This window comes from Molothrus ater, chromosome 25, assembly GCF_012460135.2.
Source record: "Molothrus ater isolate BHLD 08-10-18 breed brown headed cowbird chromosome 25, BPBGC_Mater_1.1, whole genome shotgun sequence".
In the NCBI taxonomy this organism is placed as follows: domain Eukaryota; kingdom Metazoa; phylum Chordata; class Aves; order Passeriformes; family Icteridae; genus Molothrus; species Molothrus ater.
This window is the reverse complement of record NC_050502.2, coordinates 4559020-5109775: the sequence shown is the minus strand read 5'-3', so window position 1 is coordinate 5109775 and position 550756 is coordinate 4559020. Positions and strand designations below refer to the sequence as shown.

The window sequence follows — 550756 nt, the reverse complement described above, 5'->3', positions numbered from 1 at the left end:
TGGCCCCAGAGTTCTCTGCACTGGAGAGGCCTTATTTAAAAACTTGGGCTCCAAGTCTGTACACAGAGCAGAAAATGGGCAATTTTAGGGATTGAAGTGCCAGGCTAAGCCCTCAAAGGCAGACTTACCTGGCGAGCTAAGTCTGAAAATTGTGCTTTGCCATTTGAGCACAGGGAACGTTTTCCTGTGTGGGCAGTGCAGGGAGCTTGGCCATGCTCTGCCAGCAAAAGGAGGGTGCAGGTCCCCCCAAACAGGGACAGATCCTCTGGGACAGACAGCAGGACCAACCAGGCTGGAATTTGGCCGAGGCACAGCTTAATGTGCAGCTCCTCCTGCACTTGTGATGCACCAGCACTTGGTAACAGGATTTAAACAGCAAAATGCCCAGTTCAAAGTGTGAAATATCAGCACATCCCTCAGCTGGCCAGCACCAGAACAGAGCTCTTTGCTTCAGGCACAGCTGGCTCCAAGTCCAGCAGGCTGGAGCAGGACCACAGCTCGTCCTCAGCTGTTGCTAGGGCAGGAGCTCTGCAGGCTCAGGCTGGAAGGGTCCATGTGCCACACAGTGGAGGATTAGAAGGTTCAGAAATTATTTTCTTTGCATCCCTGCTGCCAGGAGGTGCCTTTATCTGGATTTCTGAGCCAGCCCACGGGTTATGCAACAGCACTCTGAACAACTCAAGAGTGTGTTGCCTTCAAAATGTTGCTTTTCCCCATATGAGGCTCATCCTCTTCCCTCCAAGTCCTAAACCCTCCACTAACTCGATCCAAGTGGGGTCAAAGCACCCCAACCTCCCTCCCTCTGCTCCCCTCACCTTTTTGTTCTGACTTCTCTGGTTTCCTCCACAGCAAGCCCTTCCTGTCAGAGCTTGGCTCACCCCAAGGCAGCTGGAAAAATACCAACATGTCCTGGAGAAACTGCTGGCAGAGCTGTTACAGGACACCCCAGATGGTACTGTCAGAGGGTTGATTTCTGCCTTGGGAATTCTGCCTTTCCTTCTTCTCACCAGCTCATCAGCACAGAGATATTTATATTCCCCAGCAGGGTTTTTGTGTCGTGTTTGCTCACTTTGTGGAGTCCTCAGATCCCAACCACTCCTGTGTGCACCCTTCTGGAAAGGTTATTTCCTCCTAAGGTGCTGCCCAGAGCTGATATTGACTGGAAGCAGCAACACAACCCTTCCCAGCAGCTCTGTTTGCCACTTCCCTGCTCCTCCTCCTCCCAAAAAGTCCTCAGTCTCCAGGGAACAATTTCCAGCAGAGCTTATAACAGCAACTGTACCTGCGAGGGAGCTCAGCATGTGCAGCCAGCTTGGAACACCTCGCTGCCTGCACGGGGGCTTAACACTGACACTTAATTACCCTGCAATTTGCTGCAAATCCTCCTTTTCCTTTGGGAAATCGTGTGTGGGAATTGCAGCAGCAAATATCCAGGGGCAGGCTGTTGTGCTGCTCTTCCTGCCTGCAGCTTGAGGGATGGTGGATGGGGCTGTCCCTGAGCCTTTGCCTTTTCTGGGATGTTTAAGCCCAGGAAAGGGGGTCCAGCTCTCCCTGTGGGATTGCTCTGCTCTGCCTGTGCTCATCCCAGTTTGCCTCTGAGCTTTCAGCTGGGGAGCTGAAGGAGGAGGAAACAACACATAAATCTGGCGTTCATTCAGTCTTTCCAGAGCTTTAAGGACACTTGTGCTTTTCTCTCTTTTCTATTTAGCTGACTGATATCTGCAGGATCAGAAGAGAAAGTGATGGAGCTGCTCAAGCTGAAAGACTCCACTTATGTAAACGAAATTCGTGAGAGAGATTAACAAAATCTGAGGTGATTTAATAAATGTGCAGTGTAATTAAAAGGAGGATTTGTGTCTTCTGTCCTGCAAGCCTCTCAAACAGAGGGGGAGTGCCCAAGGTGGGAAAGAAGACATAGGAAAGGCTCCAGGTTCTGGGGAACATCTCTGTTTTCCTGAGCCCTGCTCTGAGAGTCCTGAGGGAGCTGGGCAGGGGCTCAGCCTGGAGCAAAGGAGGCTCAGGGGGAATTTCTGGCTCTGCACAACTCCCTGCCAGGAGGGGACAGCCGGGGGGATTTGGGATCTTCTCCCAGGGAACAGGGACAGGAGGAGAGGGAACGGCCTCAGGCTGGGCTGGGGAGGCTCAGGTTGGACATCAGCAGGAATTTCCTCATGGAAGGGGCTGCCCAGGGGGGTTTGGAGTGCCCATCCCTGGAGGTATCACTTGGAGGTGGCACTGAGTGCTCAGAGTAGGCACAGGTTGGACTCCATGATCCTGGAGGGATTTTCTGACCTCAAGGACTCTGGGATTCTGTGAAGGTGTGTGTCAGAGCCTGAGGAATCAATCTTTGAGGAGTTTAAGTCTTAGCCCTCCCTTTTAGCAATGAGGGAAACTGAGGCAAACCGTTACCAAGTCTCCTGGCCAAACTGGTGACACAAGGGGGGGACCTGTGTGTCCCTAACTCAGTTCCCTGCTCCAGGAGGGTGCTCTGGAACATTCCTACACTGCTGGAGAATGCAGGAGCCCTGCTGGGCAGCCCCTCCCTGTGCCCAAACCCCTCCTCTCAGCCTGGTGCTGTAAATCCACCAGCACAGTGAGGAGCAGCTGTGCCAGGCACAGTGTGAGGGAACTGCACTCTGCCCTTTCTCCTGCCTCTCAAACACACCCCAAGTTGAAATCCTAATTCCACTTGAACATCCTGCTCTCCATTTCCATACCTTTGGCTTATCTGAGAGCTACTCCTCTCTGCTGGCAGCAGGAAATCCAACATATGTAAAGTACGGATGGATGAGATCAATGGTATGTACGTGAATATATCCAATTCCAATCCAATTTTATCCTCCCAACCTACCAGGAGTTCTGTTCTCGCTGAGCTCATTCCAAGAGCTCTGTTTGTGCTGGAACAACACCCCTCGGAGCACTCTGCTGCAAGCAGCCCTGGGGAGAGGAGAAAGCTCCCAATGGGTAATGGAACAGGCAGCGTGCAGTGGATTACAGCTCTAATGTTTGATCCAAAGGCACGCTCCTTGTCCAGGGACTGATCAGCTCCAGGAAGCTCCCAGTAATGCTGAGGCAGTGTGAGCTGTGGAAGCTCTGTAATGACTCTGAGTGGGAGGGAGATGGGAAATAACACATTCCATTAGGCTGGGAGTGAGAGCAGTCTGGGCTGCAGGAGCTCCATCTGCAGAGGGGTGATATCCATGGAAGAGCTGGCATGGCAATCACAGGAGGAGCTGTGCCACGTTGACACCAATGTGCAGCAAGGTCAGAGTCGTGTTCGCTTCAGAGGGCACCTCTTGCCTTGTTAATTCAGAGACACCCAAACCTTTACTCCGGGTTTGATTCTGCCACGTGAAAACAAAGGAGAATTCCCCCTCAAAGGGAAAACTGCCCCCAAACCCCCTCCAGAAGCTCCACTGTGGGTCAGAGCTGTCCCTGCAGCGTGCTCTTTTCCCAGCCCTTTCACTCCCATCATTCTCTAGGCTAACACGTCCTCTGTGCCATGCAGGAAGGAAAGTGATGGAAAGAAAGAAGGTGAACATGAGCCTTGTGGATTTGCTCTCTGGACCATTTCCCACTGGGGTGATGGTGGGGCTGACGCTGTGGAAAATTCCAGAGGGAGATCCACCAGCAGGACTCTTACCCTTGGACCCAGACAAGCTGCATCAGCAAGGGCCAGCTTTGACCCCTGCCATGGATTTTCCAGTGGCTCGTCCCAGTTGTCCCAGTTATAAATGAGCTCAGGATGTAATGGCTGGTTGTGACAGAGACCACAGGAAGCCCTGTCCTGTCCTGCAGCACCAACTGTGGTGTCCAAGCAGGCGCCAAAGTACACCTTCAACTTTTGGGAGTAAATTCCTTCCACCCTTAGGGGCCTGAGCAGGAGAAGCAGAAACATTTCCACTGGAAATAGATGGAGGGACCTCAACCAGCCCCCTCCAGGCTGTCAGGGCTCTGCTTCTGAGTAAGAAGGAAGAGTTCTCCAGGTTTCAGGACAGATCTCCATTTCCCCTGCCCTGGAAGGTGCTTTGGCAGCCAGCAGCACCCAGGTCACACCTGCAGACAGGCAGGAGAATCTGCTCCACCAGAAACCAAACAAGAATTTCATGGTGGGACGAGCAGCCCAACAGTTGGGGGAAAGAGGAGGGAACGGAGTCACCTCTGACTTGCTAGGGAACTGAGCAGGCCCAGGGCAGGCAGAGGGCTCTTGGGTCACACCTGTGCTGTGGCTGTGAGTGACAGGGTGACAAACGGGCACAGTCAGCTCCCAAGAAAGCCCTGACACTTCCCGGGTGCCGTATGCAGGGCTGGCACCCAACAGCCACGGACGGGGATTTCAGCAGCCCATCAGTCAGTGGTGGAAGGTTCAGCTGTGGGGTTTGGGGTGCAGCCATGCCCTGCTCCAGCACGGATCCGTTCCCAAGGCTCTGCTCACACCAGCCCTGTCCCCAGGCTGCCAGAACCGGAGCAGCCGGCGCGGCGCGTCTGCTCCTCTGGCATGGGAGGCACTGCCAGCAGCTCTGAGGCAGCTTCTGGGCTCGCAGGGAAGGTGGAGGCTGTCCCTCCATGCTGTCCCAGCTTCCCACAGCCAGCTCCGGCTCTTTCCAGCCAAGAAACGCTTTTTGCAGAGCCCATCTGCAGCCTCGGCACTGCTCGGTGCTCCCAGAGCTACGAGGATGATGGAGGGGCTGCAAAAATAGAAAATCCACTGTCAAATTCAGCATTGGCACTGTGGGCAAGGGATGGGAACAAAGATTGCCCATGGGGATATAGGGTCTGACATGTCTGTTCCTGCTGCTTTCCCTGTGGGGGCCAAATGCCTTCCAGGGAAGGCAGGGATTCTCCCATGGGAAGAAGGGAAAGGGGTCATGGATTTCTCTCCACAAAGAATCGGCATCTGATCCTGCTGAGCTTTGGTGCTGCCAACCTCCTTCTAAGGAGGAATCACAGCTTTCCCCCCATCCTCCAGCTGTCCAACACCAACCCATGTCTTCCTCTCCAAAGATTGTGTAATGAGGCTGCTGGGCCTGGGGTAATTCCCATGGTGGGCAGAATCACAAATTGAAAGGATAGGTTTGGGCTTTTGTTGCTGTTTTCTCCAGAAAAAGGTGAGTTCATGTAATTCCCAGGTTTGCACCAGCTCAGCCAGCGCGCAGCTGCATGCCCAGGCAGAGCTTCTGCAAAGTGAGAGCTGTGAGCTCACAGGATCCGTGTGATAGGAGCAAATTGGAATTTTTTATTTACATTAGGCCCCTCTCCACATCATGAGCTGGCAGAGGAGCACTGAGGAAGCTCAGCTTAGCGCATTCACACTTCCCAGCACAGCTGAGTTTGCTCTTTTAATGGGCTCCCTGGCCTCTGCTGAGGATGTATTTGCTGTTGCCAACTTGACAAACAAATCTCAGCATCTTGTTGCTGCTTTCTTGGATAAATTGGGAAAAGTGAGGTGAGCTTTGGGGACGTGCTAAGGAAGAGGGTTCCTGAAAGAAGGATTAGTGACAGGACAAGAGGATATATCCTCATGCTGTGCCAGAGGAGGGTCAGGTTGGACATCAGGAGGAATTTCTCCATGGAAATGGTTGTTAGCATTGCAAGGGGCTGCTCAGGGAGGTTTGGAGTCCCCATCCTTGGGGTGTCCAAGGAAATCTGGATACAGCACTCAGGTAAGGATCGGTCGATGGTGTTGGAAGGATTTCCCAGCCTCACTGACTCTGGAATTCTGTGATTCATGTCGGGAAGGCACAGCTCAGCTCTTTCAGCTTCGTACTCCTCTAGAAACCTCCTTCTCCCCACAGGTGCCATTCCTGAGGGACCACAGCGTGTCCCACACCCCAGTGTCACACATCCATCACCTGCCATGGCACACAGCCAGCCCTCAGCACCTTCAGCACTGCTGCTCCATTACCTTTAATTAAATTCCAACATGACGCCACCGTATTTCAGCCGCTTTCATCACTTTCTTTAGCGGCGGCAGCAGGAAAAAGCAATTACTGTTCATCACAGCTGTGCCAAAATAAATTTACAAGTCAACGCTTGGGTTTGCTGTTTTAGGTGTGGGGCGTGGAGGGACCCCCCCTTCCCAGGAAATATTTAATGGATCTGGATCCTGGTCCTGCCTGAGGTTCTGGCAGAGCTCAGCAACTGGGCAGCGATGATGGAAACGCGTGTGGGGGTGGGAGGTGGTTGGGAGAGGGACATTTTTTGGGAGAATGGCCCTAAAAGAGTCAGAACATCAGTGTGAGTGAGGCAGGAGCTGCCCCACACAGTGATGGGGGACAACCCATCATCGACACCGGCTCATCACGCAGATGAGGCAGCTTTCGCCTTTTGCTTTCCCCATATCTCCCGCTTTTCCCCGGTCCTGAGGGAGCGGCGAGGAGCGGGAGCTGCTGCTCCCTCAAGACACGGAGTCCGCACCCCCTTGACCTTCCCAACATGGCGCCCGCCCCCGCGCCCTTTCCCCACACGCCCCGTGCCCTTCCCAACATGGCGGCGACAGGGGCCCCTCCCAAGATGGCGGCGTCGCTTCCCGCCCGCGGGGCGCTTCCGGCGGGGCCTAGCGCGGCCATGGCGGATCTGACGGACGCGGAGCTCCGCAAGGAGCTGCTGGCGCTCGGCTATCGCCCGGGGCCCATCACCGCCACCACCCGCAAGGTCTACATCAAGAAGCTGGGCTGCCTGCGGGCCGAAGTGGCGGCGGCCCGGCGCAGCGGCCGCACCGCTCCGCCCAGCCCGGGCCGCTCCTCCGCAGGGCCGCCGCAGGCCTCGCCCTCGCGGCAGCGCTCCGGCTTCACCGCCGCGGCCGCCCGTGAGAGTGAGGAGGAGGACGAGGAGGGGGAAGAGGAGGAGGAAGTGGGGCGGCCGCCCGCGTCCCGCTGGGGGACGTCCGGGGAGAGCGGCGGGCAATCCTGGGGGGACCCCCGGGGGTCCCCGCCGGGCCGGGCCGGAGGCATCAGGGTTGAGGGCGGCTCCTCCCGGGATAGCCTCGGGAGGCTGAGCCCTTCGGAGCAGTGGGGAACGACTGTGGAGAGAGGTGGCGGTGGGCTGGGGGCATCCCTGGCCGGGCACGGGGGGTTCAGCTCCTCCTCGCAGTGGGACACGTCCATAGAGAGGAGCGGGGGCCTGGGGGCGGACAGGGCCGGGGCGCTGAGCTCTGCGTCCCACTGGGAGACATCCAGAGATGTCACAGAGCACGGCCAGGGGGCTCAGCCAGGGGCTGGGGACCACCCTGGATGGGTTTCGGGGCTCCTCAGTGCAGTGGGGCGCCTCAGAGAGGAGTGGGGGGCTCAGCAGTGGCCTGAGACCCACCCTGGACAGGTTCCGGGGCTCGAACTCCACGTCCCAGTGGAGCCCCTCGGCAGAGAGGAGCGGGGGGCTCGGCAGCCGGGCGGGCTCGGGGTTGGATGGGCTTGGGGGGCTGAGCTCCACACCCTACTGGGGCTCCTCGGCGGGCTCCAAACCCCTTCCCAGCGAGGAGAAATCCAGGAGCCATTGGGGGACATCGGGAGGGGGAATTGGCTCCTCGGCAGGTTCCAAACCCCTTCCCAGCGAGGAGAAACCCAGGAGCCATTGGGGGACATCGGGAGGGGGAATTGGGGCGCAGAGCTCCCGCGCTGCCTGGGACACGGCGGGCGAGAGGAGGGGGCTCTCCTCCAACAGCTGGTGGAGACGGGAGAGGGAGGTGACCCCCAGCACCCAGTGGGGCTCCTCGGCGGCCCCAGGGAGGTTCAGCAGCCTGTTCAGGAGAGGGAAGGAGGACCTGGCTGCCAGCGTTGGCAAGGAGGCAGAGCGGGACGCGGGCAGCAGGGCTGGGGGGCTGATCCGGCGCTTCCCGTGGCGGGCAGCCAGCGATGGGGGGCACGGAGTGACCCCGCGGACAGCCCTGCTGCGCTCAGCGCCCCGGGCCCAGCCCGAGGGAAAGGGGAAAGGCCTGGAGTATTACCTGTCCCAGTTCCTCTGCTTCGCCAGCTTGGTGCTGCTGCTGATTTTTCTGGGCATCCTCGTGGTGAAGATGGCTGGGTCAGGCTGGCTGGATGGGAGAGAGGAGAGGTGTACGTGCACTGGTTTAATTCTCGTTTAAACTTTATGCCTCACCTGTCTTCCTGCTTTCCCTTTACTGCTTCCATCCCCATCACGTTTATCATTCTCATTGCCATAACCTGACATCTCTGTTTCTGTCCCTTTTCCTATCTTTCCTTTCCTATGGGGAACCTTGTTAGTCATGGGAAGCAAATCAAAACTTTGCTTTTTCCAAACGAGTTTGGCCTTCAGTCCCTCAGAACCATGGGGTTTATGTGGAGCGCCATTCCTGCTGGGCCAAGGATGGATTTTATGGTGTGACACGAGGTCTGGGTAGTACCTGGGGTGTGTTTTTGATGTTCCCTCTGCCAGCATGGCCCTTCCCAGCCTTTATTCTGTCCAAGGGAGAAGTGCAGCAGATCAATTCAGCACTTCAGGTGTGGCAGAGTTCTCTTCCATGAGAAATGAAAAGGGGTTTCCCCAGCAACGGGTTTTTAAGGCAGAGTTCCCCAGCTGGAACAGCTGGAAATGGGGATATTTCAGGCTTTGAGCTGAACAAAGAAGGGTTTGGGGGCTGATTTGGGAAGGTGCTGGTCCTGACCCTGGGCATTCTGTGCCCTTGGTGTGGGCTGGGAAAGCTGCTGCATCCCCAAAGCTGGGATAAAGCTGCCCATTGTCACTGGATTGTCCTGTCCCAGCTGTGACAGGGGCTCTGGAGGCAGGAATGGTGCCCAGGTTTGAGTTGTGCCACAGGTGCCAGGGCTGTTCAAGCCCTGCAGAGCCCAGAGCTGCAATCAGCCCTCCAGGGGGGTTCATTTCCCTCCATGGCTGTGCTGGGATATTTCAGGTGACCCTGGTGGGCAGCAAGAGGCAGCCCTGGAGTGTAAAGATCACCGTGAAGCTTCTCAAACAGGAGCTGTTAAAACATCCAGCCCCAGTTTTCGCTCCCCAGCTGAACACGTTCATCAGCTCCATCATTGGTGTGTTTTTCCTCAGAGCTGCTCCCAAAGCAGCTCCTGGGGGGGCTCTTTGCATCTCCAGGTGCTACCAGGGGGAGATGAACAATAGCAGAACCAGGTTTTAAGTTGAGCCTGCTTTTAAAAAGATAATTATTTTCTTGATCAAAGCTCTTGTTTGCAGCCAGCTAACTCACCCTCTTCTCTTTCCTAGTTAATCTCTTGCCTGTGGATTGTGACAAAAGAACGGATGATGTAAGCATTTATTTATTTATTCTCAATCTTGTGAGCTCTCACAGAACAGTGATTATTCCAGGTAGTCTATTCCACCCATAACAGTATCACTGTAAAATGATTCGTTCTGTCGTTTTACAGAAAAATTGGGACTTGATGAGTTGAAATTAATGGGCCAGATGAATTTAGGAGTGTGCTTGAGACTCCGAAAGATAAAAATTTAAATTCCCAATTACGTGAATCAATTTCTTTTTTAACAGTTGTACCAGCAGTGTTATTGGTTTGCAATAAAGCTGTTTTCAGCTTTAGCAGTGCAAGATTTAATCCAGCTAATTCCCTGAGCTCCACTGTGGAGTGCCTGCACAGCCCTGCTCCCTCTGTCAGGATGGAATTTTGGAAAAGCTGGGGCTGCCCAAGGCCAGGTTGGATAGTGGATAAAGTGGCAGGATCCCTTCCAACCCAAACCATTCCAGCATTCCCTGTGCTGGTTTGGATGGGATATTGGGAATAAATCCTTCCCTGGGAGGGTGGGGAAGGGCTGGGATGGAATTCCCAGAGAAGCTGTGGCTGCCCCATCCCTGGAAGTGTCCAAGGCCAGGTTGGACAGGGCTTGGAGCAACCTGGGATAGGGGAAGGTGTCAGGGGTGGAACTGGGTGAGCTTTAAAGGTCCCTTCCAACCCAAACATTAGGAGGGAGAAGGTTTTGTGTTGGATTCTGAGTTCTGTGTGCTGGGAAGTTCTGGAGGTGGTGGATCCATCTGTGGGGGTCCGAGGCTGGTGCTGCAGGCTGGGCTGTGGGTTGGTGGCACTTCACAGAATCCCACACTGGTTTGGGCTGGAAGGAACCTTAAAACTCACCCAGTTCCTCTGGGCAGGGACTTCCAGAAGGTGGAAGGTTGTGTCTGGAGCATTCCCCTGCTCAGGAGATGTGCCTGGAGCTGGTGGTGCAGGACTGAGCCAGACTCCAGTGCTGTAGTTGTGTCTGGTGTTGGAGCTGCACTCCCACTGTCCCCATGGCACTGCTGATGTGTGTCCCTGTCCCTGTCTGTGCCCTGCAGTTCTGCCAGGCCAAGCACAAGGACGTGATGATGGCCATGCTGCACGAGCTCTACAGTTACCTGTCCATGCAGGCAGGTGAGTGCCAGCACATCCCCACCCTGCTGAGCTGCAGGAGCTGCCTCTCCCAGCTCCTACTCGCTCCTGTCCCACCCTGGAGGGGTTTATGGAACAGGCAGTTCCCTTTGAGGACTTCTGAGGCAGAGAGGGAATAGGAAAGCAGGGGAAGGTGGGTTTATTTTTGTTCTGAGTGGTGCTTGGCTGATGCACGCCTGTCACCCTGCCTGGGTAAGAGGGCCTTGTTTGTACTTGAAGTGTTGGGAGTTTCAGGTAGGATTGGTTGGGTTTGTTATTCTTTTCTACCAACAGCTTGAAATTGTCTTCAGGATAGAGACAGGAGTGTAAACTGATGTGTTCTTCCACATGAAGTGTCCTAAGAAATTGTCATTTCTGCTGAAATGTGGCGGCAGACGTGCGAGTGCCTCTCCTGTTCCTCACCACAGAGGGACAGGCTCTCTGAGACAAGGAGCTGACCCAGCACAGTCCCTACTCCAGGAGTAAATCCAGCCCATCACTGGTATTTTGGGATGGAGTAGGCTGCTAGAAATCCACTGTATGAGCAGGGACTTGTTCAGCAAGATCCACAGCAGTGGTAATCAGTAAAAGGGATTCAGTTCCATTTTCTGCATTTCAGACCTCGAGGCTGAAACCTTTGGATACTGAAGCTGCACAGAATTCCTAAATCTTTTCAAATCTGACTTCGGATTTCCACCAGAGTTACTTAGCACATTTGTTTAGTCAACTTGGTGAGGCAAGATTTAGAGGATTTAGTGCCTTGCCAGCATTTCTGTGCCTGGGTTGGAGGCAGAGCTGTGATTTCAGCTCCTTGGAGGCATTTTGAACACTGATCATTAGCTCCACCACACCTGTTACCTGGTGGCAGCTGTGGTTCTGTGCTCTGCAAGGGGCAGGAGCAATACTTTCCCCCTCATTGTGTGTTCAGCAGCTCTGAAGTGTCAGCTTTGATTGCCCTTATCCAGCAGCAGCTCTGAAGTGAGAGGTTTGATTGCCCTTATCCAACCTCAGTGCAGTGGCTGAGCATTTTATTAATAGTCATCTGATCTGCCTGCAATATAAATCTCATCCTGGAATCATTTTGCTCAGGGCTGGGGCTGATAGCAAGGGAGAGCATTTCTTGGTGTACATTCAGAGCCTGGTTCTGAGCTGTTCAAAGGCTTTTTTTACAAACATGATTTTTTTTATTTGACTTTTCTTACCAGGTAATTTTGAATGTGGAAACCCTGAGAACCTAAAAAGCAAATGCATTTGGGTTAGTGAGGTGAAGGATCATGTGCTGGTGAGTGGGCTCTGAGCAGCTTTGTTACAACCCAGTGCTTAGTCTCTTATAAAGCAATAAATAATAGACACTAAAACAATTCACCATCCATTTTGCTTCCTCATCCTGCTTTGATTCTCTCCCATATCTCTCACTTCCCCTTTGGCCAGTCCTGTTCTCAGCAGTTCTTTTGAAATCATTTTCTCCTCCATCTCTGATTTCACCCCCTGTAAATCTTAATGGTTTGTTGTTTCACTGGAGCCATCAGTCTTGTGCAACCAGAAATTTCCCTGGATTGAGGGCTGGGCAGAAGAAGGATTTTTCTCTACTGCAGAGTGTCAGGAGACAGACTGCTCTGATCCAGCATTCCATTTCTTTCCTGGTAACCTGTCAGTAAGATTATGTTGTATTTAGTGGTTAGCCCTAACAGTCTGGGATGTTGTTATTTCACTGAGTGCTTCATGCATCATCTCCCCAGTCAGAAGACTTTAGGCCAGGCAGATCTTCAGGCTTAGTTCTCCTCCCTCCAGTTTGCAGAATCCTGATAAGAATTAACCTGGGTTCAGCCCCTATGGAATGAATTCTCCCACTGCTGTAATGAAATCACGTTGGTCAGTATTTTAAATGAATGGAAGGCTAATCTTCTTATGGCTTCCTTTGCACAGAATGTAACTGGCAGTTCCTCACAGAAGTTTGAAGCTGCCCTGCACTGGATCCTGAACAGCAACAAGGATTTGGGAATTTGGTGAGCAAAAACCCCCTGTGTCAAAGTTAGGGATCTGCTGATACTGAACAGCAGCAGGGATTTGGGAATTGGGTGGGCAGGAGCCCACTGTGTCAAAGTTGGGCATCTGGGTGTTGGCTGGGGTGGAATTTGACAGGGTCAGTGGTGCCCTTCAGCCCCCAGAGCTCGTTGGGCTGCAGCAGGTGGGCAGGGATTGGCTGTGGCTGAGCTTGCTGGGCAAACATCCAAAGGAAAAGTACAGCCCTGCAGCAGGGTGGGAGCTGGGCTTCCTCCAGGAGTCTCATTCCCAGCCCAGGCTGTGGGACACAGGTGAGAGGGAGGTGGGAGGTCAGGGCTGCTTCTGGCCATCCGTGGTTGTGTTGTGCCTCCTGTGGAGAGCTCCTGGTGTCCTGCCCATGGTCCTGTGCCTACAGCTCTTCCTTAACTTGCCCACGAGGTCACTTTTCCCAGAGTCAGCAGCCATCATCACCTTCCTCTGGGGAGCGTGGGCTGCCTCCAGTCTGCTCTAACTCTAAAGCCTTAACAGTTGTTTGCATTTGCACGTTGCTAAATGTGTCTGTGATTAAGTGAATTGCAGCAGTTGTGGTGCTGGGGTTGGTGGGCAAGCTTGTTGGAATTCCCACTGCTCCATTTGCTCTTAAATATTCCTGCAGCTGCTGCTGTGATCCAGGGATCAGACAGCATCTGCTGCTTTGATTCCTGGGCTCTGCAAATTCCCAGGACGGGGCTCAGCTTCCTTAGGGGCAGGGCTGGATTTGTAGGTGGGCTGGGATGCAGAGTTTTCAAATTTTATGTTTTTATACTCCAGCACATTTCCAGTCAGAGGCTGTGGGATACAATATCCTCCCACTTTTTATTTTGTTAATTAGCAGCTCTGCTGGCTGGTCCCCAAACAGCTCTGCTTCCCCAGAGCCAGCGTGGCAGCATCCCCAAAACCCTGCCCCTGGCATTTTTAACTACATGAGATTATTTTTTAGTTGCTAGTCTGAGATGCAGGACTGAAAATGAGCTTTGCACTGGGTGATTCTGCTGCATGTTTTAAATATTTCCGTGGAATTTGGGTTGTAAATAAGAGCAGGGGGTGGGACACGACCGTGTGTGTGCAGCTCCTGCAGAACCCAGAACCAGCCAAGCTCTCTGCAGTTCATGAGCTGAGCACCTGTAAATTAGCAAACCCCTTTGTCTAATGGGCTGTGCATAATTAGGAGCTTAAAAAATACAGTCCCCTTTGTTCCATTCCCCTGGATCTGCTGGCTGTCCCTTGGACCCCTCAGTGCCTGTGTGCTCTGGGAATGGCTCAGTGTGGAGTGAGCCTGGGTTTGGGAGCAGCAGCGCTGCAGGGAGGGGAGCTGAGGGCTCTGTGCTGGTGCTGGGTTTGGGAGCAGCAGCGCTGCAGGGAGGGGAGCTGAGGGCTCTGCAGGGCTCTGTGCTGCTGCTCTGCCACTCTTTGAGCTGCCCCTGCTCCCAGCCTGGGTCCCCCAGCTCCCACTGCTGGGGCTGAGCAGTGGCTCTGACTCAGGGAACGTTTCCATCTCCGTGCTGGGAGGTGGGAATCCAATTCTGAGTTCAATCTTGTGCACGCTGAGAGGGGCTGTCAGAGAGGCAGTGCAGGGATACTCAGCGTGCCAGTGGGAGCTGCAGCCCTGCTGCCTTCCTGGAGTCACATCCATCCCTGGCTAAGCAGCCAGTCCCCCAAATGTTCTGGCAGGAGGCTGTGCCTGGTGTGGGGGCATTTCCTGCGAGCAGCTGCATCCGCAGTCTGGTTGTTCTCCTTGATTAAAGACTGCAGTCGCAGCCTGCTCTCTTCAATGAGATTTTCTTCCTCTTCCCATCAGGTTGAAAGGCAGGGACCTGTCAGAGCCTGTTTCCAGCGTGGAGGAAGTGTTCTGCCTGGAATCTGCCCATCCCCAGATGGGGCTGGGCTGCCGCTTCCGCCGGGCCGTGGTCACGGCCATCATGAACCTGTTCCTCTTCTTCTGGAGTAAGTGGCTCTTGGGGCTCAGCTGCAGGGATGAAGCTCTGTGATCACACATTGCTCAGCCATAGGGAACACCTAACAGAGGTGAAATAAATCTGCTGATGAGTTAATGTCTAATTAACCTTTGTTCTGGCAGCACGGGAGACCCACAGCCCTCCTCTTGTGCTGTGAGTGCTTAAAAGTTGCTTTAAATCAGGCAGCTGATGAGCTCTCTGGGTATTCCTCAAGTGCCAATTATTATGGGCTGCAGAATAAGTGTGTTAACTTACCTTAAGGAGTCAGTTTTTCTTTTTTTCTTGCTCTAAGCTCCCAAGTCCTCCAGCCTCTTTAATAATGACTTGTAGCATTTCAGGGTTGGAGGTTTTATTGGAATAGTCTGTCACGCCTCAGCTGAGACAGGGGTTTTACCCAGCGAGGTGATAACGAGAGCTGTGTGACTGCAGGAGTTTCTAATCCAACCTGACAGGGAGGGGTGACAAGGGACAGTTCTGTTTATTGCAGACACTGAAGTCCTGCTGGGGGCATTGTAAGTGCTAAACCTTCCATACTCATCTCCTGCATTTTGGGCTGCCACTGGAGTCCCAGGCTTTATTTCCCTATCCAGCAGCTCTCCAAACCTGACAGTCTTCCAGAGTGATCCTTGTAGGGGAGGCCTCTGGCAAAGCCTCCTCTGGGATTTGCAGACCTGGGGCTCTGTGGTTTCTTTCCTGAGGGCAGCTCCGTGCTGAGGCTTTCCCAGCACCTCATCCCACACCCACAGGTGCTCCTGTGCCCCAGAGGGGGCAGCACCAAGGGGTTTTTGGGGTGCAGCTGCTCTGGGATCAAAAGTAATCACTGGGATTCAGTTCCAAGCAGGCCTGGGTCACAGTGTGAGAACTAAAACTGCATCTAGCAAGCACACAGCTGCCAGTTCCTGAATCCCCTTTGGTTTTATTCTCCTAGGTCTGATAACCCTTTGGGGCATCCTGCTCTACCTCCGGTATCGCTGGCGGAAGATGGAGGAGGAGGAACAAGCCATGTATGAGATGGTGAAGAAGATCATAGGTAGGAGTTGTGGGAGCACAGGGAGCCCTGCTGTGCTCCTGCAGGGTTGGGCTCTCACTGCTGTGTCCTCCTGTCCTCCAGCTGTTGTCCAGGACCACTACAAGGAATGGGAGCGGAATTTGGAGCGTTACCCCTACGTCGGCATCTTCCACGTGCGGGACAGCCTGATCCCTCCTCAGAGCAGGTGAGCTGCTCTGGGCACCCAGGAGGGCTGGAAGCAGCAGGATGGGACTCAGCACAGCTCCAAAATCAATCCCTGCAGCTGCTCTGCAGGACAAGGCTAGAGCCTTTGGGTTGGGAAGGGCTTGGGCACAGCTCAGGCTGTGCCTGCACCTGGTGCAGATCAGTGTGCCAGCCCCAGAGCTGCTGCTTGCTGCAGTGCCACAGGTGTGTTGTCACTTGTGCAGGGCCACAGGTGTGTTGTCACTTGTGCAGGGCCACAGGCGTGTTGTCCTTGCTCTGCCCAGCAGTACCTGGGTTTGGTTTGCTTGGACCTGGAGCTTCAGGTGTCCTCTGCTTCATCTGCTGGGTGTCTGGTGCTGTCTCCTTTCCCAGCCATCCTGCCTGGCTCTCCAGACTAGAACAATTCCCATGAGCTGAACAGGACATTGGGGCTCCTCTGCAGTGATTGTGTGCCTGGAAAGGGGCCAGTTTGAGTTACACAGCTGGGAAGGGAGCTGGAGTGAGATGATTGGGTTTGGGGCTTTCTCAGACAGGAATTGTGGTTGAGCTCATTGCTTTGTGGGTGGTGGGGCTGCAGGGCTGAATCCTCGTGCTTTCCTCAATTTCTGCAGGGTTATTTCTTGTGTTTTGGTTAAATGGAGCTGCTTTGTCCTCCTGTGAAGTGTTAAACATCCTCCCTCTATACCAGAAATGGTTCCTTTTCCTGCAAGGGATGACTGCAGCTATTTGAGCCATCCCTGGTGTGAGATGCTCAGGACAGCTGGATCCAAAGCTGGGGTGAACATCAGGGTGTCCCCCTGGCTGAGATCTCCGTGTGCAGGACAGGGGAGGGTGATTTGCTCATCGAGTCCCTTTGCAGCACAAATTGAGGCAGAAATTCAGGGCACTGACAGAGCCTCTCATCTTCCCCCCAGGCAGGATTTGTGTGGCCATGCCCTGGTCTGAAATCTCTAAACCAGAGTTTTGTTTGATGCCCTTTTCTGCCTGCACAGGGAACAGCAGGCAGCCAAATCCACAAGCCCAGTTGCTGCAGGCACGGAAGCACAACCAACTGGAGATTCTCATTTATTTTCTTGCTGTTCCTTGCAGAAAAAAGATGAAGCGGGTGTGGGAGAGAGCCGTGGATTTCCTGGCTTCCAACGAGTCCCGGATCCAGACAGAATCGCACAGGGTGGCAGGGGAGGACATGCTGGTGTGGAGATGGACTCAGCCCTCGTACCTGTCGGATTCTGAGCACTGAGGGCAGCAGGAGGAGCAGCAGGGTGGGACATGGACCCTGTGCAGGCCTCAGGGCCCTCGCTGGTGGTGGGAGGAGCAGGGCCTGGCCCAGGCTCTGTTTGCTCTCGCTGCTGAAACTCTCCAAACAAACACGATCAGGGCAATGCTGGCTTGGAAAGAAGATGGGCTTGAGCTGGTGGGAAGCTGGGATTGCACCAAAGTGAGCCTTCCACAGAGACCTGGCTCCCGTGGCAAACAACCTACAAAGAATAACTGCACACCCCTCTCGAGGGCTGGGGGGCTCTGCCAGAGCCTGGGGGTGCAAAATTTGACCTCAATTCTGCAAAGGCCAACTGGTGGCAGAGTCCATCAGGGAATGTGCTGAAAGAGAACATTTCCCATGGAAACATTAGGGTGGCAGTTGCAGGCGTGTCTTTGTTTGTTTTTATCAGTGCAAAGACAATGAGGAAGCACTTGCTGCTTCCCAGCAAGGAAAATGTTTTGTGTTGGCTTCATCCATCCAAAATTGGGAGAAGGGGAATTGGGTGAAGGTGGGCTTGGAGAGAGGGGGGAGCCTGACGTGCCTTGGTGGTTTGGGCTGGGCTGGGGGTGGTGGAGGAGAGTTTGTGACCCTGTTACACTTTTAAGTCTGCAGTCTGTGTGCTTTTTTATTTTTGGGGGGCGTGGGGGGGGGGGAATTTGGGTGGAAAATAAAGGATATAGGAAGCTTCTAAAGGTGCTTTCCTGTGGCTGCAGCCCAGGACTGCTCCGTGGCTGTTCCAGAGCAGCTTTGGGAGGGCTCTGAGGCCTCAGGGCTCATGTTTGAGCTGGGCAGCTGCAGTGTCTGTGTTTGTGTCGGAGCAGGGAGGTGCCAGCTCTGGGATTGTCGCTGCTCCTGCAGCCCCCTGTGGGTCCCAGGAGCAGCCTGGCTCAGTCCCAGTCCTGCTGTATCGTATCTCATGTCTGTAATCACTTGGTTACTTCAGCTTCTCTTTCTGTTCAGTGAAGGAATGTTTGTTTCCCAGGAAATGGCACCAGAGTGTGGCAGTTCAGGCTCAGCAGTGGAGCTGCTGCTCTGCTCCTCCCAGGGCTCTGCAGCAGCTCCTCAGGCTGCAGGACCCAAATCCTTTGCTGGCCTCGGGCAGGAGGAGTGCAGAGCGAAGGCAGCAGTGATTTGAGCCCTGTGGCCCCTGGATGTTGCTCTCCCTGAGGACATCCTGGGGCTGGATGCTCAGATTGCCCCTGTCCAGGTGATGCCACTCCAGGTGTGCTCCTTGTGCCTGCTCGCCTGGCAGAGTCTGCACCTCTCCCCACGTGGGTGGAGCTGAGCTCTCCAGGAGCAAAACCAGGAGATCTTTCCCATTAAATGGGGAATTTCCTGCATGGAGGGGGCTCTTACCCCAAAGTTTTGGGTGTGGGTGTTTGGGCTGGAGACTCAACAGCTCTCCTAGGCAAGGACCAGCCCCCTTGCACTGCAATAAGTTGGGAATGAAGGTAACCTTGATTCTTCCCACATGTATAAAGATCATCACTGCTGCCAGAGAAATGCTCTCAAACACCGGTGCCTCTGTTCTTAAACCTTTTTAAACTCTTGCTGGGGTTTGGGTGAGCTTTTATAACCGTCCAGAAGCGCAGAGTCAGGCATTGCTGTCATCCTTTTTGTATTAAACCTGGTTTTGTAGAACAAACTTCAATGGCTTGGTGCTGTTTCTATGTTCCATTTAGCTCTGTAAAAAAATCAATATCAAAAATAAATTTATTACCAATCATTTACTACTTTTATTCGTGCTGAGACATCACAGACTGTCCCAAGTGCTTTTGCTTGGATCAGGTCGAGCTGCAGCTTCTCCCAAGCTCTGGGGTGTGGCAGGAGTGGTTCCTCACTGCTGTGACTTCTGTGGGAAGGGGTGACTCAGTTTGGATGAATTCATCTCATCCTGCGGCTCTGGGTGACAAAGGGGATTTCCAGTGGCACAGGAAGGGGGTGGCTCCACGGCTCTGTGGCCAGCAGGAGCTGCCTCCTCTCTGCCTGCGGTTGTTGCTGAGATTTGGGAACAAAAGGGAGGGAATCAGTGCGAGGTTGGTTCTCCTCAGGCCCCACATTCCTGGTGGGATGCTTTCACCCAGGTGAGGTTGCTAAGTTACAGCTGGAATCGGTTCCAGGTTAGGAAATAGTGCTGTTGGAGCCATTCCATGAGCCAGGGGCTGTGACTGTCACCCCCACCGTGTCCCCTGCTCCTCTCTCCAGGCTGGAGCAGCCCTGTTCCATGCCAGACTGGACTGGCAATCCTGGCAGTTTTCCTGGGAAAAGCAGGTTCTGCCCTCCTGCCCCGCTCCCCTTGCAGCCCCCACTGCCAAGCAGAGCTGCTGAGGGCCCTTTCCCACTTTGCTGCAAAGTAAATTTCTATAATGAAGCACATTTCTATAAATAACTCATCCACTGGAGCTGCTGCACCCCCTCCCTGTCAGGGAGGCAAACGTGGCCCAACGAGGGCTCTGAAACGAACCCAGCTCTTCATCTTTTCCTTTCCTGCTTCCATTTAAAGCCCTTCCCACGGGATGTTTTTCCTGCTGCTGACAGGACAGCTGATGCTGCACCTTATTGATGGGCACGGAGTCAGGGCACGGGGCCAGTTCTCCTGGGGAGATCCAGGGGAGCTGGGAAGCCAGGCCTTGGGAATCTGGGTCTTTCTTTCATCCTTGTCTTTCATCTCAGCCTCTGCCCTCACCAGCAGTTTGATCCCTCTGCCCCTCCTGAGCCGCTTTCTCCCCTCCACTTAGTGGGAATTTCCACACCCACCAATCCTTATCCCAGCTGTGGGGTTTTCCTCCCCAGCATTTCCCCCATGGCATCCCTGGGGGCCCCAGGCCTGGCCATGGCTGTGCTGAAGTCCCCAGGTTCCTGCTGGGCCCTGGGGGTGAGAATGGGCACCGTCCCCTCCTTGTCCTGGGTGCTGCCCAGGCTGGCTGCTCCTTGTGATGCCCTAAAAACCACATGGATCCCATTTCTTTGGGGTGCAGGGCTGGCAGGAGCCCCTGGCACTCGCTGTCCAGGACAGGGGGGAGGACAGGCTGTCCTTGACGATGGCTGCAGGGGACAGTGTGGCCCTGGCAGGAAGCTCCCTGGGACTTTTCCATTCCCATCACGGCTCCCAGCTCTGACGTGGCCCTTTTCCCGTTGGCAGGACTGGAGCTCTGGATCCACTCACCTCCTACCCAACTTTGGGCAACTCCCGGCCTTCCCCTCCTTTTGCCCACACCCTTCCTTTGGCACAGAGGGGATTTGGTGGCCCCCAGCCCCTGTCACCCCCTGTGCCTCTCCTCCTGCATCTCCCTGGGTGGTTTGGGAGCTCTGGGAAGCTCCATCCCTCTCCCAGTGTCTGCTCACTCTGCAGGGAGGTGACAAACCCGAGCTGAGGGGGGAGTTCTGTGGAAAACAGATGGACAAAAACAACTCCCCAGTTGTTTTCCTGGAGAGCCGATTTCCCAAGGCAGCCGGGGCGTGCAGCCGGCTCCTCTCGTTCCGTTCCCTTTCCCTCACACGCGGCTGCTCCCTGTCCCGGCCAGGCTGTCCCTCCCTAGCACAGCCCCCTGGAATGTCAGCTGGACATTCCGGGCTCCTGCCAGCGCCGACGCACTCGGGCCATGCCCAAATGTTCCCTCATTGCTCCCTCTGGAGCTGCAGCGAGAAGCAGCGAGAAGCCCGGCCCAGGCAGCCCCCGGCGGGCACCTGCAGCACCAGGTGAGCTCCGGGCTGGATGCCAGGGCAGGAGGGATGGGGCGGGATGGGCACAGCTTTGGAGGTGCCTGGGAGGTTGGCAGGAAGGCTCTGGCAGGGGGGAAGGGACGGGAGCAGCGGGGACAGGCAGCACTTGGGGCTGGAGGGAATCTCTGCAGTGACCCTGGAGCTGGTGGCTCTCGGTTCTCCATGGTGGAATGGATGGAAAGTGTTGGGCTGGGAGGAGGGGACGGAGGTGCTGTGGGAGGCAGAGTGGGCAGGGGGGTGAGGGAGCCTGTGCCCTTTTCTGCAGAGTGTGGTGGCACCAGGTCCCGTGGTGGCACCGTGTCTGTGGTGTTACTGTGTCTGTGGTGGCACCAGATCCTGTGGTGGCACCGTGTCTGCGGTGTTACTGTGTCTGTGGTGGCACCAGATCCTGTGGTGGCACCGTGTCTGTGGTGTTACTGTGTCTGTGGTGGCACCAGGTCCTGTGGTGGCACCGTGTCTGTGGTGTTACTGTGTCTGTGGTGGCACCAGGTCCTGTGGTGACACCGTGTCTGTGGTGTTACTGTGTCTGTGGTAGCACCAGGTCCTGTGGTGGCACCGTGTCTGCGGTGTTACTGTGTCTGTGGTGGCACCAGGTCCCATGGTGGCACCGTGTCTGCGGTGTTACTGTGTCTGTGGTGGCACCAGGTCCCGTGGTGGCACCGTGTCTGTGGTGTTACTGTGTCTGTGGTGGCACCAGGTCCTGTGGTGGCACCGTGTCTGCGGTGTTACTGTGTCTGTGGTAGCACCAGGTCCTGTGGTGGCACTGTGTCCATGATGGCACTGGGTTCTCTGGTGTTACTGTGCCTGTGGTGGCACTGGGTCCCAGCTCTGGGGTTCCATGCAGGGCTGGTTGTGGCTCCAGGTGAGCTCCAGCACTGGCAGCTGTGCACACACAGATCTCAGCCACGTGCTTTTCTTACCTTTTAATGAAGCAAAGAATCTGCAGTGCAGTGCTTGGAACCCGACTCTGGAGCTCTGGGATGCTCCAGGAGCAGGGAGGTGGCCACGAGGGGTGACACTGAGAGCACAGGCCTGTGCACAGAGCTCTTGTTTTTAGAGGGATTTTGTATTTTAATATTCCTGGGTGTTTCTGGCCTGGCTGTGCATTCCCCTGGGGCCACATGAGTCCTGTTTGGGATGGGATGGGATGGGATGGGATGGGATGGGATGGGATGGGATGGGATGGGATGGGATGGGATGGGATGGGATGAATGGGGTAAGTGCCACTCAAAGATTAGAGAATTGAAGCTGCCCAGTTCCTTTTGGCTCGGTTTGGAGCTGGGATAAACAACCTGTTTCACTGAGACTCCTGTGACATTTGGCCCTGCCTGGGAGCAGGGTGGGAGGTGACAGTGCCAGGGGAGCAGCGCTGTCCCCAGCACTGGGGCAGAACTCATTCAGCTCCAGCTCTGCCAGGAGCAGGGACACCTTCCCTGGTTTCTCCACAGCCCCATCCCTTTGCTGGAGAATGGAATATTTCTCCTCTATGCAGAGGAATGTTCTCCATATCCTCCTTCCCTGATATTTCCAGGCTCACCTCCACCTGCAGCACCTGAACTGCTTTTGCTTTAGCTGGAGGAAAAACGCTGACAGATTCTGTTTTTTCTTGGAGGCTCTGGATTTATCTGTAATTCTGTGTATTTTTAGTGACGTAAATATCTCCTGGCATTTGCGATACCTTGAGCCAGTGGAAGTGATTTATTTCCAGTGTCTTGTTTCAGGGGAGCTCAGTGTTCACAGGAACATTTATCTGCTCCGAATGGATGAGCTGCTTCCCAGCAGAAACTCCCAGAAAAGAACCTCCTTCTCCTACTGCAAATCCTGCTCCGAGTTTTGCTTGGGAGGAAACATTCGGGAGCTTTATCAAATTGTGGATGGTTTTTCCCCAACTCCCTTCGCAATGCTAAAGTTGCCAGAGCTGTCAGGGGGTTGTGGCAGCTGAGTCTGAGCCTTGGACTGTCTCAGAAGCAAGAAAGGATTTAAGTCATGTTGTTTCCTGCTCCAAAGAGGTGTTATGACAAATCCGCTTGCTTTTGGCTTTTCTCCTTCTTTTTAAGGATGGGATGGAAAGGGAGGGAGGGGGGCAAAGCTACACAAAACAAACCACAACAAACCTGCGGCTCCCGAGGCGGAAAATCCTCTTTAAAAATTGCCACAACGTAACCAAATGCTTTTATTACCGCCCAGGAAAGCTGCGAGGAGCCGCTTTCTTCCCGGCTGGAAAGCGCTGGGCTCGGGGCCTGGCTTTGTTCTTTGGGGAAAGGTAATTGTAGAGCAGGAATTCCTCTCCAAGGAGGAATAATGGGAAAAACCCCACCCTGGGGGAGATAAAGGAGCCTTGGGAGGTGGGAGTGGCTCTTCCCTGCCTTTAGCCCACTCCATCCCCCTGCTCCAGGTGGGGAACAAAGCAGGAACCTGCACCAGGTGCTTTTCCCTTGGGGTTAATCCCAGCAGGGGAGATTCGAGCATCACAGAATATCCGAGTTGGAAAGGACCCAGAAAGATCCAACTGCTGAGCTCTGGATCCTTCCTGCAGCGTGGGGAATGGTGCAGCTCCAGGGAAAGCCCTTCCCACAGAGCTCTGCCCACCAGGGGCAGCTCCAGGTGCCTCCAGGAGGTGCCACCACCCCTCTGCTGTTCCCTGGCTGCTGCACAAGGAGGGGTGGCAGCGCTGCCCGGGTCACATCTGTCCCGTGGGGCTGGCAGGGGTGGAGCTGCTCAGCTGGCAGCACATCCTGGAGGCTTTCCTGGCACAACTGGATCTTGCAAAGGCATCCTTGTCCCCTGCACTGGGGTTCTGCTGGCAAAAATGGGCTGCAAAGCTCCCCAGGTTGTGCTGAAGGTGGAGCAATCAGGAGAAAGGGCCTGTGCTGCCATGGACCTCTCCTCAAATGATGATTTTAATGATTTCTTCCTATTCCTGTGAGTCTGGGATGTGGAGTGTCCATCTCTGGTGTGAAGCCAGCACCAACATCAGCTCCTTTTTGCCATCCTTGGTGCCTGTGAGATTCAATTCCTGATTTCCAGGACCTGTCCATGGGTTTCCTGTGAGGAATGGAGAAGGAGCAGGTGTTGGTGGTTGCTGCTGCTGGGGATGCACCACGGATGTGCTCTGTGGTTTTCCTACATTGCTGCTTTCGAGCTGAGACTTGTGGCTGTCAGAACCAAGGAGGAATTTCTGGAATCAGGGAGGGATCCATGGCTGGGGGCAGGGAGGAGAGCTGGGTGTGAGCCCTGTGGGTGCTGCTGTGACACATCCACATCCCCTGGTGGGTGTCAGCCTGGGAAGGAAACGCTGCTGCTGCTGCTGCTCAGGTGTTCAATGACAGCCAACGTCCCAAACTGAGCTTTCTCTGGAAGCTGCAGGAATTGCTGCTCACCCCTCCTGCGGTGCTGGAGAGCAAGGGAGTGCCTGGGGACTTGCAGGGGCTTTGCAGCAACTCTGCTGTGCAGGGAATGTCCAAGGGAAGGTCTGGCACCACTCTGGCATGGCCTGTGGGACAAACTGGGGGTGTTCCACAGCAGCAGTGCACTGTGTTAATCCCTGATCCCCCTGCCTTGATGAGATCATTGCTTTAATTCACAGCTCTTCTGATCTCTGTCTCTTGTCCCCAGCAGATCAAAACTGGGGCTTCCCTGGACTCTCTGTGCCAGCCCCCGGGCACTGATAGATCTCATCCCACCCAGCTGCTGCGTGGCCCTTCTCCTCTAATTCCTTCATTCCCTCTGCTTTGCAGATTCCATTGGTGAAAGGCCAGCGTGGAGGAAAACCCAGCGTGGGGGAAACACCAGAGTGGGTGAAAACTGGCCCAGCCCTGCCCGTGCCAGCCTTTGTTTCCCAGCTCCGTGTGCTGCTGCTGAGGGGTCTGCAGCCCCCTGGGCTGTGCCTGGCACCATGGTGGGTCAGAGCCCTGCCGAGCCCAGGGCTGCTGTGCTCCTGCAGCCCTTTGTGCACCAGGTGGGAGGCCACACCAGCATGCTGACCTACGATGAGCACACCATCTGCAAGCCCCTGGTGTCGCAGGAGCTGAGCTTCTACGAGTCCCTGCCCCTGGCCATGAGGCAGTTCACACCCCAGTACAAAGGTAAGGGGAGCACAGAGCTCTCACCCTCCTAAAAAGCATCCCCAGCTGCTGCAGGTGAGGCCTTTCCTCAAGTGAGGGTTTTCCTGCCTGTCCCTCATCTTGCTGCCCCCTCCCTGACCCCATTTCCCAGCTGAATCTCTCAGCCCCTGGAAAGCAGCACTGGGAGAGCAGCCCCAGCATTTTTTTAAGACATCCTCCCTCCCTTCTCTTTCTTATTCCTTCAGTATTTTCTGCTTTTACTGCCAGGCTTGTGCTGCTCATAAAGCTCCTGACCCTGGCTTTTGGGGGAGGCGAGAAGCTTGGTTGTCACGTAAAAACTTAAAATATCTCTTGGTCCTTCGGCGTTACAGCAAAGAGCTCAGTCAGCCACGGCTCCAATGTGCTTCCAGCCCAATCTCTCCCTTTCCCAGAAAGTCAGGGGCCTCTGCAGATTTATGGGACAATATTAAAAAGATGCTTAAGGGAGAAAAGTTTCCTCTGAGCGGTTTCCTGTGGCAGGAGCTGGGGTTTGGTGCTGCAGCACTGGGCCCTCGCTGATAAAGCTGTTAAACAATCCCAGTTTAACCAGTCCAGGGGCGCCCTGGTTATTCAAACCTTTGTGTCTTCTCCTATTTCAAATCCCACAGAATTTTATGATGAGGGGTAATTAAAAGGCAATTCTCCAATCTGGCATTGGGCTCAGAGGTTTATTCCTCTCCTGGCTGTCCCAGCCCTGCTGCCAGGCAATTAAAGAGGTGGAACTGTGAGGATGATGAGGGGATGATCCCGGTGGCTCCATCCCCCATCCACACGTATCCATGTACCTCATCTCTATTTCTGGGCTGTGGGAACGGCCCTGGGACCATTATGTAATGGTCACATTCTGTGCAATGGTGACATTCTGTGTAATGATGACATTCTCCACAATGGGGATCAAATATCATTCAAGCCTCACGCCGAGCCCGTGGCTTTTCCTGCTCATCTCACCCATATCAGGCACTTTGGTGACCTCAGGACCGACTTTTACCCCCTTTGAAGGCTCTGCCTTGTCCCACTTGAGCTCCCAGGGGGATGCTGGGCTTGTTTTCCAGCCCAGTTCTGCTCAGGTTCCCAGGCCCTTGGCCGTAGATGAATGCGCTCGTAAACACAAAAATAAACCCACGAGGGCAGAGTTACAGAGTGAAACCTCCTGAGCGCCTCTGGATGCCACCAGTGTGGTGACAGCACCCAGAAATACCCTCTGGCTCCTGGCTGGTGCCAGCAGGAGAGGCGCTGGGGTGTCAGTGACACCAAAGGCCAGCACAGACAGGCACCCAAAGGCTTTGCAGAGATGTTTGCCCACTGCAGCAAAGGAGGAGCTCTGGGGGTTGTCTGCCACACACAGGTCATGGCAGGACACCTGCAAACCCCCATGGAATCCCCCCAGGAGACAAAAAACACTTTCCAGGCTGAGCTGTAGGTTTTTTGAGGACTGAATTTCCAGCTGGGAGGAGGGAGAGGATCACATTCCCTTCCAATTTAACGCTCGGTTCTCGCCTTTGAAAATCTCCCCATTAATTTTCATATTAATGGCTGATAGTTAACAACTCTTATTTTCACGCTATATATAAGTTTTTTGGGGCCAGCCCGTCAGCACTATGCAAATGAGCACAGCCCTGCTGACTGCAGGCAGGAACTGGGACAGTTTTTAAGGTTATGGTGTTTGCAATTGAGGGCTCTGGTCGCCTCCCTGTGACTTTTTAAAATGAAAAAGGCTTTGATTTAGGGGAAGACATGTTGGCTTTTTTTTTTTTTTTCTATGCCTACATCCCCTGAAAATGTGAAGCAGTCATCCAGGCTGAGAGGAGATTTGTTTGCTCTCAGAAATATGGATTTTTTTAAGAAGAGGACTCAGGGAAAAGGTAATGCTGGAGTCTGAGCAAGATGGAACTCCCTGAGCTCACCACAGAGGCTTGGGAGGGCTAAAAATATTCCTTTTTCCCTGAATGAAGGTTTGCAGCCCCTCAGCTCCCTTGGCAGAGCAGCCTGGGTAGACTTCCCCCCCATTTCTGTGTAAAGTCAGCCCATTTAACCCAGCCTGTTCACAATAATGCTGATTGTACAGCAGAAAGGACCAGGAATGGCTGTGGTGAGGGAAAAGCATCCAAACCCAAGGTTTTGGGGTGCAGGACCCGGGGAGGGATGGGCACCCCAGTCCAGCGGGGGTGGCTGCAGGGACAGTTCAGGTGGGGAAAGCCCCGAGGCAGCAGAGCCCGGCAGGGACAGGAGGCAAAGCCTCTGCTCAGTGTTTGCTCCCTGGAATCGCTCCTGGAATGGAGAGAAGGGGCTTTGCACCTTTATTTGCTTTGGCACCTTTGCTGGGGAGAGCAGAACTGTTTGTTAAGCTGCTGAGATCATCTCCCCACATGCCCAGCAGGCCCGGTGAGGATGCCCTGGACACAGCTGGATCCAGCCCAGCTCTCCATGTCCCCAACTGGGCTCTTTCCAGTTCTGCTTTTGCTGGTCCCACTGCCCTGTCCCTGGTCCCTGTCCTCTCTGGGAGCTGGCAGCCCCCCAAGCCCCAAATCACAGAATGAACCAGGTTGGAAAAGACCTTTGAGATCACCAAGTCCAACCAGTGACCTAACCTAAACCACAGCACTGAGTGCCCCATCCACCCTTTTTTAAACACACCCAGGCACGGTGACTCCACCACCTCCCTGGGCAGACAATTGCAGTGCCCAATCACTCTTTCAGTGAAGAATTATTATTTTTTTAATGACATTTAACCTAAACTTCCCGTGGTGCAGCTGTGCTCTGAGGACGCCCCCGGAGCCGTGGCGGAGCTGCGGGAGCGGGGCTGGCGTTATCAGCCCTTCCCAGAAAGGTCAGAGCCGGCGGCAGCGCGATCCATGGCCATTCCTGCGCTGTCACTTGAGACGCGCAGACAGCCGGCCCCGTGCCAAGGATGGGCTCGTGTTGGGCTAAATCCGTGCTGGACTGGCTGGCATTTGAGCCCTGTGATTCCTGTCAGAGTCAGGGAAAATTGCAATGTTCAAATGCAGAATGGTGTTTTAAGCATTCAGGGTGGAAAAAAATAACCTCCGGGCACAGTCCTGGTCCCTGGAGGGCACAAAAACAGGAGGTGTGACACTCCAGCCCCCCGTGGGATATCTGGGTGCTGGTCTTGGTGCTAGGGGAAGGACATGGCCATGACAGTGTGTGGGCAGCACTGCCAGCCCATGGCCACATCCCTGCCCTGCTCTCGGGGCGCTCCAACTAAAAGAAGCAGTTGGCATGCTGGGTGTCCTTGGAAAATGCCTTGTCCCCAACCCTCCCTTTGCTTCCTGCCAATGAAAAGTGTTTCCAGCCTTGTGCTGTCTTTAAAAAGGACTTAAATCCCTTGTGATAAATAAGCTGGGAGCTCCTGATCTGGACTGGGGGGCTTTTCTGGGTCGCCTGGGGCACAGCAGAGCTCTGAGGGGTGGGGCACAAAGGAGTGTGGGGTTCAGAGGAGGCAGATTTCAAACTGAGCCTTGAGAGGGGGAACACTTGAAAATCCTGGAGTATTTTCCAGGGTCACGGCCTAATGATGCTTTATTGGGCTTGAAATCAGAGTGGGATCAGTGAAAGGCCACCAAAACACCGAGGTGGTGGCCAGGCCTCTGTGCTACCCCATGGGCTCATCTCTGTCTCCTTTGTTTTCCCCTCTGTCCAGGCATTGTGTCTGTGCACCTCAAGAAGGACAGCCTGGGCAACCTGACCCTGATTGCGAGCCCTGGCCTGGGCCAGCCCGACACCTGCGGCCGCCTGGACAGCGCCGGAGGGGACCCCGCTGTCACCTTGTGGCACAAATGCAAGTGGAGCCACACCCAGGTCACCAAGACCTTCAAAGAAAGGTGAAGGTCCCTGCAGTCCTCCTGGCTGGCATCTGCCACTTGGGTGGGGTGGTTTGGGATGGTTTGGGATGGGTTTGGTGGTCCAGCTGTGGGTTTAGGGCTAAAGGACCCAGCCAAGGTGAAGAACAGCAGGGCCAAGCCCTGTGTATGTGGTTCTGCTCCTCCCCTGGTGTGGGGACAGAGTGAGGTGGATCTGGGATGTTGTTGTTCAAATATCTGCCTCAAATTCTGCTCTAAACCCCATTCCTTGGGGCACAGCAGGCTCCAGGAGAGGAGAGGCCACGGGAGAACAGTCACTGAGCATGGAATGTCCCTTTGCTGGCAACAGAGGGGTTTCAGTGCCATCCCATCCCACTCCATCCCATCCCATCCCATCCCACCCCACCCCATCCCACCCCACCCCATCCCATCCCACCCCAGGGCAGAGCTCTTCCAGGAAGGCACCCAGTGCTCCCAGCTCCTCTGCCTCACAGAGGTTTTCTGCAGGATATCCTTCATCCCAAAGTGGTTCAGAGCAGCCCTGGGCCACCCAGGACTGGAGGTGGAATATCCCTGCTGCCTTTGGAGTGATGGGAGTGGTGGAGTTGGGATGAGCAAGACCAAGGAATGACCCCCCAAGGAGAACAGATCTCATCACTCTTTCCTCCCTCCCCTCCTTGGAGCCAGCCCTTCCAAATTGGGAATCATTCCCATTGTTGGACCATTTGCCTGAGCTGTGCCCATTAGGTGGATAAATAGAGATCCCTGGCAGCTGGAGCTGTGAATGGCTTTTCAAGGGAGCCAGCACTCTTTAAATTATAATGAAAGAAAAGTTATTGGCAGGCAGCAATAGCTGGCTTTCTGAAAATTACTGTTATGGAGTAACAAAGGATCTCTGCAGGTTGGGTATGATCAATATAGTTCCTTTGAGAGTCCCTGAAAATCCACCTTATCAAGTTTGAGGCTCTACAGGAAAAAAAAAAAATAAGGAAGAGAATATTCTCCTCTGGAGCTTATAAACCTGACGTGTCCCTTTGTGTGCTTTGTCTAGCTGCCCTGGGAAGATGCTTTTGAGGACAGACCTTCAGTACCACACAGATTCCCTTTTGGAGGATGCAAATGGGAAGCAAGCAGAAAGGAAGAGCTACAACCCCTGGGGACTGCACTGTCACCGGCAGCACCTGAACCGCATGTCCTCCAAGCACAACGAGAACAAACTTCATCGTATCCTTTCTCCTCCCTCCCCTCCAGCACAGCCCTGGCCACTGATAACAGCTGGGAATCAGTGTAGGGTTTATTGCAGGGGAATGCATTCCCTCCTCTGCACAGACTCTGGGAAAATAAGGAATATTCTCTGTTATCTTCTAAAAAAAAAAAAAGAGAAAGAAAAAAAACCCATTTCCCATAAAGAGTTCTCAGCAGAAGTCAAAGATCCCCTTGGCATACATTTAAAAACACAACTATACAGGAATTAGCAGCTGCCTCGCCTTTTATTTTCCTATTACACTTCATTACCCACCAGTCATGTGGGTAATAGAGTTTAACAACTTCCCCCACCCACCGGAGCGAGCTCAGCACCTAGGGAAGGTGTCAGAGTGACAGCCCAGGGCTACGGTGTCACTGGAGAATGGAGCTGTTGGGGCTTTAATTGGTAGGGCTGTAGTACAGTAAATTAACTGGAATTGGCAGCGAGAGGCCCATAGCAATGACACCTTGGAGAAATTGGCTGAGAAAGTCTCATTACAGTTGTGAGCTGTTCTGGAGAGTGTCAGCAGTTGCTTTGATTTAAGGCCTCTTTCAATTAGAATTTCAAAGCATTGGGTTTCCCTTAAGTCACGCTCAGAGTTTCTCCTGCTGGAAAACGTGGTGTCCAAGTACAGCTACCCCTGCATCCTGGACCTGAAGATGGGCACTCGGCAGCACGGGGATGACGCCTCAGAGGAGAAGAAAGCTCGGCACATCAAGAAATGCGAGCAGAGCACCTCGGCATCCCTGGGCGTGCGCATCTGTGGGATGCAGGTAAAGCCTCCATCCCCTCAGGGTGTTGGTTCCCCCCTTGGTTCCTCGCTTGGAACCAAGCTGGGATCTCCAGGGGTTCTTGGCTGGTGTGAATCGAAGCAGTTTTATTCTCTTTTTGCTCTCAAATACAGGCTGTAAAAAGTGGCCACTTGTGGGAATCCTTAAAAGCAGAGAGGTTTGGGAAAACTGCAAAAGGCAGGCCTCAGAAACAGCAGAACTGAGCAATAGCCTTAAGATTTGACAGCAGAAAAGTTATATAAGAAGTTGAAAGTAAGGACAATAGAACAATGCTCTGTGCATTACCCCTTGGATAGAATAACTCCCTAAGCTACAGAAAAATATATCTAGCAAGATATTAGGAAGAAACCCTCTGATTTTAAGGATTCCCATGGCCACTCAGCTCCATGTCCTCTCAAATATGGCACATGTAGGGTAACCTTTCCCCTGTGCCACTGCCACCAGTGTGAGCAGCTAGAACCCTTCACCCCATCTGAGAAGCTGCTTTTACACACGGATTCCTGCTCAGCTCTTGGCTGCTGCACAAAAAAACCCCAAAAGCACCACGTTGCCCCAGTTGTGTTTTCACTGAGCTGTGAGAGCCAGGGGTTCATTTTGAACTAAATTTCTCCTGCTGGAAATCCCCATCCTTCCTCCTGGAAACTCAAACCATGTGTTTCCCTCACTCACTATTCTCAAGCAGGTTTCAAAACCCTGCCTGAAGGATAATGAGAATAGAATATAAATCAAAATATATAAAGAAAAACCCATGTCCTTTTCTGATCTCTGGCATCTTCATAACTGCAGAGTTGAACTTCAGTGGTCATATTGATCCTTGGAGTGGCTACCTAGAACAGAGGCTAGACAGAGTTATGAGAATAAAGTAGGTATTTATTAAAATAATAGATACACCTTGGGCAGTCAGAAGCCTCCCAGAGGCTACACCCAAAATGGAAGAGGGTCACAAGATTTTCAGACAGATATAAGTTTGGTCTATTTTCATATCAGGGGTTAATTCTCCAATTAGAGCTTCAGGTAATGAAGTCATATACTCCCAGTTTGCTCCTCCCCAATTTACTTTTGTTTATACTTTTCAGGGCCTGAGGCTGTAGGGTGTCCTTGGGTTCCAGGCCTGGAGGAATTGTTTTGTCTGACCAAAGTGTGTCAGTGTAAATTGTTAACTACCATAGTGGTTATATGAAGTTTAGAGTTAGGCACTAATTTGGCAGCACAGGATTTGAAAAATATAAAGGCTAAAATCTTTATTCAGTGTCATTGGCAGCGGATCCCTATCTGGAAGCTTGGGCTAATTGGGGTGTTGTTGGTTATGGTCTTGGGATAGAGCTGGTTGTGGTGGTGGGGCTTGCTATAAGGGCGAGTGAGGCATCATTAGTGAATCCCTCACAACCCAGGACGATTTTATGGATTATTCCTCCGTTCCCTTGCAGGTTTACCAGGCAGACACTGGCCATTTCCTGTGCAAAGACAAATACTACGGCAGGAAGCTCTCCCCGGAGGGATTCCGGCAGACCCTGCGGCAGTTCCTGTGCAACGGGAACCAGCTGAGGACCGACCTGCTGGAGCCCATCATCCTGCGCCTCAAGGCCTTGCTGGCGGTGATCAGGAAGCAAAGCTCCTACAGGTTCTACTCCAGCTCCCTCCTCATCATTTACGACGGGCAGGAGCACAAGGAGAGTGCGGATCAACACCTCCCCTTCCCAAAAACTCACGGCACAAACCCCTCCAGGGTGGATGTGAGGATGATAGACTTTGCCCACACCACCTTCAAAGGCTCCAAGAGCAATCCCAACCCCACCCCCTACGATGGGCCGGACCACGGCTACATTTTTGGCTTGGAGAACCTCATCAAAATCCTTCAGAGCCTGTTGGAAGGGAAGTGAGAATTTCTGTGAAACGGCCTGGATTTCCTAATGACTGATAGCCCTGAAAATCCCTCCTGGGGTCGGCTGTATGGGACCCTCCGGCCGCTGGATGTGGCACGGAATGAGCACGGATCAGTCGGGAAGTGCTGAAAATTTTCCGTGTGCCATCACTGAACTGAAGCGTGGAAAGCAGAGAGCTGGAAGAATCTGCTCTCTCTGCCATCCATCAGAAGATTTATTTTCCTTTCTGGTTTTACTGCTGTCCTTGATTTATTTGTGAGCCAAAGAAAGCATTACTTGGGAAGAGTCTTAATGATAAACCAGGAGATGCTCGCCCCGCAGCCGAGCGGGAGGAGGGGGTTTGAGGCAGGAATGAACAGATGGAGCTTCCATTTGGAGCTTCCCTTCCTGCTCCTGCTCAGGTGGGAGGGAAAAACACCCTCCAACATTCCCAGTGCCCCTGGTCGGGATTCTCTGTGCACGTGTTCAGACCAAGAGCTGCACCTCACCAAGCTTTAACATCCCTGTGGGGTTATAACAGGGAATTTTCCACGGATTTTCTAGGAAAGAGGCTCCACTGGGGCTGGAGGTGTGGGAATGCAATGACTCTGTCAGGTATCAGCCACAAAAAACATTCACATCAAGGGATTTTTGCTTAAAAAAATAAACCAACAAGAAAAAAAGAAAAAAAACTGTGAGATTGAGTCAGGGACTGGACGTCAAAGGTCACCCAGAAATTCTTTGATACTAATACTGTGTGTGTGTGTGTGTGTGTGTGTGTGTGTGTGTGTGTGTGTGTGTTTGAAGGAGACAGTAACAAAAGACTCTAAAAATAATGTTTACAGCTTTTGTGGACAGATTTTATTATCATGATGGAACAAACACAATTCCTTCCTGCATGGTGTGGGAAATCTGAAGGAGAAGTCCTTGCACAAGGAATAGAGCTACAGAACTCTGCTACTGGGGAGAGGGGATATAAATAAAATTGTGGAAGTAACTCCCACCACTGTCCATCTCTTTTTCTCCTCCTGCAGCATCCTTGAGGTACATTTATCCTTTGTTTAAGCCCATCATTTTTTAAGAGAGCTGTTATTGCCATGGGTTTAAACACCAGATCCCAAGGGAGACGCTTCGCTTGGATTTACAGCACAAAGCTGGGGAGCTGCTGCAATTTATAGTTGGAAAATTTAAGACATCTGGCCCAGTTGTGTGTTTTGCTTGGCCCAGAGTCCACCTGGGAAGACTCTTGTTCAGTGTTGGGTTATTGCATGACCACAAGCTGTAAAAAAAAAAGCCACAGACACTCAATTTCAATAGGGGTCGAGCCACAGATTGTCCTGGCTCACAGCAGAAGTCTGTGATAAGACTTTGTGGCTTTGTGGATGAGTTTGTACGGAGCCACCTGAGCATTCTCAGGGCGCACAGCAGGACATGGGATGGATGAGAAGAGTCTGGGTGTGACACCACAGCCAGGACGGCTCATTGGGCAGCCCCTCACTCTTCATTGCTGCACAGAAAACAACTTGTTAGCTGAATAATTAGAAAAATCTCCATGTTTCCTCCTTTTTCACCTCTCATACACCTGCACAGTGTGGCTGCCCCATCCCTGCCAGTGTCCAAGGCCAGGTTGGACAGGGCTTGGAGCAACCTGGGATAGTGGAAGGTGTCCCTGCCATGGCAGGGGGTGGGATGAGATGGAATTTAGGGTTCCTTCAACTCAAACCATCGTAAATCCTGTGAGGAGTGTCTGAGGGAGCTGAGAAGGGTTTGGAGCCCCAGCAGAGGCTGAGGGAGCTGGGAAGGGTCTGGAGCCCCAGCGGAGGCTGAGGGAGCGGGGAAAGGGGCTCAGCCCGGAGAAAAGGGGGACCAAGGGGGAACCTTCCGTCTCTGCACAACTCCCTGACAGGAAGGGACAGCCGGAGGGGGTCGTGCTCTGCTCCCAAGGGACTTGACGAGGGAAAACGCCCTCAAGCTGAGCCAGGGGAAGCTCAGGTTGGAATTTCCTCACTGAAAGGGCAGTGAGGCTTTGGAAGGGGCTGCGCGGGGCGGTGTTGGAGCCCTCACGGCTGGAGGTGCGGCTCTCAGCGCTCTGGGCTGCCCCACAAGGCGGGCACCGGGCGCACTCTGGGACCCGACGCGCCCCTCACGATTCTCCCCCCTCAGGCGTTCCCGCCCAGCCGCGCCCGCACGTGACCCGGCGGCGGCGCCACGTGACCCCTTGGCGCACGTGACCCGGCGCCATGGCCGCCAGCCGGTACCGGCGCTTCCTGCGGCTGTGCGAGGAATGGCCGGTGGAGGAGACCAAGCAGCAGCGGGACCTGGGCTCCTTCCTGCGGCAGAAGGTGGCGCAGGCCTTCCGCGAGGGCGAGAACACGCCGGTGAGGGGCGGAGGGCGGCACCGCCGCGGCGCCGGCCTGGGAGGGCGCGGGGAGCGGCCCGGCGGGGGCTCTGAGGGGCCGGGGCAGAGCGCGGCGTTCGGGGCTCACACGCTGTTCTGCCCTGGGGCTCGCTGGGCTGTAGGAGGCTGTGCTCGGGGCTTCGTGGAATATTAGAGCTGGAAGGGAACGGGAACTCCAGGGGTGATGGAGTCCGGCTGCTCCCGGGCCGGGCTCGGCAGAATTTGGAACGCACATCCCGGGAAGGCTTTGGAATAGCGCCCACGGGCTTGTGCCTCCATGGGGCAAACTGCGCCCGGGACACCTGGGCTGTACCTGGGACAAATGATTGGTAGCCGGGACACCGGGTTTGTACCCGAGACACTGAGTTTTGTAACTAGGACACCTGGGTTTTGTGATTAGGACACCTGGTTAGTGCTCAGGATAAATGGTTTGTGCCCAGGACAATTTGTACCTAGAACGCTTAGTGTGTGCCCAGGACAATTTCTGACCGGGACAATTTGTACCCAGGACACCTAGTGCGTGCCCAGGACAATTTCTGGCTAGGGCAGTTTGGACCCAAGACACCTGGTTGGTGCCCTGGCTAAAGATTTATACCCAGCACACCTGGTTCATACCCAGGACAGTATATCCTCAGGATATACCAGGTTTATACCCAGTTCTTGCACCCTTTACACCATGTTCTTTGGAGAAGCCCATTCCTGTGGTTGTGGGAGTGGGGTACAGGGCTTTGGGAATTTGTCAGCCCTGCTGGAATCCAGTTAATTCCTGTGATGTCCTTACCTCGAGGCTGGGATGATGGGATGCTGCAGCACTGCCTGACACTGATGGAACGCAGCGGTTGTACAATTGAATTCCACCTCCAGCTGTAATTCTCTTGGAGTTTAGGCTTTGCTGCTGAAATAAATTAGGGAATCTGCTGCCTGACTTGGCTGCAGACCTTCCCAGGCGCGGAGGTGTTGCTGCAGAATGCAAATGTGCCCTTTCTTAGCATAAAAACATTGTTCCAGAGATGCACTTTAGACCACAAGGGGCCATTAGAGGCTCCTAATCCTGTACTGGTGACCAGAATAGTCTGCAGCAGGCATTTTGGGAAGGGTTTTATTGCTTTTCCATATGCTCAGGACAGCTTAATGTGTTGCACCAGTTGGCTCCAAGATCCCAAAGCTGCCACTGATCCTGGAAATCTGAATTGATGCCTGCAGCAGTGGTGGCAATTTGTGTGTGGAGAGGCTGAATGTGCTGGCGCAGGAGGAGCTTCTAAGAGGGGAACTAGAGCCACAGGGCTTCTTTAGCCATCTAATGAAATGAGATTTGCTGGATTTCCAGGAGAGAGATGCTGTTTGTGCCACCCTTTTAATGGCTGGATGTGCTGGAGCCTTGGGGATCACCTGCAGGGGGATGTGGCTGTCCCTGTGTCCTCTCTCCTGCAGAAACCTTTTCCTTACTCTTTGTACTTCATCCTGACACCTTTTGTGTTATTTTTACTCTTATTTTAACCATTCATGGACCAACACTGAGTTCTGGGGTGAGCTGGGCTCATTTTACCACCATAAAAAAACCAACAGGGAAAACATTGTAGACTGGAAAAGCAGCTGAGCAAGGGCTGTGCCAGGCAGAGACACCAGGGTGAGCCGGATCTTCCAGCTGAAACAGAAATCCAGTTACCCTTCAAGCTGTTCCCTGTCATTTGTGCTGATTTCCTTAATCAATTACAGGTTATTTATAGCCCCCTATAGGGAGTCCTGGCACCTTGTCCTGGGTGATTCCCTACAATGAGGCAGGTGACAGAAGTGGCCTCACAGCAGGAAGGGCCACAGATTTCACAGCACCAGCCAGTAACGTTCTCTGGAGCTGTGTATTCACTGTCAGATCTTGTTGGGGCAGAGTTTCAGATCCATTCTGGAAATCCCAGGTGTTGTTATTCCCGCAGGCTGAGCTGGTGGGAGATGGAGGGGAAAAGCCTGGAGCAGGACAGCAGATGGACAGTATCCAGCAGTGCACTGGGAATTCTGAGCTGCTCCCCCATGGCCATTGTCCCTTGGAACAAGGAGGGATTTTGCTGTGGAGGTGCAAAACCAGACTTGTGTGACACTTGTGTCCCCTGCAGATCCCTGACCCCGAGGCCTGTGACCAAATGTACGAGAGCTTGGTCAGGATCCACACCAACTTCTACAAAAACAAGGTGAGAGTTGGGGCACTGGCCTCTGCCCCTCTCTCTGGGGGGGAGCCCCCACCTGCTGCAGCATTGCTGGGAATGGCAGCATTGCTGGGAATGGCAGCATTGCTGGGAATGCCTCAGGGACAGCTGAGGGGTGCATGATGCAGCCGTGCCTGTGGTCGCCCAGGGCAGCTGCTGGGTGAGCAGGGCAGGCCTGGTTCTTGGTGTGGATGAATCCCAGCTGAAAGCACTCTCAGACTGAGCCAGCTGGTGACATTTGTGCCTTTTTCATGCACTGCAAGTGACTTCTTTGTCTCTCTCCCTCCTTTTGCTGCTCCCCTGGGAAGTACCCACGCCTGAAAGACACCACCTTCACCGGGGTGACAGTGGAGGATTGCAGGACAATCCTGGCTACAGGTACTGCTGCTGGGCTTGCTCTGAGAGGGCAGGGCAGGGGAAAGGGATGTTCTGGTTTTTGGGGTGCTCCCTTGCATCCCTCCTCAGCCCCTGGGACTGGAGGGTGCCAAGGAGCTGCCTGCAATTCTGTGGAGGTGTTGGATGAGGAGTAATTCAGGAATAGGAGTAACTCAATATTTTGGGGTGAGGAATCCATTGGATTTTGCACTGTCAGGAACCACAGAGGGTTTGCAAAGGCCCTGTGGGGTCAGACAGCAGGATCTGTGTGGAAGGAACACATTTGCTACATCAGCCCAACACTGAGCTCAGCTTCTCTTTCACCATCTTCCAATTCCCTTGGTATTCCTTGTGTGTCAGACCCTGGGAAGGAGCTGGTGCCCCATGCAGAAATGCTCTCACCACATCCCTTAGGAAGGGCAGAGCTGGGAGCCAGAGCAGCTTTGTTCTGCTCCAGTTCCTGACTTTGATTGCAGTGCGTGGAAACTGAGTATCAGTTGTTGGTGATAAGAGACTCCCTGCATTGATTGGAAGGGAAACCAACCTCGCCTCGGGCCTGGAATGAAAATTCATTAAGAAGAGAAGTCAGGAAAGGAAATCAGATGGAAGGCAGAGCTGTTTTAAGAGGGTTTCATTTCTCTGCTTGCCTGCTTATCTTGTTCTGGCCCCATCTCTGTCTCCCTTCTCCTTTTTGCAGACATTCTGAGACAGATGGAAGACAGGAAAAAAGGGACGTGGAAAAGACTGCGGGAAAAGTTCTCTGCCAAGAAACCCGAGGATGACTTGAAGTGAGGGCCCAGCTCTCAGCTTCTCCACTGTACATATCCCTGAAGCTCTGTGTGTTGCCATGATGAATAAAACCACTTATTCCTCTTAGCAACAGCATTTTTGTTCAGCCCTACCCTTTACATTCTTCATATTTAGTGCCTCCTTTTTTGCTGCTGAGAATCTGGGGCAGAGCTGAGCACATCCATCCCTGCTGGAGCAACGTAGGGAAGGGAACGTTGTGGTGTCAAACCTGGCCCTTTGCATCTCAAAAAATGGAACAAGCAGGAGCTGCCCAGAGGGAGGAGGTGCAGCTTTAAATGTTCTTGTGAAGAGAACAGAGAGGATATGAAAACCTCTCTGTGCTTGTGTTTGTGTGTTAGCTCAGGGACCAGGGCAGTGCAGGGAGGGAGAACTTTAATCACCACATTTATTTTCCTTCGGAGGAGACAGAGAGGACAGAGGGTGACTTTGCCATGGTGACAGTGGAGCACGAGTTTAATTGAGATTTTAATCAGCTGCTGCTGCAGGAGCCAGGCTCTGTGCAGATTCCCCCCAGCCTGAGGAGAGGGATGTGTGGGTTAGTGCAGAGCTGAGGGTGAAGGCAGGATTAAATGACATGCTGCTAGATGGAGCCATAAACACATTTCAAGTGTTCTGCAACTTCACTGTTATGGGCTTTTTTATTCTTTTTTAGAGCTTTACTGCTTTCATCAGTGTCTGTTCTTGGGCTTGGAGCTGGGGCTGGCTTGGGAAGGATGAGTGTCTGGAGCAGAGCTGTGCCAGGGCTCCACAGCACCAACAGCTGCTCCTTTTTATGGGTTTCAGCAGTGATTTCCTGGCAGGCAGTGAAAGAATTTGAAACTGCAGCAGGCTCTGGTCCAGAGCTCCAGGAACCAAGGCTGGTGCTGGTGGTGGCTCTTCACGCAGCGTTTGGCAGGGGATGTGCAACACCTGGAGCTGGGAGCAGCAGGCTGGGGAGCACCTTGGGTGCCAGCCCTGCTTTGGGTTCTGTTCCACAGCCCCATCACACAGAGGGCACAGGGAGGGGACTTTCTTTACCACGTTGAAGTTTTTATTATAACATGATTCTGTATTTAATTTAGTTAAGGCAATTTACACTTCAGTTCTTAAGTAACAATGATAACAACTAAAAAAAAAAACAAAACAAAAAACCAAACAAAACAACCAAAAAAAAAAAGGTAAAACATGACACCAGAGATGAAACTAAAACACAGGACACCCCTTCACAGTGAACTCCTGTAAACCTGCAGGCTCCTACTACTGCTGCCCAAAAATCCTTGGTCCACAGAAGGCAAAAGACTTTTAGTTCCCACTAGGACAAGCTCAGCTCCTCATCTGGCAAGTTAATTAAATTAAATCCACCTCCTTGAGTTCAGCTGCTCTTTACTGCACCACAGAACGGAGAGAATTCTGTAAATGGAGAGGGGTCAGCGTGGAGCAGGCAGAGCAGATAACGAGGGCTGCTTGGCAAATATCCACAGGGACAAGTGGCACTCGGAATAAGTTAAATAGTGCGGCCCTACAGCTACTTACCCCACAGCTGAGGGGGGCTGGAGCACATGGAGATAAAGATACAACCCTCCACAGTTGCAAAATAAAAGAGTTATTGCAATGAGGAATGAAAGTCCTGTATGGTTTATCTTCCTACGAGGGTGTTGGAAAAACACCTGGGCCCAGGTGTGGGGTGGGCTCGGGCCAGTCCCTGCTCCTGGGATTGCTTGCAAGCTCTAAGGGAGATGATGCCTGGGAACCCCTTTCCATGTGGTCCATTGTCCCCAGGCAGTGACAATCCATGCCTGGAGCCCAGGGAGGAGGAGCAGCCTCTTCAGCTGACACAGGTGCAGTCCCTCGGTGGCTGGAGCTGTGTCTCAGTGGTTCATGGTGTTCTGGACATCCACAAACCCCATCCTCTGCCTGCGCTTCCGCTGCTCCGTCATCTGCAATTCCAACAAGGACACGCTGAGGCAATTCCAGGCCCTCCTGCTCTTGGATGTTCTTCCCAAGTGTCTGACTGTGCTGCTTTGAGCCTCTGCCAGCAAGCTCTGAGCTGGTGAGGCGCTTCCCAAACCCACGTGTCCCAGGTGTCCCCAATTCCCCCAAAAAAGAGCTGCAGGAGCCCTGTGCTTGTCTTTGTGCTGCCTTGGGCAGGTCCTTTCTCCCATTCCCTGCCCTCGGTGGCTATTTTGGGAAGGACAGAGGGTTCCTCCAGGGGATTTCCCATTTCCATACCTGTTCCTTCAGCTCGTTCAGCTGGGAGGTGAGGTGGGACACGAGCTTCATGGTGGTGTTGAGTTTGTCCTGCAGATTGCGGATCTCGTTCTGCTCCCCTTCCCCTTCATTGCTGACCAGAGACATGGCTCGCATCCGGGGGAACCAGTCCAGGTTCTTGTTCTGGGAACGTGACCATGGACAAGGGGAGTTGGGGTGAGGGGTCAGAGAGGAGCAGGGAAGATAGCGTTTAACAGGCAGCCTCCCTGTGCTTAAGGATTAAAGAAAAATATTTGCAAAAATCTGCCTTTTTTTCATGCATGTTCCATTTCTAGGTTGATTCATGGGCTTAAGTGCAGAGGTTTTTCTTTCCTTGCTTTCCTTTCCCTCCCTTGCCTAGAAACCCCATTGAAGCCCCACTCCCTGCTTGGTTCAACCCTTCAACCCACAGGACAAACCTTCAAACAGACCACATGGAAAAAACCAGCAAAGAACAACCTCAGGCACTGCACCATTATCCAGTATTTTCCAAAAGGACTTCCCAGAGCTGTTTTTCCTTGGCCAGCCCCTTGTTCCCAATATCCCTAGGGCAGGCAGGTTGGGATGGCCAAGGAGCTGCCCTGAGGGCACCTGTACCTTGATCATCTGTGCCACGTAGCTCTCAGGGCCGGTGTAGTCAGTCTTGTTCTTCACCCGCACCAGCACGATGAAGTACAGGTAGTTCCACATGTTGTGCTCATATTTGATGTGCTCCTCAAAGGACACGGTCTTGTTGTCAAACTTGTCCCTTTCCAGCCCTGGGAAAAGCAAGGAAGGGAGGAGGAGGACAGGGAGGAGGTGAGTGAGCAGCAAACGTGGAAGGAGATTCAGCCCAGTGCATCCTCTCCTAAAGGTGACATTTAAGTGCTTTTAGTAATTAGTTGGCATTTAGCACATACACATCCAAACCAGGGGGCAACAACCCAGCTGGGGGTTCAGGAGACTTCTGTATAAAATCACAGAATCAGAGAATCATGGAATGGTTTGGGTTGGAAGGGATCTTTCACCCCCTTCCATGTCCTGCTGGCTCTGCCTCTGCCCAGTAAAATAAACCCAGAGGATCTTTAGAGGAAAAAAGCAGAGAGATTTACTGGGGTTTTCTTTTTTTTTATGCCTACTGCTGACTGAAAGGATTCCAGAGCATTTTCTCTATTATATTTCTCCAGTGATTTGCTGCTTTTTTCCCCCACTGGCCAAGGGAAGGTCTCAGCGCTGACATGCACAGCGACAAGAATCCCACAATGTGGTTTTAGTTTAACACCTCATTAGCAGGGTGAGGAACAGCTCTGAGAATTTCCCTCCAGCTGTGCCCTTGTTTAAACCCATCCCAGTGCAGTGACCCCTCAATGAACAGATTCAAGTTTTGCAGTGATAAATAAAAACCAGAATCCAGCCGAAATTCTTTTCCTTCCCCCAACCTGGGAGGGGAGGAAGAGCTTTGGGGCAATTCCTGTATTCCCAGTGCTCACCACAAATAAAACAGGTGGTCTTCAGGATCTCTTCCTTCTTCTGTTTCTCGCTCCTCAGATCAGCAAAGGTGTCAATAATGACTCCAAAGATGAGGTTGAGGACAATGATAATGACAATGAAGAAGAAGAGGAGGTCGTAGACAACTCGAGCAGGGAACAGGGACTCCTGCAATGGATGAGAGGGAGAATTGGGTGTCTTGCACAGCTCTGCTCCAGCCAGCCCTGTGACACAGCTGTGGCTGAGGCACCAGGGAGGAGGAGAACGTGAGAGATGGAGCTGGATGTGTTGCAGCTCCCAGGAAGAAGGGCCAGCCGTGATTGCAGCAGGGTTTGGCAGAGGAAAGAAGTCCCAGGTGCTGTCCCCACTCACATCCTTGGAGGGTTTCCTCAGGATGTCCCCCACGCCGCCGCCGTTGCGCAGGCCGTGGTTGAGGACGGTGACGATGCACATGAGCAGCGTGTCACAGGCGCGTTCCCACTGCTCTGGCTCTGCTTCTGGGGAGGAGAGCAGGGCAAGGACTCAGAGCACAGCAGAGCACAGAGCCTGGCAGTGGCATGGCTCCAGCTGCAGTGGCAGTGACACAGGAGCAGCTGCTGCTGCTGTGATGTCCCAGCCAGCAGCTCCTCCAGCAGCCAAACCCTCCTGCAGCTCCCACCTCCTTTCTGATTAAATCAATCCACCCCAACATTTTTTATGCCAGGGTCAGTGCAAAATTCACAGGCCTCTTGCCCAATACATCCCAGGAAGCAGATTGAGTTTCTGCCTTGGAAAAGCTGGGATTTTCCTCAGCTGGCTGGCAAATCCACACTGCCACACACAGCTGGCATTTCCACAGGGCTCTCTTACCTTCCAAGGCAGTGGGTGCAGCAGAGCAGCTGATTTTGTCACTGCTGCACGACTCCATGAAGCTCTCCACGTTCTTTTGCATCCCCAAGGGATCATCTGCAAGGAAGAGACCGCAGCCCTGTGAGAGCAGCACCTCTCCCCAGCAAACCACTGCCATGGGCTCCCAGGAAGATGCCAACCTTCCTGGGCAAAGCCTGCCTCATATTCTCCTACTTTTCCTGGGCCCTGAAGCTTTTTCTCAGAGTTTCAGACCCCACAGAGCTGACCCTTCATTGTGCCCCCTTCCCTGCCACCACCAACCCCAAACCCTGCTCTGTGCAGCACGAGCACAAAGCTGTCCTCTCTGTGAGCCCAGAACCAGTGCTCCCAGTGTTAAACCCCAGTCAGCACCCCCCGAGATGTGCTGTGGAGGGTCCCACAGTGTCCCACCACCCCCAGCACTGCCCAACCTTTGGCTTTCCTGTCCGGCAGCCGGTCCACCTCGAGGATGAAGTCGTCCTTCAGGAACAGGAAGCCCACGATGGAGAAGAGGTAGACGAGGATGAGGGCCAGCAGGGCAGTCAGCAGGATGGAGCGCCCGTTCCGTGTCACGCTTTTGATGACATTAAACAAGGTCTCCTCACGGTAGATCAAGTCAAACAGCTGAAAGGACCCAGGAGCAAAGAAATGCTGCTGAGTGCTTCTCTTGATAATGCCTGGCCTATCTATATCCCCTTTTATCCTGAGATCTTGGTTCGCTCAGCAGACCTTGACTAACTTTCCTCACAAAGCCTTTAAGTTTCCCAGCTTACTGAAGGGAAGCAGAGAAGAATGGAGTGACTTATACACAGCAGGAGAGCCAAGAATAGGCCACATGTACCCTGGCTCTGCCCTCGGCAGCTCACGTTGCCTCCCAGCTGACCCAGATAAAGCACACAGCAGATTAGAAGGAGAGATACAGGCCAGGACCAGGAGAGAGACAGCAATAGATGCTGTCAGGAGGCAGAAAGCTCAGCCCATGCAAAGATTAGAGCACAGGGAATTGTTCTCTCCGCTATCAATCAGCCCCTGGGAGGTGTCACAGGAACCTTCCAGCTCCTAAAGCAGCAGCCAGGCTGCCTGTGCTCCCCAGGCTCCTGAATTGATCATACCAGGATGCTGTAGAAGAGCTCGTGCACGAAGAGCCCCAGGACACTGGTCACGATGTAGCCCACGTGGTAGAGGAATTCCACATCCATGATCATGGCCTTGTAGCCACGGATGAAGGTGCCTCGGTTGCCCACGAAGCTCACCACGAACACGATCTTGTTGGTCAGCTGGGGACAGCCAGAAACAGGAGGGTGTTGAGAGTTTTTTGCAGGACAATGGACATGTGCAACATATGCACAAACCAGCCCTCATAGAGACTGAGTAAGTGTTGGAACTCAGTCACCCCTCCGGGTGTCCAGAGTTGCCGGGGGGCTCAGAGACCCTGGCACACAGCCCAGAGCACCTGGGGATTTGATTGTGACCCCTGGAGCAAGTTACCAGCTTTGTATGAGGACCTGAAAGTCACAGAAGTTTAAATAGCATAATAAGAAAATTATCACAGGGTGAAAAGGTCGATTTTAGGACTTTTGGTATGGGGGATTATGGGGACAAGATGGAGGGACTTGGGCATGTCCAGCCTTTCTTCTTCTTCTGTTCTCCATTTTCTGCAGTGATGTTGGCACTTTGGGATTGGTTTAGAGTAGAAGTGCACTGTCTAACATAGGTGATGGGTATTGGGAATTAAGTGTCAATATGTTATATGTAGTTTGTAGTATAAAAAGACAGCACCACCCTGAGGGTGGTCAGAGTGCCTGTGGCTGCCCTGCTGAGCAGATCTTGGCTGGGCAGAAAGAAAATTTTATAGCTAAGAATTAATAAACAACCTCAAGACCAAAAAGTGAAGAGCTCTGACTCATTTTTCGGACACACGGGCCGAAACAGAGACATCCTGCACATCTTGGGGCAGCAATTAACAACTAAACTCTGAGAAGTAAGGTCACCGTGTCCTTGAAGGACACAAAAGGAGAAGAACATGCTCAGAAGCAGACAGCTCAGGATGCAGAGGCAGACAAGAAAACCCCAGTGAGACACATGAAGAAGGAAGACTAACTAAAATTAACTGAAATATTAAAATGCGTGCATAAAAAGGATTTAACCAATCGTGTATTAGCTTGAGGCATGAACAATAGAGAATAGTATAAAAATGGCTTGATTTTGTAATAAATTGGCTTCACTTGATCATATTGATCACGGCGTGATGTCCCGTTACTGATCCTCTGCGCAGGAGGGAGTGGGGTTGGCTGTGCTCTGGGAATGTGGGACACTCCTGATCCCCCAGCAGGCGGAGAACTCACATTGAGAGCGCCCAGGATGTTGAGGGTGAGCCCGATGCCCAGGTAGTAGATGGAGCGCAGGATCAGGGCCACCAGCAGCGGCCTCACCCCGTAGCGCTTGGTGAACAGGGCCATGATGGAGAAGCAGATCAGGATCCAGAAGAGCAGGGAGATCAGCGGGGAATCCAGCACTCCTGGCAAGAGGAACACATGGATGCTAAAGGCAGGGGCACTGCTGCTGCCAGGCTGCCCAGCCACACCAATGAGCCCTTGTCGCAGACAGCTTTTATGAGAAACCCTTTCCTTAGGATTTTTTTCCTCCTGAGAAGCTGAGAGGCCTCAGGAACAAAATGTAAGCAATGGTTATCTGCTGCTGTGGAATGCAACAGGTGCATCTGTGATTGGGCTCATGTGGTTGTTTCTAATTAATGGCCAATCACAGCCCAGCTGGCTCGGACTCTCTGTCCAAGCCACAAACCTTTGTTATCATTCCTTCTTATTCTATTCTTAGCTAGCCTTGTGATGAAATCCTTTCTTCTATTCTTTTAGTATAGTTTTAATATAATATAAATAATAAAATAATAAATCAGCCTTCTGAAACATGGAGTCAGATCCTCATCTCTTCCCTCAACCTGAGACCGCTGTGAACACGGTCACAAGCTCTTTATCAGAAATGATGATGCTGCACTGCAGGCTTTGTGCTGGTTCAGGTGGTTTTTGCTGATGCATTTTCTAACATCTTTTATCCAAGAGCTCAGAACCACTGTAGGTGATGGAGGCTTTCCCCGACAGCAGGAACGTATCCCATCACTGCTCCCCACATTGTACAAACAGGGGAAGGGCAGCCCAGGAGAGAGAGGTTTCCTTGAGGAGGAAGGGGTGGGAGGGCTGGAAACTGAAATCCTGATTAATCCTTTATCCAGCAGAAAGGACCTGGGGTTGTAGCAGCTCAGGGATCTGCCTTTTTCCGGCCCAAGGACCTGCTCCTCCCACCCAGAGGAGCAGCAGATGCCTGGACACTTACCCATGGAAGTGGCTTCCACGTAGGGGTAGAAGAAAGCAATGATGATGTTGATGAAGACGGCCAGGTTGAAGGAAATGCTTCCCCAGAGCGTCATTCTGCGGGAGAACCAGTACATCAGCGGCATGCCTGGGGGGAGAGGAGGCAACACACAAACCTCAGCCAGCCTCGTGCCAACCGGGTCCTCCTGGAGCCCCTGTGCCCTCCTGGAGCCCCCCTGTGCCATCCCAGACCCTCTGTGCCACCCCAGACCCCTGTGGGCTCTGCAGCTGCTGCCCCCAGACCAACCCAGCCTCCCACCTTCTTCAAACCATTCATGAAGTGTTTTGAAAACATTCCTGTCCATCTGTTAGAAGAGGAGTGCACCTTCTAAGTGACTCTGCTCACATTCCTTGGTCTCCCAGCCCTCTGGAAACCTGCTCTGAGACCCTGGAATCAGGTTGGCTCTGTCCTCCCTCTCAGCTCCTACACTACTCCTCAGCTGCATCCCAGTATCCATAGTGCAACCCTCTACTCAGTTCCTGGGATTTACAGCCGGGATTTACAGCCAGGTTTTCCACCCTGGAAGCCCCTGAGCAGGTCTGCAGGGGGCAGAGAAACAGGTTTTATTTCCCACGTGCAGCTACAAGACCCTGGCTTAGGAGAAGGCAACTGAAAGGGCTCTCCAGGGAAAACACCTCAGCTGGAATCCCAGGGAACATGAGCAAGGTGCCCTGAGAGCACAGAGGAGCCCATGGCTGGGATTTCAACCCTCACTCCCTGCACTGTGCCAGGTGTGTGGTGCTCTGCAGAGCTCAGGCAGCTCAGCCATGCCATTCCCAGCCCTTTCCCTGCAGGAATGTCCCAGATTCCCAGCGGGGCAGCCCAGGGGAGGGAGGGAGGGAGGGAGGGAGGCTCTGCCTTGCTCTTACTGCGCAGCTTCTTCTGCCACTCCATCTCGTTGTGCAGGAAGGAGGATTGGTCAAAGAAGTCGCTGACTTTGCTGCCCTGCTCGTCCTGCTCCGTGGTGGTGAAGAGCCTGTACTTGGTCTCCTTGGTGAGGAACTCACAGATCCCAGGCACAGGGAAGATGATCTGCTCCATGCTCCGGTCCAGCCGCACGATCTGCAGGATGCACAGCCCTCAGATCCTGCCCTGCTGGGGATTTTTCCTCCTTCTCACATCCAGCTCTGCCTACCCCTCCTCCCTCCAGCTTCACAGGGTCTAAATATTGTCAGCCCCTTATTTAAAAGCTTCCAAAGTTCCCCCAGCAGAGGCAGCTCTGGCTGGGGTAAGCAGGAGTGTGGGAATGGGGGATCCATGCCAAGGATGAGGCTGCTGGATCAGCTGCATCCCACTGCTGCTGGGAGAGAAGGGCAGGGCCCAGGGGGCTGCTCATCCCTCAGTTCCTGGAGTTAATGCTCCTGCCAGCATGGCCGTGGGAAGAGGGGGCAGCTCTTGGTGCAAGATAATCAGACACGAGGCATCTGGAGCCAGGTGGGATTCATGGAAAGCCAACAGCCAGGAGGTCTTGCCTCGATCTGGGATGTGTGCTTCTCATAATAAGCCAGCGGATCCTCCTCTTCCTCCTGCACTGGGGCCGTGGACTTCAGCATCTGTGACAGCTGCTTGTTGTTAAGGCTGAGCTGGATGGGAAAGGGAAAGGGAGAGGATGAGGATCCAACATGCCTCAACATCTCCCACAGCTGATGAGGTTTCCAGGGAAAAGCAAATGAATTAAAGCTTCTGTGAGGGGTGCGAGTGCTCCCCGCCGTGACAGACAATCGATTCCCTGCAATAATTACATCCAAGTGCTGCTAATCCACAAATTACAAACCGGTGCTCACAAAACCCCCGGGGAAATCACATTCCTGCTGAATCTTGTCGGGATCTGAGGTACCTGGGCCAGGAACAGCAGCGAAGGACTCGGCCCTTCCTTTCTGAAGGAGGAAGGGAAGGGAGGGGGAAGTGTGTAAGGGCAGGACCCCCCCAGGGCCACCAGCCTGTGTCACCCCACAGCAGGGCACACACACCTCTGGGCTCCTACCTCTGGCTAAAAGGGCTTTCAGGTGTCTCTCCCTCTTTAATCCCACCAAAATCCATCAAATCCTGAACAACAAAGCCCAGGTGGGCTCTGCAAAGGCTTTTTACAGCCTCAGATCAGGGCGGATTGTGGGGGCTGTGCTTCTCCGTACCATGGATGAGATTCCCTCCTCCTCCTCCTCCTGGATTCGCTTCACTGGCTTCAGGAGCTGCTGCAGAGACTTGTTGTGTCGGGAGAGCTGGGAGGGGGACAGGGGTGGTGACAGTGAGCACAGCATGGCAGGCAGCCCCCAGCACACGCGGCAGGGGGACACGGGGCACAGGATGGCCAGCAAGCCACGGCTGCTCCCCACAGCCAAAGGCACATTTGGCTCTCCAGGGAGGCCAATCTGGCTGCAGGAAATGTGCAAAATTATGGAGGGAAATGTGCAGAATTATGGAGGGAAATGTGCATAATTACGGAGGGAAAAGTGCAACCTGTGAGCACAGCCTGGCAGGATGCTTTTACAGCTCCCTACCTGCAGCGCCAGGATATAAATGTTGTGTCCAACTTCCCGGGGGGAAACCTCAGCATTCTCACACTCCTCCTCCTGCAGATAGGCCTTCTTAATCACATCCACCTGCAAGGCAGCACAGGGGCACTGAGCTCCTCCCCACTCCCTGCTTCCTCCTCCAGCCAGGATTGGGGCAGGAGGAGAAGCAGTGGGGCAGGGGAGGCAGAAACTGCAGCCAGGACCCAGGGCAGAGGATGTGGGTCGTGGAGGAGGGAGGCAGAAACTGCAGCATGAGCCAGGACATGGGCTGGGGGCTCAGTGGGACGTTCCCAGTTCCCTCACCAGTTCCTGGGGACGGAGGCTGATGAGGATCCGCTCGGCGTTCTCGCTGTCGTGCCTGCTCTCCATGAGGGCCAGGAGGAGCTTGGAGGCATTGTCCTGGTGAGGAGAAGCCCTTGATGAGGGGAGCTGTGCCCTGCCACTGCCCAGGGATTTGGGGTGGGCAGAATTATCCAACTCCCTTGTGCCAGGGGCATCTGAGTGTGGTGGAGATGCCCCAGCTCTGCCCCACCGAGCCCATCTGCCCCCACACCCACACAGACAGAGCCCCCTCTACAATGACAACCTCACCCCACAGCACACCCTGTGACCCTGCCCGTGAGTCCTGGCAGTGGCACACGCAGTGGCACACGCAGTGACACACGCAGTGACACACGCAGTGACACACGCAGTGACACACATAGTGACACACATAGTGACACACATAGTGACACACAGACACATTCCTAGCAGCCCAGCCCAGGCCTCTGTGCACCTTCAGCTGCAGGACCAGGTCCATCCTGTACTTGCAGAGGGGGCTGATGTCGTTTAGGATCAGGGCTGTGATGATGTCGATCCCGTTGGACTCGTGGGTCACGATGCAGCTCTGGGGGAGTCGGGCAGTGTGTTATCCCACAGATCCTGCCAGTCCTCCCAGCTCCACCCTCCAGCACAGCCCTGGTCTGAAACACTGCCCTGCCTGCAGCCCTGGGCCCCCAAACCTCCCCTCTCCCTGCAAAGGACCCATTCACACCACTGAATTATTTACCCCCCTTTATTTACCCCCCATTTTGCAGCCAAGCAGCAGCTGGTGACCTGTGCAGGAACACTGTGACCTCTGCTGCCCACATTCTGCTCCACATTCTGAACCCAAAACCGGTCCCTGCTTCCCCCACATCCCCCCAGAAGCTCCCCTGGCCTGTGATGAGCTTTGGGGAAGGCCCCCAGACCTGGTTCTCGTGGCAGGGCCCCTGGCAGTACTCGGTCAGGGTCTCCAGGGTCTGGGTGATGAGAGCCACGTTGTACTCGTTGATGTAGAGGCCGAGCAGCCCCAGCCCGCCCGTGGTGCTGCCACACATGATGTCCAGGAACTGCAGCGTCTCACACACCAGGTTGTAGTTGGTTTTGTTGTTCTGGCACCGCAGGAAGTTCTGTGGAGCAGAGCCCAGCAATGGAGTCCCCATCCCTCTCTCCCCACACGCCTCCAGCTGCAGTTTGAGGGACATTTGGGCTGGGACTGCCCCTGTAACCTTCAGACCTCAGTCCCACAGCCACTCCTGCCATGAACTCCTCCCACAGCCCCAAGCTGGATGGTGCACTGCACATGGGGAAACTGAGGCACAGAGCTGCTGGGTGCCACGGAATTTTGGGGCCAAACTGGGGCAGATCCCAACTGTCGCCCTGATTTTTAAAGATTTTCTAAGCCTTCTGATATTTACATCCTTGTAACAAACTTTCTCAAGCACTTCCTGTAAATAACTGATTGTTTTGCATTCTGTTATAGAGGAGGAAAAAATTTGATGGACCATTGGTTTGCTCAGTGCCATTGGAGAGGTGGCACTGGGTCACCCTCCAGTCCACTGTCACTTTTAGAAACCTATAAATGTTAGAGTCAGAAAATAAACTTCCCTTTTACCTCGAGAACAGCAGCGTGTCTGCATCGTTTTGTCTCCAACCTTCCCCCAGCCCAAGCCCAGAGCTGACCCCCCAGAACCCCATGGCTCCAGCACCAACCTGCAGGTCCCGGTTGTGGTTCTCACAGAGCAGCTGCAGGAAGCGCAGGATGGGCTCCATGATCAGCACTGTCACCCCCATCTCGTTGTTCTGGCCCTGCTCCCCGGGCTCGTGGCCCTTGCGGAACCCCACGGCCATCGGGTACCTCGTGGGGGTGCCGGGCAGCAGGAAGGCGTCTCCTCGTCCTGGAGGGAATATGGCACAGACACGTGTTACGGAAAACCCTTTCCTTAGGATTTTTATTCCTGAGAAGCCTCAGGAACAAAATGCAAACAATGGTTATCTGCTGCTGTGCAATGCAACAGGTGCATCTGGGATTGGGCTCATGTGGTTGTTTCTAATTAATGGCCAATCACAGCCCAGCTGGCTCGGACTCTCTGTCTGAGCCACAAGCCTTTGTTATCATTCTTTCTTATTCTAATCTTAGCCAGCCTTCTGATGAAATCCTTTCTTCTATTCTTTTAGTATAGTTTTAATATAATATATATCATAAAATAATAAATCAAGCCTTCTGAAACATGGAGTCAACATTCTCGTCTCTTCCCCCTGTGAACACCACCATAGGAATTGTCCCCTCCTCAGCTCAGCCTGTGCTGGATGGACTTTCTTCTATTCTTTTAGTATAGTTTTAATATAATATATATCATAAAATAATAAATCAAACCTTCTAAAACTTAGAGTCAACATTCTCATCTCTTCCCTCATTCTGAGACCCCTGTGAACACCACCATAGGAATTGTCCCCTCCTCAGCTCAGCCTGTCACCAAGCCAGCGCTGGCCTTCCTGAGGGGACAAGGGGACAGTGCCCATACCTTTGGTGCCAGGCTCTGGCTCGTCCTTGTCCTCACGGGGTTTGTTCCCGATGTCACTCATGTTCACCGACACCGTGGACTTGGTCTCCTGCTGCGCCTTCTTCATCCGGTCGTGCAGAACCTTGAAGAACTTCTCGGACTTCTTGTCGCTCGTCATGAGGTTGTAAAAGGATTTCTGGTGAAAGGGCGCTCGCTTCAGTCCCCACCAGCGGGGTCCGAAGTGTCCCTGCCTGTCCCTCTGGGCAGCAGCCTCAGCACTGCAGGCATTGCCCAGGATAATCTGGTTTTTGCTGGAGCCCCACTGGGTTTTGCACACACCATTTTTCAGCTTCTCTGTGACAAAGGGCTTGGGAAAAACCTGGAGGTCCTCCACAAGTGCTGCAGCCCTGAGCCATTTTAGGAATTCCCGGCAGAGGGCATCAGCAGAACTCCAGAAACAACCTGGAGCCACCTGCTCTTCCCACAGCCTGCAGCCCTTCATCCAGCCATGGAGCTGGGAAACTCCAATCGTCAGATTTCAGCACAAACAAGAGGTTTGTTTGCTCTGCCCGGGGCTGAGCACTGGACCCTCACCCTGCCCACATCAACCCCTGGCTGCCCAACTCCCCTCAGCACCTGGATCTCGGTGTTGCCTCCATCCAGCAGGCGGATGGCCAGCAGGATGCTCTCCTGGAAGATCTTCTCGTTCTTGGTGTTCATGATGAGGTCAGCCACCAGCTTGGTGGCCCCTTCACGGTCCAGCCGGCACTGGACAGCAGCAATGGCTGACCAGTCCTGGTCCTGGCCTGTGTCAGAGGACAGCAGGGATGTAAGGCTGTGGCAGCACAGGGCCAGCACAGCTCCACCACTGCCAGGGGCATCTCAGTGCCATCCCTTCACCTCCCCAAACCCTCTGCTCCTCTGTGGAGCTGGCAACGAGCCACAGACCTGGTCCCATCGTCGCTGTTTGAGGGGAAGGGGCAGGAGAGGGGCACTCACCTCCCCCAGCAGCATCCCCCATCTCCCCCTTGGAGCTGGACCTCTTGTTCTGCAGATAATTGTTCATGAGCATTTTCCGCAGCAGGTTGCCCTGCCAAGGCAAACAAACATCACCAGTGTCCCCATGCCAAGGCTGGGGCCAGGGCAGAACCAGCTGAGCACCCCTGGGTGCCCAGGGTGGGCTCTGCCAGCCTGGGAGTGGGGCTGGATGGACACACATCATGCTGCTCACCCTCTCTCCATACTTGTTCCTCTTCACCAGCATCTGCTGCAGCGTCCTCAGCACCTTGATGCAGAGCTTCTCCTCCGTCTCCATGAGGTCCTTGGTGTGCTGCACCAGCCTGGCACAGCAAAGCCATTGTCACACAGCCGGGAGGGACCTGGGCATCCCAGGGGGAGCCAGCCCCATCGCCCCTCCAGCTGCAGGCACACAGGGATGCACAGCCTGCCCAGGATGAGGCTCCCAACCCCTTCCCAGCACCCATGGTGAGGGTCTCAAACCCTTCCCAGCACCCCCAGGACCCCCAGCCCAGGCTCACTTGGACAGGAACCCCCCGCTCTCGCAGCGCTGGAACGCCTCCGTGCCCTCCATGAAGAGCAGCTCTGGCCGGTGCAGGACATCCACCAGCACGGACAGCTCGGCCTCCACCAGCGGCTTCAGGCGATCCTCCAGGGCGTTGATGATGTCCTGCAGGCCACAGCAACCCCTTAGAGCCAGGGGACACACAGGAGAGGGACCCTGCGATGCCAGAGCCCTCCTGAGCCCCGCCACGCCCTGCCCCGTACCTGCAGCTTCTCGATGATGTTCTTGTAGTCCCACTGGTTGGGGGTGGTGGACACACGAGGGAAGGTGCGTGTGGCTGCCTTGTAGCTGGAGGTGTTCCTCTGCACCGTGCTGGTGGAGCTGCTGTTGAGCAGGGAGCTCACGTGGGCGTCCAGGTCCATGGGCAGAGCGATGGAGCGGCTCTTGGCTGAGGGACACAGGGGTGGGGTTGGCACAGCCATCACCCAGCTGGGTCCCACCACCCTGTCTGGGCATCCCTTCACCAGTGTTCACCTCGTTTGCAGCAGAGATTTGGAGTAAATACATCAGTAAACTCCTCCAGGGCAGTATGGGCTGGAGTGTTCACACATGTCCCCAAACCCACAGCACCTGACAGGGTGGAAACTGGCCCCAGCCCCAGTTTTTGGTTGGGAAAGCCCAGCGTGGGGAGGCTGCAAGCACCCTGCCTGGAATTCCAAAGGGAAATCCCCACCCAGAGCCCAGCCACCAGCAATCCTTTCCACGGTGACTCAGTGCTAACAGCCCTCAGCCTGAGTCAGGCAGCTGCACACTGAGGGCAAAGTCCTGGCCAGGGAAAACCACTGTCAATGTTGGCTTTGTGTCCAGGCAAGGACACACCAGGGAGCTCCCAGCCAAGCCCAGGCTCTGGTTATCCTCACATTATCCTGGGAATGCTGAGATGAAGCTCAAAAAAAGCCCATCCTGGAGCTGAAATGTCCCCATCCCCAGCTGGCAGCCCCTCACCACGGTGTCCTGCCACCCCCACAGGAGGGACAGAGTGTCCTGCTCGCTGCTGGCCCAGGGTGGCCCTGTCCTCTGTCCCCTGGGCACGGCAGTGGCTCCTTACCAACCATGGCCAGCGTGCGGATGCAGGACTCGACCGAGCTCTTGTGCTGCTGCTGCAGCCAGGGACACTCCAGGAGCCTCATGGTGGACTGGAGGAGCTGCACCACGATGGTCTGGTGGGTCTGGAGGAGACAGGACTGTCAGTACACGCATCCAAACTGTGTTTTGGGGGCCTGGCTGAGCTGCTGTCCCCCTCTGCCACCCTGCCCACCCTTGTCACCTGCAGTGAGGTGCTGTTCTCTGAGAAGGGCGAGCTGAAGAACGCGTTGATGGTGTCCAGCACCACCGTCAGCACGTACTTCTCCAGCGTGGCGTCCGGCAGGCGCTTCTCCCTCTTCTTGCACATCTGTGAGGACAGGGAGGGCACTGATGGCACCAGGGCCAGCTCCTGTCTGCCCAGAGGGACAGAGAGCCCTGACCACCCCCCAGCCCCAAGTGTGGCAGCTGAATGAGGTCCCACATGTGTATCCATGCCCTGCAGGAGGATTCAAAGGAGCCTTGGTGACACCACCCTGTCCCCATCCGAGCCACCACTGCTGTGTCCCTCCCACCCAACCCTCCCCAAGCACCTGGGCCATGTCCAGGGTGAAGTTCTCAAAGAGGGTCCAGATGTGGTTGCTGGTGTAGATCTCCTTCATCTCCACCTCCGTGTCCACATAGCAGTGGTTGACAAAGTTCACATAGGCCATCTTCACCTGTCAGGGATGGGGAAAGGGGCAGGGACACCGTCAGGGGACAACCAGTGCAGAGCCCAGTGTCCTCCTGGCTGCCACCCCGTACCTCTGTGATGCAGTCCTCGTGTGTCACCACCCGCACCACGTCCTCCAGGGGCAGCAGGGACGTGCACTTGATCTCGGTGTAGACGTTCTTGCCCTCGGCACAGGCAGCCAGCAGGTCCACCAGGGAGATGTGGTACATCAGGGGGCTGTTCTCCTCCACCCCATCCCTGGCTGCTGTCATCATCTCCAGCAGGGTGGCCAGTGAAGCTTTGTCATTGTAGAAAACTACCACGTCATCCCCGGCGTTGGTGAGCTGCAGGGAAGGGTCAGTGCTCAGTGCTCACCACTCTGAAAAAGGAAAGTCAGAAGCCTCCAAGGCCAATGGTGTCCCCTCTGCAGCGGGGGATGGCTGGGAAGGGGGACGGAGATTTGTGTTTACAGGGAAAACCAGGCATTCACAGTGCAATCAAAAATTGTGGAAGGTCAGAAGCCTCCAAGGCCAATGGTGTCCCCTGTGCAGTGGGGATGAGCAGCAGTGGCTGGGAAAGGGGACAGGGATTTGTGTTTACAGGGAAAACCAGGCATTCGCAGTGCAATCAAAAATTGTGGGACTCCCAAGCTGACTCTTGGACCTTGCATTGAGCCCCTGGAGATGGTTGATGGCCACTCAAGATGTCCACCAGCACTGGGGCTGGCTGGTTCCAGGGAGGATCCAGCACGGCTGGAAGGCTCTTCTCAAGGAAGAAGCCAACGGTGCAGGTTCCAAAAGCCTTGTCCTGCTTCCCCCCCCAACTCCTGCCCTGCAGGAGAGGTCCTCACCTCAGTCATGATCATGTCCTGGCACTTCTTGACGTACTTGCCCTCGGCCTTGATGATGGTGTGCAGGAAGTCGAGGTACTGGACGTGGCGGCCGTGGGTGGCCACGCAGTGGATGAAGTGCTGCGGCACCGTCTCGTTGATCTCCGAGCACAGCTGGTAGTTGTTGAGGAAGATGTGCTGCATCGTCTCTGCCTCCAGCAGCTGGGGACAAGGGGCAGAGTGAGGTCAGGGGGCTGCAGGAACTGCCCCCAACTCCTGCCCTGCTTGGTGTCTCCTCCTGGCTTTTCCATCCCGCGCTCTCAGCCCCAGGAGTGGTGCTGAATTCCCTCCCTGCGCTGCTGCCCCTCCATGTCCTCTCCTTACCCCTGGGGTCAGGAACAGGTTGAGATGTTTGTGCAGCAGGGCCTGGTTCTCCTGGTTGCCAGCACAAAACTTCTGCAGGAACTGGTGGGTGAACTTGAGGATCTCCATCATCTTGGCATCCCCCTGAGGAGGGGACAGAGGAGAAACACGTGGAGCTGAGAGGGATGGGAGTGGCAGGAGGCCACTCAGGGGGGTCCCTGTGTGCCCCCTTTGCCCTGGGCACTCAGGACCAGCTGGTTTCTGTCCACCCACCTTCTCATAGGGGATCTGCAGCAGGTCCAGCATCACCTTGTGGGCATCCATGTTCTTCAGCAGGCGCTGCTGCTTCTTGCGCACCTGCTCCCCCACCCCGCACATTTTGTTGAGCCGCTCCAGGATCTGGGGACAGAGAGACCACAGCAGGCAGGGGCTGAGCCTGGAGCCACTCAGGATGGCCACCAGCCCTGGGGCTGGTTTGCATTCCATGTGTTCCCTCCGTAATCCTGGGTGTTCCCTGCTTTACTCACAAATCTCAGCCGCCCTCAGGGATCCTCCGTGCACAGCCCTCATAGCTGTCACCCACCCAGTGCCCTCCAGTCCCCTCAAGTGCAATGATGTGACAGCTTTTCCCTGTGCTGAGCTGGCAGGACCAAGCCAGGCTTGCACTTGTTTCTACTGAAGCACAGCAGAACTTGGAAATCCCCCCCCAAGGATTTTGCCCCTTTCCTTCCTGCCAGTGCACCGGGGTTTGGTCTCACTCACCCCCTTCACTATCTGGTAGTTCTCACTGCTTTTCTCGCCTGGAGCAATGACCTCCTCGTCGGCACCGTGCTGCAGGGGACACGACAGCACTGGGGTCACACTGTGCCCCTCCAGCCACACCCCACAGGACCCTCTGGAGCCTCCCATCGAGCCCATCCAGAGGCATCAGGCGTTGGATTAAGGTGAGCTGCTCCCCTGCCTCCCACTCCTTCCCCACCCTGGATCCCAGGATCTTGCTCAGGGCTCTCACCTCCTTCTTCTCCTTCTTGTTCCCCTCCCCTGTGCTGTCCCCTTTGGTGCTGCCCTTCTTGTCCACCCAGAGCTCTGATTTCTCCACCATCATGCGGAGTTTGTCCAGCTCTGACTTGATCACCTTGTAGTTCTCCACGTCCTGGGCTGAGATCAGGAGCTGGACCTGCAGTGACATTCCCAGGGGTTTCCAGCTTGGGGCACGAATCCCCCTCCCAGATCTCCCTCCCAAGGAAAGGGCCAGGATCCACACCATGTCCCCCACCCACAGCCAGGCGTGGGATCTCCAGGTCCCCTCAGTGTCACCTGTTTGAAGGTGTGCAGGACCTCCTGCCTCTGGCTGAAGTGCTTGAAGAGGAGCTGCAGGGAGCCGGAGATGAGTGGGGGGTAGTCGTGCATGGTCAGGTGGATCAGCACCCTCAGGAACATCCTCCCTCCCTCGTCATCCACCTCCAACATGCTGCTGGACTTCCTGGAGCGGGATGGAAGCGTTGGGCATCAGCAGGGAGCTCAGGGGCTGATGGGGACAGCTTTGGAGCCTTTAGAGCCTCATCCTGCTCATCACCTGCAGCTCCCAGCCTGAGCAGGATGGACAGAAGGGGAAGGGCTCTGTGGCCAGGGGAGCTATGGGGGACAGGCACTCACCCCACACCAAACATGGCCTCGGCGTGCTCCCCAATCCGGTCCAGGTTCATGGCTGCAGCTGCAGGGAGAGGAAGGGAGTGACAAGGGTGGACAATGCCAGCCCTGTGTCTTGGCAGGAACCCACAGGAACCAACCCAGCTCCCTGATCCTGCTCCCACCAAAACGCTGACTCCATCCCTCCCTGCCCCCTGCCAGCAGCAGCTGCTGGAGATGTCACTTATGCTGGAGATGTCACTTATGCTGGAGGTGCCACCTCTGCCACCTGTGTCCTCCCAGCCCCTGGGGTCTGCTGAGCTGGGGGTGTACCAGGAGCAAAGTGGGAGAGTTACTTGTGGAGTCAAAGGCTGGAGCTGTGCCATCGGCTGCGCTGTCCTGCATGGGATAAACCTCCACAAACTCCTTCTTGAAGACAGAGAGCAGGTAGGAGATCCTGTAGTCCAGCCGCACATTCAGGATGAACTGGAAGCAGCAGGGAAAGAAAAACCAGAAGTGACTGAGTGCCCTCTTCACACCAACTGTGCCCCTGCTTGAGAAAATCACATTACACACCCTCATCCCACAGGTCCCACCACTCCTTTGGCTCCAACCTGCAAGATCTTCAGGATCTTCAGCTTGGTCTCCATCACCACAATGTTCTCGTTCTCAATGCTCCTTCCTCTGTCCACTTGCTCCGGGGCAGAGCCAGTGCTGAGGCTGGGGGAGCTGAAGATGGACTGTTTCCTGCTCAGCACCATGGTGGACATCATCTGCCCCACGCCCTGGATCGACCTCCGCACATTCTTCCCTGCAGAGGCAGCCACAGTTAGAGTGGGTGGAGAGGGAGGTGGCAGAGGACCAAGGAAGGACCCACTTGGACTGGAAAATGCTCTGGACTTAATCAGAGAACGAGCAGAAGGCACCAAATATTTCTTTTGGCATAGCCAAGGGCTCACCACCCCATGTCCTACAGCACAGCTAGCCACATCAGCAAGCAGTGCCTGGTTTTCTTGCCACCAAAACTGGAAAACACTGGGCAGATCATGGAAAACAGGGACTCACCTGTCACCTCATCATTGTAGACAGCCTGCATCATCAGCTGAGGGTTCTGGACGCAGTCGATGATGCCCAGCAGGGTCCGTGTCAGGCGCAGCAGCTCGCTGAAGCTGTAGAAGCCGAAGTAGATGAGGTTGTGGGCAAGGCTGACGACCTGGGGAAGGACAAGGCAGCTCCAGACCTCGCCCTGCTCGGGGCTGAGCAGGAGAATCCACGGTGGGGGACAGGGACATTGCAGGGGCAGCAGCAGCCAGACCGTGGCACACCCTGCAAGGGGCCGCACCTCGAAGGTGAGCTTGTTCTTCTCCTCGTTGGCGAAGGGCACGGCCTCGCTCACCACGTTGTTGAGATAGTCCTCCACGAACTCCATGGTGCTGGCAAACTTGTTCTTCTTGTCATCACGTGAGGTGTTGAGGTTGGAGTCGTAGCTGCAAGGGGACACATCGGGGTGAGCTGGGGACAGCGGGTGTCCTCACACCCAGCAGGCAGGAGCGCTGTGCAGAGCCACTGTGACCAGCAGTGATGCTGAGACAGATGGAGCCCACTTCCTTCTGAGGGCTCAAACCCACCCAGATCACTCCACAAACTCCCTGCCATGTCATCTGCCACCCCTGTCCTGCCCTGTCCCTCAGAGCCATCCCGAGCCCTGGTGTGTCTCACTCTTTGATGGTGATGGCTGTGGGGATCTCCGTCCAGAGCCGTGCAAACTTCACGGGCATCACCAGCTCCTGGGGGTCCCTGTCCACGTGCACGTGCAGCATGAGGTGGCAGAAGGAGGCGCGCAGGTCGAAGGGCAGCATCTCATCTGCCATGCACAGGAAGATCAGGTCCACCCCGAGCTGCTGGGAGATCTCCTTGATGGCCAGGTACTGGCGGTCCAGGCACATGCGGGCAAAGAGCTTCAGCTGGTACCTGCCCAGGGGTGAGGGGGAGAGGGAGTGAGGCCGTGCAACCCTCACAGCCTCACCTGGACAGGAGGTGCCACAGGAGCATCACCTGTAGTAGCTGAGCACGTTCTCGTCGTGGGCATTGCCAGCCCGGGCCTCCTGTGCCAGCTGCCGGATGCTTTTCTCGTGGTGGTCGTTGTTCTTGTCCGTCCAGGTGAGCCAGACCTCCTCCTCTGAGTACTCAATGCTCAGGTACTCGTGGGTCTGGGACATCTCCTTCACTGGCCTCAGCCTGGGACAGGAAAGGGGAAATCTGGAGATGCTCCCATGGATGGAGGGGCTGCACCTCAAGAGGTGATGGAGCTTCAGTGGGACCAGGCCCATCCTGCAGAGGGTTTCTTGTAGGATGGGGAGAAGGTGTAAGGGTTTTATTTACCTTCTCATTATCCTGCTCTGATTTAGTTAAGAATGAACTTAATTCACATCCCTGACTAGAGCCTGTTTTGCCTGTGATTGTATTTGATGAGCGATTTCTCCTGGTTCTTATCCCAACCAATGAACCCTTCGATATATTTTCTCTCCTTCCAGCTGCAGAGTGAGAGGCTTTGGTGGGCGCCTGACAACCATCCCACACCACCCTGATGTGGAAAACCCTCCCTCATCCACTCACTCAGTTTTGATGAGGATATCACTGTTCTTCGAGTCCAGCACGCACTTGCAGATCAGCTCCTGCGTGACGGGGATGGCGATGTGGTTGGACACGCAGAGATCCGAGAGATAATCCAAAAACCTGCCAGGGGAGAGGCAGCTCTGCCATGAGAGGGGGTTCCCCATTGTCAGAACTCAGTGCATCCCTCTGGGTGTCCAGAGTTGCCCAGGACCCCGGCACACAGCCCAGAACACCTGAGGATTTGATTATGACCCCTGGAGCAAGTTACCAGCTTTGTATGAGGACCTGAAAGTCACAGAAGTTTAAATAGCATAATAAGAAAATTATCACAGGGTGAAAAGGTCGATTTTAGGATTTTTGGTATGGGGGTTATGGGGACAAGATGGAGGGACTTGGGCATGTCCAGCCTTTCTTCTTCTTCTTCTGTTCTCCATTTTCTGCAGTGATGTTGGCACTTTGGGATTGATTTAGAGTAGAAGTTCACTGTCTAACATAGGTGATGGGTATTGGGAATTAAGTGTCAATATGTTATATGTAGTTTGTAGTATAAAAGGACAACACCACCTTGGAAGTGGTCACAGTGCCTGTGGCTGCCCTGCTGAGCAGATCTTGGCTGGGCAGAAAGAAAATTTTATAGCTAAGAATTAATAAACAACCGAAAAGTGAAGAGTCCATACTCATTCTTCAGCCACGTGGGCTGGAGCAGAGACATCCTGCACATCCCGGGGCAGCAATTAACAAACAGCAACCCGAGACCCCACGGCTCCCCTTCCCCTCTCCCTCCACAGAGCCCCCCACACACGCACCGTGGCTCGCGGTTCTTGCGCACCAGGCTGACGAAGGTCTCCACCTCCGTTTTGGTGATGTGCTTCTCCAGCAGCTTGCGGTTGTTGTGCAGCAGGGCCGTGATGGTGTCCTCGGCCAGGATGTCGTAGCCGATCTGCGACTGCATCATTCCGAACTGCTTGGCAATGTGCTCCTGCAGAGGGCACGGAGGCGCTGTGAGCGATGTCCCCCTGAGGCTCCACGGGGATGGGGAGTCCCCCCCCCGGCCCCCAGCACCTGGTTCTTGCGGTAATCCTCCTGGGAGTGCCGGAGCACGCGGTAGCACAGGCGGAACATGTATTGGTAGGGAGCGTTCTTCTGGTCCGACAGCTCTTCCAGCCTCACCAGGGGCCCTTCCCCGCCCTTGTCCTTGAATGGGGCCTTCAGTATCCCAAAGATCTGCCCAAAAGCAGAGATCAGGGCTGTGTCCTGCTCCACACCAGCCCCCTGTGCACGGCTGGACACCATGGCATGAGCTGGAGGCCAGACCCTTCCCCGTGGTGTTTTCCATCCCTCTGGCCCCCAGAGTGGCCCTGAGCGGGACAGGAGATGTCCACAGGACACATCCCAGCCTTGCTGGGATGCAGGGCCCCAGGGCCACCCACCTGCTTCAGGATGTTCTGCTCCCGCATCAGCTTCTGCCGCTCCCGGTTGGGCTTGGTCACCACGATGTCCAGCACGTTCTGGCCATTGTTGGGGACATCACTGACAAAAAACACCAGGTCCTCCAGCAGCTGGATCACAAACCTGTGAAGGGACATGGGGTGAGTGGGCTGGGGGCTGCTCACCTGCCCAGACTCAGGTCCCTGCAGTGATGCTGGTGGGTTTTGGGGACCAAAGAGCCTCAGAAACCTGCCAGGGGAGCTGCTGGCTGATCCTGCACTCCCTGATGGAGGTCAATGGCTGGATGTGCAGCCCCCATGGTTCCTATACATGCCAGGGTGAATGTCTGGGGAGCTTTGCTTGTGGCTTACACCAGGGATTCTGCATTTAACACCTCTTCCCCTGTGGTCACCCCCGTGGGCCAGGCTGGCAGGGCGGAAGCCGCTCGCTGTGTCCCACAGGGATCTGTGTTTGCTCAGGAAGCACCAAGAACCCACCCACCTAAAAATAATACAGTGACGAAGGCGGCTGCCCCTATCGTGGGGCCATCTCCCAGCCCCTCGGATATTTTTCTAGGATATTTTTCTAGGATATTTTTCTGGGATATTTTTCTAGGAGGGGCCAGAGCGGGGCTGTGCCGTTATCTGGTTTCCTCGCCAGGCTTCTGGGAGAAGCAGGCGTGGATTTGGGTTGTGGGCAGGGAAGCAAGGGCAGTGCTGGCACCAGCACCAGGCAGGGGCCCTATCCTGGGGGAGCCCTTGGAGGAGCCCAGCACAGCCCCATCTCCCTTTTACCTCCTGTCGTTCTGGCTGAGGAAACCCTCGTTCATCTTCTCCACCACGTTGGCCAGCATGGAGCTGGCATCGTTGGCAAAGTCCAGGTCCCTGATCTCAGACACGGGCACGGAGACGATGGCAAAAGCTTCTTTGTCCTCTTTGGTGGGGCACGTGCCCAGCTGGGAAGCAACAGAGCAGCAGCATCACACAGACAAGGCCACGCCAGGCATGTCCCCACCATCTGCCACCACCCCTGTTGACATCAGTGACCCAGTTTGTCCCCACCAGAGGGGCTGGAGTGGGCTCTGGCTGACTGGGGTGGGCTCCAGGCTGGTGTCCACCCACCCCTTTGGATCATCCAGGGTGTTTCAGTCCCTGGGCGCTGGGAGGGAAGGAGCAGCCTAAGAGCTCTTGGGGAACAGGGACCAAGCCCAGGGAGGGAGGAGGGAGCGGGGCTGTACCATGAGGCGGATGGGCCTCTCCTCATCGATGTCGATGGGCACGTTGGTGCTCTGGATCCAGGTGTTGGTGCACAGGTGGCGCAGCCTCACGTAGGAGTTCCTGCCAACAGCACAGCGTCCTGCTGAGTGACCCCCACAGAGTGTCCTGCCCAGTGACCCCCACGGGGACACACCAGCACTGCCCTTCCCCGGCACTCAGCCTCCTCCCTCACCCTGACCCCACTGCTGTACCGTGGGACGAAGGAATCCGTCTTCTGCAGCGTGGTGGGGTCCAGCTCAAAGAGGGAGGCGATGTCATTGCCGTGGGGCACGGCCACCAGCCTGTACTTGATCTTCTCCCCGGTGTTCCTGCGGCTGGCACGGCTGCTGCCCCCCTGCACGGTGGGGAGGGGGTCTCTGAGCCCGGCTCGGGGGTCCCCAGTGCCCAGGGCATCGGGGGGATGCAGCAGAAGCTTTGCTGGGGCTGAGCCTCTCATGAGTGGAGCACAAGCAGCATGGATGCACCTGAGCTACGAGGCCCCCCCCGATCCAAACCTCACCAACAGCACAGAAAAACCCCCTTGAACGTCCAGCTCTCTCATCCACCAAGCATTTCCCTGTGGCCTGGGGAGCCAACATGCAGTGGGACCCCTCTGAGAGGTTTTGGCAGGGCCCTCTCATTGTGGGACACTGCTCTAAGTGCAGGGCAGGGGTGCTGGGCTGGCACAGAGGGACAAACTCAGCTGTAGTCCCCTCAGAGGGCTCTGTTTTGGGGCATTTCCCTGCTTTCAGGCCCTGGCTGAGAGCTGGCGTGGTTGGGGCAGCGGCAGCAGCGGTTCTGCTCACCGTGGGCGCTGCTTTGGGCTCAGCCACGTCTCCTTTATAACTTGGGTTTTCCTGAAAAGTTAAAGAGGGAGATGAAAAGCAGCTGTCAGTCCTCCTGCTCGGTCCCTCCAAACCCCTGGGGATGGTGTGTGATCCCTGTTCCTGCCTTCCCTGAACACTGCACGGAGAGGAGACCTGCCCAGGTGGGGCTGGAGGATGTGACCTGTGCCCACTGCACAGTGTCCCAGCCCTGGGAGGAGGATGGGGAAGCCCAGGGGAGCAGACCTGGGCTCTGTGTGGCAGCAAGAACTCCCTGGAGGCTCCAGGCTGAGCTCCCAGTGAGCAGCACCAGCCCAGGATGGGCTCAGTCTTCAAGTTCTTTTGTCTTCAAGTGTTAACAGAGTGTCTTTGGGTTTAAAGCACCCATTTCAGAGTCCCACTGTTTGCTGGTTTCCATCCCACAGTGATGGAAGGGTCCTGGGGGCTGCCCTTGGGTGTCTTCTCCAGCTGGGGAACATCCCCAGGATGTCCCTGCTGCCCTGGCAGCAGAGCACAGCCCTCGGTGCTGGCAGTGCCAAACACACCCCAGTATCCAAGTGCAGCAATTCCCTGTGCCTCCATCAGGAGGCCTTGATCTGGCCTTAAAAGGCAGCAGAAAAACCTGGCAGATGGTGCTTCCAGACCCAGATTTTGCCCCCACCCTCTGCCAGGTGAGGACAGCAGGGTGAGTCATGTCCCACTTCCAAGCACTGGGCTGTGCCAGTCGGTCCCTTGGCATGGGGTGAGCGCAGAAACGCCCCAGCCACCCCCTCCTGTCCCCCTGGGCCAGAAAAGGAGCCAAACCCAGACAATCTGAGCAAGTGAGCCCCTTCACTGGGGGATTTCAGGGGGGAAATTTGGTCCCAAACCAGGTAAATGATGACGGTGGTCAGGTGTCAACATCTCCTGCCAGCAAGGAGGAGCCACAGGGGCTCCCAGAGCAAACTGGAGAGGACCAGGGGAAACAGTGGGCATCACTCCCTGCCCGAGGTGGGCACTGCCTTTGCAAGGGGTGCCACAGCCCCAGGGCACGTTCCTGCAGCCCTCTGCCACCCCCTTACCTCTGCTGCCAGGTAGTTGCCCGTGGCGAGGTGCTTGAAGCGGTACAAGCCATTCCAGTGCCCGGCTCCCCCTCGGCACGGGTCGTGGTGAACCACCTGAGAGAGGCAGGGGGAGCTCAGCCACAGCACGGCAGGGGCTGGGACAGCTCCAGACAACCCCTCCACACCCTGCCCCGCTCACCTCCACCTCCCACAGCGCGTTGGAGCTGGTGGCTGAGGTGGCTGACTGGCGCAGCGTGGTGCGGAGGAAGACGTGCAGCTTGCCCTTGTACTCGTCACAGGTGAGGAACTTCTCCTGCTCGGCGTGGAACAGCCTCACCACGTCCCCCTGCACCAGGACACAGGGCTCAGGGTCAAAGAATCCTGGAGTCTTTCAGGTTGGAAAAGGCCTCCAAGGTCATTAAATCCACTCTTTCACCACCATGCCCACCAAACTGTAACCTGAAGTGTTTGTCTACTCATTTTGGAATACTCCCAGGGATGGTGACTGTCCTGGGGAGCCTGTTCCCATGTTTAACCACTCAGTCAGTGGAGAAATTTCTCCATCACTGTCCTGCAATGCATCTCCTCTTGTGACCCCTCATGCTGCAAAGGGGACAGGATTCCTCCTGGACACAGCTCCCAGCTGCATGGCAGGACTGTGGGACCCTGGGGACCACAGGGCACTGTCACCTCTTCCCATCCAACCTCCTGGAGCTCTGCTAAAACCTGCCCCAGGCAGCTCGAATGCTCCTCTGAGCCCAGGCGACAGGGCACAGGCACCCTGCATTGCCATCACTCCCATTATCCATGCACTGACCCTCTGCTTCCACCCCCACAGGATAAATGGATGTGAATCCATCACTTTCCACTTTCCAGCCCTGGAGCAGGCAGAGGCTCCACTCCCAGACCTGTTTAAGGCATTAACACCCCGGGAAGGAGGATGTGGGAAGCTGGGATAAGCACAGTGCCTGGGGATGAAGGGCTGTTTGATCCCAACAATCCACATCCATCCAGCTGCTTCCTGGAGGACCTCAGCCCCGAACAATAGCTCAGCAGGGAAAGTTCCTTTCCCAGGCAACAGCCACCCTGCTGCACGGCTGAGCTGCTGGAATTGTCCCTGCACAAGAGGCCACTGCTGGCACTGCGTGGGGTTGTCCCCAAAAGTCAATTCAACACCCTGAGGTCGGTAATTTGTGCCCTTGGCTCCCTGCTGCCAGCAGATCCTAAAATATCCCACTCCTCCTCACTGTGCTGTTCTCCAGGTGATGAATTCAAGCAGGAATTACAGCCCTCAAGGCAGGAGCTCTTTTGTGCCCTTGTCACAGAGCCAGGACAAGGCTCACACGTCCTGTCCCCCACAGCCTGTCGGGTCCACGCAGCCAAACCTCCTTCCTTACCCCCTTCAGCACTTCCTCCATGTGGTCGCAGAACTGCATGAACAGGTTGATTTTCCAGCTGGTGTTACAATTGACCGAGTTCACCTGCAGAGCAAGAGAGCACGGTCACGACCCCAGGACAAAGGGAAAGAAGGAAAAAGAGAAGGAAAAAACCAGCCCCTCCTGTACCTCTTTGCAGCCAGCATTGTCAGCCAGCTCGTAGTTGCTGGCGTGCAGCGGCTGCCCGGCGTTCACGGGGTTCAGGATGACTTTGTCTCCCACGACTACCTGGGGAGCAAAATGGGAGAAGGGCACCGAGGGTGAGACCTGGGTGTGGAGCCGAGCCCAGGCACGGAGCTCCCCCTTCAGGGACTGCTGGGCCCCAGGCTCACGTTGTCCCCGTTGCTCCTGAGCTTCCAGAAGGGCTGGATGAAGAGCCAGGAGCCCTCATTGCCGGTGGCATCCAGGGTGACCCGCATGGCGTTCTTCTCCAGCAGCGCCGGCAGACGCTTGTTCACCGTCAGGTACTTGTTGCTCTTCATGTGCAGCAGCTGCAGGACAAAAGGGTGGGGGAGATGAGAAGTGCAGCAACACCAGCCCCTTCCCAGATGTGCTGGATCTGTGCTGGACCCATGCTGGATCCATGCTGGATCAATGCTGGATCTGTGTTGGATCTGTGTTGGACCAGCTGGATCGCTGCTGGACCTGTGATGGATCTGTGATGGATCCATGTTTGATCCATGTTTGATCCATGTTGGACCCATGCTTGATCCATGATGGACCCATGCTGGATCCATGTTTGATCCATGTTGGACCTGTGCTGGATCCATGTTTGATCCAAATTTGATCCCTGCTGGATCCATGTTTAATCCATGTTTGATCCCTGCTGGCCCTGTGTTGGATCCATGTTTGATCCCTGCTGGATCCATGTTTAATCCATGTTTGATCCCTGCTGGCCCCGTGTTGGATCCATGTTTAATCCGTGTTGGATCCATGTTTGATCCCTGCTGGATCCATGTTTAATCCATATTTAATCCATGTTTGATCCCTGCTGGCCCCGTACCTGGATGACGCTCCCGTACTTCACCACGTCCCCATGCACCTTCTTGTTCTCCGTCTCGTTCTGCTTCTGCTCCATCTGGGCCGCGTGCTGCTCCGAGAGGAGAAGAGCTGAGGGTGGGGCAGCTCCCTCCTCCCTCCCCAGGAGCAAATCCCAGCAGGGTCACTCCCAGCCCCGGCTTTGGGAAGGATGGGACGGGCTGGGATCGGGGTCAGCACCCTCTGTCCCCCAGGGATGAATTCAACCAGGAATTCCAGCCCAGAGCCACCCAGGAGCTCAGCCCAGGGCCAAGGTGTGGCCTTGACCAGCCCCAGGAAGGCCATGAGGCCTAACCCTAACCCTGGCACCAGAATTCCCCCAGGACAGCAGGCTGTGGCGTAACACTGAACAGGGGTGCTGGGCTCGGGCTGGGGATGGGGGTCAAACCCCCAAAATGGGGGATGTGGGCACTGGGGGCTCTTGGCAGCACCAAAGCCAAGCAGCCAAAGGCAGAGTGCCAGCTGAGTGCCAGCTGTGCCATGCCCAGAGATGGAGCAGGCCTGGACCTGCTGCTGCTGCTGCAGGAGGTGTCCCCAGGAGTGAAGAAGGCTCAGCAGCCCCTCTCCAAAACCACAGAGATTTTCCACTCTGGCTCTGGCAGTGGGAGCAGTGATGGGATGTTGACACATGAGGAGTGAGGCAGGAACTTGCTCCCACAGCAAATCTGGGAATGGTGAGGGAGTGCTGACAGCCCCAGTGCCAGGCTGGGCACGGCCCCGGCAGCTCCAGCCCAGGGATCCCCAAAATTGAGATGGGAAGATGGGAAACAGTGAGGGATGGAGCTGGGAGAGCTTCTGCCCTTTCCCATCTCTCACCCCTTTCACCTGAGGGCAGAGGAATTGGGAAACATCTGGAACCACGGCTTGGCACTGGGAGGGAGGATGGGGCTGCAGGGCCTGAGTGCCCAAGGAGGTGAGGGCTCTGAATGTGCCTGGTACCTGTCCCCACAGAGCTCTGGGTGCCACCTGGAGTCACCCTCCATGCCCTCAGAGCTCTGGGTGCCCCCTGGAGTCACCCTCCATGCCCTCAGAGCTCTGGGTGCCACCTGGAGTCACCCTCCATGCCCTCAGAGCTCTGGGTGCCACCTGGAGTCACCCTCACCTCCCTGCAGTGGTGGCTGCTGCCATCAGGACAAACCTGCTCCCAGAAATCCCACACTGATGTTGCTCTGGGAGTTTAACAACAACTCCAGGGAGCAGCAGGGCTCTGATGGGAGATCCAGCACCTCAGATATCCTAAATCTCCCTCCAGATCTGAGCCAGCAGCCAGGGGGGCTGGCAGTGGCAGCTCGAGTTCCCGGGACTGATGTTCCCACACTGTCCCTTGCATGGGCAAGGGTCTGTCCCCAAGCCCAGTCAGGGATGCCCACAAAGGACTGGGGGACATCAGCAGAGGGGCTGGAAAGCCCCCCCAGCCTGTCTGAGCTGCTTTGGGTGAGGAAAACAGAGTTTAAACCCACAGAAGCACAGCAGTGAGGGGCAGGAGCTCAGAAAGGCGAGCACAGGCATCACAGGCAGGGCTCCCCCACTCCAGACCTGGCTGCTCCTGCCTCAGGGGATCACCCCCGTGGGCTGGGGGATGTTCTCAGCCTGTTTCTCTCCTCCCTGATGAGGGCAGTGCCTGCAGAGCCCGGCAGGGCTGGGCTGAGCTCCGGCCGCGAAGGGAAACACCGGGAGCAGCAGAAAGGAGCCAGGAAATGGCAGAATCTCTTTAAGACAAGCCCTAAGCAAGGTGCAATCAATCAGGCTCAGAAATGAGCCCCTGGGACCACTCGTGGCCAGGACAGCTGGGACCTTACAAGCCTGGCTAAGGGGAGCAGGAAAATGGGAATTCTGCGTGCCAGGGATGGCTCAGGGCTGGGCACTGACCCTGCCCTGGCACCTCCAGGGCAGGACACCCTGTCCTGGCACTGCTCAGCCCCCCCTGGCCGAGGCAGAGCCGGGGCTGGCGGGGCTGGGGCTGGGCTGGAGGCCCGATGAGATGATTTAGTGAAATCTCTCCCCAGCCTCGCTTTTATGAATCATCGGCGGGGCCTCGCCAGCTGCCTGAGGCCGTTGTGCAATGTTTGATGTGGGCCCTGGCCAAAGCTGGGGGAAGCCAACGGGAGCCTTTCCCTTCCCCAGCCCTTTGGAACACGTCCTGGAAGCAGGGCTCCCTCCTGCACGGGTGTCCCGGGGTGCTGAGGGGTGCCCTGGGGTGCTGAAGTTTGCTCCGGGGTGCCCTGGGTGTCCTGAAATGCTGAAAAGTGCTCTGGGGTGTTGAGGATTGTTCTGGGGTCCTGAGGAATGTCCTGGGGTTCCCTGCGGCACTGAAGTGTTCCCTGGGGTGTCCTGGGGTACTGAAGGGTGCCTTGGGATGTTCTGGAGTGCCATGGGGTGTTCTGGGGTGCCCTGGGGTGCTGAAGGGCGTCCTGGAGTGCCCTGGGGTGCCCCAAGGTGCAGGGCTGTGCACACAGAGCTCCTCTGCCACAGCACCTCTGCACAAGAAGCATCAGGAGGGTGACACAGCCGTGGCTGGGCAGGGGACAAGGGGGAGAACCCAGCCTGGAAATCCCTCCTCATCCCAAACCAGCATGAGCAGAGGTATGGATGCCATCGCCCAGCCAGCTGGTGGGCACTGCCAGCTCTGGGCTCCTGGCTCCTGCTCACCTGGAGCTTCTGCAGCAGCACCACGTCGGCGATCTTGTCCTTGTCCTGCTTGGTTTGCTTGGCCTTCCAGTACTGCTTCTGGGCAGAGTAGCGGTTCATGGGACACACCTTGAAGAGGCAATCTGGGAACAGAGCACAGAGCAGAGCCTGGCGAGGCTGCACAGCCACCAGGGTGTCCCCAGCAGGGCCAATGTCCCCGAGGGGCAGGGACACTCCTGGGATGGTCCCCCCCATCAGCGAGGGAGAACTGCTGGAGGTCACGTCAGCGTGTGCTGGCTGCTGGGTCGGCTCTAAATCAGGATAAATAATGAGTCCAGGAATTACTGCACTGCTTGGACTCGTGATTAGGAGTGTTCCCATCGGAAATGGCTGTGCTGCTCGGGAAGGAAAGCTTCAGGGGGGAGAAGGAGCTCTGATGGAGCCCAGCTGCACCAAAGGAGGAGAGGATCCTGGTGGGAAGGATGCAGGAGGGAGGCTGGGACACCATCAGCCACCTCCAGCTCCCTTAATTCATTTCAAGAGCTTATCAACAGCCTTATCAACACCTATGCTACAGAACATGGCATTGAGTAGGGGCACCATGTCCCCTACCATGCACCAGCTGCAAACAAAGCAGAGAAGCACAGCAGACTGTGAAAAACCACATTGAAAGCATTAAATGAGAAATCTTTCAAAAACTGAGAGCAGCATCTGGCAAAAGCCACCTGATTAGTTAACACCCTAAAGCTCTACTAACCCAGTGGGCCCTGCCCAATCTAAACCTTTCACTAACCAAAACCAAAAGAAAGTTTTCCTAAGAATTCTCTGCTTTTAACCCCCTGTGTTCTCAGAAGCGCATCCACGTCCTCAATAGCCACACCAAGTGCCAATATTCAAATGTAAGCACCTATTAATTAAACCATAACATTCCAAAACACCTCACTTCCTCTCAAACCACGACCCTTGTCACCCAGGGGACGCCCTGAGCCTGCAGAAGCTGTGGAAGGAGCCTGTGGTGGCCGTGCCATCAGGACACACACACACACCCATCCCTCCGTGACCTGGATCACCAGCACTGGATGCTGCAGGCACCCACTCCCAAAACCTCAGTGTCAGCAGCTCTATTTCGAGCTCCTGAAGGATGCACAAAACGCATCCCAGCTCCTCCAAACCCTCCCTGCAGTGCAGATTGCCCCCATTCCCCCGTTTTCCCCCAGGATGGTGGGCGGGAAGTGCAGACATCCAGGGCCAGGAACTGGAGCAGGAGAGCAGATGTCTGCAGACAACCTCACATCTCCCAGCCCGCTTCCCGAGCTGGAAGGGCAGGAAGGGCTCTGCAGCCTGAATTGCCCTAATTATGCCTGAAAATAGCAGCCCAGAAAGTTCAGACACAAAAAAGAAAATTAAAAAACAAACAAACAAACATAAATTATAAATTTTTATATTATAAAAACCATATAAATTATATAAATTATATAAAACATATATTATAAAAAATATTAAAAAATTAAAAATTAAAAGAACTTTTTTCAGACACAAAAAAGAAAATTTAAAAAAATAAAAACCATATAAATTATAAATTTATATATTATAAAAACCACATAAATTATATAAATTATATAAATTACATAAATTATATAAAACATTATAAAAACATATAAATTATAAACTTATATATTATGAAAACATAAATTACATAAATTATATAAAACATATATTATAAAAACATATAAATGATTAAAAAAATAAAAAATTGTAAAAAATAAAAGAAAATTTTTCAGACACAAAAAAAGAAAATTTAAAAAATTAAAAAACATATAAATTATAAATTTATATATTATAAAAACATATAAATTATATAAATTATATAAAACATATAGTATAAAAAGCATATAAATTATACAAAATTTAAAAATTAAAAGAAATTTTTTTTTCAGGCACAAAAAAGAAGATTTAAAAAATAAAAATAAAAATAACAAAAACCAAAAAACCAAAAAACCAAAGTCCCTTCCCTGGCTGGCGGCGGGCCCGGGTGTGTGTTTATTTACCTGGGAGTGCCGCTCTCACCGGCTGGGGCAGGGCCAGGTTTCACATCTCCTTTGCCAGCCCCATTTGCCAAGCAGCCAGAGCAGCCCCCAGGGCCGGGGCAGCGGCCGTGAGCCCCCCCTGAGCACCTGCACGGGGCTCCGTTAATGGGTAATTAATGGGTCATTAATGGGTCATTAATGGGAGCTGCTGTGGAAGGCGCTGGTGGGAAGGAGAAGCCAAGGGGAGGTAAAAAAACCCCAGCACAGCGACTCTGAAATAGCTGCAAATCCAAGGCCTGGCTCTGAGCGTGGCTTTGTAAGGAGGGAAACTGAGGCACGGTGGGGACTGTGTGTGTAGAAAATCTCCAGCACAGCTCCTGTTGGGAGCAGCAGGTTTTGGTCCCTGGGCTAAAGCACTGCCAGATTTCTGAAAATGGATTGGGGTGGAAAAGAGGGGAGGTGAAGGAAGCTCCTGCAGCAGCAGCGCCCAGAGTGGGATGTGGGGCTGACCTGCCAGGAGCCAGAGTGGCTCTGGGGGCAAAACTTCTCATCCAGAGAGAACTGGGGGCAAAACTTCAACCCAGAGAGGGCTGGGGGGCAAAACTTCTCATCCAGAGAGAACTGGGGGCAAAACTTCTCATCCAGAGAGAACTGGGGGCAAAACTTCAACCCAGAGAGAACTGGGGGCAAAACTTCCACCCAGAGAGGGCTGGGGGGTAAAACGTCTCATCCAGAGAGGGCTGGGGGGTAAAACTTCTCATCCAGAGAGATCTGGGGGCAAAACTTCAACCCAGAGTGGCTTTGGGGGCAAAACTTCAACCCAGAGAGGGCTGGGGGGCAAAACTTCTCCTCCAGAGAGAACTGGGGGCAAAACTTCTCATCCAGAGAGATCTGGGGGCAAAACTTCTCATCCAGAGAGATCTGGGGGCAAAACCTTCTACCTATAGAGGTCTGGGCGTCAAAACCTCCTAATCAGAGAGGGCTTTGGGGACAAAACTTCCAGAGAGGGCTGGGGGGAAAAGCTTCCACCCAGAGAGATCTGGGGGGCAAAACCTCCTACCTAGAGTGGCTTTGGGGGCAAAATCTCTCACCCAGAGAGGCTCTGGGGGCAAAACTTCAACCCAGAGAGATCTGGGTGGGCAAAAGTTCCAGGTGGCTCCTTTGGGGAACCAGGGAGAGCAGTGGCACAGCCGAAGGTCCTGCTGTCCCCTTGCCTGCGAGGGTGGAAGCTTTTCCTGCCGTGCCTGAGCTGGGCTGGGAAGAACCTTGGCAGGGGGAGGGAGAAACCGCAAGGAATAAAAAAAGCAAATAACTGAGAGGTGTGGAGCCGGGCAGGAACAGCTCCCAGGTGGGTTCTGGCATTTCCAAAGGACCTTTTGGGAGCTGAGCTCGGCTGTTTTCCCAGCGGGAAGCCCCGGCACGACCCGTGTGAGCTGCAGGATAGGGCAGGGTCCGGCCACAGGATGTGGGGACGGCGACAGAGCACGAAAATCGCCCGCAGCCTCGGGGCCAGGAGCAGCCCCAGCCCTTGTTTCCACCTCGCTGCAGGCGATGGCTATCGAGCAGGGAGAGCTCTACCTTTCCGGCCATTAAAACAAACAGCTGGATATCCTGATAGGGAGCAGGGCTGAGCCCAAAAACCTGCGCCTGGAAAAGAGATTGGGAGCCACAGGCACGGCCAGGCTGCTGAGCATCCAGCCCTGGGTGGGATGTGGGGATGGAGGTGCTGGGGGGATGCTGGAGGTGCTGGATGGGTTGTTAATTAGATTAATGAATGAATTAATGGTAATGACTCCCGTGGAGAGGCAGGTCGCTGCTTGGTGGGATCCTGAGAGAGTGGAAGAATTGGTGTCTTGAGATTTTTTGGGGGAAAGGAGGGTGGTCAGGGGGATGGGTGCTGGTAAAGCCACTCTGAGAAAAAGGTGGAGGCACAAGGCAGAGTGGGGAACTGATATTTAAAAAGTCTGATTTAAAAGAAGACATAAAATGACAACAGGGGGGATGAAAGGAGCAGCTGCCCTAAACCAACACCTCAGTCACGGGTTTGGGGACATTTCCCATCTCTGCTCCCTGGCTGTGTGATCCAGGCACTCAAATCCTGCCGAGATAGGACCCTTCCCTGAGCGTGCAGCACCCTTGGGGCAGTCAGCACCACGCCAGCACATACCAGGTGGGCGCAGCACAGGGCAGAGCTGTGCCCCAAACCCATGGATCCCATCCCATCCCATGGATCCCATCAATCCCATGGATCCCATCCCATGCCATGGATGGTATCAGTTAACCTTCCTCTATATTTCCTAGTATTAAAACCAATACCCAACTGTCATCATCACTCCACGACCACCCCCAAACAAACATAGACTTGACCCCAGAACTAACGCCCCCCCAAAAAAAACAAACAAAATACAAACCATGATGATAAACCATCAACCAATCACCCACCAAATTTTACATTCTTGTCGCTTATAAAAAGCATGACACTGAAGATGTCAAGATCTTGGATCCCATCCCATGGATCCCATCCCATCCCAGGTGGATGCTCAGGGCCAGGACAGGCCCCAGGGCTGCTCACAGAGCTGGAGCTGCCCCAGCCTCACCTCTGAACTTCTTGGGGGGGTTGTCCAGGTCTCCAGCTGCCGGCTCCACCACGCACCGATCGTCCACCAGCCTGAGGGGGACAAAAAGCAGGAGCAGGGTCAGGAACAGCAGGGCTGAGGGAGCAGAGTGGTTCTCATGGCCCAGAGTGACAAATCCAAAGCTGCTGCACCTCCTGTTTCCCACCCATAAATATTCCTCAGGAGGCAAACTCCCCTTCCCTCAGTTCCCGCTGCTTCCCTGGGTGTTCTCCATGCCCTGCCTCGGGCACACAGGGCTGGCACAGCACTGAGGGACCAGGGAGGTTTGTGGCAGTCACTGCAGCTCCTTTGCAGGGTGATCAGTGCCAGAGGGGACCCTGCCCTGCCCAGCTCTCCCTGCTGCACACAGAGCTCTGTTATTGCACCCTTCATCCTGCAAAAACAGGAGGAGTTCAGCTCCATTCACCACCAGTTCTCCTTCCCTGGCTGGGAACTCTTCCCATGGGGACACAGAGGGTGCAGGTGCTGTGCATGGAGGTGGCAGGGCCCCCCCAAAACCAGTTATTAATTATTATCTTCCCATGGGGACACAGAGGGTGCAGGTGCTGTGCATGGAGGTGGCAGGGCCCCCCCAAAACCAGTTATTAATTATTATCTGATCAGAGCTGAAGGCTCTGCCCATCAGATCAAGGCTCTGTGTCTCCTCCCTGCCCACCTCCGTTTTCCCAGCGTTGAGCAAAATCCCTCAGGCTCAGCCTTGGGTGCTGGGGGCTGATTTTGGGGGGTTGGGACAGGCTTGGCCTTGGGGGCTGGGGGCTGATTTTGGGGGGTTGGGACAGGCTTGGCCTTGGGTGCTGGGGGCTGATTTTGGGGTGGAGAGGACAGGCTTGGCCTTGGGGGCTGGGGGCTGATTTTGGGGTGGAGAGGACAGGCTTGGCCTTGGGGGCTGGGGGCTGATTTTGGGGTGGGTGGGTAGGACAGGCTTGGCTTTGGGTGCTGGGGGCTGATTTTGGGGTGGGTGGGTAGGACAGGCTTGGCTTTGGGTGCTGGGGGCTGATTTTGGGGGGTTGGGACAGGCTTGGCCTTGGGGGCTGGGGCTGATTTTGGGGGGTTGGGACAGGCTTGGCTTTGGGTGCTGGGGGCTGATTTTGGGGTGGGTGGGACGTTGCTTTTCAGAGTTAGGGAGAAGAGCAAAGCAGAGCCCGGCAGGCAGGGGGATCAGAGGGGGGAGCATCCCCCGAGGGGCTCCCTGTGCTGGGAGGGAACTGGGAGCTCCAGCAGGACAGGCTGTACCCGCTCCGCCGCTTTCCCCAGCCCCGGGAAGCCACAGGAACAGGAGAAACTCTGCTCCTGCCCAGGGAAAGAGAGAGAGAGAGAGGGAAACCTGTCCCCATCCTCAGGAGGACGTGAGAATGGCCAGCACTGCTCCCCCGTGGTGGGACAGGAGGGCAGGGACAGCCTGGAGCAGCGAGGCAAAGGCAGAGCAGAGCCTGTGCTGTCCCTGCTGTCCCCAAGGGACTCTCGGTGTCCCCCAAACAACCCGAAAATGGCTGAAGATGGCTCTGCAAAGGGCTGGAACACGAGCAGACCCATCCCAGGCCGCAGCTCCAGCCTCCTTCCCTCAGCCCAGCCGCTCTCTGGAGGAGGGGAGAATTCCTTTGGCTCGGCACGGAGGAATTTGGCCTCGGTGCTGATGGATGGGGACCCCGGGGACCCCGGGGCTGCCGTGGCCTTGTGGGGAGGCGTGGGCTGGCACCGGGCTCTGACACCCCTGAGCTGCTTTCTGTGCCTCACATTTCACAGAAAGGGAGAAAAGCAATTTGCCTGGTGGCAGCGAGAAGCTTCAAAACCATTAGCAGAGACCTGGAAGGTTGGAAAAACCCCAAACCCACGAGCTGTGGGCAGACAGGGCTTTGCAAACCAGGGTGTTTGGGGCTGCCCAAACACCTTTTCCTTGGGTTGTGACAGCAGGGAAGTAGCCAGGGACATTCCCAGATTGTTGCAGAGCCTTGGGAGGGCAGGGAAAGAGGGAAAGAGGAAAAACCAGAGCAGCTGCAGCACCACAGGGGACATGCAAAGCTCCAGCCCAGCCCTGGTATCACTCAGGGGCAGTTTTGGTTTCAGTTCTGTTCTTTTGAGGGGATCCAGGGCAGAACAAACCCTTGGGATGTGCCTGGGAGCAAAACCCACCGGGGGCTGAGGACACCAACCCATGGGTGGGGCTCAGGGAGTGAAGCCCTGACCCTCAGCACATCCCCAGCTCCCATGGAGGCAGAAAGGCTCGATTGGAAAGATTCATCTGGGCACTTTAAACCCCCAAATCCTCCACTCTTACTGCCGGGGTCTCTGAGGAAGTGCCTGACCTGCCAGGTTTGTTTTCAGCACTGAAGAAAAGAGCACGGGAGCCTCTCCCTCCACTGGGCCCTGCTCCACCGGGCAGGATTACAGACAGTGACCTGCCAGCCTGGAAGTCTTAATTAGTTAACGATCTCAAGGCACTTTTCAGCATCTTTAATCCCAGGATTACATGCTCGGCAGGAACCCCAAGTGTTCTTTTTATTAAACTGATAACTCTGGGCGAGCATTCCTCAGCTAAAAATCTGCTGAAAATAATAAAAAAAATAAAAAAATAATAAAAAAAAGGGATTCTGACAGAGTGGACATGAGTCACCTGGGAGGCTGCTGGGGCCGGGACAACAACCGGCATTCCCGCGGTGGGATGGGCCAGGGAAGCTCCCCAGGGAGCAGCGGGGATGTGCGAGGGCACCTTTTAATGGGAAAACGATGCGAGGGCACCTTTTAATGGGAAAACCGTGGGGAGGAGGATCCTGAGCGAGGCGGGATGAGCCCGTGGAAGGTCATTTTGCCGTTCCAAATTCCCCTCCGGGAGCAGAAAGGGAGGGATCCAGCCCTGATGAGCCCCTCATCAAAGCACGGGCGAGCATCTGGCCCGGCTCTTCCTTAGCCCCGGGCTTCCAGCGGGGTTTCCTGGTGCTTCCAAACCCCCGAGCACAAAGTGATTCCCTGGCCCTGGGCCGGCGCGTTTGGCCCCGTGCGAGGCAGAGCCTTCCCCGAGGGCAGGGGAGAAGGAGCTCGCCCAAAATCCGGGGCAGTCCGACCCTGCCGAGCCCTCCTCGGGGTCAGCCCGCAGCTGGAGCCCGCTGGGCTGGGCAGAAACCATCCCCAGGTGTGGCACAGATGATGCCAAGGGGGCTCGGGCACGTCAAGGGTCCGGGGAATTCTTCTCTGGGAAACCCCAAGAGAGCCAGGAGAGCCCCAGCAGAAAGCCCAGCAAACCCTGAGGTGAGGAGAAGGAGAGGAGGAGGAGGAGGAAGAGGAGGGTGATGAGAGCTCGTTGTTGGCTACAGAGCCGGGTCAGCCCCTCTGGCACCACTGCCCCAGGGAGGAGAGAGTGAATTGAGCTGGGGCAGCCACAAAAATGCAGCTTTTTGGTGCTGTCCCGGTGCCAGGAGGGCTCGGGTTCCTCCTCCTCCTCCCTCCGGCAGGGACGGGATCATCCTGACCCGGCGGAGCTGGAGTTACCCTTTAACCAACTGCATGTCCCCGAGCTGCTCCACCCCGAAATCCACCTGCAACCACAGGTCCAGGTGTGATTTCACCTGAAACGGCCTCCCGGCACCCAGCTGGGTTTGTCACCGACCCTTCCCCTCTGCCAGCGCCCGTTCTGAGCCCCCTGAGGGGTTCCAGGAGCCTGGCAGGGATGGGGCAGCACAAAAGGAGCCCCTGGCAGGGATGGGGCAGCACAAAAGGAGCCCCTGGCAGGGATGGGGCAGCACAAAATCCTCCCGGGCAAATCCCACATCTCCAAAACCTCTTCTGGCCGCTCCAATCTGCCCATGCCGTGCCCCAGCCCCACAAGGGTCACTGTGAGCAGCCCTGAGCCCGGTTCTGCCTTCCCAGGGCTCTGCTTTGGGCTGACCCGAGTGTTTTTGGGCTGGTTTGGGTCGTTTGGCATTCCCCAAGCCCAGCCTGAGCTGGCCTGGGATGTTTTTCCTGCTCACAAGCAAAGAGGGGGTGAAAGGGAGGATTCGTGCCTGAACTGAGAGATTTGGGGAGCAGAGGAGCCTCAGGTGGGGCTGCAGGGCTCCCCACACCCCAGAGACCCCCGGAGGCTCCACGGGGATGTGGCAGCAGCCACGTTAATGTGACACTGGTGATCAACACCTGGGGACACCCCATAAAGAGAGGAGGATCCCGCTGCAGAGCCCAGGCGACCCCAGAGCCCAGAGGCGGCCCCTCCACAAGGAAGGATGTCAGGAAAGCTTCCGCAGGGCGGCCGCGTGGGCTGGCAGAGCTGTTTGCCTTGCAAATGAGCTCAGGAAGGTCCCGGTGGCAGGAGGAGCACGCTGGGTGAGTCACCTGGTCCCTTATCGCAGGAGTGATTTAAGGTGCGGTTGGGTCTCCCGTGTCGCAGGGCACCAGGGAAAACAATTTTAGGAAGGAGGAGGGAAAGAACCGAGCCTGGGAAAGTGGGGCTGCCCAGCAGAGGATGTGCTGGGCCACAGAGAAGAGGCTCCCCCAGCAAGCCCTGCCCTTCAGCTGCTTCTGAAGAGGTCTGGAAAAACACCTGGCAAAAAGGGGGATGCGAAGGCCAGAGCTGCAAAGGGATCAGAGCTCTGAAAAATGAGCCACTAATTCTAACTGAGCCACTGGGACGTGTCTGGGGACAGCAACCAGAGCCTCCTGCAGACCCCATTCCCAAGGGGCTGGAGGGGTGCTCAGCATGCCCCATCTGCCTGGGGACAGCTCCAAGGAGAGCTCTCCAAAAGCCCCCGTGGGGACGCAGGAAGGGCTGGCACGGACAGGCTGCACCTGCAGGACCTGCTGCCCGGCCCTGTGCCTGCACACACGGGGCTTCTGGGCACTTCTGCCCCCCATTTCTGGGCAGCCAGGTGCAGGGAGCCTCGGTGGGCAGCAGCCCAGTGCCACACGTGCCCAGTGGTGCTGAGGGAAGGCGTGTGGGCGCAGGTATGTGCAGCTCAGGCATGTGGGAGCAAGCGCTTTCAGCGCAGATTATAGAGCTGGGCAGCTCCTGCCCCAGGAATCCCATCCAAGTCAGCATTCCTGCCTGAGCTCAGCCTCTCCTACACGCAGCAGCGTGGGGCAGGAGCTGGCACGGCCCCACATCCCCCCTGCCCGGGGCTGTGGGCACCTCTGGGGTCCTGAATGAGGCTCAGGAAAAGCCCAGCCGTGCCCCAGGGTGGCCCTCCTGTCACCCACCGTGTCCCGGTGGCGCCGGGCAAACCTTCCCGGGGGGAGCAGGGGGGCATCGCTGGCCTGGCTGTGCCCAGGGGTGGCACGGGACAGGTCCCCAGGCTGGGCAGAGATCTCCCGGCCTGACCTGCCACGTCCAGGGAGCTGCCTCAGCCCGGAGCTGGCGCTGCCCTGTCCCCCAGCCCCGCCTGGTGTCCCCGCAGCGATCCCCCGCTGACCCCCGGCTGTGTGCGACGCTGAGGGGACAGCGGGAGCCGCCGCTGCCTGTGCAGGGCAGGGCTGGGAGCACACAATGACCCCGTGCCCAGGAGGGGCTGGCCCAGCTGTCACCCCCACATGTCCCCATCCTCACCGCACCGACCCCGCGCTGCTCAAACCCATCTGATCCCCCGGCCCTGAATGGGGGGAAGCAGCTTCTGGCCAGGGGAAAGGGGGCTGAGGGTCCTTCCAGGGTCACATCCTGCCCCTGCCAGCCCGGGGACAGCCTGTCCCCCTGCCCGGCTCCTGTCCCCGTCGCTCGGAGCTTCCCGGCTCCTTTTCCCACCGCTCCCGTGCCGTCCATCCCGGAATCCCCTCGGGGGCGGCCCTGGCTCACCCCAAGGTGCTGATGAATCCATTGACGGAGCCCTCGGCGTACAGGGAGACGATGTCCCCGATGTGCAGGAAACTCGACATCTCATTCATGGTTACCCTGACCCGGCGCGGCGCCGCTTCCTCCTGCAGTCACCGTCCGGGGCCGAAATCCAGCATGGGCCAGCGGAGCCGGGGAGGTCCCCGCTCCGAGGGTGAGGAGGGGTCTCTGCTCCGCCGGGGGGACGATCCCAGCCCGGCTCCTGACGCCAGCAGCACCGGGAGCGGGACGGGAGCGGAGCTCCACGCACAAGTTTTACATGTGCCGGGCAGGAAGGGAGCCGGGCAGGGAGGGAGGAGGAAGACGAGGAGGAGGAGCGGGGGGGGGGGAAGGCGGGGGATGAAGCTCAGCTAAGTGTCCGCATGGGCTCTGTCCGTCTGTCCGTGCCCCGTCCCGCACAGCTGCGCTACCTGCGGCCAATGCGGCGGGATCAGGAAGTCCCGACGGCAGCAGCGTGTGGGGAGGGGACCCGGGGCCGCCCGGGACCGGGGGGGGCACCGGAGGCCCCACCCCCGCACCCGCCTCCCGCCGTGGGGGGGGGGGCGGCGGCTGCGAGCCCCGGTGCCCGCGGGCAGCCCCAGTTCGGCTGCCCCGGTTCGGCTGCCCCGGTTCGGCTGCCCCGGTTCGGCTCCGCCACCCCCGAGCCCCGGCACGAACTCCCCCTCGGGCCGCTCAGAGCCAGCACGGAGCCCCCAGCCCAGCCCGGGGGTCTCTGCCCCGCTTGGAACGGCCCCGGGGCATCGGGGGTCGCGGGGAGCCCCCCCAGGCACCGTCGGCAGCCAGGGCGGTGACAGCGAGCAGGCACTGCCGCCGCCCCTTCCCTGCCCCCGACCCCTCCCGTGCCGCCCCCGGGGTGCAGCCCCTGCTCAGGTGGCACCGCGGGGACCACAGGTCCCTGTCCCTGTCCCATCCCTGTCCCGTCCCCATCCCTGTTCCTGTTCCTTCCCTGTCCCCGTCCCTCCTGTCCTGTCCTTTCCCTGTCCCCGTCCCCATCCCTGTTCCTTTCCCTGTCCCCTGTTCCTTTCCTTGTCCCTGTCCCTCTCCCTGTCCCCATCCCTGTCCCGGTCTCTGTTCCTTTCCCTGTCCCTGTCCCGGTCCCGCAGCAGGGAGAGCCCCAGGCGGCTCTCGCTGGATTTTTCTGCCATTTTTCTGCCACTCGCGGTTTTCCCGCAGCCCAGGTGGCTCCTGCCGCTCCCAGCAGGGCCAGCTCGCACCTGCTCTGCCTCCCACCAGCGCTGTCCCCTCCTGTCCCTGCCGCGGTGACATCCCGGCCCTGCCGCCGGTGGCACCCAAAAAGCCACATCCAACCCCTGCATCACTGCCAGGGGCTGTGGGCAGGGAGGAAAGACCCCCAGCCCTCCTCCAGAGCCCACCCTGCCCCTGCAGTCCTTCCCAACACCTCCAGGCTGGGCCAGCTGCTCTGGGCTCCCAAATTAACACAGGTGGGGAAGGAGCACGTCCTCAGAGCATCTTCTGGACAGCACAAGCGACCCAGTTCTTGACTTTAATTAAAATTTGCCTGCTGTAAAAACAATATCGGGAAGGAAAAAAGAAAAAAAAAAAGCAGCATGATGCTTTTCTCATTTATTTCCCTCCTGTCCTCTTTTCTCGCAAACAAACACAGGTTTCGGGAATATAAACCTTGCCCTAAATAGTGATTTTTTTTTTAATTCTTTCCACTAGGAAACGGACAGGTCCCCTGGCAGAACAAAGGGAAAAAAATTAGTGCAATTCCTCTGGGGGGGGAGATGCGAATTCAGGTCCATCAGGATTAGCTGCGTTTTCAGCACAGGACAAATTTAGAAGCCTTTATCTCAGGGCAACAGAGGGGGAAAAGAGAAGATCATGAGAAAAAAAACCACCCAACAAAAACTCCCTGCTTTTAGAAGCAAATGAAGGTTTCACAACAGGAGCTCAAGGGAAGCCCCAAGGAACCAAAGTCTCAAACTTCACACCTGGATCTGAGCACAAACATGACCAGTGCCTCAGCTGAGGGGCACTGTGGCTGTGCCACACCAGTGCCACCGGCCTCACCTGGCATGGCTGGGCAAGGAAAACCCTCTGGAAATGCAAAAAAACCCCTGTGGCATTACACAAACAGACACCTGGCCTGGTTTCTGCCACCCAGGAGGACTGGGAATAGCAGGACAGAGCCTCCATCCCAGCCATGGCACCACCGGGTGCTGCCGGCGCCCAGCCAGGCACTGAATGTCCCAGCTCAGCTGAGGAACCCAAAATATTCCAGGGGTGTCACCCTGCCCACTCTGAACCTTGGGAATGGTGACACAACACCCCCAAATCCTCCCTGGATGGAGCTGGGATGGATGAAACCCTCCCCATCCTCCAGCTCTGGGACAGCTCTGCCTTGTAGGGGGCACAAACAGGGACCCCCAGCACCCTGGGGTTGGTGACAGCTCTGTCCTTGTGGTGACATAAACAGGGACCCCCAGCACCCCAGATTGGCACAAACAGGGACCCCCAGCACCCTGGGATTGGTGACAGCTCTGTCCTTGTGGGGGCACAAACAGGGACCCCCAGCACCCCAGATTGGCACAAACAGGGACCCCCAGCACCCTGGGGTTGGTGACAGCTCTGTCCTTGTGGGGGCACAAACAGGGACCCCCAGCACCCTGGGGTTGGTGACAGCTCTGTCCTTGTGGGGGACACAAACAGGGACCCCCAGCACCCCAGATTGGTGACAGCTCTGTCCTTGTGGGGGGCACAAACAGGGACCCCCAGGAGGTGCCCAAGGTTTGTCCCCACACAAGCAGCAGCACGGGCAGGTGGCTCCAAGGAAAGAGAAATGAATTTTCTCAGGGGCTCTCAGTGGATCTCAGCTGCCCTGAGCGTGGCTGTGCCCACAATGAGCCATGCCCCTGCCCACCCTGGGTGTCCCCACTCTGTACAGGGTCCCTCGATGGTCCCAGCCTGCAGGGACACTCCGTGCATGGGCTCAGGTGAGGGGGAGCCCTGGCCATGGGGATGCTCCTGGTGGTCACCTCGCCATGCCAGCGCTGGCCCAGGCCCTGGGGAGACAGAGCAGTTAAAAATAAGAACATTTCCTTCCTTCACCCCTACTTTAGGCCGTGTGATAAATAAAAACTGGGAGTTTCTGCCTCCCAGAGAGGAAGCGGCTGTGAGGAGGCTGCCAGTGAGCCAAGCCAGCAGAAATCATCCCTGTTCCTGAGCACAGCCTCCATCCCATCCCATCCCTGGCAGGCCCGGGAGCCACATTCCTTTCTCATGCTGAAATTGCTCCTCTGAAGGAGCTGCAGGGTCCCCTCCCTGCCCCAGGCCCCCGCCCTGCCCGCAGGGTGCTCCCTTGGCAGAGCTCCCCTTACCTGCCCACCCTTCCCCTGCTGGCAGGGAGCATTCCCTGCCCTGGGATGGGCTTGGACTCCCAGAACAGATCGCCCAGGGTTGGATCCCCAGCCCCAAAGCTCCACAGGATCCCACCTGGAGCTCAGCTTCGTCCAGATGCCCTGGGAGGGGATGGGGCAGCTGGGGAGGGCAGATGGGTGCTGGTGCCCAAGCAGCTTCTCAGCACCCTGCCAGGGCCCCCTCTGCCTCCTGGTCCCCTCAGGAATCCCAAACCAAGGCCGGCAACTCAAGGGTGGAACCCCTTGGAAGAAGAAGAAGGAGGAGGAAAATAACTGTGGCTGCCTTTGTTTGAGGAGGAGGAGGAGGGAGGGAGACACTCGGTCCCTTGTGCCGGGCAGAGCAGGCAGTGAGAGGGCTCTGCTGAGGGTCAGGCAGAGGACGGGGGATTCTCGGGCCACGAGGGGAATTTTTCCCCTCGTCTGGTGGCTCTGGGGGCAGCAGCAGGGTCAGGGAACATCCAGAGGCAGCACAAAGCCTGTGTGGAGCCTTTCAGCTGCTGCCCCATCCTCCCACCCCAGAGAGAAGCAGCATCAGGGCTGGGATGGATGAAACCAGGACTGACCCCCAGGCCAGAAAAAAGGGTTGCTTCAATCCCGTTTGTCCTTCTGAGCGAGCATTTCAGAGCACGGAGCACTGAGCAAAATCACTCCTTTGGCACAGAACATCCTCAGCGACGAGAGTGACGCCCCAAATCTGCTCCGAGCTGCAAACCCCAAACCTCCCCCTGCAGCAGCCGCTTGAAAGGCGCCCCAAGGTCTGCGGGGGAAGGGCTGAGCCCCCTCGGGTGATTTCGTGAAGGGAGGAGGCGGGAGCGGCTCCCTCCTGCCCGTCCCAGCCGTGCCCGGCCGGCTCCGGCGGCGGCTGTGCCGGGGCTCCCGCGGGAGCAGCCGCTCGCTCTCCCCTGAAATAGCTCTCAGACTGCATGACTTTGGCCCACATCCTCAAAGGTGTGAGGCTCCGGGTTACCTCGGAGCACCCCAGCCCCAAAACACGCCCACAGCGGGGGCAGGAGGGGGCTGGGAAGGAGGAGATGCTCGGGGCTGCCTGGTGGGTCTGGGAGAGGGAAAAGCAGAGGAATTGCCAGAGGAAGATGGGGTAAACTCCTCAAACCCCACTCTTCTCCTTGCCCACCTTGCCAGAGGAATATGGGATAAATACCTCAAACCCCACTCTTCTCCTTGCCCACCTGGCTGTCCATGCATCCAAACCCATCCTGCTCCAATCGGGAGCTGAGAAAAACGGGAAGAATCCCCCACAAACTCCTTTCCTGCCACAAACTCCTTTCCTCCCACTCTCCCTCCTGGGAAGGGTTAAATGGCGAAGACACTTTGTACTTGGATTTAAAACTGCAGCCAAATTCCTCAATGCCAGGAATATGGGGTAAATTCCTCAAACCCCACTCTTCTCCTTGCTCTCCAGGCATCCAAACCCATCCTGCTCCAAGCAGGAGCTGAGAAAAAGGGAAGAACTCCCCCCACCAAGTCCTTTCCTCCCACTCTCCCTCCCGGGAAGGGTTAAATGGCGAAGACACTTTGTACTTGGATTTAAAAATACAGCCAAAGCCCCCGTGGCCCAGCGCCATGCAAGGCACAGGTATATTTCCACACTCGAGCCAATAACCTTCCCCGAGGGAAATTTAGGCTTTTTATGATTAAAAGGGGAAAAAATAATAGTGGGGAATTAAATATAGTACAGAGCTCGAGAACAATTAGCAGTTGCTGTTAGCGACACCGGGCCAAGTTTGGGACAAATGCCGTGGGAGCAGCGGGGTTGGGGACAGCCAGGGGGTGACACCTGGGCAGGGAGGGATGCTCCGGCCTTGCCAGGTGGCCCTCGGGAGCCCCGGACCCCTGGGAGGAGCCTGCAGGGTCCGGCCACACCTCACGGGCAGGGTTTTCTCCTCCCTTGGCTTTATCGAGAGCAAATGGAGTGTTTGCACAGGCTTGCAACTCCCCTAATGAGCAAACACGGGGTAATTGGGGGGTGGAGCAGGGGCTGGGGCTGCCAGCTGTACCCTCAGCCCGGGTCAGGATGGCAGAGGGAAGAGCCCTGTTCATCATTTCCCATCCCTTCCGTCAGCTGCCCAAGAGGTTTTGCACTGCCCGGCCCTCCTGTGTGCAGCCACCTTCAAAATCCTCCTCAGCTGTGCCCCAAATCCGCTGCTTTTTCACCCATTACAGCTGTGCCCGTGTGGGAGCAGCACTGCCAGCCTCACTGGCTCAACCCCACAGGATTTACATCCCAGGAAAATCCTCCTTTATTCACCCAAAGCCTTCTCCTGCACACCAGGGCAGCACCCAGACCAGACCTGGTCCCATCAGGGCTTGGAGCAGCCTGGAAGAGTGGAAGGTGCCAGTGGCAGGAGGTGGAATGGGGTGAGCTTTGAGCTCCTTCCCACCCCAAACCTGTCTGGGATTCTGTGACAAATGGGCAGATTTCCCAAGCAGCTCCAGCTCAGATCCCACAGCGTGCCCAGCCCCTGCAGAACCCCCAAAGGGCTCCAGCAGGGCCAGGCACGGCCTCTCCTCCCAGCAGCTCCTTGCAGAGGGGTTGCCAGGCCACGCTGTGCTTCCTCTGCTCCCAAGTGGGCCATGCTGAGCCTCTCATGTGGCCTGTGGTCAGCACACAGCCGTGAATGAAGGCACATCTTATCAGAGCCTGGCAGGAAATTGCTCTGGGCACGCAGCCCACGGTGCCCTGCCAGCCCCAGGGCACGCTCAGCTCCATCCCAGCCCCAGCTGGGCTTTGGGGATGCTGCGCCAGGCGGGTTTGAAGCAGGGGGTGCAGCAGTGAGGCTCATCTTGGGGGTGGTCTGCTCTGAAAGGGCTCACGGGAATGTCACAGCGAGAAGGGACAGAGCCAGCCCCGTGCTGGCTCCATTTCTCCCAGTAAAAACCCCACATAAAATGGCTGAGCTGTGGTTTCTCCCCTCCTCCCCGGAGTTTTGAGGCAAGTTAGTGCCAATCAGCCTAATTACAGCCCTGGCTGAGCAAACCACAGCCTTGCCTTGCTTCCTGCTGAGTGACGGGCTGGGAAGGCAGTGGCCCGTGGGCTGTGCCTCCCTGTCAGCCAGGCCACCACCCCTGTCACACTGGGAATGTCCCCAAGGGGTGGGGGGACAGGAGAGGCTGCTCCCCTTGGTGCACAGAGCCTGCCTGGGCCCCTCCAGGTGAAAGGGTGCCAGTTTGGAGCTGTTCCTGCTTGGATGGCACTGGAGATGCTCAGGGCAAAGCTGGAAGGGACCCTGTGCCCATCCCAGCATGGCAGGAGTGCCCTGGGCACCCTGCACACCCTGCTGGGACAGGATCATGGATGGGTTGGGTTGGGTTGGGAGGATCTTAAATCCCATCCCATCCCACCCCTGCCGTGGGCAGGGACACCTTCCACCATCCCAGACTGCTCCAGCCTGGCCTTGGGCACTGCCAGGGATCCAGGGGCAGCCCCAGCTGCTCTGGGCACCATGTGCCAGGGCCTGCCACCCTCACAGGCAGGAATTCCTCCCATATTATTCCTTCTGTGCACATATTCCATCACCTCAAACTGGGGACTGGGCGTGGGGGTAGCAAAGCCTCATCAGACACGGGTGGCTGTCCCTCCCTGGGGAGGGAAATCCTCACTCCCAAACTCAGGTGAAGGAAATTCTCATTCCCAAAGCCAGGGAATCCTGACTCCCAAACTCAGATGGGGGAAACCTTCATTCCCAAACCCAGGTGAGGGAAATCCTCACCCCCAAACCCAGATGAGGAAAATCCTGACTCCCAAGCCCACCCCATGGTGCTGGAGGGTGAGGACAGGCTGGGTGCAAACCCCAGCAGGGTGGATAAACCCTCCCACTGTCTAACATAAATTATAAGTATTAAAAAGTAACTGTAAATATTGTACACGTAGTTTTTAGTATAAAAAGACTATAAAAAGACTTGTGCATTCCTTTGAGTCTCTTGTCAGTAAAGGTGCACAGGAGATGTGTCTCTTCTTCCCAAGCCACTTGGACCTGTTGTGTTGAATATTCCTTAAAGGAAATCCTACTACCAGCAGCACCCAGCAGATGGATCATGTGGACTTCTTGGATAGATACCATCATTGTCCACTAAATCTTGACTTTGCTTCTGATTGCCAGTTAAAAGGCAGTCAGAGAGAAGAGGGATTTGTTGTTGAACATAAAACATCTTTAGTTGTTTTATGCTTTTTCTTGCTGAGGACATTATAAATTCTCTTTAAGCATCATCATCTCCCCTTCCCATTTGCCCCCCCGGGGGCAAGCAGAGTGCCTCTGACTGTCTCGCTGAGCAGACCACAGCAAGACAAGAAAAAAAATTTAACACACAATAAACAACCTTAAGACCGAGAAATGAAGAGCTCTAACTCCTTCTTTGAGCGCCGGGGTGAGAAAAGAGATTTTTTAACTTCTGTCAGGGTCACTACGAGCCGCTGGAAATCCCGGGGTCAGCCCCATTGCAGCCTCGCTGCAAGGGAAGCAGCGCTGGACATCGCCTCCATCAGCTCCTGAGGATGAGTCAGGCAGTGCCAGGGCGGCTCTCCGGAGCTGCGGGGCGCTGAACAAAGCCGTGATCCCGGTCTGGGGAACAGGGAAGGGTTTAGTCATTGTGGGGCTGAGTCACTGCAGCCGGGACAAGGGACCAGGGACAGCGCGGGGTGGGAGCGACTCTGCAGGGACTCGGCATGTAAATCAGTCTTGTGGCCGTGCCATAAACCGGGACAGGCACGGGTGGAGGGGGAAGAGCGGGAGCTGGGCAGGATTTACGGCCGGGAAAGACAAAAAGGGAGCCACGCAAGTGCTTTGTTTTGCGGGGCTTTAAGAATGATAGGTGATATTGCAGCGTATTTCACACCCCGCCAGCAGAGCCCAAAGCTGTTTGCTGTGCTGAGCAGGGCTGGGTGAGTGGATGAAGCGGCTGGGGATGGTCCATCCCTGGAAATATTCCAGGACAGGTTGGACAGACCTTAAAAATCCCCCAATTCCATCCTCTGCCATGGGCTGGGACACCTTCCACCAGTCCAGCTTGCTCCAAGCCCTGTCCAACACTTCCAGGGATGAAATGGGTGCACCTGGAGTCTGCAGAGGGGTTCAAGTCACTCCAAATGTAAAGCAGGAATGATTTCTGCCTGGAAAAGCAGCCCCAGCTCTCGCTGCAGCCACAGCAGAGCCCATGACAGGAGAATTTCCTACCCACGGCCGCCCGCGCCAGAGCTTGAATCATTTCTGTCTTCGAGGCAGAAAGTCTGAGGATTTCCTTGAAAATAGAGCCTTTGTTTGGCAAATATTTCTCCCATCTGCTCCGGGCCTGTGAGTGCCCTTTGTTGGTTTGATGCTGGTCCTTTCCTCAGCCAGGGCAGTGCCAGTGACACAGAGGGGACCCTGTGGCCCCAGGGCAGTGCCACCAGCACAGAGGGGACCCTGTGGCCCCAGGGCAGTGCCACCAGCACAGAGGGGACCCTGTGGCCTCAGGGCAGTGCCAGTGGCACAGAGGGGACCCTGTGGCCCCAGGGCAGTGCCACCAGCACAGAGGGGACCCTGTGGCCCCAGGGCAGTGCCACCAGCACAGAGGGGACCCTGTGGCCCCAGGGCAGTGCCACCAGCACAGAGGGGACCCTGTGGCCTCAGGGCAGTGCCAGCGGCACAGAGGGGACCCTGTGGCCTCAGGGCAGTGCCACCAGCACAGAGGGGACCTTGTGGCCTCAGGGCAGTGCCAGTGGCACAGAGGGGACCCTGTGGCCCCAGGGCGGTGACAGTGACACAGAGGGGACCCTGTGGCCCCAGGGCAGTGCCAGTGACACAGAGGGGACCCTGTGGCCCCAGGGCAGTGCCACCAGCACAGAGGGGACCCTGTGGCCTGTGTGAGCTGCCAGGGCAGGGAGGAGGAGCTACTGCCTGTGTCAGGGCCCAGGTTTGGTGTGTCAGAAATACCAGGCTACATCCTTAGCGGTTTGGAATTTGGGGCACAGATCGTGGAGCTGTTCTGTGCTTTTAGAGCACCTGAAAAAAGAAAAAATAAAAATTGGGATCTGAAGCTGGAGGCGACTGCCTGGAGCCTCCCGGCCCCATCATCCTACAAATGGGTCATAATAAAAAATAAATTAGTGTGAGTCCACAGAAGGCTGCAGAGCTCTATCACTTTCGCAGGCTGAGGATCCCCATGAATATTTCATTTAAAATATTCTCCTCTGCTGGCTCGGATCACTGGAATATCCGAGTGGCTCGCATTTGTAATGCAACTTTACAGCAGCTTCACCAGCCCCATGAATCTCAGCCTGGACATTATTCCAGGCCTTTCTTTCCCTCTGTGTTGGTGCAGCACCCTGCATGGAGGAGGCCTCTGTGGAGCTGCAGCAGGAGCAGGACAAGCCTGAGTGGCTCAGGGCAAGGCTGCAGCGAGGAGCAGGGTGATGGAAACAGGACGGAGCCATCCCACCAGCCGGGACAGCTCTCCAGCGCTGCATCCCGGTTTTCCATGGAGCAGGGGAAACCAGCGAGGCTGGCACAGAGGCTTTTAATCGCGGCCGGTCCGTGAGCAGCTCCCCCTGCCCTCGCAGCACGGCGCTGTTTGTAAACAACCGCCTGAAAAACTGAAAATACCTTAAAACACCGGCGGCAGGATGTGGCAGCGTCACTGCAGCTGCGCCGGGGGGACAAGTGACCTCAGAGAGCCAATACAGATATGTATGTACGGCACTCGGAGGGCCCCTCAGAGGGCCAAATGTATTCTTTCATAATATATTCACAGAATCACGGAATAATGAGGTTGGGAGAGACCTCTAAGTAGTTCATGGAGTCCAACCTGTGCCCTCACACCTCAACCAGACTCTAGCACCCAGTGCCATGTCCAGTCTTTATTTAAACACATCCAGACGTGGTGATTCTACCACCTCCCTGGGAAGGGCATTCCAGGGCTTTATTATTCTTTTGGTGAAAAATTTCTTCCTAATATCCAACCTGTACCTTCCCTGACGTAGCTTGAGGCTGTGTCCTCTGGTTCTGTCAGAGACCGACCCCACCTGTCTGCAAGTCCCTTCAGGAAGGTGTAGAGAGTAATAAGGTCACCTCTAATCCTCCTCCTCTCCAGGCTAAACAGCCCCAGCTCCTTCAAATGTTCCTCATAGGGCTTGTGTTCAGTCATATTATTCATATGGTTTTCTTCTAGAAATTATTTTATAACATAAAATAATATCTGAATTGTAATATCTGAATTACAATATCTGAATTATAATATCTGAATTGTAATACCTGAATGACAATATCCGAGCTCCCCAGCACAGCCTGGCCAAGGCGTCTCCACTTCCCACGGGGACAAGGAGCTCAGGGACTCTGTGGAAAGGCCTGGCTGTCCCTGCCAGGCTCCTCTCAGCTGCTTCCCTCAGAGGTGCCCAGAACTGTGGTGGTGCTCACAGGGGTCCCAGGATGAGGGAAGAGATGAGGATCTTGACTCCATGTTTCAGAAGGCTGATTTGTTATTTTATGATATATATTATATTAAAAGAAAATGATATATTAAAAGAAAATGATATATTAAAACTACACTAAAGAATAGAAGAAAGGATCTCATCAGAAGGCTTGCAAGGAAAGGAAAAGAATGGAATGATAATAAAATCTTGTGACTGACCAGAGTCCGAGACAGCCGGACTGTGATTGGCCATTAATTAAAAACAACCACATGGGACCAATCAAAGATGCACCTGTTGCACTCCACAGCAGCAGATAATTATTATTTTTCTTTTCCTCTGAGGCTTCTCAGCTTCTCAGGAGAAAAAAAAAGGGATTTTTCATGGGATATTTCAGGAAAATATCATGGTGACACAGAACCCCACCAGGAGCTGCCCTGCAGTGACTCAGCCGGGTCAAACCCTTCCTCCCAACACCTCCGTGGTGTTTGACACTTGCCCTGGCAGAGGCTGAGCTCTAATAATAACCCCCACATTTTCTGCAGCTTCGGGAAATCTCGGGCGGTTTTGCACAGCCTGGAGTCTATTTGGAGCTCAAGGCTTCTAAGGATGTGTCAAGGACGGAGAGTTTTGGTACCTGGGAAGGCATCATGGGAAGGGGCTGTTGCCAGGACAGCTCTGCAAAACAACACGGGCAGGAAAACAACGATGGCTGAGTGAATTTGCCACTGTCAGGGTCTGGATTAAACACCCTGGGGGTGAGCAGGGCGTGCATCTCTCTCACAGCCCTGATTTCAGGTGTGCATCTCTCTCACAGCCCTGATTTCATCCTGGCCAGGGTGTGCATCTCTCTCACAGCCCCGATTTCAGGGTGAGCATCTCTCTCACAGCCCCAATTTCAGCCTGACCGGGGTGTGCATCTCTTTCACAGCCCAAATTTCATCCTGGCCAGGGCGTGCATCTCTCTCACAGCCCCGATTTCAGGGCGTGCATCTCTCTCACAGCCCTGATTTCAGGTTGTGCATCTCTCTCACAGCCCTGATTTCAGGATGTGCATCTCTCTCCCAGCCCCGATTTCAGGATGTGCATCTCTCTCACAGCCCCAATTTCAGGGTGAGCATCTCTCTCACAGCCCCGATTTCAGGATGTGCATCTCTCCCAGCCCCAGTTTCAGCCTGGCCAGGGCAGTTTGGGTTCTACATCCCCATTCAGTGACGTTCCCCAGGGATGGGCAGGAACACGAGGCGGGGCTGGGAAAGCCTCCAGCAGCTCAGGGCGTCACCAAACTGTGTCCCCACACCTGGAGCAGGTGCCCAAGCCCCGGGCAGGTGCGGGGAGGGAGCAGCGAGGCCGGGCCGGCTCCAAAGGAGTCCCGAGGCGCTCGGGGGAAACCCGGGAGCGCTGGAGCGAGGAGGAGCAGAGCCTTTGTCCCGGCTGGGTGTGCCCTTCCTGGCATACAATTCCCAGATTAGCCTGAGCCGAGCTGCCAGCAGCTCCTGCGGCCCGTGACCGTGCTGGGAATGCTCTGAGGGCTGGGAATGTTCTGGGAGCTGGGAATGCTCTGAGGGCTGGGAATGCTGGCTGGGAATGCTCTCAGATCTGGGAATGCTGGCTGGGAATGTTCTGGGAGCTGGGAATGCTCTGAGGGCTGGGAATGCTGGCTGGGAATGCTCTCAGATCTGGGAATGCTGGCTGGGAATGTTCTGGGAGCTGGGAATGCTCTGAGGGCTGGGAATTTCTGAGGGCTGGGAATGTTCTGGGGGCTGGGAATGTTCCTACGAGGGGTTGCACAGCAGATCCTCCCCTCCAAAGCGCCTCATGGGTCACTGCCAGACTTGCAAACGCCTCTAGATTTCAGCCCGAGGGGGGCTTTGCGCAGGATCGGCCCTCTGGCCATGGAAAGCCGCCATTCCCGTGGGGAATTCCTGACCCTGGCTGCCCTCAGCCAGCAGCACGCTCCTCCCGCAGGCAGGGACAGCCCGGCAGAGAGGAAAAAGCGATTTCCTTCGTCCTGTGCTCCTGCGGAGCCCGGAGCCAGCACGGGGGGACACCCCGGCGTGGGGACACCGCGGGAAAGGTGCCCTGTCCCCCTCGGGGCCCCCTCTGGGACAAACCTGGCCAACAACACAGGGCTTTGCTGGCTGGCGTTTTCACCATTCTGGGATTTGCTGAGGGTGCAGGAGGTGAATCCGCCCACCCCCAAAAAAACCTGGAAAACCCCTTTGACCCGTCCCTCGCTGTCCCATCGTGCTGTCCCCGCTGTCCTCTGGCCCGGAGCTGGAGCCGGCGGTGTCTGCGCCTCCCGGCCGGGTTTGGCCCGGCTCAGCCCGGCTCGCCGGGAAGTCGGAGAGTGCCACCTGGTGCTCCGAGGACATTCACAACCACGGAATCCTGGAATGGCTTGGAATGGACCTTAAAGCCCATCCAGCGCCATGGCAGGTGTGAAAAATGCGTGTTTTATGATTGGCTTTCGGCAAATATTAAAATGAATCTTTTATGTGTTGTGTTAGAAAGTGATGCTGTGGTAATTCTCTTAAGCAGAGTGTTAAATATAGTTTTAGGTTATAACAAATGTTAAAATAGAAACTGTGCTATGTAAGATACTTTTTTTAAAGAAAGGACTCGCAGGAGATGGCAGCCACAGGACACCTGAATCTTTCAGAGAAAAATAATTTATTGCTCATTATCAGAAGAAATGAACTTCTTCCTGCCTCGAAGGTGTTGTTAGGATTCAGAGGAAGAAGCTGACACTGCCCAGACAGAATCCTGTGTTTGAATGGAATTTATGCATCATGTGTGAGGTGTATGAATATGCAACAGGCTGTTGGTTTTAAGGGTTAATCCTTTGTTAACGCGGGTCCTTTTTCGGGCTCGTGCTGCCCAGAAAAAGGTACCCGGACATTTGTAACTCTTTGTCTTTATTGTCTCATATTGTCCTAATTCAATTTGTCCAAATTATTATTACTCTAATTATATTACTATTTTATAACCATTTTATTACTATGAAACAACTTTTAAAATTTTAAAAACAAGTGATTGGCGTTTTTCACAGCAGGGACACCTTCCACTGTCCCGGGCTGCTCCAACCGGGCCTTGGACACTGCCAGGGGCAGCCCCAGCTGCTCTGGGCACCCTGTTCCAGGGCCTGCCCACCCTCACCGGGAGGAATTTCTGCTGCAATCCTGTCTAGCCCTGCCCCTGGCAGGTAATTTCTCTCCTGGCTCGCCTCCTGAGCAGCAGCACACCCCAGGGGTTTGCAGGGCCCTCTGCAGCCCCACTCAGGAGCGGCTCCTCCCTTCCCATCCCATTCCTCGGGGCAGGAGCCTGCAGTGGAAACAGAGCCGGGCAGGGATGATGTCAGTGCTGACAGTGTCCAGCAGCTCCCTTCTGATGGAACTGACACCAGCAGCTGAGCTGGGAAAAAACCTTTCCCTCTTCTCCCACCTTTCCCCCTCCTGGGGCCATTTCACCACCCAGAGCTCCTGGAATGCTCCGTGGCACGGGACAATGTGCCTGGCACCCATGGGCCAAGCACTCCCAAAAGCCAAGGGCTGCCCACACCTGACCAGCACATCCCAAGGTTATTCCCTCCTCAGCTGGGAGGGATGGAAGAACCTCCAGGACACCCCTGGGAAGCCACAGCCTCTGACAGGGCAGAGCTGGGATCAGTTTTGCTCCTGGTTCTCCATCCTTACACCTTTTCCAAGGCCTGGGACCCTCCTCAGAGCATCCCCCACTCTCCCCATCCTCTCACCCACCTCACCTGAAGCCCTTTGCTGTCTGCTCATGTTCCAGAGCCCCTTCTCTGGGGGCACCTCCGCTTCTGGGGGCCCTGCACCTTCACCTGACCAAAACAAGCCCAAAACAAAAGGACAGCGACTCCTCCGAGCTGTCACCTCCTCTCCCTCTGTGGGAATTCAACTTCTCTCAGGAATGGCTGAGAGAGGATCCTCATATTCCAGCTATTCCAAAGCCAAGGGACCCATTCCAGGCAAGAATCCCAAAAATCCCGGGGCAGAGCAGATCCTGCAGGGCGCTCAGAGCGCTCCTGCCGGACGGGAGATGAGATAATCGGCACTCGGGCTCTGCCCAGCCCCAGAGCTCCGCTGCTTATCTGGCATTCGCCAGCCCCGGCAGCCGCCCTGGCAGCGGCCCGAGGAGGGCAGGATACGCTCGGGCAGATTGTGAACCCTCCAGGGCCCAATCTCTCTCTCGAGCTGCTGCGATTTCCCCAAAATCTCCGCGGATTTCGAATTCCCTGAGGCGCTTGGTGGGAGCCACCTCTGCCACCGGGGATTTTGGGTTTTTTTTTTTCCCCTTTGGATCGACACAAGTTTCCCTCCCAGGAAAAATCAACTCTCAAATCGTTACTTTAACCGGGCCCTGGGTTGGGGAACCTGGTAGAGGAGGAATTTCAGGTGCAGCCTTAAGGAAAAGCTCCTGGAGGAGCCGGGGAGGAGCCGAGGATGTCCGGGAGGGAGAATCTCCGAGGGTGGCACGGAGTGTGCGGTACCAGCCCAGCACTCGGCACCCCCCAAGCCCCCCAAGGGACCGCGAGATGCTTCAGCTTCCCCCGAGGAAACCCCAGAACCCCCCAAAAAATCCCCCGGAGCTCGGGGGTTGGTGCCTCTAGAGGGAGCTGAATAAATCTGAATAAAGCGCGGCTCTATCTATGGTCATTGGGGTTGGGTTTCTACTTGATTTTTTTTTTCCTCTTCTTCTTTTCCCTCCTCCTCCTCGGCCCCGCGCGCTTCCTTTGCCCGGGCAGGAGGCAGGAAGGGAGGCGGCCAGAGGGATGGAGCGGATCCCGGCAGGGATGCGGTAGCTCCCGGGATATCCCGACCCGCGGTGAGTGGGGTTTTGCCCCCATTTCCCCCTCCCCAGACTCTCCTGGCATGGGTTATGGGTCCTCCCCGTTCTCCGGGCCCGGCCGGCATGGGCAGGGATGGAGCGGCAGTGCGGGCTGCGGGAGGGGGGACAGGGACAAAGTGAGAAACCCCCGGGCCAGGGCTGGAGGTCCCGCTCCGGGCGGGTCGCTGCCCCAAAAAGGGAAATTTCTGTTTAACCGAATTTTCTCCAGCCGGGGGGTGACGGTGCCCGCGGCATCAGTCTCACAGCGCCCACAGGGCTCAGGGCAGGGGACACCGGTGGGCAGGGGACACAGGTGGGCAGGGGACACAGGTGGGCAGAGCTGTCCCCGCTGGGGATCGGGTGACACCCGTCCCGCCACGCCCGGGCGGTGACCCGGACACGGACACGGCACCTGTGGCTGTGCTGGCCCCGCAGGGACCCCCGGGCACGGTTTGGGGGTGACCTTGGCTGGGTGGATGCTGGGGGTCCTGTGCCCACACTGGGTGCTGGGTGAGCAGACCCCGAACTGGGCAACTCCCAAACTGTGCGACCCCCAAACTGTTCAACCACTGAGCTGGGCAACCCTCAAACTGGGTAAACACCAAACTGGGTAAACACCAAACTGGGTAAACACCAAACTGGGCAACTCCCAAACTGGGTAAACACTGAACTGGGCAACTCCCAAACTGTGCGACCCCCAAACTGGGTAACCCTGAAACTGGGCAACCCCCAAACTGGGCAAACACCAAACTGGGCAACCCCCAAACTGGGCAACCCCCAAACTGGGCAAACACCAAACTGGGCAACCCTCAAACTGGGCAACCCCCAAACTGGGCAAACACCAAACTGGGCAAATGGCCCCAAATTGGGCAAACACCAAACTGGGCAAACACCAAACTGGGCAACCCCCAAACTGGGTAACCCTGAAACTGTGCGACCCCCAAACTGGGCAAACACCAAACTGGGCAACCCTCAAACTGGGTAAATACCAAACCGGGCAACCCTCAAACTGGGCAACCCCCAAACTGGGTAAACACCAAATGGGCAACCACCAAACTGGGCAAATGGCCCCAAACTGTTCAAACCCCGAATTAGGCAACCCCCAAACTGTTCAACCACCGAACTGGGCAATCTCCAAATGGCCCCAAACTTCCCAAATTTTGCTGCCCTGGGGCAGGGGCAGGAGCGGCCGGGCAGGGATGGGGTCAGGGATCCTGTGGGATCTCTGGCCTGCAGGGATCACTGCCAAGGCTCGTCCCAGGGGATTCTCCATCAATTTCATGGCATTCATAACACGTCAGGGGGTGATTCCAGAGCCCCGTGGCTGTGCTCGGATATAGGGATTGCAGCTGCTTTTAACCCCTTGCAGCCTCCTACAGGGCCCTTGTAGGGTAGATGAGACCCTGCAGGCTCCCCTGAGACCTTCCCTTGAGCTCTGACTCAGATCTTGGAGGGTTTTCATTTCCTGCAGCCCCAGGCTGTCTCTGGGTGTTTGGGTGTCACCTCCTGGTTCACACCCTTGTTCCAGTAACAAAGGGGGAATGGGGAAGCTGGGAAGCAGGAGGAGCACGGGCAGCAGCTCTGGAAGCTGGAGAGGATGGCCTGGGGCACTCTGAGCCCTGCAGAGATGGGCAGTGAACTCTTTTGGGAGTCCACATGGGCATTTTTGGCCGGCAGAGGGTGATGACAGCAGTGACAGGGCTGCAGTATCACGTGTGACAGAGAAAACGGCGCGGCCAGGGCCCAGAAGGAAACCAAAACCAAAAGACACTGCAGGGCTTCAGAAATAAAACTCAAGTTGAAAATCGTGAGTCATCTGCCTCTGGGTTGGTTCCAGTGCTGCACAGGCAGCTCCAGGAAGTCCTCGCTCCTCACTCACTCATCCCAGGCAGGAAAAGTCCCTGTCACCCCTGGGCAGCCCTGGGTCACTGTGGGCACAGCCCTCTGCCCCACAGGCTGAGCTGGAAAAGCTCCAGGGGCTCCTGAGCTCTTTGCTGTGTGCACCCACACCCTGCCCAGCATCTTGTGCCACCTGAGCAGGGGCACTGCCGGGTACAGAGGAGATTCCCACCATTCCCACAGCTCCAAGGAGCTGCTCCCAGCTTGGGAACAGTTCTGAGTCCTCCCAGTGCAGGTGGGCTCGGCCACGGGCTGGGATGGCAGAGGGAGAAGCACAGGAAGCTCCTGAGTGGAGGAGATGGAGACCTTCCAAGGGATCTGCACCACCCCAAAGCATGGACACCATCCAGGGGATCTGTACATCCCAGGGGATCTGCACCATCCCAAAGCATGGACACCATCCAGGGGATCTGCACCATCCCAAGGGATCTGCACCATCCCAAGGGATCTGCACTATCCCAAAGCATGGACACCATCCAGGGGATCTGTACATCCCAGGGGATCTGCACCATCCCAAGGGGATCTGCACCATCCAAGGGATCTGCACTATCCCAGGGGATCTGCACCATCCAAGGGATCTGCACCATCCCAAAGCATGGACACCATCCAGGGGATCTGCACCATCCCAAGGGATCTGCACCATCCCAAGGGATCTGCACCACCCCAAAGCATGGACACCATCCAGGGGATCTGCACCATCCCAAGGGGATCTGCACCATCCCAAGGGATCTGCACCACCCCAAAGCATGGACACCATCCAAGGGATCTGCACCATCCCAAGGGATCTGCACCATCCCAAGGGATCTGCACTATCCCAAAGCATGGACACCATCCAGGGGATCTGTACATCCCAGGGGATCTGCACCATCCCAAGGGGATCTGCACCATCCCAAGGGATCTGCACCATCCAAGGGATCTGCACCACCCCAAAGCATGGACACCATCCAGGGGATCTGCACCATCCCAAGGGGATCTGCACCATCCCAAGGGATCTGCACCACCCCAAAGCATGGACACCATCCAAGGGATCTGCACCATCCCAAGGGATCTGCACCACCCCAAAGCATGGACACCATCCAGGGGATCTGTACATCCCAGGGGATCTGCACCATCCCAAGGGGATCTGCACCATCCCAAGGGATCTGCACCATCCCAAGGGGATCTGCACCATCCCAGGGGATCTGCACATCCCAGGACAAGGAATTCTGTGATTCTGAGAGCCAGGAGAGGCAGCTCTGCAGCTGATCTGGGCCAGTGGCCGGCAGCTCTCGCCAGGGATTTACCCCTGGTCACAGCTGATGATCCTCATTGCATTCTCAGCTCTGCCTTGGATGGGGATGTTTGAATCTGGGGAGGAAGGGGGCAATCCTGTCCTCCCATTGTCAGAGTGTAGGAAAAATCAGCATTTCCATCCTGGCCACTAGGCTCAGGCCCCTATGCAGCTGTGCAGGACCTCGTGCTTCTCCCAGCTTTGCAGTTCCACAGAAATGAGCTGTACTTCCTGCCTCCCATTTCTTTTTCCTTCTGAACAATCTCCAGTGTGAAGCCCTGAGCTTGAACCACCTTGTGCACTTCTCCCATACCCATGGGTGGTTATTTATCCCTACCCAGCACTTCTTTATTTTTGACCAGGGTGCAATTTAAATTTTGGGGTGTCAGGAATTGTATTTCAGGCTTGGTGCAGATGAGGAAAATCCTCATCTGCACCAAGTCTGTACTTTCCATCCCACAGAAATGACCTGTACTTCCTGCCTCCCATTTCTTTTTCCTTCTGAACAATCTCCAGTGTGAAGCCCTGAGCTTGAACCACCTTGTGCACTTCTCCCATACCCATGGGTGGTTATTTATCCCTACCCAGCACTTCTTTATTTTTGACCAGGGTGCAATTTAAATTTTGGGGTGTCAGGAATTGTATTTCAGGCTTGGTGCAGATGAGGAAAATCCTTATCTGCACCAAGCCTGTACTTTCCATCCCACAGAAATGAGCTGTACTTCCTGCCTCCCATTTCTTTTTCATTCTGAACAATCTCCAGTGTGAAGCCCTGAGCTTGAACCACCTTGTGCACTTCTCCCATACCCATGGGTCGTTATTTATCCCTACCCAGCACTTCTTTATTTTTGACCAGGGTGCAATTTAAATTTTGGGGTGTCAGGAATTGTATTTCAGGCTTGGTGCAGATGAGGAAAATCCTGGGCTCAGCCCTGTGGAAGTGAGGGCTGGGAATGTGCTCTGGAATGTCAGACAGCAGCAAGGAGCTGCCCTGATCCCATTAATCCTGATAGGAACTTTGTGGCCTCAAGGAGCTCTGATGAGCCCTGAACTACAGGTTTAGGACACCTGTGAACTTCAGGGAAAAGATGAGCTTTGTGTTTAGTTCCCATTTATTTAATTTTCTTATTTTCTGAGAGGGGAAATGTAAAGAACAAAGGGAATTAGAGGAAATTGGAGTCCTGGAGGAAATCAGGGCTCATCTCCTGAAGATGTTATCAGGCAGCTCAGTGTGGTCACAAGCCAGGGAGCCTCAGAGCTGCTGGAATTTTTTTTTCTGGGCTTTTGGAAAGCTCTGTGGTCTGGGCTGTGGAGGAGCTGGTGCAGCCCACAGCTTTTGGAAGCAGTAGGGAAGTCCATTAGCGGTGTGAGGTCTCTTTTAGTAACATCAGCAATGATATTCCCTCATAGAAAGGGGAATCAGGGAAGTCAGAGGGGAGCCAGTGCACTCCAAGTCCTCGTCCTGTGGGTACAGAATGAGTGTGCTGCAAGGGCGGAGCCAGCCCTGGCAGAGATAAAATCAGAGCGCGCTGATCCAAAATCAGAGCGCGCTGATCCTCGGGCTGTGAGGGACCAGAGGGCTCCTCCAGGCACTCACCATCTCCATCACCCTTCCAGGTGAAGCTGCTATCCCCAGATCGCTCTGCAATGGCCTCAGGGAATGAGGGGAATGAGGGGAATGAGGGACGCCGGGGGAGCCACGGCCTCAGCTCAGGTAAAGGGTTCTGGGGGGCTCTGGGCGCTCCCCTCCTCTTCAAACCTTTGGTTTTTAATTCATTTCCCTGCTGTGTTCTTTTGGCAAGGTTGGGATTTCCTGTCTCCGGGGCTTTTTGCAAGGCTGGGGTAACAGATCAGCTCTGTAAGGAGCGGGACTGAACCCGGAGGTGCTCAGCGCTTTTGGGACATGCTGGGGGCTCGGAGCATCCTGGTCTAGAGGGAGGTGTCCCTGGGTGGAACAGGGCGAGGTTAGAGGTTATTTTGTTATTTTCCATCCAAAATAACCAAGGATTGTGTGCTTGGCATTGGATGGTCGCGGTGGCCAGCAAGGTGGGATCGGAGGCACGGAGAGAACAAAGTGCTGGGAGCTGTCTGGTGTTGTGCCTTTCCTTCCCCGAGCATGAGAGAGTGGGGGGTGTTTGGGCTTGAAATCACAGAGGAAAACACAGATCTCAGGCAGTCTGGGTGGCCTTGGGGTGACACCAGGTCCTGTGTGCCCTGGCAGGGCAGTGGTGACAGGCTGGGAGCAGGGCCACTGTCCCCATGTGAGCCCAGCCCAGCCCTGCCCTGGTTCATGGGTGAAACTGGGAATGGGCTGGCAGGAAATCCCTCAGCGGGTGAAGGGTGGGGCACGGGGACTCCTGGTGCTGCTGGGCATGTGAGGAGGGTAAATCACACACAGAGCAGACATGGAGCAGACATGGAGCAGTTCCTCCCTTCCAGAGATCCCTGAGCAGCTCCAAACCTCCCCGCGGCACTGCTGGCACTGGGAACCCACCAAGGAAACCCCGATCCAGATCCCTTGGGTGGGAGAGATCCCATGAAAATCCCAATGGGAATAGCAGCTGTGGGAAGGGGGAATGTGTCCTCCTGTCCTGTTCTGAAAAATAGCTCCATCGATTTTTTTTTTTTTTGTTTTGGCGCAGAGATTTCCTTTCCTCTTGTGTCTGGCTGAGTGTTTTGCCCTTCACTTCCTGCAGCTCTGACTCAAGTTGGTTTCATTTTCTTGCTCTCCCCTTGGAATGTCAGACACTACAGTTCTGAAAAAGTGAAAGAGAGGGGAAACCTGGAGGTTTGCCACCAAACAAACCCCTCTCTGGAAACAGAAAATAACCCATGGAAAAGTGACAGGAGCTGTCCTTTCCCTTCGGCTCTGCTGGTGTCACCTGGGCACAGCAGGTCCAGCCAGGACAGGGAGCAGCTGGCAAAGCCTGTGAGGAGGGTTTGGTGTGGTTTGAGGTTTGGGGATGGGGTTTGTGGGGCAGCACTGCCAGCACAGCTGTGCCCTCACTTCCCAGCCCTGGGCAGGAAGATCTCAGGATGGAAATGCAGATTCTGGAGAGCTGCGTGGCCAGTCTGGATTTCTGGGATTTCTGGGATGGTGGGACAGGGTTTGGTGCTCCTGGTCCCTGTGGGGTCACTCAGTGGGGCTGTGGGAGCCCCTGTCCCTCTCCAGGGGCTTCTGGAGCAGCTCAAACCGAGCTCTAATCCAGGACATCCCGTGGGGACTTTCCCTGGAGCTGTGGAATGTGTGTGATGAGGGATCTGTCACTGTGGGGCTGAAATGCTCCCTGGGGCAGGGACGCTGCTCCTGGCTGTGTCCCTGAGCAGTGTGGGGACAGGGACACCTGTGTGGGTCTGGAAAGGGTTGTGTGGGGACACCTGTGGGTCTGGAGAAGGTTCGTGGGTGTAGGGACACCTGTGTGGGTCTGGAGAGGGTTGTGTGGGGACAGGGATACACGTGTTGGTCTGGAGAAGGTTGTATGGAGACAAGGACAAATGTGCGGGTCTGGAGAAGGTTCTGTGGGTGTAGGGACATCTGTGTGGGTCTGGAGAAGGTTCTGTGGTGACATGTGTGGGTCTGGAGATAGTTCTGTGGGTGTAGGGACACCTGTGTGGGTCTGGAGATGGTTCTGTCATGACATGTGTGGGTCTGGAGGAGGTTCTGTGGAAATGGCCTCTTCCAAACCTGAGAATGGAGAGAGATGAGCATTGTGCCCTGAGCTTTGTCCCTGCTGGCCCTGCAGAAGGCCGCGTGGCGGAGGAGGCTGAGAAGGCGTTCTGGAGAGGGTTGTGAGGGTGCAGAGACGCGTGTGTGGGTCTGGAGAAGGTTCTGTGGTGGCATGTGTGGGGTCAGGAGAAGGTTCTGTGGGTGTAGGGACACCTGTGTGTGTGTCTGGAGGAGGTTCTGTGGGAATGTCTCTCTTCCAAACCTGAGAATGGAGAGAGATGGCCTGCTCTCTGTCCCTCTGGCCCCGCAGAAGGCCACGTGGCAAAGGAGGCTGAGGAGGTGTTCCGCAGCTACGCCTTCTACCGCTACCAGCAGGAGCGCCAGGAGCGCGGCGCGGAGCTGCCGCCCGACCCCGAGATCGAGCAGATCCAGCAGAACCTGGCGAGGTGAATCCCTGCTCCTACCCCTCCCCACGAGCCAGGCCGTGCTCCAGAGCCTGGCCTGACTCCCCCTGTCCCCCCAGCACGGGCAGCCAGGTGGGGCGGCGCCTGGCCATCATCGGGGACGACATCTACGAGCGCTACGACGCCGAGTTCCGCACCATGCTGGAGAGCCTGCAGCCCACCCGCGACAACGCCTACAAGCACTTCACCAAAATTGCCTCCAGGTAAAGCCTGGGAGCTCCTGGGGTGGGCTGGGGGTTCCCCCTGCAGGAGAAGGGGAGGGGAGGTCGGGTGTGGTCGGTGCTGTTGGTTAAACCCACGCTCTGTCTGAGGTTCACCCTCCAGCCCTGCGAGCTTCCCGGGGTTGTTCCTGTGTCTTCTGCCTGTCTGCTCCTCCTCCTGTGCAATGCTGCTGTCCTTGTGCCCTCCCAGGCCTTGCCCAGCACCTGGGGTCCCTCAGGGGATGTCCCTGGGACACCCAGCCCGTGCCTGTCCCAGCTGCCCCTTGGGGACACAACCAGCTCCTGCTGTCCCCTGCTCCAGGCTGGGACATCCCAGGGAACAACCCCAGCCACAGGCTCTGGAGGTGGGATGGTCACAGAAATCATGGACTCGTGGAATGGTTGGGTTGGAGGGACCTTGAAGACCATCTCTGTCCAACCCCTGCCATGGGCAGGATGCCACACACGAGATGAGGTGGCTCAGAGTCCCCACCCAAGCTGGTCCTCATGGACACCTCGGTATGGGGGCTGCTTCACGGGCTGCTAGAGCCTGCAGATGACACCCAGAGCCTGCAGGTGACACCCAGAGCTTGCAGGTGACACCCAGAGCCTGCAGGGGACACCCAGAGCTTGCAGGTGACACCCAGAGCCTGCAGGGGACACCCAGAGCCTGCAGGGGACACCCAGAGCCTGCAGATGACACCCAGAGCTTGCAGATGACACCCAGAGCCTGCAGAGGACACCCAGAGCTTGCAGATGACACCCAGAGCTTGCAGATGACACCCAGAGCCTGCAGGGGACACCCAGAGCCTGCAGGGGACACCCAGAGCCTGCAGATGACACCCAGAGCTTGCAGATGACACCCAGAGCTTGCAGATGACACCCAGAGCCTGCAGGGGACACCCAGAGCCTCCTGCAGGTGACACCCAGAGCCTGCAGGGGACACCCAGAGCCTGCAGGTGACACCCAGAGCCTGCAGGTGACACCCAGAGCCTGCAGGGGACACCCAGAGCCTGCAGGTGACACCCAGAGCCTGCAGGTGACACCCAGAGCCTGCAGGTGACACCCAGAGCCTCCTGCAGGTGACACCCAGAGCCTCCTGCAGGTGACAGCCACCCAAAGCACAGTGACAGATGAGGGCACAGACCTGGAAACCTTCCTGCCAGGACTTCCCAGGGAAGTTTGCATTGAGGAGGCACCAAGGGGTTCTGTCTGCAGGGAAATGCCCACCCCAGTCAGGCAGGACGGGTCTCTGGGCTCCTGTCACTGCTCCAAACCCCTCTGGCTGTGACAGCCCTGTCCCTGTGCCCTCTGCTCGGTGTTTGTGTCTAACTCCTTCTTTTCTCCAGTGTTTAACTCCTTCCTTTCTGTCCTTTTCCTGCTCCCCTGGCCTGGCAGCCACGCTGGCTGAGGCGGCAACACACACAGGTAAATTAACCCCTGTCCTTGTCCTTGTCACACTCAGGAAAATTAAATTAACCCCTGTCCCTGTCCTTGTCACACTCAGGTAAATTAACCCTTGTCACACTCAGGTAAATTTGCAAATTGCTGCAGAGCCACATTTTTCCCAGGAATGTTTGGATTCCCATGGAAAATTCTGAGTGCAGCTCCATTTCTGAGTCACCTCTCTCAACTCCCATGAAAAGATTTTCTATAATATCCAACCTAAGCTTTTCCTGGTACAATCTGGGGCTATTTCCTCAATGTTGACTGCACTGCTCAAGATTCCCCAGCTTGTTCCAAGGCTGGCCAACCCTTCCAGAGGGAAAAATTTCCAATAATATCCAACCTAAGCTTTTCCTGGTACAATCTGGGGCCATTTCCTCTTGTTTTGACCACACTGCTTGAGATCTCCTGGGATGGACAACTTTTGCAATGACTAGATTTTCCCAAATATCCAAACTAAATGTTTCCTGGTACTACTTGGGGCTATTTCCTCAATCCTGATCATTTTGCTCAAGATCCTCCAGCTTGGCCAACCCTTCCAGAGGAAAAAAATTTCCTAATATCCAGCCTAAGCTTTTCCTGGTACAATTTTGGGCCATTTCCTCAATCTTGACTGCACTGCTCAAGATTCCCCAGTGTAGGCAGCAGTTCCAAAGCTGGGCAACCCTTCCAGAGAAAAAAAATGCTGTAATATAAAACCTAAGCTTTTCCTGGTAAAATTTTGGGCCGTTTCCTCAATCCTGATCATTTTGCTCAAGATCCTTCAGCTTGGCCAACCCTTCCAGAGGGAAAAAATTCCAATAATATCCAACCTAAGCTTTTCCTGGTCCAATCTGGGGCCATTTCCTCAATGTTGACTGCACTGCTCAAGATTCCCCAGTGTAGGCTGGCCAACCCTGCCAGAGAAGAAAATTTCCAATAATATCCAACTTAAGCTTTTCCTGGTACAATCTGGGGCTGTTTCCTCAGTCTTGACTGCACTTCTCAAGATTCCCTGGTGTAGGCAGCTGTTCCAAGGCTGGCCAACCCTTCCAGTGAAAAGATTGTCCCAAATATCCAACCTAAGCTTTTCCTGGTACAATCAGGGGCCATTTCCTCAATGTTGACTGCACTGCTCAAGATTCCCCAGCTTGTTCCAAGGCTGACCAACTCTTCCAGAGGGAAAAAATTCCAATAATATCCAACCTAAGCTTTTCCTGGTGCAATCTGGGGCCATTTCCTCAATGCCGACCCCGCTGCTCGCGCTCCCCTGGCCTGGCCAGCTCCGAGCAGCGAGCTCAGGGCAGGAATTCAGGCATCACCTGGGGTTTTTTTTTTTTTTTGCAGCCTGTTTGAGAGTGGCATCAACTGGGGCCGCGTGATCGCCCTGATGGCCTTCGGGTACCGCCTGGCCATGCACGTGTGGCAGCGCGGGGTCAGCGGGTTCCTGTGCCGCATCGCGGGCTACGTGGGGGAGTTCATGCTGCAGCACCGCATCGCCCGCTGGATCGTGCAGCAGGGAGGATGGGTGAGAGGGGCAGCCCAGGGGGCAGCTCTGGGGCAGGTTTGGGGCAGCTCGGGGCAGGTTTGGGGGCAGCTCTGGGGCAGCTCTGGGCAGGTTTGGGGCAGCTCTGGGCAGCTCTGGGGGCAGGTTTGGGGCAGCTCTGGGCAGGTTTGGGGGCAGCTCTGGGGCAGCTCTGGGCAGGTTTGGGGCAGCTCTGGGCAGGTTTGGGGGCAGGTTTGGGGCAGCTCGGGGCAGGTTTGGGGCAGGTTTGGGGTAGCTCTGGGGGCAGGTTTGGGGCAGCTCTCTGGGCAGGTTTGGGCAGCTCTGGGCTGGTTTGGGGCAGCTCAGGGGGCAGATTTGGGGCAGGTTTGGGGACAGCTTTGAGACAGCTTTGGGGGCAGAGGATGTGTTTGGGGGCAGCTTTGGAGGCAGGGGTGGGTTTGGGGCAGTTTTGGGGGCAGGTAGCAGGGTTTGAGGGCAGCTTTGGGGGCAGGTTTGGGGCAGCTCTGAGGCAGGTTTGGGGCAGGTTTTGGAGCAGTTTTGGGGGCAGGGTTTTGGGTTACAGGGGCCAGGACAGCTGGGGTAGTCAGGGATTGGGGGTCGGGAGCTGAAGTTTGGGGTCCAGGACACTGCCAGGACTGACCCCGCCCGTGTCCCCTCCCTGGCAGGAGGCCGTGCAGAACCTGGACAATGTTTATGTGAAGTACCTGCTGGTGGCAGCCGTGGTGGTGGTGCTGGGGCACCTGGTGCTGCGGCGCTTCTTCACCCCCTGAGGGGGGCACCCAGCACCCCCTGCTCTGCCCCACACCCAGGAACCCCCAGGAGAGAGCATGGCTGGGGGCTGGGAGCCTCCTGCTGCAGGGCCTGGGGGCTCTGCACCCCCAGGAGAGGACTGGGGACAGGGGGGGCTCTGCTTTGTTGGGTTTGACGCCTCAAAAAGGTGCTGAGATGGGGCATCTCTGGGAAATGACATCTCTAGGAGGGGGTGTCTCTGGGACAGGACAGCTCTGGGATAGGTTGTCTCTGGGATGGTGACATCCTTGGGATAGGGCATCTTTGGAATGGGACATCTCTGGGACGAGGCATCTCTGGGAGGGGACATCTCTGGGATAGGGCATCTCTGGGATGGGACATCTTTGGGATAGGGTGTCTCTGGGATGGGACATTTCTGGGAAGGGGCATCTCTGGGATGGGACATCTCTGGGATAGGGTGTCTCTGGGATGGGACATCTCTGGGATGGGACATCTCTGGGATAGGGCATCTCTGGGATGGGACATCTCTGGGATAGGGCATCTTTGGGATAGGGTGTCTCTCGGAGGGGACATCCCTGGCTGTCCCCCTGGCTGCTCAGGAGGAGCAGAGGGGTGTGACAATGCCCCAGTGGCAGCGTGTGGCAGTGCCTGTGTGTGCCCCTGCTGGGTCCTGTGCCCCTGGGGCAGGAGCAGAGCCCCCTCCCCATCACTGACAGCTCCACCCTGGTGCCCAAGGGTGACCCCAGCCCTGGCTGCTCCAGCTGGAGGAAACCCCAGCAGGGACAAACCCAGAGGGGCTGCTCCACCTCCTGCTGCTCCTGAGCCCAGCACTTGAGCCTTTCCCAGCGCTTTGAGCCTTTCCCAGCACTTGAGCCTTTCCCAGCGCTTTGAGCCTTTCCCAGCACTTTGCGCCTTTCCCAGCACTTTGAGCCTTTCCCAGCACTTTGAGCCTTTCCCAGCACTTTGAGCCTTTCCCAGCCTTTCCATGGACAATCCCAACCCTTTTCCATGAACCCCCCCCTGGCTGGAGCCCTGCACTAAACCTGCAGGTACCAGGACAGGCAGTGGCTCTGCCCTCCTCCTGCCCCAGTTGGACTCCCGGGCTCTTACTGGGAGCCACTGGAGCTCAGCCCATCCCTGGAGCAGGGACCAGGCTCCTCTGGGCACGGATTTCTCCTGGTTCTGTTCCTGACCCATGCTTGAGTGGCTCTGGGGTGAGCCAGCTCCTCTCTCCCATCCCAAACCTTCCTGATTCCCGCAGAGCAGGGAATCCCAGCTGGGTGCTCCCTGTCCTGCCCAAGCTGCAGATGAAGGATCCCTCCCTCTGCTCCCCTTGCAGGCTGAGCACGACCAGCCTGGGTTTTTCAACTCTCCCGTTTCTCCTGTCCCTGCCTCTTTGTTTTTTAGCAGAATAACCAACTTTTCTTCAGCCTGCTTCCATATCTGAGCTTGGCATTTTGCTTCTGGCCGTTCCCTTTTCCCCGATAGGAATGCACTCAAGATAAAAGCATTAAAATATTTCCTGTATTATTCCCACTCCTGCTCGGTTGTGCAGGGCAGCACCACTTGGCTGTGCTCAGGTTTTGTGGCCACAATTCAGGTTTTGTGCCCCCCCCCCCCCGCCCCCGGCTGCTTTGTCCCCTTCCAGGGTCCATTTCTCCACACAAAATTCCCATTCCCATCGTGCCACCTCCTCTCCCAGCTTGGGAGAAGTTTAATCTCGAGTTTTACCTCGAGTTTAAAGCCTTTCCTCTGCTGTGAACCAGTTTAACCAGTACGATCCGTGCTCCCCCCTCTCCCCAGCTCCTTTTTGGGTGCAAACGCCACCAGGTGGAGCCTTTTGGCCACGATGGGTACGAGCCACCGGTCGTTATTTCCCTTTTTTTTTCTCCTTAATTGACAAATCATCGTCGGTTCTCTGCTTGGGTTGCGTCCAGCAGGACTTGGAAAAAATAAAAATCAGATTCAATTCGCTACTTCAGACACACTCCTGGAACTCCAGAGGATCAGGGAGAGCTTTTGGTGCTCATTTAATTCTCATTTCCCAGCTAAAGCTTCCCCTTGGAGCTGTGAGGCCATAAAGGAGATTTTTTCAGATTTATGGGAAAGGACTGAGCCTTAGTGAAGCCCAGGACAGAGGGGAGAGCTCTTCAATGGGTGCTATGCAAAGGAAAAATTCCATTTTATCCGTTTTTCTCAGGGGATTTGCAGAGGGAGGAGCCTCTCAGGATGTCAGTGCCTCTCCTCCCTCTGCTCTCAGCTCTCCCAACCTTCCTGGGGGGAAAAAAGCTTGAACTGGGACTGGGGGTGCTGAACTGGGGCTGGGGGTGCTGAACTGGGACTGGGGGTGCTGAACTGGGGCTGGGGGTGCTGAACTGGGGCTGGGAGGGCTGAACTGGGATGGAAAAGGGGAAATTGTGGGGATGGAAAAGGGGAAATTGTGGGGATGGAAGAGGGGAAATTGTGGGGATGGAAAAGGGGAAATTGTGGGGATGGAAAAGGGGAAATTGTGGGGATGGAAGAGGGGAGGATGTGGGGATGGAGAGGGGAAGTTTTGGGGATGAAGAGGGAGATATTTTTGGGGTGGAGAGGGGAAATTGTGGGGATGGAGAAGGAAAGATTTTTGGGGTGGAGAGGGGACTGGGAGTGCTGAACTGGGACTGTGGGAATGCTGAACTGGGACTGGGAGTGCTGAACTGGGACTGAACTGGGACTGTGCCCCAGCCCTGCCAGCCCAAATCAGGGAGGGAAAAGGGGCCTGGGGGGATTTCCTGGTGTTTCCTAAGAAGGGAATGCAGGGCACAGAGACAGGGAATTGCTGGGCTGGCAGGAGGAATTATCCAGGAGAATTTCTCCAGGAGGATCCATCCAGGAGGATTTCTCCAGGAGGATTTTTCCAGGAGGATCCATCCAGGAGAATTTCTCCAGGAGGATTCATCCAGGAGGATCCATCCAGGAGGATTTTTCCAGGAGGATCCATCCAGGAAGAATTCATCCAGGAGGATTTCTCCAGGAGGATCCATCCAGGAAGAATTCATCCAGGAGGATTTATTCAGGAGGATCCATCCAGGAGGAATTCACCCAGGAGGATTCATCCAGGAGGAATTCACCCAGGGGGAATTCACCCCAGAGTTTAGGCTGATGCATGGAAAAGGGCTGAGAACCCAAAGAACATTTATTTACTCCCTTTGAGCCTATTTTTTTTCTCCTCCTGAGCCTCATTTTACTCCAACTGAGCCGATCTGAGGGCGGGTTCTGATCCCAGCCTCTCCCTCCTGGATGAATCCTCCCGAGTGAATTTTCCCTGGATAAATCCCGGATGGAGCAGCCTGTCCCTGCTCCCTGTCCCAGAGCAGTGTCCCCTCCCCAGGCTCCAGCAGCACCCACTGTCCCCAGGGCAGTAAGGGACACTTTGTGGTGGCTCTGGAAGGGTGGGACAAGGACACCAACCTTGATTTTCCAGGGGGAGGAGAGGGGGAATGCACAGGTTGTTCCTTTGCACTGTGTGGGACACGCTGGGGTGGCTTTGACCTGCAAAAAACAAGCGGAAAAACCAAACCAAAAGTGTGTGTGTTTTTACAAAAAAAAAAAAAAAAATCTGTTTTTAAATGATGTAATATATTAAAAAAAAAAAAATCTATCTATGTCAAAATAAAAATGGTACCCTGAGTGCAAACTCACCTGGCTGTGTGCAGGGTTTGCTTCCAGAAGCTTCCAGGAGCTTTGCTCCTCACTCCATGAGCTCTGCAGCCTCAGCTGCCTCCTTCATTCCGTGATTCCAGGTCTCCTTCAGCTTTTTCTCCAGAGTGAGGAGCTAAGAGGGAGAGAAATCTGCTGCTGCCGCAGCTGCTTGTGCCATCCCTGAGCTGCAGAGCCTCCCTGGAGAGGATCTGGGGATGGAAAAGGGGAAATTGGGATGGAAATTGGTGGGAGACTTTGGGGATGGAAGAGGGGAGGATGTGGGGATGGAGAGGGGAAGTTTCGGGGATGAAGAGGGAAAGATTTTTGGGGTGGAGGGGAGAATTTGTGGGGATGGAAGATGGGAGATTTTGGGGATGGAGAGGGAAATATTTTTGGGTTGGAGAGAGGAAATTTTGGGGATGGATGATGGGAGATTTTGGGGATGGGGAGGGAAATATTTTTGAGGTGGAGAGGGGAAATTTTGGGGATGGATGATGGGAGATTTTGGGGATGGGGAGGGAAATATTTTTTGAGATGGAGAGGGGAAGTTTTGGGGATAAAAAGGGAAAGATTTTTGGGGTGGAGAGGAGAATTTGTGGGGATGAAGAAGGAGATATTTTTGGGGTGGAGAGGGGAAGTTTTGGGGATGGAAGATGGGAGATTTTGGGGATGTCCAAGCAGCTGCTCCACCTGCCCAGGGGTCCCTGGGCTGGGCTTTTGGGATGCCAGGAGGGTGGGCCAGGATTCCTGCCAGGATTAATCCCTGGGAATGTGCTGGGAGCAGAGCAGAGAGGGGAGCTTGGGATGAAAGCTGCTGCAGGAGGGGCTCAGGATTTCCACAGAAGCCGCCAGGAGCAGATTAAAGATTGGAATCCAAAGAAATATATCCCCCTTCACCCCTGGGGTTATAAATAACCAAAAACCTCCCCCAGCTCTGCCTCGTTGGGATCTCCAGAGGATCCCCAGAGCCTGGAGCTGCCTCTGGGAGAGCAAAGGGCGAAATGAAAGGGAGGAGAAATGGCCCCAATTAAAGAGGCAGCTGCTCCCCTAATCCACTTCGTGCCCTGCCCCAAACCCAGATCCTGCTCCTAATTAAATCACCAAAAAAAAATTAATAATTAAGGGCACATTGTCACTGCAGTGTTTGCCTTTGGCCATTCAGATTTGGGATTGACCCCAAACAGAAACCAGGATCTGGTGCCAAGGGAGATCTGGAGCTGGAATTTGAGTCAAGTGTCTCCAGAACTGGGTCACACCCCAAAAACCCCGAGTTTTGTGGGAATAAAAGTTTTTCAAACCCCAAAACCCCAAGTTTTGTGGGAATAAAGGTTTTTCAAACCCCAAACCCCCTCTGTTTTGTGGGAATAAAGCTCTTTCAAACCCTAAAACACCCAAGATTTGAGAATGAAGCTTTTTCAAAATACCTGAGTTTTGTGGCAATAAAACTCTTTCAAACCCCCAAATCCCCCAAGTTTTGTGGGAATAAAGATTCCCATATTCCAAAACCCCAAATTTTTATAGGAATAAAGGCTTTCTGAAGTCCAAATCCCCCAAAATACACAAGACACCAAAACAAACAGCCCTTCATATGATGCGGGATTTTTATGTCAGCATCACACACACACACAAAAAAAAATTATAAATAGAAAATAAATAAATAATATAATAGATATATATTATATGTAAAAATATAAATTAAAAAAATTTTAAAAAACTAAAAAAAAACCAAACCAAACAAAAAAAAAACAACAACAAAAACTAAAAATAAAATAAAATAAAATAAAAATCCCCTAAAAACAACAACAAAAAAAAAAAAAAACCCAAAACAACAAAAAAATTAAGAAAAAAAATTAAGAAAAAAAATTAAAAAAAAAAAAAAGAAAATTAAAAGTATGGTGGTGCTTTGGTTTGGTTTTTTCGGGTTTTTTTTCCGGTGCAGCACAAGGAAACGTTTCCTGCCGCAGTGTCGGGGCTGGCAGGTCACAGGGATGGCCACCAGGGTCCTGCCTGTCCCCTGCCACGTCCTTGGTGGCAGCCAGGAGTCCCCATGCCCATCCCGGTCCTTCATTGCCGCTGTAAATCAGGGAAGCTCCGCCGGCTTCCAGGAGCTCTGCGGATTTATGGCAGGAGCTGCCCCTGCATCTCTATTTCCAGCTCTAGGGCGGATTGAAATATGCAGCTTCTCAATAATATATTCAGGTGAACGGGGCCTTTCTATTGGAGCAATTAATCGTGCAGGGAGCGAGCCCCGGCGGGCAGGACGTGCGGGGGTTGCCAAGGAGAGCGAAACAAACAGCGCCGGGGAACTGAGCTCTGTGCCTGCGCCAGGGGCTGCGGGGATGCTGCACAGCCAGGATCCCAAATCCCTGCGGCCCCAGCCCGGCCGTGGACGCGGCGCCGCTGCAGAGCAGCCTCAGCTCAGCCTGGGCTGCTGGCAAATCAATCCAAAGCTGGAATGTCGGGGTGGAAATCCATGGGAAGGGGAGGAAACCATCCCCACATCACCAGATTCCCCTCTCCGTCCCCAGATTCCCCTCTCCATCCCCAAAATCTGCAGTCTTCCATCCCCACAAATTCCCCATCTCCATCTCCACAAATTCCCCATCTCCATCCTCACAAATTCCCCTCTCCATGCCCATAAATCCCCCTTTTCCAGAGCATTTCCAGGGCTGTTCCCTGTTCCAGCACCTGCCCAGGGCAGGAGAGGGACTGAGGGCACAAAACACATCCCTTGGGGTGGCTGGGCATGGATTTGTGCCACTCTGGCTCCAGCACTGATGGTGCCACCAAAGGCTCTTCCCAAACCTGATCCTGCTCTTTCCCAGCCCTGGGATGGACATGGGATGGGGATGGACACAGTTCCACTGCAGAGCAGCCTCAGCTCAGCCTGTGCTACTGAGAAATCATCCAAAGCTGGAATATCGAGGAGAAAATCCATGGGAAGAGGTGAAAAGCAGGGTTGTGCTGGAGGAAACCATCCCCACATCCCCAAATTCCCCTCTCCATCCTCAACATCTCCCATCTTCCATCCCCACAAATTCCCCATTTCCATCCCCATAAATTCCCATCTTCCATCCCCACAAATTCCCCATCTCCATCCCCACAAATTCCCCATCTCCATCCCCACAAATTCCCCTCTCCATCCCCATAAATCCCCTTCTCCATCCCCATAAATTCCCTTTTCCAGAGCATTCCCAGGGCTGTTTCCTGCTCCAGCACCTGCCCAGGACAGGAGGAACTTTTAGGCCTGGAGCTGCCCCTGTTGTTTTTTCCCTCCTCCCATTTTCTGTTCCCCCCATCCCCAGCAGCATTCCCAGCATCCCACATCCACAGATCCTTGGGATTTGACCCTCAGCTTCTCCACCTTCCAGCAAATTCCATTCCAAACCAGCCTGGGCTCACTCCTGCCAAACCTGTGGGATTGGGCTCGTGCCCAGGGGGACGAAAATCTGAAAATTGTCAAATTTTGTGCTTTTTGCCAAAGCTGCTGGGGGAAGCAGGAGCTGACTGGGATGGAAACCGTTTGGGCTCTTTTAGGAGCTGCATGGTTCCATGACACAAATTTGCAGTCACAAATAGCAACAGGCTCTGGGAGGAGATGCAGGAGGTTGGGGTGTGATTAATGAGCTCTGCATCTGTCCCTGGAACTGGGAATTCCACTGGACCAACCCACGGCAGGGCAGCGTTCAGGCTGGCTGAAAATCTGGCTTTTTACAGCAGTTTTTTCCCCTCTCTTTCTTTCTCCTCCCATGAAAAAAAAAATAAAAATCATTTCCTTGGGAGCTCAGTGAAAGAAGAGATTTTCCTGATTCCTGTTGCAGCAGCAAAATCCCAGCGTGTGAGGAGCCAGCCCTGCTCCTGCCTCCATGAAATCCAGGTAATGACCCAGAACTGCTGGGAATTAGTGTTTCATTTTGCCAGCCCTGCCAGACAGCTCCCTAATGGAAATTGATTTCTGGCTTCTCCCTCTGCCATTTTACACACCCATGGAGCAGCTTCGTTTCACCTGCCAGGGAAATTTCGGCCAAAGGGATGCACAGGTGGCCCTGGGAAACGCTTGGTTAATTATTGGGGTGTTAATGAGGGCCTGGGGGAGGGTGGGACAGGCCAGGAGGGTCAGAGGGACATCCCATGAGTGTGACAAGGGCACAGGGTGAATTTGATAGGGATACCCTCTGGATGTGACAGGGACACCCATGAGTGTGGCAGGGACATGCCCATGAGTGTGACAGGGACACCCATGAGTGTGACAGGGACATCCCATGAGCGTGACAAGGAAACAGGGTGAATTTGACAGGGACACCCCATGAGTGTGACAGGGACACAGGGTGAATTTGATAGGGACACCCTGTGGATGTGGCAGGGACACCCCAGGATGTGACAGTGATGTCTCATGACTATGGCAGGGACACCACTTACATGCAGAAGGGACACCCATGAGTGTGACAGGGACACCCCCTGAATGTGATGGTGACACCCCATGAGGTGACAGGGACACCCAGCGATTGCCCCTGGACCCACCCCAAACTCCTGGCAATTATCCCGGGGCTCCAGCACCCCAAATTCTGGGCTCCAATGTCCCAAATTCCCAGCAACTGTCCCTGGGCTCCACCATCCCAAATTCCTGGCAATTGTCCCCAGGCTCCACCATCCTGAATTCCCAGTGATTGTCCCCAGGCTCCAGCACCCCAAACTCCCAGAGATTTTCCTGGGGCCCCAAATTCCAGGCTCCACCATCCGGAATTCCCACTGATTGTCCCTGGGCTCCAGGATCCCGAATTCCCAGTGACTGCTCCCAGGCTCCACCATCCTGAATTCCCAGGGATTGTCCCCAGGTTTCAGCACCCCAGATTCCCACTGATTGTCCCTGGGCTCCAATATCCTGAATTCCCGCTGATTGTCCCCAGCCTCCACTACCCCAAATTCCCAGTGCCTGTCCCCAGGCTCCATTACCCCAAATTCCCAATGATTTTCCCCAGGCTCCAGCACCCCAAATTCCCACTGATTGTCCCCAGGCTCCATTATCCCAAATTCCCAATGATTTTCCCCAGGCTCCACTACCCCAAATTCCCAATGATTGTCCCCAGGCTCCATTACCCCAAATTCCCAATGATTGTCCCCAGGCTCCACCATCCTGCACTCCCAGCGATTGTCCCCAAGCTCCACCACCCCAAACTCCCAGTGCCTGTCCCCAGCAGCAGCTCCCAGTTTAATCAGCCCCAGCCCCAGCTCCCCGCCCAGTTTGGGGCCGTTTGGGGCCGTTTGGGTAAAACGCGGCTGCAGCTGCAGCACTCGGGGATCACCAGTGACAGGGACAGCCCTGGGTGTCCCAGCCCTTCCCTCGGCCAGGCACAGCGAGGCACTGACCCAGGTAAGGCTCAGGCAGCTGAGAAAAACCAAAAGAAAGTTTTCCAACCCTCCTTCCCCTCTGCAGCCCCAAAGGAACTGGGGGAAATTCGGTATTTTCCCATATTCCGTTCCTGTGGTGTGTGTGGGGAGCAGAACGTGGCAGGGCTGGGTGACTTTTAAAGCAGAACTGAATTTGGGTCCGTTTCCAGCTGCTCTCTGGCTCTGTGGGTACTTTGGGAGTGCCATGAATTGTCAGGTGAAGGAATTGAGGCGGTGTTCGGGGCGTTTGTTCCTCGGCGAGGTGGGAATTTGGCGTTCCCAAGCACGGTGTGGTGACAATAATAACAATTAGCTAATTAGCCGAGCGTGCAGCGGAGTGTTAATCGTGAGCTGAAACCCAAGCAGAGCGTGTGGAGGTCAGTCCCATCCCCTATTCCCCATCTCCCTGGGCAGCGCTCCGGGACATTCCCCTGGCTCAGGGGCTGCTCCTCCTGCATTCCTAAATCCCAAACCCTCCCAGGTGCATTTTGTGCTCGTGCTGACAGCTCAGAACTGCTCTGCTGGCAGCTCCTGCCTGGCATTCCCGGCGAATCTTAATGGGGGTTTTGGGCTTAATGAGGGAAGGATGGAGGAGTGGCAGGTTTGGAGCTCTGCAGGGGAAGATGCAGGACAGACACTGAATTCTGGATGTGTCCTGGTCTTACCCTGCATTGTGTGGGAACGTTTTTATTATTAAAGGAAAATTTCCCTTGGTTTTATACAAAAGGAACTCGGTGAACAAATTCAGAGCCTCCCACTGTGTGAAGGTGAGAGTTCTCTCTGCCGTGGGTTCCTGGAGCACTTCAAGCTGCTGGAAGGGTTTTTCTGTCACAGGCCTCTTTTAAAATAGAAATTAAAATAGAAACCCACGTTGAAAAATCATGGGGAAGTCTGGATGGAGTTTGGGTTTTCATCCTGGGGGCAGCAGAGAAGGGGCAGCAGCTCCAGGAGGCGCCTCAGAGCCTGCCAGCCCCAGGGGCAGGGATGGGGACAGCCCCCAGACCAGAATGTTACAGGGAGCTGTGAAAGAGTGGGAAAATCAGGGGGGAAAACATCCCAGACAGGAACAATCCCTATTTCAGAGAGGGCTGGACACATTGAATCATTTCCAGCTGCCTTAGGGGCTGAAATGGGACGTGGAATTAGAGGATGGAAGCAGGGAAGAAACCTCATCCTTTAAAAGTGATGCTGTGATTTTGCTTTTAACTTAGAGCAGGAAAAAAGCAATTCCAAGCCCCTGAGGGAGGATGTGGGCTTACACCGTGGGCTTCACCGTCCTGCCCCACGTTGGAGGATTCCTTGGCTGGTTCCTGAACAGGAAGGAGATCCCAGCGTGGTACGAGAAGCTGAAGAAACCTTCCTGGTGCCCGTCCCGCAGAGTGTTCCCTGTGGCCTGGACCATGCTGTACACGGGCATGGGGTGAGTGTCCTGTCCTGCTGTCCTGCTGTCCTGCTGTCCTGCTGTCCTGCTGTCCTGCCGGCCCTGGCACAGCCAGAGTGGCCCTGCCAGGCTCTGAGTGCTCCCTGTGCCCTGGACCATGCTGTACACGGGCATGGGGTGAATGTCCCATCCTGCTGGCCCTGGCACAGCCAGAGTGACCCTGCCAGATGTGATCCTGTCCTAGCCAGGTTTCACCCTGACAGGTGTGACCCTGCCAGATGTTATCCTGTCCCAGCCAGGTGTGACCCTGTCCCAGCCAGGTGTGACCCTGCCAGGTGTGACCCAGCCAGATGTGATCCTGTCCCAGCCAGGTGTGACCCTGCCAGATGTGATCCTGTCCCAGCCAGGTGTGATCCTGTCCCAGCCAGGTGTGACCCTGCCAGGTGTGACCCTGCCAGATGTGATCCTGGCAGTGACACAGCCTGGGGGATGCCACCACCAGCCATGGCACTGGGCAGGGGCCAGGAGCCACTCTGGGTGTGACAGGGGAGGTTTGGGAGGAGGGAGGGGACAGGGAATTGTGGAATGGAATCATGGAAGAGCCCCAGCTGCAAGGGGATCATCCAGTGCAGATGGATGATCCCAAAATCCCACCCTGGGCATCCCTGGAGCTCTGGCCAAACTCTCTGGAGCTCTGGCAGCCTCGGGGCTGTGCCCAGCACCCTCTGGGGCAAGAACTTCCCCTGATTTCCAACCTCACCCTGCCCAGAGCCGTCCCCTGGGCCCTGTCCCTGCTCCCAGTGCCTGGATCCTGCTGTGCTGCCAGTCCTGCTGGGGCAAAGTGCAGGGGGGCTCTGTCCCTGCCCAGGGTGGCACTCACAGCTGTCCCTCCTCACAGCTACGCCTCCTACCTGGTGTGGAACGACCTCGGGGGCTGCAGCAGCAAGGCCATCGTCCCCATGGGGCTCTACGGGGCTCAGCTGGTGCTCAACTGGGCATGGCCACCCTTGTTCTTCGGTGCCCACAACCTCAACATGGTAATGGGGCTTCCCTGCCGGCTTTGGGGCGCTTTGGGGCTGTGCTGAGGGGAACGATGAGGGAATCTGGGGCTGCAGCCACTCCTGCTCGCACACAAGGGTATCAGCCCCTCCAGGCTCACTGTGATAGCTGGGGTGGGGAACGGGGCTGGGCACTGCCAGGGCTGCACCCCCCAGTTAAGGGTCGGGGCTGGGAGATAAAGCCCTTTGTGGGGTCACACCCTGAGGGACAGCAGCACTGTCACATCCCTGTGGGGAGCGGCTCTGGGGGCTTATCGGGCACAGCCAGGGCGGGGCTGGGCAGTGCCACACCCGGGCTGGGCCACCAGGCACTGCCACACCTGGGCTGTGTCACCAGGCTCTGTCCCAGGCTGTGCCACCAGGCTGGGCCACTGGGCTGTGCCACCAGGCACTGCCACACCTGGGCTGTGTCACCAGGCTCTGTCCCAGGCTGTGCCACCAGGCACTGCCACACCTGGGCTGTGCCACCGGGCTGTGCCACCAGGCTCTGCCTCAGGTGCCAAGGCCCGAGGTGACAGGGGCAGAGTTGGGGATCGCTGTTTCCGCCTGGATTTTGTCACTCTGGGGGTGAAAGGTGCAGCTGGGGAGTTTGTTCAGTGGCCACTGTCAGGAGCAGGGTGTGTCAGCAGAGGGGACACTGGCCACGAGCAGGGTGGGATTCCATAACGAGCAGAGATGAGCACATTAATTATTCATGGTGTGACACACTCAGATGTGATCGGAGCCCAGGGACAAGGTCCTGGGGATTGGGGTCGCTCCAGTGCCAGCTCCCCCATCCCTGTCCCACTTCCCCAGCTGTACCTGGGTATTTTGGAAAGTTTATTCAGTGGCCATCATCATGAGCAGGCTGTGTCAGCAAAGGGGATGTGATAATGAGCAGAGATGAGCACATTAATTATTCACGATATGACACACTCAGATGTCACTGATCAGAGCCCAGGGACAATACTGGGGGTCAGGGTCTCTCCAGTGCCAGCTCCCCCATCCCTGCCCCACTTCCTCACCTCTACCTGGGTATTTTGGAGAGTTTGTTCAGTGGCCGTCATCATGAGCACGTTGTGTCAGCAAAGGGGATGTGATAATGAGCAGAGAAGAGCACATCATTAATTACTCGTGGTGTCACTCAGGTGTCGCTGATCAGAGCCCAGAGACAACATCGGGGGTTGGGGTCTCTCCAGTGCCAGCTCCCCCATCCCTGTCCCACTTCCCCAGCTGTACCTGGGTATTTTGGAGAGTTTGTTCAGTGGCCACCAGCACGAGCAGGGTGTGTGAGCAAAGGGGACACTGGCCACGAGCAGGGTGGGATTCCACCATGAGCAGAGACGAGCACATTCATTAATGACTCGTGGTGTGACGCACTCAGGTGTCACCGGTCGGAGCCCAGGGACAATATTTGGGTTGGGGTCTGTGCAGTGCCAGCCCCCCAGCCCTGTGCTCACCCCTCTCTCCCCCTGCAGGCTGTGATCGATGTGCTGTGCCTGGACGGGCTGGCCCTGGGCACCTTTTGCTCCTGGTACCGAATCAACCGGGTGGCAGCGCTGCTGCTGCTGCCCTACCTGGGCTGGCTGGCCATGGCCACCTGCCTCACCATCCGCATCTGGAAGGACAACCCCCAGCAGAAACCGGGCAAGAGCGACTGAAATCCCCTTTGGTGGTGTTAACTGGCCTGAGGGGTGTTGAGTTTTCAGGGGAAAAAAAAAAAAAAGTGTGTTCAGTTTGTTTTCCTCGATGAGGGGGAGAGAGAAAGAGAGAAGTGATGGTTTGACTTTATCTTATATATATATATATATATATATATATATATATATATATATATATAAAACTTGATTTTTAAAAAGAAATTACTCAATTTTTTTAAAGAAATTACTTGATTTTTATATATATATATTGCTTGATTTTTTAAAAAAAAAATTACTCAATTTTTTAAAGAAATGACTTGATTTTTAAAATATATATATTACTTGATTTTTTAAAAAAAATTACTCAATTTTTTAAAGAAATGACTTGATTTTTAAAATATATATATTACTTGATTTTTTAAAAAAAATTACTCAATTTTTTAAAGAAATGACTTGATTTTTTATATATATATATTGCTTGATTTTTTAAAAAAAATTACTCAATTTTTTAAAGAAATTACTTGATTTTTTAAATATATATATTACTTGATTTTTTAAAAAAATTACTCAATTTTTTATAGAAATTACTTGGTTTTTTAAAATTTTTTTAATTACTTGATTTTTTAAGAAAATACTTGATTATTAAAAAGAAGTTTCTCCTTTTTTGGTTTTTTTTTTTTTTTTTTTTTTTTTTTTTTTTTTTTTTTTTTTCTCTTTGTGCTATTGCTTCATGTTCCTGTCTGCCCTGGTTTGTGCTTCAATTCTTTATCTGCTGGCAGGGCTGGGTCTTGCCCTGCTGCTGGATGGAGATTGGGCTCTGCCTCCTGTTTGGGGAGCATCCCAGCCCTTTCCCCTCCCTGCTGAGGGGTAAAGCAGCAATGAGCAGCACCCAAATGCTTCTCCCAAGAGGAAATTCCTCTCTTCCACCTCCATGTGCCATTCCTGAGCAGAACTGAAAAGCTCACAGCAGTGTCTATGAAGAAAACTTCATTTTATTCTTTTTTTAAGTACAGAGACATGAGAGTATGTAAAATTTGTGAGCCTGCTCCCACTGCCTGGAAGGTCGTTATAATTAATGATATAATTAATTATATAATTGGCAAAAAGCAGAATCTGTCAGGTGCAGTGCAAGTGCCTCATCCTGGAGCATTTCTGTGCCGTTAGTAATTAGGAAAGGTTAAAATAACAAGAATTCCAAAGGAATGGGATGGGATCAGACACATGGGACTCATCCTTGTCTACCCCTTTCCCTAGAAAAGCTCTGGTGTCTCCAGACAGAATTTACATCATTTTTACCTGCTAAAAGCACTAAATGGAAAGAGAAGGGGCACATGGATCTTCTTCCTGGCACTGGCTGTAATCAGGGCTGTAATTAATTGGGGCTGTAATTGGGGCTGTAATTGGGGGTGGGAGGGCTCAGCTGGGGCTGTAAAATTGTAATAAATTGTATTTGCTTTGAATAAAAACAAGCTATTAGTTCTTTGGAGAATAAATAAATAAATAAATCTGAGTTCTTATTGCTGGGCTGGTTTGGGGTGAGGCTCCCAGGGATGGGATTTGGGAAGGCTCCAGAGGTGGATTCATTCCTGGGGCAGGTTTGGGACCCCAAAGGTGCCCAAGGTCCCTCCTTGGGGACATCCCTGTGTCCCCACAGGCTCCTCTGTGCCACCAGCCCAGCAAAAACTGTGGTGATTCTGTCACTTTGATCCATTATTTACCCCCCTGGCTCGGGATTTCTCTCCCCGGGGCTGTGTGTCCCAAGGAAAAGCTGCAGGGAAAGGCTGGAACTCTTTTTTGATGCATCACTGGTGACATAAAAAAAAAAAAAAGAAAATAGAAGAAGAAAATAAAAGAAAAAAAAAAAAAGAAAAAAAAAAGAAATAAAAGAAATTTTAAAAAAGAAGCAGAAAAAGAAATTTAAAAAAAAAAGAAATAAAAAAGAGAAATCCTCATGCCAAAGGACAAATGTAAATTATTTCTCCCTCAAATGAAGGAGGACTCTGGCTGCAGGTTGGATTTGAGGGGGTTCAGGCTGATTTTGGCTGTGCCCATCCTGGCCTCAGGGAACAGGGATGAGCAGGGCCATCCAGAGAAGGCAGGAGGGATTCAAGGAGCCTTTATCCCCTTTTGGAAAGGGGAGAGAATTATTTAAATCTCATTTAAATTGATGGCTCTAGATCTGGCTCATACCTGCAACTCTTTAATAACATTTCCAATTAAATAGATGAATGCATATTTGATCAGCTTTCATAAATTGGGTCGATTTCCTCTTCCCACTTTTTTTCTGCAGGCAAAGGAAAATCTGAAATGAAGATTAATAGGATTTTTTCCATGTGTGCCCTCCCCATTTTCCCAGCTGCTGGGACTGGCTGCCTTGTTCTTGTTTTCCTTCCAGTTTCTCCTCCTCCCAGCCCACCTGTAAATGCAGAAAGAGCTTTTCTTTGCCTCCTGCCTCTTCTCACAGGCAGCAAAAATAGCAAATATTCCTCCCTGTGCTGTCCAGAGCAACTTGAAATCAATTGGGAAAATTAAATTCAGTGAGACACCCTCCTGTATTAATATTTAAAGCATCGTTTGGTGCATTTGCTGTTTAAACAGATACACTGAACCCCCTTGCATAAAAATAACTTTAATGACATTTCAAAGTCATCTGGAGGGTTTCTTGCCCAGACTGTGCAGCACAGCCCCAAAGCAGCTTTGGTTTCACAGAATCCTGGAATATTTTGGGATGGAAGGGAACTAAAGGAACTTCCCATCTCAGCCCTGCCAGGGGCAGGGACCCCTCCCACTGTCCCAGGTCAGTCCAAGGCCTGGCCAAGCTCGTGTTTGTACAGCCCTGACCCCAGATTTGCCTTTGGAATGGGCAAATCCTTTCCTTTCCTTTCCCTTTCCTTTCCTTTTTCCTTTCCTTTTCCTTTCCTTTCCTTTCCTTTCCTTTCCTTTCCTTTCCTTTCCTTTCCTTTCCTTTCCTTTCCTTTCCTTTCCTTTCCTTTCCTTTCCTTTCCTTTCCTTTCCTTTCCTTTCCTTTCCTTTCTTTCCTTTTCCCCTCCTTTTCCCCTTTTTCCTTTCCCCCTTTCCTTCCCCCTCTCTTCCTTTTCCCTCTTTCCCTTCCCCCCATTTTCCTCTCCCCTTTTTCCTTCCCCCATTTTCTTCTCCCCTTTTCCCTTTTCCTTTCCCCTTTTTCCCTCCCCCTTTCCCCTTCCGCCCTTTTCCTTCCCCCATTTTCCTCTCCCCTTTCCCCTTTTCCCTTCCCCCTTTTCCTTCCCCCATTTTCTTCTCCCCTTTCCCCTTCCCTCTTTTCCTTCCCTTTTTTTCCTCTCCCCTTTCCCCTTCCCCCTTTTCCCTTCCCCTTTTCCCCTCTCCCTCCTCTCCCCCCACACTCTCCCATCACTGCTGCAGCTCTCCCTGATTTCCCTGCCTGGAGCTGCCCGAGCCCTCACCCAGGTGCCAGCCAGGGTTTGTCCCCTCCGTGCAGGTGACACAGCCCAGGTGCTGCAGGGCCCGGGTTCCTGTGCTCGGAGCTCTCCCCGCAGCAGCAGCAGCAGCGGGAGCTGCAGCCCTGCTGGGAGCTGTCATTAACTCCCACTTGGGCTGGGGATTAATTGGGGAGGCAGCAGCTCCTGCCAAGGCTCCTCCAGTGCCAGGCTGGGAATGGGAGCCAGGAGGGTGTGGAGGGAAGGGGTGAGGCAGGAGCCCAGGTGAGAGCATCCCTGGAGCAGCTTGCAGCAGGATTTGGGCGCTGCCCAGGTGGGACAGGAGCATTTCCAGCCCTCCCTGAAGCCCTTTTGGTGCTGAGGCAGCCTCAGAATCTCTGCTGGTCAGAGCCACCCCAGGATGTGTCAGAAAGTCTCTTTTCCCAGCCTGGCAGTCGAAGAAGGAGTCAGAACTCTTCAGTTCTTGTTCTCAAGCTTGTTTATTGTTTCTTATCTATAAAATTCTTTCTCCCACCCGCCAAGGTCTGTCTGGCAGGTCGGGTTGAGGCACACTGGTGTTATCTTTTATACTAAAAACTACATGTACACTATTTACAATAACTTCCCTATCACCTGTGTTAGACAGTGAGCTTCTACTCTAAACCAATCTGAAAGTGCCAACATCACCCAGAAGATGGAGGCCAAGAAGAAGAAGGAGAAAGGACAAGGCACACCCAAATTCCTCCATCTTGGGACCCCGAGCCCCCATTCTAAAAACCCCAACAATCTATTTTTCACCCTGTGATAAATTCACTATCATTCCACTTAAACTTTCTTGACTTTTAATTCTTCATATAAAGGTTGGTAATTGTTTTTTGCATGGGTCAAAATCAAAGGCACAGGGACCCCAAGCCCCCATTCTAAAAACCAAAAGAATCTATTTTTCACCCTGTGACAAACTAACTATAATTCCACTTAAACATTCTTGTAATTCTTCATAAAAGGTTGGTGATTGTTTTTTCCAAGGGCTAAATCAAAGGCACAGGGACCCATTCTAAAAAACCCAAAAATTTATTTTTCACCCCGTGACAAACTAACTATAATTCTACTTCAACTTTCTTGACTTCTAATCTTTCACATAAAGGTTGGTAATTGTTTTTTCCAAGGGCTAAATCAAAGGCACAGGGGTCCTGGGAGCTGTGCCAAGGTCTCTGAGCCCCCTGGGCAGGGGCTGGAGCCCTCCAGGGCATGCAGAGGAATTTCCTGGGTTCTGACAAGGCAGGAGGAGAGGGCCAAAGGACGGGAGGAAGGAAGGGAAGCTGTCAGTGTTTATTTATTTATTTGTCCCGTAGTTACAGCTGGAAAAAGCAGGAGGGGGCTGGCTGCCAGACAGTGTCTCCAGGGAGACATTTGTTAGTGCCACCAGCTGTCCCCTCGGCATGGAGAGCAGGGCTGAGCCATGACTCACCCAGCCAGGCTCTCCTTTCACTCTCCCATCGATCCCAAAATGTTCCTCTGGCCCCACAATGCCAGAAAAGCTCCCTGTTCCTGGCAGGGCCCGTGGCAGGCAGGTGTGGGTGATGGGAACAGCCAGGTTAACTCCAGGAATTGCTGCTGCAGGGACAGGGACAGCTGGCACTATGGGACACGAAACGACACGGACACACAGCTCTCTCAAGGGTAAAAAGAGAAGATTTCACTTCTGACTGCAACATTTCTGGATTTCCAACGTTTATAGATTTAGTTGATAGATTTAGATTTCATTTCTGACTCCAACATTTCTAGATTTCCAAGAGTGACCCTGGATTGGAGGGTGACGGTGCCACCTCTCCAATGACACTGCACAAACCAACAGTCCATCAAATTTCCCCTCCTCCATAAAAGAATGCAAAACAATCAGTTATTTACAGAAAGTGTGTGAGAAAGTTTGTTACAAGAATGTAAACATCACAAGGCTTAGAAAATCTTAAAAAATCAGGGTGACAGCCACGACCTGCAGGGGACACAGGGCTGCAGAGATCCCTGTTTGGGGACAAAAGCCATCAGAGGGCTCAGAGGTGCCTCTAAAACCACTGAAGAAGCTGCTCTGGACTTGAATGGATGCAGGATCCTCAAAATCCAAAGCTCCAGCAGCTGGAAATCCAAAATCCAAAACTCCAGCAGAGCCTGGAAGCTTCTCCCAGCGCAGGCTGTGCCTTAGGCCTGTCCTGGGTGTCCCCTGTGCCTGAACTGTGATCCCATGGCAGGGCTGAGGGAGCAGGGGAAGGGTTTGGAGAAACCTGGAAAGGGTTTGGAGAGTCCTGAGGGAGCTGGGAAGGGTTTGGAGAAACCTGGAAAGGGTTTGGAGAATCCTGAGGGAGCTGGGAAGGGTTTGTAGAGTCCTGAGGGAACAGGGAAGGGCCTGGAGAGTCCTGAGGGAGCTGGGAAGGGTTTGGAGAGTCCTGAGGGAGCTGGGAAGGGTTTGGAGAGTCCTGAGGAAGCTGGGAAGGGTTTGGAGAAACCTGGAAAGGGTTTGGAGAGTCCTGAGGGAGCTGGGAAGGGTCTGGGGAAACCTGAGGGAGCTGGGGAAGAGTTTGGAGAGTCCTGAGGGAGCTGGAGGGGCCTGGAGACCCCTGAGGGAGCTTGGAAGGGTTTGGAGAGTCCTGAGGGAGCTGGGAAGGGTTTGGAGAGTCCTGAAGGAGCTGGGAAGGGTTTGTAGAGTCCTGAGGGAGCTGGGCAGGGGCTCAGCCTGGAGCAAAGGAGGCTCAGGGGGAATTTCTGGCTCTGCACAACTCCCTGCCAGGAGGGGACAGCCGGGGGGATTTGGGATCTCATCCCAGGGAACAGGGACAGGAGGAGAGGGAACGGCCTCAGGCTGGGCTGGGGAGGCTCAGGTTGGACACCAGCAGGAATTTCCTCATGGAAAGGGCTGGAAGGGGCTGCCCAGGGGGGTTTGGAGCGCCCATCCCTGGAGGTGGCACCTGGAGGTGGCACTGAGTGCTCAGGGTGGGCACAGCTGGGACTCAGTGATCCCAGAGGGGTTATGAACAAATTCAGAGCCAAGTGGGTAAAATATGAAATCAGTGGGGACAGGGACAGGTGGAGAGGAACCTCAACACAAACTCTGCAATTTGGGGGTCCCCTGAGCCCCTGGGGACACATTTGGGGTCACAGGCAGCCCCCAGAGCCCTCACCCATCCCCAGCTCCAACGCAGCAGCTCCGTGGTGCCCTTTTATATTTTTGGCTGCAGTGGGGGTTGGATCATGGCTGTTCCAAGCACTGCCCTAGAAGGAGCTGGGGAGCAGCTGGGAAAGGCTGGAGAGAGGGGGAGCCTCGGTGCCACATTCCCCAGATTAGATTAGAGCTCAGCCCTCGCAGGGGCCAGGCTAAAGCTGCAGCAAAATTGGGACCCCAGCCATGAAGAGCTTCCAAAAATAAAGCAGAGTGGGTCAGAGGGACTGCAGAGGGGCTGAGATGCTGCTTGAAAATATCAGGATTAGGAGGAAATGAGCTGTCAGTCATTGGGAGAGGATTCCCACCCTAAAAGCAGCCCCTGAAATGTCAGAGGTGACAGCAATTGGACAGGGGAGGTGGAATCTGAGCGTTGTCACCACACAGGAGGCAAAACACCCCCCCTGCCCTGCAGGAAAGTATTCTAGGCTTAAAAATAAATAAAATCCTGCAGCGTGGAAGATATATGTTCCATGGATAGGATGTCTTGAAATTTGTCAAATCCTTGGTTGGGCTGTCATCGCTGCCAGCTCTGTCACCTAAACAACACCACCTAAACAACAACTCTTCAAAGGGGTGCTCTGTCCCCAAAAACTGCATCCATGGTGGCACTGGGAAAAAGCTCCAAAGGATATGCAGCCCAGCAAAGGCAGGGTGATGGCAAGGGGGCTGGGAAGAGCAGCCAGAATTAATTATCTGTGATAATTTGTTATTAATTTTCTGTGATAATAAATGACCTGCCTGGTGGTGTGGATTTATTTCACTTTGTGATGGTGCAGCCTCCTGCCAAGGCTCTAAAGAGCTGAATTTAACAGGATCACAAAGGCTGACTTGGCTCCAAAGCTGATATTCCAAGCGATTTGATTTTTATGGAATACCTCTTCTTCTCCTCAAACTAAGAGAAGGTTTTTGCACTAATGCTGACTGAATACTCCATCAAATACAGCTGAATATTCCACATTTACACAAAGTTTGCTGCTGGTGGGTTCTGAGCCGAGCCCACAGGTTTGATTTCCAGTGTGCTTTGATTCCAAAATCCTGCCCAGCCACACTTTTCCCACCTCCTTTGCCCCATGGCATGGCCAGGATTGGTCTCTGGGAAAACCTCACCCAGGTTTTTCATTAAACTCAGCTCAGGCAGGATTGGTACAAACTGTAAATGATTGAAATTGAGAGTGAGATGCTGGGAGAGTTTCATATAATCCTGAAGGGAACAAAAAAAGAGAGGGAAAAGCCCCTCCAGCCCAGTGCACTGGGAACTTCTGGAACACTCAGGAGGAAAAGGCAGAACAATGGGAGGAGCAGCACTGCTGCCCACTGGGAATTCCAGCTGGAATTCCAAATATTTGGGGGAAGGTTCTGGCTTGGATTTACAGCTCCAGCCAGGAGATTTCCAACTCAGAGCCCTGCATGAGCAGGGTGGGAGGAAGCACAGGATGCTCCAGGTGATCCAGGAAGCCAAACCCACCAAAGCCAGGGATTCTCCAGCAAAATGACCACGACCCTTTCCCCTCTTGCCTGAGCCAGGCCAGGCTGAGCTGGTCCTTCAAGGTCAGCCATGGAATCTATTGGCAGAGGAGGGAGAGGGCTGTGAGAGCAGGGAGTGCCCCATGCCAGCCACCCGTCACCCCTTGGGACCAAAGCACAACAGAGCTTCCAGGGTTTTCCATCAGGGAAATTTGGGCTCATCCCAGCCACTGAGAAGTTGTCACTTGGTTTGAAATGAAAAGGGGAGCAAAAGGGGCTGCTGAAAGGAGCTGGAGAGAGCAGGGGAAGGAGGTGACACCTGAGAGCCCTGGGTCACCCAACCCTGTCCAGCCCCTGCCGCCGCCGCCGCTTTGTTCCATATTTAGTTCCTGACAACTGTGCCTGGGGCAGGAACTCCCAGCTCTGTTTTCCCTCCTCCCTCGGCTCCCAGAGCCCTCAGAAATTGCTCTTTCTCTCTCCCAGTGGCCACAGCTCGGTCCCAGTGTCCTGGGGAAGATGGCAGAGAAGCAGGAGGAGCCCAGCAATGCCCAGAACGGGGAACCCGACAACGCCGAGGAGGGCGAGGGGAAGAAGAAGAAGGTGAAGAGGGAGGACCTGCCACCCTTTGAGATTGTCACAGGGTAAGAGATTGGGATTTAAACTGGAACTGGGGGAGTTCAGTGAGCTCTGTCTCAGCTTTTAGGTCCAGCAACACAAGCAGCATCTTCTGTAGCGTGTTTGGAAGAATCTGAAATGGTTTGGATTTATTGTGGGATTTTGTTCTAAGTTTTGCTGACTTTTAGAGCATGGACTCCCACCAGGCAGGCAGAAAAGTGCACTTGTTTTGTAGGAACAGCTCTGTTTCTGCAGTGCTGGTTCCCTCCCAGCCCCACTGACAGGATGGGGATGGAGGTGTTGCCTTTGATGAGAGCTCAGTATTGATTTCTTGCTGTGATCAATGGCTCTTGTCTGAGAGTTTCTCCACCTGTGGATCAGGAAAAACACCCCTGCTATGGTTGATTGGCTTGATGGGCCTGGGGGACAGATTTTTCAAGAGACCTAAAGGTTCACATTTTCAAGAGCTCCACAGCCACAGCTGGAACCTGACTTTCAAAAAGAAACCAAAAAGCCCGACTTGCAGAAAGGCTCCAAAACAAGAGGCAGTATTGAAGGCAGCAGGGCAGCAGGGAGCCTGGCCTTTGGAAAAGCAGGATATCACAGGGCTCTGGTGGAAGCTGAACTCAGCCATAATTGACAGCTGCAAGTAGGAAAAGCCCTGGGTGTCTGTCCCTGGAGGAGCAGCAGGATGAGTCCCTCTCCCCTCAAATTTCCCTTATCAGTCACCAAAGGAGTGTCAAGGCAAATAAACCAAACCCAGGATTTCTTCCAGCTCCTTAAAACTAAAACTTCAACTTAAAACTTAAAACTCAGGCCTTCAAAATATCCCCTGGAATCCTTCTGGCTGTGCCATGGGCCCTGCAGGTGAAATTTGGCTGCTTGTTGTGAGGCAGGACAGCAGCCCTGCCACAAAATTGGGTTCCATTCCTGCTCAGGGGAGGAAAAAATCTCCATTCTCTTCTCAAAATGTGAAAAAGAAATCCCTTCTTGGGGCAATCTCTGTCACAGATAATCACAGAAATAAATGATTAGCAGTGGCTTTTAAGGAAAGAACATCCCTCTGCTAGGAATGGAGCTAAGGCACCAAAAAATTGTGGATATAAACCTCTGGGCCAAATGTGGAACATTTAAGACATGTCCTAAAATGAATTTTAATGAGGAAATTGGGTTTTCTAGCCTTGGAGCACTCAGCCTGCAGGGACTGAGCAGGATGTCCAAACTTCCCTGCTAAACCCAAGGCTCTGGGCTAACCATGGCTGGAAAAGTTCCCTTAGCACCACCCTGCAAGGAAATTTTTTATTGGAATGCCATGGACGTTCCAGGATTTGACAGGATTTTCAACCCTGCAAAGGGGACAGTGAGGAAATGAAACAAAAGTCCTAAAGTAGCCCCAAAGAGGTAGAGAAACCCCAGGGATTTTTTTTTTTTTAGTTTCATTTTAAGGAGGACACCAGGAGCTCAGGCCAGGCTTTGACCTGGGATCACCACCAGGGTTTTTCCAGCGATTTACAAATTCCCAGCCAATCAAGGCAGTTGTGGGAGTGATGAGGAAACACAAGAGCAGCCAGGGAAAAAGCACTTAAAGCCAATTAAATTGCATTTCAGCTTTAGCCCTTGGATTAGGGGCATCTCAGGACTCCCAGCCAAGTTCTCTCTGCTGCTCACAGCTCCAGGAGGAGTCTGGCTTCCAGGAATCCCTGGGAAGCCAATTACTCTCTTTAAGAATATTATCCCTTTTTTTTTTGGCTGAACACAGCCTGTAATCCCAATCTGGAAGCATTTCCTGCCACATTTATTTCCACTTTCCCCAGGTGTAAATGAGGCTCCTTGTAGGAGTAATTCCTTGTTACTCTTTTAGATAGTGCAACATTCTTATTTTCCTCATTAGATGTTTTCCTTCTCTCCTTTGTGACAGTGCCAGGGTCACACTGGGTAGCTGCTCTTTCTTCCAGCCCATCTGATTGCAGCAACTTCAATCCCAGATTGAAGATTCTGCCTCAAAATTCAATTTTTTTTTTGTCTCCATATGATCTATCACTTTGCTACCCAGGGAAAACTGATAAATTAGGTTGGAGCATTTAGAAATCCCTAAAAAATGTCATTTAATGATGCTTTTCAGGGGAGGTTTCTATTTTGACCTTTCCTATCCTCAGGTGAGCTGTGCCACCCCAGCCTAGTGTCAGAGCAGGGATTTATATTGAGAATATTGGGGAATTCAGAGTCTGTGAACAGTTTTTAAATTATTTCCATGAACATTTTCACTCTCCAGGAGGCTGGAGCCAGGTGGGGATCAGCCTCTTCTCCCAGACAACAGCATGAGGGGAAATGGCCTCAGATTGTGCCAGGGGAGGACACCAGGGGGAATTTCTTCACAGTAAGGGTTGCCAGGCACTGGAATGGGCTCTGAGTGTTGTTTCTATTCCTTCTTGGAATGTTTTTAATTGAACTAACGCAGATTCCAAAGTGCTGGGAGCAGAATGGAGGTGAACATCCCAGCTAAGCCCAGGCACACGCCGAGATAAGCAAGAAAATCCATCAGGAAGGGCTGGCTAAATGCAGCTCCCAGTGAATCCAGCCTGAGCCAATCCATCCTGGAGCAGGCTGCTGCTGCTTCAGCTGTTCCATGAAAAGGCACAGCCAACCTCGTCACTGCTGTGACCCCTTTGCTGTCAGGGAGTTAAATCAGGGATGAAATTCCCTGTGCCTCTGATGTATTTAAAAACGTGATGTTATTGTGAAACCACTCGTTGCAGACATCGCTCTGGAATGGGTGTCTCATGTCCACCCTTCAAAAAATCATCAATCTAAGAATCCTCGGCCAAAGAAACACTCATTATCCAGGATACCAAGCAGGAAATGTGCTATTCTTGGAAGCACATGGATTTTTTCCCCACTTTTCCATCTCTTTCCCTTCCCATCTCCAGAGCCATCCCATGAGATGTTCCACCACGAGGTGATCTTGGAGTCACAGAAGGGAAGATGTGGACAATAAATTAAAAGAGTAGGTGAAGAAGTTTATCAGCAGGAACTCTGGCAAGAAATCCACATTTTCACAGCAAAGTTGGATTTGATCCTGGATATTTATAACCTAAACCTTGGAACACAGAGAAATCAGGGGCGATGCAGTGATTTGCTCATGGGATTTGGGTCATGGGTAGAAGTGACCCAAAAGTGTGACCCTCACCTAAATCTGCCTCTGAGCCTCCTCTCTGCTCTTTCCCCTCTCCCAGGGAGCACTTCCCAACCTAAACCTTGGGACACAGAGAAATTAGGGGCAATGCAGTGATTTGCTCATGGGTAGAGGTGACCCAAAAGTGTGACCCTCACCTAAATCTGCCTCTGAGCCTCCTCTCTCAGCCTAAACCTTGGAACACAGAAATCAGGGGTAGTGATTTGCCCACAGGATGTGGGTCATGGGTAGAAGTGACCCAAAAGTGTGACCCTCACCTAAATCTCCCTCTGAGCCTCCTCTCTGCTCTCTCCCAGGGAGCATTTCCCAACCTAAACCTTGGAACACAGAGAGAGAAATCAGGGGCGATGCAGTGATTTGCTCATGGGATTTGGGTCATGGGTAGAAGTGACCCAAAAGTGTGACCCTCACCTAAATCTGCCTCTGAGCCTCCTCTCTCAGCCTAAACCTTGGAACACAGAGAAATCAAGGGTGATGCAGTGATTTGCCCATGGGTAGAGGTGACCCAAAAGTGTGACCCTCACCTAAATCTGCCTCTGAGCCTCCTCTCTGCTCTCTCCCCTCTCCCAGGGAACGCCTCCCAGCCATCTTCTTCAAATTCCAGTTCAGGAACGTGGAGTACAGCTCGGGCAGGAACAAAACCTTCCTGTGCTACGTGGTGGAGACGCAGGGCAAGGAGCCGGTGACCAGCCGGGGGTACCTGGAGGACGAGCACGCGGCCGCGCACGCCGAGATGGCTTTCTTCAACACCATCCTGCCCGCGTGCCAGGCCGGTGCCCGCCACGATGTCACCTGGTACGTGTCCTCCAGCCCCTGCGTCACCTGCGCCCAGAGGATCTGCGAGGCCCTGCGCAAGAACAAGGGGCTGCGCCTCACCATCATGGTGGGCAGGCTCTTCATGTGGGAGGAGCCCGAGATGCAGGCGGCCCTCAGGAGCATGAAGGAGGCCGGCTGCAAGCTGAGGATTATGAAGCCTCAAGACTTTGAGTATGTCTGGAAGAACTTTGTGGAGCAGGAGGAAGGGGAGGAGGCCAAGTCCTTTGTGCCCTGGGAGGATATTCAGGAGAATTTTCAGTACTACGAGGAGAAGCTGGCGGAGATCTTGCACTGAGGCTCAGGTGAGTGAGGGGGTCACTCATTAATTCTCCTCTCTTTAATTTGGGTTCCAGTTTATCTTATTGTCAGCTGAATATTGCTAACAATGCCAGGCAGTGGCTTTGCCCTTCCAGGGGCTCCCCCACAGCACATTCCCAAGGGATTTAGTGCTTTTCTGTCTTCTCCTCCAGGAATAAAGAACAAAAAGGTTCCAGGGCCACCAGAACACCCCCCTGTCCCCCACAGGGATGATGTTCAGGACAACAGGGAGAGGATGGAGACTGAAACGGATTTTACCCACACCCCAAAGTCTAAAAAACACCAATAAAGGAAATCCCAGTGCTTCCAGAATTCCTTTTTCTATGGGGTACTGAAGAGTCACCTCTGAGTCTCTGGGACGTCTCTTTTTCCTCCCCAGGATCAGAAAGGATCCATGAAGAGATGTGACAGACCTGGACACCTGGGACAGTCCTGCTTCCCAAAGCTTTGATTCCAGCAGGATGGAGAACCAGCCTCTGGGAGTCCAGGCCCTGTGGGACTCCAAACACACACACACAACACAGACACAACACAGACCTCTGGTGTTTGGGATTTTTTGGGTGTTTTTTGTTCCTCCCCCTCCCTGCCCCAACCAAACCCATGCTGTGGTCAAAGGGATGGCAGTGATCTACAGGCAGGCTGTGGGATCACATTCTGGGAATATTTCATGGGAAGAGACCTTAGAACAAAGGTTAGATAAATGCATTAGAAAGAGGAAAAGAAAGGGATTTAAAGGTGAAAAAGCAGTTTTCTCCCTCTGTTCTCCTCAATAGTCAGAGCTGTGATTTAATTCAGGGCCAACAGCTCTCTTCCAAATCATGATGGAGCCCAAGAACTCGACATCAAACAATGTTGTTTGGGATATAAACCTGGGAAAAGCAGAGTGAAATAAAATGGGAAGCCACTGCAAAAGCCAAAACAGTTTATTCCTTCTTCTCTACTTGCAGGAAGTCCTAAATTGAACCTGACAAGTCTGAATTCAAGGACATCCCAGGACAGCCACACAGGGAATATTTTGTAGCTGGGAAGGGAGAACTAAGTGCCAAAAAAATTTCCAGAGTACACACAACTGCTGGAGAGCAGGATCATTTTCCATGTAAAACAAAGCTCATGAGGATGCCATGAGTAAGGAACCAGAACAAAAACCCAGACACAAATAAGGGGGAGGACTGAATCCATGAGCAGCCTCCATGCCTGTTCTGGATCAGCTCATTGCTCCAAATTCCTCTGTTGTTTTTCCCAGCTACAGCAATTCCCCACCCAACAGGTCTACAAAATATGGGCAAGGAACAAGGAGAGTAAGGATGAAGACAAGCAGAACTGAGTAACCCAGTCCCTTCCCAAGGGATCCAATCAGGAACCCTGTCATGTTACAAAATTCCCAACTCTTATGTCCCATTTTTATATTTCTTCAACACACCTGGCACTTTTCTGGGCATGCAGAATGACACATGTCCAGAAGATTTGTTATTGTGGGAGGGTTTAAAAACCAAACACAAAGGAAAAGTGTGTGGCAGTTGCTCAGTTCTAGAACAAACTCTGCCAAATCAGGAGTTTTCCATGGATCTCAGGAAGAAGGGGTGGTGCTGATTTGCTTTAGTTTTGGGTGACAGACACCAACCTTTGTGTAACACCTGGACTACAAATGCAACAAAGAAAGAAATGTGAAAACCCCACCTCAAACCCCATGCTGTGAGTTTTTAGAGCACATCAGCCTGTTTGGATCCTCACCAAACAGAGCTCTGCAGACCATAAATTATAGAGGTGCTGTATAAAACACACCCCCCTCCAGCATTCCCTGCAGTCCCAGCCTGTCCCCAGAAGAGCCACAGGTAGCAATCCAACAGCAGGGCAGTGTTTATTTCACATCACACCATGATCCTGAGTGAGCACGACCTCAGCAAACCCAACTTGTGGCAGGAAGGGAGAAATGAAACCGTTCCACGTGTGAGAAGAGGTGAGTGACCGCAGTGCCAGGCAGGGCATGGCAAACAGAACAAAGCAGAGGTGCCAGCGCTGCCTGGGGCAGCACCAACCCAACAGAAACCCCGAGTCCCCAGCGGCAGCGGCTCCGTTTCCCTGCGTGGAGCCCCAGTGACACCTGGTGGCTGCAGGGACACACTGGGAGCTCCCCCAGGGCTTGCACAGCGCCGCTGCCTCCCGCTAATTAACAGCCCAAATGAACTGCTCAGGAGCCTGCTGCTGCTGCTGGAAGCCCCTGTGACTGTCACACGAGTCAGTGACACCCGAATGCAGAACGTGCTCCACACACAGGCCCCCCCCTTGTCAGTTCAGAGGTTCTGCTCCCAAAACTGGGGGAAATGGGGATCCTGGACTGCTCTGCTCACAGGCTGTACACTGTGATCTTGATGTCAGTGTTCTCAAACACTTCCTCAAGGATGGCTGACACCTTTTCCCACTGCAGGCCATCGAGTCCACATCCAATCCTGGAAGATAAAGCACCAAAAGAGCTGTGGGGCCTTGTGCTGTGCCCAACCAGCCCCGGAGCAGCTGCAGTTTGAGGTGGCCCTGCCACAGCTCCTCATGAACCCACAGAACGTGGGGGGAACAAGGAAACAAATGCACAGGGAAATGCAAATTAGATTTGTCAGTTGAACAGAGGAGTTGGATTGAGGTGGATGCTTGAATTCTTATTTTACAGCAGGGGATCATCCCTCAGACATCCTTCTAGAAATTAAACACCCAACATTGGCATCCAGGCGCTGAGCCCCTCACCTGGGCATGGAGATGTCGGTGACTCCATTGTTCAGGCAGTGAGCTTTCATGGCTTCCAAACTCTTCTGCATGCTCTCATACGTGGGCTTGTGAGAAACCTTCTGCTTTGTAATCTGCAGAAAAACAGAAAAGCTCAGCTGTGCCTTGGGCATGACCCCTGCAAACTTCTGTCTGTTATAAATACAAAACACACATTCCCTGATATCCCAAAAGTCCACACCCAGACTTGCCTCTGTGGAAAGAACTGAGCAAAGAACATTTCACAGCTTAAAACACTCGAATGTAGCAGCCAGTTCTGTCCATGTAAAGGTGAAATGCAGATGCACACAACAGCTTGGCTGCTCCTCACAGGCAGTGTTTGAGGACACATCTCTTATTGAGAGGAACATTCCAGAAACTCCCTTCCAGTGCCCAAAGGGAGCCAACAAGACAGAGACTATTTATTTACGAGGGCCTGGAGTGACAGGACAACAGGGATGGCTTCATATTGCCAGAGGGCTGGGTTAGATGGGATATTGGGAAGGAATTGTTCCCTGTGAGGGTGATGAAGCCCTGGCACAGGCTGCCCAGAGCAGCTGTGGCTGTCTCATCCCTGGAGGTGTCCAAGGCCAGGCTGGATGGGATAGGGGAAGGTGGGATAGGGGAAGGTGTCCCTGCTCAGGATGAGATTTAAGGTCCCTTCCCACCCCACCATTCTGTGATTCCCCGATTCCATGAACACGACCAAAACCCCCCCCAGCTATAAATGTGACAGTTTAGCTCCAGGGAGGTGGCCCAGTGCCACCCCAGCCCTTACCAGGTAGTAAATGTAGCGGTCATCCCTCTGCAGAACCGCCACCTCCCCTGTCTTCTTCTCTAAAGCACAAAAACCAAGGTGTTTTCAGAACAGCCACACTCCATAACCCCAAACAGCTCCAACACCCTCCCTGCTGGAAATCAGGAGCTCCTTCAGGCACCACTCACTTTGATCCAGGAGCTCCTGGACGCCTCCAAACTTCTTCTTGAAGAGCACGGCGATGCCGGCGCCCATGCGGCAATCCTCGCTGATGCAGTGGGCCAGGGCGTCCGTGCCCGGGCACGAGAACAGGTCCCCCTTGACACACCTGATCTGCAGGGCAGGGCAACAACACCTCCTCAGAGAGCACACAGGGCCCTGGTGACCAGGGAATGGGCAGCAGGAGGGACAGGGTTTGAGTTTGCTGTGCAGGGCGTTAAGGGTTTGAGCTGGCACAGGCTACAAACCCAAGGGAGGGAATTAAAAACCCCACGTGTGGAATTACAAACTCCATAGACAGAACTACAAACCGAATTCACAGCACTACGACCTCAATTCAGAGAATAACAAACCCAATATAGAGAACTGCAAACCCACTACAGAGAATTACAAAGCCACTACAGAGAATTACAAAGCCACTACAGAGAATTGTACACCCTGTACACAGATTTACAAACCCACTACACCTCCTCAACAAGATCATTTATGAACATCATGTGCCAGCTCAGCAGGTAATCTTACAAAATCAAAGCTTAAAAGGGTAATTATGTGACAGGGAGCACAGCTGGATTAGTGAAACCCCTCCAGCAGCACCAGGCTAGAGGTGCTCAGGCAGGCAGGTGAGCTCTGTGCTGCTGCACAGCACCTGCCCCACTGATATTACACACAAAAAGCACAGGGATTTCAGCACTTTACTCTCAAAAGCTGCAGGATGCAGCCAGTGCCGCGCTGTCAGGGCTGTAATGAGAGGAAAGCCTCTTTGCACAGACAATAATATCCCATGTAACCCATTCCCTACGCACTCTCTCCTGATCCTTGGAGAAGTGGGTGGCCATGGTAACGTGGGGTATGGAGAAGGCTCCTGCGGCTGGAAAGATGAGAGAAAAACAATTATTAGGAACCTCAAGCTAGGCAGTAAGAGTGTGTTAGAGGGGGCGAGGCTGAACCTAATTATATCTGTGACAGCGGGACAACTATGACAGATGCCGGTGCCCCTGACCCGGTCCCGCTGCGCCTACAGCTCCGGCCCGGGAGGAGGCCCTAACCCTGGGTCACCGCACAAGGAGCACCCCCAGGCTGCCTCCCTCCTCCTCATCACCATCATCACCCTCCTCCTCCTCCTTCCCCTCCCACCCCTGAGCGCCACTCGGCCGCCGCACCCGCGGGGCGCACAGCGATCAACCGGGCCGGGCCCACGGCCTGCGCCACGCCGAGCCTGCCCAGCACCGCCCACATCGCTCCGGCCGAGCCGCAAGGGCGGCCCCGCCTCACGGCCACAGCGCACCGCCTCAGCCGGCACGGCGGCTCCGCCTCAGGGGGACATTGGCGGTACCGCCTCAGCCTCAGCGGCTCCGCCTCGCGGCGGAATGGCGGATCCGCCTCGCAGGGGAGTTGGCGGATCGTCCTCAGCCCACACGGCGGTACGGCCGCACACAACACGGCGATATCGCCTCACACAGCATGGGGTATTGCCGCACACAACACGGCGGTATTGCCGCACACAACACGGCGATATCGCCTCACACAGCATGGGGTATTGCCGCACACAACACGGCGGTATTGCCGCACACAACACGGCGGTATTGCCGCACACAGCATGGGGGTACTGCCGCACACAACATGGCGGCGGGGCGCGCGGGCGGACCCTCTCCACGGTCCCGGCCCAGAACATTCCGGACAGGGGGCGGAGCTTAGAGCCGGGCGGGGCCCGCCCCGCGCGCGCGCGCCGCGGCCCCCGCGCAGGCGCAGCTGCGCCGGGCAGGGCGAGGCGCGCGGTTGGGCGGCCGCGGCCGGGCGGGGCCCCGCCCCTCGCCCCCTTTGTCCGCGGTTGGGCGCCATTTTGCGCGGCGGGCGAGTGCGGGCGCTGATTGGGCTTCGGGGCCCCGCGGCGGAGCCAATCAGCGCGGGGCGCGGACCGGGCAGCGCGGCACGGTGAGCGCGAGCGGCCAATATGGAGCCCCCGCGCGCCGGGATTGGCGGGGCCGCGGCCACTCAGGGGCTGAGGGGGGAACCGGGGCCGGGCTCGGTTCGGCCGCGCCGGGGCCGCGGGGCGAGCGGGGCCGCGAGCAGCGGGGTCGGGTACACCGCGGCCGGGCGGGGGGCGCGGGGCCCAGCGAGGCAGCGGGGCCCGGCCTGTTCCCCCGGCGCGCTCCGCCCCGGGAGCCTCCCCCGTCCGGTGCCGGTGTGCGCGGTGCTGCTGCCCTGATGTGTCCGGCGGCTGGGCCGGTGTTTGGGGCAGCCGGGGGCTCGAGCCCACCGGGAGACCCCCGGGCCGGGGCTTCCCGCAGTGCCACAACAGCCCCGGCTCCGCATGTCGTGCTCGGTCCGCCCCCGTGTTAAATCCGAAATCCCGCTCCGGTGTGGGCGTGCGGTGTCCCGGGAGCGGTGGATCCCGCGGAACGGAGCTCGTGGACACGGTCCGAGCGATGCTCCGGAGCTCTCGGGCTGTTCGTGGCACTGGTTTGCTCTTGGTGTGGGTTGGTTGTTGAGGAAACTGCTCCTGGTGGAGCTGTACTTATATAAATATAAATTATGTGTGTTTTATATGTATATGTATAAATATTTGTACGTATTTTTGGAGCTATCCTGTGCAGGAGCAGGAGCTTAATGATCCTAATGAGTCCCATACAACTCAGTATATATATATATATACATACATATATATATACACTATAAAATATATACATATTTATATATTAGATATATAAAAATATATATTTATATATATTATGTACATAAATGTACATTTGTATATAATATATTTTATCTATTTTTAAATGTAATTATTTATATATATTTGTATATATATATATATGTGGTGTCTGTATAAATATCTGCTACTAGGACTGGAGCACTCCCTGGTTCCCAGAGCATTCCCGGTGAGGAGGAGCTGCCCATGAGCTCACTGGGGGAGGAGCTGCCATCCTCTGCCATTGATTGATCCCTGATCATTAATATTTAACTTGGCTACTCTGTGTTTAACCAAGGGGATGAGATAATCCCTTGAATGGTGAGGATCTAAAACCTCGTCCAGAACTTCAGGCAGCTGCTGCAGAGTGTTGGGATTACAGAGCTGTTAATGTTTTAATTAAAAAAATTAATTTAAGGCAGAAATGAAGTATCCAGTGTGAAATTGAAATGGGAACCTGACAGCAGCATTTTCAGAAAGAATATTTATCTTCTTTTATTCTGGCTGTGAAAAAGTCTCAGGAAATGGGCAAAGGATGGGACTCAAACAGCAGCAGTAACCACAGCAACGGGTACAGAGAGTCTGTGACTTAATCCTGTCAGCATTCCTTGAAAAATGGAGGGAGCCAGAGGTTTTGTTGCTTTAGACTTGGAAAATTAAAAGTTCCAGGCTGTGGTTTCGTTCAGCAGTGTAGCAGGAACTTGTTCAGTCGTGGCATAAATCAAACACCTCACTAAAGCAGGAATTCTGCTGCTGTTGGGCCAGTGAGGAGAGAAGCAGTGGCAGGGAAAAGATGTTTTTATTTCAGCACAGTGGTGGTGATGTGTGCAGGGAAAGGGCCAAGGAATGAAGGGCAGCGAGAGGATGGAGATGCTGGGAAATCTGCTTCCCAAAATCCACGAGGGCTGTATTTGAATATAGAAATACTTGTTTAGAGAAGAAATTGTTCCCTGTGAGGGTGAGGAGTTAGGAGCTGAGGCTGCCCCTGGATCCCTGGAAGTGTCCAAGGCCAGGTTGGGATGGTGGAAGGTGTCCCTGCCCGCATCAGGGGGTGGCACTGGATGGTCCTCAATGTCCCTTCTCAGCCAAACCATTGCATGAGAGTAGGAGGAGAGGGAAGAAAAACGAGGAGAGAAACCTTCACACCTTAAGGTTCAATTTCACACCTGAAGGTTTTGCATTTCCTGAGCTTTCCCAGCAGTGCCACTCCCTTGTGTGGGCACCAGGCTGTGCAGACTCACAGAACTGGCGAAATCCATGAAATCTGGGCCAGAATCAAGGTGGTTTTGCTGCTCACTCAGCTTGGATGGGCCTGAAGTGTTTCCTCTGTTTATTGCTGAGATGGAGCAGCAAAAAATCCCTGGGGCAGCTCCTGGTTTGCTTGGCTTGGCAGCTGCTGGGGGACAGTGGGGATTGGATTGCCAGGCCTGGGGACAGTGGGCATTGCCAGGCCTGGGGACAGTGGGGCTTGGATTGCCAGGCCTGGGGACAGTGGGGATGGCCAGGCCTGGGGACAGTGGGCATTGCCAGGCCTGGGGACAGTGGGCATTGCCAGGCCTGGGGACAGTGGGCATTGCCAGGCCTGAGGACAGTGGGGATGGCCAGGCCTGGGGACAGTGGGCATTGGATTGCCAGGCCTGGGGACAGTGGGCATTGCCAGGCCTGGGGACAGTGGGCATTGCCAGGCCTGGGGACAGTGGGCATTGGATTGCCAGGCCTGGGGACAGTGGGCATTGCCAGGCCTGGGGACAGTGGGCATTGCCAGGCCTGGGGACAGTGGGCATTGCCAGGCCTGGGGACAGTGAGCATTGCCAGGCCTGGGGACAGTGGGCATTGCCAGGCCTGGGGACAGTGGGCATTGCCAGGCCTGAGGACAGTGGGGATGGCCAGGCCTGGGGACAGTGGGCATTGGATTGCCAGGCCTGGGGACAGTGGGCATTGCCAGGCCTGGGGACAGTGGGCATTGCCAGGCCTGGGGACAGTGGGCATTGGATTGCCAGGCCTGGGGACAGTGGGCATTGCCAGGCCTGGGGACAGTGGGGATTGGATTGCCAGGCCTGGGGACAGTGAGCATTGCCAGGCCTGGGGACAGTGGGGATTGGATTGCCAGGCCTGGGGACAGTGGGGATTGGATTGCCAGGCCTGGGGACAGTGGGCATTGCCAGGCCTGGGGACAGTGGCCATGGCCAGGCCTGGGGACAGCAGATCACCTGATTTTTGTTGTTCTTGCAGGGCTGAGGCACCATGGAGCAGTACACAGCCAACAGCAGCAGCTCCACGGAGCAGATCGTGGTGCAGGCAGGGCAGATCCAGCAGCAGGTATGGAATGGGGAATGGGGGAGCCCTTTGCACCCCTCAGAGGGAACAATTGGGATAAACCCCAAAGATTTCCTGTAAATCCAAGGAAATGAGGGTTCTGAGCTCCTCCCTGAGGAGAGGTGGTGCCAGAGCCTGAGCTTGGACAGTGGAACCTTCTCAGCTGGGACTGAAAGGGCACCTGGGGACAACATTGGCCTCTGTGGCACTGAGAGATCCAATTTCTTATTTACCTGTGAACAGCACAGGAGCCACGTGGATCCAAACAGCAAACACATCCCAGTTTGGAAAGAGCTTGGTTTCAGTAGAACAATCCTGATTCTCCTGGGTTCCTGTTCACCTGACTTCTGTCACCTGGGCACTGATGGCACCTGCCTGGAAGTCAGAGTAAATGTGGTTTTTAGAATGCACTTACTATCTTTTAAATTAAATAAAATTTATAAATTTTTATATAACTACAAACCTTTCTATAAAATTAAAATGAAAATGCAGGTATACGTGTTACCAAATTTCAGTGTGGCAGGAAGTTTGCAAAATGGTAGTGACATGGGGAAAGTAAAATATTAAAATATAGTAAAACATCTCTGAACATGGAGGAAACAGAATATTAACAGAAACAATCAGTTGTCCACAAGAAAAATTCCCCCAAAGTTGAAATAGATTTTGTTCAAGCCCACAGAGGTTTCCTCCAGCTTTACCAAATGAACATTTGTAGAGATTCTTTGTTTCAGAATAACACATGGAGCAAAAAAAACAGACAGACCAGGAATTCAACCAACCAAGGAGCTTTGGATGAACTCATCCATCCCAGAACGAAATTCATGTTTCAGTGTGCAGAACACCAGGGCTGAGTTTAGAGGCCTTACTGATTTTGGCTGCTCAGCTTTCCATATCCAGATGTGGGGATGTGTTTCCAGCTGCTGCTGAATTTTTGCTGCATCTTCTGCTCCAGTTTGAGGAGGTTTGGTGCTTTGCCATGCAAAGGGCTGAGCCACTGGATGATGTTTTCAGGGAGAGCTGCTTTGCTTTGGCCTCAGGAGGGACCAAATCCTTCCACTGGGTTTAGCTGGAGTTGATTTTTTCCAGCCAGAACAAGAATTGCACTTGAGATGAAAACATTTTATATTAAGGATTATCTGAAATACCTGTTTGCAGCAGATAACCAAAGATGTAGTTGGTTTATTGACATTTTCCAGGTGAAAAGGAGATAAAATCAACTCTTGGCTTTCATTTTCAGTACAACTTCTTCAAGCCTGTGTCTGATGTGAAACATTTTGCTAAAATGAGTTGTTTTACCAGGCTGTTGCAGCACTTGGGAGGGCGCTGTCCTTCATCTCCCCATGCTTAACACAGTTACTGGGAGTATTTTGGGACTCTTAGCAAAGAGGCTAAAGATAGAAAAGGATTGAGCTCTGACTGCTCCTGCAGCCTCTCCAGACTGTCCCTCAGGGTCACTGGTGGGCACACACCAACACAGGGGTGGCAGAGATGAGCTCAGACTGCTGCAGGAAGGGTTTGGTTGGGACAAACCAGTGTGTCCAAAATCTGCAACCCTTCACTGTGCCAAAACCTGGGCGGTGAGCAGACTGAAACCCTGAAACTGAGCTTGAAATCCTGCCAAATGACCCATCCTGTTCCCTGTGAGTTGCAATATTGAAGCCTGAAAGTTCAAAACTAAAACCCTGAAACTGAGCTTGAAATCCTGCAAAATTACCTATTCCTGTGAGTTGGAATATTGAAGTCTGAAATTTTAAAACTAAAACTGAGCTTGAAATCCTGCAAAATCACCTGCCCAAAAATCACCTATTCCTGTGAGTTGGAATATTGAAGCCTGAAAGTTCAAAATTAAAACCCTGAAACTGAGCTTGAAATCCTGCAAAATCATCTGCCCAAAATTACCTATTCCTGTGAGTTGGAATACTGAAGCCTGAAAGTTCAAAACTAAAACCCTGAAACTGAGCTTGAAATCCTGCCAAATGACCCATCCTGTTCCCTGTGAGTTGGAATACTGAAGCCTGAAAGTTCAAAACTAAAACCCTGAAACTGAGCTTGAAATCCTGCAAAATCACCTGCCCAAAATTACCTATTCCTGTGAGTTGGAACACTGAAGCCTGAAACTTTAAAACTAAAACTGAAACTGAGCTTGAAATCCTGCAAAATCACCTGTCCTGTTCCCTGTGAGTGGGAATATTGAAGCCTGAAACTTTAAAACTAAAACTGAAACTGAGCTTGAAATCCTGCAAAATCACCTGTCCTGTTCCCTGTGAGTGGGAATATTGAACCCTGGCAGTGCAGTTCCAGGGAACTCCATCCTTAGTTTTGCTGAAATTCCCATTCCTCGTGTTCGTGGAGCAGAGTGTGTGATCCCCACCCCCTGTCCCAGCAGTGTGTTGTGCATTTCCATGTTTCAAGCTCTCCCTGTTCCTGTTCCCAGCAGCAGGGAGGTGTCACAGCTGTCCAGCTGCAGACTGAGGCCCAGGTGGCATCGGCCTCAGGCCAGCAAGTCCAGACCCTCCAGGTAGTGGTGACCTCTCTGATTGTGTTTCTGAGCACTGCATGACCCTCCCCAGCAGCACATATCTAATGCTGTGTTTTTCCCAGGGTGCCCAGGAGGAGCAGGGGGATGTGGAGCAGGAATTTCTGCTGGGTGCTGCCTCTGGGGTTTGCATTGGAGCTGTTCCCGTTGGTGCATGGCAGGGATTCTGGGAGGGAATAAAGTTCAGGGAGATTTTTCAAGTTATGAGCAGCAAAATGAGGAAGGAGCAGTTGGGATAAACCCCAAAGATTTCCTGTAATTTCAAGGGAATGAGGGTTCTGAGCTCTTCCCTGAGGAGGGCTCTGCCTTCACTGCATGAGGCACACACAGAGGTGGTGCCAGAGCCTGAGCTTGGACAGTGGAACCTTCTCAGCTGGGGCTGAAAGGGCACCTGGGGACAACATTGGCCTCTGTGGCACTGAGATCCAATTTCTTATTCACCTGTGAACAACACAGGGAAACCCAGGAGCCACCACGTGGATCCAAACAGCAAACACAGCCCAGTTTGGAAAGAGCTTGGTCTCAGGGTGAAGTGTTTCCTGTCTTGCAGCCTCCTTAACTCACCCAGCCTTTCCAGGAGCCCCTTGTAGAGCAGTTGACAGAGCCTGGGCAGCTGTGGCAGTTTTGCACTCAGGATTCTGCTTTTGTTTGGTTTGTAATTCTTCAGAGCAGGGTGGTTCCAAGGGGCTGGGATGGCCCTGCCAGCTGCAGAATTAACACAGCATTTTTTATGTTCGGAGTTCAACTCTCAGATGCTGCCTCACTTGGATTGCTGGGTTCACTGGGACCTCTGGTTGTTGTTATGTCCTTCCCACCTTTTATTTTCTCCTAGTTTGCCTTGCTGTGATTCATTAACAAAAAGCCTGGAATGTCTCTTGTTTTCCTTTCTGCTTCTTGGATATTGTGCTGCTGCCTGTGCTTCTCTGTGCTGACCTGAGCATGCTCCTCCCTGTGTGACCCAGCCCAGGGCCTGAGGGCTTTGGATGGGACATGGACAGGCTGAGGGACAGAGTGGGGACCTGCAAACTCCAATTCCCAGGGCAGGATTTGGCTCCTCACCCTCTGGGATGTGAAACCCAGGAACTCGGTGGCTTTACCACATTGTGATGTTCTTGTTCCTAAACAAATCAGATTTTGTGATCCCCTGAGTTCATCAGACTGATTTTGTATTTAGGCTGTGGAGGTAGAGTATTTTTCAAGATGTGTTTGGGCAATTTGGGGCCATGGCAGGGTGAGGGGGTTCAAACAGAGAGGTTTTCCCCTTGTTTTTGTTTTCTTGGGCCTTTTTCCCAGTGACCAGAGAGATACCAGGTCCAAGAGTCCAGAGATTCTCAGGCCAAAGTTACCTCAGCATCCCAGACTGGTCTGGGTGGGAAGGGACCTTAAAGCTCACCCAGATCCCACCCCAACACCTTCCCCTATCCCAGTGTGCTCCAAGCCCTGTCCAGCCTGTACTTGGACACCTCCAGGGATCCAGGGGCAGCCACAGCTGCTCCGAGCAGCCTGTGCCAGGGCCTGCCCACTCTCACACTTTATACTTATATTTATATTTTATATTTTATATTTATAATTTTATATTTATATTTATAATTTATATTGTCTATCCAATCTAAATCTTTTTTGGGCCCAGAAGTGGCTGCTGCTCATCCACTTTGACTTTTCCTCCCTGAACTCCATTTTGTGTTGCTCCAGTTACAATTTCCCTCCATAACCATGGAGAGTTTCTTCTCCAGCACATCCCATGCTCCATCCATGTCAGTTTGGAAATGGGAATGTTGTAGGCATAAAACTGAAGAGAGCTGAAGGCACCTCAGAACCTTCCTGTCAGAACAGAGTTCTCTCACTAGGAACCTCAACTGAAAAATCTCAATAGGAACCTCAACTAAAAATCAGTAATTGCAAGGTGAATAATGAAGTTTTTTATCCCACTTTGCTCTTGGGCTGTGCATGAAGGTAGTCCTTGTGGCTGAAAAAATGTGATTTTCATGCTTTATAACAACTAGACTGCAAGAGGAGCAGATAACTCACTAAATCCCTGGAAGGCAGAGCTGGTTTGAAGCAGCTCAGTGCCCGTTCCCCACACACAGGCTGGGCAGGGGTGGGCTCTGGGGCTGTTCTGGTGGGGTTTTCATTGTTATTTTGTTGTTGCAGGTGCAGGGGCAGCCTCTGATGGTGCAGGTGAGCGGGGGGCAGCTCATCACCTCCACGGGCCAGCCCATCATGGTGCAGGCCGTGCCCGGGGGCCAGGGCCAGACCATCATGCAGGTGCCCGTGTCTGGCACACAGGGGCTGCAGCAGGTGAGACACCCTGGGGGCACTGCACGGCTCTGGGGCGCTGCCACTGCCACACAGGGCTCTGCTCAGCACCCCAAAACCAGCCTGGGCTGCTGCTGGGGGGCTCTGGCACGCTGGCACTGAGTGGAAGTCCTTTATGAACTGGTTTTTGTATGGCCTGGTGCAAAGATTTTAGTGCTAAAACACAGCTGGCTTGGTTTGGGGTTTTTCATTGTGGAATGATTTGGGTTGGATGAGACCTTAAAGCTCATCCAGTTGCACCTTCCTGGCATAGGCAGGGCCACCTTCCTATCTGAAAAACTTCCTATGAAAAACTATCCTACCTGAAAAACTTCCTATGGGGTTTTTCATCATGGAATGATTTGGGTTGGATGAGACCTTAAAACTCATCCAGTTGCACCTTCCTGGCATAGGCAGGGACACCTTCCTATGGGAATAGGGGTACCTGTGATAGGGGTGCCTGTCCTGTGGGATACCTGTGATAGGGGTGCCTGTCCTGTGGGATACCTGTGATAGGGGTACCTGGCATGTGGGATACCTGTGATAGGGGTACCTGGCATGTGGGTACCTTCCCACAGAGCAGGATTTTTGTTTGTTGAGCAAAAGCAGGTTGAGGTGGTGCTTGGTAGCTCTGGCACAGTGGGAATGAGTGGAAGTCCTTTATGAACTGTTTTTTTTATGGCCTGGTGCAAAGATTTTAGTGCTAAAACACAGCTGGCTTGGTTTGGGGCTTTTTATTGAATGATTTGTGTTGGATGAGACTTTAAAGCTCATCCAGTTGCACCTTCTGTGGGAATAGGGGTACCTGGCATGTGGGATGCCTTCCCACAGAGCAGGATTTTTATCTCTTGGGATATTTTATCTGGCCCTTGCAATCTAGTTGGGGATCTGGTGCCTGTTCAATTTATGGCACAGAAAGAGGATTTAAAAAAAAAAAAAAATATTTAAGAAAGCTTCTTGTGAGTAATTTGTGCTTGAGCCCCTCTAATGTGTGATGGCTGAAGGGGGATTTAAACATCCCTGGTGCACAGGAGGCAGTAGTGAAGGAGGTACAGAAAATGGATTTTTTTGGAAGTAATTACTTGTTTAAAAGACAGTTGGTAAATTTAAGGAGGTGGCTGAAGTGTTGCTGAAAAGCAAAGGGAAGAACTGTAACCATGGCATAATGGAAGTGTCCTGATGATTTAGGATGGGATTTAGGAACCCAGCACAGTCCAGGAAGGCAAATGATGTCTTGGTGTTTTGAGAGGTTTATTTAACATTTCCTTTGTTGCAAACCACTGTAATTTGTATGAGGTTCTTCTCAGTCTGGTTGGTGGAGGAAAATCCATAACTATGTTTTTAAACAGAAACTTCAAACCATATTCCAGCTCTTCTTTTTTTTTAATCTGAGAATGTTCCACAGTGGTGGAAAGACTCTGCAAAGCTGAGGACAACTTTATAAATCCCAGAAACACTTCTGAGTGCTGGATAATTAACACCCCCCAGATGTCTTAAACCTCAGTCCTCCTCTTCCACCCGCCTGTTTGTTCCCAGTGGATGTGAATAATTGATTTCTCCTGAGTGATTTATTGTGCAAGCAGTGCAGAGCTGCTGGAGCACGGTGACCCAGCTCCCTCTGCCCTGTGTGGCTGTGTCACAGGGAGCAATCCATCCAAACTCCTCATTCTGGAAAAAGAGAAGACTCCCTTGCTTCCTTTTTCTGTGCAACACTAAATCACCCTCAGAGATGACTTGGTCATGCTGAGGCTGAGGAGGGAGAAATCAGAGGCATAGTTAATGTTCCTTTCTGACTCTTTCTTCCACAGATTCAGTTGGTCCAGCCAGGTCAGATTCAGATTCAAGGTGGGCAGGCTGTGCAGGTACAGGGGCAGCAGGGCCAGACCCAGCAGATCATTATACAGCAGCCCCAGACTGCAGTTACTGCTGGCCAGACACAGGTAACTGCACCAGCATGAAAGGCTTTTCTGCAGAGGAACAGGAAGAGAAACTTTTTAAGATGTGGTTAAGTAAAAAAAAAAAAAAAATTTAAAAAAGGAATTATTAATATTGAGGAGTACTTGAGAAATAAGTGTCATGTTTTTGTAGTGTTTCATACATGACTCTGGGGCAGAAAAATCAGATTGCATGTTTTTCTCCATCGTGTTTCTGTATTTTATTGGTTCGTGGTTGTTTTTGTCTCTTTGTTGAATTTTGAAAACATGAAGCATTGCTAATTCCATACTTGGGCCATTGTGTGCAGTAGTCCACAACACCTGGGGTTTCTGCTGATGCTTTTGGTTAGGGGCCAAAAATTAAATTTTGGAGCAGAACAGTTCTTCCTTTCACATCTTCATAGTGAGACAGGAAACTTAGAATTTGGGCTTTTTTCATTATTATTGAACTGTTGGAAAATGCATCCTACATGTGCTTCAGGTGTTTGATCTCCAGGTATTTGCTCTGTGCTCCAGCCTATTTCTTACTGCTGCTAATGAGGCAGCAGAAAGAGACACCTGGAACACCTCAAGCACCATGTGTTCATTCAGGTATTGTAAATACTGTGAGAAAAAAGGCAATTTGTGACGTTTTTGTGCTCTTTGTTTTGTTCAGACCCAGCAGCAGATTGCAGTGCAAGGCCAGCAGGTTGCCCAGGCTGCTGAGGGCCAGACCATCGTGTACCAGCCTGTGAATGCTGATGGGACCATCCTGCAGCAAGGTAGGAGGGCTGGGAGGAGCCAGGGCACCTCTTGGAGAGGCTTTTGATTTATTGAGGTGTTTGTGTGCTCTGCAGGAATCCACTCCAGGGTTCTTTCCCCAGAAACAGAAAATCTCCTTGTCTCTGGCAAGGCCTGGTGGAATAAAACCCCTGAATTTTGCTTTTCCACCTCAGGAGTACATGGTTACTCACAATGAGGTTACAAATGCAAAAACCAGGAATTCTGATGGAATTTAACCCCTCACTGTAGCACTTTCCTGACTCTCTGCATGTTTTGGAAGGATGAATGGGTAAAACACAGAAGTGGGACTAATGCTGTTCCCTTCTTTTTGTGTGCGTGTTTCTGTTTCTTTTTTCTTTCTCTCTCTCTCTCTCTCTCTCTCTTTTGGTTTTTATTTTTTTTTGTCTTGTTTTTTCCCTTTCCTTTTGTGTTCTACTTCCTTAAAGTTACAGTCCCTGTTACAGGCATGATCACCATTCCTGCAGCCAGCCTGGCTGGAGCCCAGATTGTCCAAACAGGAGCCAACACCAACACCACCAGCAGTGGCCAGGGGACGGTGACAGTGACACTGCCAGTGGCTGGGAACGTGGTCAATTCAGGGGGAATGGTCATGGTAGGTGTGAAATGCCCACTGCTGCCTCTGGAGGCTGAGCTTTGAGGTGTTTTGTACTCAAATCTAGCAGGATTTTCACAAGGGTAGGGATGGGATAGTGGGAATGGCTGGGTGGATATTGGGGAGGAATTTCTCCCTGGAGGCCCTGGCACAGGGAGCCCAGAGGAGCTGTGGCTGCTCCATCCCTGCCTGGAGCAGCCTGGGATGGTGGGAGGTGTCCCTGAAGGTTGGAATTGGGGCATCCTTAAGATCCCTTCCAGCCCAAACCATCCTGTGATTCCCTGCTTCTCTGATAACCTCTTGTCTGAGATTGAGATACCATGGTCACTCCTCTCTGTAAGTTCCATTAAACAAATCAAATTTTCAGCTTCAAAGGCCTGGATCCTGCTGTGATCTTATCTCTGGACTTTCTCCCACAGTAGAAACTGAAATCCAAACTGAGCTGTGAGCTGATGAGCAAAGGTTTATATTTATTCACTTCTGATTTTCTTGAGGATCCCCTAGGATTTGTTTCCATCATTTATAGAGGTTTTTCCTGGCAATTCCTGTTTCTTTGTAGTGTGAGCCTCTTGAATGTTGCTGGTCTCCACTAGATGTCAGCAGCTCTGCAGTGATGCTCTGAAATGAAATAATTGAAATAAAAAATAACCCAAAAGAAAGGGAAGCACCAACCATGTCCTATTTGTTTAATTGTCCAAGAAGCAGCAGCACAAGGAATTGTATTGAAATGTTACCTTTATTGTCACAGACACCTTTTATGAAAAATCCTTTTGCTAGGATTTTTTTCCTCCTGAGAAGCTGAGACGCCTCAGGAACAAAATGTAAGCAATGGTTATCTGCTGCTGTGGAATGCAACAGGTGCATCTGGGATTGGGCTCATGTGGTTGTTTCTAATTAATGGCCAATCACAGCCCAGCTGGCTCGGACTCTCTGGTCAGTCACAAGATTTTATTATCATTCATTCCTTTCAAGCCTTCTGATGAAATCCTTTCTTCTATTCTTTTAGTATAGCTTGAATACAATATATATCATAAAATAATAAATCAACCTTCTGAAACATGGAGTCAAGATCCTCATCTCTTCCCTCACCTGGGACCCCTGTGAACAGCACCACACTTTATCAGGAAAACCCAGCAGGACTGAGGAGGAATTGTTGGTTTAGATTGGTTTTGCAGAGGTTTAGATTGGTTTTGCAGAGGTTTTTAGATTGGTTTTAGACTGTTTTTGCAGTTTGAGAACAGCTTCGTTGCTCCTTTTCATTTAAGCAGCTGCATTACCCGAGCAACGCCCACTTTCTATTTCAATATTGGGCTTTTTAATGCCATTTTTGTGTTCAGTTTGTGCTGAGCTGCAAGCACTAAACCCCCCTGTGTGTACAGATGGTGCCTGGAGCTGGCTCAGTCCCAGCCATCCAGAGGATCCCCTTGCCTGGAGCAGAGATGCTGGAAGAGGAGCCCCTGTACGTCAATGCCAAGCAGTACCACCGCATCCTGAAGAGGAGGCAGGCACGGGCCAAGCTGGAAGCAGAGGGAAAAATCCCCAAAGAGAGAAGGGTGAGAATAAAACTCAGATTTAACACAAGGTTGCTCTGTGACAAAGGCACAGAATCCCACCTGGGCTGGAAAATGAGGGTTGGAATCTTGGTGTTCCTCAGTTTTGCAGTGGTTTTGATGTTGTCGATGAGCTGCATCAGAGTAAATTTTTGAAGTCCCTTGAGGATGAGTCTGCTTATTTTGGGTGGTTTTGAGAGTATTTGGAGCTGTGTGTGAGCATGTACTGACTGTCAGCAGAGTGTCTGCGGGGCAGGGGATGGATGGGGACTGGAATTTCCTCTGGAAAAGCAGGGACTGGGAATTTCCTCTGGAAAAGCAGTGACTGGGAGGGTTGTGGGGCAGGGGATGGATGGGGACTGGAATTTCCTCTGGAGAGGCAGGGACTGGGAATTTCAGCTAGGAAGGCAGTGACTGGGAGTCTGTGGGGCAGGGGATGGATGGGGACTGGAATTTCCTCTGGGAAGGCAGTGACTGGGAATATGTAAGGCAGAGGAACAGATGGGGAGGGGGAATCTTCCCCTGGGGAGGCAGTGACTGGGAATCTGTGGGGCAAAGGATGGATGGGGACTGGAATTTCCTCTGGAAAAGCAGTGACTGGGAATTTCCCCTGGCAAGGCAGGGGCTGTGGGAGGGTTGTGGGGCAGAGGATGGGTGGATGGGGACTGGGAATTTCCAGGAATGCTCCTGGATTTCTGCTCTCCTCCCTGCAGAAATACCTGCACGAGTCGCGGCACCGGCACGCCATGGCCAGGAAACGGGGAGAGGGGGGCCGCTTCTTCTCCCCCAAGGAAAAGGACAGCCCTCACATGCAGGTGAGTGGGCTCTGGGGCACATCCCCTCCCAGCCCTTCAGGACACACTCCAGAAGTGTCTCTGTGCTGCTTGGTTTGGGTTTTGGGGCTTGGCTGCTTGTCCCTCCCTGCCTCTGAATTGTTCGTCTGCTGCCCCTTGGCCCTGCCTGCCTTTAGATTTATTCCAAGCGTAAAATAAATAAAAGCTGGGAATAAAACCTCCTGTCACTGCTTGTGGAGAGCAAGGGGTGTTTGCCCTGAGGAATTAAATGACAATAATGTAGATGGAAGTGTGTTCACTTTGTAGTTCTTAGGATAAATGCACACAAACATTCTGTGTGTGTAAAACAGCCTTTCTGGTTGGGGACTGGGGTGGTCTTTCAGGACATCAATGAAAGGTAGAGACTCCTTATCTTTACATCTGATGGAAAATTAAAAAATGGGAATATCTGATTCTTGGCTGCAGCTTGATTTGCATAAAAGGTGCAAGGCATTTTTCAAAGGAAGGGACATAATGGAGTAGAATGAACAGGTTCTGTGGTTCCTCAGTGCTTTAGAGCAGTCCTATGCCTTTAGGCAGTGTTTCTTATTTTCAACTAAAATCATTCCTAAATACTGGTCCTAAATAGCAGAAACAACAAATTCCCTGGAGGTAGTCAGGATTTTTGTGGCCTGTAAAACTCAGGAAAAGCAGGACAGAAAAGTTTTGGGGATCAAGGGAAGTGCAGGATTGTCTCCTCCTGATGGTTGTGCGTGGTTCTCTCTGCCTCATGGAAAAATGTGGAATTTCCACCCTTTTGTGTCTGCAGGATCCAACTCAAAGCAACGAAGAAGCAATGACACAGATGATCAGGGTCTCCTAACCCCTGCTTCCAGGGAAAAACACCTGAAGGGAATTCCCACCCCTCCTGCCAGCCTGTCCTGCCTGCCCAGAGTGCCCAGTGAATCCTGGAGGGGGACAATCTCCATGTCACAGCCTGTCCTTTTCCACAGAGCAAGCACCGCGTGTTGAGGACGTGCTTGAGGTTTCAACTCTCCAAACAGAACCTTCCAGAACTCCTCGGTGCCCTCTCCTGATCCAGCACAGGGAATTCAGAGTCCGAGTGCTCATCTCTGCTTTTCCTTCATTCTCCCACCTCAGCCCCTGTGGCTGGTGCAGCTCAGCCCTGTCCAGGGGCAGATCCCAGCTCCTCCAGCCAGCACTGAGTGGCTGCACCACAGGGCTGGGGTTGAGATTTGTTATTCCATCCACTCCTCACCCCTCTGGACTTGGTTTTCCCTGAGCTGGGCATTGCTGTTGCACTTCTGACCCTGGCAGAAACTGAAGGGGATTCTTTTCAATTCCCCCTTGTAAATGTGTAAAGAAGCTCTTCTCTGGGAAAGGTTCAGCCATCCAATCAGTGCTAGAAATAGTCAAGATTACTGCAGGACTCGATGTGTTGTGTCTCTGTTGCGAGTGGGGTGGGAGAGGGAGATGTGGGGGGGATTATTGGGTCAGTAAATCAGTCTCTGCCTGGGTTTGGATGTTCATTGCCAGTACTTGTGGCTTTGGAAGAAAACTGGATGTGAGTACAGAAAGGATTGAAGCTTTTCAGTGACTCTCTTCCAAAGGATTTTTTTTTTTTTAAATCTTTTTTCCTCACCTGCCAGTGAAGTCCACGGTTCCTCCAAGAGATGTGGAGCCCCCAGTGTCACAGTGGTGCCACTTGGCCGTGCCTGGGATGGAGTTTCTGATGCCTGAATCATTTCTACAGTTCCAGAGTGAGGGATTGTTCAGGACAGCAGCAGCTGGGGCAGCTCAGCCTGAGCTGCCTGAAGGACTCAGCAGATACTGATGAACCTTTCATGCTTTTTATAAATTAAGCTCTTAAAAACAAAACAGAAGTGGCACTTAGCAAAGGAGCAATACTTACATTATTAAAAAATAGGATTTTCCCATGACCTACAGCTGGCTTTGTCTGAGCATCTCCACAGAACAGAGTTTTAATTTAGATTCTAAGCCTGCTCTATTATAATTTGAATTTTGGTGATGGGAGCAGTAGTTAAAAGCATTTAACAGGTGATTTCTCCCCATTGCACTGCTCACCTTGATGAGTTACACAGCTGCTCTGGGGATCATCTGCCTGCTGGAATCCCAGCATCTCCAGGTTTTTTTGTGTCCTGTAGCTCAAACTGGATCACAGCAGTGAAATTTGGGGTTGGGAATGTGCTGGGTGAATGTGAACCTGGCCAGGTGAAGCTGCAGAGTGAGGAAATGCTGCCAAGGATGGGTGAGACTGGGTTCAGTCCAGTGAATGCTGAATTCAAGTGACAAGGAAATGCAGCTTGGAAATGACATTTCCTCCCTCCCATCTTTTCCCATTTGCTGGAAGCTTATGGCTAAAGACAAAAGTGGAGGAGACAAACCAAGAGGATACAAAAGAACAGAGCCTGGAAAATTCTGTTTCCTTTGGATGAAATAAAAATACTAAACCTGAGAGGGAGGAGGAATGTTGGATCCTTGCTGTGAGCAGGCAGTCCTGGAGGAAGAGGGAGCCTGTTCAGGTGGAGGGACAAGGAGGAGCTGCAGAGGGGTTTGGGATTGGATCTCTGAGGGCAGCTGAGCTCCTTGCTGTGATCCTGGTGGGGTTGGATCTCTAAAAGAGGCTCAGCTCCTTGCTGTGATCCTGGTGGGGTTGGATCTCTAAAGGCAGCTCAGTTCCTTGCTGTGATCCTGCTGGGGCTGGATCTCTAAAAGAGGCTCAGCTCCTTGCTGTGATCCTGCTGGGGTTGGATCTCTCTAAAAGAGGCTCAGCTCCTTGCTGTGATCCTGCTGGGGTTGGATCTCTAAAGGCAGCTGAGCTCCTTGCTGTGATCCTGCTGGGATTGGATCTCTTTAGTCTAAAAGAGGCTCAGCTCCTTGCTGTGATCCCGGTGGGGTTGGATCTCTAAAAAAGGCTCAGTTCCTTGCTGTGATCCCGGTGGGGTTGGATCTCTCTAAAAAAGGCTCAGCTCCTTGCTGTGATCCTGGTGGGATTGGATGTATAAAAAAGGCTCAGCTCCTTGCTGTGATCCTGCTGGGGTTGGATCTCTGAGGGCAGCTCAGTTCCTTGCTGTGATCCCGGTGGGGTTGGATCTCTCTAAAAGAGGCTCAGCTCCTTGCTGTGATCCTGGTGGGATTGGATCTCTGAGGGCAGCTCAGTTCCTTGCTGTGATCCTGCTGGGGTTGGATCTCTAAAAGAGGCTCAGCTCCTTGCTGTGATCCCGGCTCCTGTCCCTCCCCACACACTCAGGGACACTCGGGGACACCTGCCCTGGCTCCTGCCAGGCCAATCCATCTCCTTCCTTTCAGTTTCTGTCCCAGGTTAGATGAGTCACCTGACACTCTGCTCACAGCTCTTAATTGGGATTTATTTCTAATAATTCCAAGGGCATTTTTAACATCGATGGCATCCTCAGGGCCTCTGGTTGCTTCTGCCTTAAATCCTTGTCCAGTTCCAGCGCTGGTTTTGCTCAGCTGGCACCTGAAACTCACCCAGCATTTCCTGGGCTCTCCCCCATGCCAGGAATGTGCAGCACTCCTTAAGGGATTTTAGTTGAATTTGCAGCATTACTGTAAATTTTTCTTTTTTTTTGGAGCATCTGTACATTTTGTTGGTGGAATATTTTCGTGCTGGAGTCAGACCCTCTCTGTGATGTTTTTTGCTCTTCAGTTGATGGTAAATCTCTGTCCTGAAACACCTTTTTGAGAGCTGGAAATTCAGGAAGCAAGATTATTGCTCTGACATAGATTTTGTTTCATTTTTTAAAAATAAATAATTTACTTTTTCTTAAAGAACTTGCGAACTTTTTCCCAATATCCCTTCATATCTAGGTTCTCTGATCTGCTGTTGTAGGTTGTGTGTGAAGAAATAAAGATTTGTGTTCTAGAAAGTCTTATTGTTAATATTTTAAATAGTGATGTGAAAGCCCAAGTGCTCCTATCATATTTTTTTCCTTTTTTTTTGTGTTCTGTGTATCACTGCTGAAAGTTGTGTTTATTTGGTGAGGTTGGAGCCAGCAGCCAACACCACGGTACCAAAAACTTCTGCTTTCTTTTGCAGGCAAATCTGTGAAAACTGGAGACGTGTCCAGTTCAAACCTCCCTAGTAATTAAATTATAATTCTTTGTAGATTGGCTACACTTGAGCAAAAACTTCACTTTAGGGGTGAGGATGAATGAAGAGGTTTGGGGAGAAATGTGTTTGATTGACCCGGAGCAGTGAAGCATCAAACCCATCAAAACCCAGATTTATAGGAGTGTAAAGATCAGGATTTGGAAGAAAATGGTCCTCAAGTGATGCTAAATGCATGTTAAAAAGAGGGGAAAAATCAACTTTTCTTTGTGAAGGGGCGTGGGAGGGTCCTGAGCTTAACGTAACGTCAGGCAAAGTTTGTACATAGTTCAAAGTTTTTAATTTTTTTTATATGATGCATTTTTTCAAGTGTATTTTGGTCTTTAATAGATGCAATTGTAAGTACTGTGTACACTCTCCAGCTAATAAAATTTGTAAACTGAGGAGTTTTTGCTGTGTGTTGGGAATTTCGTGATGGGCCGGGGGAGGGCAGCACAAACTTCCACATCAACATTTCACCATCTCAAAACCCCCAGAGCACAAAGCTGGCAGTCATGAACTCGAATTGGTCAATACAGTGATGATGACACACAAAAAATAACCCTAATGCAAACAAACAAACAAACAAAAAAAAAAAAAGAAGGAAATGACAGCATGTAAGAGATCAGAGAATGGGAAGCTGGGCAGGAAATGAGGAGAACAATCATGCAAAGCCTGTTTGGGAAGTTAGAATCAGTTTCTTTATTATGATGTAATTTTCTAGCTGCTTTTTTTTTTTTTTTTTTCAGACAATTTAGAATAATAAAATCATCTTGGATATAACGGTAAAAAAAGCTTGGTGTTGTGTAGTCACACCAAAGCAGTCAACAAGAATTTACTTTTCTCTCTCACCCTTCAGCACTGCAGAGTCACTCACAGAGCAGATTTTATCCAATCCAGGGTGCATTCCCTGCCTTTCCACCTTCTTCCCTCCCCTGCCACCCAGTACCTAGGCTGGAGGCTTCCTGCAACCTTGATATCCAAAAATTAAACCCAGTTTTGGGTCCTGTTCAGCATCCTCGGTCTGTAGCTCACGGAATTAGGAGGAAAATCTCAGCAAAATTTGGGGATTTATCCATAATCCCTGAGGGATGTTTGCTCATATCCCCACGATCACAGGATTCTGCAGTTGGATCCACAGGGGTGTAATTTGTAATAAAGTCAGGCTGGATTTGTCCTGGAGGACAGGTGTGTGTTAATAAACAACAAACAGGGAAATACAGAGTTATTTCTTTGTAAAACAAATCACTACATTGCAGTGTAAATTCCACCCCAGGAGCTCAAGCTGATGACAATTGATACTATAAAGCAGACAAATATTTTCCAAGAAGCCCCTTGTTTATTAGAACATGTCAAATGCATCGCTTGTCTCTCTGAAGCCCAGGAAAAATCTCATAGGTTTAAAATAAAGCAGATTTTTTACCACTTTGCTGGATCTCACCAGCATGGGCAGTAATTACTACTTTGATGGTGAATATTTAGGTCCAGAGGATGGAGCTCGCTTGGCCTGGCTGTGGTGCTGTATCAGCTGCTGCCAGACACGAGCAGTTTCCTGTATTTGGGTTTGTAGCTCCCTGCTATTTAAAAAACTGAGTCATTTTGAAAAGGAAATGCACCCCAGCTTTCCTCTGGGTTTGCCCACCAAGGTGCTGTGCTGTTAGAAAAGTGCAATTATTTTCCAGAATTCTGCATCCAGGTCTTTCTTTTCTCTCACCCCATCACCACCCTCAGCAGCTGGGTACAAACCGAGCCGAGCGGTTTTAACTGAAGTGGTTTTGGTTTCTGGACATCAGCCTCGGTTCATCTACAGCTGCAAATATTTCCTCCCTGCCCCATGAAATTGGGGAAGAGCAGAGGGGATGTGTGGTAAAAGGGAATGTGAGCTTTAACGGGGCTTTGATCAGAGTTACCTTGAATTTGGGACAGAATTTTGCACCCAACACAGAGCTGGAGTTTCCTGTTGGCTCTCACAGGATGGGAGCACTGAGGGACAGGGAGAGTTCCTTTTTCTTGGTTTTTTTTTTTTTTTTTTTTGCAAACAGCCCCAAAAGTTCTGATGAACCTCGAGTTGTGATTCATTGAGGGGGGAGAGAGGAAAAAACAACTCCCACAGAGTGTGCAGGTCACAGAGCCAACATCAGCACAGAGAGAACAGGGGAAGGGAAGGACAGAACCAGCCCCAGAAATGTTTCTGCCCCAAACCCATTTGGTTTTGATTAATACAATCCTACCAAATTACATCCATTGGTTTTGATGGTAATCAGTAAGTTATTGATTAATTTCTTTTTATTTCCTTGGAGATGTTTTTATTTCAGATGGCAAATTCCTCTCTGCGGATGCAGTCATACAGCAAGTCACCGTCCAGACCAGGAGAGAGCAACAAACACAGATTTTCTTCCCCAAAAGTTGCTGATTTAAGACTGAGAACCTCACAGTGTTGGGAGGGAAAGACCTTGGAAGGACAAAGGCTGCCAGACGTCCCACCATGAATTTCAATGGTGGGAACTGAAATTTGTCAATTTCTGGACAAAACACAGAACTACTCTAAAAACGAGAACCCAAAAGTGTAATTAAAATAAGCAAATTTCAGTCATTGCTTCTGCGGGCAATGAGAGGTCGGGCTCTGAGCTGCTGCTCCTGCACAGAGCTGGCTCTGGATGTTCCAGCCTGTCCTGCTGGCTCTGAGTGTTCCTGGACCTTCTGAACACTCCAGGGTGTCCCAAGCATCACCCCTGGCTCTGGGACACGACTGGCACCTGCTGTCCTGCAGGAACCCACGCCACGCCAGAGAAATCAGCTGGATTTTACTCAGTTTTGCAGGGAAAAAGAAACGTGAGTGCCCATGGGTTTGGAGCCTGGGAGAAAACACAGGGAGACCAACAGAGAGACAGCTCCTATGTTCACAAAGTCCCCTCAGAGAGGAGAAGCTGGCTCAGGGGTGCAAGGGGACCCCATCCCGGTCCTGGTGTGTCCTGCAGCTCCTCACATCTTTCCACAGGGGTTTTCTCCAAGCATCCCCACTGTCCCAAGCAGCTTTTGGGAGCTGCTCTTCCTCACCTTGGAAGGCCAGAATCTGTCACCTGAGGTGACAGGAAGTTGATGGGTGTCAGTTCAGCCCATGATGGAATGGTCCTGGGAATGAGGTCTGGAATAACTGCCTGGGGGTGAGACACCAAGGGGAAGGGGTGATGAAGAAGATGGGAACCTCTCCAGAGTGACAGGTTCTTCCAGACCTGTGTTTAGTAGTGATCCTTTTCTTATGGCAGGTGGCCTTTTCCATGGATTCCCTTTGGCTTGGCTCACGCAGAGCTCTCCCAGGAGAGGCCGATTCCATCATGTCCAAGGTCGGCAGGGACTGGGAGCACCTGCTGCTCACCTGCTGGAATCCATAAAGTTAGAGGGTTTTGAGAAAATGGTAAAAAAGCAGGCCCCAAAAAGCCAGCAAGGACAGAGAAATGCCAAGATAGCAGAAAGAGTTTTAGGCTGCAGCTTAGACATGAGAAATAGAACAATAAGCCTATGTGCTTTGTCCTTTTTGGTTGCAACAAATTGACTTAATGTATATTTTAGAAGGCTAACATGAACGAGCCATTGTGTTAGAAAATAGGCCGCTATTGTTTTAACCGAGGCTACGTGTGCTCCATGTAATTGGGTAGAAGTCATGTCAATATGCTTTTGCTCTAGGTGTGATTGGCTGAAACTTGGAAAGATTTTGCTTTATGCTGTGTTGTAACATTACGTTTCTTTGGCATTCTGCTTAAATCAGTGAGCTGTTCACATCGAGTGCCTCCATTGTTAAGTGTTGAGACTGATGTTGAAATAAAACGGCTCAAGGCACTGATTTTTGAGTGTCCCGCTCTGTTCGAGTCTGTAAATAGTTGCCAGTGGCACTCACCCAGTTCTGGGTTCTGCCCTCTCTCCCTGTTCTTCCTGCTGTGGGCAACAGCCCCAACCAGCACAGCCACCACGAACTTGGCCACCAGGAATCCAGCCAGGATGTAGAAAACGGTGAAATCCACGTCAGGAGGGGGCCTGTGGGGAACCAGAAGCACAACCATGAAGAGGAATGTCCAACCTTGAAAAAATCTCTTGTGATGCTGCCTTAGTCCTAGAAGACTGGAGATCTCAGCACGAGGAGGTTTGGGCTCACCTGGAGATGCTCTGCACAGCTCTGAGCTCCTCTGGCACGTGGGTCACCAGGTCGGCTGCTGATGGAAACACAACAGTTTAGTCTGCAGCTGTTTCTGGGTGATGTTCAGCTGGGCAGGTAACGCAGGGGCACTGGGAGCAATAAGGACCTGTCAGATACCCTCTAACAGTGAGGTCACACTGCTGGAAATCAGGAATAAAGAGAGGCAGTGAAACACAGAACCTCCTTAGAGCCAAACAAAAGTAGATGTTGACTCAAGTGGGCCCTTGGCAGCTGCAGACACCCACGAAATACCAACAGGAACCTGTGAAATTCCAGTAGGAACATGTGAAATTCCAATAGGAACCCATCAAATTCCAATAGGAACCTGTGAAATTCCAATAAGAACCCATAAAATTCCGATAGGAACCCAGGAAATTCCAGTAGGAACCTGTGAAATTCCAATAGGAACATGTGAAATTCCTTGAGGAACCAATTAAATTCCAATAGGAACCTGTGAAATTCCAATAGGAACATGTGAGATTCCAACAGGAACCTATTAAATTCCAATAGGAACCCATGAAATTTCAGTAGGAACATGTGAAATTCCAACAGGAACCCATGAAATTCCAATAGGAACCCGTGAAATTTCAGTAGGAACATGTGAAATTCCAACAGGAACCCATGAAATTCCAATAGGAACCCGTGAAATTTCAGTAGGAACCTGTGGAATTCAAGTAGGAACCTGTGAAATTCCAACAGGAACCCATGAAATTCCAGCAGGGACATGTAAAATTCCGATAAGAACCTGTGAAATTCCAGTAGGAACCCATAAAATCCCAACAGAAACCTGCGAAATTCCTCGGGGAACCCCTGAAATTCCTTGAGGAACCCCTGAAATTCCTTGAGGAACCCTCCGAACTCGGGGCCCCCCCCATCACGTACCTGCCAGCACTTCCACCTGCACCCTCCTCAGGCTCTGGGTGTGGCCCAGGAACTCCGTTTGGCACTGGTAGAGCCCCGCGTCCTCCCGGCGCAGGCCCCTGATGGTGACGGTGAGGAGCCCGGCGCGGGCGTTGTCCCTGATGGAGGTGCTGCCCCTGCTGGGCCTGGGCAGGGGCAGCCAGGCGGGCGGGGCGCTCACCACGGGCTGGCAGCGCCGCCGGCCCAGCTGCCGGCACCAGCTCTTCTCCCGCCACCACTGCCGCGCGTCGTACGAGCAGTTGACGGAAATGGTGTCGCCCTCCACGGCCACCACGGTGATGTTCTCGGCAGCGCAGGATGCTAGGAGGGACGGAGGGATGGAGGGATGGAGGGACAGAGGGACGGAGGGACAGAGGGATGGAGGGACGGAGGGATGGAGGGATGGAAGGAGGGAGGGATGGAGGGACGGAGGGACGGAGGGACAGAGGGACGGAGGGATGGAAGGACGGAGGGATGGAAGGACAGAGGGATGGAAGGAGGGAGGGATGGAAGGACGGAGGGAGAGATGGAGGGACAGAGGGATGGAGGGACAGAGGGACAGAGGGATGGAAGGATGGAGGGATGGAGGGACGGACGGAGGGAGGGATGGAGGGACAGAGGGATGGAAGGACGGAGGGATGGAGGAACGGAGGGACAGAGGGACAGCAGGACACAGGGAGGGGTGAGCCAAGGCTCTTCCACGTCTACCCCTCATTGTGGGGATGCTGAACGTCATTTTCATTGTCTTGTGATGTCACCTGTAGGGCTGTCACCTATGGGGCTGTCACCTGTGGAACTGTCACCCATAGGGATGTCACCTATAGAGTTGTCACTTGTGAACTGTCACACACAGGGTGTCACTTGCAGTGCTGTCACCCATAGGGATGTCACCTGTGGGGCTGTCACTTGTGGGGCTGTCACCAGTAGAGCTGTCACTTGTGGAACTGTCACACATAGGGCTGTCACCTGTGGAATGTCACTTGTAGGGCTGTCACCCATAGGCTGTCACCTGAAGGATATCTGTCACCCACAGGGCTATCACCTGTCGAGGGCTGTCACCCTCAGGGTTGTCACCTGTAGGATGTCACCTGTCCACTTTCCCCATGACCAACCCACTGTGCTCAGATCTTGGCTCAGATGTTCTGGAATTTGTCCCAGTGACACCTCCAAACCAGTGCCCTGCTCACTGGTTCCTTCTGAATCCCAGTTATCAAATCCAGTTTAACTTTTTTTTCCACCTCATCTTTTAATACCTTACTAATTTTAACCATGTTGACAACTGGTCTTTGTCTGCATGACTTTTTTTTTTTAATTGTCTTGGTTCCTTATTCGTAATTTCCATTCCTCTTTGTGACAGGCAGAGGGGACAGTCTGAGCTATTAATACTTCCAGAGAGACATGCAGTGTGGTATTTGTGGAAATCTCTATTTCTAGTGAAAAAAAGTCACAGGCAAATGCGTCTGTGGGATCATAAGTAATGATAAAACAGAAGTAAATTTAAAAATAGGCTCTTGTGAGGACTTTGTGCTGGCTGAGCCTTTTAATAACACTTCTTACAATCATTTCAACAATTGTAAGTGAATTGTAAACCTAAAGCTATGAAGTTCTTTCAGCTTGACTTGAAGAAGACCTAAAATGGATCTGTGCAATCCAACACCTACAGGGCTTTATCCTGATGTGTTGCTCCAGTCAGAGTTTACCTCATGGAATACCCAGTCCAGTCCTCTTCAATCCCTCCAAAACTCTTTAACTGCTTCTCCCATTTCCCCCTCCCTCCTCCAGCTCTGCCCCTCCAGCCCCAGAATTCCCACAGCACTGCAAAACATCTCTCCAACAGAATCACTGAAAGATTCCCTGATGTCCCTCTGGAAAATTTGTCATTCTCTTTTCAACCAACTCTGCTGACAGATCATAAACTGTTGGTGCTCCTTCTCTCTTCCTGGGTGCCAAAGCACAATGAGCTTTTCCCAAGCTCATCCCAGTTTTTGGGACAGGTTCCTGTGCTCCCACAGCCCGAGTCTGCTGCCTTTCCCTGCTGTGAGGATCTGGGATCCCCAAAGCCCTGCAGAGAGCCCCAGCTGGGCCCTGCACCTCATTTCATTCATTTCCAAGCTGGAAAACTCAGGTGTCTGGGATTTCAGAGCTGTGCCCTTCACTGGGTTTCATTTCCCTCGCCCTGAACCCCACCTGTGATCATTTGCATCTATGTAAATGCCATTTGCTAATGCAAACAACCCAAGATTTTGCAATTTCACGTTGCACACAGGACTTCTCTCATCAGTGGTTCCTGTTCTGACTCAGAAGGATCCCTGTGAGGAAACCTGGGAGCTCTGGGATCACCCTTTGATGGGCGACCCTTTGGTAAATAAAGGGAAAACTGAGGATGGAGCCTTCAGACTGAGACAAAGCTTTGCCCCAATCCTTTCCCCTTTACCTGACCCCAAAACCACGTGTGGATCTTACCTGACAGGAGGAGCAAGGTGAGGTTCAGGAGCTTCTCCATGGGGCTGAGCAGAGAAGGAGCAGGAGAGGAGCAGGAGAGGAGCAGGAGAGGAGCTGGCTCAGCCCAGGGGCAGCTCCTCTCCCCTGCTTGCTGGCCCGGAAGGAAGGAGCACAGGAACTTGGCATCTTCTTCATCCTGCACATTGAGCAATGCTCCAGGGACAGGCATTGCCCTCGTGGGCTGGAAATTCAGGCATCAGCACTGCCCAGCTCAGGCAGCCTGGGAGGGAGCAGCACGCGGTGGCCTGGAGCCACAGGCTGGGGGTCTGCTCCCAGCAGAGCTGGATCTCATGGAACCATGGAATCACAGGGTGGTTTGGGTTGGAGGGACCTTAAAGCTCATCCAGCTCCATCCCTGCCATGGCAGGGACACCTCCCACCATCCCAGGCTGCTCCCAGCCCTGTCCAGCCTGGCCTTGGGCACTTTCAGGGATCCAGGGGCAGCCACAGCTGCTCTGGGCACCCTGTGCCAGGGCCTGCCCGTCCTCACAGGGAAAAATTCCTTCCCAAAATCCCTGTGGTGGTGGGAATCCACCCCCTGGTGCTGGCACGATGGGGATCAATCACGATAAATTATTTACAGGAGCTGTGCATGGGGGGAATTTCTGGAAAGCTGAAAGGGAGGATCTCCTGGCAGCTCTGGCAGCATCCTAAGGGTGAAGGAGGACAAGGACATCACCCCCTGGGTTTTTAGGAGGAAGAGCCTGTGCAGGGAGGATCCTTGTGTGAAATCCAAGCACACGGAGCAGGGCAGGGGCACGGGAGCCACAGGAGGAGCTGTGGGTGCTTCAAACAAGCCCAGCAGCCACCTGTGTCACCCACCCACAGGATCTCTGCTGGGGATTCTGAGCCAGCCAATGCCACAGTGCTGGAGGGGCTCAGGAATATCAGCAGACTGATGGGGGTGGGCTGCTGGATTTGAATTTTTGAGGGTTTTCATTTTTGATTTATTTACTTGGAGATCTCCCACGGAAGTACAAACAGACCCTGGCTTTGAAACTGGTGTGGTGCAAAACCTGCAGGCCTGGCCATTCCTAAATGTGCCTTTCCTCGAGTTAGTGCTTAAGAAAATGGTCCCTCACAGCGACCAGAAATTCTCTGTCAGGTGACTGATTGCAGCTTTTGTTCCTTCTCATTCCAGCGAGCACAAATCTGGATTCTCCTCAAGAATCTTCCCAAAAAATGCCTCTCTTCCCCTCCACTGTTTTTTTTTGCTATTGCTCTTCCACAGCTTGACCCAGTGCAACTGCACAAAGAGCAAACTGTTTGGGGATTGTTGGCCTGAATGAACCATTTCCAGAACCATTTTCTTTCTTTTTTTTTTTTTTTTTTTTTTCTGTCAGGTCAACGCATCTGAAAAAATCTCAAAAAAATTTCCACCAGCCTCCCCCTGCTGCAGGCCTGGCAAGAGGAGCCTGTTGGATGTGAATGAGGGCTGGGTCAGGCCCCTTTGGGCTGTCACCTCCAGCAGGGCTTGGGGCAGGGAAATCAGGAGTGTTACTTGTGGAAATATTTCTAGTGAAAAAAAAAACTCACAAGCAAATGCTTCTGAGAGATCATAAGTAATGATAAAACAGAAGTAAATTTAAAAATAGGCTCTTGTGAGGACTTAGTGCTGGCTGAGCCTTTCAGTAACACTTCTTACAATCGTTTCAGCAATTGTAAGTGAATTGTAAACTAAAAACTATGAAGTTCTTTCAGCTTGACTAGAAGAAGACCTAAAATGGATCTGTGCAATGCAAAAACTGAGCCCCAAAACCTCATTTCACGTTGCTGCCCACATGACTGTTAAATAAAATGCGTCATTTGGGGCGTTTCCAGCAGAGACAGGGAAGTGCAGGAGCTGGTTCTGCTTTTTCTTGGAATGCAGCACTCACATCCCCAACCCCTTCCATGAAAATGAACCCAGCCACAGCAAGGTTTGATCCCTGCAGCACTGGAAATGAGTTTGCTCGGCCACAGGAGCTGAATTCTTGGGACTGGGGCAGGATTTGTACCAGGATATCCCACCCAGCCATGTCCACACTGCTCCTTTTCACACCTGCCTCTCCAAGCTTCTGCACTTTAATGGAATTGGAAAAGCAGATGTACAAGAGATCATCCTGGCAATTCCCCCACAGCTCTGCCTGACCTGAGGCAATCTGCCACAAGTGTGGCAAAACCTCTGCTTCCTAAAGCAGGAGGGAGGGCTGAAAATGCTCAGGAAACACCACACACACAGAGCAAAACTCAGCTTGTCCCTCCACACACCTCCTATCCTCATTCCCACTGCGTATTCCAGTTCCTTCCTCCCATTCCTGGCTTGTTGGGGATTCTGTGCTTCATTCCCTGCTGGTCCTTGGGGACTGGTTGAAGGCAATGATGGCGTATTCCACGTGCTGGGGGTTCCTGGGAGCCTGGCTTGGCTCCACGTTGCAGTAAAGAGGATCCTCAGGGCTGGCACGGGATTGCACATCCAGGTTGATGTATGCTGGCCCTTTGCTGCCATCCTGAGAACTCTCCCTCCTCCCAGTGCGGCCAGGCTGGGAAAAGAAAGGGAAAACTCTTGTTGGCATGAGTCAGTGCCAGGGCACAGCTGCTGCCAGGAGAAGGAGATTTTCCCACAAGGAAAGGGAGAAGCTGTGTCCAATTTTACCTCTGGTTTTCCTTCCCGAGGAAAGGAGAGGCTGTGCCAAATTTTACCTCTGATTTTCTCTGGTTTTCCTTCCCAAGTGAAGGAGAGGCTGTGCCAAATTTTACCTCTGGTTTTCTCTGATTTTCCTTCCCAAGTGAAGGAGAAGCTGTGTCCAATTTTACCTCTGATTTTTCCTTTCCAAGGAAAGGAAAAGCTGTGCCAAATTTTACCTCTGTTTTTCCTTCCCAAGGAAAGAAGCTGTGTCAAATTTTACCTCTGCTTGTGACAGAGGTGGAGGAACAGAGAACTCTTTTGTTCCCCACCTCTCCTGGATACAGGTGGAGCCTCGTGCTCTGATCCTGCTTGCTACTCCTCGAGTCTCTTCTCAGGGGTTACCAGAATTTGCTCCACTGGGTTTGCTCCTGCTGGAGTTTCCTTGCATTGATTTCTCTCCAGCTATGAATATTCCTCTCTCTGCTGCCATTAAATACCATTTCCCTCCTGTTTATAACCAAACTGAGCTCCAGGCTCCTCACCAGGTCTGACAGTTCCTCCCAGGTTGCTGGTCAGGGGTTTGGCACCACGGGGGAAATGTTTCATTTTCCTTACCTGTGCTGTGCCCTCTGCTCTGTCACTGGTGTCCTCTGCTTCTCTGATACCTTTAGAGAATGAGGCAAAATCAGAGGGTTTAGATGTGGAGAAATCCATGAAAAGCTCTGCCTGAGGAGGTTTGGGAGGGCTCAGTGATGGGATGTGCCTCTGCCCTGGGCCTGGGGAACACTTTTTGCTCTCTTTACTGCTCCTCTAAGGTGTTTGCACCTCTGGAGGAACCTGGGTTTGATTCATTCAGAGGGGAGGCAGGGAGGAGCCTGCCTTGAGACCTTCAACCTGACTGCTGAAGATTGCAATGCAAGATGTTTTCAGTTGCCATCTGTAGGGCAGATTACCTTTGTCAAGTGGGCAGTTTGCCTTATCTCTCTCTTTGAGTGACCACAATCACTCCTCCCTCGGGAGGGGACACTGCTGATAACAGCTATGGAATGTCCCTGCATGGCTGATAAGAGCTACAGCATCCCATTGGCAGATGTGAGCCCAGGGGGAGGAGCCAAGCATTCCTACCTGGATATAATCTGGAGATTCTGGAACACCAGCACAGCTTCTGCACTGGATTGCCCAGAGGAACAGCAGCTGCCTCTCCTTGCCCTGGATCTTCAGAGGCAGAATCCATCCTTCTCTACAGATCCCCCTTGCTCCAGCACTGTCACTGTCAGTGTCAGGATCCCTGACACTGCAGGAGGGCTGAGCCACAATTCCAATGGTTCTGCTGCCACCACCCTGACCCACAGGGTGTCAGGCCGGGTTCTGACTCTGTCAGTGTTGTTCCAGTTTACTGCATTGTTTATTTAATCCTGTTTTTTTTCCTTTCCCTATTAAAGAACTGTCATTTCCTGCTCCCATATTTCTGCCTGAGAGCCCCTTAATTTAAAATTTATAGCAACTGGGAGGGGTGGGGAGGGTTCACATCCTCCATTTCAGGGGAGGCTCCTGCCTGGCTTTCCAAACCCAGACACTGACCTTGCCAGGGCCCTGAGCTCACCTGGGGCACTCCCAGCCCCACGTACCTGTTCTCAGGAGCAGCCTGTAGTACCTGACAGCCAGGGCTGTGGAGGTGAGCAGGGCCAGGAGCAGCAGGAAGAGCAGCACCACGGACAGGATGAGGAAGGTGTTCCCACTGCAGCTGGAGGAGAGGAAGGCAGTCACCAGGGTGGGATGGTTTAACAGCCCATCACCAAACAGGGACCAAAAGAGGGACAGGGACAGGGACAGGTTTTATGTGCTCAGTTGGAAGGAGGGTCTGGTTCTCCTGCAAGAGAGATCCTGCAGGGTCCTCCCTCTGTGAGCCTGGGCAAGTCCCTGCTGATTCAGAAAAAAGAGGCACTGGGGACCTTCCCTGGTTCCTGATTCTTGATTTTTCTACTTGGCTGTACCTCCTGAGCTTTTCCTAAACCATTCTCCAGGCTTTAGAAACAAGCCCCTGTTCAGAGCTCCAAGCACAACTCCAGGCTCTCTGGAGCAGGGATGGTTCTGCTCTTAGGTGCTGCTGTAGCACTGATGACAGCAGATGTACAAAGGGAGAAAAATCCTTCACATTTAACTGGTGAATGGAATAAGAGCAGCCAGGGACTGAAATTGTTAAATCATTTAACAATCCCATTGCTAAGTACTCAGACAGGAGGGAGCAAAGTCGAGGCTGAGGGGCAGAATTTGGGGATTCTGTTCATGTGAAGTGCAGAAGAGAGAAGAGAAAGAAGCAGAGAGGCATCTGCAGAAGGCTCTGGCACGATTTTACCAATCTGCCTCTTTGGAATTAGGGTTAGGGCAGCTGGAGGAGGAGAGGCCACCTTTGGTGAGGATCCTGTCATATCCAATTCCTCTAAGGCAGGAGGCAGAGTGCCCAGGGCCTGCCTGCCCCAGGTGTACAACGTGAGTAACCTGTGAGTGGCTCAGGCTCAGAGATTCATTTAGGCCTTACCTGTCACCCAAAAGAGTTTCTTGGTTTTCAGAGTCTGGAAAACCTCCTCGACGCAACGCTGCAAGGACAGACATGAGGAGAGGAATGGTCACTGTGGGGCTGCTCTGCATTCAGCAGTGAAACCTCTGCCCCTGCATTCCCATGGCCCTGATCCCCTGAGCTTGTCCAGAGCATCCCAATGTCCCCTCTCATCATCTGCACTGCTTTGTTCTTGGTGCTGCAGGAGCCATGGTGCTGCCTGGTGCTGCCCTGCCATGACCAGGGCCCTCACTGCCTTCCCTTACCATTAAAACATTGTCTGAAAGAGAACCCACAAGTCACAGATCTGTAAAATCCCAGTCTAAAGTTGTTCCCTTGATAACCCAAGGGAAGGTCTTTGAAAGCCAAAGGATGAATCACTCTAAAGGGGCTATAAAGTCATTCTAAAGAACTGATCCAAACCCTCAATCAGAGCCGACTCCTTTCCTTCACCATGCCCTTAAAGCTTCTCCAGCAGAGGGAAACCCCAGGAGCAGCCCCTGTTATGGGGGGAAGCTCCATCCCAGCACCACCAGAGCTCCTGCAGGCCTGGACTTGTCCCCACGTGCCCAGCTGCAGCACCCAGGCAGCCAAAAGTGTCTGTGGGGTCAAACACCACACACCCAGGCAGGCAAAAGTGTCTGTGGGGTGAAACACCACACACCCAGCCAGCCAAAAGTGTCTGTGGGGTGAAACACCACACACCCAGGCAGCCAAAAGTGTCTGTGGGGTGAAACACCACAGTGGCCGCTGTTTGGTTCAGCAGCAAGGCCAGACAAACTCAGGCACGTCCTGTCCAGCTAGATTGGTAAAAATACCAATACTCACCCTTGGAAACGTTGAGTGTGATCTCCTCCATGCAGAGCAGCCCGGAGCCATCCTGGAGTGCACACCAGTACACACCCGAGTCCTGCACCTGCAGCTGCTCCATGGTGATGGTCACAATGCCCTGCTGGATGTCATCCTGGATCCTGACACCTTCCTGAGCTGTGCTGTTGGCTGCTGGGGACTCTGGCCTGGTGGTGACCAGCACGTTGCACGTTTTGCCCTCTTCCCTTTTGCACCAGGCTTTGGTGACAGTGCTGTAGTCTGCGATCTTGTAGTGACACTTGACAGTGATGTTGCCTGACTCCTTGGCTGTGAGCCTCTGGGTCCCTGCAAAACACCCAGGATGTCTGCTGAGCCCCCAAAGGGGGATCCCACAGCACTGCAATACCTCTGGGTCCCTGCAAAACAGAGAACATGGCAGGAACTCACAGGGACACAGAGAACATGGCAGGAACTCATAGGGACACAGAGAACATGGCAGGTACTCATAGAGACACAGAGAACATGGCAGGTACTCATAGAGAACATGGCAGGTACTCACAGGGACACAGAGAACATGGCAGGTACTCATAGAGAACATGGCAGGAACTCACAGGGACACAGAGAACATGGCAGGTACTCATAGAGACACAGAGAACATGGCAGGTACTCATAGAGAACATGGCAGGTACTCACAGGGACACAGAGAACATGGCAGGTACTCATAGAGACACAGAGAACATGGCAGGTACTCATAGAGAACATGGCAGGAACTCACAGGGACACAGAGAACATGGCAGGTACTCATAGAGAACATGGCAGGTACTCATAGGGACACAGAGAACATGGCAGGTACTCACTCTTGAACACAGAGAGCACGACCTCCATTTTCCGAGTGCGCCTGGAGTCCAGCGCACACCAGTACACACCAGAGTCCCGGATCTGCAGGTTCCTCATGGTGACAAGAGCCCCTTGAGCATTATGCTCCATGGATGCTCTGTCTTGCAGGGATTTCATTTTACTCTGTTTTGAAAATGTTTGTCTGCTCACCACGACTTTGCAGTCAGTCTGTCCTCGGCACCAGGCATCGCTGCCCTCCGGGCACTGCACTGTCAGGGTGTCCAGCTCCCACTGGAGCAGCTCTGTGAAACACCAAAATGGCACTGCCCAGTCAGTGCTGGGCACAGGGGCACCGGGGACACATCATGCCCTGGGGCAACTCCCTCAGGAGGTGGGGCAGGAGGTGGGAGCCAGCAGGACCAGGCAGGGCTGTGGGGCTCCTTCTCTCCCTGTGCGGGAGGGAAAGCAGGGAGCGAGGCTGGGGGGATCAGGGGAAGCTGCTCAGCTGTGGAGGAGAGGGGGGCAGAGCAGGGGAAGGAGTGATGTTGCTTCCTGACAAGGCTTGGCTTTGGGTGGGGTGCAGGTACTCACCCCTGAAAACCATCAGTGAGATTGTCTTTAGCTTTTCATAGCCGTAGCTGCAGCTGTAGTAAGCAGCACAGAAATATGTGCCTGAGTCCTCTGCCTTGAGGCCAGTCATGGTGACAGAAACAGTCTTATTAGCTTTGTTATCCTTTATTTTAATTCTCCCATCCTGGGATTGTTTGGTTTCTTCATATGAGCGTACATACAGGACTTCTTGATTTCCTCTGTTTCCCCGGGAGAGGCACCAGTATTTTATCTGCTGGCCAGTAGTCGATGCTGCATAAGGACACTGGATGTGCAGAGTGTCCCCTTCCCGTCGTCTCTGGGCTTCTGGGGCTTGGCCGTGGAGACCTGGAAGGATCAGATGTGGTGAGGGAGAGGGGAGCTGATCACAGAACCACAGAATTGCAGCACGACAGAATCGCAGAATCAACAGGGCTGGAAAAGACCTTTGAGATCACCGAGCCCAACCCATGTCCTAACACCACCCTGCCACCCAGACCATGGCACTCAGTGCCACATCCAGTCTGCTCTTGAACACCTGCAGGGGTGGTGACTCCAGCAGCTCCCTGGGCAGCCCTTTCCCTTCCCCATCACCCTTTCTGTGAAGGTGCAGAGCTGCCCACAACCCTCCGGGCACACAGGGAAACTCTGCCTCCAACCTTCCCCCATGGACCCTGGTGGCTGGAAGGACTCCAGAACCCCAGATCCCTTCCCCACGCTGAATTCACCTGCTTGGAAATGGGAAGGGCAGCGTTGAGATTTGAGCTGGGGATTAAATCTCACAGGGTGCTCGAGGTGCTGGCCACGTGTGGCACAGTGGCTGCAGCTGTCCCCTCGTCCCTGCAGGCCAATGGGGACCATGCCCTGCCCACAGCACCCCAGGGCCAGGGGCTCTGTGTGGGATGCTGGGGAGGAGCAGAGGGAAGCAGGCAGGGCAGGGAAGCAGCTCTCCCCTGCCACATGCCCAGCCTTGCCAGGGCTGTGAGGCTGTGCTGGCTCTGGGCACTCTCTGTGCCCTCTGCTGAGGGACTGGCACTGCCCTGGACACGGCCCTGTGTCACAGACATCTTTTATGAAAAATCCTTTCCTTAGGATTTTTCCTCCTGAGAAGCTGAGAGGCCTCAGGAACAAAGTGTAAACCATGGTTATCTGCTGCTGTGGAATGCAACAGGTGCATCTGGGATTGGGCTCATGTGGTTGTTTCTAATTAATGGCCAATCACAGCCCAGCTGGCTCGGACTCTGGTCAGTCACAAGATTTTATTATCATTCCATTTCTTTTCCTTTGCTTGCCAGCCTTCTGATGAAATCCTTTCTTCTATTCTTTTCGTATAGTTTTAATAGAATATATATCAAAAAATAATAAATCAGCCTCCTGAAACATGGAGTCAGATCCTCATCTCTTCCCTCATCCTCAGATCCCTGTGAGCACGGTCACTGCCCTGACCCAGGGCTGCCCTAGAGGAGCTGAGCAGGGACAGAGTGGTGGGAAAGGCTTGGCTGGGAGAGGCTCTGTGCTCCCAGCATGGACCATCCTGGAAACCTGGAGGAGCCAGGTGCTGGGGAAGATGAAACAGGAAAGCCTTATCAATATGATTGTCTGGCAAAAGATTTTAAGAATACAGAAACTATAAAGGAGATTGAAATGAAAGCAAGCTCTGAGATCCCTCAGTTACTGAACAACTGGAAAACAATGGTGTGGCCACTGATTGTGATCCCCTTTTGATGGAACAACACCCTCTGCTTGCAGACAGGCCCAAGGCTCAGAGCAGACCCTGCCAGCTTGGCAGAAGGGGCCCAAAGAGGAGTTTTTAGGGTTTAAAATGTAACACAGGATGGTAATGTAATGATTCTTATAGGCTGTATGGAAATGCTATAGGATTTGTATCTTGTACTAGATTGGTCAGTGAGAATTAGAATATTCAACACAGAAGAAGATTTATTGTATTGGAACAGGAACTTTGCCTTTTAGCTCTTGCCTCTCTTACTCTCTTACTTTTTTTACTCTCTTATGCTTTGGCTCTCTTGCCTTTTTACTCTCTCAGCCTCTCATCCTCTCTCCCCCTCTCTTCTCTCAGTCCTGCTCTGAGCTGTGCCTGGCAGCTCCCAGCAGGGCCCTGCACTTGGCCCTTTGCAATAAACCCCAAGCTCCAAAAGGCCCCTGCACTTGGCCCTTTGCAATAAACCCCAAGCTCCAAAAGGCCCCTGCACTTGGCCCTTTGCAATAAACCCCAAGCTCCAAAAGGCCCCTGCACTTGGCCCTTTGCAATAAACCCCAAGTTCCAAGCCCTGCCTTCAGAGATCTCTCATCTCCATCCATCCTGACCGTGCTACCCCCCTGATGCTCCTACAGCCAGGGAGCTGGGGCTGCCCTTCCCTGCCACCCGCAGCTCAGCTCAGAGCCTGGTGCTGACGTTGGAGGAGCTCCCAGGGCAGCAGGAAGGAGGTGGGGAAGGTTCTCCCTGTCCCCAGGGACGCCCCGAGCCCTTCTCCTACCTGGGAAGCAGAGTGGCAGCAGGAACAGGGCTCTCAGCTCCATGGCCACGCTCAGGCCCGGGGAAGGGGCATCACTGGGGGCTGCCCAGCGTGTGCTGTGCCAGCCTGGGTGCCCCTGGCCTCTCCTGCCTGGCAGTGACACAGCTGGGGGGGAAGTGCTGAGTTCTCGCTCTTGCCTCAAGCGGAAACACCTCCCCATGTTTTTGTTACAAAATTAATATGACAGCAATCTCGGGGTGCTTTTGGGGAAGTGCCTGAGCCCAGAGCACAACCTCTCCTCTGTGAAACACCAACATGGCACTGCCCAGTCAGTGCTGGGCACAGGGGCACCGGGGGGCACCACCTCTCCTGGTGCCAAAGGCTGTTGCTGCTCTCGCCTGGCCGGTGGCATTGGTTTTGTCACCCTCCTGTACCCCCAAGCCTGTGGTGAGGTCGACCCACCTGGCTCCTCTTCCTCCCTGGCTGGTGGGAGAGAAATGTCCCGGGGTTTGAAATTTGAAATTCCAAATGTGGAGTTTGAATGTCACATGAATTTCCTGCGGCTGATTCTGCACCCAGGTGCTTTGCAGTCAGCCAGGGCTAACGGGGGGAATGGGGAATGGCTTCTCTCCCTCCTTTCCCCCAGCCTCTCTGAGGAACTCTGCAAACCCACACAAAGCTCCTGTGCAATCCTGCAGGTGAGCCCTGGAGCCGCTGTGTGTGCACCCCACAACCACAGTCCCCTCTGGTGGCAGCTGCCCCAGCTCTGAGGGGCTCCCTCGTGATCTCCCACAGCTGCTTCTGTCCCAAACAGCTGTTTTGGGAAGCAGGAGCAGTGTCAGGGCTTATCTGCCTCGAGGCCACACTTCCCTGGATATAGGAGCGATGGGGGTGGGATGGTTGGGATGGATGGAGGTGAGAGATCTCCAAAGCCAGGGCTTAGGATTTGGGGTTGATTGCAAAGGGCCTGGGGCAGGGCCCTGCTGGGAGCTGCCAGGCACAGCTCAGAGCAGGCCTGAGAGAAGAGAGGGGCAGAGAGGATGAGAGAGTAAAAGGGGTAAGAGAGCGAGGTTCCTGTTCCAATACCATAAATCTTCTTCTGTGTTGAATATTCTAATTCTCACTGACCAATCTAGTACAAGATACAAATCCTATAGCATTTCCATACAGCCTATAAGAATCATTACATTACCACTGTGTTACATTATAAACCCTAAAAACTCCTCTTTGGGCCCCTTCTGCCAAGCTGGCAGGGTCTGCTCTGACCCTTGGGCCTGTCTGCAAGCAGAGGGTGTTGTTCCATCAAAAGGGGATCACAATCAGTGGCCACACCATTGTTTTCCAGTTGTTCAGTAACTGAGGGATCTCAAAGCTTGCTTTCACTTCAATCTCACTTAGAGTTTCTATATTCTCAAAATATTAGAATACAGCAACTATATTAGTTTCTATATTCTCAAACTCTTTGGCCAAACAATCATATTGATAAAGCTTTCCTGTTTCACCTTCCCCAACACCAGGCCCTTCTCTTTCTGGGTGCTGTAAGGATGCTGGAGAAGGATGCTAGACAAGGCCTGTGCTTTTCCCTGCTCCCAGACACCCTGTGCTCCCACACTGGGAATTGTGTCCCTCATCAGCAGGGCCTGGCTGAGCCTTTCTGCCTCCCCTTCACCTCCCTGTGTCCTTCCCTGCCCTTGAAGGAGGAGCAGGAGCTGCTGTGCCAGCACGGCGTCCCCTGGGCCGGTACCTGCCCCGCTCCAGCAGAGCAGCACACTCAGCCTCCACTGACACCCCAGCTGCAAAGAATTTCCAATTATATGAATAAGCAGCTTATTAACAATACATTCTGGCTAATCATTTTGTGCTAGATATCTCTGCATTGTCTTGTCCCCAAATCCCTCTCTCATCAGGCACTTGATGCTCGGTAACGAGAAGGGGGAACACGCTCGGGCTCTGCTGAACAAATCCCAGGAGGCTGCAATTAGTTCAGTTCCTGCAACTGGTTGCCTCCAAACTGAGCCAAGAGCTGCTCCTCAGCCCTTCCCACGGTGTTTGCAGCATCCATGGGAGGTCCTGCCCCATGGGAGAGGCTCTGTGGGGCAGGACAGGTCGTGAGGAGATGCCCATCCAGGGCCTGGCTTCTTGGAGCAGCAGGAATGTAATGAAGTTGGGCCTTTTGCTGCATCTCTGGCAGAGGATCAATGTGGTTTTAATTATAGACTCCCAGGGAAGAAGATGAATGTTGTCTCAGGAGGTCACTTCAGCCAGCCCAGTGACACAGCAGGATCAGGCCTGCCCATGGCATTTCTAAAGATCTTTTTAAGCAGCTGAGGTTGCAGCATTTTCCTGTTCCAGTGAGGCACCAGCCCCATCTGAACACTCCTCCCAGCTCTGTCTGTCCCTGCTCTCTGCTGCCTTGCTCCACTTCAATGCCTTTGTACCCACTGTGACCCCAGAGATCAGATCATCCCCATTCCCATTCTCCCCTCAGTCCTTCCACTCCAGACTGACTCCAGACAGTTGCATCCTAAACATTTTGATTTTCCCTCCTCAGCTGTGCTCCCGACAACTCAGATCATTTTCTCCCCCTTTCTCTGAACTCTGTTATCAATCCACCTCTTCCCTGTCTTCTTGGATTCCCCAAAGCTCCTTTGGAGCTTGAGGATGGAGCCATCCCCTCTCTGCTGCCTTCCAGCAAACCCCGGAACTGCAGCTGATTGACTCTGGCTGCTGTCACACCCACAGCAGCTTCTCTGGGTTAGACTTTTCTGAAAATATCGGGGATTTGGGGTTTTGGGGGGTTTTTTTGGGTTTTCGGAGCAGAGGGGGCTGCAGTGGCGGAGCGGGGCCGCCAGGGGGCGGGGGAGGCTCAGGAATGAGCCCCGGTGACACCCGCGAGTGCCCCGGGCCGGGGACAGCACCGAGACCCCGGGGCCACCCTGGGACCCCCCGACACAGCCCCCAGTGCCACCCTGGGACCGCACCGAGACCCCAGTGCCACCCTGGGACTGCACCGAGACCCCGGGGCCACCCTGGGACCGCACCGAGACCCCAGTGCCACCCTGGGGCTGCACCGAGACCCCGGGGCCACCCTGGGACCCCCCCGACACAGCTCCCACTGCCACCCTGGGACCGCACCGAGACCCCGGGGCCACCCTGGGACCCCCCGACACAGCCCCCAGTGCCACCCTGCCATGGCAGAGACACCTCCCAGAGCCCCCACTGCCACCCTGGGGCCGCACCGAGACCCCAGTGCCACCCTGGGACTGCACCGAGACCCCGGGGCCACCCTGGGACCCCCCCGACACAGCCCCCAGTGCCACCTGGGAGCCCTGAAATAGCCCCCAGTGCCACCCTGGGACCACACCAAACCACCAGTGCCACCTGAAACCCTCGTCACAGCCCCCAGTGCCATCCTGGGACTGCACAGAGCCCCCAGTGCCACCCCCAGTGCCACCTGGGACCCCTGACAGAGCCCCCTGGGACCGCACCAAGCCCCCGGTGCCACCCCCAGTGCCACCATAGAACCCCCAACAGCACCCAGTGCCACCTGGGACCACACCAAGCCTCCAGTGCCACCCCCAGTGCCACCCTGGGACCCCTGCCACAGCCCCCAGTGCCACCCTGCCATGGTAGAGACACCTCCCAGAGTCCCCAGTGCCACCCTGGGACCCCTTCCACAGCCCCCAGTCCCTGAGCCACTTGTCCCTGTCACCTGCTCGCTGCAGGCAGGTCCCCAAACACGGCAGTTTGTCCCCTCCTGAGCCCGTCCTATCCACGCTGCAAGGTTTGGAGAGGAGGTGGACAGAAATCCCTGTGGGACATCAGAGCAGCTGTGGCTGCCCCATCCCTGGCAGTGCCCAAGGCCGGGTTGGACGGGGCTTGGAGCAGCCTGGGATGGTGGAAGGTGCCCCTGCCATGGCAGAGGGGGCGTCTTTCATATCCCTTCCAACCCAAACCATTCCTCAATTCAAAGATATTCTCACCTCACCTGCAGTGGGCTTTAAAAACGCTTCTCCCCCAAACTCTGAGCCGATTGCAGACTCAAGACCGGAGTGCTGAGCTGGTGGAGCCCACCAGGCCCTCCCTGGGACATAACCACGAGCTGCAGCAACACAGAGCAGCCCCTCACCCTCGCCCAGCTCCGCAGGGGCCGGGGGGAATCGACCCCAAACAAGCCTGGGAAAGGGGGATCATGGGATGAGGGAGACTCTCAGAATAAAGTGCTGCAAGATGGCTCAGGAAGGAGCAGAGGCAGCGAGAGGGGGAAGCTGGGACCCCCAGGCTGGGTGTGGAGGGGCTGCTGGACCCTGCTCAGGAGCTGGACACTGCTCAGGGCTCCTGAGGAGGAGGAGAGGCCCCACAGCAGCAGCTTAGTGAGGGGCCTGGTGTTTGGTCTGTTCCACATCAATGGGGCGTCCAGCTGTGGCTGAGGATGAAAGAGAGAGAGAGAGAGAGAGAGAGAGAGGATTAAAGGCTCCCAGGGTCTCCTCTAACCCGCCTCAGACTCGCCAAGAGGGCACTGTGAGGCTTCAGGAAGGCTTCTTCATATGGAAAATATTATGGGAGGGAGAGAAAGAGGAGGGGGAAGGGAGCAGGGAGAGAGGGAGACTCTGTCCAGAGAGTGCTGGGGGAGGACTGACCACTGAAAGGCTTTTGGAGCCACAGGAGAAAGTGCTGAGCTCTGCTGATGGGGCACAGGTGAGATGAGTTTGGGAGGCCTGGAGACAAGAGAGACACGGCTAGGGGAGAAAAAAGGATGAAAGTGGAGAACGGGAGCAAAAGGGAGGAAGAGAGGGGAGAGGTGGCAGGGAGGTGGTGAAAGGTGGGCTGGGGGCTGCAGGGGATGGCAGGCAGCTGGGGGCACCAGGTGGGAGCTCCTGCCTCTGCTCTGCTCCCAGGAATGTTCCAGGGATGGAGAATGGATTTCTCTGCTCCCTGCTATGGGGGCCAGGTGGGACCCCCCCCCCCCCTGCTGCTCTGCTCCCAGGAATGTTGCAGGGACGGGGAAGGAATTTCTCCCTGCACCGAGACATTCTGCACCGAGTTTCCAGCTCGGGGTTTCCTGTCAGAGGTGTGGAACCCTCCTGCCTCCGGGGCAGGATAACCCCGGGATGTTCCAGGGATGGGGAATGAAATTCTTCCTGCACTGAGACATTCTGCACCGAGCACCAGTGAGTTTCCAGCTCGGGGTTTCCTGTCAGAGGTGTGGAGCTCTCCTGCCTCCGGGGCAGGATAATCCCGGGAGTTAACACCCAGCCCTGCTTATGGCCAGGATGAGGGACCTTTCCTGCCTCCTGTTCTGGCTGCCGCCGTTTCCCTGCTTCAATTCCTGGGATTTTCTGCTCCCCCACGTGTGGCATTCCCGGCCTCTCCTCCCTCACCACTCCCACTGCTGAGAGCTCCCTGGCATCCCCAGGCTCCCACTCCATTCCCTCCTTGGTTTATCCTGAATGACCTTCCTCACCCTCATCTCCAGCACACAGGGCACTGGGGGAGGGCAGTCTGTCCTCCCCTCGCTGTCCTGCTGGTGCTCACACCAGGGTGGGTGCCCAGCACCCAAATCTGCAGCACCCTGCACATCAGGGCCAGGGATATTGGAAGATTTGGGCTGAAAAACACAGCTTTTCCACTTCCACACCCTGCCATGGGACACTTCCACCATCCCAGGCTGCTCCAGCCTGGCCTTGGACACTTCCAGGGATAGGGCAGCCATGGCTGCTCTGGGCATCCTGTGCCTCACCACCCTCACAAAGGGAAATGTCCAACCTGGCCTGGGTTGCTGTGTTCTTGGCCATCCCTGCAGCAGCTGAAGGCATTCCAGATGGTCCAGAAATTCAAAATGCAGAGCTGGGAGATGTGCCCTGACCCCCCAGTATGGACACACCTGCCAGGTGAGGGGATTCCTATGACCACTCCTCACAAAATGAGTGGATTTTAGCAGGAGAGAGAGATCACTTCTCCCTCCTCCCTAGAAAACACTTGTCAGTCTCTGCTCCAGGGTCTGAGGAATTTCAGATTAAAATCTCAAGTCAAGATCACAAAACCTCAAGTTTCAGATGAAAACCTCAAGTCTGAAGTGTCAGAGGAGCAGCCACCCCAAAAGCTCAGCTCTGATCCCTTTGGGCACTCAGCTGGGCCCCACCTTGGCTCCCTCGACTGAGTCCTTTCCACACTTCTCCTGCAGAGTTGGCAAAGCTTTTTGCCCCCTTCCCTCGCCCAGCAGGGCCCAAATCCCTTTGCCCCCAGTGTGGAAATGTGCCTTCCTGTCCCTCCCTTCCCTGCCTTCCTGGGCAGCCAGCGTGGATGCCGTGCTGCCTGTCTGAGCTGCTTAGTTCAGAATAATAAACAAATTCCTAAATGGAAGGATATTCTTTAAACCTGCCTTGTGCTGCCTGCCAGGGAATGCAGAGCCCACCTCCTGTCCCCCTGCAGCCCCGGCTCCAGGCTCTCCTGAAACCTGAGCTGCTTCTCTGTGGAGCTGCTCCGTGGCCTCTGCGTGCACCTTCCCCCCTGACCCCGTCTGGATTCTCCTGTCCTTTTCCTGACACGCTCCTGGTGAGCTCTTGGCTCACTGTGCCTGCCCTACAGCCGGGCACGGCGTGGGTTTACACCATGGAATCATGGAATCGTGGAATGGTTTGGGTTGGGGGGACCTTAAAGATCACCCAGTGCCACCCCCCTGCCATGGCAGAGACGCTTCCACCATCCCAGGGTGCTCCAAACCCTGCCCAGCCTGGCCTTGGACATTGCCAGGGATGGGGCAGCTGCAGTTCTCTGGGAATTCTGTGCCAGGGCCTGCCCACCCTCACAGGGAGCAACCCCTTCCCATTGTCCCATTGTCCTTTTCCCCATCAGAAATCCCTCTGCAGCACAGCCCTTCCTGATCTCACCTTTTCTCCCTCCCCACTCCTCTGTCTGCAGCTCCTCTGACACAGGGATGCCTTTCCCTTCCTTTTCCCTTCCTCCCCACGTTGCTCCTGGCACGTTTTGCTGAAATCTTTTCCCACCTTGTCCTGCTGGTTCCCCCTCCCAGCTCTCCCAGTTTCCCCCCTTTCCTTCTTTCTGGCCCATTTTCCTCACCCAGCACTCCCAGCCCTCAGGAAGCCGATGTCAGTTGGAGGCTGAGCAGTCCCTGGGACCCTCTGGCCCTGCCACACTTTTCAACCCACTTCTCATTTTTCTTCTTCTCCTCCTGTCATTTATTGTTTTCGGCTCTCCTCCTCCTCCTCCTCCTCAGCTCCTGCTGAAGGGATCTCATCCCCTGCCTCTTCCCTGTGTTTTCATCTGGAGAAACAGGGAAAAACCCATTTTGCTCTTTCCCCAGCTCCAATTCCCCTTCCACCCCCACAGCCTCCCACCTCCCCTCCCAGCCCTGGAACCTTTCCCTGGTAGTGTTGCTGTAACTGTTCAATTAAAGGAGCAATTACAAAATCAATCAAACCAAACCAGGGCTGAGCACTGAGGGGGGCCCATCTGGGGACAGGGACGGTGCCAGAGCCCTGCCCAGCCTGGGGCAGCTCCACTCAGTGTTGGGGACACCCAGGACAGGGTGGCACTGGCACCACCAGCCTCACACCCCCTGCAGAAAACCCTGGAAAAGCTGCTCCCCATGGTTTGGATCAGCCATTCTGTGATTTTAACAGGATAAATCCACACGTGGAAGGGTTTATCTGAGATTTCTTGGGGTTTCTCAGCTGATTCCCTTTCCCCTTTGGATGGGTGTTCCTGGAATCCCTGTGTCCCCTTTGTCACATGCTGTCCTCTCACCAGGTGACACTCACACTGTCCCTGTCTCCTTGGAGCTACATCCATGATCTTCACTGCTGGAATTCCCTCCCAACACCGGCAGCCCTCTTGGTGCTGTCACAGCCAGCCTGTCCCTGGCAGAGAGAGACAAATCCTTCCAAACTCATCCCAAAAAAGGCAAGATGAGCTGGAAAATGGGTTGGCTTAAGAGGAAGTTGTACAAAGCAGATGAGTTTGGGTTCATCTGTGGGCAGAATCCTGGCAGCTTTCCACAAGGAATTCAGCTTTGGCACAAGGATTTTTCCAAGGTCCTGCTTCTGGTGGCACCAGGGAAAGCCCCATCACCACCTGGAAAGGCTGAGGCAAAGCAAGGAGAATTTGGGATGGAAAGGATGGGAAAGGCTTTGTTGTCTTCTTGGGAAGACATCCATGAAAGGAAGAGCTCCTGGAAGCCTTGGGATGACCCATCAGGAGCACACCTTGGTGTCACTGCTGGGTTCTGGGCCAGCTCCTCAGGGAACACCCCTCTGATGGAAGGGGGCAGCTTTCCACAAGGAATTCAGGAGCTTTCCACAAGGATTTTAGGAGCTTTCCACAAGGATTTTAGCTTTGGCACAAGGATTTTTCCAAGGAGATCCAGATCCTGCTCCTGGTGGCACCAGGGAAAGCCCCATCACCACCCCATCCTTTCCATCCCAAATTCTCCTCAGCTGAGGGCAGACTGAGGAGAATTTGGGATGGAAAGGATGGGAAAGGCTTTGTTGTTTTCTTGGGGAGACATCCATGAGAGGAAGAGCTCCTGGAAGCCTTGGGATGACCCATCAGGAGCACACCTTGGTCTCACTGCTGGGTTCTGGCAAGACCCCTCTGATGGAAGGGAATCAGGACTGGAGCCATTTAACGAGGAGCTGTGATCCCAGACTCGGCCCTGGTTGTGCACAGTCAGAGAAGCAGCATCCCAAAGGTTCATCATTCCCTTCAGAGCAGGAATCTGGCAGCATTCCTGGGGCAGGAGTCCAGTTTGGCTCTCATTCTCAATGAGCAATCCCAAAAGCCCTGTCACCCTGCAGGTCCCAGGCACTCAGAGCTGTGACACTTCCCAGTGTGGCACCAGGGACAAATCCATTTGCCAGGATGCTTTAAGGAGCTCCCCATCCCTGTTTTTTGGGTTTTTTTTTTTCAGTTTGGTCACCCCCAGCTCAGAGGTTGATATCTATTAAATATTGGAGATAAGCACACAACTTCCCCCCGTTCCCAAGCTCCCATATCTGACATTTTTGCTGCTGCAAAACTCCTTGATTTCCCCGCCCACCTGGAAACACAGGATGAGGAGGGCTGGAAAGGCAGGAATTTGGCACAGGGGTGGGTTGATTTTCCTGCCCCTTATCAGCCTGGTGCCAGGTTATCTTGGATTGTGCTGATACCATTCAGGGTGGATTTACTGGGTGTGCCCAAGGCCTTGGTGTTTGGATAAATCCAAGGAAATCAGGGGCTGTTTCCAAGCTCTTTAAAGCCTGAAACGTCAGCCCAGCTGTGCAGGTGATACAAGTCTGCAGGTGCTGCTGGATTGGGACTATTTGATCATCAATAATTTGGGAAATTCCCCAAGGTTTTGTCCTTTGGCTCTAAAAGTCCTAAATCAGTTTTAGTTTGTGACTTTCACACAGCCTTTGGTTGGAAGGATCAGCTGAGAGCCTGGAGGAGATTCCCAATTTTTCCTGGTGGGTTTGGGGGCCTGGGAGAGGAACCATGATGGGAATGACCTCCCAAGCCAGGTGGGACAGGGAGGGATGTTATTTCACCAGCCTTTTGTCCCAAAGCCACCAATCTGTCACCCATCCATCAAGGCATGGCTGGGAAGGAGCAGATCCCAGTTTAGGAGGGAGGAAAACCCACCTGGCTCCTTGGACAAGCAGCAGATGAAGACTCCAAAAACTCTGCTGGGCTGAGAGATCCCAGTTCCAATTCCCAGTTTGCTGGGGTGGGGTGGAGGTGAATAATGGACCTGGACCTGCTCCCACTTGGTTTCTGTCAGGTGGGAAATCACAGACCTGTGGGAATCCACGCCTGACCTGTGGGGGTCTCACTCCTGACCTGCAGCAGGATGAATAATGGGAATTTTTTTTACAGTGAGGCCGTGGCACAGGTTACCCATGGAAGCTGTGGCTGCCCCTGGATCCCTGGAAGTGCCCAAGGCCAGGTTGGAGCAGCCTGGAATGGTGGAAGTGTCCCTGCTCATGGCAGGGGCGGGGGGATAAAATGATTTTTAACCCAACCCAACCCAACCCAACCCATCTTGTGACTCCACAAACACCCAAATCCTGCACTCCCAGATGCCAGCCTGGCATTCCTGCAGCTCCCAGGCTCTGCTGCCAGCCCCTGTGTCCCTGTGGAGTGACAGGGGGTGTGTGGGGACACAGCCACGTGCCCGGGTGGTGGCACCATGGACAAGCCTCTGGCCATGTCCAGCTGCTCTTTGCCATCTATATTTGGTCAAAAAATGACTGGGAATTGTTTGTTTGTGGCTCCTTGGAAACACCCCCCCCGTGGAAATGGCTCCTTTTGTTTGGTTACTTGGGAAAAATATTTTCCTCTCCTTCTTTCCCTGTTTTGAACCACGAAAAAAAGCCAAGCTTTAAAAAGCCCAGGAATATCCTGGAGTGTCACCAGGCTCCAGCTCTGCCCATGGCTCCATCTCTCCCTGACACTCTGCTCCACCTTCCTGCACATCTTGACAATGGAAACACCATTTAAATGTCCTCCAAGTTTCTCTTCCCATTGAAAGAGGGGATTTATTCTCTTTTTTTTTTTCCTTTCTTTCTTTTTTTTTCTAAATCAGAATTAATGTGATTCTAATGTGTTCCTTTTGATCTTCAGGGGATTTTTTACACTGATGATCCCTAATTTCAAATTTTTTTTTCTCCCTCTCCTTTTTTTTTTTTTTTTTTTTTGGTTTTAATTGTTTTAAAAAGCTTCAGCGAAAAGGGGGAGAAGGAAAAAAAAAAATCCATCCTCCTTCTTTGGCACATCTTTAACCTTTAAGTACCTCTGGAAAAAAATGTTTAAAATATATTATACATTTTTAAAGAGGGTGCGTTTGACAGGTCAGTCTCAAACCTCTCTCTCTTTCCTTGCGCTGTGTTGGAATAAGACAATTTTGCAGCTTGGATTTTTTTGACAGTTAAATTGCAATGTAGGCAGAGGGTGGAATAGGGATCCTGTCTCTTTAACTCTCGAACTAGACAAAGACTTTTCCCCTCTGAGAGCTGAGCCCGGGATCAGAACTGTCAGATGATCTCGTAGCACTTGGGAGAGTTTGCAAAGTCATAATTATATCTTTTAACCTGTCTTGCTCTTTGCAAAAGAAAGGTCCTATTATATTGAAATGAGATTATTAGCCATCAAATACTTTCTTTCTTGGGATTCTTCTTTCCTTAAAAAAAAAAAAAATATATGTATATATATATATATATAAAATTCAAATACCTTAACTACTTTGCAATTGAATTTTTATAAAATTTACTTTTCGTTAAATAAATGTTCGGGAGCAGCTGGGTTTTTTTTTTTTGAAAGTGTTTTTAAAAGGGTGTTTTCAATATGCAGATGCAAAACAATAAAAAAATCAGACTAAATGTCTGAAATGTCACCTGGATAATTAAAGGAAGGTAAAGTTTCAGGGCTCAGTTCAGGTTTTTTCTCTAACCCTGGTGCTTTTGCTCATTTCAATGCCAAAAATATATTTTCCCCCGAAACCCAATCATTTTCAACCTTCCATTTTCTCTTTATTATTTTTTTTTCTGTCTTTTCTTCCTATGAAAATGAAAATGAAACCCCAAATAACTGAAAAGGTTTTTCTTTTTAACCCCCCCAATTAAAATCCCCACACTGCAGTGTCAGTGTGGGCTGGAACAAAAGGGGACAAGTGCTTTAAAGGAATTAAAGTGTCACCAAAATCACAGGAAAATCCCATCCCAAAGTCAAGGAAAAGCCTCTTCAAGGAGCTCATCCAGTACCCAGTTGGCACAACAGTTACACCCAGGCAAAATTTGGAATTTGGGATTAGGAAATGGCAGATATTTAGCATATTTTAAAATATCTGGCTGAGTAAGGATTGAAAGGATATAAAATAGTTGAAATCCATAGGAAATCTGGGCCTGATCCCAAAATCCCTGAAGCCAGTGAGGATCCTTCCACCTGCCCAGTGGCTCCAGCAGCCTTTGCTGGGAGGGACTGGTGGCTTTAATGGGGTGATTAAAGAGCTGCCATTCATGGCCTTATAATTCAGATTGTCCTTTAGAAACTCCCTTTTCAGGGCTGGCCATACAATTCCATCCTGAGATTAAGTTCAGATCTAACAAAGGGCTCGTTCCTGGTGCAAACCCCTGTCCCAGGGCGACAGGAGCTCCCCACTGGTTTATGGTGCTTTTAAAGACATTAAAAAATTAAATTTTTAAAAATAATTTTTAAAAGGCTCTGTAGGGTCCTGCAGGAGTCTCCATCACTTCACCAGTGTGAAGTTTAAGACATGGGGAATTGTTACCATAAGTAAAGTTACTCCCAGTTTAAATCTGGCATGTGTTTGGTGCACACCTCAGCTTGTATTTTCTTTTTCTGAGGACCAAATTCTGGGGTTTTTTTAATTCCAAAGTTCATTCTTTAACCCCTGATTAACCACAGAGATGCCTCCTCACGCACAACCCAGGTGAGTGACAGACCCACCCCACCCACCCCATGTCACACCAGCCCCTGATTCGGAACCAAACCACCCCAGGAAAGGTTGTTTTGATGGAAAGAACATTTTTCAGGACAGGAAAGTTCAGGATTCACTGAGCTGCACATCAGCACCTGCTGAATGTTCCAGAAACCCAGGCACCTGCTCAGGGGTTCTGTGTCTCCAGAGCTCCCTTGTGCTCCTTTGCTACTGAAACCTCTCCCTGCCTTACCTGCTTTTAATACCCACAAACTAAACCTACTTGAAGCTGTTTCAAACCAAAACCACATATTTCCCCCTGATTTATAGAACAAAACATTCAAGGAAATTACTGGACACTCTCAGCAGGTGTTCTGTGTCCCTCCAGCTTTTGCTTTTCCTGCTGAGGCTGCAGCTCCGAGTTCAAGGCAGGAGCAAATGTCTGCTTTCACTCCTGCATTTTTGCCCTTCTATTTTTTTTTTTCCAAGGGGATGACTTCAGAGCAGAGAGTGGCAGAGATTCATGGAGTGCCTGCCTGAGCTGCCTTTAATTGTCCCTGCGTGCTGGGGAGCCAGGAGATAAGAGCAGAGAGCCACTTCAACCTGTGTGAATTGGCAGTGGCCCCCTGACTCGCTGGAGCAGCCTCAGTTTACACCACCGAGGATCTGACTTGGAATTTCAAGGCTTTCCAGTTGCTATCATAAATATCTCTTCTTTTTCTTGGCAATGAAGTCATCTAGAGAGTGGTTCCAAAAAATTAAAAGAAGCTGTTGGCAGATGTGTCTATTAGTTTGAGCTGGAGGGGTTTGGCTTTTTTGGAGGCTTGAGCTCAGACGTGGTGTAGCCTGGAGGCTTCTGGACGTCCACAGTAGCTTTACCTTTGGCTGGGCTGTTGTTCCTAGAGGAATGTGCTTTGTTGAGGTATAGGAGAGGTTTAAATGAGAGATCAGGGAGAAATGGGGAACGGGAAGAATTCCAAGGCTGCCCCTTGGCTCACTGACGGCCCCAGTGAGTCCCTGAGTCCCGGGGATCAATGTCTGCTAGGCCACGTGAGGTGATATCCACCTTTGCACATTTAAAATACAAAACCAGCACCTTTCCCAAGGGCAGACTCCTTTTTTTGTCCTGTAGAAAACTCTCCCAGCCTCCTGGGAGCAGAATTCCTCAGCAGGGCTGTGCTGGGGAAGCCCGGCCCAGCCAGGCCTGCCATGGCCGGGGCGTGGGGCTGGCGCCGCTGTGGGTGTGGGTGTAAACACGAGCCAGGAATGCCAAAACCAGCCAGGTGTGCCAAGCCCAGCGTGCCCCAGGTGTGCCAAGCCCGGTGTGCCCCGGGTGTGCCAAGCCCAGCGTGCCCTGGCTGTGCAGGGCTGGCTTCTCTGCAGTCTCTCCGGAGCCATCCATGCCCCGCTCCCGGCTCCAGGGGATGTGGAAGTTGCCAAGTTTGCTCTCCTTTGGCAGCCCCTGGAGGCCCTGAGGGCTTCCTTGAAGTTGAGGGTGGCTTTGCAGAGTAGGGCTGGGGAAAAAATGAAGATGCGCTTTGGAAAAACGAGGGTTTGGTTGGTGGAGCTTACCCCAGAGGGACCCACACGTGTCCTGCTGGTCCTGTCTGTGGCCTGTGTTCACATCACCTACACAAATCAAGGTGAAACTCTCTACAAATTCCCAGCTGGAGCTGAAATTGCCTGGATTTTTTAATTCAGCCCTGGGACTCACTCAGAAAAAGCATCAGAGCCTTCTGCTCCATCATTGAGTTAAACTGGCTTTGGGGGCTCAGCTGCCCACACTCCCTGGGGAGCAGAGCAGTGCACAAATGGCCACATGCTGCTCTCCTGGGCTGTGCCAGGCAGGAACCAGAGCCACCAGGAGCTGAAATCCCATTTCTCTGTGTAGTGTCACCCTTCCTGATGGGAATCACTCATCAGGAAGGGTGATAATCAGCAGCAGCTCCCAGGAGGGGAGGAAGTTCTTGCTGTGGGCATCATTCACCTTGGCAGGTCTCTTGGGAGTTTGGTGTGAGCCCAGAGAGCAGCCTGGGCAGGATTTGTGTTGGTGTAGCCTTCTTGGGCAATACCTGCTCCCCAAACTTTGCTAAGTGGAGCATTTTTCCTAAAGCAGCTCTGCTTCTTGCTGCCAAGACAGTCCTCTCACCTCCAGATACTCAGCACTTTCCAGGCTGGATCAATGGGCAATTGTTCCAGAAACACATGGAACTCCCCAGCCTGCCTCTCTCCTTCTGTTGTCTTGTGTTTTCATTGGTTTTTTTGGGGGTTTTTTTGAAAATTTTATTTCAACCTTTAACAAAACCCCCAGAGATCTGAGCAAAAATAGCACGAATAAGAAAACAAATTCTATCATAATTTTTCTCCAGGCCAGGGAAATAATTGCCCGGCATGCTCTGCTCCTCCTTCCCCAGCCCCAGGAAGGTTTTACGAGCTGGAGCAGCCGCTCTCTCAGGAGGTGCTAGAGAGGAAAAGGAGCCCACAAAGCCAGGGCCGTGTTTTCCATCTGCTGTTTCCCCATGGAAGCCAGGCCCAGCAGTGACAAACCCCTCAGATCCTTGTCAGGGAGCTGAGCTGACACCTGGCCCCGGTGCAGTGACCATTCCAGGGCACTGGACTCAGCTCAATCCCACATTTTGGGTTTTCAGGCCCCTCACAATAATCACCTCTTAACTCCCCCTCCCTCCTCGGCTCTGGGCTCTGAGCAACAGCAGACGGGAGATTTCATGTGCCATAAATATTTAGATTGTGCCTGTGTGTTTATAACACTTGCTCGGGGTGGGACTGGAGCTGCTCACACTCACACCTGATGCTGGGGAAAGTTTTCCATCACCTCACGGGGACCATGGAGCAGTTTTGAGCCAGCCCTGCTGGGGATCAGGGTCTGGGTTGTCCTTCCCTGTCCTCCTGCTGGAAAACAGCCCCAGGAACAACGTGAGGGAGATTTCATGGAGCTGCTGCTCCAGAGGATCCAGGGGAAAAAAAGAGTTGTGGTTGGGATGGAATGGGAAATTTTTGCAGTGTTACCAGGGGAAACAGGTCCCCTGTGTGCCACAGAGGTTCCAACACGGAATCCCAGCCTAGTTTGTGTTGGAATGGACCTTAAATCCCATCTCATTGCAGCCCCTGCCATGGACAGGGACACCTTCCACCATCCCAGCCTGCTCCAAGCCCTATCCCACGGCATGGTTCCTCTGGAAAAGCTGGAATAACTAAAGCAGAGGATTTAAGAGCAGGTTAGACCACAGGAAGGGCATTAAAGGGGATTTTTGGAGTGCAGGATCAGCCCAGCTGAGGCTCTAGGCCCTCTTCCACAAGGATCAGGCCAAGCTGTGCTGTGCTGGTGGCCCTGGCTGGGTTGGACTGGGCAGACTGGGAGGCCCAGCAGGGCAGGCCCCGTGCTCAGCCCAGCACTCTCCAGAGCACCGGGGCTCTGATGTGTTATGGAATTTTTGGGGCTTTAATAAACGTGTTTTTACGAATGTTTCTTTAGGGGAAAATAATTTTCTTTTGTTTCTCTGCGTAGCCTCTTTAGGACTTGCTGTGGAAGTGCAGCCAATACTTTGAGCTCTGGCTCGTTTTTTCCCTGTCCTGGGCTTTTTTTTCCTCTCCTTTTGTTTTGTTTCTTTTTTGGAGAAGGAATAAATCTCAGGTTTTAGTCCCTTCCCTTGCTCCTATTCCATCTACCTGCTGGGTTCTGTTATGTGGATTTAGAAACAGGAAAAATGACTCCATGGCAAACTTGGGAAGGGTTTTCCTCCCTGGGCAGGAGGTTTGATATTTGTCTTCACTCCAACCTTTTTTCTGGAGTCTTTAATGCTCATCATGGTCAGAGATAAGGCATCACCAAAGATGGATAATAAAGGATGCCCAGTTTGGAGATTGTTGGTTCCTCTTTAAATTTTGAGTTTGGTGCAGTGAGGAGTGGAATGAAGAAGGAAAAAAAAAACAGAGAAAAAGAGTGAGAAAACCCTTCCTCATCTTGTTTTAGAATCAGCAGATGGAAAGGAAACATAAACTCAATTTTATGTGGATTATAAGGCATCTATAAAGAGTCATATGAACTGAGACACTTGGCTCTGGTACCCTAATGATACCTATGGAACAATATGTGAAACCTATTACACTCTCCTGGCTGTATGTGTGTGTATATATTTATATATATGGACAGAGAATGAGCAAGGGGGACGAAATATGGGGCCTTTATTTTTATTGGCTTCTGCGAAGAATAAATTACACAGCAAGGGCAAGGTTAAATTATTGTAAATGTCTGTATGAAAGGCATCACTTAATTATTAACAGTCTGCTACAAATAAAAGGTACAGATGCTAAAATGGCCTGACCTGCTGGATTGGAGGGTTGTTTAAAGTTGGTGCTGAGGCCCACAGCTGACTTGTTCTGTCAGACAGGCTGGAAAAAGAGGCAGGGTAAGGTTTCATTGCAGGGTGGCTTCGAGCCCTCTTTCCCAGATGGCAAGGGAAGGCTTGGAAAATGGGGCAGGGGAAGGTGGGAGCATTCTGAAATCAAGGGGATTTGATTTCCACTGCCAGGAGAGATGATGCATGGAACCACCTGGATGGGGAAAAGATGGAAACTCCAAGAGTTTAACTCCCTGTAAATTTTGTCTTGCAGTCGCTCTCCCTCATGCCTTGCCCACAAAGGGCAAATCCACAATGGATTTTTCTTAAAGTGGGAGTAGGAAACTCACCCCTGTCCCAGGTAGGAAAAGGTCAGAACCCCTTTAAAGAGGGGGCTGCACCTGGGCAGTCTGCAAAAGGTAACTCACAGACAAAAACCATCCCAGCATGGAATTTTCACAGGGAAACTTGGAGGCTGCACCAAGTTGGGAGAAAAAAAAAAAAATAAAAAATCTGAAACTCCACCAGTCTATAGGAATGAAAGAACTCTGTGGAAAGCTCTCCTTTGCACTCACTCACCAAATTAAAGCTGCTTTTGGCAGGGAAGGGGCCGTGTCTGTGATTCCACGCTCAGCCTCGGGGCCAGATGGAATCCCCTGGAGCAGCTGGGCTCACCCCCTGCCCACTCCCACCCTCTCCTGCACGCTCCAGGCACTCCCTGGTGGAGCCACAGCATTGTCCCTCGGGGAGAAACATCCAGCCTTGATTTAAGAGCCCAAAATCCCTGAGAATTTGCTGCCTCCCCCCTCCCTAAGCCCTTCCAAAGGTTCCATGTGCCAACACCACCGTTTGCTCACGTGGAAAAACAGGATGGTGAAGGAAACACTTGGTGTGAGCTTGGTCCTGGTGGATTTTAAAGCAGTCAGGCAGCTGAGGGGATAGGACAAAGAGGAGAAACCCAGATAATCACCCTCCAGTGCTCCCTACACCCATGTAGGTGCAGAGCATCCCCAGCCCTTTCTTCGACACAGAGTTGTGTAAAGCCACATCACGTTATTGCCCTGAGCTTTCACCTCCTGATTTCCGTAGCATAAACAAAAACAAAACATGCCAATTCCATCTCCCACGTTACTGAAATTCCCATCAGGGGTTGTGTCTCTGCTTCCTCTTCATCCCCTTGGCTCTGGCTGCTCCCTGCAGGAGCAGGGGGCTCCTCAGTGGGAGTGGGATGCTCTTGTTCCAAGGCTCAGGTTTTTGGAGAAGGTGTTGAAGAAATGAAGAAATTACCCCCCCAAAAAAAAAAAAAATTTTGGCGTGGTTTCTCACCCCCTCAGACGTCTGCATGAAGGTTTGGGAATATGAGCCTCGAGCTGGGGAAATTTGAAGTCCAGGTGGAGACTGGTTGGATGGGATTAGTGACAGGTAAATTCTCTGCTCCACAGGATTCTTCCCATCTCTGCGTTTTACCTTTGTGGGAGCCTGATGTTTTCCCACAAAGCCCTCGATGACAGCAGAGCAGGAAAACACTTAACCCACTGCTTCTTTGAGTTCTGGTGCTGCAGGGAAGAGGAGCAGAGGCTTTTCCCTGCTCCTGGCAGCCAGGGATGGAATCCCTGCCGGGGAAAAGCTGCCTCCACAGGAGGTACATCTCAGAACAAGGGGGAGCGTGTCATGACCAGGCTCCAACAGTAGCACAGCCTGCTCCAGACCCCATGGGCTGCTGAGAATCCTGATCCCTCACATCTCATGGACTGCCTTGGCCCCTCTCCAAAGGCCCTTGGCAGCCGTTCAAGGCCTCGCAAGGTGCTGAACACGCCGACGTTCCTTTTGTCTCCGGCGTGTGTGCGTGTGGGGATGGATTACCCCAGCTTCCCTCTGGAATGGGGCTGGGATTTGGCTGGAATAGTCAGGCAGAGCTGCAGGTGAAGGGTTTGTAAGGTGGCTTCACCTTGCATGGCAGCTCCAGCTGGTTCTCCAGAGGTTTCTGATGGGGGATCTCGGTTCCAGCTGTGGGTAAAGCTTTGGCAAAGCATCAGGAACATTGATGAGATCAATCCAGAGCAGGACAGGGATGGATCACCCCAGTTTCCATCTGGAATGGGGCTGGGATTTGGCTGGAATAGTCAGGCAGAGCTGCAGGTGAAGGTGGCTTCACCTTGCATGGCAGCTCCAGCTGGTTCTCCAGAGGTTTCTGATGGGGAATCTCGGTTCCACTTGTGGCTGTGGCCTTGGAGAGCTGTGGGTAAAGCCTTGGCAAAGCATCAGGAACGTTGATGAGATTGATCCAGAGCAGGACAGGGATGGAGATGGTGTTGGGAGCCCCTTTAGTGCAGCTGCTGAGTGGGAAGTGCTGGTGGTCACTGCTTGGGGCTCCTCTTTCCCTCTTGGGGCTGTTTGAGCAGGTTTTGGCTCTCCCTTTTGAGGCTTTTTGAGCCAGGTTCCTCTCTCCCTTTTGGGGCTGTTTGTAGCTGCAAAGGGCTCCATGGTGGTTGGTTGAATGGGGTGGGGGAATTTTGCTTGTTGGGATTCAGTGGGAAGGGTGAGGAAGAGCAGAACTGCCACCAGGAGCTGGGGCTGGGATGGAAAGGAAATTCAGAGCTTTCTGAAGGTGCAGGAGCAGGGCAGGGCCAGGGCCAGGTGTGTGGGGAAGGGGCTGCTCCACCAATGCCCTGTTCCCACACCCCCTTCTCCCACCCAGCCCTGAGGGGAGCTGTGGCTGGGGCTGAAACTCCAGAGACTGTGAAATCCACCCAGGATCTCCACGAAAGGGAAAAAGTGACAGGGGGAAAAACCGGGCTGGCCCCACCTCGCAGGGTCCGGCTGGAATGTGTTTGCTCTGGGGGGGGAGCGGTGCCGGTGTTGGGTTTGTAACGTGAACCCTCTGCAAATACCTCCGGGGCAGACAGGTCCCTTTCGGGCTGTGTTTATTTAATAAAGAGCCAGTGAAGTAACTGCAATTTCATTGTCAATTTACTAATGCGTTACAGTTATGTTTCTGAACCTCATTGTTTGGGCTCAGGAGCTCGCAGTGCCTGGCCAAAACTTTCCTTTTTTCTCCCCCTTATTCCTCCCCTCAAGTGTAAAACACGTTTTATTATGACTAGAATGTCTTCTATTTATCAAAAACTGGGATTAAAACCCTTGACTCCCCCCTTCCATGCACATATCCAACTTGGCAGCAGGTCAGTGATTAACCTCCTGAAAGCCTCACTTGCTCACTCTTTTTTTCTTTTTTAAAGTCTTTTTTTATTATTTTTAAGAGAGGTAAAACCACGCACGTTTGCGCACACACTGACACATAACACGCACACATTTTAAAAGTTCATCTGGGAAGAATACAATGGAAACTCTGGCTGGAAAAGCCACAGAGCTGTGCGTCTTTGTGGTCTGGGAAGTCTGACTACGGCCTCCTACTCTTTTGGATGGAAATCTGGGCTTTGAAACACGATTGCATGTTCTCAATAATAATAATAATAGTAATAATAATAATAATAATACCCCAAGAACCACCCAGCCCTCGTCAACAGAGAGTGAAAAAGAGAAATGAGGTTTTTGGATGAGGAAGGGGAGAAGAAGGTGGCAGAGCAGCTGCTGAGTTGTTTTGGGTTGGAGCCTCAGCAGGTCCTTCCTGCTGTGCAGAGGGGTGGAGAGCGGTGGTTTGGTGGATCCCCTGTCCCACGCTGGTTTATTTTCACCAAGAATCCATGTAGGAGAGGAGTTTCCTCCTCCCAAAGCTGTGGAAGAGCCTTGGCTGCAGCAAGTTTGATTTCAGGGCTGCTGTGGTGGGAGCAGGGTGGGACATTTGGCTCCAGACAGGACATGGGAACCTTTTTGGGTTCCACCCAGGTGATGTTTTTGCTGTGGAACACTGCAAACTTCCCTATCCCACATTCCCAGGCACTGGGAGGGTTTTGGGAGCAGCTCTGCCTGTGGGTACCTCTGTGTGTCCACATTCCCATCAGTAACAGGGCACACCCACAGGCAAAGCTTGGCCTGTTTGATTTTCTGTCAAGGGATTTAGGGTTTCATTCTGCCCAGGACACTCCAGGTGCTGCTCCCTGGGACAGAGCTGTGCCAAGGCTGTGCCACTCGATGATGGAGCTGCCCGTGGATGTCTCAGGGTTTGTCTCTCCCTTTTGGGGCAGTTTGAGCTGTTTAAACCTGGGTCTGTCTCTCCCTTATGGGGCTGTTTGACCTGGGTCTGTCTCTCCCTTTTGAGGCTGTTTGAGCAGGTTTTGTCTCTCCATTTTGGGGCTGTTTGACCTGGGTCTGTCTCTCCCTTTTGAGGCTGTTTTAGCAGGTTTTGTCTCTCCCTTTTGGGGCCGTTTGAGCCAGGTTCCTCTTTCCCTCTCAGGGCTGTTTGAGCAGGTTTTGTCTCTCCCTTTCGAGGCTTTTTGAGCCAAGTTCCTCTCTCCTTTTTGGGGCCGTTTGAGCGGGGTCTGTCTCTGCCTTTTGAGGCTGCTTGAGCAGGTTTTGTCTCTCCCTCTCGGGGCTGTTTGAGCAGGTTCCTCTCTCCCTTTTGGGGCTGTCTGTGCCCAGTTTCTCTCCCCCTTTTGGGTCTGTCTGTGCCAAGTTTCTCTGTCCCTTTTGGGGCTGTCTGACCCCAGTTTCTCTCCCCCTTTTGGGGCTGTCTGTGCCAAGTTTCTCTGTCCCTTTTGGGGCTGTCTGACCCCAGTTTCTCTCCCCCTTTTGGGGCTGTCTGTGCCCAGTTTCTCTCCCCCTTTTGTGTCTGTCTGTGCCAAGTTTCTCTGTCCCTTTTGGGGCTGTCTGAGCCCAGTTTCTCTGTCTCTTTTGGGGCTGTCTGAGCCCAGTTTCTCTCCCCCTTTTGTGTCTGTCTGAGCCCAGTTTCTCTCTCCCTTTTGGGGCTGTTTTACCAGGTTCCTCTCTCTCCCTTTTGGGGCTGTTTTACCAGGTTCCTCTCTCCCTTTTGGGTCTGTCTGAGCCCAGTTTCTCTGTCTCTTTTGGGTCTGTCTGAGCCCAGTTTCTCCCTCCCCGCTCTCACCCCCACGGGATCCCGGCTCTTTCCCCTCAGCCCCTCCGGGCCTGGCCTGGCCTGGCCTGCCCGGCTCCGGCAGCTGCGGCCCGGGCCTGCCCGAGGCCGTGACCCCGCAGCGGCTCGGGCTCTGCCCTCAGAGGCTCCCATCAGCTCCCGGGGCCCTCCACAACACAGTCGTGACAAATTACATGGGGTGGCTTCAGCGGGGACCCCTCGGCCTTTGAAGCCGCCCTTGAAGCCCAGCCCGGGCCGGGGCTCCGGGAGCGGCCCCGGCGCAGCGAGCGCGGCTCGCTCGGTAATGAGAGGGAAGATTTCTGCTAATCTCCTCCTAAATGAGGGGCTAATTCCTGCAGCAGAAACTTGTCAGCTGCTTGTTAACAGCCTCTCGGACCCGCGCTCACGTGGCCTTCATTATTTTTAGGAGCTTTTTTTTTTTTCTTCTTCTTCTTTTTTAATTTTGCCTCCTTTTTTTTTGCCCTTTTTCCCCTTTTTTTTCTTGCCTTTTTTTCCCTCCCCCCCCCCCTTTTTTTTTTTGCCTTTTTCCCCCCTTTTTTTCCCCCTATTTTTTTTCCTTTTTTTTTTTTGCTTCGGACCAGAAGCATAAACTTTGCTTAAACGGATCTCCTTTAACAACCCCGATGGTTTGGGAGAGAAATCCGGCAAGAAATCCAGCAGCACTTGTACTGGGGGACGTTTCGTATTGATTTTTCCCCCCTTTTTTCCTTTCTTTTTTTCTTTTTTTCATTTTTTAAATGTGGAAACTTTTAGGCACAATCTCGGCCCTGTGTTTAAGTCATTAAAACATCTTTAAGCATTTTCTGGTTTGAGTTTTCTTAGCAGCAGTCCTTTTCCTGGAATGTATTTTATTTTTCTTTTAAGTTGATGAAAAAAAAAAAGAAAAAATAATAAAAAATAATAAAAAAATAATAAAAACCCGCCCCTTGTATTTCCAGGAGATTTTTTTTTTTTTAAGGGGAGTGAGGAGGGGGGGTGGAGGAGGTTGTGAGATGAGGAAAGTGAGAGAACAGGGCCCTTTCTGTGCTTTATTTCTAATCCGCAGGAATCCATTTTAGCCTTTTACGGCTGTTGCACTTGCTGACAGGATTTACATTCTCCGTATGTTATCTGAAACATCACAATCTGCGGCTCTGGGATTGTTTCATGCCTGGGTTAAAAACACCACCGGTGCTTCTGGGAGGGAGCCGGGGAAAAGCAGGGAGGGAAAGCTTTTAAAAAAGGGGAAAAAAAGGGGAAAAGTGAGAGCAGAGCACTTCACTGGAGCTGCTGTCGGCAGAGTTCACGGCCCAGACAAACTGATGTTCAAGGCAAGCAGGGAGGGTTTTAGATCCCTTTGATTCCAGCCTTGCTGGAGCACAGATCTGGGAAAGCAGCGATGGAAAAATCCTGGAAAAATCCACCCTGTGCTGGCTCTGTCTGAAGCCCCTCCGTGTTGAGCTGGGATGGAATCACAGAAGGGTTTGGGTTTGAAGAGGCCTGAACGTTCTTCCAGTCCCACCCCCTAAAATATTCCACTGTCCCAGGTTGCTTCCAGCCTGGCCTTGGACACTTCCAGGGATGGGGCAGCCACAGGAAAACCTGTGCCAGGGCCTCCCCACCCTCACAGGGACATCCATATATTGAAATTTTCCCTTTTTCAATTTTTCAGTCATTCCCCTTGTGCTGTCACTACAGCACTCTGGGGGTGGTGGGTGGATGGATGGATGGATGGATGGGTGGATGGATGGATGGACGGACGGACGGATGGATGGATGGATGGATGGATGGATGGATGGACAGAAAACAGCATCCACAAACTTTCTTCTGGCCTGTGTATCGAGAGAATAAACTTGATTTGGGTAGAAACCAAACCAAATGCCGTTAAAATCCAACTTTGCCAAGCATTATGTTGAGCAAAGAGCAAACACTGAGGACGTGGTAACAATTTCCAGCAGCCCCAAACGTCGCTGTGCCTATCAATGATCCCAACACTCATCCCTCCCTCTGCCTCAGCCTGGATACCCCAAAAACCCCCAAAAACCCCCAAAACCCCCAGGCTGGGCTGTTCTCTGCATCCCCAGCTCTTCCCCACCAAGTCTGGGCCGTGTCTCTGGATGCACCAGGAGGTGCCACTCCACGTTGTTGGCTTTCTGCTCATGACCAAGCTCTAAGCTCTTAAGGTAGGGACTTCAGCTTTTTAATAACTCACAGGAGAATCCAGGGAAAATGTAAGTTTTATGGAGTCTAGAGAATATTTTTAAAGGATTTAGATGTCTGGAAAAAGTGTCTTAGGAGGTTTAACTGCTTTGCAGTGGAAAAAAAAAATTAACAAATATTCTTATTTCTTTGTTAGTCCCTTTTGGGGCAGAGCAGCCGCCACATGTTCCGGGCAGGGCTGTGATCCCAAGGCTCTGGGCCAAATCCCAAATCCGTGCAAGGCAGCACAGTCCAGGTAGGGTGGGCTGGAGCTTGGTCCTGTGTGTGTTTACAGGGTGAAAGCTCAGTAATCACTGGGGATCTGAGAGATGATTATTTTTGGGGTGGTGTAAAACTCTCTGGGCTGTGAAAAGCTCCGTGTTGGAGAATCAGCAACATTATCCGGGATCCTAATCCAAACAAAAGGGGATTTGGGCTCTTCTTGTACCCTCCTGTCTGTGCTCCATGCTGGTTTATCCTCTTAGTCAGCATGGAGCCACCTCTCCAGGAGCTGGATCATGGCTGGGCACCAGCTGGGGCTTTGTGCCAAAGCAGAAGGAGGTTTCAGGTTGGTCTGTGGCACCTGAGCTCAGGAACAGCTCAGAAATCACAGAATTTCCCAGTGTGGCACTGGCACAGCCCACTCCACATGTCCCTGATTGTGTCTGGGCTGGGCTCCACCTGGGAGAAGTTCACAATTTCCTGATGGAAGGGGTGGTCAGATAATGGAAGGGGCTGCCCAGGGAGGTTTGGACTCCCCACCCCTGGAGGTGCCCAAGGAAGGACTGAATGTCACACTCAGCGCTCTGGGCTGGTGACAAAGTAGGGATTGGGCACAGCTTGGCCTTGAGGAGCTTTTCCAGCCTCAGAAGTTCTGGGATTCAGTGGCACACATCATGAGCCTCATCCCACGTGTGTCCCTGCCTGGGTGTGTTGCCAGTGTCCCACACAGATCCCTTCCTGACCCCAAGTTTGCCCTGGAGCTCAGCTCCTCCCTCCCAGATAAGAAGGAGAGCAGGTTTGGATCAGATACAGGGAAGAAATTCCTCCTTGTGAGGGGGGTGAGGCCCTGGGGGTGCCCAGGGAAGCTGTGGCTGCCCCTGGATCCCTGGCAGTGCCCAAGGCCAGGCTGGGCCAGGCTTGGAGCCCCCTGGGACAGGGGAAGGTGGCAGGACATGGAATGGGATGATGCATCTCCCTTCCAACCCAGCCATCCCACAATTCTGCGAGCGCCCAGCACCCTGCCTGGCCATTCCTGTCCCCCCAACAACCACGGGGAGATTTTGGGGTCACTCCCACTCACCCCTCTGGCAGTGCCCACCCTGGGGCACCCCCACTGGAGCTGTGCCACTCCACCCATCCCTGTGAGTGAAAGAACCCACCTGTGTCTGTGGGGCCTGCTTGGGATTCCTTGGGAAACTTTAACCTCTATTAATACCTCTGAATTATTCCTTCATATGGCAAAGCACTTATGTAAACCGATCTCCTCCCTCCTTGGAGGAGGCAGGCGCTGCTCAGATGGATCTACCTGCTCTCAGGGGGCTCCCAAACCCTCCACATTCCTGCTTTTTTTTCCCCTTTTTTTCCCCCCCTTGCAGGAGCACTGTGCGTGTGCTGGGAGCAGGCACGTGATGGGAAAAGGGGGAGAGAGGAGAAGGAAGGGAGGGAGGAGTGAGATCACCGGGATAATTGGCTCCGAGGCCTCTGCAGCAGCAGCAGCAGCAGCAGGTTGGGGAGAACATTTGTCTGTCTCTCCGTCAAGTTTTGCCGAGCTGGTGTCTGAGTCAGACCTCCCCAGAGCTGGAGGAAATTAGGAGGAGGCTGGCTGGGGTCAAGTGAGCTTAGCTGTCATTTACACCAACACCTTTTTATGTCCTGGCTGTGGCCAGAGCAGGGAATCCATGGGAACCCGTGGGAATGAGAACCAGGCCCAGGAGGTTCCTCTCAGCACCAGGGGTTCCCAGCCAGTGACTCCCAGAAGCTGTGGAATCATGGGGCCGTCCTGAAATTCCTCAATTTTATTGTTTTGTTTCATTTCTTGAGGTTTATGGCTTCTGCCCTTGGCTGCAAAGGCTCAGAGGGGGCTTTGGAAATAGGAACAAGTGAGGGAAAGATCAAATGTGTCATGAAATCGTGGGACTCCAGCAGATGGGGCTCAAAGAAAAGAATGCCAAAACAGCTCTGGGCTGGCAGAGCTGCTGGGTGTCCCTGGGGCAGAATCACAGCTGGCCTGGGGGACAGGAGCTTCAGGGGAAAGGTTTCTGCCTTGCTGGATGCACTCAGAGAGTCACAGAATGCTTTGGCTTGGAAGAGACCCTAAAGTTCATCTCATTCCATGGCCCCATGCCATGGGGACACCTTCCACTATCCCAGGTTTTTCCAAACCTCATCCATCCTGGCCTTGGGCACTCCAGGGATCCAGGGGCTGCCACAGCTGCTTTGGGCACCTGTGCCAGGGCTTCTTCACCTTCCCAGGGAAGGATTTCTTCCCAATGTCCCATCTGTCCCTGCCCTCTGACAGTCTGAAGCCATTCCCTGTGTCCTGTCCTTCCTTCCATGTAAATATTCCCTTTCCATTTTTCCTCAGGCACTGGAAAGCCACAATCAGGTCACTCTGAAGCTTCTCTTCTCCACATTGAACAACCCCACTTGTCAAACTCCATTTGAACCTCTCAGGGCATTCCTAAAGCAAGGATTCCTGGATCCCAGCTCCAGCTGCCAGGATCCAAAGCTGGATTTTAGCCTGGTGGGAAGCCCAAGGTCACAAATGATCCCAAGCCCTTGGAGAGACTTTGGCTTTACAACAAGTTGGAAAAAGAGGAATGGGAAATTCTGCGGTGTTTCACCCCTCTGCTCCCCAACAGATGCTTTGTTTGAGGTTTTGGTGTTTTTGGGGTTTTTTTTTTTTACAAGCAGAGCTGAGGTTTGAAATTCCACCCACGTTGGGAAATTCAAAATCCATTTTCCATCTCTCCAGTCACCCTTTCTGCATGGCTGAGGAAAAGGGATTTTGGAATCCCTTTTTGCTTTGTTAGCAGCAGGTTAGAATTCAGCCTTTGGTCAGTTCCGAGAAGAGAGAAATGTCTGCACCCCCAAAATTCAGCTGTGTAGGATTTTCTGCCCATAATTGGATTAAATTAACCTCAGGTGAGGCAACAAACACAGCAGTGCTAAAGAAATGCTGGAAATTGAGGCTTCTCTTGGCCTCCGCAATTGGCTTTGTCCTTTTGTGCTGGTGACATTCCTGGCTGGCTCTGTCCTCTCTCCTCAGCCCCAAGCACAGCAGGGACCTGATTTCATCTGAAGCTCTGAGATGCCACCATCAAACCAGGCTGTCCCTGCTGTCCCTGCAGCCCAGGACTGTCCAGATTCCCCTGTGTGACTGCTCCAGGTGATGCTGCACTGCAAGATCTGCCCCAAGACCTGGAGATTCCTGAGATTCCATGGCTCCAGCAGCCCAGGACTGCCCAGATCTCCCTGTGTGACTGCTCCAGGTGATGCTGCACTGGAAGACCTGGAGATTCCTGTGATTCCATGGCTCCAGCCTTTCTGGAAGGGGTGTTCTGGTCACTGCAGGGGATTGGGTTAAGTCTGGACAAACGGCAGACAAAGGAATTACTGAGCAAAATGTCCTGGCCTGTCTTCTGCAGGAGGTCACCGAGATGATCTGTTTGTCCCTTCTGGCCTTTAAATCCACTAATCTATTTTCCCTTCCAGGAACTGGAACTGTATTCTGAGAACAGCCCCTTAGGAAAAGAGAAAAAAGCAGGCAAAGGAGGCCTTTGAAAAACAACAGCAAAGCAAAACCCCCTTCAACTACAAAATAAACTGAGGTACAAGGTGCAATTAACAATGCACCAACAGCAGAGCCTGGAATGTAAATTGTATTTAAATAGGCCTGTGAAGAATGTTTCAGTCCCCTAAATGGCTTCTCTCTCCTGCTGCCTTGAACCTCCAATCAAGCCCTGCCTGGGAGTAATTTGGGGCTGGAAATTGTTGCCACACGAACAGCTGAAGGCTGGCAGGGTCACCGGCCCCCCGTGTCACACCCTGTCATTTCAGATTAAGATATGCAAAGGCGACACGGCTGCGAACTTTCCCTGGGCCGTGTCCATCCCCCGGCTGCCAGGAGAGGAAGGCGTAATTGGAGTCAACTGCTTGATTATGATAATTGCTACTGTCTGGGGGAAGGAACAGCCCAGGCCTGGAGCCTGAGCAGTGCTGCACCTTTGGGGTCCTGCCTGGCCGCTTGCCACCAGATGGGCCTGGCAGAAAATGCCCTTTTTGGCCCCATTTCGGCCCCTTGACCTCTGCTTGACCACTTGTTGACTCCAGGCAGGGTCATGGGGTTTGCTGCTCCTTCTCTGCTTCCCACCAGAGGATTGGGGCTGAAGGATTTATCCCCTACGAGGGAAAAGGGCTTTTTGTAAGGTATCACAAGCAGGAGATGAGGTGCTGTGTGTTCCCTGCTGGGGTTTTTTTATCAGTTTCCATTGTGGGTCCAGCAGCAATCTGTGGGAAATCCATCCAGGAAGCTCTGCTGGTCAATCTGTCACATTTCCATTTGCTGAGAGAGCAGGGATGCTCCTGGAGGTCACTGGGAATGGGAATGAGGAGCAGGGATGGGAATGAGGAGCAGGGATGGGAATGAGGAGTGGGAATGGGAATGAGGAGCAGGGATGGGAATGAGGAGCAGGGATGGGAATGTGGATCAGGGATGGGAATGAGGAGCAGGGATAGGAATGAGGAGCAGGGATGGGAATGAGGAGCACGGATAGGAATGAGGAGCAGGGATGCTCCTGGAGGTCACTGGGATGGGAATGAGGAGCAGGGATGGGAATGAGGAGCAGGGATGGGAATGAGGAGCGGGAATGGGAATGAGGAGCAGGGATGGGAATGAGGGGCAGGAATGGGAATGAGGGGCAGGGATGGGAATGAGGAGCAGGGATGCTCCTGGAGGTCACTGGGATGGAATGAGGGGCAGGCACTGGGATTTCAGCACTTCCAGCAAAATTTAACGGGACTTTGTGGGTTTCCCCTCTTGTCCCTTTGCCTTGGAGCCCCTTTGAGAAGCAACAACAAGCCCTTCTCTGCATCAGTTTTATTTTCAAGGCTTTTAAATGGTTTTGAGGTGCTGGGGTAGAGGAGGAAGGATCTCAGGGTGAAATCCTGAGGAAATGCTGCTGAATTCCCAAATCCACCCCAGGTCTGGGCTCTGAGGGTGAAGCCTTGGAGCCATTGGCATTTCCAGGGGGACTCAAACACTTCCATACCCCTGGGAAGTTTGGCAGCAATTTCCTTCAGCACACTGGAGCTCCTCAGCCCAGGAGTGATCTCAGGCAGGGAAAGGCCCAGAATGGAGATCACATCCATAATTAAGGAATTGCTGTTAATTCCTGGCTATTCTTTATTAATATCAACCCTCACTGCAAAGCTGCTGCAGTACAGCAATAAGCACAGCCAGATAATAAATAACAAAATAATATATAACAACAAACCCATGGGATAATCGTTTCCTTGGTGTTGACTAAAATTGTGAGGTTTAACGTTAAAAAAGCAGATCTCTGAGGAAGGAGTACCTGTCAGGACACCTGGAATTCTGGGCCAGAACAATGGGATAACAGGATCCATCTGTCCCTGTGCAATCTCCAGGAGTGCCCAGCCCCAGCTGCTCCAGGACAGGGTGTTTGTGCCCTCCTAGCACTTAAAGCAATGACTCAGGACCCTGTGCCTGGGGGCTGTGACACCATTGATCCCATTAATTTATGGGATAACCAGTCCTGTGGGAGAGCTTCTTCCTAATCTCCATTAGTTCAAAATTGCTTTATCCCTCTGCAGCGAGGAATTTTGCATCGCTTTCCTCTGTGAGCTTTCTTAAAATTCCATCCCCCTGATTCTGGGGATCATTTATTTCAATTTCCGTGGTTTTGTTTTCTTTGTTTTTTTTCCAGCTCCTCGGGAATCGCTGGGGGAATGAGCAGAGTGAGGCCTGCAGGTGAACTCTGCTTCTCCATACAAGTTCAGATCTTTCTGACAGCTTTGTTTTACTTCACCAAAAAATTGCCAAAATACACTCAGGGCCTGTTCTCTCACTCCATTTTCAGTTTCAATAGGAAACTCCACCAGCAGCTGACAAAACCCCTTTCACACTCTCCTGATTTTCTCTTACCAAATCCTGAATCCAGCAATTCCTCCTCTCTTCCATCCATTCCAGGAGCTGCAGGTGTGGGGTCAGGAGCAGGATGGGGACGTGAGGGCTCTGTCCAGGTGTCCAGCCCCAGCTTGGGGCTGCAAAATTCCCAGAGGAGCTGCTGGAAGCGGCTCCCTGGAAGCTGATTTGTGCCAGGGAGAGCTCAACAGCCCCTGGCTGAGCTGCTGGGGAGGGTCAGACCCTGAGCTGGGTCTGACCTCTCTGACATCTCTTAAATAGAGCCACGAGCTCAGGGAGGGGCAGATCCAAGGGCTGGGCACTCGGGAATGTGGTGGGATGAGGGATGCAGGGATCAGTGGGATGGATGAGGGGTGCAGGGATCAGTGGGATGGATGCAGGGATCAGTGGGATGGATGCAGGATGCAGGGATCAGTGGGATGGATGCAGGGATCAGTGGGATGAGGGATGCAGGGATCAGTGGGATGGATGCAGGGATCAGTGGGATGAGGGATGCAGGGATCAGTGGGATGAGGGATGCAGGGATCAGTGGGATGCAGGGATGCAGGGATCAGTGGGATGGATGCAGGGATCAGTGGGGTGGATGCAGGATGCAGGGATCAGTGGGATGAGGGATGCAGGGATCAGTGGGATTGGTGAGGGATGCAGGGATCAGTGGGATGAGGGATGCAGGGATCACTGGGATGCACACAGGAACTGCTGGGATGCAGGAATCTCTCCTTTCTCATGGCCATCACAAGCAGCTGGAGTCCGGAAATGTTAACCAGGAGGTGATAAAACGCTGGCTTTTCTGGAACTTTCCTCACAAGTGTGAAAGCAAGCCCGGGAATGTGGCTGTTCTCCCTTCTTTGATCACAAGGCAAACATGAAGGAGAAGTTTCACAACCCTTCAGCGCTCAGATGGTGCCTGGTGTCTGTGGTGCTGGAGGCAGTGAAACAAACACCCCCCACTCCCCAGGCCAGCCCCGGGGCCTGGCAGCAGGAGGGGAGGAGCATCACAGAATCCTGGAATGCTCTGGTTTGGAATGGGACCTCAAAGCTCCCCTTGCCTGGGGATGATTTGGGAAACCTCACCTGCAGGAGGTGCCCTCACCTGAGGCAAAGGAGCTTTTCCCCTCCCTTTGGAGGTGGGGGTGAGGGAGGATGGCAGCCTCCGCTTGGGATCCTTGGAAGTTTGGGGATTCCGAATGCAGCCTGAGAGCCGCTCATTTCTGCTGCCCTGCAGCACAGGGGAGCTCAGCTCGTGTCCCCATCCCATTGTCCCCCTCCAGCTGGGCTGGGGTGATGTGCTGCTCTCCATCAATTAATGGCTCTCCATTAATTAAAACCCTGGCTCAGGAGGAGATTTGGGCTCTCTGTTACCCCAGGGTGGAGTGGTTGGTGCTGGAAGTGCCAGCAGCACTTTGGGGACGTGGTGGCGCCTTGGTGACACCCTGGGGTGATGTCCCATGTCTGGGGCCAGCTCAGCCTGCTTCAGAGTGCTGCTCATGCAGGGAGGAGCTAAACTGGGGTGATTTAAATCCTAAATCCCTGTCTGAGGTGGACACAGAGCCTCCCTGGGCGGAAGGGAAGGGAAGGGAAGGGAAGGGAAGGGAAGGGAAGGGAAGGGAAGGGAAGGGAAGGGAAGGGAAGGGAAGGGAAGGGAAGGGAAGGGAAGGGAAGGAAAGGAAAGGAAAGGAAAGGAAAGGAAAGGAAAGGAAAGGAAAGGAAAGGAAAGGAAAGGAAAGGAAAGGAAAGGAAAGGAAAGGAAAGGAAAGGAAAGGAAAGGAAAGGAAAGGAAAGGAAAGGAAAGGAAAGGAAAGGAAAGGAAAGGAAAGGAAAGGAAAGGAAAGGAAAGGAAAGGAAAGGAAAGGAAAGGCTGGGGAAGCATGGATGGAGCCCAGTTCTCCTGAGAGCCCAACCAGGCTTAATCCAGAGCCCACCACAGCATCCTGCAAATCTCAGCTCCCAAAGAGCAGCATTAGCTCCATCTCCCACCTCCTCCCATCACCTCCCTCCTTCCCTCCTGGCTGTGAGGGACAGCCACAGAGAGGGGGAAAAGCTCCAAAAAAAGTGGCAGGGTGGGGAGGAGGCATCTTTTCCAAAAAGAGCCATAAAAAAAAAAGAGAAAAAAACTCCAACAGTAAACGCATCAAATAATAATAAAAACCCACCCTTTTCTTTGAGCCTCAATGTATGCTGGTGCAGTGCTTAGGGGATTAATCTCTTAAAAAATAAGTGCCATGTGAGTAGACAGGCAGTGATTAAGGTTTTAACTGATCAGTCTGCGTCTGACAGTGAACCAGCTATTATCTTAACGGAATCAAACGAACATTCAGAGCCTCGCTCAGCCCCAAACATGAAAGGAGATGTCATCTGCTGGCAGTTGGCAAAGCCGCAGGGGAAGGGGGAGAGGGAGGAAGGAGGGAAGGCAGGGAAAGCAAAACAAGGGTGAGAAAAAGGAGGAAAGGGTTGAGGAAGGATGGAGGGGTAAATAAAAGGGAGCGAGGGAGGGCAGGAGACAAAAGGGAGGGCAGGGAAGGTTTGGGGAAGTGCTCAGCTCTGCTGTTCCTCTCCTTCCCGCTGTCCCAAGTGGTTTGGGAGCTGCTCCCTGAGCCTTTGGAGCCCTGTCCAAGCCTTGCCCTGCCTTTTCCCACAGCGGCCGCCCCTGAACCAGGGAGGTCTGGCACTCTTGAACCTGAGGTCAAAAACAAGAGGGAGGAGAAGAATGGCCCCCAGGCCAGAGGAGGAAACCAGGGCAACGGGGCTCTTATCGGGATGAAAGGGCTTTATCTCAGAGCACTTCAACAAAACACACAAGGCTGGGAGAAGAGGCTCTGTCAAGTGTCCGGAGGGGCCATGGGGGAGACGGAAATCCTGAGGGACAGGGGAGACCCCAAATCACTGAGGGATAGAGGAGTTTATTCCTTAGGGGAGACCCCAAATCCCTGAGGGATAGGGGAGACCCCAAATCCCTGGGGGATAGAGGGGTTCATTCCTTATGGGAGACCCCAAATCCCTGGGGGACAAGGGAGACCCCAGATCCTGAGGGAGAGGGGAGACCCCAAATCCTTGGGGTGAGAGGGGAGACCCCAAATCCCTGAGGGACAGAGGAAACCCCAAATCCTGAGGGACAGGGAGACCCCAAATCCCTGTGGGATAGAGGGGCTCATTCCTTAGGGGAGACCCCAAATCCCTGAGGGACAGGGGAGACCCCAAATCTCCTGCTCTCCCCCTGCCTGCCAGGCTCCCCTCCTCGTTCCTCAAGCTTTGGCTCCCTCAGTGGAGCTCAGACCCTGCTGAGGACCCTCAGGTGTCCTTGCCCACCCCACACCTGCACTGGAGCATCCCAGCCCGGGGAAAATCCTGGATTTCCCTGGGTGCAGCCCCCTCTGCCAGGCTGTTACTGCTCTGTGCTGTCCCTGCTGCCTCCATCCCTCTGCTGCTGCTGCTGCTCCGTGCCAGGAGGGCTCTGGGAGCTCCAGGGTCACGACTGCCCCATTACAGGGTGAGATTTATCCTTGGCAGGTGTGCTGCTGGATGCTATATTATCCAGGATTATGAACTGTAACAGGATAATCTCTCTAATGTAATTCAAGCTCTCGACATGGCTTATGGCTCCTTAATGTACCTCAGACTGAAGAATTACAAGAACATTTTCCCCCCTCCCTGCCTTGTCAGCTCCTAAATGATTTAGGCAATCGCCTGAAGCCAGATCTTGGCCTCCAGTCATAACTCAGAGCAGTTCAGTAAATATGATGGGGAAGGAGTTTTCTGAGCTTTGCTCTTTCTTCTTCCCACTCTGCTCAGCCCTTGGTGAGCTGGGGAGTGAGCAGGGAATGGGTTGGGAGTCACAGGGAATGGGTTGGGACTCCCAGGGAATGGGTTTGGATGCCCAGGGAATGGATTTGGACTCATAGGGAATGATCAGGGAGAGCTGGGATGCACAGGAATTGGGTTGGGATGCCCAGGGAATGGGTTGGGACTCATAGGGAATGAGCTGGGAATGTTGGGACTCATGGGGAATGAGCTGGGACTCACAAGGAATGAACAGGGAGAGCTGAGATGCCCAGGGAATGGGTTGGAATTCACAGGGAATGAGCAGGGACTCACAGGGAATTAATAGGGAGAGCTGGGATGTACAGGGAGTGAGAAAGGAGAGCTGAAACTCACAGGGAATGAGCTGGGACTCCCAGGGAATGGGTTGGGAATCACAGGGAATGAGCTAGGAATCACAGGGAATTAATAGGGAGAGCTGGGATGTACAGGGAGTGAGAAAGGAGAGCTGAAACTCACAGGGAATGAGCTGGGACTCCCAGGGAATGGGCTAGGAATCACAGGGAATTAATAGGGAGAGCTGGGATGCACAGGGAATGGGTTGGGACTCTCAGGGAATGAGTTGGAGCTCACAAGGAATGAGCTGGGAGAGCTGGGATGTACAGGGAGTGAGAAAGGAGAGCTAAGACTGACAGGGAATCAATGATTTTGGACCCCCAGGGAATGATTTTGGACTCCCAGGGAGTGAGCAGGGAGAGCCAGGACACCCCCCTGCCCTCACCTCCCGCCCATCCGTGGCCTTCCTCCCTCCCTTCCTCAGCTTCCAGGGTGGGTTGCTGCCCCAGCCCCTCGAGGGCAGGGCACAGGGCATCCAGCAGGTGCCCTCTCAGCAGGGCTGTGCCTGTGAGACCCCAGCACTGTCCCCCTTAGGACAGCAGCCAGAGCAGCCACAGCAGCAGTTCGGGCAGGAGAGGGAGAGATTTCCCCAGGAAAATCCTTTCTGTGTGCCTGGAAGTGGCACTGAGCCACCCTGAGCAGCACAAAGAGCCCCTTGCAAGGTCTGTGCACAGCCTGGCAGAGGAGAGTGCAGAGAGCAGGATCCCCTCTCTGCCCTCTGCAGCAAGACACATTTCCAGCCACCTGAAGGAGGAGTTTTTCCCCCTCTTTCCTTTTTTTCTTTTTTTTCCCCTTCCCTGGAAGCTGCTGCAAGACAGAGCCTCATAAATCTCACCTCCCAAACCCCTCCGGCGGCCGGGTGTCTGCGTCCTCTCCATCTTCATTGCTTTTCCCTGCTTTGATGCTCTGGGAGGTGGATGTGCCGTGCCAGGAGCCCCAGGTGGGAGGTGGGAGATTCCATCCTCTCTGTCCCTGCCCTGCCACGTCCCTGCTGCCACCTTGGTGCCACCTGGGGTGTCCTGGTGGAGGCCAAATGGCTTTGGAGGGGCTGGAAAAACAAAAAAATCCAGGGAATCCCTGGATTTTCCAGGTGCTGCTGTGACAGAGGTGGTTCAGAGCCCCTCTATCACTGGGAATTCTGCTGAGTTCCCTGTTGGGATTCTCTGCTGGATATCCCTGTGGGATATCAGCAGTAATCAATGGTTTGGTGTAAAATCACCCCATGCACATGGTTGGTTGTTCCTGGGGTGTCCACGCCTTTATCCTAAGCCAAGAGGGAAAATTCCCATCTTTCCCATAATTGTCCACCTCTGCTCCTTCCTTTGATTTCCAGGTGGGTTTTGTGGTGCTGATTTTAAGTGGAAAATACAATTGAGGCAACCTCTCCGTGCCAACAATCTCCTGGGCTGGGGGGCAGCTGGGACCTGCCAGGAATCCTCCCTGTCCTGGAGCCACTGTCCCTGCTCAGCTCTTCCCTCTCTCCCAGGCTCACTTTGTGACCAAGGGGGTTCAGAGCCCCTCAATCACTGGGAATTCTGCTGAGTTCCCTGTTGGGATTCTCTGCTGGGGTTCCCTGTGGGATATCTCAGCAATAATCACTGGTTTGGTGTTCCTGGGGTGTCCAGGCTCGCTCCATGCCCTCCTCCTAAGCCAAAAGGGAAGAATTCCCATCTTTTCCATAATTGTCCGACTCTGTTCATTGCTTTGCTTTCCAGGTGGGTTTTGTGGTGCTGATTTTAAGTGGAAAATACAATTGAGGCAACCTCTCCATGCCAACAATCTCCTGGGCTGGGGGGCAGCAGGGACCTGCCAGGAATCCTCCCTGCCCTGGAGCCACTGTCCCTGCTCAGCTCTTCCCTCTCTCCCAGGCTCACTTTGCTCCCAGTCCCACCTGATCCCTCCTGTGACCCCGAGGACAAAATCAACGCTGTAAACCGGGATGGGAGGGCAGGAAAGAAAGCAGAAGAGGTGAAAAAAAGCAGTGATTAAGGACAGGAACTGCGGGGATACAAATTCCACCCGGCCACAGACTTCAAATAAACACCAGCTCTGCAGATGATGTGGAAAAAAGAGATCCTGGAAAAAAAAAAAAAAAAAAAACAAAAAAAAAACTCCTTCAGCATTCCTGGTGTGAGGCCTCGGGACCTGCTGCTGGTGGGAGCCTGGCAGGTGTGTGAAGAGCTGGAGGAAGAGGAGGGAAAAGGAGGAAGAGGAAGGGGCAAGGAGGAGACGCAGCCTCAGGCTGGGGCGGGGGAATGGCCAAGTTTTTCCTGGGAGAAGAGGGGACAGAGATTCCCTGTGAGCACATCCCTGCCTGCCCACCAGGAGCCTCACCAAGGACCCACTTGGTGCCCTGGGCACTGCTCCGTGCCCATCCCAGGGGTGAAAATCCCTGAGGAGCTGCTGGGGGTGCCCGACTGATTCCCTGGGAGCTCCAGCTCTCCCTGATCATTCCCTGGGAGCTCCAAATCATTCCCTGGGAGTTCCAAATCATTCCCTGGGAGCTCCAAATCATTCCCTGGGAGTTCCAAATCATTCCCTGGCAGTTCCAGCTCTCCTTTCTCACTCCCTCGGCATCCCAGCTCTCCCTGATCATTCCTTGTGAGTCCCAACCCATTCCCTAACCCATTCCCAGGGATTCCCAACCCATTCCCTGGGCATCCCAACCCTCCCTGATCATTCCTTGTGAGTCCCAGCTCCTTCCCTGTGAGCCCCAACATTCCCAGCTCATTCCCTGTGAGTCTCAGCTCTCCTTCCTCACTCCCTGGGCATCCCAGCTCTTCCTGATCATTCCCTGGGAGTCCCAACCCATTCCCTGGGCATCCCAGCTCTCCCTAATAATTCCCTGGGAGTCCCAACCCATTCCCTGGGCATCCCAGCCCTCCCTGTTAATTCCCTGGGAGTCCCAACTCATTCCCTGGGAGTTCCAGCTCTCCCTTCTCACTCCCTGGGCATCCCAGCCCCCTGTTCATTCCTTGTGAGTCCCAGCTCATTCCCTGGGCATCCCAACCCATTCCCTGGGTGCCCCAGCTCTCCCTATTAATTCCCTGTGAGTCCCAACCCATTCCCTGGGTTGGAGTCCCAGCCCATTATTCCTTGTGCATCCCGGCCCTTCCTGATCATCCCTTTTGAGTGCCAAGTGCACAAGATCTGCCCAGGAGAGGAAATCAACCCTGGAGAGATAAACCCAGTGTGGTCAAAGAGAGGAGCAGGGGGTGAGGAGCCGCAAGAAGCAGCGAGCTGAGGGTGCCCGAGCAGGGTGGCAGGGGCAGGACAAGAAGGCAGAGTGGTCCCTGGAGGGTGACAGGGGCAGGACAAGGACGAGGAGTGTCCCCAGGGGCTGCAGTGGTGCTGGAGCGTGGGGTTCCGGGGCAGGGCAGCTCCCACAGCTGTGTTTGTATTTACTGTTGCTGTTTGTTGTCGCCCTGGCAGCCTCTGTAATGTGAATTTTCTGTGTCACTGGCTGAGAGGATTCCGGGCAGGTTTTTGATAATGTGGGGTTTTTGTAAACCAGGGGAGGGAGAAGGGGGGGAGAGAAGCCACAGGCTGGAAACTGCTGGGCCCAGAGCTTTTAACTCCTTCATCACCAAGGGAGCTTGGCTGGGGTTTGTGGTTCACAGAATTCAGGGATTTGGGGCGGGTTTGGACCCCTAAATGTGGTGTCTCCACCAACCTTCCCTCAGCCCATCCTCAATTCCCAGCACCAAGAACTGAACCCCTTGTCCAGCAGCTCCCCCCATCCCTGCATCCCCTCCTCTGTCCCTTCCCCATCCACTGCTGGGCATTTACGTGTCAAACCCCTCCGTGCCTCAGTTTCCCCTCCTGCAAAAGGGGGCAGAGAGAAAGCACTGGCAGAAAGCAGTGCCCAGCTCCTGCCATGGGCGCTGGGGCAGTGCCAGGTGCCCACCTGGCAGCGAGGGGCTGCATCCCCTCAGCCCGAGGCCTTTGCCACTTGAAAGGCAGAGAAGGAAATTGCAGCGGGTTTGATCTCTGTGTAAACAAACTGGGAATCCAAGTGGAATCTCCTGCTCCTTTGTTTTCGGGCAAACAGAGCAGCAGCATCTGTCCCCTCCCAGCTCAATGCCACAGCCCTCAGCCAGCTCCAGAATCCTTCTTTCTTCTTTTCTTTTCTTTTCTTTTTTCTTTTCTTTTCTTTTCTTTTCTTTTCTTTTCTTTTCTTTTCTTTTCTTTTCTTTTCTTTTCTTTTCTTTTCTTTTCTTTTCTTTTCTTTTCTTTTTTCTTTTCCTTCCTTCCTTCCTTCCTTCCTTCCTTCCTTCCTTCCTTCCTTCCTTCCTTCCTTCCTTCCTTCCTTCCTTCCTTCCTTCCTTCCTTCCTTCCTTCCTTCCTTCCTTCCTTCCTTCCTTCCTTCCTTCCTTCCTTCCTTCCTTCCGCCCCTTCCTTCCGCCCCTTCCTTCCGCCCCTTCCTTCCGCCCCTTCCTTCCGCCCCTTCCTTCCGCCCCTTCCTTCCTTCCGCCCCTTCCTTCCTTCCGCCACTTCCTTCCGCCACTTCCTTCTCCCTTTCCTTTCCTTTCCTTTCCTTTCCTTTCCTTTCCTTTCCTTTCCTTTCCTTTCCTTTCCTTTCCTTTCCTCTCTCTTTCTTTCTTTTTTCTTTTTTTCTCCCCTTTCTGTGCAGTTTTTCAGGGTTTTGGGTGCATCAGGAGAGGAGCTGGGCACAGGAAGGAGAAGCTCTTTACAGGGTGGAGGAGCTGGCAGAGCATCCTCAGACCTGGCTCTGCCTCCCAGGTGCCACCTCTGGCTTAACCTCTTCCCTCCTGGCACAAAAGGGACCCCCCCCAGCCTCTGCCACCTCCCCCCAAAAGGCTGCCTAGGGTTAACCCTTTGTTAAAAAGGAAAAACAAAAACCAAAGGACAAACAGGGACTTTCCTTCCTGTCCTGTCCCCAATTTCCAAGTGCCTGTTGCTGTGCCCCCCATGGGACACAAAGAACGAGCCTGGAATCCCTGTGGTTGGACAAACATGAGATTTCCAGGCCTGGATTTCTGTATTTTCCACCAGCTGTGCCCTCCTGGGGTCCCTCTGGTCACCTCAGTCCCTGGAGGGAAACTGAGGCACCAAATTCCCTGGGATGGAGCCAGTGATGGGGACAGCTCCAGCTCCACTTCCCACACACCTCGGGCGTCTCAGGGCTCCTCTCACCTCTCCTTTGCCAACCCTCAGCTCCCCTCAGCCGGGCAGGAGCCCTGAGTGACACTTGATTGACAGAGCCAATTAACCAAACGAAGCCAAACGAAGCCAAACGAGGCCAAACGAAGGCAGCTGCACTCAGCGGGCCGGGGGAGGAGGGGGAGCCAGAATCCAATTCCTCCCCCTTCAGCCGTGATTGCCGGTTTGTTTCATTCTCAGCCCGGTTTGTTTCATTCTCAGCCCGCTGGTTTTGGGGTTTTTTTGGAGCTCTGGGCGCCGTTCAGAGCCTCCCCTCGGGCTGCCAGGGAGCTCGGGGGTGTTGGCATCACCTGGGCACCTCCGGGAGTTGCCCGGGTGGAGCGGGTGGAACTCCTCGTGCCCTGACACACCCCGGATGGAAGAGCCGATCCAGCCCCTCCTGGCACGGGGCAGGGAGCAGGGGGTGCCCGGGGCGGGCAGGGCTCAGGTGGGCACAGAGGGCACTCCCAGGTGGGCACAGAGGAACTCGCAGGTGGGCACAGAGGGCACTCCCAGGTGGGCACAGAGGAACTCCCAGGTGGGCACAGAGGGAACTCCCAGGTGGGCACAGAGAGAGCTCCCAGGTGGGGATGCCCGGGGTGGGCAGGGCTCACTCAGGTGGGCACAGAGGGCACTTCCAGGTGGGCACAGAGAGAACTCCCAAGTGGGGATGCCCGGGGTGGGCAGGGCTCACTCAGGTGGGCACAGAGGGAGCTCTCAGGTGAGTACAGAGGAACTCCCAGGTGGGCACAGAGGGCACTCCCAGGTGGGGATGCCCGGGGTGGGCAGGGCTCAGGTGGGCACAGAGGAACTCCCAGGTGGGCACAGAGAGAACTCCCAGGTGGGCACAGAGGGAGCTCCCAGGTGGGCACAGAGGGAACTCCCAGGTGGGCACAGAGGAACTCCCAGGTGGGCACAGAGGGAGCTCCCAGGTGGAGATGCCCGGAGTGGGCAGGGCTCAGGTGGGCACAAAGGGCATTCCCAGGTGCAGATCCCTGGGATTTGTTCCCTCCTGCGTGTCCCAGGGAGGCGGGAGCACGCCCAGGACAGGCTGGGCTCAGGGTTTGTCTCTGTGCTCGGGGTTTGTCTCCGTGCTCGGGTTTGTCTCCGTGCTCAGGGTTTGTCTCTGTGCTCGGGTTTGTCTCCCAGGACAGGCCGTGCTCGGGGTTTGTCTCCGTGCTCGGGGTTTGTCTCCGTGCTCGGGTTTGTCTCCCAGGACAGGCTGGGCTCGGGTTTGTCTCTGTGCTCAGGGTTTGTCTCTCAGGACAGGCCGTGCTCGGGGTTTGTCTCCGTGCTCGGGGTTTGTCTCTGTGCTCGGGTTTGTCTCCGTGCTCGGGTTTGTCTCCGTGCTCGGGGTTTGTCTCTGGGAGATCTGCGTTTCTTCTCCCCCGATGTTTCTTGACTCATTTCCTCGGCTCGCAGGCAGATATTTAGCAGATATTTACTTAACCCCGCGCCGGGAATGCCGAGCCTGGGGGCCGTGGGGGCTCTCCCTGCTGCCCTGGTGACACTGGGGACTCACACGGGTGGCAGGGTGCCCGCAGGGGTGGCACCTCGCTGGGCCGGGGGCAGCAGGGTACAGGGACAGCCCTGTCACACCCAGTATGGACACATGTCCCCATGCCAAGCCCAGCTGATGCAGGTGACAAATCCCACCCCTCGCATGGCCAAAATCAAGATTGAAATGCATAAATCAAGATTGAAATGCATAAATCAAGATTTAAATGCTCCTGTCCACCAACACAGCTTTTGTCGCCTCCCTTGTGCTGGGGACACCCCAGCAAGGCTGGGGCACTGCAGAGGACAGAGCCCCCTCGCTTTTGGGGTGGCCAGGGCCTGTCTGTGACCTGTCCCAGCCTCGTCCCTTCCCAGCTGTTTGTCCCAGCCCTCAAAGCCTCCCTTGTGTTGCAGTTCTGGGAGCCAGAGCTCTCTGAAGGGTGGGGAGCTGGCCCTCGCTGACCACCACCAGGCTCTGGACACATCCCAAAGCTTTTGCAGCTTGTGACCACTGCTGAAAGGGTTCATTTCTTCCCCTAATGAGCTGCAGCCCTGGCTGGGGGCACCACAGCAGCTCGGAGCTCTCGGAAGGTTGCAGTTTATTGCACATGAGCAGTCTCTGTTTCGGCCCTCACGTTCGAAGAAGGAGCCAGAGCTCTTCATTTCTCGGTCTCAAGGTTGTTTATTGTTCCTTATCTATAAAAATTTTTCTCCTGCCCTGCCAAGGTTTGTCCAGCAGGACAGTTCCAGGCACTCTGCCTGCCCTGGGGCAGGGTTATGTCTTTATACTAAAAACTACCTGTACAATGTTTACAATAACTTTCCAATACCTATCACCTGTGTCAGACAGTGAGCTTCTACTCTAAACCAATCCCAAAGTGCCACCATCACAGCAGAAGATGGAGGTAGAGAAGAAGAAGAAAGGCTGCACACACCCAAGTCCCTCCATCTTGTCCCCAAAACCCCTATCCTAAAAACCCCAACATCTACTTTTTCACCCTGTGATAATTTGATTATTACACTATTTAAACTTCTGTGGCTTTCAGGTCCTCATACAAAGCTGGAAATTTGCTCCATGGGTCATAACCAAACCCACAGGTGCTCTGGGCTGTGTGCCAGGGTCTCTGAGACCCCTGGCAGGGGTCCCTGCAACTCTGGACACCCAAAGGGACGTCCTGGGTTCCGACACGGAGCAGCCAGGCTGAGCAATCCGGGTGAGGCACAGCAAGGAGCAGCTCCAGCCAGGCCAGGGGGATCACCCAGCCCCTCCTGGCACAGGGATCCCATCCAAGGAACCTCCAGGAATGGCCACACGCACATGGGGTGGGTGGGAGGAAGCTGCAGAGAGCTCAGGGCGAGCGTCCAGCTGTGCCACCAGAGCCACAGCCCTGAGCACGGGACAGAGGGGCACGTGCACAGCTGGCCTGGCCTGCAGAGAGCTTCCTCCTCATCCTCTTCCTCCTGCTGCGAGTGCAGGGAGCTGGCAGGGGCTGTGCGCGAGCCTCCAGCTGGGAGAGGCGCATGGAAAACGCACCGGGAGCTTCCCCGCAGCCAATTCGTGCCCCAGCTCAGTGCACATGAAAAACTCATTCAAGGAGCCACTTGAAAACAGCCTCGCTCTCCCCCGGGCACACTCGGGGTGTCAAATGATTCCCAATCATCCAAGAAAGTCTGATCAGCCTTGGATGGGTGGAAAGAATCCGGCTGACTGAGTGAGCTTTGGATGCAGCCCGCAGTTATTAGGAAGTAGCTCTCAAAGCCTGCAGCAGGCAGCTGAGAGAAGTGAAACTCTACCCAGGTGTTAGAGATCCTTAAACTGGGAAGGAATTTTTCTTCCCCTTGGCTCTGGAACAACAACAACAGCACTTTTTTCCTTTTTTTTCTTTTTCTTTTTCTTTTTCTTTTTCTTTTTCTTTTTCTTTTTCTTTTTCTTTTTCTTTTTCTTTTTCTTTTTCTTTTTCTTTTTCTTTTTCTTTTTCTTTTTCTTTTTCTTTTTCTTTTTCTTTTTCTTTTTCTTTTCTTTTTCTTTTTCTTTTTCTTTCCCTTCCAGCCTATTTCAGAGCAGAGCAGGCACTTCTCCTCCTCCTCCTCCTCCTCCTCATCCTCATCCTCATCCTCCTCCTCCTCCTCCTCCTCCTCGCTGGGGTTGTCTGGAGCTCTTTGAAGGCAGGACTGGAGGCTGTGCCAAGGCTCTGCCCCTCTGCCCCTCTGCCCTGGGGCAGTTCCACGGTGGAGCTGCAGGAAGCAGGAACGCTGAATTCACCCCACAGCCCTGCATCTGCCAAGGGGGCTCTGCAGAGAAGGAGGAAACTGGCAGCAGTCCTGGAAATTTAAAGCCCTTCCACCGCCTCGGTGCTTTAAAATAAAAACTATTTGTGATAAATTAATGAATTAACATCACTCTGCCTCCCTGAGTCATCCCAGTCGCTCTCCCTCTCCACAGATGGGATCGGCGGAAGAAACCCCATGGATCAACAGAGCTCTGGGCCCAGAGCTGGGGCTGTAATTCCCTGGTTCCCCTGGTTCCCCTGATTCCCCTGGTCCCAGGGACAGCCCCGTGGCTGCCAGGGAGGTTCCTGCTCCTCCCGGGCTCTGCTGGCCCGTGCGGGTCCTTCCCGGAACGCGCCTGCCCCGCTCGAGCCTTTCTGGGAATGAGCTCCCAGCTCTGTTGGTTTGGGGAGCCTGCCAGGGTTGGGGGGGATTGGGGGGAACAGCGAGGGGCCCCTGCTTCGCTTAACCCCTTCCCTGCCAGCGCCAGCTCCGGGCATTTGCACAGGGATGGGCCCACAGGAGGGGTGGGCTCTGTGGGACGCAGCGGCAGAACCTGGCGCATCCATCCCCATCCCCGTGTCCCAGGAGTGTCCAAGGGCAGCCTGGAGCACCCTGGGACAGGGCAAGGTGTCCCCTTGCCCTTTGCCCTATAAAAATCCCTTTTCCATGGGCTGAGCCTTCAGTCCCTGAGTTTGAGCTGCTGGAAACACAAAATTGGGTGAGCAGGGTGTCCATGAGGCCTTGATGGATTCAGGAGGATGGAGTGGGAGCTGACCCATCCATCCAAGGCTGCTCTGTGGCTCTTCCTGAGTGTTTCAGACCCAAACCAGCAGGAATTTCTCCTTGATCCCCACTCCTGGATTAACCCCCCCCCCCCCCCCCAACTCTCTGGATGAGATTAATTAATGAGATTTAATCCCTCCAACCCAACCCGTGTCCGGCCACACGCTACCGGAAAAATGGAAAAACGGAGGGAGAGGAGAAATTCCCAGCCTGAGGCTCACAAATCCCAGCCCATCCCTCACGGGTTAAGGCAGCCCAGGGCTGCTGTGCTAAGGTCAACACAGGCTGCACCTGCCCAGGGCTCCTGTGCAGGCACACAATTGATGGCTTGTTCCTTTCAGGGTTGCCCAGGCCCCGGGCCAGCCCGCTGATCACATAAAATATTATTTGTGTTTAAAAATTCCAGTAATTGACTATGCACCGGTTTTTTCCGAGCCTTCTGCCAAGGGCAGTAAAAAATCAAAATCCGTCCCAGGTTATTTTCATCATGCAAATTCTCATTTCTGTAAACAGGAGTGAGGAGCTGGGAGCCAGGAACGGCGGCTGGGCCAGGAGCCAGAGAGAGCTGGGGCTGGAGAGCTGGGGAGGGACAGGAGAGGGACAGGAATGGGACAGGAGAGGGATAGGAGGGGGACAGGAGAGGGATAGGAGAGGGATAGGAGGGACAGGAGAGGGATAGGAGGGGGACAGGAGGGACAGGAATGGGACAGGAATGGGACAGGAGAGGGACAGGAATGGGACAGGAGAGGGACAGGAGAGGGACAGAAATGGGACAGGAATGGGACAGGAGAGGGATAGGAGGGGGACAGGAGGGACAGGAGAGGGACAGGAGGGACAGAAGAGGGACAGAAGAGGGATAGGAGGGACAGAAGAGGGACAGGAGAGGGACAGGAATGGGACAGGAGGGACAGGAGAGGGACAGGAATGGGACAGGAGAGGGACAGGAATGGGACAGGAGGGACAGGAGAGGGACAGGAATGGGACAGGAGAGGGACAGGAATGGGACAGGAGGGACAGGAGAGGGACAGGAGGGACAGGAGAGGGACAGAAGAGGGACAGGAGAGGGACAGGAGAGGGACAGGAGAGGGATAGGAGGGACAGGAACGGGACAGGAGAGGGACGGGAATGGGACAGGAGAGGGACAGAAGAGGGACAGGAGGGACAGGAGAGGGATAGGAGGGACAGGAACGGGACAGGAGAGGGACAGGAATGGGACAGGAGAGGGACAGGACTGGGACAGGAGTGGTGACAGGATCAGGGACAGGAGCAGCCCAGCCATGCCAGGTGCAGCCTCTGAGAGCTGCCCCAGCCAAGCCCCTCCTGTCCCGCAGGGGTTTGGAGGTCCCCTGGTCCCTCCTGGCTGTTCCATTCCTGTATTTCCATCCTTGTTGTCCCAGCTCATCCCTCTGCAGGACGTTTCTCCATCTTGGGATGCCCCAGTCCCAGCCCTCTCCTGGATCAGCCAGCTGGGAGAAGGGAGTGTCCCTGAGAGGAGAACTCGGTGTTTCCTCCTGGAAACCCCTCTGGCTCTCTGGAGATGGTGTCAGGGAGGTTTTGGCTGCCCCACAGGGAGCACCTGGCACTCCCAGGATGGAGAGAAAGTGCTGGGCACTCCCAGCTGGATCCCCCCAGCTTCTGACCCGCCCAGTTCCAGCACCTTTGTGCGCAGAAACCCCTCAGGATGCTCCAGGGATGCTTTGCAGCCATCCCTGGGCACCACAGGAGATGTCCCAAAGCAGGATTCAGGCTCCACACCCTCCTGGGAGCCTCCTTAGCCAAACCCGAGTGTTCCAGGGCAGGATTGGTGCTCCCCAGGCTCTGGGAAGTGACAGGTAGAGCTGCAGGGAATCCCAGGTATTTGCAATTTCTAGAGACTCTGAGGTTTTGAGGTCAGGGTTAAGAGGTCTAGAAAGCATCACCAAAAACCCCAAAACTTCTGAAGTTACATTAGAGATAATGACAAGCTCTGAGTGTGCCTGGGGGCATGCACCAGCACCAGGCTGAGGCCAGGGCCATCAGCTGCATGAATTATCCCATTCTCCCTCCTTATGAGACCTCTTTGTACCCATTTTGGAAACTTGTGGGAACAGCTGGGGTTTGGGGCAGGACAAAGCCCCTGACCTACTTGGAAATGGCATTTTTGAGTTCCTCTGGGCCTTTTGGGTTTGCACACATCAGCAGAGATGACATTTTCTGCTCTTTAAGGAGAGGGGCGGGAGCCCTCGCGAAGAATTCACATCTGTTTTGAAAACAAGTCAGCGCAGGAAAAGTGCCCACATGGAGCAGAAATGTGGTTTTGATTGTGCTGCACTCTCCAGAAAGGAGGGCTCGCATTTTAAACTCTATTAGACAGAATAATAACAGCTCACAGCTCGTCTGCCTTTCATCTGGCCCCGCTTCCCCAGCAGCGCCGGGATCTGCAGCCTCTCGCTCCCACTGACGCCCAACCACCTCTGCTGCTCCTTGGGCGCTGGGATCAGCAGCTTCCACCCAAAAACCCCCTCCAGGATCCAGAGAAGATGGATTTTGGGATCCCAAAGGTTTTTTATTCCTCAAGTCTGGCGTGCAGGGAGCAGTAAAATGGACAAAGGGAGGAGATGAGAGAGATTTCCAAGAGATGGAGTGCCAGGAGAAAGGGGGATGGATTCCAAGTGCCGGAGGGCGGGGATTTGGGTGGGATTTTGGGAAGGAATTCCTCCCTGTGAGGATGAGGAGACCCTGGAACAGGGTGCCCAGAGAAGCTGTGGCTGCCCCTGGGAGTGTCCAAGGCCAGGTTGGAGCAGCCTGGGACAGTGGCAGGTCCAGGGTGGAACTGGATGAGCTTTAACGTCCCTCCAACCCAAACCACCCCAGGATTCTCTGATTCTCTCAAGGGCTACAGGAGGCCCTGTTTCATTCCTGGTGCAGGGATGGAGGAGCCCAAGCCCCAGGGAGGTGGAGGAGCTCAAGGAAAGACCCATCTGTTCCCCAGGTCTTCCTTGGAGTCCCAAACCCATCACCTCAGTTGGGATTTGGAGTTTCGGTGTTGGGATTTGGAGTTTGGGTGTTGGATCCAGCCTGGTCTGGATCCATGCTGGTTTTCCAGCAACTGTTGGCCCATGGGCTGTTTTTGCTTGAAAAAGAAGAATAAATCCATGCATTATTCTTTGTTTTAAGGTGATCCCTGCAGTCCAACTCGTGGCTAATTACTTTGGCTCCATCGAAAATGTGGCGTGATTAATAGCCAGGGATGTGTGTTTAACTGAAACCCCTCAAGTTTGGAGGGAATAATAACAATAATAACTTTTTCCATCCATGGAGATCTGGACCACTTATGATAATTAAAATTGCATGACACTGCCAGTGAGGGTCTCGAGCTACTTCCCAGTTACCCAGGTAATCCTTTTCTGCCTCCGTTATTGCTCCAGGGATCTCAAGTGGATACTGGAATTTTATGGCATTTTCCCCTTGTCCTCCTGGACCGCTGCATTGCTCTGTCATGGAGCTGTGGCACGGCCTGGAGAGGCATTTTTGGGTGCATTTTGGGTGCATTTGGTGCAGATAAACCACTGCCAGCAGCACAGGTCCTCCCAGAATCCCATTGGGATGGAGCGGGGTGGGTGCTCTCGGAATCTGCTGGGATTGGAGCAGCAGAGGGGCACAAAAGCTAATCCAGGAGTGGCTCCAGCTCTGCTCTGAGCATTTCCTGCCTGCCTGGGGTGTGACTGGCCCGGGGTGTGACTCAGGCCGTGGAGGGGCTCCGGGCTGAGCCGCTGTTTATCCGCTGGCAGGGATGAGCAGGCTCCGCTCGCGAATCGCGGGAGGCTTTGTACAAACAAGGAGAGGAGAGGCAGAGGGAGGGCTCAGGGCTGGAAATACCGGCTGTAAACACCACACGTTTCACGCCAGGACAGCTCGGAGCTGGGTGATCCAAAGTCACAGACGTGGAGCAACAGGGAGGGAGCGCCGCGCGCCCGCGTGGAGCGGAGCTTTCACAATAAATGATTAAAGCATGGTTCAGATCCCGTCAAATGGAACGGTGCTAATCTAATCACAATCCATCTGGCACTGCCACATCTGTCCCAACACCTCCACCTCTTCATTTTCAATCAGCCTTAAATAGTACATAATTATTAATGTCTCCCCGCCTGTCAGACGGCGCGGGGGATTCACTTATCTCTCACCATCGGCGAGACAGAGACGGATCCAACGCCAGGCTCAGGGGGCAAAGGAGCCTTTTGCCCTTGGGTTCATCCTCCCCTGGCCCTGTTGGTGCAGGGATGGGCTGCAGAGCCCCTGGGGTTGGCACCAGCCCTGGCAGCTGGCAGGGAGCAGTGCCCATCATTGCCCCTGGCAGGGGTCAGGGAGGGATGCTCAGGCTGGGAAAGGCCAGGAGATGCTCCCAGCTGCAGGAGAATTCCCCAGCTGCAGAGGAATATCCCACCCGAGCAGCCCAGACTGGGCAAGGCTGCCCTGACCTGCTGGGGACCTGCTCTCTGGGGTTTTGCTCAGCAAAACCTCGCAGACAATTCACCTGGATCTTCATGGACTGCTCTTCCCAAATCCAGAGCTTGCTGGCGTTCACAGGGGCTGCTGCAATGGCTTTTTTCAGCCCTTCCAAGACCTGAGCCAGCAGCAAAGGCCCAGCTGCAAGCAGGTCCTGTGTCTCAGATAAAACCTGGGCTCAGAGCTCTCCGTGTGGGCTCCTCACAGTTCTGGGCCACACTGAGTGGCCAAACTAAGCAGCCCAAGGTTTTACCAATCCTTAGGATTTTTCTGGTGAGCCTTCCTAAATCTGGAGATGTTTAAAGCCTCAGGAATCATGTGGTTATGTGAAAATCTCGTCTGTTTCCTCTTTTATAAAAAAAATATTTTCTTGTCCTTGTGGCTGAGATAAAGCTCAAAAATATGAACTGGAGCAATGTGAAACCCAGAAAGTAAACACTGGGTTTTCTTGAGAATTTTTAAGCTCATTCCCTCAGGTGGGGGGGGGAGGCAGGAGCTGCGATTTCCTGATGGTCAGGATTAAATCCTCCTCCACATCAGGCAGCCAGGCCCAAACCTCTGCTCCCCACCCAAAATAAAAAACCCTGCTTGGCTGAGCTCAGCTGAGCCTTGAGCAGAGCCGGACGGGCAGCGCTCAAAACCAGCCTGAAGGAAGCTGAGCCGTGTCGCAGGCATCTTTCATTAAAAACCCTTTCCTTAGGATTTTTCCTCCTGAGAAGCTGAGAGGCCTCAGGAACAAATGTAACCAATGGTTATCTGCTGCTGTGGAATGCAACAGGTGCATCTGGGATTGGGCTCATGTGGTTGTTTCTAATTAATGGCCAATCACAGGGAGCTGGCTCGGACAGAGTCTGAGCCACCAACCTTTGTTATCATTCCTTATTCTGTTCTTAGCCAGCCTTCTGATGAAATCCTTTCTTCTATTCTTTTAGTATAGTTTCAATATAATATATAATATATATATATTATATTAATATATATTATTTTATATATTATATTATTATTATATATTAATATATATTATATTATACATAAATAAATAGTATATTAGTATACTATAAACTATATACTATATACTACATATAGTATATATATATACTGTATACTATATTATACATAAATAAATAGTATATTAAAACTATACTAAGAATAGAAGAAAAGATTTCATCACAAGGCTAGCTAAGAATAGAATAGATATATATTATATATCTATATATTATTTAATATGCTATACTAAAACAATAGAAGAATTGCTGGTTTTCCAGCAAGTGTTGGCCCATGGGCTGTTTTTGCTGCCCCTGGGAGTGTCTTTTAGTATAGTTTTAATATAATATATTTTATATATATATTATTAATATATATATCATTATATGTATTATATTAATATATATATTATATTAAAACTATACTAAAAGAATAGAAGAAAGGATTTCATCAGAAGGCTAGCTAAGAATAAAATATATATATTATATATCTATATAGTATTTAATATAATATTTATATTATTATATAATATATATCATAAAATAATAAATAAATAAAATAATAAATCAAGCCTTCTGAAACATGGAGTCAGATCCTCGTCTCTCCCCTCATCCAAGAACCCCTGTGAGCACCGGCACAGAGCCGAGAGCAAACACCTCGTGCGAGCCGAGCGAGCCAGGCCTGGATGTTTACAGAATAAGTTACCAAATAACCAGTGTCTTGGGGACGGCTGGTGAGCCCTTGAAACAAACATTCCCTTTTTACGCCGGCCGCGATCGATGTGCAGCGGGCGCGCGGCGCTTTAGGTGGATTTGGAGGTTGAAAGCAAAACTCGGTCGCAGTTCACAGTTTGTTCACAGACAAATCCTGCTGCTCGGGGTTGTTTGCAGCTCTTTCTTCTCAGAAAGAGCCTGCTCAGCATGTCCAGGTGAGGCAGAGCTCTCGCATCGCCGTGGGCATCTAAAGCAGGGAGTTGAAGGCAGAGCTGTGACAGGGATGCTCCTCTCATCCCTCTTCCGCAGGGCTTCAAAGCCACTGGGTGCAAATTATTCCTGGTGCAGGGATGGAGGAGCCCGAGCCAAGCCCCAGGGAGGTGGAGGAGCTCAAGAAGACCCCATCTGTTCCCCAGGTGTTCCTTGGAGTCCCAAACCCATCACCTGAGTTGGGATTTGGAGTTTGGGTGTTTGGATCCAGCTTGGTCTGGATCCATGCTGGTTTTCCAGCAAGTGTTGGCCCATGGGCTGTTTTTGCTGCCCCTGGGAGTGTCCAAGGCCAGGTTGGAGCACCCTGGGACAGTGAGAGGTGTCCCTGCCCACGGAGGGGTGGAACTGGATGAGCTTTAATGTCCCTCCAACCCAAACCACTCCAGAACTCTCTGGAGTTCTGTTTTATTCCTGGTTCTGGAATGGAGGAGCCCGAGCCAAGCCCCAGGGAGGTGGAGGATCTCAAGGAAAGCCCCATCTGTTCCCCAGGTCTTCCTTGGAGTCCCAAACCCATCACCTGTGTTGGGGCTTTTGGATCTGGAGTTTGGGTGTTGGAAGTGGAGAGGGCAGCTTGGAAACCATCCTGGTTTTCCAGCAAGTTTTGCTTCAAAAATAGGAATAAATCCGTGGCCTCTCTTGGCTCGGATGCAGGAGCTAGGGAAATGTGATTTACAGGAGTTTCTGGCTTGTTGAAGTCTGGGGGAAAACGGGGAGGATGAAATGAAGGAAGGAAAAAACCAAATACCAGCTGGAACCAGTGGCTGTGAGTCAGGCATGGGCCAGGTGCTCTGTTGGGGGATCCTTCCAGTGTCCTTGAGCATCTGGGATGATTTCTGGGACGATTTTTGGGACAATTTTTGTCCCTACCCTAGGAAGGTGTCCATGAAGGGGGAAGGAGCTTTGCTGCCCTGGAAGCTTGGCTGGGTTTTGGGTACAAATGTGGCAGCAGCAAGTGGACAGGACAGGGAGAGAGGCTTCCCACTGCCAGAGGGCAGGTTTGGGATGGGATTTTGGGAAGGAATTCCTCTCTGTGAGGTTGGGATGGCCCTGGAAAGGCTTTCCCAGAGCAGCTGTGGCTGCCCAGTCCCAAGGAGTGCCCAAGGCCAGGCTGGATCCACCTGGGACAGTGCAAGGTGTCCCTGCCCATGGCCGGGGGTGGCACTGGCTGGGCTTTGAGGTCCCTTCTAACCCAAACCATCCCATGGTTCTGGAATCTCCAGTCTGCCATCCACCAGACCCTGGGGCTGCAGGTTTGGGTTCCTCTCCCGTTTCTGCTCCTCATCCCCAGGCTCAGCTGCACCGGGGGGCACGAGCAGGAGCCACAGCCCCTCGTTGTCACCTCCTGGGGTGGGGACAAGCAGGGAAACCCCTTGGACGGGGCGGGTCTGGCAGGGAATTCCCTGAGGATTGCGGGGCAATGGGATGGAGAGCGGGGTGCGAGTCTGCCCCGCTCCTCTCCCTCGGGTTCCCCTCGTTGTTGCCGATGCCCCCGATGCCCCCGATCCCCCAGCAGAGGGCACGGTCCGGCCTGCGGAGCCGCAGCTCCCGGGGCTTCCCGTCCGTTCCCTCCGCGGCTCTTCCTCCCCTTTCCTCACCCTTTCTTCCCTTTTATTGTCTCCATCATCTCTGGACGTCGCTTTCGCTTCTTTGATCTCCAGAAACTTTGGCATCGCTCCCAAAACAAATATGTGTATTTTAGAGGGGGAAAAAAAAATAAAAAAATAAAAGGGAAGAAGAGCAAAGCCGAGCCTTTGTTCCCGCAGCTGCTGCCGTGCTGCAGCAAAGCTCACACAGGTATTAAACGCTCCCATTGATCCAGCAGCCGGTGGTCCGGCGTTCCCTGCCCGGGCCAGGTTATTCACACCAGGAATAATTCGGTTCCTGAGGTCTTGCTTGAGTTCAAGAGGAATAAAATGAAAGCAGAGTGAAGAGCTGGGAGAGGGACACGGGGCGGGCGCTCTGCGGGACAGGAGCAGCGTGAGGAGCCAGGAATTCCCGGGATGGGGCTGCCCTGGTCCCTCCCCATGGATACCCTGGGAACAATCAGCCCTCGGAGCTTCCTCACCATCCCCAGCCTCGAAGCCACCGGCCTGGGACGGTGCCAGGGGACCTGGGGCATCCTGAGAGGGCACGGGGCGAGTCCTGGTGCTGCCCAAAGGGACGGGAGCATCCCTCACTCACCCAGGGCATCCCTCACCCCTCCAGGGTATCCCTCACTCACCCAGGGCATCCTTCACTCGCCTAGGGTATCTCTCACCCCTCCAGGGCATCCCTCACTCACCCAGGGCATCCCTCACCCCTCCAGGGCATCCCTCACTCACCCAGGGCATCCCTCACTCACCCAGGGTATCCCTCACTCACCCAGGGCATCCCTCACTCACCCAGGGCATCCCTCACTCATCCAGGGTATCCCTCACCCCTCCAGGGCATCCCTCACTCACCCAGGGTATCCCTCACCCCTCCAGGGCATCCCTCACTCACTCAGGGTATCCCTCACTTCTTTGGAGTATCCCTCACTCCTCCAGGGTACCCTTCAATTCTCCAGAGTATCTTTTGCTCCTCAGGGGTATCCCTCACTTCTTTGGAGTATCCCTCACTCCCCTGGGCTATCCCTCACTCCTCCAGGGTAATTTTTGCTCCTCAGGGGTATCCCTCATTCCCCCGGGGTATCCCTCACTCCTCCAGGGTACCCTTCACTCCTCTGGGGTATCTTTTGCTCCCCTGGGGCATCACTCACTTCTTTGGGGTATCCCTCACCCCCCCGGGGTATCCCTCACTTTTTTGGGGTATCTCTCACTCCTCTGGGCTATCCCTTCACTCCTCCAGGGTATTTTTTGCTCCTCTGGTGTATCCCTCACTCCCCTGAGGTATCCTTTCCTCCTCCAGAGCATCCCTCACTTCTTTGGGGTATCCTTCACTCCCCTGGGATATCCCTCATTCCTCTGGGGTGTCCCTCACTCCTCCAGGGTACCCTTCACTCCTCCAGGGTATCTTTTGCTCCTCAGGGGTATCCCTCACTTCTATGGGGTATCCCTCACTCCCCTGGAATATCCCTCACTCCCCCAGGGTATCCCTCACCCCTCCAGGTATCCCTCACTCCTCTGGTATCTCCCTCGTTCTTCTGGGGTATCCCTCACCCCTCCAGGTATCCCTCATTCCCCCGGAGTGATGCTGGAGAGCCAGGAACGGCTGGATGAGTTCTGGGGTGGCACAGAGCAGAGGCTGCTGGCCCCTGTGCCAGCAGGGCCATCCCTGCCCTGCCCACGGGCACCACCCAGGGCTCAGGGATGGAGCTCAGCCCTCGGGTACCGCAGAGAATTCGGGTGGCGCGGGCGAGGGAGAGAAGCCCCCGTCTGGCTCCCACATGTGCCGAGGTTGTTAGGAAGATTTATAGGGCCGAAAGCGGGGCTTTTTCTCTTTGCCTTTATAATAATACATTAGGCTTTTAACCTCTGACCGGCAGCTCTGGGAAGGGGATGATCCAGGCGGCTCCAGCCCCGCGGGGAAGGGGCCGGGGCCGCGGGCACGGAGGGGTTAACGCGGCGCGGAGGAATGTGAGAGTTTAGCGAGAGGCGTCGGCTGTCTTGGGGTCACCTGTGAGGGATTAGCCGGGCAGGCAGACAGTTGTTGTTTGAGCACTGTCTGAGGCCGGGCAAGGGGCGGCTCGGGGGCTGCGCGGCCCCCGCGGGTGGGATCGGCCCGTGCTGGGCATGGGGAGAGCGCGGCTGGAGCCGGGCTGTGCTCCCTGCCCGGGGGATAAACCCGGGGAATAAACCCGGGGAATAAACCCGGGGGATAAACCCGGCTGTGCTCCTTATCCGGGGGACAAACCCGGGGAATAAACCCGGGGGATAAACCCGGGGAATAAACCCGGGGAATAAACCCGGGGAACAAACCCGGCAGTGCTCCCTATCCGGGGGACAAACCCGGGGAATAAACCCGGGGGATAAACCCGGGGAACAAACCCGGGGGATAAACCCGGCTGTGCTCCCTGCCTGGGGGATAAACCTGGGGAATAAACCCGGGAAATAAACCCGGGGAATAAACCCGGCTGTGCTCCCTGTCCGGGGGACAAACCCGGGGAACAAACCCGGGGGATAAACCCGGCTGTGCTCCCTGCCCGGGGGATAAACCCGGGGAATAAACCCGGGGAATAAACCCGGCTGTGCTCCCTGCCCGGGGGATGAACCCCCTTCCTCTCTGCCCAGGGAATAAACCCGGCTGTCCTCTCTGCTCAGGGAGTAAACCCCATCCTCCATGCCCAGGGGATGAATCTCTGCCCAGGGAATGAATCCCATCCTCTCTGCCCAGGGAATCAACCTGGCTTTCCTCTCTGCCCAGGGAATGAATCCCCTTCCTCTCTGCCCAGGGAATAAACCCAGCCATCCTCTCTGCCCAGGGGATGAATCTCTGCCCAGGGAATGAATCCCCATCCTCTCTGCCCAGGGAATGAATCCCATCCCCTCTGCCCAGGGAATGAATCCCCATCCCCTCTGCCCAGAGAATGAATCCCCATTCTCCCTGCTCAGGGATAAATCCCTCAGCCCTGGCCAGGAGAAGCTGGGATATCCCCCCAGAGCCTGCCAGAGCCCAGGTGGGCGGCAGAGATGCCGAGGAGGAATTGAAATGTTCCAGGATCCATCAGGGCTGTCCACAACCCATCAGGGCTCTCCACATCTGGGCTCCTTTCCCCAGAGCTCTCCCTGCAGAGAGGAGCCTCAGCCCAACCTGGGAGTTTCCCAAAAGGAGCCTTGGCCCTGTGGAAGTGCCCTACAAAAATCCCTTTTCCCTGCATTGGGCTGAGCCTTCACTCCCTGAGTCTGAGCTGCTGCAAACAGAAAATTGGATGAGCAGGGTGTCCATGAGGCCTTGATGGATTCAGGAGGATGGAGTGGGAGCTGATCCATCCAATGCTGCTCTGTGGCTCTTCCTGAGCGTTTCAGACCCAAACCAGCAGGAATTTCTCCTTGATCCCCACTCCTGGATCAAAACCCTCCCTGATTCCTTGCTGGGCTCACAGGGTGGACAGGACACGAGCAGGAATCTCTGCCTGGAGCTCCCAGCAGAATCCAGCTGGGGCTTTTTACGCCTTCACATCATCAAAACAAATTCAAATTAACTCAGTTTTGATTGTGGGACCTCATCCCTGCCTCGATATCTGTCCCACCATGGAGTTCTCTGCCCTCTTTGGAAGCAAGATCAGGGAATCAAAGCAACAATTCCAATTCCTTGGGATTCAAACCAACACTCAACTTCCCCCTGCACCTCTGGCTCCGAGATCCTGCCGTGCCTCTGCAGATGAAAGGTATTATATGAGGATAAATTCCTAATCATCACAATAATCAATCATTCTTTACTTATAATTTAGTGGAAATTAATCCAGCAGATGAGCAGAGGGCCAAATGCTAATCTGTGTCCTGGGTGTCTTTATTGACTGGGAAAGGAGAGAATCTTCCACGGAAATAAAGAGGAGAGGAATGAAAAAGTGCACCCAGAAGTTTTGCATTTGGAAAAGGAGCAGCGACAAAAAAGAAAAACCTCACAGAAACTCTAAAAATTGCACTTTAAAAACTGTAAAAACTTTAAAAGCTGTACTTTAGAAACCTTAACATTTCAAAACTCATATACTTAAAAAAAAAACCCTTCCTCATTTTTTGAGTCAGCCCCTGGGTTGGGGCTGGCTGTGACTCAGGGTTTGAAATGCTGAAGGGAGGATTTGGGGCTGCCAGGAGCAGGGAACACCCAGCTCACCTGCAGGAGCTTTGTCCTTGGGGTTTACTGGAATAAAGGAGCCCAGGCTGCATTTCAGGGCTCAGGGATGGAGGGATGGAGGTTTGGGATGGAGAAGGTTTGGGATAGAGCAGGTTTGGGATGGAGGTTTAGGAATGAGCAGCTTTGGGATGGAGCAGCTTTGGGATAGAGCAGGTTTGGGATGGAGGTTTGGGAATGAGCAGCTTTGGGATGGAGCAGCTTTGGGATGGAGGTTTGGGATGGAGCAGCTTTGGGATAGAGCAGGTTTGGGATGGAGCAGGTTTGGGATGGAGCAGGTTTGGGATAGAGCAGGTTTGGGATGGAGAAGGTTTGGGATGGAGAAGGTTTGGGATGGAGGTTTGGGATGGAGAAGGTTTGGGATGGAGAAGGTTTGGGATGGAGCAGGTTTGGGATGGAGCAGGTTTGGGATGGAGCAGGTTTGGGATAGAGCAGGTTTGGGATGGAGAAGGTTTGGGATGGAGAAGGTTTGGGATGGAGGTTTGGGATGGAGAAGGTTTGGGATGGAGAAGGTTTGGGATGGAGGTTTGGGATGGAGCAGGTTTGGGATGGAGAAGGTTTGGGATGGAGGTTTGGGATGGACAAGGTTTGGGATGGAGAAGGTTTGGGATGGAGCAGGTTTGGGATGGAGCATGAAGTCACCTCCCACCCAATTCCAATCAGGAAACCTCCTGCAGGGAGAGGCTCCCTGGGGCTAAAGGAGGCTTTTATTGCCCCAGCACCACAATAAAACACAAAATAAAGCCATTTTATTGAAATTAAAATACAAATGGAAGATTTGTCTCACAGCCCATCCCCGCCTGCAGCTGGATCTGTGTCTGGGAGCAGGTGGGAACCCCAGCTCCGCCTGAGATTCCCTGGGCTCCAGGGCTGGGAACGGCCCTGATCCTGCCTTGTCCCTCCTGCAGGTCCCCAGCAGGTCCTGCAGGGCTGGCCAGGAGGGAGAGATCATTCCTGGGGAGCTGCTGAGCTGGGCCAGGACAGGAGCAGGGCAGGAGGAACCACACAGGGATGGCTGGGATGTTTGCAGCACTCATCTCCCGATGCTCCTCCTGTTGATGAACAGGAAGGATTCGATGAACAGGAAGAATTTTTTTCCCCAGGGGATGCAGAGCGCCCAAAGGAGCAGCAGGAGAGGGGTGGCAGGCTGGGTCTGGGGACAGCAGTCCCAGCTGGATGTGGGCACAGCCAGCTCCAGACTCCTCAGCTCTGCCCCGAGCCAGGGAGAGCAGCTGGCAGGACACACCCCCGGGCTGGGGACAGTCCCCTCAAAGTCCCTGTGGCTGGGGGTGACAGAGGGGACTCAGCAAGAAAAGCTCAGAGAGGCTTTGGGGCCATGCCATGGGACATCCCACCGCCTCTCGTGGCAGCAGGAGCCACCCCCTGGCAGTGGTGGCAGAGCTGCCCCTGCCCAAATGTGTCCCAGCTGTGGCCGGAGGAAAATAAGGAAACGCTCCCTGAACCAGCCCAGGGCTTCTGGTAGCAGCTGAGGGACGGGATAATAAAACAGGAAAAAATTAACATGTAAGAAAACAGAGCTGCACCTGAAGCAACAGAGGCAGGGAGAGCGCAGGCAGCTCCCCTCGATGCCAGAAAGGAACTGCGGGGAGGGGACCGGCCCCGTGGCCCCCTCCCCTCCCTTCCCTCCCTCCCTCCTTCCCTCACTCCGATTTCAAAGGCGCACAAACAACGCCCGGCACTGTGTGGCATCTCCACTCCTAAATCTTCCTGTCCTCGGGTTTGTGTAACGTGAGCCGAGGGCAGGATCTGACCCTCCCGGGGCACAGAAATCCCCCCCTGGATCCCCCCAAAGCCCCGGGACAGGCAGGAATGTGCCCTCCCCGGGATGCAGCTGCTCCGGGGGCACGGCTGCAGCTCCCAAAGGCTCTGCTGGGTTTGGGTTCAGCTCCTGGCACCTGCAGGGCACAGGGAACAGCCCCAAACTGCCCCATTTTCCAGCCTGGATGGGGCTTCTCCCAAATACTTCCAGATCCTCCCAGTGTGTGCTCACACACAGCCTGGAACTGCCTGGATTCCCAAATATTTGGGCTCTAATGTGGTTTTGGGGAAGAAATGGGCAAAGCTGGACCTGGGCATCCCCAAAGGCTCTGCTGGGTTTGGGTTCAGCTCTGGCACCTGCAGGGCACAAGAACAGCCCCAAACTGCCCCATTTTCCAGCCTGGATGGGGTTGATCCCTCACACTCTCAGATCCTCCCGGTGTGTGCTCACACACAGCCTGGAACTGCCTGGATTCCCAAATGTCTGAGCCCTAATGTGGATTTGGGGAAAAAATGGGCAAAGCTGGAGCTGGGTGTCCATGCTGGGGGATCCACAGGGGACCAGCCCAGCCCAGGGCTGGCAGGAGCAGTCCCAGCACATCTCAGTGTTGTTTCCTTGCTTCTGTCACCCCCAAAATGGGCTTGGGAAGGGGTCAATGGGCACCCGGCTGGGCAGACACCCCCAGACTCAGGGGCTGCCCCCAGGCTGGGGCCGTTCTCTGCATTGGGACAGCTGGGAAAGGGGCTGGGAGCTGGGCTGGGGTTGGCTCTGGATGGAGCAGGGCTGGGAATCAGCTCCTGCTGAGTGCTGAGCAAAGGGAGCGTCTGTGTGGGGTCTGTCCTGGTGACAACCTGGGGACAGGTCACGGGCTGGAATCACTGATCCTGGAGGCCTTTTCCTACCTAAATGATTCTGTGATTTTGTTGTTCTTTTCTTTTCTTTTCTTTTCTTTTCTTTTCTTTTCTTTTCTTTTCTTTTCTTTTCTTTTCTTTTCTTTTCTTTTCTTTTCTTTTCTTTTCTTTTCTTTTCTTTTCTTTTCTTTTCTTTTCTTTTCTTTTCTTTTCTTTTCTTCTTTCTTTTATCCTTCTCTCTCTCTTTCTCTTTCCACCTTTCTCTCTTTCCCCCTTTCTCACTTGTTTCCTTTCTCTCTCTTTCCCCCTCTCACCTGTTTCCTTTCTCTCTTTCCCCATTTCTCACTTTTTTTCCTTTCTCTCTTTCCCCATTTCTCACTTTTTTCCTTTCTCTCTTTCCCCATTTCTCACTTTTTTTCCTTTCTCTCTTTCCCCATTTCTCACTTTTTTTCCTTTCTCTCTTTCCCCATTTCTCACTTCTTTTCCTTTCTCTTTCCCCATTTCTCACTTCTTTTCCTTTCTCTTTCCCCATTTCTCACTTCTTTTCCTTTCTCTTTCCCCTTTCTCTCTTTTTTTCCTTTCTCTCTCTTTCCCCTTTCTCTCTTTTTTCCTTTCTCTCTCTTTCCCCTTTCTCTCTTTTTTCTTTTCTCTCTCTTTCCCCTTTCTCTCTTTTTTTCCTTTCTCTCTCTTTCCCCTTTCTCTCTTTTTTCTTTTCTCTCTCTTTCCCCTTTTTCTCTTTTTTCTTTTCTCTCTCTTTCCCCTTTTCCCATTTTCCTTTCTCTCTTTCCCCCTTTCTCTCTCTCTCTCTCTCTCTTTTCCAAAATCCACCACGTCTCCCCCCTTCCCTCTCTCTCAGTGAGAGCTGATGCAGTTAATTGGAGCTTCTTGTAAGTGAACATTAACACAGGCAGAGCCAAGACGACAACGTCTTGGCAGCAAAATATCATTATCAGTTCTTGAGCTCCAGCCAAAATCCCCTTGCGGTCAAAACACAATTCTTTAAACTAAACAATTAAAGATTTGTGCAAGTGTTGCTGCCATGAGTTATCAAGGACGGGGAGGGGCAGCACGGGGGGACAGCTCTGCTGCTGGCAGGGACGCAGGTGACAGCCCCAAACCTCTGTGAGGGGCCTCAGGAAAGGCTCACATCGCTCTGCTTTATCCCAGCCAGGTAAAAAATATCATTTTTCTGCTCTGGAGGCGCTCGGCGCTGCCCGGGGCCGCTCCCGTGCCACCTGTTCCTATGGAGAAGGGTTTTTATCACAAACACTTGGTAAACAGCTGCCTCTGAGCCCCTTTCCTGCCGGCCTGGCGTTTATTCCGAGAGAGTCAATAAGGAAAAACAAACATTCCTGTCCTTGTGCACACACGGCCCCGGCCGCCGGCGCTGCCCGGCTGTGCCTGCCAGACCCGAGGCTCCCAGATGGTGCCAGAGCCCCAGGCCTGGCTGTGGGGCAGCTGGGGAGCCAAGGAGGACACAAAAACTGCTGCAAAGGGATGTGCCCTTCCCCTTTTTCCTTTCCCCTTCTCCCTTTTTCCTTTTCCCTTTCCTCTTTGGCCTTTTTCCTTTCCCCTTTTCCCTTCTCCCTTTTCCCTTTCCCCTTCTCCCTTTCCTCTTTGGCCTTTTCCCTTTCCCCTTTTCCCTTCTCCCTTTTCCCTTTCCCCTTCTCCCTTTCCTCTTTGGCCTTTTCCCTTTCCCCCTTTCCCCTTCTCCCTTTTCCTTTCTCCCTTTTCCCTTTCCTCTTTGGCCTTTTCCCTTTCCCCCTTTTCCTTTTCCCTTTTCCGTTTCCACTTTTCTCTTTCCCCCTTCTCTCTGGAATTAAGGAGGAAGTTTTTCACAGAAAGAGTGGTCAAATACTGGAATCATCTACCCAGGGAGGTGGTGGAGTCACCATCCCTTGATGTGTTTAAAAAAAGACTGGATGTGGCACTTGGTGCCATGATCCAGCTGAGGTGTTGGAACATGGGTTGGACTCGATGATCTTGAAGGTCTCTTCCAACCTAGAAATTCTGTGATTCTGTGATTCTTCTCCCTTCTCCCTTTCCCCTTTTCCCTTTCCGCTTTTCCCTTTCTCCTTCTCCCCTTTCCATCTTCCCTTTCCCCTTCTCCTCTTTCCCCTTTTCCCCTTCCCCAGCACTGGGACATTTCCCCAGGAACAAATGCACCTGAAATTCCAACTTAGTGCTTCACCTCCCAACCCCGGCAAGCTCTGAGGGTTGCAGAGCTGAGCTCCAAATCCCCTCTTTGCTTCTCTCCTGCTCCTGCAGGAGGGGGAGAGGGCAGAGAGGATCCCCCATTCCGACAGGAGCTGGGAATTAACAATTAACGAGGTGCTCAGGCTGTAATTAGGGCTTCAGCACCCTGACACTTGCACAAGTGTCTTTATTTCAGAGCAGGTAAATTGGAGCCTTCCAGGTTGGGGAGGAGGTGATGCTGCTGGGGAAGGGATCAGGCAGGAGGGAATTATTTTTAGTGGGTTCTTTCTGTGACAGGGGCATCATGGCCTGGGTGAGGGGTTGGAGATGCAGGACTTGAAGGAAGTTTCTGCTCCAGTGGGAGGTGGCCTTGCCCATGGGATGGTTTGGAACTAGATGAGATTTGAGGTCCTTTCCAACCCAAACCATTCCATGTTTCCATGACTGGACTCAAGGGGGTGTCTGTGTAGGTCCTGCATTTGTCCCTGACTGAGGGGGAAAGGGGGTGAATCCCTGAGGGTCTGAACCCCACATTGTGCTCATCCCATCGCCTGCCCTGTCCCATCCTCCCTCTCCCAGTTTGGAGAGGATCCATCCTCCCTCTCCCAGTTTGGAGCTGGATCCATCCTCCTGCTCCCAGTTTGGAGCAGGATCCGTCCTCCCGCTCCCAGTTTGGAGCAGGATCCATCGTCCCGCTCCCAGTTTGGAGCAGGATCCATCCTCCCGCTCCCAGTTTGGAGCAGGATCCGTCCTCCCGCTCCCAGCAGCAGTTTGGCCTCTGCCTTCTTTACCAGGAGCCAGAGTGGGTGATCGGGCTGGGAAAGGACCCCCAGGCAGGGCTGGGGCAGCAATGGGGCAGAAACGGGATTTGGGGCAGGGATGGAGCAGGGCCTGGAGCAGAAATGGGGCAGGAATAGGGGCAGGAATGGGGCCTGGGACAGGGACAGGGCCTAGAGCAGCAATGGGACAGGGCCTGGAGTGGGAATGGGGCAGGAATGGGGCCTGGGACAGGGCCTGGAGCAGCAATGGGACAGGGACAGAGCCTGGGGCAGGAATGGGTTGGGAATAGGGGCAGGAATGGGGTCTGGAGCAGGAATGGGCGAGGAACAGGGGTTAGGGCAGAAATGGGGCAGGAATGGGGCCTGGGGCAGGGACAGGGCCTGGAGCAGCAATGGGACAGGGCCTGGAGCGGGAATGGGGCAGGAATGGGGTGGGAACAAGAATTAGAGCAGAAATGGGGCACGAACAGGGCCTGGAGCAGCAATGGGACAGGGACAGAGCCTCCTGCCCATCGCTGCCCTGAGCCAGGACATCCCTCCCTCTCTTCTCCTGCTCCAAACCTTCCAGCCCAGCTGCTGCCAGGGCATTTGTATCCAGCCGATAACAGCAGAAGCCTCAAAGTTCAGGATATTCAGATCTAGACCAATCTCGAGGCTTTTTTTTCTTTTTTTTTTCCTTTTTTTCTTTTTTTTTTTTTTTTTTTGACAGCTGCTGCCTCTACTTTAGGCAAGGACATTAGCGCCGGGAGGAAAAAAAAAAAAAAAATTTGATTTTAATGCAAGCCCCAGTAATCAGCTATTTGTGATGGAATTTTATCTGTCCTGGTCTCTAAGGGATGAGAAGCAAGCAGAGAGGAAAGAAGGGTCAGAAATTAGTATGCAGAAATATCTGATCAGCCAAAGTAATTTTCTTTAATAATCGTATTCATACTGGCTGCTCTCCGCTCACTAGAAGAATTAAGTATTTAATAGTAATATATTTCATCTGGCAGCAGTTCCGTTTCGTTAGGAGCTGTGATGCCTCAGCAGGGTGGGGGTGGGCAGGGGAGGGAGGCAGGGGGACACAAAGCTGCCACCAGCGTGTCCCCACAGCCCTCCCCCTGCCCACAGCTCATTAGGGAGCTCTAATTAACCAGGGATGGAGGAAGGACCCGTCCAGGGAATCCTGCACCCATCCAGGGAATCCTGCACCCATCCTGGGCTGCATCCCCGAGGTGGCATCGAGGGTTTCACCGGGGCTGGGTAATTGCAGGAGAATTGCTAATTGTGGTCATTGGCAGCCACTCGGGCAGGGGTTTCAGAGGTTGTTTAACTTGAGCATGTCCATAAGTGCCACTGACTCTGATGGGGCTGAAATGAGTTCCCAAAAGATGCCCGGAATATTGATGGTGTCCCAAAAAAATCCTTGATGTTTTAAAAAAAAAAAATTTTCCTGATGTCAAAAAAGAAAAAAAAAAGAATTCCTGATGTCTTCCAAAAAATGTTTCCCAAAAATCTCTGATGTTTTCCTAAAAAAACCTGATGTTTCCCCAAAAAACCCTGATGTCTTCCCAAAAAAATCCCTGATTTTTTCCCCAAAAAAATCCCTGATGTCTTCCCAAAAAAAATCCCTGATGTTTCCCAAAAATCCCTGATGTTTTCCAAAAAAATCCCTGATGTCTTCCCAAAAGACCCTGATGTTCCCCAAACAAACAGAGAAAGACAGAAATTCAAGGCTCCAGCCTCTCTGTTCTTTTCCAAGTTGGTGATCCCATGGTGGGAGGGCAGGTGCCTGGACAGTCTGGGATGGAACTCCTGGGTGTTAAATGGGTTATAAATTTCTGAGGGCAGGGGGAAGGAGACAGACAAGGATTTTGGGGGTGCTTTGGTGGAATTTAGGGATGAACTGCCTTGGGAAAATGAACTTTTCCTGCTCTGGAGAGGTGGGAAACGCATCCCTGTGGGCCAGACTCCTCCAGAAACACCAGCAGGGAACCAGAGCCACAAATCCTGGTGCTGTTATTCCCTTCTGGGCAAATTATCAATGGCAAGGAGCACCTGTACTCATTGATTCAAGCTGGTCACAGGGAGCACATCCACTCCTTCCTTCCTTCCTTCCTTCCTTCCTTCCTTCCTTCCTTCCTTCCTTCCTTCCTTCCTTCCTTCCTTCCTTCCTTCCTTCCTTCCTTCCTTCCTTCCTTCCTTCCTTCCTTCCTTCCTTCCTTCCTTCCTTCCTTCCTTCCTTCCTTCCTTCCTTCCTTCCTTCCTTCCTTCCTTCCTTCCTTCCTTCCTTCCTTCCTTCCTTCCTTCCTTCCTTCCTTCCTTCCTTCCTTCCTTCCTTCCTTCCTTCCTTCCTTCCTTCCTTCCTTCCTTCCTTCCTTCCTTCCTTCCTTCCTTCCTTCCTTCCTTCCTTCCTTCCTTCCTTCCTTCCTTCCTTCCTTCCTTCCTTCCTTCCTTCCTTCCTTCCTTCCTTCCTTCCTTCCTTCCTTCCTTCCTTCCTTCCTTCCTTCCTTCCTTCCTTCCTTCCTTCCTTCCTTCCTTCCTTCTCTTTCTTTCTTTCTCTCCTTTTTTCTTTTCTTTCTCTCTTTCTCTCTTTCTTTTCTTTCCCTCCAAAAGTTTTGAATTCCACCTCCCCAAGTTTCCTAAGCTGCAGAAAGCAGCACCCCTTCCCCTCTGCTCCTCACTCCATCCATCCCAGCCCTGCTGACGTGGGCTCTGCAGCATGACCAAGAGCTGAGGTGCACAAAAGGAACAGCTCAATCGAGCTTGCAAATGCCAGAAAATGCTGTTCTGGGGAGGATCTGGGAGCTGGGACTTGCTCCTGTGATGGATGGACTGTGGGGTGGGAATAGTGAGTAAATAAATAGCACAGCAGAGGCTGAGGTCCCTCTCACCGCCAAAATAGGGAATGTTCAGGGTGTGAGAGCCCAGAAATGATGGGAAACTGCTGGTGGGCTCTGGATAAAAGCAGGTTGAGACTGCAGAGCTCCTGTGATTGCGCACTTGGGGACAGGGGCTTGTCCAGGACACAAACTGGGGGACAGGGAACAACTGGGAAAGCTTTGGGGGGTTCAGGTGTTCCTCAGTGCTCACCTGGCCAAACCTTGGCCTCCTCTCCTCCCTGTTCAGACAGGTCCTGTGTGTGGGTGAGGGAGGAAGGGACATCTGGCTGCAGCCCTGTCTGTGCCTGTCCCCATGTCCCTGGTGATGGTGACATGGCCGGGGGAGCAGGAGCAGGTGGGTGCGGGACCAAGCCCTGCATTCCCTGATCCCCACAGCACCCTATGATGCCCCTCAGTGGGTGCAGGACCAAGCCCTGCATTCCCTGGTTCCCACAGCACCCAGGATGCCCCTCAGTGGGTGCAGGACCAAGCCCTGCATTCCCTGATCCTCACAGCACCCTATGATGCTCCTCAGTGGGTGCAGGACCAAACCCTGCATTCCCTGATTCCCACAGCACCCTATGATGCCCCTCAGTGGGTGCTGCTCCTCTCCCCTCTCCCCCAGCTCCTCCAGCAGCCCTGGAGCTCCCTGGTGATGCAGGAAGAGCCTTGTCCTGAATTGGTGACCCTGGCCACCCATCCCATGCAGGTCCCATTGCCTTCCTTCCTTCCTCCTCCTCCTCCTCCTCCCCAAAGCGCGCGTGTTTGTGAGCTCACAGGGAACGGCGGGACACGGGCCTTTCTCTCAGCTCTAATGAAACCCTTTAATCATATTCAAATAGGTTACTGTTCAGGGGGAAAATAGAAATATGGATTTGATAGCAATAAATTTCCCTGGCTGGCTAAGCCCAGTTCTTAATTGTCCTGTCCCAGGGCTCGCACATTTCATTGTTCGTTAGGTGCTTAAGTCCCTGCTCTCATTTTGTGGCGGTGACATTACCGCTGATGGCTCTAATACTCTCATAATTTGAAAGGGGATTTGCATGATAGAACGCAGAGTATTAAAAGAAAAAGAAAAAAGGAGAGTTAAAAAAAAAAAAAGGAAAAAAAAAAAGGAGGGAGGGGGTGAAGAAGGAGTGGGGGGGGGGGCAGGGGAGCGGATTCTGCTTTCACTTAAAAAAAAAAAAAGTCACTTTCTTCAAAGTCAAATCATTGTTTTCATTAAAGTGAGGGGGAGAAAAAAAAAAAAGTGTCTCTTCTGCACAGTCAGTCCGGCCTGGCGCTGGTATTATCCTTATTGTTGCTAATGGTTATTAATTATTATTATCCTGCTACACGGAGCACTGCGGACGTGATGTCCCCAATGTCCTTGGGACAAAGAGGAAAAAAAAAAAAAAAAAAAGCGGCGGTGTCCGAGCCGGGGCGGCTCCGGCGGCGGCGGGGGAAGCCAGAGGGGTTTGCCATTGTCTCGGTTCTCCGGGCTTTGGGCAGGAGCCCTGGCAGGGATCTGCTGCCAGCCGGGATGTGCTGGCTTCGATCCCGCGGTGCCGCCGCTGCCCACGCCTGGGCACGGCGTTATCTGGGCAGAAAAGTCGGATTTAAAGTTCAACTGGCCCTGCTGCCTTCCTCCCCAAACCTCTGGGGAGGTTTAGAGCCCAAACAGAGAATCGCAGGGTGATGGAATATCCCGAGTTGAAGAGCGCAGAAAGAATCATGGAAGGTGAAGCCAAATCGCTGTTCCTGGATGTCCAGGGAGAGCCAGACCCCAGCACAGCTCCCAGTGCTCCCAGTAGAGCCACATCCCAGACCCCAGTACAGCTCCCAGTAGAGCCACGTCCCAGACCCCAGCACAGCTCCCAGTGCTCCCAGCAGAGCCACATCCAAGACCTGAGTACAGCTCCCAGTATTCCCAGTATAGCCATGTCCCAGACCCCAGTACAGCTCCCAGTGCTCCCAGCAGAGCCACATCCCAGACCCCAGTACAGCTCCCAATGCTCCCAGTATTCCCAGTATAGCCACATCCCAGACCCCAGTACAGCTCCCAATGCTCCCAGTATTCCCAGTATAGCCATGTCCCAGACCCCAGTACAGCTCCCAATGCTCCCAGTGCTCCCAGTAGAGCCACATCCCAGACCCCAGTACAGCTCCCATTATTCCCAGTTCTCCCAGTAGAGCCGGGTCAGGTCCTCATTTCACCCCCTGAGGGGGAAAAGCTGCCCAGACTCCAGAGCTGAGCGTTCCAGTGGCTGCTTTCAGAGGTGGGAAAAGAACCACTGGGATCTGAGCTGAGGGCACCTGGGGCCTCAGCAATCCTGATGTGGATTTTGTCAACCTGTCTGTGCAGCAGCAGCAGGGCACGAGTCCCCCAGGCTGCCGTTTTGGGGGACATAAAGCTCGTGGGGAGCGCAAGAAATTCATCCCCAATCCCTTTTTCCCCCTCTTTATAGGAAATCCCAATTGCATTCTGTCCTAGGTCTGAAATTTCACGCTGCTGAGCAGTCACTCACTGCAGTGTTCCCGTGCTCCAGGGCACGGGAGTCTCTGGGAAGGCTTTATCCATCAGCTGTTTATTTTCCAGCAATAAAGTGGCAGTCAGGGATGTATTAATTAGGGTTGTAGTGTCTGAAGCTCGTGCAGGATTCATATTTTGGCTGCTCTTCTCTTATCAGGTGCTTTTAGCATCATCCAGGGAGTGAAATCAGCCCAGATCTGTTGATCCCAGCAGGTCTGGAGCCGTTTCCCCCAGCTCAGGGTGCTGCCCTCACACTTCCCCATCCCCTTTTTTCCTGTAATTCCATCCCAGAGACACCAGCAAAGCCCCAGGATGTGATTCCAGATGCTTCCCTGATTTCTTTCCATTTGCATTGGTTCTTTCCAGGCTTGTTTGGGTGGGAAGGATTCCCTGGCAGCTCCTGGAGCTGATTTTAGCCCCAGCACAAGGGAGGAACCGAGGTCACCCTGCTCAGTTTGGCCCAACTCACAGGGCAGAGCTCCCATCCCAGGCAGGAATATTGATGTGTCTGCCCATCCACCGCCCATTCCTGGGAATTTCACCCTTCCTGATGCCCGTGGGAAGAGTTCCTGAAGAGCTGAGGGGTTTTTGTGTGGCTTTCACTGCAGACACCTCACCCAGGCTCAGCTCGTGCTCAGTCCAGTTCCCAAATTCAGATGGGAATGGGGCAGGAACAGGGCCTGGGGCAGGAATGGGGCAGGAATGGGGAAGGAATTCCTGCCCTTGCTGCCAACAAATCCTTTGGCAAAAACACAGCCAGGATTCCTTGCCTGGCTCACCCCAGGATGAGCCACAGGAGCACGGAAAGAGCCCAAATCCTGCCCAGAGGGGCCAGGAGCTGCAGGGAGAGGGATGGGGATCCACACCCTCAGATATCTAAACCCAGGGAGATCCTTGAGGAGTCACTGGGAAAGATCCCAGCCAAAACAGGCTCATCCTGTCTCTCTCCTGCTCTCTTTTTGCACTTCCCACTCCTCATTTACCCGGCGAGGAGGTGACTGCCATCTGTCTCCTCTTTATTAAAACACTCCAGGATTTTCCTCCTCCCCCCCACAACCCCGTGAGCTGCTGCCCTTGGGAACGGCAAGAAAAGGATGTCAGCGAGCTGGAGGGAGGGCTGGGAAGTGGGTCATGCCCTTCAGGAGAGCTGGCAGCCCCTCAAAGTGGGGCACTCCGCGAGCCTGGGGACGCGGCACCGCCGGCCCCGATCCCGGCGAGGTTCTGGGCCTGGAGCTGCTGCTCCAAACGGTGCCACCAGCTCTGGCAGCCCCCAGCCAGCAGCAACTTGTTCCCTGATTACGTCACCTTGGATAAAAGGGAATTATTCAGGCCCTGGTTTCAGCTGAAACAATACAGCGAATTAGCTGAGGGCGGTGGGTGGGTGCGCTCTGAGCCCCCCCTGCCCTCCCGGCTCCCAAACCAGGGCAGGCTCCTGAGCTCAGGGGGTTAAGACACTCGGGGTTTCGTGGAGGTCAGAAAATGCCCATTTCATTCGGAAAACAGGAGGAAAAACCCCAAAAAGGGGCTTTGAAACAGATCCCCCAGCAGCGGAGGTTGCAGCCGCCGCCGGGCACGAGGAGGGTCTGGGCTCTGCTCCTGGGGCTGTGCCCACCCTGGCTGGGCATGGCCAGGCCCTCTGCACCCCTCCTGCTGGCCCAAGTCCCCATCTCCAGCCATCCCCTGCCTTTGGGTCCGTCCAGTTGTCCACACCAAAGCCTCAGCAACCTCCAGCACCCAGGAGGTGCCCTCAGGTCACCACCCCAGTGCCCTGCGCAGCTCTTAAAGGGTCCCATCTCCCCCAAATCACCCTCACCGCCCCCAAACCATCCTTATCATCCTCAAATCATCCTCACCACCCCCAAATCATCCCCACCATCCCCAAATCATCCCCACCACCCCCAAATCATCTCCACCACCAAGGAGGTGCCCTCATGTCATCACCCCAGTGCCCTGCGCAGCTTTCAAGGGGTCCCACCACCCCAAATCATCCTCACCACCCCCAAATCATCTCCACCACCTACAAATCATCCCCACTATCCCCAAATCTCCTGCTTTGGGTCCATCCAGTTGTCCCCACCAAAGCCTCAGCAGCCTCCACCACCAAGGAGGTGCCCTCAGGTCACCTCTCCAGTGCCCTGCGCAGCTCTTAGAGGGTCCCACCACCCCCAGATTATCCCTACCACCCCAAATCACCCTCACCACCCCCAAATCATCTCCACCACCAAGGAGGTGCCCTCATGTCATCACCCCAGTGCCCTGCGCAGCTTTCAGGGGGTGCCATCACCCCCAAATCACCCTCACCACCCCCAAACCATCCCTATCATCCCCAAATCACCCTCACCACCCCCAAACCATCCCCTGCGCTGCAGAACAGTGTCCCCACTGCTCTCAGGTGGACAATGGGACATTGGACACGTCCCAAGCTCATCCCGAGCCCCGAGAAGGCACCAGAGCCAAAGTGGAGCTCAAATATTTTTGTTCTCTCGTTCACTTGGGGGGTGGGGGGGAGAAAGGAAGGGGGGAGAAGGCAGAAGAAGGGGAGGGGGACAAAGGGGGTTTAATAGGCTCCAGTGACAGCACAATGTCCACATTGGGAAAAGATTAATGACGAAAATTAATCGCATGACCTTTCTTTCGAGGAGCTGGAGGTGAGGCGAGCCATTAAAGCCTCTTATGTTGTAATTAACGTTTGAGGGGAGAAAAGACTGGCTTTGGAATGGATGCGATCATTTAATTAGGGTTATGCGTCAGTGCCACAACAGGTTCAGAGAAGTCATAATTTAACTATAGCTTTAAATTACCCAGTCAGAGCCAGGCTGGCAGGGTTTAATGGCAGGGAAACGCCGCCACCAGGAGCGGGGAAAACAATTCAATAAACACCTCGGGCCGGCAGAGGGACAGGGACACAGCCCTGGGGGCAAGGAGGGTGTCCTGGGCACGGCACTCAGGGTTGGTGGGGTCAGAATGCTCTGAAATCAGAGCCTGAGCTGCCTCCAGACAGATTTGCACCTGAGTGAGGTTGCCCAGCTCAGAATTCACCCACCAGCCCTGATTTCCCCCTTTATCGCCCTGCTGGACGCTCAAATCATGGTGGGTGCAGTGACCCAAGAGGTTGGCTCAGCAGAAATTCATTTTTGGTGCTCCTGGGCAGGAAAGTCAGTATTGTTTGAGTAGAATGTTGTGAAATCAGAGCGGGACAGAGCCTGGGCTGCCTGCAGCCACATTTGCACCTTGTGTGTTCTCCCTGAGTGAGGTTGCCCAGCTCAGAATTCACCCACCAGCTCTGATTTCCCCTCTTTTCACCCCACTGGACACAGTTGTGACTCAAATCATGGTGGGTGCAGTGACCCAAGGGGTTGGCTCAGCAGAAATTCATTTTTGGTTCTTCTGGGCATTGGGGTTGGTGGGGTCAGAATGCTCTGAAATCAGAGCCTGAGCTGCCTGCAGCCACATTTGCACCTCGTGTGCTCTCCCTGAGTGAGGTTCCCCGACTCAGAATTCACCCACCATTCCCGATTTCCCCCTTTATCGCCCTGCTGGACACTCAGGTCATGTTGGCTGCAGTGACCCAAGGGGCTGGCTCAGCAGAAATTCAATTTTGGTGCTCCTGGGCAGGAAACTCGGGGTGGTTTGAGTGGGAATGTTGTGAAATCAGAGCAGGACAGAGCCTCTGAACCAGATTTGCACCACCCTGAATCCTCCCTGAACAAGATTCCCAGGCTGGAATTCACCCACCAGCCCTGATTTCCGATTTTTTCACCCCATTGGACACAGGTTGTGACCCTAACCGTGCCAGGCACAGCGAACCAAGGTGGTGCCTTCAGCTGAAACTCATTTTTGGTGCTTCTGACCATCACCTGCAACCAGACCAAGGAGCAAAACCAAGGTGTATTTACAGATAAGAGTTCAGAAAAGAAGCCAGGAATTCTTTTTCCCTTCCAGAGGAAGAATTCACCTAAAAAAATTCCAGCAAAACACCAAATTTTCCCTTCCTCTGAGTAGGAGCCTGCCCTTGCTGCGAGCAGGAAGCTTTGTCACTTTGCCTGGTGGCAAGGGACCCACCCTGGGAGGTTGATTCCAGAAGGAAAAGTTGGATTTTGTTTGACTTTGGCACAGGGAAGAGGTTTGGAAAGGGGTGAAGGAGGCTGTGTGGAGCCTGGCGGAAAAGCTACGTGAGAAATGAGTGTCACGATCGAGTGCTGCACGTTGGATGGATTATTAAGGTTCAAAATTAAAACATATACAATATTGCCAATGCCAAGAGCTCTCTAATCATAAATCAGCTCCCCTGACCCCTTCATAATCATGAGATTGCCCTAAAGAGCAGGAAATTTTTACATAATAATAAATGGGAAAGGGTTTTTTGCTTTTTTAATTGGCCTGCTGGTTTTCTGAGCCTGCAGTGGTTCCGTTTCCAAAGTTGTCTTGGCCAGTGAAAGGATTTTATTTGGTTTGGGTGGAATTGGTTTGGTTTTGCTTTGTGAAATTGTGTTTTAGGAAAAAAATAGACTGGGAAAAAAAAAGAAAGAAAAAGCAAAAATAGTCCCTTCTTTGGCAACTGAAAACTTGGGATTTGGGAAGAGCCAAGTGCCAGAAATCAGCATCAAATGATATTCTGTAAAATTATATTCTGTAAAATCAGTATCACATTATATTCTGTAAAATTATATTCTGTAAAATCAGCATCAAATTATATTCTGTAAAATCTGCATCAAATTATGTTCTATATCAAATTCTGCATCAAATGATATTCTGTAAAATTATATTCTGTAAAATCTGCATCAAATTCTATTCTGTAAAATTATATTCTGTAAAATCCACATCAAATTATATTCTATATAAAATTCTGCATCGAATTCTATTCTGTAAAATTATATTCTGTAAAAAACCAACTCCAAAAGATGATTTTATCGGAGGCCCCAGGACTGGGTCCTGGGCCCTGCCCTCCCAGTGGATGTGGTGGCCATGGGGCTCATCAATCCCAGTTCCTGAGTGCCCCATAAACCCCAGTGCCCTCAGAAGAGAGGGAAAATGGAAATGACTCCTCTCCTTCATGGAGGTCTCGTGGCCTTAAAACTTAATAGTCTCTCAAATGCCGTAATGCAAGAGGGGACTTTTATGGACTCGAGCAGGGATAATATTATTAAGGTGTGTTATTATATTAATTCCAATATTTCATGACATGGGGAGGGGGGGAGAGGGGGGGAAGGATAAAACCTTTCCCTGGGGAGCTCTGGGGTGGGTTATCCCTCCCCAGGGATGCTCGGAGTGGTCACAGAGGCCGATGGGGCAGCACAAGGCCTGGCCAGCCTCGGTGGTTCCCCATCACTCTCGTTGTGCTGTTTGATAATTGCTGCCCTGAGATGTGCAGGGTGTCTCTGCTTCTGTCTCTGCTTCAGCCCGCGCGGCTGAAAAACAAGTCTGGACTCTTCACTTTTCACTCTTGAGGTTGTTTATTAATTCTTAGCTATAAAATTTTCTTTCTGCCCAGCCGAGATCTGCTCAGCAGGGCAGCCACAGGCACTGTGACCGCCCCCAAGGTGGTGTTGTCCTTTTATACTACAAACTACATATAACATATTGACACTGAATTCCCAATACCCATCACCTGTGTTAGACAGTGCACTTCTACTCTAAATATAACATATTTACAATTAATTTCCAATACCTATCAGCTATGTTAGACAGTGAGCTTCTATTCGAAATATAACATATTTACACTTAATTCCCAATACCCATCACCTATGTAAGACAGTGCACTTCTGTTGTAAATATAACATATTTATAACTACTTTCCAATACCCATCACCTGTTTTAGACAGTGCACTTCTACTCTAAACCAATCCCAAAGTGCCAACATCACTGCAGAAAATGGAGACCAAGAAGAAGAAGAAGAAGAAAGGCTGGACATGCTCAAGTCCCTCCATATTGTCCCCATAACCCCCATACCAAAAATCTACATTTTCACTTTTTATACTACAAACTACATATAACATATTTACACTGAATTCCCAATACCCATCACCTATGTTAGACAGTGCACTTCTACTCTAAACCAATCCCAAAGTGCCAACATCACTGCAGAAAATGGAGAACAGAAGAAGAAGAAGAAAGGCTGGACATGCCCAAGTTCCTCCATCTTGTCCCCATAATCCCCATACCAAAAATCCCAAAATCTACATTTTCACCCTGTGATAATTTTATTATTATGCTATTTAAACTTCTGTGACTTTCAGGTCCTCATACAAAGCTGGTAACTCGCTCCAGGGGTCACAATCAAATCCCCAGGTGCTCTGGGCTGTGTGCCAGGGTCCTGGGTGACTCTGGACACCCGGAGGGGTGCACTGAGTTCCGACACCAGAGGGGACAGCAAACGTCCAGGGGTTTCCTTCCCAATCCCCCCAGAAATCTCCATCCCCTCAGCTCCTTCTCTTCCCAAACAAGTGCCACACCATTGTTCCCTTGCCTAACCCCTCCTCTTCCTCCTGCATTCCCCATTTCCATTTTCCATTTCCCATTTTCTTTTTCCCTCCTTCTGCTTCTCTTCCCTGGCCAAGCCCAAGCTCCTGCTGGGATTTTGGAGCCCGGCCACTGCCCAGCTTCTCGCCGTGTGTGGGCAACCCCAAACAAACAGAGTGTAAATAAAATCCCCCCTGTCTCACACACATTTTCCCCATTACCTCCCTTAATACTGTCTTGGGTTCAATGTTGCTTTTTGTCTCTCCCAAACCCCTCCTCCTCCTCCTCCTCCTCCTCCTCCCTGCAATTTATTCCAGCTGTGCAAACCTGGCTGCTGTGCCCGCTGCCCCACGGGCAGGGTGGGTGAGTGGCAGCAGGAGAAGCCCCTCAGAGCCCTGTGGATAATGGATCCCACATGTAAAGCTAAATATCAACTTTTTTTTTTCTTTTTTTAATCACAGAATTTTAATTTTTTAAATTTTTTTTTTGCAGGATCTGTGGTGTGCAGGGATTCGACTGCCCAGGGATTCAACTGTCCCATCCCCACACTCAAAGCCACCACCTCATTTTCCTCGTCAGGAAAACCTCCATGAGCTGGGAAAGGCACCCAGGAGCTGTCACATCCCAGCTGGATGCACTAGACAGCTCAGATCCAACATTTTTGGATCCCTGGGTGGCTGCTGGAGACAAACCCAGAGTAAACCCCGTGCATTATTCCCATCCCACAGCGCTGCATTATCCACAGCCCATCCTTGTGCTGAGCATAAAGAGCTCAGAGCACCAAATCCTCCCATCTCAATGTTGTTTTATTTCCTTTTTTTTTTTTAATTTAATAAATGCACTTTTTTATTATTATTATTTAATAAATACACATTCTGCCAGAGTGGAGCAGAGCTTGGGGCCAGCCCCGTGTGTCTGTCACCCAGAGTGACACCCAGGGGACAGGAGTGCCCCAGCCCTGGGGAAGGGGGGAAGAGCCTCACTAAACCCTTAAAGACCACTTGATTTAGCAGGCAGCTTTAGCTAAGCACTGGCTCCTGCTGGGCTATTTTCCCTGGTTTCCCTGTGGTCTCAAAGCGAGGAATTCCCATCAGGAATTCCTGTCAGAGCCTGGGCAAGTGGGGAGAGCGTTGGGCTGGTGGCTTTCGGGAGGGCTCATGGCACAAGTGGGACACTCTGGTTGTCCCTTTGTGCCCCTGCCATCCTCAGTGTGGCCTCCTCGGGTGTCCCTGGGGTCACATCTGTCTGACCACATGGCCTGGCCTGGTTTTATTATCATGGAGGGCTCGTTACCTACCTCTAGACACTAGATAGTGTAATGGTTGCCAGGCATATTAATTATTTTATCATTTACTAGGAGCTAGTATTTAAATTCCATTTTACGCATCCTTTTTTTTAAATCTTATTTTTTTTTTGTCAAATAATTAAACCATATATCTCTACATTATCCAAATCACTCGTCATCAATACACTTTCAATTAAGCTTCCTCTATATTTCCTACTATCAAAAACAACAATCAGCCATCATCATCACTCCACAACCACCCCCAAACAGACATAGAATTAACCCCAGAAACAACCTCCCAAAAAACCAAACAAAAATACAAACCATGATGATAAATCATCGACCAATCACCCACCAAGTTTTTTTTCTGATGAGGGTTTCCAGATGCAACCTTTCCCACTTTTCTCACTTTTTCCACCCCAGGCAGCTTCTCCTTGCCCAGCCCCTGCCACCACCCAGACCTGGCAGCAGAAAAAACCTGCTCCACGTCCTCCTGGTGACACCAGCCCAGCCTGGAGATCCAGAGAAATGAGCTCAGCTGAGGGTCCCCATCCAGAATTAATATCCACTGGCTCTTCCACCTCCTGGAAAATCCAAACCCACCAAGTGCAGGCTGCCTTTTGTGACATCCACACATCTTTGTCGCCCCCAGAACACAGCTTAGCTCTGCCCAAAAACCAAATCTGGCTCATCAGCCACCCCCCAGTCTTCTCCCCTGCCTCTCACCTTCTATCAGGGCTGCAAATAAAAAAATAAACAAACCAGAATTGGAGGAGCAGAGTATGGATGAGCTCCACCCCACCACGAGGAGCTGATGAGCCTCTGCTTTTAAATACTGATTTTAGAAGAGCAGGAGGTTGTAGAATGAATAAATGTGAGCTGCTGTCCTGTCCCTGAGGCAGAGCAGAGGCCTGGGACTGCTGCATTCCCTAAAAGAAAGATCCTGGCTCCTCCAGAGGGAACATCTGCTCCATAAATGTTGTCTCCCACTTGATGGAATCCGCTGGGAAAGGTGTGGATTTGTTCCAGATGGGCAGCCCTGCTCTGAATTGAACCCAAAACCTGAGCTCTGAGCCCTGCTGAGGGATTGTGTCCCTGCAGGAGGCAAAGCCAAAAATCAGAGTGCAAGGGGAAGGGGCAGGGGTGAAGCGCCAACTCCTGCTCCCTCCTGTGCCCCTTCCTGCCCTCCTCCCCCTGATCCCTCTCCCTGCTCAGGATGGGGGTGCTGAGATCCCCGTGTGGGACATTCCTGGTCCTTCCAAAGGGTGAAACTTTGGAGAGCAGGATGGGAATCCCCCTGCCCTGAGAGCAGCTGCTGCTGAACCCCCAGGGCTGCGAGATGGAGAACAAGGACAGGGATCTGGGGTGACAGCAGAGCTGCCTGGCAATTCCTGGGCTGTGTCCTTGTGGGACACAAAGGTGGGGAGAAGAAAGGGGAGGAAAGGGCCTGGATTTCCCCCAGATGTGTGGCGGGCCCAGATGATTGATGGCATCTGTCTCTCGCTTTATTAAACTTGTGCAGCCCCGTTCAGCCAGGGATTTGCAAGGGGCTTAATGAGCATTAGGGAGGAATCTCCTGGCAGGACAGGCAGATTTCAGGGGTTTGCTGAGCCACTGGCAGGAAATGTCCTGCAGGACAGGGCCAGGGACCCCCCGAGCTCAGGGCTGTGCCCACAGGGTGCGGCGCTGGCAGTGTCACCTCATGCTGGGGACACTGGGGGTGGCAGCAGGGGAGGGCTGGTGCTGGGGGAGCAGAACCCACCTTTGTGCACTGCCAGGCTGGGATTTTGGCAGGAGTGGGTGTCAGCATGTGCTGCCTGCAGCCTGTGCCAGGCTCAGAGCTGTGATGGGAACATCCTGAGTGACAGATCACCAGCATGCCCAGGGACAAGTGTAACAGTCCCTTTCTGGGGGGACCAAAGGCTTTTTGAGAGACAATCCAGAACCCTGGGTCTGTCCTGGCCTCCCCTGTGCAGCCTTTTCTTCTCCTTCTCCTCTTGGATCAGGAATTTCAGGATGCCAAGGCCCATGTCGGACACCTGCTATTCCTACAAAGTGTGACAAATATAATCCGAAATATTCAATATTTATAATAATATTTATATAAACATAAATATTTTTAATAAAAATAAACATTTATAATAATATAAAATTAATTTCAATAAAATAAAAATAATTTTAAATCTATCTGATATTTGTGCATGTCTCTGGACAGACTGGGGCAGGCTGACGCACAACTTTTCACCAAATATTTGCAAATTCTGATGAAACAGAAAAGTTTCCGAGCTACAGAAGAGCATGGTGCCTTCTCTCCCTGTGGGCCCTGGCCCAGGAAAACAGGATGTTCCCAAGTGGGTTGTGCTTGGGAGGGCCCAGGTGAAGGCAAAGGCAGGGAAAGGTTCCCTTTCCTCTGCCCCAAGCACTGGGAACACGCAGTGCCTCGCTCCTCCCAGCCCTGCAGGTCACATTCCCATCATCCAGAGCCTTCCCTGCATCACTTCAAAGCCTTTTTGCGATGGAAGACACCCCTGGATGAGCCACAGGAAACAGTCTGCCTTTCCCTCTGCCAATCTCTCCTCTAATCCCTCACCTACGTCACTCCCAGCTCCATCCACACCCTCCAGCCTGGGCACGTCACCATCACAAGTCCCTGCACAAACTCCAGCCTCTGACGCACACCAGCAGCACTTTCAGATGGGAGCACTTGGCTTTCTTTGCATTCAAATCCTGATTTTTCACTCTGTGGGGTTTGGGGTTGTTGTTTTTTTAAGCCCGAGGCCTTGGCCACGCCAGGCCGAGGCCTTGGTTTGTGTTTTAAAAGCGAGGCTGTTAAAGGTGCTGCTGCCACAGGGATCGGCCTAAAGGGTTCCCTGGCAGCTTTAAAATGATAAAGGAAGGGGATTTGGGGAGAAAGTGGATCCCTGGGCTGCCCAGGGAGGTGATTCCCTCCAAACCCTGCAGTTCAGCCCAGCCCCACTCGGGAACGTGCCCTCTGGCCTCCCATCCCTGCTTCCTCCTGCAGCCTCACTCTCCCTCCTTCCCCCTCCTCTCCTGCCTCCTCCGCTTGTTTTTCTTATTTTAATTTTTTTCCCTTTTTTTTTTTTTTTTTTGGCAGGGATTTTTTTTTTCTTTTTTTTTTTTCGGTGCCTCTCTTTGTCAGAATTAGTCAGGGCTGAACTGCCCGCGCTCCCCAAGGAGACCCCATTTCACCCTGCCTAAAGTTCACCGCCTTGTCAAACCGAGCTAATCTCCTGCCGGGGAAGGAAAAAGGCTCATTTCAAACTGCTGCACACTCGGGGAGAGCCTGGGGGGAGGGAGGAGGTCTTCCTGGCTCCAGCCTGAAAAGACCCCGGACAATAATACCCCTTTTGTTCTAGGACAGTGGGAGGGGGCTCGGCGGTAGGAATGAAAGATGGGGGATATTAAAGGAGCAGGTGAAAGACATGAGTCTTCAACAGGCCCAGATAAGAGCCGACCCCCTTCTAATCTGGCTGGGAGCTTATTATCTCCCTGCCACAGTCATTACCATTAATATTAAATATGAAAAAAAAAAAAAAAAAAAGAAGAAAACTGCACGCCAGACAACAACCCCAAAGAGGCGGCTTTGAGGCAGTGGTGGTGGAGGGACTGCCAGAGCTCGGGCCAGGCTCAGGAGGGGAGGCCTGGGATCCTCAGGGATGCTCCAGCCTGCTCTGCCTGTGAGTGTCCCTTTGGGCCACAGCGTTTGATGCCAAAAGTGGCTGAGCCAGAGGCTCTTTTGAGTAAAAAACAACGAAATTGGGGGTTCTGGGCGCAGAGCACAGAGACTGAACAGTCCAGCCCAGTGAGGGAAGGGGAAAAGCTGGCCCAGGGAAACACTCACTCCCTGTCCCCTGTCTGTCACCAAGGGCTGCCCATTCCCCGCTGTGTCACCACCTGTCCATGGCAAGGAGTCCCTGAGCCCACCGTGCATCACCTGGGCTCAGTCTCTGAGTGTCCCCCAGCTCTGTCCCTGCCACAGGTGGCCCTGGGGAGAGCACTTTGGTGGCTCTTTGTCCCCTGTGTGTGCCTGTGAAGGTTTCCTTTGTTCCAGGAGCTCTCGGGGCGGGGATGCTCGGAGCTGTTTGCTCAGCGCTCGCCCCAGCAGCCCCTCGGCCTCGGTAAATACCAGCAAGCCCCGCTGCCTGCAGCAGTCCTGGCTGAGCAGCAGAGGCACAAATTCCCTTCCCAGCACCGAGAGAGGAGCTTCCAGCTCAGCACAGCGCTTGCCTCTGCTGGACTTCCACAGACCCCGTTTCTGATGCTTTTTGTCCATGCAGGAAAAGGGGTGGATTGGGATTTGGGGATTCCCTGGCGCCCCAGCCCATGGAGTGACGCTCCCAAACTTCCTCAGGGACTGAGTGCTCTCAGGCAGTGCCAAATTCCCTCCCTAAAGCCCCCAAGGGCTCAGCCCCACTTCCAGAAGGGGCTCTTGGTGGCTGTGCTGGCAGGGCCGGGATGTTTGCTGTCCCTCTGACCTCTCTGGGCACCTCCCGCCCTCCCTGGCAGGGATGAGGATGGGGATGGGGATGGGGATGGGGATGGGGATGGGGATGGGGATGGGGATGGGATGGGATGGGAATGGGGATGGGGATGGGAATGGGAATGGGAATGGGGATGGGAATGGGAATGGGAATGGGGATGGGGATGGGGATGGGAATGGGATGGGAATGGGAATGGGAATGGGAATGGGAATGGGAATGGGAATGGGGATGGGGATGGGGATGGGGATGGGATGGGGATGGGATAGGAATGGGATGGGAATGGGATGGGATGGGAATGGGGATGGGGATGGGATGGGGATGAGGATGGGGATGGGGATGGGGATGGGGATGGGGATGGGGATGGGGATGGGGATGGGATGGGGATGGGGATGGGGATGGGAATGGGGATGGGGATGGGATGGGGATGGGAATGGGATGGGGATGGGGATGAGGATGGGGATGGGGATGGGGATGGGATGGGGATGGGGATGGGATGGGGATGGGGATGGGGATGGGGATGGGATGGGGATGGGGATGGGGATGGGAATGGGAACAGGGATTGGAATGGGAATGGGATAGGAATGGGGATGGGATAGGAATGGGATGGGAATGGGAATGGGATGGGAACAGGGATGGGGATGGGAATGGGAATGGGGACGGAAATGGGAATGGGAATGGGAACAGGGATGGGAATGGGAATGGGGACAGGAACAGGACCAGGACCAGGAACAGGACCAGGAACAGGAACAGGAACAGGAACAGGAACAGGAACAGGAACAGGAACAGGAACAGGAATGGAAATAGGGATGGGAACAGGAATGGGAATGGAGGAATCACCCATCCTTGCACCTTCCCCCTCCCATTTTTCCAAGCTCCATCCATTCTTTTTTCTGCTCAACCAGCCTGGATTAGATTAGATAAGATTAGATAAACAGCTCCTTATCTAATCTGGGATCCATGTGTGTGCCAGGCAAGGAATGTGTCATTCCAGGAGAAACCAGGAATCCTCTGGGCATCTCCCTCCTCAAAGGACTTTTTTTCTCTGCTGATCTCAATGCTCTCAGCTCATTATTTAATTAATTCTTTTTTAAAAACCAGCTTTAAGTCTTGAGACAAGCCTTTCACACACACACACACACACAAGAGAAACCACATCAAGTGCAGGGAACCAGACAGCCCCAAAAATAACCCCAATTCCCAGGGCTGCTTCCATGTCCAGGCAGTTCCGGAGATGTTGCTTATTCTGGTTTTAACAAATATTAATTAAACCTCCGAGGAGGGATGTTTGTTGTCTCTTTTGCTCTTGACACAACAAAAATAAGCTGAAGAAGCTCCAAGAGCTGCAGAGAATTGTCTTTGCTAAATATGGGCAAATTCCCTGCTCCAGATGGGTTTTCTGGGAGGTTTTCCCCTCCTCTCCCATCACAGCAGTGGAAATTTCAACAGAAAATGGGGGGTTGTACCTTCATTTTAAATAAAATCAGCTTGGGACAACCCAGCCTTCTCATGGGAGCCCCAAATTCCTCAATTTTTGGGGTGAAACAGCTCCAGAGGCCAAAATTTTCCAGTTTGGGCCGATGGATCCATGGGAATGCTCGGGATCCTGGAGCTCCTGGGGCATGGGATGAGCTGTGGTTGTGGCTGTGGTTGGGGTTATCATCACCAGCCCCCAAACAGGGCTGCTGGGAAGGAAGAGCCTCGCCCAAGGACAGGGAAATCTGCCGCTGGAATTCGCTGTGGGAATTCCAGGAGAACACACTTGCACCGCAATAGGGGAGGAAATGGGGGTTTCTCTGCTGGAAATGGGAGTTTTTCTCCAGGGAAAATGAGGGATTAAGCCCCAGGGATTCTCCAAAATGTGCAGATCACCCCTGGATTTCCCATTTTTTGGAAGTAAAGGGCATCCCCAGCCCTTGTGTAGTTTGGTTCTCCATTGAGAAAAATTGAGTTATTGCTGGAGAAAAAGGCACGGGAATGTGTGGGGAGGAAGGGAAGGGATGCAAATCCCACCAGCACTGGATCTTTCCTGGGATTTGGGACAGATTGGGTGAAAATTGGGAAAGAATTCAGGGGGTTCCCCGTATGGTTGTGGGCACCCAGGGGTGCTGGGCCTCCAGATTTTCCAAAAGAAAAAAGAAAAAAGAAAAATAAGGGGGGGGGGGGGGAAATCAGGAGGGGGAGGGAGAGTGAAATTAATAAAAGAACAGGATTAAAACAAAAAAAAAAAAAAAAAAGAAAGAAATAAAGAAAAGAAACTTTCCTAAAACAGAGCAAAAGGAGAAGGACTTGCACAAAGTGACATTTAATTCCAAGCTTTTCCTTTGCCTTTTCCACCTCGGAAGCATGAAAGCAGCTAAATTAGCAAAACAGAAGTAAACTGTTGACTGCTTCATTGCAGGATTAAGTGTGATAAATGGAGGTTTTGTTCAGCCTCTGTCCAGATGTTGTGTCTACGCTGGGTGTTTTTTCTTCCTTTTTTTTCCTTCTTCTCCTTTTTTTTTAATTTTTTTTTTTTTTTTACATTCTTGGCCCCAATCCCATATATATTTTGGATACTGCGGGGAGTATATAATATCATTGGAAAATGATGTGGTCTGGTAACCTTTTAAATAACATTTCCTCCCTCCTCTCTTTTCTAATAGTTTGTTTTTCTTTCCATGTTTGCCTTTTATTGGGGGGAAATTTTGCTTGGAAATTAATGAGGCCAAGGTTTGAAAACAAACCAAACAAACAACCCCCCCCCAAAAAGCAAGAAACACCCCAAACCTCACTATTTCCCCCCTCCATTTAGGGGGGGAAAAAGAGTTAAGGGACTTGTAAGGGCACAGGCCAAGGATGTGTTTGCGACTTTTTTTTTCCTCTGTCTAGAAAACCTTCCTGATTATTTTTTAACATTCCCAGCGCACTCAGCCCAGGAGCCAGGCTGGGCTTGGGGCAGCACTTTCAGTTCCTTGCTCTGTGTTGTTGGAGCCCCAGACCCTAAAAGCACAATTTTTTTGGCCTTGTTTTCTGTGGATCAGAAGTACCTGTCACTCCTGGAAGTGCTGGATTGGCCTTTCCTGAATTTTTCCAGCATCCAGACCCCTGATTTTGGGGGGTTTTAGGGGTGACAGTGGCGGGGGCAGATCCCAGGTGAGGTGCCCAACCCCTTCCCCACAGCCAGGCAGCATTCCCTGGGATTTTATGATTTTATGATTTTATTATTTTATCACCCCCTCCAAAAATAGAAAAACTTTTTTTTTTTTTTCTTTAGATCCCAAATGTTTTGGAAACGGCCAGGGGCTGCCAGCAGCGGGTTCAGTGCTCCAGCTCTGTGCTTCCATCATCCTTCCCCTGCTCCCTGTGGGGTTTTCTTTTTTTTTTCCAGAGTCTACCTTAAAATCCCATCCTGCTGCTAGCTGTGCCTCCCTTGGCTCGGGAGCCTCTGGGAGAGGAGCCCGGCCCAGGCTAAAATTGCTCTGTTGAGTCACCAAGAGCTGGCAGAGCCAGGGCAGGCACCCCTGGCAGGGCAGGGACTGCAGAATTTAGGGTCTCACCCCCCTGCAGGGTGAGGAGAGGAGAATTTGGGGTCTGACCCACCCGTAGGGTTTGGGGTCTGACCCACTGGTAGGGTGAGGAAAGGAGAATTTGGGGTCGCACCCCACAGTTGGGGGAGGAAAGGATGGGGAATATCCTTATGGAAATGCTGTGGGAATGGTCAGCATGGATGGAGAAATGGGGAATATCCCTGTGGAAATGCCAGGGGAATGGCCAGCATGGATGGGGGAATGTCCCTGTGGAAATGCCAGGGGAATGGCCAGCATGGATGGGGGAATGTCCCTGTGGAAATGCCAGGGAATGGCCAGCATGGATGGGGGAATGTCCCTGTGGAAATGCCAGGGAATGGCCAGCATGGATGGGGGAATGTCCCTGTGGAAATGCCAGGGGAGTTGCCAGCATGGAAACCCTCCATGGGCGCTGCCCCTGGTTGAGGAGAAGTGCCCCCAGTGCCACTGGACACTGCTCACCCCAGGCTGCAAACCCCCCACCCTGGCACACCCCTGTGTCCTGAGTTTTCTTTTTTCTCCGTGGGGACACAAAACAAACCCCCAGAGAAACCCAGAAGAAATCCAGGTGAGAATTCCAGCAGGTAAAGCCGCGGCCGCTCCCGGCCGTAAACACCTCGGAAAGCCGCTCGCAATTTTTCTCCCCACCATCACCTCCCTGCCTCCCCTCCTCTCCCTCTCCTTCCTCCCCCCCCTTCTCTCTCTCTTTCTTAAGGTAGCAGCATGGGAGCTCTGCCAAAACACTGCGGTCCCGTGGGGAAGCTTTGCTCTCACTGAAAGAGCCCCTGCGCCTGCCAGCCCAATTAAAACAACGTGCAAGGAAAGCAGCATCTGGAATTGCGCTGCTCTCACAGCCAAGTCACAATTGTTTAGTCTGAAAGTCGGTTCAGGGAGAGCGGGGCTGGCGGGAGAGCAGTGGCCCCCACATCTGGATTTGCGGCTAGACAGCCTCTTTGGCTGCAGGCCTGTGTGCATGTGCATTTTTAACTTTAGGATATGCTGACAAGTTAAGAAGTCAGAAAGTCAGTCACAGTAACAGCCTCCGCGGCCCCTTCCTCCCTCCGCCCCTTTCTAACACACACACGCAGTTGACTAAATACAATTTTCTGACATCCTTTCATCTGGAGAGAGTTTCTTCCCGTTCCAGCCTGCAGCCCGGGTCCCCGATGAGTTATTTGAGCTGAGCCAACACATGTGAACAAAAAGGCTTCTCTTCGCTCCGTGCTCGGGGGCCCGGCGGCGCTGCCCCTGTTCCACCACCCCTGGGGACAGGGGACAGGGACAGGCCGCCCCTCACGGCAGCCCTGGGGGTGTTGCACACCAAAGGAGAGGCTGGGGGCAGCCAAAAAAATGAGCTGCTGATCCCCCCGGTGCTGCGGGAGCTGCGCCCTGCTTGGGTCAAAGATTTTGCTTGGATTTCGCTTTTTCTTCCGAGCCGTGGCTTAGGCTGAGGTGTTGAGGTGTTGGTCATTCATTCAGGGGGTTGGTCATTCATTTCTTAGGCATTCTGGTCAAAGCACTAAAATGGGATAAAATCAGGGACAGTTTCAGGCTGGTGCCACCCAGACCCGCTCTGGGCTCGGCTCTCAGACCCAGACCTCAGACTCTCGGAGGTGTTGAGGTGTTGGTCATTAATTCAGGGGGTTGGTCATTCATTTTTTAGGCAAAATCTCCCCCCAAAATGACAGAGAAGGCTGGTCTGAGATTTTGTAGATGCAGCTCACGGTCACACTGCCATGCCCAGCTTGAGTTGGTACATTCAGTGTCCAAAAATCCCCCACTGTGGATTTTGCTGTCCCAGGGGAAAGAGCACCCAGGAGGATGCCCAGGTGCCACCAAGGCAGCCACATGCACCAGGTGAGCCCTGCTGACCAAAGCACTGCCAGGAGAGCATCGGGCTGGGTGCAAATCCCATCCTCCCGCAGGACCCAGCAGCAGAGAGAGCTTCAGAAAAAGCCCTTTTGTCAGGAACAGCTTCCCTCTGAGCTGCCAGGAACTTCTGAGAGCCCCAGGTGTGCCTGGCTCCTGCTTTGTCCCTCCTGCTGTGGTCACTGGTGCTCTGCTCAAAGCACTAAAATGGGATAAAATCAGGGACAATTTCAGGCTGGTGCCACCCAGACCCGCTCTGGGCTCTTCTCCCAGACCCAGGGGACCCTCACAGAGGCTGCTCCACACCACGGCCATGAGCTCTCAAAAGTGGCCACTGGTTTGGGGCAGGGTTTGGCACAGACACCCCCAGCGCCCCACACTCGTGGGGAAACACCAACCACCCCATTGAAACAAACACCATAAACCCAAGCTCTGAAAAGCCTGAGGGCAACACTTGGAGCTTTTCCCTCTGGGAAAGCAACATTTTGCCTTTTTCCCTTGGTTTACACCCGGAGCTGAGCTTACCCCGCCTCTCACCCCAGTGTCAGCCCCTTGCTCAGCCCAGATCCCAGAGTGGGAGTGCTCCCTGTGCTGGGGGGGTTCCTGGGGATGCCCTGGGATGCTGTGCCCCGGTGGGATGCGCTGCTCTGGTTCCAGCTGCCTCTCCCGGTGTCCCTGCTCCTGCCCCCTGTGTGCAGGGCTGTCGCCACCAAACTGGTTTAGCAGCTCTGAGCTCTGTTGTTTCGAAAGGCTCCCAAATACGTGTTGCTCGTGTTGCTCTCAGAGTTCTCCTGGATAAATAAATACCGGCATTTCTGCCCCGACCTTTGCTCCTCTCCGGCCGGGTTTCTCCTAAATGCAGAGCACACAAAACGCCAGGGAAGCCTGAACAGCCCCGTTTCCACGTGCTGACACATCTGGGAACTCTCCTCCCCATCCTCCTCCTCCTCCTCCTCCTCACAACCCCAGACCTTGGGCTCACCAGAGACCCAGAAGCTTCTGAGCTTCTCCCGCCCGGAGCGGAGGGGCCGGGGAGGGGATGGAAAAGCTGTGCCATCAATGCCAGCATTCACAAATCCCATGTGGGGCCTCCAGCTCCTTCCAAACCACTGGGAAGCCAGGCCACGATGCTGCAGTGGCTCTCCAGGATGAATCTGTTGGGGTTTTTCTTTATGGCCTCTCACTTTGCAGGGCAGCAAGGTCACATCTCCCAGGGTGGCAGGGTGGCTTTTGCAATTGTGTCACGAGTCTCGTGGTGGCTGCTGTTTACTCTGAAACCTGTCCCGTGGCTTTGTTCCTGCTAAAACCCTGGGAGATCAGGCAGCCAGGGAGCCCCAGAGGAGGAAAAATATTCACATGGCAGTAAAAGGAAACAAAACCTTCAGGAGCCCAGGCCTGATTGCAAACTCCTCCTGCAGAGCTTGATGCGGAGCTTGATGATTTTTGGTGATGCAAGAGCAGCCCCTCGTCCTCTGGCTGGGTGAGGGACACCGAGGGGATTGGATTTGGAAGTCAGAGCTCAAGGGGATTGGATTTGGAAGTCAGAGCTCAGCATCCTGAGGCTGTGGTGCTGTTGGGAGCAGGGCCCTGCCATCGACAGCTCCCTGATTGAGGGCTGGGTAAACTCGCCTTGTTTACCGACGTGGGTGTCACGGTGACAACAAACAGGTCCCTGCCTGAGTGTGTCATCAGCCAGGGAGGACAGTAAACAAGGAATGACACGTAATGCTGCAGAGCTGCTGGCAGCAGGGAGCAGATTCCTGCTTGGCACGGCACGGGAGCACCTCAAGGGCTCAGTCACTGCCTGGGAAAACACTGCACAAGTGGCATAAAGCGCTTGGAAAACGGGATATTTCACCCTGTCTCTAGATTCAGGGTGTTTGGGGCAGGGACTGTCTTCATTCCAAGTTTTCCTGGTAGTTGTGGCAGCGCTGCCAAGAGAGGTCTGTGTGGGCACAACCTGGGCAAAGAGCCCTGGGCAGAGCCAGGGGTGATTTCCAAGCACTGAGGGCAAATGTTCTCCCCACTGCATGGCTCAGCTCCTCCACAAGCTCTTTCAGTCTGTTTTCCCATTTTTCCAGCTGATATTGGAGTCAGAAACAGCTTCCTCAAAGTGGGATCATCTTGCACCTAAACTCTGGTCCAATTCCTCCCAAAATGTCCCTGAGCTCATCATTTTCCTCTGCCTCAGGCTCCCAACCTGTGAATGGGGCTGAAAATGCAACGAGACAGGAAAAAGAGCCTGGGATGTGTGTCCTCATCTTCATCCTCATCCTCATCCTCATCCTCATCTTCATCCTCATCCTCGTCCTCATCCTCGTTCTCGTTCTCATTCTCATCCTCATTTCATCCTCATCCTCATTTCATCCTCATCCTCATCTCATCCTCATCCTCATCTCATCCTCATCCTGAGCCTCATCTCATCCTCATCCTCATCCTCATCCTCATCCTCATCCTCATCCTCATCCTCATCCTCATCCTCATCCTCATCCTCATCCTGGCTGCTCTGGCAGCAGATCCAATGTGCCTCAGGTTTTTTTTTCCCAGTGTTTCGTGGCACCTGCTCAGTGACCCAGCTGGAGTGACAGTGACACGTCCATGGAATGCTGAGCTGGCTGTCAGGCAGGGCTGAGAAAAATACAGAATTTCAGATGGCCCCACAGCAGTCACTGGGATGAAAAATGTCACGGGAATAATGTCCATGGTGGGACAGCAACTCAGAATACTGGAGCCACAGACGTGCTGAGTGTGGAGTTTCAGGAAGGATTTCTCCATGGAAAGGGTGCTCAGGCTTTGGAAAAGGAAGGTTTGGAGTCACCATCATGGACGTGTCCAAGGAATGACTGGACGTGCTCTGGGGTGACAAGGTGGGGAGCTTTTCCCGGAGAGCTTTCCCAACCTCAGTGATCCCAGGATTCTGTGACCCTGCCAAGGACAAAACTTCTCCTCCTCCTCCTCCCCTCCTCCCTGCCTGCTCCCCTCCACCCGTGCCACACGCACACCCCGACTTTGGGGAGTTTATTTTATATTTTCCCTCGTAAAGATTTGTGTCCGTGCTGCTCTCCTATCAAAGCCAGCAGTGGCCCCTCGGATAAACATGCGGTCAGAAGACAGAAAACTCCAGGCTCAAACACCGTTCCTTTCACCCAGAGCAGCATAAACTGAGAGGCTTTTAAGAAGGGCGAATGGTTTTCAGTAAATCTCTCATATCAGCAGAAACCTTTGAAAGAGTTTGTTTAAAGGCTGTGGAGATAAACAGCCCGGCCAAGTGTTTGTTTAAGATGTATGTACTCTGTGTCGACTGGTAGGCTGGTATTTATATCCAGGGGGGGGAAAGGAGGGCTGGGAGCTTTTTGACCCTTTGCTGGCTCTGCCTGCCTGGGCTGGGGTGGCTTTGGAAGGGTTTGGGTGTCACAGGGTCCCTGGGTCACCGCTGGGGACAAAACCAGCGGGGCTGTGGGGTGGGTTGGGGGAGCAGCGGTGTTTCCCTGCAGGGGAGGTGGGATGGCCGTGCCAGGCACTAAACGGGGGATGAAAGGGAGATAAATGGGAGATAAATGGCTCTGAGGGATCCCCGCCTCGGGCAGGCTGTGCTGGGACCAGCCCTGCAGGGAATGGGATGGAGGAGGGAGGAACATCTGGGGAAGCTCAGCCCAGGGTGCCCTTGGCCGTGCAGCAGCCTGGGGTTACCTGGGCACCAAAGGCAGCCCCTGAGCCCCACAGCCCCGAGGCCCTGAGCCCTGAAATCCTGCGCCCCTGATCCCAATGTCCCTGATCCCAGTGTACCTGATCCCAGTGTCCCTGATCCCAGTGTAACTGATCCCAGTGTACCTGATCCCAATGTACCTGATCCCAGTGCCCCTGATCCCAATGTACCTGATCCCAGTGTACCTGATCCCAATGTACCTGATCCCAGTGCCCCTGATCCCAGTGTACCTGATTCCAATGTACCTGATCCCAGTGCCCCTGATCCCAGTGTACCTGATCCCAGTGTACCTGATCCCAGTGTACCTGATCCCAGTGTCCCTGATCCCAGTGCCCCTGATCCCAGTGCCCCTGATCCCAATGTACCTGATCCCAGTGCCCCTGATCCCAGTGCCCCTGAGCCCCACAGTTCTGAGCCCCTCATCCCTGAGCCCCAAAACCTTGTGTCCCTGATCCCAATGTCCCCAGGCTCCACATTCCTGAGCTCAGGAAGGAAGAAAGTGGCGGAAGGAAGTGGCAGAAGGAAGGAAGGAAATGGCGGAAGGAAATGGCGGAAGTGGCGGAAGTGGCGGAAGTGGCGGAAGTGGCGGAAGTGGCGGAAGTGGCGGAAGTGGCGGAAGTGGCGGAAGTGGCGGAAGTGGCGGAAGTGGCGGAAGGAAGGAAGGAAGGAAGGAAGGAAGGAAGGAAGGAAGGAAGGAAGGAAGGAAGGAAGGAAGGAAGGAAGGAAGGAAGGAAGGAAGGAAGGAAGGAAGGAAGGAAGGAAGGAAGGAAGGAAGGAAGGAAGGAAGGAAGGAAGGAAGGGAGGAGCAGGCCCTTTGCTGATCTGTAATCTCCCTGTCAGATCCAGCAGCAGGTCAGTGTTGTGACTGACTGCCTGAGGATCGCTCCCTCAAGGCTAATTACACTAAATTCCCCTTTGAAGGACAGCTTTCCCTGGATATGATACAAGGAACCCACTTTTTTTCCATTCACTTAAATTCATGAATTCAGCTGGGCTGTCACCGAGCGTGGAGCAGCCGGGGACTCGCAGCACTTCCAGCTCTGTGGTGAAACCCAGTGATGTGGGATGGGACAGAGCCCCCACCGTGGAGCAGTTGGGATCCACGGAGCTCCTGATGGATGAGGAGGATGGAAAAGCGCCACACATGGAGCTGGGATTTCTCCCTTCCCTTCTTTCCACCTGGGTGGCACCACCAGAGCTTCATCCCTTCCTTCCTGACATCCTGGCTGCTCCTGTAGGTTCACCCCCAGTGTCCAGGAGTCACCCATCAACAACAAACAGTTAAAAGGAAGAAAATAGGCTGGAAATATCAATGCACTTTGGTAACAATAAACCCTGCTTTTAATTTATGCTAATATGTAGGGTTGTGGTGACAGTAAGAACAAAATTACAGAGTGGCTTTCTAGCTGGTAATTATCCCTCCATTTTCGTTGCTCGGGAAGATGGACACACAATTATGCTCTCTTGCTGTATATTAATACGGATTCTTGACATCTTCAGCAGACCTGGAGCTGTCATCGGGCTTTTTGTCTACTTTAATTGAAAATTAATGGTTACTGTGTTACCACGGAAACCGTGGCAATGGACGCCAATAGCGCTCACATATCAAACAGGCACTGGTGGCATTGTCTGTCCGTGGTGACCTTGAAAGTTGAAAGAAAAACTTAAATATTAAAAAAAAAAAAAAAATGGTGACAGGGGTAGGGAGGAAGGAAAAAAAAAAAAAACCTCACATGGAAAAGAGAGGGTTGGATGAATTGAGGGGAGGGGAGAAGGGGAAAGAGGGATGGGGAGGAGAACTTGGTGCCTTTGCATCTCCACCAGGAAAAAGAGGGGAGCTTTGGGATGAGAGAGGTGGAATGGTGGGGAGGAGAAGGAGGTTGGAGTGTGGCATCCATCAAGATGTCTCCATCAGCCCCAGGGATTTATTTTGGGCTCACTCAAGAGGAAGGGATGCTTGGGATGAAACCAGGGAACAGAGAGAGCAGAGGAGCCCCGAGCAGGTTGGGCAGCACAGGGAGAAAGTTCATGGGCTCTGTGGAGATAAGAGAGGGGGAAAAAGGCCAGGAAGGCAGGGAGATGGGCTGGAGGGAACAGAGAGCAGCTTCGCTTTGGCTGGAAGCGTTGCCTGAAGGCTGCAGAGCCTGGGGATTGAAGCTGCCCCACTCTGGAGAGTGTTTGGGCCCAGGCACCGCCTCTGCCCCACAGAGAGACCCCAAACCCCTTCCCTCCCCAGAGATCTGAGTGTGAGGAGGGGGCTGGGGCACAGGGACCCCCTCCAGCTCCTGGTGTGGCTCAGCCCCGAGCCCAGCTGAGGACTCAGCCTGCTCTGAAGAGGGTGGGACATTTTCTCCCTGGAAAAGCAATTTTAGGTAGGTGTGGCTGTCCCCAGGATCCCTCTGGGGCTGCTCCTGTCTGCCCAGCTCTCCCAGGAGAAATGCAGCAGCGCCAACCCTTTGGGGGCTGCAGCTGAGGGGGGAACACCCCGAGCAGGGTTTGGGAAGGGGGACTGGGAATTGCTGGAGTGCAAACACAGCAGCCCCGCTCTGGGGACAGGGGGAGCAGGGGAAAGCTGTGTCAGGGTGACAAGTGGCCTTGGGGACACGCTGGAAGCAGCAGGGGACAGGCAGCAGCCACGGGGACTGAGGCGCTCCCTGCCTGCCACAGCTCCCAGTGTCCTGGCTTTTCCTGCTCCCTTCTCTCTCTCCTCAAGGTTCCCATGATCCTGGTTTTTTTCCAGGCTCTGGAGCTTGGCTGCTCTGCTTTTCCTTGGGCACTAAAACCACCCTGGAGCAAAGGGGTTTGCAGTCCCCACCTTGGAATCCCAGCCCAGGAGGGAGGCAGGGGTGTCCTGGCCCAAAAGTGGGAATAGCTTGGTCAGGAAGTGAAACGTTGAGACTTTTGGAAACTCCTGGGAAAAGGCAGAGAGATGCTCAGGGAGGAACCAGGGATGCTCCCATGAGGCAGGGCTGGGTCTGCCTGGGCTCCAGCTGCTCCAGGGACAGCAGGATCCCCACTGCCTCCTCCCTGGAAAAGCAGATTTAAAGGGGAAATGGGAAAGGGGAAAGGGGGAAAAGGGAAAAGGGAAAGGGAAAAAGGAAAGGGGAAAAGGGGAAAAGGGAAAAGGGAAAGGGAAAAGGAAAGGGGAAAAGGGGAAAAAGGAAAGGGGAAAAGGGGAAAGCGAAAGGGAAATGGGGAAGGGGAAAGGGAAATGGGGAAGGGGAAGAGGAAGGGAAAGGAGAAACAGGAAAGGGAGCTCCGAGGTGAACCCCAGCCTCTTTGGGACCCTTTGAAGGCCCTGAGCTCGTCCCTGCCCGGCAAACACGAGCACAAACACAGCGGAGACACGCCTGAAAGCCAGAGCCTTTTTTCATTTCCCCTGCATCCCTGATCCCAACCTTAATCCCCGCTCTGAATCCTGTCAGCCCGGCTGTTCTAGCACTGACATTGCTGCAGGCATCCTCCGCGCTGCCTTCCCTCAGATCTGCCTCCTCCTGGGACACCTAAAGAGGACTCGGAGATTTCTGCCCTGCTCGATGATTCAGCCCGTGCCCTCCAGCAATGCGAGGGGTCCCGGGGGGATTGGGCAGAGGGGATGGGGCTGTGGGGCCGGGGGTGCTCCGGGATGGGGTGTGGGAGGTGGGGGATGAGGGGTCCGGACATCCCAGGGGGAAGGGAAAGGGATGGGGTGGGCAGGGAGAGGGGAATGGGGAGCGGGAAGGGAAAGGGAAATGGGGAATGTGAGAAGGGAAAAGAGACAGGGGAAAGGGGAAAGGAGAAAGGGAAAGGGAAAGGGAAAGGGAAAGGGAAAGGGAAAGGGAAAGGGAAAGGGAAAGGGAAAGGGAAAGGGAAAGGGAAAGGGGAAAAGGGAAGGGGAATGGGAAAGGAGAAAGGGAAAGGGAAAGGGAAAGGGAAAGGGAAAGGGAAAGGGAAAGGGAAAGGGAAAGGGAAAGGGGAAAGGGGAAAGAGAAAAAAGGGGAAAAAGGGGGGAAAAGGGGGAAAAGGAAAAAGGAAAAAAGGGGGAAAGGGGAAATGCAAAAGGGGAAATGCAAAAGGGGAAAGGGAAGGGAAAATGGCAAAGAGGAAAGGGAAAGGGAAAGGGAAAGGGAAAGGGAAAGGAGAAAAGGCTCTTCTGTTTGTGCTGGTGGTGGTGCTCAGGGGCCAAACCCGTCCCCCCAGGGCTCTGTGCTGCCGAATTCGCTGTCAGGCCCGCATGGTAATGAGGCACCGCAGCCTTTTCCCAACCCAGCAGGGATCAATCGGAGGCTGGGAACGCTCCGTGACACACCCAGGGGCAGCTCCTGCCCTGCCCTTGCAGAGATCCTGGCTGAGCTCATCCTGCTCTGAGCCCCCGAGATGGGGAAGGAAAGGGGAGGAACCCCAAGGCTGAATTCTCCTCGCTCCCATCCCATCACAGGGCCGGGAATGCTGCGGGGTTTGGGCACCTCCAGAGCTGGGGTGGCCCCAAATCCCGGATCCAAACACCATTCCAGGCCCCCAGGCACCTGGAAAAGCGAGGCTGTTCCGAGTCACAGGCTCCCTGTTCAGGCAGGTTTTACCTCCACAAAACCCAGCCAAGCCCAGCTGCAGCTCTCCAGCAGCATTGCCTGGGCCCTGGGAGGGAGAGCAGCTCCCCACTCCCACCCTGGGCTCTGCAGCCCCTTCCCCACTCTGCCGGTGCAGAACTGACAGAGGGAGATCCCAGCTGGCAGCTCCTGGGGTTGTACCCACCCCAAACCACCCCCAACCCAACCCCTGAGATCCCACAGAATCATTGGGACCTTCAATGATTCTCCAATGACTTTTTCCACTTTTTTCCCTTTTTTTCCCCTTTTTTTCCCCTTTTTTTCCCCTTTTTCTCCCTGGGGAAAAGAGGTCCCAGGGAGGCTTTGTCCCCCTCCTTCCCCCAGTCAGGACACCCCAGCAGTGCCACCCCGGCTCCTTGCTGCAGTCACAGGTGGCAGAGTGGTGGCACAGACTTTGTCCCGTGCTTTATGTGGGCACTGAGTGGGGTTTTATTCCCTGTGCAGGGACTTTACTGGCAGATATTTGGATTTTACGAGCCTGAGTCCGTGGGTTTATGGCAGGAAAGGTGGGGATGTTAATGAACTGCTCCAGAAACAGGAACAAGAGTGGAAAGACATTTTCAATGGGCCTTTAACAAATAACAAAGGAGCCATCCATTAAAATGTTGCAAGCAATAAAACAATCTCTGTGTATATTATTGAAAATGCATAGAACCTGGGAAGCTTAAACCCATTATTATTTAAAAATCCAACTGTGCCCAGTGCCCAGACAAGAATATCCCTGGGGATTCTCTGTGACACCCAGGGGCATCCCCAGCCAAATTCCAGCACTGCTTTTTGGGTCAACTTTTTGGGGCATCCCCAGCCAAATTCCAGCTCTGCTTTTGGGTGAACTTCTGCTTTTTTTTTTTGAACACCCACAGGCAGAGGTAAAGTGGGCTCTGAATCCTGCAGTCCCCCAGCAGGAGGAGGGCTGGATTCCTGCGAGAGAGCCTGGAAATATCTTTCTTTTTTGAAATGTTTGTACAGCGTGACTTGGCCGATTTACCTCCCAATCTCTCACGCTGGCCTCAAGCCGAGGGCATTAGCGACACTGGGAGCCAGATAAATGAGCCCAACGCTTTTTCTTCTCCCTATCTCCTGCTACAACAACAAAAAATTGGGTTTTTTTTCCTAGCCAAGTGCCTCCTGTTAACCCAGGCACTGCCAGGAGGGGCTGAGGAGCAGCAGGGGCCAGGGGTTTGCACAGCCAGGAGTGGTGGAAAAAGCCATGGAAAACCTGGAAGGGTCCTGGCACAGCCGTGGCTGGAGGACTGGGGAAGGAGGAAGGAGAAAGGGAAAAAAGGGAAAAAGGGAAAAAAGGGAAAAAAAGGGGAAAAAGGGAAAGGGGAAAGGGGAAAGGGGAAAGGGGAAAGGGGAAAGGGGAAAAGGAAATGTGCAGGTAGAAGGGCTGCCAAGATGGAGCTGGTTTGATATTCCCCGCAGTTGTGTCAGATCCAGCTCCCAGCTGATCTGGGCTCAGCTAAAATTTGGGTTTTATGAGCCTGTGGGTTTATGGCAGGAAAGGTGGGCACCTTGATGAGCTGCTGCAGACACAGGAAGGAGCTGGGACCCCCTCCCAAAACATCCCAATCTCCACCCAGAGAATCACTGGGACCTTCAAGCTGGGGAAAAAAGGCCCCAGGGAGGGTTTGTCCCCCCTCCTTCCCCCAGCCAGGACACCCCAGCAGTGCCACCCTGGCATTTCCAGTGGGCTTTGGATCCAAACCAAAGGATCCATCCCCTCCAGAGGGTTTGGATGCCCTCAGTGCCATGGGGGCATCTGCGCCTGCACCGGGGCCCACCCCATGGCAGGAGGGTTTGGGGTTTGGGACCCACCTGTCCCACACCAGGACAGTGACCTGGGGGACATCCCCAGCTCCAAACCCCTCTGTGCAGGGAGAGGGACAGGGATGAGCTGAGCAGGTTTGGTTCCTGAGGAAAAGGGGCTTTAATATGAAACAACCCCAATTAACCTGTGAGGAATTCCCAGCCCTCGTTTGGTGGTGCTGGCAGGGAGAGAGGAGCAGGAGGAGAGGAGGGGAGAGGGTTTGGGCTGTGGAAGTGCCAGGAATGGGGTCAGGGAACCAGCAGGGTCCATCTCCCCCCAATCTGCAGCTCAAGCCCTGCAGTCAGAGCTGCTTGTGACCTGAAGCAAGAAGATCCTGATTTTCCTCAGTTAATTGCTTTTAAAAAGGACAAATCCATCAACATCGAAGTGCTCAGCACTCAGCACACGTCTCAGACTCCGAGCTGGGCTGGTTTTGCTGGGATGGGGTGGCTGCAGTGTGGAGAACAGCTGCTTCCCCAGCATTTGGGTGAATTTGGGCACATTTTGGACGACAGCCTCATTGGTGGGACCTCAATGAGACCTGGAGGGTGCAGAAAGGCTGTTCTGCCCCCAGAGCAGGGTATCACAGAGCAGATGTGGGCACCAGGGAGGTGTGGGAATGGCTCTGCCTGTGCAGGCTGTGATTGCTGCACACAAAACCTCCCAGAAATGGTTTCCCTACCTTTGGAAAAGGGACCAGCCCCAGGAGGAGGTGTGTTTGCTAAGTTTAATTGAGGTGATTCAAACACAGCCAAGGCTTTGGGATCAGACATTGCTGTGTGATGGGGCCTGGAGCCACCAAGCAGCCTCAGGTCACTGCAGGAGCTCCGTGAGAGGGACACTGGGTGCCCCTTCAGGACAAGGGTGACCAGGGACAGCACCCAGGGAATGGCTGGAGCTCTATCAGAGGGGTTCAGGATGGAGAACAGGGAAAGGTTCTTCCTGCAGAGGATGCTGGGCACTGCCCAGGCTCCCCAGGGAATGGCCCTGAGGCTTCCAGAGCTCCAGGAGAGTTTGGAAAACGCTCTCAAGGATGGGGTGGGATGGTTGGGAGCTGATTTCCAACGCTGTCAAGGATGGGATGGGATGGCTGGGAGCTCATTTCCAACGCTGTCAAGGGCAGGGTGGGATGGTTGGGAGCTGATTTCCAACGCTGTCAAGGATGGGATGGGATGGCTGGGAGCTCATTTCCAACGCTGTCAAGGACAGGGTGGGATGGTTGGGAGCTGATTCCCAACACTCTCAAAGACAGAGTGGGATGGTTGGGAGCTGATTTCCAACGCTCTCAAGGACAGGGTGGGATGGTTGGGAGCTGATTCCCAACGCTCTCAAGGACAGGGTGGGATGGTTGGGAGCTGATTCCCAACGCTCTCAAAGACAGGGTGGGATGGTTGGGAGCTGATTTCCAACGCTCTCAAGGATGGGATGGGATGGTTGGGAGCTGATTTCCAACGCGCTCAAGGACAGGGTGGGATGGTTGGGAGCTCATTTCCAACTCTCAAGGACAGGGTGGGATGGTTGGGAGCTGATTTCCACACTGGGGTGAACCCCACGGCTGAAACCCACAGCAGGGTCAGGATGCTGGGGCCTGGCGCCACCCTGGGCATTTTGCCACGATTAATTGCGAGTTTCCTGGGAGCTGGGCTGGGGCTCTGGAGGCGGCCCAGTGCCGGATGGGGATGAGCTGAGCTCGGGGCACACCCGAGCTCGGACGGACGGGGCTGGCGCGGCTCCTCGAGCGTTGGTGACCTCATGCCGCAGACACGGATGAGGTCACCGCGATAATTGCCCTCCCAGGAGGATGGATCTTGCGGGAAGAGGATGTTGTGAAGCCGGCGAACTTGCCGGGGCGAAAATAAAACCACCTGCGAGGGGAAACTCACGCCCGGAGCGTGCCAGGAGCGGCGGGGGCATGGCAGGAGAAGAGACGGCGGCAGCGGGGATGCCAAGCGGGGCATAATTGCTGCAGGAAGGTGTGCGGTACCTGGCGGGGAGGGAGAGGGGCCGTGCAGGGACCTGCCCTCCCCAGGGCACGGGCGGGATGCGCTCCCGGAGCTCTCCCGGCTCCATCCGGCGCTGGGCGCTGCCAGGGCCGCTGCTGGGGCGAGGAGCCACGCTCAGGTATCTCCTCTCAGCTGCTTCAAATCCTTCTCTCCCCGTTTAAAACCCCGCTCTGGGGTGGAGCACGCAGGTGCCTGGATGAGCCCTCTGGAGCGCGCCGTGCCTCAGTTTCCCCACCTGCAAACCTTCAGAAAACACTCAAAGATACAAAACCAACCCATCACCCCTCAGCCAACCCTCCCTTCCCGTGCCAGGGAGAGCTCCAGAGGGTTTTATCCTCCCCTAGGAATGCTCCAGCCAGGGGATGCTCGGCTCGCCACGCTGCTCTCAGCTGGTTCTTCTCCCCGCAGCCCCGTGACAGGTATTTGAAAAGGAGCTGAGCACAATCCTATCAAACCTCCGCAGTTCCTGGGACAAGCCAGACTTTAGGGAGTCGGAGTCCGAGCGAGTTTCACGAGAAAACAAACAGAAATGCTTCTGTCGCTGCAGAGAAAAGGGAAAAAAAATTTAAAAAAAGAAAAGAAAAAAGAGAAGTCGGGAGGGAAAAATCGCAGCACTGTGGAAAAAAATCAACTCTTTCCTGAATAAAGCAGGAAAAAAAACCAAACCAAAAAAAAAAAAAACAAACCCGCGGCCGTATTGAGCTGTGACATATGGTTACACAAATAGAAACCACAGAGGGGAAAATCATGTTTTCTCTTTCATTATTTATCACTCTCTAACTGTCTCCAGCTGGGTGAGTAAACAGCCTCATTGGGCTGTAATGAGAACAGCCTGCTGCCACTGTGCCGGGGCTGCCGGAGCGTGTGCGAGCCGGGCTGGGACCTGCCGGGCCCCCAGCCCCCTCGGGCAAAGCTGCGGGCCCGGGGGATGCGGAGGGATGGGAGGGATGCGGGAGGATGAGGAGGATGAGGAGGGATGCGGGAGGATGAGGAGGATGCAGGAGGATGAGGAGGATGAGGAGGGATGCAGGAGGATGAGGAGAGATGCGGGAGGATGAGGAGGATGAGGAGGATGAGGAGGGATGCGGGAGGATGTGGAGGATGCGGGAGGATGAGGAGGATGAGGAGGATGCGGGAGGATGAGGAGGATGAGGAGGGATGCAGGAGGATGAGGAGAGATGCGGGAGGATGAGGAGGATGAGGAGGGATGCGGAAGGATGTGGAGGATGAGGAGGGATGCAGGAGGATGAGGAGGGATGCGGGAGGATGAGGATGATGAGGATGATGAGGAGGATGAGGAGGATGAGGAGGGATGCGCGCACGTGGCCGCGGCGCCCGCAGCATCCTCCCCTCGGCACGCGTTAACGAGGTCCAGGCGCGGAGTTAAATTAAGCGGCCGCTCCGGTTATTGTTCAGGGGAATTATGTGCCCAATTTCCCCCCTGAGCCGCGTTGCAAATTGACTCCTAAGTGTCCCGTGAAATGGCTGCATAATTTGCACATTTGAGAAGCTCGGAGCGGCCCGAGCAGCGCCGCCGCTTCTTGGCTTCGCCTCCCTGCCCGCCTCGCCCGGCTCCCGCCCGTTTTGCCGCCGCTTTTCTCCCATCCCGCGGCTCTCAGGGGGTTCAATCACAGGGTCCGAGTGGATCCATCCTCCAAACAGGGGATTTCGGCAGCTCTCAGCACTGTGGGAGCAGAGCCGGGGCCACGATCCCGTCCCACTCTCTGCTCCATCCCCCATCCCTTCCCACTCCCTGCTCCATCCCCGATCCCTTCCCACTCCCTGCTCCATCCCCGATCACTTCCCACTCCCCGCTCCATCCCCGGGAGGCTCCGAGGCTGCCCCGGATCCCGGCCCATTTCCCGTCCCCTTCCCTGGGTTGGGGGGACCAGACTGGAAGGTTCAGGTTCCCCCTGATTAGGACAGGCTTTGGCTTAGGCTCTGAATTAGGTCAGGGCATGGCATCTCCCAGCCTCCTCATTGCTCTCATCTTTTCATCCTGCATCTCCCTCCTGGACGGAGTTGGGATTCCAGGGCAGGTGACACAGGTGACACAGGTGACACAGGTGACACAGGTGACACAGGTGACACGGGCACACCCAGCTGTGTGGCCCAGCTGCAATCAGCCCCATCCCAGCCGAATTCTCACCCCCAGCACCCAGCCAGGAGCCTCAGGAAACACCGCGTCCATCCCAACTTCTGGGAGGAGAAAGAGAGCCCAGGAGCCCTTGAGCAGTGATTTCCCAGGAAGATCAACCCGTTTCTCCAGTGAGGAAGGGCAGCCAGTGTTTGGAGCCCATCCCAGTCCTTCTGACACACGAGAAACTATCAGTAAACGGAAGCGTTTTTAATGAAAACTGACCCAATTTTGAATGCCACTTCTCCTCCCACCTCAGGAATAGGCTGTGCCAGAGTTGGAGTGAAATTAGGTCATTGTTGAACAAAGGTCATGAAAGAACTTGAAAAGCTTTTTGATGGGAAACCCCAGTTTTTATGGGGTTTTGTGGAAATCCCCTCCCAAATAAAGTTATAAATGGAGTGACAGAACAGCTCAGGGAGCCAACATCCCTGTGTAAAATATCCAAATTTCACCCTTCCTGAATCCCTGTGTTACCCATCCTGCTGAAAAAAATCCAAATTTCCCCCTTCCTGAATCCCTGTGTTACCCATCCTGGTGAAAAATCCAAATTTCACCTTTCCTGAATCCCTGTGTTACCCATGCTGCTACAAAATCCAAATTTCACCTTTCCTGAATCCCTGTGTTACCCATCCTGCTGAAAAATCCAAATTTCACCTTTCCTGAATCCCTGTGTTACCCATCCTGCTAAAAAATTCAAATTTCACCATTTCTGAATCCCTGTGTTACCCATCCTGGTTAAAAAAAAAAAAAAAAATCCAAATTTGACCCTTCCTGAACTCAGGGGAAGAAACAGAAAACCTGGTGAGAACCTGACCATTTTTTTCCCCCCTACTAAATCCAGGATGGGGATTTGGGGAAATGTCCCAGGAGCTTGGAGGGCTCTGCTGTGCCTCTGATTCAACACATTCCCCATCCCAGTGCCAGAATCAAAGGCCTCTTACAGTAAATGCTCCCTGGGCTTTCCCAATCGCCCTGGGGATGAGCGAATCCCTGCCCCATTCCAGGGGAAGGGATCAGAGGCAGCTCCTTCCCCTGCCAGACTGGGAACCACTGGGGACCTGGTGCAAATCCACCAATAAGAGTGGAAGTTTTGGGGTTGGGAACACTCCAGGAATTTTTATTTTTTCTCAAGGGGACAGGAGGGTTGAGGTGGCTGCTGTGGGAAGGAGAGTTTCTGTTTCTTGCCCCAAACCTGCTCAGGTGTGGGGATATCCAACCCCCAGGAGTGTGCAAGAGGAGCAGAAACCTGAGAAACTTCTGCCCTTTGATTTGGGGATGGATTCTTGCCTAGGGAGAGGCCTGATGCAGCAGCAGAGGCAGCTCTGATCCAGGGAATAATTTGATTTTTGGAGGCTCCCGTGCCTTGCACACACACACGTCTGTGTGCACACAAATATTCACACCCAGCACCAACTCCCCCTTCACTCCTCAGCAGAAATTTGGGCTGGCTGTGCCTGGTTTGGGTGGTCTGAGGTGCTGGTGGTCCCTTCCCTGGCTGGTTTTGTCGCTGCCCACCCCTGCTCCCTCTCACGCCACGTTCAGAGCTCTGCTGCCACCCTGTCCCCGGCTGGGAGCCCCCATTGAGGGGGCACAGCCAGCGCTGCCCACGTTGTCCCCACGCTGCCAGGAGTGGCTCAGGGGGACCCTGGCCTGGTGCTGGCCCCAGGGACTCTGCGGTGCCCTCCAACCCAGAGCCCCAGGCTGGGGGAAGCAGCACAAGGAGCAGAATTCCAGCCCCAGACAAAGCCCTTCTTGTGTTCCCGCAGAGAGGGGCGGGAGGGCTTCCTGCTGCCCTCCTTGCCTGGCCTGTCCTGACCCCCAGAGCTTCTCCAAGCCCCACATTCCTGCCCAAAGTGCAGCAGCACCTCCCCTCTCCTCTCCTCTCCTGGCCATTAGCATCCTCCCCATGTAAACGTTAATGAATTGTCATCGGACCAAAGTAATCACCAGTCAGCAAAACTTAATTTTACTAAAAGACAAAAAGAGGCTTCGCTCTAATTGATGGAAAATTGGTCGTTTCTTGTCAGGTTATTGTTCATTTCCCGCCTGTTAATGGCCAGATCCCTCCAGCCATGCCCAGCCCGGAGCAGGAGGAGCCTGCAGGAAACCTGGGACGAGCAGGGACATTTTCATTGAACTCCCAAAGGCAGAGTGAGCAGGACGAGCCCCTGTCCCGCCTGGCAGCTCTGGGGAAGCAGCAGCAGCAGCAGCAGTGATGGCTCCTTAGAGCACACCAGCAGCACCCAGGGTTGATAAGAGACAGTGATTACATTTTTTTGGGTGCTTTTCTGTTCTAATCACCCAAGGAGCTTGGAACTGGAGCAACTCTGAGGTCCCTTCCAAGCCAAACCATTCCCTGGTTTGTGATTCCAAGAGCCAGGCAGAGGAGGATGGAGCCCTGGTGCAATTCATGGCCTCAGGTGACAGAAACCCCTTTTATGTCCCTTTATCACAACGTTCTTGGCTTGGGAATAAAAAGGGATGGAGAATTCACTTTCCCTTCAAACCCTGACAGCCCAAAGGGAAGAAAACCTGCTTCCCACTGTCCCAAACACCGTTTTTAGGGACACCCTGGTCCCACCTCGCTTGGTGAGTCCCATTTGTGGTGGGAGCAGCCCTGGGCTCCCCTCACACTGCCCAGGCTGGCTCTACTCAGGCTATTACGGTAATTTGATAAGCCACTTCTTCGTGATATGAATCTTTGCCTTCGTTAAAGGCAGGGGAAAAAAAAAAAAAACACCCATTGCATTCTGATGGCTCACAGGGACAGTTCATTAAGCAATCAACTCTTTTAATGAAATATTTCTGTGTTAAAATATTCATTGATCTGCTGGGGTGTGCGTGGAGAAGGGGAAGGAGCGAGGGTCCCGAATGCTTTTCTGTTGAGTCTTCCCAAGGAACAGCATCAGGACAGGAATTCCCACAGCCCCCCGTCCCTCTGGAGTGAAGATTTGGGGTTTTCTGGGTGTGAAGATTTGGGGTTTTCTGGGTGTGAAGATTTGGGGTTTTCTGGGTGGTTTTTGCCCCTTCTCTAACCCACCTGAGGTGTCACACGCCAGGTCTGAGGGGGGATGAGGGGTGGGCTTGGTTGGTGACGTGTGGGGACATTGTGACAGAGATGGGGAAAAGCTGGGCCAAAAATGAGCAGAAATGGGCAAGGGTGGAAGTGGCAGAGTGGGAAGAGGGCGATGCCAAGGGGAGGGATGCCCAGCCAGGTGTGAGGGGACCACGGAACAGCACAGCAAAGAACATTTTACACCCCACAGAGCTGCAGATTCTCCAACCCCAAGTAAGAGAGAGCAGGAGGGAGCTCAGGGAGCCAGGACAGAGAACACTGGCAGGAGAAGAAAGAGAAGAGGGGGAAAAAAAATTCTATCAAAGGGTGAGAAATGAACAACTGCAGACAAAGCAGCGAATGTGGCCTCCCCCCCTCCTTCCTCCAACCTTACACCGTGAGTAATTCCCGGCCGGCACCGTGACAGCAGCCACCACGTGTGGGTGAGCATCTCCTGAAGGAGCAGGAGGGAAAAACACCGGGAAAACAGGGAGCTGAGTGCTGCTCCAGGAGGGTAAAACATGGGAAAATACAGGGAGCTGAGTGCTGCTCCAGGAGGGTAAAACATGGGAAAAAACAGGGAGCTGAGTGCTGCTCCAGGAGGGTAAAACATGGGAAAATACAGGAGCTGAGTGCTGCTCCATAAAGGAACAACACAGAAAAACCAGGGAGCTGAGTCCTGTTCAATGAGGGAACAACTCAGAAAAACCAGGGAGCTGAGTCCTGTTCCATGAGGGAACAACATGGGAAAATACAGGAGCTGAGTGCTGCTCCATGAGGGAACAACTCACCCAAACCAGGAGCTGAGTGCTGCTCCATAAAGGAACGACACATTAAAACCAGGGAGCTGAGTGCTGCTCCAGGAGGGAACAAGGCAGGAAAATACAGGAGCTGAGTGCTGCTCCATGAGGGAACAACTCACCCAAACCAGGAGCTGAGTGCTGCTCCATAAAGGAACGACACATTAAAACCAGGGAGCTGAGTCCTGTTCCATGAGGGAACAAGATGGGAAAATACAGGAGCTGAGTGCTGCTCCATGAGGGAACAACTCAGGCAAACCAGGGAGCTGAGTGCTGCTCCAGGAGGGAACAACTCACCCAAACCAGGGAGCTGAGTGCTGCTCCAGATGAGTAACATTCTTGGAAAAGCAGGGAAATGATGAGAAAAGGAGGAGAGGAGGGGAAATCCTGCAGGGAGAGCGCAGCACGTGCTGCTGGGCACCGGGAGCCTCCTGTCCCGCGTGCCCAGGTGCTGGTGGCACAGCTGGGCCTGGCAGGGTTTGGGGGATTCCGTCCAGGATGGGCGGTCGCTGCTGGCATCTCCTTCCTCTCCTGGAATGGGGCCCTGCAGGCACAGAGGGACGCTGGGGACTGTCTGGGGACCCCCAAACAGCCCAAACATCCTCGTGGCCCTGGGTGGGAGCAGCACTCCCAGGCACTGGGGGTTTCCCTCCCTCACCCATCACCTCCAGCTCCCTAAAACCCGGCCGAGGCCAACCCTCAGCGTGCAACGGGGGAAACTGAGGCACGGCACAGCCACCAGCCAGGGATGGGAGGTGGTGAAAGCTCCCCCAAAACTCACCCTGAGCTCTGAGCTGAGCCCAAGCTGCTGATGATTCCCTTGCTCTCCCCTCTCTGTGCAGCTCCGGGACTGCTGGGATCCCCCTCCCTGAGGGGTTTTTGTCCAAGGGTGCCAGGATCCCGCTGGCTGGAGCAGGGGAGCAGTGCCAGCCCTGGGACAGGCAGCAGCCTGTGGCTTTCCCGGGCAGCCAGGAGCCTCTCATCACTTACAGGAACTCGGTGCATCATCCCCTGCCCTTACGCAAGAGCCGAGCGGGGTCCAAGAGCTGCAGAGCCGCATTGCTCCGTGTGCTCGGCTCCTGGAGCCCGGCCCTGCCAGCACCGACCCTCGGGGGGGCTCTGTGGGACCCCCCCCCAGCCTCTCCAGCCCGGGGCTGGCTGGGGGTGCAGCCCCCACAACCGTGGGGTTCCCAGGACAGGGCTGATCCTGCTCCCTGCTCTGCTCGGTGCCCTGGAGAGGCTGGGATGAGCCCTGGGATGAGCCCTGGGATGAATCCCTGGGATGAGCCCCTGGGATGAGCCCTGGGATGAATCCCTGGGATGAGCCCTGGGATGAGCCCTGGGATGAGCCCTGGGATGAGCCCTGGGGATGAACCCCCAGGATGAGCCCTGGGATGAGCCCCTGGGATGAACCCTGGGATGAGCCCCTGGGATGAACCCTGGGGATGAACCCCTGGAATGAACCCCACAATGGGCCCCTGGAATGAACCCCTGGGACGAGCCCTGGGATGAGCCCTGGGATGAGCCCTGGGATGAACCCTGGGATGAACCCTGGGATGAACCCCTGGAATGAACCCCTGGGATGAGCCCTGGGATGAGCCCTGGGATGAGCCCTGGGATGAACCCCCAGGATGGGCCCTGGGATGAGCCCTGGGATGAGCCCTGGGATGAGCCCTGGGATGAACCCTGGGGATGAACCCTGGGATGAACCCTGGGATGAGCCCTGGGGATGAACCCTGGGATGAGCCCTGGGATGAGCCCTGGGATGCTCAGGAAGGAGGGGGAGCAGGCAGAGGGCTGGGCTGCTGGGCATCACGGGGTGCTGGGGTGAAAATTGATGGTGTAATTTGGGTGGAAAATCAGATTTGCTGCTTATCAATTGAAATTTCCTCCTTGGAAGGGATGGGGATTGGAGTTCAGCTGTTTCAATGCACAACACCATCCCCAAAACACTGCTCTGGAAGGGAAAAATGACTTTCTTCCCTCATTCTCTCCATTTTCCCATTTCCAATTCTCTTTTTTCTTCATATTTCCAGGTGCTTTTTTCTTTATTTTGCCTTGGAAGCAGGAGAGAGAGAGAGAGAATCCAGGATGAGGCGGGAAGCAGAGGAGTTCAGGGGGATTTGTTCCCATCACCAAACACTGATTTTTCAAGTGAGCACATTCAGAAAACTCAGGTTTTGTTTCTGAAGTTGCTTTTCCACAGAAGAAAAAAGGGAAACCAAAGGAGATGCTCTCCACCACCTGTGTGCCAGAAATGCCAGTTCAGAACCTGTGGCAAACAGGCTTTGGGTTTATCTTGGAGAGAACTTTCCTGGAGGGATGAGGATGCTTCAGGTGAGGTGATTCAGAGCTGCTTTTCCTTAGGTAGGATTCAGGACAAACCCAAATTCACCTTTTCCATGGAAGATTTCAGCTTGCTCTCAACCTCACAGCAAACTGGGGTTGTTCCCACTCCAGACAAACACCATCCTTTGGCCAAAAAAATTTTCAGGTTTTAAAGGTTTTCCAAAATCCTGGAGGAGAAAAAGCCCAACCTTTTTAGGAAAAACTTCCCCCAGCTGGGAGTCTGGGAGAGGATTGCAGATGCTGAGAGTGAGGATGAGCTGGGAAGAGGCGGAAGGTGGAGTTTTCCTGGAAGAGCAGAAGGACTCAGGGTTTGGGGCTGATCCCTGACCCTGCTCTGCCCACGTGGCTCAGGGCTTTGCATCCACACAAAATGTTTTATCCCAGAGCTCCAAATCCTCCTGCCTCTGCCGGGGGTGCTCCACGCCCGAGGCTTTACCTGCTGCAGAACAAAAGGAAGTTTCTTCCCTTCCCTTCTTCCCTGTGTTTTTGGGAGCTCAGCACTGCTCGTCTCCTTCCTGGGAATTTCCTCATCCCTGATGTCCCCACTGCTTTCCCAGGAGCGAGGTGATGCCTCAGAGACCCAACCCCAGCAGGGAAGGAGCTGTACCAGCCCTGCCTGACCCTGATCCAGCTGTGCCTCCTCATCCTGACCCCTCCTCCCTGCTCTGCCTCATTTCCAGGCTGAAACAAAGAGGGATCTGGGGGCCAGGCTGGATTCACAAGCTGCCCTCAGTGGAAGGCTGCCCACAAGCTGCAGCTCCTTCCCCCTCTGATGGTGTTTGATGTCTTCAAAGGGGCTCCTCTGATGCAGGGAAAAGAGGGCGAGCACAGGTTGGACCAGGCTCGTCACTCAGAGCTGGTTTTTCACTCAGAAAAGTGCCACTTTGGGGTGGAATAAAAGTGGGTGTTGTGTTTGTCATGCACTGATGGCTGGGGGAGAAATCACAAAGATCTTGGAGCTTCCAGCGCTCCCGGGGTTTGGAGTGTGTCAGGAGGGATCTGGGCTGGACTAGGGGGGTTGGAGATGCTGCACTTCCCATGGGGACCCCCTAAAATGGAGTGGGGTGTCCCAAAACTGTGAGTCCTGAGCACGGAGTGGATTGAACCATCAAGGGCTGGTGCAAGGGCTGCGTCTGCCCTGCCACGCTGGGAGAGCTGGGAATGCTCATCCTGGAGAAGTGAAGGTTCCTCAGGCCTGAAGGTGCTCCAGGAGAGCTGGAAAGGGATTTGGACAAGGGCCTGGAGTGAGAGGAAGTGGCTGCTCCATCCCTGGAACTGCTGAAGGCCAGGCTGGATGGAGCTGGAGCAGCCTGGGATGGGATGGGATCCATGGGATGGGATGGGATGGGATGGGATGGGGATGGGATGGGATGGGATGGGATGGGATGGGATGGGATGGGGATGGGGATGGGGATGGGATGGGAATGGGATAGGATGGGATGGGATGGGATGGGATGGGATGGGATGGGATGGGATGGGATCCATGGGATGGGGATGGGAGGCAGAGCCAGCCCTCCTGGGCCAGCCTGGATCCGAGGGGTCACCCAGAAGCCAGAGCTGGCTGCAGAGGCGCTCCTGGTGTTCCATGGCAGGGAGAGGGAACGCTGCCCTGCCCTGGAAGGAGGTGCTGGCAGGAAGTGGAGCCCTGGTGCTTCTGAGAAACGGGGCCTGGGGCGCCTCTTCCACGAACTCGGGCTCCTTCCACCAGGAGAGGCTTCTGCAGGAGGGGGAGCAGCAGAGGCAGCTCCAGAGGGCTCTGACACCAAGCCAAACCCTCTGGAAAACCCCAGGACTCCAACATGGGTGCGTTAAGACCTCAGTTTCAGCCTGGTGCTGGCCCTCATCCTGTTTGTCCCCTTGAATTGAAGATTTTTTGGGGACAAAAGCAATGGGATATTTCCTAGGGCCATCAGAATGTTGTTGTAGAAAACCAGCTTCCCCATCTCATGGAAATTCCCTAACTTTTCATTCAATAATAGATTATTTAGGAAAAAAAAACCCCAAAAAACAAACCAACCATAAACAATCTTCCTGTAAAAAAATTAAATTATAGGGGGAAGAAAAATCCAGGTGGGTTGAAATACTTTTCATTCCAATATCACACCTTAAAGCCACTTGAGCCGTCCTTAAAACGGAAATTTTAAAAGAGCTACTTTTGAATTCTTAAAAAAGGGAACAGAGTGGCCGTTCTTTGGTGCCATCAAGATGTAACTGGCTCTGGAAAACCTCTGCATGTGGGAGTGGGATCATCCATCCCCAGCCGTGCAGGTGCCCGAGGCAGGTGGGAGTTCAGCCCCAAACTCAGAGGCAGTGACAAGGCTGGAACGCTGCTCCCTCCCCTGCTCCAGCGGCGTCACCCTGACCCGGGTCCCCAGCGCTGGGAGGGGGTTTGGGAGCAGCACCCGGGTGCTGGATTGGGCCCAGCCCCCTCTCGGAGTTTTGGGGCCTCTCTGCAGATGTTTGGGTGCAGTATCTGGGTGCAGATGTTTGGGTGCAGCAGCCCGGTGCTGGTTTGGGTGCTGCACCCTGACACAGCTCTGCTCCCCCAGGGGCTCTGGGGACCCTGTCCCTGCTGTGGGATGGGATGTCGGGGTGTCACGGGGGTGTCACGGGGGTGTCACGGGGGTGTCACGGGGGTGTCACGGGGGTGTCACGGGGCGGATTTGGAGGTGTTGGGGTCACCAGTTCAGCCTCTCGCTGTTCCCATCTGTAAATGGGGCTCAGCGCGCCTGCCCTGCCTCTGCCCCGCGCGTTGAACTCCATGTTCCGAGCGCTCTTTCCCCACCCGGCCGCCCCTGTGCGTGTCCCCAATCCCGCCGTGCCTCAGTTTCCCCGCCGCTCCCCCCTTTCCCCAGCCCCGCAGCTTCGCTGCGCGCCGGGGACTGAACGCGGCAGAAACCAATTAGCGCAGGCATTAATGAGCAAAACGCGGGGAGGGGGGCCCAAAGAACCGCGGGGTACGGGGGAAGGGAGGAGGCTCCATCCAGCGGGGTGCTCCAACCAGCGAGGGGAGACCCCCCCCCCCCCAAAAAAAAAAAACCCCAAAACAACTCCGGCGATCGAGCGGGGGGCGCGGGGGGGGATGCTCGGGCGGGGAAAGCGGCTGCACCTGCTTTAGAGGAACTATGGTAGGGCGGCCGGCGCCCGCCCCGCGCCGCCGCCGCGCCCGCGCCGCCGCCGCGCCGAGCCGGACCTGAGAGCGCGGCCACGGCCCGGCCGGCCCCGGCTGCCCGCGCCCAGCCCCGCACGGAGCTCCGCGGCACGGAGCCCCCCGGCCCGGCCATGCCGCGCCGCCTCTGAGCTCCGGCCCCGCCGCGCCCGCCCCGTCCAAGTTTGGGGAAGGTGCCGGTGCGGGGAGGGCTGCGCTGGGCTGGCGGGGGAAGCAGCGGCGCGGCTCATGCCCGCCCCGGAGCCCGGCGAGCGGCGCGACCAGGTGGGTGCGAGCGGCGCGGGATCCCTTCCCACCCCATCCCATCCCATCCCGTCCGCGGGTGTCCCCCGGGCCGGGATCCCCCCGGCAGGTGCGGGGGGCTCGGGCTGTGGTGTCCCCCCCGCCCCCGGTGTCCCCTCGGTGCCCCCCGGGCGGGCCGTGCCCCGCGCTCGGCCGCGCCGCGCTCGGAAGTTTTGTTACGGCGCCCGGACAAAGGGAGCGGGGCCGGCGCTGGGGGAGCCGGGGCTCGGCGGGGCGCGGGGGGCACCGAGCGTTCCCCGGGGGGGGCGCGGGGGTCCCAGTGCGCTCCGAGCAGCGCGGGGGTCCCGGTGCGTGCGGGGCTGCCCCGCTCCGGGCGGGCGCGGGGGTCCCGGTTTGTGCGGGGCTGCCCCGCTCCGGGCGGGCGCGGGGGTCGCCGCCGCCCCCGAGGCGTTTTGGGCGGCCGGTAACCGGGAAGGGGGGGGGGGGGGGTCGCAGCCCCCTCGGCGAAGGAGGGGTCGGGCCCCGGGAAAGTTGCGCTGCCGCCGGCACAGCCGCGCTGCCGGTGCCGGATCCGGACCCGCCTCCGCTTCGGGGGTCCCGCACCCCCCGAGGGGGCAGCGCACCGGGGTAGGGGGGGGCCCGGCCGCCCCTGCCCTGCAGCCGCCCCAGCGCTCCCTTTGTTGGTGCTTCCCATTTCCTCCCCATCTTTTTCCTTTCTCTCCGGCAGTTTTGGTTTAATTCCGGCTGCTCGGGTGGGTTTCCCCCCCCCCCCTTTTTTTTTTTTTTTTCCCCCCTTCTCCATCACATTTTAACTCAGCCTCGACCCGCCGCCGCTTGGGCCCGGGGGGTGTGATTCCCTCCTTGGAGAGAAATCCGTAAGTCTGCCCCAAGTTTTGCAATTCCTGCGAGAAGCAGCAGCAGCAGCCGCCGCCGTCCCCGACAACCTGCAGCCTGCCCGGCCGTCGCTCCCGCAGCGCCCTGGGAAAATCCAGCGCCGCGTCCAAAACCCTAACCCAGACCGCAAGGTGAGGGAGAGGAGGACGAGGCACGGCTTCGGATGGAGCTGGAGAATATTCCCGAGAAACCCCCGCAGGTTTGGATTCCGGAGGGGCTGACGGCAGCCGGCTGCCCCGCGGCTCACCGCGCCTGGGTTTCACCCGCTTGTAAAGTTTGCGGGGGTTCCGTGCGCCTTTGTTTGGACGGGGAGAGAGGTTGGGGAGGCTTTTCCAAGCATTTTGGGGTGGGTCTCTCTAGCCAGGACACGATGCCCGGTGCCGCGGGGGCTCAGCGGGGACGCTGCCGGTGATACCGACAGTGATAACGTGTTCGGGAAGTTTTTATTACGGAGCATCGTCTTCTGGGAGTTCCGAAATTCCCGGGCAGACAGCGTGTGCTGGCTCACCAGGAACCCTGGATCAGCCTCCGGCAACATCCCCTTCCCACCGCGGTGTCCGCCGTCGTTGCGATGCTCTCCCGGCGCTGGCAAAGTTCAGGGATTTCTGTTCTTCCCCGCTCCTCCGTGGGATAAACAAACGCGCCTCTGTCTGCTCTGCCCTCTCCCCCTCTCCGGGAGGAAAGGGCACTTCGGGAAGTGCCGAGGATGGCTCTGGATGTTTCTTTGGGTGGAGGAAATCTGGTTTGAGTTGGCAGGCGCGTTCGGAGGTGTGGATGGGAGAGAACAAGTGGAGCGTAATTGGGTTTTCTTTTCTCCGTTTGGGAGCGATGCTGGTTTCTCTTTCCCCGTTTAAAACGCAACCAAGCCAAGGGCCGTGTGTTTCCCCCTCTCTCCCTCCTGTGCACTTTTTAATACAAATGAAAAATGTGCGGAGGAGAAAGCGGGAATAATTCACCAACCCCACTTTGCCCAGGAGTCGTGGTTGGGAAGTGCCCGCTTGGAAAACTTGCGCTGAGATTATTATTTTTTTCTTTTCTGCTGCTCTTAATGTAGTCCTGGAGGAATTCCTGTCCGAATTCCTGCCTGGGATCACTCCTCAGCTTCAGGCAGCTCTTCCCTCCCCATCACTTGATACCCCAAGATTTTCCTTTTCCCACCCTCCACCCCAACTTCCATCGGATTAAGACCTCACTTCTCCGCGGGCGTCGTAAAGCTGTGGGGCAGACAATAAAATTGTTATTAGTTTCTGTATTAAAAGGTTGGGTTGTTTTTAACCCAAACCAGAAGGAGGATTTACTTTTACAAATTTCTGCTGGTGTGTTAAAAATTTACACGGGGAATACGTTCCGTGGAGAGCAGGGATTTGATGTTAAATCAACCCAACATGTGTCTCAGGCAGGCGGCGTGACCCGGTCCCGGGTGTCGGCAGGGATGTGTTCCCTTTCATGCCTCCCCATATCCTCGATTAAAACACAGCAAAGTCTCAGGGTTTTCCAGAATCTTAACACTCTAAATTAAGGATTTTTAATTTTTTTTTTTTTTTTTTTTTTATTGCCGCCCCACCTTAAAGTCCGTCAAAAATAAATCTAACAAGCTCCAGGAGCGGGTGGGTGGAGGAAATAATCAGGTTTAGAAAAATTACTCTGCTCTCCCCCTTTTTTACTTAATTTTTTTTCTCCTTCAGGTCGCTTAAATCGAACTGGAAAAGGGGAAAATGTGGGGGAGAAGGGGCAGAATTCCCTGTGCCAAACCAGGGAGCTTTGTCAGGGCTGTGGAGCCCGGGGAGGCTCCGGCTTCTCCTGCCCTTTGTGGTGTGGGATTGGGGGCTGTGGAGAAGATCCCGGAGCCCTCTGCTCCCGGGATCTCCCAGAAATACCACTGGGAACTGCTGCTTTGAGCTGCTCCCTGTTTTATTCTCATGTGGAATTTTAATTTATTATTTGCTGGGGGTGTTTTGTTTTTTTTTTTTTTCTGTGGATCTCCCCCATCCCAAAGCCCCTTTTTAACGGGATTCTCAGTGTGGGGATGGGGTGCGTCCGTACCCGGCCGGATCGAGCATCGCTGGCAGGTAAAATACAAAATCCAAAGTGGCAGCACCGAGCAGCACAAAGTTGGATTTGATGGGGGGGAAAAGTGCAGGAGAACGGGATCAGTGTGGAAAATCCCCCTCCCCAGCCCCTGCACCCCGGGATGCGTCGCCCAGCAGGGTCAGGGAAGGAGGAGGCGAGGGGTGGGCAGGGGGGAAAGGCTGAGCAAACGGAGCGAGGTGGAATAAAACGGATTAAAGTTGCTGCTGGGGGAGGTGGGGAAGGGGCTGGAGAAGCAGATAAAATCCAAAATGTCTGTAAAATCCGTGTCCAGACCCGCTGTCCTGCCTGGAAACCAGGCAGCCGTAGGTTTTACATCCCCTTTGGAAAGGGAAGAGCAGGGAGCATTCAGAAAGAAATAAACCAACAACAACAACAACAACAAAAAAAATCAGTGCAATGTATAAAACCAAGTGACACTAAAATATCTCCTCGGGCCCTCGGCCTTTCTCTCCTAATAACCCGGCAGGAATGCGAGTGCACTCAGTTGTGAAGTTGCTGCCCGGAGAGCCCGGGAGCTTTTCTTTTCCGCCGCTGGCTCGGGGGATGCTTTGAGTCTGCTGATGTTTGTGTCTCGCTGTGGGGCTGGGGAGGGGCCGGGGGGCTCTGCCTTTCAGGGTTTTCTCTCCTTTGATATATTTTTTTTTTTTTCACCCCCCCCCCTTCTTCCATCCTTTTTTTCTCTTTTCTTGTCGGTCCGGCGGGGAGCGGGGCCGGAGGGGGAGAGTTGTGGGGTTGGGATTGCCTTTGTGGCAGCAAGGTGGGGGGCAACGGGAACAGGCTCATTCTTCCCACCGGGGAAAGGCGGGAGGAGAAGCCTGGAGGTCCCTGGGTTTATAACTCATACACATTTATGGCTCCTTGCCTTTCCCTTCACCTGTGGGGTTTGGGAGCCTGAAGGCTTTGGGGAAATTCTCTTATTTCGGGAACAGAGGGCTGTGATGGGGTTTTTTTCCCCCCTTCGTCCCCGTGGGCTTGAAGCCCAGCAGAGCGCTGGGATGGCACTGGCAAGGTGGGTTTGGGGTCTCCAGGGGTTGTTCCCCATTTTTGGGTGTAGGGGGGGATCCCACCTCCTCCTCCAGGGCCACCCTGGGTTTTTGCTCTGCTCCCAAAATGACCCCGCTGCCGCCTCAGCGTCACCTGCCACTTCTGGAAGTGGGAACTTGAAATTCCCTGTCCCTTCCCCTCTGCTTTGCAGCTCCTGCAGCACGGACAGGGGGATTCTGCAGGGTGGGGAGCTCACTCCTGCTCCGTGGGCATCTCCCCTGCAGAGGGATGAGCAATGGTAGCAGGAGAGGGAAGGAAAAAGAGAGAAAGTAAAACCACTCAGAGCTTGGAATTTCCGTGTGTTTGCCTCGGAAGGTGTAAAAATCCTCCGTGAGCCACTCCTGGATGCACCTGATTGAAACTCAGGGGGAGCAGCTGGCTCGGAAATAACCCCAGGGGCTGGGACGTGGCCCCTACACGGAGCTGGTGACACCTGGGGTGGCCCCAGAGCCCCCTGAGTGGCTCTGGGGCTGTGACCAGCAGCACTGGCTCCTGGGCCAGCTCAGGGCAAGGACTTGCACCCATTTTATCTCTTACAAAACCTCCTTGTGCTGCACCTTTTCAAGTCAAACAGAACTTGTAGATCAAGATGGGGCCGGGCACAGCTTGAAAAACTTCCTAATCTTTTTTTTTTTTTTTTCTTTTTTTTTCCTCCCCCCCCCCCCCCCCCCAAGTGTTTGGGAGATGAAATCCAGCCAAGACGCTGCTTGAGGGTTTGTTTTTGTTTTTTACAAACTTTTCCTAATTTAAACGGCTCTTGGCGTGGCTCAGCACGAAACGTGTTGCGGTGATCCGGCTGCCCGTGACAAAAACGTGCTTGGAAGTGGAATGGCATCAGGGAAAAGGGAGAAAGGAGAGGCAGGAGAAGCAGAGGAGGAGGCAAGGAGAGATCCAAAGCCACGATTTATTTCGTGGGGATCCTGCTGGAGCAGGGATGAGCTGCAGGGAAGTCATTAAGGGATTCCTGCGCCACAGGCACGGGGTTGGCACCGGGATGTGCAGGGGAAAGGAGCCTGGCACGAGTCTGGATCCTTTCTCCCGGGGTTTATTTGATTTTTAAGGAGCAGCCAGGCTGTGTTTGCAGCCTGTTGTGCCCAGGTCTCTCTGGGGTGGAGCACTGTGGCGTTGCCAGCCCCGGTGACACTTCCCGGCGCCTCCGTGCCCTGGCAAGTTGGCAGCAGCTGTTGGCAGCGTGTTCCTGTGGAAGCTGTCCCTCCTCCTGCACTGTGGAGCCAGGTTGGCAGCAAAACCAGGGGTTTTTCCCTGGGAGAATAAAGGAGCAGAGGGTGGATGTGGAGGAAATCTCACCTTGCTCTGCTCGGGGCTCCGCGCTGGGTATGTCGGAGGAAGAAGTCGGGGTAATAAAATGGTTTGATGGAAGATTCTTTTCAAAACTGTGGGAAAGTGCACAAAAAAATTGAAGGTGACAGAGGAGGAAAAAAATCCCATGAGGGGAGGTGATTTGGAGGTGATTTGGAAGTGGTTTTTTTCTGCCTCATTGGGAAAACTCCTCCGGAGCTGGAATGGGCAGATGGGGCTGGGGAGCACCGGGATGGCCCCGGCTGGAGCAGGAGGAGGAGGAGGAGGAAAAGGAAGAGGAGGAAGCCCCAGTGGGATGGGTTTGTGCTGGGGGTGCTGTCAGGCTGTGTTTGGCAGCTCGGGGAGGTGCTGCTCCTGTTCCCACAGCCATGGAGCCATGGCCGGGAGGAGCCGCTCGCCCGGAGCAGGGGCTCAGGAACGGCTCCTTGGAACAGCCCTTGGCCAGAGCTGGGCTTATCCACGGGGATTTCACTGCTCCAGGGCTGATAAAGGCACAAAATCAGTGCCATTCCAGGTTCCTGGCTGAGCATCCCACTGCCAGCTTCCCTCGGGATCTGTCAGCGCTGATCCCAAACCCTCCCCTTGCTTTCTCCGAGTTCTGCTTTATTCCACAACCTGTAGATTTTAGGTGAGTGATTTTCTTTCTGCTGTTTGTTGTGAGTCTGGGAGCTGCATGTGTGGATGGGACCACCTTGGAGGAGCTGTCGTGGATTGGGAAAAGATGCCTTGGAAAAGAGGGAACAGTGGAGGAGGGCTGGAGGTCGGAGGCTTAATGCAGAATACAAGGCCAGGATCGTGCAGTGGAGCCAGGGATGAGCTGGGATCCCGGATTCCCAGCAGTTCCTTCCATCTGGAGGCCCCTTGGGTTCACATTCCTGCCTCTCCTGGGTGTCTGCCATGCCTGGGAGTGGGGATGTGCCCCCCGTGCCCTTCTGCTGGTGCTCCTGGAGCTGGCACTGGGCTCACAGCTCCATCGCTGCCTCCCATGCCATGCCAGGATCACAGCACATCCCTTGGGATGGGGGTTCCAGCACAGGGCACCCCAGCTTGCCCACACCATCCTGGAGCTGCTGGGAGGGTGCTCCTGGAGCAGGGGTGACCCCACAACCTGCAGGGACCTGGGGCTTCCTCAGCTCCTGGGAGAAGGGAATGCCTGGCAGGGATCATCCCAGGATGGGGCAGCTGTGCCCCACTGCAGCCTCAGGAAAAGCTTTTGTGGCTCAGGGTGGGCACAGCGAGGTTGGAGGAGCCACCCAGGGTGAGGGGACAACTTGTGGCAGGAAATAACCTGGCCCAGCTGAAATTCCTCGCTGAGGATCCCGAGTTTTGGGCTGATCTGGGCAGGAATATTGGGCAGAGACCTTGTGCTGGGCAGGGGAGAAGAGCTCTCCTGTGTCCCCTCCTGGGTGCCACCTGCCAGGCTGTGTGTGCCTTGTCCCAGCAGGGAGGGAGGTGCTGGGGAGCTCTGTGTCCCCAGGAGGGTTCCTGGCACCCAGCAGGCTGCTCCTTCCTCCAGGATGCTGCCAGAGCTGGCAGTGGGAGGGAAATTCCCTGGAGCGTGGGGTAACTTGGACGGGGAGGAGAAACACGGCATCACCAGGCCTGTTAGAAACAGAGGAAGAGCAAATAAAGGCATGGGGAGAAGTGTCCTGCAAGTTTTGAGGCAGGAAATGTTAATTTTGGAAATGTGCTGGGCCCAGCAGAGCTGCAAACCCCTGGATTTTTACCGAGGTGGATTCAGGTGGGATTATAAAGCCTCCAGCTTTGCCTTTCTCTGGGATTATTTCCCGAAAATTTACATTTCTCCTTTACGCCCCCAACCTGCTTTCCCTGCAGCTTCCTGGATGGATTTTTATCGCAGGGTCCTGCTGGGATGGGGTTGGGTTTGTGGGCAGGGCAGGGTCTCCCATCCCCATCCCCTGCTGCCCTGCCCTGTGCTCAGCCCAAGCAGGGTTTGGGGAGCCAGGACGCCACAGATCTTCCCCATTTAATAAATCAAACCCTCAAAGTCAACAGGAATTCCTCGTTTGGAAAACAAAAGGGGCCCTTGTCACCTGCTGGGTGGGTAAAGCTGGGGCTGGGGGGTGAGGAGGAGGAGGAGGAGGAGGAGGAGGAGGGTGATGCTCCTGCTCATCCCATTGCTCTCAGCTTGTCTCAGCCTCTTGGAACTCGTGGTCTGGGGTTCTCATCCTCAATTCTGCCTCTCTGGCAGGACCCATTCCTGTCCCTCTGTCCCCAAGGCACCCGGGGTTCGTAGAGGGTCTGGGTTTGGCAGCAGAGCCCTTGTTCTGCCCCTGGAGGTGAAGGAGAGGAAGAATTGGGGCAGATCTCTGTAATTATGGCTTTTTGTGTATATTGGGGAAGGGAGATTCCCTCCCTGTGCTCTTGAGAGGAACAGGTGAAGGGAAATGTCCAAAAATCCATCCTGGGAAGGGAATTCTGGCTGAGCTCTGCTCCCGTGGCTCAGCACAACCTTCACTCCATCCCCTTTTTCCAAAGTGACAGGAGTGGGATTTGGCCTGGAGCTGGGATTTGACATTCCCAGAGTCAAACCCAGAGGTGCCAGGGGCTGCAGGGTCCAGCCCAGCCCTTTCCCATGGGATGGGTCTCAGGGCTGGGCTCTGCATCCTGAGGGATGCTCAGGACCCTCTGGATGCAGCCCACAGCCCTGTCTGGGTTATTCCCACTTCTCCTTTTAACCCAGGTTTTATTCATAAAAGGATACAGGGCAGGGCCGTTCCCAAATCCCTTGAAATCTCTCCCTTGATTCTGCTGGGCTCCCACTGAACAAATTCCATTTTCCCTGGGAAGTGGAGCCGTGGCTCCAAATCTGGGTCAGACTTTGGAGCTGTGGGAGCAGCCCATGGACCAAACCCCTCCTCATCCCTGCATCCACAGGTTTTCCAGTGGCTCTGACGCCGGCACTGCTTGGAATCAGGAATGCTGGAGAGATCCCCCTGCTCTGTGGGGCTGGGGGTTTAAAATCCTCCCTGAGGAAGGGTCTGCTCCCTTTGGGAATGCAGAGGGAGGGAGTTTGGCAGGTGAGGGGGTGGTTTGGGGGCTGCTGCTGGCTCTGGGAGGGTCGGTGCTGGCTGGTCCCTCGTGTCCCCACCGTGCCAGAGCAGGGGATGCGTCGGGAGCGCTGCTGCTGCTGCTGCTGCTGCTGCTGAAATTCCAGCTGTAAATTTGGGATGGAAACAGAGCTATGCTCATCCTTCTGGGGAAAGGATGGAGGGACAGACCCCTGTCCCCTCAGAGGGGACAAACAGCTCCTTCCACTGCAGCCTGGGGTCCTTCCCAAGTGCTCTGGGAATGAGCACAGATTGCTGGGTTTATCTGGAGGTTTAGAATAATAATAGAATAATAATAGAAAACTCCTGGCAGTGGGCAGGACTGTGCTGGGGCTGAGAGGACATGGGGGACACAGCGATGTGGCTCATGTCCCTGAGGGATTTGGTGTCCCCAGCTGTGTCCTCTTCACAGTTTGTCCGATTCTGTATCCTGGTGTTGTTGCCTTCCCTCACCACGGTGTGATGATTTTTGGCTTGGGGACAACAGGAGACATCCCCTGGCGTGGTACCCTGCCTGTGGCAGCCCCTGTGACCCCCTGTCCTGCAGTGGGTGACCTCAGTGCTCTCTGCCCACCCAGGGACAATTTGGGGACAGTTCTGTGTGCCCCTGTCTCAGGGGAGATGTGGGCAGAGGATGTGACTGGATTGTGGAGGAGCGGCGACTCCGGGGCTGTGCTGTGGCTGCTGTGACACCCAGAGGGGACAAAGGTGACACCCAGAGGGTGGGCACCCAGCCCGAGGTGGGCCCCCTCACCTGTGACCCCATGCCAGAGCCCTCAGCTGGGGATTTTTGGGATCTCCCCTAAAAAAGCAGCTTCCAGTTGTCTGGTGGTGAGTCCTGCTCAGGCAGGGGACGCGTTGGGAGCCAGGTGGGCACCAGGGACCTTGAACCCCTCCTTGCCCCAGCACCCCAAGGTGCTCACAGGACCCCAGGACTGCAGGAGGGTGACAGCAGTTGGTGAATCATTATTTAATATTTTTAAAGGATGAGGGTTATTTTTAGGAGGGGTGGAGGGAGCCCAATTCCTGGGAATAATCCCTGGGATTTGCACCGTGCTCTGTGTCCCACAGCGGTGGGAAGGTGCTGGGCTTTCCTTGGCCACTGAGCTGGAGCAGGAGCAGCCACCTGGGGACCAGGATACCCTAAAGTTGGGCTTCAGGACCTCACCATTCCCAGGAGGACAAGCAGGGATTCAGGACATGGATTCCCCCTTGCCCAGCTCTGTCCCAGTCCAGCAGGATGTGCTGGGCTTGGAAGACGCCGCTGTCGCCGAGCTGGGGATGCTCAGGAGCCTGGATGGATCAGCACGGCCTGGGAATGCTGGGTGTGACCCTGGAGCGATGCTGTGGGACCAGAGCCCTTCCCTGTGTGCCAGGCTGGCATCCAGAGGGACGCTGGAGCTGTGGCTGAGGTTTGCTGCCATCCCTGAGGGATCCATCCACGCTGGGCTGGGCGGCACCTCCCGGATTCCCCATGAAGAGCCACAGAGGGGGACATTCCTGGGAAGAGGACATTCCTGGGAAGAGGACATTCCTGGGAACAGGACGTGGTGGCTGGACATGGCTCATCCAGGTGACACCAAGAAGGGGACCCCAGTGACCTTCTGACTTCAGCACAGGTGGGAAGCGCTTCCCGCAGCCAAGGGATGCTCCTGCCTCTCCTGCTCCCTTCCCAACGCCTCAAATATGAAATGCAGCATCCACTCCCCTCCACGGGCACCCAGCAGCATTCCCAGATCCCAGCACAGCCCTGCTGAGCACGCTGCTTCCCAGATTTTAGTGGAGAAATCTCCGGGGTTATTCCCAGCCGAGCTGCCGGGAGCCGTGTTCGTCCGCGGGGCTGGGTTTGCTCCGTGGGGGTGGCAGGTGCCCAGAGAAAGCAGGAGATGCTGAGGCTGGCCGTGGAGAAGCCAGGCTGTGCAGGAATAAAATCAGGGAAGCTGCTTGGAAGTGTGGAACCAGGCTCTGGCAGGGCTGTGAGACAGAGCCGGCCTCGGGTCACGCTGCCTCCGATCGGGATGCGAAGAAAAATGGACTTCAGACCAGGAGTTTGAAAATGCCCAAGGACAGTTCTTGCCCCCACTGCTTTTCTTCTTCTCCCTCCTCATGAGCAGCATAATTTCTGGATGGAAACCAGGCCTCTTCCTGCATAGAAATGGGATTTGCCATGGAAAGCATCGGGGAGTGCATTAACCAGAGCTTTTTCCGGATGAATTTTTGCACAGACGCGACGGAGTCTGGGAAAACTTGTGGCATCCGAGTTCCTCCCTCCTGCTCCATAGGTACCATGCCTGTTTTTTCTTCCCCTCTGGATTATTTGAAGGCCAGGAGAGACTTGTAGTAACTTCCAGTCCGACTCCCCACGAACTCAGCTGGAAAATTGCGCTCGGGGTAGGACATGAGAGGCCGAGCCCGAGCCCTGGCATCCAGAGTGTCCCTCACCTGCTCCAGGGCATTTCTTCCTCCCTGGCTCCATCCTTGCCCTTTTCAGCCTCTCCTGAGGGGATGGGGCGTGGGGAGCTCCTGGAGTTTGGGGTTTATTTTGATTTAAGAGCTTCCCCCATCGCTCCCCTTTTCCGGGAGCTTTCGCCTTTGCAGGGATCGAGTCAGGACATTTTCCCGTGTCCCTGCTCTTCCTCCCCGCCACAGGGCAGTGTCCTTGAGCCTCCATCCAAGAGGAAGATGCCTCCTCTTCCTCAGGTGTCCCAGGCTCTGGGAGGCAGGTGTGGGACCATCCTGGTTGGGAGCAGAGGGGATTTTGGCCGGAGCATCCCGTGTGCTCCCGGTGGGATGAGGGCTCTGGTGTCTGCAGCAGGAATTCCGGGTGGGATTTGCACCAGGGGGATGTGTCCCCAGTGTGTGAGTGTCACAAAAAGTGTGAGCTGGGCACTGGGCATGAGGGAGAGGCTTGAACCGAGCTGGGATTTACAGGGAGATGCCTTGGAAAAACCTTTGGAAAACTGGTGTGGGTGATGCTGTGTTGGTTGCTGCTCTATCCCACACCAGCAATGGGAGCCGCTGGCAATTATTTTAATGGGATTTTGATGGGATTTTGGGGGAATTGTGCTGAAAACCTCATCCCAAATCCTAAAACCCTCATCCCGTGTGGAAGCACGGAGCGGTGGATGGGAGTTGTGCGTGATGGGAATCTCACTTTATCCGGTGGGTTTGGGATTTTTTTTTTTCCCTGGGAGTTTGGAGGGTTTTTTTTTAATTTTTTTTTTTTTTATTTTGTTGCCCTCAGAAATTTTTTCCCCACCGTCTTCATTATCATTTTTGTTAATTAGATTGTGCTGGGAAACAGTCTCTATTGAAAAGCAAAAAGCTCTGAGATGGGTTTTTCCAAGTGCGGCTGCGTTCCGGGGCTGGGAGAAGGACGGGGAGGGGGAGAGCTTGAAAGAAATATAATTTTTAAAAAAAAATAATAATTTCTTTATAAAAGCTCTTTAAAAAGAAAACCCCGGGCCCCCTTCCCCCACCACGGCCACCTCCCCTCTTCCCCCCCCCTCCCCAATTAAACGATTTGAATTTCCACGTTAACCGCTTGGTGCTTCCTCGGCGCCTCAGATGATTAGAAAGGGATATTCATTTATGCCTTTTAAACGCCGCCCCGATTAAAATCAGAGAGATTTTTTCCTTCATCAAAATCTAACATCCTTGAAAAATTAATTTGATGCCTCTTGTTATCAATTAATTGAATCTCGTTGGGAGAGAGGCTCGTGCGGCGGGTGGTTGGAGCCGGCCCTTCTGTTCTTAGTTGCTTTCCCCCCTCTCCGCTCCCTTCCGCTGCTTCCAAACACTGGGACATTATAAAACTCGGCCTTTTCTTTTTTTTTTTTTTATATTTTATTTTAAATATATTATTTTTACTCATCTCATAAAATAAAATAAATGAATCAAACTTGCTCTCGCTCTCTCTCTCTCTCTGTCTCCCCGCCCTCATCCTCCATTCCCCCTGAGTTCCTCTCCGATGAAAGACCCTTTTTTCCCTTCCTTTCTCTCATCCCTCTTTCCTATAACTTCTGAGAAAGGGGGAGAGAAAGAAAAGTTGGGGCTTTTAGCAATTTCTCGGCAGCCAAGGTCCATTTTTCTTCCTTTCTTTAACGGGGGATATTGGATATTTCATTTGAATCTCCTTTTTTTCAATTAAAAGTGCCCCGTTCCTTCTCTTCCAGCTGCTCCATTCTCCTGCCCTGGCTCGGCAGCCGGAGAAGCGATTTTCCTTTCTTTAATATTTCAGCTCTTCCCCTGAGACGGGCTGCCTGCCTTATTTTTTTTTTTTTAATAGACTTTTTCTCCCTCTATTAAACTTTTCCAATCTTCGTCCCTTTATTTTTTTTCCCTTCCCACCTCTTTAAACAAAAAAAAAAAAAAAGAAAAAAAAAAAAAAACACCAAAAAAAAATCCAGGAAAAGTTATAAAATGGGAAGAACTGGGTCATTCAGGAAGTTATTGAAATAACTTCAAAATTAGGCTTCACTTTCACTCTCCTTGGAGTGGTTCTGCCTTTGGATCCAGTCTCCTCCCTAGTGGCTCTGTTATTGATGTCCAGGTGGGAATTTGGGGTTGGAGGTGTTGGGGGATCACCCAGATGAGAGCAGAGAGGTGGTTTTGGGTTTCTTTGAGGGAGGGATCTGGCATGGCGATTTGGTGGGGGTGTCCCATCCAAGGGCTCCTCAGGGATGCTGAGGGGATGTGTCCCCCCAGCCCGGTGCCCCAAGGGGTGATTCGGTGTCAGGACCCCGGTGTCACCTCCCCCTGTGCCCTGCCCTGTCCCCTCACCTCTTGTGCCCAGCTGGGTTTGGGATCTGGCAGGTGAGAGGCTCTCCCAGCCCTTCCTGTCCTCACTGAGGGGCCTCTCCTGCTCCTCTGCGGGGTCACCAAGGATTTTGGGGCTGGGGAGAGGGTGACCCTGATCCATGTGCACAGAAGGGAGTTTTGGGATCTTTGAATTCCCATTTGGATTGTGTTGGGCTGAAGGAGAGCAAGTTTTTAGGGGCATGAGAAATGAGGGGATGCAGGGCTGGACGTGGCACTGTGGTGCCTGATGTGGCTCCATGGGGGCTTCCTGGATTTTGGGGAGTGCCCCTGGCCTTGCTCCCAGTGGGAATCCTACAGGATTTGGGCACTGGGCCTGCATCCCAGACTGATGGGGCAGAGGTGCCAGACCTGTATCCGAGCATGATGGGACACAGGTGCTGGTCCTGCATCCCACACTGATGGGACACAGGTGCCAAACCTTTATCCTGTCCCACTGGGACACAGGAGCTGCATCCCAACCTCATGGAACACAGGTATGGGACCTTCCACCACACCTAATGGGGCACAGGAGCTGGACCTGCATCCCAGCCTGATGGGACACAGGTGTTGGACCTTCAACCACACCTGATGGGGCACAGATACCAAACCTGACCCATTGGGACACAGGTTCTGGTTCTGCATCCCAACCCACCAGGACATGGGTACCAAACCTGCATCCCTACCTGATGGGGGAGCAGGTTCTGGATCTGCATCCTGACCTGGTGGGACACAGGCACTGGACCTACATCCCAGCCTAATGGGGCTTTGATACCAAACCTTCATCCTGACACATTGGGACGTGGATACCAGACCTGCATCCCCACCTGATGGGACACAGGTGCTGGATCTGCATCCCAACCTCATGGGACACAATTGTTGGACCTGCAGCCCCACCTGATGGGGCACTGGTACCAGACCTGCATCCTGACCCATTGGGACACAAGTTCTGGATCTGCATCCCAACCTGATGGGGCTTGAGTACCAAACCTTCATCCTGACCCACTGGGACATGGATACCAAACCTGCATCCCAGTCTAATGGGATATGGGTACCAAACCTTCATCCTGACCCACTGGGACATGGATACCAAACCTGCATCCCAGTCTAATGGGATATGGGTACCAAACCTTCATCCTGACCCACTGGGACATGGATACCAAACCTGCATCCCAGTCTAACGGGATATGGGTACCAAACCTTCATCCTGACCCACTGGGACATGGATACCAAACCTGCATCCCAATCTAATGGGATATGGGTACCAAACCTTCATCCTGGCTCAGTGGGACACGGGTACCAGACCTGCATCCCCACCTGATGGGACACAGGTGTTGGACCTGCATCCTGGCCCACAGGCTGCTCCATCACCCCAGCAGTGATCCAGAGACCACCAGCACCCACCGAGGGGCTGCCCCCGGGTCCCCACGTGTGGTGGCTCCGGAGCAGCGAGGTGGGAGCCCCGTGCTCCACGTCACTATTTAATTAGACGTCCCTGATTAACAAAACTTGGCGTTAGGCTTCCTCCTGCCCTCATCTTTCCTGGCTCCGAATCAATGGCTTTGATATGCTAATTAGGGAGTAATTTAATTTCAAAAGGCCGCAATTAACAAGGGTGTTGTGGACATGCTGTAGTTAAGCGGCGTAATCTAATTTGCATTAGTAACAAGCAGGGACTAATTAGAAGCTTAATTAGACACTTAGACGGCTCTTGTGTTTACTTTCTTAATGAGATGGAGTGGGGTTCCTTTTTTTTTTTAATCTTTTCAAGAGCACAGCGAGGGAAGCGGGGATGGAGCAGGATGGGGCAGCCGGGCACGTGCTCCAGGATGGAGCAGCAGCCCCGCGGTCCCAGCGCCGGCCTGGCCACCTCCAGCCAGTCCCACACCCACTCCGGAGGGGTTTTGTATTCCTCGAAGCTTGGAAGGGAATGGGAGAGGTGCCAGGCAGGTGTTGGTGTCTCTGGGAACGTGTGGGGTGGGTGTGGGATCTCCTGTGGGGTTGGGGCAGCTCTGGAGATCAAGGGATGCTTCGGGGGTGACAGTTTTGGAAATGCAGGTGGGGCTTGCCAGGAGCACAGGAAACGTCCCAGGGCTTCCCATGTTGGAGTCTTCACACTTCCAGGTGCTCTCCAGCTCTCTGAGTGAGCTGATCCAAGGATCCCCCATTTTTTGGGGGGCAGGAGAACCTCGCTGTGGTTCTCAGCAAAGGCTCCTCACTGCCTGCCAGTCCCTGGTGCCCACAAGTGTGGCTGGGCTGGGCTGGCACCGAGGCAGGTGAGGAGAGCCAGGGGGTGAAGGTGAAGCACCAGAGGTTGGCTCTTCCCAAAGAAGTTGCTGGGAGCGAGATGAAAGTGGGAGATGAAAGTGCCCAGAGGTGAGATCCCATTAAAGCAGTGCCTGGGCTTAGCCGGTCCCTGGTTCCTTAAATATCTTCTAATTTACAGTAATGCTCCGGATTCCTCTCAGCTCCCCCAGACTTTTATTTTAATCCCCTTTCCACATTTCCATGTGTTTATGTGTTAATTAAAGGGTAAAAAGCCACTCTTGGAGCAATCCTGGGCTGCTGCTTCTCTCCCAGCGAAGCCTTTTGGGATTAGCAGCCGCTTCCTGAAGCCTCGCGGTGCCGGAGCAGGATGGGCAGGTTGCTCAACTTTTTGTAGCTGGGAGCAGATCCAGTGCCTGGGATCCAGCTTTTCTGAGTCCTCTTCTCCTTCCAGCTGTGCAGAGGAGCATCCTGCAGATTTCTGAGGGCTCTGGGGGGGGTTTGCTGGGTCTGTGCTCCTTTGGGATCCGCTGGTACCCAGGGCCTGCTCCCCTCCGTGTCCTGGCCAAGCTGGAGCTGGGAGGAAGGCTCTGGAATAGTGCTTTGGGATTGGGATGACTCTGGAATATTGCTTTGGGACTGGGATGTGGTGGGAGGGCCGGAAACAGCCTCTGGAAGGTCTCAGTGTCAGTTTGTGTGTCACCTGTGCTGTCCCAGCTCGTGGAGAGTTTTCCCAGGGGTGTTTCCCAGTGTTATTCCTCATCCCTCCCTCTTGGCTGATGGTTTAGGAGCTCTTGGAGTTTGTGGCTGGGGACACTCAGGGCAGGGTACCCCACAGTGGTTGGGGATGGGGACTCAAGGACAGGGACAGCAGGGTGGATGGAGGTGACACTGGATCCGTGCGTGGCCCACGAAGGGCAGCCCAAAATTACGGAGCTGCCGAGGATAATGAAAAGTAGGGAAAGCTGCTGAAATTGGTGTTGGGGCAGTGGTTTCTGAGGAGCTCGTGGCGTGGCTGTGGCTGTTCCAGCAAGGTCCTGGGGGCTGGGAAATGCCATTGAATTTTCCTGTCCTTGGAATCAGGTGGAGCAGTGGCATCGCTTCGGACAGGTCTGGATGGCCCGAAATTCCTTGGGAGTTTTTTTTGGGGGGAAATCGCTGCTTCATCTGCTCTTGCTGCGCCTAAAATCCCACATCCATTGCTTTGAGCCCACGGTTTTGGCCACCTCCGTGTTCATCCTTCCCTTCTGGAAGGCTCGGTGGCAGTGCCAGGCTCCCTGGCACGGTGTCCCCACGGGAATCGTGGCACACGCGGTGGGAGCCGCGTCCCCAGCCCCTGCTCCAGCCCCTCCCTCCCAGGGAAGCTCCGGGCATCCATCAGCCTGTTAATTGCGCTAATTAGAGAGTGCGGAGGTGTTAATTGGAAAACCCTGGGATGGTGCCTGTTTGCGGGAGGGATGGATGTCAATAAAGCGGGATTGATGACTGGGATGGAGCGTGCTCCGCGCAGGTTAGCGGCGAGTCGGGGGATGTCAAGGAAATGTTACTGCTCAGATGAAGCAATTGTTAATTAAAAGCCGCGGTAATTAATACACCCTCGTTGCCATATGGTCCTGCCGAAGGCAGGGGGATTCGTTGCTCCGTTTGTAATTCTCCGTTTCCTTCCCTTTGTCCTGCGGAAGGTGCGTGGTTGGATAAAAGGGGGGAACAAAAAACGCAGAGCGGTGGTTCAGCGAGTCTGAAATGGTAATTAATGGTAATTAACGATCCATTTGTGCAGCTTCTGTTGCTGTTGCCGTTGGAGGGGGCTCCTCCCTCCCCTTTTAACCAAACCCACCCTTTCCCTCTGGATGTGGGTGTTGTTGGATCTTCCCGCTGACTGTCTGGGCTCCGTCCCTGCCTCTGTGCCTGGGGGAAGGTCTGATCCTGCCGAGCCCCTCTGGATGCCGTGGAGGAGAATCCCTGGAACCCTGCTCGTGTTTGAACTGCGAGGGATGAGCAGCAGGAGCTGGGATGCTGCGGATCCCTCCCGGCTCTGTGCAGGGCTGCACGTGTGCTCTGGCATCGTTCAGCCCAGCTCTGCTCTTCCCACTCATCCCAGATCCGTCCTGGCTGGAAAAGTGCTTGTTCCTAATTTAAATCCACTTTATAACCTCGCAGACACCGGTTTCGTTTTTATCCCCCCCCCCTTTTTTTTTTTTTTCTTTAAGGTTTTGAAAAACTTTTTATAGGAATGGAAATATTTCCATTATTATGATGATGACTTTCTTTTATGACTTCCCTCGCAGCGTTGTTGGGATCCCAGACACTCCAGCATCCCAGAGGGGTTTGGGAACGGGAAGTGGAGTTTTACAGGACTTGGAGAGGGAACTCAGCTGGCCCGGTGTCCCCAGCTCCGGGAATCACCCGGGCTGCAGGAATCTGCTCCAGCATCCCGCCTCTGGCAGGGGCTGGAACCACCAGAGCGAGCCCACGGCTCCTCCACCAGCAGAGATTTCCTCCTAATTCCCAACAGTTAAACTCCAGTTTATGCCCAAAGCCAGGAAAGTTTTATATCCTTTCCAAAACTGTCTTTTTTTCTTTTTTTTTTCTTTTTTTTGGCCTTTTTTAATACTTCCTGTTGTAAGTCTGGATATTCCTGTTCTCCATGTAAAAGTCAAAGCCCTGCTGGAATCCTGATGAGTTTCTGACCCTGGTGATGCCGTCGGAGTGTCGGACACGAAGCGTTCCCCGTGGGGCCTGGTGGATTTCAGAGGGAAAGCGGGAATAGGAACAGCAATAATTTCATATTTCTGAACTTGAAATCCTTGAGATTCCAAGTGGGGAAGGAAATAATGTAGTTTTAAGGAAAAAAGTGAGGGGTCTATTCCAGATTTTTGCTGCTAAGGCAGCATCCTGTAGGCATCCCATGGTTGGGAAGCTGCTCCAACCAAACCCAAATCCCAGCAATGCCCTTAACCTTGAGCTGTCCCACAGCCACCGGTGTGTCACCCCCAGAGCCCTGGGACAGTGGGAGGGAGCCAGGAGCTCCCCTTGGGAATGGATGTCACTCATATCCCCTGCGGAAATGACTTTTGAAATGCAGATAATCTCCAACATGCAAATGAGCAGCTCACTGCTCGCTGTTTAATATGAATGATCAGCCCCTGAATAGCGATTATTACACGCCACATTTCAGCAATTATGTTGTTCCTGGTTTGTCTCGCTGCCTTTTGGGGTGTGGAGGGGGGAAATAGGGAAGAAAAGAGGGTGGAAAGAGAAAGGGGGGTGGTGTTTTTTCATCCCATCCCTCTGGTTTTGTTCCCGTCTTGTTACGAACTCCGCGAGCGGTGGTGGGTGAGCGCCGAGCCCGTGCTGGTGGGATGGAGGGGTGTGGAAATAAAAACTGCTTTTCCATGGAGGAGAGAGACCCTCACTCCTGGGTGGATTCCGTGCTGCCCCTTTTCTGTCTCAGGGCTGGATGTGGCAGAGACCAGTGCTGGGGTGTGCTGGTCCCGTTTCCTCCAGTGCCAGCCCAAATCCAGGAGTTTCTCCCAGAAAAAGGCACCCTCATCTTCACAACCACCAACCTGCCACTCATCCAAGCCCACTGAGCAAAAACTGGGAGAAGGGAAAGATTTTCCCACCTCTGTTCCGCTGGGCTCTCATTCCCACATCCCAGCTCTGCCGTTCCTTTGGGTTTCCTTTGGGTTTCCTCAGCCTGGCACCTTCTGCCAGGTGGTTCTTCCAGCTGGGAAGTGGTGGTTTGCTGGGAGATGAAGCATTTGGAGGGAATGTTTCGATTTTGTTAGGATTTTTCAGGGTGGAATCCAAGGTGCAGGCTCTCTGCGTCCCGCTGGGGCTTCGGGTGTGCTCTCGCCATGAAATACTTTGGATTTGGGGAAAGCAAACGGATTCCTGGAGTTCTGTGTCTTGCTGGGGCTTCAGGTGTGCTCTCACCACGAAATACTTTGGATTTGGGGAAAGCAAACGGATTCCTGGAGTTCTGTGTCTTGCTGGGGCTTCAGGTGTGCTCTCACCACGAAATACTTTGGATTTGGGGAAAGCAAACGGATTCCTGGAGCTCTGTGTCTTGCTGGAGCTTTGGGTGTGCTCTCACCACGAAATACTTTGGGATTTGGGGAAAACAAACGGATTCCTGTATTCCTGTAGCTCTGTGTCTTGCACCAGGCTCAGGGAAAGCTGGAACTGTGGGTTTTCCTTAAGGACTGGGTTGCACTTGCTTTGCCTAGGGACGTGCACCCTGTTTGCAGAAGCTCCACATTTTATTTTTTGGGGGCGAACCGAACGCAACCGAAACCCAACGCGGTTTGACCCCCCATCCCACCGGGATCTCAGCCCCCATTCTCAGGCTCTTCTCTCCCCTCTCTAGGTCCTGCTAGCGAGTCATGATGGTTGAATCTGCCTCGGAGACGATCCGCTCCACGCCCTCGGCGCAGAACGGGGTGAGCAGCCTGAGCAATCAGCCCGATGGCGGCGGCGGCAGCGGCGGCGGCCCCGGGGGCGGCGGCGGCGGCCGCGACGGAGCCGCCGGAGCCGAGGCCAACGGAGAGATGAGCCCTGTGGAGCTCCTGCACTTCCAGCAGCAGCAGGTAATTCAGGGAACCCTGTTCCTTCAAGCCTAGCTTGCACAGGCAGCGGGTCCCGGGTGGGTGTTTGGGGCAACATTGGGTTTTGCCGTGATTTGTGCTTGGGGTTGGGTTGCACCAGGTTTGGCCATTCATGGTTGAGCTGCCCCAAAAACTGGGGGTTTGTCCTTGTCCTACATTCCTTGGGAAGCAGAGCCCATCCATCCAAACCTGTTCCTTCAAGCCTGGCTTGCACAGGCAGCGGGGTTCTGCAAGGATGCGGTTTGGGGACAACATTGGGTTTTGCCGTGATTTGTGCTTGGGGTTGGGTTGCACCAGGTTTGGCCATTTGTGGTTGAGCTGCCCCAAAAATCAGGGGTTTGTCCCTTGTCCTGCATTCCTTGGGAAGCAGAGCCCATCCATCCAAACCTGCTGGTTTTTTCCTGCCTGCTCTGCCCCCCATCAATCCGCAGGGCTGAGACACCAAAACCCTTGGCAGTAACACCAGGAGCAGGTCCTGCCTGAGAGGATTTTGGTTTTCCAGGAGCTGCTTTCCCATTCCCAGCACTCCTGGAGATTGAACCTCACCCACAGGACACGTGTGACAGTGACATTGTGTGCAGCAGCTCTGGATGTGCCCTTGGGGTAGCCCCTGCCACACGTGTCCCCTCTCAGCCCTGGGGACATGCCTGCAGCTCACCTTTCCAAACAAACTTTGGCAAAAAAACATCAATTTCCCTGCTCGGCTACTAAATAAGGCAATGATCCCTCTCCTCGTACGGAGATCGCCTCCCTGAGCCATAAATTCCAGCGTGAAAGCTGTAAAAAATTGCTGTGTCTGATACTTTAGTAGGGAGTGCTGTAAATCCATTACCTGGATAACAGGCGTTCCGCACGCCGCTAAGCCCCTGTTCCCCGCATCCAAAGGGTAATCATGCGTGTAATGCCGCTGCCAGTGCCCCTCTGAGGAGCTCCCTGCTCTCCCTCCTGGAATTCCAGCGGATAACAGGAGATCCGTGTCCCCCCCCCCCCCAGCCAAAAAGATGCAAATCGTGGCTGTGAAATGGGGGATCTCCTCCAGAAAATCGGGAGTTTCGTCCTTGTGGATGCTCCTGGTGGATGCTGCTGTTTCGTTTCACTCCCGTGGCGTTTCTCCTGGTGGGAAGCTGGCTGCCATGTGGGATTATTAAAGCAGAGGGTTTGGTGAACTTCCAAAAACACCAAGTGACACCTCCAGCGACAGCACCTGGGGAAGGGGGAGAACTTATCCCGAGGATTATCCATCCATCTTCCTGCTTCAGGGAGCAAGGCTGAGCACCAGCTGGGGTCAGGAATAAATGTCCCCACAGCGGGAGTTTTGGACAATTAGGTGCTTGATGGAGGCTTTGCTCCATCCCCGTGAGCACCCAGCGTTCTCCCCGGGTTTTTGGATGGCTGGGCCGTTCAGTGTGCTCACTCCTCGCCCTGGAATGGCAGCACTCCATCCTGATTCTCATTGAGCTTTATGAAATCTCCCCAAGAAACCTTGGGAGGCCTGCAGGGGTGGGAGCCCACGTTTCATCCTGGTGTGCCCAAAGCTCTGTGCCTGTGGGGATTTCTGTGCCCAGATTCCATTTGTGCCCAGATTTGACCTTTTCCAGTGCCTGTGACCTCCCTGTTTTTACAAGTGTGAGGCCAGACAGGTCTTGGCAGGGAATTTTTGGGTTAAAGCTGCTCTCCAAGGGTGCTGCCTCGAGGCGGGTGGGATGTTGAGGCCATGGGGGTGCTGTGGGGTGCTCAGGGACCTTTTTTTGGGGTGTCCCTCAACATTCCCTCATCCATCCCAATCCACACCACTTCCCGGAGAGCCTGGAAGGGGAGAGCAGGGTGGAAAGGGCATCCTCCTCCCCTTCCTCCCTCCTCCTCCTCCTCTCCCTCCCTCTCCCCAGCCCGGGGGCTGGCGCTGGGGTTAAATCCCTGCATTTCAATGCTCGGGATGGGGCTGAAAAGCCTCAATAGCTCACAGCAGCTTTGTGCAGGGGCTGGCAGAGGGGAGAGGTCGCCCGGGGGCAGCCCCTGGCCCGGGACCCCTCCCCTGTCCCCGCTGTTGCTGTGGGAACGTGGAGGGACCTCCGGCACTGCCGGGCTCCAAAGGGATCTGCCAGGCTGGATCCCCCCGGAATTCCTGGGGGAGGAAGGAAAGGGAAAAGGGAAAGGAAAGGAAAAAGGGGAAAGGAGGCATGGGGTGATGGGAATGGCACATCCCTGTGGTGGGGGATCCTCTGGATTTTTAGGAGTGGGAATGAAGCGCTGCTCAGCCACAATTTGGGGTCTTCCAGGGTGTTTTTTTTTGCCGAATTGCTGCAAAGGATTCCAACTTGTAGCCAGCAGCTGGTGTTTGAACACATGGGGTGCGGAGAGATGGAGTCACTGCAGGTTTGGGGTGCAGGGAATGGAGGGAAAGGATGGGGAAAAAATCCTTGCAGACACAGCAGGAGTTCCCCATGGAGAACCCAAACCCGTGCAAACCTCGTGGAGCAGGGGTGTCCTGGCAGAAGCAAGGGGACAATCCCTGAGTCTGGCACCCCACGGGAGCTCCCTCCAGCTCTAAATCCATGGAGAAGGAGCCAGCTGGAAAATCCAGCTGCTCTGGCGTTGTTTGGGGTTGTTTTATGGTGCAAAAAATACCCAAAAAATTGCGGCGTGCTGCAGACGGACGTCAAAGAAACAGGGAGGAATAAACAAAAATAAGACTTGTTTTGGAGAAGGAGCAAACGGGACTTTTTTGGGAGTTGGGGAAGGGTGTGGAGGGGGAGGAGAGGCACTTTGCTGCCCTGGGAGAGATACCATTCCATAAAACATGTGATCACATCTCAAATATATTGTGTAATCCTCTATTATTAGGGTATTTAAGATAAAAACGAGGCCGGAGCACTTAAGTGAAACTCATCTCTCTCTTCACTTCCCTGATTCATATTTAATATTTCACTGAGGACAAATGCAGGAGCAGTTTTTCCTTTTTTCCCCCCTTTTTTCCCTCCCTTTCCTCCCATTTTTTTCCTCCTTTTTTCCTAATATTGTCCTGTTTTTCCCCCTTTTTCTCCCCTTTTTTCTGCCTTTTTTTCCCTTTCCCCCTTCTCCCCCTTTTCCCTCATTTCCCCCCCTTTTTCCCCCTTTTTTCCCCCTTTTTTCCCATGGGATGGGATTGTCAGGAGGGTGTTCCTTGTCCTCTTAATTACTGGGGCTGGGTTTAACCCCTTCCCTGTGAGGATTGAGGAGTCAGGAGCAGAGGAATAAAATCCAGGAGCACTGGAGCAGGGTCAGAACAGCTGGGGCTGGGCCACAGACACAGAGCTGGGTGTAAAAAGGGATTTATTTTTTTTTTTTCATTTTCCTGTGAGGAATTGTGTCATTTTTTTTGCTCATTTGGATCTCTTGGAGCCATTTGGTTCTGGTTAAGCGAGGCCAGGGCTGGGCTGCTGGAAGTGCTCCTCAATATGGCATCATTTACTGTTAATATCCAGCTAAAAATATCCTTGTGTGTTGTTTTAATGGCTCTAATTCTGGAATGTGACGATGTCATTTTTATGAGGTTAGTGTAAAAAATCTTCCCTTTCTTTTTTACCATTTTTTTCAGCCCTTCCCAACCTCTCTCCACCCTCCAAATGGATCAGAGGGAAAAGGGAAGATAAAAATTCCCTTCCTCCCTTTTTCCATGCAGAAGTTCTTGCTTTAATGGAAATTTTCAGGTGTTTTTATTCTTTTTGGAAGGTAAAACACCATATAAAGCTGTGATCCAGGTGGAAAATCCCTCAGATGATTTTGGGCAGCTCTCCCCTGTTGGAATTAAAAACTCCATCCTCATAAAGTGAAATATCTGGTAAATGAGGCACTTTCAGATACCCCAAGCAAGATTTTCCTTTGTCCTGGGATTATTTTGTGTTGATTTTTTGTGGGGGGAGGCTGTGACTCCTCCTTTTCAGATGACCCATGGATGTCTCCATGCTCTCCAAACTTTTTTTAGGAGTTCTTGACCCATTTCTTCCCAATCAGGAGGCCTCAGAGAGGCTCTTCTGGGGCAGGTTTTGAGGAGGAAAAGGCAGGGATGAGGATTAATCCCACATTAATCCAAGGTGTGGTGTGAGGCAGCTCTCTCTGGGCTATTCCAGGGCTGGAGCCAGGTTTGGGTTTTTTGGGTTTTTTTGTTTTGTTTTGTTTTGGGTTTTTTTGGTTTTTTGTTTTTGGTGGGTTTTTTGGGGGGGTTGGGGTTTTTGTTTTTTTCTGTTTGTTTTTTTGTGGGGTTTTTTTGTTTTGTTTTTGTTTTTTGGTTTGGTTTTTTCCTGGTGTTTCCCCATGGCAGAAAGGGGAGTTTGTGGTGTTTACCATGGAAAAGGTAAAAATCAGCCAAAATCTGCCCTTGCTGGGGTCTGGAGAAACATCCAGCACATCCAGGGGTGGAGGGGGAAAATTCAGAATAATCCTCAGGTAGGCTGGGTGGGAATTGGAAAATGAGACTGCTCCCCTGCTGGAGGCTGTCTGGATTTGGGAATGGTTCAGAGAATTTGGGGATTTGGGGTCTGAGGGGAGGGATGAGCATCCCTGGGGGGATTCTGGGAGCAGGAAAACCTCCAGTGCTGTGGGAGCAGGTCCTGGCAGGGTGGGATTGGTCCCAGCATGGCTGGGCTGTTCATTGACCCCTTCCCCATCCCAGTGACACCTTCCAGCATCTCCCACCTCTCCCTGCAATCCCAGGTGTGTTCCACATCCCAAGGAAGTTCTGGGCCTCCCCCAGCAACGTCCAGGTCCCCATCCTCTTCCTCATCCTGGAATGTGCTGCTCTTGGGGAGGGCAGAGCCAAACCACAGCAGCCCTGGCTGTGTCTGAGACAAACTTTTTCTGGGATCTTTTGCAAACTTTTTTCTGGGATCATCTGCAAACTTTTTTCTGGGATCATTTGGTGATCAGAGGGAGTTTGACACAAGCAATTCATTCCCAATTCTGGCTGATGTGCTGATGACTCCTGGATAACACCAGGCATTGGGATATGTGTTGATTTTTATTTATAAATAATTTTCCCTCTGGTTCACAGAGGTAAAATCCCATCTAAAAATCCCATCTAAAATCCCATCTACTCTCACAGGAAAACTCTTCCTTCTGCTTCCCACCTCCTCAGCCCCAAGGAGAGGCTCTGACTGATGGAAATCTTCACCCCCCCACCACTGGGCTGCTCCTCCTGCCTTGTTGGGCAACAAATGCAGCTGACAGGTGGCTCTGCATCCTGAAATTCCATCCTGGGTGCTCCACATGCTCTGTCCAGGTTTTCATCCCTGTTTGAGGGATCCTGCAGCAGATTCCATCGCTGTCTGAGGGACCTGCAGCAGGTTCTATTCCTGTTTAGAGGACCTGCAGCAGTTTCTATTCCTGTTTAGAGGACCTGCAGCAGGTTCTATTCCTGTTTAAAGGACCTGCAGCAGGTTCTATTCCTGTTTAAAGGACCTGCAGCAGGTTCTATTCCTGTTTAGAGGACCTGCAGCAGGTTCTATTCCTGTTTAGAGGACCTGCAGCAGGTTCTATTCCTGTTTAAAGGACCTGCAGCAGGTTCTATTCCTGTTTAGAGGACCTGCAGCAGGTTCCATCCCTGTTTAAAGGACCTGCAGCAGGTTCTATTCCTGTTTAGAGGACCTGCAGCAGGTTCTATTCCTGTTTAGAGGACCTGCAGCAGGTTCTATTCCTGTTTAGAGGACCTGCAGCAGGTTCTATTCCTGTTTAGAGGACCTGCAGCAGTTTCTATTCCTGTTTAAAGGACCTGCAGCAGGTTCTATTCCTGTTTAGAGGACCTGCAGCAGGTTCTATTCCTGTTTAGAGGACCTGCAGCAGGTTCTATTCGTGTTTAGAGGACCTGCAGCAGGTTCTATTCCTGTTTAAAGGACCTGCAGCAGGTTCTATTCCTGTTTAGAGGACCTGCAGCAGGTTTCCATCCCTGTTTAAAGGACCTGCAGCAGGTTCTATTCCTGTTTAAAGGACCTGCAGCAGGTTTCCATCCCTGTCTGCAGCTGAGCCCAGCTCAGGATGGGGAGGGGACAGAGGCAAGGGAGGGAGGGGCAGCTCCAGGCGTTTGCCAGAGAGGCCCCTGTGTGCAATTGTGAGGCCATGTCGGGTTTTTTTCCCTGTAAATCTTTGTAATTTCGTGCTTCAGAGCACACCAAAGTGAGGGAGCCAGCAGGGAGTGAATTAAATTCCCCCCTGAGAGGCGGCGTGGTGGGGCCGAGCCGCCACCCCGGGCCAGCCAGGCCTTGGGAAGAGAAATTTGAACTTTGGGAAGACAAATTTCAGGAGAAATCCCGTGCAGCACTTTTTGTGTGCTGGAGAAGTTTTGTGCAGCACTTTTTGTGTGCTGGAATTCTGTTCCTGAGGGTTTTCCCCCTTGTGTTTTCCATCCCTTGCTGTGCCGATTTTTGCCAGGCCGGAGCAGGGCCCTGCCCTCGCTGGGTCTCCTCTGTGAGGTGGTGCTTGCAAAAATGGCAGGAATTGCATGTGGAGAAGCCAAATCCATGGAAAACTCTGCTAAAAGACACTTGGAAAAGCAGCTAAAGCTCAGGGATTTGCTGTGGGGATGTGGGATGCAGCTCCAGCACCCATCCTGGTGGGAGCCTCGGGCCTGAGCTGCCATCAAGTGGATTCCTCCACCTTGGCTTTTAACTGGAATTACTGTTTTCATTTCCAAAAGTAATTAAAATATCAGACCTTGAGCTGTCATAACTGTCACAGGGTTCTTGTGCTCGCATTACCGATGCACATCTATCCGTGGTAATAATAGGGAAAATAAAATGCCCTGAAGAAAAAAGAAAACATTGGGGCTGAGGCAGCTTCGGATCAGGACCATGGGATTTTTCCATCAGTGATTCCCAGCAGTGAATTGTGGTGTTTGTCCTCGAGGATCTGAGTTTTGAGTTGTTTGGATAAAGGAAGTTTGGGAGTTATTGGTTGGGGGTGCTCAGTGGCCATGGGGCAGCTCTGGGTGCACAATCCTGGGACACAACTCTGGTAATTCACCACAGCAATTGAAAATTAGGATCCATTTGCTTATAAAATTCCTCAGGTTTTGATTTTTTTGGGGCTCTTTGGTTCGTGGGATGGTGACAAACACAGCCAAGGGTGCTCAGTGCTGTGTCTGGGTTGTTTGGTTTGGGCCTCGTGCTATGAAATTATAATTTTTTTATAAAGTAAGGCTGGGTGTGTTAAACCCTTTGCTCTCAGCTTCCAACTGGAAATTCCCTCGTTTTCCACATGTCCTTGTAGTGCCTGTCCAGCTGTACAGAGTGGGTCAGGTGGATTTTCCACCCCAAAGATGTGGCACAGCTGGGGCATCCTGTGCTCTTCCCAAGAGTTCCCTTGTGCAGAGGGAAATGGGTCCCTGAAATGGGACCTAAAATGCTGGGAATGACTTTTCATGGGTGCTCCATTTGAGGAGAGGCTCTGGGTTAGGGTTCTGTAGGTGCTCCTTGGTTTGGATCAACAGGTGAGGCATGTGCTGAGCTGTGAGTGGATTTGGGGAGGGAAGGGGGGTGGAGATTTTTCAGAAATGTGCCCCAAAAACCCCAGAAGGAAGGAGAAGAATCCTTGTAAAGCAGAAATAAGGAGCAAACAGGTCTGGGAGCACTGGGTTGTTTTCCTCAGAGCTTTACTCCTTTTCCTGGCTCCCAAGCTCTTTTTTTCAGCTCACGCTTGCTCCTCTCTCCTCATCTCTTCACAGGTTTTTCCTTCATTTCCCTTTTTCTCCAGCTGCCCACAGTGCTGGGCATGGCTCTCTTATACCTGTGTTTTTCACAAGTGCATTTTATCCATTTCTGTTGTTTTTTTCCCTATTTTTGTGGGACTCCCAGTGGAATTTTTGTGGGATTCCCTGTAAAAAACCTGAAGAACTCATCACTTTTTCTAGGCAAACCCCCCTAAAAACAATCAGGTTTCATGTGTGGGTTGCTGAGCACCTCCTGGATCACCATCAAATCCACTCAGACATATTCCTGGATTGATTCAGGCTGGAATCCTGCACTTGGCTTCACCCAAACCTGGCTGGGGACTGGAACTTTCTGCCACAATCCAGTTAATAAAATTAAATACCCACAGTGGCTTTGGGAACAAGGGACAGCTGCAGGAAGGTGGTGGTGGTGGTGGTGGCTTTGAAATAAATCAACCAGGGGACAGATCTCTGAGTGGCTGTGCCAGGGCTGGGGTTTGGGAATGATCTTTGTGAGGTGGGAATGCTGGAGCTGGTGGGGATTTTTGGGAGAGGACAGGTTTGTCCCCATGGGGGCTGGCAGAGTGCTGGTCTCTAATGGGATGTACTGGTGGGGCAGGAGGGAGCATCGGGGAGCGCTGCCCTCTCTGTGCATCAAACCCATCCTGTGAGGGAAATCCATGGAGAAGGAGCCAGAGCTGGAGGAGGAGGAGGAGGAGGAGGAGGGAGCCTTGCTCATGCCCACCCCTGTGTCTCTCTTGCAGGCTCTGCAGGTGGCTCGGCAGTTCCTGCTGCAGCAGGCCACGGGGCTCAGCTCCCCCAGCAGCAACGAGGGCAAGCAGCCAGCGGTGCAGGTGAGCCCCGGGTGTCCCCTGTCACCCCCTCCTGGGAAGGGCTGGGGACAGCACAAACCCCTGTCACCTCCCTGGCTGGAGCACTCCAGGAGTTAAATCCTCTGGAAACCTCCAGAAGTTTCTCGGGAGGTTTTTTTTGGGTGTGGGAATGGTTGGGGAGGGGAGGTCGCTGTGTGTCACCACTTTTTGGGACAGTGTTTTGGAGACAGGGTTTCCCAGGGTTGGAGCATCCCAGGATTGATGGTGGGTGCTGTGAGGGTGGCACAGGGCTGGAAAAGGGAACAATCTTTTGGGCTGGAGCCAGGGCAGGTCCTCCAGGATGGGACAGAGGCCCAGCTGGGATAGGGATTTGTGACACTGGCAGGAAAATGGGTTTTGGGTTGGCACATCCTGCTCCTGTAGGGATGGGGCACCTCCCTTTGCTCCCCTTCTCTGCCAGAGGAAAAGGGCAGAAAATGGGCAGGAGAGGGGTGAAATCTGGAGAGAGGGAGAGGCAGGGAGAAGCAAAGCCCAAGCGATGGGAAGTGACAATTTAAATAGCTGTGCGGAGGGGCTCTCCCTTCAGGCTAATTAAATTTATCGGAGAACAGCAGGTTACCTTATTAGAGCCACGTGGGTTTAATTAACAAAGGAAAGTAATTAGCACAAGCGCTCTCGGAGCTGGAGGTCCTGCCTGTGCCAGGCTGAGCCAGGTGGCAGCAGGAGCCAGGCTGGGATGGGCAATCCTGGGATCCTCTCCTGGCTTGGAGTGCCAGGGCATGGCTGAGCCATCCAGCAGCAAATCCCAGCACTGCCAGGGGTCAGGAGAGCCCAGAACCCCCGGGCTGGGAAACAGCAGCTGGGTGGGAGCAGTGGGAATTAGTCAGGGCTCCTACGGCACAAACAGGCGGCTTTTTCCAGCGGTGCCGGCAGGAAGGAAATGCAGTCACTGCATGGAAAATGTCTGCAGAGGACAAAGGCGGCGAGGGTGAAGTCAGATTCCGGTAACCGGCGCCTTGCTCCCCTCCGTGGGTGTGTGTCCCTGCACTCCTCCTCCTCCTCCTGCTGCTGCTCCTTATCCCTCCTTGCTCTCCCTGGTATTCCCGGCTGGATGCAGCCGAACATCCCGTGCTGCTCCCCAGCCTCCCCTCCCTGCCTGCCCATCTGGCCAGCGGCTTTTGCCGGAGCGAACTGGATCTCCTTCCTCTCTCTCTCTCCCTCCCTCCCCTCCTCCCTTTTTTCTCTCTCTCCGTGTTGCAAAAAGGACTTGTGAAAGTTGTAGACGTGAGTCAGAAATAGCTCATAACTCAGCAGCGCCCGGCAGTGCCTCCCCCCGCGGCCCCGCCGGCAGCTGGAGCGGGATCTGACCGAGGGGAGATAGGGGATTAAGCAGACTCCTTTGAAAGGAAGTTTATCTAAGGCACCGTGGTGTGGATGAGACTGGCCAGGACGGCTGCAAGAGGAGGAGGAGGAGGAGGAGGAAGGCTGGCTCCCAGCACAGCTCTCCTCGGCTTGGAGGCAGCAGGAAGCGCAGCAGGGTGGGAATGTTTGGGAATTGGGTGTCCTTGGGGTGCAGCCCCCCCCAAGTTTGGGAATGGATCTCCACATCCATGGGGAATTTTGTGTACCCCCAGCTCTGTGCCAGATGGTTCCTGGGGGAATGAGCAGGAGGGTCCCAGTGCTGGCAGGGAGAGCAGGAGACCCCCCCTGCTTGCCCACACTATGCACTCTCCTTGTCACCCCGCTGATGGGGATGGGACATTTTTGGGGCACCAAGCCAGCAGGATTAATGACATTCCCAACAGCCTGAGCTTAAAAACAACCAGGGAGCTGCTGGACTCAGCAGCATCTTGGGTTGGGGTTGGTTTTGGAGTAGTGACCCTCTTCCCACAGATGCCTGGAGGTGTGTGTGGACAGTCTCATGTTGCCGCTCCAGTTACAGCTGCAGAAAAGGGAAAAAAAAAAACCCAAACCCCATCTTTGGGTGTTCTGAAACATTTAAAAATAAGTTTATTTCTTTACAACTTTAAAACTCTTGAAAACTTGGTGGGCACTGACAAAATGTTGCTTTTTTTGGGGGGGGGGCTTTTGGTGTTGCAGGGCGTTGTCATCCTGGGATGGTGGCAGCAGCAGATCCCCCTGGGATCCAGGAAATCCCAGGGGAGGAGGTGCTGGAAAAGCAGCACCCCGAGTTGTCAGTGCTGGCTTGGAGGCACCTGGGGATGACAGGGTGCCCTCTTTGGGGGCCCTCAGAGCTGCCTCTGCTGGCATCGAGTGGTGGGAAGGGAGAGGGGCTTGAGGGCACCCGGGGAAGGGAGGAGAGGAGTTTGGAGCAAACTGCGGGAAATTGCTTTTCTTTTGTCTGCTGCAGCGGGGAGGGCAGCAGAGCGGAAAAGTGTATTTTGTTGATTTGAAACTTGAGTGAAATGGGTAATGAAGACAGATCAATACCAGCCCTTCTGCGTTCCCTCTCCGGGAAAAAAAAAATCCAGCAACAGCAGCAGCCTGTCTGTCCATCTGGGCTCGCACTGAGGTTTTTCCATTTGAACTTGGGGCATCCCTGTCTGTCCCTGCTCCATCCCAAAGCCCCAGCTCTGCCAGCCCGGTGCCACTGCCACCATCCCACTCTGGGATTGGTGTTTTGGGTTCACAGAGGAGCAAAGTCACTGGAATCCCTGTGGAATCATTGGTGTGAGAGCTGTGCCAGCACCCTGTGCTCATGGAGGGGACGTAGGGACCCTGCCCTGGTGGTGCTGGGGGACAGGGGCTGGCTGAGGAGGGGGCTCAGTGCTGTCACCTCTGCTGCCACTGTCCCCAAGCAGCGACTGGAGCCCAGCCAGGTGTGACTGGGGCCTCCCCAGCAGGAAGGCTGCGCTAACGAGGGTGTGCTAATGAGGATGCTCTAACGAGGATACACATTGGGCTGAACATGCCCGGGGATTGATTCCTCCTTTTCTTCACAGGAAGCTGAACATTAGGGCCTGGTGTCCTCCACGCTGGTGTCCCCCCACCTGCTCACCCTGCTGCCACCCCACCCAGGGCACTCATTTGGTGCTGGGGCTGTTCAGAGTGTTCCTAAAATTGCTCCTAAAACCACCCACAGCCTCAAAACCCAGCCTGGCACATAGGCCTGAGCTTCATTTCTCTTCTGACCCTGGCCAGTGCATTGTCTCATCCCAGCCTGGTGAGGTCTAGAGGTCCACAGCAGCGTTTGGGGGGCCCTGTGCCACCCCTCAGGGTTTGTAAGCCATGGCTGGGGTCACCTCGGTGTCAGTGGCATCACTGCCTGGCACTGGGAGCACTCCCACACTGTCTGAGCCAGATGGATCTTGGAGCTCACCCAGGGATGCTGAGTGCAGGAAGGGAGGCCAGGATGTGCCAGGAAGGTTGGGGTTGCTCTGGTCCTGTGAGAATTGGATGCTCTGGGGTGGGATTTGCTCATCCTCTGCCCTTAAAACAGCACGACTTGAAGCTGCTTTTGGTGGTTGTTCCCTCCCTTCTGTTCCCAGTCTCTTCAATTTGTTTCTGTTTGGTTTGGATTTGAAAAGAGTGGATAAAATTAGAAAAAACAGCACAAAGATGTTTCCTGCTGTTTCTAACTGGGAGTTAAACCCCAAGACAGGATCAGAGCAGGGATGTGCATCCCTGAGCTCTGTGGAAAACCAGGAGCACCCTCTGGAGAGAGAGAGAGAGAGAGGGGTGCTCATCCCTGTGATCCCAGAGCAAGCAGGGATGGGGGGGACGAGCTCTGGGCTGTGTGGTTGGGATGTGGAGCAGGAGCTGCCCCTTCCCGTCGTGGCGGTGACGTGTGGCCCTTGGGGATGTGGTGGCTCCTGCAGTGACCTCCAGCCCGGGTGACAGCAGAGCAGGGATGTTTGGAGGCTGATGGAGGATGTCCCCAGGCTGTGCCAAGCCAGCTGTGCCCAGGGTCAGGAGGACAGTGTCCCTCTGATGACAACACCGTGGCACTGCAAGCCAAGGCTGCCGGGCTGCGGCTTCCCCCGCTCTGCCTTGTGCCTGGGAGTTCAACCCGCTTCCCGTAACAACAACCCAAAAAAATCCAGGAAAAATTTCTCAACAGCCTCGCTCCCCATCCTGCCTCGTTCCACACAGCCAAGTCCTGCTTCCCTCAGCTGGCTTTGGCTCAGGGAGGGAATATTCCCTGGAATACCTGCCTGCTTTTCCACCCACTGCCTCTGGCACGGGGATTCCAGCGGGGCCCGCCTGGAAAAGCAGCCCCTGGAGATGCTGCTGGCCGGCCCGAGCAGCGCCGGCTGTTTCTGGGAGCAGCCAGAGCTGTTAGTAAGCACTTTCTGCGGGGTGGCAGCCGGCCAAGGCGTGAGTCAAACCCTTCCTGACTCGGTGTCTGGCAGATGCCAGCTCGTGACGCGTCGGGCTGGTCCCCAGCCACTACTGCTGCTGCTCCGGGGCTGCTGCCGGGACCTGCTTCCCGAGGGATGTGCTGGCTGCAGGGACATTTCCTGGCTGCTCCTGTGCCTGGGGGTGGTGGCAGCTGGGTGACACTGAGCCCTCAGCTGAGTGACACTCACCCCTCACAGCCCCTGTGCTGCTCTGGTGTCCTGGGGTGGTGGCAGCTGGGTGACACTCAGCCCTCAGCTGGGTGACACTCAGCCCTCACAGCCCCTGTGCTGCTCTGCCTGGCACCCTTCAGCTCTCATGTATCCCAGATTTTGAGGCAGCTGCTGCCCAGATCCTGCTGTTATCCAGGGATGCCAGGCTGGCCTCATATCCTGCCACAGGGAATCTTGTCACTGAGGGCCATGGATGCAGGGTGTCCCAGGGCCATCCCTATGAGGCTTTTGGCCAGGTTGGGATGGACATTTCCACCCCCATTTCCATTCCGATCTCATTTTGCCAGAGCAGCAGCTTTCCCTGTCCCCAACAGAGGCAGCTAGCAGTGTCACCAGAGCTTGGGACAGAGAGCCCCCAGCACTGGGGTTTGCTGGCCCACACTGGGGTCAAGGCAGTGCTGGAACATTCCCAGCACCGGGGCGTGGGATGAATGGGAGCAAAACCGCCTGTAAGGGAATTTCCTCTCTTACTAAAAGTTGCTGCTTTCTCTGGAAACCTTAACTGGGAGAGGAACGTTTTCCACGCTGTGGGGAAATTCTTCACAGGAACCAAGGAAGCAGCAGAGCTCAGATGCCCCTCTCAAGTTCACCCCATCCCCACCTCACCCCCACACGGATCCGCCACCATTTCTCCGTGTCAGCTCCGCATCCGAGCGGGGGGGGGAAGAAAAAAAAAGCCATTTAATGCAGACAAAGGTTGTATGAAAATATAATTCTGCTTTTGTTAGCAGCCATCAAACTCTAAAAAGCGTCACTTTTGTTTTCTTGTAACATTGTGAAAACCTCGTGTCGGATCGAGAGCTGGGGCCCTCTCGACTAATCGCCTCTCCTTTGTGTTTTTAGATTATAGGGGCAATTAGTGTTGTCAAAACCTCTGGCAATTCTCTTTGCTCTTGACAGGGTGTCAGTCCGCTGGGCGAGAAATGGAAGGTGTTATAACTCTCCGGTAATTAGGATGCCTCCGATTTGAAAATGCCAGCAAACGTGTTCGAGGGGCCGCGGGAGGGGGCGGGGAGCCCGCCCAGGCTTGGGGGGGATGTGGAGGAGCAATTAATTAGGGGCTCTCATTCCGAGCACGTTGCTGGCTGATGAATTGGCAGAGGGAAATTAGCGGCGCTCCTGGGCGCGCACCTCGCTCTCCTCGCCAGCTTCCCCTCCTGCCCAGATGTTCACCCAAGGCTTGGCACAGCTGGCTGCGAGCACCTGGATGCCCAAACAGCAGCTCTGCACTGGGTGCTGGTGCTCGGTGCTCTCTGGTGGGTGCTGCAGCCTTGCAGGGTGTTGGGGCTCGTTCCTGATCTCCAGCCCTCGCTCTCCTCTCCAGCTTCCCTCCTGCCCAGATGTTCACCCAGGGCACAGCTGGCTGCGAGCACCTGGGTGCCCAAACAGCAGCTCTGCACTGGGTGCTGGTGCTTGGGGCTCTCTGGTGGGTGCTGGAGCTGATGAATTGGCAGAGGGAAATTAGCAGCATTCCTGGGCACCTCACTCTCCTCGCCAGCTTCCCAGATGTTCACCCAGGGCACAGCTGGCTGCGAGCACCTGGGTGCCCAAACAGCAGCTCTGCACTGGGTGCCGGTGCTCGGGGCTCTCTGGTGGGTGCTGCAGCCTTGCAGGGTGCTGGGGCTCGTTCCTGAGCTCCAGCCCTTGGGTGGGAAGTCAGAGGAGTTTAATCGATAGCTCAGCCACGGAGGTGGCTGGAGGGGGAAACGCTGGTGACAAACAGAGCTCGCCCCGTGCCCGACGCCTCCCTGCAGCAGAATGCCTGAGTAAATAGATAAGGCTTTGCAATCTCCCTTGAAGGTCAGCTGGACACCCATCACAGATGGGAGGGACTGCACGGGGCCAGCCTGTGGTGCCATCCCTGCTGGAGTGGCTGCGAGGGGTCCAGGCTGGGCAGTCTGGGCATCACTGGGAGGGCTGGCAGGAACCAGGCTCTCCATGGGACTTTGCTGGGTTTCTCTGCTCTTTTGAGTTCCTGAGATGCTGGGCTGAGGGGCTGAGGAGCTGTTTAGTTTGGATCAGGACCTGCTCCTTGGCGTGCAGCTGGGTCCTGGCTTGTGCTCTGCCCCATCCCACATGCCAAGGAGCTGCTGCCTCTTCCTGGGATCCCCTGGAAGAGCTCGTGGCTGCTGGTGGCTCCTGACCAGCAATTCTTATTTGCTTTCCCAAGGAATATGAGGCATCCAGGAGGGTCATTAAATTGCAATGAAGCCCTAACCCTGCCCAGAGCCTTGGGAAGGGCTTTGGGCTGGTGGGATTGGTGGGAGGCCAGGACAAGGCAGCTCCTGATGGCTCCATCCGGGCATTGCTCCACCTGGGCAGGACCCAGCAGGGCTGGGATCCATCACTGACACCTTCCCAGGAGCTTTGCCCGGGGTGTGGACCCGTGTTTTGATAACCAAAGGCAGGGGCTGGCAGGTTCCCTCGGCCCTCCCTCCTCTTGGCACAGTAATTTCAGGAGTTACTGGTGTCAGCTGGAGGTAAAGCTTTGATGTGTCTGGAGAACCCCGTAACCTCTTCCTCAGTGCTCTGCTCTGCAGAGTTATTTGGGTGATCAGTATCTTCCCACTTCCCTGGCGTTTCCCTCCACCCTTCCCATGCTCCCAGCAGGGGAGGGAGCTGTGGTTTGGTGCCCAGTTCCCCCAGCTAAATTGCATTTAAAGAGCTCTCAGCTTGTTCAGAGCTCTCATGGTTCAGGAACTTCATCCTGGTGCCAGCAGCACTATGGGACATCCAGAGGTGACAAGAGGTGTGGGGGACATGGAAGATGCTCTGGGAGAGGCCCTGTTGGTGTTTGGGGAGGTCGGGGTTGGGAGTGGTGACGTGTCCTTGCTGTCACAGGTCCCCGTGTCCGTGGCCATGATGTCCCCACAGATGATCACGCCGCAGCAGATGCAGCAGATCCTGTCCCCACCCCAGCTCCAGGCCCTCCTGCAGCAGCAGCAGGCAATAATGCTGCAACAGGTAACGCTGCACTGGGGCTGAATCCAGCCAGGCAATTCCCACCAGGCTCTGGGAATGCTGGGGTTTGTTGGAGGCACAGAAATGGGGGGTCCTTTCCTCCTTCTGCTTTCCACATATTTCCTTTGGGATTCCCAGCACATCCAGGGATGGAAAAGAGCTGCAGGTGCTGCCAGTGCTGCCACCCTGAGCCAGAGTCTCAAAACCTGCAAAATTCCCGCTTAAGGGCTGATTTGGGGCTGCCCAGCTCCTGGGAGAAGCCAGGGTCAGGGTGGATGCCCTTGGTTCAATGTGCCCCAAGCAGAGTCCCCGTGGCCACTGCTGGGCTTTGGGCAGGTGCCTGTGTCCAGCTCCAGAGCTGAGCTTTGTTTCTCATGGCCCTGCTCGACTTTTCCAGAGATTTCAGTCAGATGGGGAGGGAAGGAAAAAAAAAAAACACCAGATTTCCACTATGAAACAAAATATGTCTGCTTGGGTAAACAGCTCCCGGCAGCGGGAAGGAGGGAGAGGGGGAGAAACCCCACAAGCATCCTCCACACCCTTCCTCCTGCCTCCAGTACCTGTTTACTCCAAACAGCCTGATAAGGATTCAAGGTTGGCCCCAGGGAAAGAACAAAGGGTAAACACTACCCTGGGTGGGTCCTTCCACAAGCCTCTTTGGAGCCGGATAAAGAAACACGTTTGACTGCAAATTAAACAACCCAGGCCGGAATAGCTCACATTCTCCACCGGCAGCAAACCAAACATCACACCTCTCACCCCTGACCCAATGTTCCTGCTCCCAGCCCGGCCACTCTGCAGCTCCCTGGCTCGGGCTGGCTCGGGGGTAAACACCCAGCCCCTCCAAACCTGTTCTCAGACACAAACAGCCACTGGCTGCTGGCACCCCTGGGGCTGATAAAGGCTCCCCAGCATCCCCAGGGACATTCCTGAGCCCCTGTGAGGGGGCTGGGGGGGTCTCACTGACCTCCCCGTGCCTTTCTCCCCCTCCCTGCACGCAGCAAATCCATCACCCACAGTTTGTTTAGGGGCCAGGGTGGGAGCTGGTGGTGACGCTGGCAGGTCCCAGTGCTGCCTGTGGGCACTGGGACCCTCTCTGGAGGCTCCCTGTGGATCCAGGGGGTTTATCCCTCTTTTAAAAACCTCTGCTTTGATTTGAGGGGCTGTTTTGACTGCAGGGCTGAACCCCCAGCTCTCACAGGCCAGGGGTTGTGGCTGCTCCTGGTCCTCCCCAGGTGGGACCCCACTGGTTCTCACAGCACTTGTCAGGGGTGTTTTGGGGTCCCACCGTGCCAAAACTGGAGTTTCCCCACCCTGAAGTGCTCTGTGATGTACCAGAGCACCCCAGCCTGCTTTTCTGTCGAGGCTGGCATTAAAATAAACATCAGGGTGGGCATAGGGGGGTGTTTGGGGGGTCCAAGGGCCAGGTGCATCCAGAACCCTTGGCAATGCATGCCCCGGGTTCCTCTGGTTGGTGCTTTCTCTCCTGCCCTGCTCCAGGTGACACAGGGAGCCTGGCCTGGGGACAGTGCCAGGAGCTGGAGTGGCTGTGGCAGAGCCCTGGCACTGGGGTGGGTGAGGTGGGCACTGGGGTGGTTCCACTGCTGATCCCCTTGCTCTCTCCCCTTCCCAGCTGCAGGAATACTACAAGAAGCAGCAGGAGCAGCTTCACCTGCAGCTGTTGACCCAGCAGCAAGCCGGAAAGCAGCAACCCAAAGAGGTGAGCTCACCTGGAGGGCACCAGGGGGGGAACCAGCACAAAACAGGGTGTGGGACAACCCCCAGGGAGCCCACGGCAATGGGACATGGGACATCCTGCTCTGAGGGTGCCAGGGTGACCAGTCCTGTCACTGGGAGTTGTTGTTCTTCCTCATTTTCCTCCTCCTCTTCCTCCCTCTCTGTGATCTGGTGCGTCCACAAGATGTGGGGGGTGTGGGGCAGCCCTGGAGGGGCACTGGACCCTCCCTGGTGACAGGGATAGGTGCCATCCTTCCATCACAGAGCGAGGGCTCCCCACATCCCCCCGTGGTGGGATCAGAAGGCTCAGCCCAGCCCTGCCAGGCTCAGCTTGGGCAGCCCAGTCCTGGCTGAGCTGGCACAGCAGTGCCCTGGTGAGTGGCAACCAGAGCTGGGCTTTTCCTGCCAGGAAGGAAAAGGGTGGCTCTCCAAAGCCCAGGGAATGTGGCAAACAGCAGTGATCCTAGGAAAGGGCTCTTCCAACAGGAGACTCTGAGGTGGGCAGGGCTCTCAGCCCCAGGATCATGCTGGCAGTGCCTGCTGGAGACTCATTTTGTGCCCCTGCGGTTGCAGCAATCTTGCAGAACCCCTTTACACAGGAGTTTTTGCCCCCAAGGGCACAGTGATGCCCCCCAAGGGGCTGTGGCTGTGTTTTGGGGACGTGCTGGTCACGCAGAGGCTGGGGACAGAGCCCAGCCAGCAGACAGCACTGCTCCCTTCCTTTCCCTTGGGTATTTTTGCCCCTCTCCCTTGCCAAAAAATGCTTCACAGGGGTTTTTTTTGCTGTGCAGTTTTGCAGAATTCATGTCTGGCATTGCTGCCCCTCCCCTGAGTGTCCTTCCATGGGCTCCAAGTGACAAGGGACCTGTTCCTGAGCCACTCCCTCCACGTCCCTGCAATACTGGGGTACTGGGGCTGTTTGTGGCCATCACTCCTCCCAAAATCCAGCAGTTTTTTGGCAGGGAGGGAAGATTTTAAGCCCAGTCTGTGTGTTGGGGTGCCACAACTGGCAAAGCCACACTGGCATCAGGGGACCAGGGTGGCTGCAGGGGCTCAGGGTCACCTGCTGCAGCCTCAGGCAGGCTCTCACTGTGGGGTGTGGGTGAATTTACAGGGTCAGGGTTATCAGAACCATCTCCAGGAGCTGCTGGCGCTTGGGGAAATGGGGGAGGTGTAAATGTGAGCTTCCTCAAGGACTTTCCTGCTGGCCCTGGTGATGTTCTCTTGCAGTACTGAGCAGGGATATAATTAAGCTCTAACAAAGCGCTTGCTTAGCGGGCTCCGCTTTAAAAAGCTCGTGTTAACTTTTAATTAAATGCTACAGAGGAGATGGGAAATTTATCCAACAAGAAAGGGTGTAGCAAGGGGGGGGAAGGGGTGTTGGATGCTGCTGGAGGGGTGTGTGTCCAGCTTTCCTGCTGGGAAAAGCACTGAGAGGGTCTCAGCAAGGGGATGTCAGTGTTTCCCTTCTTCAAAATCCTTGGATAAGCTTTGGTTTCACCCCAAAAATTTGGGTGGGTGGTGTTCCTAAAGTCTGTGTTGATGTTTGCCTGCTGGGAATGGTGATGCTGTGGCTTCCCTGACACTCAGAGAAGAGCTGGAGTGTCTGGGATGCCTCCACAGAGCCGCCCTTGGATCTTTCCTGGAAACCCACGGCCAGATTTAATTCCGGTCCTGCTGCAGGGTTTGTAAACCCAGCACCTTCTGCTTCCCCTCTGCCTGATTCCAAGGGCTCCTCTCCATGAGTCAGCAGCTTGGAGTGGGATCTGCAGGTGGGAAGGACACCAGGAAGGAGCCAGGAGCAGGGCCAGCATCTCTGGGAGGAGCAGCTCTGATCTCCCTGGGATGGGGAATGCCTCAGAGAAGGGAAGGACAGACAAGAGGATGGAAATGTGTGTGAAGAGCCTGTCAGCAGCATCCTGTCCCTAAGGATGCTCTGTGTCCATGGGTGCTGTGCCACACTGGGGCCATGAGGAAGGGCCAGAGCAAGGCAGCTGATCCATGAATCCATGCATCCCACCGGGATGGGGCTGAGCTGTGGCACATCCCAGCCATTCCTGGAGCATTTTGCTGTGCTGGGGTGTGAGAGCCACCCCCCAGCCTCCAGCAGCATCCTGGGTGTGGGGGAAACAAGGAGCTGTGCTCATGTCTCCCATTCTGCTCCTCCCAGGATGCTTGGAGGAGCCACGGGGTGCAGAGCCCCCCACATCCCCTGGGAAGGTCCCAGTGTGTGCCCAGAGCTGCTGAGGGCAGGGGTTGTCCCTGTGCTGAGACAGGCAGGGTGGGGAGGGGGAGCTGCTGGCTCCTAACCCTGGTGTCAGCTTAATGAAGTGCTGCTGTCAGTCCCGCGTGTCACGGCGCAAACTCCTCCTGATGTGCTCATAAATCAAAGTGACGGCGCCTCCTGCCCCGGTGGCTGCACCCACTCAGCTGCATCTAATGCACGGGGATGCTGCAGACCCCCAGCCCCACGCTGGGAATGGGCTGGGAATGAGCTGGGAATGGGCTGGGAATGAGCTGGGGAACCAAACCTTGGTGATGCTGCAGACCCCCAGCCCCATGCTGGGAATGAGCTGGGAATGAGCTGGGAGAGCCAGGCCTCAGGGATGCTGCAATCCCCCAGTCCCAGGAATGGGCTGGGAATGAGATGGGGATGAGCTGGGGGAGCCAAGCCTCAGGGATGCTGCAAACCCCCAGCCCCAAGCCAGGAATGTGTTGGGAATGGGCTGGCAATGGGCTGGCAATGGGCTGGGAATGAGCTGGGGGAGCCAGGCCTCGGGGATGCTGCAGTCCCCCAGCCCCAAGCTGGAAATGTGCTGGCAATGGGCTGGGAATGGGCTGGGAATGAGCTGGGGGGGGCCAAGCCCAGGATTCGGCCCCAGCTCCTCTGGGAGTGGCTTTTCCAAGGGGAAATGGGAGTCACGAGGATCAGCGGGCTGTGAGGTTTTTGGGAAAGCTGGAGCTGTCATCCAGGCTCTCCCCAGCCTGGTTGCTTCAGGGAAAGCTTGGCTTGAAGCCTGTGGGCTGGTGGATGGCTCTGCATCCCTTCACCCACCACTCAGGGCTTTAGAGGTCTGTGGTGCCACAGGTGTTCCCTAGGGGTGGCAGATTGGCTTCCCCTTGGGTCAAGCCTTGGTTTGGTTTGGATTTGTGTTCCTGGGGCTGCTCCTCCTGTTCCTGGTCTGTGGAAGCTGGAGGGACATGGATTTGAGGCACGTGAAGGTTCAACCTTCACATCACCAGGTTCAACAGCGTCAGGGGGTCTGAATCCAGCCAGGCCAGGTCAGGAGAGCCTGGCTGGGCTGTGGGATGCAGGCAACGTGCCCAGGGATCCTCCTGACCTCACCCACTCCCAGCAGCTCAGCCTGGAAGTGACGTGGATGAGGCTGTGCTGGAGCAGAGCTTGGGCCTGCCCCAGGGCCCTGGGGGAGGGCAGTGGTGGAGCCGGGAAGGGGAGGAGAATCCCATCCCATCCCATCCCATCCCATCCCATCCCATCCCATCCCATCCCATCCCATCCCATCCCATCCCATCCCTTCCCATCCCATCCCAGCTGCTGTTTCTAAGCAAGGCAAGGACAGTGTGTCCATCCCACACAGTGGCAGAGCTTCCCCTCGCCAGGAGGGGACACCCTGGGGGACAGAGAAGCTGTTAAAGCTCTCAGGCTGCAGCCTGGTCCTGCCCTTTTCCCTCCATCCTGCTGATCCCATGGCCTGGAGCCCTTGTGGCTCAGGAGTCAGGGATTTCTCTTCACTGAGCAGGAATTGCTTTGATTTGTGCCTTGATCTTTAAGCCTCAGAGGTGCAGGGCTGAGACAGAGCCAGGGAGAATCCAGGTCTGACTCTGGGGAGGCAATTTCACTGTGGCCAAGAGGTGGAGAGGACAGGGAGAGCCCACACATCTCCCTGAGGCTGAGAAACTGGAATTAAACACAGTCTGCACCCTAGACAGGACTCGTGGTGGTGCCTGATGTTGCAGAGAGGGGTTTGGAGCCCATCCTCACCCTCTGATTCACAAAGCCAAGGCTGAGCATCAACAACATCCACAGGGATCCACCTGAATCCAGTGAGACCCTGGGTGTGACCCCAGACTCCGTCAGGGACGGGGATGGCCCCAGACTCAGTCAGGGACAGGGATGGCCCCAGACTCAGTCAGGGACAGGGATGGCCCCAAATTCACTCAGGGACTGGGATGGCCCCAGACTCAGTCAGGGACGGGGATGGCCCCAGACTCACTCAGGGACGGGGATGGCCCCAGACTCACTCAGGGACGGGGATGGCCCCAGACTCAGTCAGGGACTGGGATTGCCACAGAGAGTCTGGCTGCTGCTCCCTGTTGATGCAGCCTCAGGGATCACCAGTTCCCTGGAATTCCCAGTGCCTGAGGGGCCTGACTCCCCTGATGCTCACAAAACAAGGCCATCCTGCCTGCAGAGCTCTCGTGCTGCTCAGTCAGAGCACGAACATGGAAATTCCCCTTTGGGGGGCTGCAGAGTGCAGCGAGGGGGGGATGTGCCCAGCCTGGCTCCCTGCCGGCACCGTCTGCCCAAGCAGGGGGGTTTGGGGGGGTTCACGGGGTCACGGAGCCGCCTGCCCCACTAATGAGGCCGGGCAGCCCCGGGGCAGCTCCCCTCTCCCGGCCAGCTCGGATTAGCAGCTGCCTGTCCCCAGCCCTAATTGAATTCTCTCCCCTTCACTTAATTCTCATGGATTTCTCGGCGCCTCCCCAGGGCCCCATCCTGCCTAACTAGTTTAGGGCCAGCGATGCTGGTCAGAGCCTGGCCAGCTCCAGGGGGTGAGGGAGAGTCACTTTCTTGGGGGGTGGCTGTGGCTGGGGTGGGGACACCAGCAGTGGCACTGGGCACCCCCTTCCCTGCACCAGTTCCAGCCCCTCACCAAGAAAGGGCTCCTAACAGTCATTTTTGACAAACAGGGATAAATTTCTGCCTTACAGGAGGGTTCTGTGCCTGTTGCCTGCTGGGACCCCCCCTTTTTTTTACACCAACCCCACAGCTGAGCCTCCCCCGTGGGATCCCCCCCAAGCCGAGCTTTGCGTGTTCCTCCGAGCAAACCCCCAGCTCCTCTCTCTCCCTTTTCTTTCCAGCGCTTTATTTTTCCCTTCCCCTTTTCCCTTTCCTTCCCCTCCTCTTCCGATAGATCAAAGCCTCTGAGCCGAGCAGGCCCCGCAGCAGGATGGAGGCACCGCCGGGCGCGGCGTCCCCAGCGCCGCCACCCCTCGCTGCCAGCGCCCCTCGCCGCCACCTCCAACCCCCTCCTGCCCTGCCAGGCCGGGAATAAAGCTCGGATTTGTCCCTCCTTTTGTCTCAGCAGCCGTTGGGGAACAAGCAGCTGGCCTTCCAGCAGCAGCTCCTGCAGATGCAGCAGCTCCAGCAGCAGCACCTGTTAAACCTGCAGCGCCAGGGCCTGGTGAGCCTCCCGCCGGGGCAGGGCACGGTGCCCCTGCAGACCCTGCCCCAAGGTAAGCACCACGGCCTGGGGAGGGGGGGTCCTGGGCTGGAGCTTGCCCAGATCTGGGTGAGGGGGGCTGGGGAGGGGCTGTGGTGTTGGGTTTTGTGATGCCCCCAAAGTTTGGGGGGTGATGGTGTCAGCAGTTGGAGACGTGCAGGGTTGGGGTCTGGGTTCCAGAGGGGTGCAGGGTTGGGGCACTTCTTCCTCTAGCAGAGGAGTGCCAGGATTTGGGACAACTCTTCTGTAGCAGAGGAGTGTCAGCATTTGGGGTACCCTGGCAAGGGGGTGCCAGGATTTGGGACAACTCTTCTCTAGCAGAGGAGTGTCAGGATTTGGGGCACCTCTTCCTCTGGCAGGAGGGTGCCAGGATTTGGGAAATCAGGCTCTCCTCCCTTCTGGGAACAGCTCTGAGTGCTGCAGGTGCCTTGCTCTGTGTTTCTGCAGCCTCTCCTTGCTGTGCCCAGCTCCAGGTGATGCTCTCCCAGTGCTGGGTGAGATCTGGGGAGTCAGGGAGCAGGGAGGAAGCCCTGGCTGCTGCCTCGTGTCCCTGCTGACATTGCTCACTCTCTCCTGTGCCTCAGCTGTTTGCCCCTCAGACCTCCAGCAGCTCTGGAAGGAGGTCACGGCCACCCAGCCCGTGGATGACAGCATTAAGCAGGAAGGTCTTGACCTCACCACCAACACCTCCAACTCTACCTCGTTTTCGGCCGCCAAGGTCTCGCCTCCCATTTCCCACCACCCTCTGCCCAATGGACAGAGCACCATGCACACGCCCAGAAGGGACAGGTAGAGCCGGGTCGGGCCCTGGCACTTTGTGTTTTTCTTCCTGGAGAGGTGGAAGGGGCTGGGATCCATCACCCACAGGGCTGGGAGGGATGGGGGTTTCTGCCCACCCCATAAAAGAAGCCTGACACTGTTTTGCTGCACCCACAGAGGACAGGGGGCTGTCACTGTGGGGGTCCCGTGGGTGCCCCAGGGTTGTCCCCTTGCCTGGGAATGCTGGAGCATCCCAGCTGCCCCATCTGAAGGCCCCTTTCCCTCTTGTGCAGCTCTTCCCACGAAGAGACCCCCGGCTCCCACCCGCTCTACGGCCACGGAGAGTGCAAGTGGCCTGGCTGCGAAACCCTCTGTGAGGACTTGGGGCAGTTTGTCAAGTAAGTGCCACCTCTTTGGGGCAGGTTTTTCTGTCCCAGCTGGGACAGAATGCACCTGGTGGAGGGGAAGATCTTGGGAGTTGATCCAGGCATCCCAAAGTGTGTTCCCTGAGCTAGGTGACCTCATGGAGGAGAAAACAGGAGACCAGGCATCCTAAAATGTGTACCCTGAGCTAGGTGACCACATGGAGGAGAAAACAGGAGACCAGGCATCCTAAAATGTGTACCCTGAGCTAGGTGACCTCATGGAGGAGAAAACAGGAGACCAGGCATCCTAAAATGTGTACCCTGAGCTAGGTGACCTCATGGAGGAGACAAGAGGAGACCAGGCATCCTAAAATGTGTACCCTGAGCTAGGTGACCTCATGGAGGAGAAAACAGGACACCAGGCATCTCAAAGAGGATGATTCTGTCCCTGCATTCCATCAAGGACAGAATGCACCTGATGGAGGGGAAGATCTTGGAGTTGGAAGATCTTGGAGATGCCTGGAGTTGGTCCAGGCATCCCAAAGTGTGTACCTTCAGCTAGGTGACCACATGGAGAAGGAGAAAACAGGATCCATGCATCCCATAGTGTGTACCCTGAGCTAGGTGACCTCATGGAGGAGAAAACAGGAGACCAGGCATCCCATAGTGTGTACCCTGAGCTGGTGACCACATGGAGAAGGAGAAAACCCAGCAGGAGTTGCTGCTGGTGTTGTCCCATCCTCGGAAACGTCCAAGGCCGGGCTGGCTTGGAGTGGAAGGTGACCCTGCCCGTGGCAAAGGTGGAATGGGATGAGCTTTATGAGCACTTCCAAGCCAAGCCATGGGATGAGTGAATGATCTGGAGGAGGCCAGAGCCCGGGCAGCAGGCGAGGGGGGCTGGCAGCCCTGCTGGGGACACGGGGGGGGAGGCAGCAGATGGCAGATGGCACCGCTGACACCGCTTGTGGGCTCCGGCGCTGACTGATTAACTCTGCTGTCTGAGAGCCCTCTGCTAGCGTCAGGGTCAAACAAATTGTTTTCACGCATCGTCAGAGGTTTACTTAATTAGTTCATTTGCAATTAGATCTCTTTGTAGCCAGGATTTTTAGCAAAGACATCAGAAGGAGCTGACGGGGCTCCTTCCCCCGCCTCCCCGGCTGTCTGCTCGCCGAGCACCGCGCTCTGCAGCGGGCAGGTTTTGGTTTTGGGGTGTTCCAAACTCATCCTCTGTCCTCTGCCACCCTCTGAGGGTTGGCTCTGGGTGGGAACATCCCTTGGACTGTGCCAAACCACTAGAGGCCTTTCCCGGGAGGATGAGGAGGTGTGAAGGCAGCCCGGGGATGAGTGAAGGATGATTCAGCCTCCTGTGTCCTCCTTCCTCTGCCTCTGAGTCATGGGGTGAACCCAGATAAGGCATCTCCTCCTGCCTGGCAGGGCATGTCCGAGTGGCACGGGGCAGATGAGCAAGCTCCAGGTTGGGAACTGCAGCTGGAGCTGGCAGGGAATGCCCAGAGCTGGGTGATGGGGCTGGCAGAGCTGTGCTGTGCCAGGCAGGGTCCCCTCCTTGCCACCCTGGGCACGAGGGCAGCCCCTCAGCAGCACTGGGGAAGGGTTTCTGTCCCCTCCTTGCCACCCTGGGCACGAGGGCAGCCCCTCAGCAGCACTGGGGAAGGGTTTCTGTCCCCTCCTTGCCAACCTGGGTACATGTTGGGGTGTGGGACAGACAGACAGAAAATTTGCAGCTCCCAAAGGCCAAGCCCAGCTGGAGCTGGAGCCTGCCTTGAGTCTGGGCAGCAGCTTGGAGCCTCCCCTGGGCATCCCCTGGGCATCTCCTGGGCATCCCCTCTATGGGCAGCTGGGGTGGTCTGTGCTGGGCTGGGAGGGGCCGCGTGGCCTCAGAGCTGTGCTGGGTTGGGGTGGGGGTCAGTGGGAAATGGCTTCATTCCCACCTGGCTTTGTTCCCCTGGAGAAGCAGCCGTGCCCTGGCTGTGCCAGGCAGGGAGAGGAGCAGGGCTGGGGCTCTGGGGGCTTTGCTCACAGATGGGTTTGGCAGCAGGGCCTGGCTCCCTGACGTGTCTGTGCACGCTGGGGCTGGGAGGCTCTCACAGGCAGCAGGGTGAGACTCCTGCCCTGCTCCAGAGCCAGCCTGGGGAGGCTGAGGCGCCTTCTCTGGGGTGTCTCAGCCTTAGTCCTGGGGAGCACCTGGCACACGGCCCCTGGGACCCCCCAGCATCACCTTTTGGGCTGTTCCCAGGGTGGCATTTCCCCAGAATCCCTCTCCAAACCATGCTGCTCCTCCAGTGAGGCCGCCCCAGGTTCGTGCCCACCCCAGCAAGGACATGGCCTGGCCTTGTGACATCCTCAGGGCTGGCTGTGTCCCCAGGCTGGTGCTTTGCTGGATGTCCCTGGCTCTGTCACCAGGAGCCCTTCCCCTCCCTGAGGAGGAGGGAGGGCAGCGGGGACCAAAGGTCCTGGTGCTTCCTAAAGCAAGCACCTCATAAACACGAGGCAGGAAGGGGAACAGCCTGGAAATGGAGGGGAACAGCCTGGAAATGGCACCTTCTTCCCTCAGGGCTTTCCTCAGAGCGTGGAAGGTGCTGCCTTTGTCCTGGGAACCTGCTCCTCAGGTCCTGCTGGCACCTCCTGCCTGCTCCAGGAACCTCCACGGGGCTTTCCCTGTGCCAGAGGCTGCTCCTGAACGCCCTGGGGCTGCCTGGGGTAGGGCTGAATGTCCTCCAGCCCAGCTTTGGGGTGGTGCCACAGCCTGGTTTGCTCAGTCACCTCCGTGCCTCAGTTTCCCTCGTGCCCACCCCGCTTTGGGCAGCGGTGCTGGAGCATCCCTGAGCAATTTGCAGGTCAGGGCTGATCCCAGGTGTGGCCCCAGCAGAGGGGCTGAGTGTTGGGCATGCCCAGGCCTAACCAAACCTCCGTGTTCTCCTCACAGACACCTCAACACAGAACATGCACTTGATGACCGGAGCACGGCCCAGTGTCGAGTCCAGATGCAGGTGGTACAGCAGCTGGAGATACAGGTGGGTGTCCCACCCCAGCCCCGTGGAAACAGGGACAAAAAGCCACCTCTTTGTCACCCTGTGCTCCCCTCAGGAGAAGGTTACAGGATTAGGGACTGTAACCACCCAAGTGGGGGCTTGTTTTAAACATTATTTCCCAGATAGGAATCCTGCATCCAGGTGGAAATCAAGCCCTCAAACTCATTCCCCTCTCATCCCAAAATGTCCCTGTGGGTAAAAGGAGATGCCACAGATGTGGAAAATGGGAGGGTTTGTCCCCACATGGGCTGTGCCACCTCCCTGGGAGCCACGGGGCTGCTTGAAAACCAGGCCACTTATTTTGGTGGCTGAGCGTGGTCTTTGGAGCCCAACTTTGGGGTGCTATTTTTGGCCAGGCAGTTCTTTAAATAGTGCTTTTGCCAGCCTCTCTGAGCCCCCAGCGTGCTCTGCATAATTCTGTTAATGGAGAAAAGAGGGGGGGGAAAAAGGGGGGAGAAAATGGGGGGGGTTGGAAAATGAGATGGGGCAGGGGGTCACCCCCATGATGGGACAATGCTTGGGGTGGCAGGGGCTCAGCGTGGTGTGTGTGACACCACAGGGGACACGCTGGTGACACGACACAGCAGGACACGATCTGCAGCACCCTTGGGACCCCCCCACCCAGAATTAGGGTCCTGACAGGGTCTGTGGGACGGGGGGACACAGCCAGACCTGGGTGGCTGTGGAGGCTGCACCCTCTCAGGCCATCCCTGCCATCCATCCTGCTCCCCACACCTCACCAAAGCTTGAAAGCAATTACTGGGGCTTAAAGAGGGGAGGGAAAGGAAAAGGAGAGGAGGGAAAAAATAATAATAATAATAAAAAAAAAAAAAAAAAGAGCTGAAGGGTGAGAGCAGAGCTGTGTGTGCAGAGAGGAACCTGCCACGGAGCCACCAATTAGAAAGTTTGGAGCGCGGAGCTCCCGCTGTGCCGGCTGCATCACGAGGGGAGAGCTGTCAGCTCTAATGAGCACCGCGGCAGAGAAAGCACCGAGCTGCTCCAAACTTGCTGCAAACTCCTGCTTTTAACCCCTTCCTCGCCTAGCTCTGCCAGGGGGCTTGGCTGGAGCGTGGGGACTCCCCCGAGCTTGAGGGGTCCCGGTGGAAAGGGAAGGTGACGGGAGGGGAGTGGGGTGTCAGATCCCATCGGCTGCGCCGGGCTCAAAATCCTTCCTGGTGCCACAGTGAATATTTCAGCCTCTGCTCTGTGCAGGGAGTAAACAGGCAGGGAGCAATTACAGCGATGTGGGAGCGCTGGGGGATGGATGGACCGATGGACAGGGAGCTGCTGGGGAGGCAGAGGGGACAGGACAGTGACAGCGGGCACGGGGACAAGAGCACCCAGGGCTGTTGTGGGTGGCCCTGCTGGTGGGGGGCAGCCTGGGGGCTCTGGGAGTGGCTCTGTGGATCTTTCCCGATGCACACACGGAGCTGGAGTGGCCCCTGTGCCCTCCTCCATGGTGGGTGCAGCAGCCCCCACAGGCCACAGCCCCACTGGGGTTCTCAGGAACGAGGCAGGAGGTGGCACCTGGGGGGACACCCTGGGGGTTGCTGCCTGTCCAGACCGGGTTTGGGGGCTCGTGGCAGCTCCTCCAGGCCGTGGGCACCTCCATGGTGACTTTGGCACTGTGTGACCATCCCTGTCCTGCTTCCTGCCTCCCCCAGCTGGCCAAGGAGAGCGAGCGTCTCCAAGCAATGATGGCCCATCTCCACATGAGGCCTTCAGAGCCAAAGCCTTTCAGCCAGCCTGTAAGCGTGAGTCCCTTCCTGCCCTCTTTGTCCCCTCCCTGATGGCTGCTGTCCCCTCCCCGCCCTGTGCACGGTCACCTGGCTGGGCTCTGGGGGATGGATGTGCCCTGGCCACCGTCTGGCAAATGCAGCTGCTCCACCAGCTCTGACATGGAGTGGGTGCATCCCCATCCCACGGGTTTCTCCCATGGGTTCATCCCCATCCCATGGGTTAATTCCCATCCCAGGGAGTCATCCCCATTCCACAGGTTCATCCCATCCCACTCTTGCACCCCCATCCCACGAATTCATCTCCATCCCACAAATTCACCCACATCCCATGGGTTAATTACCATCCCATGGATTCACCCTCATCCCATGGATTCACCCCCATCCCATGGGTTAATTCCCATCCCATGGATTCACCCTCATCCCATGGGTTAATTCCCATCCCACAGGTTCATCACCACCCCATGGGTTAATTCCCATCCCACAGGTTCATCGCCATCCCATGGGTTAATTCCCATCCCACAGGTTCATCGCCATCCCATGGGTTAATTCCCATCCTCTGGGTCCATCCCCACCCCCTGACTCCATCCCACCCTTTCCAAGCCCACCAAGCCCCCTCCCCTGCCATCCCCTCCCCACCTCCTTTGGCACCACCACCGCCGTTCCCGATGCTCTCCCAGCCTTCCCAACCCCTTCCCTCCCTGCCTGTCCGTGCAGCTGAACCTGGTCTCCAGTGCCAGCCTCTCCAAGAGCACTTCTGACACGTTTCCTGACGGTTTACCTCATCCCCCCACCTCGGCCACGGCGCCCATCACCCCCCTGCGGCAGGGCCCCTCCGTCATCAGCTCTTCCACTTTACACAACGTGGGGCCCATCCGCAGGAGGAACTCGGACAAGTTCTGCACCCCAATCTCTTCAGGTGAGCTCTGGGCTGGGGCTCAGTGCCCTCCTGAGGGGCTCAGAGGGTCCCTGCACTCCAGCCCCTGTCCCCTCTGTTTGTTGTGTCCCTGCAGAGCTCGCGCAGAATCACGAGTTTTACAAAAACGCCGACGTCCGGCCGCCCTTCACGTACGCCTCGCTCATCCGGCAGGTGAGAGCCACAGGGACCAGCTCTGCACCCCAAAACCCTCCCTCAGCCCCCCTTCCCACCTGCTGAACCCCTTGGGATGGGTGTCAAACCTCACAAGTGACAGCCTTGTCCCCTGTCTGGCTGCCCAGGCCATCCTGGAGACCCCCGACAGGCAGCTAACGTTGAATGAAATCTATAACTGGTTCACGCGGATGTTCGCCTACTTCCGGAGGAACACGGCCACCTGGAAGGTGAGAGCAGCTCTGCCTGGCACCCTGGGCTCACCCCATTAACCCCAGGCTCACCCCATTAACCCCAGGCTCACCCCATTAACCCCAGGCTCACCCCATCCCTCTCTGGGCTCAGCCCATCTCAGCCCAGGCTCACTCCATCCTACTCTGGCTCACCCCATCCCACCTTGGGCTCACCCCAGCTCACCTAGATCTCACCTCAACCCACCCTGGGCTCACTTCAACCCACCCCAGGCTCTCCCCGGCCCAGCCTGGGCTCACCCCATTTCTCCCAGGCTCACCCCATTTCTCCCAGGCTCACTCCAACCCTCTCTGGGCTCATCCCATTTCCCTCAGGCTCACCCCATCCCATCTTGGGCTCACCTCAACCCACCCAGACTTCACCTCAACCCACCCTGGGCTCACCCCATTCCCCCCTTTCCTCACCCCATTCCCCCCATGCCTCACCCCATCCCACCCAGGCCTGGCTGCTGCAGGAGATGCTCCTGTGCTCAAGGACCAATTCATTGCCCAGCTCTAAAATGCTGTAAGAAATTATTTTAGGACCAAATCCCACTTTTTTTGCCCCCCCCCCCCCAAAACGCCTCACTGGGCTGTGGTGATGCATCATCCCTACAGTGGGATACAGCAAAGGGCTGTGTGGTAAAATCCAGGGATTTTCTGTGGAGAACAAGGGCAGAGGCAGGAGAGAGAGAGAGACTGGAAATAGCAAATGAGGTTAATGATAACCTGGGGGCAGGTGACACTGCTGGTGGCTGGGAATGCAGGGAGGGATGAGAGGGGGTGGCAGGGGGACCATCAGCAGGGAAACCCCTCTGCCACCCCCCAAACAGCTGCCTGTACCCATCAGCTCCCCCCCACCCCTCTCACAGACAAAAGTTTTTGTCACTGAGGAGGTTTTGTCGCCAGCCTGGCGAGAATGAATTTCGGGGGGGTGAATTCTCCCCAAAACTGGATTGAATTCTGGGGAGAATTCACTGCTGGAGTGAATTTTGGAGCAGCACATGAGTGCTGGGGCTGTTCCCTCTTGGTTTTTTTTAGAAATCAAAATGGGAAAAGCCATCTGAGAGGAGCAGGGGGGGTGTAGAAGGAGCAGTTCTGTGATTCTGTGATTCACTTCTTGCCTCGACCAGGAAAGATTTATTTATTTGTTGTTTCCTGCTGCCCATATTTACTGAGAGGCAGCTTCAGCTCTCCTCCTGCTCAGGGCAGCAAGGAGTGAAGAGGCAGAGGGAAACCTGCTAGTTCAAATAAAAATAATTAAAATCAGCAAGGTGCAAGTGAGATGGAGCTTTTGGAGAGGCTTGAGGAGGAGGAATCCATTCTCCAGGAGCTCAGGGCCCCCGTGTGTTGCTGCTGCAGATCCTGGCTTTGCTTCCCTGGGAAGCTTTTGGGTGGATATCAGGCATTTTGGCAAACCCCTGGAATGGGGACAGGGTGGCAGCAATGGGGCAGAGCCCTCTGTGGCATCACTGCCCCCAGAGCCTCAGTTTCCCCCTCTGCAATGAGGTGAAATTTCCTTTTTCCTGCCTTTTTGTTGCTGAAAGGAATAAATATTTTGGGGTTTTTTTGCAGTTTCCACATACCCCGTGTTAGCAAGGGCAGACTTGGAGAAGGGCATCCCTCAGTTTTCTGCTTCCCTTTTTTTTTATTCTTTTATTTTTTTCCTGTTCTGCCACCAAAAAGGGATTAAAAAGAGCTTGAGGGGGGGAAGGATAACAAGGATAACTCCCTTCACAACTTGCAGTGCCCAAGGCCAGGCTTCTTCTGGAGGGGGATACACAGTAAAAAATAACATATTTCCTCTCCTTGAAAACCACTTTTCTGGGGTTTTTCCCTCCTTTCCTGTAGCTCCCCCCTGGGATGGGACAGGAGTGCTGGGGACCAAGGTGGGGAAGCCACAGGGAGACCCCAGCAGGGCCCAGGGAGTGGGTGGAGGGTGCAGAGCAAACATCATTAGAGGAGAGAGATGAGAAGCAAACAGAGCAGCTGGGCCTGGCTCTGAGCAAACACTGCCTGGAAACACAAAACCACCTCAGGCTGAGGCAGGGGACATGTCCCCTCTGTCCCCAAACAGGGGCTGGCCTGGGACCTCCTCTGTGACCTGGCAGCAGCACAGGGATGGGGCATGCCAGGCTCCAGGGGTGCAGGATCACACCCTGCCCACTGCCAGGGTTTATTATTTTTTTTTATTTTTTTTTTATTTTATTTTATGTTATTTTTAAATTTTATTTTATTTATTTTACTTTATGTTATGTTATTTATTTTATTTTATTTTACTTGATCTTGTTATTTTATTTATTTTATTTATTTTATTTTATTTAATTTTATTTTATTTTATTTTATTTTATTTTATGTTTTTTATTTTGTTTTATTTTATTTTATATTTTATTTTATTTTATCCCCAGCTGAGCCTTCCCAAGCCCATCCTCACCATGACTCAGAGCAGGGGATGTCACCAGGGCAAAAAGGGGACACTGGGCAGGGGGAGTTCTGATTTTGCCACACTCCTGGCTGCAGCCAGGGCTTTGTTGGGGCAAAAGGAAGGAGGGAGTGTGGGCAGGACCCTGCCTGGCAGGGAGGGATATCCTGTGTGTGCTCTCAGGGACAGTGACAGGACAGTCCTGGGGTGAGGACAGAGTGGGGGACAAGGGCTTGTCCTGCTCCCTGGGGTCCCTCTTGGAACTCCAGGTCCCTGGGATGTCTCCCTGTCCCTGTCTGGGTGCTGCCAGAGCAGAGTGTGGGGCCAAGGGGTGCCACAGCCCAGTGCCAGGGCACGGCCCAAATGGAGCATGTCCCTCTGGGTGACAGTGACACGAGGCTGGGACACAGGGCCTGGCTTCAGCCACACCAGCTGTCCCCCGAGGAGCTGGGTCAGAGTCCTGCTGTGACCCAGGGGTGCCCCCAAAATCCCACCAGGCAGCCCTGGCTGGGCCTGGGGCTCCCTCCCCGGGACCCTGGGAGCTGCTCGCAGAGGGTCCCCAAGGGGTCACAGGAGCCTGTCCCTGCTGGGCGGGTGGATGGAGGGATCCATGGATGGATGGATCCATGGATGGATGGATGGAGGGATCCATGGATGGATGGATGGAGGGATCCATGGATGGATGGATCCATGGGTGGATGGATGGAGGGATCCATGGATGGATGGATCCATGGGTGGATGGATGGAGGGATCCATGGATGGATGGAGGGATGGATGGATTGAGGGATGGATGGATGGATCCATGGATGGATCCATGGATGGATCCATGGGTGGATGGAGGGATAGATGGATGGATCCATGGATGGATTGAGGGATGGATGGAGGGATCCATGGATGGATCCATGGATGGATGGAGGGATGGATGGATGGATCCATGGATGGATGGATGGAGGGATCCATGGATGGATGGATCCATGGATGGATGGAGGGATAGATGGATGGATTGAAGGATGGATGGATCCATGGATGGATGGATGGATCCATGGATGGATCCATAGATGGATGGACAAATGGATGACAAGGGGAGAGCCCAGCTTTGTTTTTCTCCTCAAATTCCAATCCAGATGCTGGTGCCATTTGCTGAGTTCTGGGCACTCTGGCACTCGAAGGCACGGGGGGGGCTCAGTCCTTGTGTCTCCTCTTGCCTTGTTGTGCTGGCCAGGCTCCTTTGTTTATACAGCCCCCGTTCGACCTTTTAAATTGCTGTTAATGTTTTAGCGTAACGAATTAGTCTCTCATCACGAATCAGGACTCGAAATAAAAAAAAAAAAGGAGAGAAAAAAAAACCCCTCCGAGGCCAACTTCCTGAAATTGGGGTCATTCTCATTTGCAAGGCAGAGAATCTGAGAACCTTAATGCAAGGAAATTTATTCAAAGGCAGAGCCCCGGCGTGATTAGGCCCTTTGTAATTATAGCTCGGAGAGATTCCACTCCAGCCTCCTGCCTCCCTCATGGATTAGCAAGTGAGTCGGAAAAATACACAGGATTTAATTAGAGGCAAATTAAAATTGGTAATGAAATAGGGGCAGTAGCAAATGGCAGGGAGTTGGAAGGGGAAAAGGGAGCTGGTATCTCTCGGGGCTGCGCTGTCTGCCTACGTGTGTGTCTCTTTATTTTACATTTAGAAATGTAAAGATGGTCGATGTAAAGAAGAAAGGGAGGGAAAGGACCAAAACGACAGGGGAGGGGTGGGTGGGGGGGGGAAAAAAGGAAGGGAAAGAGGAGCTGGCTTTGCTGAGCATCACCAGAGCTGCCGTGGAGCTGCCGTCCCTTGTCCCACCCTGTCCCCACCTTCCTCAGCATCCGGCTCCAAGTGAGGTCCTGACCACTCGGTGCCAATGGGGTCAGGGAGCACCCAGGGGGCTTTTTTGGGGGGCAGGACGCCCCCAGGAGGTGTGGGGCTGGGCAGGGGGGAGGATGGCAAGGCCGTGGCACTGAGGCCCGTGTGCCCGCAGAACGCCGTGCGCCACAACCTGAGCCTGCACAAGTGCTTCGTGCGCGTGGAGAACGTCAAGGGCGCCGTGTGGACCGTGGACGAGCACGAGTACCAAAAGAGAAGGCCACCAAAGATGACAGGGTGGGTGCTCCTTCCCCGTGGGACACAGCCCCAGAGCTGCCACCAACCCCGGTCCCCAGGCTGGGAATGCTCAGCCTTGCATCCCTCTGTTCTCTCTCTTCCTGCAGGAGTCCCACCTTAGTCAAAAATATGATTTCAGGACTCGGTTATGGAGCACTTAATGCAAGTTACCAGGTAAGGACCCAGCCCTGGCACTGACAGGGACATGGGGACACTGAACCCTCCACAGTCCTGTTCTCTACCAGGGTCTTGCATCTCGTCAGGAAATGAGGGGCAAGGGGGATGGGTTCAAGTTGAAAGAGGGGGAAATTTAGGTTTGATGTATGGAAGAGATCATTCCCTGTGAGGGTGGGGAAGCCCTGGCACAGACTCCATCCCTGGGAGTCTCCAAGGCCAGGCTGGACAGGGCTTGGAACAACCTGGGATAGTGAAAGGTGTCCCTGCCCACCACAGGGCAGGTGGGATGAGATGTGATTTAAGGCCCTTCCAACCTAAATTCCACATCCCTTCACGCTCCCTGTCACAGGCTGCACTGGCAGAGAGCAGCTTCCCCCTGCTCAACAGCCCCACCATGATCAACACCAGCTCGGCCAGTGCCATGCTGCACGTGGGCCACGACGACGTCAGCAGCACCGTGGAGCAGGTCAACAGCAACGGCAGCAACAGCCCCCGCCTGTCCCCACAGCAGTACAGGTCAGCCTGGCCCTGCCAGGGCACAGGGCTGCTCAGGGAGGCTGGCACGTGGGGCACTGGCAGCTCCCGTCACCAGGGCGAGGGGGTTTGGGGTCCCGTCACCAGGGCGAGGGGGTTTGGGCTCCTGTCCCCAAGGTAAGGAGGTTCTGGACCAAGAATTTCAGGGAGTTTTGGGTGGTGGGACCCACTCCCTGAGGCTGAAGGCTCTCCTTCCCCACAGCCACACACCACCCACAAGCAGCTCTCAGAGCAAGGGAGGTTTTGGCTCCTGCTCCCAGGGTGAGGCGGGTTCTGGACCAAGGATTTTGGGGAGTTTGGGGTGGTGGGACCCACTGCCCGAGGCTGAAGGCTCCCCACAGTCACCAGGAGCTGCTTGTAGGCTCTCATCCCCAGTGAGGGGGTTCTGGACGAAAAACCTCTGGGAGTCTTGGGTGATGGGATCAGCTCCCCGAGGCTGAAGGCTCCCTCTCTCCACAGCCACCAGGAGCTGCTTGTGGGCAGCTCTCAGAGCAAAGGGGGTTTGGGCTCCCATCCCCAGGGTGAGGGGGCTCTGGACCAAATAATTCAGGGAGTTTTGGGTGATGGGATCAGCTCCCTGAGGCTGAAGGTTCCCTCTCCCCACAGCCAGCAGGAGCTGCTTGTGGGCTCCTATTCCAGTGTGAGGGGGGTTTTGGCTCCTGTCCTCAGAGCTAGGAGGGTTTTGGCTCCTGCTCCCAGGGTGAGGGAGGTTCTGGACCAAGAATTTCAGGGAGTTTGGGTGGTGGGACCCATGCCCTGAGGCTGAAGGCTCTCCTTCCCCACAGCCACCAGGAGCTGCTTGAGGGCAGCTCTCAGAGCAAAGGGGGTTTTGGCTCCTGCTCCCAGGGTGAGGGAGGGTTCTGGACCAGAAAATTTGGGGAGTTTTGGGTGGTGGGAGCCACTCCCCGAGGCTGAAGGCTCTCCTTCCCCACAGCCACCCCGTGCACGTGAAGGAGGAGCCGGCTGAGGCAGAGGACGACAGCAGACCCGTGTCACTGATGGCCACCACCAACCAGAATGTGACGATCCCCGACGACAGGGACCTGGAGGAGGAGCTGCCGGTGGAGGACTTGTCCTAAGGACTCCTTCCTCCTCCCCCACCCAGGGGCAAACCCTTCCCACCCTCCTGGACGGAGACCAAGCCACGCTCCCACCTCCCCAAGGTGACCTTGGCGTTATCCTGGTTCTTTCAAGGCACTTCCACAAAGCAAAAGGGTTTTCCTTGGGACGATGACAATGACAATGACAATGACACCGACCTGTTGCTGCTGGCGTGTCCCTCACGCTGCCACTGCCTGGGGACGGACCGGCCCCACCAAGACATGGAAGCAAAGCCCCAAGAGCTGGACTTGTCCTGCCCTCCTCCCTTGGTTAGTGAGTGGTGGACAAGGATGGTAGGTTGGTTGTTCCTGTCCAAAATGGTCCCTCCTTCCTTCCTGCAGGGAAGGCACCTCTGTCCCCTGAGCCCTGGGGAGCCATGGCAGGGCCCTGCTGTCACCTCTGCGTCCCCCAGTGGGTTTTGCACTACGGAGGGATCGTGGACCCTGCCCATGTGCTGCCTCCACCCAGCTTTGGGGGAAGAAACAGCAGAAACGGGGCTGAATCCTGTGCAGGGTGTGGGGTTTGGCTCGGAGCTGGGATGGACACGAAGCAGCGCGGTGCTGGGACGGTGTCCCCTTGTCACCTCTGCCTGGCAAGCAGAGCAGCCTGCCAGCCTGGCCACCCTCCCTGAGCCCCAGCTGGTGGGGGGCTGCTGGCCCCAGCAGTGCTGACCATCCCCAGCAGTGCTGACCATCCCCAGCAGTGCTGACCATCCCCAGCAGTGCTGACCATCACTGACCATCCCCAGCAGTGCTGACCATCCCCAGCAGTGCTGACCATCACTGACCATCCCCAGCAGTGCTGACCACCCCAGCAGTGCTGGCAGCAAGGCCACAGCTCCCTCCTCCCTGCTGGACATCAGCCACAGGTGCCACCTCCCAGCCAGCAGGGATGGCCACTGCTCCCATGTCACTTCAGGGAAAGGCTCCCTGTGCCCCCCATTCCACCCCCAAAGCTGGGCCAGGGGCTTGGTGGAGCAAAGGGGCAACATCCCCACAAATGAGCACCTGCAGGGGGCCTGGGGGTCATCAAAGCTGGCCCTGGAGGATCCCTGTGGTGGCCAAATCCTGCTGCTGCTGGTGGTGGGGGGAGGAAATTCTGCTTTTCATCTTTTCTTTTCTTCATCCTTTTGTTTGCGTCCAGATGGGAAGATACCAAAAGATTTCTTAGAGACAGAAGGTCCGTAGTTCAGGTGAACAGATGGTATTCATGCCAAAAAAAAAAAAAAACACACACACACAAAAAAAAAATTAATAATAATGAGAACAACACAACCAAACACCCCTCTTCTCCCTGCTCTTTCTTTCTGGGGTGGTGACGTGGGTACCCAGTGCCAGGCTCCTCCTGGGAGGCAGCGTGGCATTCCCAGTGTCCTGTGGTGGCTTTGGGGAGCATCACCTTCCCTCAGGAGCATCCCCTTCCCTGGAATCCTCTCCTTCCCCTGGGAATCCTCCCTTCCCTGGAATCCTCCCCTTCCCTGGCACAGCCAGGCTGGCTCTGGCTGTCCTGGCACCCAGCGAGGTCGTGAGGGATCTGCTGTGGTGGACCTGGAGCTGCTCTGGGTTTCAAGGCCAGCTCTGGGCTCTCCAGAGTGAGACCCCGAGGTCTCCTCTGTCCCTGTCTGTCCCCGTTTTCCTGGGATGTGACATTCCCGGGGGGTTGCCGCGTTTGGGGCTGGAAATGCCACACCCAGAGCCGTGGGTCAGGGGAAGGTGTCACCTGTTCCCGTGTGCCACCTCTGTGACCTCCTGGCCTGCTCTGAAAGGCAAGTGAGGTGTTTTGGGATGCTGTGGTCAAACAGCACCCAAATGCTGTGCACAGCATCCCAAAAAAACTCACTTGGTTTTCAAACCAGGACCTCCCCCCCGAGGGGCTCCTGGTGCTGTGGGGTGAGCTTGGACTCCCCTCATCCTCTTCCTTTTTCCCCTTATTCTTTTCCCCTCATCCTTTTCCTTTTTTCCCTCATCCTTTTCCCCTCATCCTTTTCCGTTTCCCCTCATCCTCTTCCTTTCCCCCTCAGCCTTTTCCTTTCCCCCTCATCCCTTTCCTTTCCCTCTCATCCTTTTCCTTGCCCGGCGCATCCTCCATGCCCAGCTGGCTGCAGGGACTGGGGTGTCCCTGTGTGTCCCCCCGTGTCCCCCCGTGTCCCGGGGCTCACCCACTCCCTGGGGCGGTTCCCGGGGCTCTCGGGGCTGCCGCGGGGTCTCTCCCGTGCCCGGATCCCGGCGTTTCCCTGCTCCCCCCGCCGCCCCTCCAGCGCCCCTCTAGGTGTCACCCGTGCCCGCGGCTGCCGTGCGAGCGCCGGGACAGCGCCTCCTTCGTTCCTTCCCGGAGCCTTCCCGGAGCGTTCCCGGAGCATTCCCGGGACGCCGGGACTGCCCTTCCTTCCCGGAGCGTTCACGGCCCATTCCCGGCTCATTCCCGGAGCATTCCCGGCTCATTCCCGGAGCATTCACAGAGCATTCCCGGCTCATTCCCGGAGCATTCCCGGCTCATTCCCGGCCCATTCCCGGCCCATTCCCGGCTCATTCCCGGAGCATTCCCAGCTCATTCCCGGAGCATTCCTGGCCCATTCCCGGCCCATTCCCGGCTCATTCCTGGAGCATTCCTGGCTCATTCCCGGAGCATTCCCGGCCCATTCCCGGCTCATTCCGGAGCATTCCCGGAGCATTCCCGGCTCATTCCCGGAGCATTCCCGGCTCATTCCCGGAACGTTAGTGGCTCATTCCCGGCCCATTCCCGGCTCATTCCCGGCCCATTCCCGGCTCATTCCCGGAGCATTCCCGGCTCATTCCCGGAGCATTCCTGGCTCATTCCCGGCCCATTCCCGGCTCATTCCCGGAGCATTCCTGGCTCATTCCCGGCTCATTCCCGGAGCATTCCTGGCTCATTCCCGGGGCGCCGGGACAGCCCTTCCTTCCCGGCTCATTCCCGGCTCACTCCCGGTTTATTCCCGGAGCATCCCCGGGGCGCCGGGACAGCCCTTCCTGGAATATTCCCGGTTTATTCCCGGAGCATTCCCAGCCCATTCCCAGCCCGTTCCCCGTGCCCGGCCCCTTCCCGGGCTCTGCACCAAAGAGCCCCCCTTTTGCTGCCCGCGCCCCAATCCATCCCAGTCCATCCCAGTCCATCCCAGTCCATCCCAGTCCCCTCCCCTCCTGCCCAAGGAGCTGCGAGGCACCGTGGATTCTCCCCATCTCCTTTATTTTTTCCTCTTTTTCTCTTTTTTGTTTGTTCTTTTTTTTTTATTTTTTTCTCTCTTTTTCTCTCCCGTTCCCCCCTTTTCCTCTTCTCCTTTTTTCTTCCTTTTTCTTTATTCCCCTTATTCTCCCTTTGTCCTCTTCCTTTTCTATTTTTTCTTTATTCCCCTTATTTTCCTTTTTTATTTTTGCCTTCATTTTTCTTTATTCCCCTTTCCCCATCTTTCCTTTTTCCATTTCCTTTTCTCTTTTTTCTTTTTTTCTTCTTTATTTCTTCTTTTTTTCTTTCTCCCTATTTTTCCCCTTTCCCCCTCCATTTTTCTTCCTACCTTCCCCTCTTTCCTTTCCTTTTTTTTTTTTCTTTTTTTCAATTTTTTTCCCCATTTTTCTTCATTTTTTCCCCCTTTGTTCCCTCACTCTTTAATTTAAGTCATTGTTGGGACAAGTTTACAGCTGCCATGGGGGTTTTATCACCTTTTGCTGCTTTATTCCCGGGATGGAGCAGGAAGGGCCGGACCTTCCAGACTTTGGGATGCTGGGCCACCCCTCACCCTCCACAGGGAACCTCTGCCCCCATCCAGGCTTTTGGGATTTGGGGAATTATTGCCCCTCTTTGCCAGCTCTTCATCCCCCTCACTGATTTTTGGGGGGTTCGGTAGCTGCTCCCCTTTTTTCCCCTTCCTCACCCTTTTCCTTCACCTTCCTCCTCTCCCTTTTTTTTTTTTTTTTCCACCTCCTCGGGGTGTGATTATTTTTTTTTTTTTTTAATTTTTCCAGAGGTACAAACACCCCCCAAAAAGCATCCCAAGGCCTGCAGATCCCCATGGATTTTGCCAAAAATCCCCCCCGAACCCAGGGGCTCCTTCCCCTCCACTCCAAGAATCCCCGACGCTCCTTGGCCCCATCCAAGAGCACTCCCTATATATTATATATATAAAAATAAATATATCAATATAAAAGAGGATTTTTTTTTTTTCCTTGAAACACAATGCACAGGTTTGGAAAAGCCCAGTGGCTCCAGGTGATGCCTCTTTTCCCCCCTCTCTGGGAATTCCAGGATTCCAAAGGGAAACGTGCCTGGTTTGATACTCAGGGGTAAATTGAATTCCTTCTCTTACCCCCACCCAGCCTGGCCACCTCTGCAGGCTCCCACCTGAGCCCAGGTACTGAGTGTCCCCTCCTGCCTCGCTGCCTCCTCCCTTCCCACCCCTCTGCTTCATTCTTGGTTGGAATTTTCCGGAATTCTGCGAGTTTTACCTCAAACCGCGGGGAGGGGAGGATCAAGGACCAAACACGTGGCAGAATTGTGTGTCTGTATATATTGAGATAGAGATATTCTGGCTGTCAACCTACCAACACAAATTGTTCTTTTTTTTTATTGGGGGGGGGGGTTATTCTGTATTTTTGTGATTTATTTTCTGTTTCTCTCCACCCTTGGGGGCAGCTGAGGGCACCTCCCTGGACCTAAAGGCATTTTTCTGGTATCTCCCACTGAAGGAATCGCTCACTTTTCCATGGTTTTGTGTTTATTTTTTATTTTATTTTATTTTATTTTATTAATTCCTCAATGATTTCTTCTCCCCACACCTGGGGAAGGGGCGGGGGGGGGGGTCAGAACCCAGTGCTGGGAGGGAAGGAGGAGCTGCTGGAGAGGAGCAGCAGCTGAACCTGCACCAAAACCAAAGGGTTTCTTTGCTTTGTTTACACCCCTGGCCAACCTCACTGCCCCGCAGCATCTCCCTGCGTCTGGGGTTTTGTCCTGGGAGCGCTGGGGAAGGTCGGGACATTCCAGAGCCAGGGGCTGGGCTGGGAGGATGGAGCCGCGACAGATTGGGGACATCCCCCCTTGGGGACATCCCCCTCCGGGAAGCGCCAGCATTGCCACCACCTGTTTTTATTTTTATTTTTCCTTTTTTTTTTTTTTTTTTTTTTGTTTGTTTGGTTTGGTTTTTTTTTTTTTCCCCCGTTTTTTTCCCCGTTTTTGCCCCGTTTCATCCCCGTCCTGCGCGGCGCTGGGTGCGAAGGTGATGCTGGGGAGGTGGGGTGAGGTCCGAGGGGGCGGAGGGGAGGGCGGATGTGTAAAAAGCGACCCCGAGCCTCCCTCCCTGCCCGCCCCCGGCTGCCTCCCTCCCCTCCCCGTGCTGTATAAAGGAAAATCCTGGCTGTGTATTTGTACTCCCGAGCTCTCCGTGTGTCTGCGTGGGCAGACGGTAAACCCTTGTACAGTAGGTCTAGCTGCATGTAATCTGTATGGACAATGGCATTATAAAATGCAATAAAAGAAATTACCTATCGTGCTGCTGGCCTTGGTTTGCTTAAGGTTATTGTGGGGGGGGGAAAAAAAAAACACAACCACAAAAAACCCAAACAAACAAACAAAAAAAAAAACAAAAAAATGAACAAAAATTAAAACAAACAAACAAAAAAAAAAAGAACAAAAAAAAAAACCAAAAAAAAAAACCCACAATTTTTTTACAGAATTCACTATTTTATTGAGATCTGCCTGTGATTCCCCAACTTGAAAACCTCCAGGAATAGAGACAAAAGTTTTTACAGAATTCACTATTTTATTGAGATCTGCCTGTGATTCCCCAACTTGAAAACCTCCAGGGATGGAAACTCCACCATCTCTCGGGGCAGCTCCTTCCCAATTCCTGACTCCCTTTTCAGTGAGGAAATTCTCCCAGGAAATCCTTCCAGGAGCAATGGCCAGCCCTGGAAGGAAGGAGAGGGGTGAAAAGTGGCTTCATCTGCTTGGTGAGTATGGGGTGAGCTGGGATTTGGGTTCCCATCTCCCCTCACCCATTTCTGGGGGTTTGGGTTCCCATTTCCCCCTCCCCAGTTTGGTTTGGGTCCCCATCTCCCTCTCCCCAACCACCCTGGGATTATCCCTGGCTCTGATGGATTTAACACTTGGAGATTTTAACTTTTAAACTAGAAACTTTTTTATCCCTTTTTTTTTTTTTTTTGGTCGGTTTTTTGGTGTTGTTTTTTTTTTTTTTTTCCCTTTGGCACAGACATGAAAGCTCTCCCAGTCTGATTGCAAAACCAGTCCGTGGATGGGAGGGGACACTGGGACAGGTCACCCCTGCCGGGTGCACAACTTCCTGCACCCCAAAAAACGCTGGCAGGAGGCACCCACCCCCCTCCTGCTCCAGAGCTGTGTCCACATGGATCCCTCCCTTCTCTCCACTGGGCCCCAAACCCATGGGATTTTTGCCCACCCCGATGCTTTACCCCAAACCTTTGGGATTTTTGCCCGCCCACCCTGATGCTTTACCCCAAACCTTTGGGATTTTTGCCCACCCTGATGCTTTACCCCAAATCCATGGGATTTTTGCCCACCCTGATGCTTTGCCCCAAATCTTTTAGACTTTTGCTCACCCTGATGCTTTACCCCAAACCTTTGGGATTTTTGCCCACCCTGATGCTTTGCCCCAAATATTTTAGATTTTTGCACACCCTGATGCTTTACCCCAAACCTTTGGGATTTTTGCCCACCCTGATGCTTTACCCCAAATCTTTTAGATTTTTGCACACTCTGATGCTTTACCCCAAATCTTTGGGATTTTTGCCCACCCTGATGCTTTACCCCAAACCCATGGGATTTTTGCCCACCCCGATGCTTTACCCCAAATCCATGGGATTTTTGCCCACCCTGATGCTTTACCCCAAATCCATGGGATTTTTGTCCACCCTGATGCTTTACCCCAAACCTTTGGGATTTTTGCCCACCCTGATGCTTTACCCCAAATCTTTGAGCATTTTTGCCCACCCTGATGCTTTGCCCCAAATCTTTGAGCATTTTTTGCTCACCCCTGAAGCTCAACTGGGGGAAGTCACTGCCTTGGATAACCCAGGGCCAGCAAAGCTTCCAAAGAGCTCCAAAGAACAAAAAAAAAAGTGGAAGAACCTTGGGGGTTTTGGGTTTGTTTTTTACCTAAATGAGCATTAAGACATTGGAATATCAGGGTCAGGAAGGGAAATTTCCAAAGGGTTCCTGCTCCAAGATTTGGGCCTTCCCTGGGTGTCTTGGGGGTGTCTGTGGCTGCATCCCCTGGGATCAGGGCTGAAGGGACCCCAAAACACTGAGCCCACTCATCCCAGTGGGATTACTGTGAACCCCCCTGCTCTGGGGGCTCAAAGAATGGGGAGAAGAACAATTGTGGGAAGGAAAAGCCCAGGAGAGGTGGGAGCAGGTCCTGGATGGGTGTCAGCTCCCACTTCTGCCACCCCAACCTCTCCAAAAACCTCAGCCCGTCCCCATCTGTGCAGAAACCAGGGAAGGAGCACAGAGCGAAGTTTTGGGGAAGTTTTTCATTTTTCCATCTTCCAAAGATGAATATTCACAGGGCCCCCTTTTTTTTTTTAATATTGAATGTCCATTTCCTTTTTCTTTTTTTTTTCTTTTTTTTTTTTTTTTAATTATTCACAGAAATAGCTCGTGACTCATCAAAATCTTTTCAGCAGCCCGTGTAAAACAGTGGGGTCATTCACTGCAGACCCAGCCAGGCAGGCAGAGCCTCCTCCTTCCCCCAGCAGAAGGGCCTTGAGGAGGTTATTTTGTTTAGAGACTTTGTGTGTGCACAGGGACAGGGAAATTCTGCTCCACGGATCAGGGGGTGATGGCTCAGACCCCAAAAAAACACGGCTGGGGCTGCACAGCCCAGCTCTGTCCCAGGATCCAGCCCCATCCCACCACACTCTTTCATTCCTTGTTTTCCAGGATCACACGCGGGTTTTTTTTCCTTGTTTGTTTATTTTATTTTCCAAGCCTCTGCCCAGGGATGGATGCCGGGAATGTTGCAAAACCCTCTTTGAACTGAAGAGTCGAGGTTTTAGCGCTAAATCCTCGCCGGAGACGGGAAGGTCAGGGAGGTTTAAATCTCCCAACGCCTCCAGTCTGGGGCACGGGGAGCCACGGGGAACCCACAGGGTTTGGGGTGCAGGTCTGGGGTTTTGGGGGTGTAAATCAGGGGGATTTGGGGTGCAGATCTGCAGGGTTTGGGGTGCAGATCTTGGGGTTTTGGGGGTGCAGATCTTGGGGTTTTGGGAGTGTAGATGAGGGGGGTTTAGGGTGCAGATCTGGAGGGTTTGGGGTGCAGATCTTGGGGTTTTTGGGGTACAGATCTTGGGATTTTGGGGGTGAAGATCTTGGGGTTTTGGGAGTGTAAGTCAGGGGGGTTTAGGGTGTAGATCTGGAGGGTTTGGGGGTGTAGATCAGGGGACTGGGGTGCAGATCTGGAGGGTTTGGGGTGCACATCTTGGGCTTTTGGGGGTGCAGATTGGAGGGGTTTAGGGTGCAGATCTGGAGGGTTTGAGCCCTGGGCGTTTTGGGGTACAGATCCAGGAGTTATGGGGTGCAGATCTGGGGGTGATGTGATGCAGATCTGGGAGTTTTGGGGTGTAGATTTGGGGATTTGAGGGTGCAGATCCAGGGGTTTTGGGGTGCAGATCGGGGAGTTTTGGAGCACAGCTCTAGAGGGGTTTGGGGATGCAGATCCAGAGATTTTGGGATGTAGATCCAGGGGTTTTGAGGTGCAGATGTGGGGGGATCTGGGGTGAAAATCTGAGAGTTTTGGGGCACAGATCCAGAGGTTTTGGGGTGTAGATTCCGGCATTATGGAGTGCAGACCTGGGGGTTTTGGGGTGCAGACCTGGGGGTTTTGGGGTGCAGCTGCAGGGGAGGTGGAGCCCAGCCCCTGCTCCCCCCGAGGAGCAGCCGGGAGCTGTGAGAGCTGGGCTGGGTTTATTTTGGGTTTATTTTGGCGGCGGCGGAGCCGGGAGCAGTGCAGGGCGCCAGGGTTTGTGAATGTGGGTCAGTGCAGTCACACACCTACAGGAACGGCCTTGTTTGCCCAAACCCAGCCAGATCCCACAGCCAGAGCCTTCCTCGGAGCACAGCTGGCCCGGGGGGAGTGCAGGATGAGGCTGGGTGTGATCACTGAGGGATCCACTGGGACCCCAAGGATGAGGCTGGGTGTGATCACTGAGGGATCCACTGGGACCCCAAGGATGAGGCTGGGTGTGATCACTGAGGGATCCACTGGGAGTGCAGGATGAGGCTGGGTGTGATCACTGAGGGATCCACTGGGACCCCAGGATGAGGCTGGGTGTGATCACTGAGGGATCCACTGAGAGTGCAGGATGAGGCTGGGTGTGATCACTGAGGGATCCACTGGGAGCTCAGGAGTGCAGGATGAGGCTGGGTGTGATCACTGAGGGATCCACTGAGAGTGCAGGATGAGGCTGGGTGTGATCACTGAGGGATCCACTGGGACCCCAGGATGAGGCTGGGTGTGATCACTGAGGGATTCACTCGGACACTTTGGGTCCTTCCCCACCCCAAGCCCTGCTCAGTCTGCTCCTTTCTATCATCCTCTGTTATTTTGGGGGGAAAAAAATCTCTTTGTTTTTGTGGGCCACACTCCCTTGAGTGCGCTGAGTGTGACCCCCTGAACACAGCGAGTGTTTTTCTGCTCTCCTCCATCCCTGCAGCTTTCCAGGGCCAGGATGGGACCAGATTTCCCCCCAGACCACCCTGCCCAGGGCCCTGCAGCCCCCAGGGAGGGGGGCACTGGTGGCTGGTCCATCACTGCCCGTGCCAAGCAGCAGCACGGAGCTTTCCAGGCTGGCCCAGTGGCACCCCAGGCTGCTGTGGGTAAAGCCCTGCTGCTCTCCAGCCCCAAAATCCCTGTAAAACCTTTCCCTGCATGGCACAGCTGGAGCTGCCAGCCTGGGGAGCCCTGTTCCACCCAAAGCTGGGGCTGCACAGATCCTGGACCCCCAAAATCTTGATTAAGCTTCCTCACTACTCTTTAATTTTTTTATTTTTTTTTTTTTAGGTGATCAGGCCAAGCTGTTGGTTCAGGGTGTTAGGAAAATCAATCCACAGAGGTTTAGGTCCAAAAAGGAGACAGAGGAGTCCTTTCTGGCTTTATTCCAATAAAGGGAGAGGCCATTGCTGGCCCCATTTGGACAGCCCCTAGCAGACGGTGTAAAACCATTTATTAAAGAACCCATTTGACCATCAACACCTCCCCAGCCTGATTTACCACAGCTCTGATACCAGCTCTCCTGTTAGAATTTCAATCTGAACCCTGCTCCCCCTCCAGTGAGGAGCTCCCAGGGCTTTTCCCCCAGCTCCAGCTGGAACAGGAGCTGAAACTCCAGAGGGCAAAATCCAGCGGGGCCGGAGCCCAAGGGCAGGGAGTGAGAGTGTGACAAAGTGACAGAGTGACAGAGTGACAGAGTGACAGAGTGACACTGTGACAGGCCCTGCTGCTGCTGGGCTGTGGCCTCTCCCCGCGGTGCCTCACAGCCCCGTGCTCCAGGGAAACACAGGAAAAAGCAGCTGTGGGATTGAAAACAGCCCCACAAACATCCCACCGGCTCCTCGTGACGCTCGGCACGGGGACAAATCCTCGTGGGGCCCTGCGGGGACACGGCCCCGGGGCGAGAAGTGAATTCCAGGCTGGTTTGGGATCCGCTGCTGCCCCAGCCCGGGCTCCTCGGTGCTCCCAGTGACTCTGTGACACTGTGACACTGTCACCGCTGATCCCAGCATCGCCCCAGGGTGCCCAACCTCATTTTTCCAGCTGGGGAAACTGAGGCAGGGAGGGGTGGGGGAGGTAGAGGAGCTCACGGGACACGGCAAGGAGTGAGGGAATAAAGGTCCCGCTTGGGTTCCGTGCCTGGGGGAAAGTGGGGAGGATGGAGCACACACCTGACTGGGGGGCTCTAACGCTCATCTGGGGGCTCCAACACCCACCTGGGGGGCTCCAACACCCACCCAGGGCTCCAACACCCATCTGAGGGGTCCAAACACTCACCCAAGGGGCTCTAACACCAATCTGAGGGGTCCAAACACCCACTCAAGGGCTCCACCACCCATCTGAGGGGTCCAAACCTGCAGCCGGGGGGTTCTACACCCACCCAAAGGGGTCCAAACACCCACCCGGGGGGCTCCACCACCCACCTGAGGGGTCCAAACGCCCACCCGAGGGGGTCCAACACCAATCTGAGGGGTCCAAACACCCACTCAAGGGCTCCACCACCCACCCGAGGGGGTCCAAATCCCCACCCAAAGGGGTCCAAACACCCACCCGGGGGGCTCCACCACCCACCCGAGGGGTCCAAGCCCCGAGCCGGGGCCCCGGGCCCGGCTCAGCCCCGCTCTCCCCCCGCAGTTCCCCTCATGGGGACGCAGCCCCGCGCCGGGAGCTCGGCCCAGCCGCGCAATCCCAGCTCCGAGGCCGGCCCTGGAGCCACCTCCGCCTGCCCCGCGCCTCTCCCCTCTCCCGGCGCCGCTCCAGCCTCCAGCAGCAGCTCCGGGAGCGCGGCTTGGCCGCGGGTTCGCGCTCCCAACCTCTTTTTTTTTTTTTTTTCTTTTTTTTTTTAATTTAATTCGATTTTTTTTCCCCTCTCTTTTATTTTTTTTTTTTAATTTTATTTTTATTTTTGGAAGGGATTGGCGCAGACAAAGCCCCGGAGCGGAGCCCAGCCCAGCGGCGGGGCCGGGGGATGCGGGGCGGGCGCGGGGGCGGGCGCGGAGCCCCGCGGGGCCCCAGGTGAGCGGGACGGGACCGGGCCCCGCTCCGAGCCCCGGGAATCCTCCCGCACCCATGTCCCGGCCCGGCAGCCCCCGGCCGAACCGCCCGGAGCAGCCCCGAACCGAACCGGGGCCGCCGCCAGGTACGGAGGGATATGGGGGGGATATGGGGGGAATATGGGGGGGAGCGAGGCTGGAGGGGGTGAGTGCTGTGCGCTCACCGGGAAGGTTTTGGGATCACTGGAAAGGCTCTGGGACCCCGGGAAAGTTTTTGAGATCACAGGGAAGGTTTTGGGTTCGCATGCAAGGTTTTGAGATCGCATGCAATGTTTCGGGATCCTGTGCGAAGTTTTGGGATCCTGGGGAAGGCTGTGAGATCCCATGCAAACTTTTGGGATCCCAGGGAAAGTTTTGGGATCCCAGGGAAGGTTTTGGGATCCCAGGGAATGCTTTGGGATCGCACGCAATGTTTTGGGATCCTGTGCAAAGTTTTGGGATTCCAGGGAACGCTGTGGGATCCCGGGAAAGGTTTTGGGATCGTGGAGAAGGTTTTGGGATCCCATGAAAGGTTTTGAGATGCCGGGGAAGATTTCGGGATGGCACGCAAGGTTTTGGGATGCCAGGGTAGGTGTGTGCACAGTGGGGTGCGTGCGGGGCTCCCGGGGTGCATTTTTGGGGCACCGGCTGCAGTTTGGGGCCGCGGGGATGCATCGCTGGGCACGGGCAGGGCAGGAGGGGCGGGAGTGCGGGGCTGGGGCTGGGCTGGGCAGGGGGCAGCGTGGGGGGGGCGTCAGGAGGATTTTGGGGAGGGGGAGAACGGATGGCAGAGCGCTTGTGCGAGGGGTGTGAGCACTGAGCGTGTGTGCTCTGTCCCTGGCAGTGTTTGGGGCGATTGTGAGCATTTGAGAGTGTGTTTGTGCAGGGTTTGAACATCTGAGTGTGTGTTTGTGCAGGGTTTGAACATCTGAGTGTGTGTTTGTGCAGGGTTTCAATATCTGAGTGTGTGTTTGTGCAGGGTTTGAACATCTGAGTGTGTGTTTGTGCAGGGTTTCAATATCTGAGTGTGTGTGTGTGCCCCTGGCCATGTTTGGGTGTGAGTTTGGGTGTGTTTCTGCAGGATTGTGAACATCTGAGTCTGTATTTGTGCTGGGGGTGATTGTGAACATCTGAGTGTGTGTTCGTGCACGATTGTGAACGTTTGAGTGTGTGTTTGTGCCCCTGGCCGTGTTTGGGTATTACTGTGAGCATGTGAGGCTGTGCTGGTGCCCCTGGCTGAGTTTGGGTGTGAGTTTGGGTGTGTTTGTGTGTGATTGTGAACATTTGAGTGTGTGTTTGTGCCCCTGGCCATGTTTCCTGTGCTGTGTCTGTGTGTGATTGTGAACATTTGAGTGTGTATTTGTGCCCCTGGCTGTGTTTGGCTGTGTCTGTGTGTGATTGTGAGCATGTGAATGTGTGTTTGTGCCCCTGGCCGTGTCTGTGTGTGATTGTGAACATGTGAGTGTGTGTTTGTGCCCCTGGCCGTGTTTGTGTGTGATTGTGAACATGTGAGTGTGTGTTTGTGCCCCTGGCCGTGTTTCCCGTGCTGTGTTTGTGTGTGAGCTCAGCAGCTGCCGGGACCCGCCGGGATTTCGGTCCCAAACTCTGCCGCAGTTTCTGTCCCGGTGCCAAACGCAGGGAGCAGCCGGGGAGGGAGGTGGGAGTTAAACCCCCCCAGGCATGGGGGCTGCTCTGGGGGCGTTGCAGGGATCAGAAATGGGCGGAAATTTGGGGGAATCCTCACAGCTGAGCCCCCCAGAGCCCCTCTGGCCCTGCCAAGCTTCACGTGCATTGAAAACTGCATTAAAAACTGCATTAAAAACTGCATTAAAAACCCCAGGGAGAGACTAAAACCCACCCGAGCAGGAGGCTGCAGGAGCACACCGTGCTCTGTCAGGCCAGACACAAAAGGGGGTGAATCCAGGCCAGGAGCAGCTCCCAAAACCCCCGAATTCCCCAAAATTCGGGGGCCAGGCTGAGCAGAGCGGGATCGGCACAGCTGGACCGGCCCCTGCTGGCTCTGGAGAATTCATCCTCCTGTTCTCTTCCCCCTGCTCCTGCAGCTGGACGAGCTCTGCTCCAAACTCAGCCCCAAAGAGCCCCTGCAGCAGCTGCACTCCCTGGATGATCGGCCCCGGCGTTGATTCCCCTGCATTTCCTTCCTTTTCCAGGTGGGAAATGATGAGCTGGGAATGCAGAGAGATTTTTGCAAGGGGCTCGTCCCCAGCCCAGCTCTGCTGAGCTCCTGTACCAGCAGCTGCGGGGGAGGATTTCAAAAAGTGGCTCCAAAATCGGTTAAATGCTCTGGGGGAAATTATTTTGGAGCTTTTCTGCCTTTCCTGTGGCCACAGCAGAGCTGTGGGTGGGCAGAGCGTGGTTCAGCTCCCAGGTGAGCTGGTGGCCTGAGCAGGAGCGCTGGGACCTGACTGGGGACATCTGTGAGGGCCCAGTTTGGTCTTCCCAAGCTTAAGGGGCATCAGAGGGTGCCCAATTCGGTTTTCCCATCTTGGAGGGGCATCCATCAGTGCCCAGTTTGGTTTTCCCATCTTGGAGGGGCATCCATCAGTGCCCAGTTTGGTGTTCCCAAATTTAATGGACATCCATCAGTGCCCAATTCGGTTTTCCCATCTTAGAGGGGCATCCCTGAGTGCCCAATTTGATGTGTCTCTGTTGGGGACCTCTTGTCCCTGTTCCCTGTTGGAGGGGCAGCCACGAATGCCCAGTTTGGGCTTCCAAAATTTAAGAGGTATCTGTGAGTGCCCAGTTCGTTGTTCCCAAGTTTAAGGGGCATCCATCTGTGCCCAGTTTGGTTTTCCCATCTTGGAGGGGCATCCCTGAGTGCCCAGTTTGGTGTTCCCAAATTTAAGGGGCATCTGTGAGTGCCCAGGTCAGTGTTCCCTGTTGGAGGGACATCCATCTGTGCCCAATTTGTTGTTCCCAAGTTTAAGGGGCATCCATCTGTGCCCAATTCAGTTTTCCCATCTTGGAGGGGCATCCATGAGTGCCCAGTTTGGTGTTCCCAAATTTACTGGACATCCATCAGTGCCCAATTTGGTTTTCCCATCTTGGAGGGGCATCCGTGAGTGCCCAGTTTGATGTGTCCCTGTTGTCCCTGTCCCCTGTTGGAAGGGCAGCTATGAGTGCCCCGTTTGTTGTTCCCAAATTTCAGGGCCATCCATCAGTGCCCAATTCCATTTTCCCATGTTTCAGGGCCATCCCTGAGTGCCCAGTTTGGTGTTTCCATGTTAGAGGAGCGTCCATCAGGGGCCAGTTCAGTTTTCCCAGGCTGAAGTGGCCTCACCTCCACCCCAAACCATCCCAAAGCCCCCTCCTCTTCCTCACCTCCCCCAGAGCTGAGTGTGAGCTGAGCAGAGCTGGCCCAGGCTTCCCTCCCCCTTTACAGTGTGGGGAGGGTGAGGGGCTCTCCCAACTCCCCCTGCCCTGCTCCAGAGCCTTCATCCCCCCCTGCCTCCTCCTCCAGAGCCTTCATCCCACCCTGTCCTGCTCCAGAGCCTTCCTCCCCTTCTGCTCTGCTCCAGAGCCTTCCTCCCACCCCTGCCTCCTCCTCCAGAGCCTTCATCCCACCCCTGCCCTGCTCCAGAGCCTTCATCCCACCCCTGCTCCTCCTCAGGAGCAGCTCTGTGCTCCCCATCCCAAGCCCTGGCTCTCCCTCCTCCCTTCCCCGTGTGGTTTTGGGGACGAGTGTGTCACAGGGTGTCTGTCTGTCAGTCTGTCAGTCTGTCTGTCCGTCCCTGTGACACTCAGGAGCAGAGCCCTGGTGGCTTGGGCTGGAGCCAGCAGCTCTGTCACGCAGCTCGGAGCCTGGGAATTCTCTCTCCATTCCCTTTCCCAAGTTTTACAAACCAGCCTGGCTCATTTGGATCCTCCCCCCCCCACCCCAGGCTGGGGAATAAATGGGGAAACTGAGGCACGAGGTGGGGGGGGTGGCCCAGCTCAGGTCCCCAGGTGGACACGGAGCTTTTTTTTGCTTTTTTTGCTTTTTTTTGCTTTTTTTCCTCCCCAAAATTCCATTCCCTGGCATCTCCAGAGATGGGCTGGGTGCCACCACAGCCCCTCCCACCCAGCAGGGACGGGGACATGGCAAAGCAAGGCCTGAAATAGCCACAGGTAGTTTGGGAGAGGAGAGCCTGTCTGTCTGTCTGTCTGTCTGTCTGTCCTGGCGATTATTTTTTAGAGGAATTAGCAGAAAACAGGAGGAAAAAACAGGATTTTTTTTTTTTTTGGCTTGGTGAGATGATTCTTCCTTCAGAGAGGGGGAGCAGGGGAAGCAGGAGAGGCTCTTTCCTCTTCCTCCTCTTCCTCTTCTTCCTCTTCTTCTTCCTCCTCTTCCTCCTCTTCCTCCTTCTCTTCTTCTCCTCCTTCTCCTTCTCCTTCTCCTCCTCCTCCTCCTCCTCCTCCATGTGAAGATGGACACAAATCCATCTCCAGAAGCAAAACCTGTGTTTGAAATGAGCAAGAGCTGCTCATTCCCACCTCCCTTTTCCCTTCCCAGAGGGGACATTTGCCACCCTCGTGTCCCCATCCAGGTCCCCAATCCCTGCCTGTGTCCCAGCTGTCCCAGCTCAGGGCTTGGCACACACATTTCCTTTAATTCCCTTAATTTTTTCTGTCTGTTCCCAAGGATTTTGCCCTGAGGTGTAAGAGGAGGCATGCCAAGGCCCAAACACGAAACATTCAGCCCCAAACACGAAATATTCAGCCCCAAACATGAAACATTCAGCCCCAAACACGAAATATTCGGCCCCAAACATGAAATATTCAGCCCCAAACACGAAATACTCAGCCCCAAACATGAAATATTCAGCCCCAAGCATGAAATAATCAGCCCCAAACATGAAACATTTAACCCCAAACATGAAATATTCAGCCCCAAACATGAAATATTCGGCCCCAAACACGAAATATTCGGCCCCAAATACGAAACATTCGGCCCCAAACACGAAATATTCGGCCCCAAACATGAAACATTCAGCCCCAAACACGAAGTATTCAGCCCCGAGCATGAAATATTCAGCCCCAAACATGAAATATTCAGCCCCAAACACCAAACATTCAGCCCCAAACACAAAATATTCAGCTCCAAACATGAAATAATCAGCCCCAAACACAAAATATTCAGCCCCAAACACCAAACATTCAGCCCCAAACATGAAATATTCAGCCCCAAACATGAAATAATCAGCCCCAAACACCAAATATTCATCCCCAAAAGTAGCCCTGAGGTGCCCCAAACAGGGAATTCTCAGCAAAAATCGAGGCCACCTCACTCTGGAACCTTTTACTGAGGCTGTCCTGTTCTGGGAGAGGGGTAGGAACAAAGAAAAAACCCATCCAAAATCAAAATAAATGGGTTTTTTTCCTTGTCTCAGCCCTGATTTAAATGCAGGATTGCAGATCGCACGCAGCCATCCTCAAAGTGCAAAGAGCCCCTCCCGAAAAAAAGCCCTGAAAGAAACAAAAATGTATTTTTTTTACCCCACAGAAAGACCTTTTTTGCAACATTTCTGGTTTTTCTTTCCAAGGTTTTTTTTTCTTGTCAGCTCCCGAAAACGCTTGGCTGGTGTTTGTTCTTTGAGCAATGCAAAACTTACCAAGAAAAAGAAAAGAAACATGAGGAGAAAAAAAAAAAAGGCAAAAAAAAAATAAAAGCAGATTTCTGGCTTTTTTCAAAGTTTCTGGGTTTGAGCAAAACAAAGCTGGGCCTTGGGGCTGTGCTGCCCCTGCTCCTGCTCCAAATCCTGATTGAATTTCCTTGGAAAGCTCCTGCCTGGGAGCTGCAGAAACCCAAACCCTCCTCGGGGCATTTGCTGCAGTTCTGGTGATTTTGTCCCGGATTTTTCCATGCCTGGAGTTCCCCCCTCTGTGGGATGGGCACCAGGAGAGCCCCAAAATCCCTTCCCGTGCCCCAAAAAATGGGGAATTTTTGGGGTCTGTGCATGGGAGAAATCCCGGCCTACAGAGAATTCTGGGCTCCATCTCCATAGAATATTTTTTGAGGGGAAAATCCCATTTTCCTGCCTCAGTTTCCCCACTAATTGAGGCAGGAAAATCCCGTTTTCCTGCCTCAGTTTCCCCACTAACTGAGGCATTTTTTTAAGGAAACTCCATGGAGCTCAGGGAAGGTGTGACGGGCCCTGGTTTCAATCTGTGCTGGGATGAAAGGGGCTGGAAAAATGCAGATTTTTGAGCAGCTCCCCTTGATCCCCTCCTCAATTAACTTTTATTTTTAAGGACTTAGGTGGGGAAGACACAATTCTTTTTCCCCCTGGCAGGACCTGTGCTGGTTTAACCCCCAAGGTTTCCCAATTACCAGCCTGGCTTGGGCCTTAATTACTCCCTCCATCATTTCTCCCTGCTCTGTAATTCCCAGAATCTCCCTGGATCTGATAGGCCTCACCTCTGCTGCTTTCCAGGCTCCAGGGATAATTGCTTTTCCTTGAGGACACCTAGGATTTCCTCCTGTGCCCTTCCTCCCATGATTTCCCAGATTTTCCATTTTTTGGGGGAGTTCTCCTGCCCCAGCTGCTCCTCAAACTCGAATTCAATCCCAGTCTGGGTCTTTTTCCTGTTGTTTTCCCATTGTTTTCCCCCATTCTCTGTCCCCACAGCATGTTTGGGATGGCTTATGTTGGATTTGGGATGGTTTATGTTGGATTTGGGATGAGGATTGGTGCTGGGAGATGAGGATGAGGAAAGGAACCTGCTCCTTCCCAGCTTTGTGTCCTGGGAAGTTTCGTTGTCCCTTTTTTCCACTCCAGGCTTAAAAATTCCCCCTTCCCCTGCAGCTCCACACTGCAATGGTGCCTTAATACCTATAAAATGTAAATATATTTACATTAAATCAGGTTTTGCTGCAAAAGGAATAATTCCTCCCAGATTGCTGCAGGGGAGATGCCCAAGATCCAGCCCAGCTTCGCTTCCCACCTGGAAAACCTTTGGCCTCACCTGGGCAAAGCTTTGGATAAACAGGAACAGCGAGGAATGCAGTCAAAAAACAAAGTGGTTTCCATGAAAAGTGACTTCCTAAATGCACAAAAAGCAAAACAAAGCACAAAAAAAAAATACCCACAAAAACCCCAAACAGCTCAGCAGGCTGGGAGTTGTTGTTATTTGTTATTTATAGAGTTTGGGTGGGAAGGGAGGGAGGGATTTTGGGGCCAGACAGGCCAGGACCAGCCGGGTCCATCCAGTCCATCCCTGCTGGGAGTTGGACCTGGGTGACAAAACCCCAGTTCCAGGTGGGTGTCCCCACAAATCCCATCCCTGCAAGGTGCTCGTGGCTCCAACCAGCTCCTGCCAAACCAAATTAATGAGAGAATTGATCCTACAAGGGGCTTCAGGAAAGACAAAACAGGAATTCCCTGCAAGAAGCACCTCTGGCACTGCAGCAATTTGGGAGGAATTATTCCTTATGCAGCAAAAACTGATTTAATGTAAATATATTTACATTTTATAGGTATTAAGGCACCATTCCAGTGTGGAGCTGCAGGGGAAGGGGGAATTTTTAAGCCTGGAGTGGAAAAAAGGGACAACAAAACTTCCCAGGACACAAAGCTGGGAAGGAGCACGTTCCTTTCCTCATCCTCATCTCCCAGCACCAATCCTCATCCCAAAACCAACATAAACCATCCCAAACACAAAGGGAATGGGGGAAAACAATGGGAAAGCAACAGGAAAAAAAGCCCAGACCAGGATTGAATTCGAGTTTGGACCCCAAACCACAGCTCCAGCTTTGCCTCTGGGGTTCTGGGCAGCGCAGGAAGGGAGAAGGGAACCCCCAGATTTTGCTGTGCTGTGGCTCCTGTTTGTGCTCCCTCCAGGATGCTGCTCCTGCCTTTTGTTTGTCCAGCTCTTTGGGAATGCTGAGCTCAGGAATTCCCACTGGGAGCACAAAGATCTTTTCCACAGGAGCTCCTGCATCCCCCAGAGGGATGTAGAAACTTTGGAATTTGCAGGAATTCTGCAGTTCCAGCCATGAACTTCCAGTTTCTTTCCATCTCTCCTCTCTCCTGTCCTGTTCTCCCACCCCCCGATGGATTTTGGAGCTCCCTGGTGTCTCAGGACTTCCATGACTGATGGATTTCGACTCTGGGATTGGGGACAATAATCAGAAAATCGGCTCCATGTGCGTGTCCTGGGCTTGGCCAGAGAAAGCAGCCCCACATTTATCACTTTGCTGATCTCTGGTACCTTGGGGCAGTGCTGTGATTTATTGAGGTTATTGGTTTTGGAATGCCTCGTTACCTCTGTTCCCAAAATCCAGAGCTCTCAGCTGCTCTCCCACATCTCCCTTTTGCTCCTGCAGGACTCATCCCGGGCTCTGAGGAGGATTTGCCCTGGCCAGAAAGGGTCTGAAGTGCAGGAGTTTTGGGGAAAAGTGAGAGATGTCCCATCCCAAGGGCTGCCTGGCCTCAGGGTTCGGCCCAGGCTCCCAGTTGGTTTTAAACCTGATGGATTCAGGTCAAGCCTGGTCCTGTTCTGGGGGCAGCAGGGAGGAGGCGTCCAGGGGAGGCTCAGCTTGGCAGGGATTGGGGAATTTAAAGGAGAGGGAGCTGTGGGATGAGCCTGGTGATGGAAGGGTCTGTTCAGCTCCTCCTGTGCCAGCAGAGCTGCTGCCTCTGCCTGGGGGCGTTTGGGAGCTGCTGCTCCAGCATTTCCCAAAGCATTCCCACTGCCTTTCCCAAAGCATTGCCTGTGCCTTTCCCAAAGCATTGCCTGTGCCTTTCCCAAAGCATTCCCTGTGCCTTTCCCAAAGCATTGCCTGTGCCTTTCCCAAAGCATTGCCTGTGCCTTTCCCAAAGCATTCCCTGTGCCTGTCCCAAAGCATTGCCTGTGCATTTCCCAAAGCATTCCCTGTGCCTTTCCCAAAGCATTGCCTGTGCCTTTCCCAAAGCATTCCCTGTGCCTTTCCCAAAGCATTCCCTGTGCCTTTCCCAAAGCATTCCCTGTGCATTTCCCAAAGCATTGCCTGTGCCTTTCCCAGGGCATTCCCTGTGCCTTTCCCAGAGCATTCCCTGTGCATTTCCCAGGGCATTCCCTGTGCCTTTCCCAAAGCATTCCCTGTGCCTTTCCCAGAGCATTCCCTGTGCATTTCCCAGAGCATTCCCTGTGCCTTTCCCAGGGCATTCCCTGTGCATTTCCCAGAGCATTCCCTGTGCCTTTCCCAAAGCATTCCCTGTGCCTTTCCCAAAGCATTCCCTGTGCATTTCCCAAAGCATTGCCTGTGCCTTTCCCAGGGCATTCCCTGTGCATTTCCCAGAGCATTCCCTGTGCCTTTCCCAGAGCATTCCCTGTGCATTTCCCAGGGCATTCCCTGTGCCTTTCCCAAAGCATTCCCTGTGCCTTTCCCAGGGCATTCCCTCTGCATTTCCCTGGGTATTCCCTGTGCCCTTCCCAGAGCATTCCCTCCTCATTTTCCTGAATATTCCCCCTCCTTTTCCTTGTGCTCTTCCCAGTGCCCTTCCCTGGGCATTTCCTCTGCCTTTCCCTGGGCATTCTCTCTGCATTGCTCAGGGCATTCCCCCTGCATTTCCCATTCCCTGTGCCTTTCCCTGAACATTCCCTCTTCATTTCCCTGAACATTCCCCCTGCATTTCCCAGAGCATTCCCTCTTCATTTCCCTGATCATTCCCTCTTCATTTCCCTGAACATTCCCCCTGCATTTCCCCCTGGATCCCAATGGACAGGGAGCTGTGGGGTCTGTGCTGACCCCACACTTGCCCAGCTTCTCCCAGCCCCTCCCTGGGTCCTTCCCCACCCCATCCCCGCATTCAGCCCATGGGATGTGAGGCTGTGTGAGGCAGGGAAGGATCAGCTCACCCAAACTTCATTCCTGGCTATTTCTGTCCCTCTCCTGGCCAGCTTGTTCCCGGGGGAGTTAATTTAATTGCCACCTTCCTCCCTGCCTGCCTGTGGTTGTGTGTGAGCCCTTGTGCAGGGTAATTACAAGTGTGAAGTGGGCACAGCAGGGATGAGCCTGGGCTCCATCCCAGTTGGAGAACAGCCTGGGTATCCCTGTGGATCCACCCAGCCAGGGCTCCAGCCTGTCCCTGTCCCCAGGAATGGGCACAGAGGGGCAGGGACGTGTTGGGGTCTCTCGCTGCTCACAGTGACCCCAAGGAAAGTTCCTAAGTCTCTTTTCCCAGCCCAGTGCTTGAAGAAGGAGTCAGAGCTCTTCATTTCTCGGTCTCAAGGTTGTTTATTGTTCCTTATCTATAAAAATTTTTCTCCTGCCCTGCCAGGTCCATCCAGCAGGACAGTTCCAGGCACTCTGCCTGCCCCCAGGGCAGGGTTGTGTCTTTATACTAAAAACTACGTGTACAATGTTTACAATTCCTTCCCAATACCCATCACCTGTGTTAGACAGTGAGCTTCTACTCTAAACCAATCCAAAAGTGCCACCATCACAGCAGGAGATGGAGGCCAAGAAGAAGAAGGAGAAAGGCTGGACATGCCCAGTTCCCTCCATCTTGCCCCCTGAACCCCCATACCAAAACCCCAAAATCTACTTTTCCACCCCGTGATAACTTCACTAATATTCTACCTAAACTGTTGTGGCTTGCTGATCTTCATCTAAGGTTGGTAACTTGCTCCACGGGTCATAATCAAACCCACAGGGGCATTTTGGGCTCTGTGCCAGGGTCTCTGAGCCCCCTGGCAGGGGTCTGGGCTGCTCAGGACAGCCAGAGGGATGTCCTGGGTCCTGACACTGCACCTGATTTTCCAGCCCTTTTTCCCACAGGGAAGGAGATCTGGGGGTGATTTTCTGAGGGGTTTTAAGCCTTGAACACACTCAGGACATCTCACAGCAGAAACCAGAGCTCAGGGTTCACCTCTGCCTCCACTCAGAGCTCTTCATCTCTGGCATCCTTGGGATGAGAGATCTCTTGCTTTTCCCCAAAACTCCTGCACCCCCAGCCCCTTCCTGGCCAGGGCAATCATCCTCATGATCCATTTCCCACACTCATGATCCATTGATCCATTTCCTCATGATCCATTGATCCATTTCCTCATGATCCATTTCCCACACTCATGATCCATTGATCCATTTCCCTCATGATCCATTTCCCACACTCATGATCCATTGATCCATTTCCTCCTGATCCATTTCCCACACTCATGATCCATTGATCCATTTCCCTCATGATCCATTGATCCATTTCCTCATCATCCATTTCCCACACTCATGATCCATTGATCCACTTCCTCATGATCCATTGATCCATTTCCTCATGATCCCTTGATCCATTTCCCTCATCATCCATTTCCCTCATGATCCATTTCCTACACTCTGATCCATTGATCCATTTCCCTCATCATCCATTTCCTCATGATCCATTTCCCACGCTCATGATCCATTGATCCATTTCCCTCATGATCCATTTCCCACACTCATCCATCAGGATTTCACCTCTGCCTTTGGATCAGGGCTGGGCCATGCCGGAGGCTGTGGATTTAACTCACCCCCTGCTCTCCTCACCTCTCTATTTTGCTCTGGGCTTTCCAGAGCCATGGGAATGGCTTTTCTCCCATCTGGTGCTCACACTCCATTGGGATTTGGAGCCAATGCTGTTGTGCAGAATTCAGCAGGAGCTGCTGGGTTTCCCTTGGTTGAGCCCCAGAATCTCCTCAGCTGTGAGAGCTCTGTGTGAGCAGGGCTCTGTGCTGGGATGAGTTTTCCTTCCCAAAAAACCCCCCCCTGTCTCAGGAGCTCCAGCACCTCGGGCTGGATCTGCACCCTGGGGAGGGCAGAGAGGGGAAACTGAGGCACGTGGGTGACTTTGGAGGGTGTTGTGGAGCAGAGCAGCATCACCCCAGACTGGCTGCAGCATTTCCAGGCTCCTGCTGATCCTGGGGTGCAGCTGGAACCCCCCAGCTTCCCTCGTTTTCTCCTTTCAATAATATTGATATTTAATTATCCATAATTGCTCTCCTTACCTCCTCGGCTCTGCTGTGTGGGACCCTGGTTTTAGGGAGGATAATGAAGCATCCCAGGCCTTTTTCCCCCCCCTCCCCTGCCCTCCCTGGCTGCTTGCAGGGCTCCTGTTCCAGCCAGGGCAATTATGGCTCTGTGCTCTCCCTCCCTCTGCCCAGCCTATAATTTAGTTTTATATAAAGCGTGTTCCAGCCCCTGTTGTGCAAGACCTCGCTATTCTGGGGGATGGGCAGAGGGCTGGGGCAGCGTGGCACGGCCCTGAGCCCCCCCCGGGCACCCCTGGCACCCCAAATTCCCCATGGGAATTCAGCAGCTCTGAAGGTGATCCTGCCTCCTCCTGCCTTTCTGCAAGGGGGTGTTTGGCACCAGGATTTCTCCCATGGGGGATAACTCAGCTCCTTGCAGGATTTTCCTGCCCCACGGGGGGCTCCTGCAGGGGTTGGTGCTGCCCCAGAGTGCAGGAGGATGAGGGAGGTGGCAGCCAGCTCTGGCAGGGCACACAGTGGCCCTTTCATGGAAGGGGGATGAAAAATCCAGCTCTGGCCGCTGAGTGTAACCAGATCCCTTGGCTTTTTGGAGAAGGAATGTGAGAGCTCAGGGAGGCTGTTTGGGATGGTGCTGCAGCGGGGGGAGCAGCTGTGGGGTGGTGCAGCCCCAGTGCCCGTCCTGGGCTGCCCAAACGCCACGTGGTGCTTCCCTGGGGTGGCATCTCTTGGGTTCATCCCCTGGGTTCATCCCTTGGGTTCACCCCTTGGATTCATCCCTTGGGTTCATCCCTTGGATTCGTCCCTTGGATTCGTCCCTTGGATTCGTCCCTTGGATTTGTCCCTTGGGTTCATCCCTGGGTTCATCCCTGGGTTCATCCCTTGGATTCGTCCCTTGGATTCATCCCTTGGGTTCATCCCTGGGTTCATCCCTGGGTTCATCCCTTGGGTTCACCCCTTGGATTCACCCCTTGGATTCGTCCCTTGGGTTCATCCCTTGGGTTCATCCCTTGGGTTCACCCCTTGGATTCATCCCTTGGATTTGTCCCTTGGGTTCATCCCTTGGGTTCATCCCTGGGTTCATCCTTTGGGTTCATCCTTGGGTTCATCCCTTGTGTGGCATCCCTTGGGTTCATCCCTCAGGTTCATCCCTTGGCTGCATCCCTTGGGTTCATCCCTCAGGTTCATCCCTCAGGTTCATCCCTTGGTGGCATCCATTGGGTTCATCCCTTGTGTGCATCCCTTGGTGACATCTCTTGGGTGACATCCTTGTGTGCTGTGTGACGCAGGGGAGCCCAAACCTCCTGCCCCGAGCCATGGGCAGTGTCTGGGGCAGGGCTGGGAGCTTGGCTGACCCAGGGCTCAGCTCTAACCCCATTTTCAGCTCCAACCCCTTTTCTCTTGCAGAGGTGCCTGAGCCCTCCCTCCCTGCCCCGAGGGGTCCCTGGTCCCTCGCCCGCCCCATGGTGCCAAAGAAGGAGAAACCCCTGGAAGGTGACAAATCCCCAAAACGCCTGGAAGGTGACAAACCCTCGAAAGCCCTGGAAGGTGACAAATCCCCAAAAGCCCTGGAAGGTGACAAACCCTCGAAAGCCCTGGAAGGTGACAAACCCCCAAAGAAGGAGAAAGCTCTGGAAGGTGACAAACCCCCGGCAGTGCTGACAAAAAGCCCCCGGGCCGAGCTCTGCGGTGCTCCTGAAGCTGTGACATGTGAGTGTTGCCCTCGGGACTCATCACAAAGCAGGGCAGAGGTGGGAGCGGGGCTCCTCCTCGCTTTGTTCCTCCCCACATCAAAGCCTGAACCGAGCCTGAGTCACCTGGAGAGGTGAAAGGGAAGGGCGGCTCCCGGGGTGGCTCCCGGAGCAGCTGGAGCTGCTTGGGAAGGGTTGGGGTTCTCTGGGGGGGTGTGGTGGGAAGGGGGATGAGCCTGCCTGGGAAAGGAGCATCCCCCAAAACCCCAAATGGGTGGAAGCTCCCCAGTCCCTTTACAAGGGGTGTTAGGTGGATGGAAGCTCCCCAACCCCCTTCCAAGGGGTGTAAAGTGGATGGAAGGGGACTGGGGAGCTTCCGTCCAAGGGTTGCAAGGTGGATGGAAGCTCCCCAGTCCCCGTCCAAGGGGGGGAAAGTGGATGGAGGCTCCCCAGTGGGATGAGGGTGGCTGGGAACGGGGCTGCCCCTCCAGGGAGCAGGCAGGGAAGGGGAGAGTACGGGAAATGCAGGCGCTGCAGTGAGGAGAGCAGAGCACAGCGAGGAGAGCAGAGCTCAGTGAGGGGAGCAGAGCTCACAGGGAGAGCAGAGCTCAGTGAGGAGAGCAGAGCTCACAGGGAGAGCAGAGCTCAGTGAGGGGAGCAGAGCTCAGTGAGGGGAGAGCAGAGCTCAGTGAGGGGAGCAGAGCTCAGTGAGGGGAGAGCAGAGCTCATAGGGAGAGCAGAGCTCAGAGGGGAGCAGAGCTCATAGGGGAGAGCAGAGCTCAGTGAGGAGAGCAGAGCTCAGAGGGAGAGCAGAGCTCACAGGGGAGAGCAGAGCTCAGTGAGGAGAGCAGAGCTCATAGGGAGAGCAGAGCTCAGTGAGGAGAGCAGAGCTCAGAGGGGAGAGCAGAGCTCATAGGGAGAGCAGAGCTCAGTGAGGAGAGCAGAGCTCAGAGGGGAGAGCAGAGCTCATAGGGAGAGCAGAGCTCAGTGAGGGGAGCAGAGCTCAGAGGGGAGAGCAGAGCTCAGTGAGGAGAGCAGAGCTCAGAGGGGAGCAGAGCAGAGCTCAGAGGGGAGAGCAGAGCTCAGTGAGGGGAGCAGAGCTCAGTGAGGAGAGCAGAGCTCAGAGGGGAGAGCAGAGCTCAGAGGGGAGAGCAGAGCTCAGAGGGGAGAGCAGAGCTCAGAGGGGAGAGCAGAGCTCAGAGGGGAGAGCAGAGCTCACAGGGAGAGCAGAGCTCACAGGGAGAGCAGAGTTCAGTGAGGAGAGCAGAGCTCACAGGGAGAGCAGAGCTCACAGGGAGAGCAGAGTTCAGTGAGGAGAGCAGAGCTCACAGGGAGAGCAGAGCTCACAGGGAGAGCAGGGCTCAGCGAGGAGAGCAGAGCTCAGAGGGGAGAGCAGAGCTCCCGATTCCCGCGGCTGAGCCCTCGAGCAGCATCTGCGAGCTGGGCCGGCTGCCCACAGACATTCTGCACGCCTGAGTCACAGCACAGCCCTGCACGGCCCCCTCCCCAGCCCAGCCCAGCCCCTCACGGGCCCCGGGGCTGGGAGGGATTGGGGCACCCTCCTCCTGGTGAGCAGCCTCACCTCTGCTGTCCCCGCTCCTCACCGCGCTGCTCTTGGGGGGGGTCACCATTGGTTTTTGGGGGTTATTCCCATTTTGGCAAGCCCTGGGGAACACATTTAGGCTCTCCCATGGGATGGGGGCATTGCTGTGCCAGCCTGGCTCTGGAGGAACCGGGCAGAAAAGGCTGGAGGGTGCAGGGTGAGGTCTGTGCCCACCAATGCCAGGATTGGCCCCTCTGAGCTCAGCTCTGTGCTCAGATCCAGTTTTGCAGCATTTTGGAGCACTGGCGTTGCAGGTTTGGCATTCTGTGTGTTGAGCCTCAGGCAGGAGCAGCAGACCCAGGTGGCCACAACATTCCAAGCCCTGGCAGTGGCTCGGGGAGAGTCCGAGCAGGGGGACCCCGGTGATGCTGCCCTGGGACAGCCTGAGGGGATCCAGGAGCATCACCTCCATGGGAAACCCAAAGTTTTGGGTTTCAGGTTACAGGTTACAGACATCCAGGAGGTTTTTGGTTATTAAAGAGCTGTAGACAGGCAGTTTTCCCCAAAATCCTCCTTTCCAGGCCTGGTCCCCCCACTCCTGCATTACTGGGGAGCTGAAGGTGCCTCTTTTAGCAAAGCTTTGTCCTCGTGTCTTAAAGGCCGTCCTAAAAAAATTGGAAGCTATTTTCCCTAACTTTGAGGGGGGCATTCCTGGCTGCCTTTGGCTGCCCCTGGCCGGAGCCAGAGCATGATTTTGATTTACAAACAGTTTAATCTGAGGAATGCAGCGAAATGGGGAGCTCCAAGTGCATCCTGCTGCAGTCCCAGGCAATCCAGCTGCTGCCCCAGGCTGCTGCTGCTCTTGGCTCAGCCCCTGCCCAGCTCCCTGCAGGCTCAGCCCCTTCCTGGCACAGCTCTGGGCACCTCGGGGCGCACACAAGGCAGGAGAGGGCACTGCATGAGGGCACATAATGAACGAACACGCCGTGAGTGTCGCAGGCATCTTTTCGTGAAAAATCCTTTCCTTAGGATTTTTCCTCCTGAGAAGCTGAGAGGCTTCAAGAACAAAATGTAAACATTGATTTTCTGCTGCTGTGGAATGCAACAGGTGCATCTGGGATTGGGCTCATGTGGTTGTTTCTAATTAATGGCCAATCACAGCCCAGCTGGCTCGGACACAGAGCCTGAGCTACAAACCTTTGTGATCATTCTTTTCTATTCTTAGCCAGCCTTCTGATGAAACTTTTTCTTCTGTTCTTTTAGTGTAGTTTTAATATCATATATATCATAAAATAATAAATCAAACTGTCTGAAACATGGAGTCAGATCCTCGTCTCTTCCCTCAACATAAGACTCCTGTGAACACGGTCACACATGAGATTTTTAGAAAGGGGAGACAATCCCAGTTTTATCCAAGACCTGTTTTGTGTCTCCCCAGTCCCCCACTCTCCTGCTCCCAGCCCACTCTTCCCGCTCAGCTCTGGTTATTTTAAGTTCCCAGCGGGTGTCAAAGACCAAGCTCCCACTTTAACCTCCCTCTGCAGCCCAAGCCCAGCTCAGCCTGGTCAAACCAGCCACTGGCACCATCCACTTGTGTCTTTCACCTTCAATCTGCTTTATTTTCACCTTCCACCCTCTTTATTTTCACCTTCCGTCTGTTTTATTTTGGTGGATGCAGGACAGGGGCCGCCTGTGCCCTGCACAGAAAGCAGCTCCTGTTCCCTGGTGCCAAGAGGTGCCTTTGCCCTCGAGCCTCTGCCCTGAATCATCCCTTGTTTACTGCCATGGGAGAGGAAAAGCAAAGTTTGGCTGAAGCACCACCAGACAGGGTTTTATTTATTTTATTTTATTTTATTTTATTTTATTTTATTTTATTTTATTTTATTTTATTTATTTTTTTTTATTTTTATTTTATTATATTTTATTTTGTTTTATTTTATTTTATTTTTATTTTAATTTTTATTTATTTTATTTTATTTTATTTTTTTAATTTTATTTTTTATTTTTATTTTATTTTATTTTTATTTTTTACTTTATTTTATTATTTTATTTTATTATTTTCTTTTATTATTTTCTTTTATTTTTATTATTTTATTTTTTAATTTTTATTTTATTTTATTTTTATTATTTTATTATTTTTATTTTATTTTATATTTTATTTTATTTTATTTTATTTTATTTTATTTGTGGCCTTACTGAGGAGGATGATGGCTGCTGGAACCTTGTGCTGGTTCCCAGTGCTCTCCCAGGTGAGGATGAGGAGGCAGCGTGGGGACAGCAGGCAGGAGCGAGGGCTCTGGCAGGACACGGGGCTGCAGCAGGAGAGGCTGGAGGGAGGCACAGCCACAGAACTGAGTTATTTTCCTCCTCCTGCAGAGAAGTTCAGCCAGAGGTTGCAGAGACCTCAAGGAAGTGGCTGGTTCCTGCAGGCTGGGGAGAGGAGCGACTGCTCTGCAGCGATGCCTCATCTCCTGTGGCTCTGCAGAGGGCAGTGGGGACACTCAGGAGCCCTGTCCAGCTCTGTCCAGCAGCCTTGGTGGCTTCATCCCTCCTGGCCCTGCAGGAACATCTCCTCCTTCAGGTCTTCCGATGAGTTTCAGCCCATCCTTCCTGACAAATCTTCATTTTTTGGTGGTTTTCCATCCCTTTCTCTCTCTGCAGCCTTTGCCTCCTTCCCTCCAGCCGCCTTTTCCACATCTCCTGCTCCATCTCCCTCACAGAATTACAGAATCACAGAATCACAGAATGATGAGGTTGGGAGAGACCTCTCAGATCATGGAGTCCAACCTGTGCCCTCACGCCTCAACCAGACTCCAGCAATTGCCATGTCCAGTCTTTATTTAAACACATCCAGAGGTGGTGATTCTACCACCTCCCTGGGAAGGGCATTCCAGTACTTTATTATTCCTTTGGTGAAAAATTTCTTCCTAATATCCAACCTGTACCTTCCCTGACGTAGCTTGAGACCATCTGTGGTGGTGCTCACAGGGGTCCCAGGACGAGGGAAGAGATGAGACTCTTGACTCCATGTTTCAGAAGGCTGATTTATTATTTTATGATTTTATGATATATATTCTATCAAAAGAAAATGATATACTAAAACTATACTAAAAGAATAGAAGAGAGGATTTCATCAGAAGGCTAGCAAGGAATAGAAAGGAATGAATGATAATAACATCTTGTGACTGACCAGAGTCCAAGACAGCCGGATTGTGATTGGCCATTAATTAAAAACAACCACATGAGATTAATCCCAGATGCACCTGCTGCATTCCACAGCAGCAGATAATCATTGTTTACATCTCGTTTCTGAGGCCTCTCAGCTTCTCAGGAGAAAAAACCCTAGCAAAAGGATTTTTCATAAAATAGATCTGTGCCAACCATCCCCTTGGACCATCCATCCTCCAGCTCACCCCGTGTCCAGCTGGGGACTGGATTCCCATTTTCCCCCAGGATCTGGGCACACATTTCTCCCTGTGGAGAGGACAGGGGTGGTAACACTCTGCTTTTCCCTTCCAGGCCAGCCCCAGGTGGGGTCACCCCTGCAGTCCCCAGGTCCCTGCACGCAGCTGCTGCCCAACGGGGAGGCAGGGAACGGGATCTGCCGGGCTGTGCCAAAACCACCCCGCAAGCTGCAGCCACACCACTCCATCAACAGCCAGGGCAGCAAGAAGAGCAAGGGCAGCTCCAAGTCACCCTCTTCCCACATCCCCATTGAGGCGCAGGAAGGTACTGCTGAACCCTGGGGGTCTCTTTCCAGCTGTTCTCCTTGGGCCCCTCGTCCCTTGGGATCTCTTGGGTGGCATCCTCTGAGCCCTCCAAGCCTGTCATCCCTTGGGATCGCTTGGTGGCATTCTCCAAACCCTGTGCCCCTCATCCCTTGGGATCTCTTGGGTGGCATTCTCCAAACCCTGGGCTCATCATCCCTATGGATCTCTTGGGTGGCATCCTCCAAGCCCTGGGCCCCTCATCCCTTGGGATCTCTTGGGTGTCACCCTCCAAGCCCTGAGCTCATCATCCCTTGGGATCTCTTGGGTGACACCCTCCAGGCCCAGTGGGACCCCTGGACCCTCCTGGCAGCCTCTGCAGGGTGGATGCTGAGTGGGGCCATCTCCTGTCCTCCAATTTCGGTTTCTCTTGAGGGCTGGGTGTTGATGGGGACCCTCTCCTGACCCCTTTTCCCCTCCCTTCCATGAATTCCCGAGGGAGCATTTCCACCCTCGGATGCTCCCCTAGCCTGACCTCGCCTCACCCCGTGTCCCTCCCCAGATTGCTGTGTCCACTGCATCCTCTCCTGCCTCTTCTGCGAGTTCCTGACCCTGTGCAACATCGTGCTGGACTGTGCCACCTGCGGCTCCTGCACCTCGGAGGATTCCTGCATCTGCTGCTGCTGCTGCAACTCGGGCGAGTGCGCGGACTGCGACCTGCCCTGCGACATGGACTGCGGCATCATCGACGCCTGCTGCGAGTCTGCCGACTGCCTGGAGATCTGCATGGAGTGCTGCGGGCTCTGCTTCTCCTCCTGAGGGCCCCTCTGGGCAGGGGGAGCTGCACCAGGACCCCCCAGCTCTCCCACAGCGGGGAGGCTCTGGCTGATCCCCTGGGAGGCCTCGCGGAGGAAGAGGAGGAGGAGGAGGAGGAGGAGGAGGAGGAGAGTGAATCCCCCGCTGGAATCCTCATCCTTGGAGCGTGTCCTGCCCCAGGAAGGGTGACACGGGGCCACGGGGGCTCTGGTGGTGTCCTGGCCTGCTCTACCTCTGCCAGCACTGGGGGACAGTGGGAGCTTCCTGCCACCTGAGCCGAGAGCAGGAGTGCCCGTCACACAGAGCCACCCCAGCACTGGGGACAGCCACCCTGCAGAGCCACCCCAGCACTGGGGACAGCCTGTCACACAGAGCCATCCCAGCATTGGGGACAGCCTGTCCCACACAGCCATCCCAGGGCTTGGCCTTGGGGACATCCAGTCCCAGAGAGCCACCCTGGGGCCCAGCCTTGGGGACAGCCCATCCCGTAGAGCCACCCCTGGACTGGGGACACCCGTCCTGTAGAGCCACCCTGGGGCCTGGCCTTGGGGACAGCCTGGCACTGGGGACAGCCCATCCTGCTGCCACCAGGCCAGGACAGCATTCCAGGGGGGTTACAGGGGTTGGCACAGAGCAGGAACATCACCAAGGCTGGGTGCCCCCTGGGCACTGGGACCACTGTGGGGTCCCAAAGTGGGGGACACGTCCTGCCAGGGCCCTGCCCTCCGTGCCCAGCCTGGCTGCCAAGTGCAGTACCCACAGCCTGAGCCCCTTCTGGAGGGAGCTTTTCCTGCAGCTGTGTCCCCCTTGTGTCCCCCGTGTGTCCCCCGTGTGTCCCCAGGCATGTGGGGCACGGTGGCTGGGTTGGTGCCAAGTGACCCCAGCATTGCTGTCCCCATGCTACCACCCCAGGGACAGAGGTGGTGGCTGGGTGAGGGTGGCAGACACCCCCTGACGGGCTGGGCAGACGGGAAGGGAAGTGTCACGGTATTTTATAATTTTTTTTTTGTTCCTTTTTACTGTAAATAAAAGTCTTTCTTCATTTCTGACTGGCAGCTGGCCCAGCACGTGCTCTGCAGGGCACTCCCTGGGGACAGAGGCTCTGTGTCCCCAGTCCCTGCAGCCCATCCTGCTCCCAGCTGGCTTTGGGGACATGGGACAGGTCAATGAAAGCCCCAGGGTGCTCCTGTTTGCTCCTTGTGCTGGGAAGGAAAATGCAAGAGGCTCCAGGGAACAGGTTGAGGTCCTGGAGTGCCCCAGCTCTCAGGACAAACCCTGGGGTCCACTGGGACAAACCCTGAGCTGCCCTGGGACAAACCCTGGCTCCTTGTCCCACCGTCCCTGGGATGTCACCTGCTTCACCAGCCCCAGGGCACAAATTCCCCAAATTAAAAAATAAATTACGCAAATTCCCGTGGAAGGGCTGGGGCTGGTGAGTTTGCTGCCCTTGGAATTGGGCTGGTTTTGGCCACTCCTGCCCTGGTTGGGACCCCCACCCGTGCCACCACGACCCCACTCCAGGGTCTTGCTGCCCTTGGAAAGGCCCGGCTGGCCCAGCTCAGCTGCTGCCTGGGCTGAAGCTGAGCGAGGAGGGAAAAGCACTTAAAAAGTGAGGCCAAATGGGTCAGGTGGTCACAGTGACAAGGGCACAAACCCTGGCTCCTTGTCCCACCATCTTTGGGATGTCACCTGCTCCAGGCTGCTTCACCAGCCCCAGAGCACGAATTACCCAAAGGAGAAAATAAATTATGCAAATTCTATGGAAGGGCTGGGGTTGGTGGGTTTGCTGCCCTTGGAGTTGGGGTGGTTTTGGCCACTCCTGCCCTGGTTGGGACCCCCACCCGTGCCAGGCCGTGGCACCAGGGCCAGGCACCACGACCCCACTCCAGGGTCCCGCTGCCCTTGGAAAGGCCCGGCTGGCCCAGCTCAGCTGCTGCCTGGGCTGAAGCTGAGCGAGGAGGGAAAAGCACTTAAAAAGCGAGGCCAAATGGGTCAGTTGGTCACAGTGACAGGGGCTGCCTGGGGATCTGGGCTCGCTGCCCTCCGGCGCTGCCGCTCGGCCGGGAATCCTATTTTTAGTGGTGAGCAAGAGCCCAGCGTGGTGCAAGTGCACAGAGGAGCCACAGAGGATGGTGTGGGCAGCCTTCCTCCACCCCACGGCCCGCAGGGAGGGCTGGGGGTGCTGGGTTTGGGGTTGGCCCCTCGGGAAAGCAGTGAGGGAGGGGTGGGATGCACATCCCTGCCCACCCTGGCGCAAGCGGGCTCAGGGCCCCATGTGGCACTGGCAGGGTCGCTCAGAGCTGCTCCACAGGCTCTGCTCCAAACCCTTTGCATCCTTGGCACGGAGGTTCTGGCCTTCCCCGGCCTGGCCTCGTTTCTGCTGCTAATTAGGGAGCGTGGAGCTGCCAGGGCTGCTCCCACCAGCCGCAGCCGCTTAATGGGGAACAGATTCCCCCAGTGCAGGAGGGCCCTGAGGGCCGGCTGGGTGGGGTGGGGGTCACACACACACCCCCAGCCCCCTCCTGCTCCTCCCCAGCCCTTGAATGCTGCTCCCAAAGGAGCAGGTCCCCATCCAGAGCAGGGAGGGCATCCTGGTGTGTTTTCCTCCATGGGTGTGATGTCCACGCTGCTGTGACAGCTGCCTTTGAGAAAATGCAAATAAAAGAGCAATGATCGGCGCTGGGCTGCCCAGTTCTCTGCCCTCTGCAAACGCCCCCTCAGAGAGCTGTTCCCACCTTCCTCAGCAGCTCCTCAGGGCTGGATGTTGGAAGGGGCAAAGACAAATTTATTTCAGCCCCCACCCCAAATCTGAAGTGCACTCCCTGCCCTGGGCAGTGCTGGCTGCTCTGCTCACACCCCAGGAGCTCCTGGAAATCCCAGGGGTGGTTCTGGGATGTGGGAATGATGGATCAGGGCAGGGATTGGTGACCCAGAGCAGGGAATGACGAACCAGAGCAAACTCAAGTCCCTGAAAGGGCTTGAAAAGCTGATTTAAACCCTTCCCCTGGATACAAGTTGGCACTGGCTGTGCAGGTTGCAAAACACTGGGCAGGGCAAGAGTTAAACCCTCCTGCCTGGGAATTAATTAACAACAGATGTGCTTGGTTTTAACTAATTACTCTCCTGCCAGCACTTGGTTTTTATGGTTTTCTCAGAGTTGGAGCACCATGCCCACACTGATGTTGATCCTGCTGGGCTTTCCTGGGCACCCTGGGCTTCCCTGCCCGCCTTCCCCAGCCTGGCTGGCCCCGAGTTTGGTGTTTTAAGTGAAACAATTCAATTAAATTGGCTAAAATCCATTAAAATTCCTAATTTTTAAGTCACCTAAGCCAGTATTTTGGTGCAGGGAGCCCCCAGTGCTCCATGGGGTGGGCAGTGCCCGATGCCAGCTGGGCACAGGGGTTTCCTTTTCCTACAATCCCTGCTGGGGATTGATTATTCCTGGGACGTTGGAGGGAATGGGAATGGGAATATTAATGATGGGAGCTTGTTGTTTAATTGCTGATGGATTCCAGGGCCTGCTCAGCCTGTCCTGGGTGCAGCCAGGGCAGAGCAAGAGGGACAAGGGGAGGTTTGGAAATCCTGCAGGGATCCGGCCCTGCCTCACCCCCCTGCCCTGAGCTCCCCAGACCCCTCCTGGTTTTTCCATGGCTGGAGCAGCTCAGGATGAGCCCCACATTTGGCTGCTCCCTCGGTGGGGAGGGCTGTCAGCAGCCTGGGCTATTTCTGTCCTCAATCACGATCAATAAAGCAGGAGAGCATTTTTATTTTCCACTCCAAATACTTTCTCCATCCTGTTTCCTCCCCGTTCACACGGCGGGCTGGCGAGCGCTCCAGCAAGGAGGCCCAGGGAGCCTTTTCCTCCTCTTCCTCCTCCTCACCCTCCTCCTCCTCATTCCAACCCCCACTCCTGCACTGTGCCACCCCAAAATTCCCCAAAACCCCCGCAATCCAAGGGGCAGGTTCAGCTGCAAGACGGCGCACATGCGTGCGCTCACACTCACACAGAAAAGAAAACACTCCCAGAGCCAAAAAGGGAGGGGGGGGGGGAAGAAAAAATTAAAATAAAATAAAACAAAATAAAATAAACCTGGTTTTTTTGGAAGGCAGAGCAGCTCATGTAATCCCAGATTCTGGCAGGATGGGGGGACGGGGCCGAGGGGAGACGACTGCAGTCTATTAAACTTCCTTTGAGAACCTGCCAGCCTGACAGCAGCTGGAAGGAATTAACGTTTCGGGGCCACCGCTCCTCGGCTGCTCCCGGCCTCCCCAGCCCCAGCAGCGTCACTTTTCCCACTGCCCGAGTCCCACGGCCCCTCCCCAACCTGCCAGGAACGTGAGCGGCCTCTGCATGGAAAACCCTGGGCTTTTCCAGACGCATTCCCGCTCCTCCAGAGCCTTTTCCAGCTTTTCCAGACGCATTCCCGCTCCTCCAGAGCCTTTTCCCAGCTTTTCCAGACGCATTCCCGCTCCTCCAGAGCCTTTTCCCAGCTTTTCCAGACGCATTCCCGCTCCTCCAGAGCCTTTTCCAGCTTTTCCAGACACATTCCCGCTTCTCCAGAGCCTTTTCCAGCTTTTCCAGACGCATTCCCGCTCCTCCAGAGCCTTTTCCAGCTTTTCCAGACACATTCCCGCTTCTCCAGAGCCTTTTCCAGCTTTTCCAGACGCATTCCCGCTCCTCCAGAGCCTTTTCCAGCTTTTCCAGACGCATTCCCGCTTCTCCAGAGCCTTTTCCCAGCTTTTCCAGTCCTTCCTCAGCTTTTCCGCAGCTTTTTCCCAGCTTTTCCAGGTGTTTTCCCACCTTCTCCAGAGCTTTTCCAGCTTTTCCAGTCTTTTCCAGCTTTTCCAAACCCTTTCCCAGCTTTTCCACAGCCTTTTCTACCTTTTCCAGAACCTTTCCAGCTTTTCCAGAACCTTTCCAGCTTCTCCAAAGCCTTTCAATCTTTTCCAGAACCTCTCCAGCTTCTCCAGAGCTTTTCCATCTTTTCCAGAACCTTTCCAGGTTTTCCAGTCTTTCCTCAGCTTTTCCAGAGCATTTCCCCAGCTTTTCCAGGTGTTTTCCCACCTTCTCCAGAGCTTTTCCAGCTTTTCCAGTCTTTCTCCAGCTTTTCCAGAGGCTTTTCCACCTATTCCAGAGCCTTTTCCCAGCTCTTCCAAAGCCTTTTCTACCTTTTCCAGAGCCTTTCCCAGCTTCTCCAGAGCCTTTCCCAGCTTTTCCACTTTTTCCAGAGCTTTTTCCCAGCTTTTCCAGATGTTTTCCCAGTTTTTCCAGAGGTTTCCCACCTTTTCCAGAGGCTTTTAAACATTCTCCAGAGCCTTTTCCACCTTTTCCAAAACCTTTCCACATTTTCCAGAGGTTTCCCACCTTCTCCAAAGCCTTTCAACCTTTTCCAGAGCCTTGTCCATCTTTTCCAGAGGTTTTCCCACCTATTCCAGAGGATTTTCCACCTTTTCCACAGGCTTCCCACCTTTTCCAGCTTTTCCAAACCATTTTTCACCTTTTCCAGAGCCTTTCCACCTTTCCCAAAGCCTTTTCCACATTTTCCATCTTTTCCAGAGGCTTTTCCATCTTTTCCAGAGGTTTTTTCCAGGCAGCCCCTCAGGAAGAGGAGCCTCCCAAACCCAAATAATGATTTCCTGCCGGGTTGTTTTCTTTTGGAAACCGGAGAGGGGCTGGAATTCAGGAATATCTGAGAGCTGGAGGTGCCAATGTTTGAGAGGGATTCAGGGGAATTTTTTGGGGAGAGGAAAATTCGGTGCTGAATTTAGCCCTACATGGGTTAAACTGAGTTATGGGGTGAAAAATGATATGGTAAAAATATATATTCTATTTTTAAAAAATATAATATTTAAATATTATATTTAAATATCATAGTAAAACATTATACCAGAATATGATATTGAAATATCACCAATTTCAAAGCAAAATATATTTTAATGTATTTATATTTAATACTTTAATAATTTATATCTATATTATATTTTAATTAGAATAAAAATGGTAAGCTAAAGTAGATTCTATAAAACATTATCTTGAAATATATTCTCTAAAATATATGATATGAAAAGATATAAAAATAAATATATCAAAATATATTATAGAGTTATATTAAATATAATATGAAGATCTATAAATATATTATCATTATTAAATATTTACATATATAATATATTTAAAATTAAATATGTATTTACATTTATATATAGATAGGCTCATATATATATATTTTGCACAAACATAGATTTTTCTATGTTCACCCAGTGGTATTATATATACACACATTATACACATATATACATATTTTATATATCTTTTAAATATATTTTATATATACACATACCTGTATATACATATTTTATATATTTATATACATATATATTTATATATGTTATACATATTATATATATTATATGTATGATACATCTAATATATGTATATATTAGATGGATATTGTATATATTATATATAATATGGTTTATATTTATATTTATATTTATATTTATATTTATATTTATATTTATATTTATATTTATATTTATATTTATATTTATATTTATATTTATATTTATATTTATATTTAAGATACCACTAGGTGAGTATAGAAAATTCTATATTTGTACTTTTCCCAACCACTTTTATCCCTCTTAGAGCTTCCCAAACCTCCCTGGTGGTGCCCTGTGCCAGGTGGGAATAGGAGCTGCTCCCAAATCCCACCCAGATTTTGGGAACCCAAATTCCTGCAGGAACCCAAAATCCCCAAATCCCACCCAGATTTTGGGGACCCAAATTCCTGCAGGAACCCGAATTCCTGCAAGAACCCAAAATCCCCAAATCTCTCCCAAAACCCACCCAGAGTTTTGGAACCCAAATTCCTGCAGGAGCCCAAATTCCCCAAATCCCACCCAGATTTTGGGAACGAGTGATTCCTGCAGGAACCCAAAATCCCCAAATCTCTCCCCAGTCCCACACAGATTTTTGGGAACAAGTGATTCCTGCAGGAACCCAAATTCCTGCAAGAACCCAAAATCCCCAAATCTCTCCCAAAACCCACCCAGACTTTTGGAACCCAAATTCCTGCAGGAGCCCAAATTCCCCAAATCCCACCCAGATTTTGGGAACAAGCGGCTCCTGCAGGAACCCAAATCTCCCCAAATCTGCCCCAAATCCCAAACCCGATGCTCTCGGTGCATCCGCGGGTCTCAGCCCTGGGGGTGCGGAGTCCTGGGGATGCTCCCGGGGCCGAATTCCCGAATAATTCCCGAATTCCGGGTTTATTCCAGGTTCATTCCAGGCTGGATGCTGCCCTCTAGTGAAGGCGGGACCAGTCCCACCAGTGCCACCGGAGCGCGCGGACTGGGAGCAGGTGATGGAAGGGTCCTCGGGAAAATCAAGGGGAAAAGAAAAATCGAGGGAAAAATCAGGGGAAAATCAAGGGGGAAAAAAAAATCGAGGGAAAATGAAGAGAAAAATCAGGGGAAAATCAGGGGAAGATCAAAGGAAAAATCAAGGGGAATGTCGAGGGGAAATAGAGGAAAAATCGAGGGGAATGTCAAGGGAAAATAGAGGAAAATCGAGGGGAACGTCAAGGGGAAAATCAAGGGGAAATCAAGGAAAAATTGAGGAAAAGTCAAGGAAAAATCGAGGGGAACTCGAGGGAAAATCGAGGGAAAATCGAGGGAAAATTGAGGGAAAATCTAAGGGAATGTCAAGGGGAAAATCGAGGGGAAATCGGGGGGAAATTGAGGGAAAATTGAGGGAAATGGAGGGGAAAATCAAGGAAAAAAATCAGGGGAAAATCAAGGGAAGATCAAGGGGAAATAGAGGGGGAAATCGAGGGAAAATCGAGGAAAAATCAAGGGAAAATCATGGGGAACGTCAAGGCAAATCAAGGGAATATCAAGGGGAAATCGAGGGAAAATTGAGGGAAAATTGAGGGGAAACCCAAGGGGAAATCAAGGGGAAATTGAGGAAAAATCTGGGGGAAATTGAGGGAAAATTTGAGGGAAAATTCGAGGAAAATTCGAGGAAAATTCGAGGAAAATTGAGGGGAAAATTGAGGGGAAAATCAAGGGAAAATCAAGGGAAAATCGAGGGGAAATCAAGGGGGATCATCAAGGAAAATGAAGACACGAGGGTCACATTTTCATTCCAGAAGTGCCAAGTGGCTGCACCTCCTCTGGAGACACCCCTGGCATGAGCAAAGATTTCACCCAGCTTCATTTAAAGCAGATTTTAGTTTAAAAAAAAAAAAAAAGCCAAATAAATTATTTTAAGAGAGTTTAAAGAGGCTGAAATTGGGGCAGTGCGACCCCCAGAATGAGGTTCCCTGGGGTTTGAAGTGGGTTGAGCAGCCTTGCAGCTCTAAAACAATTTAAAAGTTATTTTGAAGTGCTTAATTTTTAATTAAATGAGTTAAATTTTAATTATCTGGACACTCTGTGCCAGCTGGGGAGGATGGAGGACATGAGGGGCTGAGTTTGTGGTGCCCACATTGTCCAGGTGGGCAGGGGGCAGGAAAACTCCTCAGAAGCCCCCAAAACCCCTCCAAAATTCCTAATCCACAGCAGGAAAATAATCCCTGCACTTGAATTTTGGCTGATTCCTTCTGCTTTTAGCCCAAACGAGGTGCTGGGGGTGGCAGGTTCACCAGAGCTGAGCTGGCACCTCAAATATTCCAGAAACCCTGAGGTTTTTAGGGGAAAGAATCAATAAAAGTTGGCTGTTAATTGGTACCAGCCTGGAGAACTCCCTGCAGTGGAATGTGGAGGAATGAATAAAAGTAGTGAGAAATGGGGGAAAGAAAAAGAAAATTTAAAAAAAAAAAAAATCAGGTTCTTCTTTTGCCATCATAAAAAGTATAAAAGAAAAAAAAAAATCCCTTGTCCTTTTGTCCCCTCCCTTGCCCTCTACAGATGCAAAAAAAAAAAAAAAAAATCTAATTAAAATTTAGCAGAAGAGAGGGGGAGAAAAATAAAAAAAGACACGGGGTTTTTAGCTTTAAAAAAAAGCAAGAAGATCCTTAACAAAGGCCATAATATTACCAGGGCTGATTCGTCAGCTGCTACCTGATAATCTCGACTTGAGCGAGCTTTATTAACGCTGGAAGCCTCGGCTCTTTGTTAATTACGGGCTTTGCTAATGATTTGGAATATTGGCCAGTTCTGGGGGATGTTGATGAATAGAGACCTCGCCAAGATTTATTCCTAATTATCTCATTTGTCTCCCTCCATTACTTTTTATGGCTGAAATTTATGGAGCTATTACTGGGGACCTCGCCGCGGCTCCGAGATGATTCGGGAGAAGAGAGATGTTTAATAATAATAACAATAATAATAATAATAAAAAAAAAAGCTGGATTAATAGGAAAGAGATTACAGAGAGGCAAGAGGTGGGGGCTGCTCCTGGGGCGACCCCAGGGATGGGCCCTGCGAGGGAGAAATGTCCTTGCCCAGCAGCCAAGGGGTGTCTGGGATGCTGGAAAAGTTGGGAAATTCCTCCTGGCACCTGTAAGAGTTGGGGAACTCCTTCAGAAGGAGAAATCCAGCAGGGTTTTCCCAGTGGTTTTCCCCGTCCTGGTCTCCTTCCTCCCCTCTAAACGATGCTCTTGAGCCTCTGGGATGCTCTGGCTCCTGCTCCACCCCAAATCTGGGATCTGTGACCCCAGAAGTGCCCCACAGTCACTTCTTTAACCCCGGTGCTGCCATTTCCAGGCTCATCCCAATGAAATAATCCAGTGGTTGAACATCTGACACCTCTGGGTCACGGAATTTCCTGTGTGGATGTGGCAGTGACCAACCCCATCCAGCCCCAAAAATCCAAGGGGTTTCCCAGCAGTTTTCCCCATCCAGATCTTCTCCCTCCCACCCAAGTGATGCTCTTGAGTCTCTGGGATGCTCTGGCTCCTGCTCCACCCCAAAGCTGGAATTTGTGACACACCAAGAGCTGAAATTTGTGACAAAAGCACCCCAGGGTCACTCCTTTAACCTCAATGCTGCCATTTCCACTCTCACCCAATAAAATAATCCAGTGGTTGAACATCTGACACATCTGGATCATGGAATCTCCCCAGGCGGGGTCCTGGCAGTCCCATCCAACCCCAAAAATCCAAGGGGTATCCCAGCAAACCAACCCTTTGCTCCCACCCCATCATGGGGCTGGGCCCCCACTCTTTAATCACCCCGCAAAAAGCAATTATTATTATTATTAACAATATTAAATAAAAATATTCATAATAAATATTATTTTAATAATAAATTTAAAATTATTCTTTTCCTCTCAGCTGCACTGGGGACTCCTTCTCTGCCAGGTTCTCCCAGTAAACATTTTGCCAGTCCAATCGAGTTTGGCACACAAAGGAGAGCTGGGGCTGCAGCTTATCTCCGTGGAGTATTATCCCTGTATCTTCCAGTGTAAACCCACTCTGGTCCTGATAAGAGGCCTCACACAAAAGATCAAAGGCAGCCAGACTCTCATGGAGAGAAGGGTTTTGCTCCTTTTTTTTTAATTTTTTTTAATTTTAATTCTTTTCCCCCCCTTTTTCTTTAATTCTGAATTTGCAGATCCAGAAGGAGAAGCTGCATTCCCGCCCAGGAATGCAGATTAAAATAATTACCCACAGCTGGTTTCATTAGCCAAGAGTGAAGGAATAAAAATAAAAATTCGCATTAGGGATTTGGGGAACCCCAAATTGTAGAGATGCTCATGGGGGGAACAGGGACAGGAGTGTCCCAACCCATCCCAGGGATGGGACAAGCACAGGTGACAAGGGAAACCTGAGGAGGATGAGGGAGCTTTTGTCTTTTATTATTTTTTTCTTCCTCCAGGTCCCTGATGGATATTCCAGGCAGGAAACACCACAGGGATTGGGATTGGAGTTGGGATTGATGGGGCGGGGATGGACCTGGGAGCGTCCAACCCTTCAGAATCCTGGGAATCTCCACCTGGATGCAGGGTCCCAGCACGCTGAGGACACAGCAGATCCAGGACCAGGCTCAGGTCCCACGTCCCCATTTTCCCCTCCTGCCCGTGGTGATGCCCCTCCTGTCCTGGCTGAGGACTGGGAGGAGGATCAGGATCAGGACTGGGATCAGGATCAGGATGGAAGGAGGATGAGGATCAGGATCAGGATTGGGATCAGGATCAGGATGAAATGAAGATGAGGCTTGGAAATGGAATGAGGATCAGGATGAAGATCAGGATCAGGATTGGGATGAGGATGAGGGTCAGGATGAGGACAAGGATCAGGATCAGGATTGGGATGAGGATGAGGACGAGGATAAGAATGAGGATCAAGACCAGGATGAGGATCTGGATGAGAATCAGGACCAGGATGAGGATTAGGATCAGGATGAAGATTGGGATGAGGACTGGGACCAGGATGAGGATCTGGACCAGGATAAGGATCAGAATGAAGATCATGATGAGCATCAGGACAAGAATCAGAATCAGGATCAGGATGAGGATCAGGACCAGGATCAGGACCAGGATCAGGATGAGGATCAAGATGAGGATCAAGACCAGGATGAGGATTGGGATAAGGATCAGAACAAGGATCAAGACGAGGATCTCGATGAGGATCAGGACCAGGACAAGGATCAGGATCAGGATGAAGATCACAATGAGGATCAGGACCAGGATCAGGATAAGGATCAGAACGAGGATCAAGACGAGGATCTCGACGAGGATCAGGACCAGGACAAGGATCAGGATCAGGATGAAGATCACAATGAGGATCAGGACCAGGATCAGGATAAGGATCAGAACGAGGATCAAGACGAGGATCAGGACCAGGACAAGGATCAGGACCAGGATGAAGATCACATTGAGGATCAGGACAAAGATCAGGATCAGGCTCACCCTGGGAGTGAAGCAGCCCCTTCCCACCCGAGCTGCAGCCCCATCAACACAGATGGCAAAATCTAAATGTTATGATAAGGTATTTCTCCCAAATTTCCATCTTAATAGAATTACGAGCCTGTAATTACCCTACAAGCCTGAAAACCTGCCGGAATCCCAATTAGGAATCTGAGGACATAATTGGCCCCTAATTAGAAAGATTTGTCAAATGAGCACAATTTTCTCACCTCTTCTTTTTTTTTTTTTCCCTCTCCCCTTTTCTTTTCCTCCTCTCTTCCCCCTGATGAAAATACAGATATTTTCTTTCCCCCTCCACCTCTTTCCCCATAAACACGGGGCTGCAATCCCAGCTGCACATCCCGTTCCTCCAGGCTCTTGGGAGAGTCAGGCTCTGCAGCAGGTGTTGGGCCACTTTTATTTTTTTGAATTCCCTGGAAAGCTGCACAAATTAAAAAATGATAAAAAAAATACATTAAAAAGAAACAGAGAGGGAGAGAGCTGGGAAAGTCCAGGCTTGTTCCCCTGTGAGGATGGGCCCTGTGGGCTGGCTAGGGTGGGGAGGGAGATGTGGAGCAGATTTTGGGATGGGGGACATGGATAAGGTGGACAAAGAGAGCATCACCCCACAGCTGCCATTCCCAGTGGGATTTTTGGGGAAGCAGGGACTGGGATGGAGCACCCCCAGTCCCTCATGGCAGTGGCGCAGCTGGAGCTGGGTAATTCCTGTTCCAAAATCCAGGTTTTGAGGTCAAACACGGGGCCAGCACAGAGCTGATCCACATGGAGGGGTGAAACCACCCCAGGAGCGAAGCCAGCGTGGCCAGGCAGGGGAGAGCACCCAGCCACCCCAGCGTGCCCGTTTTGGGGTGATGGGATCCACCCTCAGCCCTGCAGAGAAGCGGCCAAATGAAAGCCTGAGGGGGTTTGGGCTCATCCTGAAGGAGCTGGAACGGGGATGACTCCAGAGGAGGATTTGTCACCACCAAGGAGAGCTCCCGTCCCCATCACAGGTGTGCCTGCACCCCATCCCCATCCCAAACCCCACCTGGAGCCCAAAACCACCCCCGTGCCACGTGCTGGCAGCACAAACCCCCCTCATCTTCCTCCTCCTCCTCCCACCAGAGCCTCTTTAGTTAAAAACGACAACAGGAGGGGAGGGATGGGGGGGAAGCCTGGTTTTCCTAATTAACAATTAGCACAGAGGGTGCTGCTAATTATGTGGTTCCATGTAATTAAGAAGCTAATTAGTGCAGTGTCAATTAAGATTTAATTAGTACCCTTGTCAAAAATACTTGAAAGCGCCGTTTATGTGCGAGTACTTCAATATTTCAATGGTCACGATCCCGGCGGGCCTGGGAACAGAAATCCTGACTTTATTGATATTGTCCCTTCAAAGCTGCCACGTGTGTCCTGTCACACACCTGGGCAGGCACCTGGGGACGTGGCAGAGCTGGGATGGGGATCTCAGTGTCCCCAGGTGACGGAAGGGTCCTCGGGAAAATCGAGGGGAAAAAATCGAGGGGAAAACCGAGGGAAAATTGAGGGAAAATTGAAGGGATATCGAGGGGGAAATCAAAGAAAAAATCAAGGGAAAATCAAAGGAATATCAAGGGGAAATCGAGGAAGAATCGAGGGAAAATCAAGGAAAAATTGAGGGGAAATTCAAGGGAAAATCCGAGTGGGAAATCAAGGGGAACATCAAAGGCAAATCAAGGGGAAATCAAGGGATGTGCCAGGAGGGTGTGGAGCATCCTGTGGGAATGGGAGAGGCAGAAATCTTCACAGGCTTGAGAAGGTTTGACTTGCAGCTTTGGAAGAAGTTTAGATTGGTGTGAAAGCAAGGTGCACAGACATTGAAACCACACAGACATGACAGAGAAATCATAAACTTGTGTTTCTATAGTTGTGAGGATTGAAACCACACAGACATGACAGAGAAATCATTGAAATTATTTCATTGAAATCACACAGACGTGACAGAGAAATCATAAACTTGTGTTTCTATAGTTGTGAGGATTGAAACCACACAGACATGACAGAGAAATCATTGAAATTATTTCATTGAAAGCACACAGACGACAGAGAAATCATTGAAATTATTTCATTGAAATCACACAGACGACAGAGAAATCATTGAAATTATTTCATTGAAATCACACAGACATGACATAAGAAATCATAAACTTATCTTTCTATAGTTGAAAGTTTCTATCTTTCTATAGTTGAAAGTAAGAAGATGCCCGAAGTGAGTAAGAAACTGCATTAGTTAAGGTGCTAAAGGCATTTATAGTGCAGTAATGTGATTGTGAGGAATAAGCTGAGTTTAGATGTTATAATAGAGACAGATGTGTGTGCGTGTGACCAGACTTTATTGGACAAAAGGATCCATGTTGCAGTAGGAAGAAGTGAAGGTGAGAGGTAAGAAAAGCAAAATAAACTCTGTGGCATCAGCCTGTGGGGTTGGAAAGTTAATTTATACATTGCCTTGTAACGTAGGCAATACATCCAGCATCCTACTGGAGCAAACCTGGCCAAGCCACTGCTCCAAAGTCTCATGGGAGGGGATGAGGAGCCTGGGATGAGGAGCACAGAGGGTGCACAGGAGAGGCTGGGGTTTTTTGTTCCCATTTCCCTTTTTCCCCACTGCCCTGGGGAATGGAGCAGCTCAGCATCAAAGAGTCAGGGCCATCCCACCTGGAATCTGGCAGAGCCACTGCTCCAAAGTCTCACAGGAGGGGATGAGGAGTCAGAGGAGCACAGAGGACACCCAGGAGGGATTTTCTTCCCCTCATTTTCCTCATTTTCCCTTTTCCCTCCTACCCTGGATGTGGCAGCTCATCCTCAACCATCACCTGCCAAACCTGGCAGAGGCGCTGCTCCAAAGTCTCACAGGAGGGGATGAGGAGCCTGGGGAGCACAGAGGATGCCCAGGAGGAACCAGGATTTTTTTTCCCTCATTTTCCTCATTTTCCCTTTTTCCTCCTGCTCTGGATGGAGCAGCTCATCCTCAACCATCACCCATCCTACAGGAGCCAAGCAAAGCCACTGCTCCAAAGTCTCACAGGAGGGGATGAGGAGCCTGGGATGAGGAGCACAGAGGATGCCCAGGAGGAACCGGGATTTTTTTTATTCCCCGTTTTGCCTTTTTCCCTCCCCCCTGCCTTGGCCGCGGCTGAGGCGCTGCTCTCCCACCACGGCTGCCAAAATAGAGCGAGACAGGGTGTAATTACAGCCACTTACCGCGGCCATTACACCACCAGCACGAGTGACACACGACCCGTCAACTCCTTATTCACGCCATTAAGGGGACTCATTAGCATCTTCGCTCAGAAGCAAAATTACCCTCACTGCTCATTTCAAGATGTCATAAATTTTAATTTAGGACCCAAAGATAGCACAATGGGAGCGGGGCTGGCGCTCTGCCGGCAGTCTGAGGGAGGTGGAGGGGCTGGAGGGGGAGGGAAGGGGGATGAAAGGGTTGGTTTGGTGAAAAATGGGGGGGTTTGAGGAGAGATTCAGAGGGAAGTTCTCTAATCCTCCTGGAGGAGGAGGAGGGATGAAGGCCGAGGGATGAAGGCTCAGGGATGAAGGCTGAGGGTTGGAGGGGGAGAGAAAGGGGATGAAAGGGGTGGTTTGAGGAGAGATGGGGAAGGAGGGGAGAGGAGATGAGCCCAAAGGCCTGGTAAGTTCTCTGTCCTCTTGGAGGAGGAGGAGGGATGAAGAGTGAGGGATGAAGGCTGAGGGATGAAGAGTGAGGGAGGAAGACTGAGGGATGAAGAGTGAGGGATGAAGAGCAAGGGATGAAAGCTGAGGGATGAAGAGTGAGGGATGAAGAGTGAGGGAGGAAGAGTGAGGGATGAAGGATGAAGGTTCAGGGATGAAGGTTCAGGGATGAAGGCTCAGGGATGAAGAGTGAGGGAGGTGGAGGTGGTGGGAGGGAGGTGGAGGGGCTGGAGGGGGAGGGAAAGGGGATGAAAGGGTTGGTTTGGTGAAAAATGGAGGGGATTTGAGGAAATGGGGAAGGAGGGGAGAGGAGATGAGCCCAAAGGCCTGGGAAGTTCTCTAATCCTCTTGGAGGAGGAGGAGGGATGAAGAGTGAGGGATGAAGGCTGAAGGATGAGGGCTCAGGGATGAAGGCTGAGGGATGAAGAGTGAGGGATGAAGGCTGAGGGATGAAGGCTCAGGAATGAAGGCTCAGGGATGAGGGCTCAGGGATGAGGGCTCAGGGATGAAGGCTGAAGGATGAGGGCTCAGGGATGAAGAGTGAGGGATGAAGAGTGAGGGATGAGGGCTCAGGGATGAGGGCTCAGGGATGAGGGCTCAGGGATGAAGGCTCAGGGATGAAGGCTCAGGGATGAGGGCTCAGGGATGAAGGAACGTTCCCTGGAGGAGCAGAGCAGGGTTTTGAGCCACCAGCACAGCACCACAACCTGGCCCTTCTAAATCCCTTCCTGGAGGCTGCTCCGTCCCTGGGAGTGTCCAAACCCACCCTGGGGTTGTGGAAGGGGGGTGGGATCCCTTAAAATCCAAATAATCCAGTAATTCCACAACCCAGCAGCATCACCCAGGCTGGGCAGTAAAGTAAAATAAAGTAAAATAAAATAAAAATAAAATAAAATAAAATAAAATAAAATAAAATAAAATAAAATAAAGTAAAATAAAGTGAAATAAAATAAAATAAAATAAAATAAATTCTAAAATACAATAAAATACAATAAAATAATAAAATAAAGTAAAATAAAATTAAAAAAAATTAAAAATAAAATATAATAAAGTAAAGTAAAGTAAAATAAAATAAAGTAAAATAAAATAAAATAAAAGTCAAATAAAATAAATTTTAAAATACAATAAAAGACAATAAAATACAATAAAATAATAAAATAAAATAAAATAAAATAAAATAAAGTTGCTTTTATTTTTGTGTAAAAGTGGCTGCTGCAACCGCAGAACAGCTCCTGCAAGAGCTTTTTCCAGCCCCTCTCTCCTCCAGCCAAGCCCTGGTGATTTTTGGGGGGCCCAGCCCATCCCAGCCCTTGGGTGCTGCTGTAACCCCCCAAGGGAGGCGAGAGGAGACCCCCCCAATCTCCCCCTTCCCTGCAAACTCTGCCAGCAGCAGAGGCAACCACAAACCCCTTGAACTTTCCCAGCCACCGGGCTGGTGATAAATGAGTTCAAACATCCACATCCCAAAAAAACAGGGCAGGGAAAGCATGAGAAGCAAAGCAGCTCCAACTGCAGGCAGCCCAGGGACCCTGGCCCACTCCTGTGCCATAAGAACATATATCCAGAAAGGTTATGTTAATTTTTAATGTACAAGGCTGTAATTAATTTCTGAGGCTGGCTGGATTAGCAGGGAGTGTAAATTCCAGCTCCAGCTTGGGCTGCAGATAAACCAACACTGCTGAGGGCTGGGGCCTCAGGGCTCCCCGGGCTGGAGCAAAGCCAAGCCACGGATTCTGGTGGCTCCTGGGGACTCTGTGCCCTCCCAGCCAGCCACAACCCCCTCTGGGCATGGGGCTGGTGGCACCAGGGGTGGAATTGCTCTGGAGGTTGGCACCACGTCCAGCCTTGGAGGTGCTGAAGCACCCAGGGGAGCTTTGGGAAGGGGAAAACTCAGAATAATCTCTCCAGAAGGGAGAGGAAAACTCGGAATAATGCTCAGAATAATCCCTCCAGGAGGGAGAGGAAAACTCAGAATAATGCTCAGAATAATCCCTCCAGAAGGGAGAGGAAAACTCAGAATAATGCTCAGAATAATCCCTCCAGGAGGGAGAGGAAAACTCAGAATAATCCCTCCAGAAGGAAAACTCAGAATATTCCCTCCAGAAGGGAGATGAAAACTCAGAATAATCCCTCCAGAAGGGAGATGAAAACTCAGAATAATCCCTCCAGAAGGGAGAGGAAAACTCAGAATTATCCCTCCAGGAGGGAGAGGAAAACTCAGAATAATCCCTCCACAAGGGAGAGGAAAACTCAGAATAATCCCTCCACAAGGGAGAGAAAAATTCAGAATAATCCCTCCAGAAGGGAGAGGAAAACTCAGAATAATGCTCAGAATAATCCCTCCAGGAGGGAGAGGAAAACTCACAATAATCCCTCCAGAAGGGAGAGGAAAATTCAGAACAATCCCTCCAAAGCTCTGTGCCCTCCCAGCCGGCCACAACCCCCTCTGGGCATGGGGCTGGTGGCACCAGGGGTGGAATTGCTCTGGAGGTTGGCACCACGTCCAGCCTTGGAGGTGCTGAAGCATCCAGGGGAGCTTTGGGAAGGGGAAAACTCAGAACAATCCCTCCAGAAGGGAGAGGAAAACTCAGAACAATCCCTCCAGGAGCCTTTGGAGAGGCTGGAAAGGAGGGGTGTGCACCCAGCATGTGGGATCATGTGGCCTGGAAATCCAGGAAGTTTTGAAAGGGAAGAAAAGGCTCCATTATTCTCCCATTAAAGTCTGCCCCCCTTCTCCCCTTCCCTCTGTCAGTCTCTCCTTCTCTCTCTGACTTTCCCCCAGCCTCTCCTAAGACAGATCGTTCCCTTAATCATTCTGGAAAAGAACCCCAAGCTGATATAATATTATAATTAATTAATTCACTAAAAAGGTATTAAATTTCTTTTCCCCCCTGTGGATATTATCTGAATTCATTGACCTTTAGAAAAATCACCCTCTAATTGTAACCAGGTTCAAGTGCATTTCCAGCCTGTCCCTTTTACATTAATAATATCTTCCAGGACTCCACTATGCTGCTTAAATATTGTATAAATTTCACTGCCCCCTCAAAAAAAAAAAAAAAAAAAAAAAAAAAAAAGAGAGAGAGAGAAAGGCACGAAATGAAAACTGGGAGCTGATTAAAGCAGCTCCAGAGCGTTGGGGGGAAGAGGGGAAAAGAGCTCCAGGGTGGTGTGGGAGATGGACAAACACAGCAGGGCCCTGGAAGGGCTGGGGTGGGAATTCCACATTCCCAAATGGCAGGAAAATCCCAGGATGGGCGTTCAGACAGAGGGAGGAGATTGCCAGGATTTGGGGTGCAGCCTGAAGAGGTTTAGGGTGAGGAATCCCACATTTCCAGGGGGGAGGAATATCCCAGACCTGGAATTCAGGGTGGCTCCATGGCAGTGGGAGCTGATTGCCAGGCTTTGGGGTGCAGTGGGATGAGGAATCCCACATTCCCAAATGGCAGGAAAATCCTGGATTGGGATTCAAGCTGGCTCCAAGGCAGTGGGAGCAGATTTCCAGGCTTTGGGGTGCAGTGGGATGAGGAATCCCACATTCCCAAATAGCAGGAAAATCCCAGGATGGGGATGCAGGGCCATCAGGAGCAGGAGCAGATTGCCAGGATTTGGGGTGCAGCCTGAAGGGGTTTAGGGTGAGGAATTCCACATTCTGAACTGGGAGGAAAGTCCCAGGATTGGGATTCACACAGAGGGAGCTGATAGCCAGGATTTGGCGTGCAGCCTGAAGGGGTTTAGGGTGAGGAATTCCACATTTCCAGATGAGAGGAAAATCCTGGATTGGGATTCAGGCTGGCTCCAAGGCAGTGGGAGCTGATTACCGAGATTTGGGGTGCAGTGGGATGAGGAATTCCACATTTCCAGCGTCATCCAGCTGGGAGGAAAATCCCAGGATGGAGATTCAGGGTGGCCCCCAGTCAGCGGGAGCAGATTGCCAGGATTTGGGATGAGGAATCCCACATTCCCAGGTGGGAGGAAAATCCCAGGACTGGGATTCAGACAGAGGAAGCTGATAGCCAGGATTTGGGGCGCAGCCTAAAGGGGTTTAGGGTGAGGAATTCCACGTTTCTCACTGGGAGGAAAATCCCACCTTCTGAACTGGGAGGAAAATCCCAGAACTGGGATTCAGGGCTGCCCAAAATATCCCAAGGGCTCCCCAGTCCCTCAAAAGCTGCTGATGGAAAAGCAGCAGGGCCAAACAGGCCCTCCCCAGCCAGAGGCTCACCCACGGAGCCCCTTCTCTTTGGAATCAGTTTCTGGACAGGCATCAGAGGTTTTGCAGCCTCTCCCTCTTTATTGCAAAGATTTCCTTGCTCTGGTTTCCGGGAGCCAAGGCAGCTGTGGGGCTGCTCCCCACCTGAAAAAGCCATCCCCTCTCTCGGGTTTGGTGTTGCTGAAATGGCTTCTGAGGTGTTAAAAAGTCTCTTTTTTTTTCTTCTTTTTTTTTTTTTTTCCCCAGCCCCACAGGAAAAATTCCCAGCAAATTCCAGCATCAGCTCCCAGCGAGAGCTGGGGTTTGCAGGGAGCACTTCCCACACAGAATCCTAAAAGGGTTTGGGTGGAAGTGACACTAAAGCTCATCCAGAGCCACCCCTGGTGTCCCTGCATCCTTCTCCTGTCCAGGTGAGCCCTCCCAAGTGTCCCTGGATCCTTCTCCTGTCCAGGTGAGCATCCCCAGGTGTCCCTGGATCCGTCTCCTGTCCAGGTGAGCATCCCCAGGTGTCCCTGGATCCTTCTCCTGTCCAGGTGAGCATCCCCAGGTGTCCCTGGATCCTTCTCCTGTCCAGGTGAGCCCTCCCAAGTGTCCCTGCATCCTTCTCCTGTCCAGGTGAGCATCCCCTGGGGTCTCTGGATCCGTCTCCTGTCCAGGTGAGCATCCCCGGGGGTCCCACCTGGCTCCAGCCCTGGAGCATCCCCCGGTGCCTCCTCTGGCTGAGCTCCAGGTGCTGCTGCTGTGGGAGCCCGGGCTGGGGCAGCTCTGCAGGTGAGGTCTCACCTGCGGATCGATGGATTTGGGGGCTGAGAGCCCAAATCCCCGTGTCCAGGTCCCGGGGATCCCCTTTCCCGTTCCCGTTCCCGTTCCCGAGCCCGGCCCCGGCTGCTCCGCAACCTTCGGGCTCTCTCTTGTGGCTGCTCAGCCCCGCTGCAGCCTCGCCGCTGCCGCCCCGAGCCCCCCGGCCCCTGCGCCCCTCCCGGGGTCCCCTGTGCCCCTCCCGGGGTCCCCTGTGCCCCTCCCGGGGTCCCCATCCTCCCTCCTTCACCGTGGGGACAGCCCCGCAACTGGGAAAAGCGCCAGGGGCAGGGTGGGAGCAGGACCCTGCCGTGCTGTGCCCATCCCACGGCTCTGTCCGTCTGTCCCGGTCTGTCCCGGTCTGTCCCGGTCTGTCCCAGTCTGTCCCAGTCCCTCCCAGTCCATCCCAGTCCGTCCCAGTCCGTCCCAGTCCATCCCAGTCCACCCCAGTCTATCCCAGTCCCTCCCTGTCCCTCCCAGTCCATCCCAGTCCATCCCAGTCCATCCCAATCCCTTCCAATCCATCCCAGTCCACCCCAGTCCCTCCCAGTCCCTCCCAATCCCTCCCAGTCCATCCCAATCCATCCCAATCCCTTCCAGTCCATCCCAGTCCCTCCCAATCCCTCCCAGTCCATCCCAATCCATCCCAATCCCTTCCAGTCCATCTCAGTCCCTCCCTGTCCCTCCCAGTCCATCCTACTCCCTCCCAGTCCATCCCAATCCATCCCAATCCATCCCAGTCCATCCCAGTCCATCCCAATCCCTTCCAGTCCATCCCAATCCCTCCCAGTCCATCCCAGTCCACCCCAACACGCAGCCCCCAGCCCCGACTCATCCCCCAACCCTTCCAGCTCTCCCCCTCTCCCTTTCCTCTGGATTTTTCCCGTTTTTTCCCCATTTTTTTTTTGGCGCTGCCTCACAGGCTGTAATTAAGAGCCTCCTCTGGGCCGTGGAGCCCAAGGAAAGCCAAGGAAAGCCCCTCTCGTCCTCCCTCTCCCCTTTATAATTTTATTTTTGCAGCACATAAAGGGATGACAGCGCTCCGAGCCGGGCTCGTTTGCATTTCTGAGTTGGTTCTGTTAATTGGATGGAGGGTTAAGGGCCTGCAAGGTCGTTTCAATCTCTGGATTTTTCTCTGGATTTTTCCCGATTTTTCCTGATTTTTCCATGGCTGTAATTCAGAGCCTCCCCTCCCGTCTCCTCTGGGCCGTGGAACCCAAGGAAAGCCAAGGAAAGCTCCTCTCGTCCTCCCTCTCCCCTTTATAAATTTATTTTTTTCCCCCCTCCCTGCAGCACATAAGGGGATGAGAGCGCTCCGAGCTCGGCTCCTTTGCATTTCTGAGTTGGTTCTGTTAATTGGAAGGAGGGTTAAGAACCTGCAAGGTCGTTTCAGTCTCTGGATTTTTCTCTGGATTTTTCCCGATTTTTCCTGATTTTTCCATGGCTGTAATTCAGAGCCTCCCCTCCCGTCTCCTCTGGGCCGTGGAACCCAAGGAAAGCCAAGGAAAGCTCCTCTCATCCTCCCTCTCCCCTTTATAATTTTATTTTTTTCCCCCCTCCCTGCAGCACATAAGGGGATGAGAGCGCTCCGAGCTCGGCTCCTTTGCATTTCTGAGTTGGTTCTGTTAATTGGAAGGAGGGTTAAGAACCTGCAAGGTCGTTTCAGTCTCTGGATTTTTCTCTGGATTTTTCCTGATTTTTTCCTGATTTTTCCCGATTTTTCCTGATTTCCCCCCATTTTTCCGTGGCTGCCTCACAGGCTGTACTTAAGAGCCTCCTCTGGGCCGTTTCACCCTCCCTCTCCCCTTCATAATTTTATTTTTTTCCCCCCTCCCTGCAGCACATAAAGGGATGACAGCGCTCCGTGGAACCCAAGGAAAGCCCCTCTCGTCCTCCCTCTCCCCTTTATAATTTTATTTTTGCAGCACATAAAGGGATGACAGCGCTCCGAGCCGGGCTCTTTTGCATTTCTGAGTTGGTTCTGTTAATTGGAAGGAGGGTTAAGAACCTGCAAGGTCGTTTCAATCTCCATCTGACCTTCAGAGTAATCCTCTATGCCAACACCAGAGCATGTCATTAAAATGAGGCCCCTCTTCCACATCCCGCCATCCCTTTATTCTCTCCTTGTGCACATTAATTGCTCATAAGTTGATTTGATCTCCCTATTCTGCAAGAAGTAAATTGCCCTCTTATTTCGCCATTTTCATCCTGTTTTCTTAATTAGGCCCTTAAAAATCTCTGAGGGCCTCAGCCGGGCCCGCAGGCCTCATCCTGGGAATAAATTTTGATCTCAGGCTGATAAAGAGTGAGCAGAGCCCGGGCTGGAACAATGTCATGGGCTGCCCTCCCTCCCCACATGCTATTCTCCTGACATGAAAAGGCTATCAGTTTTTTCTCTGTGTTAATATAGGAAATAATTCACACTTCAGGCGTTGTTCTCTATTTAGTGCTCGCGCTCCCCTGATAAATCAAATCAGGGATTTTTTTTTTTTTTTAATTTTTTTTTTCTCTAAAGTGTCTGGAGCCACTCACTCTTTTCCCCCCCTCACCACCTTCAGCCTCTTCTCGCTCTTTTTTCCCCTCCTTCTCTTTTTAATAAACTTTCCAAGATAAACCCCTGTAATTTTCCAATTTAAGGTGGATTTTCTTGCTTTTTTCCCCATCCTGTGTGTGTTTAACACCAGCACTGAGGGGAGTGGGAACCTGGCACGTGGCTTGGGATAAGTTTTACCAGGCACAAGCTTTTAAATTCTATTTTAAAGCAGAATTTTTCCCTTTGCACTGAGAAGGAGAGTCCCCAAAACCTGCTTGGCCCAGGGGTCCCAGCACCCAGAGGGGTTCTGCAAAACCCTGAGACAAAGAAGAAGCTGCCACGCTCCAGGATGTTGTAAATAAATATATTTTTAATGATTCTCCTTCCATTCCAGTTCATTCTTTTATACATTTATTTATAAAACAGTAGTAAAATTTTTTAATCAGAGCACAGTGCATTAAAAAAAAAAAAGAAAAAACAAACGAAACTCCCAAAAATATTAAAAAAAAATAGTAATTATAATCCACAACTGTTTACTCACAGCCAGGGGAGACATCTCGTGCTGAGCACTGGCCAGGGCACCCTAAAGCCACAATAATCTGAATTTCCTGTGGGATTTTGTGCCCTGAGCACCCACCCAGCCCCTCTGGAGGGCACAGACTCTCCCACAGCCAGGTCCCCAGCACGGCCAGGGGTGACCCTGGTGGGGACAATTCTCTTTGCAGGCACTGATGGCTGCACACAAAGGGTGCCAAGGCCTCCTGTGAACACCCCCAGAGCTCCAGCCCGGAGCTCTGAGCTCTCCTGGATCCTCCTCTTCCTCATCTGGAGCCCCTCCCAGGTCACCCAGTGCCCCCTCAGGTCCCTGCCCTGCTCCAGCTCCTCCTCACTCTGCACTTCCCCGCACCCTCACGTCCCACAGACCCCTCTGTGGGGCTGGCCCCCACCTCCAACCCCAAATCCTGACACCAGGGGCCACCTGTGTCCCCCCAGGACATCCCTGTGATCCCCCAGGACATCCCTGTGTTCCCCCAGGACATCCCTGTGACCCCCCCCCCCCCCCCCCCCAGGACATCCCTGTGATCCCCCAGGACACCCCTGTGACCCCCCCCCCCCCCCAGGACATCCCTGTGATCCCCAGGTCACCCCTGTGACCCCCCAGGTCACCCAGCTCCAGGATGGGGACACAGAGCGACCCAGGGGGGACCATCCCCAAGGGGTCTCCTCTCCTCTCCAGCTTCCCTCTCCTCTCCCTCAAGAAACCCTGGAGGGTTTTCCAGCCTTCCCCTGCCCTTCCCAGCTCCCTCCCAGCTGGATTGGGAAGTCAGGACCTGAGGCAGAGCCCAGAGCAGCTCCCCAGTTCAGAGCTGTGGAACAAACTGGTGACACTGGGAGGAGAAAGAACCCCTGAATTCCCAGCTCGGGTTTGGCAGCTGGCATAAACCATTCCCTGCTCACAGCCTGGAGCTTCCTGCCCACGTGGAGCAGGACTTTCAAGAAGTACCTCCCAAAAAAAAGAAGTGGAAAACCCTTTTATCCTCCCAGGAAAACCCTTTTATCCTCCCAGGAAAAGCCTTTTATCCTGCCAGGACAGAGCTGGGGGTGGCACAGGGCACAGACACTGGGTGGGGACACCTCCAGGACACTCAGGGCCACCTGGCAGCCTCGTCCTGAGGTTTTGGGGTGCTGGGGGTGACAACAGGGGGTTGCTGGAGCATCAACCTCCCCCCCATTCCAGGTGTTCTGGAAGCTTCAACACCCACCTGCAGACAACACCCCCAGTGGTGCTGTATTAATAAACACACTCTAATTAATTAACACCTTGTCACCCTGCTGGGAGCCCAGAGGCAGTGAGTGCTCCCAGCAAGGAGGAACTGGGTGGACTGGGAAGCATCCAGGGGCTGGGGAGGACTCGGTGGGGATGAAGGATCCCAGAGCAGGGTGAGGAGACACCAAACAGGACACAAAGCTCACGGCACCACCCTGGGGGCTCCAGGCTCCCAGGCACCACCCCGGGGAAGGGGGTGAGGCCAGGAGGCTTCAGCTGAAAGGCAAAGCAGCCCAGGTGTCGCTGCCAGGCTGTGGAATCTGCAGTCAGGCCAAGCCAGGAAGGTCCATCCTCCTCCTCCTCCTCCTCCTCCTCCTCCTCCTCCTCCTCCTCCTCCTCCTCCTGGCCAAAAGAAGCTGTGACAGACTCGGTGGCACCCGAGCCCTCCTTGCATAGACAAAGGAACTCCTGGGAAGATCCAAGTGTGTGGTGGGACGGGCTCCTCCTGCCAGGAGGCTCCTGGGACTTGCCCACCCAAAGCTGTGCTGCAATCCCTGCCCTGGCAGCTCCCCCATCACAGCATGTCTGCGTCCTCCATGCTGAAGCTGCTGCGGCGGCTGCTGGCCTTGGAGGCCTCGGGGGACATGGCTGAGAACAAGGGGTCAGAGGCCAGGGGCAGCATCGTGTCCTGCATCAGCATCAAGTCCAGCTCCTTCTTGGATAGGGATGGGAAGGAGGAGCTGTGGCCGGGCTCCAGGCTGTCCGGGAAGGAGCCATCATCGAAGCTCAGGTTGTGGGTAAAGTCCAGCTGGTGATAGGGGGACTGAGGGGGCACGGGCAGCGCTGGCTGAGGCTGGGATTCGGCCTCTGGGGGTGGCAGCAGTGGCTCCAGGGTCCCCTCGTCCCCGCTGGCTTCTTGCTTGACCACTTGCTGAGCCAGCTCGGCCACGTTGACGCCCGAGGGCGAGGAGGTGGGCAGCCCATGGACACGCGCCTGCATCTCCAGCTCCTGCCAAGGGGACACAGAGGGGCGTTCAAGGGGGTGACACCGCACAGAGGTGAGAAGCTATTGAAGATTGCAATGCAGGATGTATTCCATTGCCATCTGTAGGGCAGATTACCTTTGTCAAGTGGGCAGTTTGCCTTATCTCTCTCTTTGAGTGACCACAATCACACCTCCCTCAGGAGGGGACCTGTGCTGATAACAGCCATTGAATGTCCCTGCATGGCTGATAAGAGCTACAGCATCCCATTGGGAGATGTGAGCCCAGAGGGAGGAGCCAAGCATTCCTACTCAGATATAATCCAGAGGTTTTTGAGACACCAGCACAGCTTCTCCACTGGATTCCCCAGAGGAACAGCAGCTGCCTCTTCTCATGCTCGATGCACATCTCACAAACTGTGCCCTCCAGTGTCCTCACAGGTGACCCCACAACTTTTCGTATAGTTTTAATATAATATACCTAATAAAATAATAAATCAGCCTTCTGAAACACAGAGTCCGATCCTCATCCTCCCTCATCCCAAGACCCCTGTGACCATGGTCACAGGGGACACCCTGGCCACACCCTGGGTGGGGCAGGAGTGAGGGGCTGGTGGGGCTGAGGAGGGGCAGAGCCCAGGGGAGCTCACCTGGATGCGGAGCAGCAGCTGCTTGTTGGCCATCTCCAGGCGCCGGGAGTGGTTCTCCAGGTCCCGGGACCTCTGCAGGTCCTTCTGCATCCTCTTGATGTAGTCCACAGACGCCTTCAGGATTGTCCCTTTGTTCCAGCGCACGTCCCTGTCACCCAGCATGGAAAAAGGGATGGGCCTGGCTGCCAGCAGTGCGGCCACTCCCCTCTCCTCCACCCAAAAAGCCCTCGGTGACCCCAACCCTGTGTAGCCATGATATTTTATGAAAAAGCTTTTCTTTAGGATTTTTTTTCTCCTGAGAAGCTGAGAGGCCTCAGGAACAAAATGTAACCAATGGTTATCTGCTGCTGTGCAATGCAACAGGTGCATCTGGGATTGGGCTCATGTGGTTGTTTCTAATTAATGGCCAATCACAGCCCAGCTGGCTCGGACACTGGTCAGTCACAAGCCTTTTGTTATAATTCTTTTTCTATTCTTAGCCAGCCTTCTGATGAAATCCTTTCTACTATTCTTTTAGTATAGTTTTAATAGAATACATATCATAAAATAACAAATCAAGCCTTCTAAAACATGGAGTCAACATTCTCATCTCTTCCCTCATGGTAAGGCCCCTGCAAACAGCACCACATTTCCTCATGGAAAGGGTGGTCAGGCTTTGGAAGGGGCTGCCCAGGCAGGTTTGGAGTGCCCATCCCTGCAGGTGTCACCTGGATGTGGCACTCAGTGCTCAGTGGGGGATTGGGGACAGGCTGGATTTAATCTTTTCTCAGTGATTCTGGGGTTCTGTGTCATGCTCGGTGCACATCTCACAAACTGTGCCCTCCAGTGTCCTCACAGGTGACCCCACAACTTTTAGCATAGTTTTAATATAATATATCTAATAAAATAATAAATCAGCCTTCTGAAACATGGAGTCAACATTCTCATCTCTTCTCTCATCCTAAGACCCCTGCAAACACCACCAGAATCCTGCAGGAGCCGTGGATACCTACAGATCATTGGCTTTGGGGATCAGCATTCCCAGCTCCTTGATGCGGTCGTTGATGTTGAACCTTCGCCTCCTCTCGACTGTGGGTGAGAGGAGAGGGATGGAGGTGAGCAGGCAGCAAGCAGGGAAGGCTCTGTGTCCCTCCCACGTGTCCTTCCTGTCCCTCATGTCCCACATCCCTCTGCTGTGCTCCAAAGGAACTGGGGAGCCCAGGATGAGGAAGCTCAGGAGCCAACCCTGCTCCATGCCTGGCCCAGCAGCTCTGATCCTCCCTCTGGGTTTGTCGCAGACATCTTTTATGGAAAATCCTTTCCTTTGGATTTTTCCTCCTGAGAAGTTGAGAGGCCTCAGGAACAAAATGTAAACATTGATTGTCTGCTGCTGTGGAATGCAACAGGTGCATCTGGGATTGGTCTCATGTGGTTGTTTCTAATTAATGGCCAATCACAGCCCAGCTGGCTCAGACAGAGAGTCCAAGCTACAAACCCTTGTTATCATTCCTTCTTATTCTATTCTTAGCCAGCCTTGTGATGAAATCCTTTCTTCTATTCTTTTAGTATAGTTTTAATGTAATATAGATCATAAAATAATAAATCAAGCCTCCTGAAACATGGAGTCAGATCCTCGTCTCTCCCCTCAGCCTGAGGCCCCTGTGAGCACGGGCACAGGGTTCACATCTGGGAAGGGCTGGGCAGGATGGATCCCACTGGGAGGCACCAGCTGCCACATGGATCTGCTGCCCCTGGTGCTGCTCTGGGGAAGCTCCTGGCAGGGAAATCTCTCCTGGCTCTCCCATCTCTCCACCCTTGCTCCCTCACCATCCCTCTCTCCCACCTCTCCAGCTTTTTCAAAGGGTTCCCAACCAACCTGATCTCCCCCAGGTGTCCCCTGTACCCCACTGTGCACAGCCAGCAAGGAGGGGCTCAGGGGGCTCTCCTGAGGGTCAGCTGGGATGGGAAGGGGCCCCAGCTCAGAGGAATGAGGATGAAGAGTGATGGGGAAAGGCAGAGCTGAACTCACTCAGGTTGTGATTGTCTTTCTTCTGGCGCTCCTTGGCCAGGGCTCGGCTCTCGGCATCTGCAAGAGACCCGGGGTGTCACCCAGAGGGGACAAAGCTGCAGCTGGGCTGGCACTGGGGTCCCTGTACCCCCCTGGGGACAGGGCAGCCCCATTTTGGTGCCTTGCTCTGGGGCCAGGACGTACCTGTGAGTTCTCTCTTCTGGGTGAGCTCGGCGGGGCAGGAGCTGCTGGTGACACCAACGAGTGACGCTGTCACCTGAGGGTCCCCACTGTAGACATTCATGTGGCTGCTGGACATGGGCAGCTGCAAAGCAGAGGGACAGCTGGGTTAGCTCCATGCAGGGCTGGCCACCGTGATCACACCCAGCTGGGCAGCTGGAATTGTCCTCCCAGGTCCTTAAAGCAGCTTTCACCAGAGCAGAAAAGAAAACAGGACTTGAAAGGGCACAGCTGATCCCCTCCCATGGCCAACATCTAAAATAGGGCAGGTGAATCACAGCTGGGAAGGGCTGGGCAGGATGGATCCCACTGGGAGGCACCAGCTGCCACATGGATCTGCCCCTGGTGCTGCTCTGGGGAAGCTCCTGGCAGGGAAACCTCTCCTGGCTCTATCTCCCCACCCTCTCTCCCACCTCTCCTGCTTTTTCAAAGGGTTCCCAACTGCCCTCAAGGGGAAAAAAGCTGAAAATTTTATTCTTGTGGGTGTTGCAGTCTCCAAGGACAAGGCTGGCTGGGGCTGCCACCAAGGCACCGCTGTGGGGACATGGCAGAAGGTCCCCTCTGTGCCACCTCTGTACCTGCAAGGGCAGGGCTGTGACACCCCCAGGCCCAGCCCCTCCCTGTCACCCCCCACTCACCGTGTTGGGCATGTGGACTTCAGGGTTCATGTAGCCCAAAACATCATCCAGGCGCATGATGTCATCGATGACCTCATCAAACTGAAAAGGGAGAAGGACAAGTGACCGTGGGCTCCTCTGCCATTCCCAACACCCCGAGTTTCCCCAGCAGCCCGGGGAAAGCAAACAAACTCTACAACTTTGTGGAAGTTGTAAAGCTGTATGTTGAAAGTTGTATGTTTGTAACAGTGCTGGAGCATGTGGAGATCACTCTCTTTAAAAGGCCTGTGCACCTCTGGGAACTCCAGATCCTTTTTTATCCCCCTCTCAAATACACATGCGTGCCATTTCACAACAGGTTCGTGCATATTTTTACTGATTTCATGTGACATTTGCCGCTAATTCTTCTTTATTAGAAAGAATTCTTTGGTCAGGTTGACCTGCTCTTGTAGCAGCCTCTGTCTCTCTGTCTCTTCACCCTTATTTCTGCCTTTTGGCTGAAGCAGTTTCTCTCAGCACAGACTTTTCACAAGAACAGGCAGCCAGACCAAACAGCTCCATTTTCAAACCACACACTTTTAACTCAAAGATGTACATCTCACCTAAACCAAAATGGATTTCTGCCATTTCTGGAGAATTTCCAGAGCAGGGGACAGGTGCTCACCTCCCTCTCGGGGTTGGAGCCGATGTTGAGCATGGCCATGGGGCTGTTGGGAGCGCTGTTGCCTGCCGAGGAGGACAGGACGTGGCCGGGCCGGACGCCGGGGGACGCGGCCGGGGGTGGCTTGGGAGAGTGGCTGGCGGGGCTGACGTGGGCAGCAAATTTGTTCCCGTAGGTCTCAGAGAGATAAGCCTGCACCTTCTTGTCCCGAGACTTCTGCAGGTGGTAGGTGGTGGGGTTCTCCAGGTAGGACTGGACCTGCAAGGGGGGGGACAGAACCCATCAGGGACCCAGGTGGAGGTGTGCCAGACACATTTTATGAAAAATCCTTTCCTTAGGATCTTTTCTCCTGAGAAATTGAGAGGCGTCAGGAACAAAATGGAAACAATGGTTATCTGCTGCTGTGGGATGCAACAGGTCCATCTTTGATTGGTCTCATGTGGTTGTTTTCAATTAATGGCCAATCACAGCCCGGCTGTCTTGGAGTCTCTGGTTAGTCACAAGATTTTATTATCATTCCACTCCTTTCCTTGCTGATGAAAATCCTCTCTTCTATTCTTTTAGTATAGTTTTAGTATATAATTTTCTTATAATAAATATAATATAATATAATATAATATAATATAATATAATATAATATAACAATATAATATAATATAACATATTATATTATATGGTATGATATTATATAATGTAATGTGATATAATATAACATAATATCATATAATATACAATATATAATACTATATAATATATAATATATAGTAAATATACTATACTATACTGTAATGTAATGTAACGTAATGTAATGTAATGTAATGTAATATATCTAATAAAATAATAAATCAGCCTTCTGAAACACGGACTCAAGATCCTCATCTCTTCCCTCACCCTGGGACCCCTGTGACCGCCACCACCGCACGGAGGGGACACCACGGTACCTTGAGCACCTCTCCGGGCACGGGCGGTGGGGACTGGAAGTGGACGGGGGTGTTGATGGCAGGGCTGGAGGCCACGGGCATGCGCTGCTGCTGCATGTAGCTCATCATCATCTGCTGCTGCACCCGCTCCCGCTCGGCTTCCTGCTGCGCCTGCTGCTTCATCAGCTCCATCCGCAGCCCGATGCGCGACGCCATGGTGGCGCTGGGGGGTGCAGGCCACCAACCCGCCTGGCACACAGGTCACCCTGCCAGGAGGGCACAGAACGTCACCCACAGCCTGCCAGGAGGGCACGGAACGTCACCCACAGCCTGCCAGGAGGGCACGGAACGTCACCCACAGCCTGGCACAGCGGGGAAACTGAGGCACGGAGAGACATCCCAGAGCACCCACTCTGGCTCGGAGAGACATCCCAGAGCACCCACTCTGGCACAGAGCTCACTCTGCCAGGAGGGCACGGAACGTCACCCACAGCCTGCCAGGAGGGCACCGACAGCCTGGCACAGCGGGGAAACTGAGACACACAGAGATATCCCAGAGCACCCACTCTGGCACAGAGGTCACCCTAGCAGAAGGGCACAGCACGTCACCCACAGCCTGCCAGGAGGACACGGCACATCACCCACAGCCTGGCACAGCGGGGAAACTGAGGCACAGAGATATCCCAGAGCGCCCACTCTGGCACAGAGGTCACCCTGCCAGGAGGGCACAGCACATCACCCACAGCCTGCCAGGAGGACACCGGCAGCCTGGCACAGCGGGGAAACTGAGGCACAGAGAGACATCCACTCTGGCTTGTGATTAAACCAGGAGGAGCATCCCAGGGCTGGCTGAGGACCTGGTGCCAGCACCCGGCCTGGCTGTGAGACCCCCCCCCCCCCCCCCAGCTGTGTCCTTACAGAAAACCAGGCTGAGGAAATCAAAAGCACCCCCAGGAATCTCTAGAGAAGGGAAACTGCCGAGGATGAGGATGGGGATGGGGAAGGGTGGCCAGAGCTGGGATGGACAAGGAGAGGGAGGAATTTAGGCTCTGGCAGGAAGGGAACCGCGATGGAGCAGCCAGGACCCCGCACTCACCCCGGAGCCACCTCCCAAACACGGCAGAGCCCAGAGTGAGCCCGGCAGCGAAAGGGAAAGAGAAAGTGAGGGCAGAGCAGCAAGAAAAGGCCGGAGGGTGCCAGGAGCCGGGGGCAGGAGCGGGCAAAGCCCGGCTCGGGACAAGGCGGGCTCTGTGCTCTGTGCACGCGAGCGCGGGGACAAGGGGGACCACAGCACCGCCCGCCCGGCACAGAGCGGCCCTTGTTCCCCGGGACAAAGGGGATGGTGGCTCTGGAGGCTGGGGGATGCCTGCCAGGGCTCCAGGAGCCACCCCCGGCCACCCCGGCAGGGCTGGGATGCAGGAGATGCTGCAGCAGCATCGCTGGGATGCAGGAGATGCTGCAGCAGCATCGCTGGGATGCAGGAGATGCTGCTGCAGCATGGCAGGGAAGCGGAGCACGGCAGGCAGAGGGAAAAGCTGCGAGGGGAAAGCAGAGAAATCTGCAGGGTTTTGCTGTTTAAATGCAAGTTCAGAGATGGAAGGGCCTCGGTGGTGACAGCCACAGCGAGCCGGTGCTATGCGTTACCCGGAGGGGAAATGAAATCAAGGCAGCGCCTCGGAGGATGACACAGCTCGAGAGCAGCTATTGAGCAGCCAGGGGAGGGGAATTAATCAGCCATGGTGGCCTGGCCCGAGGGGGATGGGAGCCCAGAGCCGGGGACAGCGAGCCACTGGAGCTTCGTGAAGGGGGATGTGGGAACAGACCTGGAGGAGGGCACAGGGGGGGCGCTGGGGTGAGAAACAGAAGCCTGGAAAAGACCCCAGAGAGGATGGAACAAGGCTGAGTTAAGGGGGAAACCCACGAGGGATGTACAACCCCAAACCAACGCTGGATTAAGGGGGGAACCCACCAGAGATGGACAACCCCAAACTAAGAATTAAGAGGGAAACCCACGGACCCACGGGGGATGTACAACCCCAAACCAGGGCTGAGTTAAAGGGGAAATCCACAGGGGATGTACAACCCTAAAACAAGGCTGGATTGAGGGGGAAACCCACCAGGGATGGACAACCCTAAGGCAAGAATTAAGAGGAAAACCCACGGGGGATGTACAACCCCAAACCAAGGCTGGATTGAGGGGGGATGCCCAGAGGGGATGCCCACGGGGGATGTAAAACCCCAAACATGAAGGGAAGGGAGAGAGGCTTTTCTCAAGAAGGGCTGGCACTCGTGGGTGTCACGGGAAGCCACCCACAGCACCCACTGAGCCCTGCTGGCCCTGGTGCAGGTCCCCCCAGCTGCCCCCTTACAGAAAACAGGGCTGGGAGAGTCAAAAACTGCCAAGAGGAGCTGCAGAAGATGAGGATGAGGATGGGGAAGGGTGGCCAGGGCTTGGTTTGGTGAGAAGAAGGGGGAAATAGGGTCAGGTTTAAAATAACCCCTTTGGTTCTGCTTGGCTTCCCCCCCCCTCCCCAGCCCCCAAAATGCTGAGCAGCTTCTGCTTTCACTCTGAGTCAGCCCTGCAGGAGGGACAGGATGGGGACATGGGGCCCACCCTGGGGACACATCCCACCCTCCCCTGGCCCACAGGGACAGCCACGGGAGCCCATGGAAACGGCAGCTCCATCTTGTTATTCCTGGGAGGGCACCCAGTGCTTCTCCCACTGAGCCAGAGCCACCAGTGGGAGCCCCAGACTGGTCCATACTGGGAGAGCCTCAGCCAGCCTCGTCCCTGGAGGCTGCGACACCCACAAGAATCAATTTTCCAGCTTTTCTTACCCCTTTTGAGGGCAGTTGGGAACCCTTTGAAAAAGCTGGAGAGGCTGGAGAGAGAGAGAGAGCAAGGGTGGGGAGATGGAAAAGTCAGGAGAGGTTTCCCTGATTTTTGCACAGGGAGGCACCACTGGAGCGGGAGATGGAGCAGTCGGGAAGGGGATGTGATGGAGGGGTTGAAAGGGAGGGAAAATCTGGATGATCCCAGCCCCTCTCCACAGCCCAACTCCACTTCTCCAGTCGGGAGGAAGGCGGGACAGGGGCTGACCAGGCTGCAGCCCCAGGGAATGCATCTCTCTTCCAAACGTCCCTGTGCTGCTCAGCAGCTCCGCTATTCCTGGATATTCCTGATTATTCCTGGTTATTTCTGGTTATTCCTGGTCATTTCTGGATATTTCTGGTTATTCTTGGTTATTTCTGGTTATTCCTGGTTATTTCTGGCTATTTCTGGATATTTCTGGTTATTTCTGGATATTTCTGGTTATTCTTGGTTATTTCTGGTTATTCTTGGTTATTTCTGGTTATTCTTGGTTATTTCTGGATATTTCTGGTTATTTTTTTCTGGTTGTTTATTTCTGGTTATTCCTGGTTATTTCTGGTTATTCTTGGTTATTTCTCGTTATTTCTGGATATTTCTGGTTATTTATTTCTGGTTATTTCTGGTTATTCCTGGTTATTTTTGGTTATTTCTGGTTATTTCTGGATATTTCTGGTTATTTATTTCTGGTTGTTTATTTCTGGTTATTTCTGGTTATTCCTGGTTATTTCTGTTCATTTCTGGTTATTCTTGGTTATTTCTGGTTATTTCTGGATATTTCTGGTTATTTCTTTCTGGTTGTTTATTTCTGGTTATTTCTGGTTATTTCTGGTGATTCCTGGTTATTTATTCCTGGTTATTTCTGGTTATTCCTGGTTATTTATTTCTGGTTATTTATTTCTGGTTATTTATTTCTGGTTATTTCTGATTATTTCTGGTGATTCCTGGTTATTTATTCCTGGTTATTTCTGGTTATTCCTGGTTATTCTTGGTTATTTCTGGTTATTTCTGGTTATTCCTGGTTATTTATTTCTGGTTATTTATTTCTGGTTATTTCTGATTATTTCTGGTGATTCCTGGTTATTTATTCCTGGTGATTCCTGGTTATTCCAGGTTATTCCTGGCCCTTCCATGCTCTCCCTCCGGGGCTGTGATATCAGCAAGTGTCCCCCTGGCACTGGGGGGGGTGGCTCCAGCTGGAGGATCCCCAGAGCTGCTCCAGGAGGTGACAGAGCCCCGAGCTGTCCCCCGGCCCTGCAGCGGTGACACGGGGGTGACACGGGGGGGGGTGACACGGGGGGGTGACACGGGGGGGGGGTGACACGGGGGGGGTGACACGGGGGGGTGACACGGGGGGGTGACACGGGGGGGTGACACGGGGGCGGTGACACGGGGGGGGGGGTGACACGGGGGCGGTGACACGGGGGCGGTGACACGGGGGGGGTGACACGGGGGGGGTGACACGGGGGCGGTGACACCGGGGCGGCTGCTCAGCAGCCACTGCTCGGTGCAGGAGGGGACATCGGGCGCTGCCCCGCAGCCCCGGTGGCCGGTGGCAGAGCCACTGCTCGGGCTGGCGGTGCCACCTGAAGGGGGACACAGCACCTGCAGTGTCCCCAGGCCCAGGTGTGGCTGAGAAACCTGAGCTGCCCCCCCCGGGGGCATTTTCCAGATTTAGCCGCAGGGATCGCGTTACCCTGCCGGGGGAGGTGGCACTGAGGTGGCTCTGAGGTGGCACCGGGTGCCTGGCACACACCTCCTGCCACCCTCTGGGTGATGAGAACCCCCCAAAGCCACTGCACCAGGCCCCTGCTGGGTTTGATTTCCCGCTCGATCGGGGCCGTTTAGGAGTGGAAAAATCAATGAGCAGCTCCAGGAGGGAGAGGGGACAGCAGGGGGACAGCAGGGGGACAGGGCAGGGACCATCACCCACCCACCCAGAGCCCAGCTGGGCTGGGGACTGAGGGAAAAGGAGAAGAAAGAAGTGAAAACAGCTTTGCTGCTCACCACGGGCCAGCCCAGCCTTCCCTTCCTTCCTTCCCTCCTTCTTTCCTTCCTCGCTGTTGATTTTCAAAGCCAGGGGTGGCAGGGAGGGAGCACCAGGGCCCCAGGTTTTGTTCTGAATGTCACCAAGCTGTCACCTTGTCACACACCCACAAAACCACCCCGTGTGTGCCCCAGCCTGGGGACGGGCTCTGCTGTCACCCTGCTGGGACAGGGGACAACGAGGCTGGGGTTACCTGGGTGCAGAACAGAGGGGACTGGGGACCCTGAAGGTGCCAGCAGGTCACTGAGGGGTTTGGGGACCCTGCAGGTCACTGAGGGGATTGGGGACCCTGCAGGTCACTGAGGGGTTTGGGGACCCTGCAGGTCACTGAGGGGTTTGGGGACTCTGCAGGTCACTGAGGGGTTTGGGGACCCTGCAGGTCACTGAGGGGTTTGGGGACCCTCCCAGTCCAGGCCCAGCAGGTCACAGCTCCCCCTCACCCCAGGCCAGCCCCAGTTCCTCATTTTCAGCAGCCACATGGGGTGCAGGAGGGGAAGTTACAAAAAAAAAAAAAAAACCCTCTCCAAAGCTGCTTGTTTGTTTTTTGGTTTGTTTTTTGTCACTGCAGCCCAGGAGCGAGCAACAGGGCTGAGAAAAAGCGTGGAAAAATTGATGCAGCCACTGCCACAGGGGACAGGGGACAGGGCTGGGCGTGTGCCAGGGACACCTCTGTACATTGCAGAGGGACAAAAGCTGTCCCTTGTCACTGCAGGGGATGTGGCACCGCAGGGATCCCTCAGCCCCCATGTGCCCAGGGTGGGGGCAGAGCAAGCACCTGGATTATGGGGGGAAAAGAGGCTGGAAAAGGCAAAATTTGGGGAGCTAGCAGGAAAGATGGAGAGAGAAAAGGGCCCGGGAGTGCCAGGACAAGGGAGAATGGTTTCAAACTGCCAGAGGGCAGGGAGGGATGGGATCTGGGGAAGGAATTGTTCCCTGGGAGGGTGGGGAAGCAGGGCTGGAATCCCCAGAGGAGCTGTGGCTGCCCCGGGCCGGGCTGGACAGGGTTTGGAACAACCCTGGTGTCCCTGCCCGTGGCATGAGCCGAGCTCTGAGCTCCCCCAGAACTGTGAGCACACAGCTCAGCAGCACCTGGGGGCCCTGCAGCCCTCCCAGCTGTCCCCAGGGTGGCAGTGGCACAGGGACACCTGTGTGACAGTGCCGGGGACACCCCCAGGTGCTCTGCACCACGTCCCCAGGTACAGACAGAGCCAGGCCAGGGGTGCAGCTGGAGCCAGGTGGCCCTGCCCAGCTGGGAGCAGCCTCGGGGCACTCAGCCACACTTGGCAAGGCCACCAGGGGCTGATTCATGGCCTGACAGGGCACCCCCAGGGCCAGGGCCCAGCCAGAATCCTCCCTGGCAATGCTCAGGGTGGGCAGCTCCAGGACAGGGGCTCAGGAGAGGATTCCTCACACAAACCTGGCAGCAGGGCCGTGCTTGGAAACCCCTGATCCATCACCAACCTGGCCAGAGGCTCCACAGATCCCATCCAGCCTCGGGGATGGGGATGGGGATGGGGGGGGGAAACAGGAAAATAACCCCATTTCCAACCCCAGAGAGCAGCAATGCTGGATGGGGAGATCATCACCCACCCAGGAGCTGTGTGGGACCCCTGGGCGCCATCCCAGCCCCATCCAGGGGCTCCTTCCACCCAGGATCAGAGCTCCTGGCAGCCCTGGGAACCATCCCAGGAGCTGTGTGGGACCCCTGGGGACCATCCAGAGGTTCCTTCCACCCAGGACCTGTTTGGGACAGGGTTCTGGGAGCCATCCCAGCCCCATCCAGGGGCTCCTTCCACCCAGGATCAGAGTTCCTGGGATCCCTGGGGACCATCCCAGCCCCATTCAGAGACCCAGCCCCATCCAGAAGCTCCTTCCACCCAAGAGCAGAGTTCCTGTGAGCCCAGGAACCATCCCAGGAGCTGTGTGGGATCCCTGGGAACAATCCCAGCCCCATCCAGGGGCTCCTTCCACCCAAGAGCAGAGCTCCTGGGATCCCTGGGAGCCATCCCAGGAGCTGTGTGGGATCCCTGGGAGCCATCCCAGCCCCATCCAGGGGCTCCTTCCACCCAAGAGTAGAGTTCCTGAGATCCCTGGGAGCCATCCCAGCCCCATCCAGAGGCTCCTTCCCCCCAGGAGCTGTTTGGGCCAGGGTTCCTGTGACCCCTGGGGACCATCCCAGCCCCATCCCGAGGCTCCTTCCCCACACCCCGAGCCCGCAGCCCTGCAGAAGGCAGGAGGAGCAGGCAGAGGAGGGGCTTGGCAGAGCCGGCCCGGGGTCAGTTGACAGCAGCACCGAGGCTCTGAGTCACCAGGACTGTTTTTAGCACCGGCATGTCAGCAACGTGGAGCTGGACGTTGTTAACAGGAGCTGGGTCAGAGGCCAAATGTTTTCCCTGCCCTCTGTTCCCTGGAAAGGGCTGAGGGATCCCACAGGAAAAAAAACATGACCCAAAGAGCCAGGTAAGCCTGGCACACCCAGGAGGGGTCAGGGAGGTGGTGGAGGGAGAAGCATCAGGCCCTGATGGCACACAGGGCTGTGTCCTTTGTGCCACTGAATTAAAAAAACCCCATTAAAAACCCCCTTGGTGGTGCCAAGGTGTGGGCAGGAGAGCCCAGCTGGGCTTGGCAGCCATTAAGGGGTTAATAATACACACACAGCCTTGCTCTGGTGTCTCTCCACGCCAAAAATCACCTCTTTTAACCCCAAAAAACCCACCCAGCTCAGGGATGGCTGCAGAGCATCACCCAGCTGGGCTTGGCAGGGGGAGTTTGGCAACTCCTGGCCAGGTTTGGGGACAGGGAGAGGCAAAGGGACCTCCCCAAAAGAGGGGCCAGACCCTCCAAACAGAGCTGGGCAGGAGCTGCAGAAAAGCCCTGATGGAAACATCACTGGGAATTCACAGCCCCTGCCCCCCCTCCGGGGCAGCAATTAAAAATAAAGGTGTGAACAGGCAGGAGGATGGGCCGAGGCACCACCCCGGGCACGGTGATTAATCAGGACAGAGGAAGGGACCGAGGTGACCTTGGGAGGCTCCAGGTCCTGCTGCACATCCCGGGAAAGGAGGGAAAAAGGAGATTTGGGAGCGCAGCCCTCAAGGAAAAGCCCGGCCCGGGGTCACTGCGGGCGGTTTGGGTGCTGGCCTTTGGAAATAAGCGCATAAATGGGCAATGAGGGGAACTGGCAGGGCTGACGCTGCTCCAGGGGGCTGGGACAGCGCTGCCACCCGCCCCAAAACCCTAGAAACCATCCCTGAAAGGGGGGGGGAAATAATCCTAAAAACTGGAGAGAAATCACCCCAGAAAAGAAAGAGAAACCAGCCCAGAAAAGGAAAAGAAATCACCCCAGAAAGGGGGGAGAAACCACACAGTAAGTGGAGGAGAAACCACCCCAGAAAGTGGGGAGAAATAATCCCAGAAAGTGGAGAGAAATCATCACAAAAGGTGGGGAGAAATCATCCCAGAAAAGGAAGAGAAAACATCCCACAAAGTGTGGAGAAATCATCCTAAAAACTGGGGAGAAACCACCCATAAAGTGGGGAGAAACTATCCCACCAAGTGGAGAGAAACTACTCCATAAAGTGGGGGAGAATCACCCCAGAAAATGGAGAGAAACCACCCGTAAAGTGGGGAGAAATAATCCCAGAAAGTGGAGAGAAACCACACAGAAAGTGGGGAGAAATAATCCCAGAAAGTGGAGAGAAACCATCCCATAAAGTGGAGAGAATCCACCCCATAAAGTGGAGAGAAATAATCCCAGAAAGTGGAGAGAAACCACACAGAAAGTGGAGAGAAACCACCCAAAAAGTGGAGAGAAACCATCCCATAAAGTAGAGAGAATCCACCCCATAAAGTGGAGAGAAACCACCCTAGAAAGTGGGGAGACACCACCCAAAAAGTGGAGAGAAACCACCCAAAAAGTGGAGAGAAACCACCCAAAAAGTGGAGAGAAACCATCCCATAAAGTAGAGAGAATCCACCCCATAAAGTGGAGAGAAACCACCCTAGAAAGTGGGGAGAAGCCACACAGAAAGTGGGGAGAAATCTTCCCAGAAAATTGAGAGAAACCACCCCAGAAAGCGGGGAGAAACCACACAGAAAGTGGGGAGAAACCACCCCAAAAAGTGAGGAGAAATCTCCCCAAAAAGTGAGCAGAAACCACCCAGAAACTGGGACGAACCACCCCATAAAGTGGCGATGCTCGAACAAAACCAGCCCGGCGGCTCCGGGCGCCCCAAGCTCCCGGTGCCACCAGCGCCAGGTGACAGCGGCCACCCCCTGTCCCCCTGTCCCCCAGCCGGTGCCAGAGGCGCTCCCAGCACCGCCTCCACCCCTCCCTCGCAGCCCCGTGCTGTCACAAGCATGTAATATTTATAAATATTTATAAATACACATGTCCAGCCCCCCAGCACCCAGCCCGGAGCCTCGGCGGAGGCAGAGCTCGTGGAACCAGGCCTCAGGAATAAATTAACAAATCGGGGACAGCCCCTGCCTTGCCCTCCCAAACCAGCCTGGGGGATGCCGTGCCCCCCCCCCCCCAAGCCCTGGCATCCCCTCCCGTGCCCACCTCACCCGCTCTGGAGGGGTTCGTGCTGTGCCCTCCTTGGTGCCAGGCTCTGCCCGCAGCTTTTCCTGCTCCCTGAAGGTCAAACTGATCCCTGGGGAGCCCCTGCTGCCAGCCCAGCCCCTGGCCTGGCACGGCGCCTCCTCGCCCGGGCACGTTGCTCTGGTTGGAGCAGTGCAGCAGCTCGGAGGGTTTTTTTCCTCACCCAGCTGGGATTTCTCCTTTTCCTTCCCCCGTTTTGCCCAAAATGTTCAGCCAAACCTGCTCCCTCCTCACCTGGCAGCAATCTCCCCAAAATCCAGCTGGGATTTCTCCTTTGCCTGTCCATTTTTGCTCTCTCCTCACCTGGCAGCAATCTCCCCTAAATCCAACTGGGATTTCTCCCTTGCCTGTCCATTTTTGCCCCCTCCCAGCCATCTGTGCCAGGTGGATGCAGCCCCTTCCTCGTTTCCTCCAAAATATTCTCACCCCGCAAAATCCAACTGGGATTTCTCCTCTGCCTGTCCATTTTTGCCCCTTCCTCACCTGGCAGCAATCTCTGCCAGGTGGGTGAAGCCCCTTCCTCGTTTCTTCCAAAATATTCCCAATCCCAGAAATCTCCCAGGCACGTTGCTCTGGTTGGAGCAGTGCAGGAGCTCGGAGGGTTTTTTTCCTCACCCAGCTGGGATTTCTCCTTTTCCTGCCCCGTTTTGCCCAAAATGTTCAGCCAAACCTGCTCCCTCCTCACCTGGCAGCAATCTCTCCTAAATCCAACTGGGATTTCTCCTTTGCCTGTCCATTTTTGCCCCTTCCTCATCTGGCAGCAATCTGTGCCAGGTGGGTGCAGCCCCTTCCTCCTTTCCTCCAAAATATTCCCAAAATCCCGAGGGCACAGCCTGGGCAGGAGCCAGCTCTGCTGGTCCCCGAGGCTCCAAGAACCACCCCCCGCCCCCCGGCCATCCCCACACTGGGAATTTCAGGTTTATCCGGAATTTGCACCCATTTAAGCAAAGGAGGCAGAGCTCAGGGTGTGGGGAGTTTGTTTGGAGCCAAAAGCGCTCCGAGGAAAGGTGACAAAACCCCGGGGGCAATTCCTAGAAGAGGCTTCCAAGAGAAAGTGGCACAACCTGTAGGGACATTGGGGACACCTTGAGCCCTCCCCAGGTGATCCCACCCAAACCATCCCAGGGTGCCCATCCCAGAAAGTGGAGAGAAACCATCCTAGAAATTGGGGAGAAATTATCCTAAAAACTGGGGAGAAACCACCGACAAAGTAGGGAGAAGGGCTCCTAGAAGAGGCTTTCAAGATAAGGTGGCACAGCCTGTAGGGACATTGGGGACACCTTGAGCCCTGCCCAGGTGAGCCCAGCCAGGTGATCCCACCCAAACCATCCCACGGTGCCCATCCCAACGCTCCTGCAGCAACAAACCCCCCCCAGAACTGTCCCTGGCCCCCCAGAGATGGAGAATCCCCCATTCCTGCTTTTCTCAGCCTCTCAGGAAGGTGAGGAGCAGCACCCAGGGCTCGTCCTGGAGCACAGGACTTGCACATTCCTGGGAATTCCTGGGAATTCCACTTCAGGGGAGCCCTGATGTGCAGGGAAATCCACAGAGAACACCTGCCCCAAGCACCAGCCAGGTGCCAGCAGGAGGCACAGGAATTTGGGAGGGATGAGGGAAGAGCCATGGGGGCTCTTCCTGGACGTGCCAGAGAGAGGAAAAAGAAGATGAGCACAAAATCCCAGCGTGGCCAGGGAGAGATCCCCCCCCTTTCACTCCCCAAAGTGTCACAGAGCTGGTGACGACGGCCACAGAGCCACCAGAGTGACCCCAGCAGCCTCCACACAGCTTGGGAAAGCTCATGGAGGTGGTGAAGGCCACCACAGGGAGGTGACAGCACACCTGGCACCTCTGAGCACCCTCTGCTCTTCTATGGGGCTGTCAAACACCCAGCACCGGCTCCCTGGGGTCCCTCTCAGCACAAACAGGGCTCTGGGAAGTTGTCACAGAGCTGCCACCGGGACATGTGGCAGCACTGCCAGCCCCACACCACCCGGACCAGATTTTCTTTGTGTTTCTATTCTCTTTTTTTTTTTTTTGCTTTTTTTTTTCAATTTTTAATTTTTTTAAAGGAAATTTCCTCCAACATCTGCCTGCCCCTGACCCCTGTCTGCTCCCTCTTTGCCTGGGATATGGGATAACCCCACACAGGGCACTGACAAAAGAGCTCCCCTTGAGGCAAACCCAGCTTGAGGCGCCCTCTAAAACCACCCCAAAAAATTCCAGATGGGAATTTTTGTCCCCACAGAGGGGACAGGGGTGTGGCAGCTCCATCCCTGCCACCTACACCCCAGCAAAGGAGGGAGAAACATCAAATCCAGGGGTGAGGTCCCATCACACCAGATCCCCAGCTCCCCATTCCAGCACCCCACGAAACGAGGATGTTTTTTACCCTCAGCATTGTGGATTTTTGGAAGGGGACACCCTCCCAAATCCCATGTCCCTGGTTTTTGGGCTGCTCAGCCATGGGAATGGTGACCCTCCCACATCATCCCAAGGGGCTCTTCCCATTCCCATTCCCATTCCAGCATTTCCAGGAAAACAGGGCAGGGCAGACCAGGAACACACACACACACGTGCAGTGTGGAAAAAGCAATAAAATCTAAAATCCCTGGCTGGGCTCACAGCTCCATCCCAAACACCCGGATGCTGGATGGCCCCATCCAGCAGCTCCACCCCAGCACAGTTTGCAGTTTCCTACTGATAAGGGTGGGCAGATCCCTCAGAAAACACCAAACACGCGGGGCCAGCATCCCTCGGGAAGTGAACCCAGGATTCAGCAGGAAATAAACCCAGAATTCAGCAGGAAACCAACCCAGCATCCCTTGGAAAACACCTCCATGTGCTGCCCTGACCCACCACCAGCACCAAATCTGGGTGTTCCCCCCAAACCCAGCCACCCCAAATCTGGGTATTTCCCCCGAATCCAGCCACCCCAAATCTGGGTGTTCCCCCCAAATCCAGCCACCCCAATCTGGGTGTTCCCCCCAAATCCAGCCACCCCAAATGTGGGTGTTCCCCCCAAATCCAGCCACCCCAAATCTGGATATTCCCCTAAATCCAGCCACCCCAAATCTGGGTATTTCCCCCAAATCCAGCCACCCCAAATCTGGGTGTTCCCCCCAAATCCAGCTACCAAATCTGGGTGTTCCCCTCAAACCCAGCCACCAAATCTGGGTATTTCCCCCAAATCCAGCCACCCCAAATCTGGGTGTTCCCCCCAAATCCAGCTACCAAATCTGGGTGTTCCCCTCAAACCCAGCCACCAAATCTGGGTATTTCCCCCAAATCCAGCCACCCCAATCCCAAATTCCCACTGCTCCTCAGCACGTGCTGCCCTGACCCACCACCACCACCCCAAATTTGGGTATTCCCTCCAAACCCAGCCACCTCAATCTGGGTGTTCCCCCCAAATCCAGCCACCCCAAATCTGGGTGTTTCCCCCAAATCCAGCCACTCCAATCCTAAATTCTCACTGTTCCTCAGCACATGCTGGCCTGACCCACCACCAGCACCAAATCTGGGTGTTCCCCCCAAATCTAGCCACCCCAAATCTGGGTGTTCCCTCCAAACCCAGCCACCCCAAATCTGGGTGTTCCCCCCAAATCCAGCTACCCCAAAACTGGGTATTTCCCCCAAACCCAGCCACCCCAATCCCAAATTCCCACCCTTCCCCAGCTTTGGGATTTCCACCCTCCTGCAGCAGGTGAGCCAGAGCAGGCTGGGAGAAACCAGCCCCATCCATTCCCAGCTCGGAGCAGCCGTGCATGAAGCCAAGCAAACATGGCAGGGAAGTACAGAGAAGGGGGGGGGAAAGAAAAAATAACCCCCCCAAAGGCTCCCTTCGCTGCCTGCCGGACTCTGTTATATAAAAAACACCAACTCCCCCCGTGCCCCAAGGGGGGGAACACGCCGGGATTCCTGGAAACGAGCCCTGCTTTCCCCGGACTCGCACCGGTTTATTTATTTATCTTACACCAGCACAATAACCACCAGATTTTCTTCGTGTTTCTATTCTTCTTTTTTTTTTTTTTTTAAGGGTTTGGTTGGTTTTTTTTTTTTTTTTTTTTTGGTTTTTACTTTTTTAAGGAAATTTCCCCCATCATCTGACTGCCCCCAAGCAGTCTCGGGGCTGCGTAATCCTTTCCTGCCTCGTAATTAATTCATGAATGTAATTAATCGGTCCGGGCAGCCCCCTCCATTCGCCCCCAAATTCCCCAGGAAGGGGGGACACGCTGTGTGTCCTCTTGGTGACCCCCCTAAAAGCCGTGTGACACGAGGTATCCCAATTTCCCCATTTTTTCTAAATGGGAGAAGTCCCCACTTTGCGTCCCTCAAACCGGGGGTGCCGGGGACCCTCCGGGTGTCCCGGAGCATCCGTGCCTCAGTTTCCCCAGGCGTGCAGCACCGTGTTCGGGGGGGGTTGCCCATGGGAAAGGCGACCCGGGCAGGTCCCCCCGAACTGCCGGGGCTCTCACAGACCCCCGGGACCGCCGGGTTTTGGGACGAGCTGCTGGAGACCCCCAAAACCTCCGCGCCCCGCAGCAGCCAGGCTGGAGCCTCCCAGGGGCGAGGGGGGGGGGCGATTATTTACAGCAAAATAAGGGGGGAAAAAAGCAACTCCGAGTTCAGAGCGCTCCGGGATGGCGCAGGACAGGGGGGAGCACCCCAAAACCGCCCCAGCACCCCCACAAGGTGGGCTCCAAGCCGAGGGAGCCCCGCTGCGCGGCTGCCGAGCCCCCCCCGTCCCCCGGGACCCCCGGCCCCCCACTCACCCGTGGGGAACGGCGAGGAAACGAAGTGGTTCGGCTGCGCTCGGCTCTGCTCGGCCTCGTTCGGCTGCGCTCGGCCCAGCTCGGTTCGGCCCCTCGGCTCGGTTCGGCCCCGCTCGGCTGCGCTCGGGTCGGCTCAGCCCAGTTCGGCCCCGCTCGGGTCAGCTCGGATCTGTTCGGACTCGCTCGGCTGCGCTCGGCCCGGCTCGGTTCGGTTCCTGGGCTCAGCTCAGCTCAGTTCGGCCCCACTCGGCTCGGTTCGGCTGCGCTCGATTCGACTCCTCGGCTCAGTTCGGCTCCACTCGGCTCTGCTCGTCCCGGCTCGGTTCTGTCGGGCTCCTCGGCTCGGCGCAGTCCGGCCCGGTTGGGCTCGGCTCGGCCCGGCCCGGTTGGGCTCGGTTCTGTTGAGTTCCTCGGCCCGACTCGGTTCGGCTCGGTTCTGTCGGGCCTCTCCGCTCGGCTCAGCGCAGTCCGGCCCGGTTGGGCTCGGCTCGGCCCGGCTCGGCCCCGTGCCGAGGGAGGGCAGCAGCAGCGCCCGCCCGGCCCGGCGCGGCCCGTTCCGCTGCCCTCGCTGCGCTCCCGGCCCCGGGCACGCCGGGAGCTGCAGTCCGCGCCTGCCGGGACTTGTAGTCCCCGCCTGGCCACGGCGGAGTTCGGGCTTGGAGCTTTCCTGCCCTGAAAAGGGGGGGAGCCTCCCCAAAAATGTTTTGGTTTTTTTTTTTTTTTGTTGTTTTTGTTTTTTTGGGTTTTTTTTGTTTCCTCTAAAGTGGGTGTTTCCACCCCAAAAACGGCTCGGGAGAGGAGGGATGGGGTGGGAGGTGAAGGCAGCGCTGTGTTGGGGTTGTGCAGTGCCGTGAGCCAGGATGGTGCATCCCTTTCTGTCAGGAACACGAGGGATCGTGGAGCTCCTTGCACCACGATCCTGCATCCCTTAGCACCACGATCCTACATTTACATCCCTTAGGATTGGGATCACAGGGGGATCATGGAGCTCCTTGGACCACGATCCTACATCCCTTTGAACTGGGATCACAGAGAGATCATGGAGCTCCTTGCCCCAGGATCCTGCATCCCTTTGGACCACAATCCTATATCCCTTTGGACCATAATCCTATATCCCTTTGGACCAGGATCCTGCATTCCTTTGGACTGGGATGACACAGGGATCGTGGAGCTCCTTGCACCAGGTTTTTACCACTCCTTGCACCACGATCCCCCAGCCGTTTGTGGCCCTGGCAATGCCCCCACACCCACCCTGATTTCCCTCCTGACCCCGCTCAGCCCCTCTGACCCCCAGCCCAAACACGGGACACCGATCAAAAGCCAAACGCCGCCGTTATCACCCAATTAAAGGATTTTTTTTCTCCCAGCTCCAGCTTTCCGGAAAACAATGGCACAGTCACACACACCCCTTCCAGCAAGTGGAAATTCCTGCTGCTGGTCTTCTGGGAATGGGCAGGAGCCTTCCAGCTTCCATCCAAGCTTTTGGCCATGGAAGGATGCTGGGAATCCTTCGGAAGCTCGGGAAATCCCCACGAGGTTCCTGATGGGTCTGGGCAGGTCCTGCAGGGAGCAAAGGGGACAGCAAAGAGCAGAAGGACGTGGTCAGCCTTTGCTGGTCACCACCACCCTGTTTCCAGCAGAAAATTCCCATTGCAGAGGGAGGAGGAGGAAGAGGAGGAGGAGGATGAGGAATGCCCTTCCCTGCTGTCGGTGCCCTCCTAATCTCGGTCTCAGCGCGCTCAGCCTGTGTCAATATTTTGACTCAAAGCTCGGGGCACTTTGTGTCCTTCCCCCGGGAGGTGACAGAGCCGTGAGCGCATCTGAGAGCGAGCTCCGGTGATAAAGAACTGCTAAAAATCTAAAAAACCACTCTGGGTGCTGGGAAAGAGCGGGGTCACCCAGCCTCCCCCTGCCCAGGGCGTTCCCCATCCCCTTGGGCCACACCCTGCCATTCCCAATATTCCAGTGAAGTTTTCCAAAGGCTTTTTTCAGGGCTCAAGGGTCATTTGGGTGTCACGATAAAGAAGTTCTGGTGATAAAAAGTTCTAAGAAACTGGAAAAGAGCGGGGTGAACCAACCTCCCCCTGCCCAGGGTGTTCCCCATCCCCTTGGGCCACACCTCCTCCCAATTCCCGATATTCCAGTGCAGTTTTCCAGCCCCATTTCAGGCCCCAGGGGTCATTTGGGTGTCCTGACTCACCTCACAGCCTCGGGATCCCGCCTGGATACACCACAGGGCTTTGGCAAAGCTTTTCCAGCTGCAGGGAGGCTCAGGGGCTTCCCCTCTGGGGTTTCCTGAGGGTTGGAGGTGGGGACTGGGGATTTATCCCAGGGTCTGGAGCTCATCCTAGCACTTACCTTGCTGGAGCAGGGAATTGTGAGCCAGGGAACCCCTCAAGCTGCTCCGAACAAACCCAGGAGCTCAGAGACCATTTGGGAGGGCAGGGTTTATTTGCTACAGGATCCACGGGCACACAAATCCCGAGGGACGGGGATGGAAAGGAGCAGAAATGTCCCTGGGAATGCTGTGGCACTCCATGGGCTGGGAGAGGGGCTGGAATTCGCTTCCTCTAGGCCGAGAGGGCGAAGCCCACGCGGTTGTTGGCCATGTCGAAGACGGTGTAATATTCCTTCAGGAAAACGTTTCCCAGGATCCAGAGGGGCTGCCCGTCCTGGGAGGGCAGGTAGGTGGCCTCGATGGCCAGGGTGCAGTAGCCATTGCTCTGGAGGGGGGAATAACGGGGGGTCAGCACCTCCAGCAGCACGGGGGGAGCGTCGCTGCTGCAGCTACGGGATCCTCCCGGGGCCTTGGAATGCTCGGGGTGTTCCCAGTGCCTTGGGAATTCTTGGGATGATCCCACTGCCTCGGGAACGCTCGGGATGTTCCCGGTGCCTCGGGATGTTCCTGGTGCCTTGGGATGTTCCCGGTGCCTGGGGATGTTCCCGGTGCCTGGGGAAGGCTCGGGAATTCTTGGGATGTTCCCGGTGCCTGCGGAACACTCAGGAACTCTCGGGATGTTCCTGGTGCCTCGGGAACTTTCGGGAATGCTCGGGATGTTCCCAGTATCTGGGGAACTCTTGGGAACTCTCAGGATGTTCCTGGTGCATGGGCAGCACTCAGGAACTCTCGGAATGTTTCCCGGTACCTGGGGATGTTCCTGGTGCCTTCAGGAACTCTCAGGAACTTTCAGGATGTTCTCAATGCCTCGGGAATTCTCAGAATGTTCTGGGTGCCAGGGGAACTCTCGGGATGTTCCTGGTACCCGTGGAGCCCAGGGGAACCCTCGGGATGTTCCCAGTGCCTGGGGAACCCTTGGGAATTTTCAGGATATTCCCAGCGCCTCAGGGATTCTCAGGAACCCACGAGATGTTCCTGGGAACCCTGGGGAACTCTCAGGAACTCTCGGGATGTCCCTGGTGCCTTGGGATATCCCTGATACCTGAGGAACCCTGGGGGAACCCTTGGGATGTTCCCAGTACCCGGGGAACCCTGGGGAACTCTCAGGGTGTTCCCAGTGGCTCAGGAACTCTCAGGAACCCCGGGGATGTCCCTGACAGCCATGGAACCCTGTGGGATTCCGGGCTGGACCCCACAGGCCCCAGACGTACGTTGAGGACGTAGGCGGCCGGGGGGAGCGCGAGCCGGGCGCCGCCGATGCCGAAGGTGAGCTGGGGCATGCTCTGGGTGTCACTGCAGTCCACAGCGTACTGAGGGGACAGGGACACGGGGTCATGGCAGCCAGGGGACACAGGGGGACACACACACCCCACCCCTGGCAGCGCCACACCATGGAATCACGGAAAGGTTTGGGTGGGAAGGGAATTTAAATCACCCAGTGCCACCCCTGCCGTGGCAGGGGCGCCTCCCACTGTGCCCAGGGTGCTCCAGCCTGGCCTGGGACACTGCCAGGGATCCAGGGGCAGCCACAGCTGCTCTGGGAATCCCAGCCCAGCCCCTCTCCCAGTATTTCTTCCCAAAATCTCATCTAAACCTGCTCATGGAGTCCTGGAATGGTTTGGGTTTGAGGGACCTCAAAGCCCATCCACACCTCCCACTGTCCCCAGGGTGCTCCAGCCTGGCCTGGGACACTGCCAGGGATGGCACAGCCACAGCTGCTCTGGGACATCACCCCAGCCCCTCCCCACCCTCACAGGGTGGAATTCCTTCCCTGCATCAACCCTAAATTTCCTCTCCTTCAATCTGAACCCATCTCCCCTTGCCCTGCCACTCCAGGCCCTTGTCCCAAGTCCTTCTCTGGCTTCCCTGCAGCCCCTTCAGATCCTGGAACGGGCTGTGAGGTTTGCACACAATGTTCTCTTCTCCAGGCTGAGCATCCCCACCTTTCTCAGCCTGAGAGGAGAGAACATTGTGTGCAAACCTCTGCAGTCCCTTTCCCTGCAGGTGCCACCTGAGTTTGGTGGGACCTGGTCAAGCCCAGGGTTCTGACTCCCACGCAGGCTCCCCACTGCTCCAGACCCCCCAAACCCCCACACTCACCCCATAGCTGGTCTCCTGGGCTCCCAGGGCCTCCAGGATGCTCTCTATGTACTCCTGGGGCACGGTCAGCAGGAATGTCCCTGTGTCCACGATGGCCTGGCAGCCCTGGCCGCACCAGCCGGTCACTGACTGCCCGATGGCAACCCTGGCAGGACAGCGGGGACAAGGACGTGACATTGGGCACCCCTAAACCCAAAGCATGGAGCCTGGAGCCCTGCAGAGCAGCAGCTGAGCCAGGGGGTGATGGCCAGAGGTGCAAACACCACTCACTCCTCAAGTGCCACCTGCCAGTAGAGCTTCTGTGTCACCGGTGCCCAGGTGATGTCCCCCTGGAAGAGCTGAGGGTCCACGCCCCCCAGGATGAGCTCGCCCCCGTAGTCGTAGGTGGGCTGGCTGTGAGAAAACAGAGCCAGGAGATCCCTGTGGTGAACGTGGGCTGGAGAGGGAGCAATCCCCGAGGAACCCTCAGGGGGACAGGCAGGGGACAGCAGGATGTGAGGGGACACCAGGATGTGCAGACAGGGGACACCAGGACGTGTGGGCAAGGGACAGCTGGATGTGCAGATAGGGGACACCACAATGTGAGGGCAGGGGACACCAGGATATACAGGCAGGGGACACCAGGATGTGAAGGAAGGGGACACCAGGAGGTGCAGGCAGGGGACACCATGACATACAGGTAGGGGACTGCAGGATGTGCAGGCAGGGGACACCACGATGTGAGGGCAGGGAAGAGCAGGTTGTGGAGGTAGGGGACAGCAGGATGTGCGATGGGACACCATGACATGTGGGCAGGGGACACCAGGACATGCAGATAGGGGACACCAGGGTGTGCAGATAGGGGACACCAGGGTGTGAGGGCAGTGGACACCACAACATGCAGGCAGGGGACACCAGGACCTGCAGACAGGGGACACCATGATATGAGGGCAGGGGACACCACAATGTGAGAGCAGGGCACACCAGGACACTGAGAGCGCCCTGCGGGGTTTTCACCGTGAGAAGTAGAAGCTGAAGACGGGCTCAGGCAGCTGGTTCTGCTCCAGCATCCCCGCCAGGGCCGTGGCTGTGCCCCCCACGGCCAGCGAGGGGAAGGCCATGCCCAGGATGCCGTCGAAGGCTGCGAAGTAGAACGGCTGCGTGGGCTCCTCCTGGCTCAGCCCCAGCTCCTGCTCCCGCACCGTGATGCTCTGGATCTGCAGGGAAAGGGGATCTGAGGGAAGCTGCTGCTCCAAAGGTGCCAACAGCACCAGGCAGAGGGGAAAATTGGGAAAAAAGCCCCAGGATTTGGGGTAAAAGCCAGCCAAAGGCCAGCTGGTGACTGAGGGTGTTGCAGACATCTTTTTATGAAAAATCCTTTCTTTAGGATTTTTTCCTCCTGAGAAGCTGGGAGGCCTCAGGAACAAAACATAAACAATGGTTATCTGCTGCTGTGGAATGCAACAGGTGCATCTGGGATTGGTCTCATGTGGTTGTTTCTCATTAATGGCCAATCACAGCCCAGCTGGCTCAGACTCTCTGTCCGAGACACAAACCTTTGTTATCATTCTTTGCTATTCTCATCTTAGCCAGCCTTCTGATGAAACCTTTTCTTCTATTCTTTTAGTATAGTTTTAATGTAATATCTATCATAAAATAATAAATCAGCCTTCTGAAACATGGAGTCAGATCCTCGTCTCTTCCCTCATCCTGGGACCCCTGTGAACACCACCACAGAGGGTGGCAGTGAACCCTTTTCATCCATCCTGCCAGGCTTTGTCCAAGTCCAAGACAGGTCAGATCAGCCCTTAGGCTGCTCCTGGTGGGGACACCCAGTCAGGACATCCAACCCAAACTTCTATCATTTGTATCAATAAATCCCCCCTCCAGCAAACTGCCCATCGCTCCAAGCACCACCCCCTGAACCTGACTATGACCTTAAGCTTCTTTGACCAATTTTCAAGCCTGACCCTCCTAGGAATCCCACTAATCCTCATCTCAAGAACACTCCCAGCTCTCCTATTACCATCCCTAGATAACTGATGAATCACTACCCGACTCTCAACCCTCCAACTATGGTTTATCAACCTAGTTACAAAACAACTAATAACGCCCCTAGACAAAAAAAGGACACAAATGAGCCCTAATTTTAACACCCCTCATCATCTTCCTCCTACTCATTAACCTTCTAGGGCTGCTACCCTACACATTCACCCCAGCCACCCAACCATCCACAAACCTGGCCCTGGGGACTCACCCTGAGCGTGTCGGAGCCCAGCACGATGGTGACGGAGCCGCTGCCGTAGGACACGTTGTAGGACTGGCCCCTGGGCGTGAAGGTGGCCGAGGCACTGGGCTGGAACTTGGCGTGGTTGACTGGGGAGGGAGAAGAGGGAAAGCCCTGGGTGTGGCCAGCGAAATCCCATGCAGTGGGACACTTCACTGCTCAGTGCTCCTCGGGGTAACCAGGTCCTCAGGGATCAGGTCCTTTTTGGCAGTGGGATTTCACTGCTGGATGTTCCCTCAGTGGGATTTCATTGCTGGGTTGTCCTTAGGATAATTCCTGGGGATCAGGTCCTGTTCTGCAGTGGGATTTCACTGCTGGATGCTCCATCAGTGGGATGTCACTCTTGGAACCTCCCTGAGATAATCCCCAAGGATCAGATCCTGTTCTGCAGTGGGATTTCACTGCTGGGTGCTCCATTGGGATAATTCCCAAGGAGCAGATCCTGTTCTGCCATGGGATTTCACTGCTGGACACTCCATCAGTGGGATTTCACTGCTGGATGCTCCCTTAGGATAATTTCTGGGGATCAGGTCCTGTTCTGCAGTGGGATTTCACTGATGGGTGCTCCATCAGTGGGATTGCATTGCTGGAACCTCCCTGGGATAATTCCCAGGGATTAAGTCCTGTTTTGCAGTGGGATTTCATTTCTGTGTGCTCCATCAGTGGGATTTCACTGCTGGGTGCTCCTTGGGGTAATTTCTGGGGATCAAGTCTTGTTTTGCAGTGGGATTTCACTGCTTGGTGCTCCCTTAGGATAATCCCTGGGGATCAGGTCCTGTTCTGCAGTGGGATCTAACTGCTTGGTGCTCCATCAGTGGGATTTCACTGCTGGGTGCTCCACTGGGATAATTCCCAAGGATCAGGTCCTGTTCTGCAGTGGGATTTCACTGCCGGGTGCTCCATCAGTGGGATTGCCAGGAGTGGCCAGGGAGCACCCCTGAGATCCTTGGGGTGGCCAGGGAGCACCCCTGAAGTTCCTGGGATGGGCAGGGAGGATTTGAGGGCTCTGAGCTCCCCAAGGAAGCCACAGCAACCCCAGATCAGCATCCCAGGCTCATTTTTTTGGAATCATGATGTCCCCAATGTGGCAGGGGAAGGACATGGAAGAACAGAGACAAGGACGTGGCTTTGGGCACCCGTAGCACCTAAACCCATCCTGGGGTGCTCTAAAAGGTATTGAGCCCCGTAGTGCTGGGATAATTGGCATTAATTAGTGAGCACTAATTACTCCTAGGAGCAGGGACTGCTCACAGCATCCTGGGCTACTCACAGCAAGCAGGACTCTTGCAGTCCGTGGAGGGCACCCACAGGTTGGCGGAACCGGTGTCAAAGAGCACCAGGAACTTTTGGGGGGGCTCCCCAATGCTGATCTCCCCAAAGTAGGAGGACTGGGGGAAAAAGAAAAGGGAATTTTCATTGGCCAGGGGATCAGGGACAGAGCAGGCTCCCCCCTGGCATCCCCCAGCCAGGCAGCAGCAGGCTGAGCTTTTATCCTGCCTCTACTCCCCCCAAAAAAATGAAATATTAAATCATTATTGTGGGTTTGTTTCATACAGAAAAGCCTGGCTCTTCGTGGCTGCGGGTAAACTTCCTTGGGGTTCAAAACAGAAGTTAAAAAGTGGAGGAAAAAGCAATGTAAGGGTGGGGAGAAAAGCAATTTAAAGGTGGGGAAAAAAGCAATTTAAAGGTGGGGAAAAAAGCAATTTAAGGGTGGGGAAAAAAAGCAATTTAAGGGTGGGGAAAAAAGCAATTTAAGGGTGGGGAAAAAAGCAGTTTCTCACTGCCGGAGGCTCAGGAGTGTCCAGATTGCTGTGGCAGCTGGGAGGAGGAAGGACAGGCAGGCAGGGCACTCACGTCCAGGTGGTTGGCTATGGGCTCCCTCACCACGGAGCCCTGGCTGGGCTGGTATTTCTTCACTGGATCGTATTTGATGTGCTTCAGGAAATCATCCAGCACCCCAGCTGCCCTCATCTGGTCCCGGATGGAGAGGCCTTTCTTCAGGCTGATCCTGCACGGACAGAGACAGAACACAACAGAGCACAGCAGGAAAGAAGAAGATTTCAGCATTTTCAGAGGGCTCGGTTCTCTGGGCTCCTTTGGGACGTGACAGGAGCTCTCCATGTGCCAGGAGCTCTGCAGATCCCCAGGAGCTGCTCTCCATGCCCCAGGATCTCTCCATGCCCCCAGGATCTCTCCATACCCAGGATCTCTCCATGTCCAGGATGTCTCCATCCCCCAGAATCTGCTCTCCCTGTGCCAGGATCTCTCCACATCCCAGGATCTCTCCATGCCCAGGATCTCTCCATACCCAGGATCTCTCTATACTCTCTCAGGATCTCTCCACATCCCAGCATGTCTCCATTCCCCAGGATCTGCTCTCCATCCCCCAGGATCTCTCCATACCCAGGATCTCTCCATGTCCAGGATGTCTCCATCCCCCAGAATCTGCTCTCCCTGTCCCAGGATCTCTCCCTGTCCCAGGATCTCTCTATCCCCCAGGATCTCTCCATGCCCATGATCTCTCTATCCGCCAGGATCTCTCCATCCCCCAGGATCAGCCCCGCTCCGTGCCCCCCGTGCATCCTCCTCGCTCCCATCTTCTCCCCATCCCCTCTCTCCCTCCCTGGCCCCGTCTCGCACCTGACCGCGCCCCCGGCCAGCTGCAGCCACGCCAGCACCACCGGCAGCCACCTCATGGTGCTCGCAGCCCTCGGGAGGGGCAGAGCCGGGCGCGGCCGCCGGGGCTCCGCTTTTATCCCGGCACCGGCTCTGATCCGCCGGCCACGGGCACCTCCGGGCCGGCCTCAAGGGCGGCTTTGTGCCCCGGGACCCTGCGGGATCGGCCCTATCAAAGGGCAGCCGAGCGATAAGGGGCAGCTCTTATCGGGGACCGGGGACCCGACGTCACCGCGCTGGGTCCGGGCTGCGCTGGCCAAAATCCCCGGAGCCGCTCGCCAGACCTTGCAGCGGGACAAAGGGACTCGGTTCTCGGGAAAGGCTTTGGTCTGCTCTCCTTCCGCCCGCGGAGAGAGGGATGGAGGCGGGGAGGACACGGGGCAAGGAGATGGAGCCCAGCAGGGTCCTCCTGTGCTTTCCTCCAGGATGGTCCCCAGGTTCCTCCTCTCATTTCCTCCAAGGTGATCCCCAGATTCCTTCTCTTCCTTTTTTCATTATTTTCTCCAGGTTCCTCCTCTCATTTCCTCCAGGATGGTCCCCAGGTTCCTCCTCTCATTTCCTCCAAGGTGATCCCCAGGTTCCTTCCCTTCCTTTTTTCATTATTTTCTCCAGGTTCCTCCTCTCATTTCCTCCAGGGTGATCCCCAGGTTCCTTCCCTTCCTTTTTCCAGGATGGTCCCCAGGTTCTCCCTCTCATTTCCTCCAAGGTTCCTTATCTTCCTTTTTCAATGATGTTCTCCAGGTTCCTTCTTTCATTTCCCCCAAGGAGATCCCCAGGTTCCTCCTCTCACTCCCTTCAGGATGATCCACAGGTTCCTCTAATTTCTTCCAAGGTGGTCTCCAGGTTGCTTCTCTTGCTTTTTCCAGGATGGTCTCCAGATTCCTTGTTTCATTCCCTCCAGGATGGTCCCCAGGTTCCTCCTCTCCTTTCCTCCAGGGTGATCATCAGGTTCCTTCTCTCATTTCCTCCAAGGTGTTCCCCAGGTTCTTTCATTTCCTCCAGGATGGTCCCCAGGTTCCTCCTCTCATTTCCTCCAAGGTGATCATCAGGTTCCTTCTCTTCCTTTTCCCAGATGTTCTCCAGATTCATCCTCTTGTTTCCTCCAAGGTGGTCTCCAGGTCCTTTCTCTCATTCCCTCCAGGATGATCCCCAGTTCCTCATCTCATTCCCTCCAAGGTGGTTCCCAGGTTCCTTCTCTGCTTTGCTCTGAGGTGCTCCCCAGAGCTGTCCTGCCTTCCCCTCTCCATCACCATCCCAGACCTTCACTCCAGGACATGGGCTCGTTTCCATGTCCTACCTGCTCCTGCTTTCACTGTTTGGACAGAAATCCCCCAATTTTCCCATTCATTGGTTTATTTTGAGGAGCACACGATTCCCTCCCCATCCCACATCCAAGGGCAGCTGCTGCAACCCCCAGGAAGGTGCCACCCGCCCTCAGGGTTTAACCCACACTTCACACCCTCCCAGAAAGTCACAAAATTCCTTGTTTGCCTTTTTTTCCCCATGAAAACAAAACCCCACAAGCACACGTTTCCCAAATTGCCAACAAGCACCCAAACCAACCAAAACATTCTGAGTTATAACCCAAATCCTCTTTACAAAATGGAGCAAAATGGGTTTGGTCACCATCTAAATATTTTCTAGCAAGCAAACCAAAGCTTTTTTGAAATAACTGAAATATTTTCCAGCAAAGGGGCTGTTACCCAGATATTTTCCACTGCTTGCATCCCAAATCCAAGCAAGACAGCTCTTGGAGAAGACACCTGAGGGAGGTGCTGCAGCAGGAATTATGGATTTGGGGTTTCCAGCAGGATTTAGGGGTTCCAGCAGCAGAGATGTGGTGATCCCACGCAGAGCAGGGATCTCACACCCAGGATTTCCCTCGGGGCCTGGCTCTGGGCATTCCCTCTGTTTTGCTTTCAGTTTCTCTTCTGTGTTGGCTTGGTGGCCCAGCTCCAGCTCAGGGAATTCCACCTCTCCACCAGGAGATTTCCCGGGATTTGCAGTGGGCGAGCCCAGCACCCCTGGAAGCTGCAGCAGGGGAGGTTCTGGGGATTCCTCACGGCCCCTTCCAGGACCTGCAGGGGCTGCAAGGAGCTGGGGAGGGGCTGCTCACCAGGATCTGGAGAGGGGGGCAAGGGGGAAGGGGTTCAGGCTGAAAGATGAAATTCAGGTTGGGTATTAGGAAGGGATTCTTCCCTGTGAGGGTGGAATTCCCAGCACAGCTGTGGCTGCCCCTGGATCCCTGGGAGTGTCCCAGGCCAGGTTGGATGGGGTTTGGAGCAATCTGGGGCAGTGGGAGGTGTCCCTGCCCGTGGCAGGGGTGGAATGAGATGGTTTTTAATTTTCTTCCAACCCAAACCAGGCTGGGATTCTCTGCCCCCAGAGCAGCTGTGTTTATGAACCCACACAAGCGCTGGGATCCTTCACGAGCTGCTTTTGGTGCTTTGTTTCCAAAACAGAGGTCACAGCACACAGGAACAGCTTCCATCACATCAAAACAAAGATTCTTCTTTTTCCTGTGAGCAAAAGATGGGTAAATAAACTGTAAATATATGGTTGGGCTCCAGGTCAGGCATTTAAATTCCCAAACCAGGTGAGGATCAGCCACTTCTTGATGATCAAAACCCAAAGGGGGCTCTGAGGGAGCTGGAGAGGGATTTTGGACAAGGGCATGGAGAGACAGGACAAAGGAAGCAGCTTCAAACTGGCAGAGGGGAAACAGCACCAGGAATTGTCCTGTAAGGGTCTCCCCATGGGTCACCAGCAGGGACAACCACGCCATTGCATTTGTTCTGCTCAGTTTCACACCTCAGGGCAAACCAGGAGCCCTCCGCAGGTCACAGAGCTGCTCCTGGGCGAGGCACAGCCTGGATTATCCCTGGGAACGGCTCAAAGGAGCAATGGCACAGGGCAGCTCAGCCCCCAGAGCACCTTTGCTTCTCTGCCACGTCAGGAATGTCCATTGGCCAAGGCGCCAGCACAGGTAACAATGGCAGCAGGAGCTGGAGGTGGCACTGGAGCACCTGGGCCTTTCAGCTGGAAAAATCCCACTCGCTCAGGGAAGGAAAAACAAATTAGATCCCATCTTTACAAGGAGCCTTTTCCATCCCCTGGCCTGTAATTGCCGACTTCAAAGCTGCCAGGGCTCTCAGTAATGAATTCACCTCCAGCAGCAGGAACCCAAACCTGTTCTGCTGCCTCTGAGCAGCACTTCCAGACCAGCCAAGTCTGGGGAAAAGACAGAATTCCCAGAAAGACCGAGGGCAGCCTTCCCAGGGGCTGGAATTAGGAAATGGCTTCATTAACGATCATTCATTAATGATCCTCCACTCGAGCAGCGTCACGCAGAGAGACAATGAGAAAACAGGGAGCTGGAAATGCCACCCCTGGTTTGGTTTTGCTGCCAGTGAACAGCACAGCTGAGGTAAGAAAAGCAAGAATTCCTCAGAAATAACAAACACATTTGAGTCTCTGCAGAAATAAAGATCCTTTAACCCTCACCACCTCCCCTTTCCCCTCCCTGGAAGGCAGGCAGAGCTCACAGGGACTCCAGCCTCCTTCCCTGAGGGAAAAGTGGGGAAAAAAAATGGGTTAGAAGGGAAAAAACTCTCCCAGATGAGACCATGGAGCACTGGGGGAGGCTCTGTTCCCATCAGCAGGTTCTTGAGAAGGGGAAGAGGGGAAGATCTCTGTGCGCATTCGCCCGGAGAGGAGATAGCAGGGGGAGAAATCTGATGGATTAACTCAGACTCAAACAAGAACCACTTAAAAAGGTCAAGGCAGTGACATTCCCTCTGCTCAGCCATGGCTGCTCACCAGACATCCCAAAATTCCAATTCCAGGTGGAGGAAGGAGCCCAGCAAGGCCAGGACAGTGCAAAGGGGGTCACACAGAGCCATCCCCACCTCCAGCCCAGCTCCCACCCCTGGGGCTCAGCACCACCCAAATTCACCTCATTTTGCTGCCTAAACCCTTTTGGAGAGCCAAAAGCTCAGCAAACCCTTCACTGAAGCAGCTCATTCCTCAGTTTTCCAGTTGCCAAAGCACCAGGCTGAACCATCTGAGCCCGGGACAGAGGAGAGCTCAGAGCATCCCCTCAGCTTCAGGGACAGACGCCAGAGCAGCTCTGGGAGGGTTTTTCCCACCCGGCTGTTCCAGCTGGATGCACAGAGCCCAGGATGGGGCCCTGAGAGCCAAAGGCAGATTTAGGGATGCATCCAAGGTGAGGATTCTGCTGAGGAGTTGGGAGGATTTTCCACGGCTGGAGTGTCCCAGTCCAGTTTCCCATCCAAGCCAGCAGCACCTGGGGGAAAGCCCCGCAGAAGGTGGTGCCAGACCCAAAGGAAAATCCATAAAAATCCACTTTTACAGGGTTCCATAAGGACACAACAGGCTGGGGAAACACTCCCAACCCGAATAAAACAGCCACGGGGAAAACCAGACCCCCAAATCACAGAACTGAAGGGATGAGGGAGCACGGACTGGAATTCCCTCCTCACTTCCCAGTCCCAGCCCGGATCCTCCTCTGGAAGCGTTTCCCCCACGGCCACTAGAGGAAGCTGCGACACTGCTCAGGGAGAGTCCCAAAAGTGTCACCCGAGCTGCGGGGACAGCCCCAAGCACCCCCGGGAGAATCCTGTGAAAAAATGCGAATTTCATCATTGGCTTTTGGCAAATATTCAAATGAATATTATACGTGTTGTGTTAGAAAGTGATGCTGGTTTAATTCTCTTAAGCAGTGTGTTAAATATAGTTTTAGGTTATTAAAAAAAATGTTAAAATAGAAACGATGCTATGTAGGATACATTTTTTTTTAAAGAAAGGGCTTGCAGGGAGATAGCAGCCACAGGACACCTGAATCTTTCAGAGAAAAAGAATTTTTTGCCCCATTATCAGGAGAAACGAACTTCTTCCCACCTCGGAGGTGCCCTCAGGATTCAGAGGAAGAAGCTGACACTGCCCAGACAGGATCCTGTGTTGGAATGGAATTTATGCACCATGGATGAGGTGTATGAATGTGCAACAGGCCGTTGCTTTTAAGGGTTAATCCTCTGTAAACGTGGGTCCTTTTTTGGGCTTATTTTGCTCAGAAAGAGGGACCTGGACTGTCCACAACTCTTTGTTTTTATTGTCTCATATTGTCCCAATTCAAATTATTATTACTCTAATTGTATTACTATTTTTATAACCATTTTATTACTATTAGACTTTTAAAATTTTAAAAACAAGTGATCTCCCAACAAAGCTCTGGTGGAGCCACCCAAATGGGATTTTGCCAGATTTTTTAAGGAACCCCAGCGCTGGAGTTCTGGATGCTGAGAATTTTGGATTTTCTGTGCTGACAGACTCTGACTCCCAGGAGAGAGTCAGAGAGCATTTGACCTGAACACAAAGCATCATCTCAAGTGCCTTCAATCCTGACCTCGACAGAGGTAGAAAAAAGGTAGAAAAGGTAGGAAAAAGGTAGAAAAGGTAGAAAAAAGAAGCCAAACCCCAGCACTGCAGGGGGAATTCCCTGATCCCAGGAGCTCGCAGACCCTTCCATGCCACCCTCAGGGACACGTGGCCATCCAAGGACAGCCCCAGCCCCGAGCTGCTGCCACCCAAGGCACCAAGAGCCACCCCAGAACCTCCCCTGGAATTTAATTTCCCTGGAAAGGACCCTCACGGAAGATGAAAACATTCCATCCTCTTATCCCTTTCTGGGGAAAAAGTGATTTTGTATTTCTCAGCTCCAGCAGGTTCCTACAGAGGCTCCAGAGGGAATTGTGCTGTCCCAGAGGGTGACACTGACGGCTTAGAAATTCTTTATTTAAATACTTTATTTAAAGCTTAACGCAGTTAACTTTTATATATATATATATATATATATATATTTATATAGATAGATAGATATAAACAATTTCTTCTCTCACTTCCCTAAATGAAAGCTGGATTTAGGGGGATACATTACTTGGGGTGGGGGGCTGTTTGTTTTTGTGGTTTTGTTTTTTTTCCTTCAAATAAAGTCATTTGTTATACATATAAAAATATATTACTTGGGTCTCCTTTCAGTTACAGGTGGCACAAGGGACGGATGAAAGAATGGAAGACGAGCACAAGGACTTCCAAAATGAAAAGAAAAACCGGTGGGTTGAAGCACGTGGCACACTCGGAATTTATAGTGCAACAGCAAGCCAAGAACTCCACGTTCTGCGACACAAACATGGCACCACTCGGACTGGGGACACGTGGCCTTGCTCCCAACGGGGTCACGGCTCAACAGGACAGGACAGCACCAAAAGCCAAACAAAAGGCTGAGTTTCCAAGGCCTGGGACTGGAGCTGCTGGCCCTCGGAGCTGGGGGACGGGGCTCCTGCCTCTTCCATGGGTGCCAGCAGCGGGAAAAGGACAAGGGGGACACGAGGCTTGGCACTGCAGCCAGCTCCTGTCCCAGGAGGAACGCGGGCACAGCCTGCAGGGAGGGGGGATCCAGGGCATCCCAGAGGATCCTACAGGATCCCAGAGCATCCCAGAGAATCCTACAGGATCCCAGAGCATCCCAGAGTGTCCCAGAGCATCCCAGAGCGTCCCAGAGCATCCCAGAGCAACCCAGAGGATCCCAGAGCACCCCAGAGCAATCCAGAGGATCCCAGAGCATCACAGAGAACCCCAGAGCATCCTAAAGGATCTCAGAGGATCCCAGAGCACCCCAGAGGATCCCAGAGCATTCCAGAGGATCCCAGAGCACCCCAGAACATCCCAGAGCACCCCAGAGGATCCCTGAGCACCCCAGAGAATCCCACAAGATCCCAGAGCACCCCAGAGCATTCCAGAGCATCCCAGAGCATCCCAGAGAACCCCAGAGCACCGCTCTCCATCAGAACAGGCACAGAAATCCAGGGACAGGCTGAGGTGCCGCGTGTCCCACGGGGAGGGACAAGGGGACATCCCGGGGCAGCTCAGCGCCACCCCGGCATCGAGACAGAAATCCACAGCGAAAGGCCACGAATGTACCCGGAATTTGAGCCCTTCCAGGCCCACAGCTGAGAGAACAAACTGCACATTCACTCCTGACACCGAGCTGGGCTGCTCCCAGCCCCAGCCAGGCTCGTGGGTGTAGCTTTGATGCCGCTCCAGGCTCGGCTGCCCGGCGGCTCCGCTCCCACTCCCACGGCTCCCATTCCATTTCCCACCCACCCCCTGACGCTCAGCCCCCCAGTTCATGAATTCTTCATTCCCAGCTGCTCCTCTCCACAGTGGTTTTTTTCCCCCAGTTGGTGGCTCAGCAAAGCCACCAAGCTCTTTTGGGACCTGTCCCCCCAGGCAGGAGTGAGCCCCAGCGAGCGCAGGCTGCAGACTGGCACCAGTTTGGCAACGAACTGGGATGCAAAGGAGCAGTTCATAAATAAATCAGTAAACAAATAAATAAACCCACAGCACTTCTCAGCAGCTGCCAAATAGAACCCTGGTAAAAAAAAAACCAAAGCAGGGTATGGCACAAGTGAAGTTTTCTAGACCAAACTTCCAATCTCCCTCATGGTTGTGGCCTTTCCCTCCTCTTCTAAAGCAGGGGAGGGAATTTAAGGATTTAGGCAATCAGGTTTCTGTGATCACAGTGTGTGCCCCATGGCTCTGTGTCCTCCTGGTTTCATTGCAGCTGCCCAATTGAAATTGGATCTGAGACAGGGACAGAAGGATAAAAAGCTTCAGGAACAAACAGTGAGCTGAGGAGGGAAAGGCCACGGCGTGAGCTCCTCATCTCCAGGCACCGCTGGGAGCACAAGGCAAACGCCAGCTCTGGAGAGGCCTCACCACAGAGCTCTCCTGGAGGTGTGGAATCCACGGGGAACGGGCTCCACGTGCACAGAGCTCCTGAAGCAGCTCAGTTTTGGGAGCACGGCCCCGAGGCACTGCCCAGCTGGCTCTGCCCTGCCTCACCCCAGGCTGTGCCACCGGAATTCCACCCTCAGAGTCACCAAACATCCCACAAGGCTTGAAAAACGAGCAACACACAGAGGGGAGGACGGACAGACAGACAGAGCCTCAACAGCAGCAGCTGCAGGAGCCACGCTGGGCCCCGGGGGATGGCAATGGCGAGAGAGGGAGCCACACTCAGAGGGGGACAGGACACAGCGAAGGGCAGGGACCAAAGCCACGACACGGGGCTGGCACTTGGGGCCCTCAGAGGGGCAGGTCAGTGCTGTTGTGCCGAGTTTTCCTGGAGGTGCCATCGTCCCTGGGCAGGGCCCGCTGCAGGCTGGACATGGCCGCCGTCTTCTTGAGGTCGATGATGGCGTAGGAGTCGGTGCGGCGGGCACCGGGGCTGCCGGGGGCTGCCACCCTGGGCTCCTGCTGTCCCTTGCAGGCCTCGGGCTCCAGCTCCACCTGGATGTAGTTGAGCTGCCGTGGAGGCTCCGGGCAGGGCCGGGGGAAGTCGAAGCTGAAGACGTTGGGCAGGCGGCTGCGCCTGGGCCTGGGCAGGAAAGCGCGGCGCGGCTCCGAGCCCGCGGGGGGATTCTGCAGGGGCTCCTCCTCTCCAGCCTCAGAGAAGCCGTTTGGGGACGGTGTGGGTGCCGCGCCAGCGTCCTCATCCCTGTGCTGGGCTGGCTGCAGCTCCCAGACCGGCGGCAGCGCCGGCAGGTTCTCGTAGTGCAGCAGCGCCGAGCGGCGCTGGGAGCAGCTCCCGTCCTCCCGGGACGCCTTGGAGCGACCAGCCCGGCACAGGGACGAGCTGCTGGGGGCCACCAGCCCGTTGAGGTTCTCATAGACACACTGTGGGGATGGACAGCCCTGCTGGCACTCGTTGTTGTTGTTGTTGGGGGCGCAGAGGTGAGGCCGGCATTGGCGGGGCTGCCGGCACAGCCGGCGGTAGCCGGAGGTGGGAGCCAGCACGAATTTCACCTCCCCTGGCTGCAGGAAGACCTGGGGGTTCCGGTCTTCCAGGGAGCAGCTGTGGTTCCTAGGGGGGAAAGGAGGGTGGGCTTCAGGCAGGGAGTGCAAACAGTGCCGGCCCCTCGGCTCCGGCTCCCCGGTGTTGACGTAGGTGTGGGACTGCAAGGAGAGAAGCAGAGGGACAGTGAAAGGAGGAGACAGCACAGACCAGAGCAAAGCAGCTGAGAAACCACCAGGAGAGGGGGATTCCTCAGAGGAGAAAGGATTTTGGAAGTTGGGAAGGTTTTGGGAGGTAAAATGTAGAAGTTGGTTTGGGTTTTGTGGGCTGGGAGAGAGATGATGAGTGCAGCTGCAGATGCACACTGTGTGTCCTCATGGATGGACAGGAATTTCCCTGTCACAGACATGTTTTATGAAAAATCCTTTCCTGAGAAGCCTCAGAAACAAAATGTAAACAATAATTATCTCCTACTGTAGAATGCAACAAGTGCATCTTTGATTAGTCCATGTTAGTTATTTCTAATTAATGGCCAATCACAGTCCAGCTGTCCAGACTGCCTCAGACAGTCTTTGTTATCATTCTTTTTCTATTCTTAGCTAACCTTCTAATAAAATCCTTTCTTCTATTCTTTTAGTATAGTTTTAATAGAATACATATCATAAAATAACAAATCAAGCCTTCTAAAACATGGAGTCAACATTCTCATCTCTTCCCTCATCCTAAGGCCCCTGCAAACAGCACCACATTTCCTCATGGAAAGGGTGGTCAGGCTTTGGAAGGGGCTGCCCAGGCAGGTTTGGAGTGCCCATCCCTGCAGGTGTCACCTGGATGTGGCACTCAGTGCCCAGGGGGGACTGGGCACAGGTTGGATTTAATCTTCTCTCAGTGATTCTGGGGTTCTGTGTCATGCTCGGTGCACATCTCACAAACTGTGCCCTCCAGTGTCCTCACAGGTGACCCCACAGCCCTCACACCTGCCAGGCCTCCCTGGGGGTGGCTCAGACCAGCTGGGTTTTGTAGGAAAAAAATCTCAAAATTCTACAATTGCGAGCAAAAACCTGAACCTCAAAACCAAAAATAAAAAGGGTCTGAATTCAGGAGCTGTGTGACAGCTGGCAGGTCACTGCCACCCAAATACCAGTGAGCTGAGGATAAAACTCAGATTTTTTTTTTTTGACAGAACACCAGTTCTAGTGAAGTATCAAAGAGCAGAAGCCTCCAGGAGTAAAACGAAGTAAAGAGAATAAAAAGAGTGACGAGGTGTGAGGATCCCCTGAGCTTTGAGTGAGGGAAACCCAGAAGTGCAGCCAGCAGAGCTGAGGGTGGGTTTACCTGCTCCTCAGGCCCCAGGAGGGGGTGGGTAGAGTCTTCCCCCACAGAGGAATGTCTCAGGCTGCTCACTGAGGGGTGCTGGGCTGCAGAGCAGGGCAGGGATTCTCCAGGGAAGCTGTGAAATCCATTGGGAAGTCCAGTGTAGCCCAGACCTGTGAGGGAATCAAGGCAGAGGAGCATTGAATGGGTACAAAATAGAATTATCACATTTTCAGAGTGAGCTGGGCTCTTGTGGACACCCTGGAAGGTAAAACAGGCCTGTCCAGGGGCCATGCCAGGGCCAGGCCCTCCTTTGAATCTAAGGAATTATTCATGGAGACAGGAATTGAGCCTTTCCAATGCTCCAGCAGAAGCACAGCTGGCACTGCAGGAGGGCTGAGCCACCATGGAATGGGACTGTGCCCCCACCCTGACCCACAGGGATCAGCTCCTGCTCTGACTCTGTCAGGGTTGCTTTGTATTATTGCATTTTAATTTTATTTTTATTCCCTAATAAAGAACTCTTATTCCTCACCCCATATCTTCCCCTGAGAACCCCTTAACTTCAATAATCAGGAGGGATCATTATAAATTTATTTTATTTTTATTTTTTTCCCTAATAACTGTTATTCCTCCTCCCATATCTTCCCCTGAGAACCCCTTAATTTCAAAATTACAATAATTACGAGGGAGGGGGTTCAAATTCTCCATTTCAAGGGAAGTTCCTGCCTTCCTTAGCAGACTTTTCAAACCAAGACCCAGCCCAGCCCTGTGTCCCCAGTGCTGTCCCCTTACTGGTGGGGCCCTGGGGGCTGTGGGCCAACTCCCCCTCCGAGGGGTGGCTGTTCCTGGTCACCACCATGGGCTCCTCCACCACATTGATGCTGTTGCATTGCATCAGGTCCTGCAGCAGGTTGAAGATCTCCTCTGCTCTGGAGCACTTGAAGGCAAAAATCCCTGCCAGGGACAGAGAGGAGGGTTAGAACAGCAAGGAAATGATCCTGCTTTAAAAATATTTTAAAATATTTTTTAAAAAATATTTTAAAAATTTAAAAATATGCGTCGTTCCCGTTTCTAAATGAATTCTGATTTATTCTGCTGTTGTTTAGCACCATCAAGCCACAACTAAGAACCCTGTGGATTTTTCAGGAAATAATAGCAGAAATCATGGAAAAGAGAATGGTTTGGGTTGGAAGAGACCTTACAGATCATCCAGTTCCACTCCCAACCTGCCACAAGCCCAGGCTGGTTTAAACCCCCTCAGTGCAGAGGAATCTCACCCCACACAGGTGTGGGGGGCCAGGTGAGCTGCTCCCCTCTCCTATTGAACCCCCCTGGCACCCCCTGCATCCTTTTCCAGGGGAAAACCCAGGCAGTGCCTCCTCAAAGCTGGGCTGGGCCCCGTGCACAGGAGGGAGGGATGGAAATGTCACGTTTTTAAAAATCTCTGGGATTGAAGAGTCTGTCCCCAAAGGAGCAGCCCAGGCCAGGAGCCAATCCCAGGCTGGCACATACACACACAGCACAGCCATGGCAACAGGAACAGCCTGGCAACAAGGGCTGCTCCCAAAGATCCTCATTTTCCACCAAAAAAAACCCAGCTGGATCTGCCTTGCATCAGGTGGGGAGCAGCAGCAGCAGCAAGGAGGGCTCCAGGTAAAATTAATAAGCAGGATAAAATCCTTCAAAGAAGGGAGAAAATTCAACAAAACACATCACCCCTCTCATTTCTGCCTGAAGAGTGCCTGATAAAACCTCTGCAGGGTGTGAGAGCTCTGCTTCCTCCCCTCTGCCTGGACCTGAACAGAACCAAACCACGCTGAGGGCAGAACTTTTATCCCTGGGTTAAATTTTCACCACTGATCCTCAACCCTGCGAAAGGCAAAAAAAAACCAGAAACCAAAGGACAAATTCCCTGATGGGAGAGGAAAACCCCACTGAAATAAACATTAAAGAGCAGCAGATGCCAGTGTAGATTCACACAGACCCTGAGCACTCACGGGAGCCCTTTTGGAGTTTACAAACACATTAACAGAACGAGGAAACAACTTTTGCTTTTCTCCCAGGGGATGCAGATGCCAAGGAAATGTTCAGCTCTTTTTAAAAAGCAACAGAGCCAGACTGGTGAAGGAACCAAGAGGCACCAGTGTAAAACTGTAATTCCTCAATTCCCAGACTATTCCCAGTGCTGCTGTGACTTGGCATCAGCTCCTGGATGAGTCACTTCCCTCTCCATGCTCTCAGCATCAGGGAAACGTGGTGGGAAACCTTCTCCTCTGTCACCAAGTTCCAAAATCAGAGCTCTGAGCAGAACCAGCAAATTGAGGAGAGCAAGCTGGGAGGATGGGACTGCAGAAGCTGGAGCTGTGATTGGACAATTAACCCCAGTATGGAAATGGACCAAAACTTATAAAAGTGTGAAAATTCATGACCAGGTGTCCACTTTTGGGTGGAGCCACAGCTGGGCTCTTGTACTGCCCAAGGTGTATCCTTGAAGATAGGACAGGGGACAAGGTGAGGGGACAGGGACAGCCCTTCCCCAGCACCTCTGTCCCTATATTTTAATAAATAGAGGTCACTGTCACTATATTTTAATAAATCCTACTTTATTCCTTTAACTCTGTCTAGCCTCTGTTCTAGGTAGCCTCTCTGGGCATCAAGGGCAGAGAAATCTCAGCATTGCTGCTCGCAGAGAGCCCCCAGGCACTGACCCAGCCCCAGGGAACCCCTCAGGCATTGACCCTGCCCCAGGGAGCCCCCAGGGAGCCCTCCAGACACTGATCCTGCCCCTGTCCCGGGCAGTGACGCTGTCCCCAGGGAGCCCCCAGGGAACCCCTCAGGCACTGACCCTCACTGTGCACTGACCCTGTCCCTGTCCCTGTCCCTGTCCCTGTCCCAGCACTGTCCCTGCCCGGTGTGGCAGCGGCAGCCGCTCTCGAAGGAGAACAGGTTGAGTTGAAGCTCCCCTGTCTATGTCCCTGCCCTGGCCACTGTCCCTGTCCTCAGGGAGCCCCTCAGGCACTGTCCCTGTCCCAGTCCCTGTCCCTGTCCTGTCCCAGTCCCTGCCCTGTCCCCTCAGGCCCTGTCCCTGTCCCTGTCCCTGCCTGTCCCTGTCCCTGTCCCTGTCCCTGTCCCTGTCCCCTCAGGCCCTGTCCCTGTCCCTGTCCCTGCCTGTCCCCGGCCGGTGTGGCAGCGGGGGCCGCTCTCAAAGGAGAACAGGTTGGAGTCGAAGCCCCGCAGCCCCTCAGGCCCTGTCCCCGTCCCTGTCCCTGCCCTGTCCCTGTCCCTGTCCCTGCCCTGTCCCCTCAGGCCCTGTCCCTGTCCCTGTCCCTGTCCCAGCACTGACCCTGCCCTGTCCCTGTCCCTGTCCCCCCTGGCACTCTCCCTGTCCCCTCAGGCCCTGTCCCTGTCCCAGCACTGACCCTGGCCGGTGTGGCAGCGGGGGCCGCTCTCGAAGGAGAACAGGTTGGAGTCGAAGCCCCGCAGCCCCTCAGGCCCTGTCCCTGCCCTGTCCCTGTCCCTGCCCTGTCCCTGTCCCCTCAGGCCCTGTCCCTGTCCCTGTCCCTGCCTGTCCCTGTCCCTGTCCCTGTCCCTGTCCCCTCAGGCCCTGTCCCTGTCCCTGTCCCTGCCTGTCCCTGTCCCTGTCCCTGTCCCCTCAGGCCCTGTCCCTGTCCCTGTCCCTGTCCCTGCCCTGTCCCTGCCCTGCCCTGTCCCTGTCCCAGCACTGACCCTGGCCGGTGTGGCAGCGGCGGCCGCTCTCGAAGGAGAACAGGTTGGAGTCGAAGCCGTAGCGCCGCAGGCTCAGGTACGGCCACCTCACGGCGTCGCGCTTGTGCGAGTGCAGGATCAGCTCCCGCCGCGTCAGCTCCATCACCCCCGAGCCCAGCTCGTGCCCCTCGTCGTCCACGTTGGTCACCTGCAGGGACACCCGTGTTAATTAACAAATTAACGTTGGTTAATTAAGAAACCGCCCTTTTGTTATCTCCGTAACGCATTCCGCGTGTTCACGGTAACAGGTGGAAAAGTTAGGATCAGAATTGGTTTTCATTCTTTTTTTCTGATCTTCTCACAGCCTTTCCCAAGAACAATGATTGGGGAAAGTTGTGGGGAACTCCCTGGGCACTTCCAAGGCATGACCACTCTTTCCATGAGGAAATTCCTGCTGATTTCCAGCCCAAACCTCCCCTTTTTGGGACACACAAGACTTTGGGTCTGGTTAGCATAAGAGATTTGATAATCAGGATGCCTTGGCAAGAACAAACAGCTTTGAAGATTGCAAGAAGATTAAACCAGGCTGACTTCGTGGATAGGAAAATTACACCAAGATTTCTGCTAGAGAGAGATGCTGTAAAATGCTGATTATTAACCCAATCATTGTAATAAAACATTTCTAGCCTTCCCAAAATAGTATATGAGCATAGGTAAATTTCGATTTTTAGTCCACAATAAATTTGGATTCTTCTGACCATCTCTCAGAGTCTCCCTGTCTCTCTCATCATCGCTGACCTCCCCAGCCCAGCCTGAGGCCGTTCCCTCTCCTCCTGTCCCTGTTCCCTGGGATAAAATCCCAAATTCCCCCTGACCCTCCTTTTCTCCAGGCTCAGCCCCTTCCCAGCTCCCTCAGGACTCTCCAGACCCTTCTCCAGCTGCTCCAGCTCCATTCCCTTCCCTCCAGCCCCTCCACATCTCCCTTGCCGTGAGGACCCAGAGCTGGACAGGGCTCCCAGGTGTCCCTGAGCAGCTCCAAGCACTGCAATTCCATGGATTTCCCCCATTTCCTGCAATTCCATGGATTTCCCCCCGTTTCCTGCTGCCTCTCTCCCAGCTGCCAGCAGGGATCCGTGGCTGGCAGGAGCTGGCAGCCCTTGGCAGCTCAGCTGCTGTGGCTGAGCCCAGGCTCTGGAACACAGCCCTGAGCAATAAAAGGTTTTTCTCTCCAGTCCCCCATTTCCTTGCATTTCCCAAGCAGAGGCAATTTAGCAACAAATGCATTTTCAGCAGAAGTTTCTTAAGGAAAGGGAGGAAAATAAAAGAAAAAAAAACCCAAATTCATCACTAGAAATGATGAATTTGCAAATCCTCTGGAGGGATGCTTGTGTGTAGGAGTTTGCTCTCCCCTCGTGCAGTCAGAGCTGTCCCAGACCCTCTGATGGGGCTGGAAGGACAAAAATTTACCTTGAATTTGGTGGGATGGTTGTCTGGGATGCTGTCTGGGCACAGACAGCTGCAGCAGCTCCCCATGACGCCAGGCAGAGAGGCAATCCCTGGGGACAGGACACAGAAGGTGGCACAATCAGATCCCAAATCCCAAAATCCACCTCTCCCACCCTGTCCAGCTGTGCCCTCCCCATCCCTGTGAGTCTGGAGCTCCAACTCTTTGCTCTGCTCCTTGATTAATGCCATAAATGTTAATCAAAACCAACTCTTACCATTAGGCAGTTGTTGGGTTTGTTGTGGAGGAGTGAGAAGGAATTCCCACTGCAGTCCCTCTACCTCCCTCGGGATTTCATGGCAAGCAGGTTTCACCTAAAACAGGAGGGGAACACTCCCATCTTCCACCTGGCAAGGAGAACACAATTAAACAATGATAAAAGCAGAGAAAATTCAAAAGCAGGGGGTGGGAGAGTGACTGAACTTCCCTTCAGACAACCCAAGGAAAGCAGGTGCATTTTGTGTTGAATTAATTACATTTATATCAACACAGAAAACTCTGCACAACGATGAAAAACACACCGCTAAAAATAATTTAAAAAAAAAAAATTAATTAAGATACATTTTATTTCCTGGCTTTGGAATCCTAGAGAGGAGTGGGGTTTAGCAGGGTGAAGGAAATAAAACTGAGCAGCCAGGGGTGGTGAGGCAGCTGCTGCTGCTGCTGAGGAATGTGAAGGTGCCTTCAGTGCAGGGAAGGTCCTTCAGGGTCAGGGGACAGCAGCTGCTCTGCTTTGGAGGAGGAGAAGCAAAAAAAAAAAAGGCCAGAAAACACAAAAACTCTGATATCTGTCCCAGAAAACACCAAAATTCTGATATCTGACCCAGTCAGTGCGAGGATCAGGCAGGGAGGCAGTGAGGAGCACTCCTGTGTTTTGCACTCACAGTGAGAAATATTCCTGCTTCTTTTAATTGTAGTGAGAAATGGGAAATTCTGCTGTCCCTGGTGGGAACTTGGGCAGGTGACAATGCCAGGTGTGCCCTGAGAGCAGCTCAGTGTCTCCACCTGATCCACCAGGATCCCCAGCCCGGCACCAGGGCAGGAAACGGCACTTTGGGAACCTCTTCCCATTGGAAACCTCCTTCCAATTGGGAACCTCTTTCTATTGGAAACCTCTTTATTTGGGACCCCCTTTCCATGGGAACCTCCTTCCATTGGAAACCTCCTTCCATTGGGAACCTCTTTCCATTTGGAATCTCTTTCCATTGAGAGCCTCTTTCCACTGGAAACCTCTTTATTTGGGACCCTCCTGCTGTTGGGAACCTCTTTCCATTTGGAAACCTCTCTCTATTTGGGACCCTCTTTCCATTTGGAACCTCCTTCTATTGGAAACCTCCTTCCATTGTAAATCTCTTTCCACTGGGAACCTCTTTCTACTGGAAATCTCTCTCATTGGAAGCTTTTTTTTCCATTGGGACCCTCTTTCCATTCGAAACCCTCTCTCCCTTGGAACCTCTTTCTATTGCAAACTTTTTCCCATTGGAAACATCTTCTATCGGGACCCTCTTTCCCTTGGAACCTCTTTCCACTGGAAATCTCTCTCCATTTCAAGTCTCTCCCTCTGCCAGACTCTGCCTCCCCCTCCTCCCAATGAAACCACAGCTCACAGAGTGGCAGAGCTGCCCCGGGCCCCTTCCAGTGTGGAGGGAGGGGGCAGAGCTGCCCAAGGGTCCCATTCCATTTCTACATCAAAAAGAAGCTCCATAAATCACCTCCCACTGCACCTCTTGGCCCTTGCAGAATTCCCCACCGTGCCCCAGCCCTGCCAAGTGCCCAGGAGAGAGGAAAGTTTCTTTCTGTGCGAGCTGAGAACAAACAAAGGCGGTGCCAGGTGCCCTCCTGCACACACCTGCCAGCCCTAGAGCAGCCCCAGCCCTTCCCTGTGCCACCCCACGCCCTGCCCCAGCCTGCTGCTGCTCCTCCTGGCCTCTGCAGGGGTTTATTCATTCCCCTCACAGGAATTTAGCACAGATCCTGCTCCAGCTCATCTGGGCACTGGGGGCTGGCTCCTCTCTGGCTGGGCTCTCCCACTCCCACCCCAGCAATTCCCTCAGGAATAGGAGCTGGGAGAAAACCTTCTGCCTTTTCTCCTCTTCCTGCACTCCTCTCCCTCCACCTCCATCTGTGAGGGGTCGGCCTGAAGTGCTGTGGCTTACCAAGGACAGTTTTTACACTGAGAATCGAACAAATGAATTAAAAAAACCACCAGGAGATCCCTGAGCACTCCCTGGGTGCTTCCCCCTGCTCCTCACTGGTGAATTTTTCATCAGCATCCCTTCCACACAGCCACTGAGATTCCCGACTCCCCAGGCTCCTGCTCTGCACTTCCAGCTCACCTCCCCAGCCCTGTTTGCCAGCTCAGAGCCCAGCCAGTCCCTAAAACCACCCCAAGAGCCCTGCAGGGTCCCCACAGCAGGGCTGGCTCCCTCCTAAGGCCACCAGCCCCACCCAGACTCCCAGGATCCCGACCCAAACCCTCCTCAGCCCTGCCTGGAGCAGCCTCTCCCGAATTCCCAGGTTGTTCCCATCCTCCCGAACCCCCCAGACTGCAGAAGCCCCTCGTGCCTTCACACCCTCCTTAAAGCCAGAGCTGGAGAAAGTTCCCCTTATCCCAAAGGGTCAGGGGGGCAGCCTGACACCCCCTGCACAGGGACAGACGGACACCACGTGTGGAAAAGCACCTGGACCCACATCAGCCCCTCCAGGACACACAGGGACAGAGCCAGGAAAAGGAGGGGGAGCAGGGGGACAGCTCTGGGGGCAGGAGGGGCAAAAAGGGGATGGGGGAAAGAGGAGGGGGATGGAGGGATGGGGAAGGGGCTGCAGGGAGGAAGAAGGGGATGGAGAGAGGAGGAAAGGGATGGAGGGATGGGGAAGGGGATACAGAGATTGGGAAGGGGATGCAGAGATGGGGAAAAGGATGGAGGAAGGTGGAAGGGGCTGCAGGGATGAGGAGGATGGGGCTGCAGGGACATGGGAGGGATGAGGAAGGGGATGGAGGGAGGAGGATGGAGGGAGGAGGAAGGGGATGGAGGGATGGGGAAGGGGATGGAGGGAGGAGGATGGAGGGATGAGGAAAGGGATGGAGAGATAAGGAAGGGGATGGAGGGATGGGGAAGAGGATGGAGGGAGGAGGAAGGGGCTGGAGGGATGGGGAAGGGGATGGAGGGAGGAGGAAGGGGATGGAGGGAGGAGGACGGGCCTGCAGAGCCCGTGGGAACGAGGGCCCTGAGGAAGGGGCGAGTCTCGGGGGGCTCCCGGGGAATTGGCTGCGAGGGGCGGCCGGGGCAGCCCGGGGAGGGCACGAGGGGAGGGGGACGGGGGCGATGCCGCGGCCGCGCTCCGGGCGCTGCTCGGTACCTGAGGCGCTCCCGGCTCCGCCGTCCGGGACCTGCGGCCCGGAGCCCCCGGCCCGGCCCTTCCCGGGGCTCAGAGCGTGTCGGGGCCCCCGGCCCGGCCCTGGCCCTGCCCGGCCCGGCGGGTCCGGGGGTCCCCGGTGGGGCCCGGAGCGATCGGGGCCGGGCCGGGCCCGCCGGAGCAGCGACACCGCGACAGCGCCGCGAGGCCGCCAGGGGGCGCCAGGGGGGCGCGGCGGCGCTGAGGGGGCGGGGCCTGGTGGGCGGTGATTGGGTGGGCGTGGTCGTGTGGGCGTGGTCAGCGTGAAGGGGAGGGACGGAAGGCGTTTGGGGGGTCTGGGGAATGGGATTTGGGGGTCAGTGGAGGGTTTGGGGGGTCAATGGAGGGTTTGAGAGGTCAGTGCAGGGTTTGGGGTGGTCACAGAGGGTTTGGGGGTCAGTGGAGGGTTTGGGGGTCAGTGGAGGGTTTGGGGGTCTGGGGAAAGTTTTGGGGGTTAGTGAGAGGGTTTGGGGGTCAGTGAGAGGGTTTGGGGGTCTGGGGAAGGAGAGGGGCAGCACAGGGGTATTTGGGGGTCTGGGTTTGGGGGATGCTCAAGGGGGATCGGTGGAGGGGAACTGGGGAGGGAGAGGGGCTGGGGGTCAATGCAGGGGGATTTGGGGGCTCAGGGCCAGGAGGTTTCTCAAGGAAGGGTCAGGGAGGGGGATTGGGGGGTCGGGAGTTGATGCAGACTCTAGAGGGGTGTCGGGGGAGCTGCCAGCTCCTCATCCCAGCACCACCGAGCATGTCCCGCCCTCCGAGGGGACACTGCGGCCACACAGAGCCACTGAGCCGTGTCCCGCCCTCTGAGGGGACACTGGGGCCACCCCCCGGGCTGTTGCCAAGGCGCAGTGGCCGATGCCACCTCGGGAAAGCCCCGGTGACCCCTCTGTGTTCCCCCCCCCCGGTGCCCAAGGAGGACTTTGCCCGTGAATTTTTCCGCCCTGGGGAGGGATGGAGGAGCATGGGGGGGAGCAGGGGACGAGGGGGGGGCCCTGTCACCACCCGCGGGGACAAAGTCCAACAGCAACGGGGCCAAGATAAAGCTGCAGGGACCAGGACAACAGCGTGGGGACATCAGGGACCTCACGGGGACCCCGGGCAGTGCCAGCCCCGCTGGGACCCCTGTACAGGGGGGAGAGCAGCATGGGGGTGCTTCCCCCCTCCTCTTCCTCCTCCTGATTCTCCCCCTGCTCAGGGGATTGTGCAGAGGATCCTCAAATGGTTTGGGTTGGAAGGGACTTTAAAAATCCTTTTTAAAGGGACAATTTCCAATATCCCAGGTTGCTCCTTATCCCGGCTCCCTAAAAACAGAGATCAAATAAAATCAAGAAAATAAAGAGCAGATTTATTTATTTATTTATTTATTTATTTATTTATTGGACGGCCTTCAGGTACATTTAGGGCAGATGAAGCCCACCCAAAAATGGAGCACGGGTCACGGGGTTTTCACACTTTTATAAGTTTGGGCCATTTGTATATTGGAGGTTAATTTCCCAATTACAGCTTCAGGTAATGAAGTCGTTGACCCCAAGTTTGCTCCCCCTAAATAAATCACTTTTGTTGATCTCTCAGGGCCTGAGGCAGTGAGGTGTTGTTGATTCCCAGGCCTGGAGAGGAATTGTTGTGTAAAATTGGGAAAGCAGCAGCTGACACTGCGCGAGGAGTTTAGAGTTATACACTAAAGAATCACAGGATTATAAATGTATGGAAAAGATAAAAGCTAAAATCCTAAGAAAGCATCACAAGCCCCATCCAACCTGACCTTGGGATGGGGCAACCGCTTCCATAAAGCAGCACCACAGCCTGTGCCCAGCACCGCCCTGCACGGCCTCACCCAGCAGTGCCACGGGCTTGTCACGGAGCCTGGCACCTCCTCTGCCAAATCACCACCCCTGTGAGTTCTGGCTGCACTCCCAGCCCTGATCCCAGCACCAACACGAGCCATCTGCACCCCTCAGGGCTCCCAAAACCAGCCACAGCTCCCAGGACCACGCAGGTGGCAGAGATCCAGCCTGGTCCCTGCAGACCTGGGGGGTTTTTGGGGGATGCTGTGTCAGTTCTCATCCCCAAAGCCACATCAGCAGGCAGGAAAATCTTACAGCGTGGTGAGAAATGCACAGAAACACCAGCAGGACGCCGTGCTCTGATCAATTTTCCCCTGACTCCCGCCTGGGTGGAATTGCTGCAGTCTGGAGGAGCCTCGTCAGGTGTGCAGGGCTTGTGGAAACTGGGACATCCTGACTTGCCGCTGGCTAACTCCTTTGTGAGAGCCCAGCCAAAGTTTCTCCACCTCTAAATTGGGGTGTAATGACACTTCCCCCTCTTTCATGAAGCTTCAACTCTTTCTGATCTCGGCAGGGAAATAAATCACCGCGCGGGATCATAAAAAGTCATCAAACGGCAACCTGGGGTGAACCGAGCCGCAGATGGAGGGAAGGGCGCGGGCGCTCGGAAAATGAGAGGTAGGAGCGAGCCAGATGTCATCGACAGCTCTTTCCCCTGTAGGGTTAATGTCCCCCCCCCCCCTTTTCCCCTCCCTGCCTGCCCTGGAATTCCAGCCATTGGCTGCCTCCCGAGGTTTAGGCTAAAAAGCCTCTAATTAGGACCCCGGCAGCCGCGGAGCCAGTGCCTGGGCAGGCAGGGGGAAAAAAAGAGAGAGAGAGGAAAGAAAGAGCAAAAAAAAAAAAAAAAAAAAAAAAAAAAGCGTTTCCCTGGCTGAGCTTGGATGTTTTCCTTTCGCTTTGCGAAGTTTTCCCAGCCCAGGCTCCATTCCCTGGCGTGCTCCGGAGCAGGGCGGGACGGCGGGGCTGGAGCGGGCGGCCGAGCCCGGAGCGGCGGAGAGCGGGGCCCGGAGCGCCGGGAAAGGGCAGGTACGTGAGGCTGGAAGGGAGTGCCGGGCTCGGCTGTGCCAGCTCCGAGCGGAGATGGAGCTGGGGGAGAGGGGGAAGGAAAGCAGGGGGCAGCGGGAGGGTCCTGCTGCGAGGGGAAGGGGGTGAGGCAGAGCAGGGGGGTTTGAGCTGTTTGGAGATTTTTTTTGGGGGGGTGGGGAGGAGATAATATCGCTGTCTTTGTTTTCGGGAAATGTCCCCTGAGAGCGGGAGGTGACGCGCGTTCCATCGTGCCAGGCTCTGCCAGGTGCGCGGGCAGCGCTGGTGCCACCATCCCTGGGATCGGCAGGGAATGGGAGCAGTCGGGAGCGGGGATGGAGCTGGACCCCTTGGACCTGCCGGGGTGGCCACTGGGAGGGGTGGGGGGCTCCGTTCTGGTGGTCACAGGGAGAGGCGGGGTCGCGAATCTCCATCCCCGTGGTCACGGGGAGAGGAGGGGGTCGCGAATCTCCATCCCAGTGGCCGTGGAGAGAGAAGAGGGGTCGCGAATCTCCATCCTGGTGGCCACATGGAGGGGTGGGGGCTCCGTTCTGGTGGTCACGGGGAGAGGAGGGGGTCGCGAATCTTCGCCCCGGTGGCCTCAGGGAGAGGAGGGGCGGGGGTCTCGGTCCGTACCTGCGGGTGTACGAATGGGTGAGCCAGGGTGGGTTAATGGATTACTGCTCCTGCCGTGCCCGCGGGAAAACACAGGAAAAGCCTTTGGCAGCGCTGGCACATCCTCTGGTGAGCCAACAGGCCACGGTCCCCTCTGGTGACACGGTGCTGAGGATGCTGAGACCCTTCCCCATCGTTTGGGGGGGCTGCAAAGGCGTTTTTAAAGCGAGGGCCACGACTCTGCTGTGCCCAGCAGTGGCACCAAGGGCTGCTCCACCTGGTGCCACCCCAGCTCCAAAAGGCACCGAGGGCTCCTCGGTGGGACCGGCTCCAGGTCGGGCAGGACTTGCTGCTCCGGCTCTCCCGGCCAGACCTCAGCTTATCTCACCCCAAAAGATGCATCTTTATTGCTCTGCATCTTTGTTGTTATACATCTTTATTTCTCTGCATCTTTTTGCTCTGCATCTTTATTTCTCTGCATCCTTGTTGCTCTGCATCTTTATTTCTCTGCATCTTTATTTCTCTGCATCTTTATTCTCTACAACTTTATTCTTTGCATCTTTGTTGCTCTGCATTTTTGTTCCTCCGCATTTTATTTCTCTGCATCTTTGTTTCTCTGCATCTTTGTTGTTCTGCATCTTCATTTCTCTGCATCTCTGTTCCTGCCTCTGCAGCTGTGTTGACGGGAGCTCAAGCACAAACAGGTTATCCCGTGGGTGAGGCCAGCGTGGATCTGTGCCCCTGGGAGCTGCCAGCGCTGCTTTGAGGGGCTTTTTGGAGTTGTTGTGTCTCCCTGGGGACTCTGCAGAAGCGAAGTTGAGGCGGGGATGGATGGGATGCGGCTCCCTGGGCGGGCTGGGAACGGGGAGCCCGCGCTGAATTCCGAGCAGGCTGGGGTGGCTGAGCTCCAGGTTAATGTGTGACCTTGGCAGCAGAGCCCACACGGGCTCCCACAGCCAGCTGGAGACGGGGGCTGCTCCCGCCGAGCCAAATCCCATTAACATTCCCAGGAATTTCAGCCTCTTGTACCCAGGGAGCCGCGACGGCTTCCGATCCTTTGGGGAGAGCGAGAGAGGAGCTCGGGCAAAACGCATCCGGAGGAGCTCCCACAGGCAGGACGGAGGATTTGCAGCCAAGGCAAATGACAGCCGGTGCCACCCAGCCTGCCCGACGGGTCTGTCGCACGTCCCTTCTCGGGGACTCGCTGCCCCAAAGTGCCACCACGGTGCCACCTCCGCCGCGGGTCCGGGGCAAGGCTGGGAGCATCCCTGCATCCCTTGGCAGGGCAGGGCAGCGGCAGCAGAGCCCGGAGGCAGCGAGGGAGGGCAGGAAGGAAGAGGGGACAGGGCTGGCGAGCGGAGGAGCCAGACCTGTTGGGGCTGCCTGGCTCTTTAGCATGGGAGGCGCGTACCTCTGTCACCGTCTGGGGCTAATTACAGGGACTTGTTTACAGCCCAGACGGCTGCCAGCCGCTGTAATCACATCAAACTGGGCTGGGCTGGGCTCTCCGGCACATCCCCGCCCTGCCCAAGCCGCCCTCCCCACCCCAGGGTCACCCCCCCCGTGCTGGTGGCCCTGCTTGGGGTCCCTGCGGCTCTCGGGGACGGGGCCAGGCTGGCACTGCCACCCCCCCCGAGTCCCCCGAGCATCGCAGGGGTCTAATTAACAGCAAAGTTCCAAGAGATTACACAAATGCAGCTTTGGAGGCTTAATGAGCCCAGCACAGCCTGGGAACGCCCCCCACCTCCCACGGGAGGGAGAAATGGGGACATTTTCCCAAACCAGGCAGCAGCAGAGCTGGGGCTGGACACGAGGGTCCCCACTCGGCATCCCAGGCTCTCCCTGACCCGGCTGTGGTCCCTCACCAAGCCAGCAAGGCCAGGGCTCTTTTTGGGCAGCAAACACCCAGTCCAGCCAGATTATTTCATCCCTATCGCAAAGCACAGCTTTGAACAACACCCTAAAAAACCAGCCCTGCATCCCCCCAGGGTTCCAGACCCCAAATGGCAGGGAAAAGCCAGCAGCCCTTTTTGTTTTATCTCTCTGATTAGCCGGTGTGTTAATCATTGACCCGGCAGCAGGGCAGGGAAACCTGAGCTGATCCCACCTGCTCCGGGCCCCAGGGCTGCCCCTGCCACATCCCAGCAGCCCCAGGTGCTGCTCAGGAGGCGTTTGCTGGGAGCACTGGGGACACTGGGATGTCCCTGGCAGGGGGGACACACCAGCACCATCCCAGTGTGGAGCAGGGAACGGGGTCCTCGTGGTGGCAGAGGTGGAGGAGGACCAAAATTTCATGGTCTGGGGGTTCTCACCCCTCATCCCCGAGACTGTTTTATGCATGGAATGTTTTCCAGAGGAGTTGATCCATCCGTGGTGGGTGTTGCAGGGGCAAATCCCTGGGTGTGTTTGGTCACAGCTCCGTGATTTTCCCCTCCATCCCACCCTGGCTCCCCATGGCAGGGCAGGAAGTGTGGGCTGAGGGCGTCAGGCTCTGGGCTGGCATCCAGGGAACCCCAGGAGCCGCCACCACATCAGCATCTGGCCTTTGTTTTGGGAAGCCAGGGCAGGAAGGAAGCGCCGTGGTGGAAAGAGCCCACGTGGGGAGGAGGGGAGGGCTCCGGATGGGTTTCACTGCCTAACCCTGAGCCAGGCGTGTGCTGTGGGCTGGGACAGCCCTGGGCAGAACAATGGCAGCCCGAGGGGAAGGAATTATTTTCCACTGAGTTGGGCTCAACCTCGGTCTGTTCCCACTCAGGGATGGGCCACTAGACCTGGGATTAGCTGTGGCAGCTGGGGGAAAGCTCCTGCTGTGGGTGTTGCTGTTTTCCAAAACCTGTTCCAGTTTGGGCTTGGGCATTTGGAGTCTTCTCTGCCTGGCTTCATCCCCATCCCATCCCATCCCATCCCATCCCATCCCATCCCATCCCATCCCATCCCATCCCATCCCATCCCATCCCATCCATCCCATCCCATCCCTTCCTGCTCAGCAGACAAACCCCCAGCCCTGCCAGGTGCCTGTATCTTCAGTGTGGGTTTGCTGTAACCCCCAAAGAGAAAGGAGCCCCCCCAAAAATCCCTCGGATTCCTGCAGTGGTTCAGCCAAAGATCTCAAGGTTGTGGTGCCTTGGAGCATCATCCCAGCTGGATGTGTCCCAGGTCCCTGCAAGGGATGAGGAGCTGCTTGTCCTGCTGCCACAGGGACACAGGATCCGTGTCCAGGGATGGATCCCTGCTCCCTGCCCCGTGTCTGACACCTGTGGCTCTCTCTCTGTCCCCAGCTGATGTCCCCGCCGAGCCCTGCATGACACAGGATCCGTGTCCAGGGATGGATCCCTGCTCCCTGCCCCGTGTCTGACACCTGTGGCTCTCTCTCTGTCCCCAGCTGATGTCCCTGCCGAGCCCTGCATGGCCCCAGCAGGACGAGCCCTCTCCCTGCGGCACCACCGGGGGCCTCCCCCCGGCCTCTTCCGACAGCGACTCCGGCTGTGCCCTGGAGGAGTACCTGGAGCCCCCCGAGGTGGGTGGTTCCCACCCCGTTTCTGGGCCTCAACACACATTTCAGCCCCTTAAACACATTTCAATCCCCCTCTGAACTTGGTGTTTCTCCCAAGGTGCCGCCGTGCTCGCCCCAGCCGGGCTCTGCCTGTGACCGGACGCGGCTCCGCGCCAGAGCGCTCCTGCAGCAGCTGCCTCCCCAGGACTGCGATGTGAGACCCCCCTTCCCCGGCTGCTGCTCCCCTCCCCGGCCTCACCTGCTGCCGAGACTCCCTAAAAACAGAGGCCAGGCCAAATTAAGGGAATAAAAAGCGCTTTTATTTATTATTCAGCTGCCCTAAATGCAGCTGAAGCCCACCCAAAAATGGACCATGGGTCACGGGGTTTTCATGCTTTTATAAGTTTGGGCCATTTGCATATTGAGGGTTAATCTTCCAATTACAGCTGCAGGTAATGAAGTCATTGAACCCAAATTTGCTCCCCCAACTCCCTTTTGTTCCCATCTCTCAGGGCCTGACCAATGAGGTGTTGATTCCCAGGCCTGGAGAAGAATTGTGTAAAAATGGGAAAGCAGCAGCCAACACTGTGTGTGGAGTTTAGAGTTTACCACTAAAGTTTAGAGTTTACCACTAAAGTTTAGAGTTAACCACTAAAGAATTACAGGATTATAAATGTCTGGAAAAGATAAAAGCTAAACTCCTAAGGAAGGATATGATTCCGACTCCTTCTCAGCCAATGAATAGGACAAATAGGTTGTTGGCCATGATTAGGATGAGTACAGCGATTAGGAAGAATAGTAGGTAGGTGAAAAATTTTGTAATGTAAGGGTCTGAGGTTGTATATCATGTTGCAAATTGTAGGATAGATCATGATACAAACAGTGCAATGGGGAAGAAGGTAAGGGAGTAGAAGTCTATTTTCAGGCTGATGGGGATTTTGAAGTTTAAAATGAACTTCCATTCCCAGAAGGAGGTGAGGCTTTCTGTTCCAGAGTGGATGTAGATTGTTATCGGGATTAGGCTGATTAAGGAGGTTTTGACTGTGTTTGTAATTGCGCTGGGAGCGTTCTTGAGGTTGTTGGATAGAAGAGGAAATGGGATGGGGGTGTCCCAGCAGAGCCCAGCCCCTGACCCCCGTGCCCCACAGGAGCGCTACTGCCCCGACCTCGCCGAGGAGGAGCGGCGCCAGCTCCGCGCCTTCAGCGCCCGCCGCCGACAGGAGGCTCTGGGACAGGGCCTGGCGTGCCCCGTGCCAGGGCCCTGCCACGGCTGTCCCTGCAGGAAGGTGAGCTGTCCCTCCAGCTCCCCTCCCCTGGCAGGGAGCTGTCCCCAAAAGCCAGCCCTGCCCCAAACCTGGTGTCCCCCTGCCTTGCAGTGCGGCCGGAGGCTGAACAAAGGGGACCCGGGGGTGTCGGCGTCTCGCCTGGGCGACCAGTTCTGGCACCCATCCTGCTTCTCCTGCCACTTCTGCCACCAGCAGCTGGTGGATCTCATCTACTTCCAGCAGGATGGGAGGATCTACTGCGGCCGGCACCACGCCGAGCTCTTCCGACCCCGCTGTGCCTCCTGCGACCAGGTGGGTGCCTGTTGGGCAAGATGGAACAGGAAAGCCTTATCAATATGATTGCCTGGCAAAAGATTTTGAGAATATGGAAACTATAAGTGAGATTGAAATGAAAGCAAGCTTTGAGATCCCTCAGTTACTGAACAACTGGAAAACAATGGTGTGGCCACCGAAGGTGATCCCCTTACGCTTTTGCTCTCTTACCTTTCTACGCTCTTGCCCTTTTACTCTCTTTCCCTCTCATCCTCTCTCCCCCTCTCTTCTCTCAGTCCTGCTCTGAGCTGTGCCTGGCAGCTCCCTGCACCCCAAAGTGCCAACATCACTGCAGAAAATGGAGACCAAGAAAAAGAAGAAGAAAGGCTGGACATGCCCAAGTTCCTCCATCTTGTCCCCATTCCAAAAATCCTAAAATCGACCTTTTCACCCTGTGATAATTTTATTATTATGCTATTTAAACTTCTGTGACTTTCAGGTCCTCATACAAAGCTGGTAACTCGCTCCAGGGGTCACAATCAAATCCCCAGGTGCTCTGGGCTGTGTGCCAGGGTCTGGGGTCCTGGGGAACCCTGGCCACCCGGAGGGATGCGCTGAGTTCCGACACATCACCACCCAGCGCAGCCAAGCACCGTGGGGCGCTGAGAGCCTGGGGTTTGTTTTTTGTCCCATTCCAGCTGATCTTCATGGAGGAGTGCATCGAGGCCGAGGGCCGGCGCTGGCACCTGGAGCATTTCTGCTGCCTGGAATGCGATGAGCCCCTGCGGGGGCAGCGCTACGTGATGCGCAGCGGCCGCCCCTGCTGCCGGGGCTGCTTCGAGAGCCTCTTTGCCGAGCCGTGCCAGGCGTGCGGGGACCCCATCGGTACGGCCGCCACCCTGCAGGGCCTCCCCACACTTCAGAGCATGGATTTTGGGGGTTTTGGGGGGTTTTTTGGTTTTTTTTGGTTTTTTTTTCCGGGGGGGGGGGGGTTGGTTTTTTTTTTTTTGTTTGTTTGGTTTGGTTTGGTTTGGGTTTTTTGGGGTTTATTTTAGGGTTTTTTTGTGGTTTGTCTTTTCTTTTTTCTTTTGTTTTGTTTTTTGGGGTTTTTTAGTTTTGTGGGGGTTTTTTTGGGGGATGTTGTTTTTTTGGTTTGGTTTGGTTTGGTTTGGGGTTTTTTGGGGTTTATTTTGGGGGTTCTTTTTGTGGTTTGGGGTTTTCTTGGTTTGGTTTGGTTTTTGGGGTTTTTTTTTGGTGGGGGGTTGGGGTTTTTTGGGTTTTTTTTTGGGGGGGGGTTGTTTTTGTTTTGTTTTGGGGTTTTGGGGGGTTTTTTGGGTTGTTTTTTTTTTTTTGTCGTTTAGGTTTTTTGGTTTGGTTTGGTTTGGTTTTTTTTTTTTTTTTTTTTTTGGTTTTTGGAGGGATTGGGGTTTTTTTTTCGGGGTTTTTTTTAGGGGGTTTTTTGGGGGTGTTGGTTGGTTTGTTTGTTTTGTTTTGTTGTTGTTTTGGGGTAGTTTTTTGTTTTGGTTTGTTTTTTTTTGGTTTGGTTTCCTTTCGAAGCACCTTTCCCCTCAGCCGTGTCCGCCCCGCAGGTGCCGACAGCGAGCAGGTCACGCACCAGGGGCTGCACTGGCACGCCCGAGCCTCCTGCTTGTGCTGCAGCCTGTGCCGGGCCCCGCTGCGGGGACAGCCCCTCACCTGCCGCCGCGGCCGCCTCTTCTGCTCCGACACCTGCAGCCGCGGCCAGGACGCTTCTTCCACCGCCTCCGACTCCTCGGACTCCGCTTTCGCCTCCGCTCCATCCCCCGAGTGCACGCCCGGGCCCCCGGCCGGAGCCGCCGGCAGGAGCTCGGCAGCGGCGGGCGGCGGGCAGGGAGGGGAAGGGGATGGTAGGAGCTGCTGCCGTGGGGGGAGAGCAAATCCAGGGGATTTTGGGGATTTTAGGGATGGTAGGAGCTGCTGCCGTGGGGGGAGAGCAAATCCAGGGGATTTTGGGGACTTCGGGGATGGTAGGAGCTGCTGCCGTGGGGGGAGAGCAAATCCAGGGGATTTTGGGGATTTTAGGGATGGTAGGAGCCTCTGCCATGGGGGGAGAGCAAATCCAGGGGATTTTGGGGACTTTGGGGATGGTAGGACCTGATGCTGTGGGGGGGGAAGCAAATCCAGGGGATTTTGGGGATGGTAGGAGCTGCTGCCATGGGGGGGGGAGCAAATCCAGGGGATTTTGGGGATGGTAGGAGCTGCTGCCGTGGGGGGAGAGCAAATCCAGGGGATTTTGGGGACTTCGGGGATGGTAGGAGCTGCTGCCATGGGGGGGAACAAATCCAGGGGATTTGGGGATGGTAGGACCTGATGCTGTGGGGTGGGAGCAAATTCAGGGGATTTTGGGGACTTTGGGGATTTTGGGGACAGTAGGAGCCTCTGCCATGGGGGGAGAGCAAATCCAGGGGATTTTGGGGACTTTGGGGATGGTAGGACCTGATGCTGTGGGGGGGGAAGCAAATCCAGGGGATTTTGGGGATGGTAGGACCTGCTGCCATGGGGGGGAGCAAATCCAGGGGATTTTGGGGACTTTGGGGATGGTAGGAGCCTCTGCCATGGAGGGGGAGAAAATCCAGGGGATTTTGGGGCTGGTAGGATCCTGCTGCCATGGGGTGGGAGCTGGGAGTAGGATCAAATCCAGGGGGCTTTGGGGCTGGTAGGATCCTGCTGCCACGGGTGAGAGCAAATCCAGGCTCTGGGGACTTTCCTGGGAATGTCACACCGTGGGAATTGGTGACAAAGTCCCCACGGTGGGAGCCGGGAGTGGGCGGCTGGGTGCCAGCCCGTTGTGTCCCTTGCTGTGGGAGGGCTGTGGGAGGACAGGCTCAGCTTCTCCTCCCTCCCTCACACCCCGTTCCCCTCTTGCAGAGGCGTTTTCAGAGCAGCCCCCAGTGCACCCCGCGTTCAGGAGCCCCGAGGATCTCGGAGCAGCCCCGCGGGAGCGGAGCAGTGACACTGCCAAGGAGCACCCAGGGGTGCTGGGACCCCCACCCGGCCACCCCTCAGCCCTCCAGCCCGGCCCAGAGCCTCCCAACGAGCCCAGACCCCTTCTGGGGCCCCCTGAACCCCGAAGAGCTGCAGGCAATGGAAACCCAGAGCTCCAGGCAGGCACCTCCCGTCCCCGACGCGGCGCCCGGGCAGGGGATGGCACAGAGGAGGAGGAGGAGGAGGAAGAGGAGGACTCCTGGTGCCCCACCTGCTCCTCATCTTCGGACTCAGACTCGGAGGAGGAGGGTTTCTTTTTCGGGAAGCCCATCCCCAAGCCCGGGATGGATTCCCGGGGCAGGGAGCCCCCGGGCCGGGGCAGGGGCAGGACGGCCAAGCACTGCAGCGTGTGCTAACAGCGGGCCGGGGGTCCCGAGTGGCACTGCCAGCTCCTGCCATGGCCTCAGCGCGTTCCAGTCACACCCTGGCGGCGGCCCAAGGCTGGTGGGAGAAGCGGCTGGGATCGCTGCCCCCGGCAGAGCAGAGGCTGCCATTCCTGCCGGGCTCTGCCGCAATTAGGAACAGGTAAAGCAGGAAGGGAGCGGGGCCGGGCCGGCCCCCAGCACCTCCCACGAGGCGGCAGCTCCGGAGCGGGGCAGCTGCCAGCATCCCCCCACTGCTGGGGAACACGGGGGATCCTTCCCTGGACTGCTCCGTGCCGCGCTGTGCCACCTCTCTCCATCCCTGGGGGCACCGTGTCCCCGCTGCCACCACGGGGAGGGGACCAGGGACGAAGCTTCAATAGAATCTGGCTGAAATCTGAACTCAGGGTCTGCCCTGTCCCTTCCCACCCCGTTGTGACACTGTGTCCCCGCTGCCACCACGGGGAGGGGACAAAATCTGGCTGAAATCTGAACTCAGGGTCTGCCCTGTCTCTTCCCACCCCATTGTGACACTGACAATGTCACCAGGGCCCCACTGCCACGTCTCTCCATCCCTGGTGGCATTCTGTCCTGCTGTCACCACAGGGAGGGGACCAGGGCGCAGCTCTGCTGCTGCTGGTGACAAATCTGCAATAAAATCTGGCTGAAATCTGAACTCAGGCTCTGCCCCTTTCCTTCCCACCCCATTGTGACACTGACAATGTCACCAGGGCCCCACTGCCACCTCTCTCCATCCCTGGTGGCACCGTGTCCCCATGGGGAGGGGACCAGGGGTGCAGCTCTGGTCTCAGGTGACAAATCCACAATAAAATCTGGCTGAAATCTGAACTCAGGCTCTGCCCTGTCCCTTCCCACCCCATTGTGACACTGACAATGTCACCAGGGCCCCACTGCCACCTCTCTCCATCCCTGGTGGCACTGCGTCCCCATGGGGAGGGGACCAGGGGTGCAGCTCTGGTCTCAGATGACAAATCCGCAATAAAATCTGGCTGAAATCTGAACTCAGGCTCTGCCCTGTCCCTTCCCACCCCATTGTGACACTGACAATGTCACCAGGGCTGGGAGGTCCCCAGGGGTGATCTGTGCCCTCTGCCACAGCCAGGGTTCACTGTGGGACCCCTCCCTTGCAGGAACAGAACAATGGCACAGCAAGGGCTGCAAAAAGAACACGCTTTATTTGCAGATTTAAACCCAAAAACACTCGCTGGGGTTTGGGGACACATTCCTGGCAATGAGGAAAGGAGGACAGGCACTGCTGCCCTCCCTCCAGTTAAACCAGTGACACTTTTGCTGCCCTCAGGGCTTTGGGCAGGGCTGAAACCAAACACATCCTGCTCACCCTCCCTTCTCCAAGGGGGCTGCCAACACCTCCCAGCTCGTCCTGCGGGCTCAGCACCCTCCTGAGCACCCCAGGGAGCTGTCCCAGCCCTGTGACAGGGCAGGAGGGGGTGGCTGCCATCAGAGGCTGGGGGAGCCCATGGAGTCCAGGCTGTCAATGAACTCCTCCAGCTGCTGCAGGTGGTGCAGGCAGCCCTGGCGCAGGTTGGCCCTGAGTGCCACCCCCAGCGCCGCCTCCATCGAGGGCTCCTTGTGCAGCAGCATCGTGGCCACCACGGCAATGCTCAGGCTGAACTGCTGGTACGACTGCAGGGCAGGGCCACGGGCTCAGCGCCCCAAAACCAGCACCAAAACACCCCTGATTTTAGTCCACAAACCCACAAACATCATCTGAGGCCATGCAAACCCACAGCACCTCCCGCTGGAAGCTCCCCAAAACACCAAATTCACACCCTCACCACCCAGCATGGCTCCCAAAGCTCCTCAGGTGAGATTCCCCATCCTGGAGCTGCTCCCAGACCCGCAGGGCAGGGCCAAGGGCTCAGCAGCCCAAAACCAGCACCAAACCACCCCTGCTTTTAGCAATGCTCAGGCTGAACTGCTGGTACGACTGCAGGGCAGGGCCACGGGCTCAGCACCCCAAAACCAGCACCAAAACACCCCTATTTTAACCCACAAACCCACAAATACCATCCAAACCCCTGCAAGTCCCCCAGAATGCCAAATTCACCACCCAGCATGGCTCCCAAAACTCCTCAGGTGAGATTCCCCCATCCTGGAGCTGCTCCCAGACCCGCAGGGCAGGGCCAAGGGCTCAGCAGCCCAAAACCAGCACCAAACCACCCCTGATTTTAGCCCACAAACCCCACAAACCCCTGCAAACCCACAGCAGCTCCCCCTGCAAGCCCCCCAAACACCAAATTCACCACCCAGCATGGCTCCCAAAGCTCCTCAGGTGAGATTCCCCATCCTGGAGCTGCTCCCAGACCCCCGGGTGCTCTCCAGGACTCACCAGCTCGATCTTTGCCTTCCTCCTGAGGACAGCAGCAGAGCGGGAGTCGAGGTCAGCTGGGGATGGTGTGGGGGGCTCTGAGCAGAGCTGCTGCTGGCCACACACAGCCTGGGAGGCAGAAAAGGCAAAGGTTGAATCCCCCTTTGCAGCATGATGCAATTCGGGTGAACCAGCTCAGATTTCACCCGACTGTGGAAATCAGCAGCAGTGGAGGGGGGGGATCAGGCTGCCAGCAGTGGTGGAGAACCCTGAGAGCAGCACTGGCTCAAAAATCCCAAGGAAAGCTCAGAGGGGAAAGGGACTGAGCCACACTGGGGCTGCCAGCGCTGGTCACCAGGCCAGGACTGGTCACCCTGTGGAAGGAGCCACTGGTTTGTCACCCTTCCCTCGGGTGCCACCCCACTCCCCCTCTTTGCCCCAAGTTCTCTCCCTCATTAGCAGCAATTAAGCTGCTCTGGAGGGTTCTCCTTGGCTTCCTCAGAGCTCCATGCCAGGGCTGTTCACACCCCAGCAGCCCTGAGCCTCGGGTTCCTGCCCTGGCTGTTTTCCCAGCCGTGTCCCGGGGCCGACACGGGCCGTGCCTCCAGACAAAGCTGCCCCTTAACCCCAGATCCTGCAGCCACAGGGATCCCCCTGGGCTGGGGCAGTGTCCCCAAGCCCAGGGGGACACCGGGGGGCACCCAGACCCCGTACCAGATTGGTGTCACCAGCCCCAGGTGGGTGCTGGGGCTGTGGGGAGGTCACTGGTGTGGTGCAGGTACCAGGAGAAGCTTGGCTGGGCTGAGCTTTGGGTTCTGCTGCAGATCCTGGAGGAAGCTGAGGGTTTTCAGGAGGCTGAAGGCTCTGCAGAGGCTGAGGGACAGAGAGTGGCTGTGCTGGGACAGGGGGACAGCACCGCCAGCACGTGGGGACAGTGCTGTCCCCCGCGGGGTGGGGACACGGAGCTGCCGCACATCCCAGACTCACCCCAGCCCGGGCAGCTTCTGCCTCAGCTTCTCCAGCCCCACGGGGTGATTGTTCCCAGGAGTGTGGGCTGAGCTCAGCCCCTGCCTCTCCAGAGCAGCTGGAGATTTCCAGGATTTCCCTCTTGGCAGGGTCTGGAGGGGCTGCTGGGCTCTGGGGATGGGACCTGTGACCGCTGCCAGCCTTGGGGACGCTGCACGGCTCCACCTGTGCGATACAAACAAACAAATCTGGTGAATTGTTGTTATTATTATAAATGGTAATTGCCTGTAAATTGTAACTGCTTTCAGGACAGAAGGCAAATTTGTAATGGCTTTTGTGGGCTGTGGAACTGAAAATGTGCACAAAGCAAGGCCGTCACAGGAGATAACAAAATACAGAACCAAGATAGCACAGGCAGAGAACAAAACAGCACAAAAAGAGAATTCCAGGTCTAAAGTGGCATCAGGAGACCACCCTGGGGTGCCTGGATGGACCCTCAGACCCAGCAGCAACCCAGGGTGGAGCTGTGGCAAACTTGCCCTGAGAATGTGCCAAGAAATTTGAGGAAGTTGTGCAATTGCAGCAGCACAAAGGACTGAAAAGTGTGTGTGTGCCTCTGGCTACTAAATACTTATTTATAAATAAATAAATAATAATAAATACTTATTTAATAAGTAAAGAAATAGTAAATAATAATAATAATAATAATAATCATCATCATCATAACTTATAAATAAATAATATAAATAAATAAATAATATAAATAATAAATAAATATTTATTTATTATCTCTAATTAAACTTAAATTTCAGAGTGGGATTAGGGGCATTGTGGAGTCCCACAATGAGGGGACAAAGGGTTTGGGAAGGGGGCTGTGCCTCCCTGCAGGCTCTGCTTTAGGGTGGGAATAGAAAATAATAGAAAAAATAAAAAAATAGAAAAATAGAAAAAATTAAAATATAGAAAAAAATAGAAAAAATAGAAACAATAGAAATAATAGAAAAAATAGAAAAAAAAATAGAAAAAAATAGAAAAAATAATAGAAAAAATAGAAAATATCCCCAGGCGAAGCTGTGTGTGCTGCTGGTGGGGAGGATTTGTGGAGCCTGGAGCTGATCCTGTGCCCCTCCCCAGCAGTCCCATACCTCAAGGTGCTCCTGGATCTCAGGATTCCTGGAGGTCTCCTCTGGAGGGGCTGGATCTGTTCCTGGGGCACAGGGATCCTGATCCTGGCTGCCCACAGGGCTCTGCCCAGCTTCCAGCTTCACCTGGGGACAGGCAAGGGAGTGGGATGGGATGGGATGGGATCCATGGGATGGGATGGGATGGGATCCATGGGATGGGATCCGTGGGATGGGATGGGATGCACAGGGTGCTAAAACCCACAGGAGAACACAGAGAAAAGCCTGGAAAAACTCCATGCCTGGCAAAAAGCGAGGTGGAGAGGGGAAAGGCCGGATCAGAGACGAGGGAGATGTCCCAGCAGCCAAGGACACCCCTGAGCCAGGCAGCTCCAGAGCTGGGAGCACCCCTGGGACGGGGGAATCTCCTACCTGCAGCTCTGCAGCACCAGCATCAGCAGCTGGGCTCTCCAGAGGGCTCCTGGCTGGGCTGGGCGGCTCCAGAACATTCCCAGTCCCCACTGGCACATCCTGGAGGGAACCAGGGCAGCGTGCAGGGCTCGGGGTGAGCACAGCCCTGCTGTGGGATGGGAGGGGACAGGTAAAACCCCTCACCTGCGGCTGCTCCCGCCTCTCTGCAGCTCCTGGGGGAGGAGCAGGGGGCTGGGGAGGCTCCGGGGGCTGCGGCTCCTTCCTGGCCCCGGGCTGGCTCCTCCTGGAGGGAGCAGGACAGGAGGGCTTGGAGCATGGCTTGTGCCCTGCAGGGTGGGAAACAGCGGCAGGAACTCCTCAGCCTGGCTCAGGAGAGGATGAGAAGCAGCGAGGAGCGGGCAAAGGGGCAGCACAGACCTCGGGAGGGTGGGGGACACCGCGCCCGGGGCACCAGGAGCAGCTGCCGGGGGTGGCTCCGTCGTGTCCCGGCCGGGTGGTGGCTCCAGGGCGGGCGGTGTTGGTGGAAATTCCCCGGATTCCTGCAGGAGCACAGCCCCAGGGTGCGGAGGGTTGGCTTGGGAGGGGTCTCTGTGCAATGCCAGCCCAGGCAGGGACAGCTCCCAGCGGTGCTGGTGTCGCTCATTGTCACCCCCCGGGCACGGCACCCACCCTGCAGGGCCGGAGGGGGGCCAGGGCTGGGGCTGCTCCTCCTCGGGGTACTTGGGCCAGGGCTCAGGAGGTGGATCCTGCAGGGATAAGCTGGATTTAGGGAATGGGACGGGCCAGAGGGTGCCCACACACTGTCCTTGTCGCCGGGCGGTGAGTGGCCCCTGCCCCATTTCAGCCACCGCGGCTGCCACCATGGCCAGGTCACCACCCCGCTCACCTGGTACCAGCACTTTCCAAAGTCACCCTCGGCTCCTGGCATGGCTGCTCTGTCATCCCAGGGGGGCGGCAGGGGACACTCGGGGGGTGCCCACCTCCTGTCCCGCTCCTCCTCCTTCCATGAGATGTCCCCAGGGCCAGGGAAGGCTCTGGGGGCCCTGGGGCTGGGCTGCAAAGGGAAGGGCCACGGTGAGGACACAGCCACTGGGAATTTTGGGATTTTTTTCCCATGAGCCCACTGGGAATTTTGGGATTTTTTTCCCATGAGCCCACTGGGAATTTTGGGATTTCTTTCCCATGAGCCCACTGGGATTTTTGGAATTTCTTTCCCATGAGCCCACTGGGATTTTGGGGATTTTTTTTCCCAAGAGCCCACTGGGAATTTTGGGATTTTTTTTCCCATGAGCCCACTGGGAATTTTGGGATTTTTTTTTCCCAAGAGCCCACTGGGAATTTTGGGATTTTTTTTCCCAAGAGCCCACTGGGAATTTTGGGATTTCTTGCTGCTCCTCCTCCCCACTGCGACTGTTCCACTCCCCTCAGCTCTTTGTGTCCCTCCTGCTCCCTGCTTTGGGGTTTGTGGGTGAATCCCCCTTTGCATCAGGATGCAACCAGCTCAGATTTCACCCGACTGTGAAAATCAGCAGCAGTGAAGGGGGGATCAGGCTGCCAGCAATGGTGGAGAACCCTGAGAGCAGCACTGACTCAAAAATCCGAAAATTAAACCCCACGAGGATGTGAAACCCTGAGAGCAATGGCAGGGAACAGGGGCAGATGTTTCCTGGGAGGAACCAGAGGGCAGCAATTTGATTTTTTAAGGAGAAATGCTCCACAAACCCCCCCCCCCAACATCTGTCATTCCATGCTGTAAAAGCTGAACCCCACTTTTGAACGGGGGAATTTCCAGCACAACCCTCCCAGGAGTGAGTGTGGGTTCATTTCTGGAGCCCCTCAGGGTCACTCCTGGAGGCTGAGCCAAAGAGATTTGTGTGGGTCTGGGTGAGCAACATCAATCCTAGCTGTAATTGCTAATTAACAATGAAACTATTGATTTAATTAGCAGTGCCCTGGTGTAACCGTTGTGATAAATGAATGTGACTTGTGCTAACAATTGTAAATATATTGTATTTGTAAATATATAAAATATTATATATTATAAATATATAATATAGTATATAGTATACAGTATATAAAATATAGTATAATATATACAATATATACAATATAATATTATATATTATATAATATACAATATAAATATATATAATATAAATATATTGTAATTGTAAATATATTGATATTTTAGAAAATATTTGTTAAAAAGGAATAGAGGAAAAGGATATGTAATTAGTGCCACAAAAGAGATGTTTTGAGATGTTCATGAGAAAATAGGATACAGGATGTAGTTTGAGATAAGTAACATCCCAAAATAGAATAGGCCTTGGCATAATTAAGGAATCAGCCTTGAAATCACTGCCAAATTTACTTTGTACATGCTTACTTCATTTTATATAAAATTGCTGCTCAATTAAAACTGCTGCTACGTTCTAATTTTGTGGTTTAATAAATTAGACATATAGGACCTTATTCATAACAGCATCCTCACTGCACTGTAGATAATTAGTGGAGATCCTGGTCATCCGTGGAAATAAATAAAATATTTATTTTTATATATATGTATATATATAAATATATATATATAGTTATTTATATATATATAGTTATATATATATATATTTATATATAGTTATATATAAAAATACATATTTATATAAATATATTTACATAGATATATTACATATACCTATGTAAATGTATTTATTTTGCCACTCTTAATCCTGGTGGGGGTAAAGCTGTGAAATTCTTTAGACACAAACTGCTGGATCCTGACATTTCCAGACTCCTTTTTGGGATTTAGAAAGCCACAAACTCCTGTCTGTGCCTGGGGGACCACGAGTGCATGCAGACATCTCCACACTGGTTTTGGGGTGGGGTTTGGTGAGCCAGGGCTCCTTGCTGTGCCTTGGGAGGGTCTCCCTGACAAACTGTGACACTTCCCTGGGACATGTCCCCCCAGCCCTGTCCCCTTACCGGGTGCCTCCTGCACTGGCGTCTGCTGGGCTGCTGCTCCCAGGCTGGCCCATTCCAGGCTGGTTCATCCCGAGGTGGCCCATTCCAGGCTGGTTCATGCCAAGCTGGTTCATCCCGAGGTGGCCCATCCCGAGGTGGCCCATGCCTGGGTGGTTCATCCTGAGGTGGCCCATGCCTGGGTGGCCCATTCCAGGCTGGTTCATCCCAGGCTGGCCCATGCCTGGGTGGCCCATCCCGAGGTGGCCCATGCCTGGGTGGCCCATCCTGAGGTGGCCCATGCCTGGGTGGCCCATTCCAGGCTGGTTCATCCCGAGGTGGCCCATCCCGAGGTGGCCCATGCCTGGGTGGCCCATTCCAGGCTGGTTCATCCCGAGGTGGCCCATCCCGAGGTGGCCCATGCCTGGGTGGTTCATCCCAGGCTGGTCCATGCCTGGGTGGCCCATCCCGAGGTGGCCCATGCCTGGGTGGTTCATCCCAGGCTGGTCCATGCCTGGGTGGCCCATCCTGAGGTGGCCCATGCCTGGGTGGTTCATCCCAGGCTGGTCCATGCCTGGGTGGCCCATCCTGAGGTGGCCCATGCCAGGGTGGTTCATCCCAGGCTGGTCCATGCCTGGGTGGCCCATCCCGAGGTGGCCCATGCCTGGGTGGTTCATCCCAGGCTGGTCCATGCCTGGGTGGCCCATCCCGAGGTGGCCCATGCCTGGGTGGCCCATCCCGAGGTGGCCCATCCTGAGGTGGCCCATTCCAGGCTGGTTCATCCCAGGCTGGTCCATGCCTGGGTGGCCCATCCCGAGGTGGCCCATGCCTGGGTGGCCCATCCCGAGGTGGCCCATCCCGAGGTGGCCCATCCCGAGGTGGCCCATCCTGAGGTGGTCCATCCCGAGGTGGTTCATCCCAGGTGTCCTCAGGACCAGCAGGGGGATGTGGCCACGGTCCATCCCACCACGGGGCAGGCTGTGGAGAGATCAGAGCTGTGAGAGCCCCAGGAGCAGGCGGGGATGGGGAGCCAGGAGCAGACCCAGCTGCCCAGGGAGAGCCCAGATGATCCAGGGTTCCTCCTCATCCTGACGTTCTCCTGGCTCCTCAGCATCCCCAGGGGTGGAGATGGGGTAGTGGGTACCCAGGGTGGCCCCGGGTGCTGCTGGGCTCCCACTCCAACCCAGGAGAGCCCCAGGAGAGCCCCAACCCAGGAGAGCTCCAGGAGAGCCCCAGGGGAACCACAGGAGAGCTCCAGGAGAGCTCCAGGAAAGCCCCAGGAGAGCCCCAGGAGAGCCCCAACCCAGGAGAGCCCCAACCCAGGGGAACTCCAGGAGAGCCCCAACCCAGGGGAACTCCAGGAGAGCCCCAGGAGATCTCCGGAGGAACCCCAGGAGAGCCCCAATCCAGGGGAGTTCCAGGAGAGCCCCAGGAGAGTCCCAGAGGAGCCCCGGGAGAGCTCCAGGGGGGAGCCCCAGGAGATGCCCTGGAGAGCTCCAGGAGACCCTTCCAGCCGCACGTACCTCCCTGGGGAAGCTCCTCCTGCAGCCCGACGGGTGGAACATCCTTCCGGAGGAGCCCCGGAGCTGCGGGATCCGCTGGAGGGGGGGGAGAGGCTGGCTCAGCCCGTCCCCCAGGGACGTCACTGCCGCCTTGGGGACGCTGCCAGCCAGGTGCCACCCGTGCTGCTGCTGCTGCTGCCAGCCCCGCGTCCGGAGCGCTGCGACAGCTCCAGGGACACCGGCATGGACACCGAGACCCGCTCGCTGTCCCCTGGAGGGGACACGGGGCTGGCAGTGCCTTGGCACCCCCTGTGCCTGCCCCAGGCTCGGTTTGTCCCTGCCACGTGTCCGTGCCAACCCCGCGGGTCACCCCGTGATGTCCCCAAGGGATCCGGGTTGGGACACGCCGCTTGGGTGAGCTCCCCGCCAGCCTGAAATCCCATTTTTGTCCCTGAATTGCGGGGTGGCAGCACTGGAGCGCGGAGGGGTTGGAGAGCCCCGCACCCCAATCCTGAATCCCAGTCCTGAATCTCTGCACCCCGATCCCTCCCTGCACCCCAATCCTGCACCTCTGCACCCCAATCCTGAATCCCAATCCCTCCCTGCACCCCAATCCTGCACCTCTGCACCCCAATCCTGAATACATGAATCCCAATCCTGCACCTCTGCACCCCAATCCTGAATACATGAATCCGAATCCTGCACCTCTGCACCCCAATCCTGAATACATGAATCCCAATCCTGCACCTCTGCACCCCAATCCTGAATACATGAATCCCAATCCTGCACCTCCGCACCCCAATCCTGAATCCCAATCCTTCCCCGCACCCCAATCCTCCCGTCCCGCAGCCCGGTCTCGTTCCACACCAATATCCAGCGGGAGCCGATCCCTCCTGAGGAGCCCTCCCGGAGCCCTCCCGGAGCTCTCCCGGAGCTCTCCGTCCCTCCCCCCGGAGTTTCCCTTCCTCCTCCCATCCCGCTCTCGGCGCTGATTCCGCCCCCGAGCGGAACGGGAGCGCGCAGAGCCCGGGAGGCGCCGCTTCCCGGATCCCTCGGGGATCCGAACTCCTCCGGGAACCTCGGATCCATCGGCGGGGTGGGAGAAAGATCCGCAAATTGCACCCCCGGGGCATGGAATATCCATGGGAGAGGGGTCCCTGCACCCCCAGGGTGTGGAATATCCACGGACAAGGGGATCCTGCACCCCCAGGGCATGGAATATCCATGGGAGAGGGGTCCCTGCACCCCCAGGGTGTGGAATATCAATGGACAAGGGGATCCTGCACCCCCGGGGCATGGAATATCCACGGACAAGGGGATCCTGCACCCCCAGGGTGTGGAATATCAATGGACAAGAGGATCCTGCACCCCCGGGGCATGGAATATCCACGGACAAGGGGATCCTGCACCCCCAGGGTGTGGAATATCCACGGACAAGGGGATCCTGGTGTGATAAACGAGTTCACTGGATTTAAGGATCATATAATTACCTTTATTATTGAGGCCATTTATTATATTGAACAATAGTTTTTGAGAAATAAAAGAATTAAAAGTATATCAAGGGAATCGCAGAAGTTAATAAATAACCTAAAATACACTATTAGGAAGAACTTTGAAATAGCCTAAAATACACTGTTAGGGAGCCCTAACTTTGATCAGATATCTAGATAAGTTAACCAAAAAAAAACACTCACAGAAGAAACTTTGGAATTAGAATATTTGAAGAGGAAACATTGGAATTAGAATATTTGAAGAGAAAAGCAGAAATGGAAGCCAATAAGTTAAAGTGACCTGCCAAGCCGTTAGAATCAAGCCAACTACAACAGTAACTTCTGCCAAGCCATGGAAAGACTCCGCCTGTAATATGCATGTAATAATGATGTAATCCTTCTTCAAAATTGTATAAAAACCTGCTTTTGCTGTACATAATTCAGAAATCCATTTAGCGATTTCTCCAACGCGTTGCCAATAAATACCTCCTGCCTATAGACCTCAAATCCAGTCTCTGGGCAGCTTATTATCGCCTTTTGGGGCAAAATTCGGCATCAGTGTTGTGTTAGAAAGTAATGCTGTATTCGTTTTCTTAAGTACTGTGTTAAATATAGTTTTAGGTTATAAAAATTGTTAAAATAGAAACGATGCTATGTAAGATACTTCTTTTAAAAAAGAAAGGACTCGCAGCGAGATAGCAACCACAGGACACCTGAATCTTTCAGGGAAAAAGAATTTATTGCCTTCTTATCAGAAGAAATGAACTTCTTCCCGCCTCGAAGGCGCTGTTAGGATTCAGAGGAAGAAGTTGACGATGACCAGAGAGAATCCTGTATTTGAATGGAATTTATGCATCATGTATGAAGTGTATGAATATGCAACAGGCTGTTGTTTTTAAGGGTTAATCCTTTGTTAACGGGTGTCCTTTTTCGGGCTTGTGCTGCCCAGAAAAAGGTACCCGGACGTCCGTAACTCTTTGTCTTTATTGTCTCATATTGTCCTAATTCAACTTGTCCAAATTGTTATTACTCTAATTGTATTACTATTTCTATAACCATTTTATTACTATTAAACTTTTAAAAATTTTGAAAACAAGTGATTGGCGTTTTTAACATTAGCCAAATCTGGGAATAACGAAATAAAACGGGCTGTGTAACGCTACGCTTCCGGGTGCCCGTGACCTGTGGGCTGCGGGATCCACCCTCGGGGGAGAGTGGGGGGAGGCGGTGTTTGGGTTGGAATTTAAGGGATATTTGCATAATGAGCTCGTTTGAGCGCGGTCCGGCTGCGTTTCCGAGGCGGGGCCGGAAGCGGCGCCGTGGGGCCCGCGAGCAGCGGGCGGAGCGCGAGGGGGGACGGCGGAACGGCGGAACGGCGGCGGGTGAGTGTGCGGGGCCAGCTCTGAGTGAGCGTGCGGGGCCAGCTCTGAGTGAGTGTGCGGGGCCAGCTCTGAGTGAGCGTGCGGGGCCAGCTCTAAGTGAGTGTGCCCGGGACTGCCCCGAGTGCTCGGGGCCAGCTCTGAGTGAGTGTGCGGGGACAGCCCCGAGTGTGCGGGGCCAGCTCTGAGTGAGCGTGCCCGGGACTGCCCCGAGTGTGCGGGGCCAGCTCTGAGTGAGCGTGCCCGGGACTGCCCCGAGTGTGCGGGGCCAGCTCTGAGTGAGTGTGCCCGGGACAGCCGCGGGTGCGTGTGCGGGGCCAGCTCTGAGTGAGTGTGCGGGGCCTGCCCCGAGTGTGCCCGGGCCTGCCCCGAGTGTGCCCGGCCCTGACCGGGGCGGTGCTCGGGGCCTGGGGGAGCCGCACCGGCAGCGCCCCCGGGAGGGATCGGCGTTGGGCTGGGGGTGCGTGCGGGGCTGCCAGCCAAGGGGTGATGGAGGGCACGGAGGGACTCCCGGTGCTCTCCCGCATCCTCGGCTGGGGAGAGGTAAAGGCAGCTGCCCAGGTTGATGCCGGGGTGGGCGCCGAGCATGGACAGGCAGGTCCTGATCGTCCCGTGCCTCCCGAGTGGGATCCGTGTCCGGTCAAGCTGGGGTCAACTATGTGATAAGAATGTGCTTGGTGTGCCATTGGGAGTTAGATATTTTCTTGTACGTACGAAAACATAGGCCTGGATTATCGCTACCGCAAGTTCTAGAATAGTTATTAAGAAGAGCACTAGTAAGGTTAGGAGTGAGACTGCTGATACTGTGGAGGACAAGGCTGTTGTAGCTGTGGAGATCAGCTGGATGAGGCGGTGGCCTGCTGTGAGGTTGGCTGTTAGGGGCACACCCAGTGCTAATGGGAGAATTAGTAGGGTTGTTTCGATGGGCAGGGATTAACGGGGTGGGGGTGCCTTCTGGTAGGAGGTGTGAGCCGTGTGTGGCTGTTCCCTTTGTCATCCGCGTCCGGCTGTGTCCATTGTCCGGCTGTCCCCCGTGTCCGGCTGTCCCTCCCGTGTGTGTGCCCCGTCGCCGGTGTCCCCGTGTGTGTGACCGTCGCCGGTGTCCCCGTGTCCCGCAGGCGGCTGTGCAGCCCCGGCCGCAGCGATGGAGCCGCGGTGCCCGCCCTGGCTGCCGCGGTGTCCCCGGCCGTGCCGCCTCCTGCTGCGCTCCCTGTGCTCCGGCCCCGCGGGGGCCATGGCCGCGCTGCGGGCGCTGCAGCGGAGCCGGCCCCGGGACGGAGCGGGGCTGGCGTTCCCCTGGCCGGCTCTCACCGCAGCCCTGTGCGCCGAGGAGCCCTCGCTGGAGGGGCCAGAGGACGCCCTGGCTGTGTGAGTTGGATACGTTTCTAAAACTCGGTGTTTTGCGGGAGTTTTGGGTGCCAGGTGCACAATTTTGGGTGTCAGGTGCACAACCTACAACTAATAGCAACCCAAACTGCCACTGCCCTCCATTCCGGCCTAATCAAAGCCTGCTTAGGATCATTCACCCTATCCATTCTCATCATCCTCATATCTGCATGCAGAAACAACCAATGGCCCTCAGTCTTTGTAAAAATCCACAGAAACAACCAATGGCCCTCAATCTTTGTAAAAATCCACTTTCCTGGTCCATACATGAAGCTGGGATCATAGCAGTGACCCACTGGTGTCCCAGCTCGTGTCTGCAAAAGCATCAGGTGCCTCCTCTTGCTCCCTGGTGCTGTGGGACTCTGCTCCACGGGGTGGGTTGGGCTCAGGACAGGGGATTTGCTCTGACCATTCACCTCTCCTTTTCCAGCAAGCCACGGCTGCTGCTGCTGCCCGTTTTGTGCCAGAGGAACCTCTTCTCCCTGCTCCTGGTGGTGCAGGATGCGGTGCCACGGGACTGCCTTCACCAGCTGCTCCAGGCCTTGGAGCAGCATTCCCGTGTGGATCCCTGGGTGCAGGCACTGGGGGATCTGCTCCAGCGGGGACCAAGGGCACAGGAGAGCTCCCCACATCCCACTGCCCTTTCTGCTGCGTGCCAGCAGCAGCTTAGGGGCCTGTGCCAGAAAATTGCCCAGAAGAAACCAGAGGGACAAAGAAAATTGAGCTGGTGCTTCAGCAAGCAGGCTGGTGCCCCTGACTCTGTGCCTGAAGGTGGGAAGCGTAAGGAAGTGTCTGAGGAGAGCCTGGAGTTGGACAGTGAGAGAGAGGGGAAGAGGTTGTTGCTGGAGGAGGTGGCATTTGAGCCCCAGGAATGTGGAGATGTGGCAGAGGTGGAAGAGGAGGTGCCTGAGGAGCCTTCAGGGGACACATCTGCTCAGAGCACAGATAAGGCTGCTCAGGACAGCTCCCAGCAGGATGCAGCTGGGGAGCCCAGGAGGACTTCCCAGACAGAGCTGGCAGCAGAGGTCCAGTCCTTTGTCCAGGTACTGGGCAGGGTTTGCTGTCCCCTCCCAGCCAGGGAGCCTTTACTGCCTGATTCCCATTCCTTCATCTCATTTCCCTCAGGTGCATGGACAGGGGCTGAAAATGCTGCTGCTGCAGGAGTCCAGTGTAAGTGGTGGCTTCTGTCCCTCTCCTGGAGCTGATGCTCTATACAGGCTGGTGCCAGGGCCTCGGGAGGGGTGGAAAAGGAGCTGGATTTCGCAGATGGGGATAAAAAGCCCTGTTGGCACCTCCTCTGGGCTTGGGATAGCAACACCTGCCTGCACCTTGCAGGTGTGAGGGGCTGCCTGTGGGCTCAGCCCTGACAGACACAGGGCAAGGGAGAAGCCCTGGAGCTGTATTTTGTATTCTGGTTTCTTTGGTGCTTTACTCAGGACAGTGTTTCTCTCCAGCGCTCCGAGCTGCACACCCCTTCCAAGCTGAGCATCCTGAACACCTGCACCCCCAGCCAGGTGAGCCCCAGCACCCCTGCTGCAGCTGCTGCAGGGTCCTGCTGCTGTCCCTAATGCCCCATGCCCTGTGCCACCCCAGCTCGAGGGGCTGTGCTCCTTCCTGCAGCTCTCCACGTGCCCAGAGCCCTCCCTGGTGCGTTTCTGCAGCTGGCTGCTGCCTCTGAGCCCTGCCCTCAGCCACACCAGCGCAGCCATCCTGGCACAGCAGCTCTTCCTCAGGCGGGTACGTGTCATGGCAGCGGAGGTTCCTGCTCCCCATTCCCCTCTCCACTGTCCCCAGCTCCTGCCTTTTGTGTCCCCAGGTCCTGGCCCTCACCCAGCCGCCTTCCCGACACCTCATGGCTGCCCTGACTTCGTTTTGCTCCAAGTATTCCCATCCCCTGTGCCGTGTGCTGGTGGCTGCAGTGCTGCAGGGGCCAGGGGAAGGTGTGCAGGGCTGCTGGGAGCTGTGGCTGTTTGTGGGTGGCATTTGTCACATGTTAGGAACCATGGACGCCTGGGGTTGGTTTTTTCTGGGCAGGTGAACACTTGGGGGTTGGGATGGGAGATGGGTTTACAGATGAAGTGGGAGGGCTGGCTAGGCTGGCTTCTGGTTTATTTTTTCCCAAAGGACAGTTCCCATTCTTCCATGACTGGGGGGCTCCTGGCAGCTCCTAATGCTCAGGGCAGAGCTCCCCTTGTGCTGCTGTGAGGAGAGGGGGAACCCCTGCCACAGTGTCCCCTTTTCCCAGAGACAGGAGCTGTTTAAACCCTTGCTGCAGCTGGGCAAAGGAAGCAGAATTGTCCTCAGCAGTAGGAGGAGGCACTGGGTGGTTTCTGTCTGTCCTGACTGGCACATACACCTGTGAAGAGGTGCCAGGAAGGGCCAGGCACCTCCCCATGGATTTGGCAGCCTCTGGAGGCTCTCCCTTGCTGCTTTGCAGGTGCTGAGCAGACCAAGCTGCTGTGTGAGCTGGTGGAGGAGTGCCTGGAGCCCCACTCTGTGCAGCTGGTGCTGAGGTGAGGGGTCACAGGGCTGGCAGCTCTGCTTTGGCCTCACTGTCCAGCCTGCCTGGGAGCACCAGCCAGGCCACAGAGCAGCACCTTTCCTCTTCACTGTCCTTGCAGCCAAGTCCTGGAGGTGCCTTTGTCAGAGAAGCTCCTGCCAGTGCTGCAGGCCGTGCTGGGGCGGCAGGTGAGGAGCCCCCCTTGTCCCATGGGTGTCCTTGGTGACACCAGCAGTGCTGGAGCAAGGACCCATTCTCTTACCTGCCCCTGGGCCTTTTCCAGGAGGTGCTGCCCCCTGAGCTCCTGGACCTGCTGGTCCTGACTCTGTGCCAGCAGGCTCCAGCCTTTGCCACGTCACTGAACTTTGCCAGGCTGGTGACAGCCGTGCTCACGGTGTACCAGAGCCAGGTGAGCCCAGCCAGGGCTGCTCCTGCAGCTCCTGGGGCCCAGCCAAGAGCTCTCAGGTGAGCTCCTGGCAGGGCAGGGCCCTGAGCTGGTGCTGCCTCTGCCCCAGGTCAGCCCAGCTCACAGGAGCAGCCTGGCTGCTGTCCTGGACCGGAGCACTGCAGTGCTGAAGAAATCCCTGCAGGCTGTGCTGGAAGGGGCCAGGTGAGTGGGGACAGGTCCCTGTCATGGCAGCCTCTGCACCCTGGGCTGCCCCAGGGTCTGGAAGCAGAAGGTGCCACCCCTGCCATGCCAGAGCTGTGCAGAGCTGGGTATGGCAGTGACTTTCCTCATCCTGATTTTTGTCTTTCCTCAGGTGATCACCCAAAGGAATCATGAGGGGGCAGCTTCCTGGTGTGGAGGACACAGCAGCAGCCACAGCCACCCTCACTGGGTTCTCCCTGCTCGGGTGGGACCCCGTGAGTGGGGTCTGCTCCCCACAGAGTGCCCAGAGCCTCCTGGCAGCACCTGGGCTGAGGGGGCTCAGGGTGGGCAGTGCCATCCCAGCCCCCCTCACTCCTGGGGCTCAGAGGGGTCTTGGTTGAACAATCCACGTTTCCATGAACAACCCATGTATTCTCATGAACGATCCAGGTGTTTCCAGGTGTTTCTGTGTGTGTTCTCCTGCCACACTCTACAAGGTGACCTGGTTTCCCCAAGGCTGTGGGGGACCAGGCAGGACAAACCCCTGGAGAACTTCCAGCTCCTGAGTTCTTACTGCCCAAAACCCATCACTGAGCCAGGACAGACATTGATTTGAGGCTGTATGGAGTTGATCATTCTGGATTTAGTTCACTCTCTTGATTTTACCTCAGCTGATTCCAAGGCACAAGCTCTGTGCACGTCCACGTTCCTCCCCAACAGCCCAGGCAGTGGTGCAGGCTGGGCTGCTGCTTTGTGTATCTGATCTGGGATTTACAGATCTCTGGGTGCAGGAGAGCAGCATTTAACTGAATTCCAGCTGAATTTAGCTGGAAAATTTTAGTGTTCTGCTTTAAAGCCACCTTTCTTTCCTGTTTGCCTGGCCCGTGAGGGGCCCTGCTGTGTGTGACACATTTCTGGTGATGATGACACTGCTCGTGGCCCTAATAGTGCTTGTGTGGCATGACTCTGCTCAAAGTTCTGTCCTGTATTTTTGAAAATACCCACTGGAAACCTCATCCAGGCACCTCCTGGTCTGAGAACTGGGAAGAAAAGGTTGGGACAGAGAACTCAGGCAGGTAGAGCTGGGGTTTCAATGGAGGTTTTGAAGCATTGCATATTTCAGGAACTATTTAAAAATCCATAAACATCTACAAAGGGAGAAGGAGGATTAGAATATGCATGTGTGACTGCTCCAGGTTTGCTCAGTAATGTTCAGATCCCAGCCAGAGGAAGGAAAGTCTGAAGCATTAGGTGACACTCTTAAGGCTGAGAGCCAGGTTTCTTTACATAAGAATCTCTTAAGCTATTTTAGGTGGCAGTGGACTGATGAGGCTTCAAAATCCACATTAGCTGGAGGATGGAAACCTCCAGGGAGCCAGATTGTTGATGTGTTTGCATTCCACTGAGTTAGTGGCTGAGTAAAGTGGAGCTATTGTAGGGCTGCCCAAAACATGACATAAATAGAAATTGTGCCATGATCATCAAAGGTCTAAGCCTGCTCTTCTGGCTTTATTCGGCAGCAGGCTCTGATCTTTGCAGTTTCCCTGCAGAGCTTCTACCAAGTGACCTCAGTGTCATTGTCCCCAGTGCTCTGCCTGGCTGTGGCTGTTGGTCACATGGAGGTGACCACTGCCTTGAGGCAAGAGCCTTCTTGGCCCTGGTTTTGCCTTTGCCTCTTGACAAACAAACCAAAAGCTCTGTACTGCAGGGTGAACTCTCTCCTCCTTGCTGTGACACCTGGGCTGGCAGGAATGACACAGTGACCTCGGCCAGCCCATGCTGCCTGTGCCATCATCACCTGGCACTGACGTGTTTGATGAAAAGCCTTTCGCTGGGATTTTTCTCCTGAGAAGCCTCAGAACAGAAATGGAACCAATAACAATCTGCTGGCTGTGGAGTGTGGGCTGGAGGTGGTTTAGCAACAGGGGCATCTTGGACTGGTCTCCTGTGCATTGTTTCTACTTGATAACCAATCATGGTCCAGCTGTGTCGGGGCTGTGAGCAGTCCCAGGTTTTTATTATTCATTCCTTTCCAGCTTTCTGATGTCTCCTTGATCTTTTAGTATAGTTCTAATATCCCATTTTCTTTTAATATAATAGCGATAATAAAATAATAAATCAGGCTTCTATTAGGAGAAGTCAAGATTCTCATCTCTTCCCTCGTCCTGGGGACCCTCAAACACCACCACAATCACTGGCTTGAGCTGGTCCGGGCAGCACAAAATAAAATTCAAAAAAGCTTTAAAAATAGAAAAATTAAAAATAAAATTTAAATTAAAAAATAAAATTAATTAAAAATAAATGAAAAACAAAATAAAAACCCTAAAGTGCATTAAAGCGCGACTGTCGCAAAAGGTGCCGTAAAGCACCGGGCAGCACAAAATAAATTAAAAAAAAAAAATTAATTAAAAATAACTTAAAAAATAATTTAAAAAAATTTTAAAAAGCTTTAAAAATAGAAAAATTTAAAAATAAAAGTTAAATTAAAAATAAAATTTTAAAATAAAATTAATTAAAAATAAATGAAAAACAAAATAAAAACCCTAAAGTGCTGTAAAGTGAGACTGTCGTAAAACTGCCGTAAAGCACCGGGCAGCACAAAATAAAATTTAAAAAAAGCTTTAAAAATAGAAAAATTAAAAATAAAATTTAAATTAAAAAATAAAATTCAAAAAATAAAATTAATTAAAAATAAATGAAAAACAAAATAAAAACCCTGAAGTTCCGTAAAGTGCGACTGTCATAAAACTGCCCTAAAGCACCGGGCAGCACAAAATAAAATTTAAAAAAAGCTTTAAAAATAGAAAAATTAAAAATAAAATTTAAATTAAAAAATAAAATTCAAAAAATAAAATTAATTAAAAATAAATGAAAAACAAAATAAAAACCCTGAAGTTCCGTAAAGTGCGACTGTCATAAAACTGCCCTAAAGCACCAGGCAGCACAAAATAAAATTTTAAAAACCCTTTAAAAATAAAAAAATTAAAAATAAAATTTAAATTAAAAAATAAAATTAAAAAAATAAAATTAATTAAAAATAAATGAAAAACAAAATAAAAACCCTAAAGTTCCATAAAGTGCGACTGTCGTAAAACTGCCGTAAAGCACCAGGCAGCACAAAATAAAATAAAAAAAAAACCCTTTAAAAATAAAAAAATTAAAAATAAAATTTAAATTAAAAAATAAAATTAAAAAAATAAAATTAATTAAAAATAAATGAAAAACAAAATAAAAACCCTAAAGTGCATTAAAGTGCGACTGTCGTAAAACTGCCGTAAAGCACCAGGCAGCACAAAATAAAATAAAAAAAAAACCCTTTAAAAATAAAAAAATTAAAAATAAAATTTAAATTAAAAAATAAAATTAATTAAAAATAAATGAAAAACAAAATAAAAACCCTAAAGTGCCGTAAAGTGTGACTGTCGTAAAACTGCCATAAAGCACCGGGCAGCACAAAATAAAATAAAAAAAACCTTTAAAAATAGAAAAATTAAAAATAAAATTTAAATTAAAAAATTAAATTTAAAAAATTAAAATTAATTATAAATAAATGAAAAACAAAAAAACCCTAAAGTTCCGTAAAGTGTGACTGTTGTAAAACTGCCGTAAAGCACCGGGCAGCGCAAAATAAAATTAAAAAAACCCTTTAAAAATAAAAAAATTAAAAATAACATTTAAGTTAAAAAAAAAAATTTAAAATAAAATTAATTAAAAATGAAAACAAAATAAAAACCCTAAAGTGCTGTAAAGTGCGACTGTCATAAAACTACCGTAAAGCACCGGGCAGCACAAAATAAAATTTAAAAAAAAGCTTTAAAAATAGAAAAATTAAAAATAAAATTTAAATTAAAAAAAATTTTTAAAAATAAAATTTAAAAAATAAATGAAAAACAAAATAAAAACCCTAAAGTGCATTAAAGTGCGACTGTCGTAAAACTGCCGTAAAGCACCGGCAGCACAAAATAAAAAAAAAAAAAAAAAAAAAAATTAAAAATATATTTTAAAATAATTTAAAAAAATTTTAAAAAACCCTTTAAAAATAGAAAAATTAAAAATAAAATTTAAATTAAAAATAAAAATTTAAAAACAAAATTGATTAAAAAGAAATTAAAAACAAAAAAAAAACCCTAAAGTGCCGTAAAGAGCGACTGTCATAAAACTGCTGTAAAGCACTGGGCAGCACAAAATAAAATTAAAAAAAAAACAAAAAAGCTTTAAAAATAAAAAAATTAAAAATAAAATTTAAATTAGAAAATAAAATTTAAAAATTCAAATTAATTAAAAATAAAAGAAAATCAAAATAAAACCCTCCAAGTGCCGTAAAAGGTGCCGTAAAGCGCGACTGCCGTAAAAGGTGCCGTAAAGCAACACTGCCGTAAAAGGTACAGTAAAGCGCGACTGTCGTAAAAGGTGCCGTAAAGCGCGACTGTCGTAAAAGGTGCCGTAAAGCGCGACTGGCCGTAAAGCAGAACTGTCGTAAAAGGTGCCGTAAAGCAGAACTGTCGTAAAAGGTGCCGTAAAGCGCGACTGTCGTAAAAGGTGCCGTAAAGCAGAACTGTCGTAAAAGGTGCCGTAAAGCGCGACTGGCCGTAAAGCGCGACTGTCGTAAAAGGTGCCGTAAAGCGCGACTGGCCGTAAAGCAGAACTGTCGTAAAAGACGCCGTAAAGCAGCACTGTCGTAAAAGGTGCCGTAAGGCAACACTGTCGTAAAAGGTGCCGTAAAGCGCGACTGGCCGTAAAGCGCGACTGTCGTAAAAGGTGCCGTAAAGCGCGACTGGCCGTAAAGCAGAACTGTCGTAAAAGGTGCCGTAAAGCAACACTGTCGTAAAAGGTGCCGTAAAGCAGAACTGTCGTAAAAGGTGCCGTAAAGCAACACTGTCGTAAAAGGTGTCGTAAAGCGCGACTGCCGCAAAAGGTGCCGTAAAGCGCGACTGGCCGTAAAGCGCGACTGTCGTAAAAGGTGCCGTAAAGCGCGACTGGCCGTAAAGCAGAACTGTCGTAAAAGACGCCGTAAAGCAGCACTGTCGTAAAAGGTGCCGTAAGGCAACACTGTCGTAAAAGGTGCCGTAAAGCGCGACTGGCCGTAAAGCGCGACTGTCGTAAAAGGTGCCGTAAAGCGCGACTGGCCGTAAAGCAGAACTGTCGTAAAAGGTGCCGTAAAGCAACACTGTCGTAAAAGGTGCCGTAAAGCAGAACTGTCGTAAAAGGTGCCGTAAAGCAACACTGTCGTAAAAGGTGTCGTAAAGCGCGACTGCCGCAAAAGGTGCCGTAAAGCGCGACTGGCCGTAAAGCGCGACTGTCGTAAAAGGTGCCGTAAAGCGCGACTGGCCGTAAAGCAGAACTGTCGTAAAAGACGCCGTAAAGCAGCACTGTCGTAAAAGGTGCCGTAAGGCAACACTGTCGTAAAAGGTGCCGTAAAGCGCGACTGGCCGTAAAGCGCGACTGTCGTAAAAGGTGCCGTAAAGCGCGACTGGCCGTAAAGCGCGACTGTCGTAAAAGGTGCCGTAAAGCAACACTGTCGTAAAAGGTGTCGTAAAGCGCGACTGTCGCAAAAGGTGCCGTAAAGCGCGACTGGCCGTAAAGCGCGACTGTCGTAAAAGGTGCCGTAAAGCAACACTGTCGTAAAAGGTGTCGTAAAGCGCGACTGTCGCAAAAGGTGCCGTAAAGCGCGACTGGCCGTAAAGCGCGACTGTCGTAAAAGGTGCCGTAAAGCGCGACTGGCCGTAAAGCAGAACTGTCGTAAAAGACGCCGTAAAGCAACACTGTCGTAAAAGGCGCCGTAAAGCAGCACTGTCGTAAAAGGCGCCGTAAAGCGCGACTGGCCGTAAAGCAACACTGTCGTAAAAGGTGCCGTACAGCGCGACTGTCGTAAAAGGTGCCGTAAAGCAACACTGTCATAAAAGGGCCATTAAGCGCAATTGTCATAAAGTTAAATTACTGCAACAGGAGTTATGAAAACCAAATGCTGACTGTTTGGCCGTGTTTACCAGAGACTTTTGGGACACAGTTGTTAATAAGCACTTTATTAGTATCTCCCACCGGGAGATGGCTGCCGCGGAGCCGGCCCCAGCTTGCCGGGCGCTGCTTGAGCTGCGTTTGCTGCACGGGGGATGCCCGCAGCAGCCGCCCCGCCCCTCCTGCGACTCCGCCCCTCGCCGCCGCGAGTCTCCAGCGGGACACGCCCCCCCCTCCCCATCGGACCGCACAGCTCCGGCACCCGCGGCGCTGCTCGCCACTGTCGCCCCGCCCCCGCGGTCGCGATATCCGTCCCCCCGGCCCCTCCCACCGCTCCCGCCATCCCCGCCTTTGCCATCCCGTTGGTCCCTGCTGTCCCGGCTACCGCGGGCCCCGCCCCTCAGTCCCGCCCACCAGCGTCACCGCGGCCCCGCCCCCCTCCCCCGACGCTTTCCCCCCGCTACCCGCGGGGGCGGCCGCTCCTCCCGCCCCCAAGTCCCCCCCGCCCCCTTTGCCGACACAGCGCCGGTGGCGGCCCAAGTCCCGTCGCTGCTGCATTTTTGCAGTCTTCTGTGGCTCCCGGATCTGCGGTGCCGGGCGCGCCTGGCTCAGCCGCGCCAGGCGTCCCCAGCGCCCCTCGTGCACCTTGCCTCTCCCGCGCCTGGCGCCGCCCCTGCCCGCCGGGCCAGCAGCCACCCCAGCCCCCAGCGGCGGCGCGCCGCGCTCCAGCCGCCGACTCCCCCACCGCCCGCCATGGCCCCCCCGCGGCAGCCTCCCGCCGCCTCCACGCCGCTCCTCCCGCCGCCCCGGGATCATCTCCCGCTGACGCGGTCGCCCCGCTGCCGCCCGTGGTCGCCCTCCCGCTCCTGCCGCTGCCGCTCCATGGCGGGCCGAGCCGTGCCTTCCCCACCGCGGCCCCCCGCTTCAGAGCTGCCGGATGGCGCGGCTCCGCCGCCTCCTGCAACCACGGCCGTCCCGTCGTTCCCTTCCGCAGCCGCAGCCCCGTCCCCCATTTCCGCAGCTCCGCCGCTTCCCGCACCCCCCGCCGCTGCCCGCCGCTGCCCGCCGCTGCCCGCCGCTGCCCGCCGCTGCCCGCCGCTGCCCGCCGCTGCCCGCCGCTGCCCGCCGCTGCCCGCCGCTGCCCGCCGCTGCCCGCCGCTGCCCGCCGCTGCCCGCCGCTGCCCGCGCATGCGCAGTTGCCATAACCGCCGCACCAGCGATATCACTCCGCGCCGCCTCATCCAACCACAGCGCCCTTTCCGGGATCAGCCGCACGCATGCGCAGTTCTATCTCACGGCGCCGCCGCCGCCCCCCACTGCTTTCGCCGCAGCTTTGGTACAGCCCGGTCCCGGTTCCGAGCCGCTGCGTGCCGCTGTCCGGCCACGGCCGGCATCCCCGAGCCCTGTCACGCCGCTTCCGCCGCCACCGGGTCCGTACACGGCACCACAGCAGGCGAATACAGCAGCGCCCTGCATGTATCCTTCCGCGTCTCTCCCTGTGCCGGAGATTGAAGAGCCGGGCACCGAGAGATCTCCCCCCCCCTCCGCAGCGCGATACCGGGGGCACCGAGAGATTCCCCCCCCCCGCCGCAGCGCGATACCGAGGGCACCGAGAGATCCCCCCCCTCCGCAGCGCGATACCGGGGGCGCCTCCGCGTTTTCGCCTTCCGCCCTCCTAGCACCGAGTGGGACTACTTTCTGTCACGATTCCACAAACGAAGGAGGTTGGCAGCACAGAAAACTTCACTTTGACTCCTCTTGACCCTTTCAAGAACTTTGGAATCCATCCTGAACAGCGCAGAGGGGTGGATGCAGCACAAAACATCAGTCAGATTTTACAGATCAGCAGAACCTTGGCCAAGGGTGGCGGGAGTGCCAGGACTGGCTCTGTCCTTGTCCTGATTTAGGAGCACTGATGGGGAAGGGACTGGTCTGAAGCTTTGTCTGAGACCTTTCCTAGGCTGGAGGTAGCAGATAGTCTGTGATTTTCATCCAGTTTACTTGTGATAATGGGCAGTGGTTCCTTACCTGCTTCCTCTTCTGTTTGTAGATTTTTACTTCACATTAAAGAGGGGAATTTAATTTTCCTGCTCCTGGCACATTCTTACCTTGCCTTCATCCTCTGTCCCTGATGGGAATGTCAAAATCTGCTGCCTCCCTTGGATCCATTGGTTCTGTGGTTTTTTGGACAGTGTTTGGTGCAGGGAAAATAGAAATTCCAGAAAGTTACAGACATCTCTTCAATTTCTTTTTTTTTTTTTTTATATCCACAGCAGTGTTTTGTTGTATTTCATCCCAATAAAAGGATGGGTTTTGGGAGGAGTTGTCCCTGCACAGTGAGGGCTGTGCTGGTTTGTCCTGTAGATTTCCTCTTCCCTTGGATTTGCTTCAAGAACTCCCAAACGTTTCCCTGTGAAAAAAAAATCCAGGAATTCCCTAATTTTCCTGCTCCTGGCACATTCTTACCTTGCCTTCATCCTCTGTACCTGATGAGAATGTCAAAATCTGCTGCCTCCCTTGGATCTATTGGTTCTGTGGTTTTTTGGACAGTGTTTGGTGCGGGGAAAAGAGAAATTCCAGAAAGTTACAGACATCTATTAAATTTCTATTTTTTTTTAATATCCACAGCAGTGTTTTGTTGTATTTCATCCCAATAAAAGGTTGGGTTTTGGGAGGAGTTGTCCCTGCAGTGAGAGTTGTGTTGTAAATTTCCAGTCTTCCCGTGGATTTGCTTTGTGCTCCCAAAGCAAACATCTCCCTGTGAAAAAAAATCCAGGAATTCTCTAATATATTCTAAGCTATTCAATTAAAATTGCTGCTACCTTTAATATTGTTTGGGGTTTTTTTGATGATGGGATAATTGGGCAAATATAACAGATGCATGGATGGATGGATGGATGGAGGGATGGATCCATGGATGGAGGGATGGATGGACGGATAGATGGACGGACAGATGGACAGTGTGGCAGGATGTCCCCACGGATCCAAGCCTGGATTACCCAAGCCTGGCTTGGTTACCTGGGCGTCCCCAGAGAGGAGGAGGAGGGAAATGGGAATAACAGGAAAACTCTGCTAATTCCAGAAATTCTGTGCAAAAATAAGGTACTTTTATTGTTAAAATCATTCTATAATAATAATAAACCTCACTCTAACCGCAGTCCTCACCCCACCGATGGCCCTTAAAGCCCCTCATTCCCATCGTGACACAGCGAGCACCCCAAAACGTGCAGCTCTTGGCTCTGGGGCTCCACCCGAGCCTCCTCCCAGGCACAGGAGCTCGGGAGAACACAAAGGTCCCGGTGCCGATCCCGGTTCCGCTCTCGATCCCGGTGCCAGTCCTGGTGCCGATCCCAGTCCCGGTGCCGATCCTGATCATCGATCCCAATCCCGACCCTGGTGCCAATCCCGACCCTGGTGCCAATCCCGGTTCCGCTCCCAATCCCGGTGCCGATCCCAATCCCAGTCCTGCTCCCGGTGCTGATCCCGATTCCAGTGCCGGTCCCGATCCCGATCCCGCTGCCGCCCTCACGCAGCGCCCCGCGCGCCGGCGGTGACGTCACGCCGCGCAGATGACATCACGCGCGGCAGTGACGCCGCGGCGCGGGCGGCAGCAATGGCGGCGGTGGCAGGAGCGGGAGCGGCGGGAGCGGCCGGGGCGGTGGCGGCCCCGCCGCGGGGCATCCGCGCCTGGCTGCGGAGCGCCTTCCGCTTCGCCACCGACCGCAACGACTTCCGCAGGTCGGCACCGGCAGCGGGACCGGGAGCGGGGCACGGATGGGGCCGGGATCGAGGCCGGGCCCGGAGCAGGGGATCGGGAGCCCGGTGTCTGTCCCCGGCCTGGAGCAGGAGAGGGACAGGGATTGTCCCCCTGTCCCTGCGTCCAGTTCGGTCTCCTCGCCTCAGGGAGGACATTTTGGGGCTGGAGCGGGTCCGGGGAAGGGAGCGGAGCTGGAGGGGCCTGGAGAGTCCTGAGGGAGCTGGGCAGGGGCTCAGCCTGGAGCAAAGGAGGCTCAGGGGGAATTTCTGGCTCTGCACAACTCCCTGCCAGGAGCGGACAGCCGGGGGGATTTGGGATCTTGTCCCAGGGAACAGGGACAGGAGGAGAGGGAACGGCCTCAGGCTGGGCTGGGGAGGCTCAGGTTGGACACCAGCAGGAATTTCCTCATGGGAAGGGCTGGAAGGGGCTGCCCAGGGGGGGTTGGAGCGCCCATCCCTGGAGGTGTCACCTGGAGGTGGCACTGAGTGCTCAGGGTGGGGATCGGGCACAGCCTGGGCTCGGATGAACTTTCCCAAAATCTTTTCCGAGCTCAGCGCTTCTGGGACTCTGTGATTGCAGGAACCTGCTGCTGAACCTGGGGCTGTTTGCCGCCGGCGTCTGGGTGGCCCGGAACCTGACCGACATCGACCTGATGGCCCCGCAGCCCGTCCCGTAGCTCCGGTCAGCGCGGGAGAGGGACCGAGGGGCGGGATCGGGAATATCCTGAGCTGGGAGGGACCCGCAGGGATCAAATCCAACCCCTGCCCTGCTCAGACACCCCAGAATCCCACCTGGGCATCCCTGAGAGCCCAAAATCCCACCTGGGCGTCCCTGAGATCCCCAAATCCCACCCTGGGGAGCTCTGGCAGCCTCGGGGTTTTTCCCATTCCCTGGGGAGCCTGGGCAGTGCCCCAAACCCTCTGGGGGATGAACCTTTCCCAAAATCCACCCTCAATCTCCCAAATCCAGCCCTTCCCTGGCTGCTCTCCCTGCTCACCAGAGTTTGGAGCTGCAGCCCCCCCCAAGGCTGAACAAACCCCCCAAACTCACCCTGTCACCCCAGGACAGCAGTGTCACCACCTGAGGTGACACAAATCAGGGGTGAGCCCACCCCAAACCCCACAGAACCCCTTTTTTACCCACATTTTAGAGCAGAAGCAGCTCCCCTGATGGTGCTGACTCCTGTCCCAGGAAGGAGCCGGAGCTGCTGGGAGCTGAGCTCGCCCTCCCACCAGGACTGGAGCTGTGGAGCTGCTCAGATCCCACCTGGAGCTGCTCAGATCCCACCTGGAGCTGCTCAGATCCCACCTGGAGCTGCTCAGATCCCACCTGGAGCTGCTCAGATCCCACCTGGAGCTGCTGTGACCCCTCTGGAGCTGCTCTGGTCCCACCTGGAGCTGCTCAGATCCCTTTGGAGCTGCTCTGGTCCCCCCTGTCCTGCCTGGAGCAGTGACAAGGACAAAAGGTTTAATGCTGAGAGGAAGATTTGGTTTCCCATTCATTCCTTTGGGAATTGTTTCCTCGAGGACGTTCATGGAATTTCTTCCTGTACCCCCTACCCCCAGATGTTTATTAAATTTTATGGAATAACAACACAACCCACTGGAATTTCTTTCTTTTTTTCTCTTTGTTTTTTCTTTTTTTTTCTTAATAAGAAATTTCAGCTTACAAAAAAAACAAGGTGTAAAAAGAGTAAAGATTTACAAAATAACAAAAAAAAAAAGAAAATCATAAAAACATGATTTCTGTTTCACACCCGAGAGAGAGACAGGGACGAGCCCAGCCCTGGGATCCAGCAGCTGCTGCTGCTGCTGCCAGGGAAATCCAGCCTGGGATGGAACTCCAGGGAAAATCCAGCCTGGGATGGAATTCCAGGGAAAATCCAGCCTGGGATGGACCTGAAATCAGCCTGGGATGAAATCCAGGCTGTGCTTTGATCCCATCCCTGCTCTCCCCTTCCTGCTCTCATCTCTGACCCCGTTCCTGCTCTGATCCCTGATCCCATTCCTGCCCTGACTCCATTCCAGCTGTGATCCCATCCCTGATCCCACTCCTGCCCCAATCCCATCGCTGTCCTGATCCATTCCTGCCCTGATCCCATTCCTGATCCCACTCCTGCCCTGATCCCATCCCTGCCCTGATCCCATTCCTGCCCTGATTCCTGATCCCATCCCTGCCCTGATCCCATCCCTGATCCCACTCCTGTCCCAATCCCATCCCTGTCCTGATTCCAATTCCTGCCCAATCCCACTCCTGCCCTGATCCCTGATCCCATTCCTGCCCCATCCCATCCCTGCTCTGACCCCATCCCTGCTCTGATCCCACTCCTGCCCTATCCCTGCCCTGATCCCTGATCCCATCCCTGCCCTGATCCTGTTCCTGCCCTGATCCCTGATCCCACTCCTGTTCTGATCCCTGATCCCATCCCTGCCCTGATCCTGTTCCTGCCCTGATCCCACTCCTGTTCTGATCCCACTGCTGATCCCATCCCTGCCCTGATCCCATCCTTGCCCCGATCCCTGATCCCATCCCTGCCCTGACCCCATTCCTGCAGTTTCCCCCCAGATCAGGGGAAGTTGAACCCCAGAAGTTCCCCAAAGCAGCCGGGAGTGTTTCCCCTGGTGGGAATGTCACTTTTGTGTCCTTGTCACTGGTTTTGGGTGGCAAACACCTGAGTTTGGAGTTGTTTTTCTGGGATTCCTGCTTTGTCCTGCAGCGTTCTCTGAGTGTAGAAGAGGATGTAGGCCTGGGTCTTGCACACCTCCTCCACACTACATACATTCAGTTTGGAGTCATTGCAGTGCACCCAAAAACCTGGAAAAAAGGGGAAAAAACCCTTTTAGCTGAGGCAGGATCCCATTGGATTTTGGAACTGCTCACAGGAAACATCCACAGGAGAAAAGGCAACTCTGTCTTTTCCTGTAAGCTGGAAAATGGCTTGAATATAATTTTTAATACAATTTTAATATAAATTTTAACTAATATAATTTTAATATAATTTTAATAAATATACTTTTACTATAAATATAATTTTAATATTATTGTTTAAATATATTATAGTATAAAATATAAATATAATATAAATATATTATTTAAATATTATTTCTATATAAATTAAAAATACAGTTTTTAATAGAATTTTTAAAATACAGTTTAAAATAGAATTTTAAAACTATAATTTTAATATAATTTGAAAATATATAAATTTTAATATAATTTTAAAATAGAATTTTTTGGGGGTGCTTTAGAAATATCAAATCATCTTTTAATCAGCCCAAAAGCTGAATTAGGCAGCCAAAAATTCCCAATTTGTGCAGCCAGGAAGGCAGAGCCTGTCCTGATCCAGCTGCTGGGATCTCCCAGCCCCCTGCGGATGTTGCTCATGAATAGTTCCTGTTTTTTCCAGCTTCAAAACACTTTCTGTTCATCTCCTGAATCCCCAGGATCCTGGGCAAACCCAGCTGCAGCAGCTTTGGCAGAATGAAGAATTCCCACCATTCCCAGGAAAAAAAAAAAAAAAAAAAAAAAGGCAAAAATAAAAGACAAAAAAATATAAAAAAAAATAAAAATACAGCAGGGAAAACAAACTACTGAAGGGCAAGGAGTGGATCCCAAGGAACTGGAATCCTGGGGCAGGGATTCCAAAGGAGGGAAAAGCCAAGGAAGGTGAGGAAGGGGAGAGGGTTGGGAGGGGATTTGCCTGGGGCCGGCTCACGCACCTCCCTCCGTGTTGTAGCAATAGGCTGTGTAGTGTCCCGAGCCAAACCCCTTCCCGTGATGCATCACCACAGCTGAGAGGTCATAGACACAGGAATCTGTGGCAAGGGAGGGCAGAGAGTCCCTGCAGCAGTAAGGTTCCATGTTTAATACCTGCTCAAAGAGGACATGGACCCCGATCTTCTCGCGGTGATTGCGCTCAGACCACCTGCAAACACAAATCCCACAGTCAGGGTGCTCAGCAGAACCAAATCTGGGGTGTTTGAATCAGAATTCCCTGCAGGAATGCCCCAAACACACAAATCCTGTCCTCAGGGTGCTCAGCAGAACCAAACCTGGGGGTTTCAATCAGAATTCCCTGCAGGAATGCCCCAAACAAACAGATCCCACACTGAGGGTGCTCAGCAGAACCAAACCTGGGGGTTTCAATCAGAATTCCCTGCAGGAATGCCCCAAACAAACAGATCCCACACTGAGGGTGCTCAGCAGAACCAAACCTGGGGGCTTGAATCAAAATTCCCTGCAGGAATGCCCCAAACAAACAGATCCCACACTGAGGGTGCTCAGCAGAACCAAACCTGGGGGCTTGAATCAAAATTCCCTGCAGGAATGCCCCAAACAAACAGATCCTGTCCTCAGGGTGCTCAGCAGAACCAAACCTGGGGGGTTTGAACCAAAATCTCCTACAGGAACCCCAAACAAACAGATCCCACAGTCAGGGTGCTCAGCAGAACCAACCCGGGGGTTTCAATCAGAATTCCCTGCAGGAATGCCCCAAACACACAAATCCCACAGTCAGGGTGCTCAGCAGAACCAAATCCAGGGGTTTCAATCAGAATTCCCTGCAGGAATGCCCCAAACACACAAATCCCACAGTCAGGGTGCTCAGCAGAACCAAACCTGGGGGTTTCAATCAGAATTCCCTGCAGGAATGCCCCAAACACACAAATCCTGTCCTCAGGGTGCTCAGCAGAACCAAATCTGGGGGGTTTGAACCAAAATCCCCTACAAAACCCCCCCAAACACACAAAGGCCAAACTCAAGGTGCTCAGCAGAACCAAATCCAGGGGTTTCATCCCAAAATCTCCTACAGGAACCCCCAACACACAAAGCCCAAACTCAGGGTGGTCATCAGAACCAAATCTGGGGGTTTTGAACCAAAATCCTCTGCAGGAACCCCCCAAACACAAATCCCACATTCAAAGTGCTCAGCAGAACCAAATCCAGGGGTTTTGGACCAAAATTCCCCGCAGGAAACCCCCAAATACATAAATCCCACACTCAAGGTGCTCAGTCCTGAGTTTCACCCCAAAATCCCCCCCAAGCACACAAATCCCACACTCAGGGTGCTCAGCAGAACCAAATCTGGGGGTTTTGAACCAAAATCTCCTGCAGGAACCCCAAACACACAAACCCCACACTCGGGGTGCTCAGTGGCACCAAATCCAGGGGTTTCACCCCAAAATCTCCCTTTGCCATTGATAATTTTTATTTTAGGTGGGGTCTCCCCCTGCCATTGATAATTTTTGTTTTAGCTGGGATATTTTTGAGCCAGATTTCTCCTCTGAACACCTTTAAAATCCTTTAAAACCCCCCCACACCCACCCTAACCACTTTTTCAGAGACTTTTCCTCATATTTTGAGCTTTTTCTGCTTTCTGTTCCACAGGTAAACAGCCAATATTGGCCCTGAATTCTCTCCATCTCCCACTTTTCACTCAGCTTCCTGACTTCTCCTTCCAAGCTGCCTGCAAACTTGATTAAAACCCGAAGAAATTAAGGATTAAATGCACAAAATATTAAATTGTGGCAGAAAAAAAAACCCTGTAAAGAGGCAACACGAGGGGGTTTCACAAATGTGATGGCTCAGAAGTTACACAACTGATTTGAGCAGCGACTGAGGGTATTTAAAGGCCCATTTTTGGTCATTTTTTTCCCCCAAAAAATGTCCTCAGTGCCTCACCTGAAGCGTTTAAGGTGCAGCCGGAGGACCTGAGGTAGTCTGTAGATCAGCAACTGCTTTTTAGCTTCACTCAGAACAAGAGGTTTGGGAGAAGATTTTCGCCGTTTACCTGCCCAAAAAAAACCCCAAAACCCCCCCCAAGGTAAAGATTATCAGGATCTTGTTGATTCACCAAAGAGAAAAACCAGCACAGGTTGAAATCTTTATTTTTTTTTTTTTTTCCCAGCATGGGGATGGCCACAGGAATAAAAAATTCCGAATTTCTTTCTCCTAATCGCACAAATATTTGTCACCTCTGAGTGAGAAATCAGAGTTTTTCCTGTTGGAATGTTGAGCCCAAGATTTCCTAGGCTGCAGAATTCCAACCAACAGGTGGATTCCAGCTCACAAATATTGGATATTTTATTCTCTCTGCTGTTTTGTGCTTCTCATAGAAGCATTTAAAAAATGCTCCCAGCAACAGCAAAGCTGGAAAAGAGGAAGAATTCCTCCCTCCTCCTCCTCCTCCTCCCAGGAAAGGCTGGAGCAGAAGGGGCCAGTGGCTGTCAGAGATCCCAATTAGCACAGCACCTGTTAATTGGATTTGTGCAGCCCCAGCTCCTGCAGCAGCTCTGGCAGCAGTGCCCCCATTGCTCCTGGCACTTGGGGCCTTTTCCCTCACTCCTCCAGCTGGAAAATGTTTCCTGAGCCATTCAGAATTCCTTAAAAGTCAATCAGAATTCTTTAAAAGCCATTCAGAATTCCTTAAAAGTCAATCAGAATTCCTTAAAAGTCAATCAGAATTCCTTAAAAGCCATTCAGAATTCCTTAAAAGTCATTCAGAATTCCTTAAAAGCATTTAAAATCTCTTAGTGAGCTAGAATTCCTTACCCATTCAGAATTCCTTAAAAGTCATTCAGAATTCCTTACAAATCATTCAGAATCCCTTAAAAGCCATTCAGAATTCTTTAAAAAGCCATTTAAAATCTCTTAGTGAGCTAAAATTCCTGACCCATTTAGAATTCCTTAAAAGCCATTCAGAATTCCTTAAAAGTAGAATTCCTGACCCATTCAGAATTCCTTTAAAGCCATTTAGAATTCCTTACAAATCATTCAGAATCCCTTAAAAGCCATTCAGAATTCCTTAAAAGTCATTCAGAATTCCTTAAAAGTAGAATTCCTCAGCCATTTAGAATTCCTTTAAAGCCATTCAGAATTCCTTAAAAGCCACTCAGAATTCCTCAAAAGTAGAATTCCTCAGCCATTTAGAATTCCTTTAAAGCCATTCAGAATTCCTTTAAAGCCATTCAGAATTCCTTAAAAGCCACTCAGAATTCCTTAAAAGTAGAATTCCTCAAAAGCCATTCAGAATTCCTCAGAAGCCCTTCAGAATTGCTCAGCCATTTCATAATTCCAATAATTATGAATAATTATTCCATAATAATTCCAATTCCATAATTCCAATTCATAAATGAATAAATAATAAATACAATTTAATTCTTTCTCCTCCCAAAGAATCAAAGCAAAGCGAGCTCAGAGGAAGCTGAACTCTCTCGGTTTGTGGGGCAGGATTGATTCCAGGCTCTGCTCCCAAGCACATCCACTCAGGAATGACTCCCCAGCCCTGCAGGCCACACTGCAGGGGTGTCCCTGGCAGGGGACAGTGCCAGGGGGGTGGCACTCACTGTTGCACTGGTCACAGGCGTAGATCCTCCCCTCCAGGGCTTCGGTCTCGGTGAATTTGGCCAACATCTCAGTGAGCAGGCACTGGGCCTGGGGCACGGGCAGGATTCCCTTCTCCAGGGCGTGGTAGCGCTCTGGGAACTCCAGGGACAGGTCCCAGAAGGGCTCCACAGTGTTGGATTTGTAGTTGCACGTCCTGCAGGTGACCTGGGACAGGGACACACAGGGACACACACAGCTGGCTTTGTGATGGAACTGAAATGCAGGCAGTGCTCACAGCTTTGGGACTTTGGGCCTTCCCCAGCTGGAAGGACAAAAGGGTCATCAAATCATCAATTCTGACTCCTGGCTCTGCACAGGACACCCCAAATTCCCCATATTTACATCTTCCCATGTCTCACAGGAGGTGTCACTGCTCCAAATTTGGGGGAAAAAACCACAGGGAAAAGGGTTTTAGTGCTGGAACATTTGAAATCTCCTTGTAGGGTCATTGGAAGAGGGTTAGGGTCATCAAATCTGGCTCCTGGCCCTGCACAGGACACCCCAAATTCCCCACATTTGCATCTACCCACATCTCATAGGAGGTGTCACTGCTCCAACCTTGGGGGAAAAAACCACAAGGAAAAGGGTTTTAGAGCTGTGACACACATTTGAAATCTCTTTATAGGGTCCTGGGATAACCCCAATTGCAAGGTGGCCAAAAGGATCATCAATTCTGACTCCTGGCCCTGCACAGGACACCCCAAATTCCCCACTTTTGCATCCACCCATGTCCCACAGGAGGTGTCACTGCTCCAACTTTGGGGGGAAAAAACCACAAGGAAAAGGGGCATAAAAAAATGCAAAGGCATCTTAAAAACACATTCAAACCCTAAAACCTCAGGACTAAACCCATTCAAACCCTAAAACCTCAGGACTAAACACATTCAAACCCTAAAATGAGAGGCTCAGGACTTCTATGCTTGAGCAGGTTTCATCCAGAAGTGGCACAACTGAAATGAATTTGTGCTAAATTTGTGCATTTCCAAGGATGGAAATGGTGGCAATTCAAGGGATTTTTTTTCCTCAGGAATTAGGAACTCCTAAGAGACTCCTAAATGGGATCCTCAGCGTGCAGAGCCTTTGTCTAAAACCTCAGGACTAAACACATTCAAACCCTAAAACCTCAGGACTAAACACATTCAAACCCTAAAATGAGAGGCTCAGGACTTCTGTGCTTGTGCAGGTTTCATCCAGAAGTGGCACAACTGAAGTGAATTTGTGCTAAATTTGTGCATTTCCAAGGATGGAAATGGTGGCAATTCAAGGGATTTCTTCCTGGGGAATTCCTAAGAGACTCCTAAATGGGATCCTCAAGGTGCAAAGCCTTTGCTCCTCGGTGTGAACAGCTCCAACTGGAAAAGCAATTCCATACCTGGCTGAGCAACTGCCCGTGGAAAATGGTGTTGACCACCTTGAGGACCTGCTTGGTGAGCTTCCTCTGCGAGAAGGGGATGAGGATCCTGCGCCTGCTGCCCTCAGACTCCAGCTCCTGCTGCACCTTGTCCAGGAGCTCGCACAGGAACTCCTGCGCGTCCTGCTGGTCGTAGCCGCGGAAGGCGGGGATCAGGCTCCACACGGAGTGCAGCATGGCAAAGGGGGACACCAGGGCCCACTTGCCAGACCACATCACCCTGAACAGGGTGTGCAGCTCGTGGCACAGGGAGATGTGCTTGGAGCTGGGCTCCCTGGGCTGGATCAGCTCCAAGCTGCGGCTGATGGAGGAGGCCCCGTTCAAGGCGGCCGGGGAGCTCTGAACCTTGTCAGGCTTCCCTGGCTCGCTGGCAGCGGCCCCGTTTGCCAGCTTGCCAGGCATCCTGGCCCTCCCATTCACAGTTTGAGCTAAAAGTTCTTCTGTTTCACAGAGATCAAGAGTCAAGAAACATTCTCTGAACTTCTGGAGGTGGCTGAGCACCTGCAGGATGGAGTTCATGTAACAAGTGTTGCCCAGGTTCCTCAGCCCCGTCACGCCGGGCGTCATCAGGGGCTGCCTCCGGATGGAGTAGAACTGCTTCAATCTGCTGCTCTGCACCTGCCTTGAGGTAGGGGAAGCTGTGGCCACCTCCCTGAATTTCCTTGGGATCAGGCTCTCCCTGTGCACGTGGGACAGCAGCCTGGCGCTCTTCCTGGGGGGAGTGCTGGCCAGCTCCTCCAGGAGCTGCCTCTTCATCTCCCGCCGCCGCTGCCGAGCCGCCTCCTTCTTCTTCTCCAGCTCCTCCATTTGTTTTTTCTCCTTTAATTTCAGCTGTCCCCGGGAGCTCTTGTGGAACCAGGTGCGCAGAGCCCTCGCCAGCAGGGCCTGGCGCCGGTGCCACAGCGCCGTGAGCATCTGGGACTGGCCCTGGGGGCTCCTCCTCCTCCAGGCATCCTCGGCCAGCGCCGTGGAGCGCAGCGTCCTCCCGCTCCTCTGGCCCCTGATGGCCGACAGGGAGCTCCTCAGCAGCTTCAGGTCGCCCTCGGGGTTGTCATTGAGGACATAATCCTGGCAGAGGTAACAGAAGACGTAGAGCTCGTGCACCTCCATGGCCAAGGGGTGCCGGCTCTCCTGGAAGTGCCTCAGGGCGTGCTCCTCGATGTAGCGCCCGCAGGCCACGTGCGAGCACTTGAGGCAGGCCCAGAGGGACTCGGTGGTGTGGCAGTCCACGCACTGCCACTTCTGGGGGTTCAGGATCGAGTGGTCCTGGGCGAGTCGTAGCCGCCCCACATGTTTGCATCTATCCATGACTCACAGGAGGAGTCGCTGCTCCGACCTTGGGGGCAAAAGAAAACAAGGAAAAGAGCTGTGACACAGATTTGAGATCTTGTTGTAGGGTCATTGGGAGGGTTAGGATCTCAAATCTGATTCTTGGCCCTCACAGTACACCCTAAATTCCCCACATTTGCATCTATCCATGTCCATGTCTCACAGGAGGAGCCACTGCTCTGACCTCGGGGGAAGGAAAAGAAAAACCAGGGAAAAGAGCTGTGAGAGCTGTGACACAGATTTGAGATCTTGTTGTAGGGTCATTGGGAGGGTTAGGACCATCAAATCTGACTCCTAGTCCTGCACAAGACATCCCAAATTCTCCCTGTTTGTAGCTATCCATGACTCACAGGAGGAGTTAGGGGGGGGAAACACAAGGAAAAGGGTTTTAGAGCTGTGACATGGATTTGAGGTGTTTTTAAAGGGTCATTGGAGGGTTAGGATCATCTAATCTGGCTCCTGGCCCTGCACACAACATTCCAAATTCCCCACATTTGCATCCACCCATGTCACACAGGAGGTGTTGCTGCTCTGACCTTGGGGGCAGAAAAGACAAGGGAAAGGGTTTTAGAGCTGTGATGATTTATTAAAGTTTATGTCTCAGTGACACTGATTTGAAGTGTCCTTGTAGGGTCATTGGGAGGGGGCCTAATTGGAGGGGTTAGGGTTAGGATCATCAAATCTGACTCCTAGTCCTGCACAGGACACCCCAATTTCCCCATATTTGCATCTTAATCTTCCAATTACAGCTTCAGGTAATGAAGTCACTGACCCCAAGTTTGCTCCCTCGAATCATTTTTGTTCACATCTCTCAGGGCCTGAGGCACTGAGGTGTCCTTGACTCCAAGGCCTGGAGAGGAAATGGTTTTGTAAAAATGGGAGAGCAGCAGCTGACTCTGGATATGGAGTTGAGAGTTCTACACTAAAGAATTGCAGGAAAATAAATGTATGAAAAGCTGGAATCCTAAGGCTTGATCAAAGATTGGTTTGATAGAAGATCCCCAGTGAATTTGGGATCCTTTTCCCAGTGCCCCAAGGCTCTGAGGGCTCAGAATTCACAGGGTGCAGCTCACACATCCTCTCCTCAGCCACATATTTATACAGGATTATAAATGTATAAAAATCTAAAATCCTAAATCTTGCTAAAAGATTGGTTTGATAGAAGATCCCCAGTAATTGTGGATCCTTTTCCCAGTCCCTCCAAGGCTCTGAGGGCTCAGCACTCACAGGGTGCAGCTCACACATCCTCTCCTCAGCCACATATTTATACAGGATTATAAATGTATAAAAATCTAAAATCCTAAGGCTTGATCAAAGATTGGTTTGATAGAAGATCCCCAGTAATTGTGGATCCTTTTCCCAGTGCCCCAAGGCTCTGAGGGGTCAGAATTCACAGGGTGCAGCTCACACATCCTCTCCTTGGCTACATATTTATACAGGATTATAAATGTATAAAAATCTAAAATCCTAAGGCCTGATCAAAGATTGGTTTGATAGAAGATCCCCAGTAATTGTGGATCCTTCTCCCAGTGCCCCAAGGCTCTGAGGGCTCAGCACTCACGGGGTGCAGCTCACACATCCTCTCCTTGGCCACATATTTATACAGGATTATAAATGTATAAAAATCTAAAATCCTAAATCTTGCTAAAAGATTGGTTTGATAGAAGATCCCCAGTAATTGTGGATCCTTCTCCCAGCGCCCCAAGGCTCTGAGGGCTCAGCACTCACGGGGTGCAGCTCACACATCCTCTCCTCAGCCACATATTTATACAGGATTATAAATGTATAAAAATCTAAAATCCTAAGGCTTGATCAAAGATTGGTTTGATAGAAGATCCCCAGTGAATTGGGGATCCTTTTCCCAGTGCCCCAAGGCTCTGAGGGCTCAGCACTCACGGGGTGCAGCTCACACATCCTCTCCTCGGCCCCGCCGCGTCCCGGGCGTGCAGCAGCCCCATCATCCTCCCACAATCCTGGAGAATTTAATTATTGGGAAGTCCTCACTGCCAGGCAGCTTCAAAGCCCTGGAGAGAGAAGGGAAAATATCCTGGTGATGCACAGAAAGCAAGCCTGGAACCCTGGAAGGAGCAGCATTAACCCCTCAGTGCAGAACTCATTTATCCCAGAAATAATTCTGTGGAATTACCCCCAGATCCTGAATTCTCACACACAAAATTCCATTCCATTCCATTCCATTTCATTCCCTGCTTTCATTATTTTTTATTTGAGCAGGCTGTAAAAAAAATCTGCTGATCACATGGAGCCTCTTCATGGTGAGGCTTTTGTAGTGCATGACCCAACATATGGCAGAGGGGAAAAAATGGGAGTCAAAAAGAAAAAACAAACAGGAGGAAAAAAATGTGGCCCTCCTGTGATCACTTGGATTTTTTTGGCTGCTTGGATTGCCTGGTGAGAGACAGAGGGAGGAGAAGGGGGGAAAGATCAAGAAAAGAAAAGCTGTGCTCAGTTAAATTTCAGTTCTAGGTGCTTTTTCAAACAATAAAAAGGAAGCAGTGAGGGGATGGCAGGTGCAAAGTGCAACAAAATAATCACAGAGGAGAAAAAAATGGGGAAAAACGGGGGAAAAAACAGAGGTAGGAGAGAATGGAAAAAGGGATCTGAATGAAGTTGGTTACACAGGGGCCTGGCACACAGAAAATGTGGTTAAAATATCATTTTATGAGGTGCAAAGCTGAGCATTTGCCAAAGCTCTGAGGCAGGGACGGAGCCCTCACCTGCATGGGTGGGCAGGGAGCTGGCCAGGTGAAGGAAATGCATTTTTAGTGGCCTCAAATGGCACAAATTTGCTTTAATTACCACCTTTATCAGGATTATTGCTGTGGATGATGGAATCTCTTAGAGAAATGTCAAAGCTCCTCAGTTCTTTCTCCTGGACTCCACTGAAAGCTCAAGAGGCCACTTGAGCACCCAAAGAACCCCTGAGGTTTTTATTTAAAGCAGCTCAGAAATTCCCACATTTCCCTTGGGCTGGGCTCATTCCCTCCCAAACCCCAAGATGTGGAAAGGATTTTGGAAATCCTCATTTAAACAAAGGATTGATTTGGTCTCTTTTTTCCCAAGTTGGAAAAATCCCTTCCTCGCCTTTTTCCCTCCCTAAGCTTTTTTTTTTCCTCTTTAATTTTCCTCCTCAGGTGTGGATATAAAAATCCTGGAATTTTATTTTGAATCCTGAAGCTCAGGGAGAGCAAGTGGCAGAAATTCCAGCTTGCAGGAGTGCAGACACTGTGGTAACATTGACAGCCTTCATTTACATAAAAGAATACTAATTATGTTGTATCATCAACATCTGTGATTCTGCTCACTGCCATATGCGACAGTGTGGGGAATTTAACCCTTCAGCCTCCCCAGCACAGCAAATTTCTACTTTGGAACAAAAAAAATAGGCTTGAAAGACAGAATATTTTAGGGATTGATCAAACAGCTGGTTGCTCGTGGGCTCTGTGAAGTGTAATTTTCAAAAAAAACATTGAATTTCTCCTCAATTCCCAAAGAGGAAGAGAGCTGCTGGGTTCTCCTAGGAGATCACTCCCACAGCAGATCCAGGGAATTTAAAAAAGAAATAAAAATAAAAAGAAATAAAAGCAGATTAAGGAATGCTGTGTGACAATGCAGGAGATAAATCAGAAGCCTTTTGTCAACTGCTTTGGCTTTTCCTGTGCTGGGCCAGGAGATTTCCTGCTTGGAGAAGGGAAGGGATTCCAAACACCTCGGGCAGCCCACAAAGCAGCTTTGTTAGCTCCAAATCCAGGAATTCTCTCTCAGCACAAAAGCACCTTTGATGCTGCATTTGATATTCCCCTCTTCTCTTCAGGTGTCCAGGGATAATTCCCTTACAAATCCAGGCCATAATTGCACATCTGAAAGTCAGGAAGGAATTGTGGTTGTTCCACCCCAAAGCACTTGAATGAGAGAGGTTTTTCCTCAAAAGTGAAGCTTCTCCACCCACCAGAGTTCTTCACATTCAACATTTCTCCTGCTGACTCAGATTTTTTGACTCTTTCCATGAAAACAACAAAAAAAAAAAAAACCCAAAGATTGGAATAAATTCTGAATTCTCACACGTTCCAAAGGCAGCTGGAGCAGCTGCAGGTCCAGCTCTGCACCCCCCACACATCAGAGCGAAAACAAATCCCTGGAAAAGCTGGCACAGGACTAAGGAGAGAAGTTTTGCTCTCTTTTCCACATGCACCCAAACATTTTGGGACAATTCTCCTCCTGGGAACAGAGAGCTGCAGCTCCCAGTGGGAATTCCAAGGCTGGGATTAAAGGGGAAGAGGATTTGTGAGTCAGGAGCTGTAAACACAGGAAAAACAAAGCTCAAACCTAAACTGGCAGAGATCACAGGGCTGGAGCTGCCCCAGAAATCCCAAATTGGATGGGACAAGCCACGAGCAGCACCAGGATGGGAGGATGGGGAATGAACACCTTGGATTGCAAAAGCTCTGGAAAGAAACACTCCGAGCTCTGCTCTTTGTAATTATCAGCTTTTTCTTTTTTTTTTTTTCTTTCCATAAAAGTTGAATTGAAGGAATCTCTATGAAATCTTCCTTTTCTCACCTACTTAGAGCTTTTCCAGAGAAGGGATGGGGAGGGAAAAGAGGGAGAAGGGAAAAAGAGAGAGAAGGGAAAAAGAGGGAGAAGGGAAAAGAAAAAGGGAGGAAAATGAGGGAGAAAAAGAAAGAGAAGGGAAAAAGAGAGAGAAGGGAAAAGTAAGAGGGAAAAGAGAAAAGGAGGAACAAGGGAAAAGAGAAAGGGAAGAAAATGAGGGAAAAGAGAAAAAGAGGGAGAAGAGAAAAGAAAGAGGGAAAAGAGAAAAGGAGGAAGAAGGGAAAAGAAAAAGGGAGGAAAAAATCAAGGGAATGAACACCTTGAATTGCAAAAGCTCTGGAAAGAAACACTCCGAGCTCTGCTCTTTGTAATGATCAGCTTTAACTCTTGGCTTTGTTTTTTTTTTCTTTCCATAAAAGCTGAATTGAAGGAATCTCTATGAAATCTTCCTTTTCTCACCTACTTAGAGCTTTTCCAGAGAAGGGATGGGGAGGGAAAATGAGGGAGAAGGGAAAAGAAAGAGGGAAAAGAGAAAAGGAGGAAGAAGGGAAAAGAGAAAGGGAGGAAAAAGAGGGAGAAGGGAAAATGAGGGTGAAGGGAAAATGAGGGAAAAGGGAAAATGAGGGAGAAGGAAAAGAAAAAGGGAGGAAAATGAGGGAGAAGAGAAAAAGAGAGAGAAGGGAAAAAGAGGGAGAAGGGAAAAGAGAAAGGGAGGAAAATGAGGGAGAAGGGAAAAGGAGAGAGAAAGAAAAAAGAGGGAGAAGAGAAAAAGAGGGAGAAGAGAAAAAGAGGGAGAAGGGAAAAGAAAGAGGGAAAAGAGAAAAGGAGGAAAATGAGGGAGAAGGGAAAAGAAAAAGGGAGAAGGGGAAAGAGAAAGGAAGAAGAGAAAAGAAAAAGGGAGGAAAAAGAGGAAGAAGGGAAAAAGGGAGAAGGAAAAAAGAGGGAGAAGGGGAAAGAGAGAGGAAGAAGAGAAAAAGAGGGAGAAAGGACAAGAAAAAGGGAGGAAAATGAGGGAGAAGGGAAAAGAAAAAGGGAGGAAAATGAGGGAGAAGAGAAAAAGAGGGAGAAGGGAAAAGTAAGAGGGAAAAGAGAAAAGGAGGAAGAAGGGAAAAGAGAAAAGGAGGAAAATGAGGGAGAAGGGAAAAGAAAAAGGGAGAAGGGGAAAAGAGAGAAAGGAAAAAGAGGGAGAAGGAAAAACCAGGGAGAAGGGGAAAGAGAGAGGAAGAAGAGAAAAAGAGGAAGAAGGGAAAAAGAGGGAGAAAGGACAAGAAAAAGGGAGGAAAAAGAGAGAAGGAACCACTTGGAGCACTGCAATCCATTAAAGATGAGTAAAGCTGAATAAAACCCCCAGGGAATAAAAGCGAAAGAGGGGTATTAGTTCAGCTAATAACATTTTAGAGGCTATTTGAAAACTTCTCACCTTGTAAATCGCTTAAACACTGGGGCAAACCCCACTTCCCTGCCTTGCATGGCTCAGAATCCTGGAAAAAATCTCCCACTGAGCTCCCCTAACAGCTCCCAGAAGCAAAAGCAGCAGAAACAATTTGGCTGCTGCCCCTAAAAGAGAGTTACAAGAAACCACCCGAGCTCATTCTGCTCCTCTGCGCCGTTGCTGCACGTTTGGAACCTGATTAAAGCCATCTGCAGGCATCTGGTGACAGCAGCCACTTTCTTTCTCTAAATAAATCCGCAAAAAGACAAAAAAAACCCCAAAAAAACCCCAGTGCAGGGGCCAGGAGAGGTGCTGGGTGTTCAAGCCTGGAACGATGCTGCTTTCATTTGCCCAAAAGGGGATTCCAGAATAAAGAGAAGAGCACAAACTGCTGGCAATCGTCTGCCAGGACAGGTGGGAAGCTCCCATTTTTTCACTCATTCCTTCATTTCCCTCCTGGGAATGGCAGAAGTGAAGCACAGAACCATTGGGGATTGGTGTCACATGAAATAAAGCACATCTGGGGAGGGGTTTTAACCATTTTTTTTTTGCAACACTGTAGGAAAATATGGGTAAAATAACCCAAATCCTGCCTTGTTTTTTTTGCTGTTTCTGGTGGAAAAAAAATTCACCTCCCTCTGCTTTTCCTGGTGAATCCCAACAAGTGGGAGAAGGCACCAAACTCTTTTTTTGGGTTGGTCGGGAGGGAAATTTAGGATTCCACCAAAAGCCTTGGCCTCTTGCAAGAGCTGGAACTCCAAACTCCACACAAAGGGCTGCACATGTGTCTTCCATTGACATTCCTGAAGATCCCTGGGAATGGAGCAGGGTTTGGAAATAATCATGGAAAAGGCAAAGAGGAGGTGAAAGCCTTCAGTCCACAAAGGGATGGCTTGGGTGTTTGCACTGCCATGTCAGTTGGAAGTTTTTCAAATTTAAATATTGAGTTGGAAGTTTTAAAATGTAAAGTATTGAGTTGGAAGTTTTTAAAATTTAAATATTGAGTTGAAAGTTTTTAAAGTATTGAGTTGAAAGTTTTAAAAATTTAAAGTATTGAGTTGAAAGTTTTTAAAGTATTGAGTTGAAAGTTTTTAGAATTTAAAGTATTGAGTTGGAAGTTTTAAAAATTTAAATATTGAGTTGAAAGTTTTTAAAATTTTAAGTATTCAGTTGGAAGTTTTTAAAATTTGAAGTACTGAGTTGAAAGTTTTTAAAGTATTGAGTTGAAAGTTTTAAAAATTTAAATATTGAGTTGAAAGTTTTAAAAATTTAAAGTATTGAGTTGAAAGTTTTTAAAGTATTGAGTTGGAAGTTTTTAAAATTTAAAGTATTGAGTTGAAAGTTTTAAAAATTTTAAGTATTGAGTTGAAAGTTTTAAAAATTTTAAGTATTCAGTTGGAAGTTTTTGAAATTTAAAGTATTGAGTTGAAAGTTTTTAGAATTTAAAGTATTGAGTTGAAAGTTTTTAAAATTTAAAGTATTGAGTTGAAAGTTTTTAAAACTTAGAGTATTTTAAAGATGAAATTTGAATATTCTTCTGGAATATGAATATTCTTATTGAGCCAAGCTCAGTTTCTCATTGGAGAGATGAATAAAAGTGACCGGAAGCTCAAGGAGCTGCATTTTTAATTTTCACCTCTTGACCTCAGCTCCAAAACTCCATTTCCAGGTGAAATATTGTCTCTACATTCCTTAGAGTCACTGAAAACAACCAAAATCCACATCCTGCAGATGCCTGAAAAGGTGGGAATTCCTATTTAATCATCCAGGATGTTAAAAAGAATTGTTAAAATGCTATTTATGTCATAGTTCACAGCTTTCTAAAACTGAATTTCTCTATTTATCCCAGCACATAAAACCCCTTCTCCCCTTTCTTTCCATCCAGGTTTTATTTTTGGGATGGTTTTTGGAAGGGAAACAGGAGCTGAAGGATGATGTGGGCATTAAAAGAATTCCCAGCATTCCTGAACAACTCCAGGGCTCCTGGAGCAACCAAAAGGGAAAGAATTCCCAGCAATTCCCTGCTGGAATTCCCTGGAATTCCCAGAAATTCCCTGCTGGAATTCCCAGCAATTCCCTGCTGGAATTCCCTACTGGAATTCCCAGCAATTCCCTGCTGGAATTCCCAGAAATTCCCAGCAATTCCCTGCTGGAATTCCCAGCATTTCCCTGCCTCTTCCATCTGGAGGAGCCTGAAGCAATTACAGCAAAACCCCACATTTGGAATTATCAGCCTGGAGCAGGAATTAGAACAGGCTGAGAGCTGATTCTGACTGATAAAAAGTTCCAATTTCACATCAGAAAGTTCCAATTTCACATCACAAAGTTCCAATTTCACTTTACAACCACCTTGGCACACCCCAGGATTCCCACAGAATTCTGTGTCCACAGGGGTGACAAGAGCAGAGGGTGGTGTCCCAAATCCTGAGGTTTTCCACCCAAATTTCCCTCCTGACCGGCTCAGTTAAGAGCAGGTAGGAGAGGAGATTTAAGGACACAAAATCAGCAGAACCGACTCCAAATCTGATGGAAATTCACTTTTTTTTTTGTGCCTCCCATCCCCAAACTGTTGGGATTCACCCCAAATCTTTGTTTCCTTTCACTCTTCCCCCTGCCCAGGGAATAATGAACCAGGGACAGGTGAAACCAAATCACCCCCAGGTGACAAAGCAGGAGCAGAGATCAGCACTCAAATTCCTTCTTTCCTTCCCTCAGATTCCCACTTTTCTTTTTAATCATTCCTTTAAATCACAGCCAGCCACACAAATCCCAAATTTTCCAGCCTGCTGGAAGCATTTTTGCTTTTCCCCACACTCTTGAACCATGATTATCCCATTTATCAGGAAAACAACACATCCAGAGTTGAGCTTCCCAGCTGATGGATTCCAAATACCAAAACTCAGCTTTTTCACAGAGAAAATCCCACTCCAATCCCATCCAAGCTTCCCAATAACAACAAAACCCAGCATCAATTTGGGTTTGTTCACCTTCCAAGTCTTTCCCAGTTTCACCCATTCTGGGATTGAGTGCAGAGCTGGCGATGCTCTGACCTCCAGCACCTTCAGCATTCCCAAATTCTGTGCCAAAAAGAGGAATTTCAGTGAGATGAAGCCCGTGGCACAGGGAGGAGGGGAATTTTGGCAGCTGCAGCACCTGGGGCTCCTGTGGCAGCACTGGAATCCCTTTGTGGCACACACAAAGAGGGATCACAGCACTTGCTGACTTCTGGGGACTCCTCTGCTGCTCTTTTTGGAACCAAACTCAGCTCCACGCTGGTGAAATCCCTGCTGGAGTAGCAAGGAGCCCATCCTGGCAGCAGATCTGGTCCCAGAGAGGTGGCAGAGGCCAGAAAAGCCCAGCAGGCCGGGCCTGATCCTCCCCTCAGGGAAAAGAAAAGAGCATTAAAGAGGAGAGCACAACGTGGGCTCTGGGCAGGGAAGGAGCCTCTGATCCCTGCAGGATCCCCAGACTAAAATAACACCAGGATTTCACAGCCCCCTCCATCATTTGCTTTGCCAATCAATTATTTGGGGGTTTGAACCCTAAATGAGTGAGGCAGAACAGCAGAAATTTTTCTCTGGGTTTTACAACAGCAGAAATTTTTCTGGGGGTTTTGTAACAGCAGAAATTTTTCTGGGGGTTTTGTAACAGCAGAAATTTTTCTGTGGGTTTTGTAACAGCAGAAATTTTTCTCTGGGTTTTACAACAGCAGCAAATTTTCTGTGGGTTTTATAAATGGGTAAAAATGAGGAAATCACAGCCATTTATCCAATTGATCCCAGCACAATGAGGGGTTTGGTGTTTGATTTGTCTGCCCAGCCAAGCCCAAGGTGCTCAGTGGGATTTCTGTACAGGATCCATAAGAATTCCCACATTCCCATATGGAGGGAGCTGCTGTGTGCCCAGCTCTGGAAATAGAAAATCTCTGAGCCCTCCACTTGGACCCTGGGGCTCCACCAAGGGCTTCTGTGTTTTCTTGCCAACAAAGAATTAAGGGATTTACACATCCTCTTGCCCTGCTCAGCTGCTGGGCCTGGTTTGTGCTGGGAAAAGCCAATCCATGCTCTTCCTCAATGTCCAAACAGAGATCTGAAGTAAAAACTAAAAAAAAAACAACCTAAAACTAAATGTGTTAAAAATAAAATAAAACTGAAATTTATCTTTTCAGCCCCAGCCTGGCCCGAGGTTTGTGCCTCAAAAAGGAAAAACATCACTTGTTGAAATTACATTTCCCTGATGGAGATATTCCTGGTTTGCATATTGGGCTGAAATCCTTTTTTTCTTTATGAATTTCAGGACGTGAGGGTGCCTGTGTGCTGCCCCCAGGCCGAGGTGATTTGTGAACTCTCAGGTTGTTAATCTTCCTTAAGAGCTGCAGATCAAGCCAGGCCCCAGTCCTGCAGCATCTGTTATTTGAATAAATGATCCTCCTAAGAGGTTAAAGTTCATCCCTTCAATTTGTCCTCACATGAAACAACAACAGGACAAGGAGAGAAAAGAGGGAGAGGCGAATTTGGGTTTGATACCACAAAAAGCTGTTCCTAAACCCTTCTAATTTTAAGATAAACAGGATATTTCCTTCCTTATATTCTGATTTATTTCCACATTACCCAAACCAGAAGGTCCAACCACCCTGGGAAGTGCAGGAAAAGAGCAGAACAAATTCCAAAGGAGATTTTGCTTTTTCTCCCCTTTGCAGTTTCCACTCTCCATCATTGAATATTTTATTTCCTCCAAATAAACTCTGCTGGGCAGGATCTCCATCCCTGCTCAGGTGAATTAACTATTCTTAGTTAAATAGATTTGCTTCTAGTCTTAGTCTGATGCCAGATTAACTCCTGACTGCTGGGATTATGGATTTACCTCTGCAACTAAATCACTTTGCAATCTCACTTCGAGCTATTAGTTCTTTCCAGCTCAGCTCAGCAGCTTTTAGTGCCTCCTTTGTGTTTTTGAAAGAATGATTAAACATCATTAAATCCAAGCTCAGGGCTCTTTCTCCCAACTCCAGGGAATAAACAGCTGATTTCAGGGGTTTTTTTTAAAGAATAACAGAGTTTTACATGGATTTTTTTTCCTCAGCATAATTAATGCCATTCTAATAAAGGCATTTTTCATAATTAATGCCATTTTCTTTGAAATCTAGAATATTTTTATAGTATATTTTTATATACTATTATAGTATCTATTATATATATTATAGTATATTATATATATATTATATATATTACTATTATAGTCTATATTATATTATATATTATAGTCTATATTATATATTATATATATTACTATTATAGTATATGTTATATTTCTATACTATTATAGTCTATATTATATTATATATTATAGTCTATATTATATATTATATATATTACTATTATAGTATATGTTATATTTTTATATACTATTATAGTCTATATTATATATATTATAGTATATATTATATTATGTATATTATATATATTACTATTACAGTATATATTATATATTATAGTATTAATAGTATAGTATATACTATTACAGTATATATAATATATTATATATATTATATATACTATATAATATATTATATATATTATATTTTTATATACTATTATAGTATATATTATATTTTATATATTATAGTATATATTATATATATTACTATTATAGTATATGTTATATTTCTATATACTATTATAGTCTATATTATATATATTATAGTATATTATATATATATTACTATTAAAGTATATGTTATATTTCTATACTATTATAGTCTATATTATATATATTATAGTATATATTATATAATATATATTATATATATTACTATTACAGTATATATTATATATTATAGTATATTATATATATATTACAATTATACTATATATTATATTTTTATATACTATTATAGTATATATTATATTTTTATATACTATTATAGTATATTTTTATATATATTTTAAAATCCAAGTTATTTAGAGATTCCAGCCTTGTTGGAGGGGGATTCCTGAGGATGTGCTTTTTTTTTTTTCCCCCTTAGGCATTTCAGGCAGCAAACTCCTTCAAACTGCTGCAAAACCACCTCCTCAGTCAGAACCTTTCTTTAAATAGTCCATTTGTCACGACTGCCACGTTCCACGAGCCACATTTCAGAGGAACTCGGAGCTGTCACATCCCTGGATTGCAGCTCTCTGTCTCCATTTGGAAAAGCAGCTGAAATCTGAATTACAGAGCCCAGCAGAGAGATGAGAGAAGTGCGAGCACCGTGGGGAGGAACAAGAAAAAGCTCCTGGTTTTCAGGTATTTTTTATTCCCTCAGCAAAGCCAGACTTCTCAGTGAATTACAGCATAATTAGCTAATTAAAGGCACTCACCTAGCCAGTGTTCTTGCAGAAATCTCAAGGTAGGGCCCAACAATTTGCTGGAATTTCAGCTGATTTGTCACCAGCTGGAGGTGTAACAGCTCACGTGCTCCTCATTATCATCTTGCAAGCTAAAAGCTCATTAACAACAATTAGGAAAAATATATAAACTTGGCAGCTTTGTGCTCTTTTCTGCCTACTACAGACACTCCTTAATGCTGTTGCAAAAAGGGAATTTCTTTTTTTTTTTCCTTTCACAGCCAGCAGAACAGTGGGGTTTAATCTGAATTTTCCTCAGTGCACCAGGATATCAATTACAGCAAACAGATAAATAATCAGTTCACCCAAAATTCCATCCCAGAGACACTGGCAAAGGGCAGAACCTCACCTCCAGTTTTATCTCCTCTCCTTTTGAATCTGGTTCGTTATCATGGGGTGCTCTGGCTGCTCTGTGCTGGAATTCCTGAGCCACAAAAGCCTCACCTGATCCATCCTGGAGCAAAAACCCCAAAGTGAAGAGCACCCAGGGGAACATCAACCAACAACTGAGGTTTCCTCAGCTCTGAATGGGATTTTGAAATCATTTCTGTTCAACAATTTGGATTTGCTCAGCATCCTTAGGAGCAAAGGCTCATTAAGGGTTTGGCACTAATGAGGGACCTCTTCCTTTCACTGCAATTCAAGGGGGGCTCTTTTCCAGAGAAGAGTCTGGGGTGAAGGGGTTTGGGAAAGGGTGAAGGGGTTTGGGAAAGGGGAAGATTTTGGGAAAGGGTGGAGAGGGTTTGGGAAAAGTGAAGATTTTGGGAGAGGCGAAGATTTTGGGAAAGGGTGAAGGGGGTTTGGGAGAGGTGAAGATTTTGGGAAAGGGTGAAGGGGATTTTGGAAAGGGTGAAGAGTTTGGGAAAGGGTGAAGGGGGTTTGGGAAAGGGGAAGATTTTTGGGAACGGTGAAGGGATTTGGGAAAGGGTCAAGGGCTTTGGGAAAAGGTGAAGAGGGTTTGGGAAAGGGTGGAGGGGTCTGAGAAAGAGTGAAGATTTTGGGAAAGGGGAAGGGGTTTGGGAAAGAGTGAAGGGTTTTGGAAATCATGAAGATTTTGGGAAAGGGTGAAGGGGTTTGGGAAGGGGTGAAGAGTTTGGGAAAGGGTGAAGGGGATTTGGGAAGGGTGGAGAGGTTTGGGAAAAGTGAAGATTTTGGGAGAGGTGAAGAGTTTGGGAAAGGGTGAAAGGGGTTTGGGAAAGGGTCAAGAGGTTTGGGAAAAGGTGAAGAGGGTTTGGGAAAGGGGAATATTTTGGGAAAGGGTGGAGGGGATTTGGGAAGGGTGGAGAGGTTTTGGGAAAGGGGAAGATTTGGGGAAAGGGTGGAGAGGTTTTGGGAAAAGTGAAGATTTTGGGAGAGGTGAAGAGTTTGGGAAAGGGTGAAGGGGGTTTGGGAAAGGGGAAGATTTTTGGGAATGGTGAAGGGATTTGGGAAAGGGTCAAGGGCTTTGGGAAAAAGTGAAGAGGATTTGGGAAAGAGTGAAGATTTTGGGGAAGGGGTTTGGGAAGGGTGGAGAGGTTTGGGAAAAGTGAAGATTTTGGGAAAGGGTGAAGGGGGTTTGGGAAAGGGGAAGATTTTGGGAATGGTGGAGGGATTTGGGAAAGGTGAAGTTTTTGGGAAAGGGTGAAAGGGATTGGGAAAAGTGAAGGGGTTTGGGAAAGGGTGAAGGGGTTTGGAAACCATGAAGATTTTGGGAAAGGGTGAAGGGGTTTGGGAAGGGAAAGTTTGGGAAAGGTGAAGGGGTTTGAGGAAGGGTGAAGATTTTGGGAAAGGTGAAGAGTTTGGGAGAAGTGAAGGTGTGGTGAAAGGTGAAGGATTTATGAATATCAAGCTGCTGAGATAAAAACACCTCCCAAGGTTTCATCCCCCAAAGGGGAAAAAAAAATAAAAATAAAAACCCCAGCAACAAACCCAACCCTTGATGAAATATTCAAGCTGAAAACCACAAATGTTGTTAAACAAAGTGAGAAAAGTTCTCATTCTCACCAGAGAGGATTCCTGCACAAAATAAAGAGCTGGAGGAGTTCAAACCTTTGAAACAACCCTGACCTCAACCACTGCTCCCACTTACAGGCAAAGTTGTCAGACAACTTCTTTATTATTTCTCTGTTTATTTATAACAATTTCAAACCAAACCCCTCAGGTTTTGTTTTGCCTCAGAGCTAGGGTCAACTTCAGAAAACCTTTCAGGCTTCCCTAAAGCTAAAAGCACTCAGGAAGGAATCCACACTTACACACCAGCAGCTGAGTTTTGTAGGTTTTTTTAGAATTTTGTATTATTTTGAATTATTTCCATTTGCTAACTATTCTAAATCAATCCATTAACATCCTCTGAGGGCTGAGGAAACACTAAATTTCATTTTACGAGTCCCAGCACGTCCCTGTGACATTTCAGTATAAAAACAGTTAAGGAAAGGGGAAAAAAAAAAAAAAAGGCCAAGAAAAACAGGATCTAAAAGGCATTTTCAGTCCTTTAGACCGAATCAACCACTTTTGGTGCTGAGCTAGTGCTTCTTGTCACGTGTTCAGAGGTGCTGAGACAACACAGGGCCTGCTTAAAAATAATAATTAACAAGTGAGTGTGTTTAGCACTGAGGAGAACGACCTGCAGGCTGTGACGTGGGCAGAGCTGCAGCAGCCACAAGAAATCCTCTGCTAAAAAGGACACCCAGAACCTGAATGTGCTTTTTTCTGTCCCCACTGAGCAATTGTCACCGCTCCCTTCCCAGCCCCAGCACACGAAGCTGATCCCAAATTCCTCCATCCTCACAAGCCTTGGACCACACGGAGCCGGAATCTCGGCAGGAATTGCAGCAAGAGATTCCTTCCTAACAATCCTTGGCCACACAACAGCCAAAAAAAAAAAAAAAAATCCCCAGTTTGGGCTTTTTTGGCTCTTTTCTAAGCCCCTAACCCGTTGCATGTGTGACTATTGTCCAAGCCTTGCTCCTGAACAAGCGAAATTCTCTTGTAACCAACCCAGCCTGCACAAAACCCGGAATTATTCCACGCTGGGAAAAAAAAAAATCTGCCAACTTCAAAACACCCTTTTCCACTTGGAGTCAGCTCGTATGCACTGGGAGAATGGTCAGGGGAGGAATAAATGCACATTTATGGTTTGCTGAAAGCACAGAGACATCAAATGCTGCTCACACTTGGCACATCACTCCCAAATATCTGCACCCAGCCCGTTCTCAAGGCAGTTAAAAACACCAAATAAAACACCAAATGCTTTTGTTGCCTTCTCCTTTTTGGGTTTTTAAACATCACCCAACCTCTCTGACCCTACATAAACCACAGGAGCCCCCCGAGGCAGAGCAGCCAAATTTTGGTGGAAATTCCACACGGGGCAGCTCCCAACACTTTACAGCAACACTCATTTAATCCAAATTTAATCCACGCTGCTTGCATCCACAGGGAGTTTTTTTATTCACAATTCCACTAGTTTATCCCCTCTCATCCCCCAGCTCTTTCTCCCATCCTCATTCCCACATTCCCGGCCACATTTCCTCAGCTCTCAGCCCCCTCCACAACACTTCATTTTTTTTGCTTCCAGCCCTACAAATCATCCCTTTTAATCCGCTGCTTTCTGCATTTCTTCCTCACAAAAAATGCCTGAAAACTCCAGGAAAAAACCCCGCTGAAATCCATCGGTTTTCCCTGGAATCTCCACCTCCATCCCTGGGCTCCAGGAGCATCTTCCCCGAGGCAGCAGAGCGTAAAAGGACCAAATTTCGCCTCGTTTCACACCAGACGAGCCCAGCCACTCCAGGCATCTCTGCCTGACTAAAAACTACAGCAAAAAAAAAAAAAACTCTGCAAAGTAAAAGATAACTTCCCGCTTTCCCAGCTCCAACATTTCGGGATAACGGGGATGCTTTCCCCACGCCGTTCCACCCGCAGCGGTTCTGACACAAGGATCAGGCTCGTTCCCTACGTGTAAAGAGATTAACGGGAGATTTTTTTTCCTAAAATTACGCTGGATTCCCGTTTTTAAGGGCTCGGTTATCCCTGATCTGTGATCGTGGCAAAGGGGGATCCCCTTGGAGGTTTAAAAAGGGGGATTTTGGAGCAGTTTTGCTGCCAAAGCCTCCCCCGGATTAAGTTCAGCTCTTCCCCCCTCTTGGGGACACAAACGCACGGCTTTTTAGGCTTGTTTTTTTCCTAAATAAACACAAACCCGCACCGAATTTCCCCGTTTTCGTGCCCTTTCCCCGTTCCAGCTCAGCACGGAGGTTTAAAGGGAGTTTTTTAAGGGGTTTTTCCCCCCCTTCCCGCAAAGCCACGACCCCCAGCACCCCCTCACGGTCCCGGCGAAGGGAAGGGGAGAAGGTCCCGGCAAGGAGGAGCTGGAAGGGGATTTGGGGAATTTTAGGAAAAGGAGAATAAAGGGGGAGCCTGGGGAGGTGGGAGTGGATCCCGAGAATGAGGGGGGGAACGTGGAGAGCGGAGGATGTTCCCTCAACAAAGGCAAAGTTGCGGAGCCGCCGAGCCCGGCGCGGGGGTCCCGCCCGCACACAAAGGCGGCGACCCCTGTGAGGGATGAGGGGGGAGCGGAGCGGGGTCCGCTCAGCCCCACCACAGAGGACGGCGGGGGGGTCCTTTTGAGGGGGGCAGCGCCGAAGACCCCTCCTCTCCTCCTCCTCCTCGTCCTCATCCCCCATATCCCCCCAGCCCTCTGTCCCTCTCTGCCCTCAGGAGGGGTCGCGTCCCGTGTGTCCCCCCCACACCTCCCCTCTCTCTCCCCCCCCCCCCCCCCCCCCCGCGTCCCCTTTATTTACCGCCATCACCAGCACGCGCGAGCTGTCACCCAGCGCGAGACGCCCCGGCCGGCCACGCCCCCTCCCCGCCCATTGGCCGCCGCGCCCCGCCCCGCCCTCCCATTGGCTGGAGCGCGCGTCGCTCAACGCCAACACCCGCCTCCCTCTCCGCCGCTTACGCCTATTGCGTAGCGCGGCACACAGGCGAAGACCGCGGGTGTTTACGCTATTTGCGTAGCGTACGCACCCCGCTGGCGTAGTGTACGCCGCGGCGGGCAGAGCGGTGTCGGGGCGTACGCAGTCTACGCAGCCGGCAGGGGGCGCTGTTCAATGGGCGCCGGGGGGGGCGGGCCGGCACGGGTTCGAGTCCCGCCCCCGCCCGTGACGTACCGGGCTTTGTGAATCGCGGGGCCGAAGTTCGGTTGAGGCTCGGGAGGGTAAATAAGGGTGTCTCGGAGACAAAGAGGCTCTTAAAGGGGCGGCGCGGGGGCCCCCGAGGGGGTGGTGTGGGGTGGGAAGTACCCCACGGCGGCCCTGAGGTGATGGGGTTGCTGAGGGGATGGCGGGGGCGCGCCCCACGGGGGTCTCTGAGGTGAGGGGGGGCACAAGGGGGAGGCTGTGAGGGCTTTGAGGTGATGGATGCCTTGAGATGGAGATCCTGAGGCCATGAGGGGGAACCCCGGCGGGGAGCAAGGGAGTTCTGAGTGATGAAGACCCTGAGGGGAAACCCCAAAGGGTCCCTGAGGTGATGGGGAGACCATGGAGAGGGGGGTGTGGAGGCTCTGAGGTGATGGTGACCCCCAGGTGATGGGGGGGATACCGCAAAGCATCTCTGAAGTCGTGAGGGGACACCCCAAAGTGTCCATGAGGTGATGAGGGGACACCCCAAAGTGTCCATGAGGTGATGAGGGGACACCCCAAAGGGTCCCCACAGACCCCCTTGGACCTTTCCCATCATCTCAGGGACCATGAGGAGATGAAGAACCCGGGGTGGGGGCTCTGAGAAAATGGGGTCACACCCCACACGGCCCCTGAGGTGACAGGGACCCCAGGGTGATGGTGGCACCAGTGCCTGGCCCATTTTGACCCTGTACCTGCACACAAATCCACGCTGGCACAGCTGCAATGAGCCTACAACCTCTTAAAAATTAAAACTGAAGAGTAACAATCCTCACTCTCTTTGTGAGATTAAAAAAATGCCACAGCACAAGAAAAGAACAAAAGCCCCAAAAATCCTCTGGTGGCAGCGAGACTTGGGACTGGCTCTGCCACTGAAGCACTCATGACCCTGATGACATCACCTGTAGAAATAAATAAATATAAATAATAAACCATGCAAGGGTGAGGCCTCCATTGCCAAAATCCCTCTCGGGAATGAATTTCATTCCCAATTTAGGGAATGAAACAACACTGGCAGAGGTTTTGAGAGGTGCAGAAGCAGAAAAAAAAAGGATCCACGATGGAGCAGGATCTCAGCATGGCCACCTCTACCTCTGAGAAAACAACCAACCTTCCAAACTGGGATTTGACAGCCAAAATGAGGAATTTTTTTCAGGGAAAAACAGTAATTTTGGCCATCAAGGGAGTGAAAGGAGCAGCTGATTCCTCGTTTCTAGAAAGCAGCAACAAGATTTGCTGGGACATAAAGGACCAAATCCTCCTCATCCTCATTCTCTGGAAACCCACTGACGTCAAGGGGTTAATTAAAGGCAGAACGTGGCTCCAGGGGTCCCTTTCTGGAGCTCCAGGAACAGCACAATGAATTCATAAAATCCCAGGAATCCCCAGGGATTCCAGCACACACTTCCATGGTTTTTAGGCACACGAGCAGAGTTTTGACATCTCTGGTTACGGAATTAACAAAGCATTCCCGACATTCACCATGACTAATCTGCTCATTAACTGTTTTTTTTTTTTTTTTTTAACTTTAAGGCTTGTAATGGGAAACAGGACAGGGATAACCATCCCTATAAATCCCAGTTTGTTCCTTAAAGTTTTCCCAGTTTAGCTACATGGAAGGACAGTGAATTTTCACCGCTGAACAGTCATGAACTTGGGGCTAAGAGCTGCAAAAAATTCAGTGTATTTTTACCTCACTTAGGGGACATTGAGCCATTTCTTATGGCTCATGAACCATCTCTTTCTGGGCCCTGTGCTGATTAAATTTATTAAATCTTCACAACTAAAAGCTCTGAGCACTCTAACAGTTAATTAGGTTTGCAAGTATAAACAATAGAGTGTTACATTTATAAAATACAACAAAACAGTTCTCAGCCAGAAAATCAAGCCACAAATCAGCTTTTTTTTTTTTTTTTCTTTTTGCTTCATATAAAAACCTGTTTAAGACAAATTATTTCTGTTTTCTTTGCTCTTCAGACATGTATGGGCAAGGAACCAACAATATTTTTTCTGGAATGTTGGTGCCTTCCCAGGAACATGAAGGAAAAAAAATACATTGAAGTGATATCATTATGTCATACAATGAATTTTTGGCTTTTATTGCCCAAATCCTTCCTTATTCCATTGAATCTGAAGCCATCAGGAATTCTCAAATGGTGTGCAGGGACAGGATATTTATTATCTACCTTAAAAACAATGGGATAAAACAGCTGGAATTCTCTCAGTGCCAGACAAAGCTCCTGCCAGGCTTATTTATTTTATTTTTTAATTTATCCAGAGCCTTCACTGGGAGGCAGCAGATTTTGACATTCCCATCAGCTACAGAGGATGAAGGCAAGGTAAGAACGTGCCAGAAAGAGGAAAAGTGGGGAATTCCTGGATTTTTTTCACAGGGAAATGTTTGCTTTGGGAGCATAAAGGAAATCCAAGTGAAGGCTGGAAATTTACAACACAAACCACCAAACCCTATCCTTTTATTGGGATGAAATACAACAAAACACTGATGTGGACATAAAAAAAATAGAAATTTAACAGATGTCTGTAACTTTCTGGAATTTCTATTTTCCCTGCACCAAACACTGTCCAAAAAACCACAGAACCAATGGATCCAAGGGAGGCAGCAGATTTTGACATTCCCATCAACTACAGAGGATGAAGGCAAGGTAAGAACGTGCCAGAACAGGAAAATTAGGGAATTCCTGGATTTTTTTCACAGGGAAATGTTTGCTTTGGGAGCACAAAGCAAATCCAAGTGAAGGCTGGAAATTCACAACACAACTCTCACTGCAGGGACAACTCCTCCCAAAACCCAACCTTTTATTGGGATGAAATACAACAAAACACTGCTGTGGATATAAAAAAAAAAATAGAAATTGAAGAGATGTCTGTATTTTGCTGGAATTTCTCCTTTCAGTGTCCAAAAAACCACAGAAGCAATGGATCCAATAATCCCAAACCGTGCAGGGCTTCCAGAATTACACCCGGCACAGCTTCGAAACGGGGAAATCTCCAGAAGGAAAAGCTCCTGTGGCACATTTTGGGGGAGCTCCTGGTGCAGGCAGGCTGAGGATGCAGTCAGGAGCTGCAGGGGCTCCTCCTCACCTGATGCCAGCCACGGGCACCTGCTGCTGCTTGCGGATCTTGTTGAAGAGCTCCATGTACTGCACCATGGTGTCCCCGGGGCTGTAGGTGCTGTCGTGCTTGGAGCCGAACACCGACGGGAGCCCGGGCGTGTGGCTGCCCATGAAGCTCTGCATGAACTCCATCAGCAGGTTCCAGCAGTCGTTGGCGATCACACAGGGGCAGTATTCCACCTGGGAACACATCCCCACAGGCTTGGTGCTGCTCACAGGGGCACAATTCCACCTGGGAACACAGCCCAGAGCCCTGGAGATGGTGTCAGGGGCAGAATTCCACCTGGGAACACAGCCCAGAGCTCTGGAGATGGTGTCAGGGGCAGAATTCCACCTGGGAACACATCCCCACAGGCTTGGAGCTGCTCACAGGGGCACAATTCCACCTGGGAACACATCCCCACAGGCTTGGAGCTGCTCACAGGGGCACAATTCCACCTGGGAACACAGCCCAGAGCTCTAGAGATGCTCACAAGGGCAGTATTCCACCTGGGAACACATCCCCACAGGCTTGGAGCTGCTCACAGGGACAGAATTCCACCTGGGAACACAGCCCAGAGCTCTGGAACGGCTCAAAGGGGCAGAAATCCACCTGGGAACTCATCCCTACAGGCTTGGAGATGGTGTCAGGGGCAGAATTCCAGCTGGGAACTCATCCCCACAGGCTTGGAGCTGGAATCAAGAACAGTATTCCACTTGGGAACACATCCCCACAGGTTTGGAGCTGCTCACAGGGGCAGAATTCCACCTGGGAACACAGCCCAGAGCCCTGGAGCCTCCCTGCAGGGAAGGCTTTTCATGGAAACATCTCAAAATATTCAGCATCTAACAAGGATGGGTAAATGCAAACAGGACAGGACGTGCTGGGAACATGCAAGAGACCCTTTCCAAAGGGAAGGGAAGGTAAAATGCAAAGGGAAGGACAGCAAGTCCCAAATCAGCATGGAATTAGCACTGGAGAGGTTGTTTTATCCCTTTACCATGATGGTTAACATGAGGGATGGTGTTTGTGTTGTGCAGCTGGAATTTCATCAGCTTTTTATCTGGATGGAATTCCTGCAGGGATTCCCACTGCAGGGACAGCCCTGGAGCACCAAGGATTAAACCTCAGGAGAGGAGATCCAAACCTGCCTGCTGCACCAGCAACACAGCTGAGACACAGACAGGACAGGGAATTCCAGAATCGTGGAATGGTTTGGGGAAGGGACCTTAAAGCTCATCCAGGCCAGGGACACCTCCCACTGTCCCAGGCTGCTCCAAGTCCCCTGGTCTTGGACACTTCCAGGGATCTGGGGGCAGCCACAGCTGCTCTGGGACATCTATTCCAGGGTGTTCCCACCCTCCCAGGGAAGAATTTCTTCCCACTGTCCCATCCACCCCTGCCCTCTGGCAGTGTGAAGCTTTTCCTGGAACTCCAGGTCACTAAATCGCCTCTCTCCACCTTCCCCGTTGGCTCGCTTCCGACACCCTCAGTTCCACCACCCCTAAACCTTCTCCAGCTTCTCCCACGGCATCCCCCTGCCCATCCATGAATTCCCCACCCTTCCCACAGGGCTCTCACCTCCACGGAGATGCCCCTGGCGCTGGGGCCCATGGTGACCGTGCCCAGCTTCACCAGGAAGTCGCAGTACTGGTAGCGGGTGCCGCGGCTCTCGATCTTGTTGGCCTTGGCGTTCTGGAAGAAGCCCTTGAGCTTCACCATGAGGGTGTCAAAGTTGGCATCGGCCACCAGGCAGGGCCCGTTCTCGAAGAGGGCGAAGCAGCTCAGGGGGTACTCGGAGTTGTGCATGACGTACATCAGCTTCCCTGTCTGCCCTGCAATCACAGCGAGGGCTGCAAAAACAAATTCTCTCGGATTCTCTGCTGCTCAGAATGACCCCAAGACGCATCTTTTACCCCAGTGCTGCCGAGGATTTCTTTTCCCCTATAAATTTCCATAAGAAAACCCAAGCTGTTCCCTGAATGGATGCCATAACAAGCACGTGAGGATCCAGAATTAAAGCAAGGACGAGAGGCAGGAAGAGGAGCTGCTTTAAGGCAGGAATTTTGTGGGAACCCTTTTCCCAGCCCAGCGCTTGAAGAAGAAGCCAGAACTCTTCAGTTCTTGGTCTCAAGGTTGTTTATTGTTCCTCATCTATAAAATTTTTTCTCTTATCTAGCCGAGGTCCGCTCAGCAGGACAGACAGAAGCACTCTGCCTGCCCCTGGGCTGTGTTATGTCTTTATAATAAAAACTACATCTACAATATTTACAATTATTTTCCAGTACCTATCACCTATGTCAGACAGTGAGCTTCTACTCTAAACCAATCTAAAAGTGCCAACATCACCCAGAAGATGGAGGCCAAGAAGAAGAAGGAGAAAGGCTGGACATGCCCTAATTCCTCCATCTTGCCCCCTGAACCTCCATTCTAAAAACCCCAAAAAATCTATTTTTCACCCTGTGATAAATTCACTGTCATTCTACTTAAACTTTTGTGGCTTGTAATCTTTCATATGAAGGTTGGTAATTGTTTTTATCAAGGGCTAAATCAAAGGCACAGGGGTCCAGGGCTCTGTGCCAAGGTCTCTGAGCCCCCTGGGTAGGGTATTGAGGCCTCCAAGGCAGCCAGAGGAATTTCCTGGGTTCCCACAAAATTCCTGCCTTAAAGCAGGAATTCCTCTTCCTGCCTCTCCTCCTCCTTGCTTTAATTCTGGATCCTCATGTGTTTATTATGGTATCCATTCAGGGAAGAGTCTGGATTTTCTTATGGAAATTTATAGGGAAAAAAAAGAAATCCTCGGCAGCACCGGGATAAAACATCAGCACAGCTCGGGGTGAGGCGAGAGGAGAACCCCAGGAGCACCCACTGCCCGGAGGGAGCCTGGGCTTGGCCTCTGCTCCGTGTTCCAGCTGCCAAAAAAGCAGGGAAAAGCTGCTCTGGAACATTCCAATGGGTCTGGCTGGGAACAAGGGCTCAGCAGAGCCAGGGCTGCGAACACATCAGTGCCTGGAAGGGATGTGGGGAGCCAGGGGAGGAGGGAAAAGGGAAAAGGAAAGGGAAAAAGGGAGGGAAAGAGGGAAAAGGAAAACGGGAAAAGGGGACAGGGAAAAGGGAAAAAGGAACTGTAGAATCATCGACTAATGAAAGTTGGAAGAGACCCTCAAGATCAGCCAGTCCAGCACTGCCACTGCAACTCCTAAACCCCTAAACCCCATCAAGCAGCCTCAGATCCAGGCGCCTCCAGGGCAGGTGGGGAAGGAGAAGGAGAGAAGGAGGAAAAGGACGGGAAGGAAAAGGCAAAGAGGAGCTTGGAGAAGGGCTCTGCTGACCCTGCGTGCCGAGGGCGGCCGCGGTGTGATAGGTCTCGCAGTCCACGCCGAACGTGCCCTGCTTGTCCGCGCCCAGCGCCTCCAGCCGCCGCGCCAGCAGCTCCACCGTCTGCTGCACGCTCTTGCCCTCGGCCACCGGCACCTGCGACACGCTGCGACACGGGCCGGGGCTCGGGGACCCACCGGGACACCGCCCGCCGGCCGCGTCCCCGGCACTGCTCCGCATCCTCCGCCCGGAGATTCTCCCCGCGTCCCCGGGGCTGTCCGCGCCCGGAGCCCGCTCGGCTCCGTCCCCCCATGCCAGGAGCCCTTCCCGGTTCTGCCCCCCCATTCCAGGAGCCCTTCCCGGTTCTGCCCCCCTATTCCAGGAGCCTTTCCTGGTTCTGCCCCCCTATTCCAGGAGCCCTTCCAGGTTCTACCCCCCTATTCCAGGAGCCTTTCCTGGTTCTGCCCCCCTATTCCAGGAGCCTTTCCCGGTGCCGCCCCCCATGCCAGGAGCCCTTCCAGGTTCTACCCCCCTATTCCAGGAGCCTTTCCTGGTTCTGCCCCCCCATTCCAGGAGCCTTTCCTGGTTCTGCCCCCTATTCCAGGAGCCCTTCCCGGTGCCACCCCCCATGCCAGGAGCCCTTCCAGGTTCTGCCTGCCATGCCGGGAGTCTATTATCCCGGTTCCACCCCGCCATTCCAGGAATCTATCCCGGTTTCATCCCTATTCCAGGAGTCTATTATCCCGGTTCCACCCCGCCATTCCAGGAATCTATCCCGGTTCCATCTCCATTCCAGGAATCTATCCCGGTTCCATCTCCATTCCTTTCCGGTGCTTTCCCCCCGTTCCGGATCCCCCGCTCTCACCAGGTGACCCCCATGGTGCCGGTGCCGCCGCCGGAACGGGCGGGGCCAGTGGCACCGGCAAGAGGCGGATCCGCCCCGGAAGAGGCGGGGGCAGATCCCGCGTGTCGCTGCCCGGTGCCGCTCCGCCGTCGCCCGGTTCCGCCGCGATGCCCAAGGCCCGGCGGGCGCGGGGCTCCGGCCCGGCCCCGGCGCTGCCCTTGGCCGAGCAGATCCTGCAGGACGCGGCCCCGCGGCTCCGGGCGCGGGAGAAGCGCGGGGCGGAGGAGCCGGGCGGGGATGGCGGCGGGGACGGGTTCGTGGACGCGCGGCTGTCCCGGCGCATCCTGGAGCAGGCGCGGCGGCAGCAGGAGGAGCTGGAGGCCGAGCACGGCCCCGGAGCGCCCGCAGCCCCCCGGCAGCGCAGCGCGGTTCTCGGTGAGCCAAAAAAAAAAAACCGCAAACGCCAATCGCTTGTTTATAAAAAATTTAAAAGTTTATTCGTAATAAAATGGTTATAAAAGTAGTAATACAATTAGAGTAATAATAATTTGGGCAACTTGAATTAGGACAATATGAGACAATAGAGACAAAGAGTTACGGACTCTTTGGGTACTTTTTGGGTCCGGGTACCTCTTTCTGGGCAGCACGAGCCCGAAAAAGGCCCCACGTTAAACAGAGGATTAACCCTTAAAAGCAACATCCTGTTGCATATTCATACACCTCATCTATGATGCATAAATTCCATTCAAACACAGGATTCTGTCTGGGCAGTGTCAGCTTCTTCCTCTGAATCCTGACAGCACCTTTGAGGCAGGAAGAAGTTCGTTTCTTCTGATAAGAGGGCAATAAATTCTCTTTCTTGGAAAGATTCAGGTGTCCTGTGGCTGCTATTTCACTGCAAGTCCTTTCTTTAAAAAAAACAAAAAACTATCCTACATAGCATAATTTCTATTTTAACATTTTTTATAACCTAAAACTATATTTAACACAGTACTTAAGAGAATTAATGCAGCATTACTTTCTAACACAGCACGTATAATCTTCATTTTAATATTTGCGAAAAGCCAATGATAAAATACATGCATTTTTCACACCCCGGTAACCCTTGGTAAACCCCCGAGGGTGTGTGGCACCCCGAGGGTGGCTGAGCCAGCGCCGCTCCCCGCAGGTCCCGGCTCGGACTCGGAGGATGATGAGGAGTGGCCTTCGCTGGAGAAGGCGGCGGCGGCCGCGGGACGGAGCGGGGACTACGGCGGGGAGGTGGAGGTGGACCCCGAGGACGAGAAAGCCATCGAGATGTTCATGAACAAGAACCCGCCCCTGAGGTGAGAGCACCGGGCAGGGGCCGCCTCCCTGCACCGGCTGTGCCTGTCCGGTGTCAGCCCCATGCGGCCCCCGAGTCACCCCTGGTCCTGTCTCAGTCCCTGTCCCGTGTCAGCCCCCAGGTCACCCCCATCCCACGTGATGTGATCCCATCGTGTCACCCCCCTGCGACCCCCTGGTCCATGCACAGACCCCAGCTCGCCCCCCTCCCTGGTCAGCCCCTGGCTCACCCCTGTCCCCTGCCAGCCCCCTGATTCCCCACTGCCCCTGTCCCCTGCCAGCCCTCCCATGTCCCCACTGCCCCTGTCCCCTGCCAGCCCCCCCATGTCCCTACTGTCCCTGTCCCCTGCCAGCCCTCCCATGTCCCTTAGATGCTGTCCCCTGCCAGCCCTCCCATGTCCCCCCTGACGCTGTCCCTGCCAGCCCTCCATGTCCCTTAGATGCTGTCCCCTGCCAGCCCTCCATGTCCCCCCTGCCGCTGTCCCCAGGCGCACGCTGGCCGATATCATCATGGAGAAGATCACGGAGAAGCAGACGGAGGTGGAGACGGCGCTGTCGGAGCTCTCAGGCTGCCCCATGCCCCAGCTCGACCCCCGTGTCCTGGAGGTCTACAGGGGCGTCAGGGAGGTGAGGATGGAACATCCAAACCCACAGCCACCACCACCCTGAGGTGACAACGCTCTCTTGTCCCTGCTGTCACTGCCCCAGTCACAGCCTGGTCCCTGTCCCTGTCTCTGAAGGTGCTGTCCAAGTACAGGAGTGGGAAGCTCCCCAAGGCGTTCAAAATCATCCCTGCCTTGTCCAACTGGGAGCAGATCCTCTACATCACTGAGCCAGAGACGTGGACAGCTGCTGCCATGTACCAGGCCACCAGGTAAGGTCACCTCAGGGACCCTCTGGCATGGCATTTTTGGGGTTTTTATTCCCATAACCAGAATCAGATTTACAAAACACCAACCTGCCCATTTGGCCTCCTTTCCTCATCCATCCCTTCATGCTTTGCTGATCCCAGGATATTTTCCTCCAACCTGAAGGAGAGGATGGCCCAGAGGTTCTACAACCTGGTGCTGCTGCCGCGGATCCGGGACGACATCGCCGAGTACAAGAGGCTCAACTTCCACCTGTACATGGCTCTGAAGAAGGCCCTGTTCAAACCAGCAGCCTGGTTCAAGGGTAGGGGTCCTCAGGGTCTCCTCTGGGGCTTGGCTGGCTCCTGAGGGGCTGGTGCATGGCAGGGAGTGTCCAGGTGCTCCTGCAGGAGTGGGGGTTTCTAGGGGGAAGGGGCTGAGCCTGTGCGTGGAGGTGGTTGGTGCCTGACCGTGGTGGTGTTCACAAGGGTCCCAGGACAAGGAAAGGGATGAGAATCTTGACTGCTCCATGTTCAGAAGGCTGGTTTATTATTTTATGATATATATTATATTAAAAGTAAATGATCTATTCAAACTATACTCAAAGAATAGAAGAAAGGATTTCATCAGAAGTTAGCAAGCAAGAAGAAAAATGGAAACAAAAGTTTGTGTCTGACTGAGAGTCTGAGCCAGCTGGACTGTGATTGGCCATTAATTAAAAACAACCCCATGAGACCAATCTCAGATGCACCTGTTGCATTGCACAGCAGCAGATAACCATTGTTTGCATTTTGTTCCTGAGGCCTCTCAGCTTCTCAGGAGAAAAAATCCTAAGGAAAGGATTTTTCATGAAATGAGAGCTGACTGTTGCCATTGCAGGGATCCTCATCCCGCTGTGCGAGTCCGGCACCTGCACGCTCAGGGAGGCCATCATCATCGGCAGCATCCTCAGCAAGTGCTCCATCCCCGTCCTGCACTCCAGGTGAGGCCCTGAGGGGCTGGGGGGGAAGAGCTTTTCCTCCAGGGACCCTGGGAGGCTCCTTGGATCCAGCCCTCAGCCTCTCCAGCCCTCGGAGGTGATGAGGGGTCACGCTCAGCTCCCTCCGGGGTTGAGCTCCAAGGCTCAGCTTTGTGCCCGAGTGCTCCATGGTCCAGTCCAGTTCCCCCTGAGCCCTGCGGTCCCTCCTCTGTCCCCATGGCTCCTGCCTGGCCCCACCTCTGTCCCCATGGCTCCAGCCCCTGTGACTCTGTGCTCCAACCTTGGTCACTGTGGCTCCACCCTGACCCCTCTTTTGTCCATTCCTCGGTCCCCATGACTTCAACCCAGCATCCCCTGACCTGTACCCATTCTTCTGTCCCCATGGCTCTGTCCCCTGACCCTGAGCCCTCTGTGTCTGTTCCCCATGGCTCCATGCCCTGATCCCTCGCCTCTCCTGTGTCCCCGTGGCTCTGTCCCCTGGCTCTTCAGCCCCTCCTGTGTCCCTGTGGTTCTGTCCCCTGACCCCTCACCTCTCCTGTGGCTCTGTCCCCTGTCCCCTCACCACTCCTGTGTTCCCGTGGCTCCATCCCCTGACCCTTGAGTGCTCCCATGTCCCTGTCCCCTGACCCCTCACTTTTCCTGTGTCCCCATGTCCCTGTCCCATAACTCCTCAACTGTCCTGTGTCCCCATGTCCCTGTGTCCCCATCCCCTGACCCCTCACTTTTCCTCTGTCCCTGTGGCTCTGTCCTGACTCTGAGCCCTTCCCTGTCCCCATGTCCCATCCCCTGAGCTGTCCCCTCACCTTTCCCCTGCCCCCCATGTCCCATCCCCTGACCTTTCCCCTGTCCCCATGTCCCATCCCCTGACCTTTCCCCTGTCCCCATGTCCCACCCCCTGAGCTGTCCCCATGCTGTCCCTCCCTCAGTGCAGCCCTGCTGAAGCTGGCAGAGATGCAGTACAGCGGTGCCAACAGCATCTTCCTGCGCCTGCTCATCGACAAGAAATACGCGCTGCCCTTCCGCGTGCTGGACGCCCTGGTGTTCCACTTCCTGGCCTTCCGCTCGGAGCAGCGGCTCCTGCCCGTGCTGTGGCACCAGAGCCTGCTGGCCCTAGCGCAGCGCTACAAGGAGGACCTGTCCTCAGAGCAGAAGGAGGCTCTGCTGGAGCTGCTCAAGTTCCACAGCCACCCCCAGATCTCGCCCGAGATCCGCCGGGAGCTGATGAACTCCGGGACCAGGGACGTGGAGGGGGAGCAGGCGCTGGCCATGGAGTGAGCGAGCAGGGAAGGGCTGGAGCCTGGCCTGGGCCTGGGGTGCTGCTGGGAGCCTGGAGCAGGAGCATCCCTGCTGGATCCTGCTGCTCTGAGCAGTCCCTGGCACAGGCTGTGCCCTCAGAGCTGGACTGTGCTGCTGTCACTGCCACCCAGGAGCCTGGTGCTGCCAGCACGGGGACACTCTGGGCTGTCCCTGGTCACTCTGGCCTGTTCCTGGTCACTCTGGCCTGTTCCTGGTCACTCTGGCCGGTTTCTGGTCACTCTGGCCGGTTTCTGGGCACTCTGGCCTGTCCCTGGTCACTCTGGCCTGTCCCTGGTCACTCTGGCCTGTTCCTGGTCACTCTGGCCGGTTCCTGGTCACTCTGGCCGGTTCCTGGGCACTCTGGCCTGTTCCTGTACTCTGAAATAAAACCAGAGCTGTGTCAGTCAGTCAGGGCTGGCTCTGCCCCGTGTGCTCCCAGCCTGTCCCTGTCCCCACCAGCTTCTGGAGCTCCTTGCCCAGGGATTTTCCCCAACAAAGCCCCCCAGGGTTTGTTTCCTGAAGCCACAGGGCCACCGTCCTCACCTGGCCATGAGGCCACCTGCCCGGCCTGCTCCTGGCCCTGTGCCCGAGTGGTGCCACCTCTGCTTGCTGGAAAACCCAGGGGGGACTTTTCCACCAGGCTGCACTTCCCGTGCCCTGCTGCCACTGTCGCTGCCAGGGCTGTGCCCTGCAGCTTTGGGCCACAGAGAGGAGCCCCTGCTGCACCCTGAGCTGTGCCCAGGGCAGCTGCCCCCTGTTGTCACCTCCGAGGTCCCCACACCCCTCAGCCTTTTCTGTGACTTGCTGATTTTATCTGATTTGAAAGAAGCCAGAGCTGATGAGCACAGGAGGGAGCCCGGGCTGGCACAGAGCTCCTGGCACCCCCTGAGCTGCTCCAGTGCCCCTCAGCCTCCAGCCTGCTGGGGAGGAGGTGCTGCCTCTGCTCCAGGAAGGCTTCAGCTCCACCACCATCCCTGAGCTGCCCTGGCTGTCCCTCAGGGTCCTCTCCCCACTCTATCCTGGGAAAAGCAAGGCTGGAGCTCCCAAGGGATCCCCAGAACCAGGACAAGATCCAAGAACAGCATAGGGAAACCCTCAAGCCACTGGTTTTTTTTTTGTTTTTTTTGTTTAAAATATTTTATTGCAACATCACAGGGTTCTCTGGCTCTCCCAGCAGCGAGACTCGTGCGAGTGAACACCAAACCAGTTTACTCTTAAATTAATAATTCACTTTTACATATATATATTTATATATTAAAAAAAAAAAAGAAAGAAACACATTTCCTTTTGCACAGGCAGGCTCTGTCCCAGCCCTCCTGCTCGCAGGAGGCAGCGGCTCCGTGGGTTTCCGGACCAGGCAGGCTCAGGGAGGAGCAGCAGCCCCACCTTTTTCCGCCGGATTTTTGTGGGGTTGGTGCCATCCAAAAGGAAGATTTCGACCTCCTTTTCCACATCCCCCACGGGAGGACAACAGCCACATGTCCAGATGTCCCCAGGGAGCAGCAGATTCTGCCTCCCATCCCTGTGGAGTCTCTGGTTTCTCCTGGTTAATTCCACTCTGGATTTCTTATAGAAAAGCAGCATTATTTTTTTTTTTCTTTTTTTTTGGCTTTTTTTTTTTTTTCTGTTTTACAACAATTTTTATAAAAAACCTAACAAGGATCAACAACAACAATACAAAAATGCAATAATTGCTTTTTTTCCAACTCAAGTGCGCAGCAAAGTTTTCCACCCTCTCAGGAGGCAGCTCAGATCCGCGTGGATTTGAACACGGCTCCCTCCTGAGCACGATCTGAAATCCCTGCCTTGGAAGAGTGGAGATGCATCCCAGACTATAGCAGCACATTTAAAGGTTTTTCCTTAAATCCTAGTCTGATGCCTAAGCTACCAAAGGGCCCGCTCTGAGGAGAGTCTGCCACTGCCCAGGGAGCCAGGGAAGGGGCAAAGGGGGAAGGCACTTTTTTGGGAAGGAGGGGAGAGCAGCCTCCAGGCCCCACCTGAGGGATTCCAGCTCTCCTCCCTCCCCTTTCCCAGCAGTGAACAATAAATTAAGCAGCTGAGGGGACCCTGAACTCCTCCCAAGGCACGGACGGGGAGCGCGTCCCCAAAATTCCCACATCCAACAGCAAAAACCAAACAAGGCCCCACGGCTCCTCTCCAAGCAGAAGCAGCTGCACGACTTCCCCTGGAGCTGTGGGAATGTGGCACGAAGCAATCAGGACCAAAGGGGCCACCAAGCAGCTGCTCCACGAGCCCCACGGGAGCTGGGGGAGACGAGGATTTGGCTCTGTGATTTTTGTCCCTCACGGGGCTGGAAGTGGCCACGAGCAGCCCGGAGAGCCAGGGGAACACCAACACAGAAACGATTCCAACTTCATCCAGGCTCCTGCTCCCCGTGCCCTGGCACCACCTGCAGCAGCTCCAGGTGCCCAGCCTGGGAGGGGCTGGGCGGGCAGGGGGGATGCAGCGAGCTGGGGGTGTCCATGGAGGGGCTGGAGCTCTGGCCAAGGGCTCTTGGTCACAGGTTGACGTCGGTGACGTCCGTGGGGGTGCTGGTGGGCTGGCTGCCCGCGTACGGCACCGCCTTGGAGCTGAACTCCTGCTGGGACTGGGATGCCTGCTTCAGGCTCTCGGCTAAGGCAGCCTCAATCTGCTCCTGACAGGCCTTCAGGCAGTCCTGGAACAGGGAAACACAACGGCAGCCATCAGACCTGTGCTCCTCCTCCTCCTCCTTTAGGAGCAGCTCAGCTGCACCTCTGACCCCCCAGAGTATGACCAGGAGATTTTCTCCATCTTTGTCCCTCCCCAGGGAAAGCCCCACACTGGTTGTCCTCCTCCCTGCTGACCCCCCTGTTCTGCAGGAATGTTGTGTCCAGCAGAGCTTCCCAAAGTCCTGGAGCCAGGGTATGGCTCCAGCTGTGTGACCAGAGCAGGACAAACGTCCCAGATGCCACAGACGTGGCTGTCCTTGGGACATGGGTCCCCCTCCAGCTCCCCAGGCCCTCCAGCCCACAGGAATTCTGCTGGATGCCCCTGGGGCAGCAGGACCCTCCCTCCCTGACCCCAAACCCACCCTACAGCACCTCCCATCCACGCTGGGAGAACCACGCTGTGGCCACCGAGCTTCTCACGAGGTTTCCACCCTCCTGTCCCCTCTGTGACACCCCCAGGGGACCCAGAGCTGGGGGACATGCACAGGAACCTTGCCAGAAACGCAAACCCTGCTCTGGTTTCTCCCCCACGAGCTGTAAAGCAGGACACTCCCACTCGGACACCCTGGGGGCACAGCCCAGCCCGGTGACAGTTTGCACCTCAGGGACATTGTCACACCCTGAAATCTCTTACCAGGAATCCGCCGGCAGTTCTTAGAAACTGACAGAGGATGTGGCGAGCGAAAATAGCAACGCCCAGCTCCCCTTGCCCGGCTCCCCTTGCCCGGCTCCCCTTCCCCGGCTTCCCGTCAGTGCAGCCTCCTCCTGCCCAGCCCTGCCCAGCCCTCAGTGCCAGGGGCACCTGGGCAGGGGCTGGGCATCCTCATGAGCACCTGGGCAGGGGCTGGGCATCCCCTGGGCAGGGGCTGGGCATCCTCATGAGCACCTGGGCAGGGGCTGGGCACCTCCATGGGCACCTGGGCAGGGGCTGGGCATCCCTGGGGCACCTGGGCACCCTCATGGGCACCTGGGCACGCTCAGGGAGAAGCAGCAGCACCAGTGGGGGAGGCTGAGCCCAGGTGCTCTCCCAGGAACCCAAAATTCTGTGTTCACATCCCAGGAGGAGCTGCCCCGGCCCTGCCCGGGCTGGAGCTGTTTGTGAGGCACCGCACACCTGGGCAGGGGGCACAGCAGATGCTGGGGAGGGACAGGAGGGTGCTGGGCTCCATTTCAGCTCCTCTCCCTCCACAGAGCCCTCCCTGCTTCCCACCTGTTCCCTGCACAGCCCCGACCTCCCGGAGCAGGTTGGGAGCAGGTGGCTGCACTGATTCTCTCTTTAAAAAGGCCCCAGAGAACAAAAAAAATTCCATCTGCACAAACAGAGCAGGAGCCTCCCCCTGGACAAAGCCACCCCAGGTCCTGGCAGGGGGCTGTAACTGACCTGGGCAGGGGAGGAGATCAAAGGGGAGAGGGAAAGCTCAGATCGGAGCCCCACAGGATCCCTGTGCCCCCTCTCCAAGGGCACTGAGGGGCTGGAGAACCCCCCCAAAGCTGGAAGGTTTCATGTCCCAGCCCCTCCTTTCCCCCCCAGCTGCAACCAGACACTGAGGGGAGCAGATGCTGAGCCTGGCGTGTCCCTGTCCCCATCCCAGCCCGAGAACCCGATCCTGCCAACACCTGCCCGGGCAGGGAACAGATCCTGCCCTTTGTGTGCCATTTCAAAGGCTCTGAGCCCACCCTGCCCTGCCCAGGCTGTGCTTGGGATCATCCCACAGCCCTTGGTTCTCCTCAAACCGGGGCAGCACTGGCTGAACAGCAAAATTCCACAGAATGCCAGAGCAGCTGGGGCTGGAAGGGCATCCCTGCATCCTGGGCTGACCATCTCCATGGCCAGTCCATCCTGGGCTGACCATCACCACCATGGCCACTTCATCCTGGGCTGACCATCTCCATGGCCAGTCCATCTCCATGGCCAGTCCACCACCATGGCCAGTCCATCTCCATGGCCAGTCCATCTCCATGGCCAGTCCATCACCATGGCCAGTCCATCTCCATGGCCAGTCCATCTCCATGGCCAGTCCATCCTGGGCTGACCGTCACCATGGCCAGTCCATCCTGGGCTGACCGTCACCATGGCCAGTCCATCACCATGGCCAGTCCATCACCATGGCCAGTCCATCTCCATGGCCAGTCCATCACCATGGCCAGTCCATCACCATGGCCAGTCCATCTCCATGGCCAGTCCATCACCATGGCCAGTCCATCACCATGGCCAGTCCATCTCCATGGCCAGTCCATCTCCATGGCCAGTCCATCCTGGGCTGACCATCACCATGGCCAGTCCATCTCCATGGCCAGTCCATCTCCATGGCCAGTCCATCTCCATGGCCAGTCCACCACCATGGCCAGTCCATCCTGGGCTGACCATCACCACCATGGCCAGTCCATCACCATGGCCAGTCCATCTCCATGGCCAGTCCACCACCATGGCCAGTCCATCTCCATGGCCAGTCCATCCCAGTCTCTCCCTCACCACATTCACCAGGACCAGGTGACAGAGGTGCCACAGGTGCCACATCCAGGTGAATCTGGAACTTCTCCAGAGGCACAGAGCCAACACCCTCCCCATGTCCCACCCTGATGGAGAACCCCTCCTCTGAGTGGCAGCAAGGCTCCCACAGCCGTGCCAGCCCCAGTGCCCACTCACAGCTCAGTGCCAGCCCCAGTGCCAGGCCCAGTGCCCACTCACAGCTCAGTGCCAGCCCCAGTGCCAGGCCCAGTGCCCAATTACAGCCCAGTGCCAGCCCCAGTGCCCACTCACTCACCAGCCCTAGATCCTAGTCACCAGCTTGGCACCAGCCCCAGTGCCACTCACAGCTCTGACAGCCCCAGTGCCAGCCCCAGTACCCACTCACAGCTGTGCCAGCCCCACTACCCACTCCTCAGCTCGGTGCCAGCCCCAGTGCCACCCCACAGCTTGGTACCAGCCCCGGTGCCACTCCCCAGTTGGGTGCCAGCCCCAATGGCACTCAGCACAGCTGTGCCAGCCCCAGTAACACTCAGCACAGCTGTGCCAGCCCCCGTGCCACTCACTCACTCACTCACTCACTCACTCACTCACTCACTCACTCACTCACTCACTCACCAGCTTGGTGCCCGTGGTCCTGGCCAGCAGCTCAGTGGCACTCACAGCTCGGTGCCAGCCCCAGTGGCACTCACAGCTGTGCCAGCCCCTGTGCCACTCACTCACTCACTCACTCACTCACTCACTCACTCACTCACTCACTCACTCACCAGCTCGGTGCCCGTGGTCCTGGCCAGCAGCTCGGTGAGGGCCTCTCCGCTGCCGGGCAGCCCCAGGCCGTGGGCGGCGGCGCCGATGCTGCCGGTGGCGATCATGGACGGCGGGTACATCACAAAGGTGCAGTCTGCAGCCAGCACGGGCGACAGGAGATGTTAGGGAGGGTCCAGATGGGGTTTGGGCTCGGGGTTTGCCCTGCAGGGCCCCACAGAGGGGTCTGTGCAGGGTGGGGTGGAGGGGAATTGTCACAGAGGTATTTTCTGAAAAATCTGTTTGCTCGGGTTTTTCTGCTGAGAGGCCTCAGAAAGGAAATGTGAACAATGATTGGAAAGGAAATGTGAACAATGCTGTGGGATGTGGCAGGTGCATCTTTGATTGGTCTCATGTGGTTGTTTTTAATTAATGGCCAATCACAGCCTGGCTGTGTCGGGACTCTGAGCAGTCACAAGATTTTATTATCATTCCTTCCTTTCTCTATTCTTTAGTGTAGTTTTAGTATAGCATAATGTAATATAGTGTAGTATAATATAGTAATAAGTACAATATAGTATAATATTGTATAACATAATATAGTATAATATGATATAGTATGATATGACATAATATGATATGATTAATGTAACGTAATATAATGTGATATAATATAGTATAATGTAATGTAATGTAATGTAATGTAATGTAATAATATAATATAATATAATATAATATAATATAATATAATATAATATATGATAATATAATATAATATAATATAATATAATATAATATAATATAATATAATAATGTATTGTAATATAATATAATAATCTTTCATATATTTTATATTATGTTTTACATTATATTATACATTGTATTATACATTATATTACATTATATATTATATCATATCATATCATATCATATCTTATATTATCTTATATTATATTATATTATATTATATTATATTATATTATATTATATTTATTATATTATATTTATTATATTATATTATATTATATTATATTATATTATATTATATTATATTATATTATATTATATTATATTATATTATATTATATTATATTACAATACCTTACATTCTATTACAATAATTACATTCTATTACAATACATCATTATATTATATTATCATAAAATAACAAATCAGCCCTCCAAGAGCACGCAGTCAGAGTCTCAGGGCCTGCACCCACCTGTGGCACAGAGGGCGATGAAGGTCTGCGCGTGTTTCTTCACCAGCTCCACCTTGTCCGCAGGCAGCGGCAGCCGCTGCAGGATGTGGGGCAGGAAATCGTTGGCAATCACCGACACCAGGTCCCACTTGAGCTTCTCCAGCACCAGCAGCTCCCAGTGCTGTGGGGAGAGCAAGGACAGCACGTTAGGGGGGGCTCGGGAGGCTCCAGGGCCAGGGCAGGACGGGGAGGGGCACAGGGGCTGTGACTGGGGCACAGGGGCTGTCCCCAGGCTGTCCCCAGGGCACAATTCCAGCCCAGGAGGCCCCAGGGTCAGGGCAGGATGGGGAAGGGCACAGGGGCTGTCACTGTGGCACAATTCCAGCCCTGGAGGCTCCAGGACCAGGGTAGGACAGGGAGGGGCACAGGGGCTGTGACTGGGGCACAATTCCAGCCCTGGAGGCTCCAGAGCCAGGGTAGGACAGGGAAGGGCACAGGGGCTGTGACTGGGGCACAGGAGCTGTCCCCAGGCTGTCCCCAGGCTGTCCCCAGGGCACAATTCCAGCCCAGGAGGCTCCAAGACCAGGGCAGGACAGGGAAGGGCAGAGGAGCTGTCCCCAGCTGTCCCCAGGCTGTCCCCAGGACACAATTCCAGCCCTGGAGGCCCCAGGGTCAGGGCAGGACAGGGAAGGGCACAGGGGCTGTGACTGGGGCACAGAGGCTGTCCCCAGGCTGTCCCCAGGGCACAATTCCAGCCCTGGAGGCTCCAAGACCAGGGCAGGACAGGGAAGGGCAGAGGAGCTGTCCCCAGCTGTCCCCAGGCTGCCACTGGGGCACAATTCCAGCCCAGGAGGCTCCAAGACCAGGGCAGGACAGGGAAGGGCAGAGGAGCTGTCCCCAGGGCACAATTCCAGCCCAGGAGGCCCCAGGGTCAGGGCAGGATGGGGAAGGGCACAGGGGCTGTCACTGTGGCACAATTCCAGCCCTGGAGGCTCCAGAGCCAGGGTAGGACAGGGAAGGGCACAGGGGCTGTGACTGGGGCACAGGGGCTGTCCCCAGGCTGTCCCCAGGGCACAGTTCCAGCCCTGGGCTGTGCCCCTGCTGGGACAGGGAATCCCCCCCAGGAGCTGGAGCTGAGGCTCCAGAGCTGCCTCAGGTTCATTTCTGCTCCCTCAGCCCAGCACAAATCTCCCTTTTCCCCCCAAAATTCAGGATTCAGCACTGCCCAAGAGCTCCAGCTTGGAGGAAGTGACAATTCTTTCCCAAGCTCAGATCTTCACTTTCCCCCTTTTTTTTTGTTCTGGTTGTTGCCTCCCTTCCCTCCTTCCCCTTGCACAACAAACCCACCCTGGGTTGCTCAAAGGGGCAGAATTGCTCAACCTGTCCCAAAACCCACCCTGGGCACCATTTGTCACCCTCAGGATCCATTCCTGCCCCAAAGGCCACCCTGGGCCCAGTTTGGCACTCCCCAGGCTGGTGGTTCCTGGGTTTTCTTTCAGGGAATTCCTGGTCCTGGGCAAACTGAGGCTGAGGATTTCCCAGGTGATTTCCAGCTGTTGTCCCCAAGCTCTGAGCAGCTGAACCCCCTCTTAGCCAGGCCAGAAAAGTCTTTAAAAAATGAAATTAAATGAAATAAAATATAAAATAAAATAACATAAAATAAAATAAAATAAAATAAAATAAAATAAAATAAAATAAAATAAAATAAAATAAAATAAAATAACAAAATAAAATAAAATGAAATAAAATGAAATAAAATGGAATGAAATAACAAAATAAAATAAAATAAAATGAAATAAAATGAAATAAAATAACAAAATAAAATAAAATAAAATGAAATAAAATGAAATAAAATAACAAAATAAAATAAAATAATATAAAATAACATAAAATAATAAAATAAAATAAAATAACATAAAATAACATAAAGAAATAAAGAATTAAATTTAAAAAATAATTTAAATAATTAAATTTAAAAACAAATCAAAATTTAAAATTAAATTTGAAAAAAAAATTAATTTAAATAATTACATTAAAAAAAAAACCAACCCCAAGGTGGGTTAGAGAAGGGCCTGGCCGGAAACCCAACTTCCTCCAAATGGACAAATCCCTCCTTGCATCATTTCCTTCTCCCCCAGAATAACTCCAGAGAGGTTCTGTGTCCTTTCTGAAGGGCTGAGCTGCTGCCAAGCACCCCTGCCCGAGGAGGAGGAGGAGGAGGAGGAAGCAGAGCCCCGGGAATGTGAGCCAGCTTCCTGCTGGGATGGCCCCGGGCCACCAGGATGTCCCATTGTCCCCAGGCTGCTGAAGAAGCTCCCCTGGCCCTGCTCTATTGGGAAAGAGCAGGGGATGAGCACAGAGGGGGAAGGAGCAGCTCTGGGGTGTGGAAATTCAGATTTAACTCCCTCAGGTCCCTCGGCCAGGGCGAATCCTTCACAGATCCCTGGGTGTTCCCTCCATTCTCCTCTTCCCTGGGGCAGGATGGTCGCAAAAAGGGTTAAAATCCATGGAAATCCAGGGAAGAGGACTCTCCATGGACAATTCGGATTTAACTCCCTCAGCCAGGGTGAATCCTTCAGATCCCTGCATCTCCCTCCATTCCCTCTTTATTGGAGCAGGGGATGGGCTCCAAAAAGGGTTAAAATCCATGGAAATCCAGTAAATTGGATTTAACTCCCTCAGGTCCCTCAGCCAGGGTGAATCCTTCACAGATCCCTGGGTATTTTCTCTACACTGGAGCAGGATGAGCTCCAAAAGGGTTGAAATCCATGGAAATTCAGGGAAGAGGACTCTCCATGGACAATTCAGATTTAATTCCCTCAGCCAGGGTGAATCCTCCAGATTTCTGGATATTCTCTCTTTGTTGGAGCAGGATGAGCTCCAAAAAGGGTTAAAATCCATGGAAATCCAATAACCTGGGTTTAAATCCCACAGCCAGGGTGAATCCTTCACAGATCCCTGGGTATTCCCTCCATTCCCTCTTTACTGGGGGAGGAGCAGCTCTGGGGTGTGGAAATTCAGATTTTACTCCCTCAGGTCCCTCAGCCAGGGTGAATCCTTCAGATTTCTGGATATTCTCTCTTTGTTGGAGCAGGATGAGCTCCAAAAAGGGTTAAAATCCATGGAAATCCAATAACCTGGGTTTAACTCTCACAGCCAGGGCAAACCCTTCAGATCCCTGGGTATTTCCTCTATGCTGGAGCAGGATGAGCCCCAAAAAGGGTTAAAATCCATGCAAACCCAGGGAAGAGGCCTCTCCATGCCCATGGGATCTCCCAGTGCCTCAGTTTCCCTCCCTCAGGCTGCTGACGCCTCTGTGCAGCCCTTGGAGAACAAACAGGAACCGAGCCCTGCTCTGCTGAGTGCTCACACTCCCACCAGGAGAGAAGAAAAGGATCCAGGTTTGCTTGGAAAAGCCAAAAATAAGCACTTTTAACCCTCAAAATAAAATTATTTTCATCCATCTCGACATCACAAAGCACCCAAGAGCAATCCAGGCATCCTGGGAAGTCGGGGGGGGGGAAATAAACTCATTTATTTCATATCTCCTTCCTGTGTGGAAGGAGAATTCCCAGCAGGAATGAGGCCCTGGAGCCTGGGAATGAGGGGGAACCTCCAGGGATGCTCTGCCTGCTCCAGGCTGAGCTGGGGACAGCAAATCCTCACCAAAAATCAGATTTAAACCTGCAGGGGTCACCAGGAGTGGCTGCGGTGTCGCTCAGGGATGGGACACCCTGTGGCCATCCCCATCCCTCACCAGCTAATTATGAGGGTTAATTAAGGCAATCACCACCCACTAATGGATTTTCCCCAGCCTTGGGAAAAACCAGGTTGAGCTCAGAGCTCTGCAGTTCCCAGCAGGGCCCTGGGGTCACACCTGAGAGTTTTGGGGCTCAGATCCCACCCCAAAACCACCAGAGCTGCTCAGGGGGGTGATGAGGAACCCCAAAAAGCCCTCGGGGTGCCCGGGGATGCTGTGTCCCCAAGGGGTTTTCCTCCCATTTCCTCCCTCGTGGCTGAGGCTGAGCTCTGAGCTCGCAGGTTTGGATCTCAGGAGTTTTCATCAGACACCACCAGAAACTTTTGGCCTTTCAGAGCCTCAGAATGGAACTTTGTGGATGCAGGATGAGAAATGCAGGGGGCAGAGCAGGAATTCCACCCATCCCCACCAGCCCGGAGCACCCACTGAGCTCACAGAGCCCTCACAGCCATTTTGCTGCTTCACTCTGCACCTAAAATCTGATTTTTCCTGCTGCTGTGGAAGTGAAATCACCCACATTCCCCCAGTTTCCCACATTCCCCCAAATTCCCACATTCCCCCAGTTTCCCACATTCCCCCAATTCCCACATTCTCCCAGTTTCTGCAGCTGGGGGGAGGCAGAGCTGCCTGACCCTGAACTTGGAGATGTCACAGAAGTGACAGCCCAGAGCTGGGACAGGAAACTTCATCCACAGCCAGGAGGGGACAACTGAGGGGACAATTCTGCTGCCCAGCACGGGGAAGGATGGAAAATCCTTCACCAGGGAGGGGGGGAAATGCAGAGGGATGGGATCAGGGGATGCCAGGCAGGAACTGGGCACTGGGAGAGCACCAGAGCTGTGAGTCCTGGAGATGTAAATGGAGTGACAGCCCAGAGTGACAGCCCAGAGTGACAGCCCAGAGTGACAGCCCAGAGTGACAGCTCAGTGGTGGCACAGGAAACTTCCTGCACAACCAGGAGGGCACAATTCTGCTGCCCAGCATGAGGAAGGTGGAAAATCCTTCACCAGGGAGGAGGGGAATGCAGAGGGATGGGATCAGGGGATGCCAGGCAGGAGTTGGGCACTGGGAGGGGGCCCAGGGATGTTCCCAGAGCTGTGAGTCTTGGAGTGACAGCCCAGAGTGACAGCCCAGAGTGACAGCCCAGAGCTGGGACAGGAAACTTCCTGCACAGCCAGGAGGGCACAATTCTGCTGCCCAGCATGGGGAGGATGGAAAAACCTTCACCAGGGAGGGGGGAAATGCAGAGGGATCAGGAGAGCAGGAACAGGAGATGCCAACCAGAGCTGTGAGTCTTGGAGATGTCACTGGAGTGGACAACCCAGAGTGACAGCCCAGAGTGACAGCCCAGAGTGACAGCTCAGTGGTGGCACAGGAATCTTCCTGCACAACCAGGAGGGGACAATTCTGCTGCCCAGCAGGGGGAGGATGGAAAATCCTTCACCAAGGAGGGGGGAATGCAGAGGGATGGGATCAGGGGATGCCAGGCAGGAGCTGGGCACTGGGAGGGGGCCCAGGGGTTACCAGCAGCTCCTGGGGGGTGATGGAGTTGTCTGTGTAGATGCAGAGCTTCTCCACGGTCAGGGGCATGGTTTCCCTCAGCTTGGAGGCCAGCAGCATGCACACAGCCCCCAGCAGCTGCAGGTGGTTCTTCTGCACGGCCACCGAGGCCAGGAACCGATCCACGTAGTTCATGGCCAGGGGGAACACCTCCTCCTCACACTTCTGCTCCTCACACACCTGCCAGAGACACAGCACGGAGAAAAAAAAAATGAAGTTTTGGTGAGAGGACAGAGCTCAGCACAGCTTCGGAGCTGCTGTTTCACACTTGCCACAAGGAGCTGCAGGCATCGCCCCCGTGGTGTCACCCTGAGGCTTCACCTTCCTGTGGGGAGCAGCTGCAGCTCCAAAGAGCACGTGGAGAAACCTGAATTTGTGCCATTTGGCCCCGTTTCTGCTGGGCCCTGCCGGGAATGGCTCCTGCCACCTGCCACCCCTGCCCTGGGCAGCTCTGGATGGGACAAATCCTTTAGAAACCTGGGTATTCCCTCTATACTGGAGTAGGATGTGCCCCAAAAAGGGTTGAAATCCATGGAAACCCAGGGATGAGGGCTCTCCATGCCCAGGGATCTCCCAGTGCCTCAGTTTCCCTCCCTCAGGTTGCTGGGGGGTGGAGAGAAGGATCCAGGGCTGCCAATTCCACCTGGAGCATGTGGAGAAATCCGAATTTGCCTCATTTGGCCCCGTTTCTGCTGTGCCCTGCTGGGGATGCCCCTGCCAGCTGCCACCCCTGCCCTGGGCAGCTCTGGATGGGACAGCAGCAGCTCCAGCTGGGGGTGGAGGAGAAAAGGATCCAGAGCTGCCAATTCCACCTGGAGCACGTGGATAAATCAGAATTTGCCCCGTTTCTGCTGTGCCCTGCTGGGGATGCCCCTGCCAGCTGCCGCCCCTGCCCTGGGAAGCTCAGGAGCAAAGCAGCAGCTCCAGCTGGGTGGTGGAGAAAAGGATCCAGGGCTGGCAATTCCACCTTGGAGCTCTCCAGGGACACGAGGAGAATCAATGGCAGCACCCAAACCAGTCCCCAAAGTCCCCTCCCTCAGCCACCAGCGGAGTCCAGCAGCTCCGAATTTCAGCTCCTCTGCGCTTATCTGCCCCCAGCACCGCAGCACTCGTCACACTGAACTTCCTTCTTTCGACACCACCATCAAAATCTACTGCGGTTCCTGCTCCTTCTGCAGCGAACGCCACCCTGCCCCTGCTGCCAGCAGCGCTGGGGACAATGACACGCAGGTCGTGACATCCTCCGGTGCCACCTCGCTGCTTTTAGGGCTGCACAGGAGCGGCTCCCAAAGCGGGGTTTATCTACAGACCCTTCTCCAAAAGGGGATTGCGGGAACAATGACAGCAGGGGGGAAAAAACCCGTTTAAAATGGAAATATTCTTCATTTCTTTGGAAGCGCTCCCCGCAGCACCGGCTGGGACAGGCAGGACCGATCCGTGCGGAATTGTCATTTATTGGGACAGCACCAGGAGATCCCCCCTGCCCCGAACTCCACCCGCTGATTCATTTTTAATTTAGGGAACTCGACAGCAGCGTTATTATTTCCCCCCGGGGGCTGAGCTGAGCCCTGCCCGGAGCTTTTGGGGGGCCTGATTTTGGGGAAAATCCCAATTTTAGCACAGGAGAGCGAGTTTCACCCTCCATCCCCACCGGCATCACCGCTGTGCCCGACACCCATCAGCGCTGACTCGTCCCCCGCTTGTCCCCCGGGTTTTCGGTGCAAACCCCGCAGCATTCCGGTACCTCCAGCATCCAGAAGGCCAACATCTTCCGCATGTAGGGCTGGATGTCTCTCTGCACGCACTGGAAGTAGGACACGCGGGGGCTGTAGCGCTCCTCCAGGCTCAGCAGGTTCTGCAGCACCCGCCGGTCCCCCAGCAGATGCGGGTCCCGCCCGGCGCGGGGGGCGCGGGCCGCGGATTCCACGCACAGCAGCTCCATGGGGGGCGGGCAGGGGCCGTGGGGACGCTGCGGGGACACGGAGGGGACACAAGGAGGAGGCACCGCGGGCACCGCCGGCTCCGCCGCGGGACGCCGGGAACTGGCGCAGGTCCCGCCCCGGCCCCGGCCCCCAGCGCCGCCGCGCGCCGGGGGGGGCGTGCCCGCGCCGCGCCGCAGCCAATCACCGAGAGGCACCGCCGCGCTGCAGCCAATCACCGAGAGGCACCCCGCGCCCGCCGAGTTGGGGCGTGGCTATAAGCGGTATTCACCAATCACAGTGCTGAGCGCCGCGGAGGGGGCGGGGCCAGGGGTGCTCTGGCGGGACGGGCGCACGTGGGGCGCTGCTGCCATGTTGGGGGGGGCACACGGGGACAGACACGGGGACAGACAGGGGGACACTGCGCCACCCCCCGCGCGTTTCCGCCACGTCCCCTTCATCTCCGCCGCTGCGAGGCGTCTGGCAACCCCTGACACTTGAATTTTTTCTCCTATAACTTTTTTCTTTTTTTTTTTCTTTTTTTCTCCTTTTTTTTATCTTTTTCCCCCCTTTTTTTCCTCTTTTTTTTCCTTTTTTTTTAGCACATTTTTTTCAAGGCTGTGGAAATAATCAGCCGTGCACGTTTGCAGCCTGTTGGCTTCCAAAATTCACCCTGGTGCGGCTCCACGGGAGATAACCGCGGGGGGAGCTGCCCAGATAAGCGTCAGAAAGCGGGAAAGCGTCAGAAATCGGCATATAAAATGTGTATTTTACATATAAATTTAATATCGTATATGTAAAATTTATATATTTATATCTATATAAATTTTTTTATATTTTATATATAAAATTATATACAATTAAATTTTAATACAAATATTTCTTATATATAAAATATATAAAAATATATAAAATAAAAGATATAAAAATAAAAATTTAAAATAAAAATATATATTAAAATCTATAACTGTATTAAAATATAAATGATAATAGAATTATTATTAAATAAAAATATAGGTGATAAAAATATATAAAAGAAACCATTTAATAAAAATATTTAATAAAATAAAAATATTTAAAACAAAAGAAAATAAAATATTGTCCACACAAAACTCAGGAGTGGAGCAAAAATTTCTGGGAGCTGCATAAATCCCAGAGCAAATCCTGAATCCCAGAAGGATCCCAAAGTGGACACCCCTGGCTGATCCTGCTGGGATATTCCTCTGGAAATAAACTCATTTTTAGGCTAAGGAACAAAAATGTCACACAAGTGACACTTCAGCCACTTCCACCTGTGCCTTTTGGACACATTTGGTGCTAAAAAATGCACCAAAAAAAGCAAATTTGGTGCTTTGTCATCTAAAGAATCTTTCAATGGCAAACACACACCCCAAATTAATGAATGCAATTAAGACAAGGCCAAAGGCTTTGTTCTGTCAGCTCAGGAAATTTTTTTGGGGGAGTTGTTAGAAATAAAAATCATCTTTGTGAGCAGAAGTTTAGGGGCTCAAAATGCCCCTGGTGACAGCAAACACCGAGGTCACATCCGCAGCACCCTGGCTTCATTTATGCCATTCAATTATTGGCATTTATTCCATTTAATTATTGCAATTTATGGCATTTAATTGTTACAATTTATGGCATAGATGGCAAATTTTTACTGATGTCATCAGTGTGGATTTGCTGTGCTGAGAAGCCCCAGAAAGTGAAGGGAAAGAAAAGGGCAGAGAATTCCATCAGTGACAAAAAAAGGAATTTTTTGGGGTGACATCAAAACTCCCAAAAATCTCCCTTTTCCCCCCAATTTTCTCTCATCTCACAAAGAAATATTCCAGTGGGGTGGGCAGGAATTTGAGGGAATATTTGAGGAATCCATGGGAGGAATCCTGTGGATCACTCCAGGGTTTTAATCCAGGGTGCAGGGCCCCAGATCCCACATTTTGAAGAAAAATACCAAAAAAAGCAAAATAACAAAAAACCCAAAACTTAAAAAAATAACAAAAAGTAACAGAAATAACAAAAAATAAATAAATAACAAAAATAACAAAACTTTAATAACAAAAATAACAAAACTTTTGACTCCAGCAAAGGGGAAACCACAGTGGTTCCTTTTGGGCCTTCTGGTTTTGGGGCTCTTTGGAAATTGAAAGTTTCAGGGTGGTTTTTTTTTAATTTTTTTGTCCCAAACTTGCAGGGTTTGCTCCCGTTCTGGTGTTTGTGGGGTGGTGGTGGCCCCAAAAAAAGGGGGAAGGGAACATTGCACAAGCTGCTGTTCCCTCCAGATGATGACTGGGCAGAAGTGGAGCCTCTGCAAGCCACAGGGGCAGGCTGGAAATGCAAAAAAAAATTAAAGTGCAGCATCCTAAAAAGCCGAAAATGTGTGGGTGTGGGGAGGGAAATGGGGGAAAAATTCCAGGAAAACCAAATTTTGGTCACTGCTGGCCGTAGATAGGCGGCTTCCTGGCTTGGGCAAGGTTAAAAAAAGGAAATTCCTTGGGAGTGAAAATGACAAAAAAAACCCCTCAGAGGCTTCCAGGGTGAGGTTGGTCTTGGCTGAGTGATAAAATTGGGATTTTTTGGGATGTTGGTGATGAAAAGTGGGAGTTTTCCAAGGGATGTGGGGCTGGAGGAGCCTGGGGTCATTTCTCTGTTCCTGGAATTGCTGGGGCTGGAAAATCCCTCCAGGATCTCCCAGCCCAGCCTGGGAATGATCCCCAGTTTGTCACCAGCTCTGTCACATCCAGGAATTCCTTGGATATGTCTGGGAATAAGGACTGGAAATTCCTCCTGATCCCATGGGGAAATTCCTCCTGATCCTGTAGGAAAATTCCTCCTGATCCCATGAGGAAATTCCTCCTGGTTCTAGGAAGAATTTCCTGATGATTTCAGAGGAAAATTCCTCCTTATCCCATAGCAAATTCCTGATTCCATGAGGAAATTCCTGCTGATCCCATGGGGAAATTCCTCCTGATTCTATAAGGAAATTTCTCCTGATTCCACAGGGAAATTCCTGCTGATTCTGTGAAGAAATTCCTGCTGATTCCATGAGGAAATTCCTCCTGATTTGATGAAGAAATTTCTCTTGATCCCTTAGGAAAATTCCTCCTGATTCCATGGGGAATTCCTCCTGATCCTATAAGGAAATTCCTCCTGATTCCATGAGGAAAATCCTGCTGATTCCATGGGGAAATTCCTCCTGATTCTGTAGGAAATTCCTCCTGATTCCATGAGGAAAATCCTGCTGATTCCATGGGGAAATTCCTTCTGATCCTATAGAAAACTCCTCCTGACCCCATAGGAAATTCCTCCTGATTCAGTGGGGAAATTTCTCCTGATCCCATAGGAAAATTCCTCCTGATTCTATGAAGAAATTCCTTCTGATCCCATAGGAAATTCCTCCTGATTCCAAAGGAAATTCCTGATCCCACAGGGAATTTTCTCCTGATTCCATGAGGAAATTCCCGTGGAAATTCCTTCCATGAGGAAATTTCCCATAGGAAAATCCCTCCTGATTCCATGAAGAAATTCCTGCTGATCCCAGGTTTCATTTTCCCTGATTTTTCAGAGCATTTTTTTGCCTTCCTTTGTCATTTCCCAGCTGTTTGGTGCCTCAGCTCCCTTTTCCCCAGGAAATCTCCAATGAAATCTCATTTTCCTTGACTCAGGCTCGGAAGCAGAGCGAGGCAACCCCAGGTGAAATCTCATTTTTGCTCCCAAAATCAGCATTTTAGAACCAGAATTCACCAGGAGAGAAAGAAAGAGAAAGAAAGAAAGAAAAGAAAGAAAGAATAATAAAATAAAAAATAAAAAAAAAAGAAGAAAAAAGCAAAGGTGAAACCAGAATTTCAGAAAACAACCTGGGCTTGGAAAGCCCCCGGATGGGTTAAATTTAGGTCATTTCAGGGGATTATCTGTGGTCACCAATTATGCAAACATTGAAAAAAAACCTCATGGCCCTGATGTTTTACATCTAAAATTCAGCTTTTTTTTAAATATATTCTTTCCATGTCCCTGCCTTGTCCATCCTTCCTGCCCTGATCTCACTGCTGAGGGAGATTCCATGGGTTTGGGGTTTTTTGAATATTTTAACTATTTTATATATTTAAATAATTTTAAAATATAAAAAAGAAGAATTTGGAGTTGCAGGTTATTTTTTATGTTGTTTTTTAGGACATATATATATATATATGTGTATATATATATATATATATATATATATATATATTTAATATTTTTTATTTGATGTTGGGAGCTCAGGGCTCTTCAGAGGAGCAGCACAAATGGAATTTCCTGGGATTTCCTAATGATTTTTTTTATTCTGGAAGAATAATTTTTTTTTTTATTCTGGGATAATAATCCAGTGAAGTTTTGGGGTTTTGGAGATGAACGTTTGGTAGAGTTGGGGGTTCTGGGAGATGAACATTTGGTGAAATTTGGGGTTTTGGGAGACAAACACCCTGTGAAATTCAGGACTTTGGGAGATGAACTCTCTGTGAAGTTTGGGGTTCTGGAGATCAACACCCAGTGAAATTTAGGGTTTGGAGATGAACACCCTGTGAAATTTGGGGTTTTGGGAGGCAAACATCTGGAGGAGTTTGGGGTTTTGGGAGACAAATATCCTGTGAAGTTTTGGGGTTCTGGGATATGAACACTCTGTGAAGTTTTGGGAGATGAATATCCAGTGAAATTTGGGGTTCTGGGAGATGAATATCCAGTGAAATTTGGGGTTCTGGGAGACGAATATCCTGTGAAGTTTGGGGTTCTGGGAGACGAATATCCCGTGAAGTTTTGGGATTCTGGGAGATGAACACCTGGTGAAATTTGGGGTTTTGGGAGGAAAACATCCCGTGAAGTTTGGGGTTCTGGGAGACGAATATCCCGTGAAGTTTGGGGTTCTGGGAGATGAATATCCAGTGAAATTTGGGGTTCTGGGAGACGAATATCCTGTGAAGTTTGGGGTTCTGGGAGATGAATATCCCGTGAAGTTTGGGGTTCTGGGAGATGAACACCTGGTGAAATTTGGGGTTTTGGGAGGAAAACATCCCGTGAAGTTTTGGGGTTGTGGGAGGTGAACATTTGGTGAATTTTGAGGTTCTGGAGATGAACACCCTGTGGAATTTGGGGATCTGGAGATGAACACCCGGTGGATTTTGGGGTTTCTCCAGGACAGGTCCCCAGCTCAGACGCTGACAGCCCCACCCTGCCCAGTGCCACATCCTGGGGAGCTCGGGGACAGCAGGGGTGGAGTCTCTGTTATCTTTGGAGGTTATTTTTTCTTTTTTTCCCACCAGTTTCATTTTCACTCACCAATATTTAGGCAACTCTGATCTCCTTTTTAATTAATTGCAGGAATCTCACTTTGAGTGTTTCTTCCACAAATGAGCATTTCCTTATTCCTGTTTTTATTTTTATTTTTAGGTACGTTATACTTATATTTATATGTGTAGGTATATTTTCATTTATATTTATAGGTATATTTATAGGAATATTTTGTTTATGTTTATACTTATATTTTTATTTTTATTTTTAGGTACGTTATACTTATATTTATATGTGTAGGTATATTTTCATTTATATTTATAGGTATATTTATAGGAATATTTTGTTTATGTTTATACTTATAATTTATTTAATTTTAATTTTAATTTTAATTTTTTGGTACGTTATACTTATATTTATATGTATAGCTATGTTTACATTTATATTTATAGGAATATTTTGTTTATGTTTATACTTATTTTTTTAATTTTAATTTTAATTTTAATTTTTATTTTTAGGTACGTTATACTTATATGTGTAGGTATATTTACATTTATATTTATAGGAATATTTTGTTTATGTTTATACTTATTTTTTTAATTTTAATTTTAATTTTTAGGTACGTTATATTTATATGTATAGCTATATTTACATTTATATGTATAGGTATATTTATATTTATAGGAATATTTTGTTTATGTTTATACTTAGAATTTATTTTATTTAATTTTAATTTTTATTTTAATTTTTATTCCATGTGTAGGAACCTCAGGAATCACTGCTTGCCGAGCTGGAGGAGCTTTATTCACCCCTGAGATGTTTTTACACAAATTTAGCCTCACTTTACATCAAAGCCCGTTTATTTTACATTTCTGCTGATTTAAATACAGTCACACCGAGCCGGTTTCACCACCACAACATCCTTTGCTGGCTGCTGGAAGGAGCAAAGCTCTGATCTGCCCGGATCCCACCTGATTTGGAGGCGAATTCTCCCCTAAATCCCTTTTCCCATCAGCTGTGCCACGCTGCGGAGCCAGCCAGGTCCTGCCCTTGTCACCAGGCAGCTCAAACCCCTCGGCAGCTTCTCCCAGGAAACCAAATCCCACATTTCCCCCTCTGCCCTGCGCTCTCAGGCAGCTCCTTTGTCCTCCTTATCTCGAGGTTGGCACCTCCTGTGTGTGACAGTGCCCCCAAAAAAAAAATCCAGATTTTGGCTTGGGGGTGCTTTTAGAATAATAATATTCCCAAATCTTGGATTGCCACCCCTTGGAGCAGGCAGGACTTCAAAGTCCCCCTGGGTTTTGTCACTACAAAAGGCAGCTCTGAGCTCTGAGAGTCCCTAAGTCCTGTGTGAAGCTGATTAATTTACACCCTGTTAATTACCAGGTGCCTTTCCAAGGGGCTGCTCCAGCCATTTCAGTGCACAATGTCATTTTCAAGGGGAATTAAAGCCTTTGTTTCTGTGTTTGTGGAGTTGTTTTGAAAGGCATCATCTCCCACCTGGGAATTTTCTCCCATCCTGAAGGCCTTTATTACCTTTAATAAAAGAAAACTATTAATAATTAATCACCTAAATACAAATGGGCTCCGTGGCCTGGAATGCAGAACAAATATGGTGAATTTTAGAGTTCCATGAGGGCATTTCAGAGTACCTGGAGTGTCTGAATGCTGTGATCTCACCTGGCTGGAGGGAAACTGAGGCCAGGAGCAGCTGAATGCTCTGAGCAGAGCAAAAAAGGAAATCAGTCCTCAGTCCCTGGCTCTTCCCAGGCTGAATTTCCACCCTGAATATTGAATTTCACAATCTCCAATCCCTGGCTCTTCCCACTACAAATTTTCACCCTAAATATTGACCCCATATTTTTATTACACACCCCCTTAGCGGAAAAACTCTCATTTTTCTCTCGACAAAACTCGTTTAGGAAACTAAAATAAATAGGAAATCGATTTTTTTTTTTTTTTTTTTTTTTTTCTGAAAGTGTGAGAGCTGAGCCAGGGACCTGCCCGGGGATGATTTGCAAGAACCGTTGTGGTTTCAGCTCTGAGAACCCCCAGGGACAGGGGACAGCACCAGGATGAGCGTCCCTGTCCCCTGGGAACCCCCAGGCTGGTGTCCCTGTCCTTTGAGAGCCCCCCAGGCTCTGTGTCCCTGTCCTTGATTCCCCCCCCAGGGGACACCCCCAGGCTGGTGTCCCTGTCCCCTGAGTCACCCCCAGGCTGGTGTCCCTGTGCCCTGGGCGCCCCCCAGATTCCGTGTCCCTGTCCCTTGAATCCCCCCCAGGCTCTGTGTCCCTGTCCCTGAGAGCCCCCCAGGGGACACCCCTCAGACTCTGTGTGTCCCTGTCCCCTGAGTCACCCCCAGGCTGATGTCCCTGTCCCCTGAGACCTCCCAGGCCCTGTGTCCCTGTCCCTCAGAGCCCCCCAGGCTGATGTCCCTGTCCCCTGAATCCCTCCCAGGCTGGTGTCCTTGTCCCTCAGAGCCCCCCAGATTCTGTGTCCCTGTCCCCTGGGAGCCCCTCAGATTCCGTGTCCCTGTTCCCTGAATCCCCCCCAGATTCTGTGTCTCTGTTCCCTGAATCCCCCCCAGATTCCGTGCCCCTGTCCCTTGAATCCCCCCCAGATTCCGTGTCCCTGTCCCCCGAGTCCCCCCCAGGCTGGTGTCCCTGTCCCCGTGCCAGCAGCTGGCAGGGCACACAGCAGCAGGAGGAAGTGGCAGGGCCGGCTCCGCTGCCAGCCCTGGGGACAGTGCCCAGGCAGGGTCAGGCATTGCCAGGGCTGTGCTGGTGTCTCCAGGAAACCTCTCCAGGCTCCCAGCCCGGCTCAGCAGCCCCAGATCTCCTTCCTGCCAGCACCAGGGGGGCTTGGGGGGCTTTGGGGGGCTTAGAGGCTTTGGGGGGGTTTGGGGGGTTTGGGGGCTCTGGGGGGTTTGGGGGGTTTGGAGGCTTTGGGGGCTTTGGAGGCTTTGGGAGGTTGGGGGGTTTGGAGGCTTTGGGGGGTTTGGGGGGTTTGGGGGCTTTGGGGGCTTTGGAGGCTTTGGGGGGTTTGGGGGTTTGGAGGCTTTGGGGGCTTTGGGGGGTTTGGGGGGCTTGCAGCAGGATTTGCTCCCAGCTCTGCTGGAGCTGCAGCTTTTGTTGGCCATTTCAGCCCTCCCACATCCTGCCCGGGGCTGGGGGAGATCCCCAGGACCCCAAACCCGAGTGGGGGCAGCAAAATGCTCCTCATCCTCCTGCCCTGGGGCTGCTCCAGCGTTTCCCAAGGATTTCCCAGCCAAAACCCCAAACTTTACCAGATGATCATCTCCAGAACCCCAAAACTTCACTGGGTGTTCATCTCCCAGAACCCCAAAACTTCACTGGGTGTTCATCTCTCAAAACCCCAAACTTCACTGGATATTTGTCTCCCAGAATCCCAAACTTCTCCAGATGTTTGCCTCCCAAAAACCCAAATTTTGCAGCCTGTTCATCTCCCAAACCCTAAATTTCACTGGGTGTTGATCTCCAGAACCCCAAACTTCACAGAGAGTTCATCTCCCAAAACCCCAAATTTCACGGGATATCTGTCTCCCAAAACCCCAAACTTTACTGGATATTTCACTCCCTCAACTCCCAAAGCCCCAAACTTCACTGGATGTTCATCTCCCAAAATCCCAAACTTCTCCAGATATTTGCCTCCCCAAACTTCACTGGGTGCTTGTCCCCCAAAATCCTGTGAGGAGCTGGGTTTTCTACCTGAAATAAATCCCTGATTTGTGCTGGTGACTCTCCCTCTGTCCCTGTTTTCCCTGTGCTCTGTGGAGGAGCAGGGTTTGGCTGTGATGTCCTAAAGGGGAATTTTGGGCTGCAGGACTCAGACCCTCCCTGTGGCTTCCTCACTCTGGGTGAACAGGGAAAATCCCTCCCACCCCACAAAACTCTCCCTGCTGGCCATCAGGATGGACCCAAAGCTTTTCAGAACTCCTGGCCTCGTTTCCTACAGAAAAACCCAGCTAAACCCACCACCCTGGCCTCCCTTTTACATAAATTCTTCCTCCTTTGGTTGATTTCTGCCCGGCCTGACCACGGGTGGGACGATCCCACAAAGTGTCCCCAAAAACAAAAAGGGCACTCAGGAGGGGCTCAGACCCCGCTGAGGAGTGGCTGCAGCTTGAATAATGATGAATAATCCCCTCAGTTTTGTGGGAGAGCAGCTGGGAGGGTGTTTGGGAAGCTGTGCCACATCTGGATGTCCCCAGAGCCTCGCAGGTGGCACCTTGGTGTCTAATCCTGCCAGCCCAGCCTGGGCTTATCAAGGCCCTGTGGGGGCAGAAAGGGCAGAGATAAAGCAAAAACTCCTTTTATTTTTTTGGTGTTCCTGCAGCTCCAGGCAGAGATAAAACAAAAACTCCTTTTTTTTTTGGTGCTCCTGCAGCTCCAGGCAGAGATAAAACAAAAACTCCTTTTTGTTTTGGGGTGCTCCTGCAGCTCCAGGCTTGGGTTTCTCAGAATGCAGCTGCCCTCAAAGGAGAAATGAGACAAACAAATGTGTGGGGACGGGGACAGGGAGTGATAGCAGTGCTGGCCCTGGCCCTGTCCCTGTCCCCAGGCACAGGGAGAGGCTGCCCTGGGCTATCAGCACCCTACAGAGGAAGGGGGAAGAGCTGCCTGCACTTCCAGAGGCAGCTGTGCCATCAAACTGCAGGGTTTCAATGGAAATCCCACAATTTTCCTCAGCCCTGCAAGGCTTTGGAATGGAAATCCCAATTTTTTTCTCAGTCCCCCCTCCTTGAAGGGTTTGGAATGGAAATCCCAAATTTTTTCTCAGTTCCCCCTCCTTGAAGGGTTTGGAACGGAAATCCCAAATTTTTCCTCAGCCCTGCAGGGTCTGGAATGGAAATCCCAAATTTTAGAAAAGAAATCCCAAATTTTTGCTCAGCCCTGCAAGGTTTGGAATGGAAATCCCAAATTTTTCCTCAGCTCTGCAGGGTTTCAATGGAAATCCCAAATTTTTGCTCAGCCCTGCAAGGTTTGGAATAGAAATCCCAAATTTTTCCTCAGCCCTGCAAGGTTTCAATGGAAATCCCACAATTTTCCTCAGCCCTGCAGGGTTTGGAATTGAAATCCCAAATTTTTTCTCAGCCCTGCAAAGTCTGGAATGGAAATCCCAATTTTTGGAAAGGAAATCCCAAATTTTTCCTCAGCCCTGCAGGGTTTGGAATAGAAATCCCAATTTTTTCCTCAGATCTTCAGGGTTTGGAATGGAAATCCCAAATTTTGGAATGGAAATCCCAAATTTTTCCTCAGCCCCCTCCAGGAAATCCGTCCTGCCTCATTCTCTGAGTGTGAGAGACTTGAAATCACCTCAAATATTGAAATTTTCATTTTTTTCTGCTCAGCCCCCAGCCAGGGCAGCTCCTGGGCTGCTGGGAAGTGATGCCACGTTTGGGATTGGGATGGGATTGGGATTGGGATGGGATTGGGATGGGATTGGGATTGGGATCTGTCTGAAGGAGGGGACACATCCAAGTGGCCCAAGCAGGGACCAAAAACGAGCCCTGGGAAATCCTGCTTGGCTCAGGAGCTCAATTTTCCATCCAGGGAAAGAGAAAAATCCTTTTTTTTTTCAGGGATCCTCTGCTTGAGATGAATATTTTTCCTATTTAATAAACTGGAAATAAGGGATAAATTCTATCCTAAGTAATAAATTATATCCTAAACGATAAATTCTATCCTAAATGATGAATTATATCCCAAGGAATAAACCAAAACCAGGGACTGCACATTTGGCCTGAACCTCACAGGGCTCTCCTGTGAAATAGGGTTGGGAAATGATGCAAGAAACCTCAAATTCCTGTGAAATTTCCTGTGAAATAGGGTTGGGAAATGCTGCAAAACACCCCAAAATCCCAATTTTTGCACCTCTAAGCACCAAAATCCTGTTTGATTCCTGCCCTGATGGAGCCCTCAGGGCCTTTCTCCCTCAGGATGGTTCCCCTGATGGTGTCAGGGACACAACAAAAACCAAAAAAAAATCTTCAAAACCACAAGGCTGCCCTTGCCCCCACAGATTTCAGGGGTCCCCACAAACCCGTTGTGCCCCACAAATTGATTTTCACCTGCCAGACACAAGTGTGAGCGCTCAAAAGTGTTTCTGTACTTCCTGCAGGGTGAAAAATCGAGCGGGAAAACAAAAATAAAAATAAATAAAAAAGCTGCTGAGCAACGATTTCTGCTCACCTGCAGGGCTGGGTGCACAGCTGAGAGCTCCAGAGCAGTTTTTGCACCCCTAAATCTCCTCTGAACCCCACAGCTGCAGCCCAGGCTGGTTCTGACGTGTTCTGGGGGAGATTTGAGCTCAGCCTGCAAAGCCAGCGCAGCTCAGGGATTCTGCTGGGGGCTCCTGAGCTCAGGGCTGAGCTTTGCAAAGCTCGGCTTAAAAGGGCTTAAAAGGGTTGGACGGGGTTTGATAAAGGGTTTGGAGCATCCCAAACATTGGGATTTCTTTCCCTGCCTCAATAAAGGGTTTGGGGCACCCCAAAATTGGGGTTGCGTTTTTCCCCGCCTTGATAAAGGCTTTAGAGCATCCCAAACATTGGGATTGTATCTTTCCCTGCCTTTATAAAAGATTTGGAGCATCTCAAACATTGGGATTTCTTTCCCTGCCTCTATAAAGGGTTTGGAGCAGCCCAAGTATTGGGGTTCCAGCTTTCTCTGCCTCAATAAGGGTTTTGGAGCATCCCAAACCTTGGGATTTCCTTCCTAGCCTTGATAAAGGGTTTGGGATAAAATCCCAAAGATTGGGATTGTGTCTTTCCCTGCCTCAGTAAAAGATTTGGAGCATCCCAAATGTTGGGATTCCTTTCCCTGTTTTGATAAAGGGTTTGGAGCATCCCAGATATTGGGGTTGTATCTGGAGCATCCCAAATGTTGGGATTGTATTTTCTCAAATACTGGCGTTGCATTTTCGCTGCCTCTATAAAAGGTTTGGAGCATCCCAAATATTGGGATTTCTTTCCCTGCCTCAGTAAAGGGTTTGGAGTATCCCAAATATTGGGGTTGCATTTTCCCTGCCTTGATAAAGGGTTTGGGATAAAATCCCAAAGATTGGGATTGTGTCTTTCCCTGCCTCAGTAAAAGATTTGGAGCATCCCAAATGTTGGGATTCCTTTCCCTGCTTTGATAAAGGGGTTGGAGCATCCCAAATCTTGGGATTGCTTCTGGAGCATCCCAAATATTGGAATTGTGGTTTTCCCTTCCTCTACAAAGGGTTTGGAGCATCCCAAAGATTGGGGTCGCATCTGGAGCATCCCAAATATTGGGATTGCATTTTTCCCAAATATTGAGATTTCTTTCCCTGTCTCAATAAAGGGTTTGAAGCATCCCAATGCCACTAAATGGGGCGATTTTGGTTTTTTTTTTTTTTCCCCATTTCCTGCTCGTCACCCTGTCCGTCCCCCCCTGTCTGTCTGTCCCTGTCCCCCCTCCTTAAACCCCCCCCCAGGTTCCAACGGCCGCCCCAGCTGTGGCAGCTCCTCTGTCACACAAGAGAGGCAGCAGCCCCCAAGTGACAGCAGGTGACAGTTGTGTGCACGTGAAGCGTGGCCTGCCACCCTCCCCGGGGCGCCCCCGAGCCTTGCAGGGCCCCTGGGAAATCGTTTCATCAACATCTGAATATTTGGAGTTCATCCAACGCTTGAATATTTGAATTTCATCCAACGTTTGAATATTTGAATTTCATCCAACGTTTTGATATTTCCCCCCAAAACAGCCCTGGCTGTGCCGGTGAGGATGAGGAAGGTCCCCTTCTCCATCATTCCTGCTGAAATCAGGGAAAAGTTCTGAATTCTTGAGACTTTTCATGTGAAAACCCCTCTGCTCTTCCTCAAATCTAAAATCCTCGAAAAATGGAAAAAACAAACAAACAAAAAAACCCAAAACCCAAAAAACCCAACATAAACCAAAACAACAACTACAACAAAAAAAACCCTGAATTAAAAAATCCCCCAAAAAACAGCAACAACAACAACAAAAAATCAAACAAAAACCCAAAAAACAAAGCAAAACAACCCCCCCCCCAAAAAAAAACCCCAAAAAACCCCAACACCCCTCCCCAAAAAAACCCAAAAAACAAAAACAAAAAAAATGGGGATATAAACCCTCTTTCCCTTCCTGCCCAGCTGGAACATGGAAAACCTGCTCAGATAATTTTTTGGGGTGCAAAAAATGCTGGAATTCCTCACACCCAACCCCAGGGACACGTCCTGAGGGGGATTTTGCCCAGGGATGTGATGCAGGATGAAGATTTTAGCCCCAAATGTTTCCTGCACTCGTTTTTTTCCCCTCTTCAAAATTGCATTTCCTGCCAGAGAAGGATCCCCCAAAGAGCCCCACAGGAGGGACAAGGAGCGGAGCCAGGGCAGAACCTTCCAGAAGGAATCACGGGGACAGCTCCAGCTGAGAGAGGAGGAGCTGGGGCTGGGAGGGACAGGGCCACTGTCCCCGTGGCACAGGGAGGGGACAGGGCCACTGTCCCCATGGCACAGGGAGGGGACAGCACAGGAGCTATCGTGGCCTCCCAGCTGCTGCTGCAGCTCCAGCTGAGCCTCTGGGGCCGCCATCCCTGGGGACTTTATCAGGGATTGTCCCTTTGTGTCCCCTCCTTTGGGGCTGCCATCCATGGGGACTTTATCAGGGATTGTCCCTTTGTGTCCCCTCCTTTGGGGCTGCCATCCCTGGGGACTTTATCAGGGATTGTCCCTTCGTGTCTCCTCCTT

The 550756-nt window shown here is 53.5% G+C and overlaps 24 protein-coding genes across 45 annotated transcripts in view; 13 read left to right on the top strand and 11 right to left on the bottom strand.

Moving 5' to 3' along the window:
• Positions 1-1802, top strand: part of MLN (motilin) — a 3545-nt gene extending 1743 nt beyond the window's left edge. Inside the window, exons 3-4 of the mRNA XM_036398159.1 lie at positions 850-952; positions 1726-1802. Coding sequence (XP_036254052.1) covers positions 850-952; positions 1726-1802 — 180 coding nt within the window. The remainder of the gene's footprint in view (positions 1-849; positions 953-1725) is intronic.
• A 4757-nt stretch (positions 1803-6559) lies between these two features.
• On the top strand, positions 6560-18538 carry LEMD2 (LEM domain nuclear envelope protein 2). Its single transcript, XM_036398510.2, is given in 10 exon segments — positions 6560-7191; positions 7193-8051; positions 9190-9230; positions 10268-10343; positions 11546-11622; positions 12267-12346; positions 14182-14327; positions 15267-15368; positions 15450-15552; positions 16641-18538. Coding segments are annotated over 10 exon segments (2259 nt in total). The 5' UTR covers positions 6560-6567; the 3' UTR covers positions 16792-18538.
• A 1913-nt stretch (positions 18539-20451) lies between these two features.
• On the top strand, positions 20452-33343 carry IP6K3 (inositol hexakisphosphate kinase 3). Its single transcript, XM_036398181.2, has 6 exons — positions 20452-20511; positions 24273-24620; positions 28297-28477; positions 29508-29680; positions 30300-30475; positions 31921-33343. The coding sequence occupies exons 2-6, from the start codon at positions 24431-24433 to the stop codon at positions 32371-32373; spliced, it is 1173 nt and encodes a 390-aa protein (XP_036254074.1). The 5' UTR covers positions 20452-20511; positions 24273-24430; the 3' UTR covers positions 32374-33343.
• A 1221-nt stretch (positions 33344-34564) lies between these two features.
• LOC118696266 (ubiquinol-cytochrome-c reductase complex assembly factor 2) lies at positions 34565-38202 on the top strand. Of its 2 annotated transcripts, none has more exons than XM_036398364.2 (4): positions 34565-34697; positions 36862-36936; positions 37260-37329; positions 38024-38202. In XM_036398364.2, the coding sequence occupies exons 1-4, from the start codon at positions 34596-34598 to the stop codon at positions 38116-38118; spliced, it is 342 nt and encodes a 113-aa protein (XP_036254257.1). In that variant the 5' UTR covers positions 34565-34595; the 3' UTR covers positions 38119-38202. The 2 variants fall into 2 exon arrangements, with proteins under 2 accessions (XP_036254257.1, XP_036254256.1); XM_036398363.2 differs by having other exon boundaries at positions 34566-34733.
• A 1051-nt stretch (positions 38203-39253) lies between these two features.
• ITPR3 (inositol 1,4,5-trisphosphate receptor type 3) lies at positions 39254-80571 on the bottom strand. Its single transcript, XM_036398362.2, has 58 exons — positions 80241-80571; positions 74432-74502; positions 69829-69950; positions 67145-67231; positions 66474-66632; positions 66271-66369; positions 66103-66186; positions 64905-65051; positions 64724-64819; positions 63645-63695; positions 63051-63193; positions 62820-62919; positions 62377-62537; positions 61585-61726; positions 61217-61378; positions 60961-61133; positions 60155-60274; positions 59594-59776; positions 59258-59509; positions 58881-59025; positions 58604-58751; positions 58153-58349; positions 57895-58024; positions 57566-57623; positions 57227-57392; positions 56922-57086; positions 56672-56740; positions 56183-56308; positions 55931-56053; positions 55568-55768; positions 54810-55061; positions 54599-54724; positions 54250-54375; positions 54031-54151; positions 53186-53370; positions 52939-53087; positions 52632-52740; positions 52400-52490; positions 52037-52206; positions 51422-51596; positions 50610-50794; positions 49826-50026; positions 49372-49482; positions 48900-48995; positions 48582-48683; positions 48216-48302; positions 47556-47666; positions 46953-47145; positions 46045-46170; positions 45042-45214; positions 43809-43973; positions 43128-43320; positions 42679-42774; positions 42202-42326; positions 41832-41997; positions 40960-41120; positions 40345-40506; positions 39254-40052 (listed from the first exon to the last, which is right to left on the bottom strand). Exons 1-58 carry the CDS (start codon positions 80327-80329, stop codon positions 39984-39986), a joined length of 7995 nt encoding a protein of 2664 aa, XP_036254255.1. The 5' UTR covers positions 80330-80571; the 3' UTR covers positions 39254-39983.
• Positions 80572-95839: 15268 nt separating this feature from the next.
• BAK1 (BCL2 antagonist/killer 1) lies at positions 95840-109501 on the top strand. The gene is made up of 6 exons (XM_036398593.2): positions 95840-95903; positions 100693-100789; positions 103053-103188; positions 103266-103409; positions 106179-106359; positions 107004-109501. The coding sequence occupies exons 2-6, from the start codon at positions 100723-100725 to the stop codon at positions 107106-107108; spliced, it is 633 nt and encodes a 210-aa protein (XP_036254486.1). The 5' UTR covers positions 95840-95903; positions 100693-100722; the 3' UTR covers positions 107109-109501.
• Positions 109502-114541: 5040 nt separating this feature from the next.
• Positions 114542-134161, top strand: APOBEC2 (apolipoprotein B mRNA editing enzyme catalytic subunit 2). 2 transcript variants are annotated; one of them, XM_036398234.2, is made up of 6 exons: positions 114542-114646; positions 117369-117577; positions 118437-118575; positions 128790-128947; positions 132685-133232; positions 133628-134161. In XM_036398234.2, the coding sequence occupies exons 2-5, from the start codon at positions 117405-117407 to the stop codon at positions 133223-133225; spliced, it is 1011 nt and encodes a 336-aa protein (XP_036254127.1). In that variant the 5' UTR covers positions 114542-114646; positions 117369-117404; the 3' UTR covers positions 133226-133232; positions 133628-134161. The 2 variants fall into 2 exon arrangements, with proteins under 2 accessions (XP_036254127.1, XP_036254125.1); XM_036398232.2 differs by lacking the exons at positions 114542-114646; positions 117369-117577; positions 118437-118575; positions 133628-134161 and adding an exon at positions 133401-133614 and having other exon boundaries at positions 128785-128947.
• Positions 134154-138228, bottom strand: OARD1 (O-acyl-ADP-ribose deacylase 1). The gene is made up of 6 exons (XM_036398235.2): positions 138139-138228; positions 137782-137846; positions 136948-137092; positions 136781-136839; positions 135985-136097; positions 134154-135695 (listed from the first exon to the last, which is right to left on the bottom strand). Exons 1-6 carry the CDS (start codon positions 138212-138214, stop codon positions 135593-135595), a joined length of 561 nt encoding a protein of 186 aa, XP_036254128.1. The 5' UTR covers positions 138215-138228; the 3' UTR covers positions 134154-135592.
• Positions 138229-138382: 154 nt separating this feature from the next.
• Positions 138383-157003, top strand: NFYA (nuclear transcription factor Y subunit alpha). 11 transcript variants are annotated; one of them, XM_036398240.2, is made up of 10 exons: positions 138383-138399; positions 141900-141986; positions 144418-144504; positions 146671-146817; positions 148623-148754; positions 149404-149509; positions 149957-150123; positions 151503-151676; positions 152387-152488; positions 153276-157003. In XM_036398240.2, exons 2-10 carry the CDS (start codon positions 141912-141914, stop codon positions 153327-153329), a joined length of 1044 nt encoding a protein of 347 aa, XP_036254133.1. In that variant the 5' UTR covers positions 138383-138399; positions 141900-141911; the 3' UTR covers positions 153330-157003. The 11 variants fall into 11 exon arrangements, with proteins under 11 accessions (XP_036254133.1, XP_036254134.1, XP_036254135.1 ...); XM_036398241.2 differs by lacking the exon at positions 138383-138399 and adding an exon at positions 138821-138910 and having other exon boundaries at positions 144421-144504; XM_036398242.2 differs by lacking the exon at positions 138383-138399 and adding an exon at positions 138821-138910 and having other exon boundaries at positions 144418-144501.
• An 810-nt stretch (positions 157004-157813) lies between these two features.
• On the bottom strand, positions 157814-164287 carry TREM2 (triggering receptor expressed on myeloid cells 2). 3 transcript variants are annotated; one of them, XM_036398616.1, is made up of 5 exons: positions 164155-164287; positions 161674-162012; positions 160750-160804; positions 160495-160631; positions 157814-159975 (listed from the first exon to the last, which is right to left on the bottom strand). In XM_036398616.1, exons 1-5 carry the CDS (start codon positions 164192-164194, stop codon positions 159899-159901), a joined length of 648 nt encoding a protein of 215 aa, XP_036254509.1. In that variant the 5' UTR covers positions 164195-164287; the 3' UTR covers positions 157814-159898. The 3 variants fall into 3 exon arrangements, with proteins under 3 accessions (XP_036254509.1, XP_036254507.1, XP_036254508.1); XM_036398614.1 differs by having other exon boundaries at positions 157814-159978; positions 160750-160807; positions 164155-164262; XM_036398615.1 differs by having other exon boundaries at positions 157814-159978; positions 164155-164262.
• A 1960-nt stretch (positions 164288-166247) lies between these two features.
• LOC118696178 (polymeric immunoglobulin receptor-like) lies at positions 166248-282678 on the bottom strand. Its single transcript, XM_054517313.1, has 8 exons — positions 282504-282678; positions 171597-171941; positions 171026-171307; positions 170187-170513; positions 169341-169398; positions 168430-168545; positions 167417-167466; positions 166248-166715 (listed from the first exon to the last, which is right to left on the bottom strand). The coding sequence occupies exons 1-8, from the start codon at positions 282676-282678 to the stop codon at positions 166515-166517; spliced, it is 1554 nt and encodes a 517-aa protein (XP_054373288.1). The 3' UTR covers positions 166248-166514.
• Positions 282679-282744: 66 nt separating this feature from the next.
• FOXP4 (forkhead box P4) lies at positions 282745-341088 on the top strand. Its single transcript, XM_036398372.2, has 17 exons — positions 282745-282827; positions 302661-302880; positions 311338-311427; positions 318840-318962; positions 320593-320679; positions 326027-326174; positions 326746-326950; positions 327214-327318; positions 330230-330317; positions 332000-332089; positions 332789-332990; positions 333085-333161; positions 333290-333391; positions 337829-337950; positions 338058-338124; positions 338477-338643; positions 339596-341088. Exons 2-17 carry the CDS (start codon positions 302677-302679, stop codon positions 339738-339740), a joined length of 2022 nt encoding a protein of 673 aa, XP_036254265.1. The 5' UTR covers positions 282745-282827; positions 302661-302676; the 3' UTR covers positions 339741-341088.
• A 23864-nt stretch (positions 341089-364952) lies between these two features.
• MDFI (MyoD family inhibitor) lies at positions 364953-371249 on the top strand. The gene is made up of 3 exons (XM_036398161.1): positions 364953-365199; positions 370243-370452; positions 370993-371249. Exons 1-3 carry the CDS (start codon positions 364953-364955, stop codon positions 371247-371249), a joined length of 714 nt encoding a protein of 237 aa, XP_036254054.1.
• A 25271-nt stretch (positions 371250-396520) lies between these two features.
• Positions 396521-417029, bottom strand: TFEB (transcription factor EB). Of its 2 annotated transcripts, none has more exons than XM_036398538.2 (9): positions 416487-417029; positions 402217-402461; positions 401279-401533; positions 400636-400716; positions 399962-400082; positions 399779-399835; positions 398763-398838; positions 397771-397918; positions 396521-397147 (listed from the first exon to the last, which is right to left on the bottom strand). In XM_036398538.2, exons 2-9 carry the CDS (start codon positions 402409-402411, stop codon positions 396713-396715), a joined length of 1368 nt encoding a protein of 455 aa, XP_036254431.1. In that variant the 5' UTR covers positions 402412-402461; positions 416487-417029; the 3' UTR covers positions 396521-396712. The 2 variants fall into 2 exon arrangements, with proteins under 2 accessions (XP_036254431.1, XP_036254432.1); XM_036398539.2 differs by lacking the exon at positions 416487-417029 and adding an exon at positions 415380-415393.
• Positions 417030-418997: 1968 nt separating this feature from the next.
• PGC (progastricsin) lies at positions 418998-425946 on the bottom strand. The gene is made up of 9 exons (XM_036398162.1): positions 425891-425946; positions 425105-425258; positions 424521-424638; positions 423221-423339; positions 421981-422180; positions 421255-421377; positions 420985-421129; positions 420096-420194; positions 418998-419209 (listed from the first exon to the last, which is right to left on the bottom strand). Exons 1-9 carry the CDS (start codon positions 425944-425946, stop codon positions 419057-419059), a joined length of 1167 nt encoding a protein of 388 aa, XP_036254055.1. The 3' UTR covers positions 418998-419056.
• A 5787-nt stretch (positions 425947-431733) lies between these two features.
• Positions 431734-444832, bottom strand: FRS3 (fibroblast growth factor receptor substrate 3). The gene is made up of 7 exons (XM_036398544.2): positions 444688-444832; positions 441545-441674; positions 441291-441379; positions 439845-440031; positions 436911-437072; positions 436137-436288; positions 431734-434962 (listed from the first exon to the last, which is right to left on the bottom strand). Exons 3-7 carry the CDS (start codon positions 441354-441356, stop codon positions 434093-434095), a joined length of 1437 nt encoding a protein of 478 aa, XP_036254437.1. The 5' UTR covers positions 441357-441379; positions 441545-441674; positions 444688-444832; the 3' UTR covers positions 431734-434092.
• Positions 444833-447418: 2586 nt separating this feature from the next.
• PRICKLE4 (prickle planar cell polarity protein 4) lies at positions 447419-456705 on the top strand. Its single transcript, XM_036398180.1, has 8 exons — positions 447419-447593; positions 451588-451722; positions 451817-451912; positions 452847-452984; positions 453075-453275; positions 453935-454121; positions 454826-455122; positions 456144-456705. Exons 2-8 carry the CDS (start codon positions 451591-451593, stop codon positions 456614-456616), a joined length of 1524 nt encoding a protein of 507 aa, XP_036254073.1. The 5' UTR covers positions 447419-447593; positions 451588-451590; the 3' UTR covers positions 456617-456705.
• Positions 456706-457799: 1094 nt separating this feature from the next.
• LOC118696193 (basic proline-rich protein-like) lies at positions 457800-466843 on the bottom strand. Its single transcript, XM_036398176.2, has 13 exons — positions 466813-466843; positions 465967-466041; positions 464468-465421; positions 462378-462545; positions 462161-462237; positions 461909-462030; positions 461675-461817; positions 461492-461590; positions 461084-461206; positions 459960-460163; positions 459687-459845; positions 458994-459101; positions 457800-458287 (listed from the first exon to the last, which is right to left on the bottom strand). The coding sequence occupies exons 2-13, from the start codon at positions 466006-466008 to the stop codon at positions 458102-458104; spliced, it is 2385 nt and encodes a 794-aa protein (XP_036254069.1). The 5' UTR covers positions 466009-466041; positions 466813-466843; the 3' UTR covers positions 457800-458101.
• Positions 466844-468754: 1911 nt separating this feature from the next.
• On the top strand, positions 468755-475427 carry LOC118696439 (Fanconi anemia group E protein-like). 2 transcript variants are annotated; one of them, XM_036398598.2, is made up of 12 exons: positions 468755-468817; positions 469933-470182; positions 470631-471243; positions 471326-471370; positions 471655-471714; positions 471794-471937; positions 472017-472140; positions 472638-472713; positions 472822-472888; positions 472984-473109; positions 473216-473310; positions 473462-475427. In XM_036398598.2, the coding sequence occupies exons 2-12, from the start codon at positions 469959-469961 to the stop codon at positions 473463-473465; spliced, it is 1578 nt and encodes a 525-aa protein (XP_036254491.1). In that variant the 5' UTR covers positions 468755-468817; positions 469933-469958; the 3' UTR covers positions 473466-475427. The 2 variants fall into 2 exon arrangements, with proteins under 2 accessions (XP_036254491.1, XP_054373278.1); XM_054517303.1 differs by lacking the exon at positions 468755-468817 and having other exon boundaries at positions 469910-470182; positions 471821-471937.
• Positions 475428-482841: 7414 nt separating this feature from the next.
• On the top strand, positions 482842-484599 carry TOMM6 (translocase of outer mitochondrial membrane 6). 2 transcript variants are annotated; one of them, XM_036398433.2, is made up of 3 exons: positions 482842-482982; positions 483581-483682; positions 484193-484599. In XM_036398433.2, the coding sequence occupies exons 1-2, from the start codon at positions 482858-482860 to the stop codon at positions 483675-483677; spliced, it is 222 nt and encodes a 73-aa protein (XP_036254326.1). In that variant the 5' UTR covers positions 482842-482857; the 3' UTR covers positions 483678-483682; positions 484193-484599. The 2 variants fall into 2 exon arrangements, with proteins under 2 accessions (XP_036254326.1, XP_036254325.1); XM_036398432.2 differs by having other exon boundaries at positions 484152-484599.
• Positions 484600-485499: 900 nt separating this feature from the next.
• On the bottom strand, positions 485500-510340 carry USP49 (ubiquitin specific peptidase 49). 2 transcript variants are annotated; one of them, XM_036398178.1, is made up of 7 exons: positions 510290-510340; positions 495021-495148; positions 491757-493131; positions 490345-490549; positions 488681-488789; positions 486721-486926; positions 485500-485815 (listed from the first exon to the last, which is right to left on the bottom strand). In XM_036398178.1, exons 3-7 carry the CDS (start codon positions 493101-493103, stop codon positions 485649-485651), a joined length of 2034 nt encoding a protein of 677 aa, XP_036254071.1. In that variant the 5' UTR covers positions 493104-493131; positions 495021-495148; positions 510290-510340; the 3' UTR covers positions 485500-485648. The 2 variants fall into 2 exon arrangements, with proteins under 2 accessions (XP_036254071.1, XP_036254072.1); XM_036398179.1 differs by lacking the exons at positions 495021-495148; positions 510290-510340 and adding an exon at positions 494686-494709.
• A 2543-nt stretch (positions 510341-512883) lies between these two features.
• On the bottom strand, positions 512884-518063 carry MED20 (mediator complex subunit 20). Of its 4 annotated transcripts, none has more exons than XM_036398516.2 (4): positions 517965-518063; positions 517114-517265; positions 515363-515634; positions 512884-513981 (listed from the first exon to the last, which is right to left on the bottom strand). In XM_036398516.2, exons 1-4 carry the CDS (start codon positions 517976-517978, stop codon positions 513766-513768), a joined length of 654 nt encoding a protein of 217 aa, XP_036254409.1. In that variant the 5' UTR covers positions 517979-518063; the 3' UTR covers positions 512884-513765. The 4 variants fall into 4 exon arrangements, with proteins under 4 accessions (XP_036254409.1, XP_036254410.1, XP_036254407.1 ...); XM_036398517.2 differs by having other exon boundaries at positions 515363-515616; positions 517965-518062; XM_036398514.2 differs by lacking the exon at positions 517965-518063 and having other exon boundaries at positions 517114-517401.
• Positions 518064-518073: 10 nt separating this feature from the next.
• Positions 518074-522796, top strand: BYSL (bystin like). The gene is made up of 7 exons (XM_036398512.2): positions 518074-518378; positions 519112-519268; positions 519755-519893; positions 520007-520140; positions 520279-520439; positions 520994-521096; positions 522020-522796. The coding sequence occupies exons 1-7, from the start codon at positions 518111-518113 to the stop codon at positions 522366-522368; spliced, it is 1311 nt and encodes a 436-aa protein (XP_036254405.1). The 5' UTR covers positions 518074-518110; the 3' UTR covers positions 522369-522796.
• Positions 522797-523502: 706 nt separating this feature from the next.
• Positions 523503-536857, bottom strand: CCND3 (cyclin D3). The gene is made up of 5 exons (XM_036398604.2): positions 536574-536857; positions 534794-535009; positions 529531-529690; positions 528335-528468; positions 523503-525066 (listed from the first exon to the last, which is right to left on the bottom strand). Exons 1-5 carry the CDS (start codon positions 536769-536771, stop codon positions 524908-524910), a joined length of 867 nt encoding a protein of 288 aa, XP_036254497.1. The 5' UTR covers positions 536772-536857; the 3' UTR covers positions 523503-524907.
• Between the last annotated feature and the right edge of the window lie 13899 nt (positions 536858-550756).

Excerpts from the sequence above, each read along its gene's own strand:
- IP6K3 (XM_036398181.2), top strand. The coding sequence starts at position 24,431 with ATGGTGGGTCAGAGCCCTGCCGAGCCCAGGGCTGCTGTGCTCCTGCAG. Across the intron at positions 28,478-29,507 it reads ACCAAGACCTTCAAAGAAAG|CTGCCCTGGGAAGATGCTTT; the intron begins GTGAAGGTCCCT and ends TGCTTTGTCTAG. Across the intron at positions 30,476-31,920 it reads TGCGCATCTGTGGGATGCAG|GTTTACCAGGCAGACACTGG; the intron begins GTAAAGCCTCCA and ends GTTCCCTTGCAG.
- LOC118696266 (XM_036398363.2), top strand. The coding sequence starts at position 34,596 with ATGGCCGCCAGCCGGTACCGGCGCTTCCTGCGGCTGTGCGAGGAATGG. Across the intron at positions 36,937-37,259 it reads CCAACTTCTACAAAAACAAG|TACCCACGCCTGAAAGACAC; the intron begins GTGAGAGTTGGG and ends TCCCCTGGGAAG. Across the intron at positions 37,330-38,023 it reads CAGGACAATCCTGGCTACAG|ACATTCTGAGACAGATGGAA; the intron begins GTACTGCTGCTG and ends TCCTTTTTGCAG.
- ITPR3 (XM_036398362.2), bottom strand. The coding sequence starts at position 80,329 with ATGAATGAGATGTCGAGTTTCCTGCACATCGGGGACATCGTCTCCCTG. Across the intron at positions 62,538-62,819 it reads AGAGGCCCATCCGCCTCATG|CTGGGCACGTGCCCCACCAA; the intron begins GTACAGCCCCGC and ends GTTGCTTCCCAG. Across the intron at positions 41,998-42,201 it reads TGAGGAAACCCTCCAAGGAT|GAGTCCCTGTTCCCTGCTCG; the intron begins GTGAGTGGGGAC and ends CATCCATTGCAG.
- BAK1 (XM_036398593.2), top strand. The coding sequence starts at position 100,723 with ATGGCCTCAGGGAATGAGGGGAATGAGGGGAATGAGGGACGCCGGGGG. Across the intron at positions 103,189-103,265 it reads ATCCAGCAGAACCTGGCGAG|CACGGGCAGCCAGGTGGGGC; the intron begins GTGAATCCCTGC and ends CTGTCCCCCCAG. Across the intron at positions 103,410-106,178 it reads TTCACCAAAATTGCCTCCAG|CCTGTTTGAGAGTGGCATCA; the intron begins GTAAAGCCTGGG and ends TTTTTTTTGCAG.
- APOBEC2 (XM_036398234.2), top strand. The coding sequence starts at position 117,405 with ATGTGGGCTTACACCGTGGGCTTCACCGTCCTGCCCCACGTTGGAGGA. Across the intron at positions 117,578-118,436 it reads ATGCTGTACACGGGCATGGG|CTACGCCTCCTACCTGGTGT; the intron begins GTGAGTGTCCTG and ends CCCTCCTCACAG. Across the intron at positions 118,576-128,789 it reads GTGCCCACAACCTCAACATG|TGGCCACAGCTCGGTCCCAG; the intron begins GTAATGGGGCTT and ends TCTCTCTCCCAG.
- OARD1 (XM_036398235.2), bottom strand. The coding sequence starts at position 138,214 with ATGTGGGCGGTGCTGGGCAGGCTCGGCGTGGCGCAGGCCGTGGGCCCG. Across the intron at positions 136,098-136,780 it reads ACCGCTACATTTACTACCTG|ATTACAAAGCAGAAGGTTTC; the intron begins GTAAGGGCTGGG and ends GTTTTTCTGCAG. Across the intron at positions 135,696-135,984 it reads ACCGACATCTCCATGCCCAG|GATTGGATGTGGACTCGATG; the intron begins GTGAGGGGCTCA and ends TTTATCTTCCAG.
- NFYA (XM_036398240.2), top strand. The coding sequence starts at position 141,912 with ATGGAGCAGTACACAGCCAACAGCAGCAGCTCCACGGAGCAGATCGTG. Across the intron at positions 149,510-149,956 it reads TGGGACCATCCTGCAGCAAG|TTACAGTCCCTGTTACAGGC; the intron begins GTAGGAGGGCTG and ends ACTTCCTTAAAG. Across the intron at positions 150,124-151,502 it reads ATTCAGGGGGAATGGTCATG|ATGGTGCCTGGAGCTGGCTC; the intron begins GTAGGTGTGAAA and ends CTGTGTGTACAG.
- TREM2 (XM_036398614.1), bottom strand. The coding sequence starts at position 164,194 with ATGGAGAAGCTCCTGAACCTCACCTTGCTCCTCCTGTCAG. Across the intron at positions 162,013-164,154 it reads CACCTTGCTCCTCCTGTCAG|CATCCTGCGCTGCCGAGAAC; the intron begins GTAAGATCCACA and ends CGTCCCTCCTAG. Across the intron at positions 160,808-161,673 it reads GCAGGTGGAAGTGCTGGCAG|CAGCCGACCTGGTGACCCAC; the intron begins GTACGTGATGGG and ends TGTTTCCATCAG.
- LOC118696178 (XM_054517313.1), bottom strand. The coding sequence starts at position 282,678 with ATGGCCGGGCCGGGGGGCTCCGTGCCGCGGAGCTCCGTGCGGGGCTGG. Across the intron at positions 169,399-170,186 it reads CACACTCAACGTTTCCAAGG|CGTTGCGTCGAGGAGGTTTT; the intron begins GTGAGTATTGGT and ends CTGTCCTTGCAG. Across the intron at positions 167,467-168,429 it reads CAGGCTGCTCCTGAGAACAG|GTATCAGAGAAGCAGAGGAC; the intron begins GTACGTGGGGCT and ends CATTCTCTAAAG.
- FOXP4 (XM_036398372.2), top strand. The coding sequence starts at position 302,677 with ATGATGGTTGAATCTGCCTCGGAGACGATCCGCTCCACGCCCTCGGCG. Across the intron at positions 318,963-320,592 it reads AGGCAATAATGCTGCAACAG|CTGCAGGAATACTACAAGAA; the intron begins GTAACGCTGCAC and ends TCCCCTTCCCAG. Across the intron at positions 332,090-332,788 it reads CTTTCAGCCAGCCTGTAAGC|CTGAACCTGGTCTCCAGTGC; the intron begins GTGAGTCCCTTC and ends CTGTCCGTGCAG.
- MDFI (XM_036398161.1), top strand. The coding sequence starts at position 364,953 with ATGGTGCCAAAGAAGGAGAAACCCCTGGAAGGTGACAAATCCCCAAAA. Across the intron at positions 365,200-370,242 it reads TGCTCCTGAAGCTGTGACAT|GCCAGCCCCAGGTGGGGTCA; the intron begins GTGAGTGTTGCC and ends TTTCCCTTCCAG. Across the intron at positions 370,453-370,992 it reads CCCCATTGAGGCGCAGGAAG|ATTGCTGTGTCCACTGCATC; the intron begins GTACTGCTGAAC and ends GTCCCTCCCCAG.
- TFEB (XM_036398538.2), bottom strand. The coding sequence starts at position 402,411 with ATGGCGTCGCGCATCGGGCTGCGGATGGAGCTGATGAAGCAGCAGGCG. Across the intron at positions 400,717-401,278 it reads GCTCCAACCCCGAGAGGGAG|TTTGATGAGGTCATCGATGA; the intron begins GTGAGCACCTGT and ends CTCCCTTTTCAG. Across the intron at positions 397,919-398,762 it reads ATCCCCAAAGCCAATGATCT|GGACGTGCGCTGGAACAAAG; the intron begins GTAGGTATCCAC and ends GCTGGGTGACAG.
- PGC (XM_036398162.1), bottom strand. The coding sequence starts at position 425,946 with ATGAGGTGGCTGCCGGTGGTGCTGGCGTGGCTGCAGCTGGCCGGGGGC. Across the intron at positions 423,340-424,520 it reads CTGCAAGAGTCCTGCTTGCT|TCAACCACGCCAAGTTCCAG; the intron begins GTGAGTAGCCCA and ends CTCCCTCCCCAG. Across the intron at positions 420,195-420,984 it reads CCCAGGAGACCAGCTATGGG|TACGCTGTGGACTGCAGTGA; the intron begins GTGAGTGTGGGG and ends CTGTCCCCTCAG.
- FRS3 (XM_036398544.2), bottom strand. The coding sequence starts at position 441,356 with ATGGGGAGCTGCTGCAGCTGTCTGTGCCCAGACAGCATCCCAGACAAC. Across the intron at positions 440,032-441,290 it reads ACCATCCCACCAAATTCAAG|GTGACCAACGTGGACGACGA; the intron begins GTAAATTTTTGT and ends GTGTCCCTGCAG. Across the intron at positions 434,963-436,136 it reads TCCTGGGGCCTGAGGAGCAG|TCCCACACCTACGTCAACAC; the intron begins GTAAACCCACCC and ends CTCTCCTTGCAG.
- PRICKLE4 (XM_036398180.1), top strand. The coding sequence starts at position 451,591 with ATGTCCCTGCCGAGCCCTGCATGGCCCCAGCAGGACGAGCCCTCTCCC. Across the intron at positions 451,913-452,846 it reads TGCCTCCCCAGGACTGCGAT|GAGCGCTACTGCCCCGACCT; the intron begins GTGAGACCCCCC and ends CGTGCCCCACAG. Across the intron at positions 455,123-456,143 it reads GCAGGGAGGGGAAGGGGATG|AGGCGTTTTCAGAGCAGCCC; the intron begins GTAGGAGCTGCT and ends CCCCTCTTGCAG.
- LOC118696193 (XM_036398176.2), bottom strand. The coding sequence starts at position 466,008 with ATGTTCCACCCGTCGGGCTGCAGGAGGAGCTTCCCCAGGGAG. Across the intron at positions 462,238-462,377 it reads TTGGAAAGTGCTGGTACCAG|GATCCACCTCCTGAGCCCTG; the intron begins GTGAGCGGGGTG and ends TTATCCCTGCAG. Across the intron at positions 461,591-461,674 it reads AGAGGCGGGAGCAGCCGCAG|GATGTGCCAGTGGGGACTGG; the intron begins GTGAGGGGTTTT and ends GGTTCCCTCCAG.
- LOC118696439 (XM_036398598.2), top strand. The coding sequence starts at position 469,959 with ATGGAGCCGCGGTGCCCGCCCTGGCTGCCGCGGTGTCCCCGGCCGTGC. Across the intron at positions 471,371-471,654 it reads TGCTGCTGCAGGAGTCCAGT|CGCTCCGAGCTGCACACCCC; the intron begins GTAAGTGGTGGC and ends GTTTCTCTCCAG. Across the intron at positions 472,714-472,821 it reads TCTGTGCAGCTGGTGCTGAG|CCAAGTCCTGGAGGTGCCTT; the intron begins GTGAGGGGTCAC and ends CTGTCCTTGCAG.
- TOMM6 (XM_036398433.2), top strand. The coding sequence starts at position 482,858 with ATGGCGGCGGTGGCAGGAGCGGGAGCGGCGGGAGCGGCCGGGGCGGTG. Across the intron at positions 482,983-483,580 it reads GACCGCAACGACTTCCGCAG|GAACCTGCTGCTGAACCTGG; the intron begins GTCGGCACCGGC and ends CTGTGATTGCAG.
- USP49 (XM_036398178.1), bottom strand. The coding sequence starts at position 493,103 with ATGGATAGATGCAAACATGTGGGGCGGCTACGACTCGCCCAGGACCAC. Across the intron at positions 488,790-490,344 it reads CGCCTGTGACCAGTGCAACA|GTAAACGGCGAAAATCTTCT; the intron begins GTGAGTGCCACC and ends TTTTTTGGGCAG. Across the intron at positions 485,816-486,720 it reads TTGCTACAACACGGAGGGAG|GTTTTTGGGTGCACTGCAAT; the intron begins GTGCGTGAGCCG and ends CCTTTTTTCCAG.
- MED20 (XM_036398514.2), bottom strand. The coding sequence starts at position 517,339 with ATGCGGAGCAGTGCCGGGGACGCGGCCGGCGGGCGGTGTCCCGGTGGG. Across the intron at positions 515,635-517,113 it reads GGCCGCCCTCGGCACGCAGG|CCCTCGCTGTGATTGCAGGG; the intron begins GTCAGCAGAGCC and ends TTGTTTTTGCAG. Across the intron at positions 513,982-515,362 it reads CCAGGGGCATCTCCGTGGAG|GTGGAATACTGCCCCTGTGT; the intron begins GTGAGAGCCCTG and ends ATGTGTTCCCAG.
- BYSL (XM_036398512.2), top strand. The coding sequence starts at position 518,111 with ATGCCCAAGGCCCGGCGGGCGCGGGGCTCCGGCCCGGCCCCGGCGCTG. Across the intron at positions 519,269-519,754 it reads AACAAGAACCCGCCCCTGAG|GCGCACGCTGGCCGATATCA; the intron begins GTGAGAGCACCG and ends CGCTGTCCCCAG. Across the intron at positions 519,894-520,006 it reads TCTACAGGGGCGTCAGGGAG|GTGCTGTCCAAGTACAGGAG; the intron begins GTGAGGATGGAA and ends CTGTCTCTGAAG.
- CCND3 (XM_036398604.2), bottom strand. The coding sequence starts at position 536,771 with ATGGAGCTGCTGTGCGTGGAATCCGCGGCCCGCGCCCCCCGCGCCGGG. Across the intron at positions 528,469-529,530 it reads CATCGCCCTCTGTGCCACAG|ACTGCACCTTTGTGATGTAC; the intron begins GTGGGTGCAGGC and ends TGCTGGCTGCAG. Across the intron at positions 525,067-528,334 it reads GGACCACGGGCACCGAGCTG|GACTGCCTGAAGGCCTGTCA; the intron begins GTGAGTGAGTGA and ends TCCCTGTTCCAG.